The following is a 576,716-nucleotide window of genomic DNA, read 5'->3' as shown; positions in this document are numbered from 1 at the left end:
AGGAGGGGCTTAACAACTGCAGTTTTAAGGGAAAGTCCCAGAGATAAGTGCTGATTTTTCCACTTCTAGGAGATCTGCTTCTAAACAGTTAAATGGAATGGAATGGAATTGAAACAGGGACAATGCACAATTAAACATTAAACTTGTTAAAAAAACAAGAGAACATGTCTCGAGCCAGGTTGTAGCAACAGTTGCTAATTTTCACCTGTAGTCCCTGGGCAGGTATAACGGATAAACATTTTACAGAGTAATAAATAAAATAATGACAGTTGTTATTAAAACAGACAATTTTTTAATACAATAAAATACAGCAGAAATATGGAAGCCATCCACTAAAATTTTGTCTTCCTATCTCCTCCTCCAACAAAACAGTTTTAGTAACATCTGAAGCATAATGACATACAATATAACTTTAAACACTCACTTTCTTACAAACGCATACCCCCCCCTCCCACACACACACATACATACACACACTCCCACACAAATAAATCATATCATCGATGTGCACAAACTTGTTCATTTAACAGCCAACTCTATGTCATGGATGAGAAAGTGTGAGAATCTGTACATAAAATATATTCAGTGGGAAAGGTCTCGTGGCCACACATGAGAAGGAGGAACTCCCAAAGTTGGTTTTACGTTTTGGAAGGCTACACTCCCCCCTTGTTACATTTCTAGTTGTTTGCACTGAATTTTCAGATCAAAGTGTTACAAACTTTTTCAAAGGAGGAGCAGTAGCACCATGCATGATTTTATGAAGCAAGGTCACAATTGAGGGTTTTATTAAATTATTCATGCTAAGTATGTCATATTTAGCAAGTATTTGACAATGATGATAAGAACGAGTTTTCTTATCATGGACCTTGAGACAGTTTTTAAACACAGATTCTAATGGTTTTAAAACTGATTTGCATGCCTGAGACCATGATGTAATACAGTACGTAAGGTGAGGAATAATCATTGCATTTAAATAAATAAAAGATGCTAGTGGTAAGAGAGTTTCTAATGTATCTAAATTTACTAAATTAAATTTTAATTTATTACATAATTTTTTAACATGTCCTTTAAAACTAAGTGTTGGATCCAGAGTTACCCCTAAATATTTAAATCTATCTACATGTTTAATACATTGGCCATTTACTAAAACTTCTGGATAAGTCTTAAGTGTAGAACGGTTTGTAAAAAACATAGTTACAGTTTTTTCAATATTTAACGCAAGACATGAATCCTGTAACCAATTACTGACCTTGCTCATAATGTCACGGCTAGGGGCTGGCTACTAGATCTAAAGCCACGCCCCTTCTCAATTTCCACCTCGAGGAGGTCCCCAAAGCCAACCCAATGACCAAACAACACGAGAGCAGGTAAGTATTAAAACAAACTTTATTTAAATATTTAAAATAACTTGGGGAATGGGGAAGGGGCAATTAAAACTAGCTTCCTCTCTGCCTTCCAGGCAGACCACAGCACGGGAAAGTGGCAGAAAGGGGAAGAGGGCAACGGGGGTTCCAGGGGCTGGTGACCCAAATATAGGGGAGAGGGGACGGGGAACACAGGCTCCTGCCAATTCCGCTATCCGTGGTGCCCTCCTCTTCTCTCCTGGAGGCAAAGACAAAATAGTGTGAATTTGGGGTTTATCTCTCTCTCTACTGCGGTACCTGTGTCACGTTGGGCCGATACTTCACTGCTCACTCCACTTTGTGTTTCTTTCCACAGGCTTCGACTGGGACGCGAAGACTCGTTAGCCTGGACTGGGATCGTCCTCACCTGTCGGTTTGCTGATAACTCTTGGTAGGTATGGTCTTTTTCCACAGGTCACTCTCCTGACATTCACTCCCGTCTTTTCTCTCTCTCTTTGCAGGCAGCTTGGACACAACAACACCGTTAGTGCAACTTGGATACTTCTCACCTCTCTGCTGTTTACAGCTCGGGCATGTGTGACTGTCCACAGTTCGTTCTACTGACGTTCACTCTCGTTCTCTCTTCCTTTACAGGCAGCTGGACACAACAACACAGTTAGTGCAACTTGGATACTTCTCACCTCTCTGCCGTTTACAGCTCGGGCATGTGTGACTGTCCACAGTTCGTTCTACTGACGTTCACTCTCGTTCTCTCTTCCTTTACAGGCAGCTTGGACACAATACACAGTTAGTGCAACTTGGATACTTCTCACCTCTCTGCCGTTTACAGCTCGGGCATGTGTGACTGTCCACAGTTCGTTCTACTGACGTTCACTCTCGTTCTCTCTTCCTTTACAGGCAGCTCGGACACAATACACAGTTAGTGCAACTTGGATACTTCTCACCTCTCTGCTGTTTACAGCTCGGGCATGTGTGACTGTCCAGAGTTCGTTCTACTGACGTTCACTCTGGATCTCTCTTCCTTTACAGGCAGCTTGGACACAACAACACAGTTAGTGCAACTTGGATGCTTCTCACCTCTCTGCTGTTTACAGCTCGGGCATGTGTGACTGTCCACAGTTCGTTCTACTGACGTTCACTCTCGTTCTCTCTTCCTTTACAGGCAGCTCGGACACAATACACAGTTAGTGCAACTTGGATACTTCTCACCTCTCTGCTGTTTACAGCTCGGGCATGTGTGACTGTCCACAGTTCGTTCTACTGACGTTCACTCTCGTTCTCTCTTCCTTTACAGGCAGCTTGGACACAACAACACAGTTAGTGCAACTTGGATACTTCTCACCTCTCTGCTGTTTACAGCTCGGGCATGTGTGACTGTCCACAGTTCGTTCTACTGACGTTCACTCTCGTTCTCTCCTCCTGTCCCGGCAGCTTGGACACAACAACACAGTTAGTGCAACTTGGATACTTCTCACCTCTCTGCTGTTTACCGCTCGGGCATGTGTGACTGTCCACAGTTCGTTCTACTGACGTTCACTCTCATTCTCTCTTCCTTTACAGGCAGCTTGGACACAACAACACAGTTAGTGCAACTTGGATACTTCTCACCTCTCTGCTGTTTACAGCTCGGGCATGTGTGACTGTCCACAGTTCGTTCTACTGATGTTCACTCTCGTTCTCTCTTCCTTTACAGGCAGCTTGGACACAACAACACAGTTAGTGCAACTTGGATACTTCTCACCTCTCTGCTGTTTACAGCTCGGGCATGTGTGTCTGTCCACAGTTCGTTCTACTGACGTTCACTCTCGTTCTCTCTTCCTTTACAGGCAGCTTGGACACAACAACACAGTTAGTGCAACTTGGATACTTCTCACCTCTCCGCTGTTTACAGCTCGGGCATGTATAGCTCTTCCTCAGCTCGCTATACGGCGTTCTGGTCGGCAATATACGGGGGCGGGCTTACGACAGCTGGCCTGCACAGAAAGACGAACGACGATGGTTTTCCTAGGGGGGCGCCGGGGGCAAATACCCTCTCGGCGGATGCGCTGATCAGCAGGGGGGCGAACCGTCACACCGTCTCACCGGGCCGAGCGCTGCCCTATCCTCAATGCCCATAGGCCGATCGAATACCGGACAGGGGCGCCCTTTTGTAGAGACCACGGGGCGGCGGAACTCCTTCGCCTCTCACTCTGCCACAAGATAGAACACACAGGTAAGGTAGCAATATACAGGCTCGTGGTTGTACTCACACACACGCGCTGCCAGCTTCCAAGTCTTCACCGCCACACTCTGAAACTGTCGACGTACAGACGGGGCAACTTCCAAGGCCCACACCGTCACTTTTCACTTGAATCGCACACAGCGTACAATAGTTAATGTTACTCACAACCGTTAGCCTCTCCGTCTCTTCCTCAGTAGAAGGGATGATGCGGGGTACGTCTGACAAGACACACAGCACTTGCACAGCAACCCACAGCAAATACACAGCACCACTTCAACGTGAAAGGTTTTTAAATGACATGGACTCACCCACCACACTACAGGTGTACACACGGGACGCCCGGCGTCCTCCACTTCGCTAAGGTCAGATGGGGGGCGATGGCACTACGGCCGGAGCTTTTAGTTCTGCTGCTATGGCTACTGAATCCACTTACTCCTGCGGCTCACCTACCACGCTCGATCGGAGGTAGGGCCGCTTTCCTCTTCCTGGAGGCGTTCGATAATACACAGGTTAGTAGTTATGTGTCGGATTAAATCCAGAGCCAATACTCACAGCGGTCCTCTTGGTAAATAGTTTACAAACGGCTTCGTTTCCTTCCTCCTTGGTTACTCCAAGCGTGTCACAATTACCGTTGTTTTCTTCTACCCACAGGGTTTCCTCTTACGGTAGCATCCACTGAGAACTACGAGAGAGAAAGAGAGAAAGTGCAACCAACTGCCAACGTGTAACGGATGAGCACAGCTCCGTACTTCAACTCACAACTAACGCACCCAAACTGTGATTTACACTGCTCTAAAATACTCCTCTGTGTGCTGTAATCCTCCAATCAACCGGCGTTCCTCTTAAACGCCCACAGCTGCGCTCGATTTCGCTGATTACAGCCCTCGCGATGCTACCGGATGTCCGGTGTTTCCTCTTCCCGGTCTGGGCGGAAACATCCGGGCGGAACCAAAGTTTCCCGACTTTTGGTTCTGCCCAAAAGATCGACTAAACCTAAAGCCACGCCCCTTCTCAACTTCCACCTCGAGGAGGTCCCCAAAGCCAACCCAATGACCAAACAACACAAGAGCAGGTAAGTATTAAAACAAACTTTATTTAAATATTTAAAATAACTGGGGGAATGGGGAAAGGGGCAATTAAAACTAGCTTCCTCTCTGCCTTCCAGGCAGACCACAGCACGGGAAAGTGGCAGAAAGGGGAAGAGGGCAACGGTGGTTCCAGGGGCTGGTGACCCAAATATAGGGGAGAGGGGACAGGGAACACAGGCTCCTGCCAATTCCGCTATCCGTGGCGCCCTCCTCTTCTCTCCTGGAGGCAAAGACAAAATAGTGTGAATTTGGGGTTTATCTCTCTCTCTACTGCGGTACCTGTGTCACGTTGGGCCGATACTTCACTGCTCACTCCACTTTGTGTTCCTTTCCACAGGCTTCGACTGGGACGCGAAGACTCGTTAGCCTGGACTGGGATCGTCCTCACCTGTCGGTTTGCTGATAACTCTTGGTAGGTATGGTCTTTTTCCACAGGTCACTCTCCTGACATTCACTCCCGTCTTTTCTCTCTCTTTGCAGGCAGCTTGGACACAACAACACAGTTAGTGCGACCTGGATACTTCTCACCTCCCTGCTGTTTACAGCTCGGGCATGTGTGACTGTCCACAGTTCGTTCTACTGACGTTCACTCTCGTTCTCTCTTCCTTTACAGGCAGCTTGGACACAATACACAGTTAGTGCAACTTGGATACTTCTCACCTCTCTGCTGTTTACAGCTCGGGCATGTGTGACTGTCCACAGTTCGTTCTACTAACGTTCACTCTCGTTCTCTCTTCCTTTACAGGCAGCTTGGACACAACAACACAGTTAGTGCAACTTGGATACTTCTCACCTCTCTGCTGTTTACAGCTCGGGCACGTGTGTCTGTCCACAGTTCGTTCTACTGACGTTCACTCTCGTTCTCTCTTCCTTTACAGGCAGCTTGGACACAACAACACAGTTAGTGCAACTTGGATACTTCTCACCTCTCCGCTGTTTACAGCTCGGGCATGTGTGTCTGTCCACAGTTCGTTCTACTGACGTTCACTCTCGTTCTCTCTCCCTTTACAGGCAGCTTGGACACAACAACACAGTTAGTGCAACTTGGATACTTCTCACCTCTCTGCTGTTTACAGCTCGGGCACGTGTGTCTGTCCACAGTTCGTTCTACTGACGTTCACTCTCGTTCTCTCTTCCTTTACAGGCAGCTTGGACACAACAACACAGTTAGTGCAACTTGGATACTTCTCACCTCTCCGCTGTTTACAGCTCGGGCATGTGTGTCTGTCCACAGTTCGTTCTACTGACGTTCACTCTCGTTCTCTCTTCCTTTACAGGCAGCTTGGACACAACAACACAGTTAGTGCAACTTGGATACTTCTCACCTCTCTGCTGTTTACAGCTCGGGCATGTGTGTCTGTCCACAGTTCGTTCTACTGACGTTCACTCTCGTTCTCTCTTCCTTTACAGGCAGCTTGGACACAACAACACAGTTAGTGCAACTTGGATACTTCTCACCTCTCTGCTGTTTACAGCTCGGACATGTATAGCTCTTCCTCAGCTCGCTATACGGCGTTCTGGTCGACAATATACGGGGGCGGGCTTACGACAGCTGGCCTGCACAGAAAGACAAACGACGATGGTTTTCCTAGGGGGGCGCCGGGGGCAAAAACCCTCTTGGCGGATGCGCTGATCAGCAGGGGGCGAACCGTCACACCGTCTCACCGGGCCGAGCGCTGCCCTATCCTCAATGCCCGTAGGCCGATCGAATACCGGACAGGGGCGCCCCTTTGTAGAGACCACGGGGCGGCGGAACTCCTTCGCCTCTCACTCTGCCACAAGATAGAACACACAGGTAAGGTAGCAATATGCAGGCTCGTGGTTGTACTCACACACACGCGCTGCCAGCTTCCAAGTCTTCACCGCCACACTCTGAAACTGTCGACACACAGATGGGGCAACTTCCAAGGCCCACACCGTCACTTTTCACTTGAATCGCACACAGCGTACAATAGTTAATGTTACTCACAACCATCAGCCTCTCCGTCTCTTCCTCAGTAGAAGGGATGATGCGGGGTACGTCTGACAAGACACACAGCACTTGCACAGCAACCCACAGCAAATACACAGCACCACTTCAACGTGAAAAGGTTTTCAAATTACATGGACTCACCCACCACACTACAGGTGCACACACGAGACGCGCAGCGTCCTCCACTTCGCTAAGGTCAGATGGGGGCGATGACACTACGGCCGGAGCTTTTAGTTCTGCTGCTATGGCTATTGAATCCACTTACTCCTGCGGCTCACCTACCACGCTCGATCGGAGGTAGGGCCGCTTTCCTCTTCCTGGAGGCGTTCGATAATACACAGGTTAGTAGTTATGTTTCGGATTAAATCCAGAGCCAATACTCACAGCGGTCCTCTTGGTAAATAGCTTACAAACGGCTTCGTTTCCTTCCTCCTTGGTTACTCCAAGCGTGTCACAATTACCGTTGTTTTCTTCTACCCACAGGGTTTTCTCTTACGGTAGCATCCACTGAGAACTACGAGAGAGAAAGAGAGAAAGTGCAACCAACTGCCAACGTGTAACGGATGAGCACAGCTCCGTACTTCAACTCACAACTAACGCGCCCAAACTGTGATTTACACTGCTCTAAAATACTCCTCTGTGTGCTGTCATCCTCCAATCAACCGGCGTTCCTCTTAAACGGCCACAGCTGCGCTCGATTTCGCTGATTTCAGCCCTCGCGATGCTACCGGATGTCCGGTGTTTCCTCTTCCCGGTCTGGGCGGAAACATCCGGGCGGAACCAAAGTTTCCCGACTTTTGGTTCCGCCCAAAAGATCGTCACCTTGTGACAATAACGCTTGATAGCTTTTTCGCTACATCTGTTGCATTTCTACCATGGGTATATAATACCGTGTCATCAGCTGCGCTCGATTTCGCTGATTACAGCCCTCGCGATGCTACCGGATGTCCGGTGTTTCCTCTTCCCGGTCTGGGCGGAAACATCCGGGCGGAACCAAAGTTTCCCGACTTTTGGTTCCGCCCAAAAGATCGTCACCTTGTGACAATAACGCTTGATAGCTTTTTCGCTACATCTGTTGCATTTCTACCATGGGTATATAATACCGTGTCATCAGCATACATAACAATATTTACACCCTTGCAAACCAAAGGCAGGTCATTGATATATAAGCAAAACAACAATGGCCCCAGAATTGACCCCTGTGGAACGCCAACAGTAGAAACAAGAGACGCAGACAATTTGCTTTTTATTTGAACACTTTGTTCTCGATCTAACAAATAAGATTTTATCCATTTTTGAACATTAAAAGAGATATCATATTTGGCCAATTAATGTATTAGTACATCGTGATTAACCGTATCAAAGGCCTTGCGTAAATCTAAGAAGACTGCTCCCACCACTCCTCCTTGATCTAGGCTAGATTTAATCTCCTCGATGAAATAACAGCATGCAGTTTCAGTAGAATGTTTTTTTTTCTGAAGCCAAATTGCATCGGATGGAGAATGGACTTAGAGTCCAAATATGCTGTTGTTAATTGTTCTACAACAACTTTTTCAATAACCTTTGATACAGCTGGGAGAATACTAATGGGTCGGTAATTAGAAACTACTTGAGTATCCCCAGATTTATGCACTGGGGTGACTATGGCCGGCTTAAGAACACTAAGAAAAACATTTTCATTAAAAGACTTGTTAATTATCATCGTTAAAGGCATCATAATAGATGTCTTGTATTGTTTTAAAAAAAACTGTATCACAACCATATATATCTTTAGCTTAACCATTTGATAGTGATAAAATTGCATGTTCAACTTTTTAACTAAGAAAAACGTAAAAAAAAGAAGAATCATTACAGGTTAAGGGTTGTGTACATCGAGTAATTGGTTTACTTAAACTCAGTTCTCACACCGAATTTATAAAATAATCGTTAAAACATTCCCCAATAATCTGACCATTTTTCTGGATACAACCATCCATCTTGAGTTTTAAATGTTTATTTGCTGATTTTTCCCTCCCCAATAATTTATCAATGCTCTTCCATAAATTTCTTGAATTTCCTTTTGCCTCACTAATAACATTAAGAAAAAATTTTGCCCTAGCCTTTCTAAGTTGTTGTGTAACTTTATTTCTTAAGCTTTTAAAAATCAGATGATCAGTATTTAATTTTGATTTAAAAAAAAACTTTTTCAGAGAAGCATCCCTTTTTTTCATTAATTGCCAAAGATTTGTATTTAACCAGGGTAAGTTATATTTTTTATTTGTTTTCTTGCCCCTTTCCCTGATATACTTTAATATAATGCCTTTAATGGTTGATATTAATTCAGCGCAAGCTGGCTCACAAGGCAAACTGCCAATGGTGTCATGCCAGTTTATTTGCTTTATATCGTTTTCAATAAAGACCATATCCTTTGGAGCAATAAATGGCATTGATTTTCCCTTTACAGAATTCAGATTTTTAAAACGTGTTTTTGATAATTTTCTAGAGACCAACGTGAGATTACTTTTGAATAAAGACACTTTTGAAAAAAGATGTTGAGAGTGTGTCAAGGGCGCAGGTTGATGTTTTAAGATGCTGTACTGTTTCTTCCAAAATTTTACAATCAACTGCTTCGAAATCAGACATCGTAACTACTTTCTGATGTTGTGGTCTGACTTGTCTGACGCCGGTGCAGCTCAAGGATGTGCTGATCACCTTTCTGATATTATTGATTTTCTCAGAGAAGAAGTAAGCAAACTCACTGCATTTGCTGTCTGAGAACATTTCACTTGGAATGTGACTGGGTGGGGGGTTGTTAGTCTCTTTATAGTAGCAAAAAGAGTGCGTGTGTTGTTTATGTTGCTGTTTATAATATCTGAAAAGAAAGTCTGTCTAGCTTTGCCTAGTTCCACACTGAAAGCACGAAGGCTGTCTTTATAGATATTATAAAGGACTACAAGTTTTGTCTTCCGCCACATGCGTTCATTTTTTCTGCATTGTCTCTTCATATTCTGCACTGCTGTTGAGATTCTCCAAGGTGATTTTTGCCTGCCATTCTTCTTCCTGACTTTCACAGGAGCAATATCGTCGATTGCACTCTTAACTTTCAAAAAAAGGAATCAAGGAGAAAATCAACAGAGTCTGCAGATATGCTTGGTGTTAAAGATATAGGGCCCTATTTTAACGATCTAAGCACATTGTCTAAAGCGCACAGTGCAACGTCTAAATGGGCGTGTCCGAATCTACTTTTGCTAATTTAACAACGGGAAAAATGGTTCGTGCGCCGATCGCATGGTTGAAAAGGGTTGGTCCTATTGTACTGAGAGTATTTTGGGCGTAACGTGCAATAAACCAATGAGAGTCTCAGCTCTCATCCCTTTTAAAAGCAAGTTGCGCTGGCGCTATGTCTAATCCCTATTTAGATGACGGACTTTGTAAACTGAAAAACTAAGTGGAGGAAGGAGATCTCCAGTTTAAGATTAATGTTAAATAATTGTGTTGTTTTTCACTTGTATTGAAATTGTTATTTTTTTATTAAAACCTTTAAAACCCATTTTCTTTTAGGCTATGTCCACACGAAGCCGGTGCATTCCCTATCCGATCATTTTTTTTCCTTGCTCTAAAAAAAATAATCCGTAAACACGAAACCACTGAAACCGACTGAAAGCGGTGTAGTATATATGCCGGACCAGTATGGGGCGCTGTAATTCTGCCACAGATATACACTATACACGGAGAAGAAGACTTTGAGCATGCACATAACCAACGTATGGTGTTGTCCATTATCGCTTGTTGGTCACCACAATTGAATAGGAGCAGTAGATTTTGCTGTAATAAAGCTAGTAGGCTTTAGTAGCTTCTGTAGCACGAACACAATCACGTAGTCCGCCGTTATTGTTGTTGCTGTTACGTGTGATGCTTCTGACATGTGATGTGATGACGTTTTCGCTTCACAAAATATACGGATTGGCTGTACAGATGAAACCGCAAGGGTGTCGGTTTCAGATTTATCCACTTTAGGACCCGGTTTCAAAAAATAGCGGATTCAGTCTCCCAAAACGCCGGATCCGTGTGGATGAAACGCCAATACGATAACAAATTTATGCGTATACAGTGATCCGCGTCTCCGTGTGGACAGCCCCTTAGTCATGGAAGTAAAAATGCAGGCTTGTAATTGCTTTAAATGTATGGCTATCCAAATCATCAAAAATAATTTTCAAGTATGTAAGATAAGGTTTGTACTCTAAAAATACTTTATTAGTAACAAACAGGAGATAAAGAATTTACAAACGGCTCTCTGCACGTTTCAGCACGTTGGACAGCGTTTTTTTAGCAAAGAGTTTTTTTAAGCATTAAAAACAGATGCATTTGTTTAAAGCAAAGCATTTATTTACTTACCAGGTTACAGGTGAAGCAGCTCTTTGCGCCTTCTAACGTCTCATAATTAGTCCTCATTTATGTCCAAGAGACTCAATAATAATCTTTTACATTCAATCCTTTAATCTTCCATATTTAAAAGCATGTTTGTGCTGCTGCGCATTCATGTACTTTGTGATAAGCAAACCCGCGTTGTCCTCCCGTTTAGCGCATATTACTAATGCGCTCTTTAAATAACATAAAACACATTGCGCCATTGACTTTTGAGTTAAAGCTGTGACATCTTTTGCCATAATGCTTTCTGGCTTATCTATGTGAATGTTAAAATCTCCAGCAATAGCAAAACAGTCAAACTCTGTGGAAATTGTTGATAACAGTTCTGTAAAGTCCTCAACAAATGCTAGATAATATTTTGGGGTCCTGTAAATAATGATAAGTAGAATGCGTGGAGTACCTAGTTTCAACACAATACCTAGATATTCAAAAGACAGGTAATTCCCTAATGACACTTGCTTACATTGATAGACATCTTTAAAAAGAGCAGCTATACCTCTCCTAGCAGTTCTGCAGACACTCATAAAAGTAAAGTTAGGAGGGGCTGTTTCATTAAGGACTGTTACACTGTAGCTTTCTTCTAGCCATGTTTCATTTAGAAACATAAAATCCAGGTTGTTTGTGGTTATTAAGTCGCTGACTAGGGGCCCTATCTTGCACCCAGCGCAATTGACTTTGTCAGTGACGCATGTATCATTCGTATTTTGAGATAATCATCATGAGATAAGGGAAATCATTGTGGTGAGCATTGTGGTGATAGTTTTTATTTATTGTGTGGCTGCGTTAAAAAATTCTCATGCAAATAACGATTAAAATATTTTCATAAGTTTGTTGTGTGGCTGTATTACGTTTATTTTATGTAAATAATAATTAAAATGTTTTCATAAGAAACCTTAATGTATGTGAACTTGATTTGTAAGTGTACTTTGTTGTTGGACCTTGCTTGCGTTTCTTGGGTCCGATTTCAAAGCCCCCAAACCCTTTCAGCGGTGAGGGTGGACGCAGCGATGTCCTCTGCTGGCGTCAGGTCATGAGGCAGATCCACCTCCCGCTACACGGCGTGCCCGATTTATGCTGGCAAGCTTGGGATTCCCCCGTCTCCTGACATCATTGTAGCCCTTGGCGCAACGATAGGGATGCCAGCTGATGAGACAATTGTGGCTATATTTTCTCTCACGCCTATTTAACCGACGCTGATTTGGGCAGGTTTCTTCTATCCCCATACAAATCAACTTCTCTGTCTTTGACTGCTCTTACAAGAACGTCAGTCTTCTCGGCTGTGAACCGCTCCTGGCGTGCGCCTGGTAAATCCGTCATTATAATAGCAGCCCGCCATGGAACTTGCGCCCTTGCATTTAAAGGGAATGTTGGAAAACGTTCTGATTGGCCTATTTGATATTACGCCCAAACCACACCTATGAATAATGAACCTACTTCAGACCAACCCCTTATTGATTTGCGCCTCGCGCAAGAGTCATTTCTCCCGCCAGGAAAATAGCAACAGTGCCCAAGATCCGCCCACAAAGTTACTTGTGCTTTGCGCTTCGCACATGCGTTTCAGATCGTTAAAATAGGGCCCTAGATGTGATTTATTTTTAAGTGAACAGATGTTTAAAAGTGCTAACTTAACAGTACTAATTTTTCCCTAACAGAAATCTTAGTTTGACATGTCACAGGCAGCAGATTAGATTGATTTGCCACATGTTTTGATAAAGCCTTGAACTTTCTGTCATGTACTAAAACAGAAATAGAGAAAGATATAGGCACACTGGGTTCCTGCTTTTTTGTATACAATTAAAATTATTAGTATTATCATAGCAGGCACCCGACACATATCACTGAGAGCCGTTATCTGTTGTTTTTGGTTCACCTACAGCAGATTGAGGAGGGTGTGTGCCTTGCCGTTGTGTCAGAGACCGAAGAGCTCTCACAGGACGAGGAGAGGGAGCTGGGCCCACTGGCTTTGGTGGTTGTGGGGCTTGCCGTTTTCTGGTTGAAAGCTGGGGGCTCGCAGCAATAGAGTGGGATAGTTTAGTTCCAGCATAAACCAGTTCCTCCATTTTTCCTGAGATGGTCAAAAGCGGGGATGTTGGAGAGAGGAATGACATATCTAGTGAGCAGTCCTGTTGCTCTGATATGACCGAAGGCTGTGATATGTTTTCCTGGTATCCTTGGATGTTTTCCAGAAAGTCGTCCTTGGGTGCTGAATCTTGGAGCAGTTCTAATCTGACACAGTCTGACTGTGGTGAGCTCTGTGGGCAGGACTCAGCTGGGATTGTTTCCATGAGCAGTGGTTGTTGTGGCTGCATGGTGTTATCTCTGTCCTTGTGGGATATGTCAACGGCCTGTCCATTCAGGTGCTGAAGAGAAGTCCTGTGGTCATTCATACTCTGTCCAGGTGTGTGTGTGCCATTCAGGTTGAGTGGATTGGCACACACTGCTGAAGGATGATGAAGGGAGAAGTAGATATTGTCCTTTAGCACTCTTGCACCCAGTCTGTTTGGTTGGATGCCATCCTGTTTAAATAGTTGTCTCTGACTCCAGAAAAGATTGAAGTTGTTGATAAAGTTCAGTCCCTTTATGTTGCAGGTTTTTTGCAGCCATGTATTAAGTCCAAGCAACCGTGAAAACCTATTTGTTCCTCTTGCTGGAAGTGGTCCACTGATGAACGGCTGAACTCTTCTGAGCATTTCAAAAAGTTTGATGAAATCCCTCTTAAGGAGTTCAGATTGCTCTTTGTGAATATCATTCTTCCCACATGAATGACAACTCGATTTACAGTCTTATGTTTCATCAGAATGTTCTGAAGTTCCCTGTTTACATCAGAAACAGTTGCTTGTGGCAGGCAGCAGGTAGTTGAGTCCCTGTTGCTAATGTTTCTGATAATTGAGTCACCCAATATCAGAGTTCTGGGCTCAGATGCCCTCTGCGCTGGGTGCCGCTGTCTGCTCGATCTTGAGCGGCAGTTAACATCGTGTTAGCTGCTGGCTGATTTGATCGGTGTTCAATCACATTTATCACATTTGGGGTTTCCTCACTCATATTCATTAATACTTCAAATCTGTTCTTAAGATGTATAGGTGGTGGTAGAAAGTCAGTGTTTGCAATCCTTGTCATAGCTGTATCTGGGGTAGAGGAAGCTACTGCGGCAAAATGTGATGTTTGTAGTCTGATTTCTCGAGTGATTTTGGGTCTTGCTCCCTGTTTGTACCATTGATTAGTATGTTGATTATTAGATTCATGGGACTCACCGGCTGTATGCTGAGGCAGCCATGATGACGAAGCTCTGTTGTGTGTTCCGTCTGGATTGGTAGTCCTGTAAGTAACTTTGTTTCAAGAACAGCAATCCTTTGTAAAAGTCTGTGGCAGTTTGTGCAGCAAGTAGATTTTTGATGAGGCATTTCTTTTTCTTATCCTTTTGAATGAAGGCAGCTGTGTTTTCCTTCTGGAATGTAAGCTGATGGCGGTGGGAGGCTAGTCGGATGAAAAATTAAACTTTTTTGTAATCTTCCAGTCCCGAAAGTTTGCAATTTAACGTTGATGCCAAGCTTTGTTGTTTGAGCACTTTTTGAGCAAAATTATAAGATAAAATATAAAAGCAATAGAGCAAGGCGCGGAGCAGTAAGCAAGAGCGTCCGAACAGTAGCAAAGCAGGTAAGTACAATGTACATACAGTAAGTAACATTGTACTGTAGTTAATGATGATGACTTTATTAGTTTGTGATTATTACATGCCTTAACTCATCATTCGTTCATAAAAGTAAGAATAAATAGAGGGGTTGTGCAGGTGTCGGTTCTTGCCTTTCTGGATAGGAGACCCAGTAACAGCTTGTGACCATTTTTTGTCATATTTTTCTGACAGTTCAGAGCGGATGCTTTTTGCCTTTATTTTCAAAGGGGATGCGATCCCCTTAGATCGCCCCTCAAATCGATCCCAGAGCTAACTTGCAAATAACATCATTTAATAGTATTATGTGCTCTGTTTTTCAAACACACAGTGCATAATGCTTCAGAGATTGTGATCTGTACTCTGTACTAGGGGAGTATTCTCTCTCCTAAGAGCATTATCATGATTTATCATCATTATTTGTTGTTACATACTGTACCATATCCCCTGCCAATAGTTTTGGCTTTATCTTAGACATGAAATAATGTTGCTGTCTGGCTGCATAGATAGAGAAACAAAGTGTGTTCACCACATCTATTAAACCACTGTAATGGTTTGCCTTTATATAGCTTTTTTTTAATCAGGTCCGGTAGAACCTCTGTAGCTTCTTAAAGTAACAACTGAACCTTTGCAGATGGATAAATTATAGCTTTAAAATGATTTCACCTTTAAAACACTGAGGTGAAAGCACTACGGTTAATCTATTTTAATCAGAGAAACAGCCAGATCCACTCATCTGGAAACGATATCTTTAAAATCATTCAACTGCTATCATGTTCATCTGTAATGGTCTCGTGCATAAGTACATGTTACAAAAAATAAGAAAAATTTTGAAACCACTCATTTTTGAATTAAGAAACAACCCTGCTCTTTGTGTTGTTACTGGCAGTAAGTTTTACATGCTTATAAAACAAGTTTTTCGACTTCCAACTGTTATACACATGCTCATGAAACGCCTGAAGAAACACATAGCCATTTAAAATCATGTGAACTCTCTCAAAAGGGGATCCTGCTATCACAGTCATGTTCTTGAGCAAGAAAGACTGAGTTTATGATAGAGGTTATGAAACAAGGAAGAAGGGAGGTAACAAATACTAGTCGTGTTTGATTTGTCAGATATAAATGAACTCTAGGATGGTTGCGATGAGAAGCAAATGTTGGTCAGTGAGAAACTAGATGACAGATGAATATTTACCAGAGGCAAGGTGAGACCGCCAATGAATTGATTTTGTATATTAATTGTGCTGTAAAGTAGAAGTACAGAATTGTACTTTAAACTCGGTTGGATGTGCATACTGTTAATTCTTTGGCCAAAATTATGACACTTTGTTTGGTAATGTTTGCTGTAAAACATGCATTTGCATTTTAGTTTATATACTGTACATGACCACTTCTTTACAAAAAAACTTTACTTTGATAATAAATACAGCTTTATTATGCACGACTGTGTTTATTATTGACATAAAAAACAACATAGACGCATATTTGGTCCCTTTGCTGTAATTATAACTGTAAATAGCTTCTTATTACTGTATATTAGGGTCATGCTGTTTATGCCTATTTATTGTATATTTCACGAAAAAGCTATTTTATTTTCGTTTAGAATTAATGTGAGATTTTTCCTATTTACAGATACAGTGAATACGGATACATATATAGAAATATACTCAAGGAATCCTGTCTCCACACTTTAACAGAAAAACATGGCCGGTGGAGGTACAATATTTCTATATTGCATGTGCCTGTATGTTTAAATTTGTATGAAGTCTTTGGTCAGTTTAATGACAATTTACTATATGATTTCTGGTATTATCCAGTGATACAGTAGGAAACGTCCTTGTCCACTTGATCTGAAAAATTGGCTCAGAATCATTTTTGTCACTCTTTGACCTAGATTAATCCCACATGTAGAGAGAAATAAGTTTTTCAGTAGCCTTAATATAGGAATTGCCTTTTTACATGTGACTCATGTTTGTAGACAGCTACATATTTTTTATCAGGGCAAATATATTCTTTGTCTAAAATGATTTGATTGTAACAATGTCTTGTTTCTTCATTTCTCAGGAACGCGCATAATATTAGGTTTACTGGGATTCTCCGTAATCCTGCTTGTCTATGTAAGATTGATTTACAATGTTTTATCATTTATAACACACATAAACATAGAGTACAGTAGTCTGTAACCATAACCAAATAGCATTATCAGTTAACATGCTAAATTGTTATATAATAATCATAATAATTATAATAGTGTGTTTGTGATTAATAAATACCGTCTATGTTAGTTTATTGAAATAATAAACTTTTTTATTTTATTCCAGTTAAACACCAGAAGTGAACCACTGACGCATAACAAACGTGCAGGTCTGTTTTGATCTTTACTTTTACAAACTGTCTTGAATAATATTTAGAGATTATTTACTTTATGAAAACACAACAGGTGCACAATATTTTTTTATATAATTTTCAGAAACCAAACAAAACTCATGCGCTACATCACTCCACTCTGAATGAACTTACAGTATATTTGCATTGTATTTTTTTTTTAGTTTAATGACCGCAGTGATCTTTCATTTATTTTATTCTATTAAGTATCCTTTAAATTCAGAGAAACTAACAATGTAAAAAATATCAGAGGCGGACACTACTTAAGTATTTCTACATAAAAGTAAATTTTTAAGTTTTTGTATTTTATCAGTGTTTTTCTTTGGAAAACATACATTCCAAAGCATATTTTTACTCCACTACATTTCATAATTTCAAGTTTTTGGTTTATATTTAATATTAAAGTACATAAAACACCTAGTATTGTTTTTACTTTTACTTAAGTGAAAAGTACTTTTCATCTGTGTTTTCCATTATATTGCATATCAAAACGGATTCAACACCCAACTACATAAAAATGGTGTACTTTTACTTTACTTTTCTTTTCACAATTTTTATGTAATTAGGTATTAAATTAATTTTAATATGCAATATAATAGAGAGCACAGTATGATTCTATGCTTTGGAATGTAGTGAACATTTTTTAGTAAAGTATTTTTTTCCCAAGACAAACACTCTGATAAAGCACAGATGCCTGGAAACTTTACCTAAAATACTCAAGTAGTGTCCACCTCCGAAAAATATTAAACACAATGTTGCACAGGCAGACATTTTTTAAGTAGGTCACAGAGAAAAAGTCAACATCAGGGGAAAATCTTATGTAAAATCTTAAAAATGTAAAGATCCTTAACATATTTATGACCAACAAGTGTGTACTATTTAGCAAAATCAGATGTGTCCTCACACTGTAAAAAGTGAAACCTGTTCTATACTATAACTTACTTTAACTGGTAACACCTAAACAATGTTTTATAAACTTACAATTTCTCACTTAAGTGAAAAACTGAAGGTAAAAAATTATATATATTTAAACATTTTCAACTTAAATTGCTTACTGAAGCATTAACTATTAAAGTTTTTTTAGTTGATCCAGCTTTTACTAATTACAGTGTACAAAAACAAACACAAATAGTCAGTTATGTTTCATTATAAATCAGTTTTAGTAACCCAAATAAAAAGATTTAAGCCAAATCTTTGGGTTGGCTGAACAAAAATGAAGTGAAATGCTTGTGTCCTGCACAAGAAAATTTATAGTGCAAAAACACATTTAAACTCTTTAGTTGTATTGATCGTGAAGTTTCTTTTAATTGCTTTCAGTTAGCATTGGATGTCTCAACTCGTCTTTGGTTTGTGGGCCAAATGCATATTGTTACAAAAACAGTGGAAAGTACTCCTGCTCTTGTTGGAGTGGATATAATGTTACAAAGATGAATGAATCCGTCAACAACAATAACCCATGCACTGGTACGTGTTTAAATCATTTATCAATGTTCGCTGGTAATTTATTGAATATTTGATTAAAGGTGTCAGAGGTGTTGGGTTTCTGTTAGGAAATGCTCGAATGTTTGTTTTTTAATTTTATTTGTCATTCCTGTTACAGATGTGGATGAATGTCAGCTGTATCCACCTGTTTGTGGTCCAGACTTCATCTGCACAAATGTAAATGGAGGTTACGATTGCTCATGGGAATGTGAGTTCGAAAAAGATGAGTATATTTACTCATATAGCAACTAGCCGTGAAATTAGCGGGATTGTTACAGCCAGCCAAGTTGTTGTCGCAAATAAATCCCTCACTATAGTAAAACCATAACTTATAATGACGTTAAAGTGCAAGACTGGATAACTCACGCAAATCATAAAGACCAGTACATAACCAAATAACAGCAAAAGAAAACAATGTTACTGTCATATCTAACACCAGAATGAACTATGCATTTTACCTTCAGAAGAGCTGCAGGCGACGAGAGGACTTTTTAAAACTTTTTAAGAAGGTCCTTTTATTTGTCGCGAAATTTCTTCGTCTTGCTCAAATGCCAAGACTTACAAGTGTACATTATTTAGACAGAGAATGAGTTCTCACGCATGGCGATTGAGCCCCCGAACGTGACAGTAACTTTCAGTGCAGAGAAAAACTGGGAATAGCTTTAAGAATTTGTGTTGTTCAAATGTAGTGGCTGCGTGTATGTAACTGGCTGACTATGTTAGCATTGCATTGTGGGTTAGTATTTTAATTATTATGTTTTTATTAATTATACTCCGAATTTTAATTAGTATTCATTGTATAGCCAAATGTATTTTCAGCAAATTTTTTTAATTATTAAGTTAATTATTATTTTGAGAAGTAAGGGGGCACAGTGCCTCAAGTGGCCGGGCCATGCCCCCTAGGGCCCGCTCGTGGCGCCGACACTGAGTGTGTACGAGACCACAATGTGTGGAACTCCAGCTAAACAGTCACGTCTTGACACTTACTTTGCATCGCCTGCCCCAAGCTCTTTGTCTGCAACATGACAAGAGGTCATAACGGAGAAATTAATTTCGTTCATTTGTAAGGACATGAGACCGATACCATATCCCTTTGATGTCTCTTGATTTACTTGTTTTTGTGTATGTAATATGTGACCCGTCACAGAAACAGTGACACAAGTCGGCAGCACAAGTTTCGAGAAACTGAGAAACAAAGTTTTTTTTTTCAAAAATTGGGATTTTCATTTTATTGCAGAATCTATTAGTTGAGATCACAAAGAAGCCTCTCCATGTTTGAGATAGCAGTTTTTGTATATTTAAAAGCGTACATTTTGCGGTTAAAATAGGCTTGTTTTTCCGGAGATTCTAGCGTGCAGCAGGTGGCGTCATTGTCTGTGTGTATATTTACATACTGTATAAGCTTGTGTTTTCACCTCCGCCCCCAAAGGAAACAGCGTGACTACTAAATAAGGATAGTTCACCCCAAAATGAAAATAATGTCAGTGTTTCCCATACATTGATTTATTTGTGGTGGCCCACCACAGAATCAACACTGGCCCCCACAAATAGAATTTTCATGATTCCCATTTACATTTTTATTTCACTATTTAAAACAGCTTAATTCGGCTTAAAATATAATTTGATATATAATACAGATCAAATACAGATACAGATCAAAGAGTAGAAGTGAAACATATTTCAGGTGCCAACACTAGATCAAACGCAAACACAAAATAATTCCATGATATAGCTGAAGTGCTGTTCCTTTTCACCACAAGGTCTTCGTCTGACATAACATTTTCCTCACTCTTCTCTCCTTCCTCGCCATCGTTTTTGCTAACAGGCACAGTGCTGCAACTGACACCTTACAAATCAATCTGAGCGTAGCTGACTTTGGGGTTCCCCTGATTGGCCTAATAGCATGAACGCGCAAACCATGTCTTCAGGACTAAACGTGATAGGTCAAACATTTATTACATGCGCTTACCGTTTTCCCTTCATTCATCACGTCAAGGCTGTCTGTTGCGATGTGTTCATCACGTGAGTTCATATTGCGATGACGATGAAAATTCGATGTATCGTTCAGCTCTAGAGTGGATATAATGTAACAGACCCGAACCTCCCTATAAACATCAGTAACCCATGCACAGGTATGATTGACAGCTGAACAGTGGCGGCTGGTGACTTCTCTTCCCAGGGGGTGCAAATTCAGAATATGTGTTTGGAGTGTCATGTGTGTTGCTCTTCATTTCAAAAATGTGTTTTGTTGTGTCATGTGAACCATGTGCATCATGCGCCGCACACACATAGAAAGGGTTTATGATAAAAGAGACGCTCACGTTCACACAAGACAAGTACTTAACACCAGACGTCTCGGTTACGTATGTAACCCTCGTTTCCTGAATGAAGGGAATGGAGACGTCACGTTGTGACCGACAAATTGGGAACGCGCCTCGCAGGACCACCATCTACTTGGAGAAACTACTAACACGCCAATGAACTTGGCATGCAGATATTTGCATCCGACGGCGCCACCCCGCCGCTCGGGTATTTAAAAGAGGATCAGGTGCAATATCATTAGCTTGATTTTTCGCTGAGAAAGCTGGCAACAGTGCACAGCCAAAGTCAGCAATGGAACAGAGACTGTGGGGACGGGACGTGATGTGTCCCTTCCCTTCCTTCAGGGAACAACGGCTACATACGTAACCGAGACGTTCCCTTTCAGTCGGTCACTACGATGTCACGTCGTGACCGACGAATTGGGAAACCCTACCAAAGCGCCACAGAAGCTGAACCCTTCCAGTGCCTGCAAAAGCCCTCCGCCCTCCACATAGGGGGCGGATGCTAAGGCTTACTGCAGAAGGCCAGTCACTACCTGTTCTTTAACTCACGACAGTGACTAGCAAACTAGGAAGCGAACTCATCAGGCGGGACTAGAACGCTGCGGAACTACCCCCTAGGGGGTCTACCACATGGGTGACATAGTGAGAGCTTAAAGCATAATGTGAAAACCCTTTTAGTAGTATTTCATACTAGGGGAATGCAGAGCATGCTCTGCTAAGGGAATATGGTAAGAATTTTCACGGAAATACACGCATAGAGACCCACAAGGGGTGCAATGCGGGTTCCTAATAGAGGATGGATACCCGAACCGAGCCCAATAAGGCATGAAACATTTGAAATTTAAACCAGCTGATTATAATATGTAGGTAGCCAATGAGCCTGTTCAAAGCGATAGTTCATATTAAATGGAAACACACGCGTTCACATCACCTTCTTATTCATCTAATGTTTAATAGCAGGTTGCGAAACAACTTCATAGGTCCATACTGCCAACTACTGTATCGGGTGCACAGCATGAGAGTGTATATACACTATACGGGGCTCCCGTTTCTCTGTGGATAGTGTTGTATTAGAGGTACAAAATGATATAAATAATGTTCTGTTTCTCGCACAAACTGATCCTTTCTTGTCTTAGAACATCGATGTGTCATCAAGAGCCGCAGGGTTTAATTTGGATTTGTTTGTGCATGATTTTATCACTATCGGATTTTTTATTACATCCACTTCCATTATACACCGGCAGTGGCTCAGTGGGTCATGTAGGTTGTCTACAAATCGGAAGGTTGGTGGTTCAATCCCCGGCTCCACCTGACCAAGTGTCGAGGTGTCCTTGAGCAAGACACCTAATCCCAGCTGCTCCCGACGAGCTGGATGGCGCCTTGCATGGCTGACACCGCCGTCGGTGTATGAATGTGTGTGTGTATGTGTGAATGTGAGGCAAATTGTAAAGCGCTTTGGATGGCCATGGGTCTATGAAAGCGCTATATAAATGTAGTCCATTTACCTAAAAGACTGAAACGGATGGAGTTAAAAATCTACATTTGAGTTCTACTGAACAAACAAAGTCACTTACCTCTTGGATGGCCTGGGGGTAAGCTGATAAACATAAAAGTTTCATTTTAAGATGAACTATCGCCATCCATCTTCATGTGTGCGGAAATGTGTTTATGTTTCTGTGACAATGCGATTTTTAACTGTTTCGGGCTCGGGTCGGGCTCGGACATAAATATCTTAATGCCTGTCGGGTTATGGTCGGGTTCGGTTACTGCCCTTTCGGACGCGGGGCCGGGCTCGGACAGAAAAATGCAGCCCAATCCGCACTCTAGTTCCTAACCTATCCCAGGTTCACATGGAAACATCTAGTGAGAGGCTGACAGCAGAAGCTCTGCAACATCAGCTGTCAAGGCAGTGGAGGAGTGAAAAAATGCTATTTTTGCTATACTGGCCTTCCATAATGGTGCGGTTGTGCAGCACCGAAATAGAGGCTGCAAGCCGTCATGAGCCGGTATCTAGTTGTCTTTACTGATTGGAATAAAGAACCCGAGAGGATACCGGCTCGACACGAACACTGTAAACCCTAGTGCCCAGCCAGCAGCTTTGGAGATGTCTGTTAGCAAGGAACCACGAGCCAATGCCCAAGATGATGCCACACTTCTCGTAGAATATGCACACAGATTAAACGGGCAAGGAATACCCTGCTTTTCATACGCAAGGGTAATTGTGTCCACAATCCAATGGGACATCCTCTGCTTGGTGACAGCATTCCCCTTCTGCTGTCCACCGTAACAGACAAAGAGCTGTTTTGAGGTTCTAAGCTTTGAGTCCGAATTACATACATACATAGCGCACGCACAGGACATAATAAAGCCATGGCTGGGTCTGCCTCCTCTGGGGGCAGCGCTTGCAAGTTCACCACTTGGTATCTGAAAGGAGTAGTGGGAACTTTGGGCATGTAGCCGAGCCGGGCACGAATTGTTGACCGAAAATGCATGAAGATCTCCTAAGCCAAAGCAAGGAGTGTTTGCAGAGCTAATAAGTTGCTGGTGATCTACTAATGCATGACGTGCTTGAGTTTAGCACCAAGGACATCCCAGCTAACGAAACCATAGTACACTAAAAACAACTAAAGAAAACAAATTAAGGTATACAAAAAGTTTTGAAACACCTGGTATTGTGTGACGACTTCTATGACTTACTTTCTTCCAGCAAATAAAAAATAACATGGCTTGGCAAACCATGTTTTTGAATAATATGTTCCATTTAAAATAAACTGCTACGTGTGGAAAAAACCCTCTACCTTGTATCATGCGCTTTCTGATGCCTGCCAAGCCTTCTCCTATCAGTTACAATTTCAGCCATTTCAGGCGCAAATAATTTAAGATATTAAATTCAAACATTTTCATAACGAGACTTGCAAACATTAGTAAAAAGTGTTTTGCGTGAATCATTTAAATATTCTCCTCCCATAAATTTTGCATCTGAAAGTGAAACTCATATAAAGGCATATGCAATAAGGTCAGTCGCAAAAATAACTAGACCACACCATTTCAGCACTAATTATCCACTGCGCGTCTTTAGTAAAACCCGACAGTCGGTATTTAAAACCAAAATGATGGTTTGCACTGGTGCAGGCTATAAGTAAATCTGGCCCTTAAAGTGTCTACTTGGTATAGATTTGGTAAAATTATTTTATGCATACAGGAAATTGTTTGTGAATAAAGTTAGAGCGCTGTATATTCTGTAGGCACCAAGAAAAAAAAAACATTTATCTAATATTTTTTCATGTGTATTTGTGTGATTTATGTGATGTGTGATTGACAGTTAAAGCTCTGGGCCCGGTTCCCCAAAACGTTCTTATCGCTAAGTAGTTCTTAACCTATTCCTTAACCTCTCTCTTAACTCTATGGCACGGTTCCCAAAACGTGCGTACGCTAAGTATATCTTCTGTAAGTCACACTTTCGTAAGGTTGGTCTGGACCATTCGTAAGCTCTCTCTTAGCGTTGTTTGAGCGCAAAACGCTATCGCCGCAGTCTTTAGAAATCAGTGCAGCGCAGTACAAGTCAAACTATGGTATGCTGACAATGATTTTATGTTATGGACATTTTTAAGACTTATAATAAAATATGTTTGCAATGGATAGAGGACTATTTATGCAGTTGACTTTATTTGGTATCAGAACTAATGAATCAAAGATGGCGCCAGTGTTTGTTCCTCATTGAAGTCTGTTCCCTACAGGGCCGGAGTGGGACTCATTTTCAGCCCTGGAGTTTCATGCCTTAGACCGGCCCACTTTAGTTCACGACTATTAAAATAATATCTTTAAACCCTCAGTAAGTCTGCAGTAGTGCACTGTTCTCTGCAGCCTTGCAATTCACTGTATTTTTCAAATATATAATTTCATATTCCGTGCAAATGCAGTAAACAATTATAATTTTTGCCATAATTATGCAGCCCTGCCATTGGACCATAATATTACTAAAGTAAACTTATTCAAAAACTAAAGGAAACAAATGTGTTTGTATTTTCCTCTATATTTCTATTTCTAAAAAATGGTGAGTCTTGAGATTAACTGTTGGGTTGATAACGTTTGGAAACCCCTGATATACAATACACAAGCAAGATTTATCAAGTATGCATTGGAAACAAATGGAAATAATCTGTATTTTTTTTTTAGTACTTAGATCATGTCTATTGCTAAATAACGTAGGCCTACATTGTGTTAAAAAAAAGAAAACATCATGGATATACTTTTGAAACTAATGAGTTTTGCATCAAATAGATTTTTGTTCCTCTTGCAATAAACGATGAATAATGACTATTCATAGAGAATTCATCTATGACTTGGATAAAAAAAATACGTTTAGAGGCCAGCCCGTTTGTATTAAGACTCGCTCAAGTTTATTTAAAATATAATAGACGCGCGGCCGGCAAGGGCACTCAAAAGACGCGCTCAAGTTTATTTAAAATATAGACGCGCGGCCGGCAAGCGCACTCAAAAGACGCGCCCAAGTTTATTTAAAATATAATAGACGCGCGGCCGGCAAGGGCACTCAAAAGACGCGCTCAAGTTTATTTAAAATATAATAGACGCGCGGCCGGCAAGCGCACTCAAAAGACGCGCTCAAGTTTATTTAAAATATAATAGACGCGCGGCCGGCAAGGACACTCAAAAGACGCGCTCAAGTTTATTTAAAATATAGACGCGCGGCCGGCAAGCGCACTCAAAAGACGCGCTCAAGTTTATTTAAAATATAATAGACGCGCGGCCGGCAAGCGCACTCAAAAGACGCGCTCAAGTTTATTTAAAATATAATAGATGCGCGGCCGGCAAGGGCACTCAAAAGACGCGCTCAAGTTTATTTAAAATATAATAGACGCGCGGCCGGCAAGGGCACTCAAAAGACGCGCTCAAGTTTATTTAAAATATAATAGACGCGCGGCCGGCAAGGGCACTCAAAAGACGCGCTCAAGTTTATTTAAAATATAATAGACGCGCGGCCGGCAAGCGCACTCAAAAGACGCGCTCAAGTTTATTTAAAATATAGACGCGCGGCCGGCAAGCGCACTCAAAAGACGCGCCCAAGTTTATTTAAAATATAGATGCGCGGCCGGCAAGCGCACTCAAAAGACGCGCTCAAGTTTATTTTAAATATAGACGCGCGGCCGGCAAGCGCACTCAATATAGACGCGTCTGAAACAAAACTCGTGTTCAAGTAAGCGCTTTGAAAACCAGAAGACAGCGGCACGTCCTGCGTTTCCCATGCGTTTTAGATGTCAAAGCGGCGGGGACATCTCTCACCTGCAAATACGCGTCATCCCGGTGGCATGACAACACCGGCCCTCGTGGCCAAAAAAAACAGACCGGCCCACCAGGAATCCTCCCGGTTCTCCCTATGGCCAATCCGGGCCTGGTTCCCTATATGTTTATAACGTTTTCATCACGTTATATTTATAATTTATTTAGAAAGATCAAAGATTTCAATTGGTTATACTAAAAAGCAATAATATCATGTATTCTATTACACAATTTATTAAATATTTTATATTTGACAGTTTTATTTCTTTTAACATATAGCCTGTCATTTTCTTTTCTTTTTTCTCTACTGTTTGTTTTAAAACTGTTATGTTTCCAAACATAATATATATTATACATATAATATGATTCATACTGTAAAAATAATTGACTTACAATCAAGAAGAGTCAAGATACATTACATAAATGCACACATATACATCTCAGTAGCCATTAAAACTTTCAATGTATATAAAGAATAAACATATAATGTGATAAAAACGCGATAAAAAGACTAAACTAAAGGGAAACACAGGGGGAACAGACTTTCACACAACACCGGTAACCCCGTAACCGTTTAGTCCATGCCAATTTTTTTTATTCGGCACACTTAAAACCTTTTGACAATTTGCCTGACGTGGCTAAATAAAAAAACTGCCTCCCAAGACAACCCATTATGGAGCTGCTGGATCTTCTCAGACCATAATTCTGTATCTAATTCTCTCTCTCTCTCTCTCTCTCTCTCTCTCTCTCTCTCTCTCTCTCTCTCTCTCTCTCTCTCTCTCTCTCTCTCTCTCTCTCTCTCTCTCTCTCTCTCTCTCTCTCTCTGGGAGTGAGTGGTCGGAGTCGGTTGTCGTGAGCGAGAGTTCCTCTCTGTTCGTTTTTTTCACTTTCTTTTTTTTCTACTTTATTTTTTTTTTTTCTGTTAGGTTATAGTTTATAGGCTTAGTGTGGAGACTAGTACTGACTTCGGTCAGCGGGTGGAATAATGGGGACGGAGGCGAGAGATTTCTCGCGTCTAACACCTAGGCATGGTTGTAAATGTATGCCTGATGCCGCGGTGTCGGTGGAAGATTGTTTGTTAGCTGTGAGTGCGGTGGTCGGTGGCGCCAATATCAGATCTGCCTCACGAATGAATAAGGCCATTGTTTTCTTTCTAAATGAGAGTGGAATGGTGGATGACCTGATTGAAAATGGATTAATAATTAAAGATCAGTTTGTGCCCGTATTGCCTTTGTCAAGCCCATCTAAGAAAGTTGTTCTTTCAAACGTACCTCCGTTTTTTTCAAATGATAAACTAGAACAATTACTCCAGAGGTATGGCAAATTAGTAAGTCCAATCAAAATGATCCCGCTTGGATGTAAAAACCCAGAAATCAAGCATGTAATGTCTTTTCGGTGTCAGGTTTTTATGATCTTGAATTCTCAAAGAGATCCCTTAGACCTGTCAGTAAAATTAAGTATTGATGCCAAGGATTACACAATATTTATTAGCTCCGAATCCATGAGATGTTTTGTTTGTGGTGATTATGGACACGTTAGGCAAACTTGCCCGAATCGGGACAGGCCGGCGGGCCCTGAGGCGGCTCCAGCTGTAGATGCGGGGAGCAGCGAGGGGGCGAGAGGCGCGGATGTCGCTTCGGCTGCTGTGGAGTTACAACCCCAGCCGACTGGAGTGATTTCTGCGCCGGTTGACTCGCCCGAGGTGAGACCGGTGCTGGCTACCTCCAATGATGGCCCGATGGAGCCTGATGAGGAGGCGGCCGGGCCGAGTCATTTGCCCGTTGTCCCGCAGGCAGATACGGGGCCGGGACAGGTGCACTTGCAGGCTGTGTCTGAAACTGATTCCCTCTGTGGTGAAAAGCTATCGCAGCTTGATAAATCTGCCGATGACTAGTTTTTTCAGAGTCAGGATGATTTGTCATCTCAAGAACCTGTACTGGATTTGAAGGTGCAGGCGGAAGATTCCGAAAATGAGTATTATGAGGATATTGACGTTCCCGAAAATGACGCGATGGACTCTGAGCCTACCTCTGGCGGTAAGACGAAACTCTATTCTGTTCAAGAAATTAATAACTTTCTTGATATTACAAAGGGAGTTCGCAAACCCAAAATTGAAACATACTTTCCAGATTTAAAATTGTTTTTGCTGTCTTGCACTTTGGCTATGAGAAAAGCTACCTTTGATGAGCTTGACAAACCCAAACGTTACCGTCTTAAGAAGCTTCTTAGTAATGTTAGAAGTATTTTGAGTGTACATGGTAAAAAATGAATATGGCTTGCAAGTGCACTTTTAAGGTGTTATTTTTGAGTGTTTTTTCTTTAACTTTTTTTATGGCACCTTTGAGATTGAGTTCTTTGAACATTAATGGGTGTCGTGATGCAGTGAAAAGGACTAGTCTTTTTGATTATATCACTTTAAAAAATGCAAGTGTGGTTTTTTTGCAAGAAACACACACAGATATTAACAATCAGACGCAGTGGCTGAGTGAATGGAAGGGTCAGGCTGTTTTGAGTCATGGCACCAGTCTGAGTGCAGGGGTCGCTGTTCTGCTGGCACCCGAATATAAAGAGCAACCTGTTACTATTTTTGAAGAAATTCCAGGTCGATTATTAAGAGTGGATGTTTCTGTCCAGAGCATTATGTTTTCCTTTTGTAATGTTTAGGCTCCCAATGTTGGGTCAGAACGTGTTTCTTTTTTTGAAAAGCTAAAGGCAGCTTTAAGTGATGTTGCTAATGATAGAACGGTTGTTCTGGCCGGTGATTTTAACTGTACTTTAGAGCACACACTAGACAGAAATCATGGAGAACCTCATAGCCAATCAGCTGATGTCCTTCGATCTCTAATTATTTATCATGACATGGTTGATGTCTGGAGAGAGGCTTTTCCTCAGGTCAGACAATACACCTGGTTAAAGATAAACTCAAATATGGTGTCTGGAGCTAGGCTGGACAGGATTTATGTACAGAGAAGCACAAGGGGAAAATTGTATAATAGTTGTATTTTTCCTACCGCTTTATCAGATCACCATTTAATTTATATTGATATCACCACTACAGAGAGCATTTCTAAGTATTCCTATTGGAAATTTAACAGCAGATTATTACAAGATCTTAACTTTGTGCACTCTTTTACTCACTTCTGGGAGATCTGGAGAGAGAGAAAACCACAGTATAAGTCCCTGAGCCAATGTTGGGACATTGGCAAAGTCCAAATAGAGCTGTTTTGTCAGAACTATTCTGCTTACAACAAACATATTTTGGAATATAAAATGGCATAACTTGAACAGGAGATTCTACATCTTGACATTGAGGCAGACACTGTGGATACTGCTGAGACTCTTGAACGAAATAAGCTCCTTTTGCAGACTCTGCTGGAGGAAAGGGCGCAAGGAATACTTATTTGTGCAAGATTTTTAACTTTCAATAATATGGATGCTCCAACATCCTTTTTCTTCAACCTGGAAAGGAAAACTGTGGATAAGAAATTTTTAAGCTGTTTGAAACTCCCGGAGGGAGGGAGAGTCACTGAGGCTCATGACATTATCTCGCATGCGCTGTCTTTTTATGAGGATCTTTACAAAGCTGAACCTTGTGATGGGGAAATGGCTGACCTCCTTTTGCAGGACTTACCCCAGCTTTCAAAGGAAGAGAAGTCAAAGCTCGATAGACCGCTGGTTTTAGATGAGCTGTCTTTGGCTGTTCAAGAATTGTCTGCCGGTAAAGCTCCAGGTTTGGATGGGCTAAATGCTGAATTTTATAAACAATTTTGGCCAGTTATTGGGAAAGACTTGTTTTTGGTTTTTAAGGAGAGCATTGAGAGAGGTACCTTACCAGTGAGTCTACGGAGGGCTGTGATTACCCTACTACCTAAAAAGGGTGATCTTGAAGACATCAGATGCTGGCGCCCAGTTTCGTTACTGGGCGTGGACTACAAAATACTGTCTAAGGCTCTAACCAATAGGATGAAACTTTACATTTCCTCAGTGATCCATATGGATCAGTCATACTGTATTCCAGAAAGGACTATTTTTGATCATCTTTTTCTTATACGGGACTTAATTTCCTTTGCAAGGGTGCATAACCTTGACACTGGGTTTGTCTCCTTGGACCAGGAAAAAGCCTTTGATCGTGTTGATCATGATTTTCTTTTTAAATGTCTAGAGGCTTTTGGTTTTGGCTCTTCTTGTATATCGTATGTCAAACTGCTGTATACGGATATATTTAGTATGTTGAAAATTAATGGCTCCCTGACAAGACCTTTTAAAATAGGCAGAGGTATACATCAAGACTGTAGTCTGTCAGGAATTTTGTATGCTGTGGCAATCGAACCATTATTGGTATCGCTGAGGAAAAAGCTTTGCGGTATATCAACAGTGTGTCCATTCACTACAGACTTGGTAACGGTTAGACTTACTGCTTATGCTGATGATGTCACTGTTATTATTAGATCTGCTGAGGATGTCAAAAATCTAAACAAATCCCTTGAGGTCTATCAGAAAGCCTCATGTTCGCGAATTAACTGGCAAAAAAGCTCATCTTTTTTGCTTGGTGAATGGGAAGACGGAGGTCCTCCAGAACTTCCCCAGCACTGCTCCTGGAGTTTGGAGGGGTTTAAAGTGCTGGGAGTTTTTCTTGGGACACATGAATACATGCAGAGGAACTGGGATGGCTTTTTCGAGAAAGTTTCTGGACGATTACAGAGGTGGAAGTGGATTTTGACCCAGTTGTCATACAGGGGAAGAGTTCTTATTGTTAACAATTTAGCAGCTTCCATGATGTGGCATCGTCTAAATGTACTGGACCCACCCAAAGAGCTCTTACAGCGTTTGCAGAAGGTTTTTGTGAATTTTTTTTGGGATGGCTATCACTGGCTTCCCCCAGCGGTTCTTTATTTGCCAGTTAATGAAGGGGGCCAAGGTTTAATTGACTTAGCAGCAAAGGTAAAAGCAATGAGGCTAAGGACTGCCCAAAACCTACTCTATCCTGTGGGGTTTAAACCTGGGGTGTCATTTGGTCTGGCACTCCTTAGAACTGTTGGTGGTTTCAGTTTGGATAGGCAACTGTTTCTAATGTCGTGTCACGGTGGAAATTTTTCATCTGATGTAAATTTCTATGTTTCTGTTTTGAAATCTTGGAATGTTTTTAAATTGCTGAGACAAGAAAATCATCACTATGGCCTTGATGAACCTTTGTTTTACAACCCCTTTATAGGTGACATTACTTCTATATCTAATACCATTGTTAAAACTTTTATGGCTAAAGGATTGACCAAAGTATTTCACTTGATTGACATTTCCTCCAGAACATGGAGGTCAACACTGGACATTTGTAATCAGGCAGGATTCAGATCTTTGAGGACGACAGAGAGGTTATTGGGGGTGGTGAAAACAGCGCTCCCTAACGCTGTCCTCCAGTTTGTAAACTCTTTTTTGTCTGGAGGCCCTTCCATATGCTCTTTCCCTAAGTTAATTGTGTCTCCCAAGGTTCTTTCAGGGGATGACTGTGATGGAAAGCTGCTTACTTTTAAGCAGCTTCAAGAACTTGATTTTGAGCTGGTTGGGAAAAAAAGACCTTTATTAGATTTGTATTAAAACTGATTATTTTGAGGCGATAAAAGATAAATGTGATACGAAATGGAGAGAGCTTTCAAGGGTTTCGGCTGATGTTTCCTCTTCTTGGAGGCTTTTTCATAAGGGTCCCATACCCAAACGATCCGGTGATCTGCAGTGGAGGATACTGTATTGTGTCTTACCCACCAACACACGTTTCAAAGTTTAATATGAATGTTTTACCAGTTTGCATCTTCTGTTCTGCACCAGAATCTGTTTATCATGTTTTCACAGAGTGTTCCAGATTGTTTCCATTGTTTACACTTTTAATGAAAATACTTGGGGAGTTGGGTTTTGGTTTTGACATGAAACTTTTTCTTTTTGGATGCAAGTATTCAATGGCACGCAGGCAGCAGTGCACTGTGGCTAACTTCATTTTAGGACAAGCGAAGTCTCGCAGTTTGGCTGCTGAAGGACAACATTGTTCTAAAAGCTGTTCACTGGGTTGATTGAATCTAGAGTAAGGGTGGAATACAGATTCTATCAAATGACTGAAAACCTATTTGAGTTTGATTTGAAGTGGTGTGTAAATGGAGCTTTACTGATGCTTGGTGATGATGGTGAGATTATTTTTAACTGGTGATGTCTTGGTTTTATCCCAAATAATTGAGTTAATTTATTATTCTTATTTTTTTTTTTTTCTTTTTGTTTATATTTCACATTTATACATAATTTTATACGCCCTATGGCAATGTGTTTGTTCTAAGGTGTAATATGGTGGTTTTCAGATGGTTTAATAAAGTGGGTTAAAAGTCAAAAAGTCTCTCTCTCTCTCTCTCTCTCTCTCTCTCTCTCTCTCTCTCTTTCTCTCTCTCTCTCTCTCTCTCTCTCTCTCTGTTCATTGTAGATATTGCTTTTATTGAAAACATTAAACAATGGCCAGCAATACCGCATTAAACAGAAGTAACTGCAGCTGCTTGCCAATCAATTCTGATCGTAGTACATTACCATTAGTATAAAAGGGTATTAAATATTTTTTTAAAGTCGTTAAACCCATGTTTAACGTGGATGATTAGCGAGGAATACCCGGTTCGTCTACATGTATTACTGACAATTTTATAATTTAACTAATAGTCTATATTTGACGGATAACTTAACTATGTTAAAATAAATGTTACTGGAATAATTTGAGTAATGTTCCATTTGTATAGAGCGTGTTGTCTTTCTTAATGCCGTAATGCACCTTCGCGTGAAGTGGAGAATCGATCCCTGAGCGATCGATCGCAAATAATTCAGCACCTTCACTTGGGACAGCGACATTGTTACGTCGTTCTTAGAGGCATCGTGTTAAGAAGCTTCCTAAGAGACACTTCGGGGAACACACTTAGGAACATAAACAACTTTGCTAAGATATATCTTTTTGAGCCTTCTTAGCGTGCTAAGAGTGAGCGTTATCGGGGAACCGGGCCCAGACTTTTTGCTACTGTCACTCCAAGGTTTTGCTAAATTAAACATTTTAAGTTTTTATAGTTTTTTTCTTTCAGATTTTTTTTCTCATTTAAAGTGTCTTCTTGAAAAAGTTTTTGATCTTATTTAAAATCATTTTGAGCATACATAAAAGTCTTTGTGAGTTGTGCAAACTATTTATCTAATATTTTTATTTTTCTGTAATATAGATATGGATGAATGTGTTGAGATTCCTGAGATCTGTGGTCCAAACTCAATCTGCTTCAACACTGCTGGGAGTTACGATTGCTCGTGTATGAGTGGATATAAAGTAACAGATCCAAACTTCCCTATAGACATCAGTAACCCATGCAGAGGTATGATTGACACCTGACATGCTGAACAGGTTATCTTTTATAGATGGTTTAATTGGATGCAAGCACTTTGTTGCGGTTACGTGCCTGAATCAAAGTGAACTTCTGGTCTTGTATTTATTTGAAACAACGATTTCTGAAACAAATACCTTGGCGAAAATAAAATGTTTTGGTTTGCTAAAGATGAGGGGAGACGATGAGCATGAATTACACCTAAGCGGAGAAGCCTGGCAGCTAGGCAAGAATTCAAGGATCAGCTAACAATGTATACTTTTATTTTTCCCAGTAACATTAGCTTAGTGTAGTAGTTTATACATTTAGATATGATATATGAACAAAGGTAATTTACTTGTCATTTATTTCCCTTATAAGAAAAAAACTACTGTTAAAGGACTCTGTTATCATTGATTCTCCGTGGAAGTACCGGAAGTTGCATTTAGTCCACAAAAGCAGTTTGTTTGTTTGTTTGTTTGTTGTTGCTGCTAAAATCGTCGATACTGCCTGAAAATGTAGTGCTCTGTGCTTTGCGATTTTGCTTTTTCGCTTTTATCTTTTGATTCAACTACCAGCAGTTCAGCACAGTGCTCAAATTAAACAATTGGGCACTCACACTAAAACCACAAATTCCTACTAAAACTATATTGATATTTTGGAATGTTCAAAAACTTGGGGAATCTGTGATAGTGGTCTACTAGTCTGCTATTGCCGGCAATTGACAATCCTAAAACAGGACAACACAGCTGCCCACAATCAATCAGAAGAAAAAATGCCGTCTTTTGGATCTCAATCCACCTGTTGCTCAAACTGCCACAGACTTTTACAAAAAATTGCAGTTCTCGAAAAAAAGTTACTTGTGGTGCTGCTGACCCTGCCAGAACATACAGCAGAGCATCATCGTGGTTCCTCTCAACATAATGCTGGTGAGTCCTGTGAACCTAATGCTTTTAAACAGGTCATAGTGAGCTCAGAGAAACCTAAAGTAATTGAGGACACAAATCAATGGCATAAACAGGGTGCGAGACCCAAAAGTGCTCAAGACATTAGACTGTCACGAGTGTCACAAATTGCTGCATTCAGTGTTGTGCCTGAACGAGTTCATTGAACGAAAGTTCATGAACTCGTTCATATTTTGGGCGAACGTGAACTGAACGTACTGTATTACTGCCTGATGAACATTACCTCGAACTCGTTCATTCTGGTGCTTGTGAACGGCATGCTCTTTCAGTTTAACGTCGTTCAATAGGGTGCCAGATTTCTATAGATTCTTCCAGGCGAAAACCCGGCTGAAACACACTGTAAACAGGCCTTAATGTGTAGCGGAAAAAAACACCCAATCTGGCAACACCGGCACACGTCAGCGTTTCACGGCTGCATGCGTCATCAAAACAACACTGACTGGACGCTGGTGAAATCCAAATCCCTGCCGCGCCACTCACATAGTTTAATATTAAATAACGTCATATTTGTCCTAAATCGTTAACGATTAACATAGGCTGCTAACGCATATTCTGGATCTTGAAATAGACTCTGACTAAGCTCACGCTATTTAACGTGCACGTGCGGCGTGCAATACCTGCGAGTTGTACTACGCGCGACGCCTCGCAGCGTTTCTCGCCCGATGTGTGACCCCCTTGAAGCACCAGGCTAGCCTTCAAGGTATGTGCAAGCAAATACAAAAATTTAAAAGACAGTCAATGCTAATGTAAACCCTGGTTGGATAAGGACTTAAAGTTGGATATGAAGATGAAATCTGACGCATTTAGCTTCAGTGTTAAAACTAATAAAATAATTGCTGTCTGTGGTTCTATATGAGCTATAATGGCAATAATTTTTAAAAAATAATATGGGAAAAAAGAACTTTAAATTAGTTCATTTTTGGAACTGTGAACTAGTTCAAAATTTTGAAATATGAACTATGAACTAAACTAGTTAATTTTAAAATTTGTGAACTGTGAACTGAACTAGTTCATGTAGAAAGTGAACTTTCCCAACACTGGCTGCATTAGCATCATCTACCCCAGATATGGGTACAACTCGAGTAGCCAATATTGGTATTCTACCACCCCCTGTACAGCTTGAAAATAGATTTGAAGAACTAATGAGTTTGGGTGAAGAATCCCCAAATGTTAATGGACACAGATCACATCAGCCAGTAGCTTACAGAGCTAACAGACCCTCAAAATCATCAGTGTTGGGTAAGTTACTCAAAAAAAGTAATCCACTACAAATTACTAATTACTACTTTAAAATTGTAATTTGATTACATTACTGATTACTACATGCAAAAAGTAATCTAATTACTAATTACTTTACTTTTAAGTTACTTTGACAACATCAAATGTAAAATATAGCTGCAAGCAGCAACTCGGGGCCAAGCACCTTCAGCGCAATAATGAGCACCCAAAGCAAGCACTGCAAGCTCACAAAACACAGCAAGCTCACAAATCACAGCAAGCTCACAAAGCACAGCAAGCACACAAAGCACAGCAAGTTCACCAAAGCACACAAAGCACAGCCAGCACACAAAGCACAGCAGGCACACAAAGCACAGCAAGCTCACAAAGCACAGCAAGCTCACAAGGCACAGCAAGCATACAAAGCACAGCAAGCTCACAGAGCACAGCAAGCTCACATAGCACATCAAGCTCACAAAGCACAGCAAGCTCACAAAGCATAGCAAGCACACAAAGCACAGTAAGCTCACAAAACACAGCAAGCACACAAAGCACATCAAACACACAAAGCACAGCAAGCTCAAAAAGCACACCAAGCACAGCAAGCTGACAAAGCACAGCAAGCTCAAAATGCACAGCAAGCTCACCAAGCTCAGAAAGCACAGCAAGCTCATAAAGCCAGCAAGCACACAAAGCACATTAAGCTCACAAAGCACAGCAAGCACACAAAGCACAGCAAGCTCACAAAGCACAGCAAGTTCACAAAGCACAGCAAGCTCACAAAGCACAGCACGCATACAAAGCACACCAAGCATAGCGAGCACACCAAGCACAGCAAGCACATAAAGCACAGTAAGATAACAAAGCACAGCAAGCACACAAAGCAGAGCAAGCACACAAAGCACAGCGAGCACCATACAGCGCATTGAACATGCAAGGCGCAGTAATCACAGAGCAGAACCACCACAATGCAGAGCAACAACAGCAAACATGGCAAAAATAGAGCATGTGTAAACTACAGACAGGTTGAGAAGAATTGATGAGGAAGAACAAAACTTTAATAGAAACACCTAATACATGCCTCAGGCGGGGTTCAAACCCAAGAACTCAGAATCTCAAAGAATCTGATTTCCTAGATGCGCCACTCGGTTGACACAGGTCATGGGGCAGCAGAAAAGAGATTAGAGAGCTGCAAGGATTGACATGTCAATCACCAAAGGTGCAGAAATGACACAGCAGAAGCACAAATAACAGAAATACAATGTACATGAGCTCAAGTGAGATTGAAGACAAGCAGATCATTCTGCAAGCACACAAAGCACAGCAAGCACACAAAGCACTCAAGCTCACAAAGCACAGTAAGCACACAAAGCACAGCAAGCACACAAAACACAGCAAGCTCACAAAGCACAGCCAGCACACAAAGCACAGCCAGCTCACAAAACACATCAAGCTCACAAAGCACAGCAAGCACACAAAGCACACAAAGCAAAGCAAGCTCACAAAGCACACAAAGCACTCAAGCTCACAAAGCACAGTAAGCACACAAAGCACAGCAAGCACACCAAAGACAGCAAGCTCACAAAGCACAGCAAGCACACAAAGCACAGCAAACACCCAAAGCACAGCAAGCTCACAAAGCACAGCCAGCACACCAAACACAGCAAGCACACAAAGCACAGCAAGCACACAAGCACAGAAAGCACAGCAAGCACACAAAGCACAGCAAGCTCACAAACCACAACAAGACCACAAAGCACGGCAAGCACACAAAGCAGAGCAAGCTCACAAAGCACAGCCAGCACACAAAGCACAGCAAACTCCCAAAGCACAGCAAGCACACAAAGCACAGCAAGCTCACAAAGTACAGCAAGTACTCAAAGCACAGCAAGCACACAAAGAACATCAAGCACCCAAAGCACAGCAAGAAACATACAACGTATCAATCACCCAGGGCGCATTGAGCACCCAAGGTGCATCAAGAATACAAGGCGCTGCAAAGAACCCAAAGCGTAGCAATCACAGAGCAGAACCACTGCAGTGCCGAGAAGCAACCGAAACTATATCAAAAACAGAACATTTGTGAACTACAGACAGGTCGAGAAGAATAGGTGAGAAAGAACAAAATGTAATAGAAGAGATAAACAATTGCCTCAGGCAGGATTCGAACCCAAGAACTCAGAATCTCTTTGCGGTTGCCTTACTCGCCACACCACTCAGTTGACACAGTTTAAGGGACAGCAGAAAAGAGATTACAGAGATGCAGGATTGATATATGCCAATTACCAAAGATGTAGAAATGACACCGCAGAGCAGAAATAACAGAAATACAATGTATATGAGAATCAAAAAGCTCAAGTGAGATTGAAGACAAGAAAACATTCTGTAGAGCAACGCTATGAAATGTAATATACAGTAATTAACTATGACAAATAGACAACATCACAGGCATGATCAACTTTACAGAGGTATTGCTCAAAAAACTGCCTAGGTGCCAGAAAAATCTGTTCAGTCATTCCTGTGCGGATTGCTCCAAACATTATACGAGCAGAACCTGGCATAAAATAAACAAAATTTGTAAAAGGAGTAGCGAAAAGATCATTTACCATATGCCTTACAATAACACATGAATAGAATGTTGGAAAATGACAAATGAGGTATCGTTGCAATCGGCATAAACCAGTGAATACAATTTCACAAAGAAAATTAATATCAGACAAAGTATTCAGAACTTCTGACTTCCCAGGTACCTTCAGGGCATCATGCTGAAGCTCCCTACCTATTTTTTGGCGATATAGCCAATACTTCAAAAGTTATAGCAATTTATGACTAATTTCAAAATGGCAGAAAAGCGGTCCGGTAAATCCCGGCATAATACACACCCACAGATGCGGCATGAGCCAAGGAATCCAAAGACAACACAATCATTATTTTCTGTAGTTATGGGCAAAAATAGCCTTTTTTCATATCTCATGACCCATAGGTGGCGCTGTCACCCGATTTGGCATGGTCCCCCAGTTTATGGTTGACATGAAGTGTACCAAATTTCATTTCGATTGATCAAATAATGATCGAGATACAGTTTCAAAACCATTTTTGCGTCAACCTCGTTAAGTTTGTGCATTTATTACTTTTAAACAAAGATAAATATCAAAATTCTGTTCAGTCATTTCTATGCGGCTCACTCCAAAGATCACCTGTGCCAAATTTCATAACAATTGCACCAAATTTGAAGGAGGAGTAGCGAAAAAACGAAATACTGTACATTTCAAAATGGCTGCTACTGTAATGGGTGGAGTCTTACTGTAAGGTATTAAAAACAATAAGCATGAGGAGAGCAATCACGTGTACTAAGTAGAATTTTCATAGATCAAACGGATCTGCAGTTATTACCATTTGAACATTGAATTTTTGTACTGCTGGTGGCGCTATAGAGTTAATGCTAGAGACCCCATTTTTGGCCACCTGACTATTTATGACCACCACTACAACTGTGCCAAATTTCATCATTTTCCTACGTACGGTTCATAGGGCTGCCATAGACACCAATGGCTAAGAAGAAGAAAAAAGTACAATTACAATAGGTGTCTCAGCACCTTCGGTGCTTGACCCCTAAAAACTACAAAGTGAAACTGTCAGAAACAAGGACGGATAAACTCAAACGCAGTGTTAATGTGAAAATGTTTCTTGTAACATTTCAAAACAGTAATGATTACAGTGCATATTTGAATGCTTAAAGCTATTTTTGGTTTGATTTTGCCCCCTCCTAAAATTACTGGTCATATAGTGATCCAGAAATATTTGTAGCTTTTATAATAAGTTACAGATGTTTAACATTTCTCATTAAACATTCTACATTCATTAACATCTATCTATCTATCTATCTATCTATCTATCTATCTATCTATCTATCTATCTATCTATCTATCTATCTATCTATCTATCTATCTATCTATCTATCCATTTTACATTCATTCGCGGTCGCGGAGATAGATCTATCTATCTATCTATCTATCTATATATCTATCTATCTATCTATCTATCTATCTATCTATCTATCTATCTATCTATCTATCTATCTATCTATCTATCTATCTATCTATCTATCTATCTACCTATCTATCTCTTACATTTATTCGCGGTCGCGGAGACAGATCTATCTATCTATCTTACATTCATTCGCGGTCGTGGAGACAGAAACTAGTTTTAACACGTCGTAACAAGGCTACCCGTACATACTGTTTTCCTCAGGCAACGGTTTCTGATGTTAACAAGGAACTTTGCAACATTTTGATGAAACATAAGTCTGTCAGTCTGTCTGTCGGATTGTCATACATGTGGGAAAGAATGACATTCGGAAAGAGCAGTCTGAGCTCCTTAAGGGGGATTTCAATGAACTTTATGAAACAATTGCAAGACTGAAAGTTCAATCATTCATCAGTGGACCTCTCCCAGCCCGAGGAACAAATATGTTTTCTCGGCTACTAAGCTTAAATTCATCATATTTGTGTATTACTCTAAAAGGTACACCACGCATTCTGTTTACAATTATTTATAGGCCTCCCAAATACAACTCAGCAATTGTTGATGAATTCACATAACTTTTATCAACAATTTCCTCTGAATTTGATTATTTTATTATTGCTGGAGTTTCCAAATTCATATAGACAATGCAGAAAACAATACTGCGATTGAACTGTTTAACTGTTTTAAATGTTTTAAACACATTTGATGTGACCCAGCATGTGCAAGGTCCTACACACAAAAGGGGACAAACTCTTGTTCTGCTCATTAGCAAGGGTCTAAACATTTCATCCACTGTAATCAAGGATGAAGCGCTATCTGACCATTTCTGTGTTTACTTTGATTTATTGATCTGTCCTGCCACTGATGCTAGATCTGTCTATGTCAAAAAAAGGTTCATAAATGAGAACACCACTGAGGTATTTATGAATGCTATATCAATGTTGCCAAACATATCGGCAGACTCTGTTGATGTTCTCCTTGAAAAATTTAACACAAAAGTTAAAGATGCCATTGATGTTATAGCTCCAGTAAAGTTCAGGATGATCACTGGCAGACGTAAAGCACCCTGGAGAAACACAACAGCAGTACAGCGCATGAAAAGAACATGCAGAAAAGCTGAACGTATGTGGCGGGAAACAAAACTTGATGTACATTATAGCATCTATAAGGACAGTCTTTGTGCTTTCAATGTAGAACTAGGCACAGCTAGACAGACCTTCTTCTTCAACATTATAAACAACAACATAAACAACACTCGCACTCTTTTTGCTACTGTAGAGAGACTAACAAACCCCCCCAGATCAAGTTCCTAGTGAAATGCTCTCTCACAACAAATGCAATGAGCAGGCCCGGAGTGGGTAATCGGGAGAACCGGGAGGATTCCCGGTGGGCCGCTTCACTTTTGGGCCGGTCAAGTTTTTTTTTTTTTTTTACATTTGTCACGTTAGTGAGTCTGTCTTCTCTTAAATGACACTTCACACGTTTCGCATTGACACTGCAGCGCGCAGCCTCTGCATGGGTTGTACCATGTGAAGGAGTTTTCCCCTCCCCTCCCATAGAGTTGGTTCGGTCCATAGCACGTCTTTTCCAAAACTTTTCTCCGGTAGGCTGGGCCGGCGCTACCGTAACAAAACGCGTCTGAGAGGAGGAGGGCGTAAAAAAACAGGTTGAAGAAAAAAGCCATTGTAGGAGGATGCTGCCAAATGTGCCAAACTTTACAGATTTATTTTCAAGAGGACAAACAAAAGTGACAACAGGTAACTTAAAGAGAAATAAGCCTAGTAATGGTTAGCATTAGCAACTTAATTATTCGGCTAATACCGTTTTCAAACTATTTACAAGCCAACATTTTTTTTTGTTAAAATATTAGCCTTTTGTGTATATATGCGATTCATAGACTTTGCAAATATTATGCAAGCAGTTTCTGAGCAGCAGATAAGCCAGTTCCCCGCTAAAAACGAGGAGGCAATGAGTAAACAATATGAATTAAAGTTATTTAACCCTCAGGTTGTGTTCAGAACCATATAACACCTTTTGTGTTCCTAGTCAAAAATGAGCAGCCTAAAAAAAGCTTATAAATCACTTTTTATGCTATATATTTACCCAATATTGGATTTAATATTTTTTCGTCAAACTGTTTTCTTTTTTAATTAGGACTGGGTTTTATATTTCTATTTGCATCTGATTAATCATAGGCCTCATAGCATTAGCAATGCTAATAATTTATCAACCTTTCCTTGTGGAATAGACTCTAAACAGGGCTGGGTTGTTTTTGACCCATGGTGGGTGGGTGTTGGACGGAACACGCTGCTGGGTTGGAATTGACCCAATGCTGGGTTGTTTTAACCCAACTGTTGGGTTATTATAATCCATGGTTGCATAACAGCGGCCCAGCATTGGGATATTTTTGACCCAGCGTGTGTTCTGTCCGGTGTTTGCCCATTGTGGGTCAAAAATAACCCAGAGTGTAGAGGAATATTTTTGTTAACTTCTCATCTCAAGTGAAATATTATGTAACTTTTACCTTATTTGTTGAACCATGATATTAATAAAAACTATAGTAAGAGCTGAACTGTTGCTTTATTTATCCAATTTGAAAAAAGTGCTAATTTGGAATAACACTATAGAAAAAGTGGGCCGTCTTGGGCCTGTAACTCCCGGGCTGAAAAGTGGCCCCACTCCGGCCCTGGCAATGAGTTTGCAACCTTTTAACGGAACAGCAGCACCACCACCAACAACAACACAATCAGGTAAACCATACAGTTAGTAAATCGTGTAAGGGTAATGTTTACCTTTTTAAATCCAGTCAAAAATATGTTTGACATTTGGTTTTAATAAGTGCAAACTTACAGTATACTATGAATGTCTTACTGTTTAGTAAAACAAAGTACAGACCCACACATAAACAACAGATCAGTCTGGCAATATGGACACCAGGATTTTGAAAATAACAACTACACAACAAAGCATAGATCATACTTAATAACTTTATTTCTTGCAGCATTTAAAAGGCCAATGTCAATGTCAATGACAATAGCTCAAGTTTTTGATACCAGTCTTGCCGCTGATACTGAAGAGAGGAGAACTCTTTTAAATAAAATTCAACCAATGGTAAGTATGCATGGAAAACCTTTATAACAGTGTACACATAAATATAAGCTTATGTTTTTTTTTTAACTATGGGGTACTTATTATTAATATTCCATTCACTTCAACAAATGAAATTCAAATATTACATGATATAACATTCACTAAGTTTTTAGGTAAAATCTAATTTTGCTTTAACTTATAAAAATAAGTTACATTTGATAAGTGCTTAATTTGATAAGTGGAAGTACAATCATTTGAAAGAAAAATATATAATAAAATAAATATTGATATTTAAGTTGAAATTACTTGTAAACCCAGTTTGATTGTACTTTTTGGGGTGGTTTCCTGGACAAGTATTATTTTAAACCAGGGCTAGGCCTTAGTTTAATTAGGAAATATAACTAGTTTTAGGTCAATTTAATTTTATTTATATAGCACTTTTCACAAATGTTAATTATTTCATAGCAGCTTAACAGATGCAGGAAAAAACACAGAAAAATCGATGGACAACATAAGCAGCAGAATAAATTGGCTAAGATTTGACCGTAGGGAGGGTGGTAATAAGAGGGTGCTAAGCTAATGTCAGCTGACTCCCAAGGGGTTGAAAAAACACCCTATATATATGAAGAGTTTGGTTCCAAAACGCGATAAATGCCATTTTTGAAAAAAATGAGTTACTGTCAAAATCAGTATTATATCAGGTCAGTAGTTAAAAGTAAATTCTTAATTTTACGCAAAATCCAATATCCGCCGTTTTATTCTGTCATCTTTTCTCCCTTTTTTCCCAAAATGCGATAAACGCCACTGCTCCTTTTTAACAGAACGCAATAAATCCATTTCTGATATTACAGCCCACCAGTCACGTAATGTAAACAAACAATGGCGGACGCGCTGAGTCCACGGAGTCCTAGTTTTCCTCATCTACTTTGTACTTCGTGATCAACAAACAAAACAAAATAATACTTTAATTGCATTGATAAACCTGTGATGGTTTTCTGTGATGGGAAAGAAACGTAAGCCATCAGCATCTAATATTTTCCCTGAGAGGCACTCGGGAGACGGGTGCTTCTCCCGACAGCATCAAGCTTATCATGCTAACACATTGACCCCAGAGGATGAAAAACTTTCCATAATTTTACTCAAAGTCAACTAAAATCGAGCAGGACCAAAAACATTTTACAGCTGATCTCTGTGAAAGACGTTAAGCGAGGACGTCAAGTAACCGCAATGACAGTGATCTTAATATGACAAAGTAAGTGTTTTGATTAATGACATTAATGTTTATATTTTTAATTAGTGTGTACAACTAGTCAACTAAATGAATATAACATGGCAAAGATGAATGCACATTTATATAGGCTATTGATTCAATAGATTTATAGCATTTTGAATAAAAACTTGTCATGGATTTATTGCATTTTGTGGAAAAAATTATCCGTTTTTATAATAAATCTTTGAAAATCAACTTATGGATTTGAATTTTTTATGTTTTTATAACCTAAAGATGCTATGTGAAAGTTTGTAACAGAAAATAGTTGTTTTCATCTTGTCACTTTCTTGGTATAGAAAACACGTTTTTACCAAAATTTGTCAAAATGGATTTATTGCGTTTTGGAACCAAACTCTTCATATATATAAATAAACGGGGTAGCCGGTGGTCGTAGGTCAGACATCAGCTGGGCATCATGTTGAAGGAAAGCCAGTAGATCAGTGGTGTGATGACCTTCATGGCACCAGGAACTGGGTCTGTTTGTCTCATTGTCTTTGGGATCGAGGACAAGACGGGGAAAGAGAAACAAAATCCATAGGAGCCGTTCTCATGTAATGCAAGTATTACAGTCATTTCCGCTCGGTTCCAGACAGGCTAACTATTGCGACATAAGTATATTACCCAGACGAATTATGTGAATGCTTTTTTAAAGAAAAATGTCTTTAGTTTAGACTTAAATTGATCGACTGTGTCTGATTCTCGAACATTCTTCGGTAAATCATTCCAGAGCTTAACCAACGTGCCTTACTAAAATCATTACTTTTTGTTTTGCATTTTGAGGCAAAAAAGGGCACTTGTGTATTTTAAGATATGTCAGTGCAAGTTGTTTTCAGTTTGGACAGCTCCCCTGTCCGGGAAACCGCCCGTCAAAGTTTAAGGCATCACATTTCTTACAATGCAAGGTTCTTAATTCCCCAAAGTTCTTCCATTATACCTATGAGTACTGTAGTGCATTTCCTTAAGTATATACTTTTGGTTACAGATTGACCAATGTTACAAAACTGTACCTGACTACATTCCTGGGTCTGCAAAAGTCAATAATTTCAGGTGAGGTCTACAATATGTGATGCAGTACGTAAAAACCCAGCTAAGTCAGTTTTTGTGATTTACTGATTAAATGAAATCTTCATGCATAAAAAACATTCTGTGAAAATATAACATTAGAAGACTTTAGCTTGAAAGCGTGACATATGTTTTTTTTTATGTGCAATTTTTTTGTAAAACTTGTTGACATAGTGATTTCTAATGAATATGTGTTTTCCCTAGGTCTGGTAGCATTATAGTAGACTACACAATTAATGCAACATCTAGCAGCCCCGATTTTACATCTGCAAACATACAGCTTGCCAACAGTCTAAAGCAGGCAGGACTCCCTGTGGATCCCACTTTATTCGCTGAAAGTGGTAAGGGTGTAACGGGGTGCTTTAAAGAAAGCAAGTGAGATGAGAATCCATGTGCAAAAGGTGTTTTATTGTAAAATCCCATAAAGGGCCAGCAAACAAATCCAAAGGGTTAATCCAAAATCAGAATCCAAATACAGGCAATGTGTCAGGGCAGGCGGCAGTACAGGCAAAATCCAAATAACAGGCACAGGTCAAAACAGGAACAGATACAGATACCAAAACAGATTAACAGTTACAGATAACAGATTCAGATAACAGACAGGATGTGGCGATGTAATAATCAGCCAGGAACTGGTGAACAGGATGTGACTTGTATACAAGAACAAACAGGAAGTGTGAAGTGAAACATGGCAGGATGTATATCAAAATAAAAGCCAGAACAGAACAGGATGTCAAAATAAAAGTCCAAAATACAAAAATACACAGAATACAAGAAAAACACAGAACAAAACCATTACAGAACCCCCCCTCTAAAGGGCGACTCCCGGAGCCCAACAAACAAATAATAAAGTCCAAAAGAGGGTGGGCCAGGACCTCTTGGCAAAGGCAGGGCAGTTCAGGAGAGGTCCTGGGTCATGAGGCCAGGATGGGCCTGGGTCATGGGGCAGGCTTGGACCTGGGTCATGGGGCAGGCTTGGACCTGGGTCATGGGGCAGGCTTGGACCTGGGTCATGGGGCAGGCTTGGACCTGGGTCATGGGGCAGGCTTGGACCTTGAACACAAGGAAAGGAAGGGTCCGAGCACACTTCGGCCTCCGCCTTGGTGTCCTCTGCCTCCTTCCTGTGTCCGGGTACTACCCCTCCCCCCAAAAAAACTTGGAAAAGCTTCCACAGTCCAAGGTGGTGATGTCCCAGATGGTGAATCAGATGAGTTCTTAGAGCCAGGTGAATCAGATGAGTCCTTTGAGCCAGGTGAATCAGATGAATTAGACGGGACCGGTGAATCAGGCCGATGAGTCGGGCGGATCCGATGAGTCGGGCGGATCCGATGAGTCGGGCGGATCCGATGAGTCGGGCGGATCCGATGAGTCGGGCGGATCCGATGAGTCGGGCGGATCCGATGAGTCGGGCGGATCCGATGAGTCGGGCGGATCCGATGAGACGGGCGGATCCGATGAGACGGGCGGATCCGATGAGACGGGCGGATCCGATGAGACGGGCGGATCCGATGAGACGGGCGGATCCGATGAGACGGGCCGATCCGATGAGACGGGCCGATCCGATGAGACGGGCCGATGAGACGGGCGGATCCGATGAGACGGGCGGATCCGATGAGTCGGGCGGATCCGATGAGTCGGGCGGATCCGATGAGTCGGGCGCATCCGATGAGTCGGGCGGATCCGATGAGTCGGGCGGGACGGGTGAATCGGACGGGACGGGTGAATCGGACGGGACGGGTGAATCGGACGGGACGGGTGAATCGGACGGGACGGGTGAATCGGACGGGACGGGTGAATCGGACGGGACGGGTGAATCGGACGGGACGGGTGAATCAGAAGGGTCAGATGAGGCCGAGGATTCCGGTGGTTCAGATTCAGAGCCTGGAGGAACACAGGGGACAAACGAGCAGAATGCAGACCAAACGCACCACAGGGCCATGGCAAATTCAGGAATAAACGAGTCAATAAGACATACCTCTGTGGTCGTTGGTTCGGGCATGGTGGCCATCTTGATGTCAGGTGAAGGGTGAATGATAGCCCTCATAAGTGCAGGTGTGGTGGTGACAACGGCCCTCTGAAGCTCAGGTGCAGGAATGGTTGTTGCTCGCACATAAACAGGTGCAGGTGCAAAGACAGGCAGGATGGCAGCCATTTTAGGGACAGGCAGGATGGCGGCCATTTTATGATCAGTCATGGTGGCGGCCATTTTAGGAACAGGCATGGTGGCGGCCATTTTAGGAACAGACACAGATTTATTAGAATCAGACAGAACAGGCATGATATGGGTTGGCGTGTTGTGAATAGCCTCTGGTTTGTTATCCACAACACCCACAGTGAAGGGAGAGCCACACAAACACAGAGCATGGTCAATGTACTGTTCTAAAGTCCAGTGTGGTGTATGGAGTGGCATAGTACGGGCAATGTCTCGATCTAATCCACAATAAAATATGTCCTTTAGAAATGAATCCTGGAAGTTTACCTGACATGATAGTTCACAGAAATCCTCAACAAATTCCTCAATGGAGCGGTGGTTCTCGCGGAGACAAACCAGTTGATCTGCTGGAGTCATGGTGCTGGTGGGAAGTTACAAACCTTTGCTGGATTCCGGGTTAGGCTGATTATTCTGTAACGGGGTGCTTTAAAGAAAGCAAGTGAGATGAGAATCCATGTGCAAAAGGTGTTTTATTGTAAAATCCCATAAAGGGCCAGCAAACAAATCCAAATGGTTAATCCAAAATCAGAATCCAAATACAGGCAATGTGTCAGGGCAGGCGGCAGTACAGGCAAAATCCAAATAACAGGCACAGGTCAAAACAGGAACAGATACAGATACCAAAACAGATTAACAGATACAGATACAGATAACAGATAACAGATAACAGATAACAGATAACAGATAACAGATACAGATACAGATAACAGATTCAGATAACAGACAGGATGTGGCGATGTAATAATCAGCCAGGAACTGGTGAACAGGATGTGACTTATATACAAGAACAAACAGGAAGTGTGAAGTGAAACATGGCAGGATGTATAGCAAAATAAAAGCCAGAACAGAACAGGATGTCAAAATAAAAGTCCAAAATACAAAAATACACAGAATACAAGAAAAACACAGAACAAAACCATTACAAAGGGTAGTGATTTTTTAATTTAGCTATTATGCTACTACTGTATGATCTAGTTTATTCATTTATAGTTTTTTTGTGCTGTTATGTATCAAAGATTGCTTTTTATTTTATTACTTTCTTTCTTAGTATTTTTTTCTTGATTTCAGTAGAAATATTTAAAAAATCTTAAATTAAGACGCTTTTTCTTGATGAGCAAAACGACCCAAGAAAATAAGTCTAGTATTTAGAACAAAAATATCAAATTTAAGTGATTTTGTGCATAAAACAAGCAAAAAAATCTGCAAATTGAATTTTTCTTGTGATTAAGAAACATTTTCAAGACTTTATATTTACCCCATTGGCAGAATTTTTAGCTTGTTTTATGCACAAAATCACTTAAATTTGATATTTTTGGTCTAAAAACTAGACTTATTTTCTTGGATCACTTTGCTCATCAAGAAAAAGCATCTTAATTTAAGAATTTTTAGATATTTTTACTGAAAACAAGACAAAAATACTAAGATTTTTTTCCCTTGAAAATCTTTTTTCTTTGCAGTGTAAAAATACGTTAATGTACTTAAATATTGAATGTAAAACAAAAACTTGTATTTATGAAATGTAATAGAGTAAAAATTATGATAATATGCTTTGGAATGTATGTTTTCCAAAGGAAAAAACACTCATAAAATACAAATAGTTGAAAAAATAATTTTAAGTAGAAAGTAAAACCTCTGCTTGATAGCAACTTGTCAGCCAACCTGTGGTCTGTTGACGTTGGCATGAACGATTAATTTACTTCTCCTTTTGATGTTTTTTGTAAAACAATAGCTCTGAATTCTTGTTAATCTGTTAGGACAGTCTATCGCACAATAGCTTTTTCCCATTTAGACGCGTTTTCTTCGTGTTTTCGCTGATTTCACACTGTACACACTCTTTTGCCACTCAGTGGGCGTAACCACAGTCTCTTTCACCGAAGGTGACGTCACGTGTGTTCATTTTTCTTTTAGTGCCAGCACTCCTCTTCAACACCACAAATAAAATATATCCAATGCAAAGGCTGGATCTGAGATGTATACACCCAGCATCTGTTGCGGGAGCAATAACATGGACCGTGAATAAGATTGATCCTACACTAGATCCTATGAGATATTCAATTATTGAAAGTAACACAAGTAGCACTCTCACTGTGAAGAATGCAAGTGAATTTGACAGTGGTGAGTCATGTCTATGATATCTTTTATGACAAAATAACAGATATGGCTGATTTTAGCACAGCAAAATAACAGATATGGCTGATTTTAGCACAGCAGTTTTATATTTATGTTTATTGGTATAAAAATCAGTTATGCAGTTTCTTTTGTTTCAGGTTTAAAAAACTTTAAAGGCAAATAAACTGATAGAAAATTTATAGATAGATAGATAGATAGATAGATAGATAGATAGATAGATAGATAGATAGATAGATGGAGAAACATAATATTAACATAACATTTATCCACTAATAGGTAGATACTCATGTGTCATAAAAAGGAACAATATATCTTATATTCAATGGCAAGACATTGTTATTGAACAACGTCCAAAGATTGAAGTTGACGCTGATCGAGTATTTGAGTGCAAGGATCAGACTGTCCAAATTAAATGTTGTGCTGCGCTCTACAGTATTGAGTGGGACCGGATTCCTGATGGTGATAAACTGGAAAATTCAGGTTGTACATGCAAACAGTCAATATAAATATTTCTACTTATTCATCAAAACATTATAAAAACACTTATCAATCATTGTATTCTCTGTTTACCCAACCAGAAACTAACTGCATCATATTACAACATAAACTTCTGAAAATAAATTGTGGGAGTGTGGAAACCTTTACATGTCAACTCAAAGACCTGAAAGAGCTACAAGGTTACAGTTACAGCAGGAAAAGCGTCACCATTAAAACAAGTGACAAAAGTAAGCTTTTAGTTTCTTAGTCTTCAGATCATTTCTTGTGTTATTGTTGCTTCGGATGATGTTTACTAAATAAATTTTTTGAGTCCAGAATTTGACTGTACAAGTGAAACACTTGGAATTGGACAAATAGGTGATAAAGTAAATGGACCGTGTGAAAATGGCAGGATAGGCTTCATAACTTATCAATGTCAGTTAGATGGCTGGAGGAAGATACAGATCGAATGTGTACTTCCTATTCTTGCATCCCTTCAAAGTGAAGTTCAGGTACTCGATTAATTATGTATTTGTTAAAAGAACACTTTTCATTTTACAATGTATAATATATGCACATTTTTATATGGTAATGTAGGTCTTGACTGAGGAAAAAATTCCAGGGTTTCTGAAAAGCCTCAGTGATGCCACTGTGAAGAACAGCATCGAGATATCACAGTCTGCCTCGGATGTCAAAGCAATTGTTGATATGCTCCATCAATTAACAATCATCTCAACAAACATGACCATTGATAAGACTGTGATGAATGTAATTGATTTTTCTTCTGCAATTTACACATACCTGTATATTTTATTCATTTATGGGGTTTTACTGACAGGATTTTGATTATTTCAGGACTTAATTATAATCTGTTTTTACTAATGCTATCTCATGCCAATTCCTATGTATTTTACGAGGTGGCTAATTTGTACGACCATATTCATACATTTGTACGATTTCCTTGGACCCCTGGGAATTGGGGTTAGGGGCGGGGTTTCGTTATTGTTTTTATGATAATCATATGTTTTGCACAATTAACATCGAACTCATTCGTACAAATTAACCAACTCATAAAATATGTATAAATTCTTGTGAAATCAGGCTGTTTTTAACAAACAAAAAAAACAACAATACTGGTGTGCATCTTGAGACAAAACAATGGCACTGATACAGTGGGGAGGATACGTGTTTGACACATCAGCGTTTTCGTCGGTGAGGGGATTTCTGAGTGGGCTATTGACACAAAATTTCCGCCAGATGTAGCCATTAGGCAGAATGTTGAATTCATGCAGGGAGATCAGAACATTTAAGTATACAAGTTGAATAATAATAAATAAGGTGAAATGACACAGGGAATAAGTATTGAACACATGAAGAGAACAAGGTGCAAAATGGCACAGAAAGCCAGGAGATCAGCTGAAATCTGAGAGAAACCCTGCCCACTATCAGCACTAATTGATATTCGCTGCTTTAGCCTAATTAATGGCCTATAAAGGCTTCTCATTACCCAGGAGGCACCCAGGAAAGACTTCATGATGGGTAAAAGCAAAGAACTCTCTCAAGATCTTCGTAATCTTATCGTTTAAAAGCATTTTGATGGGAATGGTTCTAGGCACATTTCCAGAATGCTGAATGTTCCTGTGAGCACTGTGGGGGCCATTATCCGGAAATGGAATTAGCATCACTTCACCATAAACCGGCCAACGATCAGATGCTCCATGTAAGATCCCTGTCCGAGGAGTCCAAGAATAATCAGGAGAGTTCTCCAAGAGCCAAGAACCACTCGGGCAGAACTTCAGGAAGACCTTGCATCAGCAGGTGCTGTTATTCAAAGATAACTATAAGCAATGCACTGAACTGCCATGGTATCCATGCACGCTCACCGCGCAAGACTCCATTGCTGAACAAAAAGCATGTTGAGGCTCGGTTAAACTTTGCAAAAGAGCATTTGGAAAAGCCTGTGGATTATTGGGAGACTATAGTATGGTTAGAGGAAATCAAAATTGAACGTTTTGGCAGTCATTCTACACACAATGTTTGGAGAAGAAATAGCACTGCCCACCACCCCAAGAACACCAAACCAACAGTTAAGTTTGGGGGTGGAAGCATCATGGTTTGGGGCTACTTTTCAGCAAGGGTTACTGGCAGACTTCATATTATTGAATGGAGAAATGTACCGGGACATTCTGGATAAAAATCTGCTGCCATCTACCAGAAAGCTAAAAATGAAAAGAGGGTGGACATTTCAGCAAGACAATGATCCCAAACACAAGCCCAAGGAAACAATGAAGTGGTTTCAAAGAAAGAAAATCAGTTGCTTGAATGGCCCAGTGAGAGAACTGAAGATCAAAATTCATAAAAGAGGCCCAAGGAACCTTCAAAATTTAAAAACCATTTGTGTTGAAGAATGGGCCAGAATCATTCCTGAGCAATGCAGATGACTGTTCTCTCCATACCAGAGGTGTCTAGAAGCTGTAATCACCAACAAAGGTGTTTATTAAGTATTAAATAAAGTGTGTGCAATTCTTGTTCCCTGTTTTATTTCACTTTATGTATTGTGACTCGACTTGTGTACTTGAATGTTCTGGTTTCTTTGAATGAATTCAATGTTTGGTTTGCTGGCGGCATCTGGTGGAAATTTTGTGTCGGTTGATCACTTGGAGGTCCCCTTGCTGGTGGGGGTGCTGATGTGTCAAATACTTATTTTCCCGCTGTATATGTTAAGACATGTCAGTGCAAGATGCTTTAAAATTAAGACAGCTCAAACATGCATTTTAGTCTGGGACTAGGAAAAACTTTGTCCAGGAAACTGCCCTTTTTGTTTGCGCTATTCATTGAGTTTTATTTTCTACTGTACATGTACTGTAGAAAAACACTTTAAAGGGGACATATCATAAAAATCTGACTTTTCCATGTTTAAGTGCTATAATTGGGTCCCTATTGCTTTTATCAATCTAGAAAATGTGAAAATGTGGTCAACCCAGTAACCTAGTTTTGGTAAACCATTCTCTGCATTATCCAACCACGGCACTGATATTTAGTGCAGATATCAGCTCATTTGCATTTAACAGGGCACACCCAAAAAGGGCACATTTTAACATGCTATAATAAATTATGTATATGATATTTTGAGCTAGAACGTCTTAAGCCCGGTGCACACTGAAAGATTTCAGCCAGGATTTAGCTGTCTGAGACAAATTTTGAAATCCTAAAAGATTTCTGGAATCCTAGGCTAAAATCTGCTGTCTTTGATCGCTAGTTTGACATGTTCACAGGCAGCCGATTAATGACCGTTGCGATCAAAATTATCCTCCGACAAAATTCTGGCAGTGTCTGAAATTTTGTGAGACAATCCTGCTGTGTGACATCTACCTACGACAACCGGCAGACCAATAACCAATAGAAGCACAGAACCCGATAACGCAATTAGTGCGGCGACAACAACAAATCAACGCAGACAAATGTCAAAAGAGCCTGGTAAACTGAACAGCAGGAGGAGAAACTTGTGGAGTTATGGAAAGATAAATAGTGTTTGCACAACGTGTCATCGCCAATGTACCATGATAGGATAAAAAATGAGGCAGCCTGGAGAGAAATCGCAAATCCCAGTTACTTGTTTTTTCTTCTTTTTATGCTTGAGATAAGTCATGATTAAAATGAACGGTAGATTTGTTCCGGTTTGCTGTCCTTCGGTTTAGTGTGTGTTCGCCCAGCCGTCGTCGATCGATGACGTAAAACTGCGGACGCATCTGTTTGCGTGCGATTTTTTTAAGTCTTTAAACTCGTACAGTCTGACATTGATGGAAACTGAGATCATACAGTGTGACATGGACTTAACTACGATCTTGATCGCACAGTGTGGCAAGCAACAATCCTAAAGGACTATTTTAAATCGCACAGTGTATACCGGGCTTTATACGTACTCTGAGGACACCAAAGATTTATTTGACATCTTAAAAAAAGTCTTGTGAAATGTCCCCTTTAAATGACCAGAAGTACTGCATTGATTACTCATAAATTCAAAATCATTGTAATTGTAGACAAACATAATGTTTGCACTGTGTGTGCAATGTGATTTTTTTATTTCAGACAATGTATCAGTGCAGTATACGCAATTTACTAACTGTATTTTTTGTATTTGCAGACATATCTTAAAACAGTGGATGTTATTGTATCAGATCAAACTAATAACATATGGGGAGAATTAAACAATGGCAACACAACATCAAATACCAGCACTGTACTTTTGCTTGCCATTGAAGTAACAAGCAATCGTCTGTCAGATGTGAATTTTACTTTAAATGAATCCTCCATTCAGCTGGAAAGAACCTTAATTCGCAACTCATTCAATTTAACTTCACAACAGCCAAACTCAAATACCCAGATCATGTTTTCAGACGTTCCTGAACCGACCTTCGTAACTCTTATAATCTTCTCAAATCTTGACAATGTTCTACCAACTCGTAATACTTCTAAAAATGACACCGGTACATTCGAAAACCGGATTAATGGAGACGTGGTTGTGATAAAGGTTAACCAAACAGTTAATAATATTTCTCTTACTTTTGACATTACGAATGAGCTACTGGGAAATCCTCAGTGTGTCTTTTGGAACTTTGATCTGGACCGATGGGATTCTGATGGATGTAAAGTCAAGCACTCAGAGAATGGCAAAGTTACATGTGAATGTAACCACACAACGTCTTTTTCAATCCTCATGACAAAGAATTTTATGGATGATAAAGCATTGTCCTATATCACATACATTGGTGTAGCCATTTCAATGGCCAGCTTGGTTTTATGTCTCATTATTGAGATAATCGTATGGAAGTCAGTGACAGGAAATGACACAGCGTACATGCGTCACGTCTTTGTAGTTAACATCTCTGTGTCACTGCTGATCGCAGACATCTGCTTTATCATTGGAGCTGCAATTGCTAAACCAGGAGAGTCTACACCGGTGAATCCCTGCAGTGCAGTGGTTTTCTTCATTCACTTTTTTTACCTGGCTCTTTTCTTCTGGATGTTAACTTCAGCCCTTTTCCTCCTTTACCGCACTGCCATGGTCTTTTCTCAGATGTCAAGGGCTAAAATGATGGTCATTGCCTTCATGGTTGGTTATTGTGCACCTTTGCTCATAGCAGTTATTACTGTCGCATCCACAGCTGGAGCTGGTAGATATATTTGGAAGAAAGATGTTTGTTGGCTGAACTGGTCTGAATCTAAGGCCCTGCTGGCATTTGTGATTCCAGCTCTGACCATTGTTGCCTTTAACCTCATGGTTTCGATTGTGGTTTTATTTAAAATAGTTAGGAGAAATGTCAATTCTGCAACTCAAAAAGATGAGAAACACAACCTTGTTGTCATTTTCCGATGTCTGGCCTTTCTGACTCCTATTTTTGGCCTAACATGGGGATTTGGAGTGGGAACCATGGTGTCAGATGGGTATGGCCTTCATGTGGTGTTTGCCATCCTCAATTCATTTCAGGTAACATTTATTGTTTCAGCTTATGTTCTATTATAAAGTTACATTATGTGTCCTTTATAAGGAAAGTGTATAAGGTTTTAAGTATAATCCATTATACAGTCTTTCCAGAAAAACTCAGTTTTTTGGATTGTTTCGGGCAAAAATCCTTAATCTTGCAACATGTTTTCTTAAAAAATGCGATGGAATATAAGGGATATTTATGCAATTTTATGCTATGAAATTGCGGGAACTTGCAAAAATTGCAGGAACTTGCAAAAACAGTTTTTAGCTTTTGCAGCTTTTCAATGATGTTCACGTCACATAATCACATTACTTCATAACGTTCCCATGGCAAAAGGGGACATGGCTGTGCTTGTGTGAGGTAAATGCAGACTTTGGCTGATTATGCGTTAAATCATGCGATCGCATAATCACGTATTTTTGGAGGGACTGATTATAATGCATTAATGATGTTGCTTAATGCAAAACACCTTTCTTTTGCTACAGGGTTTCTTTGTTTTAGTGTTTGGAACACTTCGGGACAGCAAGGTATATTCAAAGTCTATTTTAAATGCCATGATGAAATGGCTTTAATCTAAAATATTGGCACAAATATTTATTCCAGTATTAGATTCATTAAGTACTAAATCATATTAATCACATGTACAGTTTTTCATTTGTTGTATCATCTTTTAATGAAGTTAATCCTATTCCTAAAATGAAAGGCTCGTTTTAAGAATTAAACAAATTGTCTGTGGTTGCAGGTCCAACAGTCTCTGGCAGGAAAGTTGAGGCTAAAACTTAGTTCTGACCCACCAAGGTAAAATGCAACACTTCATTCATGAGCTCAATATTAGTCCTTTCATGTTGGCTGATTATTATCTTTTATCTAATATTTCTGAATTACAGATCACTACTTCTACAGGGCCATCGTCTACAGTCAAACTAGGTTGCTTAGGAAGGATGCGGCGTATACCCAAGTAAAAAAATGTTTAAACCTGTCTCGGAATATATTTCAAAGATTATTGTAACGTGGTTGAAAGAAAGTGCAGGAGAGTAGAATCCATGTGCAAAAAGAGGTTTATTAAGTAAATCCCAAAAAGGCCCAGCAAACACATCCAAAGGGGCAATCCAAAACGTAATCCAATATCAGGCAATAGGTCAGGGCAGGCAGCAAGACAAACAATATCCAGAAAACAGGCACAGGTCAAACAGAATGGTTAAACAATAATCAGCCCCGATATGCTCAACAGGAAGTGGTTATATACAAATACACAAGAAGTGGGAAGTGAAGTGAGACATGACCAGATTAAAATATAAAAGCCAGAACAGAGCAGGATATCAAAATAAAAGTCCTAATAACAAAAACAAACAGAACACAAGACAAAACCCCTTACAATTATATAAAAAACTGCAATTTTACATATTGTAATTTTACTTACTGAGGAAAAGGAAATGTTCATGCTGCATAATTATTCACATTGTTGATAATATATTAAGGTTAGATATTCTAAGTTACAGTTTGTTTTAAAGCTCCACTGTGTAGGATCTACTCCCATCAAGCGGTGAAAGTCTATATGACAACCAACTGAATATTACTTTCTAGCCCCCCCATTCGGAACGCGTTTTAACTCGTACGGTGGCCCGGCCGTGTCATGCCAAGGTTAACATGGCTTCCAGTAGCTACAAAGCAAAAGCAATGAAAAAAATGAACAATTTGCAATGTCATTTGCGTGTGATCCGTCAAAGCACACAGATTTATGTTAAACATGTAAAAAGTCTGATTGTCATGATATGTCCGCTTAAAATCACATACAAAAAACAACCATAAACGTAGCTTAGACACTCCTTTTTTATCCACGCGAGGAAAAATATCACAGGGGCTCGTCGATCAGATCACAAGTGGACGAGAGAGACACATTACGTTTACACTTGGTGTTTAAATCCGTCTCTTTTTGTCCATTTTCGACAGCTTCTCTTCATATTACTGAGGAGATGGTCTGTGGACGAATCCCTCTGTCATTTAATCATGAGCTAGAGTAATGACGGGTTTAAATGGACGCGAACTAATATGTCAGAGTCCAATGCTTATGTTTAAGTAAACGTTACATGTCCGTGTATATGTAAGAGCTTTCTCTGATATTGGTGAAATAAGATCGCTCAACTTTCACACGCTTGTAAAATGAAACGAAAGACGCGCAGATCAGACGCTTTTATCAATGAAAGGCTAAAAATAGCGCTGTACACCGTGTGTTTGTGTTAGAGGTCAGAAAAGATGAAAAACATTTATCTCAGTAACAGTTACCTCAGATTACATAAATGGGCGGAGAGATGGCGTGTGGCTGTTCCAAGACATTAAACCACATGCATGTTTACACTAACAAGTGTTACGCATACCCATGCTATAGTTAGCCAAGGAACTATAAAACTTCAAGTTTACAACATAAACTGTATAGATGTAAACGAATATGCTGAATTACCTGTGGTGAAGATAACTTAGCAACTTCATTGTCCAATGAGACCCATCTTGGAAAACTAACTCCAATATTGACTTTGGTCTTGATGTTTTTCCTGTCGCGTTGTCGTTTAAAATCCCTGTTTCGCTTCCTTGGCGACTTGTTTTAATGTCCTCGAGAATAGTTCTTCAACAGGCTTTCAAAGCATTAGATCGCAGGTTTATCACGGCGTGCGGCCGAAGGATTCAGTCTAACGCAGGTCGCATATCCGGGCTGCATACGTCATCAAGCCTGGTTTATTTAAATTAACTGAGCATTACATTCGCAAGTCATAAGCATATTACATCAATTTACAATTAACTAAGAATAAATGTCAGCTTTATAATTGTTAATATTCTGAAATAAGACTGTCTTGATGACGTATACCGCCTACACATGCAACCTCCGTAGGCTTCAGCTCGTGGCCAGCTTGAGTGTGCTCTGAAAGTGCGAAAGGCGGAGCTTGAATTTCAGGAATGTCCCTCGTCGGCGAATGTATTTCAAAGATGGAGGCACAACATGGATTCAACCAGAGAGCGACTCGATCGTATGTATTTTAAATAGCAGATTCTACACTTACGAGAATACTTTGATTAGTGGGGTGGAAGTAATTACACATGAATGAGCACATACTTTTGGAAGAAAACATGGGTTTTTGCTAAGAATTAACTAAAAAAAGTACACACTGGAGCTTTAAGAGAGTGACAGCATTTGTCACTGCAATAGTGAAATTGTGATCCATGTATTATTTAGGTAAACGGTTCAATAGACTGTCAGTACTGCCAACAAATAATAGTAATAGAGTGAATAACATACAGTATAAATTACCATTTTCAGATGTTTACCACGTATCTGATCCCAACCATTTCTCAAGACCACCATTATACAAGACAGGAGTCTCATCAAGTTAATAAACTATATCCTACTGGATGTTCTGTTACTGAGTTTGGCTTACAAAAGTTTCAGGAATAATTGCTTTAACTCTTTCCCTGCCATTGACGAGTTAGCTCGTCAATTAAGAGAAAACATTTGCATGAAAAAGGTGTTCCTAATGAGGTTTCATGGTTGTCTGTAACACCGCGTTTATCCACTAGATTACACAATTTATAAAAAAACTGAAGCAAAAAATTATTTATTAATTTTATACTCTGTGTATGTTTTGATAATCGTTCTGAATCTGATCTCCAACAAATTCCTTCACAAAAATGCAATTACTTCAGCTTTTTGCTAAAAAATATATTTTTGAAGAAAAATATCCATATTTAAGAGTTTATAAGCAGAGAAAAAATATACATAGGATGAAACGGGTTTTCCAGTTTTTTGTTTGTTTGAAAGCAAAGGGTTTGTTCATTCATTTGAAATAGTTGTATGTCTATATATTTTTAGAAGAAAATTTTCCTGAAAGGCATTTTGTGAAACTTTTGTGAAAATTAAAAAAAAATGCTTGGTGGGCAACTTTTTAAAAAAGGCTGGTGGGGAATGAGTTTAAAATAGGGTTACAATGTAATATATTGTGTGAAAGAAAATTGAAAATTGGTGGTATGTTTTACTGCATCTGTTATACTTGAACACTGAAAAAAAGTTGTGGGTCTTTGAAATTACAAAAAATAAATATGTATATGCAACACAAAACATTTATATTCCTTGTGTGAATATGATTTATTTAATTATGGTTTAATTATAAATTTTTTTGAATGCTGAATGTAGACTTTTTTTCTCACGTTGATTTAAACTGATTGAATTACAAACTTAAATCAATGCAATTGAGTTTGCATGCACAGCAGTGCACTCCTGAGCAGAAGGTGGCAGTAAAGCATAAAAGAGAAGGACACTTATTGGGCGGGAAGCAAATTTGCGCCAAAAATACCTCAAGGTTCAGTCAGTGGCAAGTCATCTCTCAGGCGGACACCGGCTTGCTTAAACGTAAGTTTAACTTGATGTTTGTTCGTTTTTAAGTGATATATATCTTTAAAAGGTTACCTTTTCCTTACGGCACCAATTAAAATGACTTTTTAAAGTAAAAAGTAGCTTAATGTTACTGGTGAAGGAGAACAGTCAGTCAGGTTAATAAAGAAAACTGGTATTTTATAATACAAATGTATTTCCCTTAAAATATATCTTTAAACGTATTTTTCTTTACATTTTTCCTCAGGTTGCCTGTAAATTAGTACAGGTAAGTTAATCTGGTGTTTAACAAAGTGTAAAGTTATACATCAGTAAACGCATGTGTCCCTTATGTTATATGATAAAGTTATATTTATTTGCCTGTGTAAAGTTGTCGCGATGGAAATTAAACGTTTAACATGTCAGTTGACATGTCATGCACGTCTACCCACTTTTAGGCGCAAAAAGGGTGATTCACCTATCACGTCTTCTGCGTGCTAAAGTTTGTTATTTTATATGTTGGCGCGCTCATTTTTTCCAGGCCGTCTTTTGAAGCGCGCTGTTATGGTGCACACCCACAATAGGAGTTAAACTTTCTGTCCAGTACATAACTTAGTTTAAGTCTTGCATTTTGTGCAGATACTGTAGATGCATGTTGTATAATACATTTATGTTGTATATAAGGCTTAATATTATGTAGATTGCATCATAGAAAGTGCTTCAGTTTGTGTTTATTAAACCTTTAGTTTCACTTCATCACGCAGCTTTTGCTGTTAGAGGTTTCTGTTAAAAATATTGAACCCTTGATCAATATAGTACTCGTTTTTCAGACCATGGATTAATCCCAATGAAAAAATGACATACATGCACCTCCTTAATAAACATCTTAAAAACTAATCCTGTGTGACTGATGTTAACCAAGTGAATTTGGATCATGATTTTGATGCCCTTTGCCGGGTGGGCATACCAATATGTCCAGTCGAACTCCTCTAGTTTCTTCACCTCTTGTTAAGTTAAGCATCCTATGCGCAACCAAGACATTTATATAGATCAGTGGTGTGGATATGCTGTTAACTGAAAGAAAATCGATGTGAAGTGCCCAAAGCTTATGTTTTCATAAAAGCATCTAATTATTTAAACTTGTTATTTTGTCCAACATTGTGACGTATGGTAAATTACTGATGATTTCATTTTTGCTTTGTGTATGTGCGGTATTAATAATTTAAGGCTATGCGTTGAGTTCACCTGACAGAATATTTTCTTTTATAGGTGCATCAGCTTTGCATGAGATCTGTTCAAATGCATTATATTGGTAAGTAATTTCATTGAATTTTGTACTCCTTTTAGGAACATACATGCATACACAACAACAAATTATTTAAACAGTGGTTTCATCATTATGCAAAACGCATTAACCATGCTTGCATATCATGGTTAAACCAGCATTACACTGTAAAAAATAAATTGTTGGCTCAATGAATTATTTTTTAGTAACTAGTTCCACAGAAATTTTACGTTCACTCAATTTCTGACTCCAAAGTGTTTCCTGGATTGATGTTTTTTAGTTGGCCCAAACTTGACTCAAATATAAAAAAGTATGTTTGCTCAACTAGCTTTATAGTTCATTCAACTAAAATGTTTTAATCAGTTGAATCTTTAAAAACTTACAGCAAAGACTGTCAATTAAAACTTAAGTATTTACTCAATGTTGTATGTGTTATTTCAATTCATATTTATTATTTGGGAATTTTTAAGAAACTTTTTTAAATTATTTATCAAATAATTTATGCTGGTGTTGTTAACAAATAAACTAACAAATTAACTTCAGTCACATAAAAACAAAAGCTTTATTCAATTATCATACAGACTGAACATACAGAATTAAGTCTTCTCTAAATAGAGGGCATAAAACAGTCCAAAAGGCACTCCAAAGTCAGTCAGAACATCTGCAGGGCCATTTAGGAGACTTTCTTCAGCCCTCTGGTCTGCCTCTCCACATCATCACCGCTCTGGTTTGATAAACAGAGGACTATAAACACACACATACATAAATAACATGTTTAATATAATAAAGCTTGACGGTGAAAGATTTTATACCCTAAAATTGCCAAATTTCCCTCAGACATCACACGTAATTGAATTAAACACTATTGGGTGGTTTTCTCGGACAGGGCTTTTCACTGACTAAAATACTGACATCTCTTAACATATGAGTGCTATTGTTTTGTCTCAAAATGCCTGCCAGTATTGTACTTTATAAGGTTTGTTTGTAAAAATGTCCCAATTATAATTAAGACGGAGTCCTAAACCCTGTCCGGTATTATCTTAACTAAAATAGCTCCACTTTAACTCGGACACATAACATAACACACACTTTAACTCGGACACATAACATAACATACCTTTATATAACTTATATGTTTACAAAAACGTCGAGTATTTGTGTCTTTGCCAATTAATATAGTCTAAAATTAACATTTATTTACAAACACTTACCTGACGTGACCTTGAGGAAACGGCTGATGACTTGTGTCGTTGTGGGAAACAGTGAGTGATTCCGGCTGTTACATGCGGAATGATCTCAGATGAAATGACCTGTGATTCAGATCCTTCCGAGTTAAGTTAAGACATTTTGAATTAAAAACTCACGCACATACTGTACATACTCGCGCAAGCGCGCGCGCACAAGGGTACACACACGGGTATATTTAGAAGTTTTATTTAAGATTGTTATGATATTGGGACTATTTCTCCACCCGCTCCTTCAGCTCTGAAGTTCAAATTCGCATGCAGTCCGGTTATAACAAATGTAAAAGATATGAAACATCATTCAAGTGCAATCCTAAAATATGATTTAAAACATAACCCTTTCATTGTTAAGTATGAGAAAATAAAATGAATTAAATCACGATTAAACACCACAGAGATATCAGAGCCAGCAGTCGATTTCTGATGCGCTTGCCGAGGCGAGGCTGCGCTGTGCGGGGTGTGAGCGCTTAAGTGTCTGTGATTTTCTGGAGCTCATCTGGAGCTCATCTCCGTCCAAAAGTGTCCGAGCACATTTTTAAATAGACGCTATCTTTATTAACCGACCGCATATTTAAACTTAAAGCACATACATTCACGCATGAACAACTCTTACAATTACATTTTGTGACCAAATAACAGTAATATTATGAGCATTTTGTTGTCAGGAAACATAGCTGTCATAAGTCCACATATTTACCTGATTTGTCTTAATTAGTTCAGTCAACATAGCCATTCTGAATGTTGACTGGATTTGAAAATAACCATTCATTTAATATTTTAAACACATATTTATCTAGACTTAAAATAATATGTCTTCTCAACTAGCTCAAAAAAAAAATGGTTTAACTTATATATTTTTGCCGGTCCAACATTTCATTAGTTGGATTTTTTACAGTGTACTGTGTCGAGATCATGGTAAATTTGTGGTTACTATGCAGGGCTCAACACTAAGATTTTTTTTCTACAGTAATTAAGATTTTTACTGGCCTTGCCAAAATTTGTATACAAATTTTGTATAGATTTTGTTTTGTTTAAATGTTCAGTAAGTGGACTTCTACTCTCTTAAAAATATAAAAACACCTACTATACATGTAAATATTTAATAGAAATAAAGAAGGTTTCAATTAGTTTTCAAAGCAAGTGCAAAACCATCTTGCAGTATCATAGGCTGTGATGTCACAGGGTTGGTTGTCCTGAATGAGCTTGATAGGTAAAAAAACAGCCTGCGGAAGACAGATAAACAAGGATAAGCACTAAAAGCAACAAGGCATCAGAAAGGGAGGCCATTATTACACTAGAGCGGAAGAGGCGGGTTTGAAGAGAGCGCGCGGTACACTCTCAGAAATAAAGGTACAAAAGTTGTCACTGGGACAGTACCCTTTCAAAAAGGTACACCTTTGTACCCAAAGAGGGCATATTAGTACTTTGAACTGCCAAAATGTACCTTTAAAGGTATTTGTACCTAAATGGTACATATTAGGACCTTTTTTAAAGGGTACTGCCCCAGTGACAGCTTCGTACCTTTATTTTTGACAGTGTAGGTTAGATGCACTGAGTGAGTAGCAGATTCGTGTGTATGCGTGGATCACTGCGGTAAAGAAAAGACTCCTAAATAAAAACGGTGTACACCAGCAACATTAAGTTTACTCGCTCTTGATGGCACGGGACTCGACGGCCCGACTGGACTGTTTAAGTTGATTTTCAATAAAGCAGTGTTGAATTTTTTGCTTCTGGGTCCTCTCTATGTTTCAGAACCAGTGCTTAGGTAAGCCACGGGCGTTTAGCTAAATAAATGCTTAATGCTTAAATAGTTCATCGTAAATCGTTGTAATATGCTTATGACTTGCGAATGTAATGCTTATTTAACTGAAATAAACTAGGCTTAATGACGTATGCAGCCTGCATATCCGACCTCCGGAGGATGCAGCCTTCTGTTTGAGAGACGGTCAATTGTAATACAGTTAGATTGAATAACGTAATTCCATCTTAAAATGTACAAAACTGACGGAAAAACAGTAATTTATCCTCCCAATTAACGCAAATATGTGAATTTTTCTGCCCCGCAGATGTATAGATGCCCACCCATCAAAAACACTTTCTGCCTCCGCCACTGGGTAACTTATATCTGCAGCAAACTTAGATGCAAAGCTACTCATGATTTGTTTTGGTATGATTAGGTCATGACTTCACCTGAGGGGGGACATCATTACTAACTCATCGTTAACTACACACTAACATAAATTCATGATTTGTTTTGGAATGATTAGGTCATGACTTTACTTGAGGAGGCACATCATTATTAACTCATCATTAACTACTCATAATCTAACATAAATTAATGACTTGTTAATGTATTATTGTGTAGGCCTTACACAATGACTTCTCTTGGAGGGGAACACTGTTAAAAAGTTATCAATTACACATTTTATACAAATTCAGCTCATCAAAATCCTAATTTTTGGTGGTTTTAAAGGAGAGGAGGAAATGTGAAAATTGGTCAGACATTTGGAAGGGGTAATAATGGCTTAAAAGAGGAACAAGACAGATACTTTATGTGCATTTTGATAATAAGACGAGCCAGTTCACACAATAACCATCGTCTGTAGGCTAACACTGATTTAAATTTAAAAAAGTATAGCGTCTGTCACTCTTAATGGCAGCAGTGGAACTAATTTTAATTATTAATGCATAATTGTACATTTAATGATTAAGGTTAACTGTAAATGTTGCAAGAAATCCAGTGCCATTCAATGTTTTTGCTCAGCTGCAGGAGCAAATGTATAAACAGTTTTGCGTTACAAACCTAATTTTGCATAAACAAAAGTTATTTTCGTTCTTCTAGAGAGCATTTTTGATATGGGGTACGCAAAGTGTTAATTAATGCATTAACTAACAAACATGTATTAATGTGTAGTTAAGGTGGGGGTAATTCATGCAGGAATTCATATGACTCATAACATAGTTACGGTTAGTTATTGATTAGTAAATAGCTTAACTCATCATTAGTTCATATTAAACTGATTATTAATTTACGTATTAGTACATGATTATTCATGTACTGTTATTGTAAAGTGTTACCCTTTATCTGTCCTCCTTTTTTAAAGAAGTTGCCGGCCAGCACCAGCATTTTTTATGATTTTCACAAGTTAAATGCCTTCCAGAAAATTTATTTTTTAAATATATGAACATACAATATATCAAATAAAAGTACAGACCCTAAATGTGATCAAATTAAATGTAATCGGCAGTTCTTATTATTGAGCCCTGCTATGGTTTTATCACAAATAAAATCAATAACTATTGTTACTATAGTTAAGTCATGGATAATTTTCATGTTTGATTGATAATGCTAATGTTGTAGTCTTGAACCACATTCAAATAATTAAAAATTCATTCAAGGTCCCGTTCTCTCTGTGTTTTTGACGCTTTGATTGCGTTTATACAGTGTGCAATATAACGTGTTCATGTTTCACGTGTTAAAAAACAAGGTATTTTCCACACAATTTACTTTAAGGACAGGTCTGTAGTCCAAACCGGTCATTCGCTGTAGGCTTTGATAGGCGAATTCTGTTAAAGAAAAAATATCGCCTGGCAGTGAACTTTGAGCTTTATCATTTTACAGGTATTATTTATGCTAGCAACATTACACACTAACTACGTTTGAAAAAAAATGGGATCATAAAGAACGTGACCTTTTTAAAACGACTTATTGTTTAGTAATAGTCTAGATGGTAGTCCAGATTAGACTATTTTGTTTATCTGAGTTGCAGATCGAATCATTATAATGTACCTAATGACCTGTTCATATATGTTACAGGGTTAGGTTGTGGGAATGTGGAAATGTAAGGGTTGTGCAGAAACAGTCTCAAGTAGGTCAAAGCTTTTAAATCATTATAAGTTAAAGCATCCACATTTTGGACGTAGTGCTCAGTTTCCATGCACATAGACAGTCCATGCAAATTCAAGACATGGAATGCCCTCATTGTTCACCAAAATAAATTTCACTCTACACAGTTTCCCTCCAAAGAGAGTGCTGTATTCAATTGCCACGTTTGTGCTTGTAATGATTTATTGTCTGAGAGGGATTATTTTGCTCATATTAATTCGCATCTGAAAAGAAATGATGGTTACTTGTATGTTTATAGGCTGTGACTTTAAAACAAATATTTATTGTACATTTAAATCACACAAAAACCGTAAACACTGCCACCACTCTTTGAGGCTGTTTACACTTGGTATTAAGATGTGTTTTCATCGATCGGATCACAAGTGGACGAGAGAGACACATTACGTTTACACCTGGTATTTAAATCCGTCTCTTTTGTCCACTTTCGACCGCTTCTGTGCTGAATACTATGAGGGGGTGGTCTGTGAGACGGTGGGCGAGTCTCTCTGCTGTCATTCAAACCCGAGCGGGAGTAATTATGAGTTTATATGGACGCTAAACTAATATTATGTCGGAGTGCACTGCTTGTTTAGCAAGTAAACATGCTGCACAGTGTTTTGTACATGAGTATGTAAGAGCTTTCTTTGAATTTTAACCGCAATTGATGAAAAAGGATCGCGCAACTTTCACACGCTTTCAAAACGAAACTACAGAGATCAGCCGCTTAGTTTTATAAATGAAAGGCTAAAAATAGCGCTGTTCACCGAATGTTCACGCCAGAAGTCAAAAAAGACGTAAAACTTGTGTTTAATACCTCAGATTAGATAAATGGGCGGAGAGAAGGCGGTTGCGTGTGGCTGTTTGAACGCATTCAACCACATGTGCGTTCCGCAACTCCAAAGCGATCCGATCGAAAGTGGTTTCGACCACCTCTGGATGTGGTTGAAAGTGGTCGAAAGTGGACAAGCTCAAAACGTTTTGAACACCGTTTACACCTGGCATTAACGTCGTCCACTTGTGATCCGATCGACGAAAACACATGTTAATGCCAAGTGTAAACAGCATCTGAGGTTGATTTTAAACCAGGAGTTGCTAAAACTACAATAGCATCTGTGAATGAATCTGAGGAAAATAGTGAAGAGCATGTAGAAAAACCAGATACTGCCATCCCTTTAGCTAGTCACGCTGATAATGAAGACTTACAGAAACTCATTGAGCAATGATTTGCTGCTGCTTTGCTAAAGTTGGAGCATTTAGTTCATGAGCCAAGCACAGCTATTGATGTGTTCTTAGGGGGACTCCATCATTTAGTTGTTTCTGCGTCTGTTCCATTGTCTTGTGACGTTGTGTGTAAGATCTTTCATCAAAGAAACATCTCTGTTGATGAATGTGTAATTAGAGAAACTGTTGATGCAATTTGTTCTGGTAATCCTGTGCAAAGGTCCTATTAAGTACTGCATATCTGCGTAAGCAGTATTACAAGGAGAACTTTGGTGTTGTACAGCCAGTGGAGTACATTCTTGATGCTAAAAACAACCGCAGTTTCCAATATGTCCCGATTTTGAAGTCCTTACAGCAGCTGTTAAATAGAAGGGATATTCTTGACAAAGTTGTCGAGGGTCATCAAAGTCAAGTGGACACACATTCTGGAATATCATTTCAGTATAGGTCCTCAAGAGATGGTTCCCTATTCAAGGAGAACACATTTTTTGCTGGAGAAAGGCCAAGGATCATCCTAAATTTTTATGTGGATGACTTTGAAGTCTGTAACCCCCTTGGTACCTCACGAAAAAAGCATAAGCTTTGTGCTGTTTATTGGGTGTTAGCCAATTTGCCTCCAGGTTCTCATTCCTCATTGTCATCCATCTATTTGTCTATTTTGTGCAAAACAGAGGATGTTAAAACCTATGGTTTTGATAACCTCTTCTAAAGCACCTATTCTTAACCATAGGGCCGCGGCCCACACTTGGGCCGCGAGCGCCACCTGGAGGGCCGCAAAAAACTTTAAGTTTTTCACCTGTGGGCCGTGAGGGCCGCGGGACCAAATAAGTTATCAATTGAAGCCACCAGAATGACCACTGTTATAAATGAGACAGTTACAATACACCATCCCACCGCTAGTGGCAGTAATGGCTCAGTGGTTTAACAAGCACTAATAACCAGAAGAAGACAGTCAACCGTAGCATGTAGCAAAAGTTATGGAGAAGTTTTTAAAGCGGAAAAGGAGAGACCAAAGTTGCGCGAACCCGCCTCAAAAGTCAAGATTTTGCCGCAAATACAATCCTGACTTCATTAAATACGGATTTGTGAATGGAGGTGACGAGGCAGAGCCGAGAGCCCAGTGTGTGGAGTGTGGGCTAATGCTATCCAACGAAGCACTGAAGCCTTCAAAACTAAAGCGGCATCTAGAAACCAAACATCCATCGCTTGTGGGAAAGTCGGTGGAATTTTTCAAGAGAAAAGAAAATGGGCTTCAGATGCAGAAAAGGTCTGTCGTGTCACTGACTGGAAATTCTAAATGCGCTTTGAAAGCCAGCTACCTCGTAGCCAGACGAGTGGCACAGACTAAGAAAGCATTCACAATAGCGGAGGAGTTGGTTTTACCTGCCGCTGTAGATATGTGCCGTGAGATGATCGGAGAGGCTGCTGCCAAAAAACTGCTAACCATCCCACTCTCAAACGACACGGTTAGTCACCGTATCACGGACATGGCCACAGACATACAGAATCAGTTGCTAGAAAAAATAAAAAGCAGCCCATTTTTCTCTTTACAACTAGACGAGTCAACTGACGTCACAAATGCCGCACTGCTACTGGTTTTTGTTCGCTATCGCTGGAACAGTAGTTTGCACGAAGACATACTGTTTTGTGGAGAGCTACCCACACGGACTACGGCTCAGGAATGTTTCCGCTACATGGATAACTACTTCAAAGAGAACGGCCTAGACTGGCAGAACTGTGTTGGGGTGTGCAGCGATGGTGCAGCGTCAATGACAGGCAGGCATCACGGTGTCGTCAGGCAGATACTTGATCGTGCACCAGAAGCTAAATGGACACACTGTTTTCTTCACCGTGAAAGCAAAAAAAATGTCACCAGAGTTACACGAGGTGATGGATGTAAGTGTAAAAACCATAAACTTCATTAAAAATAATGCTGTGAACTCCAGATGTTTTGCCAAACTTTGTGAAGGCTTGGAAGCAGATCATGTCCAGCTGCTCTATCACAGTGAGGTGAGATGGCTCTCAAGAGGACTGGTCCTCAAACGTTTGTTTGAACTGAGGAATGAGGTCCTATCTTTTCTCACTGAGAGAAAATCTCCTTTTGCACATCATTATGCCAATGCACAGTTCACAGCTAAACTTGCCTACCTCTGTGACATTTTTTCACTGTTGAACCAGCTGAATGTCTCACTTCAAGGGAGAAATAGCAACATATTTTTTGTTGCAGATAAAGTTGAAGCTTTTAAGAGGAAACTTGCTTTGTGGATTAAGAGGACTCAGGAAAAAAGGATGGACATGTTTCCCCTTTTGTCTGACATTTTGGAAAACTCCCCCCAGGTGAATATTAGTGACTTAGTCTCACAGCACCTCTCACAACTGGCAGAAAAATTTGATGACTACTTTCCTGAGGATCCCAGAGAGGGACACATGTGGATTGCGGACCCATTTTCTGTGGATCCCACTAAAAATGATGTTGCTTTGCCCTCACATCTGGAATCCCAGCTTCTGGAAGTAGCCACTGACAGTACTTTAAAATTGCAGTGGGGCAAACAGGATCTGGGCTCCTTCTGGATTGCTGTCTCAAAAGAGTACCCATGTCTAGCACTGAGGGCTGTGAAACTACTCCTCCCATTCACAACTACATACCTGTGTGAATCAGGATTCTCCATTGGCCACAACTAAGACCAAGGCCCGAAACAGACTCAAAGCAACACTGGAGGCTACTCTGAGAGTGAGCCTTTCCCCCATTCCACCCAGGCTGGATCTGATAATGTCTGTAAAGCAGGCCCAAGTGTCTCATTAAGAGGGGGAACATAAATAGGGAGTTGTAGCTTGTTCATATTGGACTGTTGTGACTGTTATTGTTCATTTATAACCTATATGAAGAGCAACTTCAGGTTCAGTTTCAGGTTCTGCCATGCAAAAATGTAGTCTGCTGAAACAATTATTTTTTATTATTTTGCAGATTATAAAGCTATATTTTTTTAATTTGCACTTTATTTCAATTTTCATTTACAACTTATTTATTTAATTTGAAAAATATTATTTAGAATTTATTTATTTTAGCAACACATTTTATTGTTTTTATTTATTTTATTTACATTTTCTATTTTTTGTAAGTAAAATTTGTCAATTCTAACTGATTTTTGTGTTAATATGGCTGACATGAGCCTTTAAATTTGTTCTTGATACAGATTGATGTGTTCCATGAATTGTTGTGTGTTTGGCATCTTGTTGTATATGCAGGTTTGCATACACACGAATAATAAACAGCAAACTGCAAGTGGATTTCATTTATTTATTGAATAAAAATCAAACCAAGGGTGAGATCAATAAACCAATACAGTGCTAATATTTGAATGGGCCCTGGGCCACTTTGTACTGTAAAATTTCGGCCCCGACATCAAAAAGGTTAAGAACCCCTGTTCTAAAGGATCTGAAAGCTCTTGAGGAGGTGGGTGTTTTTGTACCGCTGTTAGGCGAGTCACTTAAAGGTACAATATTAAGTGTAGTGGCTGACAACCTGGGGGCGCACAGTGTTGCAGGATTTATGCAGAGTTTTTCAGTGGAATACTTTTGCAGATTTTGCACAGGAAATAGTTATGATATTCAGCTATATTCTGTTGCATCCGGTGCTTTCAGTTTAAGAACCAAGCAACTTCATCAGGCCCATGTCAGACAAGCTCAGGAGACAGGTGTAAGTTGTTGTGTAGTGAAAAGAGAATGCATCTTCACAAAGAATCTGTCTCATTTTCATGTCATCTTTGGCTATCCCCCTGATCTTGCCCATGATATTTTTGAAGGCTTAATCCCAGTAGAGCTAGCTCTTTGCTTAAAAGTGCTTATATCTAAAAAGTTTTTCACATTAGTTGACCTAAACAATGCCATTCTAAAGTTTCCCTACAAATGGGGTGATAGGACAAACAAACCACATGTAGTGTCACACAGTTTTACCAATACAAAAACTTTGGGGGGTAATGCTGATGAAAATTGGAGCTTGCTCCGGTTTCTACCTTTTTTGGATGGATCATTTGTGCCTGAAGATGAGCCTGCGTGCCATGTCGTCAATATTTGACGACACTTGACCATTCGTCAATATGTGACGCGGAGGGTATACCTTTCACGTCATTTTTTGACGAACTGGGGACTTCAATACTATTACGTCCGTTGCATTCTCTTCTCCTATTTTCTTACCATTTTCGCGTCGGTTTAGGGTTAGATTTACATAATGACATCCCTACCCAAACCTAACTCTAACCCCAACGCCAGGTGACAACTGTTTCTAACCCCAACGCCAGGTGACAACTGTTTAATTTCGCGTACACTGTTTAATTTCGCGTACACTGTTTAATTTTGCGTAATCTAACCCTAAACCGACGCGAAAATGGTAAGAAAATAGGAGAAGAGAATGCAACGGACGTAATAGTATTGAAGTCCCCAGTTCGTCAAAAATTGACGCGAAAGGTATACCCTCCGCGTCACATATTGACGAATGGTCAAGTGTCGTCAAATATTGACGACATGGGGTGAGACTGCGGTAGACAATCAAAACAACAATCTTTTAAATATGTCTTTATTAAACATTATCATTTCATTAATGTTTTTACTAAACAAGCAGTACAGACATCTTAAGGTTTGTATTTTATTCCTCATTCAGTGGTTCATTCTATACAAATATAAGCCAAACATTGTGAATCATGTAAAATAATTTGTGTTTTAAACTGCAAAGTTTCCATACTTTACTTCCAGAGTGTCAGATAAATATATACATTGTTTTGCTTGGATTGATCAAAGAGATCTCAAGTTCGGTCATTTTCGGATGCGGAGCCGCGCGGAAAGTTACAAAAAATGCCGTGCACAGCGCCACGCAAAATGGGGTTTCGCGCACCCAACGCGCGCGACCGCCCACTCCGCGTCGACGTCATTTTTGCCGCGCGCACCAACACGCTTTTGCGGACGCGGCGACCATAAACTAGGCTTTAGGCAGTTTGGTCCAGTTGTTGGTCAGTGGACGTTGCGCTTTGAGGCTAAGCACAGCTTTTTTAAGCAGGTTATGAGAAACACAAGCTGCTTTAAGAATGTTCCCCTCTCACTAGCTTCAAAGCATCAGATGATGATAGCTTACCATCTAAGTTCTCCATGTCTAAGCAACTCTGACTTGGAGGTCTCAACTGTCTGTAGTCTATCGGTAGACTTGCTGAAAGAGGAGATTGTACATGCCATCAGTCAAAAATTCCCTGACACAACTGAGGTTCACCCTGCACAGTGTGTCACCACCAAGGGCATAACCTATAGAAAGGGAATGATACTGGCTCACAGAGTAGCATGTGGATTGCCTGAATTTAGTGAAATTGACCAAATTTGCATTGTACATGAGAATGTATTCTACATTATCAAAGAGCTCTGTGGATGGTACAGAGAGCATTACAGAGCCTTTGAACTGAGCCCAGCACCCTGAAAAAAACATTCACTCTCGTGGCACCTGATGAACTTCTTGATCCTTATCCACTAGTTGCCTACAAGATTGGATCAGCTAACATGGTGACTTTGAAAAGGCATATTGAAATAAAAGGTGCAGTAGCAATATTTCACACCAGTGTTTGCTTTGTATATTTACAGTGCAATTAATTAATATGTGACCCTGCCTGTGAAATCCAGACAAAAGTCTCATAATCTAATAATGAGTTTAGTAGTGTCAAAGTTTGATTTCAGTCATTGATTTAAATCTTTGTCATGACATTACTTAGTCAATATTAAAGATATCAAGGTTATATTTTCACAATATGTAGGGGGATTTTATAAAGAAAACAGTAAATCACAAAACATCTTTTCACAGGCAAGGTCCCATATAATCTTTTAACAAACTCTCATAATTCTATTCCAGAGAATCTATAGTTTCTTAAGTATTGATGCCTGAAATGTAATTTTATAAAGATTTTAAGTAATTAAAAAAATCCTAAATTATAAATGTAATCTCATTAAAAACCGTATATTTAAAGCAACACTATGTCATTTCCATGTTGAAATGACTTACAGCTCCCCCATGTGGTTGAAAAGCGCAACAGTGCCTGGTATCAGACACTCTTTTGCAAGCAGGGGAGGGGCGGGGCTTTGTTTCCTACCCTCCACCGCCACTTTCAGAGTGTGCTTGTAGCAGCTAGGAGGTTGCTCAGGTTGCAGCAACAGTACAATTTGTCCAGTTAAAAGTTGTTCTATCACTGAAATAATTTTAGAGACATTATTTAAAGGTAAAAAAACTACATAGTGTTGCTTTAATAGACTTCTTTAAACCTTTTCTCCATTATTGTGGTAATTTTGCCTAACAACTTCTAATTTAAAGATAAGCCAGAAATGTGGTTAAAGTTAAGTATTTTTTACAGTATATACAGCACTTAAAAATAGGGGCTGCCGGGGTACTACGAGATGCCAACTTGTCACACTTTGGTGAAATTTAGCAGGGTCACAGTCGCAGTGGACAGGGTGGCATTGGACAGGGTCACAGTGAATGAAATTTCGAGAGCCATGTTCAGCTGTTATCAGTTTGGCGGGTTATGTTTTACAATTTATAGTCACTTAATCTGTCTAGATGGAGCGCACATACTCAACTCATGAATTAGTGTCAGATGTAGTCGAATTGTGCAGCACCTGCGTACCTCTGGTTACATTTACATGACCGCCACTAAGCAACAAGAAAAAGTGTGCTGGTTTGTTTGTTATTGCAAAGTAGGCTTCTACCACTGAAGTAGAAAATATATGAATGTTGAATATCTAATCCTTGTGTGTTTTTGCAGAGTAAACATCTTTGAAGATGGCGACTCCTGTAATCCTTAAGATCATCTTGACTGATGGCAGCTCTCAGAGGTTGACTCTCAGAAACAGATTCCCTGCATCTATTGATGACTTTATGGTTGAAGTAAAGAAACAGTGTGGACTTGAAGGAAATTACAGGCTTCAATTTTCAATTCCTTAACCTTACCTCAGTTTCAGAGCTGGTGGACAAAGGTACTCTTAAAGCCACTAGTGTTTGCAGTCCAATCACAGAACACCCTTAGCATGCAGTCTTTCCTCTGTAAGTGACTCAAATCAGTCAAATGGAACTGTGGATACAGATATACTGTTGCCAAGTGAGTCTACGAGCTCACGGTTGTCTTGGCCTGTTGTTTTTCATGTGCATAAATTCTCTTGCGATGCCGAATTCCAACTTCAGCAGGCAAATAGCTTACATTCAAAATGGCAATGTTCTTGTTCCAGATCCCAAGTTGAAGTCTGCCATTCTTGAAGGTTTAGTACAGGAAATTGTACAGTATAAAGTCTATGTATGTGATAAGGAGATTGAACAGGTAGCCCAGAGTCTTGTCAAGAAACATCCGTGTTTAACTGAGAAGGGATCATGCACAGGTTTTGGAGGATGGAAAGTCGATGATAGAAGTGCATTTATTTTTATTTTAACCCACACTTATGTTGCTTTTGTCTTCATTTTAACCATTTTAATATGAACTTCCCAGGGTTTCCCCTAGGTTTACAGCTTGTAATGAAATGAACATTTCTGACACAGAAAGCAGCAGGCTACTATTACTTTAAGATCCAAGACAGACTGCTTTAAGTTCAATATACTGAAAAACATCCATCGCATTAGTTCCGGGTGGAAACGGTCCCGCAGTGGTTTCTGTTACTTAAAAAAACCCTGATACTGATGACTTTTTAGTACCGAAGACCCGGTACTTTTGACAACCCTACTAACCATATTTGCATTTTCTGTATCAGACCCTACCAGATCCACTGCGGATGCCTTTTTTTTTGTGTTGGCAGCCAACCTCATCTCGCATGAGGTAAAAAGTTCAGGTGTGTTCTTGGCTATTGAATGATATTCCGGACATTATTAAAAAGGAATTGCAAATGGTATTTGCAATTGCGTTTCCTACTTGTGGGTGTAAAAACTGACTTAATTCAAACGCAAATGCAAACTATTTGCATTTCCGTTTACGCGAACATGCAATTTATGCCAAATTTCAAATGTAAAATCAAAGTCCATTTGCAATTGAATTTCCTATGTCTTTCGAGTTATGACCCTGCCATATTTCAATCTCAATTGCAATTCATCATTTGCTATTTCACTTCCTCTAGCGTGGCGTACGGATCTTTCCAAAACTCAAATGAAATCACAATCCTCTTTGCATCTGCGTTTTTAATGCCTGTACTTAAACTTGTCAATCACAGTGTTGGGGGTGGGGTTATATTATAGGGCGTGTTTGTATTTGGAAACGACGTTACTCACAGTCGACCACGCTTCACTGCTCTTAAACCATATGGCTTAAACGGCCACAAGGGGCCGGGGTGGGAGGGGCTTATAAATGCACATACAGACGTCAGCATTTTACTTTCACTTTTGAATGAGATGCAACTGTTGTTTAAATCCAGGGCTTGCGTACGCTGCGTTAAATTGCGTATGAATTTGCGTGCAAATGCGAGTGCAACAGCTGGTTTAAGTGCTTCAGTCAATTTGCGCAGGTTTTTCTGACTGAAACCCGCCAGTCCCATGCAGAGCAACCGGCTATTCCTCCATAAAGCGCTGCTTGAATGATGGGTTTATTATTATTCTTAATGAAAAACACAACAACAAAACACAATAACAAAAATTAGTAAGCCCGCGGCTTCTGCCATCGTCTGGTCGGTCAGCTCGCCTCGCACACTGACAGAAATAAATGAAATCTGACACCTGCTGCTCTGTGATGTGACGCGCGTTCAGCTCCGCTGAATTCAAGCAGTAGACACATTGGGTCTCATTCATGAAACATTCGTAAATATATGAGTAAATATGTGAGTGATTTGCACGTAAATAGACCTTCCCGAAAACTCTCCTCCTGATTAACAAAAACTTCGTAAACATCAGATTTGATAGTTAAATGTGTGTATTTGTTAATGAATTCCAATCAGTCGTACATGGGACGCGCCTGCACGCTTATTCTCAATTACCATAAATCCCGCCCATTAAATCCGACTGACAACTATATATGGGCATCATATTATGACACCAAACAAAGGATTTCAGCATGTCTTCTTAAAAGCAAATGAAAAAGAAAAATGTGTCAGATGCAGAAATTGAAGTTTTATTATCAGAAGTTAATTCAAAAAGCCACATTTTATTTTCAAGCATACATAGTGGCGTCTCGGGTCCTAAAAAAAGGAAGCTTGGCAGCACATTACAGATGCCGTTAATGAAATTTCATCTGTTAATCGAACAGTCCCACAAGTGAAAAGAAAATGGTTCGACATGAAGCTTGACTGCAAAAAACGAATTAGTTAATTTCGAAAAAATCTTATTCAAAAATAAAAAATATAATTTTAGAGGAAATACACAAGCAGTTTACATTTGAGCAGATTTAACTTTTCACAAAAGAACTGGTCTAGCCTGAAACGACTAATTAACTAGTCTTCATTCTCGGCAAGTAAGTCTGCGCGGTCTCTAAAAATACGCCTTTTGCGCAGCGCTCTGCCAAATCTAGCCATCGTAAATGTGATTTTGGCCATTTTATAGGAAACAATTTCCTTAACAATTTCGTTTGCCCAGCCATATTGAAATCAATAATTTATTTGATTAAAGTGTTCCGTTTGCAGATGCTATTACTGGAGCTTATCATAAAAGTTAAAAGAAAAAACGTATATAATTACTGTATAATATTTTTTACAAAATGCTGTGTAATATGTACATGATTACGGTGAATTGCAACAAGCCTACACTGTAAAAAAATTCAGTAGAAATTGCAGCTGGGTTGCCGGTGACTTACTGTAGATTTGGATTTGTGTTTTTTACTGGCAACATTTTGTTCAAAGTTTAATGAACATTAAACATTTACAAGTCTTTGTCTTTGCGGCGTAAGACTGAAAAAGCGGCATCAGGCGAAGCATTCTGGGAAACATAATCTGAAGCAAAAAAACAGAAAAAGGTTGATGATGATTTCTGGTTCCCAGAGTGCTTTGCATGAGGCTGTTGTTGTATGGTTTTGTTCTGTGAAGATAAAGACTTGTTAATATTTAAAATGTATTTAACTTTGAACAAACTCTTGCCAGTAGGTAACATGAATGTGGATCTGCGGTGGATTACCGGCAACCCAGCTGCAATAACATTGAAATTTTTGCGGAATTTTTTTACAGTGTAGGCACCGCACACACGTGCATGACCTTGCTTATTCGACCATCGTTAGGTTTTATTGATTTAATTATTATCGACAATTAATCGAAGATCAATAAATGGTTAACATCCCTAGTACTAAGTGAATTTTTGTTCACACCAAATAGTGTTGGGTGCTGTACCGATTCAACTTGTTTGAATTATACACACGGTAGAAATATAAATTAAATTAAAGCTGCAAGCAGCAATGAAAGGGCCGTCCCACCCGTGGCCAGTGCCAGCTGATGGCCTTAGGAAAGCAGTGAACTGTGGGCGATATGCATTTAAATGGGTAAATATAGGAGGAATATGGCAATGCTGTTGCTAAATTGATGTGCTAGACCTCCTGTTGGCTGCGCGTGGTGCAATAACTAAAACTGAATATTGCACATAAACGCCTGAAGTCCTAGAATCTTATTAAAGATTTATTAGAGCAGAGATTGAACACTATGGGGCGGTTTCCCAGACAGGGATTAGCTTAAACCAGGACTAGGCCTTAGTTAAATTAGGATATTTAAGTCACTTTAAAAGCATAATTTATGAATAAACATTGCTGGTGTGCATCTTGAGACGCAACACCCGCACTGATATATGTCATATTGTTTTTGATCAAGACAACACTAACATTTAAGTTAGTCTGGGACCAGGCTTAAGCCCTGTCTCGGAAACCACCCCTATATGCTAATGTAAGACAATTTTCTGCAGATGCAAAATTGTTGGGAGGAGATTAATTAAATGATTCACGCAATGCGATTTACCAATGTTTAGTTAGTAGGAGAAGTCACACAATACCAGGTGTTTCAAAATGTATTGTAAGCATTAATTTTTAGTGTCCTATGGCTTTGTTAGCTGTGATGTCCATGATGCTGAACTCAAGCGAACTGCATGTTAACAATAATTACTTTCTCATTGGACAAATCAGGATTTAACAATTATTTGATTTGCTTCCGTTTGTATGATTCAACAGTTAAATTATATCAACAGGCTGCTGTACATAAACAACTTGACATAGAACTGTCTTTATTTGTCTTTTTAAATTTATATTTTGTTGCATTCTACTAATTTCCAATGATACTTTCATTCTAACAATTTTAGCTTTAACATTAACCTTTTTTTTAACTATATTTGTATAGGGCATGGATGAAGTCAGCATCAATGAGGCAATTCAAGACACCACTGTTGGAGTTTATGTTCTTAAACAGCATGCTGCTTGTGATGAATCCGAGGATGTTGGCATTATACTGGAAGGCATCAAGGTGTTGCAGTACCTTGATAATGTACCATTAGCTGTTGCCATGCTGTTCGGATTGATGTACTCCCTAAACTTGAGCTATCCTGTTTATCTCCGCTATACCTTTGAAGTAATACAAAAATTTTTTATGGAACTGGATGGAGATAAACTTTAAAATAAAGTTCTTCATCTAAAGAACAGGCTCTTTCAGTAAAAGGGTCCAAAAGGCTGTGTTGCTACTGGAAAAACCAAATGACCTCAATTGTCCTCAGTCATGTTCGACAGTTTTTTGTATCTGTCAATTTTGAAAAATGTTGTTGTTGTATTTGTTGAATGTGAAGATTGTGTATGCAGGGTTTACATTAGAAGTAAACATAACAAGCTCTAGATTAAAGGGATAGTTCGGCCAAAAACGATATTAAACCCATTATTTACTCACCCCCAAGCTGTCCAAGTTGCATATGTCCATCGTTTTTCAGACAAACACATTTTCGGATATTTTAGAAAATATTTTAGATCTTTCTGTTGATTAAATGTAATGTTACGGGGTCCAGCAATAGTCCACGACCTTCAAGTCCAAAAAAAGTGCGTCCATCCTCCACAAACCAAATCCAAACGGCTCCAGGATGACAAACAAAGGTCCCCTGAGGGCAATCCATGCGGTGCCGTTGCAGAAATATCCACATTCAAAATGTTATTAACGCAATTAAATACCCTCCGGTAGCGCCGCCATCTTAGACTCAGGAGAGAGTATTAGCGTAGTGTACGCACTTTTCTTAGTGACGTATGACAAATTCGGAGGGCGGGGGACAGAGCAGCAGCAGAGAAACCGTTGTATGCTGCATAAGCTCTCATCCTGAATGCGGATGACTCTAAGATGGCGGCGCTACCGGAAGGCAGTCAATTACGTCAATAACATTCCAAACACGGATATCTCTACAACAACACCGCACGGATTACCCACAGAAGACCTTTGTTTATCATCCTGGAGCCGTTTGGATTTAATTTGTGAAGGATGGACGCACTTTTTTTGGACTTGAAGGTCGTGGACTATTGCTGGACCCCGTAACATTACATTTAATCAACAGAAAGATCTAAAATATTTTCTAAAATATCCGAAAATGTGTTTGTCTGAAAAACGATGGACATATGCACCTTGGACAGCTTGGGGGTGAGTAAATAATGGGTTTAATATCGTTTTTGGCCGAACTATCCCTTTAAATGTGACTTGGCAGGTTTGGCATGATTGGTTCAGTCTAAACTTTTAATGGTTCTTTAGAATGCAATGTTTGAGCTATTTTAACTTATGAATCTACTATGATACTGTTACTTACTATTTAAAAAAAAACCTTTGCTGATCTTTATCCATTTACTACTAGCATTATAAATGCCTGTTCTTAATCCACATTGAAGATACATTTGATGTTGAATCCTCTTTGACAACAGGTTTTATGTAGATTGAAGTTTCAAAGGATTGCTAGTTTTTGATTTGTAAATCCACTTAATATAAACCATTGGAAAATTGTGTATGCAGGGTTTACATTGGACATAAACATAAGCTCTAGATTAAATTTGACTTGGCAGTTTTGCCATGATTGGTTGAGTATAAATGTTTTAATGGCTTTTATGAATGCATTGTTTGTGCTATTTGCACTAAAATATAATGTGATACTGTTACCATTTTAAACATCTTAGCTGTCTTAATCCAATCACTACTAGTAGGTTTGTCAGTTGTTCTTAATCCACATTGAAGATACATTTGATGTACAGTAGCCTATGTACTGTATATGCTGATATTTAATGCAAAAACGAATTAATATGCTACACTTGCATGTTGTACTTCCTTTGTACAGTTTTGTTGTTTGCCTCTGGTATGTATTTGTGTATTTCTGATTAAATACACTACTGCTAATGCTGGGTTTATTGTGTTTTGTTGTGTGACAACTCGATATAAATTTAATGCAAAACGTGTTGCCTTTGTTTTAATTAATAATACATTTAGATAAAGTTTACTTTAAGCAAGGCAAATTACTTGGGTACCAAACACAAAAAAATCACTTTAGACTTACATAATCCCATAATGTTAGCATTAGGAAATAAATCAAGGTCAATTTACATATAAAAATCTGGTCCCATTGACATGATAAAATTACTTAAACTTTAACAATGACTGCCTAAGGTCATGTCAAAGATTAAAATTAATCATTGAGATCAAACTTGGATGCTCCTATATCTCATAATACGATATGAGACTTTTTATTCATTACTATTTCATAATTATTTTATAAGAATAATAATATTAATATATAATATTAATACACTCATAATAATTAATTAAATCAACATTTATTATTAAATTATTATTATTATTATTATTTAATGTTGTTAGTGCCTAGTGTTGTCTTTTGCACCATGCTATTAGACACAAAATATATTAATTCCTGAATTTGCTCACTTGCAGAGCTTTGATTTTAAGCTAAATATACAGTATGTGACTGTCACAATACATGGATAAATTAATCATATTACTCTACAATTTTTATATGTGTGATGCTGTCTATGAAATCCTGGCTAACATCTCATAAAGTTTGATTTTAATCACTGATTTCCTATTAATTTTAACCTCTAATGTTGATTTAATTAAATTTAAATGTATTTATAGCGTGTTTCACCAACAGAGTAAATCAACAACGAAAGCATTGCAATTTTACAATGTAGATTAAACTGTTAAAAGGTTTGTTGGCCCAAAGATATTGAGGTTATACTTACATAAAATCGTCAGGGATATGAAGGACAGAACCCAAGTGCAGACAGCTCTCAACCAAAAAGACTTTTATTATATAACAAAAACACCCTCAAGGGGGTAAACAAGGCAAGAATATAAATGATAACATACAACAAGACATGGCAAACCAAAACAGGACCCATGACAGTGTCAAACGTGACACACACAATGATCCGACACAGGACAATGGCTTTAAATAGGGAAGAACTAGGGAACAAGGACACACGGGTGAAGGGCGTAAACTAATAATGAATAATTAACAAGGCATGATTTTCATGTTGGATGATTTTGTGCATAAAAATAAGTCAAAAATGATTATTCACAGGCTATTTTGTTCAATTTTTTTGCAATGTCGTGATTTGGCCAGAAGAGGGCATTGTTAATCTGATATTTTAGTCTCAAGAAAAACTTTAAAGGCAAATTACTAAGAACAAAATAGCATCACACAAGTTTTGAGTGTTTTCTTTAAGACCTCTTATAGCAAGGAGAGTGTAATCTTTCATAAAAATAAAAACAAATGGAGGTCTTGTGCAGGCGTCAGTACCGGTTCTTGCCTTTCTGGATAGGATACTCAGAACATGGTTGATCTATAGAACCTTTTTAAAGGGTACTGACCCAGTAACAGCTTGTGACCATATTTTTCTGACAGTTCATAGTGGATGTTTTTTGTCTTTTTTTTTATAGGGGGGATTTAGAGATTAGGCTACAAGTACAATACTCTGTACTAGCGGAGTATACTCAACTCAGAGTATTATCATGATCTATCATCATTATTTGTTGTTACATACCATATCCCCTGCCAATAGTTTTGACTTTATCTTAGACATGAAGGAATGTTGCTTTCTGGCTGCATAGATACAGAAACAAAGTGTGTTCACCACATCTATTAAATCACTGTAATGGTTTGCCTTTATATAGCTTCTTTTTTTTAAAAGTCAGGTCCGGTAGAAGCTCTCTAGCTCTTTAAAGTAACAACTGAACATTTTTGTCAATGTGCAGATGGACAAAGTACTGTATAGCTTTAGCATTTTTTTACCTTTAAAACACTGCGGTGAAAACCAAGCACTACGGTTAATCTTATGATCAGAGAAACAACCAGATCCACTCATCTGGAAACGATATCTTTAAAATCATTCAACTGCTATCATGTTCATCTGTAATGGTCTCGTGCATAAGTACATTGTAACGAAAAATGTAAGAAAGAATGTGAAACCACTATTTTTTGAACTAAGACTCGATTTCCCATTGTTACAAACATGCTCAAAAAAATGCCATAACACATAATCATTTAAAATGACGTGAACTCTCTCAAAAGGGGATGCTGCTATCACAGTCATGTTCTCGAGCAAGAATAAACACCGGGTCACACATAGAGGTTATGAAACAAGGAAGAAGGAAGGTAATAAATACTAGTTGTGTTTGATTTGTCAGTGATAAATTAACTCTAGGATGGTTGCGATAAGAAGCAAATGTTGGTCAGTGAGAAACTAGATGACATATGAATATTTTCCAGAGGCAAGGTAAGACCGCCAATGAATTGATTTTGTCTATTAATTGTGCTGTAAAGTAGAAATCCAGAATTGTACTTTAAACTCGGTTGGATGTGCATACTGTTAATTATTTGGCCATAATTATGACACTTTGTATTGTAATCTTTATATTACAATTTGCATTTTAGTTTATATACTGTACATGACCACTGCTTTACAAAAAAACTTCCTTTTGATAAATAATACAGCTTTATGCACAACTTTGTTTATTATTGACATAAAAAGCAACATATTTGGTCCCTTTGCTGTAATGATAACTGTATATAACCTCTTATTACTGTATCAGATGCATGTTTATAATTAATGTGAGAATTTTCCTATTTACAGATACAGTGAATACGGATACATGTAGAAGTACACTCAAGGAATTTTTCTTCACACTTTAACAGCAAAACATGGCTGGTGGAGGTACAATATTTCTATGTTGCATGTTGCTGTATGTTTAATTCTGTATAAATTCTGCAGCAATTTTTAGGCACAAGTCTTTGGTCAGTTTACATTTTTCTATATGATTTCCGGTATTATCCAGTGATACAGTATAGGGAACATCCTTGTCCACTTTATCTGAAGAAAAATTGGCTCAGAATCATTTTTGTCACTCTTTGACCTAGATGTAAAGAGAAATAAGTTTTTCAGTAGCCTTAATATAGGAATTGCCTTTTCATATGTGACTCATGTTTGTAGACAGCTACATTTTTTTTATCAGAGCAAATATTTTCTTTGTCTAAAATGATTTGATTGTAACAATGTCTTCATTTCTCAGAAACGCGCATAATATTAGGTTTACTGGGGTTCTCCATAATCCTGCTGGTCTACGTAAGATTGAGTATAATGTTTTATCATTTATAACACACATAAACATAGAGTACAGTAGTCTGTAACCATAACCAAATAGCATTATCACTTTACATGCTAAATTGTTATATTCATAATTATAATCATAATAATAGCGTGTTTGTGATTAATAAATTCCGTCTATGTTATTTTTTGAAATAATGAAATCTTATAATAAAACATGTATTTTTTTTATTCCAGTTAAACACCAGAAGTGAACCACTGACACATAACAAACGTGCAGGTCTGTTTTGATCTCTACTTATACAAACTGTATCTTGAATAATACTTTGAGATTATTCACTTTATGAAATCACAACAGGTGCAGAATATTTGTTTATCATTTTAAGAAACCAAACAAAACTCATCGCTACATCACTCCACTCTGAATTAACTTATATTTGCATTGTTTCTTTTATTTTTTAATAACTGCACTGGTCTTTTATTTCTTTTATTCTATTAAAGAATGTATGCTTTAAATTCAGATAAAAACAGAATGTAAAATTAAACACAATGTTGCAAAGGCAATAAGACATTTTTAAATAGATCACGAGAACAAGTCAACATCAGGGATAAAATCTTAGATATGTAAAGATCCTTAACATATTTATGACAGCACCAACAAGTGTGTACTATTTAGCAAAATCAGATGTATCCTTACACTGTAAAAAGTGAAAGCTGCTCTATACTATAACTTACTTTAAGTGGTAACACATAAAAACGTTGTTTTATAAACTTACAATTCCCCACTTAAGTGAAAAACTAACGGCGCATTCACACGGGGCGTCAGCGTTAACGCTTCCCATTCACTTTTAATGGGTGAAGCCATGCGTTGCCGAACTGAATTGTGGATCCGTCGGCGCCGCGTCAGTGCCGTTGCTCGCGGCAGAAGTTGAAAATTTCTCAACTCTTCAAGCGGCAACGCGTGCGTCAGCCAATCAGATCGCCTTATGCAAATTACGTAGACTGAGCCAGCCAATTACGTTTATGGAAGAACGGAGCATGTGTAGCGGCCACTGTGATTGGCTTTTGGCCACGCTTCAGACAAGCCTTCCATTAAGCGTTAACGCTTACACCCCTGTGAATGCGCCGTTAAGGTAAAATATATATATATATATATATATATATATATATATATATATATATATATATATATATATATATATATATATATATATATATATTTAAACATTTCATTTAAACATAAACATTTTTTTTTTAAGTTGATCCAGCTGTTACGTTTTACAGTGTACAAAAAAAATAGTTATGTTTCATTATATATCAGTTTTAGTAACCCAATTAAAAAGATTTAAGCCAAATCTTTGGGTTGACTGAACAAAAATGAAGTGAAATGCTTGTGTCCTCAACAAGGGAATACATCTTGCAAAAACACATTTAAACTTTTTAGTTCTATTGATTGTAAAGTTTCTTTTCATTGCTTTCAGTTAGCATTGAATGCCTCAACTCGTCTTTGGTTTGTGGGCCAAATGCATATTGTTACAATAATAGTGGAAACTACTCCTGCTTTTGTTGGAGTGGATATAATTTTACAAAGATGAATGAATCTATCAACAACAATAACCCATGCACTGGTACGTGTTCAATCATTTCTTAATGTTTGCTGGTAATTTATTGAATATTTGATTAAAGGTGTCAGAGGGGTTTTCTGTTAGGAAATGTTTTCGAATGTTTGTTTTTTAATTTTATTTGTCATTCCTGTTACAGATGTGGATGAATGTCAGCTGTATCCATCTGTTTGTGGTCCAAACTCCATCTGCACAAATGTAAATGGAAGTTACAGTTGCTCATGTTCAGATGGGTTTATTGCACCATATCTCAACATCAGCATCAATAACACATGCACAGATGGGTTTTGTGTGTTATCTGATCATGAATAATAAAACAATATTCAGTTTTCAGTATGACAGTAACCGGTAAAGTTGTAAACAGTCAGTTTCTATTTGATCTAAATGATTTATTGTTGGCAGTATTCATGCTAATAGGAACAGAATATAAATATTATAAGCTATTGTTTTAATGGTACGAGGCCGCGGTTACACTACTAGACCTTGTGTGGGCTCAATTTATATGGATTCTGCAATAAGCAGAATATGTTGTGCTCTACAGTTTCTGTTTTATAGGTCTACATAATATAGCATAAATCAAATGATGAACAATGCAATTGCAATTGAATTATAAGAAAATAATGCACACCCAAGGTGGTAATGCGACACGACGCGAAGCGGATGTGCATTATTTTCAAATAATTCAAAGGACCGGAGTCCATTATTCCCCTTTTACCACGGTTACCACAAACATTGCTCCGGTGCCTATTTTTAAGACAAGTTAGGTGTGTGGTTATCAAAAAATAATGCATACCCACAGAACATTTCTCAACCAATCAGAATACAGCATTCAACAGACCCATGGTATAAATTGTTATAACAAATGCTGAGTCTGCTAAACTGCAGTAAGACTGTAATGTTAGCCCATAGATAACTAATTACAAGCATTCATCAATATCCTACCCAGTCTCCTGAGGATGCGCACAAATAGCACGAAGTGCAAAACTCGTGCAATACACACGCCAAACTCCACTTTGGCGTGCATATGATACGCAAGTCCTTCCCATTCACTTAAACGGGGCATCTTTTTTGTCGCTTTATTTATTGGCTTCTCAATTCCTTCCGTTTTTTAAACCATTCTCACTTGGGTTTAGGGTTAGATTTTAGATTTGCTTAATGAGGTTATTTAATATACAGGTTTCTCCATGTTTTTGTCCATATTTAAGCCATGGTCGCTTGGAGTTGGGGTTTGGGTTAGGATGTCATTTTTATATAACAAAAAGTTGTTCTAACCCTAAACCCAAGCGAAAATGGTAAAAAAAGCAAAACAATTGAGAAACCAATAAATAAAAATATAGCTGTAGACAGCGATACGGGGCCAAGCAACAATGGTCCTGCAACACGCAACGAAGCTGAAAGGACATGCAATTGAAGAATGCAATGTAGCAGATATGTATGGGAACTATCAGCACACAGGACTCCGATGAGAATAACCATAATGAAAAAATAAAAATTTTGAAGTATAATATTTATTTGCATGCTGAAAGAAGGACCGATTAGTCCAATGCTGACCTAGAAAACAATTGAACCACCAAAGCATCATACATGTTACACATGAGACTTAAACCAAAAGAGCACAAACGAAATAAAACCTGTAAAACTAATAAAGTAAAATACAAATCATGAATTGACGCTTTTGACTCTAAAGTAAGAGACTTCAATTGCTGCCCTAGCCAGGATTTGAACCCATGATCTCCAGGTTTCATGCCTGTCACTCATCTGGTTGAGCTACAGGGGAGACCACATACATACAGACAGCTGCTTAAGCTAGATTGCTGTAGTGACAATGTGTATGTTCAAGTTTGGAGAGATTTTTCGCAAGAACAGAATATTTCTTTAAATCCCCTGTAGGTAGTCAAACCTGTTCGAACATTTGACTCTACATGACAGAAATTTGTCAACCATTTTAATTGTTGCCCTACGCTGGATTTGAACCCGCAACTTCTGGATTTCATGCCCATCACGCATTTGGTTGAGCTACTGGGAAGGCATAGATTACCTCATCAAATATTCTCCATAGAAGTTTAGTTGATTAAATGGTTTCAAAGTTATTCCTGTTGACAAATGTATTACTTTTGAACAAAGATAAATATCAAAATTCTGTTTGGTCATTTCTATGTGGCTCGGTCCAAAGATAATCTGAGCCAAATTGTGTAACAATTAAACAAACACTGCAAAAGTAGTAGCAAAAAAACTGAATACTGTACTTTTCAAAATGGCCGCTACTGCATTTTTGAACTGGTGATGATGCTTGGCCACCAAATTGCAAGCCGTGCAGAACATGGAAAACAGACTGGTTGAGAATAATAGGTGAGAATAAACTCAAAACAAATATTAATAGAAAAACATAACACATGCATCAGACGGGATTCGAACCCTTAACCTCTGAGTTTTGATGCATGCGATTTAATAGACTGAGCTACACAGGCAATGTAGCTAGCCAAGGTTTTCAGAGCTGCAAGCATTCAAATGGAGGAAGGAAGGTGCAGACATGACATTGCAGAGCAGAAATAACAAAATTACAATTTATATGAGAATCAGATAGTTTAAGTGAGAAGAGTTAAAGTTTAATTCAAGAAAAACATGGTTGTATAGGAATGCACAACATGTTATAATACAGTCATAATAAATTAATATGACGAAGAGACAATGTCACAGGGACAGTCAACTTTGGACAGGTATTTCTCGGGAATGGCAGAGAATATCAAAAATGTGTTTGGTCATTTCTGTGCGGATTGCTCCAAAGTTTATGTGAGCAGAGCCTGGCATAAAATAGACTTAATTTGCAAAAGTAGTAGCGAAAAAACTACTGCACATATGCTATGAAATAAGATATGAACAGAATGTTGAAAACTGACAAATGAGATATCGTTGCAATCGACATAAACCAGTGAATAAAAATTCACAAAGAAAATGAATATCAGACAAAGTTTTCAGAAGTTATGGGCTGTTTTATATAGTTTATGAACCCTAGGTGGCGCTGTCTTCAGATTTCCCAGGTACCTTCAGGACATCATACCGATGCTTCCTACCGATTTTTGTGCCGATACATTATATAGAATAATAGTTATCACAATTTAAAACAAAATTCAAAATAGTGGACAGGCGGTTTGGTCATTTCCGGCATAATATATATCGACAGATTGGTCATGAGCCAAGGAATCCATAGACACCAAGATCATAATTTTCTATCAAACATTTCAAGAGTTATGGGCAAAAATAGCCATTTTTCATATCTCATGACCCATAGGTGGCGCTGTCCTCAAATTTGGCATGGTACCCCAGTTCATGGTCCTTATGAAGGGTACCAAGTTTCATTTCAATTGATCAAAGAATGACCGAGATAATGACTCAGAACGAATTTTGGGTCGACATCGATAAAAGTACGCATTTATTACTTTTGAACAAAGATAAAAATCAAAATTCTGTTCGGTCATTTCTCTGCGGCTCGGTTCAAAGATTATCTGTGCCAAATTGCGTAACAATGCAATGAACACTGCAAAAGTAGTAGCGAAAAAACAAAATACTGTACTTTTCAAAATGGCCGCTACTGTAATGGGTGGAGTCTTAATGTAAGGTGGTCATTGTAATGAGCGTGAGGAGAGGAATCAGATGTACTAGGTAGAGTTTTTGTTGATCAAATGATTCTACAGTTATAACCATTTGAATATTGAATTTTTGAAGTGTTGGTGGCGCTATAGAGTTAATGCTAGAGACCCCATAGTTGGTCACATGACTATTTAGGACCACCACTACAAGTGTGCCAAATTTGTTTCATTTTCCTATGTACGGTTCATAGGGCTGCCATAGACTCCCATTGGGGAAGAAGAAATATAATAATAAATATAGCTGCAAGCAGCAATTGCGGGGTCAAGCACCTTCAGCGCAATGAGCACCCAAAGCACAGCAAAAACCACACGACGCAGCAAATGCGCAAAGCGCAGAAAGTGCGCAATACAGAGCCCGAACCCGAAGCAAAGCAAATGCTGAGCAGAACCACTGCAGTGCGGAGCAACAACAGAAAAGATTTCAAAAATATAACACGTGTGGAAAACCAGACAGGTCAAGAAGAACGTGTTAAAGGGAACACAAAAGGAAATCTCAATAAGTGAAAGTAAGAGCTGGGATTCGAGCCCATGACCTCATTTTCCCAAAGCACAGCACTAACCGCATGCGCCACTGAGTAAACGATTAAGCCACTGAGTTGGTGTGTCCAAGCTATAGAATACAGCTTTACAGCTATAAACATTGATATCCAGCAATTACCAAAAGTGTAGAAATGACAACAGAGAGCACAAATAACTGAAATACAATGTATAGTATGAAAATCACATACTAAGTGAGTATAAAAAGTTAAGACAAAAAACCACTGCACATGGGATTGAACCCATGAACTCAGGTTCTCAAAGCACAGCACTAACCGCACGCGCCACTGAGGAATCATGGGTTGAAAGGCTGTGGAAAAGAGGCTTCAAAACTGCAAACATTGACATGCCAATCACTGAAAGGGCAAAAATAACACAACAAAGCAAAAATAAACAGAAATACAAAGTGTAGGGCAATCAGATAACTTAAATGGCACTGAATTTGTGAAGAACATTTTGTACAATAATGAACAACATGGGCAAATTTTGTCAGATTATTTTTAATATGACAAAGGGACAGCATGACAGGCACGGTCCGCTTTACAGAGGTATTTCTCAAAAATTTGACACTCAGCAGAAAAATCTGTTCAGTCACGTCTGTGCGGATTGCTCCAAACATTATACAAGCAGAACCTGGCATAAAATAAACAAAATTTGTAAAAAGAGTAGCGAAAAAATCATTTACCATATGCCTTACAATAACACATGAACAGAATGATGGAAAATGACAAACAAGGTATTGTTGCGATCGGCAAAAACCAGTAAATAAAATGTCACAAAGAAAATGTATATCAGACAAAGTATTCTAAAGATATAAGCAGTTCTATAAGAACTGTTATAGTTTATAACCCCTAGGTGGCGCTGTACTCTGACTTCCCAGGTACCTTTAGGACATCATGGCGAAGCTCCCTGACTATTTTTGCACGAATATGTCCAATAGTTCAAAAGATATAACAATTTATGATCAATTTCAAAATGGCAGACAGGTGGTGTGGTCAAACCCGACATGAGGCAAGGAATCCGTAAACACCAACATCATAATTTTCAGACAAACAATTCAGTAGTTATGGGCAAAAAAATACAATTTTTCATATCTCATGACCCATAGGTGGCGCCGTCACCAAATTTTGCATGAACCCCAAGTTCATGGTCCACATGAAGTGTACCAAATTTCATTTCAATTGATCAAAGAATGACCGAGATACAGCTTCAGAACCATTTTTGCGTCAACCTCGTTAAGTTTGCGCATTTATTACTTTTGAACAAAGATAAATATCAAAATTCTGTTCGGTCATTTCTGTGCGGCTCACTCCAAAGTTCACCTGTGCCAAATTTCATAACAATTTAACCAAATTTGAAGGAGGAGTAGCGAATAAACGGAATACTGTACATTAAAAAATGGCCGCTACTGTAATGGGTGGAGTTTTCATGTAAGGTATTAAAAACAATAAGCATGAGGAGAGCAATCACGTGTACTAAGTAGAATTTTCATGGATCAAGCGGATCAGCAGTTATAACCATTTGAACATTGAATTTTTGCACTGCTGGTGGCGCTATAGAGTTAGTACTAGAGACCCCATTTTTGGACACTTGACTGTTTAAGACCACCACTACAACTGTGCCAAATTTCATCATTTTCCTATGTACGGTTCATAGGGCTGCCATAGACGCCTATGGCTAAGAAGAAGAAGAAACAGCAGAATAATAATAATACTGACAATTCCAATAGGTGTCTCAGCACCTTCGGTGCTTGACCCCTAAATATAGCTGCAAGCAGCAATTGCGGGGCCAAGCACCTTCAGCTCAATGAGCACCCAAAGCACAGCAAACACCAGACGACGCAGCAAATGCGCAAAGCGCAGAAAGCGCGCAATACAGAGCCCGAACCCAAAGCAAAGCAAACGCAAAGCAGAACCACTGCAGTGCGGAGCGACAACAGCAAAGATGGCAAAAATATAACACGTGTGGAAAACCAGACAGGTCGAGAAGAACGTGTTAAAGTGAACACAAAAGGAAATCTCAATAAGTGAAAGTAAGAGCTGGGATTCGAACCCATGACCTCAGGTTACCAAAGCACAGCAGTTACCGCATGCGCCACTGAGTAAACGATTAAACCATTGAGTTGGTGTGTCCAAGCTATAGAATAGAGATTTAGAGCTGTAAACATTGATATCCAGCAATTACCAAAAGTGTAGAAATGACAACAGAGAGCACAAATAACCGAAATGCAATGTATAGTATGAGATTCACAAAACTTAAGTCAGAAAAAAGTTAAGACAAAATATCACTGCACATGGGATTCGAACCCATGACCTCAGAATCTCATGGCATGTGGTTAACCAGATGCACAACTCAGCTAACACAGCTCAAAGGGCAGCAAAAAAACAGCTTAGGTGCTGCAAGGATTGACATGTGCCAATCAACACAGATGCAGAACTGACAGTGCAGAGCAGAACTAACAGAAATACAATGTATATGAGAATCAAAAAGCTCAAGTGAGATTGAAGACAAGAAGATAATTCTGTATAGTAATGCTATACAATGTAATATACAGTCACATTAATTTACTATGACAAATAGACAATGTCACAGGCACGGTCAACTTTGGAGTGGTATTTCTAAGAAAGAGAACAGAATATCAAAAATCTGTTCGGTCATTTCTGTGCGGATTGCTCCAAACATTATACGAGCAGTACCTGGCATAAAATAAACAAAATTTGTAAAAGGGGTAGCGAAAAAATCATCTACCATATGCTTTACAATAACACATGAACAGAATGTTGGAAAATGACAAACGAGGTATCGTTGCAATCGGCATAAACCAGTGAAAACAATTTCACAAAGAAGTTAATATCAGACAAAGTATTCAGAAGTTATAAGCAGTTCCATAAGAACTGTTATAGTTTATAACCCCTAGGTGGCGCTGTACTCTGACTTCCCATGTACCTTCAGGACATTATGTCGAAGCTCCTTACTAATTTTTGCGCAGATATGTCCAATAGTTCAAAAAATATAACAAATTATGTGAAATTTCAAAATGGCGGACAGGCGGTTCGGTCAAACCCGGCATAATACACACCGACAGATGCGGCATGATGTAAGCAATCCATAGACATCAAGATCATAATTTTCTGACAAACAGTTCAGAAGTTATGGGCAAAAATAGCCTATTTTCATATCTCATGACCCATAGGTGGCGCTGTCACCAAATTTGGCATGAACCCCAAGTTCATGGTCCACATGAAGTGTACCAAATTTCATTTCAATTGATCAAAGAATGACCGAGCTACAGCTTCAGAACCATTTTTGCGTCATCCTTGTTAAGTTTGCGCATTTATTACTTTTGAACAAAGATAAATATCAAAATTCTGTTCGGTCATTTCTGTGCGGCTCACTCCAAAGATCACCTGTGCCAAATCTCATAAGAATTGAACCACATTTGAAGGAGGAGTAGCGAATAAACGGAATACTGTACATTTCAAAATGGCCGCTACTGTAATGGGTGGAGTCTTACTGTAAGGTATTAAAAACAACAAGCATGAGGAGAGCAATCACGTGTACTAAGTAGAATTTTCATAGATCAAGCGGATCAGCAGTTATAACCATTTGAACATTGAATTTTTGCACTGCTGGTGGCGCTATAGAGTTAGGACTAGAGACCCCATTTTTGGTCACATGACTTTTTAAGACCACCACTACAACTGTGCCAAATTTCATCATTTTCCTACGTACGGTTCATAGGGCTGCCATAGACTCCCATTGGGGAAGAAGATGAAGAATAATAATACTGACAGTTCCAATAGGTGCCTAAGCACCTTCGGTGCTTGGCCCCTAAATATAGCTGCAAGCAGCAATTGCGGGGTCAAGCACCTTCAGCGCAATGAGCACCCAAAGCACAGCAAAAACCACACGACGCAGCAAATGTGCAAAGCGCAGAAAGCGCGCAATACAGAGCCCGAACCCGAAGCAAAGCAAATGCAGAGCAGGATCACTGCAGTGCGGAGCAACAACAGTAAAGATGGCAAAAATATAACACGTGTGGGAAACCAGACAGGTCGAGAAGAACGTGTTAAAGGAAACGCAAAAGGAAATCTCAATAAGTGAAAGTGAGAGCTGGGCTTCAAACCCATGACCTCAGGTTCCCAAAGCATAGCAGTTAACGCATGCGCCACTGAGTAAACGGTTAGACCACTGAGTTGGTGTGTCCAAGCTATAGAATAGAGATATAGAGCTGTAAACATTGATATCCAGCAATTACCAAAAGGGCAGAAATGACAACAAAGAGCACAAATAACTAAAATACAATGTATTGTATGGAAATCACAAAACTTAAGTGAGAAAAAAAAGTTAAGAGATAAACCACCGCACATGGGTTTGAACCCATGAACTCAGGTTCCCAAGGCACAGCAGTTACCGCATATGCCACTGAGTAAACGATTAAACCACTGACTAGGTGTGTCCAAGCTATAGAATAGAGATATAGAGCTGTAAACATTGATATCCAGCAATTACCAAAAGTGCAGAAATGACAACAGAGAGCACAAATAACTGAAATACAATGTATTGTATGAAAATCACAAAACTTAAGTGAGAAAAAAAAGTTAAGACAAAAACCACTGCACATGGGTTTCGAACCCATGAACTCAGGTTCCCAAGGCACAGCAGTTACCGCATACGCCACTGAGTAAACGATTAAACCACTGACTTGGTGTGTCCAAGCTATAGAATAGAGATATAGAGCTGTAAACATTGATATCCAGCAATTACCAAAAGTGCAGAAATGACAACAGAGAGCACAAATAACTGAAATACAATGTATTGTATGAAAAAGTTAAGACAAAATATCACTGTACATGGGATTCGAACCCATGACCTCAGGATCTCATGGCATCTGGTTAACCAGATGCGCAACTCAGTTAACACAGCCCAAAGGGCAGCAAAAAACAGCTTAGGTGCTGCAAGGATTGACATATGCCAATCAACACAGATGCAGAACTGACAGTGCAGAGCAGAACTAACAGAAATACAATGTATATGAGAATCAAAAAGATCAAGTGAGATTGAAGACAAGAAGATCATTCTGTATAGTAATGCTATACAATGTAACATACAGTCACATTAATTTACTATGACAAATAGACAACGGCACAGGCACGGTCAACTTTGGAGTGGTATTTCTAAGAAAGAGAACAGAATATCAAAAATCTGTTCTGTCATTTCTGTGCGGATTGCTCCAAACATTATACGAGCAGCACCTGGCATAAAATAAACAAAGTTTGTCAAAGGAGTAGCGAAAAAATCATGTTCCAAATGCTTTACAATAACACATGAACAGAATGTTGGAAAATGACAAACGAGGTATCGTTGCAATCGGCATAAACAAGTGAATACAATTTCACAAAGAAATTAATATCAGACAAAGTATTCAGAAGTTATAAGCAGTTCCATAAGAACTGTTATAGTTTATAACCCCTAGGTGGCGCTGTACTCTGACTTCCCAGGTACCTTCAGGACATCATGTCGAAGCTCCTTACTAATTTTTGCGCGGATATGTCCAATAGTTCAAAAAATATAACAAATTATGTGAAATTTCAAAATGGCGGACAGGCGGTTCGGTCAAACCCGGCATAATACACATCGACAGATGCGGCATGAGGTAAGCAATCCATAGACATCAAGATCATAATTTTCTGACAAACAGTTCAGAAGTTATGGGCAAAAATAGCCTATTTTATTATCTCATGACCCATAGGTGGCGCTGTCACCAAATTTGGCATGGACCCCAAGTTCATGGTCCACATGAAGTGTACCAAATTTCATTTGAATTGATCAAAGAATGACTGAGCTACAGCTTCAGAACCATTTTTGCGTCAACCTCGTTAACTTTGCGCATTTACTACTTTTGAACAAAGATAAATATCAAAATTCTGTTCAATCATTTCTGTGCGGCTCACTCCAAAGATCATCTGTGCCAAATCTCATAAGAATTGAACCACATTTGAAGGAGGAGTAGCGAAAAAACGAAATACTGTACATTTCAAAATGGCCGCTACTGTAATGGGTGGAGTTTTACTGTAAAGTATCAAATTCAAAAAGCATGAGGAGAGCAATCACGTGTACTAAGTAGAATTTTCATAGATCAAGCGGATCACCAGTTATAACCATTTGAACATTGAATTTTTGCACTGCTGGTGGCGCTATAGAGTTAGTGCTAGAGACCCCATTTTTGGTCACTTGACTTTTCAGTACCACCTCTACAACTGTGCCAAATTTCATCATTTTCCTATGTACGGTTCATAGGGCTGCCATAGACTCCCATTGCGGAAAAATAATAATAAATATAGCTGCAAGCAGCAATTGCGGGGCCAAGCACCTTCAGCGCAATGAGCACCCAAAGCACAGCAAAAGTCACACGACGCAGCAAATGTGCAAAGCGCAGAAAGCGCGCAATACAGAGGCCGAACCCAAAGCAAAGCAAATGCAGAGCAGAACCACTGCAGTGCGGAGCAACAACAGTAAAGATGGCAAAAATATTACACGTGTGGAAAACCAGACAGGTCGAGAAGAACGTGTTAAAGTGAACACAAAAGGAAATCTCAGTAAGTGAAAGTAAGAGCTGGAATTCGAACCCATGACCTCAGGTTCCCAAAGCACAGCAGTTACCACATGCGCCACTGAGTAAATGATTAAACCACTGAGTTGGTGTGTCCAAGCTATAGAATAGAGATTTAGAGCTGTAAACATTGATATCCAGCAATTACCAAAAGTGCAGAAATGACAACAGAGAGCACAAATAACTGAAATACAATGTATAGTATGAGATTCACAAAACTTAAGTGGGAAAAAAGTTAAGACAAAATTTCACTGCACATGGGATTCGAATCCATGACCTCAGAATCTCATGGCATGTGGTTAACCAGATGCACAACTCAGTTAACACAGCTCAAAGGGCAGCAAAAAAACAGCTTAGGTGCTGCAAGGATTGACACGTGCCAATCAACACAGATGCAGAACTGACAGTGCAGAGCAGAACTATCAGAAATACAATGTATATGAGAATCAAAAAGCCCAAATGAGATTGAAGACAAGAACATCATTCTGTAAAGTAATGCTATACAATGTAATATACAGTCACATTAATTTACTATGACAAATAGACAACGTCACAGGCACTGTCAACTTTGGAGTGGTATTTCTAAGAAAGAGAACAGAATATCAAAAATCTGTTCGGTCATTTCTGTGTGGATTGCTCCAAACATTATACGAGCAGTACCTGGCATAAAATAAACAAAATTTGTAAAAGGAGTAGCGAAAAAATCATCTACCATATGCTTTACAATAACACATGAACAGAATGTTGGAAAATGACAAACGAGGCATCGTTGCAATCGGCATAAACCAGTGAATACAATTTCACAAAGAAATTAATATCAGACAAAGTATTCAGAAGTTATAAGCAGTTCCATAAGAACTGTTATAGTTTATAACCCCTAGGTGGCGCTGTACTCTGACTTCCCAGGTACCTTCAGGACATCATGTCGAAGCTCCTTACTAATTTTTGCGCGGATATGTCCAATAGTTCAAAAAATATAACAAATTATGTGAAATTTCAAAATGGCGGACAGGCAGTTCGGTCAAACCCGGCATAATACACATCGGCAGATGCGGCATGAGGTAAGCAATCCATAGACATCAAGATCATAATTTTCTGACAAACAGTTCAGAAGTTATGGGCAAAAATAGCCTATAGTCATATCTCATGACCCATAGGTGGCGCTGTCACCAAATTTGGCATGAACCCCAAGTTCATGGTCCACATGAAGTGTACCAAATTTCATTGCAATTGATCAAAGAATGACCGAGCTACAGCTTTAGAACCATTTTTGCATCAACCTCGTTAAGTTTGCGCATTTATTACTTTTGAACAAAGACAAATATCAAAATTCTGTTCGGTCATTTCTGTGCGGCTCACTCCAAAGTTCACCTGTGCCAAATTTCATAACAATTGAACCAAATTTGAAGGAGGAGTAGCGAATAAACGGAATACTGTACATTTCAAAATGGCCGCTACTGTAATGGATGGAGTTTTACTGTAAGGTATTAAAAACAACAAGCATGAGGAGAGCAATCACGTGTACTAAGTAGAATTTTCATAGATCAAGCGGATCAGCAGTTATAACCATTTGAACATTGAATTTTTGCACTGCTGGTGGCGCTATAGAGTTAGGACTAGAGACCCCATTTTTGGTCACATGAGTTTTTAAGACCACCACTACAACTGTGCCAAATTTCATCATTTTCCTACGTACGGTTCATAGGGCTGCCATAGACTCCCATTGGGGAAGAAGATGAAGAATAATAATACTGACAGTTCCAATAGGTGCCTCAGCACCTTCGGTGCTTGGCCCCTAATAATACTGACAATTCCAATAGGTGTCTCAGCACCTTCGGTGCTTGACCCCTAATAATAATAATAATAATAAATATAGCTGCAAGCAGCAACTCGGGGCCAAGCACCTTCAGCGCAATAATGAGCACCCAAAGCAAGCACAGCAAGCACACAAAACACAGCAAGCTCACAAATCACAGCAAGCTCACAAAGCACAGCAAGCACACAAAGCACAGCAAGCACACAAATCACAGCAGGCACACAAAGCACAGCAAGCTCACAAAGCACAGCAAGCTCACAAAGCACAACCAGCACACAAAGCAGAGCAAGCACACAAATCACAGCAAGCTCACAAAGCACAGCAAGCACACAAAGCACAGCAAGCACACAAAGCACAGCAAGCACACAAAGCACAGCAAGAACACAAAGCACAGCAATTACACAAATCACAGCAGGCACACAAAGCACAGCAAGCACACAAATCACAGCAGGCACACAAAGCACAGCAAGCTCACAATGCACAGCAAGCACACAAAGCACAGCAAGCACACAAAGCACAGCAAGCACACAAAGCACAGCAAGAACCACCACAATGCAGAGCAACAACAGCAAACATGGAAAAATAGAACACATGTGAACTACAGACAGGTTGAGAAGAATTGATGAGGAAAAACAAAACGTCATGACTCAGGTGGGATTCGAACCCAGGAACTCACAATCTCAATGCATGTGGTTTAACTAGATGCACCACTCAGTTGACACAGTTCATGAGGCAGCAGACAAGAGATTAGAGAGCTGAAAGGATTAACATATGTCAATCACCAAAGATGCAGGAAAGACACAGCAGAAGCACCACAATGCAGAGCAACAACAGCAAACATGGAAAAATAGAACACATGTGAACTACAGACAGGTTGAGAAGAATTGATGAGGAAGAACAAAATGTCATGACTCAGGTGGGATTCAAACCCAGGAACTCAGAATCTCAATGCATGTGGTTTAACTAGATGCGCCACTCAGTTGACACAGTTCATGAGGCAGCAGAAAAAGATTAGATATCTGCAAGGATTGACATATGTCAATCACCAAAGATGCAGAATTGACACAGCAGAAGTAGAAATAACATAAATACAATGTACATGAGTTCAAGTGAAATTGAAGACAAGCAGATCATTATGTATAGTAATGCTATACAATGTAATATACAGTCATATTAATTTACTATGGCAAATAGACAACATCACAGGCACGGTCAACTTTGGAGTGGTATTTCTAAGAAAGAGAACAGAATATCAAAAATCTGTTCAGTCATTTCTGTGCGGATTGCTCCAAACATTATACGAGCAGAACCTGGCAAAAAATAAACAAAATTTCTAAAAGGAGTAGCGGAAAAATCATCTACCAAATGCTTTACAATAATACATGAACAGAATGTTGGAAAATGACAAATGAGGTATCGTTGCAACCGGCATAAACCAGTGAATACAATTTCAGAAAGAAATTGATATCAGACAAAGTATTCCAAAGTTATAAAGGGTTCCATAAGAACTGTTATAGCTTATTACCCCTAGGTGGCGCTGTACTCTGACTTCCCAGGTACCTTCAGGACATCATGTCAAAGCTCCTTACCACTTTTTGCGCGGATATGTCCAATAGTTCAAAAAATATAACCATTTATCTGAAATTTCAAAATGGCGGACAGGCGGTTTGATCAAACCCGGCATAATACACATCGACAGATGCGGCATGATGTAAGCAATCCATAGACATCAAGATCATAATTTTCTGACAAACAGTTCAGAAGTTATGTGCAAAAATAGCCTATTTTCATATCTCATGACCCATAGGTGGCGCTGTCACCAAATTTGATATGGACCCCCAGTTCATGGTCAACATGAAGTGTACCAAATTTCATTTCAATTGATCAAAGAATGACCGAGGTACAGCTTCAGAACCATTATTGCATCAACCTCGTTAAGTTCACACATTTATTGCTTTTGTATAAAGATAAATATCAAAATTCTGTTCGGTCATTTCTATGCAGCTCACTAGAAAGATCATCTGTGACAAACTTCATAACAATTGAACCAAATTTGAATGAGGAGTAGCAAAAAAACAAACAACTGTACATTTCAAAATGGCCGCTACTGTAATGGGAGGAGTCTTACTGTAAGGTATTAAAATCAATTAATGTGAGAAGGGCAATCACGTGTACTAAGTAGAATTTTCATAGTTCAAATGTATCACCAGTTATAACAGTTCGAACTTTGAATTTTTGATCTGCTGGTGGCGCTATAGAGTTACTGCTAGAGACCCCATTATTGGTCACATGACTATTTAGGACCACCACTACAATTGTGCCAAATTTCATCATTCTACTACTTATGGTTCATAGGGCTGCCATAGACTCCCATTGGACAAGAGTAAGAATAATAATAATAATAAATATAGCTGCAAGCAGCAACTCGGGGCCAAGCACCTTCAGCGCAATAATAAGCACCCAAAGCAAGCACACAAATCACAGCAAGCTCACAAATCACAGCAAGCTCACAAAGCACAGCAAGCACGCAAAGCACAGCAAGCTCACCAAGCACACAAAGCACAGCCAGCACACAAAGCACAGCAGGCACACAAAGCACAGCAAGCTCACAAAGCACAGCAAGCTCACAAAGCACAGCAAGCACACAAAGCACAGCAAGCTCACAGAGCACAGCAAGCTCACAAAGCACAGCAAGCTCACAAAGCATAGCAAGCACACAAAGCACAGTAAGCTCACAAAACACAGCAAGCACACAAAGCACATCAAACACACAAAGCACAGCAAGCTCAAAAAGCACAACAAGCTCACAAACCACAGCAGGCTTACCAAGCACAGCAAGCACACCAAGCATTGCAAGCACACCAAGCACAGCAAGCTGACAAAGCACAGCAAGCTCAAAATGCACAGCAAGCTCACCAAGCACACAAAGCACAGCAAGCTCAGAAAGCACAGCAAGCTCACAAAGCACAGCAAGCTCACAAAGGACAGCAAGTACACAAAGCACAGCAAGCACATTAAGCTCACAAAGCACAGCATGCTCACAAAGCACAGCAAGCTCACAAAGCACAGCAAGCACACAAAGACAGCAAACTCACAAAGCACAGCAAGCACACAAAGACAGCAAACTCAAAAAGCACAGCAAGCACACAAAGCACAGCAAGCTCACAAAGCACAGCAAGCACCATAAAGCGCATCAAACACGCAAGGCTCAGGAATCATAGAGCAGAACCACCACAATGCAGAGCAACAACAGCAAACATGGAAAAATATAACATATGTGAACTACAGACAGGTTGAGAAGAAATGATGAGAAAGAACAAAACATTAATAGAAAAACCTAATATACGTCTCAGGTGGGATTCGAACCCAAGAACTCAGAATCTCAATGCATGTGCTTTCCTGGATGCGCCACTCAGTTGACACAGTTCATGGGGCAGCAGAAAAAGATTAGATATCTGCAAGGATTGACATATGTCAATCACCAAAGATGCAGAATTGACACAGCAGAAGTAGAAATAACATAAATACAATGTACATGAGTTCAAATGAAATTGAAGACAAGAACATCATTCTGTATAGTAATGCTATACAATGTAATATACAGTCACATTCATTTACTATGACAAATAGACAACGTCACAGGCACGGTCAACTTTGGAGTGGTATTTCTAAGAAATAGAACAGAATATCAAAAATCTGTTCAGTCATTTCTGTGCGGATTGCTCCAAACATTATACGAGCAGAACCTGGCAAAAAATAAACAAAATTTGTAAAAGGAGTAGCGGAAAAATTATCTACCAAATGCTTTACAATAATACATGAACAGAATGTTGGAAAATGACAAATGAGGTATCGTTGCAACCGGCATAAACCAGTGAATACAATTTCAGAAAGAAATTGATATCAGACAAAGTATTCCAAAGTTATAAAGGGTTCCATAAGAACTGTTATAGTTTATTACCCCTAGGTGGCGCTGTACTCTGACTTCCCAGGTACCTTCAGGACATCATGTCAAAGCTCCTTACCACTTTTTTCGCGGATATGTCCAATAGTTCAAAAAATATAACAATTTATCTGAAATTTCAAAATGGCGGACAGGCGGTTTGGTCAAACCCGCCATAATACACATCGACAGATGCGGCATGATGTCAGCAATCCATAGACATCAAGATCATAATTTTCTGACAAACAGTTCAGAAGTTATGGGCAAAAATAGCCTATTTTCATATCTCATGACCCATAGGTGGCGCTGTCACCAAAATTGATATGGACCCCCAATTTATGGTCAACATGAAGTGTACCAAATTTAATTTCAATTGATCAAAGAATGACTGAGCTACAGCTTCAGAACCATTTTTGCGTCAACCTCGTTAAGTTCACGCATTTATTACTTTTGCATAAAGATAAATATCAAAATTCTGTTCGGTCATTTCTATGCGGCTCACTCCAAAGATCATCTGTGCCAAATCTCATAAGAATTGAACCGCATTTGAAGGAGGAGTAGCGAAAAAACAAACAACTGTACATTTCAAAATGTCCGTTACTGTAATGGGTGGAGTCTTACTGTAAAGTATCAAATTCAATAAGCGGGATGAGAGCAATCACGTGTACTAATTAGAATTTTCATAGATCAAATGGTTCACTATTTATAACAGTTTGAACATTGATATTTTGCACTGCTGGTGGCGCTATAGAGTTACTGCTAGACACCCCATTTTTGGTCACATGACTATTTATGATCACCACTACTGTGCCAAATTTCATCATTTTCCTATGTACGGTTCATAGGGCTGCCATAGACGCCTATGGCTAAGAAACGGCAGAATAATAATAATAATAAATATAGCTGCAAGCAGCAATTGCGGGGTCAAGCACCTTCGGCGCAATGCACACAAAGCAGAGCAAGCACACAAAGCACAACAAGCTTACAAAGCACAGCAAGCACACAAAGCACAGAAAGCTCACAAAGCACAGCAAGCACACAAAGCACAGCAAGCTCACAAAGCACAGCAAGCACACAAAGCACAGCAAGCTCACAAAGCACAGCAAGCTCACAAAGCACAGCAAGCTCACAAAGCACAGCAAGCACATAAAGCACAGCAAGATTACAAAGCACAGCAAGCACACAAAGCAGAGCAAGCTCACAAAGCACAGCAAGCACCATACAGCGCATTGAACATGCAAGGCGCAGTAATCAGAGCAGAACCACCACAATGCAGAGCAACAACAGCAAACATGGCAAAAATAGAACATGTGTAAACTACAGACAGGTCGAGAAGAATAGGTGAGAAAGAACAAAATGTAATAGAAGAGATAAACAATTGCCTCAGGCGGGATTCGAACCCAAGAACTCAGAATCTCTTTGCGGTTGCCTTACTCGCCACGCCACTCAGTTGACACAGTTCAAGGGACAGCGGAAAAGAGATTACAGAGATGCAGGATTGATATATGCCAATTACCAAAGATGTAGAAATGACACCACAGAGCAGAAATAACAGAAATACAATGTATATGAGAATCAAAAAGCTCAAGTGAGATTGAAGACAAGAAAAACATTCTGTAGAGCAACGCTATAAAATGTAATATACAGTAATTAACTATGACAAATAGACACCATCACATGCACGATCAACTTTACAGAGGTATTTCTCAAAAAACTGCCTAGGTGCCAGAAAAATCTGTTCAGTCATTCCTGTGCGGATTGCTCCAAACATTATATGAGCAGTACCTGGCATAAAATAAACAAAATTTGTAAAAGGAGTAGCGAAAAAATCATCTACCATATGCTTTACAATAACACATGAACAGAATGTTGGAAAATGACAAACGAGGTATCGTTGCAATCGGCATAAACCAGTGAATACAATTTCACAAAGAAATTAATATCAGACAAAGTATTCAGAAGTTATAAGCAGTTCCATAAGAACTGTTATAGTTTATAACCCCTAGGTGGCGCTGTACTCTGACTTCCCAGGTACCTTCAGGACATCATGTCGAAGCTCCTTACTAATTTTTGCGCGGATATGTCCAATAGTTCAAAAAATATAACAAATTATGTGAAATTTCAAAATGGCGGACAGGCGGTTCGGTCAAACCCGGCATAATACACATCAGCAGATGTGGCATGAGGTAAGCAATCCATAGACATCAAGATCATAATTTTCTGACAAACAGTTCAGAAGTTATGGGCAAAAATAGCCTATTTTCATATCTCATGACCCATAGGTGGCGCTGTCACCAAATTTGGCATGAACCCCAAGTTCATGGTCCACATGAAGTGTACCAAATTTCATTTCAATTGATCAAAGAATGACCGAGCTACAGCTTCAGAACCATTTTTGCGTCAACCTCGTTAAGTTTCCGCATTTATTACTTTTGAACAAAGATAAATATCAAAATTCTGTTCGGTCATTTCTGTGCGGCTCACTCCAAAGTTCACCTGTGCCAAATTTCATAACAATTGAACCAAATTTGAAGGAGGAGTAGCGAATAAACGGAATACTGTACATTTAAAAATGGCCGCTACTGTAATGGGTGGAGTTTTACTGTAAAGTATCAAATTCAATAAGCATGAGGAGAGCAATCACGTGTACTAAGTAGAATTTTCATAGATCAAGCGGATCAGCAGTTATAACCATTTGAACATTGAATTTTTGCACTGCTGGTGGCGCTATAGAATTAGGACTAGAGACCCCATTTTTGGTCACATGACTTTTTAAGACCACCACTACAACTGTGCCAAATTTCATCATTTTCCTACGTACGGTTCATAGGGCTGCCATAGACTCCCATTGGGGAAGATGAAGAATAATAATACTGACAGTTCCAATAGGTGCCTCAGCACCTTCGGTGCTTGGCCCCTAATAATACTAACAATTGCAATAGGTGTCTCAGCACCTTCGGTGCTTGACCCCTAATAAGAAAACCATCAAACGCAATAGTGGCCTGCCGCCCTGCGGGCTTGGCCCCTAATGACAAAAAAAGATGCACCATTTAAGTGAATGGGAAGGACTTGCGTATCATATGCACGCCAAAGTGGAATTTAGCGTATGTATTACATGAGTTTTACACTTCGTGCTATTTATACGCATCTTCAGGAGACTGGGCTACAATATCTGCTTTAAATCATCTAATTTTTTGTCTTTGGGTTTTTAAATAATTTACTTACATTGTTCAGATGTAACAAGATGTGTATATAGGCTACATATTTCAATAAAAAATACAGTATACAGTAATAAAATATTAATACAGTAATAATGGAGTATTTTACAGAAAAATAATAATACATATTAATTTTATCATCTGTGTGAGAGACAATGTGATTTTTTAATTAGATTAAATTTGATAAACTATGTTCATAATGTGCCAGTTTACTGAACGTTGCTGAACGTTCGAACAGAGTTCAATGTAAAGGCGCCACAATGAATTTATGAGAATCACGAAGTGACGTTGCTGAAACATTTTTTTCATACTGTTCAGATGTTTTGAATAGATTTTTTTAATGTTTCATTCCCTTTCCAGATGTGGATGAATGTCAGCTGAATCCATCTATTTGTGGGCCAAATTCCAACTGCATAAATGTAGATGGTAGTTATAATTGCTCATGTTTGAAAGGATTTAATGCAACATTCCCAAATCTCAAAATCAGCATCAATAACACATGCACAGGTGAGATCTGGCTTCACATCTGTTTGCTTGTTCTCTAATCACAAATAATAAAACTACATTTAAATACATCTAGGCATTTAGCAGACGCCTTGCTTTATACTGTACATGGTTTAATTTCCCGTTTTATGTGTAATTAAATGCAAATGTAAACAGAATATGACAATTCTTTGCTATTGTTTTGATAATTTCTATAAATTTATAAAACCTATATTTATATCTCCTTTCCAGATGTGGATGAATGTCAGCTGTATCCATCTGTTTGTGGGTCAAATTCCAACTGCACAAATGTAAATGGAAGTTACAGTTGCTCATGTTTAGATGGGTTTAATGCACCATATCTCAACATCAGCATCAATAACACATGCACAGGTGGGTCTTGTCTGTAAGGGGCTGGACACACCAAAACTTTTAGGGGGCGTGCACACCAACGCTTTTACGCCCGCGGCCGGCGCATGTTTTCAATTGTTTTCAATGGAAGCTCAGCGTTTTTCAAATAAGCCAGCAGCTAGCGTTTTTTTTTCCGCACTGAAAACCGGCGCAGAGAGTTGAGAAATGTTCAACTTTGGAAGAAAAGCTCCGCTCGTCAATGTCAGTTCTCACGCGGCCGTCCAATCACAGTGTAGGTGGGGCGGGACAAGTATCACAGCAACCAACCATCTCACAGCTGACGTATCAGAGCTACCAAAGCGCTCAGCTGAAGAAAGCTGGCACTCAGCTGAAAAACAGCTGGCATTCGGCGTCCCCAAGGCGTTTTCAGCCGCGTTTAAAAGTTTTGGTGTGTCCAGCCCCTTAAACGCGGCTGAAAACGCCTTGAGGACGCCGATTGCCAGCTGTTTTTCAGCTGAGTTCCAGCTTTCTTCAGCTGAGCGCTTTGGTAGCTGTGATACTTCAGCTGCGAGCCGGTTAGTTGCTGTGGTAATGTCCCGCCCCTCCTCCACTGTGATTGGGCGGCCGTGTGAGAACTGATATTGACGAGCGGAGCTTTTCTCCCAAAGTTGAATCTCTTTCAACTCTTGACGCTCAGCGCAGAGCGCGGAAAAACAGCCGAGCGCCGGTTTTCAGCGCGGAAAAAACCCGCTAGCTTCCATTGGAAACAATTGAAAACATGCGCCGGCCGCGGGCGTAAAAGCGTTGGTGTGCACGCCCCCTTACAGTATCTGATCATGAATAATACAATTAGATTAAGTTTTTAATGCACAGTAACCAGTAAATTTGTAAACAGTTAGTTATTGTTCTATAGGGGTGGAACGGTACACAGAAGTCCCGGTTCGGTTCGTACCTCGGTTCAGGGGCCACGGTTCGATTCACTTTCGGTACAATGGAGGGAAAAGCAAAACAAAAATGAAGAAGGCATTTTTTTAGTACTTAAGATAATCTTAAAAACATAGGTGTCCTTATCAGTGTTATTTTGAGATGTCATGAATATGAACTGAAATGCATTTAACATACTATCTCGTATTTCAAAAATGTATACCACTTTAAGTAATCTTGTACTCATCTTTCATACAAATATGGGTTAAATGTATTACAAGTGTTACCTAAATACATTTTAAAATTACATTTTGGCCTTATTTCATATTAATGTACTAAAGAACAAAAAAATAGGCTTGTAGGATGAATTAATAGGTGTGTACGACTTCACGAGGCGCTGCAAGAAACGACAAGTGGATGACGTCAGAGTAACGCGAGAACGATTTGAAATCAGCCTCCTCCGCAAGATTTCTCGCGGTACTCTGACGCTGATGGCGCTGCGTAAAGTTGAGCACTTTAAAAAAGCAGCTGAACTCGACAGAACTGCGGCTCGTCCATTAATTGTATATTAGCAGGACAATTTATCTCCTACTTCTCAGCGTGAGAAATACAAAGTGTGGCATGTGAGCGTGTGAACTGACTGAAATGCGTGGCAAGGTGAATGCGTGAGACTTGAGAGCCCCGATTAGATGTATTTCCACTCACATACCTAACAACTGCTGAACAACGCCGATGCACAGTCCTCGTCTTTTCCACCACTCTCTCGCCTGTACTTTTGTAACTGACTGGAAAACTGGAGTTTTGCCAAACTTGCGATCTTAAAGAGGCTGGCGGACCGTCTAACTCTTGTGGAACACCACTTGCCATCCTCGCTATCGCTGCTCACTAACTGACTGGACCGGCGTCGACCTGACAAAAAACTGCAGAGTGCCAGAATGTAGACGGGCTCTGATAGAGCACATACATAGGCGGAGCTCGGCTGCATCGGCGCCAATCAGAGCTTCAGAGCTAAAGCGGGGCAACAGATTAGCTGTCCATAAAGAACCCGCGGATTTAACAGTAGTTCCGCATTACATTCATTATTTTGCACAAGTTTTTTTTATTTTCATACCGTGTGTATTCTCCGTTTAAATTCATGCACCGAACCGTGACCCCCGTACCGATTCGGTTCGAAATGAATACATGTACCGTTCCACCCCTATTGTTCTAATGGTATGAGGCCACGGCTACACTACTAGACCTTGTGTGGGCTAAAGTTCTTTGGATTTTGCAATAAGCAGAATATGTTGTGCTCTACAGTTTCTGTTTTTATAGGCCTTTTTTTGTATGTCGCTGAAAGAAAATGGTACTGCTCAAATATATTGTCTCAACGTAACTGTGTTACTACGTATTTGGTAATGTTCCAAAAGCCTTGTTTTTCTCTTTTGGAAATGTTTTACATTTTTTCAAAGTGACATTCTCTTTGCAGATGTGGATGAATGTCAGCTGAATCCATCTGTTTGTGGGCCAAATTCCACCTGCACAAATGTAAATGGACATTATAATTGCTCATGTTTGGATGGATTTAATGCAACATTACTGTATCTCCCCATCAGCATCAATAACACATGCACAGGTGAGATCTGGTTTCACATCTGTTTGCTTGTTCTCTAATCATGATTAATAAATGTACATTTAATTACATTTACATTAAGGCTTTCAGCAGACTCAATTACAAAAAAAAATTTATTTAGGCCATTTGTGTGATTTTCACATCTCCATATACTTTATATTCAAAATTTCACAAACTATACTTTTGTGTTGTTGAATCATTGTGTTCTTAGTAATGCCAGAAATGCATTTAATGTTTTTTCAATGTGACATTCTCTTTCCAGATGTGGATGAATGTCAGCTGAATCCATCTGTATGTGGTCCAAACTCCAACTGCACAAATGTAAATGGAAGTTACAGTTGCTCATGTTTGAATGGATTTAATGCAACATTACCGTATCTCCCTGTCAGCATCAATAACACATGCACAGGTAAAGTCTGCATTAGATATCTGTGTTCTCTGTTGAAAGTACACAAGACACAACTTTTTTATTGTTGTAGATAATTTGGCTCACGTAAACTTAAAAAGTGCTGGGGTTTTTTAACAATAGGTTGTAATTTAACTAGGGCTGTCAAATTAACCCGTTAATAATGCATTACTGCAAATTCATTTTGACACCACTAATTTAATTAGCGTGTGATTAACGCAACATGCTATTTCTGTTTGAACCTTGCTCATAGTTGGATAAATTGAGACGCAGCCTTAGACAGTAAATGTGACCCAGTAAATGAGTCGGAGGATTTCATAAAAATAAGAGCATTAAGCTCTCGTCTAGCAATCTCAATGCCCAATGCTTTTGTACGGTTGTTGAACAACTAAGATGATCTTTTTTGTACGATTTCTAAGAGGTGTACCGTCCTAAATGCTTAACTAATACACAAAGGATGGTTGTCCATCCCAGGGGCGGAGCCAGACATTGTAGACATTGGGGGCTTAGCCCAAATCTAGGGGTTCCAAAGCATGATGTCCCCTGCTGATATATTTTCTCCATTAACGGCAACTTTATAAACTATTTTTTAATCGAAGTGTTCTCATTATTATTATTGTGAAACTGTAGGCTAATCCAGTAACTGAAGCTGCAAAAGAAAAAATAACAATTTTGATTTCACTAGCAGAACAATTTCTCACCTGCTTATGGAAGTGATCCCTCTCTCTATCTGTCATCTCTCTCCACCCTCCTCTCTCCCTATTTGCACTGACAATTATCACACATAAGCATATTTTTTTATGTAAGGGATTAAGCATTCACATTTAATAACTGTCTATCAATGTATTTCTGAGGTGAAATTAATTTTAGTGAAATGCATATGGACAAAACATAAGCTGCCTAAGTAAAGTATAGTTTCTCACCTTCTTACTTCTGATGACTTAAAAAAAAATCGTATATCCATCTATAAAAAATGGATACGTGCAATGAGCAATTTTTTTTAAAAGTTTAACTTCGCTGTGATTAAATGTACTTTAAATATAACGTTACCAAGAACAGTGTGCAGCAAAGCAGGCAGACTAGATCAGAGCACTAACAGTAGATGTTAGCCATGCAGATAATATATCAGTTGATGCTATTTAACAGTATTTACATCACATAACTGTTAATATATATACACTTTTATAGTAAAAACGAAGGCACTGTAATAATAAAGAGACTTTGAAAATGCGTTTACTGTCGGGAGATTCAGTATATGAATTCGCCTGCAACTTTAATCTCTCATTCACTTTCACTGGAGTGTGGGACCGGAGAGTTACAGCTCAGGGCCGGCGTCAAGGTGGGCATTCGCGGGCAGTGCCCCCCCGAACAGGTTGTTGTGCCCCCCCCTACAAAGTTTTTTATTACTTTAATATATATCAAGAATAATTAAAATAAATTAAACATTGAATGGTTCATGACTTGTAATGTAATCAAATCAGGAAAATATAGTTGATATATGTTTTCTTTAATTAAAATAGACCAGTTTCTCTTATTGGATGTATTGCCGCGTCTCACCCGTCTTACGTCTTTAGCATATTTGTGACTTGATACTAGCAACGTGTTTTTTCGCGACATTTTATGGATCGTGTAAAATATGGATATTAGAACATTTAGAACGAACCAGCACCGCCTGCTTCATCTTCATGCAAACACAGACTGGCTCAAACTCAGAGATTAGAGGTCGAGGTGGAATTTACAAATCTACAGGACACTGTTTTAAGGAAGTTTAATGTTCTTACATGCCGTCTTCATCTATTTTAAAGGTAAGTTAGCGTTGTTTTAAATTACGTAAGCTTAAATGTGAAGTGTGGCTATAGACCTTTAACAGCATTACGACGTGATTATGGTAAAGCGGCTTTTTCAAAGCTAGGATGCGGTGTGCGCTGCGCTATGAAACCCATTCATTTCAATGGCTTGCGCCGCGCGAGGGCGGTTTGTTGTTGCGTCGAGCCAAGTGCGAGCGCAGCGGAGCTCAGCTTGCGCTCACGCCGCAGTCGAAGTTCAATAGTTTTGCGCATAGTTTGTGGTATTTTGCACTTTATACGGGAAATGAGCTGACAGTCTGTACTAGTTGTATGAGTGTGTGCTTTCTGTATTTGTTGTTTTAATGTCTTGTTTTTGCAAGTTATTGTTGCTATTGCGTGCCCCCCGTTGGAAGCCGAGTGCCGCCCTTTTAGTTATGGTCTGGCACCGGCTCTGTTACAGCTGAATGCCGCCACCTAGCGTACTGGATGAATTAATTTTCCAGATCTGAAAAGATTCTGGGCTTTTGACAAAACATTCGGAGCTTGAGCCCCAGAAGCCACCCTGGTCCATCCACTTGCACATCTGAGATTTTGTTTTCACTTTTAAAACATGCAGGAATAAGAAAATAAAGTGCAGGACTTGCTTGATGGTAAAATAATTATGAAGGGAGATAAAGTTTTCCACCTGACTGATGGTAAAAGAGTTACTAAGAGTGCCGACTCAAAAACTATCTTCCTTGCGTGCGCTGACTGACACACCTGAAGCGAGTGCACACAGACATGCGAGTGCCCGACCTCGAAATATACACACATACACACAATTACTGTTTAAAAAATAGTTTTAAGTGTTCGAGTCATACATTGTTTTTTACATTCTCTTTGCAGATGTGGATGAATGTCAGCTGAATCCATCTGTTTGTGGGCCAAATTCCAAATGCACAAATGTAAATGGAGGTTATAATTGCTTGTGTTTGAAAGGATTTAATGCAACATTCCCACATCTCAAAATTAGCATCAATAACACATGCACAGGTGAGATCTGGCTTCACATCTGTTTGTTTGTTGTCTAATCACGAATAATACATTTACATTTAATTACATTTACATTAAGGCTTTCAGCAGACTCGTTGTTTAATACAAAGCAACTTACAAAATATGTTATATTTAGGCCTTTAGACATTTGTGATTGTGATTTTCACATCTCCATATACGTCGTCTTCAAAATATGACAAACTACGTTTGTGTTGATGAAGCAAATCGTGTTCACTAGTAAACTTAGTTTTTTTTATGTGACATTCTCTTTCCAGATGTGGATGAATGTAAGCTGTATCCACCTGTTTGTGGGCCAAACTCCAACTGCACAAATGTAAATGGAAGTTATAATTGCTCATGTTTGGATGGATTTACTGCAACATTACCATATCTCCCCATCAGCATCAATAACACATGCACAGGTAAGATCTGCATTTGTGTTCTCTGTTGAAAGTATAGAAGAACACTTTTTCTATTGTTGTAGCTAATTTGGATCACGTACACACAAATAAATGCTGGGTTATTTTTATGTTGGGTTGTAATTTAATTAGGGCTGTCAAAATTAACATGTTAATAACACATTAACGCAAAACTCGGGCAGTTTCCCGGTGGGCCGACTTACTTTTTGGGCCGCTACATCTCATACTATCTTTGTCTGCTGAGCAGCCCAGTTAGCGTCTTTTTTTCTAGACAGACCGGCCCACTGACATTTAAGCAGCAGTCATCGTCTTTTTTTCCCTATATAGACCGGCCCACTCAGCAGCAGCCCATTGGTTATTTTTGATTGACATTAAGCTGGCCCAATCACCGCTTTGGTCTCTGTGCAAGCGAGCATGCGTCGTCGGTCAGTTCACGTGTCAAAATAGAGAGAGAGAGATGGAGATAACATGCAAGGGAGGCGCAGATAAACTGCGCGACAAAAGAAACAGGCTCTTCAGCAGACGCTGCAAAATGTGTTAAAATAACCCCTCGTTCAGACAGCCAGCGACGTTATCGCTGTGTGTCGCTTGTCTCTTTCAATGAGGCGTTTAGACAGCCAACGACAAGCAGTAGCAGAGCGACGCGATCTCATTCATTTCAATGGAAACCTGGCGACTTCCGGCGACACGAGCGACAGTGACCGTTGGCGACCGTATGGGCGTGTCCAGCGACGCGAGAAAGTTAAGAAAAGTTTAACTTTATGCAAATGTCGAGCGACTTTCGGGAGCGACTACCAATGAAAACAAAGCAGTGGAGTTCACGTCATCCTTCTCTCGTCAGTTACTGGCGTAGATGGTACTCATTTGTTTATGACAAGCAGATTTAGAAACGCCTCATTGAAAGAGACAAGCGACACACAGCGATAATGTCGTTGGCTGTCTGAACGAGGGGTAAATCTGCTTGTCATAAACAAATGAGTACCATCCACGCCAGTTACTGACGAGAGAAGGATGACGTGAACTCCACTGCTTTGTTCTCATTGGTAGTCGCTCCCGAAAGTCGCTCGACATTTGCATAAAGTTAAACTTTTCTTAACTTTCTCGCGTCGCTGGACACGCCCATACGCTCGCCAACGGTCACTTTCGCTCGTGTCGCCAGAAGTCACCAGGTTTCCATTGAAATGAATGAGATTGCGTCGCTCTGCTACTGCTTGTCGCTGGCTGTCTGAACGAGGGATATAACACAGCAGGACCGTATTTTCTTGGGTAATTTTCATCAAGAAAAAGCATTTTAATTTAAGAATTTTTAGATATTTTTACTGAAAACAAGACAAAAGATCTTTTTTTTTCTTGAAAATCATTTTTTGCAGTGTAGTGTGGGCCATGTTGATTAGAGTATTAAAAACTTGAAAAGTGTTACATTTAAGTAACATATGTAAATGTTTCAACTAATCATCAGTTTGTGGCCCAAATGCAGATACTTTGCTGAATAGCACTAAATACTCGTAAACAAAAAAAGCAAAAAAATCTTGAAGATTTTTATTAAACACTAAATTCAACAAAAATTCTAAAAAAAAATTGCTTACCCCATTGGCAGATTTTTTTTTTTTTTTTTGCTTGTTTTATGCACAAAATTACTTACATTTGATATTTTTGGTCTAAAAACTAGACTTATTTTCTTGGGTCGTTTTGCTCATCAAGAAAAAGCATCTTAATTTAAGAACTTTTAGATATTTTTACTGAAAACAAGACAAAAATACTAAGAATTTTTTTCGTGCAGGGGAAGCATTTTTAGTGCTATATAGCACCTATGAAGCACCTATGAAACTACTTATGCTCATTTTGAAGAGTATAAAATGTAACAAATAAGAATGCATCTGTTAATGAACCAGTTAAGTTGTAAGTGTTTGAGTCATTTTTTTACATTCTCTTTGCAGATGTGAATGAATGTCAGCTGATTCCATCTGTTTGTGGGCCAAATTCCACCTGCACAAATGTAAATGGAAGTTACAGTTGCTCATGTTTGGATGGATTTAATGCAACATTACCATATCTCCCCATCGGCATCAATAACACATGCACAAGTGGGTTCTGGCTTTAGATCTTTGAGTTCTCTGATCATGAATAATAAACCTAAATTTATTTTACAACCTAAAGTTGTAAACAGGCAGACCTTCATAATTTGTTCTTTTAATTTCATATAATTTGTTTTAAAATGATAAAGGACACTAATTTTTTACTGTTGTAGTTAATTTGGGTTATGTAGTATTGTCATCTTTTAATAACCGAGTTGGTGCATGAGGTCTGTTGAGAATTGTCCCAACTGTCCTCAGTATGTGATGTTTTTTATTATTGATTTATTTCAGATATCAGTAAATGTCTCAACTCGTCTTTGGTTTGTGGGCCAAATGCTTATTGTTACAACAATGATAGAAACTACTCATGCTCTTGTTGGAGTGGATATAATGTTACAAGGAAAAATGAACTTGTTAGTAGCAGTAACCCATGTACTGGTAAGTGTTTGAATCATTTAAATGTTCTCTGTTTGGAAATGTATTTCATATATTTTCAATGTGACATTCGCTTTGCAGATGTGAATGAATGTCAGGTGAATCCATCTGTTTGTGGACCAAATTCCAACTGCACAAATGTGAATGGAGGTTACAATTGCTCATGTTTGGATGGATTTAATGTAACATTACCGTATCTCCCCATCGGCATCAATAATACATGCACAAGTGAGTTCTGGCTTTAGATCTTTGTGTTCTCTGATCATGAATAATAAACCTAGATTTTGTTTTTAGTGTAGTTAACATGTAAGTTGTAAACAATCAGACCTTCATGATTTGTACTTTTTTTTACATTTTTCATATAATTTATTTTACAAGGATAAAGGTCATTACTTTTTGTGTTGCTGTAGTTAATTTGGTTTATGTAGTAGTATCATCTCTTGAGGTGCAGTGAGAATTGTCTTGACTATCCTCAGTATGTGATGTTTTTCATAATTAATTTTATTTCAGATATCAGTAAATGTCTCAACTCGTCTTTGGTTTGTGGGCCAAATGCATATTGTCACAATAACTACTTGTGCTCTTGTTTGAGTGGATATAATGTTGTAAGGAAGAATGAACTTGTTAGTAGCAGTAACCCGTGTACCGGTAAGTGTCATAAATGTTCTCTGTTTGGAAATGTATTTAATATTTTTTTTCAAAGTGTTATTCTTTTTGCAAATGTGAATGAATGTCAGCTGAATCCATCTGTTTGTGGACCAAATTCAAACTGCATAAATGTAAATGGAAGTTATAATTGCTCATGTTTGGATGGATTTAATGCAACATTCCCACATCTCACCATTGGCATCAATAACACATGCACAGGTAAGATCTGGCTTTAGATCTTTGTGTTGTTTGATCATAAATAATAAACATATATTTCTTTTTGTGTGTGTGTTTAACATGTACAGTTGTAAACAGTCAACAATAATTCAATTTCAGATACTGTATCAGTAAATTTCAATTGTTTATTTATTGTTTTCTCTCGAATATGCTACATCGGCACCTGCTGGTATGTACACTATACAGCAATCTATGAAATATTTTGCACATATTTGATGTGTTGTATGTATTTACAAAGATGAAGTACAGATACAAAGATTAAAAAAAAAAAAGATTTACATGTGGCTGGATAAAGTGTTGCCCAAAACATGGACCAAGCATTCATATGAACTGTAAGGCCTTCATTTTTTTCAGGATTAAACGGAACAGCAGCACCTCCACCAACAACACAATCAGGTACAAACCATACAGTTAGTAAATCATGTAAGGGTAATGTATACCTTTTTAAATCCAGTCAAAAATATGTTTGACATTTAGTTTTAATAAGTGCAATACTATGAATGTCTTACTGTTTAGTAAAACAAAGTACAGACCCACACATAAACAACAGTTCAGTCTTGCTACATGGACACCAGGATTTGGAAAATAAAGTATAAAACTACACAACAAAGATCATACTTAATAACTTTTTTCTTGCAGTAATTAAAATGTCAATGTCAATGACAATAGCTCAAGCTTTTGATACCAGTCTTGCCGCTGATACTGAAGAGAAGAGAATTCTTTTAAATAAACTTCAACCAATGGTAAGTATGCATGGAAAACATTTATAACAGTGTACACATAAATATAAGCTTCTGTGGGATTTTTTTAACTATGGGGTACTTATTATTAATTTTCCATTCACTTGAACAAACTAAGTTTTTAGGTAAAATCTAATTTTGCTTTAACTTATAAAAATAAGTTACATTTGATAAGTGCTTAATTTGATAAGTGGAAGTACAATCATTTGAAAGAAAAATATATAATAAAAGAAATATTGAAATTTAAGTTAAAATGACTTACTTTTTGGGGTGGTTTCTTTGGGGTGATTATCTTAAACTAGGACTACACTGCAAAAAAAAAAAAGATTTTCAAGAAATTTTTTTTTTGTCTTGTATTCAGTAGAAATATCTAAAAATTTAATTAAATTAAATTAAGATGTTTTTTCTTGATAAGCAAAACAACTTAAGAAAATAAGTCTAGTTTTTAGACAAAAAATATCAAATTGAAGTGATTTTGTGCATAAAAAAGCAAATAAGCAAATAAAGCCAATTTTTCTTAAACACTAAATTCAAGAAAAATTCAAATAAAATTTGCTAAACCCATTGGCTGATTTTTTGCTTGTTTTATCCACAAAATCACTAAAATTTGATATTTTGGGTCTAAAAATTAGACTTGTTTTCTTGGGTCGTTTTCTTCATCAAGAAAAAGCATCTTAATTTAAGAATTTTTAGATATTTTTACTGAAAACAAGACAAAAATACTAAGAACATTTTTTCTTGAAAATCATTTTTTGCAGTGGTAGAGCTGTTATCATGTAATGCAAGCGTCATACAGTATTGTGGTTTAATTTCCACTCGGTTCCAGACAGGCTATCTATTGCGACATAAGTATATTACCCAGATGAATTATGTGAAAGCTTTGTTCCGGACAAGCTAACAATTGTGGGATAAGTACATTTACTAATTTATGTGAATGCTTTTTTTAAAAAAATGTCTTTAGTTTAGACTTAAAATTATCGACTGTGTTTGATTCTTGAACATTCTTCAGTAAATCATTTCAGAGCTTAACCAACGTGCCTTACTAAATTCATTACTTGTGTGCATTTTGAGGCATAACAAAGGGCACTGATGTATTTTAAGATATGTCAGTGCAAGTTGTTTTCAGTTTGGACAGCTCTTATATTTATAGGGCTAGTCTAATACCTGTCTGGGAAACTGCCATCATATTTCTTACAATGCAAGGTTCTTTATCCCCCAAAGTTCTTCCATTATACCTATGAGTACTGTAGTGCATTTCCTTAAGTATATACTTTTGGTTACAGATTGACCAAAGTTACAAAACTGTACCTGACTACATTCGTGGTTCTGCAAAAGTCAATAATTTCAGGTGAGGTCTACAATATGTGATGCAGTCTGTAAAAACCCAGCTAAAGTCGGTTTTTGTGGTTTACTGTTTTTACATGAGATCTTCATGCATAAATAACATTCTGTGAAAATATAACATAATTAGAGTAGAAAACAGAGAAGATTCTTGGCAGAGTCGCATATGTTTTTTTATGTGTTTTCCATAGGTCTGGTAGCATTATAGTAGACTACACAATTGCTGCAACATCTAGCAGCCCTGATTTTACATCTGCAAACACACAGCTTGCCAACAGTCTAAAGCTGGCAGGACTCCCTGTGGATCCCAATTCTTTCGCTGAAAGTGGTAAGGGTAGTGATTTTTTAATTTAGCTATTATGCTACTACTGTATGATCTAGTTTATTCATTTATAGTTTTTTGGTGCTGTTATGTATCAAAGATTGCTTTTTATTTTTGACGTTCTACAGATGGCACCAGTGGCCGTCGGTGACTTCTTTTTCGAGTGGCAATGCCAAGCTTGTCACAACATGTATTTAGCTCGTCGTGTGCAGTTTGTCATTTTATGTGTCCGCCGTGTTATTTGGACCATGTGCATCAAAAAAGTGCCTGCTTCAGACGCGTCTAAAGGGTTTATGATAAAAAAAGACGCTCACTTAATCTCATGTGTAATCAGAGTTTAGTGTTAAGTGAGTGTCTTGCGAGTGTTTTGTGAACGTGAGCATCTTTTTTTATCATAAACCCTTTCGAAATGTGTGCAGTAGGCACATATTTTGACAAGATGCATGATGCACAGGATTTACACTGCAAAAAGTGACTTTCTTAGTATTTTTGTTTTGTTTTCGGTGGAAATATCTGGGGATTCTTGGATCAGGATGCTTTTTCTTGATTAGCAAAATGACCTAAGAAATAAGTCTAGTTTTACAGTTTAAGTAAATTTGTGCTTAAAACTTTACCTAACTGTATATTTTTTGTCTATAAACTAGACTTATTTTCTTAGGTCATTTTGCTCATCAAGGAAAAGCATCTTAATTTAAGAATTTTTGGATGTTTCTGCTGAAAACAAGACAAAAATATTAAACAAGAAAGTCATTTCTTTCATTGTACATGACACTCCGAACACATATTTTGAAATTGAGCCCCTCAGAAGAGAAGTCACCAGCCGCCACTGAACATGAGCATAATGATTGAAGATGGGTGACATGTTTTGGACATATTTCAAATAGAGGGTATGCATTGACGTCACTTTTCCAGGTGACCAAGCCAGAGCACAGCCTTTTGAGTGGCAAACGTTGCTGCGAAAATGCCATTTATCAGCTGACTATTATCAGCTTGAATTTAGTTGGACTTGATAGCAGAGTTGGACAATACTTAGTTACATAAGTTACATTTTCCAAGCATCTGTGCTTTATTAGGGTGTTTGTCTTGGGAAAAATTTTACTTCACTACATTCTAAAGCATACAATCATATTGTGCATTCTTCAATATTGCATATTCAAATTTATTTAATACCTAATTACATTTAAATTGTGTACTTTTACTTGAGTAAAACTACGTTAATGTACTTAAATATTAAATGTAAAACAAAAACGTAATTATTTATGAAATTTAATAGAGTAAAAATTATGACTGTATTTTCCAAAGAAAACACGGATAAAATACAAATACTTGAAAAATACTTTTAAGTAGAAAGTAAAACCTCTGCTTGATAGCAACTTATCAACCCACCTGTGGTCTGTGGACGTTAGCATGAACGATCTATGTACTTCTCCTTTCGGTGTTTTTTGGCAGTCTGTAAAACAATAGCTCCGAATTCTTATTAATCTGTTTGTAAAGTCTATCACACAACAGCTTTTTCCCATTTAGACGTGTTTTCTCTGTGTTATCGCTGATTTCACACTGTACACAAATGCTGCCGCTCTGTCTTTTGCCACTCAGTGGGCATAACCGCAGTCACTTTCATCCGAAGGTGACGTCAAATGCTACCTTCTATAGCTGTGTTCATTTTTCTTTTAGTGCCAGCACTCCTATTCAACACCACAAATAAAATATATCCAATGCAAATGCTGGAACTGAGATGTACACGCCCAGCGTCTGTTGCGGGAGCAATAACATGGACCGTGAATAAGATTAATCCTGCACTAGATCCTATGAGATATTCAATTCATAACAGTACCACAGGTAGCACTCTCACTGTGAAGAACGCAAGTGAAATTGACAGTGGTGAGTCCTGTCTATAATATATTTCATGACAAGATGTGTTGTTTTAATAATAACACAGAGATGGGTGGATTCTGGGACAACGCATTTAGTGTGCTGTCCCAGAATGATCAATAATTTGTTGTTTTAACACATTCGTTCTAAGACAGATGGAGGAACAGACATAATATTAATATAACATTTATCCACTAATAGGTAGATATTCATGTATCATAAAAAGGAACCCTATGCCTTATATTCAGTGGCAAGATGTTGTTATTGAACAACGTCCCAAAATTGAAGTTGACGCTGATCGAGTATTTGAGTGCAAGGATCAGACTGTCCCAATTAAATGTTGTGCTGCGCTCTACAGTATTGAGTGGGACCGGATTCCTGATGGTGATCAACTGGAAAATTTAGGTTGTACATGCAAACAGTCAATATAAATATTTCTACTTATTCATCAAAACATTATAAAAACACTTATCAATCATTGTATTCTCTGTTTACACAACCAGAAACTAACTGCATCATATTACATCATAAACTCCTGAAAATAAATTGTGGGAGTGTGGAAACCTTTACATGTCAACTCAAAGACCTGAAAGAGCTACAAGGTTACAGTTACAGCAGGAAAAGCGTCACCATTAAAACAAGTGACAAAAGTAAGCTTTTAGTTTCTCAGTCTTCAGATCATTTCTTGTGTTATTGTTGCTTCGGATGATGTTTACTGAATTAACAAGAAACATTATATTTTTAACTCCAGGAATTGACTGTACAAGTGAAACACTTGGAATTGGACAAATAGGTGATAAAGTAAATGGACCGTGTGAAAAAGGCAGGATAGGCTTCATAACTTATCAATGTCAATTAGGTGGCTGGAGGGAGATACAGATCGAATGTGTACTTCTTATTCTTGACACCCTTCAAAGTGAAGTTCAGGTAATTGATTAATTATGTATTTGTTAAAAGAAGACTTTTCATTTTAAAATGTATAATATATGTTTTTTATATCGTAATGTAGGTCTTGACTGAGGAAAAAATTCCAGGGTTTATGGCAAACCTCAGTAACGCTGCTGTGCAGAACAGGATCGAGATATCACAGTCTGCCTCGGATGTCAAAGCAATTGTTGATATGCTCCTTCAAATAACTTACATCTCACCAAACATGACCATTGATAAGACTGTGATGAATGTAATTCATTTTTCTTCTGCCATTTACACCTGTATATTGTATTTATTTATGGGTGGTTTTCCTGACAGGATTTCGATTATTTCAGGACTTAATTATAAATAGTTTTTACCAACGCTATATCAAGCCAATTCATGTATTTTATGAGGTAGCTAATTTGTATGACCATATTCATACATTTTTGTACGATTTTCCTGGATCCCTGTAACATTGGGTTAATTTTTGGACAATTAACATCAAACTCATTCATACAAATTAGCCAACTCATAAAATATGTATAAATTCTTGTGAAATCAAAAAAACAATACTGGTGTGCTTCTTGAGACAAAACAATGGCACTGATATATGTAAAGACATGCATTTTAGTCTGGGACTAAGATAAGCTTTGTCCAGGAAACTGCCCCTTTATGTTTGCTGTATTCATTGAGTTTTATCTTCTAGATGTAGAAAAACATTTTAAAGGTGACATATCATGAAAAGGGGTTTTCTATGTTTTAGTGCTATAATTGGGTCCCCAGTGCTTCTATCAACCTAGAAAATGTGAAAAAGATCAACCCAGTATCTTAGTTTTGGTAAACCATTTTCACCAAGCATGTGAAAAAATAGGTCATTGAAATTGGCCTCCCCTTGTGATGTCATAAGGGGATTATACTGCCCCTTAATCTGCACTGTCCAACCACAGCACTGCATTTAGTGCAGAGATCAGCTCATTTGCATTTAAAAGGACACACCCAAAAAGGCACATTTGTGACCCCTCACGGAAACCAGTGACACAAGTCGGCAGCACAACTTTCAAGATAATGAGAAAGTTTTTTTTTTCAAAATTCGTGATTTTAGTTTTTTTGCAGAATCTGTTAGATGAGATCACAAAGAAGCCCCTCTATGTTTGAGATAGCAGTTTTTGTATATTTAAAAGTGTACATTTTGCGGTTGAAATCTCGCAGTACTTTGACGTCATCTGTCTGTCAGTTCTTGCAGCGCAGCATGAAGTCAAACACACACAAAAAAAGTCACACAGAGATCGTTGAATTCTTTATATAATTGGCTACATGTTTTGTCTATGTATATTTTCCATTAAGTCATTGGCTGATGGAGGAACGAGCTAGCGATTGGTTACATCCCTAAAGGACGTCACGTTTTCGACGGCGCTGTTTGGATTATCTATTATACTACCTCCCTATTTTAAATACAAACTTTGAAGGCGGGTTCATGTGTTTACCGGAACCTAAAGTGTAATCGCATATACAGTGTTAAGATGTAAATAGTCCTCAGATTGTATATTATATTCTATTAACAGACGTTCATGCGAAATCTGATGTAAACAATAGACTATATATCTATATTTCACGGAATATATGCATTTTTTTGACAAAAATGGTTGTTGGATGATTCACACATCTGAAACAGACTGGATTCGACTTGTGATCAATACAAAGGTAAAAAGTCCTGTTTATTTTTGCATGTTGTCATCCGGACATCTGTCACAAAATACTACATATGATGCTAGAACATCTGTATCTCAAAACGGCTTTACAGGGGGTTTGGCTTAGCTAAATGAGATGTAAATGAGCCTTATTGCCTCTCCCAGCAGGAGGTCTAACTTTCCTTTTCTATTTTCTCGGCTTTCTGTTTCTTGAATGTGTTACATTCAAATGGCAACAACGTCTCCAAATCTTATCAGATTTCCATGTGTTACACATCGTTGGAAAGCTTAGAAACTGCAATTTCAGAATCTGTGATTAACTCAAAATGCCCCAGATCCGACTTGTGTCCCTACTTTCCGTGACTGGTTACATTTTTGTTCACACCTACAAAGTGTCAATTTTAACATGCAATAATCTATATGGTATTTTGAGCTAGAATTTCACACACGTACTCTGGGGACACCAAAGATTTATTTGACATCTTAAAAAAGTCTTGTGAAATGTCCCCTTTAAATGAGCAGAAGTACTGTATTGATTACTCATAAATTCAAAGTCATTGTAATTGTAGACAAACATAATGTGATTTTTTTTATTTCAGACAGTGTATTAGTGCAGTAAATGTAATCAGATTTACTAATTGAATTTTTTTTTGTATTTGCAGACATATCTTAAAACAGTGGATGTTATTGTATCAGATCAAACTAATAACACATGGGCAGAATTAAACAATGGCAACACAACGTCAAATACCAGCACTGCCCTTTTGTTTGCCATTGAGGTAACAAGCAATCGTCTGTCAGATGTGAATTTCGCTTTAAATGAATCCTCTATTCAGCTGGAAAGAACCTTAATTCGCAACTCATTCAATTTAACTTCACAACAACCAAACTCAACTACCCAGATCATGTTTTCATACGTTCCTGAACCGACCTTCGTAACTCTTATTGTCTTCTCAAATCTTGACAATGTTCTACCAACTCGTAATGACACCGGTACATTCGAAAACCGGATCAATGGAGACGTGGTTGTGATAAAGGTTAACCAAACAGTTAATAATATTTCTCTTACTTTTGACATTACAAATGAGCTACTGGGAAATCCTCAGTGTGTCTTTTGGAACTTCAATCTGGACCGATGGGATTCCAATGGGTGTAAAGTCAAGCACTCAGAGAATGGCAAAGTTACATGTGAATGCAACCACACAACCTCTTTTTCAATCCTCATGTCACCGTTTTTTATGGATGATAAAGCATTGTCCTATATCACATACATTGGTGTAGCTATTTCAATGGCCAGCTTGGTTTTATGTCTCATTATTGAGATAATCGTATGGAAGTCAGTGACAGGAAATGACACAGCGTACATGCGTCATGTCTCAGTAGTTAACATCTCTGTGTCATTGCTGATTGCAGACATCTGCTTTATCATTGGAGCTGCAATTGCTAAACCAGGAGAGTCTACACCGGTGAATCCCTGCAGTGCAGCGGTTTTCTTCATTCACTTTTTTTACCTGGCTCTTTTCTTCTGGATGTTAACTTCAGCCCTCTTGCTCCTTTACCGCACTGCCATGGTCTTTTCTCAGATGTCAAGGCCTAAAATGATGGTCATTGCCTTCATGGTTGGTTATTGTGCACCTTTGCTCATAGCGGTTATTACTGTCGCATCCACAGCTGGAGCTGGTAGATATATTTGGACGAGAGATGTATGTTGGCTGAACTGGTCTGAATCTAAGGCCCTGCTGGCATTTGTGATTCCAGCTCTGACCATTGTTGCCTTTAACCTGCTGGTTTTGATTGTGGTTTTATTTAAAATAGTTAGGAGAAATGTCAATGCTGCAACTCAAACAGATGAGAAACACAACCTTGTTGTCATTTTCCGATGTCTGGCCTTTCTAACTCCTATTTTTGGCCTAACATGGGGATTTGGAGTGGGAACCATGGTGTCAAATGTGTATGGCCTTCATGTGGTGTTTGCCATCCTCAATTCATTTCAGGTACCACTTATTTTTTCAGCTTATGTTTTATTATAAAGTTACATTATGTGTCCTTTATAAGGAAAGTTTATACAGTTTTAAGTATTATTCATTATAATGCATTAATGATGTTTCATAATGCAAAACAATTTTCTTTTGCTACAGGGTTTCTTTGTTTTAGTGTTTGGAACACTTTTGGACAGCAAGGTATGTCCAATATTAATGACATGTACAGTTTTTCATTTGTTGTATCATCTTTTAATGGAGTTAATCCTATTCCTACAAAGAAAGGCTCTTGAAGGACAGGTTCGGTGTTTTGCACTTGGGGCTCTGTTTTCGGATTGTTTGTGGTGAGGTGGAGCGGTTTTGACTGAAGTTTGGACATATTATGGTGCTGGCCCGAGAATTTTTGGGTGATTGTTGTATGGCTGTATAGGTGCATAGGAGCAGTCCTTTCTGGAATGCATTGAACTTTCGTTTGCGGGGACGTGGGGCTCGCCGAGTGGTCGGGGGTGTTCACTGATGTGCTCGCACGGGGGTCGCTGCAAAAGATGCTTTCCAACAGGTTTTATCGTAGTTTTTGCCAACTCCATTGACTTGTATTAGATGTGCTGTGAGGTACGTTATTACTCCGCGCCGGGAACTTTGTTTGTATTCTTGCAATTGGCAAAGGCGGATTATCGCCACCAACTGGGTCTATTATTCAAGCTCTTATCGGAAGAATATACGGGTGTGAGGCGTTTGGAAAAATAGGTCCACAAGTTTACAACGAATGCTAAAACACCTGTTGGAGGGCATCTTTTGCAGCGGTTTTTGTGCGAGCACACCAGTGAACGCCCCTGACCACTCGGTGGGTTTCACGTCTTTGTGGGCGAGGGTTTGATGCATTTTGGGAAGGATTGTTCCAGTGCACCTATCAACCCATTGTAGAGGCGGGAGGTGAAACACAAGCGCCCGAAAATTCTCGGGACAGCTTCATATGTCCGGGTTTCGGTCGGAATCGTTCTGTTTCATCGTAAACAGTCTGAAAACAGGGCTTTAAGTGTAAACAAATTGTCTGTGGTTGCAGGTCCGACAGTCACTGGCAGGAAAGTTGAAGTTAAACCTTAGTTCTGACCGTACCAGGGTAAAATGCAACACTTCACTCATGAGCTCAATATTAGTCCTTTAATGTTGGCTGATTATTATCTTATATACATTTCTGAATTACAGAGCACTACTTCTACAGGACCATCATCTTCAGTCAAACTGGGTTTCTTTGGAAGGATGCGGCGTAAACTTAAGTAAAAAAAAATTAAACCTAGGAATATACAACAAAGATTATACTGCAATTATAATTAATATATATATATTATTTTTATAAAAGTAAAAATAAAATGTTTTTGTTATAAAATAGTTTGTAAAACATGATGAAAGTTTATTGTTAACCCCTCAAATACAAATAAATTTTAACACACCCTCTGTTAACACAAACTCTTTATTTTAAAATAGTATGCTATAATAATTCACATGGTCATTGTAGTTTTTCATATTTTTTTAAATAAAAAATTTACTGAGGAAAAGGAAATGTTCATGCTGCATAATCTTAATTATTCACATTGTTGATAATATATTAAGGTTAGATATTCTAATTCTAATAATAGAGTGAATAACATACAGTATAAATTACCATTTTCAGATGTTTATCACGTATCTGATCCCAACCATTTCTCAAGACCATCATCAAACAAGACAGGAGTCTCATCAAGTTAATAAAAAATAAAAATACCCATATTTAAGAGTTTATAAGCTGAGAAAAAATATAGATAGGATGAAACTTTTTTCCTGGTTTGTTTGTTTTTTGTTTGTTTGAAAGTAAATGGTCTGTTTTTTCATTTGATATATTTGTATGTTTATATATTTTAGAAAAAAATCCTGGAAGGCATTTTGTGAAACTTTTGTGAAAATCACAAAACACAACTTTTTATTAAAAGGCTGGTGGGGAATGAGTTCAAATAGGGTTACAGTGTAATATTATATTGTGTGAAAGAAAATTGAAAATTGATGTACTGCATCTATGATACTTGTGTAAACTATATCAATATTATTTTGTTAAAATCATTACCCATTTTGTTGTCCATCTTCATTTTTTCTTTTGTTCTAAAAAGTTCAAATATAGTTTAATATATAATAAAATATAAAGTTTTGCATGTTAATGTTATCTCTTTACTAATAGTGTCATGTCTCTTCATATTAACCTAATTGTTTAACAACAGTTTAAAACAGCCATTTAAAACTATAGATCTGTATACTGTAGAAGACCTGTCAGTGTGCTTGAGGAAATATTGACATACATAAGTACCGAACGTTAATGTGATCCAGTCTGTGAAACCCAGCTAAATCTTCCTACATAATGTAAAAAAAAATGTGTGAAATATAACCTTAATATCTTTGCTTCATGTCAAAGATTAAAATTAAAGTAAAATTAATCATTGGGATCAAACTTTGATGCTGCTCATCTCATAATAAGATTATGAGACTTTTTATTCTCTACTATTTCATTATAATTTTGTAATACAGTATGTGACTGTCACAATACATGGACAAATTAATCATATTACTCTACAGTTTTTATATGTGTGATGCTGTCTGTGAAATCCAGGCTAACGTCTCATAAAGTTTTATTTTAATCACTGATTTCCTATTGATTTTAACTTCTGACATGGCCTTACTCAATGTTAATTTAATTAAATTTAAATGTATTTATATAGCGCTTCCCAAACATTAATACAGAAAAATCAACAACGAAAGCATTGCAATTTTACAATATAGATAAAACTGTAAAAAGATTTGTTGGCCCAACCAACCCCAAAGGTATTGAGGTTATACTTACACAAAATGTTCTTCGTGTTGGATGAATTCAGAAAAGTAAATCAAAAATGATTATTCACAGGCTAAGCAGGCCCGGTACTAGGCTTGCTGGACTGGGGGGGCAGTCAGGATTTTTGGATGGGCAGCCTTTTTTCGACTAAAATGATTAATGCAATAAAATTATGGATGTTTCAATCCAATATTATTTTCCATATGTCTTAAAATAAAGGGCATTTATATGTCCTTTTACACATTTAAATTTTAAAAGTAGATGTGATTTAGATTTATAATGATTTATAATGTTTTAGTGATTACACTTAATGTAGTTTTACACATTAAGTCACAATTAATTAAATCAGGCAAGCAGGTGATATGAATGCAAAGCTGTACATATAGCTATATTTTAATAATGTGTACACTGCATTTAATCTATTATTTCACTTATAGATACATTAAAGCCATTCTTATACCTACCCTACCCAACATATACCTTTATTCTAAATAAACACTTGTTAGGAACTTTATTTCCACTTCTCAAACATTTTCTTCATTTAAAATAATGCATTTTCAATAGTGATGCACCGATGTATCGGCCGCCGATATTTATCGGCCAATTTTTGATGAATTTGAAACCATCGGCAATATCACGAGAAAGGCAGATACCGATTGTTTATTAATTAACTGCATAAAGAAATCCATTATATGTAAAAATTGAGTTAATGTTGTTAATAAAATTAATGCTGAATAGCAAAAACCACCTTTGAAGGTTGTCATGCTGTCTTATTATATTTATTTTAATTTGTGCCTCTCTTATTATGTTGGTCAGTTGAATGTTAATTAGATCCAATCCATGTTCAGTAAAAATAATTTGATGCAGAAATAAACCAGCTAATAGACCATCTGTATAGTATTGTATACAAGTGTTTAATATCGGTATCGGCCGGAAGTTGTTTGTTTAAATCGGTATTGGTTTCGACCCAAAAAAATCCTATCGGTGCATTCCTAATTTTCAATGTGATACTGATATGTGATATATTTTCATTAATTCCTGACCCTATCATGCTGCTGCAGCAACCTCAAATATCACAACAAAGAACAATCTATTTTGAAACATAATGAAAGCAATTTGACATACATGACAAATTCGTCAAAGGTTATCCTGTAACAGCACCAGACAAAAGCACAAGCCCTAAAATAAGTGTGATTTGCGAAGAGACCAAAGATAAATCACACTGGTTTGTTCATAACACAGCAAATTAGATATTATAATACAACGCAACATTTCGATGACCTTGCGGACTGTGGAGTGAAGGTTCCATTTGAACTTAAAAGTCTGTAGATTTTTGTGTGTGAAGTTTTTCTCAAACGCGAGCTGAATGAGCTGACAAATGACGATGACAAAACCGCTAAAATTTGATTTGATTTGATTTACAATGCTGTATATTTACTGTATAACCATCTTATATAATTTATATCTAATATATAGTATGCCACAACCAAACTGCATATTCTTTAATAAACAGAACTCGTCTGAAACAAACACATAAATGCTGCTGGAGACTTGCCATTGGCTGTTGTATTTGAATGAATAAATAATGAGGTGAGTCTAAGGGCGCAGTCACACCAAAAGCGCTTTAAACGCTTGCAAACGCAAGGGGCGACGCACTGCCTTTTTTAAAAAAAGAGCAGTGCGGCGCGGCTTTTCATATTGCTAAGAAACCACCGAGTCAGCTGTCTTGTCAATCAAATATTGAAGCGTGAGCGCTCTTTTGCTGTTAACTGTCATATTAGCAGAAACTTTAAAAAGAGGACGCTTGCTCTGACCTTGTTTGAGGGTGAGAGATGCATAAACACGCAGGAGAGAGTGAGCGAGTGGAGTCCGGTTCTTCAAAGCAACTGTAAACTTCACTGACCACAACGTAAGGCCCGCCTCTCCCCTCATTCGATTGGACAATGGAAGACGCGAATGACGTCAGGCGCTTTTTCCGCTCTCAGTGCTCCTTCAAAAACGCGTGCGCGACAGGCGGCAGAAAACCGCAAGGCGCTCGGCGCGCATAAACAGCGCGCAAACGCGCCCTGCCCATAGAATATCATTCAAAAAAGGCGCCTGCAACTGCCATAAACGCTTTTGGTGTGACTGAGCCCAAAGAAAGGATAAAGGGCTATTTTGGGCATGTTTTACTATAAAAAAGTTTCATTTTAATATGTGTTGTGTTATTACGTTTATGTAATACTAAATTGCATCGTTTCTGAAATATATTTTAAAGATGCATTTTTTTCATAGAGAACAGTAGTACTTTTCCTGTGAGTTAAATACTGCTGAAGAGACCTCCAATGCTTGAATAAGCTAATCAGACAATAGTGGGCAGGAGCTGTAAATGTACAGATAACAAAAATGACAAATTATAACATAACAAAAATGACAAATTATAACCCGTTATTTTATGGTTAGCTGGATATTTTTGAGGGGGCAGAAGGAAAATCTTAGACCCGGCCCTGGGGCTAGTCACTATTTTGTTCTCTTTTTTTGCAATGTCGTGATTTGGCCAGAAGAGGGCATTGTTAATCTGATTTTTTTAGTGTCAGGAAAAACTTTAAAGGCAACGTTTTTTCTTTAAGACCTCTTATAGCAAGGAGAGTATCCTAAAATCTGAAAATGTTACTGTCTGCAAGTGAAAGATACTGCTGATTTGTCCCCACAATGGGCAAAACATCCTGTGATTTTTACCTTGCTGTGCCTACATTTGTCCATCATAGCTGAGGTAACACATCCTCTGTTAATGTGTGTTTCCTCTTTTGTTTAGCAGTCATAAATCTGTCAAACTTAAACTGCTGACTTTAGTCCCAGTGACAGACACCTCCTTTGGCAACATTTCATTCCTTTAGTGCCCTCTAGTGATGTGATGCTAACAGATTCAGATACCACATTGTGTCTAATATCAAGATTTGCATTCATTTTACACCATATTATTGTTTCAAGATGACCTTCTATTTAAAGTAATCAATTACGCTTGATTTGTAACAGAACAGCACACAAGGGCAGGGAAATATAAAAATTATCTTAGCACACTTGTAATGTTAAAAGGTCAAAAACCTTTATGTGTAAATTAGAATAGAAAGTAGTTAGATGAAATGCACACACACACACACGCACGCACGCACGCACGCACACACACACACACACACACACACACTCACATACCCACACACTTGCTGCTGTTGTGTCAAAGGGCACTGAGTTTTGAAAGCTGATGTGGCATTACTTGTAAGCATGGGAAAGTGCCAAACAACTGTTTTGATGAATGCAATTGTGCAGATTATTAAGATCATGAGAAGCTATTATACTGATTACAATAGATTATAGCTGTTTTTAGACTAAGAAACCCCCTAAGCCAACAATAATAACCCAGCCAGTTTATTAGAGACCGGAGCCTTTTCTCCGTCAATGCAAAATAATGCAAATGTTACGTGAGGATCTCATAGTCTAAAACCCCAAGTGGTCAGATTGTAATCTTAAATGCAATCAAATCTTATGAATACAATATTAAATATATTAAATACTTGAAATTATTGTTTTTCAAAAAATTTATTTTGCAACTGCAAATAAATAAAAATAATAAATGTGTTTAGGATTTAACTTACTGTTTTTTGATTAACTTAATTCAAAATAATGTTGTACAGATATTTTGTACTTGTTGTTTTATTTAATTTGAATATGACTACACTGTGTGAATTTTGCATATGTCTCTTACATGAGTCACATGTGTCCTCCTCATGTAGGTGAGTATGCCTCTTCAGACATTTTTAAATAAAGGTGGCCAGGGGGTGGCCAAGGCTAATTTAGGGGGTCCATAGTCCATGAAAGGAAACAATGTGTAACCATGTATCAAAAAAGCATGAATGAATCTCATGATCCCTGATTAGGGCTACTTGATCTCCCTATAGATAAATAAACTGCATGCATTACTAGATGTTAACATAATGTAATGGTGAATTTAAAACCTTACTATTTCTCACATCTGATTTACTGTCTGTTAATGAATAAAAAGTTAAAAGTTAATAAAAAGTTATGAATCGGATGCTGTTTTGGACTTGGAGTTATCTGCTGATCATGTCTGGTGGTTACATTGTTGACGGACTTAGCATATCCGGTCATGGGGTTCCCTGCACCCTGAGACGGACACCCTGGAGCTACCTAGAGACCGTACCCAGCTCTCCATTTGGGCCCGGGCATCCCACTCTTAAGCACCCCCTGCGCACAAAGTCCCTTTCTCCCGGCCCTTTTGAAAATTCGAACCGTTGGTCAACCCGAAATGATCTCTGATTGTTTGTCAACCCCCCGACGGTTTTGGGGGTTGGTCAATCCCAGTATCAGCTTATTTTGACCATGTAAAAAGTTTTGAACAGGATACTGTTTTGGACTGTGTTTTCACACCTGCCTTAGTTCGATTGAATCGTACCAGAATTTGATTGCTTAATTGGTGCGGTTCGTTTGGGCAGGTGAGAATGCAGCAATCGAATTCTGGTGCGCACCAAAAGTGGACTGAGACCACGTGGTCTTGGTACGCTTTCAAACGAACTCTAGAGCGGTTTCTTTGTGGTGAGAACACGATCCGAGATCTAACCGACCTAACTGCAAAAGTACTGCGCATTTTGGACTAAACCAGCTGCCGTAGTCAGCTGCGCAGTGCATTATCAGATAAGGAAGTGTTTGTTGACAGGTTCTATTAGCAATATTAGCACAATGACAGATCAAGGACATACCTGAAGTTGCAAGGAGGTGCGGGCAGAGCCTCAGAAATTTGGTGTCTTTGCCGTTTGTAGTGCATTAAAGCGTTGTTTTCAAGCCGCATCCGCGATTCATTCTGAAAATGAACGGTTTGTCTAGAGTGCTGTATACAAACTATGTATAACAACCACGGAGACATAATTACAGCGCGCAGCTGTCTCTCCATGGTGTCTGCTGTATTATCCTTCTTTTTGTTTACTTCCGGGGGTTCAGTTGGAATTTCGTGCACGTTGATTTTGACCAAATAAGAAGCAGTTTAGGAAATACGTTCAAATACATAATGGCAAATGAGTGATGTTGATCTTATCACATGACAGAATTTTGGTTCGTTTCAACTGGTGCAGATCAGAACAATCAGTGTGGTGTGAAATGGAACCAAAACTGCTAAAAAAGTTACAATGTATCATTTTTGGCTTTTGGTCTGGACCAAATGAACCGAACTACAGATGTGAAAACACCCTTCAGTTTTGGGGCGTTCGTCTGTCCCAGTGACAGCTTATTTTGACCATGTGAAAAAAGTTATGAATGGGATGCTGTTTTGGACGGATATTTCTGCAGATCTTATCCAGTTGTAACTTATTTGAGTGAGTCCGCATAAGATGTTCTTGGACACAATTGTATCCGGCAATGGGGCTCTTTGGTCGGAAGGCTGAAGAGCACCTTGGATCATGGAGGTGGATCTCCTGCCCATGTCCAACTTCAACTTATTTGACGCAAACAAATTGGTTGTTAGTGTACATCCCGATGGTAACTTATTCGAAAGGCCCTGAATAGGCTGTTGCTGGACACTGTGTTAAAATGTGTTAATTCGTCATAATTCATAATTCCAATTGTATTTTTTTAGTTGTACACGTACAGGAAGCCATGCCTGATGTCATTAGGTAATTTGCATATGTAAATTATGAATAATTGGGCTAAAAATGATTTTTCCAGCAACAGCCTAGATACGTTGCTTCATATAAGCTATATTTGGGATGTACAACAACAGCCTACTTTGGTTTCATCAAATAAATGGGTGAGTCTTCCTGCTGCACAGGAAACACCTTTCTGCGACTTGTTTGACGCCAAACGGAACCGGCTCCCGTACGGCCCCCGAGAGCCCAAAGGCCCCAAACTTTACAGAAAGTTGCGTAGTTCCGGGGCCCCTTGCCGTAACATCGTGCCGAATCTCAAGGCCCAGCGACCTTTGACCCCTATGATACAGGCCTTTCCGTCTGCCGCAAAAAAAGTTATAGGTGGACGTTCCTGCGACAAAGGACGTTCCCCCGGCTGATGCGCCGTGTTGAAGTTCGGAGCCCAAGCAAGTTCATACAAACAATATCTTATGTGGGGTTGCTCACTAATGCCACTAGAACCTTTTGAATAGCAAATTTTCTAAAATTTCATTTCATGCCCAAGAGGCCAAGGAACAACCTTCCCGCGACCTTCAACCTCCGAGTAATGGAGTGTCCGAGAATAAAATATGCTGTCTGCGGGAGCGAGGAAGAATACGGTGAAGCTAGGGGGTCAGGGGGAGGATGCGAGGCTCCCTGGACGAGATGAAGAAAACTAAACGGTCAGGGGGACGAATAGGCTTTCCGCAGGATGAGGAAGACTACGGTGAGGCTAGGGGGTCAGGGCGAGGATGCAACGCTCCCTGGACGAGATGAAGAAAACTAAGCAGTCAGGGGGACAAATAGGCTTCCCGCCGGTGCAAGATAGGAACAAAATATTTTCCCTGATAATTAGTTTCTTTTATAATGATGTGACTTTGGACATTGTATACCTAAGTTAGAACAACTTCCTGTTTCATGGCAAAAACGCCTAAATTTGTCAGGCCGCCAGGGACCCAGCCTCCAACAACACCTTTCATACCTGTACGTTTAAGGGAGAGGGGGGGCTGTTCTCTTGAATATCTTGAGCCATTTCTACACGCCCATTTGTGCAATCTATACCACATGTAAATTTTCACCACTTCTGACGCGTGTAAAAATTTTCATGAGTTTACAAGCATGTTTAGGCCCATTCTGGCCTGCTCCTCTGTGCTCAGGTCCTAATTAAATTACTCTTGTTCAGATATTTTATCAAACACGTATTAACTAGGCTACTAAAAGATGCTGGGTTATTTTCAACTCCTCATTAGGTCAAAAGGGATGAGCCCAGCCCTGCTGGGTTGTAATTTAACCCATGCTGAGTTGTTTAACCCATTGTTGGGTCAAATATAGATCCTTGAATTTTGCCTGGCTGCCAAACCTTTCCACACAACAGTGATCCATGTTTGCTGTCTTCACCTGCCTTTAGGAAACTGAAACATTTTATTTTCAACAAGGTAACAGCGGTCAGCTTAGCCAATAGCCAGACTGATAAATAAACAGACAGGAAGTTAACTTCGGACCAGCTGTATAACCGCAGCAACATGTGTGCTTCCGATGAAATGGCCTATAGTATGTTTTTGGGAGACCCATTACTTAATTAAATTGAGGGAATGAGTTTCCTCAATCAAATTAGTTCAGTCAACTTATTAGAGCTTTCGGTGTTAATATTTGTTTTTAATATGTGCTCCGCTGCCGCAAGTGGAAATATACACAGGGATTAATGGGAAGTGCTTACTGAGGGAGTGAAAGTAGTGCATTAAATTTGGGGTGGCACCCAGGGTGGCCAGTCTCTGGCTCCGCCACTGTTCAGAAAGTGAACATAACCAGTCACAAAAGTTCACTCACAAGTCTGAATAAATTGATTTTTATTTTGTGTCTTTTTGTTGATCGCTCCATTATCCTTTTTCCTTAATATACCAGAAAAGATGTTGCTATGGAAAACATTTTATATAAATGTTTTAATTCAGATAAATATATATATATATATTTTGATAACATATACCACTGTTAAATATATTGTTTGATACAACACACATTCTTTTTTATAGATATTTCATTGTGTTGCATCCTTGATGTAAAATAAAATAATTTAATATGACGTAATGACAATTAAAATGTTCTAGTACTAAACATTTTAAACAAATATAAAGACTTCACTCTGTGTCTCCTCTATGGAACTGAACTTCAACATTTTCTCCTCAAGAACATCATCTCATTTTGAATGGCCATGCAAAACAGATAAATTTCCATGGATGCTTATTTAACAAACAAATGCATTTGGAGAAAACAAGTGACTACATTTGCAAGCACGTTTCCTTTCAAATAAATCTTTAAATCTTTAAAACCTTTAACTTTTCGATAAAATAAAGAAAATCCACATAGTTTCACTTACATGCACACACATTGGATTTGATTGAATTTATTGCATTTGTGAAACCATACTAACTTAACAGTGATTTACTAAAGTGTTTTTATTACACCTTTTCTGAAGATTTGATTTTTTATGAATATTTTTAGAAATATCCAAAAATGCAATCTTTCCATCTGCCCTTTCCTAACATTGCATTGCTTTTAAGGTGAACTACAGTTTATATAACAACAGAAACCACAGCCAAATGATGAGGTTGAGTTTAACCTCAAGTTAAATAAACAGTCAGTGTAGATTTCACAGTGTGTTACCACATATTACCATACTCATAGGTGGGTTATAGGAGCTGTCTGCAGCAGTGGCCAGTGTAGCGGGAAACATGACCACATCTATGCCAATAAATAAGAAGAAACCCGTTTTGAATTATTTTTTTAATTACACAATGTTTATAACTCCATGACATCAGACTGACCTAAAACCTGAGGGAATTACATTTCAATTTAGATTTTTGTTATAATTATTTATTTATTTATTGAAATGCAGTAGATTATACTAGAATGATTCTCCTGTTGGCATCTGGGGTTAAAAGGCAACAGCATTAACTGGAATTTGTTGCATAAGCACAGAGATAATAACCAAAAAAGTTTAATAAATGCAATTTACTGTAACTCGGCTCATATGGTATTATATATCATTCCAAAACAGCACATCATTTCAGATTATTTAAAATTCATAAATTACTATATATATTTTATCTGGAATGTTCTTAATCGGCAACAAATGACAAACTAGCCAATCATGGTCAGACAAGGCATTCTGAGTCGAGCTATATTTGTTAGACAAATTTCAATGGAAAGTCTGAAGGTATAACTCTGTGTGCTAACTTCCAGGTGGCCTGTGGAACCAAGGGAACGTAAAATGCAAATGGGAGAGAAAGCTTTGTAAATTTGCTTTTGCCACCCCTACTGAATTCATCACCTTTCTCTAATTCTCATTCAGCTGCCAATTTCACTTTGGAAACGGGTTCTTCACAGGCAACATTTGTTATGACATAGGATTGCTTTTCAAACTTGTTGATCCTCTCTCTTCAAAATGAACATTAAAAGGTCGGTATTTTTTACTTTTATATCTTCTGGTTTATTATTAAAGTTAAACAGCTCAACGTGATTATTTAGATTAAAAAAAATCAGTCTGTACGTTGAATACAATGCACAAGCTTATAACATTAAAATAGGGCTGGAAAGTATCCCAACACTTATTTGTACTTACACTTTCCTCATGGTTTTTAAGATATAAGTTGTTTATAATATTATTTCAACTATAAGAATTATAAATTCAAAGTTGTTTATAATGTTTGTAGTTGTTTATAATGTTGTTTGAAGGGGTTTTGTTTGTTTATTTTTATTAATAAACATTACAAAACACTTCAGTAACATTACAATAATTAAAAAAACATCCTGTCATCCCAGGTGAAAATAAAATAAAATTTATTTAAGTACACTTAGTAAATGCATTACATTGTAAAAAGTTGGATTAACTTTAAAAAAATCCAATTACATTTTCTTACTTTAATTGGAACAATTAAGTTGAAAATGTTTACATTTTTTTGGTGTTACCAACTGAAGTAATTGTTTTCAAAAATTTTCACCTTTCAATTTTCACTTAATAGGAGAAGATTAAAGTTAACAAAAACATTTTTGTTACCAATTGAAGTCATTTGTTTAAGTAGATCCAACTTTCATTTTTACAGTGCAATTTTGTACATAATATAAAATGAGTCTTAAGTACTCCTTAAAATGAACTTAAGGACATCTAAGTGTACTCAACTGTGCTCGTTTGAGATGCCATTTATTTCAATACACTAAAAATCAAAAGTTTTACTGATATTTAATAACCTATATTTTTTTCAAGTACACTAAGGTACAACTGAAGCAGATCTATACTTTTAATAACCAGAGCTGGGTAGATTACTTATGAATTGTAATCCGTTACTGATTACGAATTACATGACAAAATTTCTAGTCAGTAATATAATCTCTTAGATTACACATCGTTGGTAACGTAATCTGACTACTTTTGGATTACATTTAGATTACTTTTGACATTTTATTTGATTTCAAATAAATAAAGAGGGGGAAAATATTCAATTTTATTTCACCAACAAGAGCCTTTAATACTCACTTTTAAAGTGCAATGTATGGACAGTTAATACTTCACAATACTGACACTGATTTACTTTTATCATAATCTTATTTTTTAAGGTCACAGGGCCAAAAACAACAAATATACAATTATTCTATTTTATTTATTATTTTGGTTAATTTTAACTTTTTTGTGATGCCATTTAAAAACTGAACCAAAATATTTCCTCCAGATCTGCTTTATTTTAAATAAAAAAGTAATACATAAAAAACAAACTCACATCAGTGGTTATATGTACATACAGATTCATTGTTTGTCGAAATTATTGCTAGGGACAATTCAGTGATCCCTCGATATTGGTAGGGACATGTCCCTAGCGTCCCTACCCAAATCAATGCCTTTGCATCTTGTCTTACGTAAGCGGTAGGCAAGTTTATTATGAAAAATGTAAAAAAAAAAAGAGATTTACAAAATTGTGAACATCACACTGCCATAGTGTGAATAATATGTAATCATGTAATCCATAAAAAAGTAACAGTAGTCTGATTACGAGTATTTTAAAATGTAGTTTAATCCAATTACAAGTACTTGATTTTTGAAATCTGATTACATAATCCAGATTACATGTAATGCGTTACTACCCAGCTCTGTGTATAACTTTTACACTTTTATTTAGAATAATAATGGCCATGTACAAACATTTACTTGCTAGTAAATTTTTCCCAGCAATTTTTTTCATATTTTTGTACATTTATGTATTCTTTATTACTTGTGTCGATTTGGCAAACTGTTGAAGACTGAAGGTCTGATCCTGGATTTGTATATTATACGAATTCTGCTTCATAATTAAGTATTTAGAATATACATACAGTATCCATGTTGATAAACAGTATTTAAAATAAGTGAAGCAGTGTTTTAAAGCAATAAACCCCAAGAAGCAGTGGGTTACCAGTGCATTTTATAACAGCTAAGGGGCGTTGTTAGGCACGACGCGAAGCGGAGTGCCTAAACCCCCTTAGCTGTTATAAAATGCACTGGTAACCCAACGCTTCGAGGGGTTTATTGCGTTTATAAAACGGTTACTTCATATTCATAACGTTAGCGGGATTTTATAAAATAAAACACAAATAAGTTGTAATTATATTAGTATAAATATTACTCTTCCGCCAAACAAAGTAGTTCCTCAGAATCAAGTGTGACTGAAACAGAGCGCAGTTCACAAACAACACAGATGCAGCAAAGACACAATGAAAATATGATTAAAGACTGTGGTGTTTATTTTATAAATCAACATTCATCTAATTTATACATTAACATTTATATCGTGCAACTGTTGAAGTGATGTTGATCAAATATTTTTGGAAGCATGCTTAACTTTTTCCCCGTTTTTTTTTTACGTTGCCACCCAGTTTTAGTTGAATGCCTTACAGAAAAATTATCTTCTTTAAATAAACATAAGATATCAAATGAAAGAACAGTCCATCCGCTTTCCAACAACATCAAAAAACTTTCATCCTACCTTCATTTGTTGTCTTATCAGTTATCACCTCTCAAATTTTCAGCTAAATACAGAGATAATTCCATTTTTGTGAAGAACTTTGTAAGAGATCAGATTCAGAGCCTGATCAAAACACACGTCACGCTAAATCCACCACAACGCTGTTGTGTCGAGTGAATGCCTCAGTGTTTAAGTTGGATAAGATTGCCATCTTGTGGATAATAGCGGAAATATCAATAAGACAAAAAAACTTCAGAGAACGTTTGCTTTTTATTGACGAAATGTTTTATTTATTGACATTTATCTGGATATCGCCATAATTGTGCAAAGGTAGAAAAATAAAAAAATGATTAAAGACTGGTGTTTATTTTCATAAATCAGTATGAAGCAACAGTGGCGCAGTGATACTTGTGATGCGGTCTGAACCGTGGGTTTACCGGGGTATTTTATCACGGCTTAGAACGCGTTTCAACCAATCAGAATGAAGAACCAGAACGAGCCGTTTTATAATATGTGTTTTTATGTGTTAAGACTTAATGTCATTAGCTCAGTAGCTGATTAAAGCTAAATGTAATGTGTCTGCGGGATCAGGGATTTTCTTTCTGTTACAAAGATAAAAAGTATTTTTGTGTATTTTAAATATTAAATATATTACACAATGGGGTGGTTCCCTGGACAGGGATTATCTTAAAGGTATTGCAGAGGATTTTCTTTTTCCGGGTGGATCATCAAGACTATTGGTCCTCCTAGTAGTCAATCAGGAGTGTTGCGCAATTGCATTTTTTAAAAAAGTGAAGGCGGCGGTTCTTTTCTAAAATTTGAGAAAATCATTCGCTACACCTTTAAGCCAGGACTAGGCCTTAGATTAATTTGGAAATATAACTAGTTTTAACAAACATCCCATACTTAAAACATTACTGGTGTGCATATTGAGGTAAAACAAAGGGCACTGATGTATTTAAAGATATGTCAGTGCCAGTTGTTTTCAGTTTGGACTGCTCTTCCATTTATTTTAGTCTAGGACTAGTCTAATCCCTGTCTGGGAAACCGCCCCTTTATGTTTATTGGCTGCTGCATAGCATTATAATTCATTTAGACTTAGAGAAATGTTACATTGCCAACAATATCAATGATGTATCTTACGTTTAGGGTCAAGAAGCTGTCTCAGGCAGGCATGCTGTTTTTTGCTGCACTTTTCATTTTTAGCCAGGTAAGATTATAAAGTTAATAAAAGCAGATTTAAACACAGTTTTTATCTTATTAAAAGTATTAGTATACATTTTTCTGCTATTTTCTTGTCATAATACAATACAATAATCCATCCAGCTCTCTATATAATAACACATTTATGACAGACAACTGAATTATGACTACAATAAGCAATCTGATAACATACTTTTGTTTTCTTTATCTGTCCTCTACAGGTTTCACGTGTGGGTAAGTTTGATTTCACCAGACCTTTGCAGAATAAATCTGTCCAGTTATTGGAAAACAATTTTTTCACGATTCACGTTGGGATAAATCTCACGAAACAATGAGTAACAACAAATTCTGTAAATGAAGAGTTTCTTTGCAAAACGAGATAAATCCATTTTTTTACATTTTTGTCAAAACATGTTTATTATTATGTTATCATGTTATTGTTTTGTTTTATTGTGCTACTTAGCTGTATTTTTTAAGTTATAAAGGTTTAAATCAAAACAAACCAACTGCAGTTGCATTGAAATGAATTGGATTGCAGAACCAAAAAACGGGATTTCTGAACAATTAACAAATTGGTGGTTATCTCGTTTTGCTACGAAACTCTTCAAATCTATTGTTTCCCATCCATACAGACACTGAGAAACAATGTATAAAAACAGAATAAAACATGCAGCAAGTGTACAGTTATACAGTGGGCTTTGTGTTCAGCTGCACTGCTTCCTGGGCTTCGGCCAGCTCCTTGTTTCCTGTCTGCCATTGTTGGACAAGCTGATTGATCCAGGTGTGCCTGACCTCAGTAGTCACAACAACAGTATTTGGTCACACCTGGAGCGGTCAGTTTGTCCGAGGATGGCGGGCAGGAGGCGGGGAGCTGGCTGAAGTTCAGGAAGTGGTGCAGCTGGGCATAAAGCCTATTGCGCATTTAAAGTAAAACAAACTCCTTACATTATATTTATGCTATATAAAAAGAGAATGTTCTGATCCATTTTTTTACAGAGTCTGCAGATGTCACCTACTGGGCAGAGGTCATGATTGAGGGAAACAAAACCTTAAATGTTGCAAGTCTTCTGCCAGATTTAATAGGAGTTCTTGACACAACAACAGGTGTGACTATCACAGATGCAGAAATAGCAGCAGGTAAGTCAAATTTTTTTAAGCTCGCATGTAGAAAATGCGCCCTAAAGCTTTAATTGAAATTTTTAGAGCTGCTTATAATAATATTTGTTGTTGCAGAGTGTGAAATAATTGGCCGAAATACAACATGCTGGTGTGGAACGGGCTACGTTTGGAGCAACAATGTTTGTGACAACGTAAACGCATGCTGCAATGCAGCCGTTTGTGTGGCAAATATATCAGACTTCACTCCTCTGTGCCTTCCCAAAGTAAATGGTGAGCATTTGTACAGTAAACACCAACAATAGATCGAATTTTAATGCAAGTCAGTGTACTGGATGACAAAACGCTGCTAATTGTTTAAATGCCATTTCTTTATAGTTTCTCTCATTGGCACAATGACCGGTAGTGCTTCCATTTTGCCTCTTAACGTAAGTATGGATCTCCTTCTGATTGATTATTACTGTATTCTTTAATAAAAAATAGTTCATTAAGTAGCCTAATGACTCATAAAGTTCAAATGTCAGACCACATACATGTATCATACAGAAACAATCATCAGACGCATTTGCTTTTCAGATTGAGCCTGCTTTCCGTGTGCTAAACGCCTTCAATACGTTTAACGGAACTGGCAGCGTGTGAGATTTATTTCCTTATCATTGTTTTATTAACGTTTGCCATTTTTATGAAATTGTATGGTCATTTATTTTGAATAAGAGTGTTTGAATGATTTAACCGAAACCTTTTCTGTCTTCTTTCAAACAGTCTCACAGGGTTAAATACGTACCAGCACAATTTCACAGTGAATCTGTTTTCTGTGTTTTCCACTGCCAAAGTGCAAAGCATAGTCACTACACTGCTAAATAATGCAACATTTTATTCTCTCAACCTTAAGACACTAGGTAAACGCCGCATCCATTGGTTCACCAATCAGTTGGTTCATTTGTCACTTCACTGTCACAGTACTACATTTTATCATTAACAGGAATGGTTTACATCGAAGCACCCGAAGAAAAGTTGTGCTATAACGCGAGACAGCAACTGAACTGTACCTGTATAGAACAGATGGACTCGTGTATGTGGCAAATGACCAGGGATAGTGAAAGTCCAATGACCCTGGGACCAGGAAGTCAAGTCATGCTATCAGATGTATGTACCACAACTTCAACAGTCACACTTCTATCGACAAATGGATTTTGGTCAGGTAAGTCACAACAATCATCAAAGTGCTACAGGACGGCATGTGTTTTATTGTTTCAGTACCGTAATCTTAAATCACTCCTTTGATATTTCAGGAACGTACAGTTGCCTGTTTACCACTAAAAACATAGCTCACATGGCCATGGCACCCATTGCGATCGCACTGTTGCCAGAGGTTATTAATGTGACGGCTACCCCACCAACAGCAGACTGCACTTCGACCCCAACCGCCACTGTTGTCCTTAACTGTACGATTGAGACAAGCATAGAAACATATACAGCTAAACTAAAAATTGGAGCTGATGAACAAGTACCAACTACACAAGTGAGCACCTTATCTGTGAAATTCAGGCTAAAGTTTTATAATCTAGCGATGAGATTAGGAGCACCAAAGTTTGATTTAACTGTTTTAACATGGCTGACACTTTATGTAGGCCTAAACAACTTATGGTGCATTTTTTCATTACTGTATGTGTGCTCATTGGGAATCACAAATCTAGCATCATCTACTGTTTTAATTCGGCTAAAGGAAGTACTCATGTTGTTACTCTGCCAATGATACTGGATCCAGTCAAAGAAAATGGCTTAACAACATGCCTGGGAAAACCCAAAACATTTGGTGAAAATGCATCTTGTGTATAAGGTCCTGTGTAAGGTGTCATGTCAATTTAAATTAAAGTAAAATTTAATGCTTAAAAACAAACATATTAAATAATTAGATTATGAGACTTTATCCTGGATTTCACAGACATGATCCCATATTAATAAGCCTACTTCTTAATTTTTTACTTAAAATATTTTGTTATGAAACAGTGGCGAAGCTACGAGTGGGCCTGCGCAGGCCTGGGCCCACCCACTTTGAGTTGTGGCACACCCAATCAGAAGGCCATTTTCCAGACAAATGTGTAAATAATTTAACAAAAATAACTAAATGAGCTGTGAGACGGTTGGTTGTTGTGATATTTGTCCGCCCTTTCTCCACTGTGATTGGACGCCGTGTGAGAACTTACATTGACAGCTGAGCTTTTCACCCAAAGTTGAATATTTTTCAACTCTCGTCTTGGTGCTCAACCACCAACCTGGCTTTCACAGCACGGAAAAAACTGACAGCTGCTGGCTGTTTTGAAAAACGCTGCGCTTCCATTGGAAAAAAAACATACGCCGGCACGAGTGTAAAAGCTTTGTTGTGCATGCCCCCAGTTTATGTACATTCTATGCTTTGCCCACCCTGTTTTATAAAGGCCCATCCACTTGAAGATTTCTGGCTTCGCCACTGTTATGAAATGAATTGGCATATTTACCTTTAAGTTCCTTTTGGGACCACTGTGCATTTTATATACGTATGCTGCACCTACCCAAAACCCACATCCCTAGCCATGAAGTGCAAATAAATGAAGTTTTTTCAAGCAAACATTGCCAACAGTGCTTTTCTTGTTTTGCAGTGAGCAATGGCATCATCATGTATACCGCATCATTCAGTATCGATTGCGCAGCGGCTACTAAACCACGTTCATACGATGCTTCCTGTACATTAGAGAACACACGGTATCAGCTACGCAATCGCACAATAAAATTACCAGTAATATACCGTAAGTATTACAAAACCAAGAAGGATATGTGATTGCATGTTTGCAGATCCTACAAATTCTCCCTTTGATGCTACAACATTTGTAAAATTGACATTTTACTTTATTTTCAGCTGGCGACGGGTTTTGTGCACAGGAAGTGATTGCAGACAGAACGTGGCCGAAAACGAAGGATAATGAAACGGCAACTCTTTATTGTACTGAAGTTGGAAAACAGGGCGTATATACACGCAAGTGCAATGGAAATACGTGGGCGGATGAAATCTGCTTGTGTGTCAAAGCAGTCTTGAACACAATCACCTCGCAAGCATCGGTATGTATATCTTGATCAAATCTAATGACTCTAATGATGTGGAAACAATCAGTCTAACAGGCTCAATTATGTCTCTCCAGGATTTCGAAAAAGGACTTGGGGCGACACAAGAAATCGCCGCCTATATCTTTGAGAGTTTGAGAAACAACACAGCTGAAGAAGGCGGAAATGGTATCGGTGACGTCCGAGCTGCTGTTTCTGTTTTCGAAACTATGAAGAGTGCGTCAGCAAACATGCCACTGGGCGAGAACCTTCTGGAAGTGAGCATCTTCCTTTCACTGCCATTATATAAAAGCAAGCATTTCTCGTTTTTAAAGTAATCATTTCTTCTCTTCTTCTCAAGAATTTCCTCGAGTCAGCCAGCAGTATGTTGAATATAAGCTGGGATGTAGGAGACAAAACGGTGACCAACAACCTGGCCACTCAATATCTGGCATCCGTGGAAAATCTCATGTACAGCATCCGGATCAATAACAGCAATGGTTACAATTCTTCCAACATTCAGCTAGGGATTTGCCGAGCTGGCTCGTCTTGCAACCAAAGCGTTTTCAACGTGGATGTCGGCCTGAACGCCACTGCAGATTTGGTAAAAACCATGGGAATACAGAACTTGGCGGACCGCATGCCAAAATTGGGCTACGAACATGCGTTGTTTCCTAGCATAGTCGTGTCCACCACCGCTGAGAACAGGAGTTCATCGACAGTCAACATCAAAATGGCTTTCCAAACCGAAGAGTCTGGTGATATGCAATGCGTGTTCTGGAACGTCACAGAGGAAAGATGGTCGACCGACGGCTGCGAGTACGTGAAAAATCCAGGAGGAACCGCTTACTGCGAATGCAACCATCTCACCTCATTCTCCATGCTCATGTCCAAGTTTGCCGTCAGCTTGCCTTTTCTAGATCAGCTCACTTATGTCGGGCTGGGCATTTCAATCTGCTCTCTGATCGTCTACATCATTATCGAGGGTTTGGTCTGGAAGACCGTGGTCAAGTCCAGCTTGTCCTATTTCAGGCACACGGCCCTCATCAACATCTCTCTGTGTCTGCTCTTGGCCGACATCAGCTTCCTGGCTTCCGCTTTCCCATCGATTTTGAGTGAAACCGCATGTCTTATTTTGGTGGTGGCGAAGCATTACTTCTTCCTGGCCATGTTCTTCTGGATGCTTTCCCTCAGCATCATGTTGGCCTACCAGCTCATTTTTGTTTTCAGCCACATTTCGAAAAAGGTGTACATGATCATAGGATACACGCTCGGCTACGTCTGTCCGACATTGACTGTGGCGGCTACGTACGTGTACTACGATCAGACCAAACAAGTTGAATACTTCAGCGTGAAGACCTGCTGGCTTACCTATCAGTCAGCAATGGTTGGATCCATCTACGCGTTCCTCTTTCCAGTTGGGTTCATTGTGTTCGCAAACATATGTTCCATGGTGGTGGTCATCGCGACGGTCTTAAAGCCGTCTGGAGCGGAAGCCGACAAAAAGGCGGACAAAGAGTCAGCGAAAGCCGTAATCAAAGTCATTCTCTTCCTCACACCCGTTTTTGGAGGAACTTGGGTTCTGGGATTCCTGGTTTTCATAATGGACGACTTCACACAGTTTACTACCATCCTCGTTCAGTATGCCTTCACTATAGTCAACTCCCTTCAGGTATTCATTCGCACCAACGATAACACTTTCAATGAAACGTAACTGTGAAAATGGTGTGTTTAATAACTTGTACAATTTCTTTCAGGGTTTCTTCATCTTGTTGACGGGATGTTTTGCAGAGAAGAGGGTACGTTCCTGTTGGTACTGATATTGCATCTGTTCAGTATGGTTACAACCACAGACCACTAATGTTTGTTTGTTTTTTCATTCCAGGTCCGAGATGAAATATTGAGAATAGTTATGGGGGTAAGGAAACGGCGAGTTCAGTCCCACACAGCAAGAGACTCCGGGGCGGAAACGAATCCGCCCTGTAGTCTACTGCCAGTTGGGGTGTTTTGAAGCATGTAAAACAGCAGTGTTACCAAACAATTTTATTTAAATTGATACATTTTCGTTGTATGTTTTCATTCAGAAACCAGCCAAAGATGGAAAATAAATGATCTGTACAAGGAAAACACAGACACAAGGTATACATTTGCATTTTACCTAATTCCCTTGTTATGTTTACAACCAGTTGAAGGTTAACTTAAATCAAACATTGTTTAATTCCTCTTATTTTAATTGTGTATTACAGTACGAGCATGTAAAACAATGAAGGACATGGATAGACCTCAAGAGCTACAGCGGCAGCAGAGGCAACAAAAATAGGGGAGGGGAGAGTTTGATGAAGATCCAAAAGGACTTTTGTACTTTCAAAGACCCAAAATCTGTGGTCGTCCCTTTAACATACTTAAATTTTAGGAACAAAGAGTGAGAAACAGAGACAAATATATATATTTATGCAAGTGCACTAATTTATGATAGTTGTTTGTATATTTTAAAGGAACAATGAAAGAGCTATTGTACATATCTGCAATTTATCTGTAGTGTTTCTACACTTATTTATTTAAAATAACATCTCATGACTATTGTTTTATGCTCTTAAATGCAATGTAAAAATTGTGTTGTTCTAATCTCATATCAATGTGATCTGCCTCAGTTGTAATAACAATGACCACTATACCACTATATTTTACAATTTTAGCTCTGCTTCAATTTCTATGTGCTGTTTTACCATTTTAATAATAGTTTTGTCACTTTGGGCAAAATATATTGTACATTTAAAACCATTTCATTTAACATGTCTAAGCGCTCATAAATATGGATATATTTTTCAAATGACTGATAGGTAGATATAGAAATATGTATTGTATACATTCCATATAGAAAGCTAGGGTGAATTAGCAGTCAGACATTCAAAACCATACAGTACAAAGAGCAAACCACATATAATACAATAAATACAGAAAAATACTTCTTTAACACTGTAAACTAAACACTGTTTATATAAAAAATAACTGATAGTTGTGACTGATAGTTAGGATTTGCAAAAATGTCAAGGGAGCTTAATAAATTTTGTTAAATAATTTTGCTCATAAGTTCTGCTTCTTCATTTTGTAAAGTTGTATGAAAAAGATGATAAAGTACACACATTTGAGTATAAATTGAAAATAAACTGTAAGATGATTCATCAATAAAATACTTGATATAAAATACTTAGTGATTTTATTTAGATAAGTCAAATTTGATCAAATTAAGACTAATGTTGTAACTTGAATGTTAATACTAACTACATTAAGTAGGAAATTATAACTGTCCCATTCATAGCATTATAAAGTTTTCTACTGTTTGTAGATAACAGCAATAATACCAACAGTAAGTGTTAGCGTGCCTGCAACACCGCCTATCAAAACACCCAGAATTCCTCCATCAATCTGCTGTTTCTCACAGTTATCGCCCATGTATACAATGGCTTGTCCAGAGATACACCTGCAGAAGAGATACAGTGTATTTTTCATCATACAAGTGTTATATAACCATCATAATGCTCCTTTTCATGAATATCAGTCATGTGACCTTTTAGATCATTCCAGTTGCCTGCCGCCATCTTGAGTACCTACCGAGTAACAGTAGGCTACTGACAGTGACATGCATTGGCTAGCTTGCTACGATTTACGAATTTCTTATCTTTTACTGTTTATGATTCTTACGGATACGGGAAATGGCTATGAAAGACAACATTTCGCACCTCGACTGTCATGAAAAGAAACACTACTTTAAAAAATATATATCTTGGTGAGGCTGTGACGCCTACACGATCCCTGATGCGTTCTTCCAGACGCTGTCCACTGCTACCGAACTACCACTATTTTTACAACACTAAGAAGCACGACACAACATGAAACTTTTCTCGAAGCATCACCGGGATCTCCACACATGAACGTGAGCACCGAGAACATTGTTTGTGTACACAGAGTTTACCAAAAAGAAAGGTTTTGAACACCTGACCCTGGCTGCTATGGCGTCCGCTCACCATCTTTGCCAGACATAAAGAATCGATCTCCAAATGTGAATGAATAAATCTCATATGAGGCTCTTTTTTCAACCACAAGGTCAATATTGTTTTTCACTTGCAACAAAACAACAAATTATCTGTGCATTTATATGGAAATATGCTTTAGGAGCTATCCATCTTTACTCTCCTCCCTCCTTACGTCGCATTCGGAGATTAATACATCTTGACTGGCAAGATGGTGGCGAGCAGCGGACACCAAAACAACCAAAGTCAGTTGTCCAAAACCTTCTTTTTGTAAACTCTGTACACAAACAATGGTCTCAATGTTCGAGTTCACGTTCACTTCGTGGTAAAAATAGCGATTTTGATGCTCACAACATATTGAAGGCATAGCTTCTAGTTCTTTTGCAACCACAAGTTTGAGATGTGAGTGATGTCAGCTGATATTCATGAATAGCTTAACTGATAGCTGAGCATACCACCAATACAAAGATCCCATGGAACACACATAGTATGTATAGATTAAATGCATAAATATAATTAATAATAATTTAAGTCACTGTTAGAAATCAAACACATCCAGTGTCTTTTTAATGCAGTTCCTAAATAAGCTGTAATAATTTTCAGGTTTAGATGAGCTAACCTGCATGTTGCTTTCCCTTGAATATTGACACATGCACCTCCATTATAGCAAGGATTGGGTTGACATGGGTCGACGAGTGCACGTGCCCTCCGAACTTTTGGGTTCCCAATGCTTTCTTCTACAGTTTGGCTGACAATTGAAAGTTTGGGCTTGACTGGTACTTCTGATTGTATGAGATGCGTCAAATCTGATGGGGGAAAGACCATTTAAAATCATATTGACGGGCAACACAACTGTCTTAAATGAATTATCATGTATTTTTTACAATGTCACTGGGACAGTACCCTTAAGAAAGGTCCTAATACTCTCTAAAAAATAAAGGTGTTTCATTATGCCATTGAAGAACCTTCTCTTTCTAAATGGTTCTTTAAAGAACCTTTATCATCTGAAAAGATTTTGTTTCACAAAAGGTTATAAAATGTCAGATTATAAAAATGTACAGTATGGAAGAAATGTTTCTTTAAAAAAATCGTTGATTAAATGGTTCTTTGTTAAAGATATATAAATGTATATGTGCAAAGGTATACGTTTTCAAAGGGTACCACCCCAATGACAGCTAGGGACTATTTTTTGATTATTTTTTTACCATCAAAATTAGCAGTAATAATTAGGTCATCATTCTTGATGAAGTCTTTTCTGTGAAGCTGATCATGTGAGATGAAAGTACTCCATCCAAACTCTGGTCCTCTGTAACAATTGCAGTCCTCGTCCCATTCTTCACCAGTAGATGGTTTCCTCCACAACGTGCCATTATCTGAGTTAGTGATCCGTTATTTGTATGGAGAGAATATGTCAACTTTAAATCTATGCCTTGTAAACTGTTTATTATAATTGTAAACACAAAGGAAAGAAAGAACAAAAGAACAAATGAAAGAACAAACTAAACAAAGAATAAAAGAAAGAAAGAACAAATGAAAGAAAGAACGGACAGAAAAAAGAAAGAACAAACAAAAGAACGAACGAAAGAGTGAGAAAACAAAAGAAAGAAATAACGAACGAAATAAATAACGAACGAACAAAAGAAAAAACAAATGAAAGAAAGAAAGAAAGAAAGCAAGAAAGAAAGAACCAACCAAAAAAATTTGCAAACGAAATAAAGAATGAAAGAAAGAAAAAATGAAAGAAAGAACGAAAGAAAAAATGAACAGACAAAAGAAAGAAAGAAAGGACAAACCAAAGAAAAACAAAAGAATGAACGAAAGAGCGAGCAAACAAAAGAAAGAACAAACAAATGAAATAATGAATGAAAGAACAAACGAACAAAAGAAAGAACAAATGAAAGAAAGAACGAACCAACCAAAAAAACGAGCAAAAGAAGAACGAACGAAATAAAGAACGAAAGAAAGAACAAAAGAAAGAAAGAACAAATGAAAGAACAAACAAAAGAAAGAATGAAAGAGCGAGCAAATGAAAGAAAGAACGAACTAACGAAATAAAGAACGAATGAAAGAACAAACAAACAAAAGAAAGAACAAATAAAAGAAAGAATGAAAGAACCAACCAACCAAAAAAATTAGCAAACGAAATAAAGAACGAACGAAATAAAGAATGAAAGAAAGGAAAAATAAAAGAAAGAACGAACAAACAAAAGAACAAACAAAAGAACAGACAAAAGAACGAACGAAAGAGCAAGCAAACGAAAGAAAGAACCAACAAACAAAATAAAGAATGAAAGAACAAACGAGCAAAAGAAAGAACAAACGAAAGAAAGAACGAACGAACCAAAAAAACAAGCAAACGAAAGAAAGAACAAAGAACCAACAAACGAAATAAAGAATGAAAGAACAAACAAGCAAAAGAAAGAACAAACGAAAGAAAGAACGAACGAACCAAAAAACCAACCAAACGAAAGAAAGAACAAACGAAATAAAGAATGAAAGAAAAAATGAAAGAAAGAACAAAAGATAGAAAGAACAAACATAAGAACAAACAAAAGAGCAAGCAAACGAAAGATTGAAAGAACAATGAACTAAATAAAGAATGAAAGAACGAATGAACAAAAGAAAGAACAAATGAAAGAAAGAACGAATGAACCAAAAATAATAAGTAATAACACGCACCAGTGGTGAAACTTCTGCTGTTAGACATTCGAAGCAATGCATCTGGATTCTGATCCACAGTCGTGATTGTGACCTGTCGATTCATTGCTGGCCACTCTAAGACTGCATCATTCTCACCACTGAAGAGGTGAAAGGTGATCCCGACAAACTCCTCAGATGAGTTTCGCTTGCCATTCGGATAGACAGTAATTCCATACGAATAACCCTCAGAGTTATAAAACGGTTTGCTCTGAATTTTGTCACCATGTGAAGTCGTTTTGAGCAGGTTGGTAAAGTTCTGGATCCTCCAGACAGCAGTTGGGCAAGATGTCTCAGTCAGAGTAATGTCATCTATAAAGATTCCTCCCCCAGGTTCGGAGGAGTTTGCAATACCCTGGAAGAAGTATCTGAACTTTTCCTCAACGTTTAGATTGACGTGTGCAATCTTCCATGAGTCATCATTATCCCCTTAAAAAACAAAGTTCATTTAGTTGAATATACTGTACGCACACAGTTTCAGATGTAACAGATAATGTAATATGACCCCTTTTGTGAAATCCAATAGGAGCATCAAAGTTTGTATTATTATTTATTGACATTACTTTTGGTTTGATATTACATTTACGTGGTCAATATTAAAGGTATCATTGTAACATTTCCACAATGTTTTTTACATTATGAGGATGAAATTACTTTACATACATACATACTGGTACCTTAAAGTTTAATATCTATTTCTTAATGTACATATTAGGACATTTTTAAAAGGTACCATCCCAATGACAAAAAGGTACAACTTTTGTTCCTTTTTTCAACATCGAGACAAAACTGACCTCTGATAGTGTAAACTTTCCTGACTTTCTGAACAGATCCGGTTCCATCATCTATTCTAACCCAAATGGCGAGTTGGTCCCTGGGGCCTCCACTCATCCTGTAGAAGAACTCAAGGCATTGTCGGTTCCTCTTGGGATACAGAATCCGTGATTCCAACACTGCACTGTGGCCTTCAGCTTTGTTAGCGGTGTCAAATTTCATGTAATATCCAGCATCTATCAACAAATATTAAAGGGGACATATCATTAAATTCTGACTTTTCCATGTTTAAGTGCTATAATTGGGTTTCCAGTGCTTCTATCAACCTAAAAAAAGTGAAAAAGATCAACCCAGTAACTTAGTTTTGGTAAACCATTCTCTGCAAGCATGTGAAAAAGAAATTTGGCTCCCCTTGTGATGTCATAAGGGGTTATACTGCCCCTTAATCTGCACTATCCAACAACAGCACTGACATTTAGTGCAGAGATCAGCTCATTTTTGCATTTTAAAGGAAACACCCAAAAACGGCACATTTTGCTCACACCTACAAAGTGGCAATTTTAACTTATATTAAGTTATAATAAATTATCTATATGATACTTTGAGCTAAAACTTCACATACGTACTCTGGGGACTCCAAAGATGTATTTGACATCTCAAAAAAGTCTTTTGAAATGACGCCTTTAAATAACATTTGTGGGAAAATGCACTCTTAAAAATAAAGGTGCTTAAAAGGTTCTTTCACAGTGATGCCAAACAAAACAGGTATTTTTTTACCTCTGCATTGTCCTAAAAGAGTGTGGTCCTTCATTTCTGTTGAACCTAAAGTGTGGACCCAGTCTGCATCGTCGTCTTCATACTGAATCATTCCACAAATGTTGATCTGTTCAAAGGCACACTGGTCCAGAAGAGTGTGTGTTGCAGCTAAAAACAAAGCAAATTTGACAAGACTGCAAATCCAGATGGTTTGTTAACTGTCTTTATTATTCAAAGCAAAATCCACACATGAGAGAAGCATGAATCATTGATTTGTCAATGCTATCAGACTTACTGCATTCATACATGCGGTTGAGTCTTTCCAGATCAAGAGCGCTGAAGTCTAAGCGTTGTCCGATCACATTATTGAAAGCAGGGATGCTGGTGGTTATGGTGGGAATATCGGGCTCCTTATTGAAAGATAAAGGTCTGTAGTGCATGATGGACTCATAGTCATAGGCTGTGTTCAAATCTGTTATAAAATCGTCCTCATACTTATTGAAATTGTGCTCCTTTCCTGCAAGAGTCATGTGGAAAACAGTAACAATTTTTATGCTAATGTTGTGATTTTACAATGCATTATTTCTCATTTAAATGATGTCAATAACCTGGAAGTATTTGGTCCCACCAGATTTTAACATAGTCATCCCTGTCTGAACGGGACTGCTCGTGGTAGAAACCCAACGCGTGGAGAAGTTCATGTTCTACAATGGCCTTGGTGTCACATCTATCTCCTATGGAGACATTCTGACCCGTCTTTAAATCTCCCACAAATGACCAACACCTGTACCCAGAACACATTTCACATTTTAACTCTATACCTGAGAATACCTGATATTACACAAAATAAAAAACATTTACTTACCCGTCCAGCTTGGTGAAAGAAATATAGGAACTTTCTCCTTCGTAGGGCTTAAAGTCCACACAAGACTTAAGACGATACATTTCAAATGCTTGAAGGATCACTCCTTTTGCATTAAGATCTAAAGAGGTAAAACTCAATACAGTATTCTCATTCTCGAAGTGAGTTTGTTGATTCGCAGTTAAGAAAGGAAAAATTTATGACGGGCCATTTAATTATTCAAAAATAATGCACACCCAAGATGGTAATGCAGCATGACTCAAAGCGGATTATTTATCAAACAATTCAAAAGACCGGGGTCAATTATTCTACTTATACCACGATTACTAAAGAAATTGCTCTGGGGGTTATTTTTAAGACATTTGACAAGTTGGATGTGCGGTTATTGGAAAATAATGCATACCCGTGGAACATTTCTCAACTAATCAGAATAAAGCATTCAACAGCCCCATGGTATAAAATAAGATAATCGCACCCAAACTATCAGTGAGGATGTATGGAATGGGAAATATCCATCTTTTTGTTTCATCCAGTATGGCATTTCTTCTTGGCTGGAAGATAAATGTTTATGTTAAGAGTATTTAAGATCTTGAAGACTAAACAATTAATATGTAAACAATGGCAATGCGTTACAATAAAATTGTATTTATTAATATAAGTAAACATTAACTAACAATGAGCAATATAGTTTTAATCAGTCTTTGTGTAAGTTAATGCCCATACAATGTTTGTCCATTGCGCATTAGCTAATGTTAACAAATACAGCCTTGTAGTAAAGTGTTAGCAAAACAACAATAAAAAAATCAAATATTACATATTGAGAGAGTATAAGATATCTTTTTTAAGAAAGATGGTGTTCACTTACATTCCCAGCGATATCTCCCTCAAACAAATCTCTTTGGGATTCTGAAATAACAAATTTAAACAAACTCTTTGAACATTTTTATTATCTTACTAAATTGGCAAAGCAATGTATGTGTTACCTTTCCTAATTCAAATGAGTTTACACTGACCCAAATTAATTTCAAGAATGTCCTCCCGTAATTCACCTGCATCTGCATCTTTACCTAACATTTACAAAAAATATGAGTATTTAAAAGAATTTTGAAAATTTAATACAAAATTGAACATGATTATTTCTAATGTTCAAAGCAGTATACCATATTCCGCTGGAAGCGTGTGTGCCTGCAATGTTAGAGTTAGATTTGACAGGTTTATACATCGAAAGGGTGTGTTTGCTGTGACCACAAATGTCAAAAACGTTTACGTTTTAAAACTATTAAAATTAATAATGAATATAGTTTAAAATACCTTTGGTGTGAGGAGCACTGTGAAGAGGATAATTTGCCATATGGAGTCCATGTTAACTATACTTAGTAGAGTTGAACAGGCTCAGTAAAGCCAGTGTTTGTTTGGTACTTTGATCTGATAATCAGAGACACTTGGATGGTGTAGTTTGTGGCCTTCAAGTCATGTGTATTCTGAAGTTCAACACTCTTTTATCTTTTTACACAGAGATTTATGACAGCCATATCAGGGGTAAAATCTTGTTACACTGTGACTAAAGTGAAGAGTGGCTTATGATCAGCAAAGCAATAGTCACTCAAATCTAGTAGGGATGGGACGGTATGAAAATTTCATATCATGATTATAGTGACCAAAGTTATCACGGTTATCAATATTATCATGGTTTTGTTAAAATGTGATGGAAATGTTAAAAGAACTGCTACACACATTGAAAACATTTGAACAAGTTTTATTTTTGAAAAATTAATATTTCATGTCCCTGAAATTATTTAAATAAAAAAAATAAAAAAATCTGTGTAATAAGTTTACCGTGAATGAACACAAAACATTATCCCTTAAATGCCTTCTTGTGCAAAAAAAACTATGTTGCATGTGCGTGCCTGCGTCAAATTGATTCTGGCTGGACAGGATTTACCGTGAGTATTCAAAATCACGGTAATCAAACACGGTTGTAATGATAATTAATTTTAAACGATAATACTAACCGTCAGGATATTTTGTGTTGGTAAATCATGAAACCGGTAATCGTCCCATCCCTAAAATCTAGGGCTTCATTTATATAATGCTACATAGAAACAGTTCTAGATTTGATCTTGTATGAAAAGTGCGTATATGTGATTCATATAATAAAAGTGTTCACAAAAGTGCATGTACGCTACACTTTCAGATGTGAAATCTGTAAATCTATCTTAAAATTGTGTGCAGCTGGTTTCAGATTTTCACTTTTAAACTTTGCCTATAATAATATCATTGACATACAGTATAAAACAGCATCTGTCATGTTTATGTCAATGTTTAAATCTTTTTCAGCAAGAATGTCTTTTCATTAACCTGCATCAATCGTACAAGCAAAAATGTTTGCTCAAATGATGATGTGCTGCCAAACACTTTCCAACATCAAAGACCGTTTTTTTAATATTCAATTCAATTTTATTTATATAGCGCTTTTCACAATTGTGTTAATTGTTTCAAAGCAGATTTACATTAATTAAAGCAGGAGAAAACACAGAAAAATCAGGGGACAACAAAAGTAGTACAGTGGCTAAGAACGCACTAGCGAGCGTAGTAATAATGTAATATATAGAAGAGAGTTCAAAGTCAAGCCAATGTCAGCTGACTCCCTAGGGGTTGAAAAAACTTTTTTTAGGAAAAAGTCATTTTTTAGCGGAAAAAAAAAACCTTGAGAGAGAGACGATTCTTATAGCTGATTCTATATAGAGGAAAGAGGATACTTTTATTATGTTGCCATTGATTTTTGCGTATCCATACTCTACAATCAATCAGATTAAGTTTGAAGCACTCGCTGGGAATAAACAAATCACGAGAACTCAGCTGCATTAATCTGTAGTTCTTTGTTGACCATGGGATTGGGTATGTACAGATTTTATCACCACCATGAATCTTTAACCATGTGGGAATAAACTATGTTAAGTTTGCCAACTCTCCCAAAGATATCAGATCTTCTGGGACTTTGAACCAAAGTTTTTAGAGCATATAAAGCTTAAGTGTCAATGAGCTTGTATTTGTTTCACTCATATTATATCACAGATTACAGATAAGATTACAGTGTATTATGTTTTCAAACGTAAAGTGTACTTTTAATCAGGCAGGTGTAATATTATAAACACAAGTATGTGTAACATACTTAAATTTCTTTGCATTTTATTATTTAGTATTTAGTCAGTAATTGTATTATAAATGACAATAAGGCAAAGGTTTAATAAGAGACTTTATTAGAAATGTTAAAAATGATATGTAATATAAAAAGAGAGAAGTTATATCAAAGAGGGACAGCGGTATCATATTACTTAATTTTTTACAGGAAACAAATGTTTTTGATGACATTCTCCACAATAAACACTCTCTGTATTCTTCTTTCTTCTTCTTTCTTGAGGCTTTAAAAACTTATACCTGTTAAAAAAAGTTACAGTTCTCTCATGAGGTGCACCCAAATGTTGCATGTGTCATTTATCAAGAGACTGATCATCAATTACCAATTTATAATCAGTATCTTAAAGAGAAAAACGATTGTATTTAAATAAAATGAAGAAGCTTTCTTACATCATCAAACCTTTGGTGCAACCGGGACTTCGCTGTTTATCAAGCTTGTCAAGTCTTTAAAAAACAGACAACACACAAACAATTCAGCCTATGGACATTGACTTCAAGAAAGCATCACTGAATGTGTACACACCTTCAAAGTCTATGAAGATGATTAGGTCATCATTTTTCAGGTAATTTCGTCTGTGCAGGTCATAGTGTTTGATGAAAGTATTCCATCCCTTTGACTCCCCTCGAAAACATGCGCAGTGTTTATCGAAAGTCCCAACTTTCCTTGGATTGTCCCATAGTAATTTGCCTTCAGACACTAGAGAACAGAAAGAAACAGAAACATAAAAATAAAGATGCTACAAAAGGTTCTTCACACCGATATGATAAAAGAACCAATTTTGGTTCCCCAAAGAACCATTCGTTCAAAGAACCATTTCTTTCTTAAAGGAGCATTTCACCCGTGGAAACATTAATCTTTATTAGAAGTGGATCATATTTGTAGTCGAAATGTAACATAAATTTTGAATTTGGTGCCTATTTGACTGAGAAAATGAGTGTTTGTAGTCTCACCCCCTCTACAAAGATATAGAACTTCCTTCTTTCAATGATGCAAAATGATGATTTTTACATCATTGAAAGAAGGAAGTGCAACATTGAAATCCATATTTCTCTGTCTCAGGGGAAACAAAGGGAATGATGCACGACTATTCAAAAACATGACTGGGTTTCTAACTATACAAAGCTTAATGCAAATGGGTGAAGTGTCCCTTTAACTTTCTATAATCTAAAAAACAACCTTTTGTAAAACAGAAAGATTCTTAAGATATTAAAGGTTGCTGTCAAAAATTTTTCATCTCTGGCATCATTTATCACCTTTATTTTTAAGTAATATGTCTTTTTTATTCATGTTTTAAACGTTCATATAAGTCCCAGAACATACTGGCCATGTCAGTGGTGAGGCTACGGGCAGAAGACATCCTCAGTTTAATATCTGGATCCTGGTCCATCACCACCATTGTGGCCTGGCGGTTAACAGCAGGCCACTGCATTACAATGTCATTTTCACCACTGGCCAGATGGAAATATAGGCCGGTGTAGTTGCCTGTGTAGTCAGAGTAGCCGGAGAACGGACGAACTTGAATGCCATAACTGTAACCCTCGGGACTGTAGAAAAGAGGACTGTTCAGTACTGTGTCATAATCGGCTGTCTGCAGGATGTGAGAGAAATTCTGGATGCGCCAGACGGAGGCTGGACAGCGTGTCTCTGTCAGGCTGATGTCATCGATGAATATGCCTCCTGTAGACTTGCTGGGTTCTCCCTTCACCGCCTGAAATGCATAGCGAAATTTGACCCCGATTTCCATAGAAACGTGAGCAATCTTCCATGTCTTGTCCTCATCGGCTGGGGAAAAAAGTTCTTTAGTTATTATAACTTTCACTGTTTGATAAATGATAAATTGTTTAGTGTACATTTAAAAAAAATCTACCTTTAGACAAAATGTATTTTCCGGACTATAAGTCGCACTTTTTTTTATAGTTTGGCTGGTCCTGCGACTTCTAGTCAGGTGCGAATTATGTCAAAATTAATTTATATGAACCAACAGAAACCATTACCGTCTACCCGCGATAGTCCGCTATATGCTGCTCCTGTATTTATGTAATTTAATGAATTCAGTGATGTGGAATGACTTCGGGACCTTTTTGAACTTGATTTGGCATGTCATGTTAATTTAGCCTATACAGCCTCTCAGGTATGTTCTGTATGCTATTGTGTTCGGTGAATAAATGGCAATGTTACGTTAACATGCACCTATTCAGCCTGCTGTTCTGTGTGCTATTGTTTAGTTAAATAACTTGCCTTTCCAGATTAAATGTCTGTTCTTCGGCTTGGATTTTGTGAAACCATTTTCTAAAAAAATGTGACGTATAGTCCAGTGCAACTTATATATTTTTTCCTCTCCAAAATGCATTTTTGACTGATCTGACTTATACTCCGGAGCAAGTTATAGTTCAGAAAATACGGTAAGCGTACAAATACATGTAAATGTAAGCTTAAACGTTTTGTGTCCCAGCCACCATTTCAACGTTGATTCAAGGTTGAATCAAGGTTGAATTACACTGTAAAAAAATTCCGTAGAAATTTCAATGTTATTGCAGCTGGGTTGCCGGTAATTTACCGTAGATTTACATTTATGTTATTTACTGGAAAGAGTTTGTTCAAAGTTAAATAAATTTTAAATATTAACAAGTCTTTATCTTTACAGAATAAAACTATACAATAACAGCCTCATGCAAAGCATTCTGGGAACCAGAAATCATCATCAACCTTTTTCTGTTTTTTGCTTCAGATTTTGTTTCCCAGAATGTTTTGCTTGATGCTGTTTTTTTAGTTTTACTCTGTAAAGACAAAGACTTGTAAATGTTTAATGTTCATTTAACTTTGAACAAACTCTTGCCAGTAAATAACATAAATGTAAATTTACGGTAAATTACCGGCAACCCAGCTGCAATTTCTACGAAATTTTTTTACAGTGTACATATTGTTTTGCAAATTGAATCAACGTTGATATTGCGATGTTGTTTCAACATCTCACTTTCAACATGGGTGAATAAAGGTCTTACTGTCAATGGCAAATTAACGTTGAAATATGCATTGATTAATTAAATCAATATTGATATCACGTTTGTTTTATTGTTATATCAACATTATTTTAACCAAATTTCAACATTGATTTTTAAGCATTTTATTAACCTTTTGCAACCGTTTAGCATGAACTGTTTCAAAGTTGTATCAATATGAAACATTGGCTGTTTCTCAATTCCAAGAACGCAAAGAACGGACTTGCGTCCTCGTGGAGATCGGTCTTGCCAGGCGACCTGGGAAGAACGAACTCGGAAGTTTTGCCGCAATGACTTCTGGGGCGTAAAGCGATTTCAGCAAGGCTGCATTCGATGCATCCTCGATATCAAGAACACATCCGGGTATTTTCATGCGTCCTCTGTCCTTGCGTTCTTTTGAATTGGAATGAACTTCGACCGTTAATGATGACGTAGAGCGAGGACACGAGGACGCAAGATCGCTGAAGAACGCATATTGAGAAACAGCCATTATTTCAACCATATTTCAACGTTGAAGGTCAGTTATGTGCCAGCTAGGGTCTTTTTAGTTGAATTTATTTTGTAAGAATAAATAAGATTACATAACATCACAGTCAATGAACAGTTTCCTGTTACAATGCACAATGAGGACTTATCTACTGTAGTATAACAGTAGCTTAAAAAGAAAAAAAAAAAACAATTACCCCAGATTGTCTTTACTTTCTTTAGTTTACGCACTGTTCCTGTTCCATCATCCATCCTGGCCCATATTACCAGCTTGTCATTTGTACTTCCGGTCATTTTGTAGAAAAACTGGAGGCATTGCATCTTCCTCTTTGGATAAAGGATGCGAGACTCAAGAAGAGCAGATTGGTTTGCCATTACAGTGGCAGTGTTAAAGTGCATGGTGTAACCTAAATCTCTGCTTTTTTCACTGATGGTATGATCCTCAAAGCCTGGAGAACTCTTAAGATGCACCCAGTCGGCATCATCAGTCGAACTCTGTACCATCCCACAAATATTCATGTTTTCAAAAGTGCACTGGTCCAGCAGGGTAAGACTAGATGCTGAAAAGACACCACAAAACTGTATGCATATCTTTTAACAATTTAAAAAAATACAATAAATGTTTCTGATAATTAATGCAAAAAATAACTGTGGGCACCTACAGCAGTTGTACATTCGATTCAGTCGAACGATATCCATCTCACTAAAGTCCAGGTATTGCCCTATGATCTTAAAGAACTCCGGGATGTTCGTTGTGATGGTGGGAAAAATGGGGTCTTTGTTAAAAGCGAATGGACGATAATGCATTATAGACTCGTAATCATAGGGCGTATTTAAATCTGTGACAAAACTATCATCATATTTGTTAAAGTTATGCTCCAGGCCTTCAAAAAGAGAACATTGTTTTATTTACAAATGGCACATTCATACACAGTGCTGTTTAGAAATGTGGCATCAATCAATGTGTAGACCTTCAATACAACTAACCTTCAATGACCTGATCAAGCCAGATCTTCACATAGTCATCTCGGTCCTGGCGAGACTGCATGTGATAAAAGCCCAAGGCATGCAGTAGTTCATGCTCAATCACAGCCTTATGGTCACAGCCTGGTCCCAGAGAAAGCACCTGACCATTCTGAAGATCTCCAACATAAGACCAGCACCTTCCAGCAAGTGTCATATGAATTTTGATTTGAAAATGTTTTTATTACTCAACATGGTAATAATAATTTGAGATATTTGGCTTTAAACGTACCCATCTCCTTTCTCAAATTTTATGTATGTTTTCTCTCCCTCATAGGGTTTAAAATCAACACATGACTTCAGACGGTACATTTCAAATGCTTGATGGACCGCACCTTTTGCATTAAGGTCTGTGTAAAAGAGGGGTTAATGTAAATTATTCCATAGAAAAAAACATCATTTATTTTTTATGCATTTGTTGGTTTTGTATTTGATTTTGTAGGAAAATGTAAATTTTTACTTCGTACAACCAGGTTATGTGTTTACGAATGCATCATCACGTACCCAGGCTGTCAGAGAGAATGTATGGGATAGGGAACTTCCATCTGTATGTTGTGTTAATAAGACCGACTCGACCATACTGTAAGAGAAACCGGTTTTGAAAGTCTCAAAAACTGTTTCATTAAGAAGATTATATACATATATACAATAGTACATGCTATATACAGTACGTACAGGTATGGCAATGTCTCCCTCGATCAGCTTGGTTTTGGCACCTGAGGAACAAGTTTTCCAAAATGATATGGTAATGTGTTAGTGGATTTGCCACAATATTTTAAACATTATTCCAAAATCAACAGTATTACTTTAATAACAAATTAAAGAAATGTTCAGACACAATTCTTTGTCTTAAAATTTTGTAATTTTATTAAAAAAAAGTTGTTACCAAGGTTGATGAATGGGTTAAAACCGGGCTCATCCTCAACCTCTGTATAATAGAAAGTGTTTTATACATACATTTAGATAAATATAAATCATTTACAGTCCTCATAATAATTTAAATCAATAGTGACTTACCATGAATACGAGTTGAAACTGGAATCTGAAAGTCATGGAAGAAACAGAGTTAATCCCAGTGCATTTATAATAGCCCATCACTATAGAATCTATGATGTAAACTGAACACTTAGATCATAAACATTCAATTCTGATCTTTATTACTCACAGCATGAAGTGCTACTGCCAGCACAGTACAGATGAAAAGCCTCAGTAAAAGCATACTGATAATATGTGAGGTTACAGAAGTTACAGTCTTTTAAAGTGGCATAAAGCGAACTTTAGCCTTTGCTTTGACCATGATTATAGGCGGAGCGGTCCTTCAAATCAGAAGACTCAAGGGACACGTGTCTCCCATAATGCAGTGTTTGTAAATACACCTTATGATATGCTGGATTTACTCTATACAACCCAATATGCTGAATATTAATAATAGTTCAATCCCACCAGTTTTTATCTGAGATGTAGAGAACAGGGCACAACCTAACGCTTTTCGACTCTGGCTCTATCATTCAAAAAATATTTAAGTTAGATTAATAATTTTTTTACACAATCAACACACGCATCTCTGCTACATTTAAAGTTTGTTTGTGGGACCTACCGTTATCGTACAATTACACCAAAAGTGACAGGAGTGCAATTGTTACAACTTATGGGGTAAGTCACTTTTGGTGTAATTGTGGTGGTTAATTGTAACAAACAGAGGGTTTGTTGTAACACCTGCTAAAAATTTTGTTTAAACACAAATAATTCAATAAAATCCTGTCTATATACTAAAGGTGGATATTGTTTATATATCTGTCTATAGACGGTTTCATCGGACGCACGTGCGCTGAGGCGATACACGTCTGGATCCGAACTTGACTTCCAGTTTCGTTTTTTTTAATGGTCTGACTAGTTGCTAACATAACTCTTGAACAAATGCCTCGTCGAAAATAACAAATGTTTTAGTTTCCTAGGTAATCTATGTATTTGTTTTTTTGCTTGTTATATAAATAAACTACGTTTAAAGAATTTTGTTGTTATTTATTCTTAGCGAAGTTTACCGGAAGTTACGTGCGGACCAAGACAGCCGCTTGTTTATGTTTTTACTGCTGAAACCATCTATAATAGATAGATATCCACACATTCATCCAGCCATGATCCTTCATCTAACCATTCTTGTATTAAGCATCAATGCATATAAATAGATTTTTTTAAAGGGCTTCACAATTAAGACAAAAAAAAATCATAATTGTGAGTTATTTCCCCTGATATTGAATTAACAGTTATCATCAAAAAGCACATATTGCTCGGCCCTTCAAAAATATGTAAGCGTTACAATTAACCCCACGTTAGTTTGTGCCCCGCTCACCCCTACTCAATTTTTCATGTACAAAAAGCTGTTTATGTAAGAAACAGACATATGTGGTTGCTGTGTGGTTCTGGTTACTTACAATTTACAAGATGTGAAAACATCTAGTTCAGTGGTCTCCAACATGGTGCACCAGGTTGCCCACATCTGTGAGTTGCCTGCCAAAGCACATTCTATTAATAGCTTTAATTTTAATATTTACTTATTACATATTTTTATATTAGCGTGGCTACTTTTTAAACAATGATAAAACATATCAACAATTTAAATAAAATCAAAAAGTAAGAAAAACGTTTTGAGCATGATATGTTATGTTAGGACAACGTTATTCTGAGAATTATGTAGTTTAGTCCACGTTTTACATTCAGCTGAACATTCACATATAATACTGCTCTGCAGGCCCCACAACGATATACAAATATTATACTTTTTTCTTTCATTCAGATATTTTAAATAAATATTAAAATACAACAATAAAGCTTTTTGTAAATTGTTGTATGTAGAGCCTGCATAACAATATTATATGTGAATGTTCAGTTATCTGATGCAAAACGTAGACTAAGCACCAGCCCTATTTGGTTGCCAGGTTGCAACAATACCCGCCCAATAGAAACTCAAACTAGACAGATTACCATTACCCCAAAGACCGAAACGTACACTGTAAATTTTACAGTCACTGTAATGCATTACACAGCTTCTTATTGGACAAATCACTGTAAGAAATTATAAACACAGTCTGTTCAAAATTAAAAATATCATCATGACGGACAGTTGAACAAAATCCTTCCACCTTCAACCAGCGGGAAAAAGACAACCAAAAGTGTTTCAAACTTGGCAGTTGGCAACCGTAGTGAATCGGCGAAACCCGGAAGCAGCTTTTACGCTGATCTGCCATCAGCTGGATCTGTACATGGGCGAATTCCAATCGGAAGTTTTTATCCCTGTGCCCTATTCCCTTCGAAGATGAAAAATCTTGGTGTACAAACTATATAGAATAAGTTCCGATTAAAATAAACTTGGCAAACAGAGTAATGAAAGTCAACGTTATTTAACAGTTATATCCGGAGCGATTGTTTATGTGGCGTCCTATTCTTGAAGTGCACTTCGGAGGAGGAATATTCCGTTTTGAACGCACCCCATGACAGCGAAGGTGTAGTCCGGATGAAGCTCCGCCTGTTAGACTTTTAACTTTCATGTTTAGGCTCGGCAGACTGGGTCCTCTGGTTAAGGCAAATGAACACTTAATATCATCGTCGGGTAAGGGGTTTCAACACTTTACTATGCTAGCCGGTTAGTGTGCTAACAGTAAACAACTAGATTATGACACTAGTTTAGATGTTTTGACAGACCCATCGGTGTAAAATATATTTTTTACTCGTCAAACTATTATAATGAGTCATTTGAACCTTTATCATATAAGCAAAACATGTCACAGTAATCGCAGTGACATCAGCTAATGTCAACTGATCTCTTATCTGACAGACATGACACTGCTGCTAAAACAAACAAAAGGAACCATCACAGACACTCTTAATACACGTAATGGTTAAAATGGTAATTGTATTGGTTTAAACTAACTTGTATAGCTATAATGGTCTCTGTTGGTCTATAACTTACCATTAAAAGGTTGTTGTTTTATTCAGTATAATGTGTGAAAACACAGCATACAGAAACACTTACTTTATTGGGAAGTTCTTATTGAGTTAAAAGTTGACAGGCGCCAGAATCAAGGTTAACAGAAAGCCAAACTTAGTTAAAAATCGTGTGTGTGATGATGGGTCACAAGAACAACTTGTGACAATGACTTGTATGTGGTTTTTTAGATTTAAAATATAAGCTTAAGTGGAACTGGCTGGGTGTTTTCGCAATGGGTAATTCAAATTGCCACAACCATTTGGGTATCCCACGGGGAAAAGGACCCCATCTGGTTGGATGCACAGACGTGATGGTTGGCCACACAGTTCAGGTAAGTGCGATGGAATTCAGGTTATTATAATGTTTTTATATCATAAGCAAACTTTTTAAAAGATGTCATTTAAAATTTCCTAAGGGATCATTCTTCCGACTGTATTATCCGTGCCAACCATCAGAAAATCCTCAGTTGCCAGACTGGGTCCCGTGCAGAGAGTATTTTAACGGCCTGGCAGACTTCATGAAAATGAATAGAGCACTAAGTGAAAGAATCTTCAACTACTTCTTTGGTAATCATGACTAGTACAGACATATGATTGGATAGGCTACGAATTGTCTTTAATGATCTGTTATGTTTGTTATGGCACTAATATGGGCCGCTCATCATTACCATTTCTGACAAAATAATGTTATTCAGCACTTAAAGGGACACTCCACTTTTTTTGAAAATATGCAAATTTTCCAGCTCCTCTGGAGTTGAACGTTTGATTTTTGCCGTTTTGGAGTCCATTCAGCTGGTCTCCGTGTCTGGCTGTGCCGCTTTTGGCGTGGCTTGGCATAATCCACTGAATCTGATTAGACCATTAGCATCGCGCTGGGAAATGACCAAAGAGTTTCGATATTTTACTTGGCTCCTCTGTAGTTGCATCGTGTGCTGGGACAGGCCGAGAGTTAAAAGTTGCGATTTTCTAAGCCAGAGGTTCCCAAACTTTTATTCCTGCGCACCCCCTTCTATGTCCCAACTGGGTTTGCGCACCCCCAATCCCCACTTCAAAAAAAAAAAAACACGCTAAAAAGATTTGTTTTTAAAGACTCATGTTTAATCATGCACAAATAACCAGGGGCCGGTTGCAACAGCTGGACGTTAAGAAGTTGGGTGTAAGTCCTACGTCGAGCTAAGCTACGTCTGACATTGTGAAAAATATTTACGCGTGTTGCACCATCTGAAACTATTACCAGATGCAGCTACGCTCAGCGTACATGATGCGCGCCCCCGTGTATGCGTTTAACCACTGTGATATTTAGATGCCATTCGAGTTTACTATGGTAAAAAACTTACAATTACTGCCGTCAGCTAATAGATGATATATGAGAGTTTCCTCATGTTTACCAGTGCGCTCTAGATGCGTGCGGTCTCTCTACCATGCATGAAAACACATTGCTCGCGTATCCTGTGCATTAGACATGCCCATGTCTCGTCACATTTCATTATTTCTATTTTTGCCATAAAAAGTCTCTTTCTCTTGGTCCCTCTCCTCCTTCGTGACTAACAACTTTATCATAAGACGTCCCACACTTGACAGTTTCCCTGATTTCAGCCAGTTAAGCATATTTATAATATATATGGAATGAATGAAACGAATTGGCACGCATATAACTTAGCGGCTGCAGTGCATAACAGAAGAGCAGTGCGTAGAAAAAGACAGCAGCTGTCTTCTACATTTCTATCAAAAACTAATTAATTGTAGTTTTTTTATTTAAAATAAAAGCATTACAAAGGAAATGTTTACTGTTAATTTTTTTTATTTATTGTATGGAAAAATCCCACTTAAAGAAACAGACCGCCATTACATTTTTCCTCTCGCGCACCCCCTAGTGGCAGATCGCGTACCCCTGGGGGTGCGCGCACCACACTTTGGGAATCCCTGTTCTAGGCAGATATGGCTAGGACCTATACTCTCATTCTGGCTATTGAAAGTTACCAATGGGGGACTATTTTCAGGCACTGTTTAATAGGGCTGCACAATTCATGCTAAAATGTGAATCACGATTTTTCTCCATGGGAATTGAGATCCCGATTCTCTCAGCCAATTATCTTTTTTATTTACAAAAACATTTATTATGCACTTAACTTAAAAAAATTTGCTACATGACTTTAGTTATAATAACATGTCTTAAAAGTCTCTTTTCCTTATTTTAGACCCCTTTAAATTTAGATTAATTTAAAATTTGTTGGCTGTTAAATAGCACCTGTGTTTTGGTAAATTACATGTTATAATGTTCCTCTCGTGCTAAAAACTCTTTCCAATGGAAAACTTGTGGCGGTAACACAGAGTCCGTTTCTCATCTGACGGCTGCAGCCTCTGGAGGTCGCATTTCTAAGATGCGCATCATAAAGACATATATTTCAGAATATTAACAATTAACATTATAAAGTTGACTACTATTTTAGTTCATCGTATTTTTTTGTATTTTGATTTGCGAATGCAATGCTCCGTTAACTCAAATGAACCAGGCTTGATGACGTATGCAGCCTGCATATGCGACCTTCGGAGGCTGCAGCCTTCCGATTTAGAAACGTCCGGAGGTAAGAAATTTCCTTGCCTTCTGTCGAAACCAAGGGTGTTGCATTGTCACCTTCTCCGTCGCCACCAGGATTTTCCACAATGACGCTCGTTTATCCTCTCTTTTTTGTTTAAATTGCCGCTCCAAATCCACCAAGTAAACGACTGTGTTTAGGTCTGCCACCTTGTTATACGTCACTCGAGTGACAGCGGAATGCTGCAAATAAGATGAGAGACGAGAGAAACAATTGGGTCTGATTGGTGAATGAATAGGGTTTGGTTTTACCCTGTATTAGTGTGTTAGCAAGTTTGACTGATATTATAGCATATTGGATTGTAATGTAAAAACGTGAACACGTGAATGCAGCATCTCAATACAGGGAAATACTGTATATGCACGTGAATCGGCGTCATTTAAAATGAAGATTGCATTTATGTATGAATCGAGATCGTGATTCTTTTAGGATTAATCGTGCAGCCCTACCGCGTAATATCATTGCGCCCGCTGCAGCCATGTTACAGTAGCAAAGTCCTCGATTATTACGCCAGAATGAGAGTATAGTTCCTAGCTATATCTGCCTAGAAAATCACAACTTTTAATTTTCTGTCATTCTTAGTACACGATGTAACTACAGAAGAGTCAAGATTGAAAAAGTGTCGAAACTCTTTGGTTACTTTATTGGCGCGATCAGATTCAGTGGATTGTGCTAAGCTATGCTAAAAGTGGTACCGCCAGACCCGGAGATAAGCTGAATGAATTCCAAAACAGTAAAAATCAGATGTTTAACCTTAGGGGAGCTGAAAAATGAGCATATTTTAAAAAAAATGGAGTGTACCTTTTTTAAATATGGCTTGCCACTGTATTTTTTTAACTTTTCACTTACCTACCACTTACCTTACTGCTTGTTCACATTAGGCTCTTATAAAGTCCCAGCAGCTTGGAATGCATCTTTTAAACCAGATGGGAAATATCCTGTTATTATATTTTCGCATGGATTAGGAGCTTTCAGGTATAGTTGATTTGAAGGCATAGATCTTAACATTAGAATATTTTATAATGCCTTATAATTTAGTGTTTTTGTTTGTTTTCAGGACATTATATTCGGCCATATGTGTTGAAATGGCCTCGCAGGGCTTTATTGTTTCTGCTGTGGAACACAGGTACATTCTTTCAGTAGTTTATACCTATTTATGAGCTGTCAAATAGCTTTTTAACTTACTAGCCAAGTACTGTATGTTGTTTCTCTAACCAGCCGGCAGCCAACTGACATGGTCACAGTTATGGTTCAGCAATTTTCCTGGCCGTGTATTATGAATGCTTTTGTATGTTATAATAGCCAACGTGTGTGAGAAGTATGTAAACAATAGTATAAACTAGTCATCACATTTTTACCCATGACTCATACATGACATACAAAGAACCACAATGCCAATGACACATAGACTTTCAGGTTGTAGGGTGTGAATTCAAACTAGTTTAGGGTAGTTTAAAGGGCTAGGTAGATAGAAACCTGTATGTTCTGTGGAACACAAGAATGAATATTACGTACAGTTTAGTAAAAGCGAGTGGGCTCTCAAGTCGATTGAACATTTATATTTTAAATTTTCTGAAGCTATACAACAATGTCAAAATGTTGTTATGATTCTCACAGAAAGCTATTGTATAATCTGATACAGTACTTGCCAGAAATTAAAGTTTAATTCGTTGGTGAAGCTTAATGGCTAAATCATCTGTATACCTTTTTAACTAAATTGTTTCTTATTGCAGAGACGAATCTGCTTCTGCAACATTTTCCTTCAGAGAACATACTGAACCAGGGACAAAAAAGCATGCGTCATGTGACATATCCAAGCCTGTATCCGAAAACCTGGAGGAGGACTGGATGTACTACAGGGCACTTAAACTAGGCGAGGAAGAGATTCCTCTAAGAAACAAGCAAGTGAGTTCTCTTGCTTTACTCGGTTTACTATTATACAATGAAACTCTGAATAAAAATGTTCATTTGATATTTTATTCTAAGCATGGAAATTTGTTTTTGTTGACATAAGGAAAGCAAGTAAAAGGCTATTGTTTTTCCTTATTTGTTTAATCTCCAAAGATGGACTGTCTACATGGGTGCACTGAGCTTTAGGCAAATAAGGGTTTCTGTTTATGTTGCAAGTTAAGCAAAGAGCTGATGAATGCATCCGAGCTTTAAATATCCTCTTCGATATTAATTCAGGAACGACTGTGAAAAACGTCTTACAGAGCACGTTTGACTTATCAACAATGAGGGTGAATATTACAATAAGTTTACTAAGTATCATTTGAAAATGTAATACTTTTATGAATACAGAAATAAACTGCTTTTATAGTTGTTTAGTATAATACTGTAAAAAAACTAATGGAAGTGGACCATTGGTGATGATGAAACTTTTTGTATTCAGAATTCCATGGATTTGTGCAGGATAGCAGTTATGGGACATTCCTTTGGAGGTGCAACGGTGATCGAATGTTTGTGCAAGGAGGTCAAATTCAAGTATGTGATGAGAAATAATAGAAGCAATATTAAAAAAGCTAACAATGTCAAGTCTAACTAGCATGTTATTTTCTTAACATGGTTATGAGTAAATTGTTTTTCGAAAGAGCACAGTATGTTGAGGCTAGAACTTATCACGAAAACTAAACTGTTTTGAGTCACTGTGGTTAGCACTTGTTTCTATCTTGCTGATGTCTGTCTGTGTAAACTTTAAGCAAATTTCCTGTTTTAAGAATTTTTTACTTGCAACCGTAATGCTGGTAGATCTAAATTCTTTATATATGCCTCATAGCATGAACTAATCATAATTCAAATGACTTATTTTAGCAAGATTCCCTACTGTTGAGGGAAAGTTTTTACATGGTTGTCATTCATTTACAAGTTATACAGGGAGTGCAGAATTATTAGGCAAGTTGTATTTTTGAGGATTACTTTTGTTATTGTACAACTACAGTGCTCTTGGTCAATTCAAAATGTTTACAAACCCTCAAAGCTGAACATTTAAGTAGTAAAAGTGAAATTTTGGCTTTATTAAGAGAATATTTCTATGTACATCATTATTAGGCAACTATTAGTGTGCAGAATTATAAGGCAACTAAATGTTTTTTTTTTCAACTGTTAAAGTGAGAATAATAAACAAACTCTACATTTACAAAAAAATTAATAAAAAAACAAAAAATATATAGACTCAGTGACCAATATAGCCACCCTTCTTTTCGATAACAGTCACAAGCCTTCCATTCACGGATTCAGTCAGTTTCTTGATCTGGTCTGAACCAACATTTTGTGCAGACGCAACCACAGCCTCCCAGACACTGTTCAGAGAGGTGTACAGTTTACCTTCACTGTAAATGTCCTGCTTAAGAAGGGATCAAAAGGTCTCAATAGGGTTTAAGTCAGGTGAAGAAGGGGGCCGTGTCATTGGTTTTTCATCTCTAAGGCCTTTACTGGCCAGCCATGCAGTGGAGCACTTGTGATGTATGTGATGGAGCGTTGTCTTGTAAAATAATCAGTCTTCTTGAAAGATGCAAACCCCCTCCCACCACTGCTTGAAGAAAGTGTCTTCTACACTATACAGGCAGGCAGGCACAGACAGGTATTATTAAACATGAGCTTGTTGGACCTTTTTGGGTTTAAAATGGAAATAAAAAACAACTCTCAGACCTACTGCCAATTTTTAGAAGACACTTTCTTCAAGCAGTGGTACAGGAAAAATCCGCATCCCTCAATAAGACTTTTTTATGCAAGACAACGCTTCAGCACATGCATCAAAGTACTCAACTGAGTGGCTGGCCAGTAAAGGGCTTAAAGGTGAAAAACTAATGCCATGGCCCCTTCTTCACCTGACTTAAACCCTATTAAGACCTTTTGAGCCCTTCTTAAAGGAGTGGTCCACTTTATAGATGGGGCCCATTGACTTACCATAGTATTTTTTTTCCTACTGTGGGAAGTCAATGGACCCCATCTCTAAAGTGGACTACTCCTTTAAGCAGGACATTTACAGTGAAGGTAAACCGTACACCTCTCTGAACAGTGTCTGGGAGGCTGTGGTTGTGGCTGCACAAAATGTTGGTTCAGACCAGATCAAGAAACTGACTGAATCCGTGAATGGAAGTCTATATATTTTTTAATTTTTTATTGTTTTATTTTTTTGTAAATGTAGAGTTTGTTTATTATTCTCACTTTAACAGGTGAAAAAAAACAAGTGAGATGGTAAAATCTTTGTTTTTCATTTAGTTGCCTAATAATTCTGCACGCTAATAGTTGCCTAATAATGATGTACATAGAAATATTCTCTTAATAAAGCCAAAATTTCACTTTTACTACTTAAATGTTCAGGTTTGAGGGTTTGTTAACATTTTGAATTGACCAAGAGCACTGTAGTTGTACAATAACAAAAGTAATCCTCAAAAATACAACTTGCCTAATAATTCTGCACTCCCTGTTTGTTCAGGAACAGATTACATTTTAATAAGAACAAAAAACAAATCTCTTAAATGTTTGTTCTTAGGTGCGGTGTTGCATTGGACACTTGGATGCTTCCTCTGAATGATGAGATCTTCCCAAGTGTAAAGCAGCCCATCTTTTTTATCAACTCCGAAAAATTCCAGTGGATTGGGAATATCATCCGTATGAAGAAACTGGACTCTTCTGTCATACCCAGAAAGATGATAACCATCAAGTGAGTAATCAACCTGATATCAAAGGAATTTGTTTGTATTTTACAAGGTGGGTTACTTATATGAATTAGAAGTGAATGGAAAGCATTTATAAAACCAGGGGCGGACTCGCCATCTGGCGCACCGGGACATTTCCCGGTGGCCTGCCGGTTGTTCTGGCCTGCCTGCTGTACAGTAAGGTCAGGTTGACATGTGATAGGCTGATGAATGACGGACTTCTCAAAATCTACGAATCAGGCAAGAATGCCCGCACATGACCTAACGCCAGCAATACACTGCCTCTTTCGCACTATCTGGCAAATACGCAGTGCAAACGCAAAGGAAAAGCAGAGAGGATAAACGAACGAATAGAAAGAAAAGCCCTGGTCACTGATGCAGCAGAAATATATTTACCAAGGACAGAGCAGGTTACTAGTAAAAGCACGCATCTATATATTGCTGATTGCATGTTTTAAAGTCAGGTGTTGGGGAAAACCCCTACACTGCAGCTCTGAAGGCATCAGGCAAATGAATTAATTTGCATGAATTTTCAATAAGTCCTGCTATTTTATACCACGCCGAAACACCAAGGCTGATATGTAAAGTGGATCATTTGATAAAACTTAGTTTTTTGTGAAAAACCATGCTTTTTTGCATTTCACATTTTAATTTGCAGCTCTTAAAATGGTCTTTTAAAAAATAATGATATAAGTATAGGTTATTAAATATGTTTATTTCATTTTTAACTGTGTCTCGTCCCTTTTAAGTAGTGTAAGCAAACTGTGTATTTGTTAGGGATGACCCTTGCTCTTCTTCTCAATGAATTACGGCTAAATGCCGCAACATCCAAAAGCCAGAGGGCGCTCTTGTGCAGAAACTCAATATGCGCTACAGACAAAGAACCATTACACACGCAGCTATGACCATAGATATGTATAATAAAGGCTAGATGTCTTACTGTGAAGTCTCTAACGTCATCACTTGGCGGCCATCTTACCACAGGGAGCTCGCTCACTCGTAGCATTGTGTTTTAATGATGCATGTACTTTTAAATGACCATAACTTGCTCAATTTCCTACCGTTTTTCAAATGGTTTGGTTTCTTACAAACGTTATTAAAGGCGGAGTGCACAATGTTTGAAAGCCAATGTTGACATTTGAAATCTCCTAAACAAAGACGCCCCTACCACAATAGAATCTGGACCTTCTTTTGACAGACACGCCCCACGCCCCTTACTGCTGATTGGCTACAAGTGTGTTTTGGTAGTCGGCCCGACTCCCTTTTCCAAAGCGTTTTTCAAACATCGTGCACTCGGCCTTTAACATGCCTATAATTCTGGATGTTTTAACATGTGTCATGAAAATGTTAGATTTTTTTGTATGTCATAGGTACATCTTTGACGTTTATAACAAACCAAACCGTTTAAATATCGGTAGAAAATTAAGCAAGTTATGGTCATTTAAAATTACAGGCATCCTTAAAACACAATGCTACGATTGAGCGAGTGCCCTGTGGTAAGATGGCCGCCAAATGTGGATGTTTATTATACATATCTATGGCTATGACACGCAGCTCCATGAAATGTCTTAAGGATATATTTATATTGCTGTTCTTCAAACCTTTTCTGGTATTTTCATGATAATTAAGAATATTTATAATGATTATGTTTGACGAGCGTTGCTTTTTCAAATGCATGTTATAAACAACTCAAACTAACAGTGATTTCAGATCGATAAAGACTTACTGATCAAAAGCCATAGTACATGAAATAGCTGTGTATGTCATCGGCTGTGCGATTCAGAATAGTTATCAGCCACATATTTATTAGTGTATATCGGCATTTATCGGAGCACCCTATATGGTAGTATACAGTGTGTATTTCTAGTTAGTTTTTATTAGGGGTGCTCCGATAAATGCCAATATACACCAATAATACGTGGCCGCAAACTATTCTGAATTGCACAGCCAATATTTTAAGTACTGTGGCTTTTGATCAGTAAGTCCTTATCGATCTGAAATCACAGTTAGTTTGAGTCGTTAATATGCTTTGGAATGTATGTTTTCCAAAGAAAAACACTGATAAAATACAAATACTTGAAAAAATACTTTTAAGTAGAAAGTAAAACCTCTGCTTGATCGTGACCCTAGCAACTTTTCAACCCACATGTGGTCTGTGGACGTTGGCATGAACAATCTATTTACTTCTCCTTTTGGTGGCAAGTCGTACAAAGATGTATGAAAGAGATCGTACAAGTTCGTACACCATATAAGATACAAACAAATTGCCATTAGGTCATGTTGGAGTAATTTATTTCTGTTTTTCATGTCTGTTATTCTATCTGAAGAATGGATTTAATGTAATTGTGTCCTTCTTTGCTGTGTCTTGGCAGAGGGACAGTGCATCAGAGCTTTCCTGATTTCACATTTCTTACTGGTAACTGGATTGGAAAGCTTATGAATCTGAAAGGCGAGATCGATCCATATATTGCAATGGATCTTTCCAACAAAGCAACCTTGGCTTTTCTTCAACAGCATTTAGGTAAGCTATTTAATTTTTTTTTAGTATGAATGGTTCGATGTATTTCAGCCCTCTGTAGTGCTAGAAAACAGAGTGCCGCAAGGATGACGTATTTTTGTAGGCCAACCTGGGAGTTACCAGGTTACTGGTTTCCTTGAAAAAAAGCCCTTAATTTTTCCCATCAGACTTTTGAATCATCGCAAAAAAGTAAGATCTGTGTTTAACAAAAGTTTGGCATTTACACCTTTTGTAAGTCTTCATAGATAAACACAACTTTTGGAATTTTGGAGTCAACTTTTTTTTATTTCTTTGAAATCAAAATCTTTTTATATATATAATTAGAAAAACGTGCACACCAAAGCTTTGAAACGGGGCTGAAAATGCCAGGCGGCGTCCGCCAACTTTTTACTCGCAAAAGTTCATGGCAAAGTCTATATTTATAAAAACTGTTTTTGACGTGGAAAAGTGCTTAGCGCCATGTCAGGTTCTGAGCAGACGTACACACTTTTGCTTGTCCGAATGCTGCAGGTTTTTGGCAATATAAGCCATTTTTGCTTCTCGCAATTGGGTTTAAACATTGAAAAGCGCTCTTTTATATTTCTATGACATTAATTAGGCAAAGTTTAAAGACTGAGGTCTGAAACTGCTCAGCTGCGCACAAGTTCAAAATCATTTGCAATTTATACATTTCACATCTTAATGAAAGGGGTACGCACATTTTCTATGCGCAAGTTCGGTTTAGGAATCACACGTACGCATTTTTGATAAATGATCGTAAGATCAAATGTAGGATGGTTTCTACGCAGCATTTTATTAATGAGTCCCTTTGTGTGCACACCCCCTTATTCTCTCTCGCGCACACATGAAAGGTGTTACGTTGTATGGTATAATCCAGCTCCTCATGCATTCAAGCATTTTTTTGTATATCATCATTGTAGAGCATGCAAATCTTGTGTTCTGTACTTTGACAGTGTCTCATTTGTTTTACTGTATGCATGTCATTTACTATGCATTTAAAGATTGTCTTTGTGATGTTCACATATCATAGACTAATTTTATTTCTCTTTATTTCCAGCTCTGGACAGAAACTTTAATCAGTGGGATCCATTAATCGATGGAAAAGATGATAACTTGATTCAAGGAACCAATATTGTTATACCACAGTCATCTATTTAATCAAGCAATAGGAAATGTTTATCAGTACAACTATTTTTTGATGTTACATTGCAACAAATAGGTTTATAAAGCTACAAGTTTGAAAAGCACAATCTACATGTATTATATAGTAGAAAATCAGTTTGTAAAAACGCAAGAAATATTTTGGGGTGTATTTTGAATTTGCACTTCGAAGTGCGAAGTGATCAGATGTAAATTCTATTTAGTAATTGAATCAAGGCTAAACTACAAACTTTACATTTATAAAGGGTACCACTCCTCACATACTTGCAAAGCAGACAGTGCAATATACAGCATCTTTTTTAAACCTGTGCCTTAATGGTTTTGTAAATATATTTTTTAATTTTGATATTAGGATTTTAAAAAATGAACTGCCATGAAACTTTATGAACTGTTCATCAAAGCCTGCTTGTGCTGCCCTATCAAGAGAACAATTCAGATATCCTCATTCCTGAAAACATTATAAGTGATTTTCTAATTTTCATTTAAATCAGTTTTCAATTTTATACACTAATGTACAGAAATGTTTAGGACTATCTCCTAAAAATTAGCAGTATTGTGTAGAAATGTACAAGATGTGTTTGTATGTCTTCTGAACTTTATTAAACAAAATTTTTCCTTAGATTTCAATTTATTAAACATACAAAACACTTAAATAACAGCATACCATAACCGTACATTCATGTACAGTAAGTGCTGCATACATATTTATTAAACAAAATTTTAACCCATTTCCACCAATGTAAACATGTTAGAGCAACTTCCAGAAAATCAAAGATAATTTGGATATTATAAATTTTTTACAACTGCATCAAATAATCAAAAAAGGCTGTGTAATGAAAGGAACAAACAAAACAGCCTTTAAACCTGAGAATGAGAAATAATGCATTGTATTTGTGTGAAAAAGTAGAAGTGCTCATTGCTATCAAACTGGATTATGGTAGTAATCCACATAGACCTTAAGTTTAGTAGAGTATGTGAACATAATAACACCCTTGCAAAATGCACCAAACTGCTGGCAATTAAAGGAAAAACACATTAGCAAAGTAAATTGTACCTCACCAGAATTCGATTTGAATTAGTCACATTTCTGTTCTGGCTCACATACTTCTGCCTGAGGGTCTCGCAAAACACCAACAAAAATAACAGATTCATCAGGTTCGTCCTCAACCTTCAATGTCAGATGAGTGACTCTTGAAGCTTGCTCCTCTGAGCTGCCAAAATCAGATCTTTCTTGTAAGCCTGTAAAATAAATTTGTATTAAAGGATTAGTCAATTTTCTTTAAAAAAATACAGAAAATTTACTCACCAGTCACCACCATGTCATCCAAAATGTTGATGTCATTCTTTGTTCAGTCGACAAGAAATTATGATTCTTGAGGAAAACATTCCAGGATTTTTCTCATTTTAATGGACCCCAACACCCAACAATTTTAATGCAGTTTAAAATTGCAGTTTCAAAACGACTCTAAACAATCCCAAACGAGGCATAAGGGTCTTATCTATCGTAACGATTGTCATTTTTGGCAAGAAAAATTTTAAATATGCACTTTTGCCCTTATGCCTCGTTTGGGATCGTTTGAAAAGGCAATTTTAAACTGCAATTTTAAACTGCATTTAAACTGTTAAGTGTTGGGGTCCATTAAAATGAGAAAAATCCTGGAATGTTTTCCTCAAAAAACTGAATTTCTTCTCGACTGAACAAAGAAAGACAAACATTTTGGATGACATGGTGGCGAGTAAATTATCTGGATTTTTTTTTTTTTAAGAAAATGGACTAATCCTTTTAAGGGACAGTTCATCCAAAAAGTATGTCATTTACTCACTCTCATGTTGTTACAAACTTGTATATATTTCTTTGTTTTGTTAAAAACAAAGAAGATATTTTGAGGAATATTTGTAACCAAACCGTTTGTGAGCCCCATTCACTTCCATAGTAGGAAAAATAATACTATGGAAGTGAATATTTTCCTTCGTCTTTAACAAAACAAAGAAAATATATACAAGATTTGTAACAACATGAGAGTGAGTAAATAATGACAGAATTTTCATTTTTGGGTGTACTATCCCTTTAACTCACCATTTAACCACAAAATAAGACTAAAATAAGAATAAAACTGCCTTACGTGACGGTTCTTCAGCATCAGCGCAGACCTCCATCACTTCTCCCTGAAGCTTAAATACAAAGTTAAACATGAAAGAAATTGCATACATTTTTTGGGTTTTAACAGAGTTAATTAACACTACAGTTATAATACCGTGCTATCGGATGCATCGTCTGACTCTGCCCCATCATCACTGGTCAGAACAATAAGATCTTCAGTAACATCTACAAAAAAAACCAAACAGATATCGTTAGAACTAAAAGCCCAAGCAGTAATTTCAAATGACTTTCAATTGCACAACTAATTAAATTCCCATACTGTTAAACTCCTTAAGCAAGGCATCTATTTCAGGTGTGGTCCTGCTTGCATCATCCATTACCTGCTGAAACATGACAAGAAACAATATATTCCACAGCCACTGGGTGGTGTGAACATTTAAAAGGTAAGTACAAGTCAAAACACCTTATCCTGAAGATGAGAATCAAGGAAATCCATCAGTAAATCCATTGTATTCTTTGCAGCCCCTAAACAGCCACATTTTACAAAGAATAAAAATTTGAGTCGATTCAAAGTACACAAAATGTGCCAGCAATGCATTAAGTGTGAATGTACGTTACCTTCTTGCTCTCCAGCTGAAGTATTTCTGTCCTCCTGAGGCTCCCTTTGTGGGTGCTCGGACTTCAGTACAAATTTTAGATTTTACACAATGTTTACTTTTAAAGTCTATTTTTAGAAAGTGTGATGCTTCAGTATACTTACACACATGGCAGTAGTTGGTATTTCAACTAGTTGTGCACATGCTGCCCCTGATGCATCTGCAAGCACAAAAACAAAATGAGGTGATGAAGCCAAAAGCATATAGGTACTGGACAGATAACAAAAATGCTTTTTCGTGATATCAAGGTGTCACAGTTGTTTTTCCATTGTTAGCAAGGTAAACACATAGGTCCTATAGGCAGAAACCTTGTTATAAAAGCAGTCCATGGCTGAACTAACTTTTAAATAGAAGCAGTAGTTGTGGGTAAAAAAGCTCAAGATGTGTTTCGTGCCAAGGGGGGGGGGGTCACACTAAATACTGACTGATGCCTGAAGACTAGGGCTGGGACGGTTGTAATTACCATAGCACCACCTCGGTGGTGGAGTCAACCAGCGGTCGGGAAGTGCGCCCCACGGTGGTGTGCACCTCACAAATGATGAAAAATATAAAGTACAATCTCGCCCAGTGAGATGTCTTCAGGTTTGTGTTAATTCAAACAGCCAGCAGACGCGGAGTTAATGCGCTAATTTGCAAGGGAAGGCAACTGTTATCAGTGATGACCCGCTTGCTTGGGGGCCGAACAATGAGGAAAGATATTGGCCGTTTCTCAATCCGAAGACTGTAGCCACCAGAAGTCGAATATGCAAGCTGCATACGTCATCAAGACTTATAACATTAACAATTATAAAGTTGACTATTATTCTTTGTTAATCCTACATTGTTGTAATATGCTTACGACTTGAAAATGTCTGAAAATAATAAACCAGGCTTGATGACATATACAGCAGCGACCTCCGGAGGCTGCAGCCTTCGGATTGAGAAACGTCTGTTCTCTCTTGGTCACGAAAAAGTATCAATCTGCGCTACCAGTACACCATCAGAACGAGTTTTCAGCGCAGCTAGAAACATTATAAACCCAAAAAAGTTTCTCACATGTTTCATTAGTGGAAGTGCTACAATAAACACGCAGAAATACGCCGATCTCTTGTGTGCTCCGGGGCTCAGCACGAGCAAACACCGAAATTGCCAAGCACATACGCACAGTTGCTTCACGTGACCGCGCCGCTTCCCTCCCCTCCCCTTCATAGCATTTTTCGTTGCCGAGTAACCCAAGCATTGTTTGTCGCTGTCACGAGCACCCACCGCCGGAGAAAGAATTTGGTGCCTATAAAGACGCACGTTTGTTAAGAACTGTATATCTGATCATCATTTAGATTTTTATATTTCAAAATATATGTATGCATTATGTATAAGACCTATAGACGGTTTCATCGGACGCACGTGATACACGTCTGGATCGAACCTTACTTCCGGTTTTGTTTTTTTAATGGTCTAACTAGTTGCTAAACTGATCTCTTGAACAAATGCCTCGTCAAAAATAACTAATGTTTTGGTTTCCTAGGTAATCTATGTGTTGTTTTTTTGCTTGTTATATAAATAAACTACGTTTAAAGTACTTTGTTGTTATTTATTATTAGCAAAGTTTACCAGAAGTTACTGCGGACCGCGACAGGCACTTGTTTATGTCGTTACTGCTGAAACCGTCTATATGCATCAATGTGCACGTGCGCATACGCTCATGCTCATAGTTGTGGGTACTCCACTCATGGACATGATTTTAATGACTTATGGTTAATACAGTGGGACAGGCCGTATAATAGAAACACTAACAGACTGATGATTTTACACTTGCCTTTAAAAATTAGTAGTAGGTAAGAAAAAGGTCACTTACCCTCAAAATCTTCAACCAAAGCATCAGAACAGGACACAGATCCCTTTGCTTGAAGCTAAATTAATGAATACGAATTCATGTTGAGACACTGGGTGACAACATTTGGGTAGGTAAAAACCATGTACTGACTGCAAGAACAGTACACTACCTGTACTCCAGGTTCAGCACCTGGATCCTTCTCAATGAGATATTTGCTACTCTTGCCGCCTTAATGTAATAAAAAACAAACTCATAAGCAAAACAGAAAATCTATTTAGAAAATATTATAATATCGAAAATTCACTAGTCATTTTGCCGTTGTACATACACTGAAACTTACCATCTGGTTCCTCAGAGGATGCAATGGGAGTCGTTTCATTTTCCTCATCTTCAGCCTATTGTAAATAAATGTAAAATGTGTTGCTAAATGCTACTGCTGTTAACATTAAATGAAACAATTTTGTGACATTAAAAGTCCATTTACCTGGTATACATCCTTCACTGGCGCAGCAAGTACTCTTTCGGTCAACTCATCTATACAACATTTAAAAAGTATGTAAGTCTTTGTAGTTAACCTCTCCCTTTCAGAATGTGACATAACAAACCTGTACATTACATGTGATAATGTATACCTTCAACTTAGCAGCTAGGGATGGGCACAAGTACTCGATTGCTCGAGTACTCGGACGTAGCATCGATGATCGATCACGAAAACGATGATCATGTGGGTTTATTTATTAATTTATTTTGGTTATGGCGGCATATGGATGTCTGGTTAGTGTTACAAGCGCCTGTGGAAGTAAAGACTGGGTCTGAAGATGTGTGTTTGACGTCGTGCTGAGCTATGCAGACCTAACATTACCATGCATGATTTAAAAACAAACAGATATTTCCGCGATCCTATGAAGCCGGCCACACCTCACATCACATCACGGAGGCATATGGTTTAAAAGGATGCCGTGATTTTCGGAAACACAGTCAGTCAGTTGCAAAATGTACAGTGCCGTCAAAAGTTCAATGGGTTATCATCTCATATTTAAACATCAAACGTCAAGAGATGCCATAAGAGCATTACATCTTGACTGACAACAGGTGAGAGGACAACACGTCACAGCTAATCGCTAAAATGATAGCAAAAGACTTAAAGCTGCTTAATGTTATGAAGCTTGTGCTTTGACTGAACGTGTTTAAAAGCACGCTGTAAATGGTGCAAATCCACAACAGGAGTTAAACTTTCTGTACATAACTTAGTTGAAAACTTAGTTGAAGTCTTGCATTTTATGCAGATAGATGCATGATCTATAATACATTTATGTTGAATCAAAGCTTAATATTATGTAGAGTCCGTCATATAGAAAGCGCTTCGGTTTGTGCTTATTAACCCTTTAGTTTCACTTCATCACACAGCTATTACTGTAAGAGGTTTTTGTTAACACTCTGGGGTCGGCTGCGGCGCGGGCGCCGCCAACTCTTTATTTTTCAATCACTCCGTAAAGAGACTTAGATAACTCTGCTGATTTTGGACATACAGATATGATTTATACATCATTTGAAACGTTAAAGTGTCTAGTTTTTTTTCTGTCCACTCCCAATAAAAACAGAATGTTGTGCTTTTCGCAAAATTAAGAAAATAAACATGATGCGCGTTTTGTTCTCTCTCCCTCAGTGAAGCCATTTCAGAAACGCGTCAGAAAATTAACTGTAACTTCACGAATACATGTCTTATAAACAAAAGATAAATGTCTACATAATGCTTGGAATGTCAGCTTTTAAATGATGTAAGTGAGATCGAAAACATATATTGTCATTCGGTGTAAACTGTATGAGAAGCAGGAGAGGGACCGTCTTTCTAATGTTACCTGATTATCTGTAATGAGAAGAGATCGCCACGCCCCCGCGCCATTGAAGTGAATGAGCAGAGACATCCATATGCATAACTTGTGCCTCCTGCAGTCAATGGATACGCAATCCAGTCCACCACAACCCAGTCTCTCCATTCCTTGTTGTTTCATCCGATTGCACCAAAACATGACATCTAAATCCTTATTTACTTGCGTATGTGTGTCAGTATCTCCAGACGCGAGTGTTTTCATTGTTCTTCCGTCAAACATTTCACGCGAGGGGAACACACATAAACAAACACACGAGTCAGGAAACTCGACGCGGTTTTTGGTATTCTTATAAAATACGCGATTGAAAACAGTACAATCCTTATTTACTTGCGTATGTGTGTCACTATCTCCAGACGCGAGTGTTTTCTTTGTCTTCCGTCAAACAGTTCACGCGATGGGAAACGCATGCACAAACACGCGAGTCAGGAAATCGACGCGGTTTTTGGTATTCTTATAAAATACGCGACTGCAAACAGTACAATCCTTATTTAGTTGCGTCTAAGCATATATCTCCGCACAGCACGTTTATTAAACACAGGAGCCCTCGCATGTGCACACATAAGTTAAGAGGCTTGTTCGACTTAATGCGGCGCCACAAGAACGGGCACCCAAATGACGTCAGAGTTTCGCGAGAGCGATTTAAAAGCAAACTCTTCGATATGATTTCGCGGATCACTCTCGCGGTAGTTTGACGTCACCCGGCTGTCGATCTTTGCAGCGCCGCATGAAGTCGAACAAGTCGGCTGCTTTCATGAGCAACACGTGAGGTAATGGCGGCGGCTGTAAACAAACATTGAGCAAGTTTATCGTGCAAGTTTATCATGCTTGTCTCTTGTTGTGTTTCTACTATAATGATATAATGATTACAAAAACACAACTAAGAGTCCAAACAACGATAGGCAGTTGTTCTTTTGAGCTTTTTGCTGCACACAAACCCTGTGTTCACTTTGATTAGGCTACTATGGTTTTTTAAAAGGTAACTTATAGCCTACATGTGAAATTAATGTTATATATATATATATATATATATATATATATATATATATATATATATATATATATATATATATATATATATATATATATATATATATATATATATATATATATATATATATATATATATATAGTGTGTATTTACATTTAAATTGAAAAGTAAACCATCATGGTTTTACTACAGAGAAAGTTACATTCCTGTTAAACATCCCCACAAGGCTCATGTGGCTCATTATGCAACCCTTTGGTCTCTCAGCTGTCAATCACTGATTATTCAGGAGCATTCCCGCCTCCACGCATACAGCCTTTCCCAAGCAAAAGTGTCTTAGAAATTGTAACTCAATATCTTGCTTTATGTGAACGAGTAGGCCGAATGATTTTCACATCATTTTGAAGAAAAAACTCTAGACTACTAGATCCTGTTTTGAAAAGTCTTGGGAAAACATGTTTAGAATTAGTTTTGTGGACTTATATCAGTGACTTAAAATTTTTGCTTTTTCAAAAACCACGCATAAACATTTTTCTCTCAAAAATACAAACATGTACATACATGTTGATTATATGATATTGTAGCCCAGTTTGTGCTGAACGCAGTGTTATGAGACTTTTGCCATTAATATGTTTTTAAGCAACTGAAAAAAGCACAAATGTCAGTGCATGTCAAAACTTCCCCAGGGCCCTAAAAACCCCTTAGACCCCAGAGGGTTAAAAAACATTTAATTCATTAATAATCTAAGTATGTGTTTATTGTTCTGTTATAGTTTCTTCAAATATTTGAGTGTTTTTAATAAAAATATTTTTATTTTCACCATGACGCATATGCCCCGCCCCTTTGATTGCCCCACCCCCAGTTAATCGAGTACTCGTTCTTCAGACCTATGGACTAATCGAAATGAAAAAATTTGATAAATGCCCATCCCTATTAGCAGCATAATCTAGTGCTTTAAAATCAGTTCGTAAATCATGGACAGACAAAGAAGGTTTTGAGGCTGTACTATTAAAACGTGTTGTTTCATTCAAATTAAAATATAACAAAACAGAAACATACCACTTGGAACTGCAGCTCCAATGCCTGAAGGCTGTAAATATAATAGTGAAAAAATGAATAAACTACATTTTAGAATTATTTATATACAAATAAATGGTTTCACTATTTCACACCTGTATTGGCTGTTCTGGCACTCTCTCAAAGATGTTGAATGGATCTACCACCACCTCAGAATCATGCTCCACAAGCAAAACCTGTAAAAATAAACATATAAATATGAAATGAACAAAACAAAGGTGCAACAACCAGTGTGAATGAGTGAAGTGATATTTACCAATGTAGCATCTTCAGAAACCTTTAAAATTTGTGCCTTGCACCAGTGTCGTCTTACGTGTGACCAAATAACACACTCTGATCCAACAGGTTTCTTCTCCGCAGCTCGCCTGATAAAGCCCAAGTCTTAAAAAATAATCAAGATATATTGAGACCACTCGTATGAATAATGGTGTAATGCATTCTGTAACTCTAACAGTGGTATATAACTGTGTTGAAAATCTTACCTGTCTGAATGATCGCATATAGTGGAGACTCTGGTTCCTCAACAACGCACAATTCAGAATCAGCCTCTGGTGGAATAATTTCTGAGGGACTATCAGATGCCAAAATTGGATGAGAGGGCACTGGATCCATAGGTGTCTCTTTGGCACCATCATTCTGGTTTGTCAGGTCTAATAAACTTGCTGTGACATCAGAAATTGGTTCATGATCTGGATCCCTTGTGGATTCCAGGGGTCTTGAGGACACCATACTCGTACTCAAATCAGCTAAGGGAAGATTTTCATCATTCACCACAAGTGGCTCGCCCTGTGCTTCATCGACCTCTGTATAATTTGGTTCATTAGGTTGCTCTTGGTTAGCATGTTGAATATTGAGGCCTGAGGTGCATATTTTACTTGCAACAAGATCAGTGTCCTCGTCAGAGCCAACTTTAATTTCAGATGCCACAGAATCTTCAAAGGAAACCAGTTCTGCTCCACTCAACTCTTCAACTGATGGGCATGTAAGGCTTCTCCAATACCGTTGCATGACATTGTTGATGAGAACACCATCGCACTCCACCTTGACAAAGTATGGCATTTCAGAGTTTCCCATTCTCTCAATGGTGATTTCTAAAAGCTTTTCATTAATGAGCTCAAAAAACTCATCATCTGCCTTTTCATCCCAGACACCATTGGAAAGATCAAAACCTTCAAGTTGGCAGTCAAATGCTTGAGGGGGAACATCAGATAATTCAGGTGGAAGTGCTCTCACTTCGCTTATATTCACTTTGGATTCATTTCCATAGTCTATAAAAGTAACTGACAGTGTGTCTTGGTCCCTAGATGTTACTTTAGCACGATACCACAGATTGTCTTCAGCGAAAAGGGCGATGCAAGCACTTCCCAAAGGTACAGAGTCCTCCTTCAATGTATTCCCCAACACATCACTGATATTCAGTAACGCATCCGAAATCTCTTGGAGCTTGTCTGCTATTGCATTCTGGCACCAGAAGAGCTGAGGACCTCTGATGAATGAGGCGTAACCGCTGAGCATTTCTCCAAATGATACATCAGGGTTTTTGTAATAGGTGCATTCCTTGACATCAGATGTTTGCTTGACACTTGGGGTCTTAAGCTCAACCACTGGTGGACTTTCATCCTCACGTGTGGATCCCAGCACAACACCATTAATATCAAGTTTCACTTCCCATACAGTCCCTGACTGCTTCACAAACGTGCACATGACCTTATCGACGTTTTGTTCAACTACCTGTTTGAAGTTGGGTACAGTGCTTTGGTCTGTGCCGTCAACATTCTGATTGCTTAGCGAGCAGTGGATGCTGTACCTTGGAAATGAAGCAAAAGATTGATCAAGACGACATATTTTTGACGGAGAAACCACAGCAGAGTTTCCAAAGTCAATAAACTCAACATTAACTGTGTCACCAGTGTTTTTTCTTACTGCTGCACGATACCATGAGTTATCATCAGGAAACACTGCACAAACCAAATCTCCCTCATGAATATCACTGGGATTAACATTAACATGCTTCAATTGGTCATCGTTTAACTTCTCCACAAGTGAATAAATGTCATCCTCCTCTGTTGCCAGTTGAACAAAGAACTCAAGAGGACTGTTGCAATGTGAGATAAAGATGCTGGCTTCCTGGCCTGGTTTTATTAATTTCACTGGGAGGTCAGACTCTTTGAGAGAAGTCTGGGGCTTGGTTATAACATTATCATTTTTCAGAGGTTGACAAGGGCGCGTCAACTCATATCCACTATCTGGCTTTCTTTGTGAACTGGGTTGCTTTTGGTCATTATGGTACATCGGAAGATCCTTGGTTGGTTCTGGTTCGGCATCTTTTTGGAGTCCCCACTTGCTCCGCTTCGATTCAAAACCATTAACTTTCTGTGCTGCATGACTTTCACCGGATCGCTGAACCTTATCCATGGGATATTTCTTTACTTCCATGGAACGCTCTCTCACATGGTCTCCCATGCTTTGTGCATTTTTGCTCCTGGAGCTGAAGTCTTTGAATGTGCTTGGTTCATTTCTAGGAATTTCATGGCGAAACTTCTGTTTGATCAATGCATTTACTTGAGTTTTTCCATCATAAAGCTCCACCATTAGTTTCCCTCCAGGATCTTTTGCCACAATCAAAGCTTTGAGAGAAAAGCCCTCTGCAAATTTCTGAAACCATTTTACCACTTCACATGGCACGTCGTCTGGTATGTCTGAGAGTCCGCATTCTACTGCCTGCACTGGGACTGTCATTATCTCTCCAGCTTCAATTGGCACCGGCAGCAAGGCTGATTTATCAACTTCAAGTGTGTCCCCATAATCCACAAAATGAACCACAACTGATGGTTTTGTAGACTTTATTTGACCTCTGTACCAAAGTCCATCTGTGTACTTTACGAAGCAAACCGTTCCAAATGTCTGAGGACACTTGGTAACCTCTAGTTGACGGCACAGGGAGTTGACTTTGTCGGCAAGTTCATCCACCTGGTCTGAATTCCTTGCCAGATGGCAAAAGAACTGCGTGGGACTTTTCACACAGGTGATGCTCACTTTCTCCTCACAACCAGTCTTGATACCGTGTGTGGAGTAGTAGTAGGTGTCCAGGCGAAAGGGCGGGACAGGAGTTCTTTTAGAAGGTGCGCGATCAGCAAGATGTCTTTGGACAAGTAGATTGCAAATGCTTTGGAACGGCGTCTCCAAGTCCACCACATTGAACACCACTTTCTGGGAATCATACATCACGGCAAAAATGGTGCATTTCAAAGGCACATTTGTGGAAGCTGCGGTGTCAACAAATTCTTGAAACTGCATTGTGGCTTCAGGACTCCAATCCATAGCTGAATGAGAGACTGGGTGGATCAGATTATATAAACTGCAACGAAATGCTTGTCCTTTCATCTTCAAAAACATTGGATTTATTTTCCTAAGATCCTCAATGGCAACCTTCTTTGTCTGTCCATAGTCAATGAACAACACATCAACATGTGGAGTTTGGTGCTTGTGAATGACCAAGGCTCTGTACCATATGCCAGTATCAGGATGACGGGCAACACAAGCTGCTTCGAAAGGATGCTGAATTTCACTATGAGCATAGAAGCGCTGAATATCTTGCATCAACACTTCTAAACATGCTGCATTTTTGGCTTTTTGACACCAGAAGTCATTCGGACTCTGGATGTAGGACACGGTTACCTCCAGTGAACTTCCGATTGGAAATAAATACTCCTTGAAAGCAGAAGCACTTTCTGGCAGAACAGAAGAACTGGATGGTGTTTGAGGTCGAGTACTTGTCTTGAACAGACCAGTGGTGTGTGCCGTTTTTAAACTGCAAGATCGTATGGCAGGATTCTCCACCAAGCTCTTTTCGCTGTCTGCCACGTCTGCTTTGCACAACAACTTGCTTATATCATTTTCACCCTCTAAACTGGGGTCCACCAGCTGAACAAAATGGGTGTCTTGAAACTTGTTAACTACAAGCAGATCAAGTACTTTCTCTTCAACAATTTGTAAAAAGTACATCGTGGCCTTCTCATCCCAGTGTTTCAGTTTGGATTTAACGCCATGGAGTGAGCACTTTACTGCCACAGCTGGTAGCTGCTGGAATCTCATGGGCAACTGTCGAAGATTGCAACAATCAACAAGTTCTGTGTTCCCATAGTCAAGGAAGTAAACGTCTGCTTTCTTGTCGATCACCTTGTAGATAGCTGCTCTATAGAACACACCATCTTGTGCTTTAGCAGCACAGAGGAGACCAGCAACAGGCTTCTTTATCAAATTTTCTGTACTGGTTGGATCATCGTACAAACGTCCAAGGCTGTTCATTAGCTGATCGAATTCATCGCCGTAACGCTGAGTGTGAACCCAAAACTTTCCAGGGCTGTCAACATGTTGCACAACAGCTACATGTGAAGTGTTAGGTGGGAGGCTTTCTGTAAAAAACACAGGTTTGTTCTCTTTAGGGTCAGAGTAAGTTTCATCTGGAAGTCTGCTCTCACTTCTTTCTGAAATTTTGCTCTGAGACGATGGGCTCTTTTGAACAGCAAAATCAATACTGGTCAAATCAGAGTCCAGCACGCATTTCTGTTTCAACTCAAAGAGCTTATTGATGTTTGTGTTCTCCTCTCCATAAATCGTGACATAGTGGACACCTTCTGAAAGGCTCTGATACTGAAATTTGGCAATCACTGTTCTGTTGAGCAGAAGAGATTTCAGGAAATCAATCTGTGAAGATGTCCAACCAACACCTCTGTCAGCTATTCCATGAAGAGAGCACACGTACGTTACAACAGGCATTCTGAAGAATTCGGAGGCAAGAGGTCTGACGTTCTCAACCTGTACGAATTGTTTCTTCCCATAATCCACGTGCAAAACCTCAACCACACTGGTGGCAGACATGACCTGCTGCAGCACAGAACGATACCACTTTCCATCATTTCCTCTTGATGCACATGGGCTGCCCAAATTCTCAGGTCTGGCAAAATGTGTTCCAATTCTTCCTTCGTAATGCAGAGTTATCTGTTCTGTTAACTTCCTTAGCTCCTGAGAAAACACCTTAAGTTGACAGAATATTCTAAATGGGCTTGACACCTCTGTGACAACCACAGTCTCAACAGTATCGGTCTGCAACTCTGGATACATGTAGGACTGCGGCTTCTCCATTGGCTCAATGGGTTCCAAGGGCTTGCTCACAATGGATGAAATTCTCTGAAGATCTGCAGGTCCACTGTTAGCCTGAATAGACTTTGTAACAAACTCTTTGAACCTTTCACTGGACAGTTTTTTTGCAAACCCCATTTCATACATCTGTTTGGACAGACAAGGAATGTCAAGTAGGAATGTTCGATGAGGCACGAGAACATCTTGAACGGAGGCGCTAACTCTTTTACCGCAGAAGGTCTTCATGAACTCCAAGGCCATTGTTGACCATTTGTTCGCAGGAGACAGTGGTAAGACATTAGCGAGGACACAGAATTCAACCTCAGGAGGCAGATAGAAAAATTCACTTTTGCCCCATGCTAACGTGTTAACTGTGGCACGTAGGGTTTTTCCTTCATCAATTAAAAACACACTGTACTCCTCAGTATCTTTTGATACGACACGTGCCCTGTACCATGTTTCATACACACGTACAAGGCACAAGTCCCCAGGATTTCCATCAGATTCACAAAACACCTCTCTAGGGTACTGAATCTCCTTTTTCAGTTGCTGATATGCAAACTTCCGGTCTTGGTCAAAATTACCCCAAAACTCTACCAGAACACATGAGGGGTTTACATTTACTCGGGAAATAAGTACAGGTACATTTGAACCTGTTGATGGGAGTCCCGGTATAGAACACATTGTGTTTTTCTCCACAACTCGCTCTTCGATGACCCGGTGTTGGGTGTATCTAGAAAGAGAAAATGGAAAAACTATTAATATGGGTACTTAAATACATTTTATTTGCATGGAGACTAGAGCATCTCAAAACACCATCATAGGACATCATATAGGGTGAATTCACGTAGACTGTAAAACTTTTTGACATTGAGATGGCAAAACCTGTCCCAACTGACCCAAATTCACCCTACATTGTAAGTCATGATGTTTTGCAGATGGATGGTTGACAAACTTTTGTTTAGCAACAGCAAAAATTTAGGGTAAAACTAATTAACTTATCAATTAGATTAACTTTATAACCTTAGTCTAAATTAGGGCATTTCATAATTTTTCAATAAGATCTATAAATTGCAGTTTAACAGCCTCCACTTCAGCAAATACATTTTTGTAAGTATAAATACTCTACATTACAATACATATAAGTTAAAATACAAACTGCATACCTACAGAAACCAAAAGTACACGTGTTAAACAAGAACTATAAAAGTAGTGCAACTACAACACGTGACTAGCAACTACCGACATATGCACCAAATTAAAACCATATTAAATAAGTAACACATTTATCTAGGTTTAATAAGAGAGACTGATTCTTTAACTTAGTGTTGAGCAAAGAATCAAGTTAAATAATGCGATCAACACACACACCAGTGTCTGGACACAATTGTTACGTTTAATTTGAGGATGGATCAATCAGGATTCTGTAGTTTGTAATTTTTTTAATTAACGCTTAATACACAACTTTAAAAGTTCTGCAAATGAGGCAATGCAATAACTTCAGTTAACATTCAACATGAAATGCAGCAGATGCAACAGCCAGGACAAGTGTGCGCCACCAAACACTCGATTAGTGTAACTTATAACGTTAGCCTTAAACTCTCATCGACGACAAATCAAACTTACATTACACAATTTCAAGTTAAAAAAGGATTTACCTCACACAATTTCACGTTAAAAAGTATTTAATAAAATAAAACTGATGTCACGGCAGACTCTTCACCCATATTGTCAAATTAACGAACTAAAAAACGCGCAACTTCAACGTTATAGAGTTTGAGATTTAACGTTAAACTCGAAAAACGGGATGACATCTACACGCTAATTAGAAAATATCGGCAAATGTCAAACATTTTCAAGTAGTACACATTTAATCGACATATATTTATTACAAACACTCACCACTTCACGTGTCCGTCTTAATTGTACCGTTTGCCAACGACATCTGTGCTTCTTGTCCACGTTCGAGGCTCAGTAAAGCAACCCGAACCAAAAACAATACAGATCGCCACCTCGTGACACCATACAACACGATGGAAAGAAAAGTACGGGGTTCAGCACAAAAACTCCTTAAACTGTACAAGTTACCAAGTAAAGATGAAAATAAGTGAAGTAATTTGATATGAGGTTAGCAGCTTTCGCGCCTTGGTCTCGTGCTCTTAAGTGATTGGCCCATTTAAGGTCAGACGGAAGTTCAACAAAATGGACGTAACGTAAACGCAAAATACAAATCTTGATGCATAGTAAACACCAATTGGTTCAGATACCACAGATATATTACAATATTCACAATTATAATTATATTTTGGTCAAATTAATGTGGGGATATTTTAACTGCACTTAATCCCAATATAAATAAACACGTTTTAAGACCATATTCATTTATTAAAACGAAATAATTTTATCTACTTACGTGTATATGAATAAGATGGCACAATATCAAATTGTTTACGTTACAATACACAATATTTGATAGCTGATAACTTGTTACAGGTCCAGAGTAAAGTGTTAACCAGGAAAGTCGCTGTTTATTTTAAAGGTGTAGCGGAGGATTTTCTCAAATTTTAGAAAGAACCGCCTTCTCCATTTTAAAAAAAAAATGCAATTGCACAACACTCCTAATTGACAACTAGGAGGACCAATAGTCTTGATGATCCACCCGGAAAAAGAAAATCCTCCGCAATACCTTTAACACATAAAACTTGTGGACTATGGGGCGGTTTCCAGGACAGGGTTTAGATTAATCCAGGACTAGGCGTTAGTTATTTTAGGACATTTAAGTAGTTTTTACAAACAAACCTTACAAAAAACAATACTGGTGTGCATCTTGAGACAAAACAATGGCATTGATATATGTTAAGATATGTCAATGTAAGGTTTTTTGAAATTAAAGCAGCTCAAACATGCATTTTAGTCTGAGACGAGGGTAAACCCTGTCCGGGAAACTGTCCCTACATTTTTAACTCTGTAAGTGTTGCTCTACACAAAAAAACCCAACAAAGACAACACAAAACAGTTTTAAAAAAAGAAAATTGCAGATTTAATACAACAAATTGCGCATTTAAACATATTCAATATCAACAAAAAACTCACTGAGAAAAAAACAGGTCAATATATAACAAAACTTCAGGATAACGAATGAAAAGGTATTCAACAGTTATTTTTAATAAAACAATAATTACTTTGATGGGTTCGAATAAAAAGGAAATGGGTGGAGGAAAGAAAACAAAGCAATAAGATGCATATATGTTGACTATTTTGGTGGGTCTGTGTTTATGCCATATTTCTCCTTGAGAATTTTCAGCTGCTCCTCCTTTTTCTTTGTGTCCATTTTTTGGAAAGCCTTGAAAAAGAGAGAGGAAAATTGTCATATACTTTTTCAAACTTGAATCACAAGTGAATATAAGCCACAAAGGCAATGATAAACCAACTCACCCTGTTTGCATTATAGTACAATACAACCAAGTATCTGTTGCAGACGTTGAACCCGGAAAGATGGTCACAGGCATTTTTGGCATCAAAGATGTCCTCATAAACAACATATGCAGTTCCTCTGGTTTCTGGTGTATTCCCGACTCTGATAGAAACAGAATAAACGTATTAAATTCATCCACCTTTAATCATGAAGTGTGTGTTAGTAATATATAATATTTAAAGACAAACTAAAAAAATAAGAGAGCAAACGGCATTAACTTAAACAGTGACCAACTAGGAACATTACTAGTATAATGTGAGAAATACAATTATACTCACACTCTGATTTGACGAATTGGCCCATACTTCCCAAATATGTCATACATTTCTTCTGCAGTGATCTTGTAAGGAAGATTACGTATGTACAATATCCTGTTTACCTCTGGAGGTAAACGAATCTAAAAAAAAAAAAAAAAAAAAAGAGTAACCAAAAATTACGATAGACATACGTGAAATGTTACAGATGAAGACTACAAAAATACACAGCCAATATCCACTCTATAAACTTTCGCTTGAATCAAGTAATGGTCAAAAAGGTATTAATAAATATGTAATTCACATATTGTGACGGTAACTTTTAATGTTTAATCACATTAATACGATAAGAGATTTAAAAAAAGGAAAGTCTAACATTGAAGGATTATTTTGAACACACTGCTAGCAGAAAGGTTTTCCTTTTATGTCTTAGAACAAAATCGATTGCATTTATACAAAACCCATAAACATCTATCGTCCATACGAGTCTTTTGAGACCGCTGCTAATTGCTAACAAGTAACTTAACTCGGTTTAAACTTTTGAACCAATTCTTTACTTACATTCGCTCTTTTCGCTGCTTGCATTGCCATGATTGGTTCTTTCTAAGTAAAACAAATAAAACAAAAATCAAACTTTAAGAAACGTTGATGGTCCACACAGTAGTGTATAGCAGCTAACAAATAGTAGCTACACACTTGCGTAATGTTTTACGGCGCAGTGTGATGACGTATATCCAAACAAGGTTGCGTCAGTTCCGGTAAGGTCAACACACGGAACAAGCAACCATCGTAATCACGTTTTATTATTAATAAATCACCAACACTTAGTTTTTTTTAAACACACTGGATAAATATAGCTGTATATGCGGCATTCATTAATAAACTAAGTAATAATTTGTCAAATTTCGCAGATAGTATATAAAGCTTCACTGCCATCTAAGGGTCATATCATGTTATGACATTCATAAAGGCATGTGGAATTCATGGGAGTTTCCCGGACAGGGCTTATTTTATCTTATCAGACTAAAATGCAAGTTGGAGCTACCTTAATTTAAAAACACCTTGCACTGACAAATCTTAACATATATCAGTGCCGTTGTTTTCTGTTTTCTCCAGAAGTATACCAATATTTTTTTTTTTTTTTTTTTTGCATGGTTTGTTTGTAAAAACTTCTTAAATGTTCTAATATAAGCAAGGCCTAGTCTTGGATAAATCTAAACCCTGTCCGGGAAACCACCCCATCTGTTTTTTCTAATCTAGAATATAATTAATTTAGTGCGGTGCATTTTCATGTCTATCAAGTATGATTAAAAGATAAAAATATTTTTATTGGTTTTCTTTTATCTATTACTTACCTAATATTAAAAGTATTAGGATTATTTATAATTTTCTTTCTTGACTTGTTTCACTCTAAAAACATTGAATCCCAAATTTAATCCAAACAGACATTGGTACTGTATGATAACATTAATATTTAAAAATTTACAAAACTAACCACAAATTAAGATATACATAAACTATATTTGAAGTATAAGAAGTTACCAATCATATTAAAGAGAAGTTTTCAAATAATTTTCAAATCAAACTCTGAGAAAAACATCCCATTTAGTCTTTTATTAGTTTAAACCACAACACAAGGAGTAGTGCAGCCATGGCATCAGGGGCACAATACATGCTACATGTACAAAATAACTTTTGAATTGGAAAAGGTTGCCATTGCATGAATTTGGTGTGGTGCTTACGTAGGTAAACTTTACAATATATTGTAATACTTCAACACAGGCAAAATTTAATATCAAATAGAGCACAGAAGTGCTTTTTTAGAAACAAATTCAGTGCTCAAAATGTGCAGTTGGTGCAAATGTCCAGATTCAAAGTTTAAACCCCTAGCAGCACGTAAATGTATGAATAAATACAATTTTGGAAGTTTCAGCTATCTTGAAAGAGTCAGGAGTTTAGATAGATAAACCTTGAGGCAGGATTCATTGCTTTTCTTTAAACTTAATGAAACACCACTGAAAAAATACATTTGTAAATTCATTTTCTTGCTTTGGCCCCTCATAAATATGTAAATTGATATGCAACTTGTTTAATGTTTAAGGACATTCATAAACGCCTTAAAAATGAACTGCACAGCTTGTTGGTTTAATGGGAATGGGAATATTTTTGGACTGACATATATAGCCTATATATGTCCTGTTTCAAAACAAACAGTGTTTTAGTCACAATAAGGATCTCACAGATTTGAGGCCATATTTAGTCCTCCTCAGGTGAAGTACATGCTGACATTGAAGAGAGAATATACCACCCACAGCCTTTCCCATCAATGCATCACAATTAGATGTACAGTGTAACATCTAAACATTTGAAGATCTTTCCAAACCAATGATTCATTCGATAATTATTTTACATCAAAATTGAAGTAAGGCTTACGATCATTGTTTAAGCAGGATGGAAATGAGGGAAGTACTCTTAAGGCAAACCTAATGGCATGCAAATAAACTACATTTATATTCACATACAGTACAAGCACATCTGAAGGGAAAATTTGATGGATGCAAGCTTATCTTTTTGTCCCATCCAGATGAGTGGGTAAATCTGGACCAGTTACAATAAGAATCGATTTGGCTGACATTAAGTAGTATATGGTACACATAGCTAGCATCAGTAAACTTGAACAATAAATAGTATAGCTTAATTTAATACAGCACATCAATGATGCGCAAGCTCCAGTGAATTCAGAAGGTACTTCGCAGACTCTTCACATTTTGGCAGTATATTCTGACAACTCATATACATATATATATTTATTTATGTATATATATTTATTTAATTCTATTTGTGCATGGCATGATCTGTATTTGTGTACAGTATATTTTTACAATGTATGCATGAAGTGTATGTACGCGTGTCTGTGAAGGTGTCTGTTTCATATGTGAAATTTGTTAGTAAAGAACATTCTCATGCACACAAGTGTTGAAAACACAGGAAGCGGATTCATTGAAAGGTAGTCCAAGCAAATTTTTTCGGTGGAAATAGCTGCAAACTGAATGGAACATTAATTTGTGCAGTCCCTGGCTCTTTATTCCAAGAAGCTCATTTTTGCAGGTCACACTGGAGCAGTAATACGATGGACGGGTCGCTCTTTGCTGCTTCTTTGAACTCTTCCAACGAGATCTGGTCGTCGTTGTTCCTATCCATCTTACTGAAGATTTTGTCGACTCGCTGCTGAGGCGTCAGGCCATCCTCGTTCATCTTCATCATTATAACGGTACCCACCATCTTGTAAATTGCCTCAAGAAAGAAGCAAAAAGAACATTTTGGATTAAAATTATTTTGTGTGACGTGGCCTAGCGATAAGGCACTAAAGTGGACAATATGGGGCGGTTTCCCGGACAGGGACTTTTAAGAGCTCTCCAAACTGAAAACAACTTACACTTACATATCTTAAAATACTTCAGTGCCCTTTGTTTTACCTCAAAATGCACACAGTCAATGTTTTTAGTAAGGCATGTTTGTTAAAACTAGTTATATTTCCTAATTAAACTAAGGCCTAGTCCTGGATTAAGCTAATCCTGGTCCGGGAAACCGCCCCTATAAGTTTAGGCCCATCCCCATTCTTCTATCATTTCCTGTCCTTTTTCTATCATATCAATAGAATTCTTACTTAAATGAACTGAACAACTAAAAATGTTCAGTTTCATCATGAAATAAAGCTTGTTTTTTTAAAGTGTTTCCATTGGCCGTATTTTTAATTCGCAATGTCAAATAGTTCAATTTAAAGGGTAATGAAAACCAGTGTTGGGGAAAGTTATTTTTAAAAGTAATGCTTTACAATATTAAGTTATTCTCCAAAAAAGTAACTAATTGCGTCACTTTGTTAATTTTCATAGAAAGTATGAAAATGACTGAAACTCCGCATAGAGTGTGTAAATCTACATTAATACGTTCAGTTTAATGCAGTACATCGTTTTTTTTACATCGAATTAATTAAACTAAAAAGTAACTTGCATTACTTTTTTAAAAAAGTAACTCAAATATTAAAGGAATAGTCCACTCATTTTCAATATTAAAATATGTTATTACCTTAACTAAGAACTGTTGATACATCCCTCTATCAGCTGTGTGCGTGCACGTAAGCGCTGGAGCGCGCTGCGACACTTCGATAGCGTTTGGCTTGGCCCCATTCGTTCGGTGGTGCCGTTTAGAGATGGAGTTGGAGGTGACCGGACACATCAACGTTTTTCCTGTTTGGGACGGGTGGTTATACGAGCAAGTTTGGTGGTACGGGATAGAGCGTGGCGCTTTTCTAAGCGGATTTAGAAGAGGAACTATGTTGTATGGCGTAATGGCACTTTTGGGAGTACTTCGACTCGGCGCAGTAACACCCTCCCTCTCCCATTATGAGAAGGGGAGCGGACTTTTCAGGCGAATCGAAGTACTCCCAAAAGTGCTATTACGCCATAAAATATAGTTCCTCTTTTAAATCCGCTTAGAAAAGCGCTACGTTTTATTTTGTACCACCAAACTTGCTCGTAAAACTACTCGTCTTAAATAGGAAAAACGTTGATGTGTTTGGTCACTTCTAACTTTATCTCTAAATGGTACCATTGAATGAATGGGTCTAAGCTAAATGCTATCGAAAGCGTCGCAGCGCGCTCCAGCGCTTACGTGCACGCACACAGATGATAGAGGGATGTATCAACAGTTCTTAGTTAAGGTAATAACATATTTTAATATTGAAAATGAGTAGACTATTCCTTTAATATATACATTTATGAAGTAATGCGTGACTCGTTACTTCATAAAAGTAATATTATTACGTAATGCACGTTCCTTGCGTTACCCCAACACTGATGGAAACGCAGCTACTGTTTGAGACCATGTAGTGACAAAATGCTAATGTAGAAACATGACGGCGACTTACATGTTTGGTGACCTGCATTGTATGTAGATAAAAACGGCTCATAAGGTAATAAAAACAATACAGTTTATTATCTAAGGTCTTTATGCACCACTGATAATATAGTTATGTATATTGTATTTCTGTCAAGAGAACCTTCCTAAAAGTTACACAATGCACCTGTCCACAATCACTATAATCCTCCCCAAATTTGTCCACATGCATTAGATCTTTTGGGTTGCCTACTGTGCAACATTCATGTTAATAAAAGCTGTTGGTTTACACAGGGACCCAGGTTAAACATGACCGAGTTAAACCCCAAACCTGTCTTTCCTTCTGACCAACTGTCCGTATCTCCTGCACCCCTGAGCAGTCGCTTGTAGTCAATAATTTTGTCATTTAAAATTCATCTTTGATCATTAAAATGACATTTAAATGTTATTTCCTGAGAAAATAAATTATTTTCGCCTTAAAACCGTTTGAATGTTACTCACCACCCTTGCCTGATTTAGTGTATGTGGATTAATGTATATGCAAATTAGTCCCGCCTCCGCTCAATCACACCAGCTGATTCACTTTATCCCTTTTCACACAAAGATTACTAAAAATACATAGAAAATGTGACTAGGATTTGTCTGGGGATCGTTTGATTTTGCATTATTTACACTGCCAATAATTTTTTCGTTCACACACATCCCGTAAAGACACAGGACCAATATGATGAAGCCAATACAGATGTGATTTAAACTGCAATTCATCGACTGGCCACTAGAGGCTGGCTCCAAAAGGGAGTCAATTCCCATAGACCCCCATGTTAAAATGCCCAACTCTGCATAATTAAGGGCGTGGCCACTTGAGTGAGGGGCGAACACCCACTGCTGTCAATAGAATCGAGCTAGGTGGGCGTGGTTTCTGCAACCTCAGCTTCACCCACGTCCCGCCTCTAACCATTTTCGGTTATTCGCGAGTGATGTGTGATGACGCACGGCCAAGATGCCGACGGAAGCCTACTTTAAGCTTCAAAACGATCTTCATAAACCAATGGGTGACGTCACGGACACTACGTCCATCTTTTTTACAGTCTATGGTTCACACACATCCTGTAAAGTGATTTAAACTAAATTTATTGATTTAAACTGAATTTAAAGCAGAAAATATGTTTACAGCCTGGTACAAAAAGTGTTTTTGGTGAGAGGGTGAATTTTTTGTAACTCATCCGTTTTAATTATATTAAGCCTTAAAGGAACAGTATGTAAGAAATTTACATCAGTTAATCATAAAATGGCCCTGATATGTCACTAGACATTAAGAAATCATTTTCATTTCACATACTTATATCACTGACAACAGGGGTTTGGCCAGGATATTGTCATTTAAAAAGTGGAGTTGCAGCCCTCAACTGATGTTTATGTTGTCATTTTGTGTATTGGCCACCAGCTGTGTGATTGCAGTACCAGTTTTAGCCACAAGTTTTGTGATTGCAATACCAGTTTTGGCCACAATCCTGCATACTGTTCCTTTAAAGTTCTGCATAATTAAGGGCGTGGCAACTTAAGTGACGGGTGAACTGACACTGCTGTCACTAGAATTAAGATGGCGTGCAACCAGCCACCTCAGCTTCACCCACGTCCCGCCTTTTTACCCATTTTCGGTTGTCTGCGAGTAATGAGAAGTGACACTCGACCAAGAGGTCGACGGCAGGCACCGCCCATTGGCTTCAAAAAAGCTCTTCACAAACCTATGGATGACGTCACATAAAATGGGTTTTATTGTTTCATGTAAGTACAGACTGAATCAAGTACCTCAATGATCTCAAGCATTTCAACTCGTGTGATTTTTCCATCTCCATCCAGGTCATACATGTTAAAGGCCCAGTTGAGTTTCTGTTCAAAGCTGCCCCGTGATGTGATGGACAGAGCGCAGATAAACTCTCTAAAGTCGATGGTGCCGTCTCCGTTCTTGTCGAAGGTTCTGAAAGCGTGCTGAGCAAACTTTGAGGCATCACCATAGGGGAAAAACTGCAAAAAGAGGTAAAACGATACAATTAATAACTTATATGCTAGTGTTCACATTCCCTTATTAAAAACGTGCATCATTTTAGTGCTGCAGGCTTTTTTACCAACATTATGTTGCATGAGGGTCATTGTATAAATTGCATTTTAATACCATGTGTTGGATAATAATATTAAACTTACAAATCAAATTACTGCTGGTTTTGAACACATACTATACTGTAATATAGTGCCATAAAAACATCTGAAATAGTAATTTATTAAAGGAATAGTCTACTCATTTTCAATATTAAACTATGTTATTACCTTAACTAAGAAGAGTTGATACATCCCTCTATCATCTGTGTGCGTGCACGTAAGCGCTGGAGCGCGCTGCGACACTTCGATAGCATTTAGCTTAGCCCCATTCACTCAATGGTACCAATCAGAGATAAAGTTAGAAGTGACCAAACACATCAACGTTTTTCCTATTTAAGACGAGTAGTTATACGAGCAAGTTTGGTGGTACAAAATAAAATGTAGCGCTTTTCTAAGCGGATTTAAAAGAGGAACTATATTTTATGGCGTAATAGCACTTTTGGGAGTACTTCGACTCGGCGCAGTAACAGCCTCCCTCTCCCATCATGAGAGGGAGAAGGGGAGCGAACTTTTCAGGCGAGTTGAAGTACTCCTAAAAGTGCTATTACGCCATAAAATATAGTTCCTTTTTTTAAATCCGCTTAGAAAAGCGATACGTTTTATTTTGTACCACCAAACTTGCTTGTATAACTACTTGTCTTAAATAGGAAAAACGTTGATGTGTTTGGTCACTTCCAACTTCATCTCCGCTTGACACCATTGAATGAATGGGGCCAAGCCAAATGCTATCGAAGTGTCGCAGGGCGCCCCAGCGCTTACGTGCACGCACACAGATGATAAAGGGATGTATCAACTCTTCTTAGTTAAGGTAATAACATAGTTTAATATTGAAAATGAGTAGACTATTCCTTTAAGAAATGCTACATGTGTTTCTCCAAGTTTGAATTTCTACACTGTCAGATAAATGGTCAAAAAATGGTCCCTAGCCTTCACTGGGGCAGTACCCTTTACAAAGGTCCTAATATATACAATTTATGTACATATATGTATAAATTTTGCACCATATGTCCTTTTGGGATACTAATATGCACTCTTTAGGTTATTAAAAAAAAAATAATACATGTAAGCTACCTCACAATCTTCATTATCATCCTGTTCATTTTCCCAAATATGTCAATAACTTAAAAAGTATAGGGTTCTGTTATTGACAGAAGCATTCATTTATGAACATCTGGTGTATCCTTTAACCCTTATAAGTCCCTTGGGGTCAATCTTACCCCCAAGCCACTTTTCTTTAGTTAAAAAACATGGTTCCCTTCATCTCAGTAGAATAAGATTTTGTGACTTTTAGACTATCTGTCAATATTCATACAAAAAACTGGGCTTTATTTGGTCATTCTAAAGATGTTTAAAAAATTACCAAAAGAGACCCTTTGGGGGTAAAAATGACCAACTGAAAATGAATGGAAAATGGAAAAAAAATTGTTTTTATTTGTCAAAATAAAATCAATGCATCTAGAATAAATTTGAAAATTTCAACACAGAAAAGTAGGCCTGGTATTAGAGCACAATGCAATATACAACCTGATTTCCGGAAAAGTTGGGACGTTTTTTAAATTTGAATAAAATGAAAACTAAAGGAATTTCAAATCACATGATCCAATATTTTATTTACAATAGAACATAGATAACATAGCAAATGTTTAAATTAAGAAATTTTACACTTTTATCCACTTAATTAGCTCATTTAAAATGTAATGCCTGCTACAGGTCTCAAAAAAGTTGGCACGGGGGCAACAAATGGCTAAAAAGCAAGCAGTTTTGAAAAGATTCAGCTGGGAGAACATCAAGTTAACTGATATTAAGTCTGTAACATGATTAGCTATAAAAGCTATGTCTTAAAGAATCAGAGTCTCTCAGAAGTAAAGATGGGCAGAGGCTCTCCAATCTGTGAAAGACTGTGAAAAAGATTGTCGAATACTTTAAAAACAATGTTCCTCAACATCAAATTGCAAAGGCTTTGCAAATCTCATCATCTACAGTGCATAACATCATCAAAAGATTCAGAGAAACTGGAGAAATCTCTGTGCGTAAGGGACAAGGCCGGAGACCTTTATTGGATGCCCGTGGTTTTCGGGCCCTCAGATGACACTGCATCAATCATCGGCATGATTGTAACAATCACATTACTAAATGGGCCCAGGAATACTTCCAGGAACCACTGTCGATAAATCAGCAGATGCCAACTAAAGCTCTATCATGCAAAAAGGAAGCCATATGAGAACATGGCCCAGAAGCGCCGTCGTGTCCTGTGGGCCAAGGCTCATTTAAAATTGACTATTTTAAAGTGGAATAGTGTTCTATGGTCAGCGAGTCCAAATTTGACATTCTTGTTGGAAATCACGGACGCCGTGTCCTCCGGGCTAAAGAGGAGGGAGACCTTCCAGCATGTTATCAGCGTTCAGTTCAAAAGCCAACATCTCTGATGATATGGGGGTGCATAAGTGCATACAGTATGGGCAGCTTGCATGTTTTGGAAGGCTGTGTGAATGCTGAAAGGTATATAAAGGTTTTAGAGCAACATATGATGCCCTCCAAACAATGTCTATTTCAGGGAAGGCCTTGTATATTTCAGCAGGACAATGCAAAACCACATACTGCAGCTATTACAACAGCATGGCTTCGTCGGAGAAGAGTCCGGGTGCTGAACTGGCCTGCCTGCTTTCACCTATAGAGAACATTTGGCGCATCATTAAACGAAAAATACGTCAAAGACGACCACAAACTCTTCAGCAGCTGGAAATCTATATAAGGCAAGAATGGGACCAAATTCCAACACCAAAACTCCAGTAACTCATAGCCTCAATGCCCAGACGTATTCAAACTGTTTTGAAAAGAAAAGGAGATACACCATGTTAAACATGCCCCGTCCCAACTATTTTGAGACCTGTAGCAGAAATCAAATTTGAAGATTAGCTCATTTTGTGCATACAATTGTAAAATTTCTCAGTTTAAACAGTTTAAAGTCCTTTCTAATGTTTATATATACATCAATTCACAAAATGTATCACTAAATTAGTGATGTAAGCAGTTGGCCACATCCAGTAAAATGAATCAGTATGGGCCTTTGCTGGTCGAAATAATTTATTTCCTAAACTGTAATTCTTGTATGTTTTTTTCTAAACACCTGATGGCTGAATTCAACACATAACATCTAGATCAGTAATTCCTAAAGTGTGGTCCGCCAAACCCCCCTAGTGGTCCGCCAAACCCCCCTAGTGGTCCGCCAAAAGATGACCTAAACTAGGCAAGTGTTAATATAGATTTTTGCACTTGCGAAACTGTGATATCAGATCTTGCCATTCTGTTCTAATAACGAAAAAATGGATCTGTGGCTAAACCAAAGAGGAGTCAAAAGAAAAGATCAAACGTCAACTGAAAGCAGCTAAAATCCACAGATCTATTAGTTTTGTAATGTACTAGTTTTTGTTTCATGTGTGAAGTCCCTGTAATTTCAATGATTTTGGACATTAAGGGGAACGTTTATTTTTTTAGCATTTTATTGTTACCATAGTTACAACCATAGACTTCATTTACCCACCACCTCAGTTTTAAACTAAAGGCTCTTTGGAATGACATTAAGTGGGACCTAGGCTGTTATAGTATGTTTAATTGCAGTTTTTTTCACATGTGCAGTTTGTTGTTCATATTAAGCTGCAACTCATTTCACATTTACTTTTTCAAATGAAATAAATTCATATAATAATTTCTGAACATAGCATTGCATTTGTGTTTAAAAAAATTGTTTTTTAATTACAACAGTTGCATATTAAACTTAAATTTAGCTTATCCTTCCTATTTTGTTGTTTTTTGGGGGCGTGTTAGAGTGGGATTCTGTTAGGTGGTCCTCAGAAAAAAATCGGAAGATAAAGTGGTCCTTGGGCTGAAAAAGTTTGAGAAACACTGATCTAGATCAATATCTAAAAACAATTTCAATAAAATTTAGATCATAACTTATGTGAATTTTTCACAAAATTTGATATTTTACGGGCAAGCTAATGGTGTAGTTGAGGAATTTAGTGGTAAACAGGTACAAAAATACTTCATATCTCCCAAAACACAGCATTAATGTATAGATGAGAAGTAAACAAAAATCATATATTATTTGTATCATTAAAAATGTATATATTTTTGTAATCACTCTTTTAATTTCTGGGGTCATTTTTACCCCCACGGAACTTTAACATAATAAAAATAGGGGCTTATGAGGGTCAATAGAAATATTATAATTATAAAATAAACATTTATATTTAAAGTCACATATTCAAGGGACTGCATAATAGAAAAGACAAAAAAACTGTAAAGTTATTTTTCCCAGGGATTCTTTTACACTTTGTGTTTAATATTAAAGTTTCAGAGCATTATAAGTAACAATTTTTTTCATCATACAATAAAACTACAGGCACATTACAGATGTGAAGCAGAAGACATTAATAGTGGGTGAACGTTACGTGAGTGTGTGTTAACTAAGACCATCAACGGCTAGTGCAGTGCCTCCCTCGTTGCAGAAGGCTGCAATGCGGACGTGAGTTTCATAGTCAGTCTGTGCGCATCGGCCACTACAGCAGTGACACAGAGCTCCTCTTTGAAGTGAAGCATCATTTCTCTTCTAATACCATCACCCTCACACTGACTAAGGGCAAAATCTCTTTCACTCGTTCCCATTGCAGCACCAGCCAAAGCACTATTTGTCTTCTATTGCACCCAAAACACCACTAAATTCCAATCTAATGAGCGACAGGAGGAGATAAAGCGTTTTCATATTGGCGTCAAGCTGCAGAGATATGAGGACTTATAGCACCAATATATCATGAATCCTATTGTCTAGCCAGTAGAGGAAATAGTTTGTATGGTATAGAGTCTATACTATCCTATACACTATATACACTACACTATAGACATTCTTCATACATTAACTCACATTTATGAGGATAGAGTTATTTGGCTGCTAAACTATAAAATTCACAAAGGTCTAATGTTAGAACGAAACAAAGATCATTATAATTTCAAAGCACTTACAAACAGATGCCATGCACAATGACTGAGAAATTAGATTCGCATATTTTGTGTGTGTGTGTGTCAGGAGGGTTACAAATGGATGCACTGGAGTTCATGACTTTTATGACATATAACAGTTGTCGCTCATGGACACCTCAGCACTTGGTCAGGTGGAGCTGGGGTTTAAACCACCAACCTTCCGATTTGTAGACAACCTACACTAACCACTGAACCACTGGCATTACGCACATTAATGTGCAAAACTTTTGCAAAGATATAGCCTCAAATCCATATTTTTAAAATCAAGTTAGCATTAGATATAAGCAAAAATAGCCATTTTTCAAATCTCGTGAACTCTAGGTGGCGCTGTGACGAAACTGTGCACGCACCCTCAGGGCATAACTGCCATCAAAACTACATTGACGAAGATACAACCTCAAATCCGTTTGTTCGCGCTCTACGTAAAATGTTATGACGCAGTATATGGAACTTTTTGCCGTGAGTGTCTCTAGATGCTACACACCCATTCTTTGCGCAAATTGTTTAATAAACAATTCAAAATATCGAAATAATTAGCATAACGGAAATTACGTCATATGATGCAATCGAATCGGCATGAGCCAAGGAATCAGAAGAAACAATGCGTTTCTATGACGTACGGGTCAGCAATTATAACCAAAAATGTAAGTGAAAATTTGGACGGTTGGTGGCGCTATCGGGTTTGACATAGACACTCCAAATTTGGTGTGGGGACTATTTGGAATGTCATCTTTGAATGTGCCGAATTTCATAACTTTCCTACAAAAAAAGTTAAAATTCAAAATGGCCGACCCCCAAAATGGCCGACCGAAAACCTTTTGGTATCGTTTGACTCGGCATGCCTCAAGGAATCTAACAATCATGCATAAATTTATCTAAGTTCATGTACTGTCAAACTCCAAAAACTCTCTGGAAAAACACTGGCACCATCGTAAGCCCTTCCAGACTGGCACAAAAGGAAGAAGGAGCTGAGATAGGAAGTAATGCACACTGTGATGTACCCTGCACACATGCAAAATGATTCTCTCATGGGGCTGGGCCTTCTGCTCCATATGGCCTTGCCCTTCACAAAAGTAGAGGAGAGAAAGAAAAACAAACAAAGTGCAAGGCATGAAGATCTGGGTACTGCTGTGCCCCATTTCTGTGCGAAAATGCACTTATTTTGTTATGTAAAACCAGAGTGATTTTAAAAATAACCACGTAGGGGATATCAATCAGATGCAATCTGTGATTCTTTCTTTATATTAATATTTTTCACTTTTGTTTGGATAGATCCAAGCACATCTGAAGATAGAAGATAGAAACAGATCTTGGCATACTGTGAGATCTGTCAGGGGACATGCTAACACATGCAAATGCTGCCTGATTAAGATTTCAGTTTCGGTTGTTTTATGATGAGCAATGAGCATCTAACGGAGACAAACAGACAAACAATCTGCTATATTCAAGAAAATATGAAACAGTACAATATCAGCTTATTTGCTCTTTTCGCCTCTACTCATGGGCACTGGAATAATTATATGTGGGTGGGACAAAGCCCACTCACTTTTAAGACCAATGATATTGGACACACTGTCTGTTCACTTGTCAGAGTGCCGTCAGGGATATCCATAAATAAATTAAATTAAACTCCACTCCGCATTTTAGCTCCAGCCCTGACTTCCACGCTGCTGCTTCCTCAAATCCATTCCACTTGGCTCATTTAGAGTCCTTATAAATTCAACTCAATTTCGTGTGTTTTCACTACTTTCGCCAACTGGCCTCCCGCAACACAACAAGATAAGCAAAGCTTTTAGGCTATAAAAGCAATGGCAATGGCATCTACTCCAGTAAATGTTTGCTTTCGATGCCCATGCCTCTACTGACAATAAACTGACTGTGTTAATAAAAAAGTTGACTACTTCCGTTTCATGGCGACTATAACAGAAGCTTTCATCCAAACCATCTACCACCCGCGAGGAAAATATAACAGTCAATAGGCTTGAATGAAGAAAAGGCTGTAGTGTTTTGGATAAAGGAGTAGGCTGGTAAAAGGGGATTACAGGTTTGCATCTCATAGGAGGCTATTCATAAGATAACACCATTGTATCACTGAGCAAGGCAATTGTACTCCAAAATGCTTCAGGATCCCCCTACGGTGCAGGAATGTACTATAAGTCACTTCAGATAAAGTATATTATAAACGAATAAATGTAAATGAGTGAGAAATAGAAGGTGAGGGAGACAGCTGGTAAATGACAAATATACAGAGAGGGTAAGAGGCAAACTGTAGGATCAGCCAAAAGCCCTGCAGAGAAAATCCAGCTGCAAAGTGAGTCTTTAAAAAGCCTGTGCAATCTAAACACAAGCTGATGCCACTCCCTGTGCCAAATCTCTGAACCTCCACACTGCTCTTAATGCATGCTATTCGACAATGCCAGAGTCAAGCCAGAAGGTATGCCAGAATACCTGGACCTTTTAAAGGAAAACACCACCGTTGTACAATATTTTACTATGTTCTTATCTCAATTTAGATGAATTAATACATACCTATATTTATTCAATGCGTGCACTTAATCTTTGTACAGCGCGTCATGAATGTGTTAGCATTTAGCCTAGCCCCATTCTTTCCTATGGCTCCAAACAGGGATGAATTTAGAAGCCACCAAACAAAACAGGGTTAAGGGGCTGTTTACATTTCACATCTTTTGCGCATTTTTTCAATGTAGACACACGGCAAGCACGCTAAAATCGAGTGTGATGCGGTCGCAATACTTTTTTTGAAAATATGCTCATTTTCCAGCTCCCCTAGAGTTTAACATTTGATTCTTACCGTTTTGAAATCCATTTAGCTAATCTCTGTCTCTGGTGCTAGCACTTTTAGCATAGCTTAGCATAATCCATTGAATCTGATTAGACCATTAGCATTGTGCTAAAAAATAACCAAAGAGTTTCAATATTTTTCCTATTTAAAACTTGAATCTTCTGTAGTTACATCGTACACAGACAGAAAATTAAAAGCTGTTATTTTCTAGGCAGATATGGCTAGGTACTATACTCTCAAACTGGCGTTATAATCAGTGACTTTGCTGTTGTAACACGGCTGCAGTAGGTGTAGTGATATTACGCACTGCCCAAAAATAGTCCCCTTAGTAACTTTCAATGGCACAGTACTTTTTTCGGGCAGTGCGTAATATCACTACGCCTGCTGCAGCCATGTTAGAGCAGCAAAGTCCTTCATTATTACGTCAGAATGAGAGTGTAGTTACTAGCCATATCTCCCTAGAAAATCACAACTTTTAATTTTCCGTCGGTCTTAGTACACGATGTAACTACAGAGAAGTCAAGTTTTAAATAGGAAAAATATTGAAACTCTTTCGTTATTGTTTAGAGCAATGCTAATGGTCTAATCAGATTCAATGGATTGTGCTAAGTTATGTTAAAAGTGCTAGCGCCAGACCTGGAGATCAGCTGAATGGATTCCAAAACGGTAAGAATCAAATGTTCAACTCTAGGGGAGCTGGAAAATGAGCATATTTTCAAAAAAGTGGAATGTCCCTTTAAACTATTCAGAATGCCGTGTTGAAAGCGCGTTGGAAAGAAGGAGGAAAGTGGCACACGGTTTTTAGTTCTTGTCCAAAATGACTCCTTACTTTGGAAGACAATTACTTTATTTATCGTGCACTTTCAGATAAAACACTTTGCAGACCATTAACATTGATGGACAGCTACATTACAACCTGCAATAAAGGTAATTTTACAAAATCCATCTAAGGGGCACTTTAAAATTCCAATAGAGAACTTAAGAGTCGATAAAATGGATGTAGCTAACATCACCAATTGAGCTGTCATTACACATACTGTACAATCTGATTAGTAAAGATGCTACATGATGCCATAGAAGAATTATTTTTGGCTGTAAGGTTCCGTCATGAATCTTTAACATCCGAAGAAGCTTTCTACTGCATGAAAGTTTCCTTGTAGTGGAAAAAAAGGTTATAAAGCAATGTTTATTTTAAGAAAATTTGAATGAATTGTTCTTTGGAAAACCAAAAATGGTTCACATCACATCGAGGAACCCTTTATAGCCCCTTTTAAGACTGTATACAGTACACCTCCAATGTGAGGAGAGACAGCTGTTATAGATTCAATGTGCTGCCTTCTACAGCACTATTGACTTGAACACTGATAATAGATGGATAGTAATGACTGTTTTGGAGGACTGCCACATAACTCACAAACACATAGTGGTCAACACTGTCAGACATCTATACTGTCTCGTTTTCAGGATGCTGGCAAAGGTGTTATGATCGATACATTGTGTCTAATATATCAAATTCAGCTGATGGTTCATCTTTTATAGTACCCTGTATGGTTGCTTAAAGGTGTGTCATGTACTTTCTGTGCAATTTAAAACGGAAGAGCAAAACAATGATCGATCTAAAAAGGAAATGTTTACAAGTTTGGCACAGTCTGCCTATACATCTAGCTTATTTTAGCAATATATAGTTATACACTGTGTCACATAATAATATAATGCCATACCTCACAAACCAACATGACTTTCACGTCACTGATTCTCTTCGACATAAGAACATTTCAAAAAGCTTTCTTCTTCCTTTCGAAGCAAAGTGCTTCTCTGCAAGCAGCTGAATCATGAATAAACAATGTGCTATAATTTATACAACCTCTCCACAACAGACACAAGTTACTTACTTGGATAGGCCAAGGCAAGCATTTAAAAGGTGAATGTCACATTGACTTGATGTCATCTTCCTGCAGTGAAAATGACAAAAGCTAATGAAGAAGTTTTCTGCATATTCAGCAATAACAGAGCACCATCTGTACTACTGTACCTTTTACATTAGGATGATGTCCGTCATCACTATGACTGTAATATGGATTATGTAAACCAATGTTAGCATTATAGCATCCTTGGTTTGAGTTGTTTTATTGTTACTTAATTACTGCTTTCAATGAACTGTTTGCCACTTTTTTGCCATTTTTGTTTAGTACTTATTCTGACCTGCAGGTCAAGCTTTTGCTTTGTTAACCAGGAAACCTTAAATTTCAGTAATGCAAAACTTTGTAGTAAATCACGACTGCTGTTCAAACATGCAACAGCGTCTCAATTTGTATTTGTATCACTACCATTCACACATCATAACTAAAACACCATTTAGACACTGTTATGTAATTTGCCAGAAATTACCTTTACTCCCCTTTTTCAATCTCCATTAAACGAAAGCAGTTTCATTAGATATGTAGTTTTGACAGTGGCGGCTTGTGACTACTCTTCTGAGGGGCGCAAATTCAAAACTAGTATCGTGTGTTGCTCGTGTTTTCAAAATATGTTTGTTGCGTCATGTGAACCATGCGCATCACGTGTTTTGTCAAAACAAGTGCCTGCTGCACACGCGTAAAAACTGTTTATGATAAAAGAGACGCTCACATTCACAAAATACATGCAAGACACTCCCTTAACAGTAAACTGTGATTACGCATGAGATTATGTGAGTACCTGGCAAACGCGAACGTCCCTTTTATCATAAACCCTTTAGACGCGTCTGCAGCAGGCACTTATTTTGACAAGACACGTGATGCACATAGGTTCACGCGACGCACAGAACACATATTTTGAAATTACATACATGTTGTGACGAACTTCGAAAAAAAAGAAATCACCGGTCGCCACTGACTTTTGATTTCTTGTTAATGTGACATCACACTGATAAAGCCCCGCCCATGCCCACTGACTGACAGTCCTGAATTATCATAGTTTCAGCCCTCAGCGAATTGTACGCTGTCCACCATATCTCAGTAGTGAGATACTATTGTCTCAGACTGTATTCACAGGAATCAGATCTATTTTAAATGAAAGCTAACTAGTCCCTTTCACACATACAGTCTTTACTAGTAAATTGCAGTTAACAGGTCATGTGTGAACAGAACCTTTCCGGTAAATCAGTGCTGCCAATTTACCAGTAAGAGATGTTGTAAGATTACCAGTAATTTACTGGTAAACGCTATGTGGACAAAAAATAAAGATTACCGGCATTTCGAATGGACAACGTCATACCGTGCTGACAGCTTTGAGCCAATCATAACGTCTTTTCTTTGACTACAACAAACACACAGATTGTAGGCAACAGTTTACTTCCTGGATTTTGGTAAATTCATGGTAATTTATTGAAATTACTGTGTGAAAGAGTAGCTCATTTGCATTTAAAGTTACACACACACACACAAAATCAGCGCTTTTTTTGCTCCCACCCAAATTGGGACAATTTGGACATGCTATAATAAATGATCTGTGAGGTATTTTGAGCGGAAACTTCACAGACACATTCTGGGCACACATGAGACTTATATTACATCTTTTAACACTTTCACCGCCATTGACGAGATCAAGAGAAAACGCTTCCCTGCCAATGATGAGTATTTCCGTCTTTCCGCAATACCGCTATTATCCACCAGGTGGCCTGTTATCCACTCTTCCGCAACTTTTTAAACCCAGAAGTATTGCCCTATGGCAAGCGGCTGCATGTCCGTGTTTGTTTTAAAGATCGCTCTGAATGGGATCTCTATGAAAAGTCACAAAAAAGGAATTATCTCTGCTTTTTGCTCAAAATGTGGTGTTTTTGCAGAAACCTACCCATATTCAAAAGCTGATTACAAAAGAATCACTGAAGGTAGGATGAAACAGTTTTTTTTTTGTTTGAAAGCAGAGGGTCTGTTCTTTCATTTGGTATATTGTATGTTTATATATTTAAAGAAGAAAATTTTCTGGAAGGCATTAAACTTTGGTGAAAATCATGAAAAACGCTGGCGCTGGCTGGCAATTTTTTTTAAAAACGCTGGCGGTGAAAGAGTTAAAGAAGAACATTTTCTGGAAGGCATTAAACTTTTGTGATAATCATGAAAAACGCTGGCGCTGGCTGGCAACTTTTTTTAAAAAAATGCTGGCGGTGAAAGAGTTAACAATGGGCATAATAGGTGCACTTTGAACAGCTGTGCTGGAAATACATCAGACTTTAAAAGTTTGAAAAAAAAATCTTCATTATCAGAAATGTAGTGATTTTTTTGTGATTATATAATTGACAATAACTTACATTTTGAAATGAATACAGACTCTAAGACATGTCAGCAAAGACTCTTGCTGTCACTGACAACATCAATAAAAGCACTTCTTCAACTTAACCTTTCTGTGAGTAATAGCACAGCTGCAGATCAAATTCAAGCTCTTTGAAATGAACTGTATACCTATTGAATTGCAAATCACTGTCTAATTAGCCTTGGAATGATTGAGTATCAATGACATGTTATGGCAATAAATGTCTAATTAGCAATTTCTGAGACATAATGCACATCCCTACATATCTGTCTGGGGACAACTTATGAAATGATCTGATGTTCCAAGTAGACATTTCAAAGACACAGCATTTTTCTTTCTCTTATCAGTCAATAAAGTTGTCAGCTTGGTTCACAAAGCCACATTTAAGGGTCTCTGGGGTAGTTTAGTATCGGCATGGCACTTGCAGTGCTATGTGGGGTCATAATACAGATTAGCCCGGCAGTTCGGTCTAGATTTTTCTGTGGCTGGACTGTAATGCTCGATGTAGTAATTTGCTTGATGTGTGCCACTATTAGTTATTTTAAAAAACATATTTTAGTGGACAACCGTTGACTGCTCTGAGACAACAGATTTAGACAGCAAAAAACATTTTAACCCTTTAGTTAACCAATTTATCAGTGATCTAATCACATTTAAACTTAAAATATATTTCATTACAATCAGTATAAATGCAGTCTATAACATCTCTACTATATCAGTATGCAGGTATACAACATGCCTATCAGCCTAATACATTCTTCTCATTTGTATGATACTGTATATTAAATAGCCATTAGGTCTGTGAAGCTCAATGCATTTTAATGGGCAGATAATAAGGTCTCAAAAGGAAAATGACTAAGTTAAAGTAATGTCCTGAGAAGGTGGGTCAACACCGCAAATATAACTGACATCCCTTTCCTCTCTGAAACACATGGGTCATATATAATCAACCTCCCACTGCACACTCATTGAATTAGATGGGCAATGTGCCCATGAAATAATTGAGCCTGGCTAACTTTACCCCTCCATTACTACAACAGCCCGATGCCATTATGTAAACACGTTTTATTTCTATGCGTTTAATTCTTAGTCACTCCTATAGAAATAACATAATGCTCATTTTTGTACATGGACAATGAAGGTTGATTTGAAACTCCAATACTGTAATAAATACAGTAAAAAATAATAAAGTCTCATAGTCGATTATGAGATTAGGAGCTTCAAAGTTTGATTTCACATTTATTTCATTCTTTGACATGGACTTACTAAGTCAATATTGAAGATACCAAAGCTGCATTTTCACATAATGCTTTTTACATGGTGTTTTATGTAGTAAATCACAAAAAGTGACTTAAGCTGGGTTTTCACAGGCAATGTCAACTAATATCCTTAATTCTTGCAAAAATGACAAATTTAACTGAATTTCATATATACTCGCTGGTGTTTCTAAGAACTAGAAACTTTTTAAGGCGATTAAAACAATCTCAAATTTCAAATCTCAAAGTTTTTAAGCTCAGATTTGTAATTAAGTCAACTGTGAGTTTACTGAAAAAAAAAGATTCATTTAATTTACTCAATTTTTTAAGGTAAGTGGTTGCAATCAATCATTTAAGCTACATTACAAGTTTTTTATTTTATTTATTTTTACTATTTTTTGTTAAAATGTAGCTTAAATAAATTGATTGCAACCACTTACCTTAAAAATTGAGTAAATTGAATGAATCATTTAAAGAGATTAATGTGAATGAAAAATAAAATTCTGTCATCATTTACTCACCCTCATGTTGTTACAAACCTCTTGTGTTCTGATCAGTGTTGGGTGTAACTAGTTACAAAGTAACTAGTTACTGTAATAATATTACTTTTTTCAGTAACTAGTAGTGTAAGGCATTACCCGTCTGAAAATGGTAATATTATTACAGTTTTCCTGAGCTAGTTACTTGAGTTACAGTCGCCAGTAGCACCTTCATCACACAAGGCACAAAACACAGAGAACAAAAGGGAAGGGGAGGAGGGCGTGAATGGAACAGTGATTGGTCTAAGTTTGGCACAAGGTATCATTTAACATCACTGATTGGTCGACGCCCGGCACCCAGCAGCACAGAGCGGCAGCGGCACACTCAAAGACAGATCGGGAAAATGGAAGCGTCAACAACGGCAAGCTCTTTTTCAGAGGAAGGTTCCCAGCAACAGAAAGCTAGTTTCGACGGGTGGAGATTCAGTCATTATTTTGTATATGTTCAACGGAAGGAAAATAACTTGACGGTGAAGGGCACACTCTTTAATGTTTTTCCGAACACTGTGCCCCACGTCCGGTAGCGGGTAAGGAAGCCAGCATTTTCTTGGCCGTGGCTTGCCCAAATAAACATTCTTGTCCAGAAAAAAAAATGTAACTAGTAATATAACTAGTAATATAACTAGTTACTTTCTCCAGAGAGTAATAAAGTACAGTAAGGCATTACTATTTTTGAGAGTAATATGTAATACGTAATATATTACTTTTTTGAGTAACTAGCCCCAACACTGGTTCTGATGAACATGAAGGAAGATATTTTGTGAAATGTTTGTAACCAAACAGATCAGAAGCCCCATTGACATCCATAGTAGGAAAAAAGAGTACTATGGAAGTCAAGGAGGCTTCTGATCTTTCTTTGTGTTCATCAGAACAAACAAGTTTATACAGGCTGTAACAACATAGTAAATGATGACATAATTTAAAATTTTTGGTTAACTATTCCTTAAAGGGGACATATCATGAAAATCTGACTTTTTTCATGTTTAAGTGCTATAATTGGGTCCCCAGTGCTTCTATCAACCTAGAAAATGTGTAAAAGATCAACCCAGTAACTTAGTTTTGGTAAACCATTCTCTGCAAGCAAATAGGTAATTGAAGTTTGGCTCCCCCCGTGACATCATAAGGGGATAATTCTGCCCCTTAATCTGCACTATCCAACCACGGCACTGCCATTTAGTACAGAGGTCAACTAATTTGCAATTAAAAGGACACTAAATTTTTTCTCACACCTACAAAGTGGCAATTTTAGATTAGATTTAGATTAGATTTTTTTATTCCAGGCAGTAGACAATATGGTAAATCATATAGTGCAAAAAAACGACGAGAGAAAAAAAAAATAACAATCAAACAAATATACAATATTCAAATATACAGATATAATAATCATATTCTGCCTGAAAGGGAGTGGGAAGAAGACAACTTATTTAATCCCACCCCTACGTCACCATTTGTAATTAATATTTAGGCTTCATATTTACTGTGCTCTCAGATTGAAAAAAATAACTAAAAAAATATATATCACGGTGGCGTTACCACAATAACAAATTAGTTTATATAACAGCAATTGTTTCCAACAAAATAATAAACATACAATCCAAACCATGATTAACGGATAATATCCAACGATAATAATAGACAATATACCAACAATGATAAAAGACAATATACTAATGATGGTAAATGGTACTGAGCACATGTTAACACTATAAGACACATGACACAATATAATAGAAGTAAACAATGCCAACAATGTAATGGACCATATAGCAACGATGGTAAGGAAACACTGAGCACATGTTCACACTATGAGACAGAGTACAACAACAATCTAAGTTAAAGACCCTCATCTCTATATTTTGACCAGATCCAGTGTTTATATAAGAATTTGAATTGATGAATAGTTTTGCATTGCTTTAATAGCAAGTCCAGTCTGTTCCAAAGTTTCACTCCACATACAGACACACAGTGACATTTACGTGTGGTTTGGGCTCTCGGTATGGAAACATGTCCAAAACCTCTCAAATTATGAGTTCGCACTGGAGTTTTAAAAAAACGTTGTAAGTTAGGGGGTAATAATTTATTAAATGCTTTGTATAAGACCATTGCTGTATTATATTGTACAAGATCATCAAATTTTAACAACTTTGACTGCGTAAACAGATTGTGAGTATGTTCTATAAAACCAACCTTATGAATGATCCTCACAGCTCTTTTCTGCAATATAATCAAAGGGTTTATTGTGTTCTGATAAGTATTTCCCCACACTTCAACACAATAAGTAAAATACGGTAATACCAAGGTACAATATAAAATACGGAGTGCATTTTTATCAAGATAGAGTTTTGCTTTATTTATAATTGATAAGCTTTTAGAGATTTTTGTTTTTATATATCTTACATGGGGTTTCCATGACAATTTACTATCAATTATTACTCCTAAAAATTTATTCTCATTCACTAGATCAATTTGGGTACCATCAATACTTATTTTCTGTTCATACATTTTTCTGCAACTCCCAAACATCATTACCTTAGTTTTATTTATGTTCAGGGATAATTTATTTGCGTCCATCCACTTTTTTATTATCTTTAGTTCCCTGTTTACCGTATTTACGAGCTCATTATAATCATCATTACTATAAAATATATTTGTGTCGTCTGCAAATAAAATTAATTTAAGTACCTTTGATACGTCAAACATATCATTTATGTACACATTGAACAGTTTTGGCCCCAATACTGACCCCTGGGGTACACCACAAGAAATGCCAAGAGTATCTGATAAATACTGACCCATTTTAACAAACTGTGACCTTCCAGTTAAATAACTTTTTAACCAATTTCCAGCCAGCCCCCTAATTCCATATCTTTCCATCTTTGTTAATAGAATTGAATGATCAATAGTATCAAAGGCTTTTTTTAGGTCAATAAAAATACCAACTGCATACTTCTTTTGCTCCAATGCATTAGTGACTTCTTCAATAGCTTCAATTATTGCCATAGAGGTAGTTCTCTTTGTCCTAAAGCCATACTGACCATCATTAATTACATGATGTTTCTCGAGAAACTCTTCAATTCTAGAATTGAAGAGTTTCTCTAAAATTTTTGAGAATTGGGGCAAGAGAGAGATTGGTCTATAATTAGTAAAAGCATGTGTATTATCATTTTTAAAAAGTGGAATTACTTTAGCAATTTTCATTTTGCGTGGGAAACAGCCAGTCTGGAATGACAAATTACAAATATAGGTTAATGGTTTTACAATATTCAATATAACTTTTTTAATCAATGTCATGCTGATATCATGACAGTCAGTGGAGGACTTACTTTTACATTTCCACACAATATTTGTCACTTCCTGCTCATTTGTAGCTGAGAGGAAAAATGACAAGGGATTCCGTTCAATAGTTGATTTTTCGACCCCGCTTCCTGAAATATCAGCAGCCAACTTAGGGCCAACATTTACAAAAAAATTGTTGAACTTATTTACTACATTCCTCATATTGTAATCTTCACCATTTTCATCAATAAAATGATCAGGATATGTCAGCTTTGAGGATCCTTGTTTAATTAAGCTATTTAACACATCCCAAGTTCCTTTTATATTGTTTTTATGTTCACATAGTTTTTTTTGATAATATAACTGCTTACTTGTTCTTATAATGTCAGTTAATTTATTTTTGTACTTCTTATATCTTTGTTCTGCTTCTTTGGTTTTTACTTTAATAAACAATTTATAGAGGTTATTTTTCTTTTTACAGGCATTAATTATTCCTTTCGTAATCCAGAGGCTTTTCTTATGTTTTTCCTTTATAAAATGTTCTTTCACAGGGCAGTGTTTATTATACAAGGAAATAAAGATATCTAAAAAATAACAATAAGCATTGTCCACATTAAGTTCTCTGTAAACTGTAGTCCAATCCTGGAGCTCTAAACTATTGTTTAGGGCACGAATCGTGTCCTCTGTAATTTTTCGCTTAGAGATTTTTGTCATAGTGTCATTTGTTTTCTTAAAATTACAGTCATACAAGGTAAAAACAGGTAAGTGATCAGTGATATCACATATGAATAGGCCACTGCTGATTTGATTTCCCATAATGTTTGTAAAAATGTTGTCAATAATTGTGGCACTATGTGACGTTATTCTGCTCGGTTTTGTTATAGTTGGATACAAAGACAAGCTATACATTGTGTCAGTGAAGTCATCAACATTTTTTTGTTTGGTTGGATTCAATAAATCAATGTTAAAGTCACCACAGATAAATATATTCTTTTGGGTCACAGTAGAAAACAGTTTACCCATCCACTCATTAAAGTTATCTATACTTGAACTAGGTGCCCGGTATACACAGCTTACAAGTATATTTGTCTTTTTATCATTTTGAATTTCCACTGTTATACATTCAAATAAACCATCCACAACTATGGTCATTTCAGGTAAAACATTAAATTTAACAGATGTATGTAGGTACAAAGCAACCCCACCTCCTATTTTGTTTGTTCTATTTGTATATCTTAAATCATAGCCATCAAGACAAAAATCAATACCTTTATCCTCATTAAGCCAGGTTTCAGAAATTGCAATAATGCTAAATGAATGAGAAAAATGTCCCAAGTAGTCTTTGATAGCCTCAAAATTAGTATACATACTCCGACTATTAAAATGTATTATTGACAAGTAATCTTTTGATTTTACACTGTTTTCATATTGTTCTTGGGTAAAGTAATTGCAGTTTTTGATAATCGAAGAGAAAAAATTATTGTCAGGATCAATCTCAGTACCTGTCTCTGTTCTGGTGTGCTCTTTGTACTCACATATTCCCAGATCCATTTTTTGCTGATGTTGTAGGATGTTCTGTAACATGTTTAAATCAATACTTGGCGTAGTCTGTGTTCTTGGTGTGTTTAGCATTTTGATAATGTGAGTCACAAGCTATTTGATACCAAATGCTGCATCAATGTCAATACTTGTCAAGATCTTCTATCCTCTTCACCACTAAAACTTTTGCTTCCTCCGGTGTCCCATTTAGTTTGATGAAGATCTTACAATTTGCTACCCAGGTTTGTTGAATCTTGCCTTGTTTTCTAAGTTGTCGTGCAATCCTCGCAATGTCAGCATTTTTCTTTATCAGGTGTTCATTTATAAAAACATTTGTGCCTTTCAGTTTGCGTCCTTGTTTCAGAAGTGCTATTTTCTTTTTTCGGTTTGTGAACCTCATAATGATCGCTGGTGGTCTCCCGTTCTTCGTGGGCAGTGGGTGACACGCCTCGATGTATTCCAGGTCCGTCTCTATCCCCTTGCTCTGGAGGTAGGACACAACTTGTTGCTCCATCGACTGTGTGTCCTGGTCGCTAAGCTCCCCGCCGGCCGCGGCCACCGCACTCGCATAAGAGCGCGGCCTGATCTTAATGCCGGTGATGACCACATCATTTACGCGGGAGTATTGCTCCAGTTCATCCACTCGCCGCTCGAGAACCTCAATGCGCTGGTCTTTTTCCGCGTTCAGGAGGCGTAGTTGTTTCATCTCCTCCAGTATCCCCAAGAGCTGCTCCTGCTGCGCTCTCACCGCAGTCACATCGCTGCACAGGGAATAGAGAGAGAGCTTTATCTCCTCGAACTCCTCCAGTGTCGGGCCTTTCCTTAACGGGGGCATTTTGGTAGTTTATACGAGTAACCAAAGTTAAAGTATCCAAAGATAATACATAACGTTACTCTGAATCTTGTCTGTAGCATGTGGCCGCCATCTTTTCGAGTTTAATATAGTTTTAACATGCTATATTAAATTATCTATATGGTATTTTGAGCTAGAACTTCACATATGTACCCTTGGGACACCAAAATGTATTATACATCTTTAACAAGTGTCTTTTAACACATATTTACATACATACAAACAAACAGACAGACACAAATGCACACAAAGGTCCTATACATTAACAAGTCAATTAAGTCTTCTGTGCACCTGCATGCGGTTTGAGTAACAAAATCTAATGTTTTTGTTTAAGTGAGACGTACTACAGAGCATTGTTGCATAAATGTATAATCCACACAAAATGGCGCACCTAATAATTAAACAATGGCATGTTATTTATATCATTGGCCTATTAACTGACTAAGTATAATTTAATATTTTAATCAATAACGGGAACTAAATGACTGCTCCCGACTGACCATAAATCACAGGACTCTGCTGGTGGGAGACCTTGAGGTGACATTGGGAAGAGAAGCACCAGGCTGCTCTAGCGAATGAACGTCAGCTAATCAAGAGAAACATCAGAGCTTTTTCCACCCAACCGTCCATGCGTCACAGGACATCACACGAGGCACAAAGGGAGGTTGGGGTCATCCCTCCAACACATATGTTAAGACTAATGGAGAGGACACAAAATGTCCCTTAAAGGGTAGCTGTGTGTGAGAATCACTTGCTTGATATTATCGTTCATTCAGCTGAGGTACCTATTGACTTCCATATTTGTTTTTTTCTACTGGGAAATGGGAAAATCTAATTCATTTTCTTTCAAAGAGTAAAATATGTAACATGTGTTGATTTTGAGCAATAGTGGAGGTAAAAGTGACATATAGTCACAGTGCTTCTCCAGACATACAGTATGATGTGCCCTTTCCCTACACCCCCCTTCCTACAGCCATAATCTTTCTGTCTTGTTATTAAACTGCACTGCAATAACAATGATGCTAAACAGATTAGAAAATGAAACAATTATAAGATGACTAATTATCCCTGATAGGTCGTCTTACAAGAATTGTGTATGAGGAATAAGATGGCATCTTATTGATCGCAGGAAGGCAATTTATCTCTTTCACAAAGACAACCTTGTGTGACACAGAGGTCCTCCATCTTCTCCACAAAGCTATCATTAAACAAAATGGATACTTCAATAAATCTACCCACATCATTTATTGCAGCATCCAGGGACGCCTTCTCTGGTCTCAGACTGTACTTACACGACCTGTCGTACAGATGGATTCTTATGGATGGATTACTCTGTTATGTAATCTGATGTCTATTAGAGCAAAAACTTAAATCAGTCGGTCAGTTAGTATTTCAAACATCACCACAAAATGTGTGACAGAGGAGCAATAGTGTTTGCATGGATTAGTGAATGTGCACTGATACCACGATATGAACCAAAGGATAAAAACCTCATATTTTGCATGTAGCCTTGACTGCATAAATTATTGTTCTATTTTAGTATTTCAGTCTACACATGATGGCAATTTAAGTACAAGCAGAGAGGAAAATTATCATGATTTATTTAAAGGGGCCATATGATGGGATTTCGTGTTTTCCTTTATCTTTGGAGTGTTAAAAGCTATAGAAAATTCAGAAAGTCAACAAGATTAAAGTCTCAAACCCAAAGAGATGAAGTGAAGGCTCATCCACGCCTTTCTAAAACGCCTCATTAAAACACGGCCTCACATATCTACGTCACTGTGTGGGAAGATTTGCATATCAACGTCCATATGTATACGCAAAGACTGAAGGCGTAACTTTGATATTCGCTGCCACTCCTCAGTGGCGGAACTAGAATTTTTTTTATGGGGTGGCCAGGGGGTGGCCAAAGGTACTTTAGGGGGTCCATAGTCCATAAAAGAAAATGACGTGTAATCATGTATCAAGAAAGCATAAATGAATCTTTTGATTGCATTATGTAAACATAATAAGGGTGAATTTGAAATCTTTCTACTGTATTTCTTCCATCTGATTTACTGTCTGTTAAAGGGATTCACCCAAAAATTAAAATTCTGTAATCATTCACCCACCCTCATGCTGTTCCAAACCTGTATTTTATTTTAATTAACACAAAAGAAGATATTTTGACAAATGATGGTAAGCACACAATCCATTGAATTCCATCATGTTGTTTTTATTATTACTATGGAAGTCAATGGTTAACAGCTGTGTGCATACCATCAAAATATCTTCTTTTGTGTTCATCAGAAAAAAGAAATTCGTACAGGTTTAGAACAACATAAGGATGTAAAAATGACAGTGGGGAACCTTCAGGGCCTTCTACGCCTTCAGAGAAGGCCTAAAAAAATTATTAAAAATATTTTTTATAATAATACTAATAAATAATAAAGTATTCAATAAAAATATGTTTTTACATGTTTAAATTTATATTTATATTTAATTTAATTTAATACATGTAATATATTTTCTCTCATCTATGTTCTAACGTTAAGCTTAGAGGTCGACCGATATGCTTTTTCTCTGGCCGATGCCGATGCCGATTTTTTTGAAATCGGGGCAGCCGATGGCCGATATGTTTGGCCGATTTTCTATATGTTAGGGGTGTAACGGTACGTGTATTCGAACCGGACCGTTTCGGTTCAGGGCTTTCGGCACGGTGCACATGTGCACCGAAAGGCCGAATGCATTTTGTGTGCGCCTGTGCGGAACATAATACGTGCGTTTCCGCACGAACATATTAAGTGGCGGAAGTCTCCGCGTTCAGCGCAAGTCTTCTGTCAAACATATAACATAATTCGGCCCGCAGAAAGATTTTTATTTACTTAGTTGTATATGCGTTTGATTATTGATGTAAACGTTTACGTGTCGTGTCTAAAAGCGCATGTTAAACGCGTGTCAACGCGCTGCTTTGTTCTTTCAAAAGTGCGTGAGAGGATGCGCGTCTTTCGTTGCTACGCATTCATGAGACGCGCTTTCTGTGACAGCGAGAATAAGGAATGCATGATCAGATTTTTCATCTGCACATCACGTCAATCATATCATTGTGCCAATGCGATCAGCTGGTCGGGACAGAGAAGAGCTGTAACTCGGGGTTACTCAGCTGTCACTCAGCTGCGGAGGGGTTCGTTACAGCTTACATTGACGACACAAGCAAAGATTAGGAGAAACATGCAAAAGATCAAAGATGGCTAGGTATGCAACTCACTAATCTCAAAATGAGTGTATAATAAGTATATCATCATGTTGCTTGCTATGCAGTTACACATAGAGCAGTAATAATATTTTTATACAGAGATGGTACATAGCCAATTCAATACTGTGAGTTAAACAATCCAAAATAAATCAAAACAGAAAATTTTTGGTGGCAAAAATGTAGGCTAATAGTTCATAAATGTAATCAGGAATTGAATTTGTTAGTTCAAGGTTTTAGTAGAAAAAGTTTAAGAGAAGGTTAAGAAAAGAGTTACCTTCTGTTATAAAATAATGTAAAAAAAGAACTTTGCAGTAGTATTTTATTTATTATTTTTTCATTTTATATATATTCTGTATGTTATATTTTAATAAAAAGTGTTTAAAAAAGTGTAAACAAATTGTAAAAAAAAGTTTATAGTAATAAACAACCTGCAGTTTAATGTTTGCATTTCTCCCTTACTGTACCGAAAATGAACCGAACCGTGGCTTCAAAACCGGGGTTCGCACCGAACCGTAATTTTTGCGTACCGTTACACCCCTAGTACATAATAATCAAAATGTTCTCATCATTATTAGCAGATATTTTAAATGCAAAAATGTCACTATTTAAGTCAAAGTATATATGTACATAATAATAAAAAGGTTCTCATCATTATTAGCAGATATTTTAAATGCAAAAATGTCACTATTTAAGTCAAAGTATTTAAAAATATATTACTGGTCTTTCTGAAGAGTTTTACAACCTCCTCTGCACCATGCATTTATCAGACAGAGATATTACCTGACACTCTGCTGTCATCATCTTTGATCAGTTTTTTACCATGGCTTGTATTGCTTTGTAGGATAAAATCCTTATTTGGTAGACCTGATAAAATATTTATTCATCATAAAGTTAACATAGTAAATGGTTTTTAGTTGAGACTGTTATTTAGGGCAAATCTTTCTAAACACATTTACATTCTCATTTCTGAGACGCTATAAGTGACTGATTGTGCTGACAGTGACGTCTTGTGAGTTTAGTGTTGGGACAGATCTGTTGTTTCAACCGTTCATTCAAACGAATCCGTTCAAAGGAGTCAGTTCGCGAATCGGACGCGCTGTGTTCTAATCCAGGCTGAGCAGCGCAAAACTGTAAACAAAGTCTTACTGTAACAACACGAAAAACATTTCCTTTGTGGATATGATTTGGTCTTCCGACCTTTCGCCATCGAGTCAGTTTTGTTTTGAGTAATAAAAGCAGGGAGACAGAAAGCGTGCACGCGCGGCTCTTCTCTCTCTGTCACGCAAACAAAACTCATCATCACTCATTAATCACATGAAATGAGCCTAATCTTTGCACGGACTATGCACCGCGAGACATAAGCCTGCACGCGCGGCTCTTCTCTCTCTGTCACGCAAACAAAACTCATCATCACTCATTAATCACATGAAATGAGCCTAATCTTTGCACGGACTATGCACCGCGAGACATAAGCCTGTCGCGCTGTTGTACTGGCTGCTTAATTCGCGCGATCCGCCATCATTTAGTAAAGCTGTTTGTGAACAAGGCATGGCTGCACACACACGAGACGGGAGCGAGCTGCCTGCAGCAAGAGGCAGCGTCACGAGTTCTACAACAGCGCTTAGGTGCCCGCAGATGCGCCTGCCTATTAATCGGCCTAGTTTTGCAGCAAAATCGGCCAAAGCCGATTTTTTAAAATATGCCAAAAATCGGCCAATTAATCGGCCGGCCGATAAATCGGTCGACCTCTAGTTAAGCTTACTGTCAGGTTCATATCCAATCAGAATCGTCTGTCTCTATTAAGGCCCGGTAAACTGGCTCATTCATTGGTTAGGACTTCAAGAATCCCAAGGAAGGCCAAGCTATGTGTTTTGGTGCGGAGAGTGACGGGCAAATCGACCAATCACGCTTTGATTTCAAGTGGGCGGGTAAAAAACAAAGCATTGTAAGCCTTCATGAAGTCCTAATCATGCAACAAGCTGGATGCGAGCTGCCGTAAAACACCAAAGAAGAAGAAGTCCTAATCATAGACCGTCTAATGGCCCGAATCTCTGCGGTGAGAGTGGTTGAGGTAAATGGCAGAAAACGTGATTGACGTTGTGGCTAGTTTGATAGGGCTGAGGTAAAAGGCTCGGGCTAGGGATTTTGCGAGCCCGCAAAATATAACAGTTATAAGCCACAAGGAGGTGCACTGAGAACGCAGGGTGCTATATTTCCCCTTATGAAAAAAGACTAACAAGCTATCCTACAGCTAAATATATATTTACAAAAAACAAAAATGAAATGCAAATTTACAGAGCAGCAGAGTCTGTATTTGTGTTTATCAGTTAGATTAAAGTAATTTTAAACTTTAAAACTGCATTTAAAGGCAAACGATGCCTATTCTGTAATTTAACTTTGCGTGCTCAGAATTTTTACACGTTCACTGTATGATTTAACGAAATACGAATCGCCTAGTATTATATTCTGAATTTTAAAATTTATGAAAAACAAACTACTCTCAATTTATTTTGGTGTTTTTTCCCCCATGCTCACTTGTCTCCATTTTCCTGTTTTTAAGAATTAAGGCGGTGTAGTAAGTAGAACCTATCCATTAAATTTGTGACTTTCATTTATTGCGCCATGCGTAATTGCGCATGGAGAGGCATTTGCACTTCATTGCATATTTTGAAGGCCCAGCTGAAGTACTCACGGTTCGCCACTGAAAAATGATGACAGAATTTTCATTTTGTGAACTATCCCTTTAATGAAGCAAAAGATCAGGAAATCTAAACTCCATGATAAACCTTAAACTTACTTCAAATAGCAGAGCTCAACAAAAAGGATGCAAAAGTTTTCTTTTTTCTTTTTATATTTAATTAACTTTAATGACAGACTTCAACATGTTAGGCTAAGACCGAATGCAATAAAATGTTTATTCGTTTAAGACGTACAGTAACCAAATGTTTATGAAAATCACCAAAACAGCTATTTTGACATATGAGCATTTGTCCGTTTAAGCAAAAAAGACGCGAACATGAAGTTGTTTAAGCTCTGGCTGTGCACGCGCACTATCGGATATGGGCGTCGCGCTTTCAAGTTCAATGTGGCAATCCAGTCGAATTAACAATCATACAGTAGCCTATAAAGATCACGTCAAGAATGAAAACATGGTGCTGGGTTTTGTTGTGAAAGGACCGACAATCTTAGACTTTATTCAGTCCACAAGAAAATTACCACACTTCCATATATGGTGAAATCATGTAGGCTCTAGTATTAGCAATGTACGACTTCACTTACATAATTTTAAAGAGATTCCAAGCATTATGTAGACAGGACATTTGTCTTCTGATGATATGAAAAGTATTCGTTACAGTAATTTTTCTGACGCGTTTTTGAAAAGACGTCACTGATGGAGAGATAACAGAACGCGCATTATGTATATTTTCTTAATTTTGTGAAAAGCACAACATTCAGTTTTTATAGACACACAAAAAATGACACTTTAACTTTAAATGATTAAACTTTAAATGATGTATAAATCATATCTGCATGTCCAAAATCAGCAGAGTAATCCAAGTCTCTTTGCTCAGTGATTGAAAAATAAAGAGTTTGCGCCGCGACCGCAGGGAGGGTTCGTATTCATAATGTTTGTTTTTAACAATGTGCTGCGCTGCTGCAGGTCGAAAATAAACATAGCGATTAAGTGAAAGTAGCGCATTAAATTTAGGGTGGCACACGGGGTGGCCAGTGACAGTGCCACCCTGGGCACCCCTCTGGCTCCGCCACTGCCACCCCTGCCATGTCATGAAGACGCTCTGCTTTAGGATGCTGATATTATAAATATGCGGAACATAACATTTTCGCACCGGATAGCTAGTCAGAGCCGGGTGTGCCTCATAAGTCTAGAAAAGTGAAGCTGCTGGCTCTTTGATCGCCCCCTGGTGGCTGGCTTCAGTACAAGTCACAAACCCCGCACTATCCATTTAAACAAATGGGACTCTGCTCTACATAAAATAATATTTACACTTCCCATAAAAGTTTCCGAAAGATGGTTTTGGTCCTTTCAAGTAGTTGTTATCACGCTGATATATGTTGAAGTGTTCATTTTTGTGATAAGTTTCATTTTAGCTAGTAATTTCATGCTATAGAAACGGGGCTGTCGTTATGATTGGCGTGGTTAAATTGGTCACGCGAGCGGAAGTTTGATACCGCGGCTCCGCCTCTGGCTCCACGGACGATTCCTTCTGTGCATGCCTTGGCTCCAAACTGACGTTTTTACGTAACATGGCGGCGACCAACCTGATCTCACGGATCTCCGCATTTTTCCGTGGCATTCTCACGGATTGGTTACTAAACTGTATTGTCCTATTTTCTTACCATTGTCGCTTCGGTTTAGGGTTAGATTTACATTAAATCACATCCTTACCCAAACCCAACTCTAACCCCAAAGCCAGGTGACAATTGTTTAAAGTTTAGAAAATATAGAAGAATAAAGCAGAAAAAATAGTATAAACCAATACTTAAAGTGACATACTAACGCAAACCCCAGATCTAACCCTAAACCGAAGCGACAATGGTTTGAAAATAGGAAAAAGCAGTTGAGTAACCAATCCGTGAGAATGCCATGGAAAAAGATAGTCCGTGGCAGGGCCATGGAAAAATGCAGAGATCCGTGAGAATGGCATGGAAAAATTAGCAAAAAATTCCGTGACTATCCCACGGAAGTTTGTGAGATCATGTGGTGGAGACCATGGTCGGACATTTTTGGCTTCAATTCATTACAATGGAGGGAGGTGACGACGCTTAGTCCATCTTTTTTTACAGTCTATGGTCAGAGCACACAGCACTTTTCAAAACGATGAGCTTTATAAAATGTGTTGCGTTACAGAAAGGCAGGGCATAGAGTAGTAACAAAAATGTATAGTTTGTGGATAATAATGTGTTTGAACCACATAAACACATAGCATTACACAAAATACACAAAATAATGTTCTTTTAGCAACATCATATATCCCCTTTAAAGTAGACATAAGTCAGAAATGTGCAATAAACAAAAAAATAAATTCCAGATGCCTGCCTTGATTTTTCTGTCTCTTTAGACGGAGTAACTGAAGTGAATGATGTCCTGGAGGAAACAGACAGATCCAGACAGACTGAACATGTTTTTGTGCTCAGCATGGGAAAATAAAAGTGCATGAGATCATTTACTAAATTTGGAAAACTTTGGCTGTGATGGTGAAAGTGCATTGATAAAGGGTCTCCAACCTTTTTGTGAACAAGGGCTACCACAATGGATAAAACAATCTGGAGGGCTACTTTTTGATATAGTCTAGTATTAGTTTAGTATGGTTTAAAATGTTAACATACATAAATCAAACTAATATAAAAAAAAATGTAATAAATAAATATTACAATTTAGACTATTAATAGAATGTGCTTTGGCGGACACCTCACAGACTCTGTGCGGGCACCACGTTGGAGACACCTTGTGTAGACTATATATTTTTTATTTATGTGTGCATAATATATCACCGTGTGTGTGTGTACCTGGTAATTATTATGTTATCACCAAATGTCCCCACAAAGATAGAAAAACCAGTAAAAGTTTGACCTAGTGGGGACATTTTGAGGTTGAAGGAAAAAAGCTTATAAATCAGAATTATGTTTATTGAAAATTTGAAGTGGGAGAAAGTTTCTGTGATATTTGAGGTTAAGGTTTGGGGAAGGGAATAGAATAAAATTTACAGTTTGTACAGTATAAAAACCATTACGTCTACGAAATGTCCTCATGTGTGTGCATGTGTGTAATATACTTTCTGACTGCATGTGTGTGTGTATAATGTATGACTGCCCGTGTATTTGTGCACGCGCGCGCGTGCGTGCGTGCGTTCGTGTTTGTGTGTAACATACTTTCTAAGTGCATGTGTGTGTGTGTGTGTGTGTGTGTGTGTTTTAATGTATAACTGCTCGTGTGTGTGTATAATGTATGACTGCCGTGTGTTGGTATAATATATAACTGTGTGTGCAGATGTGTGATGTATTACATATTATTTGTGACCCTGTCTGTGAAAACCCAGCTAAAGTCATTTTATTGAGATTTACTGTTTCTACATACCATCATCCTACATAAAGAACGTTCTGTGTAAATATAACCTTGATATCTTTAATACTGACTGAGTAAAGCCATGTCAAAGATTGAAATGAATGTGAAATCAATGACTGGAATCAGACTTTAATGACCTGGATTTTACAGACAGGGTCATACATGACAATGTGTGTGTGTATGATGTATGACTGTGTGTGTGCGGTTGACCCGAAAAGGGCATTTAAAGGCAAAAAAAGACAAGAAGACTTAATGAAATAGCTTTAAGAGCAGTTTTCTCTCATGTGGAGCGTAAGAAAGAATTCATGAACTCAATTTCATATGCAATTACTGATGAATTCGTTCATGTGATAAAAACCTTCACACTTTTAATCCATTAAATCTTAAATAAAGCTTCAGTGAGCTTGTATTGCACCTAGGTTTTGACTAGAAGATGTCTATCCACATCATCGTCTATGCCACGCCAAATCCCCGAACCACAGTCTGTCCTGTCATTCCTCATTCATGTGCCGTAAGATCAGATATAGGGCGATGTTCGATCTAAACAGAGGTCTTGAGTTGTCAGGTGAGATGATGTAACATACTGGTGTCGAACTGGTAAAGCTAACAAGCCTCCCCATTACCCAAAGCTGTAGCTCCCCCCACCCCTTTTCAGGAGCCACACAAGTGATTGATTTAGCACAAACCGAAAGTCCATTACACAAACCTCATCACCGCTGTGACGGTAATAACATCTGAAACCACAGTAAACCATTCAACATCAACAGACAAAAGGATTTTACTAACACTATTTACCAACATCTACTCTAGAGACTTTTGGCAGGTTAATCACAGAGATGTTGCACAGCGCTGAGCCGCAAGGTTAATAATTTACCATGCTGTTAGTACGACAGTGTTATAGTTAGAAAAAGGTATCTGAGGTATTTTGTAGTATACAAATACCTACAAAATGGTACAATGATGGTTTTAATCAGTAAATCTCCACTTATTTTTCCCAGGGAACACTTTAAATGTTTTTACCTTGAAGGCAATATCATGACAATTCGTATGTATTTTACGAGGTGACTAATTTGTATGAATTTTGTATGATATATTCATACGTTTTTGCTTTCACCCCTGTGACGTTGGGGTTTGGGGTGGGGTTTTAATATAGTTTTTTCTAATATTCGTACGTTTTTGTACAATTCACTTCGTATAAATTCATATGAATTAGTAAACTCTTACATTACATACAAAGTCGATTTGGAGAAAAGAGTCTGTCAAATGCATCAATGAAAATACACATATTGGATTGTTCTCATATAAGAGTTAGCATGTTTGCTTTACCATCAGCTGTCAGTCATTTTATTGACATATATTCACTTGTCGGACAATTTTAGCCAGAGCACCTTAAAGTGAATTTAAGCTGTACGCTAAAGCAGCAATCCATAACTTTTGCCTGTATATCATCATCATTAGTTCATCACTGTTTAAAACATAAAATTGCAGGTTGCTTTATGTACTTAAGTATATACAATACATGAAAACAATGTATATCTCATTCTTTTTCCTGTTTCTATAATTGTTATTTTTTTATTTCTCTAATGTTTGTTATTAAATGTATTTTTGTAAAGCTCCTCTGCAACCAGGGCTGGACTGGTAATCTGGCATACCGGGCAAATGCCCGGTGGGCCGACGCACTTGGGGGCTGGTGGATAGCCTATATGATTTTTTTAATTGGCCAACGACCGTCACAGAAAGCAGGGACAGCGGCCCATTGGTTAATTTTCCATACTGACACTGGGCTGGCCCAATCATCTCTTAACAGGCTCCACCCCTCCCTCTCTGTTTCTTGTGTCAGATGCAGTCAGTGTGGACTGCATCTGACACGAGAAACAGAGGAGGAGCATCATACACACGACGCATCAAACATCTCACACTATTTCTGTCTGACCAGCCCATAACACTCGTGCATCGCGCAACGCGGCCCGTTGCTTTCTTTCTTTGTTTCTGTTTTCACGTAATTCATTAATGGCACTAAAAGGCGCGGTGGCAATGTACTGCATTTTACCAAAAAGTTCACGTAAGATTTTTTTTCTGACAGACCGCCCCAGGAGACACCTAATCAGCAGCCCATTGGTTCTTTTATATTTGACATTTGGCTAACCCAATCACAACTTTTCGGGCTGTTTTATGAAGCATGCAGCGTCATTGTGCCTGAGAAGCGAATTGACGTTCGGTCAGCAGAACTGCTTTCGTTAGATATCCTCTTGATAAAAACGCAGTCAAAAACACAAGTGATAGACCAATGGCTAGCTGTTTTTAAAATGACAGTGATAACACTGCAATAAAAGACAGTGTGGGCAGAATTATTAGGTAGCTACATCAAACTTTTGATCACAGTTTTTATCAAACATAGTTACTAATTCCAAAACAAATTAATCTTAATAACTAGCATTAATGATGTAAATAAAGCATTTATAAGTATTACATTATTGTTAATGATGGCTGGCTTGAGAAAAAGGCACCTTATATTCAGGTGGGCAGAATTATTAGGCACATTTTCTTTTACATTTAAAATGGACAAAAAATTTTTAACACACACACTGGAAAATCATTATTTGATGTCCATAAGAAAGATGTCATTCATGGAAATTGCAAAATTGAGATTTGACCATTAGACAAAAAATCCTGATTCGGGCAGCAAGGTCATAAAATAGGATGAAAAGAAAAATATACACAAAAACCAAAAATTACTGTGGTTTGGAATTGGTAAAAGGTGTTCAGAAAAAAAGTGATCAAATATTCTGCAAACACTGTAATGGGACTTGTGGCTCTGCCGTGAGACTGCGACTTCATACACAGTTATCAGGTCTCAGTGTTATCATAAGGTGGTCAGAATGGTTAGTTTAAACATTGCACCCTCACTGGCTAAGATTTTTTAAACTTGCAAAGTCTTTTACAGCGCTTACATTTTTGTAATGTCACATGTCAGCTCTTATAATTTTCTACTTAAGCATTATATGGAGTTAGTAGTCAAGATTGCACAAAGATTTGTGATCCTAGTGGGCCGGTGTGGGCCAAAATGCCAGGGCCAATTTTTTGTCCCAGTCCAGCCCTGTCTGCAACAATCCAAAATAGTAAAAGGAGCTGAACCCAAGTATTACAAGCTGTATCAGATATCTTCAGATAAAACAGAGCGAGTTCAAAGACAGGTTAGTATTTCCATAGGTCTGATTTCTTCCCCTGTCTGGCAACCTATTATTGAAAATGCATGAATCATTTAAAAGATGCTAAATTTAGCAACCAACACGGCTTCCACAAAAACAAAGAGAAAGACGATGCCAGAAGCCTCCCAAGCTTTGCCCACACAAATCTTGCTTATTTCTGGGCCCAGATTACTGCCTCAGAAAAATGTAAATATAAAGGGTAAGGCAATAAGCTTAAGTCATAATTTAAAGCCACATTATAGTATTTTATTAGGCAAAAAAATAAATTTATTTGGCCAAAAATATGTTATTATGCTAAATACACAGAAAGTAAAGCTTAATAAAATATATATATATATTTTGAAAATATATTTCATTTTAACCTTTATATATATTTCAAAATGTATTTAAGACTGAAAAATTTTTAATTTTTTAAGGTAAGTTGACGCAATCAATTTATTTAAGCTACATTTAAACAAAGTTTTTTGTTTTGTTTTGTATTTCTAATTTTTTTTTAAATGTAGCTTAAATAAATTGATTGCGACCACTTACCTTAAAAAAAATGAATAAATTAAATGAATTTTTTTTTCAGGGGCAACAAATACATTTCTAATTTTGCAATCCATATGTCCAAAAATATATTTTATTCTTGCCAAAATATAAAAAGTTTGTATAAAATGTACCAGAATGTATAAAACATAAAATGAAAAGTAGCCTATATTTTTGCAGTTGAAAATATATTTTATCGAAATATTTTCAAATCTATGTTTTGTTTATAGCATACAAAGTTTTTCTTCCAATGCGACGTGAATTTAAATGCTTTTTTATATATTTATTTTAGTGCTGGGCAAACATTAATCGCGATTAATCGCATACAAAATATAGCATAGTTATCAGCAAATAACAGCTAATAATTAGCTATTCCAACACTATCATTAATGATAAAAATTGCACATGCAAGTAAGGTACAAAAAACACACATGCTTTATACTAAAAGAAAAGTATTAAACCTACAAATACATTTTCCTCATGGCATGGTAAATGAAAAAGTACCTAAGAGACAAAACACCTGGCGTCATCACTATAAGCACAATGTTCCTGTCAGCCTCCAGGAACAACTAATGCAAGGTCTCCCATTTCCTGCACTATATCTCCTTTGGATTTTAATAAAAGTATTTTATTCATATCTCTCTGCTGAAAACCACTACCCCTCATTGTGGTTTCGAAGAAGAGGTGCGAGGCCTGTGGTTATTGTGTTAGCAGAAATCATCTGGCATAATGGCATGATTTGTTTTCTCAGACTGTCTCTCTCTCATCTGTATAACAGCACTGATGTATATTTCATAAATTATGTCATACATTTACACATTTGCCAGGTGGTTTTATCAAAAGAAACTTACTGTACAAAATCTTTTGTAGTACTGCATGTGTGTGTTTCCTATATCGAACACACAACATCTTAACTCTTAATGCATTGCTCTACCATTTAGGCTTTTACGTTCATTTACTGTTCACATACACAAAGATAGCTGCTATACTTGAGTGACTGGAAACAGGTGCCCGGGGATGTTACCAATATGGCCGTTAAGTAAACTCAACTGCCTTAAAGGTAGTTTTATAGTACTTTGAACATATGAAATATCTGTTTTCCTTTGCCTAATAGACAAGATTGCAAACCCGAAGCAAGTCATGTCAACACCTTTTGCCTTTATGGTGCCTGATGTGGCATAAAGTATTCAGCTATATGAATATCCAGCCCCTGAGATCACAACCAAGTTTGGTGCCAGACTATGAATGACTCACAGGGCCTTTCCACAGTCGCTTATAAATCACATGGTGCATCTTATGCAATCCTCAATGACCTCGCCAGTCTGGAACAAGACCAACAAAAAGTCGGTGCAAGTAGAAAAATGTATCATAAAGTAACAAGGGACCCTACCTTGACATAAAGCTGCTGGAACTCATCCAGGTTAAGTCGGCCACTGGGGCAATCTTTCAGGAAGCCTTTGTACCATTGTTTAAGTTCATGTTCATTAAACTCTGTGTTCTTCACCAGGTCCTCCATTACCTCAGGGGTCAGCTTGCTGTTCTGTTTCCCCATGGTGTCTGCAAGGCATAGAAATCAGATTTGCAATGATCTCACATTGTCTTAGAAAGGAACATTTTTGACAAGTACGTACATTACATTTCCACATTCAAGGGATACACTGTAACACTTGTAACCTACCAGAGTATTGAATGACCATGACCATGGCGTCACTAGCAGTGTGCTCTACTAGCTGAGCTACAGAACTTCATGGTTAATCATATTGTATAAAGGCCAATTCACACTGATCCAAGAAACACCTGTTGGGATCAAAGTAAATAAGACTTTAGAATGTTGGGGTTTGTTGGTGTTTATTGGAGTTGGTTGTTGTTGGACCAGTGTGAATTGGTTTTAAAATTATACCCTACAAAAAATACTGTATGTTCATTTTGAATTATCATGAAATGTTATGTATGCAAGCTTGCACTAAACACTGGTGGCATGACATCTCAAAGCTTAACCAACTAAACTCCATTATAATCAATAAAATGTCTAGCAGAGCCCATCTGTAACAGGTAAAAAAGATTAAAACTGGTGTCAAATACTGATATATAGGGTTATAGGATTGGAAACCACTGATATATAAAGATAGGATTGGAAACCACTGATATATAGGACTGAAAACCACTGATATATACAAGCGGGACTGTAAAGCACTGATATATAGGGACAGGATTGGGAAACACTGATATATAGGGATAGGGTGGGAACCACTGATATATAGATATAGGACTTAAAACCACTGATATATAGAGATAGGATTGGGAACCACTGATATATAGAGATAGGATTGGGAACCACTGATATATGGGGATAGGATTGGGAACCACTGATATATAGATATACAGTACTGTGCAAAAGTCTTAGGCCACCATGCCAGTATTAGATTTGTTGTTTTTGCAATGTTATAGTGATATAATTCTTGTCTCTTTAATAGAATAGATCCAGAAAATACAGGAAATGTGGCTATAGTATTAAAAACTGTATAAAAATGTAAACTGATGTGTCAAGTTTTTATTGTAAACTCCCTTTCCACTTCAATAGCAGGATACTTCAGGATCTCTTAAATAAAATTAAATCCTAATTTTTAATTTTAAAGTCTTTTTACTTAATTCGGCTCAAAAACGCTCAAGATGTGTTTAGTGCCAAGAGAGGTCACACTAAACACAGACGATGCCTAAAAATGTAGCTCTATATATATATATATATATATATATATTAGGGGTGTAACGGTACGCAAAAATCACGGTTCGGTGCGAACCCCGGTTTTGAAGCCACGGTTCGGTTCATTTTCGGTACAGTAAGGGAGAAATGCAAACATTAAACTGCAGGTTGTTTATTACTATAAACTTTTTTTTACAATTTGTTTACACTTTTTTAAACACTTTTTATTAAAATATAACATACAGAATATATATAAAATGAAAAAATAATAAATAAAATACTACTGCAAAGTTCTTTTTTTACATTATTTTATAACAGAAGGTAACTCTTTTCTTAACCTTCTCTTAAACTTTTTCTACTAAAACCTTGAACTAACAAATTCAATTCCTGATTACATTTATGAACTATTAGCCTACATTTTTGCCACCAAAAATTTTCTGTTTTGATTTATTTTGGATTGTTTAACTCACAGTATTGAATTGGCTATGTACCATCTCTGTATAAAAATATTATTACTGCTCTATGTGTAACTGCATAGCAAGCAACATGATGATATACTTATTATACACTCATTTTGAGATTAGTGAGTTGCATACCTAGCCATCTTTGATCTTTTGCATGTTTCTCCTAATCTTTGCTTGTGTCGTCAATGTAAGCTGTAACGAACCCCTCCGCAGCTGAGTGACAGCTGAGTAACCCCGAGTTACAGCTCTTCTCTGTCCCGACCAGCTGATCGCATTGGCACAATGATATGATTGACGTGATGTGCAGATGAAAAATCTGATCACGCATTCCTTATTCTCGCTGTCACAGAAAGCGCGTCTCATGAATGCGTAGCAACGAAAGACGCGCATCCTCTCACGCACTTTTGAAAGAACAAAGCAGCGCGTTGACACGCGTTTAACATGCGCTTTTAGACACGACACGTAAACGTTTACATCAATAATCAAACGCATATACAACTAAGTAAATAAAAATCTTTCTGCGGGCCGAATTATGTTATATGTTTGACAGAAGACTTGCGCTGAACGCGGAGACTTCCGCCACTTAATATGTTCGTGCGGAAACGCACGTATTATGTTCCGCACAGGCGCACACAAAATGCATTCGGCCTTTCGGTGCACATGTGCACCGTGCCGAAAGCCCTGAACCGAAACGGTCCGGTTCGAATACACGTACCGTTACACCCCTAATATATATATATATATATATATATATATATATATATATATATTTTTTTTTTTTGTACACATTTCCTGTATTTTCTGTTAATATCTTAATAAAATAGATTATAATAAATAATCTATTAATAAATATGGATGGACATTAAAACTTCTAAAACAACAAGTCTGGTGGTGGTGGCCTAATGCTACGTACACACCAAACGTGGGGCATCGCGGTACTCGCTCTAGATTACTCGCGGGATTTAACTTCGTGCCATGCGAATATTTCGCTCGAGTTGAATATTTGAGACGCATTGAGACGAATAGCATGTGTTTTCGCGGCAAACGCGCCGCCCATATCGCATCGCCCCACATGAGGACGCATCTAATCGCGTCTTTGCATTGACTTTGTATGTAATCTACTCGCGCAAATGTTGAACTCGCATCTGGTGTGAAACCACAGTAAGACTTTTGCACATTACCACTAACATTATAGGAACAGTATACTGTAGACAACTAGTCTCGCATAGCTGAAGGTCTGGAAACCATGGCAGGAAACAATGGCCAAGGACTGCCCAAGAGGCCACATGACTGACACATTAGGCAACCAATCATGTTTGCTTTGTGCCGCTTCATGTTTAGGAGCGATGAAATGTCTCCACAATAACACACTGGTGTGCAACAACATGTAAAAATAGATTTTTTAGATTCCACTAATTCTGTCAAGCTAAACTCTTATGACATCTTTTAAAGACTTTATGCCGTGAACCTCACATGCTTTTCGGCTTTGTGTTGTATCCAGGCGGACCTTTAAAGAACGCGACACACATGTCCCCTGGAAATCCTGTATAATTCGGCCAATCAGAGGACGGCTTCGAAGCTGCTGAAGCATTTCCAAATAGGTATGCTCAGAGTTCCCACACCTTAGTTCACTTCAAATTCAAGGACCTTTCAAGGACTTTCCAGAGCCAATATCCTCAAAATCAAGGACGAAATGTGGGGACACATTTCAAGTGAGAGCAAGGTTACATTGTGTTACCTTTTAAGATACATTGTTACAGTTTACTTTCAAGGGAACTTGCGCTGCGTCACTGCGGTGACACTTTGGGGACACCTCCAGAGGTAAGTGCATCTGAATGTGTATATCAAATTCAACCAATGGTGAGGCTTAACGATAAAAACAGGGTGAGGCGGGAGTCAGGAAGTATATTGCTATCTAAAATATTGCCAAAGACAGCTTTACAGGGACTCAGGAAGTATGGCAAGGGAGACGCAGCGTCTCGTTCTCTTCTCAGGGATCAACAGTTACATACGTAACCCGAGACGTTTTCATTTGTCAAACACAACTATGCAAAAAAGCATTTTGGTATGAATCAACATTCGCATACAGAAGATATAAGCATTTAAAGCAAACAGTTTAGCACGTGTGCTTAAAAAGTCTAAAATTTTTATGATATTATCCTAAACTACACAGGAAATAATATGGATTCTCCAGAAAATTTCTTGCATAAAATAGATTCAAACACTTTCAATGACCTGTATCTATGTATGTATATTTTCAACAACTTCCCAGGGCCTTAAATTATTTCCCCCAGATACACAAACTTTCAAGGACCCGTGGGAACCCTATATGCAGCCTATGGTTGTGGGTGTGACATCTGAGGCTGAGACTAGTAGCCACTGATATATAGGGATAGGAGTGGAAACCACTGATATACAGGAATAAAACTGGGAACCACTGGTACCTATTACACAGCCTGACTGTAATGTTTTACTGCAGGTTAAAATAATATTAATAATATTATTTAATATCACAGCTAAACTAAGTAATTTGTGTAGTTTAATAAATATAATTGAGTCTTTGAGGATTACACTGTTCCATGCTGTCTTATTACATCAATAGTAAAAGGTTTGGTGTATTTAATGTGATAAACACAGGGGGCTCCAAAAATCGGAGACCACCGGTGAAAATGCTTCTACTGTATTTAGTATTCCTCATCTGTAATACAAAGCTATGAGCCCAGAATAAATAATGTCCTGCAGTAGTAATTTCAAGTCATTCCTAGTCTCAACACTGAGCAAATAAGACACCCCCTCAAGCTTGTTCTGTGAAACACTATGTCAATAAAAATACGTCACAGTGCCCAAGAAAGGACCCCTACTTGAAATCCCCTATTTCAGCTTATCATCATTATTTTAACGTTTGTGTGCCTTTGTGTATAAGCAGCGATTGTGCCCACATCTGCCTAAAAGAACAGCGTACAGCTCTACATGGGCGTCTTCCACAAACTGTGCGTAACTGTCAGGACAATTAGTTAATTAAACCAAACACAATTAGCATAATCACTAAAAGGTCTTTAGCGTGACATTTACATTTTTTGACACAGAAAAAACCCAATCCTTCTGTTACATCTTTGCTAAATTAATGAACACAATGGAAAAAAACTGACTGCAGTCACGCAGATGAATTATTGCTTTTTAATTTTTTTTACAGCTGTTAATTCATTGTGGTGAGCGCTCATAAGATTCATAAAGCCTTCGTGCACAAAAACGCAAGAACATTGTGTTTCATAGTCCATTACAATTCATTCTCTGTCTGTGACTGACAGATGAGCAGGAATCTGATGATATAATGACTGCTAATGTAGTTTCTCACACAAAAGTGTCTTGTTTAAAAAAAATACATTAAAATAGAGATTTGTACTTGCAACCCACACGACAATCGTGAGGTCATGGATGCAGAAAAAAAACACAAAACATGCAGTGAAAAAGAGGTCACTATTCAGCAAGGTAACACTACAACATAAACAACGCTCAGATCATGGATCCTTCGATGGAGAAAATATAACCCCTCCCTGATCTGCAGACTGCACTGCATTGTGTGTTTGGGGAATACCTTTCTTTATGAGTGATCCACCCATGAAAACCAAAGCAAAGAAAATTCAGAATGCCAAAAATAATTGTAACAATAAGAGCACCAAAACTGACTATGAATGTGTGATAACACAAAGCTGACTCGCTCTTTGCCAATGTGATTTACGATAGCAAACTAATTAAATGATCGTCATCATCCGTAATTGAATTCCTATCCAGCTGAGCCCCCCAGTTTCACAGATTTACATGATTTCCGTCAAGCCACAAAAGCAGAAGGATTGGGCAAAACTTCACATGTCTCCAAGATTTCCGTCAGGGGAACCCAGATTTACTGATTTGCTTATTGGTCCAATTCAGAGCAACGCTTATTCGAAACCCTGCAGTGATGCCATAAATCAGCTGCTTTGGCAGTCGCTAAGGAGTAACTTGTTTAAGTCTACATGACCACCGGTTAGGGCTTTTTATGTTTCCACACAACAGCACAGCGCTCGGAAATACCTACGGAAATCACGAATGTAGAAAAATACAGTTTCGAGAGCAATGTAGACAACGGTTTTGTATATATATAAAATGAAGCATTTGTCTCATGGGTTGTAGACACTTCTTTGCCAAAACTAAGATTGTTTTTATACATTTATCTTTTCAATTTGCCTAGCTTTAATGTAAAACTAATGAAAAAGCACTATTGCATAGGTTTAAAATATATATATTGTATTGTTTAATTCTGAACAATAAGATCCACCAATACATGAAATAGTGCTATACATTCTGCTTAAAAGATTTGGTCACTGCAGGCTATAAAAGGAACCTGTCCAAATAAAAAGCAACCGTCCACTCCATTTTCCTTTTAGCCTCCATCAGTGCTATTTCGGTTGCAACAAGAGACCAGAGAGAAAGCTCGGTCCCTTGTGACTACACAGTGCAGGTTAAATCGATCTCTTAAAATGATTTTGCTTTTTTTTTCGCGGCACTGCTGTAATGCAGATAGATTGTACTGATGTACACGTTATATAGCAGTGTGTTTAAATTGTATTTTATATGTATTGGGCTCTTGTACCACAAAAACATGCTTACGCTTGCACAAGCGTTCTTGTCATGTAAGGGCTGACTAACATGTGTTATGATGACTATGCAAACTGAGCTTGGGATCAAGAGCCGTTTTAAACCCTGACTCGACTCATCACAACAGTGTTCATGTACACACGAGCACACAGATTATGTCACATGTGAATTTATCCAAGCAAATGATTTAGCACATGCAGCTTACTCAGACAGGCACGTTATATAACAAAACATTTATTTTACTTTGTTAACTTATAAGATGACCTTGAGAGTGTAAGATGTGTGGGTTGCATGAAACAGGCATGTGACAAAAATTTCACAATACACTTTTACATTACAAGTACCTAAGTTGGTCTGCATCCATGATCTATCCAGAGATTAAAAATCTTTTGTATGAACTGTCCAAGCAACAAACTCACAATGCAATAGCATGGTAGTATACCTATAGCTCTAATGTACATTGAAGGTGCAAGCATGTGAACGAGCACATACATTTTTTACGGTGTGCGCATCCCGCCACGCAGCTGTGTGAGAGATGTCGACCTGGTGCCATTGTCAAATAATGTACATTAATTTCACATAGAGACATCACAGTTTATTACTGTGTCTTAAGGATGTCATCTTGGTCACCAATTTTTTTATAATCAATAAACAAGATAATAATCACTTACATATTAAATATGCTATAACAATTTGTTGAAGAAATATGTAATAAACAGGACAAAAATAAATGAATTTTTATCATCCCATGATGGCATTTGAAAATTATTGCATGCAGATACAACATGAAGCTTATTATATTATTATTATTATTATTATTATTATTATATACAAATATTTTGATTAATTCTACATAAAGCATGCAAAAAAGTGATTTCCCAATGTACAGGTGTTTGTTTAGCTTTTACTAAATCCATGCATTCTCAGAAATCACAATGCACATCACATCTCAAATGTCATAATGAATGCATTGCAATGCTGCAGGTATGAATCATTTAAATCACTTTCTAAGGCTTGTACGCATATTTAACGTAAGCATAGGGCTGCTTACCGATTAAAGGCGGTCTGACGGATCCTGCTCCGGGCGTCTGTGAAAGGTAAACGCGACGCGAGCTGCTGACAGCTGCGGTGAGCTTTCTCTGGAGTGAAAGGAGAGACGCGCAGGGAAAACGCAGCGATTACCGCAGCGAACAAGGTCCACGCGCAGCCCTCGAGGTGACGCGACGCTGTAGAGATACAATAGAGTTGAGCGTCACTTTGTGTTCTCGCGCTCCGCTGCCTGTGGCGCGTGCCGTGAGCTCCTCGGTGTGTGTGCGTAAATTGCGCGTTCACGTTCTGACCGAGCACTATCCCAGCAGCTATGATAGACAATGACATCAACGAGTCTGTGCGACGCGTTTTTGTCTTTTTAATCCGATGTTTATTTTATTGTTTTATATTTTCTATGCTTAAACATCTAACTTTTCTTCATTATTTATAGTTTCCCTACATTATTTATTCTGATATGAAAAACGAAGTACCTGTACTGCCTGAAAACATTTTAATGTGGCCTTGTTATATTCATGGTGGGTTGCATTAACATGTTAATTAGGTATGCTAGTGCAAACGCATGCCCAGATTACCTCAGGGTGCACACAAACATTATTTGGTCAACAATAATGCAGGGATGTTGGACTGATTAGACATCTTGTTTGTAATGGGATGCTGTCATAAGAATGTAACATCCAAATGTTTGCCTCTCCTGATCCACACATTAATATTAATCACATCAAACATTAAAGCCAAGTTGAGGACAACTTTCTAAATAAAGAGTGTGATTAAACTCTACACACATATTCAATGAGACATATAGGATGTTTTGTTTACTGAGGTCAACACAAAGGTTAAAGGTTTTCTCCTGAGGGGGATAGCTAGAATTCAAGGTGTATGCATAAGTCAGAAATAAATGTATAAGAAATTACAAAAGCTGTTACTGGGCATTATATATCCAAAAGCAGGCTTTGGTATTTGAAAGGTGTATATTGGTACCTCAAAGTAGGCTTTTTTAAAAGCAACTTTTGTACCTTTTTTCTGAGAGTGCATTAAAAAAGACAAGGCATTTAGACATTGCTAAAAATGCCCTAGTGACTTAATATTTAACATACAATTGTAAAATCTCGATGTTTCACAATTAAAGGGACATTTCACTTCTTTGAAAATATGCTAATTTTCCAGCTCCCCTAGAGTTAAATATTGGAATCTTACCGTTTTGGAATCTATTCGGCTGATCTCTGGGTCTGGCGCTGGCACTTTTGGCATGGCTTGGCATGATACATTGAATTTGATTAGACTATTGGCATCGCGCTTAAAATTAACCAAAGGTTTTCTGTATTTTTCCTATATTTAAAACTTGACCCTTCTGTAGTTACATCGTGTACTAAGACTGACAGAAAATTAAAAGCGATTTTTTTTAGGCAGATATGCTAGAAACTATACTCGCCAACTGGCGTAATAATCAAGGACTTTGCTGCTGTATGGCTGCAGCAGGCGTAGTGATATTACGCACTGCCCGAAAATAGTCCCCTGCCTTTGAAAGTAACCTTGGGGACTATTTTCAGGCAGTGCGTAATATCACTACCTGCTGCAGCCATGTTAGAGCAACAAAGTCCTTGATTATTACACCAGAATGAGAGTAGTTCCTAGCATATCTGCCTAGAAAATCGCAACTTTTACTTTTCTGTCTGTCTGAGTACACAATGTATCTTCAGAAGGGTCCAGTTTAGTATAGGAAACATATCAAAACTCTTTGATTATTTTTGAGCGTGATGCTAATGGTCAAATCAGATTCAATGGATTGTGCTAAGCTGTGCTAGAAGTGCTGGCGCCAGACCCGGGGATCGGCTGAATGGATTCCAAAACAGTAAGATTCAAATGTTTACTGGGAGCTGGAAAATGAACATATTTCCAAAAAAATTTAATGTTCCTTTAAATTCATGAATTTAATTTATTGCTTCTACTTTCATGCAAATGTCTTTATTACCTTGTTACAATGTGCTCTTTTGTATTCCCAAACCCACTTGTCTCTTAAAATGTATAAAATATAAGTATATAAAATATAAGTGAATGTAATAGGGTGTTTAAGCAGAATGACAGCCTTTGTACTAACACCCGCTAATAAATTCAGTTTCTATTGGCAGAAAACGAAGCACAGCTCCTGATTATTAAAGAATCATGCCACAAATCGCAGCTATTGTGCCAGTAGCTAGACAAATAGACTTCGTACATTATCTGAACATCAGTACATGAAGACGGCCAAAGACTTCTCATTCAATCACATCAAACACCAGTGGCTCAGTAAATCACGAAGCTTTAAAACTGATTGCTGTTGAATGCGTACAGTAAAAGTAAAGAACTGGTGTGCGGGTTTGTTTGGCAGGAGTAACGAATTATAATCAGAATCCTCACTGAGGATGAATCAAAGGCTTATCAGGACCTCACCCATCACCCCACCACAAATCACATGCTGTTTATGGCATGAAGATCCTTCAACAGAAATCTGATGCAGACAGGACAATAACGACAAATTTGTTTTGAAGGCCTCGGTCTGAGAAACAGTGACCAGCTAGTGAAGATAATATACTAATACACTCCTAGAAATCTGTGGCGGTATCCTTTTAAAAAGTTTACTTTTGTACATGAGGGTTGCATGTTGCCTTAAAGCTACATATTGGCACTTCAAAGGTACATATTTGTACCTAAATGGTCCATATTATATGTTTAAAAGGAACCATCCCAGTGACAGCTTTTGTACACTGTAAAAAAATGCATGAAATTAAAACAACTGCACAAATAAGGAAGGGTCAAATTACTTGTGATAAGGAAAATGAATGCGGTAGCAGAATTAAAAAACAATATGTTGGGCTAAACATTATGCTTTGGTAATTTAAAGTTGAATATTTCATAATAGATAACATAAATGCTTATATCACACAAACATAATGGTTTGCATATATAGTAACAGCAGCCAAACGCTATTGTACAAAAAATAGACAGACCTCAGAGGAGTTTCTTGACATGCCACTGAGGGAATTATAGACAAATCAGATCAAGATAACAATATGTCAGCTTCGATCAAATCTGACGACTGCTTTGCAACCATAATAGCGTGTAGCTTGTCCGCAGTCTCCAAAGACAGCTGTAACAAGATAAATAAATGAGTCAAAGAGGGAATACTGATACAACAAAAGCTCAAAGGAACAGAAAGGGCAGAGGAAAATAGATAGCGTGACCTCTGTGGTTCAGATTTGACATTAAATTTTTCGTTCCAAAAAGGGTGCTGAAAACCTGTAGGATTTATGACTCCCTCAAAATGTAAATTGTTGTGAGGACATGGTGACACAAATGTGAAGGAGACCTATCATGTGACCTGTGGAGAGGTTTGACATCAGTAAAGGAGCAGAGATTAATCCAAACCCAGCTGGTGTGGAGGAGGAGGACGTCGAACCTGCAGGTCAGGTCTGCAGAAATATAGACAGTACTATGTTGGTATACTGATATACTGAGAAAATAAGCAATATCTATGACAGTTTTATTGCTTTGTATCGCTTAACATTGACAATGGACAATGCCTGGAGGAGAGCCATTGTGCAAGGAGGAGTCATTGTGTGTCTTATTATTCTTAGGTTAAAGGTTACAGTGTTGGCCAAAAGAAGAGGGCGACCATAGGTTATTGTGAAGCAATTTTAACTATCACCATTGTGCTTTTTAAGTCAGGCACTTAACCTATAGGGGAATTCCTAAGGGACTATCGTTTCAATTATAGTATTGTTTGGTTAAAGTCACACTGGCTATGTTTACATGCACCAAATTTTGTCAATCCGACTGAATTAAATCTGATTGCAGTTTTCGACAATACAGTTTGCATGCACTCTAAACATTGTAATCTGATTAAAATTTTTGTTTACATGTACATAATCCAAACCAAACATCTGCACAAATGCACAGACAGGGTTGCCAGATTTGTGTATCAAAATCATTCAAAACTAGCCCAAAAGCATCCCAAAGAATATTCAGAGCCCAAATACCAATAATCAATAAACAAATCCTTTGATCTTTAACCTGCAGAAAAAATCAACTCGCCAAAACAGTTTAAATGACTTGGCAAAGTTGCACACAGCATTTCTTGACGAGTTCACACGTCACCTCTGGATAAAAAGTCAAAGCTGAGTTGAAAAAAACATGTTCTTAAGAAGTTTTCAAATGTAGGCAAAGAAAACAAAATTTTCGAAAGGCACAATGCTTTTTATTGCTTTATGCATGAATGTACACAAGAACCCTGCAGAATGTACAGAATGACCCCATTACCTTAATAATGCGTGTTGCCATTGCCTTGCTATTTCATGTTTCTGTGATGAAAAAATGCGATACATAAATAAGAGATGAATATAAAACGTGAACTAAGCACAATCGTGCACAAGATATTTTTGCATTTGATTTAGAAAATACTACGATGCATGCGTTTACATGCGTACTTTTCTCCAGATGATCGGATCACAGATCGGACTACACTACCCCTTTCAATATGATCAAAATTTGCATTCGATCGACCTTAATCATATTCATTATGGTGTTTACATAAAGGCTTTTCAATAGGATAATAAACAGATTATTTGGTTGCATGTAAACTTACCCAATGAAATATAAGTGAAATACTTTTATTTCTTTTGGAATATTGTGGTATTTGTTACAAATTACTTATCTGTGAGCTTTATAAATTAATGTACCCTCATCATCTTTAATCAAAAAAGCTAATCTCCTCCCCTCCTCAAAATGAATGACAAGAGGGCGTGGCCTGGGAAAGCATGGCAGAAATTAGCAACATGACCCAACTTCTAAAGATCCAATCAGTTCTCGATTGACAAATACAAGTCCTGACCTACCTTTTTACATTTCAGAAACTGTTACACTCTGATATACATCACGACAGAAATAATCGCTACTTCCATTTCATTGTCACTTTAAAAAGGAAAATCTATTGCTATATGTTATATGACACATGTAACAAAGATGAGATGATGAGACCAATAGTAAAACATAAATTAAAATTTCTTAGTATTTGGAACAGGGAATGTCCCAATTTTGTAGAAATATGAATGTTAGTAAGTATGTTTCAAGCCTCCATGGATTCCAAATTAAAGCTTTTTGGCTTTTATTAATATTATAGTCTTAATGCCATCCTATATATATATATATATATTCACTCACCTAAAGGATTATTAAGAACATCTGTTCAATTTCTCATTAATGCAATTATCTACTCAACCAATTATGTGGCAGTTGCTTCAATGCATTTAGGGGTGTGGTCCTGGTCAAGACAATCTCTTGAACACCAAATTGAATGGCAGAAGGGCAAATAAAGATGATTTAAGCCGGTCTGAGTGTTTCACAATCTGCTCAGTTACTGGGATTTTCACACACAACCATTTCTAGGGCTTACAAAGAAAGGTGTGAAAAGGGAAAAACATCCAGTATGCGGCAGTCCTGTGGGCGAAAAAAGTAGAATGGGCCGACTGATTTAAGCTGATAGAAGAGCAACTTTGACTGAAATAACCACTTGTTACAACCGAGGTATGCAGCAAAGCATTTGTGAAGCCACAACACGCACAACCTTGAGGCGGATGGGCTACAACAGCAGAAGACCCGACCAGGGACCACTCATTTCCACTACAAATAGGAAAATGAGGCTACAATTTGCACAAGCTCACCAAAATTTGACAGTTGAAGACTGGAAAAATGTTGCCTGGTCTGATGATTCTCGATTTCTTTTGAGACATTCAGATGGTAGAGTCAGAATTTGGCATAAACAGAATGAGAACATGGATCAAGAATGCCTTGTTATCACAGTGCAGGCTGGTAGTGTGATAGTGTGGGTGAAGTTTTCTTGCCACACTTTAGGCCCCTTAGTGCCAATTGGATATGGGAAATCAGAGATATTGAAAAAAATTGAACAGGAACAGGAGCTTCGTGCCCTGAAGTTGGCAAGTTGGCAAGTTGCTATCCTATCAAAATATGGGCCAACATTTCTAAAGAATGCTTTCAGCACCTTGTTGAATCAATGCCACATAGAGTTAAGGCAGTTCTAAAGGTGAAAGGGGGTTAAACACAGTATTACTATGGTGTTCCTAATAATCCTTTAGGTGAGTGTAGTAGTGTGCTTCAAAATTTTAATTTAGAAGATACCAAGCATTCAGAACATATAGTCTGTCACTTCCGCCAATAAGGATCAATGATTTTTATGACATCATTCTGCCTTTTGACTTCTCATCTGAGTCGAGGTAAACACTATTGACTATTTTAAAAGGGGCAGGGGCCACTCAATATGCCCCACACTAACTTAAAATAAATCAACAAATAAATCAATCAAAAGGTCATATTCATTCAGGACATGTTTTAATACTAAAATATTAAAGATGAGAAAAGTTTTCATTAGGTAGCCTATTTATAGTTCTGTATCCACAGTGAGAATAATGCAGGGCCACCGCAACAATCAACACCACAACATGCACAACACAGCTCGGAGACCACAAGGGACCATTTCAACACAATGTTATGATTCAGAGGGGAATATTGGTAAAATGACTCCACTTTGGCAATCAATGGAGCTAAACCATGAAACAATATCCACATGCAGCCTCTTCCCCGGTGCACAATAACATCATTATTGTGTTAAATACGCTATATCTGCCCTGCAAATGTTTCAAGGACTATAAGGTTCCTCAAAGCTGCTCCATTTAGACTTTCTTTAGCTTACTAGATTCTTTGTAGTGCATCATCCTAATGTTGTGTATCATTAAAAAGCGGCCACTAAGAAATTCAATTGGCAAAACACTCATTAGATGGAAGCAGCAACATGAAACTTGCTATTTATGTAAAGGCATTTAGGGTCAACATGCGAGACAGTGTTTTAGCATCATTGCAAGTTTGTCTCGTAATTGCTTCACATTTACTGAAATGCACAGCATGTCATTTCCATTTTTGTTAGAGCGCACCATTGCCTTTTCTGACCAGATGTATTCTGGAAATTCAATTCACACCATCTCATTAATACCAACAGCAGCCTTACATTCAAATAAATAGGACCATTGCAAAAGACACGTATCTCTGTGTGCGTCATCATTTGCCATCAAGGTTTTATGCATTGCATAATATAAAAAAATGTACTTTCTATTATTTGCTGAGTGTCCACATGCTATTATTACAGTAATGCTGTGCCAGGGTGTTGGTGATATTCAGTGATTCAACCCCTGCTAATTCTCAGGGAGCATGCAGTCCTGATTCTATTAATGGTCTCATTTAGTTCATCTAAAATCAATAAACCGCCTCTGTAACATGAAAGGGACACATCGCTGATGGGACGTGGAGACATCAAAGTTCCCCGGTGAGCCAGAAGGTATCTATATCCTTTTGAAGTTTTCAAAACCTTATGAGCCGTTCTGCACGCAGATGGGTCTTCGTATGATTCATTTGTCGATATAATGAGACAGAGTTATTATTTAATGTGGGTTAGAAATATTACAAAGGATATCAATAATAAACCAACATTATGAAAGAAGCACAACAATTCATAATGCGATAATAATGCCTTTTTTTGTTGGCTGGGGTCTGCTGGATCACTGCTTGTTGCGGCTGTTAGATGATCTGCTATATGGAGGCAAACATAACCTAAACCTCTCTTTCAACTTAATATGAATTGCACATGATTAATCAAATCAGAGATATTGAAAAAAATTGAGTTTTGTGCAGGTAACTCAACAACTCAACAAAAGATCATGTAACACAACATAATTTGTAATAATGAATCAAGCCGTAACAGCAACCTACGATCACAGCTAATGCATACTATGTGGGAGTCAGATAATTGTACGTTTGCAACTTTAGACCTCTGCAATTACCATGAAGGCAAAATGTTCCATTTCAGTCGAGTCTTTCAAATACTAAATTAAAGGGATGGTTCGCCAAAAAATGATAATTCTCAACATAATGATGCTCCAAAAATGTAAAATGCTTTTTCTGAAGAGCACAAAAGAAAAAAGCATTAAAGACTATTCTGGACACTCTGTTCCAAAAGATGATAAAAATGAAGCCATGAAATAGATTTATGATGGTAATAAAGAAATTTTCCTGAAACCAAAATTTACTCATAAATTTCTTACTTTCGTGCTATCCCAGTTACATTCACCTAAAGGATTATTAGGAACACATGTTCAATTTCTCATTAATGCAATATCTAATCAACCAATCACATGGCAGTTGCTTCAATGCATTTAGGGGTGTGGTCCTGGTCAAGACGATCTTCTGAACTCCACACTCAATGTCAGAATGGGAAAAAAAGGTGATTTATGCAATTTTGACATGGCATGGTTGTTGGTGCCAGATGGGCCAGTCTGAGTATTTCACAATCTGCTCACTTAATGGGATTTTCACGCACAACCATTTCTAGGGTTTACAAAGAATGGTGTTAAAAGAAAAAAAAAACATCCTGTATGCGGGAGTCCTGTAGGTCAAAAAGGCTTGTTGATGCTAGAGGTCAGAGTAGAATGGGCCGACTGATTCAAGCTGATAGAAGAGCAACTTTGACCGAAATAACCACTCGTTACAACCGAGGTATGCAGCAAAGCATTTGTGAAGCCACAACACGCACAACCTTGAGGCGGATGGGCTACAACAGCAGAAGACCCCACCGGGTACCACTCATCTCCACTACAAATAGGAAAAAGACAAAATTGGACAGTTGAAGACTGGAAAAATGTTACCTGGTCTGATGAGTCTTCATTTCTGTTGAGACATTCAGATGGAAGAGTCAGAATTTGACATAAACAGAATGAGAGCATTGAACCATTATGCCTTGTTACCACTCTGTAGGCTGGTGGTGGTGGTGGTGTAATGGTGTGGGGGATGTTTTCTTGGCACACTTTAGTGCCAATTGGGTATCGTTTAAATGCCACAGCCTACCTGAGCATTGTTTCTGACCATGTACATCCCTTTATTACCACCATGCACTCATCCTCTGATGGCTACTTCCAGCAGGATAATGCACCATGTCACAAAGCTCAAATCATTTCAAATTGGTTTCTCGAACATGACAATGAGTTCACTGTACTAAAATGGCCCCACAGTCACCAGATCTCAACCCAATAGAGCATCTTTGGGATATGGTGGAATGGGAGCTTCGTGCCCTGGATGTGCATCCCACAAATCTTCATCAACTGCAAGATGCTATCCTATCAATATTGGCCAACATTTCTAAGAATGCTTTCAGCACCTTGTTGAATCAATGCCACTTAGAATTAAGGCAGTTCTGAAGGTGAAAGGTGGTCAAACACAGTATTAGTATGGTGTTCCTAATAATCCTTTAGGTGAGTGTATGTCATGTTACAGTAAGTGTATTGTGATGAAACACATATTGTACAGTATGAGTAACAAGACGGAAGAACCAGACTAGTGAGATGTGAAGTTATGAATGTGCCGCCATTTGAATTTACAGCACGGATCTGTTTGTTATCAACTGCATAAATTATCCACTGGAGTCATTTGGGTTACTTTTACTTTAGCTCTCTTATAAGATGATGACATGAGGGTAAATAAATACTGAGAGAAAATTTTCATTTTGTGGTGAACTATTAATTTCTCTTTCTAAGATAAACAATCAAGCACACTTAATGAATGCATCAGCATAATTATACTTTTTAATAGATACTATAATTTATTTGTGTTCTTGTTTATGATGTTTGGTAGAAAACGAAATGGTCTAAGAGTAATGAATGCCTTCACTGAGCAGCCAAGCCTTACTGTTGTAAATGTGCTCAGGCTTTTATCGTAAACACAAAATGGATAGGTAATGTGAGTGTCTATAAGCCAGATGTGTCCGTGTCGTTTCTCGTAAAAGGCTGTTGATTTTGGCCCCACGCAGGGCCCAGAGCCAGGCCGTACCTTCAATGAATAGGAACTAAACCTGGCATACAGTGTAACATATACATCATACACAAGATACACATATTAAAAAATATATGTGCGGTTTTATATGACATTTGAAAGCTTTACCTGAACTCTGATTGGTTGGCAGTGTGTAAGACTTGTAATGATATCAGATCGCCACATAAATCACCTGTAGGCTATCATGTGACATTATCAGATGAAGTTTATCTCAGGGGAAACGTCTCTCAATCACATCATTCATTTAATCAAAAATGGATGCGGTAATGATTTTAAAACAATTCTAAGCTGTGACCTGAAGAGATTCACTGAAAACAATCCAACAATGTAATACATCATTTTAATACATGTGAAGGCTCTGTTGCTCTTTTACCTGAATCTAATATATTTAAACAAATAAAGACACATTAATGAAATGATCTCTTGTTTTCAGGATGAGATTACATCAGAGGGGTCAGATGCGAATCGGTGATGCTGTTTGCTTTAGAGAAAGTATACAGCTCTTATACAGTATTGTTCAAAATAATAGCAGTACAATGTGACTAACCAGAATAATCAAGGTTTTTAGTATATTTTTTATTGCTACGTGGCAAACAAGTTACCAGTAGGTTCAGTAGATTCTCAGAAAACAAACAAGACCCAGCATTCATGATATGCACGCTCTTAAGGCTGTGCAATTGGGCAATTAGTTGAAAGGGGTGTGTTCAAAAAAATAGCAGTGTCTACCTTTGACTGTACAAACTCAGAACTATTTTGTACAAACATGTTTTTTTTTTCTGGGATTTAGCAATCCTGTGAATCACTAAACTAATATTTGGTTGTATGACCACAGTTTTTTAAAACTGCTTGACATCTGTGTGGCATGGAGTCAACCAACTTGTGGCACCTCTCAGCTGTTATTCCACTCCATGATTCTTTAACAACATTCCACAATTCATTCACACTTCTTGGTTTTACAGCATTTTTGATATCACCCCACAAGTTCTCAATTGGATTAAGGTCTGGAGATTGGGCTGGGCACTCCATAACATTAATTTTGTTGGTTTGGAACCAAGACTTTGCCCGTTTACTAGTGTGTTTTGGGTCATTGTCTTGTTGAAACAACCATTTCAAGGGCATGTCCTCTTCAGCATAGGGCAACATGACCTCTTCAAGTATTTTAACATATGCAAACTGATCCATGATCCCTGGTATGCGATAAATAGGCCCAACACCAGTAGGAGAAACATGCCCATATCATGATGCTTGCACCTCCATGCTTCACTGTCTTCACTGTGTACTGTGGCTTGAATTCAGAGTTTGGGGGCGTCTCACAAACTGCCTGTGGCCCTTGGACCTAAAAAGAACAATTTTACTCTCATCAGTCCACAAAATGTTCCTCCATTTCTCTTTAGGCCAGTTGATGTGTTCTTTAGCAAATTGTAACCTCTTCTGCACATGCCTTTTTTTAACAGAGGGACTTTGCGGGGGATTCTTGAAAATAGATTAGCTTCACACAGACGTCTTCTAACTGTCACAGTACTTCCAGGTAACTCCAGACTGTCTTTGATCATCCTGGAGGTGATCATTGGCTGAGCCTTTGCCATTCTGGTTATTCTTCTATCCATTTTGATGGTTGTCTTCCATTTTCTTCCACGTCTCTCTGGTTTTGCTCTCCATTTTAAAGCATAGGAGATCATTTTAGCTGAACAGCCTATCATTTTTGGCACCTCTTTATAGGTTTTCCCCTCTCCAATCAACTTTTTAATCAAAGTACGCTGTTCTTCTGAACAATGTCTTGAACGACCCATTTTCCTCAGCTTTCAAATGCATGTTCAACAAGTGTTGGCTTCATCCTTAAATAGGGGGCCACCTGATTCACACCTGTTTCTTCACAAAATTTATGACCTCAGTGATTGAATGCCACACTGCTATTTTTTTGAACACACCCCTTTCAACTAATTCAACTAATTGCCCAATTGCACAGCCTTAAGAGCGTGCATATCATGAATGCTGGGTCTCATTTGTTTTCTGAGAATCTACTGAACCTACTGGTAACTTGTTTGCCACGTAGCAATAAAAAAATATACTAAAAACCTTGATTATTCTGGTTAGTCACATTGTACTGCTATTATTTTGAACAATACTGTATTTATATGATATGCTATACTACACGGGGTAAACAAAATATTAAAGGGCACATGTTATGCCCATTTTTACAAGATGTAAGTCTCAGAATGTGGGTGTGAAGTTTCAGCTTAAAATACCCTACAGATCATTTGTTATAGCATGTCCAAAATGCCCCTATTTGGGTGGGAGGAGCAAAAACGCTGTTTTTATGTGTGTAACTTTAAATGCAAATGAGTTACTACCCTTACTCTCTTCGGTTACAAATATATCTGATGTGAATACAGTCTAAAACAATAATATCTTTAGCCACATTAACGCTAAAACGTGCCAACGAACACATTTAGTAAAGCTTTTGGGTAAAATTAACCAGTCAGTCAGTGGCAGTGGGCTGGGCTTAATCAGTGTGATGTCACATTAACAAGAAAATCAAAACAGCATGTCTAATGAGACTGCTTTGCTTGAATGGTAATTAACACATTGGGGTCCAAAAACGCGACGCCACTTTTTGACGTGTTTTCTCCTCATCAAAGCAGAATCAACTTAAAAAAAGACTGTAAAAAAAGATGGACGTAGTGTTTGTGACGTCACCCATAGTTTTCTGAAGATCGTTTTTGAAGCTTAAAGAAGGCGGTGCCTGCAGTCACCATCTTAGCCGCGCATCACTCACGGATATCCGAAAATGGGTGAGGAGGCGGGACGTGGGTGAAGCTAAGGTGACTGGTTGCTGAAACGATGTAACGATTTAACAATCGTTAACGATGAGTTACAAAAAAAACACCCTGTAAAGTTGGACATTTTAACATGGAGGTCTACAGGAATTGACTCTCTTTTGGAGCCTGCCTCTAGCGGCCAGTCGATGAATTGCAGTTTAAGTCACTTCCATATTGTCTTCATCAGAGAGATCGGAAGGTTGCCCCTCTATTATACATCATTTGAAACTGTAAAGGGTCTTCTTTAATGTGTGTACATTCACAATAACAACAAATTTTTGTGTTTTTGTCAAATAAAGAAAATAAACAGAGTGCGCATTCGGACATCTCTGTCTCGCCAGCTGTCTCTCTAAACACGTTACAAAAATCCATTGAAACTCCGCGAATACTCGTCACACAAACATGATACACATATCCAAAGAAAGCCTGAAATGTCTACTAATTATAATTGTAAACAAATATTGCTGGTTTATATGTATTGAAGGTAAAAGAGTACAGTTTTTCCTGTCTGAGCTCATGCGTTGTGTTCAGACACGGCCAACATACATTTATTTCCAAACACCTTGTAAAAGTGGATTATATGTATAATATGTGCTTTTTAATAGCTATAATCATATACGCAATATAATATCAAAGAAATGTTTCACATATTAGATTGCTAAAACACAATTTTTTAATTTATGTAACGTGTTTACTGTAAAACTAAGAAAAATCCCCAAGTCTCTCTTATTCTTAAATCTATAAATGCTTATCTGCAGTTGGCACCGGTGCTTATTCACTTGCAATACATGTGAGTTATAAATGGATCTCAGAAGGCGTGATGTACTGTGTGTATTTATTTGTACGGCAGGTGAGATTGCTGTGAATGTATATTGATTTGTAAGTAATTCAAATTCTCTACAAATCCTGTTTCACTGTGTAGTGCTGACTTCAGTATTTACTCCTGTGACGACAGCACATGATGGATCTGGAGTGAAGTGGCCTGGGGAAATATACAGTACTGTAATTTGTTCCTTTATTAAAGCAGCTGGTCTTAACTTAGTAACACCTTGTCACAGATAATATAAAAATAATGCATAAAAATTATATTTCATGTAAATATACATGTGTGCATATGCCTGTTTGATATATTTGACAAATGCAACCCACTGTTTTTTTGTTTTTTTACAATAAAAAGTGTCTGCTGGAAAGAGGAAAAAAACTACCAAAACTAAGAACAGTTGAAAGGCAAATCAAGTCAGTGCATGAGTGGGTGAGAAAGTGAGAGATTTATATAAACTTGACATCACAGACAATAGATATGCATAAAGTTTTATGCATAAAGCTTGTTATCACAGAAGACGGAGAGAGTTACAGCAAGAAGTTCAGCTCTGGAGGGCTGCGTGTGTTTCCTGATCTGAAAGAAAGTCGTGAGAGATTATTTCCCCTCCCTTCTACAGTATGTCACCGGCATGAAGGCGAACAGCACTGCAATGCAGCAAAACACATTTAAAAGAGCCAGTTAAGCATGATGGCATGACTAAGCACAAAAATAAGATTGTAATTTGTATTGGAAAAGTACAAAAAAGTAAAGAAAAATGTAACTGATGCTTGCTGGGGCAAAACTCACCACTAAGAGATATGAAGAAGATTGCAAACATGGCTTTACTTACATAGAGCACTATTTGAGGGAACATACATTTTTAGTGGTGACCGAAATCATAGTGGACATTATTGTTTGCACTAATTCAACCCCACAATGCACTGCAATAATGAGTGCAGTGTACAACTGATGCACATTTACAACTAACCGCTATATCCACCGTAGCTTGCGTTGAATTAATTTGCGCCTCGGTGGAAGATGGCGTCCACACTGCAACGTTTCCAGCGAGCTCAAGTTTCTGAATTTACTCATTTGTTTTCATTCACTCAATCGAGTGAAGTATATTAGTGGGGTAATGTAGGGTGAATAAAGAAATATGGGGCTATTTAGGAGGACACAGATACAAGATATAGCTTGGTGTCCCACACAGGACTTCAATACACAGACCCAAATAAAACAAGCCACCCTATGTCTTTATGGGGATGCAGCAGAGGTGTAAAGAGTAGCTGAAAGCCATACTTGAGTAAAAGTACAAATTCCTTACAGTAAAAATTACTCCACTACAAGTTACAAGTTACCAATTTCAATACGACTTGAGTAAAAGTATTAAAGTAACCCAATTTAAAAGTACTCAAGTATGTTTACTCGTACTGAATGTTGGCTCAAAGATGCACTAGTCCTCAACACAAAGAGACATTGTAGATCTGGGCAGTGAAAACTAAGAAAGTTTATTTATGAGGTTTTATCTCCTAAGATACAAAAGAAATCACACTCCTCAAAATTTTGACCTGGCAGAACATACACAGATTAAACATAGTCATAGTCTTTTGACAAAAATTGAATTAAGTTTTAGTCATATTTTTGTCATCTGAATTGATTTAGTTTAAGTCTAATTTTATTCAACTAAATGCCATGAGATTTTAGTCTAGAAATCTACATTCAATTTAATTTAAACCCATTTAATTTTAGTCTAGTGTCATTGTGTACTTGAATGTGCCATGCTGAAAAATATATAGCCTAACTTTGTGATATAAATATATGGTAACACTTTACAATAAGGTTCATTAGTTAACATTAGTTAGCTACATTACTCAACATGAACTAATAATGAACTGCACTTATACAGCATTTATTCATCTTTGTTAATGTTAATTTCAACAATTACTAATACTTTATTAAAATCTTGTTAACACTACCAAATATTCTTATATAGGCCTATCCTAAAAAAGATATAATTTTAATATTTAAAAAATTCCTGTAAAATAAAATTACACTAACAGAAATATGATAATGCATATTAAAAACGTGAAGTTGTTCATTTGAAAGATTAATTGTAAACACATGTAGTACGTAACACCACTATCTCACATTAAGTGCACTACATTTCTTCCGTCATGCATCCCTCTTTACAGTAAATACATTACAGCATACTTGATTAAATGTGAGGACAGTGAAATTGTACACTTATTATCAATCTTATAATGTACTTAAGTTACTCGGGCAATCAGTACAGGACCTCGCTGGTTTATTTGGGCTTATATAGTAAGTTATATCAAGTTATGTAACCAGCTCAGGTTAGCTGATACAGTAGCGTCAGAGTATATAAACATTTGTGCTTGCATTTGAGTTGCGGGATGACCCTCCTGCAATCGCGCATCACTTTTGTTTTGATTGTAGCATCACATGTTTAACAAAGGGTCCCTTGACAGAAGCAAATGTGATATGCATCCATATGTTTGCTCTTTATCTCTTCTCTCAGACCAGACGCGAACTTTTCTCTACAGTTTATGACATACGCAGCACGCAGATGTCCCGCTACGGTGGCTCAACGCAAGCCATTCAGCGTTTGACATCAAAGTACCGCGAGACCAGACTTCTCCATATGCATTTGATTCGCTCTCTCAGTACTTTGATTTCATACGTTTGCTCTGCGCAGCGCCAAATGAAGTCCCTCAGTTGTGTGTGTGCGTGTAACCTCGCGACCACAGATTCTATCCATCATCACCCTCTGACACTTTCGTCTCGTTTTTATTTGACGAATAAACAATGTAGCGAGTAACGTTAAGTGTCATTTCAAATGTAGTGGAGTAAAGAGTACAAATACCCAATCAAAAATGTAATTGAGTAGAGAGTAAAAGTTGCCTATATTTTTGATACTCAGTACAAGTACAAAGTAGCCCCAAAAAATACTTAAGTACAGTAACGAAGTACATTTACTCGAGTACTTTACACCTCTGGGATGCAGGGGTGATGGTGATACAAGGGCATTGGTGAGGTTTTAATAGGCAGTTGCTAGGGCATTACTAAATGTTTTAATTGGCCAAAAACAAAAAAAAACGTATTTTGCCTAAACAAGGGTCTATTTATTTTAGGGTGGCCATTCGTGCCAGTTCTGCCGGACACGTCCCGAACATGTTTTCGTGTTCATTCTCCAGAAGTCGCATTGGTCGACCGCATACATCATCGAGGTTCTCACATTTTAGTTAAAATACATTAATTAAGATTTATTTCTTTTAAGACATACAAGCATTGTAGTTTCATTCTTACCTTGAAATGTAACGGTTCCTTTTCTGAAATTAAACCCGAAATATTAAACCTTGATGACGTATGCGGTCGACCAACGCGAGAGAACGAACCCAAAAACATGTTCGGGACGTGTCCGGCGGAACTGGCACGAATGGCCACCCTAATTCATTTGCAGTCTTTGGATTTTAATTATCATCCCTAATACAAAAAACGTAGCCATGGACCTCTTCGAAAAGTCTTGTGTATGCTACAAGGGAATCATGTTCACTGTGCAAATGATGGTGGGCACCAAAAGGATGTCTAGCAGTAGCAACATAAACTGAGAACATATATAAAGAGATTTATGTATAAGCATCAGAAGTAAGGGTCGATAGATCTTATGTGACCCTTAAAATTTAGAAAAATGAAGTAAAATCCAGGTTAATGTAATACTTAGATTATCTTCAGATTAAGTTTGATTCCAATCATTGATTTCACATTAATTTTAATCTTTGATATAATCTTACTCATTCAATATTAAAGGTGCAGTGTGTACATTTTAGCGGCATCTAGTGGTGAGGTTGCGAATTGCAACCAACGGCTCAGTCCATTGTTCACCCCTCGCTTTTGAAACACATAGAGAAGCTATGATAGCCACCCCTGACAAACATATCATCGTCGGAGACAACTTAGTAAAAGAGTTTGTCCGTTAAGGACTTCTGTAGAAATATGGCGGCCCAAAATGGCGACTTCCATGTAAGGGGACCCTCGGTGTATGTAGATAAAAACGTCTCATTCTAAGGTAATAAAAACATAACGGTTCATTACGAAAGGTCTTTATACACTCCTGATCATATTCTGTCAAGAGATCCTTCTAAAAATTACACACTGCACCTTTAAAGGGGATATATCATATAAATTAGACTTTTTCCATGTTTAAGTGCTATACACTGTCAGAAATAAAGGTACAAAAGCAGATTTAAAAGAGGAACTATATTTTATGGCGTAATAGCACTTTTGGGAGTACTTCGACTCGCCTGAAAAGTCTGCTCCCCTTCTCACTCTCATAATGGGAGAGGGAGGGTGTTACTGCGCCGAGTCAAAGTACTCCCAAAAGTGCTATTACGCCATAAAATATAGTTCCTCTTTTAAATCCGCTTAGAAAAGCGCTACGTTTTATTTTGTACCACCAAACTTGCTCGTATAACTACTCGTCTTAAATAGGAAAAACGTTGATGTGTTTGGTCACTTCTAACTTTATCTCTAAATGGTACCATTGAATGAATGGGGCTAAGCTAAATGCTATCGAAGCGTCGCAGCGCGCTCCAGCGCTTACGTGCACGCACACAGATGATAGAGGGATGTATCAACAGTTCTTAGTTAAGGTAATAACATATTTTAATATTGAAAATGAGTAGACTATTCCTTTAAGATGCATAAGATTTTACATTTTAAAAAGTCTTGTGAAATACCACTTTAAAGATATCAAGGTTATATTTTCACAGAATGTTATTGATTTTATGCAGAAAACATTTGGCCTATGTCACAATAAATTACATTAGCTGGGTTTTGACAGGCTGTCACATTTATGAACTGCGCTGTTAACTAGTGTATGTCAAACCCAGATTTCTTTAATATTTTCTCTTTACAGCAGTTGATGCAAAGTAAACATTTCTGGCACCTGGAAACATTGGCTGGCATCAGAGCATGAAACATGTTTTCGCTTGTTTAGTGACCTCAGTGGGTGTGGGTCAAATTGTTGATGTGCGCTGTCTATACTCAATGCGTACCACACTTTTTTGCATCCTTCTGGAGATAAACACCATTATATTCATCATGTTGGGTTACTCACCAACCTTAAAAATCTTTTTTTTCTTTATATACATCATAGGCTGGACAAATTATTGTCTTTTCTCCCTAAATACATAATCTTGGGTTCTAACAGAAAAAGTGAAATTCAGAGGTATAGTAGGTAACTGTAAGCTCTTGAACAAGATAGTAAAGGATTACTGAGTTAGACAAAATATCACATGCAGACATACATAAAAATGTGTATTAAATTATCCATTGCTATGGTAACAGACCATGCATCACATTCTCCAAAAGCATTTGCTTACTTTCCTGTGGTGTCACACCGGTGCTGTCAGGGAATGAAGGCTGACCAATGAATATTCATGAGATGCCACCTGTCCACACTGCCAGCTAAGTGCCATGGCAGCAATATCCTGTGAATGCATCATATTCATAATTAGCATTATCACTCCCCTCACAAATAACATGAGTGACAGAGACCAAGACTCTGTCACAGCGAGGATAGACCACAGGTTCATTTACTTATTACAGTAAATGAAAATAAAGGGTCTTTAAAGGTCACATTGTTCATGATCCCATTTTTTAAACCCTAGTTAGTGTGTAATGTTGCTATAATAGCATAAATAATACCTGTAAAATGATAATGATTTGTTGTCACTTTTAGTTGCTTGTTTTATAATAGTCAGAGTTAGCTATATGCAAAACCACACACTCAAGGCAAAACTCCTTTAGTCTTCATCTCAAGCTTGAAGCATTACGCACGCACAGCACGCCTTCATTAAAATTTTAGCTCATTCCCATCCCAGAGGTCTGTTGGAAGAGGTTGGGTGAGATAAGTGTCCAGTAGGAGCTGTTTCTCCTGGCCACTCTTAGTCTGCAGTCCAACAGCAATGTATAATATATTGGATTCAGAGAGGGCTTTGGGCTTAAAGCCGATCAATTACAGTATATAGAAAATGAAGCAGAAGTCAAGCTTGGGTTGTGCTGTCATTACATTACTTTGGCTTGGTTACACGAGAAGGAGCAAATAAACTGGTTTAAAAGTAGTTTGAGGCTATTTTCGGCTCACTGCGCTTTTTTATGGACCTTTAAATCGAAGTTAGGGCTTTTAAACTTTATGTCTGCGGGAAAACAAAAGCAGATTAATCATTTGTGAATTCATAGGGGCAGTTTCCCGGACAGAGTTTATATTAATCCAGAACTAGGAACGTTTAAGTAGTTTTTACAAGCAAACCTTACAAAAAACAATACTGATGTGCATCTTGAGACAAAACAACAGCACTGATATATGTTAGGATATGTCTGTGGTGTTTTTTAAATGAAGGCACCTCAAACATGCATTTTAGTCTAGGACTAGTATGAGCCCCGTCTGGGAAATCGCCCCATATAAATGAAACAAATAGTGCATATAAGTACCTCAAATATACTATATATAACAACGAAATGAATACAAATCTATACCTTAATGTACATATTAGGACTGTTTAAAAGGGTACCATCACGTGACAGCCTTTGTACTTTATTTTCTGAGAATGTGCATTGCAGAAAATGTATTAACTCGTTGATATTTCACTTTTTTCTTTAAAGGAATAGTCTACTCATTTTCAATAATAAAATATGTTATGACCTTAACTAAGAATTGTTGATACATCCCTCTGTCATCTGTGTGCGTCCACGTAAGCGCTGGAGCGCGCTGCGACGCTTCGATAGCATTTAGCTTAGCCCCATTCATTCAATGGTACCATTTAGAGACAAAGTTAGAAGCGACCAAACACATCAACGTTTTTCCTATTTAAGACGAGTAGTTATACGAGCAAGTTTGGTGGTACAAAATAAAACATAGCGCTTTTCTAAGCGGATTTAAAAGAGGAACTATATTTTATGGCGTAATAGCACTTTTGGGAGTACTTCGACTCGGCGCAGTAACACCCTCCCTCTCCCATTATGAGAGTGAGAAGGGGAGCGGACTTTTCATGCGAGTTAAGGTAATAACATATTTTAATATTGAAAATGAGTAGACTATTCCTTTAATAAATGCATCTCAGTGAGTAACTCTGTTTTAATAATGCATGAATGGCGTTCAAAATGCCATATACTGATTTCTTGTACAGCGACATTTATCAAGTGATTGCAGTGAGCCCACATTCGTGTGCTAAACATGACGTATTTGGAGTTTTCCACAAGGACAAACCTGAGGCAATCCCTTTTATCATCCTGTGTAGCCATGGCAACGAAACACTTGTAGTTATGTATGGTAATTTAAAAAAAATGCCAGGAGAGGCTGTTAAATAACATTCACACCGGTGACTAAACTGAATGCTGAGAAATAACTTCCACTGGCTCACGACTACTTTAATGTTGGATTGTCTTTACAGCCCAACTTTACAGTAGAAAATAATATGTTTACAGCCTGGTACAAAAAGTGTTTTTGGTCTGTATTGCTAATTTTGCCCTTCATGACAACTGTGAGGGGGGTTAACTCTTTTTTGGAACTCATCCGTTTAAATTATATTAAGGCTTAAAGTTCTGCATAATTAAGGGCGTGGCCACTGGAGTGAGGGGTGAACTGCCACGGCTGTCACTAGAGTCAAGCTAGGTGGGCGTGGTTTCAGCAACCAGCCACCTCAGTTTCACCCAAGTCCCGCCTCTTTACCCATTTTCGGTTATGAGCAAGTGATTCGCGGTTACGCGCGGCCAAGGTGGCGACGACAGGCAACGCTTACTTTAAGCTTCAAAAACAATCTTTACAAACCAATGGGTGACGTCACGGACACTATGTCCATATTTTTTACAGTTCATGCAAGCAACATACCCAAAACATTATCCCACTATCTCTTGATAACTTATGATTCACTACATGCTCATATCACAATGATTAAATAATCGTCTCATCATGATTGTTTGACCTCATCACGATGATTTCAAATCACCACAATGATTGCACATTTCTTTAAAAAACACAAGGGGAGCTGCAGTGCCTGTATGAACGAGACTGTATCAGGTGGCGCTTCTCAACTGACAGTGTAACGCAATGCATTGCAAAGCCATTTAATACAGTGGAAAAAACAGCATTCATAGAAATGCTGCAAAACTTTAATAAGAAGAATGAACTGCCAGGTAAAACATACATTTCCAAAACAGCAATTCCAAATTTAGGAAAGTGAAGGATGCTATTAGTGGAGGATCTGTAAGAAATTGATTTTTTGCAGCCCGTACAGACTTGCGGTCCAGTACTAATATGACCTTAGTAGGACTATTTAAGGCCTGTTCTGGTATAGTCATTTTATTTTGATTGCATTTTTATTTTCGGTTATTTTTCAGAAACTTTATTGTGTTAATTTCTTATAAGGAATTTTCAGTTTTTGAGAGACATATTTATTAGATGATTATTGTTAAATACGTGTTATGTGTATTAATATTAAACCTTGCAAAAGATTTAATTTATATAATCACAACAATGTGTATGAGAATTAAATGTCAAAGCAATAAAACAGGCAATTAATAGTCATAATCCTCACAATTTATTAGGCAATTAACCCTCAGCCAAAGTTTATAATCTATGGGTTCGTTGAAATTGGGCGGCCCCAACAAGGGCTGTCACGATTGTAAACTTTGGCTTACGGTTAAAGGCAGGATAGGTAGGAATTATCTAAAAAAAACTTTTTTCCAAATTTGTCTTTATATACTAATACATAATTAAAATGTAAGTACTCTGAAAAAGAGAGTATAAAACTCGAGTGTCTGTAGACATTTTACAAAATATTTCCATTCGGGAAGAAACAAACGATTGGCTTGCGCGACTGTCACTCTCTCTCGCGCCCATGGCACCACCCCTGTTGCTAGGAGATCTGCCCACACATGCGCACACCCGATTGATTTGAACGTGCACGAGGCACTCTAGGAAGAGCAAAAGTACGGCAGAGAAAGAGCATTCAGAACTCACTGTACCTGCAGTCAGCGAAGGCAAAACAAGGAAAAAACAAAGAAATCAAAATAAAAATTTTCCTTGAGTCGACGATGCGGTAGCGGTATTGTCTCCGGAGTGTAGTCCTCATCAGAGTCAACAATGCTTTCATCACGGAAACTCTTACATGCAAGACACCGTATATGTTATGAATCTTCCACGAAATTCACCTTCATCACAGTGTAACGGATGGTAATAAAAAAACTTGTATCAATGCAACCTGTTTTTAGCTTTGTCTTATAAATATAACTAGCTCGTTTGTTACAGAATCAAACAAAATATATATTAAACTTTACCAGTATCGATATGCGAGCTTAATAGTCACTACTATTACTCATATTCATAGTGATAAAGTTAGGTGTATTATGACATGATGTTACTACATGCACCGCGCTCCTTCCTCTCCACTAGACTTAAACCTGCCTACTCTGCCTATTGTCAAAAATTTAAAGGAATATTCCATTTTCTTAAAAGAAAAATCCAGATAATTTACTCACCACCATGTCATCCAAAATGTTGATGTCTTTGTTCAGTCGAGAAGAAATTATGTTTTTTGAGGAAAACATTGCAGGATTTTTCTCATTTTAATGGACATTAATAGAGCCCAACATTTAATACTTAACTCAACACTTAACAGTTTTTTTCAACGGAGTTTCAAAGGACTATAAACGATCCCAAACGAGGCATAAGGGTCTTATCTAGCGAAACGATTGTCATTTTCCACAAAAAAAAAATAAAAAATATGCTCTCCCAAACCACAACTTTTCGCCTAGGTCCGGTCAAGCGCGACCTAACGCAAATGCGCAGGGACATAGGGAGGTTACGTGTTACATATATAAAACGCACATTTGCGGACAATTGTAAACAATAAACTGACACAAAGACATTAATTAGTATCAGTTGACATACAACAACGAAGGAACGGTCCTCTTTCAAGACGCTTGTAAACACTGGGGCGGAGTTTTGCGTTCGTCCTCTGTGACCTCTTGACATCATGGCGTATTGCGTGGGGTCGCGCTGACGCATCACGACCGGATCTGGACGAAGAGTTGTGGTTTGGAGGAGCATATTTTTTTATTTTTTTGTCAAAAATGACATTCGTTTCGCTAGATAAGACCCTTATGCCTCGTTTGGGATTGTTTATAGTCCTTTGAAACTCCATTAAAAAAAATTGTTAAGTGTTGAGTTAAGTATTAAATGTTGGGCTCTATTAATGTCCATCAAAACGAGAAAAATCCTGCAATGTCCTCCCCAAAAAACACAATTTCTTCCCGACCGAACAAAGAAAGTCATCAACACCTCGGATGACATGGTGGCGAGCAAATTATCTGGACTTTTCTTTTAAGAAAATGGAATATTCCTTTAACAAACTTAAATTTCCCCAACAAACAAAAACACAGTTCTCTGGTGACTTTGATTTCATGTCAGCTCTTGGTTGGTTTTTGTGTGCGCTGTTCCGGTTAAAGTGCCCATATAGATGATTACCAGTCATGTGACCTTTTAAGTCATCCGCCCTTTTTTCTTTAGCCTGGGGCACGTTCAAGCTCACACCGGTGCGCAACGTTTTGCTACAGTTTCCAGGTTGAACGACATCTTCGCTGGAAACTGTGTGCAACGATGTGCAACAGGTTTTAGATGCGTTTTCTCTTGTTTGGTGGGTGTGTCAGAAATGTCGGCCCAATCAGCGGCAAGATGTATATAAACCACGCGGTACTAAAGAGACAGCTCGCTCAATGGGTTCAAGTTGGAATGTTGTCTTTCATTTTGGACGGCAAGGTCAGTGACTGTAACATCGAGGGTATTTTACAGTATTAAACACACATTTATAACGATTTCATCAGGCTTCAGAAACATTTAAAAAAGAATGGCCTCTCAGCTACCATAGTTGCAACTCTTGCATCATCACAACAGGGTGTTCAACACATCATCGTTGTTCTTTAATAAACGTTGTGCAACGTTTTGTTGAGGCTGAACGCAGCCCTGGATTTCACAGATAGGATCTGGAAAAAAATGTGAAAAAAGTACTGTTTGCACCTTTAAAGCTAAAATTCTTATATAAAAAAGCCATAAAAATTTGACTTATTCAAAGTGCTGCAGCATGATTTACACTTAAATGAGTAACAATGACGCCATCAAATTGCAACATTTCTTAGAAATAAATCTTCCAATTTGATAACAGTTTTGATCATTTTTACAGAAAATAGAAATTCGAAACGTTTTAATAGCACAGCTATTGTGTGAAAAGCAATGGGGGCAATATCTGGCACATCCTGTATCAGAGTAAGCCAAATGGTATTGGGAAAGAGCTCTTTTAATATCTATGCAAAGCACATTCTATTCAATTCCACAGCTGGCCGATAGCGGTCCTGGTCATTATTATGGGTTGACAATACCCTCTGAGAGCCATCGCTTACAGGTCTTACAATAATCTTCATTTTACATTTGTCAAGCTATGATTTGTCTCTCTCTCACACACACACAGTTTTCATTGCCAAGCATATGCAAATGAAAGTGAAAGTATTCATCCCTTTGAATGCTGTCTGTTTACAGTAAAGCCTTCATGCAGAGGTAAAATCTTCACGCAGAATATTGCCCTTCAATTCGCTTGACTGAAGATGTTTCAATCTGTTTCATTTTGTGAATATGTTTAGTATCTACTGTTGGCCATACAGTAGCTTGACAAAGTAAACATTTTTTCAAATGTTTTTTTGCTCTGGTTCATTTTGAAAGCCGCTATAAAAATACGCTCAGCTGCACGTCAAACACTTTAGGGCAGAGGAGGTGTACGTGAGACACTGTAATATTTCTCCTCATTCGAACTCGCACGTTGAAGAGATAAAGTAGCGGTGTTGTGACAGGGCCGGCATGGTGTGAAAAAAAAAGATTTTTATTGGCAAGCATGTCATCTTCATCTCACAGTAATTGCCTGCCAGGGTCATGAGGACCCAAATGAACCAGGATTTTATTTAAACTTTAGATTTACAAGTTGATTTTCTAGAGAAAAGTGTTTTAGTTGCATGTTGAAATTTCCCACAGGAAATGTTATTGTTCAGACGTTGCTCTTTCATAGCTCACGAGATTTGATGGAGGTCTCAGCTGGGTTTTATTTAGTTGGGTTTATAACATGTTAAAATAAGCTCAGTTTGTGACATTGACATTATACTGTATAACAAGATCATGTACAAATATTTTATTTCAACTCATGCACATACAGCAAAAAGTATGTCATGTCTGTACACATGTGATCATACCTGTAAAGAGTATTTTTTTACTGTTTTCAAAAAAATCATCCATAAAGAACATTATGTGAAAATATGACCTTAAAGGTGCAGTGTGTAATTTTTAAAAGGATCTCTTGACAGAAATGCAAAATCATATTCAAAACACTGTTATCAGGGGTTTATAATGATCTTTCATAATGAACCGTTATGTGTTTATTACCTTAGAATAAGACGCTTTTATCTACATACACGAAGGGTCCCCTTACATTTTGGGCCGCCATGTTTCTACAGAACATTTTTTACTAAGTTGTCTCCGACGATGACATGTTTGTCTGGTGGCGGCTATCATAGCTTCTCTATGTGTTTCAAAAGCGAGGGGTGAGCAGTGGTATGAGCCGTTGTTTGCAATTCCTCACCACTAGATGCTGCTAAAATGTACACACTGCACCTTTAATATCTTTATTAACAGAGGTGGAAAAAGTACTAAAATATTGTACTCAAGTAAAAGTAAAGTTACTTTAATAATATTTTACTTAAGTAAAAGTAAAGTTACTTGTCTAAAAATCTACTCAAGTAAAAGTAAAAAGTAAGTCATTTTAACTTTACTCAGAGTAAAAGTTACTTTTTTTTACAGCGGGAAGAGGTGGAGGATTCTAGTATAGTTCAAAAACGACAAGGGAATATACATCTCAAACTAGTTGTTTTTAATTGTAGGAACATCTTTACAATTAAAGTGCAATAACAAAAAGTTAATAAAATAAAAAGCTTTTTTAAAGTAAGAAACATTTATGGAATTGTTTAATGATTTTTATGCACTTTTGAAGGTGGTCAGCAGCTATCACTATCACTATAGTAAGGTTGTAATTGATGTATTGCTGGTAACATACATTATTTTATGAAACTATATATATAGTTTAAATGAGCATATAATGAGATGAGTGCCATGTCTATATACATTTGACACGTTTATTATCTTCTTACTTCCCTGACCTGGGTACCTGATGACCTTTATTCTTCTCTCTCTCTCTCTCTCTCTCTCGCTCTCTCTCTCTCTGCAATGTCTAATGACCTGTACATTCGAGGACGTTTTGAAGTTGTGTTTGACTTGACGCGAAGCTGCTAGACCTCGGAAGATAATGTGCATGGTATTAAAAACGCGTCGTGCAATTTCGTACTTAAGAGCATGAATCCTACCTTTCATAGAAATGAAACACCCGCTTCGCGTCAGTGAAAAAGTGGTCGCTTAAATGTGACCAGCGGTTTCTTTCATAAGATTTGAACTGAGGCGGGTCTGCATTAGCGCGCGCCTGTCTCGTCCGTCTCCATGGTTCTTTTTGCACGTTCCCCCGGGCCCCGCCCATTTACATCCGTTGCGCGTCTTGATCACCTTGCTTTTTAAAATATTTTTTTACTCAGTAACGGATATGATTTAAAATGTAGCGAAGTACAATACTTTAAATAAAACATACTTAAGTAAAAGTAAAAGTACAGATTTTAAAAACGACTCAAAAAAGTAAAAATACACAAAAAAACTACTCAATTACAGTAACGTGAGTAAATGTAATTCGTTACTTTCCACCTCTGTTTATTAATGACTGAGTAAGGCCATGTCAAAGATTAAAATTATACTGAAACTAATGGTTAAAGGGAACATTTCAAAAGACTTTTTTAAGATTTGGTGTCCCCAGAGTACATATGTGAAGTTCTAACTCAAAATATCATATAGATAATTTATTATAACATGTTAAAATTGCCACTTTGTAGGTGTGAGCAAAAATAAAAATTTTAAATTATTTAAATATGCAAATTAGCTGATCTGTCCACTAAATGGCAGCACCCTGGTTGTATAGTGCAGATTAAGGGGCGGTATTATCCCCTTCTGACATCACAGGGGGAGCCAAATTTTAATGACCTGTTTTTTCACATGTTTGCGGAGAATGGTTTACCAAAACTAAGTTACTGGGTTGATCTTTTACACATTTTCTAGGTTGATAGAAGCTCCGGGACCCAATTATAGCACTTAAACATGGAAAAAGTTAGATTGTGAGACTTTACCATGGGTTTCACAGGCAGGGTCTAATATCTACATATGGGGGTTCATTGGTGATTAAGACAGTTTCTCTCTCTCTCTCTCTCCATCTCTTTCTCTCTCTCTCCATGTCTTTCTCTCTCTCTCTCTTGGATTGTAGCATCAATGATAACTGTATCTGCAAGTTTGCACATGTATCTCATCATACTGAAGTACTTCTACTCTTCAGATTTTTATTATTTGCCTGCAGTGAATTTTGATAAGGCCCCTGGATATTAGTAGGAGTGTTACTGAAATTAAAAACACTTGGATGCAGAAGATTGTCTGTGTATTCAGATGGAGGGGAAACATCCAAGCGGAAGCATCAGATTATGTCTGCAGCTTTGGCAGCATGTCTGCATCCCTCCAGTGACCCTTTGGGATGGAGAGTGAAGAGTAAAAATAAAACACTGGAAAAGAATCAAGTGAATAAATTCAAGGTAAGCTTTCATTCTTTTGTCTGAATGAGAAAAATTCAGTATGATTTTCTCATTTACATAAGGCTTGCAAACAGCCCACACACTGTTAGAGAAAAATATCAGCTACGCATCCATATCAATCAACACAGGAGTGCAATGAGGACAGAGGACATCAATTTTCCAGTGGCCAGACACTTTACTGACACCACACATAATCTATTGGACCTAAATGCTGTGAAATACAAACGCTTACATTGGTGTAAAGGGTTGAGAACATAGATAAAATGCTTTTACGGTGTGGGGGTAGCAGGATTTATTCTATGGACTAAATACAATTTTATAACTAGGGCCTTGAATAAGAACCTTGAGTAAGATCAAAGATCATTTAATTTACATTTTTCGTGAGAGAGCATAGTTCTGTGCATCTTTGAATTACACAAGCAAAAAGTCAATATGCGACTGATGCATTGAACAAGACATCTCTGCAATAAGACAAAACCAGCCTTTAGTTTGATATTAATTTTTATATACTTTATGCAATGAGCATGAAATCCCCAGCAGCTGTATTATTTCTCAGGTGGTTCACTGGAAACCACTACAGAGCATTAACTATAATATTAACTGTGAAGTCCATTCCAGCCCAGAATAACTGAAACAGACATGGCCGCAATGGCAGGGAGTTTTTCCAGTTCCTGCACTTGGAGATATTTTGGGACCATGATGAGATATTGATTTCTGGCAGGGTGAAAGCTGATTGGTCGACGGGCTGGGCACTCATTGATCTATGGGTCTTGTTTGGGTGCTTGAGTTATGGGCTTTGGAAGGTCCTGAGGCTTTGGGTTTTCGCTGTCTTTCTGTGGATGATGCACACCACATCACATACAGTATATAGCTCTTGACAGCGGGAGTCTTCACACAGATGGAGAACCAGATGTTGCCCCGTCAAATTAAGTACACGCTTCATAAAATTCAAAATCACTCTTCTTTATTGAAGAGTAATGGAATACAAAATAATGGAAATGGGTTTTCATTTGAAGTGTGAAAGAAAGCTGGGGGAGTTGAAATTTACTGTGAAATTTAGAATAGAAAAAGTGTCTCTGTATAAGAAAATTCATGAAAAACACTTTTGTGATATAACATATTTGATAAGTAAATGATGTTGTTTTTGCTGTCTGCTATCGACTGCCTTTTCATTTCTGGTTAAAACTGAATATTAAAAATAACTGCTGTCATAGGCGCTGATCTCATGGGTGCTCAGAGTCTCAAACACCCACTAAAATAAACCAGATATGCTCAGTTAATTTTAATCAAGATAGCCTCTCTGATTGGTGGATCTCACAAGTTGAAATATCTACAAAGCTTTGATGAATAAGCTGAATGGGCCGCTTCACATTTTGCATTTTACGTCCTAGTACACACCAAACGCGGGGCATCGGGTTACCGCTCTAGATTACTCACGAGATTTAAAGGATTAGTCCATTTTCTTAAAAAAATCCAGATAATTTACTCACCACCATGTCATCCAAAATGTTGATGTCTTTCTTTGTTCAGAAAGAAAATGATGTTTTTTGAGAAAAACATTCCAGGATTTTTCTAATTTTAATGGACACCAACAATTAACAGTTTTAATGCAGTTTAAAATTGCAGTTTCAAAGGACTCTAAATGATCCCAAACTAGGCATAAGGGTCTTATCTAGAGAAACGATTGTCACCAGCGCGACCTCACGTAATACGTCATCACGTCAAGAGGTTACGGATGACGTATGCGAAACTACACCTCAGTGTTTACAAGTGTGGAGAAAGAGGACCGTTCCAACGTTTTTTTGTATGTTGAATGATACTAATTAATGTCTTTGTGTCAGTTTATGGTTTAAAATGGTCTGCAAATGTGCATTTCATATATGTAACATGTGAATTGTGGTTTAAAAGTGCATATTTTTTATTTTTCTTGCAAAAATGACAATGGTTTGGCTAGATAAGACCCTTATGCCTCGGTTTGAATCTTTTAGAGCTGCATTAAAACTGTTAAGTGTTGGGGTCCATTAAAGTCCATTAAAATGAGAAAAATTAACAAAGAAAGACATCAACATTTTGGATGATATGGTGGTGAATAAATTATCTGGATTTTTTTTAAGAAAATGGACTAATCCTTTAACTTCATGTCATGCAAATTTTTCAATCAAGTTTAATATTTTCAACTTGGGCGAAGACGTGTTTGATGCGAATTGCACATGTTTTCGCAGCAAATGCGTCGCCCAAATCACGTCATTCACATCGCTCCATGTGAGGACGCGTCTGATCTTTGTATGTAATCTGCTCGCGCAAATCGTTAAACTCTCGTTTGGTGGGAACCACAGCAATACCTTCTTTACCAAGCACTTGGGCACACCGTAGCGTCTGCTGTTGCTAAGCAACCTAAGCGTTGTGTGGCGTTGGCTGAGGACCCTCTGGCGGAAAAAGAAATCAGTGCGTATGGCTGCTGTTATTGCCAGAGGCAATTGTCATAATAGTCCTAAAAAATTTGAAGTAAAGGAAAAATGTTTAAAGGTTCTTTTCTACTTCAAGTGAGGTCAAATAGCCTATATGGATCTAATTCGAAAGAATTATAAAGGTTGTGCTTCAAATCTATGCAAAGTCTCTCCAACTTGAACTCAAGCAAAAACATTCATCAAACGAGCAAAAAAATCTATTAGACTTTAGCAGTACTGTACTGTCTCCCACCAAACCATTACAGTATGTAGTGTAAATGTTAAATAATAAAAGTCCAAACAGTGAAGTCATCATTCTGTGGAGACGGCCAGGGGCCAATCATCCAGCGTTTGTCAGGGTCAAAGAAACAGACTGTGCCCATGACAGCAGACAGGGTCACCATCAACACCCACCGCCCCCTTCTGACATAAAACAAATTACTGTATATGGGCGTTTGGAACAATTTTTAGTCTACACTGACATTTCTGCACTGTTGGATTTTTAGATAAACAATAATTGTAACAAATACATACACTCACCTAAAGGATTATTAGGAACACCATACTAATACTGTGTTTCGCCTTCAGAACTGCCTTAATTCTACAAGGCATTGATTCAACAAGGTGCTGAAAGCATTCTTTAGAAATGTTGGCCCATATTGATAGGATAGCATCTTGGAGTTGATGGAGATTTGTGGGATGCACATCCAGGGCAAGAAGCTACCGTTCCACAACATCCCAAAGATGCTCTATTGGGTTGAGATCTGGTGACTGTGGGGGCCATTTTAGTACAGTGAACTCATTGTCATGTTCAAGAAACCAATTTGAAATGATTCGAGCTTTGTGACATGGTGCATTATGCTGCTGGAAGTAGCCATCAGAGGATGAGTACATGGTGGTCATAAAAGGATGGAAATGGTCAGAAACAATGCTCAGGTAGGCCATGGCATTTAAATGATGCCCAATTGGCACTAAGGGGCCTAAAGTGTGCCAAGAAAACATCCCCCACACCATTACACCACCACAACCAATCTGCACAATGATAACAATGCATGATGGATCCATGTTCTCATTCTGTTTACGCCAAATTCTGACTCTACCATCTGAATGTCTCAACAGAAATCAAGACACATCAGATCAGGCAACATTTTTCCAGTCTTCAACTGTCCAATATTTGTGAGCTCATGCAAATTGTAGCCTTCTTCCTATTTGTAGTAGAGATAAGTGGTACCCGGTGGGGTCCTCTGCTGTTGTAACCTATGCACCTCAAGATTGTGCGTGTTGTGGCTTCACAAATGCTTTGCTGCATACCTCGGCTGTAACGAGTGGTTATTTCAGTCAAAGTTGCTCTTCTATCAGCTTGAATCAGTCGGCCCATTCTCCTCTGACCTCCAGCATCAACAAGGCATTTTCGCCCACAGGACTGCCGCATACTGGATGTTTTTCCCTTTTCACACCATTCTTTGTAAACCCTAGAAATGGTTGTGTGTGAAAATCCCAGTAACTGAACAGATTGTGAAATACTCAGACGGGCCCGTCTGGCACCAACAACCCTGCCACGCTCAAAATTGCTTAAATCACCTTTCTTTTCCATTCTGACATTCAGTTTGGAATTCAGGAGATTGTATTGACCAGGACCACACCCCTAAATGCATTGAAGCAACTGCTATGTGATATGTTGATTAGATGGTGCATTAATGAGAAATTGAACAGGTGTTCCTAATAATCCTTTAGGTGAGTGTATTCCTTATTAATTTAAAAAATGTATTTATTGTATGAATTTAAAGGGATAGTTCACCTCAAAATAAAAAGTTATTTGAATGTCATCTGAAGCCACTCGGTGGTTTTTGTAACGTTGGGTGTGAAGTCAGTCTGACCTCAACTCTCTGGTGAACGCGCATACGGCTATAAAGTTTGAAATCCAAATGTTTCCTTACGAAAACCTATTGCTTCGCCTCTAAAGACAATTATTAACTGTATGGATTTGTTTTGTGTGCACATTTTTAAGAGCTTTAAAAGTGAGGCACTATTCAAAGCCATTATGAAGCATTTTCATTTTGGTGTGAACTATGCCATTAGCTAAATTCAATGAAAATTTTACCATGAATACTCAATTTTTCCTAGTAAGAGCTGATTCTGCAAACATGATATTCTTGACAGGAAACGTCTTGCTTACTTTGCAAAATAGCTGATTGTACATTAATTGACTTTGTAGTGCAGCAAAAACACATCTATAATGCAACAAAGGGCAGTTTTGTCAGATCAGCCTTTTTGTTTCTAATGTGTCCACGAATGTCTTTCAAAAATAGCATTATATGTACATACCACAGCATTGTTAGTTCCTTAATAAGCTATGTGGGAGGAATACATTACATTAAAAGGTTTCACTTTACATCTTACTTCTCAAAAAAAGTTGCACTACATTGTAGAAGGCTGTATAATGGAACCAATAGTTTTATTATGATCAATACTTGTTGAATTATCGCTACTGTATGTTCTCTAAAATAATCATTTATTAAAAAAATAAAAGATTGCTCCTACTTCATCTATAAACAATGCAAAACATAATTATCACATCCAAGGTTTTTTTTACTTAAAGGTCAATTTTCAATTTCCTTTCTGCTCTGCAGTATGTGTGTGTGTGTCATGGTGGCCATTGACTGCCATAACACCTTTTCAAATACAATGTGCACGTGATTTGAAAGCTCAAGTGTCAGACTTCACACAGATGTGGATAAACTCAGTGGCGGCCGGTGACTGCTTTTTTTGAGGGCGCTCGATGTGAAGTTCGTCACAACATGTATGTAGCCCGTCATGCGTGTGGTTCCTTATTTCAAAATATCTGTCATCATAAGTGCCTGCTGCAGAGTCGCATTTAAAGGGTTTATGATAAAAGAGACATTCACGTTTGCCAGATACTCACATAATCTCATGCGTAATCAGAGTTTACTGTTAAGGGAGTGTCTTGCGTGTATTTTGTGAACGTGAGCGTCTCTTTTATTATAAACGTATGCTTTGACGCGTGTGCAGCAGGCACTTATTTTGACAAAACACATGATACACATGGTTTACATGACGCAACAAACACATATTTTAAAAACACAAGCAACACACGACACTCCGAACACTTATTTTGAATTTGCGCCCCTCGGAGTAGTCACGAGCCACCAATGCATAAACTGCAAAAGAAGAAAAACTACATGTCTGACCGTGGCCTTGTTCAATAATGCACAGAAACACAGCATCAGTTCAACAGTAATCCGTTTACTGAGACCTCAAGGTCTTGCTCCTGTCTGAAAGCATTTGTAAGTCGGATCCCCCACACTGCTAAAGAATTGCTCAAGGAGACAATTAAAATCTTGAATAGAAAAATCACAGCAGGGTGAAGGGAATTGCACATGAACACACATAAAATATCGACCATGATCACTTCCATCTATTCTGTATTCACAGAGCAAATGGCTTTTAACTTCACTGTAAAAAATTGTCAGGATTAGATTAGATTAACAAATGTAACTACAGCATGCATTGTATTACTCCGTGCAGTCTACAATATGATATTTTTAGCCAATACAAAACACATTGAGCTGCAGTGTGCTAACAGCTGTAGTTGTCCATTATGGTGATTCGTTTTCCCTGTAAAACTTGGACTTTATTCACTTTGAATTCATTTTCTTCCTGCTGGTTGTATAACACTTTATGCCTGTGAGCCTGACATCTCAAAATCTACACCATATGTGACAGTATTCTGCATAATGTAATAAAGATCTTCCATAAACAATTAAGAGGGATTCAATACCATTGTGGTGAGCTTTTAGTATAAGATGCCAAACAGGACCACATAGCAGCACTCAACATGTAAACTCAAACATGCCGACAAGCGCAAGTTTAGATTATGAAACCACAAAGTACTCATGCTGGTATAAAACCTTTTTAGGAGTCAATTTAACATGACGCCTGTTATTTATCATATTAATTGACTAAATGATAGTCTGATAGTCATAGAAGAAGTATACTGTATGCCGTTTATTAGATTATAATTGATTTAGGAGGACAATAAGATTTGCAATAACACTGCACTGCAAAAAATGATTTTCAAGAACAAAAAGTTCTTAGTATTTTTGTCTGGTTTTCAGTAAAAAATATCTAACTTCTTAAATTAAGATGCTTTTTCTTGATGAGCAAAAGGACCCAAGAAAATAAGTCTAATTTTTAGCCCAAAAATATCAAATTTAAGTGATTTTGTTCAAAAATCTGCCAATGGGGTAAGCAAAGTGTTTCTTAAACTCTAAATAAAAAAAAATTCATGCTTACCCCATTAGCAGATTTTTTTGCTTGTTTTATGCACAATATCACTTACATTTGATATTTTTGGTCTAAAAATTTGACTTATTTTCTTAAGTCGTTTTGCTCATCAAGAAAAAGCATCTTAATTTAAGAATTTTTTGATATTTTTACTGAAAACAAGACAAAAATACATATTTTTTTTCTTGAACATCATTTTTGCAGTGTACCCTTTTTCAAAGTTCATTTTTATCTGCACTTGTGTTCCCTGGGAATCAAACACATCAGCTTTGCCATGATAACGCAGATCCACTAGTTGATCTAAAGCAGTGTTTCTCAAACTTTTGTAGCCCAAGGACCACTTTATCTTCCAATTTTTTTTCTGAGGACCACCTAACAGAATCCCACTCTAACACGCCCCCAAAAAACAACAAAAAAGGAAGGATAAGCTAAATTTAAGTTTAATATGCAACTGTTTCAAGTCAAAAGTAATTTTTTAAACACAAAATGCAATGCCATGTTCAGAAATTATTATATGAATTTTATTTCATTTGAAAAAGTAAATGTGAAATGAGTTGCAGCTTAATATGAACAACAAACTGCACATGTGGAAAAAAAAACTGCAATTAAACATACTATAACAGCCTAGGTCCCCCTTAATGTCATTCCAAAGAGCCATTAGTTTAAAACTGAGGTGGTGGGTATATAAAGTCTATGGCAACAGTAAAATGCTGAAAAATGTTTTTCCCCTTAATGTCCAAAATCACTGATATCACAGTTTTGCAAGTGCATTAAAAATCTACTTAAATAAGTGATGATTTGAAACACTTGCCTAGTTTAGGTTATCTTTTGGCGGACCACACTTTAAGAATTACTGATCTAAAGGAACCTGTAGAATCATGCATGTCTTGTTGATGAATTGTTTTTGTCATATTATATTACTAAAACAAAAAAACTTCTTATCCGTCCACATTTCCTGGACAACTTTAGCCCAGTTTAAATGAATGAGCTGGCAAAACTATCAGAAGAAATATGACCACGGCCGGCTCGAGAATTGAGCAGCGGAATTGATGCTTGTCCGTGACTATGATACATTAGCCATAATTAAGCTCTTTCAAATACTCTGTGGGCAAGCTCAGCTGGGCCTGGTTCATGGTTGTCCATTAATGAGATGGTCTAATACTTCAAACAGAATTAATGCGGGATTGCGTGCCAAGGGAGAGTGTGCACAGATAAAATTTATGTGAAGGTCTTAATGCAAGCTCTCTTTCGCACCAGACCAAAACCAAAATGAGCAGCCAAGGTCTGTGCACTCCACCTTATATTCAGAAAATGCAAAGAATCTGAGGATCGTTATGTGGTCATCAAAGACTCGTCCAACTGGCCACATATTGACGTTTGGTCAGCATCCCACGACGTCACACTTTAACGCACAGGGTACCTCTCTGGAGTCTTTTTTTTTTGACGTGCAGGGTACATCATTAAATTCATTTGTTTATGTTATGTGTCAGATCAACAAGTTCAACAGACTATAAAAGGAGAACCAAAAACGTGTTTCCTTTATGGCGTCGCTGCGAAGAACCCTTTCAGAACTTTTATTTTTAAGAATGTAGTTACTTGTCATGTGGTGCTGTCTGATATCCTGTTTAAATCTGGAACTTACAGCACGGTTGTAAAGTGGGACACACAAGCCAAACTGTACTGTAAATGTTTAAAGTACAGGTTAGACATTGCACACATTCAGAGGAAAGGTTAAACCATGAAAATAAAACAATCAACCTTATAAGGATTGTTTGTAGGAGTCAGCCTTTGTTTTACAAGCTGTGGTAAACAGCTCTATTTACAGTGACTAGAACATTTACTAAAGATTGATTTGGTATCTTTAACATTCATATACAATAACATCTGTTTACTGCTCTAGAACAAGAGTGTATATTAGGTTTAATAAATTTATCCCTAAAGTCTAGAAGTTATGTGACCAAACATAATAGCTGTCCCAATTCAAATCCTTTTCTTTTACATTTATTCCTTTGTCACCTCTGAGTAGCCTTAAAGGAAAACACCACCGTTTTCAATATTTTACTATGTTCTTACCACAACTTAGATAAACCAATACATACCTGGGTGATTCTCACGAAAACTTGGTTTTAAAAATGTCAAGCATGAAAATGTAAAAATTGCTTAAATTTACTTTGTTTTTCAATGTCTGGTGGGGAAAAAAGTCTGGAGTAAATGGGAACATTAATTTAAAAACTTTTACTTATCATTAACACTTTTTTTAACATAATTTAAAAAATTTGTCCTAAAGAATCTCATTACCGCAACAGTCAGAAAACATCAACACTGACATATTTTCAAAATGACATGACAAACCTGAAGGAACATAATTTGGAGATTCTGCACATGCATTTAAAATCAAAGTATTATGCTTCTATTAATTAAATTAACATTTAAGAAGCATCCGTTGCGGTAATGATAATCAAAATGTCATGTAAGCATTCTGACAAGACAATATTTCAAATTAACTGTAAAAAAAAAATTATCTTACCTGGTAGCCATCTTGAAGTAACTGGTCCATGTGCTTGGTCACTCAAAATCAAACTTTATTAAAATTCTGTATGTGTGCTTAAACTGTTCTCAAAAAGTGTTGCGGAGGATGAGAACATCAGGCATGGACACATCATTTTCCTAATTTTTCTTCATTATTATTATACATGAATATTCAGTAAATATTTTTTCTGTCATCTAAAGTAGTCTAGCGAAACATCCATTTATTTTTTTTTCTTAATATTTTTGTGTTAATTTGATAAAATTACAACATAACGCATGTTCAAACACAGCCGGACACATTGGGGTAATGAGAATTTCAGCAGAAAATGAGATAAAATTTACAATTATAAATTCTTATGTTGAAATCACACATTGTGCAAGGTAGAACACAGTATTGTGTTAATTCTGATGCTTTTTAATGTTACTATATTACACATTTTAAAGCTAAAATCATTAGTGCCGTGGTGTTTCAATGGTTTCGTGAGAATCACCCACCTATCTTTTTTCAACGTGTGCACTTTTAAACTTTGTACAACGCTTCGTGAATGTGTTAGCATTTAGCCTAGCCCCATTCATTCCTATGGCTCCAAACAAAAGTTTTATTTTGTGCCACCATAATTACTCGTGTAACTACTCATGTAACAGTCTTTAAATAGGGAAAACATAGAAGTGTTTGGTGGCTTCAAAATTTATCCCTGTTTGGAGCCATAGGAATGAATGGGGCCAGGCCAAATGCCAACACACTCACGAAGCGCCGCACAAAGACCAAAAGTGCACGCATTGAAAAAAGATAAGTATGTTTTAATTTGTCTAAGTTGAGGTAAGAACTTAGCAAAACATTGAAAAACTGTGGTGTTTTCCTTTAAACATATACCTAAATGGCACTTCTAACAAGGCGCTAAGCCACCTTTGTCTTTCTAATCACAGGGTTCCCGTGAACAACATGTTGTTGAGATCTAACATTTAACACTTAGCATGTTTTCCAACCTATGTATGAGACTACATGATAGCAGCTATTATCAGTGTTACTGAGAAAGCTGCCCAAATGCTTTGGGTTGGACTCGCCCTTGTCCGTTCTAAAACCCTAACAACCTGGCAGTTGCCGCTCTCCCATCAGGTATCAGTGAACCATGCCAGGGCCACACTGGGTACAACAAAACACAACACAAGAGGTTGGATACTCGCACACAAACATACACAGACTGTGTCCCGTGCCATCTGTTTACAGAATAGACTCTGGGTAACTCAAACCTAAACATAGCACTTGCATTAGACTCTCAGAAATAAAGTACAAAAGATGTGACTGGGACGTGACACTTTTAAAGGTCATTATATCAGTTAGGAACAGACATGTATACATTTGGTACCAATATGTATACCAATAGTGTGCTTTTTGAAAAGGTACCATCACATGACCTGCATGTTGCTAACACAATGCTCTGTAAGTGCACAAGAACCAAAGCAATGCTAAAATATTGATTATTCGGTGTAACTTTTGCATCAGTTGTAGTGAATGTATGCAAAGGCCTTAACCTAAATCGTCAAATGAATCACACTGCCCCTGCATACAGTACACTATAGCCAATTTAAAGAAAATGTCTCCATTCACAGTAGAGTGGATTGTGTAAACACTCAGAAAGCAGCGGCCGCTATTCCAGCATTATTGTCAACAATATAAAGAGACTTCAGGCATAAAACTCAACTTTGTATTGCCAAGTGCTTATGGGAGGCCGAATTCCCACTGCTGCACAATTCATCTCACAGCTAGCTCGCTGTGTCGTGCCCACAGGTTTGAAATTAATGTTGAATTTGTAAGCAGACACCAAAAAAAACATGTAGCATTTATAGAGGGTTATATAAGGTAAAGCAATTCATTAATCAGAGGTCAAAATTATGAAGGCATAGCATGGCCATCACAAGAATGGATGTAATTCATTTGGTAGTAATGATTACTCAATGCTATCTCAAACTATATCAATTATCAAGTGGGTATGTGCGCATTGCGGGGAATCATATAATACTATTGTTAGTATTTTTGGTTTGCTTGTATAAATACTGAAATGTAAACAATTACAAGTTTTCAGCATTACTGTGTACAACTCTGTTATGCGTGGTGTAAACAATTGACTTTTTATGTGGTGGTGAACTACTTAACACATAAACTTTGAAAATGATTCATTACACCCTAAAAAAGCTTGGTTATTTGTAACCTATTGCTGCATCAAAAAGGAATGAACCCAAACCATTCATTTGTAATTTAACTATATTGGGTTGTTTCAACCCAAAATGCTGGGTTGATTTAGTCCATTGTTGGGACAAATACTGTATAAACATTTTTCGGGTTGATTTAACAACTGCTGGATTCATCCCATTTATTGAGTTGAAAATAACCTTTTTGATAAATGATGGTAAGCACACAGTTGATAGTACCTATTTATTTTCATAGTATCTGTTTTTCCTACTATGGAGTTACCATTATTTATCAAAATATCTTTAATATTGTACATTTAAGATATTGTATATATAACACCTATTTTCATTAATAAAAAAAAAACACATTAAATACATACAGCTTGCCACTTTCCCAGTACATCTTGAAAGTTGATGCATTATTGTTAAAGGAAAACATCACAGTTTTTCAATATTTTACTATGTTCTTACCTCAACTTAGATGAATTAATACATACCTATTTTTTTTTCAATGCATGCACTTTAAATCTTTGTACAGCGCTTCTTGAATGTTTTAGCATTTAGCCTAGCCCCATTCATTCCTATGGCTCCAAACAAAAGTTTTATTTTGTGCCACCATACTTACTCGTGTAACTATTCATGTAACAGTCTTTAAATAATGAAAACATGGTCGTGTTTGGTGGCTTTAAAAATGTATCCCTGTTTGGATCCTAAGGAATGAATGGGGCTAGGCTAAATGCTAACACATTCAAGAAGCGCTGAACAAAGATTAAAAGTGCACGCATTGAAAAAAGATAAGTATGTATTAATATGTCTAAGTTGGGGGAAGAACATAGTAAGATATTGAAAAACAGTGGTGTTTTCCTTTAATAACTACTTTCTCATAGAGAACACACATTTATGATTTGAAAAATTATCTGAAAAGCAACTTTTATCTTAAAAGCTTTTATATAAAGTATGGCCATGAAATAGCATATCATAATACATTAACTAAGAAGACGAAGAGAGTAATATCAAGATGGTTGTGCTGGGTCTCTGTTGAGTTTATAGTCTTGCTGAGGTTGATCTGGCTATAAGATCATACTTAATCCTCCTTGATGTTCAAGGGTTTCTTATGCCCACAGGTGCAAGAATTACACGGGCAAACCAAATGAGATGAGACGGGACGGAAGAAGAGAGAAAGCTAGTGTTGGGAGACTAGGCTAAAGATAGTCAGGGGGGATGGGAGTGCAACTGGAGAAAAGATAGCAGGAGGCTGGAAGTGAACATGGGAAGATATGAAAGGATGGAGAGCAATCTATCAACAGAAGGGAGTAAATGGGCACTGCGAAAACAGAAAGGGAACAAAATGCATAACAGGAATGAATAGACGCAACAAAAATGCATGAGAGAGGGGAAGCCCGGCAGGTTTGCTGGGGAAATTGCAGCGGTGAGAATTTATTGCCTCGGGATTAATTGGGTTCAACTCGCGCTCTGAGAAAATCCATTGAAATCAGTGATGCGATTCTGGAGCCTGAACGCTTATCGTGCATGCAGGAGACTTCATTCACTGCGTGTTGTGTGAAGACGTGAGGGAATATATTTAGACTAATGATAGCGCTCCCAAAATAACATTGCTAATTAGTGCTAATTTGTTAAAAAGCTGAGACAATGGGTTCTTTGTAACACGGTTTATATTGCTTTCAATAATAATTAAGCAAAATCATTTGATGAAGAGTGCCATTGTGGTGAATATTAACATGGCGGTTCATGGTTTACACAGCAGTTCTATAACTTACTTTTCAGACTTTTCTTTATGAAAATAGTTGCAAAATAATGTAAAAAAAATTAATGTTTCTGTATTGCCAAGCAATGCAGAATGTAAAATAAATGTGGGATTGTTCAAACCCACGGTTGGGTAAAATACAGTGGCGGCTTGTGACTGCTCATCCGACGGGGGCAAATTCAAAATAAGTGTTCGGAGTTGCTCGTGTTTTCAAAATGTGTGTTTGTTGCGTCATGTAAATCATGTGCATCACGTGTTTTGTCAAAATAAGTGCTGCACAAATGATAAAACAAAACAAAAAATAAGACACGCAAAACACATATTTTGAAATTACGAACCACACACATGACGTTCTACATACATGCTGTGACGAACTTCGCATCGAGAGCCCTCGAATAAAGAAGTCCCTGGCCGCCACTGGTAAAATATGGAGAAATGAACCAACACTGATTGGCCAGCCTGATCTCATTTTATGAGTTGGTTAATTCGTATGAATTCGTGCAAAAACCTACAATTATTATTAAAAAAAAAAAATAACGAAACCCTGCCCCTATCCCCAACATCAAATGGGTCAAAGCAAATGATAAGAAAATGTATGAATGTAGTCGTACCAATTAATACAATTTAGCAGCCACCTCGTAAAATACGTACAAATTGCCATGAGATAGCGTTGGGTTGGTAGGTTATGGTTGAGTTAAATATGGAAAGGCTACCCAGTCTCATGTAGAGGCGCACACCCCAAATAGCACAAAGTGTGAAAACTCCTGCAACACACACGGCAAGTTCCAATTTTGCGTGCATACGATAAGCCAGGCCTTCCCATTCACTTAAAACGACAAAAAAGATGCAGCGTATTATGTATTGGTTTCTCAAATTTTTCTGTTTTTCAAACCATTTTCACTTGGGTTTGGGGTTATATTTGGGATTTGCTTAATGTATTAGATATTAAATAAACAGCGACACAAGGTTCTGTATGTTTGTGTGATTACTTTGACATCTGTAACAGACCTAAATCATCTTTGCTTACTGTCATGCATTGTGTGCAACATTTTTTGTCCCCCTCTTGGTGTTTTGTCCACTTTCCCGGTTGCTAAAAAAAGTCTTAAGCCTCTTAAAAGTCCTCGTCCGTGCTCCTAACAATTTTGACCTTAAGACCTCTTTTAAGGGTTAAGATGCTTTCTGAATTACTTTTTTTAAATAGGATTTTTTTCTTTAATTTTAAGAGTAAACGCCCACATTTCTAAGAATTTTCTTAGAATTGCGTCACTAGCTACTTTTTGCATTAAGATTCTTTATGAATACGGGCCCTGACTGTTATGCAAATACAGATTAATAAGAATATATGGTAAAAATATATATAATTTTTGTATAATTAATGGCGCAGCAGTTGCATGGTTTTTATATTGTGGGAGACACCACCATCTTCCAAATATCCATTTTTCTTTCTGAGCAAAATTGTATTTCCCCGTAACAGGTGACTTTGATCATTCCAGACAGGAATTCCTAGCACGAAGCTGCGAGTGTGTGTGTGCATTTCATGGTATTCCCCTTACCCTCCACAAACACAGACTATCTCACCCTCCGCCCTTTTGCAATAAATCTCCCTGACACCAGCATTCAGAAAGCCAAACTGCAGAACAAGAACATCTGGTGCTGCATACTAATCAAGGAGAACTCTGGGATAGGACTGGGAGGACCAGCCCTTCCCATTGCAGTCAGCTGCAGGCCATGACCAGAGCTGCACTGCGGGGACTTGCATGCCCAGCAGAGACCGTAGTTTAGAGATAAACTATTCGGCCTGATCGTACGGCTTTAATGTGGATAACAGCTAATGCCCTGTTATGCTATAATAGGCATAATAGAGCTATTGTGCTCGCAAGGAATCAAATTCCCATGCATTTGAAAAATTGTGTGTCATTCCCCTCAGGACAGAGACCTCGGGAATTTGGTTTGTCTCTGTGAGGTTACTGACAATTGCATATGATAACTGACCTTGAATCAAATGGCTGGTTGGTTTGCAAATGACTGACTGTATGTAATAAAATGCTCTTACATGTTTTTGCAGATGTCTACATAATCTGTGTCTTTAATTCACAGGAACTAAATGTAAATAGCTTGATTACTCATTAATGATTAATATGCATATGCATGTCCAATATCTCTGCAAAGGAGCACTGCTGGTCTTAAATGTTTTCCCTGCCTGCATGGCCAAGCTGATCTTAAAGGAACCGATTACAGGCATTTTCCCATCTCCAAATGTTAAAGGTTTGATTAAATGTCACTCTGCCTGTGAAAAGTCGTTTATTTATTTAAGTCGTTTTATGTTTTCTACATAAAATCATTATACAATGTAAAGATCATTCTGTAAAAATTTAACCTTGATATTTTTAATATTGACTGAGTAAGACCATGTCAAAGTTGATGTGAAATCAATTGAAATCAAATTTTAATGCTCCTTGGATTACACAGACAGGGTCACATGTTAGATTAAATAGATTGAAGCTCACATAACACACACTGCTTCTGCTTATCTCATGTTGAAGGTATAGTTCGGCCAAAAATGATAGTAAACCCATGATTTACTCACCTGAAGCCGTCCGAGATGCATATGTCCATAATTTTTCAGACGTGCAAGTCCCCGAAGGGTTTGGCTATAAAGTGATTCAGGTAATTTCGCATCGGGTACATTTCTTTGGACATGAGAAGACCTCTAGAGGGGGCACAGAGCAGCAGCAGAGACCACCGTAAACTGCGTACGCTCTCATCTTGAATGCGGACGCCACTGAGATGGCCACATTATCGAAAGCTAGTTATTTTCGTTTATAAAGTTTTTAATATGGATATTTCTACAACATCACCGCAAGGATTACCCTCAAAAGGCCTATTTGTTTATCATCCTGGAGCTGTTTTGATTTATTTTGTGAAATGCGCTATATCCGGTTAAAATGCCCATATAAGGACTTCCACTGTACATCCTGCACTGAAATTGCTCATAAAATATAAAGCAAGATTGTTACATATTAATATTTTATGTTCGAAAAAAAACTTGTACGAACCCTGGCCAAGTGCATTCAGCACAGAAATACTAGCCGTTTCTCAATGTCAAGGAAGGATCCGCGGAAGCCAGAATTTCGAGGATGCTACGTCATCAACGTCCGTGGAAGGACTGTTCCAATGTCCTTCGTTCGAGAAATATCCCATATACAGGAAAGGATGCGTATGTGTATCTTTCGCGCTCTTCAGGCGCTGAAATCACCCACAATCCTATGCGCGCAGCACCGAAAGCACACCTTTCAATCACGCAATGACGTGCACTTGCTAGCCTGTTCCATTTAACGTGTTCTCCGAATGCTTAAGAGGACTCGCCTAGCATCTGAAGGAAGTGACTTGTAAGGACTAGTCCTGCCAAGGAAGTATCCTTGACATTGAGAAACAGCTTCTGTTACACGTTCAACTGCTTTTTTGACACTTGTTTAGCAGGAGTCGTCAAACTCTTAAACAATGTTAATAAGTCAGAATGCATGAAATAGCTTAGACCTTCTGCTCCGTATAATACAGACAGATGCACGGTGGTTCTTTCCACCGTGTAGTATTTTCACACAAACACCATCCACCATCTAATTGAGTGATTACATAGCTGTTACTTCTTGAGACAACAAAGACAAATCAGCTATAGGTCTTAGTTTGCCAACCACGCGGGGAGCAAGAACAGCAATTATCCGGCATTATGTGACGGTTGGCAGCTGCGCTACGAAAAGCACAGGAATGTGGCAGCAAGGAGAAAGCTGTTTGTTATCAAAAGCAAAGAAGGCCCCAAGGTCTCCGTACGCACGCATCTCGGCAGTTATGCAACATAATTCAAGACGGAATTGGGTATGTATCATTCATCAAGCGGCGGCTTGCGTAATACGCCACACTTCAGATAGAGCACACAATCAACGCTTTCATGTATATTTCAGAAAATGCGATCTATTATTCAGGACGAGGAGAGTTTGCGAGCGAGTTTTCCGAAGTTAGAGTGAACCTGTGAACTGAACTATGCCAAGGTCTTTGAGATGAGAGCACGCACAGCACAAAGAGCTTTACCTTTTGCTTTAAGCCTTTCTACAAACACGTCAAAAATACACAAACCGCTGCCGGAGGAATAAAAGAGAACAAGCCCATGAATAGCAGGATACATTCAATTGCATTAAATTCAGCAAGGATTGCATTCAGTTCTCATCTTGCCATCAATGCGGCACTGTATGCTTTAAAAAAAAATTTACACATTACAAATTTAACTCCAGTCATTTTAGCTTTAACTTCCTACTGTAAATGTAACAGGGGGTGGGGTAAATTGGACTCCTCATGCTAAACACAGGCAATGTGTCAAAAAGGGTTCGTACAAGTTTCTGAAAGTTTTTTTTTTGAACATGAAAGATTCATACATAACAAACTTGCGTTAGTTCTTTTATGAGTAATTTCAGTGCAGAAAGTACAGTGGAAGTCCTTATATGGGCACCCATGCACGCACACACCAACTAAGAGCTGACACAAAATCAACATCACCAGAGAAGTGTGTTGATGTTTGAAAGGGAAATTTAAGCTTGTGCAGCTCCCCAAATAACTCCGTTTTATGGATAAAATGGATATAGTTTGTTTACCCAGGGTAGCAGCGGAGTTTTGCGTGTGTTTGTCTGTTGCGTGCTCTTCTGAGGGGCGAAAATTCAATATGTGTTTGTTGCATCATGTGAACCATGTGCATCACGTATTTTGTCAAAATAAGTGCCTGCTGTACTTGCATCAAAACCGTTTATGATAAAAGAGACACTCACGTTCATAAAATACCCGCAAGATTATGTGAGTATCTGGGAAACGCAAGTGTCTCTTTCATCATAAACCCTTTAAACGCATCTGCAGAAGAGACTTAATTTGACAAGACACGTGATGCACATAGGATCTCTCAACGCACCGAGCACATATTTTGAAATTACAAACCACACACATGATGGGCTACATACATGTTGTGACGAACTTCACATCATGCGCCCTCGAAAAAGAAGTCACCGGCCGCCACCGTTGTTTGTTTAACATTGGATTTCGTTGAAATGTGGTCCTAACCATGTCTTGAGTTGCAGGTGGTAAGTAATACTGCATCAAATGTCTGTGCTTTGTTGGCATATAATGTAAACGACACAAACACGTAGTGGATCATAAGTTATTCTAAGCTTCCAGGAGCTCAGGCTTATTCGAAAAGAATCTATAGGCCGTATAAGGATGTAACACTACTCTATAGGTACTCAAGATCAGTGTTGGGGAAAGTAATCATTACAGTATTAACAGGGTTCCCACACCTTAGTTAACGTCAAATTCAAGGACCATTCAAGGACTTTCCAGGTCCAATACCCTCCTCCAATTCAAGGACTAGATGTGCGGACACATTTCAAGTGAGAGCAAGGTTACATCGTGTTACCTTTTAAGATACATTTTTGAGGGAACTCGCGCTGCGTCGCTGCGTTGACACTTTGGGGACGCCTCCGGGGGTAAGTGCGTCTGAATGTGTATATCAAATTCAACCAATGGTGAGACTTAACGACAAAGACAGGGTGATGCGAGAGTCAGGAATTATATCGCTATCTAAAATATTGCCAAAGATGGCGTTACATGGACGCAGGAAGTATGGCAAGGGAGACACTGCGTCTCGTTCCCTTCTCAGGAAACAACAGTTACATACGTAACCCTATACATTTCAAAACGTGTCAAACACAACTATGCAAAAAAAGCATTTGGGTATGAATCAACATTCGCATACAGAAGATATAAGCATTTATGCGAACATTTTAGCACGTGTGCTTAAAAAGTCTAGAATTTTTATGATATTATCCTACACTACAGAGAAAATAATATGGATTGTTTTCCAGAAAACTTTTTGCATAAAATAGATGCAAGCACTTTCAATGACCTGTATCTATTTATGTATGTTTTCCAAAACTTCCCAGGGCCTTACCCCCCCCAGATTCACAAACTTTCAAGGATTTCAAGGACCCGTGGGAACCCTGTATTAAGTCACTCCCAAAAAAAGTAACTAATTGCGTTACTTAGTTACTTTTCATGAAAAGTAATGCTTACGTTACCTTTTTAGTTATTTTTGCGCTAATTTTTTTGTCTGAGGCTTGATCTCTTTCAGGCCTTGCAGGTTTTATGACTGAAAAGTTCTGCATTCAGAAATTGCATATTTCATCACAAAAATGTCGAGCTTGCCATCTCAGTTTCTGACCTAAACTGTTCCCACACAGGCGTGAACGCATAGAGTGCATAATGTAACTACGTTCAGTTTAATTCAGTACATCATTTTTTTAAATCAAATTAATTAAACTAAAAAAGTAACTTGCATTACTTTTTTAAAAAAGTAACTAAAATATTAACGTGTACATTTAAAAAGTAATGAGTTACTTTACTTGTTACTTCAGAAAAGTAATATTATTACGTTATACACATTACTTGTAATGTGTTATCCCCAACACTGGTCAAGATTAACATTAGATAAGCAGAAACCGTGTGTTACTGTATATGAGCTTTAAAGACAAAATAGCAAAACAACAAAAGTTACTTTGCATTGACTGGATTATAAGAGTATATTTTGCAATAGTAGCCATAACAAATGGATTAAAATTGTTTGCAGGATTATGCCCGAAGACCCAAAGCTCTCATCAATGCGCTTTCCCAACCATGGAGAAAACATTTGATCAGCTATTCAAGTTGTTCACATAATCCATATTCCCAGTCGTATGTGCTCTGAATTTTCAAGCATTGTATTCAAAACACTGAAATATCCTTTCTTTTTCGATTTTTGCAGCGTCACGCCCAGCTGCTTTCGGATCAGTTAACTCCCTGCAGGCTAAAGACTGCATTCGATTTTCCTTGAAATGCACACAGGGAGAAGCGCTAAAGTGAATAGCCGGTTTCTACTGTTTTTAAGGCATGACAGCATGAATATAACACTAAAAGAATGAGGAGTTATTTGCATGTGTAATAAGAAACGAATGAGTACAAGAAAGACATGAAATACTTGCATATGTGTGCATCTAAACACTAAATAAGACATTGCAATAATTATGAAGAAAGTATAAGCTTCAAATTAATATTCATCATAACAAGCAAACCAGTATGAATTAGACAGCATGTCCTAATCGCTCAATTGGACAGCATTCAAAAACAGCCAAGAGGGACTAGGAATATTTGAATACGTAATGTTTTTAATGTCTTGACATTAAGAATTTGACATTTAATGTTCTTTTGCTTAGGAATTATTCACATCAAGTGCATTAAAAACATGCTGGTGAATGTAGGACACGTGCCAAGATTGGAATATGCTGAGCTTCCGTAATACCATGAAGAATAAACATAATAGACTTTTAGAGTGGTGAAATGTTACCTGCACGCTAAGCGTCATGGGTTTATACCGATGGCCAGGTTTCTGTTCGTAGGCTGTGCAGCGACGCCATCAGTATTTGGCACCTTACTGGATTTTCCTCCTCCATACTGAGACACTTCTGATTGCATAACAATATGAAGTCAGCGGCCACTCCATCAAGAGTGCTGGGAAATAAACAATAACTGCACGTTGCATGAATGCCTGCCAATCTAAGATAAAACCGCTCTGCTGGTTTTCCTTCAACACTGAAATACTTCATTTGATAAAGCATAAAAAAACAACATCAGAGCAATATATAGCACAAAAAGGAAAGGGAATCGTTCATGTTAATCACATATTTAAAATAACCTAAATGTAAATGTTCAGAAAAAAGGTACTAAAGCTGTCACTGGGGCGGCACCTTTTACCCACGGAGTGCATGTTAGTACCCCAAAGGTACATATTTGTATCAAATGTATACATATCTGTAACAAAGTGGTACATATTAGCACTGAGAGTGTAGGATTAAAAGTCTGCATATATAAGAGGAAACCATGTGCAAGTTAACCATAGGGCAATTTCAAAGAGACAATGCAGTCACCAGGCCTGTGCTATACTACACAATGCCAATAATTACATTCTGCCCTGCTGATTGATCGGGACACAATAGGAGATTGTATTGCCATCAATAACCCTGTAATGCTTTAAGCCTGTGGCATGCATGGGTAATATATAAGGTTGCTTGTCTTTATTTAGAGGTTTGCCATTTGTCAAGGCTCATTTCCCGATAATGATACGCCCATCTTGGGGTTTATAAATGGAGGAAAGATTTTACATGCGAGGGTTTGATGCAGTAATTACTCCTTAAACACACATTACACAGAGCTCGCATAAAACTGGATTGTTAACGCCCCTCCACCAGCCTGCACAACGTCTGAGAGACTAACAAAACGAATTACTTCAAATGTCCCTGAAGATCGAAGCAGGTTTCAGACCAGATCGAAAGACTCGAATAGGCTTGCAGACCATTTTTCCTAATCCTATTACTAGAGATGGGTGTCTTTTCATCCCTTTCAGTTCACCCCCCTGTAGTGGCTCGGAGCTGTTTAAAAAACACAAGTGACTGCTTATCCCATAGATAAACCAGCATTAAGAGCAATAGGTCCATTCATAAATACAACTATGACAAACAGTGTTTGAGTTGGGATTATACAACACTGGCAGAGGACGGTTTCTACTTGACTTTACCGTAGTAAAATACTGCCATCAGGTGTTGGAAAATATAATCAGAATGATTTGCATGCTTATTTAAAACTGACTACATAACCTAAATGACCTTAATGATGGCAGCGTGCACGTTACCATATGACAAGTTACCCTAAAGGGTTTTTGGAAAGCCCACGCTTGAAATAATAGAGCAGAATTTTAAATCACAGATCTACCTGTAAGTACTTCATCAATCATTTTTTATCCTTTCTTTTAAACTTGTAAAGTTTCAGACTTTATTTTGCATGAAGCTGCTTGAAGATGATTTGTAAATTGATTTGCATTGTAAGGTACATTAATTAAAGCATTGAAATGCGCAGTCGGCAGTGAATTTTCGGTGAGTCAGGTTCACATAAAATTAATCAAAATGTCACTTTTATTTCAAATTTAAAGCTGTATTGTTAAGTAACGAACGTGTTAGAAACAAAGAAGCGCAGACACACAGAGAGCACGCGTCACATGATAACAAAAATAAAAGCTAATGTCTCACCACAGATTTTGAAGGAACAAAAACAGAAAATAAAAAAACGATTACATCACATTATGGTGTTTAACTAAACTGTCTCTCAACATTACCTCATTACAAAATACAAAAAGACACAACCATCCAAACAAACACATTGGCTGTTGACTACACTATAGATATAAGCACATCACTGTAAAAAAATAAAAAGTTGGTTTAACTTAAAAAAAAAGTAAGTTATCTGATTGCCTTAAAATTTTTAAAAAATTAGTTGACAACTTTTAAATAATATTTTAAATACTTTTAAAAGTTAAATAATATTTTTAAGTTGAATTAACTCCAAATTTTAAGGCAACCATGTTAGATACTTTTTTTTAAAGTTGAACCAACTTTGTATTTGTACAGTGTGTGTCTCCCGATTAATGCATTAGGCCCTTTGGATAACACAACTTCTGTGATGAAAGTGGCAAATTATAATATTTCTGATTTTTTTATAAGGCTGCTTGGTTTTATTAATCTGTGCTTTTGTCAACGGTATAGGCAATTTGTTTAGAATAAAGGTCTGCTTTCTTTACATTGCAGTAACTTGGAGGGAATGATTAAGTAAATACACCCAAGTATTAACATCGAATACTTAAATAAATGTAAACATATACATCTTTTGAGGTCTGAGTATTGACCCGCTTCAATTAAAAAACCATTACTGGAGCATCGTTCTGATATTTTTTGGAGTGGATTCGTCATTCAGGTGTTTTGTGGTGAACCTGGGGAAAATGGATAATAATGAAATTATAATTTTTAAACTAATCTTAGTATTCTTCTTTCAATACAGGTTTGGATACTTACTTGAGGGCATTGAGAAGCCCTTCGACATTATCCGCCGGCTGATCTTTTAAGACTTTAATGCACCCCTTCATCTAGAGAACAGGCGTACATCACATATTATAGAAAAGTCATTTTAAATCAAAGGAAAAGGAAAGTCATTTCCTTGAGGAAAGATGTAGCCTTACATCAATTTTCGAAGATTTGTTGAAGGCACCATTTGGATGCACATGGTCGTAAAGGATAATAACCCCCACCATCACCCTCATACAAAAGAGGAGCGTGTCTTCACTGTTGAACCGGCTTGTGTATTCTCTGTTAGCATAAAAAAAAATACTAAGATTACTGGCACAATTTTATGTTAAACATATATATACGTCTCCAATAAGACAAGAGCTTCTAAAAAAAAGCTGGCTCTCTGAACTCATTTGTATATTATGCAACAGTCCGCTGTAATCCCTATAACTACAATACTGATTTGACTGGCTAATGCCATTACATGGGTGTTGATATTTAGTTTAACAGCTCTGGGATATTTCATTTTTTGGTGGCAATAGATTGGGCACTCACGGAGTCTCCAGCATGACTTTGCACACACTTGCCATGGTACTCAGACAATCTGTGGTGTTCTCAAGAGGTAACGTCTTATTCTTTAGAGAAAGAGATTCACTTTAGCACCAATGAATAAATATCAGTCTTTTCAACAGTATATGGCTAAAAGAAAGAAAAAAAGAGCAATACCTCGGTCACAAAGTTTGTAGTTGCTGTGCTCAAGGTCTTCAACATGGGTGTGGCCTCAGCATAAAACAGAGACATTCTGTTGGCCATTTCATTATTTACTTCATTTTCAATATCAAGCTGGTTGGGGAAAAATACAATGTATGAATAATGAAACAACACTATATTCAGGTGTCAGGTGCCTACACTTACATTCATGTTGTTTAATCGGTTTCGACTGATTGTTCTTCTGTAGTAGCTGAAGTCATTCTGGATGGCTGGAATTCTCATCTAAACAAACATAACTATTTAACAATCATGAGCAATGCATTTCGTTTTTTAAAAGTGACAAAATGTATTTAAATAATAACACTGATTCAGCTGGCACCTTAAGCTCATCAAAGCGGAGGGTGAAATGTAAGATTTCGGCAAACTGTTTAGCAAGGGCCTGTTCCCTCTCCAGATGCTGAGTGGGAGTGAACGGTGGACACGTTAGAGACTCCAACAGGCTCTGCAGCGCCTCCTCTGCATAAAGACAGGAGAAATCAGATCAGATACATGGAACATCATCCATTTTATTTTAAGGAGAGAATATATGTGGACGTGCTTATATATGTTGAAACATGAAATGGAGGCAAAAGTCTCAATCTAATTATGAGATTGGAAGCATTCCAAGTTTGATATCAATCATTGATTTCAATCTTTGATATGGCCTTAATCAATATTAAAGGAAAACACCACAGTTTTTCAATATTTTAGTATGTTCTTACCTCAACTTAGACCAATTGATCCATACCTATCTTTTTTCAATGCGTGCACTTAATCTTTGTACAGTGCGTTGTGGATATGTTAGCACTTAGCCTAGCCCCATTCATTCCTATGGCTCCAAACAGGGATGAATTTATAAGCCACCAAACACTTCCATGTTTCCCCTATTTAAAGACTGTTACATGAGTAGTAACACGAATAAGTATACAAAATAAAACTTTTGTTTGGAGCCATAGGAATGAATGGGGCTAGGCTAAATGCTAACACATTCAAGAAACGCTGTACAAAAAGTGATTAAAAGTGCATGCATTGAAAAAAGATACTAATTCATCTAAGTTGAGGTAAAAACATAGTAAAACAGTGGTGTTTTCCTTTAAAGATATTATATTTTCTTTACATTACATAGGATGGTAATTGTAAACCAAATCACACAAAAAATGATCTCAGATGATAAACAAGTACCTAGTTTTAATGAAAAGGCATAAAATTTCTTTAGGCGAATGACAAGGGGACACACAGAGTTCCAGGCCCTCTCCTGAAGGAGCATGTCATTAGGATTTTGTATTGCCTAAAACAACAAGAAAACCACATGAAATATAAATGGCAAGAAAAATAAAACCAACAAACTGTTTTTTAAATACACCTAACACACTCAAAGCAAAAGGCATACTATTTCTTTTAACATTTGTGGGCATGTCAGACCTACATCTCGTATTTCCTGGCCCGCCCCCTTATAGGCCTGCAAGCCGGTTAGGATGCTCTCCGACTCCTGAAGGACAGCGTTCACCTGGTTCCACACGTCTCTCTCAGAGTCTGTCGGCTGTGCGTCTAATAAAAATACACTTGATTAGCACAAAGCAATCACAAACACACGCCAATTCAACAAATTTGTTACATTAGATGATAACATTATCAAACCAAATGGCTTTTGTGAACAACTGATGCTAGACTTTTGTCAGCAAAAAATTTTCTTAATTTTTTCCCATTTATTTTAAATACTTTAATTGTATTGTTAGATGTACATTCTACTAAAAGTGTGCCTTTATTATCAGCCTTTGAAGTAAATGCTATATGGAATGATAAGTTGTTATCTAATGTAATGCCATTCATACATTAGGTACACCTTAAGTGTTCAAATAATTTTGGAGCACTACACACACACACAATGTACATGACACATTCAGCAAATATAAAAAAAATATCACTTTCTTTAAAGCTTTCCCAATTTTTAAAATCTGTAAAGATTCTTATATGTATTTAAAGTGATTTGAAGAGTATCAATATCTGATGGCTTGTAAATGTATTCAAACAAAAAAGCATCACAAGCCCAATTAGGGCTCTTAAGAAAATTAAGTACTTAGAAAATGTTGTTCATTTTGAGTAAACTCCCATTAAAACCTATGGAGTGTAACATAATTGGACTTCAGTTAAGGATTACTCAAGGTTATATAGAGGTAAAGGTTTAACAGGTAGAAGACTTCAGAATGAGACGGGGAGATAGCACAGAAACCAATGTCAGACCAATTATAAGAAAAATAAATCACAGAGCAAGCAAAAGCACAGCTGTGAAGAGTACAAAGATCATTTCACTAAAATCAAGCTTTTTAAATGCAATACAGACTGTCACACTATCATTTGGGTTAGTGAAATACAGATTGTTAACTCATTCACATATAAGTCTGCAAACAACAAATCAGAGTATTTTGGTGAATTTCAAAAAAGGGAATGTTTCTTTACATTTACAAGATTGCACGTACAAATAAAAAGAGAGGATATCCGAACTACTTTCGCTCGCACTCAATCAAACTCATTTGCACAACCAATTTGCACATGCAAAAGCATTACCCAGCTCTGATTTGCTGTTGCGGGACAGGTAGATTTGCAAGGACAATTCTGTCAATGGTACTTGCAAAATGTTAGTAGCTGGAAAAAGTGACAAGACACCAGCCCAGGCAAAAGCTCTGCTCACTTTCAAAGTCAAGGAAAAAGTTTGGCCCCTGATCAAGCTCTGTGCAAGTGAGCACTTTTAACAGATTCCCCATTTGGTTTCTGAAACAGAAAAGCGAGAAAAGGAGTGGAAAAAAGAGAGAGAAAAAGGTTGAATGTCAAAGACAATAATTTAGAATCTCATGCCCATAAACACAGCATTCCCTTATCAGCTTCACATGGTGAAAATATGAAATATAATATGGAATTAAATCATTGAAAATGAATTTGATTCCCATTTTGAAAAATTTGTCACCACGTACTGTAGCATTGATTTTATAGACAACTTTTGAAATGTGAAAGAATTTATGTGATGTGAACCAATCATTTATTATCATTTCATACCATTCAGTCACCAAGGAAATCAAAAGGAAAAACTGTCATATAGGAGGATTTACATGGTCAGTTCACCTCCTCCTGGCACTGCTGGGAAAAAAACATTTAGTTACAGAGTCTCGCCAAACCCAGACTCCACCTCCAAAACTTACTTTCAAAGTCCAGGAAAAAATGTGGATAGTTCTCTATTTCCCTTGTAAGGACTTTTAGAAGATTACCCATTCCAGCGAAACCTAATCAAGATATAATGATAAAAAGAACATGTTTACGTGAAATATTTAGCTTACACCATTTTAAGGTAGTATGCTAGACGTATGACCAAGAAGCCCTAATCTCTCAACACTGCGTGGCTTCAGTACAGTAAGTTGACAGAAGATGCTCTCTGCTGTCTATTTAGAGTAAACACAGCCTGGCTTTTACTACATGTGACATCAAGGCTCCTTTGTATACAAAAGAGCTTATTCACAGATAGATAGCTGCCATCTTATTGTTGATAATGTCAGTAAATTTTGTAAAAGAGTTGGTAAAATTTTAAAGTTTTCATGCCATAGAAACTTATATAGGTAAAATTTTAGTATTTACTGAAAAACATCCCCTCTGAATAATATCATCATACTGGAATGCCTTGTAAAACAGCTGCTATGGTGTCATTTGCAATGACAGCATGCATTACGTGTTTTAGGAACTATTTTGTCCTCTGGCTGTGGGTGGTAACTCCAAATTTACAATGACCTCTTAATTATATGAGGAGAAGTAAGCTAAATTACTAGATAGGCTTTACATCTGCTTATCATTATAGATAAAGGGTGAAAAACTAGCTCCAGATCTAAATTATAACTCATTTTTTATTGTTTATACCAAAAATCCTTTATTGTGCAAATTTGCATATTATCCTTATATAAGTAAGATAACTACATCCACATTTAGAGTGATCTCCTGGGTAAGAAAACAGTGGCATTGTTTCAAACATGGCCATTGATGTACTACATTATTTCTTCAGCAGGGGGTGCAAGTGCACACTACATTATAAGACACAAGGAGCAGTCGATCTCAGTTCTTAAAGGGATAGTTCACCCAAAAATGGGAAAAAAATGGTCATCATTTACTCACTTTCATGTTGTTACAAACATGTATAAATTATTTCTTTGTTCTGATGAACACAAAGGAAGATATTTTGAGGAATGCCTGCAACCAAACCAATCAAAGGCCCCATTGACTTCCATAATATAATTTTTGGGGTTTCCGATCAAATTGGCTACAAACATTCCTCAAAATATCTTCCTTCATGTTCATCAGAACAAAGAAATAATTTATACAGGTTTGTAACAACATGAAAGCGAGTATTTTTTATTTTTGGCTAAACAATCCCTTTAACAGCTCTATAACAGGTCATCTCAGCCAAAATACTTGATAAGAATTTGGCTTTTACATTTGTCTAGTGCAGTGTTGTTTTCGTCAACGATGACGATAACGAAATGATTTCGTTGACGCACATATTTTTTATGACGATGACTAGCTAAAAATATCTCTAATGTGACGAAAACATGACGAGACGCTTTCGAGTTTTCGTTGACGAGATGAGACGGACCAAAAATTATTATAAGTCTGGCGTTCATAATGCATGTAATTTCTGCATATTTTGCGTGAAATCTGTCTGTTTTTAGCTAAAAAGAATCAGCAATGCTGCCGCTTCCTATCCTTGTTTTGGGTCAACACAGTCTCACTCACGCCCACCACCCGGCTGCCGCAATGCCGCTATTTTTTGAAACCGGGTCCTAAAGTGGATAAATCTGAAACCGACACCCTTGCGGTTTCGTCTGTACAGCCAATCCGTATATTTTGAGAAGCAAAAACGTCATCACATCACGTGTTGGAAGCGTCACACGTAACAGCAACAACAATAACAGCGGACTACGTGATTGTGTTCGTGCTACAGAAGCTACTAAAGCCTACTAGCTTTATTACAGCAAAATCTATTGCTTCTATGCAATTGTGGTGAGCAACAAGCCATAATGGACAACACCATACGTTGGTTATGCACATGCTCAAAGTCTTCTTCTCTGTGTATAGTGTATATCTGTGGCAGAATTACAGCGCCCCATACTGGTCCGGCATATATACTACACCACTTTCAGTCGGTTTCAGTGGTTTCGTGTTTACGGATTATTTTTTTAGAGCAAGGAAAAAAATGATCGGATAGGGAATGCACCGGCTTCGTGTGGACATAGCCTAAAACTAACAATTTTATAAATGACTAAAATGTGACTAAAACTAAAAGCATGTTCTTCCAAAAGACTAAGACTAAAACTAAAAGGGCTGCCAAAAACAACACTGGTCTAGTGTGCATACACGTACATCAATTCATCTAGAAATGCATTAAAATGGAATCCATGTTCAATTTTTTTTTAAATCCAAGTCAGTTTGATTCTCCAGATGCGCTTCTACGCAAGAGGATGTGTAGACAATACAGTTTCTTCAGTATGTGGTTAACCGCCACACAAGAGTGCAGCAGATTCAAACAGGCTTCCTGTCAAACCATCGGAAAAAAAGCTCATGCAAAAGCATGAGAAAATTGTCACTTGGTGGATGTGAAACAAAGCGGGCACAGAGCATTTGGCCCATTTCTAAGCTCCGTCTGTGCGAGTGTGTACATCTCTATGAACTTTATTCATTATACAAAGTGAATCATCACAGTATAACGTGTTTAACTGGCACGCCTGCGCTCAGACAGCACTGTGTGCCCACATACTGCCTATAATATAAGCCATTACATATGCATCTGAAAATCCACGTGCACACAGGCCTTGACCTGCATTAGTAATGAAGTGACCTTATGGTGTAATGCTGGGAGGGATCTTAACATGTGCAGTGCAATGAACCTTCAACATCGTGCTTGTCAAATTAATAGACCTTTCACGAGTTCTCTAGTGCCCTGCACGTGCTTTTGGGAGCTAGTATGGAAAAAATGTCAAGTATGAGGATGAGTTTTAAACTGGAGTAACCAGGAAAGTTTGTGAGGGAGTTTCATACAAAGCAACTTACTATTTAAAATAGAAACTACAGTCCGAACAAACAAACAAACAAATTTTAATAAAGGGAAACTGATGAAGGGTGATCGGTTCTCGTGCCGGCAGCCGTAACATGGGCATTGCGGTCACTTTTATGTAACTATTTCTGGGCAATATATGGAGATAATTGGGCCGAAGATGTAAAATTACAAAATGTCACAAATATATAACAGATATGCTTGTGTACATTTAATAAAAAGTATTAAGTGGTCAACAAGGTCTAAACTTTTCTAAACGTGTTTTTTATTTATATTTATATATATATATATATATATATATATATATATATATATATATATATATATATATATATATATATATATATATATATATATATATATATATATATATATATATATATATATATATATATATATATATATATATATATATATATATATATATATAGATTACTATAAATTTAAAAACGTGCAAAGATGTCGAGCCCTAGTTAATATTGAAACTATACTTTCATGAATCTTAGGGAAACATAACCTGACTTTTTATCAAAACAAACGTATTGTAATAAAAAAAATATATATATATATTTGATATAATAAGATATTTAGGAACATACTAAGTTAATGTATCTGTTTATTCTCTTTGTGAATAGCTGAATAATGTGGGGGAATGTTTGTTTTGGATTGTGTGTTCCTGCCCACTGCCAATGTACTCAATAGTTTATATCGACAGCTTAGTTGTCAGTTATCACGGTTGCAAAAATAAGACCGCACTAGCCCATAAATGCGACCTCCGGTAGACGCAACCTCTGAAATGAGCCGCAGATTTTTTTTAAAAATCCACACGCGTGGGTGTATAATTTGAAGACAACAAAAAACATTGCAAACGTAAGAATGAGCAGATGAACTAATGCTTTTTTTTTCAGTTGCTCAGCTCAACCCAAGAGGGTTAGGTAACAAGTTCAACCGCTAGAAGTCAATGTTACACACAGCTCCTTCAATACTGTAATCCTTAAAGGAAAACACCACAGCTTTTCGATATTTTATTAAGACTGTTACATGAGTAAGTATGGTGGCACATAAAAAAACATGAGCATTTTTTAAGCGGAAAAAACTATATTGTAGGGCAGAAGAGCACTTAGTTAACTTCGACCTCCGTGCGCAGTAACATCGTCACTCCTAACAACTCCCACCCTCGCTCAAACTTTCGTCAGTATTACTGCACCCGATGTCGAAGTGCTGCAAACTAAGTGCTCTTCCGCCATATAATATAGTTCTAATTTATTTATTTTGTGCCACCATACTTACTTGTGTAACTACTCATGTAACAGTCTTTAAATTGGGAAAACATGAAAGTGTTTGGTGGCTAAATTCATCCTTGTTTGGATCCTAAGGAATAAAAATCGACAAAAATCAATGATATTACGCAGTGGCCAAAAATAGTCCCCTGCTATTGAAAGATACTAAGGGGACTATTTTCGGCTGCTGCATAATATCATTGTGCCTCCTGCAGCAAAGTCCTTGATTATTACGCCAGAATGAGAGTAAAGCTCCTAGCCATATCGGCCTAAAAAAATCGCAAATTTTAATTTTCCGTCGGTCTAAGTACACAATGTAACTAAAGAAGAGTCAAGTTTTAAATAGGAAAAATATAGAAACTCTTTGGTTATTTTTGAGCACAATGCTAATGGTCTAATAAGATTCAATGGATTATGCTAAGCTATGCTAAAAGTGGTACTGCCAGACACGGAGATCAGCTGAATGGATTCCAAAACGGTAAAAATCAAATGTTTACCTCTAGGAAAATGTGCAATTTTTTTTAAAAAGTGAAGTGTCTCTAAGTTCAGCCCATCTGCGAGTAAGAGGCAATATATGTACATTAACGCCGAGAGCCCCGCTGCTTTAGGATTTCGATAAAACCAAAAGCTTCTGTGCTTTGCAATTAAACCATGTATGCTGCAATTAAAGGCCATGCGAGCAGAACAATAAGCCACTTTATCCATGTCTGAAAAGACCTCTGTTAGCCTCTGCCTGCTGAGCAGCTCATAAAGAGAGCAGTAAATGAACTTATGCATCACAGTTAGTTTGAAACAGAGCTCACACCCGCACAGGTCTTAGATATTTACAGCCTCACAAATTAATGGTTTATTCACTTCCTAATGAGGTTCCTACAGTGACAGTGTGTGTGTTTATCAAATCCTCATATGTTATGATAGACATCGGGTCTACACTTCAACGCTTCCTGCTCTGTGGGGACCGAACGCCACGGCACTCAATCAGAGTTTACAACAGTTGTGTTTATTGTCTGTCTGTGATTCTTTGCTCATTTGTTTACACCAAAAGGAAATGAGAAGCACACTTTTATGAAACTTGCAAGCGTGATACAGCTGTACAACTGATATTGCAGTGATCAACAGGATGCCAGACAGTGCTGGTTTATGATTGTTACCTTTTCTGGATGAGAACGTTTGTTTTCTTTTAGATCATCCACTTGTTCTTGATTCTGAAATAAAAGGAAAGTGAAACAAATAAGTCACGCATGTTACACATTAACTTATTTGTTGCTGAAAAAACTAATTAAGTTTACAGTATGACATACATACATAAATACATACATATAGAAAATTACATTATAATATTATATAGGAATAATAATTACATTTATTTATTCTTAATGCCATCAAAGTGTCTATAGCTATATTCATGGCAAGAAAAGGTTACACACAAATTAATCATAATAGTTACTTATACTATTAAGTAATCAAATGTAAAGCATATGTGGTGTCATAATTTGATTAATTTAGAAACAGGAAAAGGAAATTAAACCATCAGGCATTCATGCAATGATCATGATGAAAGCAAAAAAACTTGTCACACGAGTTGTGAAACACCATTAGGACGCCAAATGAACACATCGATTTGTCAATGAAAAGGAAGCTGTCATAATGATTAAGTAATTTAGGTCCCTACAGAGCTGCCTTTACAAAGATAGGCCGATACAAACACATGTTGACCTTTTTGTCCCTGAGAGGCTTGTTCCTTTTGTCATCACACAGTGGTACTCACGGTTTCCATCTCACCAGACAGGGTTCCAGTTTTACACTTCTTAATTTCCGTCCTTAGATGAAGATCACTGATCCCAATTAATATATACTGGCTTTTTCTGCCCTGACACATCGATACGGACCAACAGTACTAATAAACCCAGGCTGTCTAATAAAGAGACAGAGATAAAGAACTCCCACCCTCCGGCTTGCCTTCCATCTGTCAATGTACGTACGGCTCACGCTCCCCTTCCCCCTTTAAAACCTGGAGACAGGGCATGAAGGGACCCTATGGGGGCTCTGTGATAGAGTCATATGCCCTTATATGGGCGTACAGCTTCCAGACAGATGAGCCGGATGAGTGATCTTTCCTTCTCCATCACTACACCTTTCTCTCACTAAAGAAGCCATCAAGCACCCTACTCCCCCAGCCTGCATGCTCTGAAAAACCAGAGGTATTTTGAGATAAGCAAACAAAATGATACAAAATAAATGCTGCACATGGCATTGTCGACAGTCGGGCACCTTCAAAAACAAACCGAGTAAATAAAAATGAAATTTCTTTTATAATGTACTTCAGAATATTATTTTGAAGAATGTTGGTACCACACTGGCCCTGACTGATTTTCACTGTATATTTCCATTATAGGCATTTCTCAAAATATCCTATTTATAGTATTGTATTTCTTATACTTATTGTACTTATGTGTTCCAGAGAAAAGGAGTCATATAACTTACAGATTTGAAATGGCATGACAGTGAATAAATGTAGAGATGCACAATCTTGATTTTTTATTCTGAATGATATCCGATTTTTTATTTTTTATTAAACAACAAACAAGAAAGAATATGAAATATATTTCGTATTTAACAGATTAAACTGGGTTTTGGCTTATGAAAACAATAACTTGTCTTTAACTATCTGAAAACATTCAAGTTTTTGCTAGCAGTTAAATTTTACCTATTGTTCATAACTGACCAGCACAAATATAAATTTGTAAGTCTGATAATAGACAGACACATTTATCCCTGCGCACAGATTTCGAAATACTTCCACAAAAAGACACGTTCACGAATGATTAAAAATGTATTGTGTATAGGGATGCACCGATATGGAAATTTTGGCCGATACCGATAACTCTTATATTTGGGGGTCGATAAATATTCATATTAATTTCACAATGAAAAACTCCCAGACCGCGGACATCTTGTCTTTGCGCTAGACTAGCATACTCTTCTTAAGCCCGCAACATGTTTCATCTTCGTGCTATGTCACAGAAAGCACCAATCAAAACTCCACATGGCCAGCAATGAGCAAGTGAAGTGGTTCAACAAATCAAAATAATCCATAATTTATCGGCTTTCATTTATCGGCCTAATTTTGGTGAAATTGTGGTGAAATTGTATTTTGCATTCAAACGAATAATGCTCTCTAGTGCCGCGCTTTTCCAAATGCGTGTTGCAACTACGGTAGCCGTTACGTTCTCACTGATCTTCTTGTCCGTTTCAGCTGGTACGCGTGTTCTGAATGAAAACGCGTTGTGGAAACGCGTTGGTAGTAGGGCTGTAACAATAAATTGTGTGTCCCATTAAAAAGACCTGTCTGAAATTGATTCTGAATCGCAAGGCTGCGATTCTGTGTTTTTATGCACAGATTGTGTGTGTACTACGGCGTTTTGGTCAGTAAGAAGTCTTTATCAATCTAAAATAATTATGAGTAGGAGTCGTTTATTACGTGCATTTAAAAAAGCAACACTTGTTTAACAAAATCATTCAAAATATTCTTTATTATCATAAAAATAACTGAAACAATCGATATAAATTTTCTTTTAGACATTTCCTGAAATAGTGTTTGTAATGCTACTTCTTCTGAGGTACAACTGGAGATTTTTCATGAGAGCGCCCTCTGGCTTTTGGATGTGGCGGCATTTCACCGTAATTCATTTAAATTCATTCATTGAGAAAACGCGCATTTGCACGATTAATCGTTACAGCCCTAGTTGGTAGGCTAGTGCTTTTTGTCCCCTTCTGCTATTATAGTTAATCAGTATGGCGGAACGACATGGAAGCCTCCTGGGACTTGTAAGTTCAATGTAAGTAAAGAGAAGAAATATTAAGCTTACAAAGAAAAGTCAGATCATTGGCAGAGGTCATTTGACACCAATGAGTACATATTTATGAATAAAGACATTGATTTTGATTAATAAAACACTTAAAATCCTACTTATTGTCCTTAATGTGATTAAGATATAATTTTTGGTATTTCTCTCTCACCTAATCCAGGTAATAAAATCAGGAAAAACTGAATTTCCAGAGAATAAACATGTTTTTCAGAACTCACAGTGGAATTTTCCATCGACCCCAATAAAACAAGCTGCACCATGGTGAATAGCATCATTAAAGATTAAACAGAAAATACAAAGCAATCCTGGCTTTGAATCACATCACAAATGGAATATTTCTGCTCGGTTACTGAAGTATGCAAGAGGCCTGAAAATATAGGACAACTAATAGCCCCAAATAATATATTCACACAGGGCTGTTCACAGGGTATTAACTGACATTCTTGGCTCACCTGTAAATTGAGTGGATTTACTTTTACATTTATTCATTTGGTAGACGCTTTAATCCAAAGTGACACACTGCATGATTACATTATCATATATGTGTGCCTGGGATTCGAAGTTGGAACCGATGACCTTTTGGGCTACTAATTTAATGCTCCATTTGAGCAACAGGAACACTGAACCACATAAATATTTCTTACCAAGCAGAATTATGTTGTTTTTGTTTATCTTGATTGTACAGCACTTTGTCTGTTGGTGCAGTTGTAAAGTGCTCTATAAATAAAGGTGACGTGAAATGAAGTGAAGAAAATTTGAAAAATTGTGTCTCTGTACAAAAGGGAATATGTGGCTCTTTTTCGGTGCATATTTATGACAAACAATGCAGGTCATTGTGTTACTTGCCACATCACTGATGCGAGAAGCCAATCTGTGTCCGTTCGCATGTGTTATAAAAAAAAAGCTTAGACTATTGTTCTAACATTTTATTTTAAACCATGCAATATGTCAAAGTTTCCAGACAACTGACGAGTAACATTTATTAACTTGCCAAGGCCAATTTGTACTTGCATTTGATGCTTGCTGAGTGTTCAATGGACCCTGGCTGTCTCAAGAGCTCTTCTTTCCAAAAGGCCTGATAGCCACACATGTATAAAAATCTCCCTAGCAACTAGCAAGGCTTTTTGCACGGCAAAGCAAATTTGAACAGCTTTCCTCTGAGGCAACAGAACCATAGTAGTATGGATGATGAGCACTGCTGACCTAGAAACAAGAGGCAGGAGCAGTCAAGTCATCTTTAGCTGAATGTAAAATGAACAGGTCCTACAAACTTATATTATTTTGATAAGTGCATCTTACTACATCCAATGCTTTTGCTTTTGTTGCTTTGATCTTTAGACAAAAAAGCTAAATTGTTTAACTGTATCTAGACTGTATCTAGTTTATCTGTATCTATTTAAAAGGCATTAACATGATTAGCAGAACAGGGCTCAAAATTAACTTTTTTATTTGGTAGCACTGGTGCTCCCAACTTTAAAGAGTTAGGAGCACCAGCAAAAATTTAGGCGCATCCATCCAAAAAATTAAAAAGCACCACAACTACAATGTAAATGTTAATAGATTTATTTTATTAAAAATAAAACACCACCACCGGGCTTTACACGTCCTATGGCCAGCATTTAAAAGTTGGTCTTCTATTTTATTTTATTTTTTGCTGCATAAATTCCTAAATTAATACCCAAATGCTGTTGAAATAGTATAGCAGCAATAATAATTTAACAATTACAGGTAACATGATTAAGATTACAATAGAAAACCAAGCAAACACGTAAAACACTGATTAATTGTGACATTACAAAAGTGACCCTAATATAGAAGGCTAATATATATTGGTATTGATAACTGCATTACCAGGATACTTTTACTAAAATAGGCAATGTTTTAAAAAATACAACAAAAACATACCATCAGCATTGTCGTATTCCACTGCAACATGGACCACAAGGATGTTTGTCGAATGTCCATTTACCAGCGCATGCGCACATACACCATCAAACACACTGACAGACAGGTCAGTGTCTCCATCAATAATAAACACATTTGTCATGAGACGTCTTGTGTTTTTGGCACTTTCGCCATGTTTAAGCAAGGTACGTCTGGCGCTTAAAATGTTTTGATTCCGCCATTAACGCCGTTTTACAGGATTTACAGAGTAAGTTACATTTTCATAGCGGAGACACTCGAAATCTTTAAGCCACTCTCTCTGAAAGGTTTAACGTCAGCTCGTATTTTCCGGTGGTGGAGTTGCATTTGAATCCGGATCGTCGTCAAAAAATACAGTAATAACCTTGGCTGTAATCGGCTCGCTCTGCTCGCGACGCGTTCGTCTTTTCACATTTCCGCGCTTCACAGCAACAAGGAATGACTGACGCTCATATTAGCCAATCTGCGGTCTTCATTAAACGCAAGAACTTAATGGTGAAATGTGATTGGTTATGTATCGTTGGAGAGAACACTGAACCTGGGACAGCGCCAGCACGCAGGATCACAATCAACTCGCGTCACAACAAAATGGGCAGTCGCACAAATGCTCCCAAATATATTTTAAGGTCGCACCGATTAAATTTCGGTCGCATATGCGACCAAAATGGTCGCAATTTCGAGCCCTGCAGAAAATAACTACTATTTATAAAAATCAGATACAAACATTTAGCTTACAGCAAAATAACTCATATATACTGTCTGTAATCTAATCAATATTAAGTAGTCTGGGGCGAGGCTGTGCTCATATTTTAAACAGAAGACTCTGACCAGCTGTTGACCTCCAGGACAACACTGTGTGATATCCAAGGGGCAGATGGGACATTCAAATGACCCAAGCTTAGCCAAATGATTTTTAGCATGAAATATTCAAACTTCCAGGTCTCACTCATCTGGCACACATAGCACCCTTATCAAGTCTATAACTACACGCATACAAGTGTGAGTTTAATCGCATCACAGCAATACGGACTACCGGCACATCCGGGAACTTAACTGTAAATTTCGTCATCGCCCCTTTTGGGGGGAAACAAACTAGATTTCTCATAGACTTTCATACAAAATAGCGGAACAAAGCAACATTCGTACACGGACGCCAATAGGGCTGGGTATTGGCAAGGGCCTCACGATAATACATATCACGATACATGCCCCATGATACAATGTATCACAATGCGATACGATGCATGTTGCGATACTTTATAATATTTTTTCTTTTTTATAAAAATGTAAAAAATAGAGGTGATTTTTTTTAAACCTTTTATTAAGCCAAAGTGCTTCCACACGGCGGCTTTGAAAGCTGAAGGCGCTTTTACATTTTCTGCCATTTTCTCACTCCCGCTAACTTCCGGGACATTGGCCGAATTGCCGTATATGACAGACAACTGGACAACGACAACTAGAGCAGCGGCTAGTTGTATGGCTGGACGGAAAAGTGCACTCAGTACTCTAAATATAAAGACATAATATATAAATACGAAGTAACTTTCAAATACGAAGTAAAATAATTCACAGGCTTCCCTGTTGACTCGATGAGGTACGAGTAAATGTCCGGGTAAGACATTTCTGGCCAATGGGGAGCGTTGTTACACAAATTTGATGCTGTGAGAATGAAAGGGACATGTTTTTATATTGACCAAATTAAATGTGTTAATGTATCTTTCGCGCTCTATGGCAGGCAGGGTGGACAGATAATTACATGTTTAATCTGAGTGATTTCTTAAGTTATTTACGCCTGCCGGGTGTGTACGAACATTGCTATTTTGTATGGAAGTCAATGTAAAGTCTAGTTTGTTTTCCCCCAAAAGTTGGCGTGAACCTGCTCAGAGACATTTTATGACGTTGCGCCAGTTGTGCGAATCATGTCAATGCATGAACATGATGTCATCTGCTGAGAAACTGTTGCAACTGACTAAAAGAAAACTTAGCTTAATCATTTTACTATGTTAGCAGTATGGTCAGGCACTAAGAAACCACACTGTGGTTGATAGGTGATATGTCCTGAATGACACTACATTTTCATGATGTGGTCAATGGACTGTCTTGATGACATCATGGCTTTGAAAAACCTGCCTGTCACTATTCATTTCAATGCAAATTTTCATATTCTCAAATATCACTTTATGTAATCCACTGCTGTAAATATGGTTGACCTCATCAGGATAATTGTAAAATGACAAATGTTGTGCATGTTGCATTGTAATCAAGAAGTTAAGATGCACGAAGAGTCGATGATGTGCAAAACTGAACGTGTCACCTTAGAAAACAAGTGGATGAACAAAGTTGTATGACAAACTGGCAATAGTGGTGTCAGGGCTGCACAATTCATTGATAAACGAATCGGACAATTACGGGTGAAACAATTATATAATCGGCAAAAGCCTTAATTACAGTGGTCCATTTGTACTAATTTCTGTACGTTTCAGCAGTATGTTTGGGCACCAAATACAGTAGTGAATCAGAGATTTTAAATTAATCCGTTGACGGCGTGTCCTTTAGCCATTCATTTGGAGTTTTTACTAAAAATATAACTCCCTTAATTGTTTGTGATTTAAATTATATTATTTAGTTTTGGATGTTTAGAATTTACCATGCAGCTACTTGTTCAAAGAAAGTTATCAAAGTTTTAAATATTCAAATGTAAGATCTATTAATTGTCTATAATCGCAAGTACAATATCAATGTGAATAATCAACAATTATGAATTTTTAGTGTCAGCAGAGCAATACAACAAGCTATGCATTTACATTTCAAAGCACACTGAATTAATTAAATGTCATTTCTATTATTCATGAACATATCAGTAAGGTAACATGCCAATAAAAACATTCTGAAATGAGCAGTCAGCTCTACACATACACACACATACACACACACACACACTTAATGTTACATGATAACAGGTGAGAATGAGAACTTCCTGTGTGATGACAGCCACAGTGGAAAGTAACAAAGTGATATAAATATAGAATGATTTGGAGGTCATGAGCTTGTCATGCTCAGATATTTGCAGTCTCCCAATAGTTCAGAGAAGCTGAATAAAAGACTTTGCAAAAAGTACAGTAACAGTACACAATACGCACAAAAGCCTAACCAATAACAGTGTAGTAAAACAACCATTTCCTGTCTTCACAACAAGCTAATTTGCTTCAAGCGGGCATATCTCTTGGGGTTTCTCTCCGATTGATTGTTGCTAAAATGGTATGACCAGCATCGACATTGGAAAATGTACTCATAGCTGTAGAAAAAGAGATACTGGGTGAATCAGCAAAAGACTCACTGATTGAAATGATCCATTCAACAACTTGCTTGCATGACAAAGGATATATGCAAATTCAACACAAAATGTAAATGTACTTTGAAGCACATGTAGACTCTTATATTGAATTGAATCACAGACTTAATTCAGTTTAATAAATACATATGGCCATAGGGTGTAACTATATTTTCAGTAGTGTAAGACCTTATAAACTGTTATGTTTTTATTACCTTAGAATGAGTCGTTTTATCTACATACACTGCATGTCCCCTCCCTTACATGGAAGTGGTCATTTTGCACCGCTATGTTTCTCCAGTAGCCCTAAATGGACAAACTGGTCTACAGAGCGTGTTTCTTCACTATGTTGTCTGACTGAGACGACGACTTGTTTGTCTGTGGCGGCTACCGTAGCTTCCTTATGCGTTTCTCAAAGGTGCAGTGTGTTGATTTTAGCGGCATCTAGTGGTGAGGTTACAAATTGCACCCATCTCTTTTGAAGCATATCGAAAAGCTACGATAGCCGTCACAGGACAGACATGTCATCATCTGAGACAACGTAGTGACAAACGCGTTCTGTAGAGCAGTTTGTCCATTTAGGGCTATTGTAGAAACATGGTGGCACAAAATGGCCGCTTACATGTGGGGGGCCCGCAGTCTATGTAGATAAAACCGCTCATTCTCAGGTAATAAAAACAATCCAGTTCATTATATAAGGTCTTTATACACAACTGATAATATAGTTATCTATATTATATTGCATTGCTGTCAAAAGATCCTTCTAAAAGTTACACACTTCACCTTTAAGGAAGGGGTGAGCTGTGGACTGAGTCGTTGATTGCAATTTACAATCTCACCACTAGGCACCTACACAATTTACACACAGCGCCTTTAATTTCTGCAGAACTAAAACTTTTTTGTATTATTTATTTATACTAAAACACAAGACCAAAACAGAGGATTAAACAACATTGATAGTTCATTGGTGGAACAATTGGCAGATAGTCCATTATCATTATGAAGTAATACATTTGCCAAAGAGATGCTGCATTACCAAAGACAAAACAGCAGGAACCCAAGTTTGTCGTTTGACAGAACGCTAATATTAGTAGTACCTCAAACAGTTACACAAAAATACATGTTTAATGTTATGATTACTACCATCGATTTGCATTAGTTTATATCCAGCTGGTTGCTTTTATCCATTATTTATCTATATTTTAAATTAATAACAAAAGAAAGCAAACTATAGACCGTTTCAGCAGTAACAACATAAACAAGCGGCTGTTGCGGTCCGCACGTAACTTCCGGTAAACTCCGCTAAGAATAAATCACAACAAAGTTCTTTAAAGGTAGTTTATTTATATAACAAGCACAAAAACAACACATAGCTTACCTAGGAAAACAAAACATTTGTTATTTTCGACGAGGCATTTGTTCAAGAGATCAGTTTAGCAAAGTCAGACCATTAAAAAAACAAAACCGGAAGTAAGGTTCGGATCCAGACGTGTATCACGTGCGTCCTATATGCAGGTGTCGGCTACATGAATATATCCAACTAATCAAAATCTGATTTCAGTTCTTTTTTCACTTCAAATGCATCTTTTGTTACTTTGATTAGATAATCATTATGGGGTGGTTTCCCGGATAGAGATTAGACTAGTCCTAGACTAAAATAAACGCAAGAGGTCAGGGCTCCACGCAAATAATTTTTTTATACTGGCCCAGTCGGGCCAGAGGTTCAGGTTTTCACATGCCCTGCCAAAATTTTCACTGGCCCCAATAAAAAAAATGTCAGTGTCACATATTTAAAAATAATAATTCAAAAGTCAAATATAATTGTATACATATAAAACAGACATGTTCCAACGAAAAAAGGCTCCCAACTTTTCTGCTTTACCTGTAAACTGACAGCAAACTCTGCAAAATATTGCATTGTTTCTTTCGTCGTGTTTTACCCAAGTAAATGTCTGCTTCCAAGATGTTAAATAATACACATTCATGAAAATATTTTTTAGTGACTGAGGGTGAAGCACTGGCCCGATCGGGCAAGTGACAATACTTTTTACTGGCCTGAACATCTCTCACGCTTGCCCCGGGCCACCGGGCAGTCCTTTATGTTGAGCCCTGGAGGTGTCCAAACTGAAAACAACTTGCACTTACTTAATACATCAGTGCCCTTTGTTTTGCCTCAAAATGCACACAAGTAATGTTTTTAGTAAGGCATGTTTGTTAAAAACAAGTTATATTTCCTAATTAAACTATGCCCTATTCCTGGCTTAAGCTATTTGTTGTCCGTGAAACCACCCCTAAATGTTTAAACAGAAGCAAACACAGTACAAGACTACACATATATTATACAATTTGAATTTTACCAGTGGGAGTATTTTCACAAAAGTATTTACTTCCATACATTAATATAGTTGATATATTTTTATTTATACATTTATTTTATTTAGCACATTTTTATGGTTCAGTACTTTTGTTTATTACTTTTGTAATACATTTCAGCACTGTTTCACTTTGAGTGTTATGTTTATTTTTTACCCAGTATCCATTTTGAAAACTATCGGTCGATTAATCGGTTATCGGCAAGCAGGGACCAACTTGGTTATCGGCATTGGTAAAATCCAATATCGGTCGACCTCTAGACCAGAGACGAAGATTTGAAAACAAAAGAAGATTATACAATGTATTAAAAAAACATCAGCTTGGCACCATAATTGTTGTAAAGTACTGCAGCTGTACAGTTTGCCAAGCACACAAGGTGGCCTAAACCCAATAAAAAATTTAGTGCCACTTCAATTCAGAAAGGTCAGAAACCCATGCAGAAGTCAATTTGTTTGCTTTAAAAATCCCACAGCATACAACACATAGATTAAACTTACCCCTTAAACAAACAGATACCATATCTGGCGTGACGATTTGCATCAATAGTCAACAAGGTCTGTCATAAAAAAGGCTTTGATTCTTACAACTAAAAGACTTGCAAAGATCACAAAACACTAAAAGACACATAAGCAGCTCCACCCTACATAACATAACAGAGACACCACAGGGCGAGACCTCACGGTTTCATCCATTTTAAAGACCTCTGTTTTGACTGTGTAGGATAGCAAACCTAAAATTGGGTGAAAGAAACTGTGCCTCCCTCAGGCTGAAGTAAATGTGACTGAGCTCAGGGCAGGCTGGTTATTTTTGCCCCTATATGGGCACCGGTGGGGTGGGGGCAAGCTGGCAGAAGGCGGGGTGACAAAAACACTGCCACAATGGTTGCCTTGCTTCCTCTGCATGTGTCCTTTGCATACTCTGCACTAAAGGGTCATGATCTGTAATAAACGGGTGGAGCAACACTTCCAAAACAACGAATCCCATTCAAAGATCACATATCAACATCTGGTCCTAACAATATGAAACTAAAAAAATTACATCATTCTGTTTCACAGATTTTTTCTTAGAAGGCATGGTTTTATCTAGACAATTTATTTCAAATTGTGGATATCACGCAGAGGGAGGGGTGGGAAAAACACAAAACATTCTCAGTGCGTAAACCGATGGGGGTTTTGGTATTCAGAGACGGCCTTTGCAGTCCGTCATAAAGCGTGTAGGACTCTGAGGCCTACAATTCTTCTTACAGCCTGACTTTTGGTATGAATAGCACTTCTGTTTTGTGATCTCTGCATCTCAAACACACTGGGATACAAAGAGCCATGTTTCATAGCATAGGACACATTAAAACCAATCCAAGCCTGTAATGTTTAGCATACCGTAATACCTACAATCTATGTAACACAAACACATGAACCCTTTGTATATGGGTGATTCTCACGAAAACTTGGTTTTAAAAATGTCAAGCATGAAAATGTAAAAATTGCTTAAATTTACTTTTTTCCCACCAGACATTGAAAAACAAAGTCTGGAGTAAATGGGAACATTAATTTAAAAACTTTTACTTATCATATAACACTTTTTGTAACATAATTAAAAAAATTAGTCCTAAAAAATCTCATTACCGCAACAGTCAGAAAACATCAACACTGACATATTTTCAAAATTACATGACAAACCTGAAAGAACATAATTTGGAGATTCTGCACATGCATTTAAAATCAAAGTATTATGCTTCTATTAATTAAATTAACATTTAATAAGCATCTGTTGCGGTAATGATAATCAAAATGTCGTGTAAGCATTCTGACAAGACAATATTTCAAATTAACTGTAAAAAATGATCTTACCTGGTAGCCATCTTGAAGTAACTGGTCCATATGCTTGGTCACTCAAAATCAAACTTTATTAAAATTCTGTATGTGTGCTTAAACTGTTCTCAAAAAGTGTTGCGGAGGATGAGAACATCAGTCATGGACACATAATTTTCCTAATTTTTCTTCATTATTATTATACATGAATATTCAATAAATATTTTTTCTGTCATCTAAAGTAGTCTAGCTAAACATCCATTTATTTTTTTTCTTAATATTTTTGTGTTAATTTGATTAAATTACAACATAACGCATGTTCAAACACAGCCGGACACATTGCGGTAATGAGAATTTCAGCAGAAAATGAGATAAAATTTACAATTACAAATTCTTATGTTGAAATCAAACATTGTGGAAGGTAGAACACAGTATTGTGTTAATTCTGATGCTTTTTAATGTTACTATATTACACATTTTAAAGCTAAAATCATTAGTGCCGTGGTGTTTCAATGGTTTCGTGAGAATCACCCATATAATTAGCATGTATCTCTGCTATGTTAAAATTTTAAAGAAACTACCGTCTTAAAAAAACTATAATATGCAACCGATACACCCAACACAATCATTATTCAGTCGTGTGCACTGGCTTTTGTTACAAAAAGGGGTTAAACCAGTTACTAGCTTTGCATCGAATTTGAATTCCTGACTGACTCCATCAAAAAAATCTGGGTCATGCAGGCTTTATAAACCAGTTCATTGTTGCTTGATGTCACAAAAAGGAGCGCATGGTATTTAGCTACCCTTGCATTCCAAATAAACTGATATAAATAAATAAATAAACACAATGTCACACACACTTAAACAAGTGAGTCTGAATTAAAGAGAGAGAGAATATCTGAGCTATGATGCATTTTGTTCACAGAGATTTTACAGACTGTTACCATGGATGAAAACATCATAAATCTTCAAATTCCAGCAGCTGCTTAAATCAATGAAAAAGCAGCATCACTGAGAAAAGCCAGACAGAGGGCCAAGGTTACAGTCAAGTTTAAATGCCAGCTGGGAAATCAGGTCTGGGAACACTCCAGTGTGCCGCCTGAAACAGAGTTATCACCTTCAACATGGCCCGCAGCTAGCAAAAATGGGCTTATGTTCTCCTAGCAGACACGCCAGTATGGCCTACAATACTTCAAAAAACACCCTACTAAAAATATTACTGGCGATTCTCGCAATCATTGCACTTCACATAAGCTACTTCCCCTGTGATTTAACCACCAGCATAGTGTCCCCTTCAGTAACAAACTGAGAGGAAACAAGAAAGTAAAAAACAAGAAGGAAGTTTTCTTAAAGTGAACAAAAGAAAACACATGCTGGTGTTTCCCAGTATATTGCAACAAATGTATTGTCAACTACCTTTAATGTGTCTGGTGGTTAAGTGGAAATCACCCATGTTGCCAAATCTCCTAACCAACATTGAACCTGCCGGTTGAATAAAAATTGTAGACAGTGTTCAAGCATAAAGGCTTGGTGTCCACTAGGCATGACTCGTATTTATCTACTCCATTGTTGTAATAAACAACAATCAAACAAATATACAACACAGCCACACAAAAAATAAACAAAAACAGCCTGTTGCATTGCTGTGTGTTAGTTAATTTGCATACCTGCTATTTGCTGACAAACACACAAATATTTGAGTCTTGACTCTTTACTAAGCATATTAAGATAAAGTCTAAGCACCCATCTGCTTCTATCCAACAAAAGCAGTATGAAGTGCAGAACTTTTTGTACAGAGCCAGGTGATGCCAAACTTAGCCAGGTGGACTTTATTATATGATCCAGGGTCAACTGAGAAACCCTACCGCCTTAACTAGGTTGTCCAAAAAAATATAAAAATTCACTGCACAAAAGGCCGTCAAGTGCATCTCGGAGAGTAGCGCCGATGCGCTTAGCACAGCGAGCGGGCACGCGCCACACGGCCGAAATGAAAAAAAGACGTGGTCTGTCACTGTCTGTAGGATAACTAGTCAGTTGATAAAACATCTCAGAGAATAGCGCGGATGCGCTTCACACCGCGAGCGGCCGAAATGGTCCGTCACGTGTCCGTGAGAACTGTAATTGGACTTATGTTTTATGTTTATTTAAGCCTGCTATTGTATTAGCCTATAGTTCTTGCAAATTTAAAGTAAGTTAGCTGGTGGTTTTGGGGTTTGAGCAACCTGCTAGCTAGGATGCACGTGCCTGTTGATTCAATATAATTGCTCACGTTATTTATGTGCATTATTTACATGCTACAGTAGTTACATTCCTTTAAGATAATGTAATTAATAGTGGGAAATCATCCGTTTTTACAATCTTCTCGCTATCTATCATCGTTCACCAGATGTTCTACAACATACGATTCAGTTTGTGTTTATTAACCCTTTAGGGTAACTTCATCACACAGCTATTCCCATTAGAGAAAATCTGTTGAAAACATTGAATTCATTAATAATCTAGTAGAGATGCTCCGATCGATCGCCCGATAATGCTTGCTATGCTTCTCAATGAATTACGCCGAAATGCCGCTACATCCAACAGCCAGGGGGCGCTCTCGTGCAGACTCAAAATGCGCAATAACCATTGCAGCTATGATGACACGCAGCTCCAGGAAATGTCTTAAGGATATATTTATATTGCTGTTCTTCAAACCTTTTCAAGTATTTTCACGATAATAAAGAATATGTTTAATAATTATGTTTGACGGGTGTTGCTTTTTCAAAAGCATGTTATAATAAACGACTCAAAATAACAGTGCTTTTCGATCGCTAAGAACTAACTGATCAAAACCCGTAGTACATGAAATAGCTGTGAATAAGATCGGCTGTCCGATTCAGAATAGTGATCGGCCACGTATTTTTAGTGGAGATCGCCATTGATCGGAGCATCCGTATAATCTAGTATGTGTTCATTTTCGGTCATAGTTTCTTCAAAATTAAGTTATATTTGAGCGTTTTCTTTTTAACAAAAATATTTTCATTTTCATCATGCCTCGCGTACGCCCCACCCCCCGGCCACAAATACCCGACCAACCCTACCACCTTAACTAACAAATTTTCTGCAGGAAACCCTATGATCATACTTATGTGAACAATCATTCAAAGTAACATATAAAAACAAAGCAGATTAAAAAGAAGGATAAACTACATTAAATATGTACAAATATATATTTTTATTATACTTTTGTAATCAAAGAGATCTAACTGACAAATCAGGAAAAGACCAATCCAAACCAATTGAGAAAACCATGAACAGCTAAAACAACTGAGGGTGCATCCTGTTTTCCCGCTACACTTGCACTACATTGAACAGACAAACGACCTCTGTGGATTAACAAGTGATTTTACACATGCCTTGTTGCCAGCTGGACGAGGCAGCAGAGGCCTTTTGGACAACATACAATGTATTTACACCCTGCCAAAATGCTGCACGTTCACTACAACCTCTTGCTCTCCCTTTCATGATCTTTCACATGCACAGGCACAGCACGACATAAAACGCCCATTAAAGCCTGATTAAGGAAAAGCATATCAGACTAATCAATTTGAATTGAACATGAATGCAGCATGTGATTTAACAATCCCACTGTTTAGGTGTAGGCCGATCTATCCGAGGACAAACAAGCAAATCCAAAAAGCCTATAATCAGAAAACAGAATGGTACAGAGTGACATTTAGTTTTTTAGGTTTGAATCAGTACTATCAAGTGCTTAGAGGAAGTACTCCACAATCATTTGACTATTATCAACGTTCAGGTGCTTCTCTGCTTGTTTAACAACAATGAAAACGTTGTCAGAATGGAAGACTTGTCAAACCACCCTAAAATAAGATCCTTGACATTTCAAAAGACATCGTGCAAAGCCAAACCCAGAGGCTCAACCACCATGCAGGGGGCTGCAGCTGTTGCCATCCGTCTGGCAACAGGGAGAATTTTACTATCGATCTGGGAAAAAGACAATAAATGTAGTAACCCTCTGGGCTGGCCAGAAAGACACAGGAGACATTGGAAAAGACGTTCGAAAAAATGAATGGGAAATATGGGAATGGTTTTCCAGCCACTTTATTATATTAATCAGTTCCTGTACATGATCCAATGGGTGGATATTTTATTTCTCAGCACTCCATTAGTAAGTGTCAGTAAAATAACAGCTGTTGTGGCCTGGTGTTTAAAAGAGAAATCAGGAGCTTATCTTTGCCATTGTGATACATTTAAACAAGCTTTATCCAAAGCAGTTCAATGAGGATTTAGGTCAAAATCTTATTTATATAAAGTCCATGAATGAAGCACGACTGGAATGTCAGTATTGTCAGGGCAGATCAGAGATGAAGTGATCACAATGTTCCACAACAGCAGAAAGTCCAGGAGCGAAACTTTTTTGGGCTTAAACTTGAAACTATATGGTTCACCACACTCACAATATGATCTCAAACACAGTTCACCTAAATGAGTCGTTAATTGTATATGTAATCCATTTAAAAGCTCAAATATTATTCACTTCAAATCAGATATGAGTTACTGTGTGAACACTCAGCACGAGCCCAACCCGCACGAGACAGCCAACTGACAACTCAATTTACCCGCCAGAGGGTGGCTTTACTGTAAAACAACATTAGGGTCGTAAATTAAGAAAAGTAAATGAAATATAAACATTTGCTATCAATAAATACCATTTACTATGAATATATAACGCTATCTTAAAATATTTTAACGATTTAAACTTCCTCGTAACGTCCACTGAATAAATCACTGAAGTGCTAACGCACGCCATGAATAAAATCCTGTGTTGATTTATGGAAATATAATTTTTGTTAACGTAAAACTAAACCGTAACAATGAAACAAACCACCGGTCAAAACATAGCAAGTACATAAATACTCACTTTATCCAAGAGTGAAAATCACACTTCCTGCGGCTATGGGAATTTTATGTTTGACAGAGAGCTAACTTAACCAACTCATTTAGCTCGCGCGTCATGAACGCAAACGCTGGAAATGACTTCTCCAATTATTAAAATATGTAGACACGTCTACATAGTTATTTTGCACTTACCAGCAAATTCCGTGAATATAGTTTTTCCAAAGCTTTTGATTTTGTCAAGTCTACGAGCACAGCCGTAAAACAGCTCCACCTCTACTTTTCTACTTGAGTTGCAGAACAGCCACTGTGAATGTACTGAATACTTCAACAGCTGAGACCGACCGTGAACTGAGCCACAGTGACGCAAAAGCAAAATGGTCGCCGGAATGTTAACGTTTCATAATAAAAGTCCTGTTTCAATAAAATGGCAGCACAGCTTATTCACTGACCGCATTTTTATTTTACTTGTTTCTTTAGGGTAATGTTAAAAAAAATATATATATATATTAAAATATATTAAAATGATATTTTTTGTTTTCTTAATAAACGATTTAACAAACCTTTTAAAAGACTAATGCAGAAAATATAATTTATGTCTGTAATTGAAGTTGCGCACATAAATTACATTTTTCACCGAGACCAGAACATGAGTAAAGCAATCAGATTTATTCGTTTTCTGATTATGTTTTTTATAAATAATTTTTTTTAAATCTACGATAAACAGCTACAACATATACATATCGAGAAATCAGTCTAATAATTTGTCAACAATACACAAAAGAACAATCTTTCGCTTCAAATTAAAGTGAATACAATTGTAGATTGTAGCTAATATATGCACTGTAAAAATGCAGCATTTTTGTCAAATCAACATATATTTATATGCTACTTTAATTTAAAAATTAAGTTAAACAACTAGTTTTTATTTATAAGTTATGTCAACTATTCACATGTCAAAACTTAAAATAGTACGTTGAATTGACTTGCAAAACCAAGTTGTTTTAACTTCATGCTGCATTTTTTCTTCGTGCCAAAGGAATCTAAGGCAAATGGGGACCTCTAGTGGTGATTAAACATTTAAGGGATTAACGAGAAAAAAAAAACAAATAAATATGTAAAAATATTTAAATTATATTGTGCTGTATTTTTCAACATAAACAAATATGACATTATTACAATTTAAAGACATGATAATAAATGCACATCATTTAAGTTGCCTGCTCCCCATATAGAGCGTAATCCTATTTTGCTATTACAACATCATCCAGTAGATGGCCTTGTTTCTCAAGCTTCATTGGATTCTTCATGGCTGTCCTTCAAAAAGTGGCACAGCTGAAAGGAAACAATGTGCATTAGATCAGATAACATAGATCATTGCAGTTTCACACAACATAACTTTACACCATTGGTCAAACTAGCCCAAAGGCACAATTTCCAACTTACGATTAGAATAATGACTTACTTGGTGTGCTTCTGTTAGATCTCTGTGATGCACGGATCCCATCCTTACTTAGTCTGGGCACCGGAGGCCTCACAGGGCCTGGACGTATCCCAGCATTCCATTGGGAGGTCTTCATGGAGTCCTTGTGTTCTGGAAAAGCTTCTAAACTCTGTGCTGCCCATTGTGGCCTATTATTTCTTTGCTTTCTTGCTGCACTGAGATCGAAAGACAAAAACATCTGGGACAAAACAAAAATAAAGTTTTAGCATTTTTACTTGTATTTCAAATAACAAAACCAAATTATTTTAAGTATTAAGTTAAAGTCTATTTTCTTCCCAAACAATACAGTGCATCTATTTTCTTTTGTTTGGCACATTTTCATAATAATCCATGTATGGTCTGTTTGATAGGTATGATGCCACTTGATCACAATGTCCTGGAAACTTTTATTTTTGCTTACCAAAGATTTGGCCTTGCGCAGTTTGTATGTTGAATGGGATGGTGTCTTTATTGCATTTTCCTGTTTAGCTACATTGGAATTAATGCATCTGCCCTGTCTGAGTCTGGAGACATAAAGATAAATTGGCATTTTGCGCTGCACTTGACCTGAACACTCACACAGACACATTAATACATGTGCAAAAACACAGGAAAAGTGCAATTTACTTACGCTTCTCTTGCATGCTCCACCGGGTCAAGGTTATCTAAGTAGTTAAAGCGTACTGTATCAGTGGGATGCCTGTCCGAGTCTCTCCACGGTGGAAGACCTTTGACTGATTTCAACAAGGCATTCCCATCTTTACTCTTTCCACGCAGACTCGAGTAGACAAACTCTGACTCCTTGTGACCAGTCAGAGAAAATGACCTCTCCATCTCACTACCAATTACTTTCACCTCTGGGACAATGAACTCCTCTTTCATAGGCACCTGGTCAGATATATTGAAATGTGATAGAAGATAAGAATAGATATTTATTACATTCTCCACATACTGTATTGTGTTACCTTTGGTCGACTAACGTGAAGCTCCTGCACTGTTTCTATATAATGTCTCTTCCATACACCTTGCTCAAATGGGGTTGGGGTAAAGGTTATGTACCAGCCTAGTTTCAGACATTTAGGCATCCACAACTGGTCAAGCTCCACAAGGCTTTTCCAGTGCCAGCTCACCTGCCAATGACAATATTACAGTGATTACATGATATAGATAAATAGATGATAACAAAAAAAATGTTGGGGGGGGTCAGTAAAAATATCTAAACTTATTTTTAAAACAAAATAGTTATTTAAAAAGCAAACTTAACTTAAAAGCAATATTAAAGGTGCCAAAGAATGCACTGAAATAATATGTTAAATTGTTCTCTGAGAACTGATATGCTTTATTAAGTGCAAAAATTTTCCAGAGACGGTTTTACATGTCCATTTACAACCCTAGGATTTGCCATTAGAATAAAATGGTCTGTTATTACCTCATTTGAAAGGGTCATGAATAATAATGTTGAGCTCTGCTCTGATTGGCTGTTTCACAGAGCAGCTCCTTCAGTAGTTCTCTGTGTGTGTAAACAGACCTTATGTTTGACCCTGAATCAGACGAAGATATGTAATTTGATGAATAATCAATTGTTTGGAGATTGTTAATGGACTTTTTCTGAGTTTTATTTCTGAGTGGTAAGTTTGTGTTTTTTCAGCTGTAGCGTCAAGAGTAGAACTTCAGCCTAAACGCTAGCATATAGCATTAATGAGCATATAGCGCTAATTCAGCAGTCACAACTTTGTTTTTAGCATTGTAACAGCATTGTAATTAATTTAATGCGTAATTTAATGTTGGGGGCATACATGACGACTGTAAAAAATATTTCAATGGTATTTGATGCTCACATTATGTCATAAGCATGCAACCCTGTATCATGAAATTATGTTCCTATAGTCACGTAAATTTATGATTCTTTTCTGACGTTTGTGACATTTTTCCCTGTTTTTCCGTGACAGTATCACGTATTTCTGTTTATGTGTCATTGTCACGTATTGGTTACTCAACTGTTTTGTCCTATTTTCAAACCATTGTCGCTTTAGTTTAGGGTTAGATTTGGTGTTTGCGTTAGGATGTCACTTTAAGTATTGGTTTCTAATTTATTTTTTATATTTTCTAATTTTTAAACCATTGTTGCCTGGCGTTAGGGTTAGAGTTGGGTTTGGGTACGGATGTCATTTTATGTAAATCTAACTGAAGCGACAATGGTAAGAAAATAGGACAAAACAGTTGACAATGACACGTAAACAGAAATACATGATACGGGTACGTAAAATCTTGGAAAAACATGACAGTGTCACGGAAAATAATCACAAATTTACGTGATTATAGGTACGTAATTTTGTGATACTGGGTTGAACCATGTACATAACTCTTATTATTCATCTATGCCTAGGTAAATAATGTTTTACATTCTATGGCACCTTTAAGAATATTTTGAATAAATAGTTTTTCTTGTTTCACTGGCGTAGTCACAATAAAAAAACTGTGAAACTTATGCATTAAACAACAAAAATGTTTTGCAATTGTACAAATACATACAGAATATTTTTAAGTGTGCACATTGGATAAAAACATTCCAGCAACGGCAATAAGCCAATAATTTATTATGCATTATTGCCATGTTTACATGTGAAACATATACCTGCGCACACCTACAGAGGCTTCGGGGGTCTAGGAAGGAAAATATATACAAGGATATGACCCGGGGAAGAACCCTGGTGAAGTCAACGGCTTCCTCTGGTACGCAGCTGTTCAAAGTCTGTCTGAGATACTTCAGCTGGCTGACAGAGCACCTGGAGAAAAAATCTTGCAGCACCTGTTTGCGTTGGCTGTCTGTCCACTTGTCAAACTGCGACAAACAGTAACAGGCACTGAGCAAATGTCAACTACAAGACATTGCAAAAGCAAATGAAAGAGGATAGATTTAAAAAAAAATCGTATTTAAACATTGCATTTTTATGCCTTACCCATTTTCCAAGCAAATTTCTTCTTTCTTCAAAAACCTGCAAGAGTTTACACAAATGTATGCTATGTATTCTGAACACTACATATTCCCATAGAAACCATTTCTGAAATTATAGGATGGCTGTGACACATACATGAGCATTGGAGAGCGGATGATTTAGAGGTGTCCAGGTACTTAGTTTGGTCTGCATTTTGGTGCTGGGTGCTTGAGGCATTTTTCAATGAGGTTTAGACGTTTACACGCAGCTCCATCTAAACATATCTGTTTATCAACCATACATAGACCCTTAAGAGTGTACCAACATTAAGGTGTGACAAACAAGTGGGCAGTGATTTCAACATACAGTAGGAAACAATATCAGGAAACACCTAGTAAAACATTAGTAGGCTGTATATACTGTAAAACGAAACACCAGACCTACCTTATGCATCTGGGTCACACCAACATAATCATCACAAGACCAGGAAATATCTCTTGTTTCTTGGTTTATCGATGCGTTATTGATGGCTTTGGTCTTCCTGCACAACACAGTTTACCAGTCGCCATAGCAATCACGTTTCTTTTCCTCTGTCCCGCCCCTTTCCAAACACACCCGCCCTTTGATCCGAGCAACCACCAATCAGCTTTCAGCACCTCCAGCTTCATCTCATGATTGTGCGCGAAGACGCTCCTTGATCCAAACGGCCCCGAGCCATTGGAATGATGATATCAGAGGATAAATCTAAGCTATTTCCATACACACGACGCTTGCATCCGATGTGTTTATTTCACGCTCGTGACCTTTAGTTTTTCTAATGTGCTTTTGTATACAATGGTTAGAAAACAATAATCGTTTGCGCGTCATCGTCAAATGCGCGCCCCCAGTAGAAACCTGCACAAGGATCACACAGGGATCTTATTGTTAAATGAGAAGAGTGAGGGAGGTCCCACATGTGAGTTATCTCTACTAGAGAGGTAAGAATGATTCTTTGACTTTTACAAATTTGTATTTTTTTATGTTTGCATAGGGTTATGTTTAGAGACAGAATGGTAAAATTGTAGTTCACCTATGAGTACGTCAAACACCTATTTTGAAGGTAGCTAACGTAGTTTCATTGAAACGCAGCGCCGACGCGGTTTCGACGATGGAGATCCCATCTGTTACTTACTTAGGCGTTACATTTTTTGCTGTATTTTGATGAACGCGCGTAGTAAAAAATGATTTTAAAATCATATTTTTTTAGCACAAACCATTTAAAGTTGCAAAAATACTTGTTATACATGTAACACCAAAATCTGTGACTATCGAATGCAAAACGGTAACAAAGTCGCCGTTTTATCTGACTTTATCTGACTGAGAGATAGACTCTTTTAAAAGATATGGTTTGTTTGTGGAAAATCAATATATATTTTTCTAATATTGGAAGTGAAATGTATTTCGCACGTAAGGTTTGCATGGAAAAAATTATATAATTATTTTTGATACGTTTATGTGGCTATTTGGAAGACGCCTATAGACTTTTAGTGCATTCACATGTAGTTGTCATCGGTATTTGTGTTCTCTAGGAGTCGAACCCCCAATTATATTTGAATAATTTTTTATTCAAATAAAAATTTAAGTTTATGGTTTAATCTCATGTCCTGTATGTCATGTTATTGTTTCCAAGGTGACAGTTTTTCCACCAAATGTGATTTTGGTCTTTAAGATAATACACTTAAAGCATCTTTATTTGCTGCCACAGTAATGTGACAGGGCCTTTGATCACGTATTGTTCAATATTTACCATGCCTTGGAAAACCTGAAAATGTTTCATGTTTGTAAACGCTGTCACAACATTCATGAATAAGTAATGCTAGTCTGTTAATTTGACATCTGATATTTTACACTTTTCATCCACAGATTAAAACGTTGATATTTCCGGCACAGCAAAACCAAATTGAAAGCCTGTACATACAGGACAACCAAAGCAGAAAACAGAAAATGGCTTGAAACACATCGACAAGACCAGGATTCAGCAAGGCACGGCAAAATGGAAAAACACATCCTATCCGTCCAATTTCTGTCTTATGTCAAGCAGCAGATAATTTGTGGGGAAATGAAGGAGCTCAGATTTTCCTGATAAACACTCACTCTCTTGGAAGCTTCGGAGTGAAATCCCAACCATGGCTGTCATTTGGGTCCTGTTCTCCATGCTGACTGTATGCATGGCAATCAATATGGAAGCTACTGGGAGCCATAGCATGTTTACCTGTGAACCGATCACATTACGGATGTGCCAGGGCCTCACCTACAATACCACATTTATGCCCAACCTTTTAAATCACTATGACCAACAAACTGCTGCTCTCGCAATGGAGGTAAAGTGTCTAGCATCATACATCGACTGATTGTTTTAATGGCATGATCAGATTACATTACATTACTCTAAGGTTATAACCATTATGCTGTGGTATGACCTCAACACAGTCATACATCAGTGTGTGGATGTTTTGTATACACAAATTATATACAAATTCTTTTTATATAAAATTCTGAATTCTTTCATAAATGGTCTGGAGTGAAATGTAAATAATAGCTGTTAAAATACATTCAAAACAAACTTAAAGTATAGACCAACACCATTATTTTAGATCTGACCCAGATTTTTTGTGCCTGGTGGGAAAGGCAATTCAGATCACTTTACAGAAACGTTTAAAGGGAAATTAATCTCTAGCCTGATCTGCGGGACTCTTTGCCAAATCTTTATTCTAAAACAGCTTGCTTTTTCAAACATTGTTTTGTTGCCTTTTGTGATGTGGCATGATGAAATAAGTATCAGATAACAATGTTGAAATACACTAGCATGCTAGAGTAAACATCACAGTGCTTGCTGTTAAGAGCAGTTAAGGAGGCCTGGGTGCGTTGTTTATTTTGATGGCTCTATAATCTTCGTATCTGCATCCGTAACGCCTGAATTGAATCTAACCGATGTTTAATCCTCTTTACTGGGATGCAGTATTCCACTGAGAGCTGCTGCATTAGCTTGTTACAGTGGCAGTGTATATCTGAACACACACAGCACTGTAAACGTAAATCTAAATCCTACTGTCTTTAATCACAAGCTTTCGACTTATTCACTCAAGTCCATTCCGAATATAACCGAGAACAAGAAAGGAAATTAAAGAGATAAAAAAATAAAGGTAAAAACAATCTCCTCTTACATATTTGTGCAGAAATGTCATGTTAACTTTTCCACTGTAACACACTCTAAGTAATGACACTTTTACACCCATGTTTGCACAAAATATTATTAAATCTTTGCGCATGTATATTTAAATATATTTCTTACATTATACCTTTAAAGTTGCAATGAAATTGAAATAAAAAACTGTATTATTCATTATTTTAAAAAATAAATAATTTTTAATCAAAAACCCAAATCAAATCCCCTCCTCGAATTGATCTCTCTTTAGGGCTGTCACAATGATTAAATAATCGTCTCATCGCGATTGTTTGACCTAATCGTGATGATTTCAGGTCACCGCAATGATTGCACATCTCTCTAAAAAACATAAGGGGGAGCTGCAGTGCCTGTATAAACGAGACCTATCAGATGGCACTCCTTAACTGACAGTGTAACGAGATACATTGCAAAGCCAATCAATTTTTTCAATACAGTGAAAAAAACGGCATTTAAAGAAATGCTGCAAAACTTTGATAATCAGTATGAACTCAAACATACATTTCCAAAACAGCAATTCCAAATTTAGGGAAGTGAAGGATGCTATTCTTAAGGATCTGTAGGATTTCTTTTTTTGCAGCCAGTACAGACATGTTTGGCTACTATTTAAGGCCTGTTCTGGTATAGTCAGTTTATTTTGATTGCATTTTTATTTTTAGTTATTTTTCACGCACTTTATTGTGTTTATTTCTTATGAAGAATTTTCAGTTTTTGAAAGATATATTCATTAAATATTTACTTTTAAATATGTGTTATGTGTATTAATATTTACTCAACAATATGTGAAAATATTTCATGAACAAGACAATTAGACAATTAACCGTCAGCCAAATTTCATAACCGTGACAGCCCTATCTCTCTTTACCTCTGGTCATAAGCACCACACGTGATACACGACAGGCGGGGTATAGGAAAAGATCACAGCTATTAGCAATTAGTAACATGACCCAACTTCAAACGATCTAATGAGTTTTCGATGGACAAATTCAAGTCCCACCCTACCTTTTTTTTCATTTTAGAAGCACTTTCACTCGAAAAAATAAGACAATCGCTACTTCTGTTTCATGGCAACTTTTACATTATTTTATCCAAAGTGGTCACAATTCACATGCAGATTTGTACAGATAAAGCTATATGTAAAATAAAAACAAGTTTTAAACTCCTAAATCCCGGTGTGTCCACATAAATGGACATCACATTTTTTGTTGTTTGCACCATAATACTTAGTTCTGTGTAACTGGAACCTGTTGTACACAAACGTGGACAATTACACAACTTCATGTTCAAAGAAAAATATTTGGTTATTTTATTTATTGGTTCTTCCTAACCCCATAATAGCTGGAAGAAATCTGGAAAAAAAGACGAACCAAAGCTTGGGTCTTAGGAGGTTAAATGCCATCAAATCTCCTTTAAATTAATGCCCAAACTGGAGGATGCACGACTAACACAAAAAAAAATAAAAAAATAAAGATAGACATAAAATTTCAATAAATATCCATGAGCTTTTGCAGCTTTACTAAGCACACAGCTGACATCAGTGGTTAGTAGAGGAGTCAAGGATCTTTTACCTTACAATTATCTCTTCTATAAAACCTTTGAGTAACTCAAAAAAACAGTATTTACTTAATTGTTACAACTGCCCCCTATGTATTGTCTGGCTTCAAAGGGGGCAGATAAAACAATCAGTTTTTAAAATACTGCAGGACAGTGGCATCATCTTTCTCTGAACTCTGGTTAACCTCATTTGTGAAGTGGGGCAGTTGCCTAAAGGGATGATATTCTGGGTTTTGTGGATACAGTAATAGGAAGATAGACAAGCATAGATTTTCTGCATTCCCGGTGCACTGATTGATGTAGTTTGACATTTGGTTAACAAACTTCCTCTCCCATCTGTCAAACATTAGAAGATGCATAACCTTGTCCTCTTGTTATTTTAACCATGGCATAGTCATCAAGGGCGTCCAGCTGCGGTGATGCAATCGAGCAACTCAAATCAAACTAAGATGCTATGATTTCAGGTTTAAGCACAGGACTAGATTTATTAGACTGTACATTTTTGCATTACACAACAATAATTGTAAGTATCTTAATCTGACCCTAATACGGAATTGATGAAATATGCACTTAATACCTACAATTAATTACATAATGTGTGTGTTAAATGGCCTTGTTTATAGTACAAATTGGGAATATTGATGTTAACAAATAGCTCTTTAATCATGTTTACTATCACATTACATGACAGCACACATGACAGGGTATAAATGTGTATTGCTTTACAATTTTGAAAGGTAATGAATAAATATATTAAACTATTTTAACTAAAAAAGCTTATAAATATGGCTTATTTAACATCTTTAGATATGCAATAGAATGTAGTAAGACTAAGTAACACTTAAAGAGTTATCATTGAAATTTGGCTGATTTGACCACTATTTTCCATCCATATCTGCTTCTTTGTCCTTTTTCACTGCCTCCTCTTTCCTCCATTCCTCCCCCACGCAAGGTACTGCGGTTGCCGGGGAAACTGATCCCAATTGTATTGCAACAAAAGAGCAGGGTTTCTCTCTCAGGAGGTGGTCGTCACTCGCACTCTGACCTCTCTCCATTAGACCCCTCCCCTTAGGCCAGGCCAGTTATGCATCATTGGTTGTCATGGTACTGTAGTTGAATGAACTTTGCCTTAAGATTGCTGGTAAAGAGAACTTGGAAGGAAGATCAAAAATTGTAAATGATTAAAAAACACTCTTGTTGTGGTTTTAGGTATGTGTTTGAGAATCTTGACAGTCTTGGAGCTAAACTAGAGTTTGTGTGAATGAGCAGTGGGGGTGCACACACAGGCATATGTACACTTGATTTATGGGTTAAGGGAGGGAGAAAGCGTATTTACTTGTGAATGGATGCATTGAAAAGGTCAGTTTAGGTGACTGAGAATTTCTTCTTGTGTGCCTCCTTGTTTTTCCATTATCTTTATGCAGTTTAAGCAATTAGATGGAATCAATAGGTCGTCAGTGCACTGACAAAGATGTAACCCAAAAATTGGCCCTTTTGGCATTTCTGAGTTAGTTACACAATGTCATAACTTCAGACACAAAAAATGCCATTTCCACAAAAATCACCTTTTCTTTTTTTATGGTGCATTAAATTCACCAGGATAAATGGTACAAATAAAATGTGACGCACATGTAACTTGTCATACATATAAAGATCTTATTCATTCTATTAAAGGGACACTCAATTTTTTTGTAAATATGCTAATTTTCTAGCTCCCCTAGAGTTAAACATTTGATTTTTACCGTTTTGGAATCCATTCAGCTGATCTCGTGGTCTGGTGGTACCACTTTTAGCATAGCTTAGCATAATCCATTGAATCCGATTAGACCATTAGCATCGCGCTAAAAAATAACCAAAGTGTTTCGATATTGTTCCTATTTAAATCTTGACTTTTCTGTAGTTACATCGTGTACTAAGACGGACGGAAAATTAAAAGTTGTGATTTTCTAGGCTGATCTAGAACTACAGAAGAGCCAAGTTTTAAATAGGAAAATATTGAAACTCTTTGGTTATTTTTAGCGCAATGCTAATGGTCTAATCAGATTCAATGGATTATGCTAAGCTATGCTAAAAGTGCTAACGCCAGACACGAAGATCAGCTAAATGTTTAAATCTAGGGGAGCTGGAAAAGAAGCATATTTTCAAAAAAAAAAAAAAGTGGAGTGTCCCTTTAATTATTTTAGAAATATTTAAAATTCAACTTAAAAAAATATTAGTTAACTAAACATTTTTGTAAAAATTGTGGTGTCAACTAATATTTTTGAGTTGAATTAACGCAAAACCAACTTTTATTTTTTTACAGTACCATATACAGTCTTCGTATGGCATACAAATACTTTAAATGTTCTATGCCCAAACAGGAAGTAACAATCATTGTCTTTTCTGCATGCGTTCACATATCTGCCATCTCTGCAAATTTTATGTGTCCCGAAATAACATTCAGTAAAGCCCTTGAGAAACACAAAGACACTGGTATGGACATTAAGAGGGAAGTGTATGTTTTCCCTTAAGGCACCAATGGGTGGGATGCACACATTTTTCATGTTTATCTGATTATTCCATTGCACGTAATGCACCCTGACAGCCATGATGAGATCATATTGGCAGTATGGGCTTTATTTTCATGTTGTGTAATAGCCAGTGTATGTCCACTCAATTGAGCTCAGTGGTTTCCTAAGACCTTTTGTATCAAATACGGTCATAGTAATAATAACCATAGATTGTCAATAAGCGTGTAGATCCAATTTCTCCATGCGCATGTAATTTGACAATACAAGTCACGTGTATTTGACATATCAAGCTAGACACCATTGTCATTTTATGTAGCTGCACTTATTGTCTGTTAAAAGGATTAAAAGGTCATTTGATCATTGTATATTTAGTTATGATTTATGGAATTTACATTATTAGTATTTTAGTGGTCTGATCGGTGAAGCCTGTGCTCTTTCTGTGTGTCATGTTGGCAGTTGTATGGATTATGTGTGAGAAAATGATGCTGGATTTAAATGCTTTGTGCCAGAATGGACAGGCGTAATATCCATCCTAATCCTTTTTAGACATTTTGGGTGGTATCAACGGTGCTGGCTGTGATCTAATAACTTTGTAATCTGTATACATTTTTCATCCAGCATATAAAAAATATGATTTCTGCAATAACTCTAGGGCTGGGTAGATTGATTGATTGATTGAGTTTATTTGACCACTAAAATATAAAAAATATGAAACAGTACTCTGAGTCATACATTAAAATACATAAATAGTCAGGGATAACACAATAAAACTCAAAGACTTATTTCCATTGTGGTCCCTAAAGATACAGTGATGTTAGTGCATTAGATCCCCTGATTGTATCCAGTATGAACTCAAATAATTTCCATTAAATTAAGTAAACAATTGGTGTAGCCAGACACTATATATATTCTGCTATGAATTCAAGTAATGGTACTTTTTTGATTCAAAAGAATTACAGTAATGCATGCAAGAAGTAGGAGTTTATATGGGCTGTGTACGACAGTCAGTTTAGTCCTTTTAAAATTTGATACAAGTGGTGTCTCAGAACCCCCACCCCACCACCACAAAAGCCTTTACTCCGCAGGGGTGATAGCATTATTGTCTATCTGTCTGGTCCTGGGTGGAGCCTTTCTCCATCTCCCCCCAGGGATTTGCATATTTGTGTCCGGCCCCAAAGCTGGTGCTGCTTCCAGAATACCACATGGTGTAAGGAGACCTCACTAATAAACAGCATGTCTCCACACCCCAAACAAAAACCTCCTCAGAGAGATGCATTACTGTGATGTCAAATGTACATTATATGATTTTGATAATGAAATGCAAAGACCAGTTTTTAATAATGCAGAGATGTTTTTAAGATGACTGGCAAATAAAATAGTTAAAATGTCAAATGATTAATTGTTTTCTCTAAGCTATTAGATTTAATACTATGTCAGCTGGTGGCCAATTATATGCCAGCATGCTTTTCTAAAAAAATTGCACAATTATGCAAATATACATTACATACAATATTTTTAAATGTATTTCAGGGTGAAGATGGGAAATTTTCCAAATCCAAGTCATCAGGAATGCAGCATTTTTGTGCTAAACCAATTTCTTAATAATAATAAAATAAATATAATAAATTCATTAAGACTAATAGAATAACTTAAATATAATATATCTTTTGTTGACCAAATCAAATTAATTTTTTAGATTTTATTAATAATAAACAAGTAATTTAGTAGTACACCTGCATAATCATCACTTGGTGCTTAGGAAAACGGCAATGCCCAATATTAATAAAAATAGAAAAAACCCTGTGCACTATTTAAAAGTATTTTTTTAATAGGTCTCATGACCTACTTCAGGTATTTCTAATGTTGTTAATTAAATCTTTTACTTGAAAATTAAATTAATATTAATTTAATACCTCACACTTTACAAATTGCCTCAAAATAAACCATAGCAATAGCATCTATGCATATAGCCATACAACCAAATAGTTTTGATCAAACGCATCCACAATATTTTTAATATGTTTTTCTCTGTACCCCTCCTTTTCCAGCCCTTTCATCCTATGGTGAATTTGGAGTGCTCTACGGAAATCCGCCCCTTCCTGTGCGCCCTTTATGCACCTGTGTGCACCGAATATGGCCGTGTGACCTTGCCATGTCGACGCCTTTGCCAACTTGCCAAGAGCGATTGCTACAAACTCATGGACATGTTTGGAGTCACCTGGCCAGATGAGATGGAGTGTAGCAGGTGCAGTTCCACATTTCAGTCATCTTGGTTATAAAAAGACTCTTATATAACGCTATAATAATCTGTCTAACCTTTCTTCAAGGTTTCCAGAATGTGATGATTCTTATCCACGAGCTATAGATCTTCTTCCCAGCAGTGATGGTACAGAAGAATCTCCTTCATCTGTTCAACGGGACTACGGTTTCTGGTGCCCACGAGAGCTAAAGATTGACCCCGAGCTGGGATACTCATTCATGGGTGTGCGCGACTGCTCGCCTCCTTGCCCAAACATGTACTTCCGGAAGGATGAGCTCATCTTCGCACGCTATTTCATTGGGGTCGTCTCCATCGTCTGCCTGTCAGCCACGCTCTTCACCTTCCTGACCTTCCTCATCGACGTCGGCCGATTTCGCTACCCGGAGCGGCCCATCATCTTCTATGCCGTCTGCTACATGATGGTGTCCCTGGTCTTCTTCCTGGGTTTCCTATTGGAGGATCGCGTGTCGTGTAATGCCTCAAGCACCGGTCGATTCCGCGCCTCCACCATCACCCAGGGCTCCCATAACAAAGCCTGCACACTGCTCTTCATGACCCTTTATTTCTTCACCATGGCAGGTAGCGTGTGGTGGGTCATCCTTACCATCACCTGGTTCCTGGCTGCCGTTCCCAAATGGGGAAGCGAAGCTATTGAGAAGAAGGCTTTGCTTTTCCATGCCGTGGCCTGGGGGGTACCGGGAGCCCTTACCATCACCCTCATGGCCATGAACAAAATCGAGGGTGACAGCATGAGTGGCGTTTGTTTTGTTGGGCTTTACGATCTTATGGCCCTGCGATGGTTCCTCTTGGTTCCTCTCGCATTGGATGTGGTCGTAGGCGTGGTGCTGCTGTTAGCCGGCATCGCTGCACTTAATAGGGTCCGAATGGAGATCCCTTTAGAGAAGGAGAACCAGGACAAGCTGGTGAAGTTCATGATTCGGATTGGCGTGTTTTCAGTGCTGTATCTGGTGCCTCTACTGACAGTGATTGGATGCTATTTATATGAGCAGAGCTACAGATCAGTCTGGGAGAGCACCTGGGTACAGGAGCGGTGTAGAGAGTACCACATTCCCTGCCCAATGAAGGTAAGACAATAAATTAAAGGAGGTATATACATACTGTGGTTTCAAAGTTTTAAAGGATTACTCCACTTTCAAAAAAACAAAAATCCTGATAATTTGTCATCCAAGATGTTTTGTCTTTCTTTCTTCAGTCGAAAAGAAATTCCTTTTTTTTGAGGAAAACATTCCAGAATTTTTCTCCATATAGTTGACTTTAGTGGACCTCAATGGTTTTCAGTTTAAAATTGCAACTTCATTTTACAACATAATTGTTTTAATGCAACTTCAAAGGGCTCTAAATGATCCCAACCAAGGCATAAGGGTCTTATTTAGCGAAGCGATCATCATTTATGCCAAGAAAAGAAATATGTACCTTTGCCGTCCCTTACAAAATTAACCATGTTTTTTTTGTGTGGTAAAAGTGTAGTAAACATGTTTTTTTGTGTATTGATTACTATTAGCAAAACCATGGTTTTACTACAATAACCATGTTTTTTTTTAACTGTAGTAAAGCCATGGTTAATTTTTATAAGGGGTGTGACGTGCCAGCGCGAACTTACATACTACGTAATCACGTCGAAAGGTCACGCGTTACATATGTGAAATGCACAACTGCAGACCATTTTAAACAATCAACTTACACAAAGACATTAAATAATATCATTCTATATACAACAGCTTCGGAGTGGTTTTTCTACACTTGTAAAAACTGGAGCGGTAGTTTCGCATACGTCATGCTTGACCTTTTGACGTAATTACGTAATACGTAAGGTCACACTGGTGCATCACAAGGCTAGTGCAAGATGAGAAGTTGGGCAAAAACGATGCTCGATTTACTAGATGGGTCATTCTTCAATTGGGGTGGCAAATGAGAGGCAGAAATTATAAAAATGCTTGTTTTTTTTGTTATGCATTTAAAATTAGTTTAATATGCTTTATAACATTTTTAATTTAATAAAATTTTAAAATAAAAAACATGTGAAACATCCTCCACATATCTGTGGAGTTACCAATATTTGAAGTAAAAAGACAGTAACACCACATATTAGCCTAAATCCAGTCTTTTCTAAAATTGAAGCTGCAATCATGATGATTTCAAGATCAGGGGGCATTAAGGAAATATTAATAAGTATGTATTTATTAAAATTTTGATTAAAATATTTTAAATCCACAAGTTATAAACATAACACCACAGACACTAATAAAGTGCGACAAATAAAATTTAGCTATTCACTTGAATGAATAAGAAAGAATGCACTCACTGTGGACCCCTCAAGATCAACCAGCACCTGCAATGACCTTTACACAAAGGAAGTAGTCCAAATAGATGTCCCCCTTTTTTTAAAGGGGTGACATCCATTGTTGCAGCACCACAGACATTAATGTGGGGGACACTCATTTTTTATTTTAAATAAACAATTTAATAAATAAAAGTAAAAAAAAAGTAAAAATAAAATAAAATTGTACATGTTAAATAAAATCTATATTCACAATACAACCATTTAAATTTTATTTTTAAAAATGTTATACTGTTGCAGTTACAATCCATGATACCTCTCTAAGGCAGTGGTTCTCAAACTTTTTCAGCTTGTGGCCCCCCTTGTGTACGGTGCATTCCTTCGCAGCCCCCACAAAGAAAATGTATGACAAATTTGTTTTAAAACGTAACATTTTAATTAGACAAAACATATTAAAGTAGTGCTGTTGGTTAGAATTAGATAGAATTCATGATAAATTAATGTATTTTTATAAAATGTCATAAAGCTGGGGCACCATCTCGCAGCCCGCCTGGGGGCCCTAGCCCCCAGTTTGAGAACCACTGCTCAGGTATGGTGGGAACATGGATATTTTGTTTACAAATGCAATCTCTCAAACTCAATTAAATATGTATTTTAAAACAAAAAATGAAATTGTTAACAGTGCACGAATTGTGTTTATCCAACAGAATACAAACATGGAAATATTTGATCATTTATTGGTTTTTAAAGTTTATTTCAACTGTTGTAAAGTAGAGTGACACCACTTGCCACCACAAATAAAGAATGACCCAGATAAGACCCTTATGCATCGGTTGGGATCGTTTAGAGCCCTTTGGAGCTGCATTGAAACTGCAATTTTAAACTGCATTGAAACTGTAAATTGTCGAGGTCCACTAAAGAAGTCCACTATATGTAAAAATCCTGGAATGTTACCCCCCAACCAAAAAAAGAATTTCTTCTTGGCTGAACAAAGGAAGACATAAACTTGGATGACACGGTTGTGAGCAAATTATCAAAAAAAAAATTATAAAGATGTAATATTCCTTTAAGGGCTGATCTGTTTATAAAGAATGCATAAAATACCACTGTTTTAAAAATATAACTGTTTTAAGTTTTACAGACTGCAAACATCACTTACTATGATATTTCTGCTGTTAATAATTGAGAACCTCCGCAGTCTCTGTCCTTACTGTTAGTGCACTATATTAGGAAATGTTTTAGTAAAAAACATTTATTGTTAAACATTAAAAAATGTATGACTTGTTTTAACCCTTATAATTTGGTATTTTGGTATATTCCCTTTTATTTATTAAACAATAGGTACAAATGGAAACTCTCTAGTTGTAGGTGCTCCCCAAAGAAATAGGGTTGTTTTGATGAAATTGAATGAAACATGAATTAAATATGTGACAGTAATGTATCTGAAAGTAAAGGCAGACTGAACGTATTCAGAGCAGAAGTAATTCTCCATTTAAAGTATAAAAAGTGTGTGTGTGTGGAGAGAAAGACATGACAGGCATGTGTATGGACAGCAGCTTGTTTATCCCTACGGCAGTTGTGCAGTGAGCCGAAATAAAAGCACTTTCCATTCACACAATACACATGCACAACCCAGAAATAAACATAAAGAAAACTACTCATGCACGACATTATGCACAAATACTGTACATCAGGAATCATAAGGGAGAATTTTTTGTTCTAAATAATAAATATTGATACAGGTTTCTTAGGTTGTTTATTACTTTTATCTACATTCTGCCTGTATAAGAATGTAAAAATCTTTTGCCATTATCTTCACAGGTGGAACAGACAAGCAGGCCAGATATCGCCTTGTTTCTCATTAAGTACCTGATGATGCTGGTGGTAGGCATCCCATCAGTGTTTTGGGTTGGAAGTAAAAAGACCTGCTTTGAGTGGGCCGGTTTCTTCAACGGACAACGCAGAAAAGAGTAAGTTTACTATCATGTTAAAATCATGAAGCATAAAGCACCAATGTCACATGTTCGAATTGTAGCAAACACAATCATAAATGTAGGTTTAAATCAATAAAAATAAAATAGCCACAGGAATGAGTTTATTAGTTGTAAATGTCTCTAAAGACTTAATTTCTGACTCACACCCCTGCCCCTTATATCAGGACATTAACCACTTCTCCGTCCCTTTGTTCCAACATCTCCTCCCTTCTCCCTGACTCCTCTATGCCCTCCACTTTCCCGCTCTCTCTTCCTCCTCTCCTTCTCCACTCTCTCCCCTCCTCACCACCCTCAGCAGCGCGGTGCACGAGAGCAGGCAGGTGCTCCAGGAGCCTGACTTCACCCAACTTCTCCTCAGGGACCCCAACATCCCAGTGGTGAGAAAGTCCAGAGGCACCTCAACTCAGGGCACCTCCACCCACGCTTCCTCCACGCACCTCGCCATGTTGGACGAACCCCCCAGTGCCAGCACCAGCCGTGCGAGCAGCAAGGCCAGCAGCTTCCATGGCAGTCTGCACCGCTCACGAGATGGGAGGTGAGAAAATAAAATGTATTATACGTTCTCAATTACTTTCGCGTCAAATCCGCTTAATCCCAGGGATCAGGTCAATTAGAAATACCTGTTTGTTGGCAGAATCAATTAAGAGTCTGATAAACATGATCATTTACAATAACTATTACTTAAATTCTTTGTCCAATCAGGTACACAGCCAGTAGTTTCCGTGGTGCCGAGGACCGTCTTCCTCACGGGAGCACCCTACGGCTCAACGATCCCCTACAGCACTGCAGCGTCAACCGCCTTGACAACCATTCGCGACATGGCAGTCTGCAGCGTCTAGAGAGCCAATCACGGCACAGCAGCGTACGGGACCTCAGCAACACTGCACAGACCATCCAAAGCGTTCCTGGCAACGGGATTCACCGTGTCATAGAGGAGGATGGAACCAAGGCATGAACCTTAATATTGCAGCAGATGAGAGCAAATGAGTGAAGAGGACATTGAGATGAAGAATTCACATTGACTCCTAATTTACATTAAAAGAATTCTCGCCGGCTTTGATTTCACAGTGACTGAATTTACATTGACATTGAATTCACATTTACACTGAACTCATATTGGCTCCGAATTCACATAGACTGAATACACACTGACAAATTCACATTGGTTCCGATTTCACACTGACAAATTCACATTGGTTCTGAATTCGGACTGACTATGAATTCCTAGACTGAATTCACATTGACACTATATTCATATTGGCTCTGAATTCACAGTGACAAATTCACATTGGCTACGAATTCACATATACTGAATTCAGACTGACTCTGAATTCCCATAGACTGAATTCAAATTGACTCTGAATTCCCATAGACTGAATTAATATTGACTTTGAATTCACATTGACACTGAATTCACATAAACTGAATTCACATTGACTCTGAATTCCCATAGACTGAATTAACATTGACTTTGAATTCACATTGACACTGAACTCATATTGGCTCTGAGTTCACATAGACTGAATTCAAATTGACTCTGAATCCCCAAAGACTGAATTAACATTGACTTTGAATTCACATTGACACTGAACTCAAATTGGCTCTGAATTCACATAGGCTGAATTCGAATTGACTCTGAATTCCCATAGACTGAATTCAAATTGACTTTGAATTCATATAAACTGAATTCACATTGACTCTGAATTCCCATAGACTGAATTAACATTGACTTTGAATTCACATTGACACTGAACTCATATCGGCCCTGAGTTCACATCGACTGAATTTAAATTGACTCTGAATTCCCATAGACTGAATTAATATTGACTTTGAATTCACATTGACACCGAATTCATATAAACTAAATTCACATTGACTCTGAATTCCCATAGACTGAATTAACATTGACTTTGAATTCACATTGACACTGAACTCATATTGGCTCTGAATTCACATAGACTGAATTCAAATTGACTCTGAATTGCCATAGACTGAATTAATATTGACTTTGAATTCACAATGACACTGAATTCATATAAACTGAATTCACATTGACTCTGAATTCCCATAGACTGAATTAACCATGACTTTGAATTCACATTGACACTGAACTCATATTGGCTCTGAGTTCACATAGACTGAATTCAAATTGACTCTGAATTCACATAGACTGAATTCAAATTGACTTTGAATTCACATTGACACTGAATTCACATAAACTGAATTCACATTGACACTGAATTCCCATAGACTGAATTAACATCAACTTTGAATTCACATTGACCCTGAACTCACATTGGCTCTGAATTCACATTGAATGACTCTGAAAAAGAAAAATAATACATCTTTGAGATCCCTAGGCATGAATCTGGGACCTTGGGATTACATTCACCAATGCTTTACCAATGTAAAATAATGAGAAACAACTCAGCCGAATGGACTTTATGAATTCTGCTGTTGAAGACTTGTAATGTTTTCAGGTTAAATGCTGTACTGTACTGTTAAGATTTTCTCAGAGATATAAAATAATGAGATTGTGAAAGCTGTGTGGAATCAGTGTGTTTCTACAAAAACAGGGTTTAAGGTAAGAGCTTCTTAAGCATCATTCTGTGATGTGTTGAGGTTCTTACTGTTTAATGTTTCAATGCTTTAATGTTCTGGTTTGAAACTGCTTTTTATTGTTTGTTGCACTTTTGACCGTTTTGTAGGACACAACTTGTATCTTAATACTGTAAGCCTCGCACATTGGGGTTGGACTATGAATTTGATTAAAAACATGTAAAACACAAAAAGTTAGAATAGATATATTTTAGACTTATTTCTTAAATTGGCATTTCAACTGAGCTCTTCTCTGTTGAGTTTTAGCACTAATTAGTTGTCATTTTCGTATCAACATAATTTACCGAAAACTGTGAAAATACTTTTGTAATAACATGTCCATAAAAAATAAGCATCCCAGGTAATTTATGTACAAAATAAAGTATCACCACTACACATTAAGACTCATGTGTGTCATTTCTCTTTATTGAAATACATCAGCGTCAGGTAATATGGTAAAGTCTCCGTATATGCATAGTGGCCAGTTTGTCCATTCTTTGACCTTCCGCTTTAAGTAGCTCTGTGCAAAAATTGTCTTTGTAGTGAAATCCACATAAGTAGACAGTAAGTGAGAAACATAAAACCAATGTGAAACATACAGAATGAGCATTCATGGCATGCAAAACTACAAATTATTACAAAGCATATAAAAAAAAAACGAGATGAAAATGATTTCATATAAATGTAATGTGTGAGAGATGTCTTCAGTGGGAGTCCCTATCCAAAATGGTTGTTATTTATATATGTATGTATGCTTTGCTTAGTGCAGGTGGAATTAAACGGCAAATTCAACTTTCACAAATGATGAAAATAAAAGTGGAAAGAACAAACACAGTGTATTGGGTGACTTTAGTGCAGAAATCAAGATGTGTGGAAGAACTGCTAGATTTTTCCAATGGAATGCAAAAGCATGAAGACTTTTCTGTGCAATTCAAAATGACATGAAATATACAGAATGTGGGGGAAATGTCTGTGCTGGTTATTAGACTTCTCTCATTTCTAAAATGTCTTTTCAATAGACCACTGGCCACAAAAACAGAATAATACAACTCAAATTTCAACTTTATAATTTTGGGCTTATTTGGATTGGATATAAGAGGTTTTGGTCCAATTATTTTTGAAAAGTATACATCAGGAATTGACAGAGACCATTTTTTCAAACTGTTATTATAATCTGGGGTAACTTTTGTAATATAGTTTAATGGTTGAGTTTAATCTTACATTTAATAGCAGCCGTGATGTTTCAGTGCTTTACATGGTAAATGTGTTGTTATCCAACAATTTTTAAACATTTCTCAAAAGTAGTAAGAGCCAAAATGTGTGGGTGAAACAAAGAGTGGTTTTTCCAGAAGCGAACAGTAGTGAAGTATTTTTACTTTCTACTTAAGTACATGTTTCAAGTTTCCTTTCTTCATCATTGTTTTTCTTTGGAAAACTTTTCCTCACTACATTCTAAAACATAGTATCATATTTTTTAAAATTCACTATATTTTATTTAATACCCAATTGCATAAATAACTTCCTTTACTGTACTTTCTTTATTTGAGAAAAGCATTTAATGTACTTAAGTAAATGTAAAACAACAACTTGTATTTATGAAAGGTAGTGTAAAAAGTATGATACTATGCATTGGAACGTAATAAAGAGCTTCTTAAGAAAATCACTGATAAAGTTCGGATACTTGAAAAATTTACTTGAGTAGGAAAAAAGAATACTGTGAAGGTGAATGGGGCTCATGAACGATTTGGTTACAAACTTTCCTCAAAATATCTTCCTTAAATTATGAGAGAAACCATGAATTCAGAAAGAAAATGAAAAGTCTGTTTGTCTGCAAATTCTCAAATTACATGTTGGAATGAGTTCCACCATTTGGACTTCCATGGCAGAAATACGATATTTGTGTGCATTCTTATACAACATTGCTGACATTTGGACAGTTTCGGTCAATGAATATATATATATATTATATCTTAAAAAATAAAAATGAAATTAAGCAAAGCTGAGGCCAGAGAGATGATGCAGCTTTTATGGTTAAAGCACATTTGCAGTAAAACAGCTTGGCCTGTTTCTCACAAAAATTGTAAAGTTGCTGTTATTAAGAGGAAAAGAAAAATAGACAGTATCGTCCCGTAAACCAAAATAACTGTCTAAAAGAACTGACACAACTGAAGTTTTTTTTTAATGGTCTTGGCGCGAGTATATTAAAATAATTTTTAAAAAATTAAAGCAATGAGTTTCTTTTCACATAGTTTATCTCTACAATATTTCCTCATTATATATTATACTATACTTTTAGCCTATATACATTACTGTGATGCGTTTCGACAGGTCATGTTGGTTTTCAGAAGGTTTAGATTATATGAAGACTGGCAATAATGAAAAGATCACTGAAAGCTCCTACAAATCTAGAAGTGGAAGCAACAGATGAGATTGCATGTTAGCACCTCACACACAATTCGGCCGTCTCTCATCTATTTAGCTGATTAACAAACGATTCACGGCACACATCACTTTTTAAAAGCAAATAAAAAATATACATCATTGCATTATTTTCCAAGTAAATTATTCCAGGACATTGATAAACGAAACAATGTCTATGTGGTCCATAGCTGAAGAGCGAATCAAAGAATTTGATAGTATTTTCACCTTGAAATTGCTGAATGATAAATAAATAAACGTTCACCCCTAACCCAGTCTATGTACAAACACCTGTCACAGTAAAATCCATCATTTCCATTAGCAGTAGAGTCTTCCAATGAGACGCCTGGAGACAATTGCATCCAGTTTTTCTCATCCGGTCAGCACTGCGGGGTCGTGTCAATTTCTGTATCCTGGATGTTCAATCATACACATATTCACACACACGACAAAGACTCCATCATGCTTCCCGTGTTCATGGTGGTGTGGTTTCTCCATGTATATACTGTATGTTCATCAGTGGTGATCCATTATGCAAATTAATAAATGGGAGGGGCCTGTTGTGCAATAGTATGGAAGGGAAGGAGCACTGTGACAGGCCGTGACCCGGAGAGCATGTTCGTGATTGGTTCATCGGCGAGTCCATCATGTGTCCCACCCTGTGCGATCTGTGCTCTCCAGCGAAAGGGACTTGGTCTTGTGCGGAGAGGAGGGGCTTGGTGGGCTGCTGAAGGTGGAGCTGTTGGATGCGGTGGAGTGTCTTGGCGAATCGGAGTCCTGAAAAATAAATATGAAAGTACTGTTATAGTAGAAAATTTAAATAGTTTGACAACAGAGACTACAAAACTCTCAATTAACACTTTACAGTAAGGTTCAATTTGTTCACTTGTTCATTTTAATATTTACTAAAGCATATTTAAAATCAAACAGATCTGCATATGAATTAACTCACATCAACCAAAACGAACTAAATGCTTTTAAAATATGTTGCTCATTGTTAGTTAAAGTCCGTGTAAAGTTTGATATTAAACGTGAAACTTTTAAATACTGTTACAACCCGAATGGATGCTCGCGATTGTGTTAGGGGTGGGGCAATGCTCAATGGCTCCGGTGCATCATCAAGCCACCATTTTAGCCCCGCCCAAATAAAAAAACTAAAAAACTGTTTAACGGTGTAACTTCAAAATTAAGTACTACACAGTTCACAGTCTTTAAAAAGGGTTTCAGCAACGCATTTTTAACATTAAGAATGCGTTTAGATACAATTCTCTGAAATGACTTTACACAGACTTTAATGTTAGCAAATGTATTCTTTAATGAGACCTTACTGTAAAGTGTTACCACTGTAAGAGTACTATGACTATCCCTGTAGGTTTGAAAAAACACGACAGACAAAGAAGATGGACATTTAACTACACATGCAACGTAGGGGTGTCACAATATACTGCTTTTGACAATAACAATAGTATTTAAAACTACGATTACTGAAACGTGGTAATACAACACATGCTGATATCGTAAATAATTCAACAGCTATTTAAAATTTCACCAACAATGGTTACAAACTCTATTTCTATCTCCAAATTCTTGTCTAAATATAACTCATTGGCCAAAGAGCAAATAAAACTTAATAAACAACACTAAAGATGAATTTGTGCTGCGCAAAGGTCTTCGTTCACACCACGGTAGAGGCGTCAATCGTGAGTGATTTCAATGTTAAGTCAATGTAAAGACGGGTTTACGCGCATCTGGAGGTCTTGCGGCCCGAATAAGGCATTTAGCACGGCACGGTAGATACCAATCCGCCTCATTCACACGTCTAGTTCACGCGAATGATCGAATTGAACGTTGCTGCGGGAAACACGGCGAGTTGAAAAATCTGAACTCTGATGGAAATTCGCGCCGCGTTAACCAATCAGGAGCTTGCTCTAGTAGTGACGTTTTGACAGGAAGTGAGCGGAGTCGCAGAAGCCCCTCCCATGACGCAAATTTCCACGTGAATGTCTCAAATGACTACAAATTTAAGCGCGAATGAAGCATGAAATGTTCAAGCATCCAACTACGTACGAATAGCGGATTTTTGCCACATCTACCGCATTTGGTGTGAATCCAGCATTAGGCCACCACCACCAGCTTTGTTGTTTTAGCTAAGTTTTAATGTCCATCCATTTTTTTATTAAACGAATACATCACCGTTTTTCAATATTTTCCTATGTTCTTACCTCAACTTAGACCAACCAATACATACCTATCTGTCTTCAGTGCATGCATTCAGTCCCTGCACAGCGCGTCGTGAATGTGTCAGCATCTAGCCTAGCCCCATTCATTTCCCAGGATCCAAACAGGGATAAATCCAGAAGCCACCAAACACTTCCATGTTTTCTCTATTTAAAGACTGTTACATGAGTTACACGAGTATGTATGGTGGAACAAAACGTGGCGTTTTTTAAGCGGATAAAAACTGAGAACTATATTGGATGGTGGAAGAGCACTTGGTTTGCAGCACTTCCACCTCGGCGTGCAGTAACATCATCACTCCTGACTACTCCCCCTCTCGCTAAAACTTTCGTCAGTATTACTGCGCCTGGGAATTAGGGAAAACATGGAAGTCTTTGGTGGCTTCTAAATTCATCCCTGTTTGGATCCTAAGGAATGAATGGGGCTAGGCTAAATGCTAACACATTCACGACGCGCCGTACAAAGATTAACTGCACGCACTGAAAAATTACAGGCATGTATCAATCCGTCCAAGTTGAGGCAAGAGCATAGTAAAACATTGAAAAACGGTGGTGTTTTCGCTTAAGATTAAAAATTAAAAACAAAACAATTTTCAAAACTACATGTCTTCTTCAGGCATCAGTTAGTATTTAGTGTGACCTCTCTTGGCACGAAACACATCTTGAGCTTTTTTAAGGAGACTGAAGTCCTGAAGTCATTCGATTAGAATTAGAAATTAGGATTTAATTTTACTGTTTTTTTTACTGTTTTTAATACTACATAGAAATTTCCTGTATTATCTGGTTGTATTCTAATAAAGAGACTGAGAAATAATTATATATGATCACTATAACATTGCAAAAACAACAAATCTAATGGTGGCATGGTGGCCAAAGACTTTTGCACAGTACTGTGTATCACAATAATAGTATTATGGCAAGTTCTTTTGGCCACAATAACGACATAGTAGAAGGCTGATATTGCGACATCCCTAATTGCAAAAAGTCAAAATATTGCGGGGCTCAAATAAAATGCAATTAAATGGAATCTGACATTTAGCAAATTTGTGACCGAGAATAACTTTGTATACATGGCACATCGTACATTTCAGACCTGTGTAAGGTTTAGAATTTACAACAAAGCAGTTCAGTACCTTGATGTAGCCTACTCTTTATTTTGGTTATAGTTGGTTTTATAATCTTATAGCTCAAGGGTTTACATTATATACCCCTCTTCCTAACTGGTCTTTGCCATGTGTACAAAGCATAAAAAGTGAATGAAGTGCTTCCTTAAACCAGCAATGTTTTTGAGGAAATGTTTTAATAAAGGAACAAATACTCATCCTCAAAAACATACCCATGGCCATTGGTTCAAAGCTTGCAAAATCAATGAACTTCAACTTTACACATTAAATCCAACCCTAAGGCCTGAAACATACTCTACTTAACAATGTGAGCTCGATTTCAATGTGTCATTCATAAGCATGGCTCCACCTGCTCTTGGTAAATGTTGGTTTGGCAACCACTGACTGCAGAATTTGCGCAAATATGTTTGGAGTTCATGGTGGTAGAGACGGCACCCAAATGCATTTGTACGAAGTTATGCACGGGACCGTATACACTGCAAAAAATGATTTTCAAGAAAAAATTGCTTAGTATTTTTGTCTTGTTTTCAGTAAAAATATCTGAAAATTCTTAAATTAAGATGCTTTTTCTTAATGAGCAAAACGACCAGAGAAAATAAGTGTATTTTTAGACCAAAAATATCAAACTTAAGTGACTTTGTGCATAAAACAAGCTAAAAAATTTGCCAATGGGGTAAGCTAATTTTTCTTGAATTTAGTGTTTAAGAAAAAATGTTTTGCTTGTTTTATGCACAAAATCACTTAAATTTGATATTTTTGGTCTAAAAACTAGACGTATTTTCTTGGGTCGTTTTGCTCATCAAGAAAAAGCATCCCAATCCAAGAATCCCTAGATATCTTTTACTGAAAACAAGACAAAAATACCAAGATTTTTTTTCTTGAAAATAATTTTTTGCAGTGTAGAATGCATTTAAAGAATACAATTTATCATTTGTGTGTTCCCAGGGTATCAAACCCATCACAATGGTGTTCTCTGAGCTGAGCTACAGTAACTCACAATTAAAAAAACCAAATTCATGCATTCATTCGGCAGCTCTAATAATAATAATAATAATAATAATAATAATAACACACTGCAAAAAATGATTTTCAAGAAAAATTTATTAGTTTTTTTATCTTGTTAAAAATTCTTAAATTAAAATGTATTTTCTTGATGACCAAAACGACCCAAGAAAATAAGTCTAAAAACTAGACTAAAAATATCAAATTTAAGTGATTTTGTGCATAAAACAAGCAAAAAAATCTGCCAATGGGGTAAGCTAATTTTTCTTGATTTTTTTCTTGAATTTGGTGTTTAAGAAAAATGTTCAAGATTTTTTTCTTACCCAATTGGCAGATTTTTTGCTTGTTTTATGCACAAAATCACTTAAATTTGATATTTTTGGTCTAAAAACTAGACTTATTTTCTTGACTCGTTTTGCTAATCAAGAAAGAACATCTTAATTTAAGACTTTTTAGATATATTTACTGAAAACAAGACAAAAATACTAAGAATTTTTTTTCTTGAAAATCATTTTTTTGCAGTGTAATAATAATAATAATAATAATAATAATAATAATAATAATAATAATAATAATAATAATAACACAGCACCTGCCATAATAATTTTATGAATAATATCTAGTTTTAGCAGCATGAAGCTATATACCACTAAAATACCACAGTAATGCAAAAATGTATGCATCATTTGTTGTAACTGCTACACTACGTATGTTCCCAGTCTAACTCTCCCTCCCTCCCATAAAGACCCTGATTTTCAGCAATGGACAAAAGGGAGCAGGAGCAATATGGAGGCGCAACATGCGGATGAAAGCTTGATTCACATTCGAAGCTCTCCGCTTCACTAGAATCACCATTAGGCAAAGGTCTATAAGGCTGTGCGCTTTATGATGGGCATAAAATGGCAGTGGATATTTAAGGAGCTTTCCGCAGGGGTGCGGTTGACAGCAGCCGTGTGTTGTGTGTGTGTTTCACTGCAAACGTGTGAATTTTACCTTCATCTTACTAAGCAGTGTCCTTAAAGCCCTTTTCAGATCGGGGGTCTTCTCCGAGGGCGATACGGCCTGCCACTGAGAAGGAAAGGGCAGACTCAGTGCCAAAATGGCTTCCACACTTGCTGAAGGAGAATGGGGCGAGCAGAGGTCGGCCGGGGGTGCAAAGCACAGCGATATGGGGGATGACAGGTGATATAAGGGCACGGTGGATTGCAATGGGACCCAGCTTGAGGGTAAACCAGTACTTTATGTTGTGGAATGGGGTGGCAGGCATAGAGTGGGGTAGGGATTGACAAAGCAAGGTGGGGGCGAAGCACTAAAGCGCATTTTTGGGGCTGATGGCATTATAAGTGGTCCACCTTTATGCCCGTTGCAGGCCTGATGGGAATGGGGTGGGATAGGGCAGGTTGTAGTATTTTTAAATAAGGTATTATTAATGGCAAGACATTTTTTTAATTATAGAAAGGCTCAAAATTAAGATATGAGTACATCTAACCAGAGGCAATCACCATGGAAACTGAATACTGTCCTGAATACTGCTAATCCGGCACTGATGTCGACAGCCGCAGGAATGGATGAGGTGATGAAGATACCACCGATCTGATTCCTCCTACTGTATATCATGCATGACTCACCTCTCTGTCAAACTGAGAGAGTGGCGCTTCACAGACATCCATGCCACCGCCTGATGACAGCGAGCTCTCAGATGGTGATGTCATGGTCTGTCGCTTCGAGCTGTAGCTGCTGCCCGACACATCCCTCCGTAGAGCGCTGCCATTCTGAGAGGAAGATCCTGAAGAGTAGGAAAGATGTTTGTGGCATATATGCATTCTGTAGCTACTGTATGTCTTCGGCTAGCAACACCAAGGTCATGGGTTTGAATTTCATGAAGTGCATGTACTGGCATTCTTGCAGAATAATGACATCAGCTTATTTTACAATAAGTAGCACTTACTCATTCCTAGGCCACTGCTTGCACTCATAGATCTCCCAGGCTCGGCTCGGTTCTTTGTGATGGAGGGAATGCTGACGGAACCGCTGAACCCGGCCCGGTTGTCCTGGGCACGTACATTCTAAACGTCACGTGTTATAATAGCACCATACACACACAAACACACAGAGGAGGGACACACAAACATGCAATGAGTGGCATGGTTGATGAAAACAGATAAGAGATGAAATACTGCTGCTACACATACAGTATGTGGACATTTATGACACAATTTATACAAGTAATTGCATATTATGTGTTTTTCGGGACACCTACTGGCAAACAAGGGTACTGCAATATTTTGAGATTAGTGAGAGTGCGGCTATATGATTTTTAAATATGGTTTCACGAGTTTGCATTAACATGTAATCCATAGGGAATAAGATAAAGCATATTTGGCGTGCTGTCCGAGAGGCGGGAAATTTTAACCCGAACCCAGAGTATCCCCCACTTTAACTAGGATAGATGTACTAGCTGAGAGTGAGGTGATGTGGAGAAGGGATGTTGCAAAAACTGTCATGTGACAGAGGTGAGAGATGGCTATATAGAGACTCCTCCTGAACTTGTTAAATAAACTTCATTTAAATAAGTAACTTAAGGCTAAAATAGTTTTAATTCAATCTACACTGCAAAAAATGATTTTCAAGAAAAGGATGTCTTGGTGTTTTTGTCTTGTTTTCAGTAAAAATATCTAAACATTCTTAAATTAAGATGCTTTTTCTTGATGAGCGAAACGACCCAAGAAAATAAGTCTGGTTTTTGGACCAAAAATATCAAATTTAAGTGACTTTGTGCATAAAACAAGCAAAAAATCTGCCAATGGGGTAAGCAAATTCTTAAACCTTAAACAAATCTTGAACATTTTTCTTAAACACTAAATTCAAGAAAATTTTGCTTACCCCATTGGCAGATTTTTTAGTTTGTTTTTTAGACTTATTTTCTTGGGTCGTTTTGCTCTTCAAGAAAAAGCATCTTAATTTAACAATTTTTAAATATTTTTACTGAAAACAAGACAAAAATACTAACATTTTTTTCTTGAAAATCATTTTTTTGTAGTGTACCCATTAAGATATTATGATTAGACAAATAAAACATGAATTCACATATTTCTATTTCATTAATATCCCAGACAAATTCATAATTGGCTTTCGTCTGGGGGGGCAGTGCACCCCCTTGTCCCCCCAACTTCGCCTATGATTGCATCAGAGGATATAATTTACTTAATTAAAGCCATTTATACATAAAATATACATAACCATTGACAAAATCTTAGTCACAGGCTATTCTATTATTTCTTAAGTGGATTTTGAACCAAAAGTTTGCTGTAAAGTGACTCAATTAAACAGAAAAGCACACACAGCAAGATGGGTTTGTACGAGCGTGATGTACAGATGACTGATCAGCAGATTTTATTCATCAGACTGTGAGGTGCAGGCTGTCTCACCATAGGAAGATCTCTAAGGATTTGCATCCCATCTCCTGGACCCATATGAGCCACGTGGTTAAAATTCGTAGGGTTTGAGATCAGCTTGTTTCTCTTCTCTGGATCTCTCAACATCTCCCTGTAAGCACAACATTTTTTATATTAAATTCTCTTTGGGACAGATTCCTGGATTAATCCATGACTAGTCTTAGGACATTTAAGTAATTTTTACAAACAAACCTTACAAAAAACAGGTGTGCATCTTGAGACAAAACAACAGTACCGATACATGTTAAGATATGTCAATGCAAAGTGTTTTTAAAATAAGCCAGCTCAAATATACATTTTAGTCTGGAATTACGAAAAGCCCTGTCTGGGAATTTCCAATCATTCCCATTGTACTTTGATGTCATATGCTGATCGCCCTGCGTAGCAGGCACACATATAGAAGACACCTATTGCTGAACGCACCTATAGACTTAATCTTGTTCACCCAATCCCTCAAACCTTATCAGTTGTGAAATGAAATAACAGACAGTGTTTATCTTGCTGCATCTGTGTACGTCAGTCACCTTCTCTGCTGCAGTCTCTCCTCCTCAGGAATACGAAATGAGAAGCGTCTCTTGCTGCTCATGCTGCGAACCATCTGCTTCTTACTGTTGTCACAGACCTCAGGCACCACCAGCTCATCCCCCTCTATACACACACAAAAAGATGGACATACACACCTCAGATTTATTCGCAATTATACAAGCCCTCATTACTGACAATTCATTGTAAAGTTTCCGCTGTTACCTGCAGTTTTGTTTCTAAAGTAGATGAGTCTGACCGTCTCTAATCCCAACAGATTCAAAGAGCCATCCATATTCAGCGGCCGCACCTGCGTAAAGACAGCAGAGGTTTTGAATCTGTTTATTAATTCATTATGCTTGTGTTTTCACAGTTTATAGCATACAAAATCAAATATGTATATGTATTGAGATCCCTCCTGAAATAGCAGTTGAAAAACAAACCTTTTTGAGAGGAATGGTCTGAATCCACTCCATACTGTTCACGTCAAACACATCTACAGCATACTCGCTGTAAACCGACAGGTAGGGGGCGTTGTAGCCTGTTAGATTTAAAACAGGCACAAGGTCATTTAAACTAAATAATTTCAGTGCCAGATCCTGAACTTTACACTGCAAAAAAAAGGACTTTCTTACTTAAGATTTTTGTCTGGTTTTCAGTATAAATTTCTAAAAATTCTTAAATCAAGATGTATTTTCTTGATGAGCAAAATATCCTAAGAAAATTTGTGTTTTAAACAAACAAAAATATCTGCCAATGGGGTGGGGAATTTTTTCTTGAATTAAGCATTTAAGAAAAACATGATCTTATTTTTAGATTTTTTTTTCTTAGCCCATTGGCAGATATTTTTACTTGTTCTAAGCATAAATTCACTTAAATTTGATACTTTTTGTCTAAAAACTAGACTTATTTTCTTAGGTCATTTGTTCATTAAGAAAATATATCTTGATTTAAGAATGTTTAGATATATCTACTGAAAACAAAACAAAAATACTAAGAAAGTCATTTTTTGCAGGGTAGTGTGTGCACTAAAAGCAGCTGTTCCCTTAAATAATGCACTATTAAGGGTATCGGGGCTACTGTGGACACAGCCTTTATCAATCTTGTAAGCACCGATTTGATGTTATCTATAAACTGCTTCTTCATATAAACAATCTCATTGGACGCACGTGTAGTGACGCGATGCGCGTCTCGTCCAAACTTAACATCCGGTTTAATTTTTTTTAATGGTCTTAACTAGTTGCTAAACTGAACTCTTGAACAAATACCTCGTCGAAAATAACAAATGTTTTGGTTTCCGAGGTAATTTACGTGTTTTTTATTTTAGTATTTTTGTCTTGTTTCAGTACAAATATCTAAAAATTCTTAAAATTAAGATCCTTTTTATTGATGAGCAAAACAACCCAAGGAATTAAGTCTAGTTTTTAGACCAAAGACATAAAATGTAAGTGATTTTGTGCATAAAACAAGCAAAGAATCTGCCAATGGGGTAAGGGAAATTATTCTTGAATTTTTCTTGAATTGTTTAAGAAAAAAGTTCAAGGTTTTTAATTACCCCATCCTTGTCGTGAATGTTGTAAATCCCTCATTTTTAAAGAGTTGAACCAACTTCATGTTGCCATGACACGCGCCGACGCGCGTCCTCACTACGGCAAGTGTGTCATTGTTTATGCATCTCATTTATCCTTAAGTGATAACTGCTTCAATCTAGTTTGCAACATTTCTCGTGGTGAATGTTTATATGCATGTTATCTCTCATTTTAAGGATCTGAACCATAACTTTTGTTACGACGCGCCCACTACGACATTGTTTCGGCTTCTTGTTCACACAGAGGGTTTTCCGTGTATCTGACTAGGTCCTCTTTCCGGCAACGATCCCAGAAGATATATGGGATGTGTTTGTGTTCACAAAGATGCTTGTCTGGCAATTTTATGGGTATTTTCTGGGACCAAAGGTCTGTGTGAATGGGGTTAATGTAAGAAAGTAATTTTTGCAGTGAGGGCGGGACGTATTTGGATGTATTTGGACGGGCACAATAAAAGGTGTTAATGGCACGGTATTCTTCACAACACTGTCAAATAAGTCAAGACTGTAAATACAGTACATTACAAAACCAACTTATTAAGAAAAAAGTTTAAGATTTTTTTCTTACCCCATTGGAAGATTTTTTTGCTTGTTTTAAGCACAAATTCACTTAAAATGTATGGGTTTTATGTCTAAAACTAGACTTATTTTCGTGGGTCATTTTGCTCATCAAGAAAATGCATCTTTATTTAAGAATTTTTAGATATTTGTACTGAAAACATTTTTGTCAGTATTTTGTCTTGTTTTCGGTACAAATATCTAAAAATTCTTAAATCAAGATGCGTTTTCTTGATAAGCAAAATGACCCAAGAAATAATTCTAGTTGAAATTAATTAATTAATAATAATCCCTGAAAATATACAATTTAAGTGAATTGTGCTTTAAACAAGCAAACATGTAATTGTGTTTAAGAAAAAAGTAAACAAGATTTTTCTTCTTACCCACTTAAATGTTGTTATTGTTTTTTTTGTCTAAAAACTAGACTTATTTTCTTAGGTCATTTTGCTTTTCAAATAAATGCATCTTAATTAAAAAAAAAAGATATTTGTACTGAAAACCAGACAAAAATACCATTTTTAAAATACCATACAAAAAGTCATTTTTGCAGTATCAATCAAAAACCCACAGCTTGTTTTGATCCACTAAAGAGCGTGACGTTCAGATTTATTTGGAAGGGCACAAAAAAAGGTGTTAATTGCACAGTATACTTCACAACAGTGTCAAATAAGTCAAGTCTGTAAATAAAATACATTACAAAACCAAATAAGTGTTTAAGAAAAAAAAATCTTAGCCCATTCAGATTTTTAAAGCATAAATTTACTTAAATGTAATGTTTTTTTTGTCTAAAACTAGACCTATTTTCTAAGGTCATTTTGCTTATCAAAAAAAATGGATCTTAATTTAAGAATTTTGTATATTTGTACTGAAAAAAAGACAAAAATACAAATTTAGAAAGTCATTTTTGCAGTATAAAGCAAAAAAAAAAAAAAACAGGTTTTGATCCACTAAGGGGGGAGGGAGAGGGGGCGTTCACATTTATTTAACCCTAACCCTAAGGTGTCAATGGCACAGAATCTTCACAACAGTGTCAAATAAGTTAAGACTGTAAACACAATGCATTACAAAACCTGTGTGTTCTTACATGAAGAAGTGGTTTATAGTTAGCATCAAATCTGTGCTTACCAGATTGATAAAGGCTGTGTCAGTAGCCCCAATACCCTTATTAGAGTATTATTTGAGGAAACAACTGTTTTTAGTGGTGTCTTAAATCATACTGAGTGCACTCATATAATACCATAATGCACTGCAATAATAAGGGCACAACCAATGTACACTCAATGGCTAGCTGCTACTCATCTACTGTGAAGGTCGAACCTAATTAATTCCCATGTCTTGGCAGCACCCGCATCCCTTCTTGCACACTAAGTGTTTAGATTTGTTCACTTGTTTGCATTCAAGATGACTATATTAGTAAATTAATGTAATGAAAGGCGAACGATGATTTTGGATATGGACAGCTTTTCTAGCTTTTGTCCAATATGGAACAGACTGTGGCAGGATTCTAGGCTTGACATTTAAGACTATGACTTTGTGTAAAGTGAAGTAAGAAACCATCTCAACTCACAGCAGGCGGTGGGTATCGCGGGCCACATCAGCTCTTGCTGCCGGGAGCGTCTGCCGTGTGTGTCCACATAAACTGCGATTTTACTGAAGCAGAGCAGCATTTCTTTTCCAGAGATTTCTACCGCACAAAGAGCATCCAGGTTGTCTGCCCTTATAAAGGCCAGTGTGGGGTCATCTGGGTGGAGTAAACTGATCGGAGGAGATTCTCCATACAAGCTATAACGCATGAAGCCTGCTTGATAGCCAACACACAAGTACTGGTTAAACAGCGCCATCCACTGGACAAGACCTGGAGCCTGAAATAAAGAAAATGATAAGTATGAAACTACTAACTGATGTATATACAAACATACGTGGTGTTATTGGTGACTGAGGAGGTCTTGCTAAATGTTAATAGCTGTAAATGATAAAATAATAAAGTCAAGAAGTGCTGTACTTGTATGTCCACCAGATGGCAGTGGCGAGACTTGCTCTTGTTTATCTCAAAGCAGGAGATCTGACGTTTAATGGCAAGGCAGAAGCAGGTCATGTTGCGAACCACACCGGACACCAGCGCCTGGCAGTTTTTCGTGTCCGCCACCTTGTTCTTGTCTACTTCCCGCCCATCGAGACCCGCCATGGGCACCAGACACACTTGCCGGTTCCTACCGGAGATCACGGCCAGCACCTGCTCTGTAGGCATCAGTTCTATATGCTGAACTTTCTTAACATCCCCTACACGGAGGATTTCTGTCAGAAGTAGATGCAGAGTCTCATATTAATTAATTTATGCATTTGGCATTTAAAGTATACATTTTATCAGTACATGCTTTCCTTTAGAATCAAACCCATGACTTTGGTGTTGGTAGTGCCATGCTCTACTGAAATTCGACAACCTTTAATAACCAGTAATGATTCCTAACTACATCACACAACATAGCATGTTGGGCAATAAAGACAGATTTATTTATAAAGAAAGATTTACCATCTTTGGTGACATGGATGACAAAAAGGCCCTCCTCGTTGCCCAAAGCAACCCTCTCATGATCTGAAGACAGAAAAAAATTGGTAAATCACTCAGCAACACTGCAAAAAATTGCTCTCTTACTTGGTATTTTGTCTTATTTTCAGTAGAAATATCTAAAAATTCTTAAATTAAGATGTATTTTCTTGATGAGCAATTACCTAAGAAAATAAGTCTAGTTTTTAAACAAAAATATACAATTTAAGTGAATTTGTGCTTAGAACAAGCAAAAATATCTGCAAATGGGGTGAGAAAAAAATCTTGATATAAGTTTTATTTTTTTATTAAACACTAAATTCAAGAAAAAAAGCAATATTTTTTGCTTACCCTATAGCCAGATTTTTTTTGCTTGTTTTATGCACAAAATCACTTAAATTTGATATTTTTGGCCTAAAAACTAGACTTATTTTCTTGGGTCGTTTTGCTCATAAAGAAAAGGCATCTTAAAGAATTTTTTAATATTTTTACTGAAAACAAGACAAAAATACTAAGAATTTTTTTTCTTGAAAATAATTTTTTGCAGTGTTAAACACTAAATTTTCTCACCCCATTGGCAGATAATTTTGCTTATTTTAAGCACAAATTCACTTAAATTGTATAGTTTTGGTCTAAAAACTAGACTTATTTTCTTAGGTCATATTGCTAATCAAGAAAATACATTATTATTTAAGAATTTTAAGATAATTCTACTGAAAACAAGACCAAAATACTAAGTAAGAAAGTCATTTTTTTTGCAGTGAAAGGCGTTTTGCTTGTTCAAACACTGCAAAAAATGATTTCAAGTAAAAAAAATTGTATTTTTGTCTTGTTTCAAGTTAAGATGATGAGCAAAACGACCCAAGAAAATAAGTCTAGTTTTAGACCAAAAAATATCAAATTTAAGTGATTTTGTGTATAAAACAAGCAAAACAATCTGCCAAGCACATTTTTTCTTAAATATTTCTTGAATTTAGTGTTTAAGAAAAATTTTCACATTTTTTTGCTTAGCCCATTGGCAGATTTTTTTTGCTTGTTTTATGCACAAACTTACTTTAAATTGATATTGTTGGTCTAAAAACTAGACTTATTTTCTTGGGTCATTTTGCTCATCAAGAAAAAGCACCTTAATTTAAGAATTTTTATATATTTTTACTGAAAATATATATATATATATATATATATAAAAAATTAAGTTTACTTAAATTGTATATTTTTTGTCTGAAAACTAGTCTTATGTTTTAGAGAGTGTCATTTTGCTCATCAAAAAAATACATCTTGATTTTAAATTTTTTTATATTTGTTTCCTATAAACAAGACAAAAATACTAAGTAAGAAAGTCATTTTTTGCAACGCATACAGAGCACATGTCAATGGCATGAGTTTTGGGTGTATCTGTACCTATAATAGCAGCAGTTTGAGTGGTTTTGATGAGAGGCAGCGTGCTGTCGTAGGCTTCTTTAGGCACGTAGACGAAACGTTCCTTCAGCTTGTTTTTCCTCAAGATGCGGTGGAGTTCGTTCAGAGCGCACACCCATTTCGTCCTCTCCTGTTCGTTGTCGGCCAGCATCAGGATGCACATCTTTCGACCAGAGGTGGCGGACATCTGAGAGGCCGTTACCTGGGAAACAAAGTGTGAAAATTAAATGACCTTTCCTAAGGAAAGGAAACAATGTGCTTGTATGGTCCTACCCTTAAGATGCAGGGAATGTCTTTCTTGTTAGCGTGGATGACATCAGACTCCAAAACAGAGCTCGCTGAAAACTCCTCATCTCTGTATAGGATACAAAAGAGTTAATAACTATAAAATGGACTGAAATATTGATCAAATCATACAGTGGTTTCCAAACATAAAAGTCTAGAATTAGAATCAAAATCTGGCAACAAAGAGGGCATTTTAGGACTATAATAAAGAGAAATATTTAAGATTCTGCACTATTTTTGCCACTGATAAAAATAAATAAGTTTTTTTATTTCTATGTACAAAAGGTAAATTTCCTTGATTTCAAGTAGATAAAAGGGTAAGATTTTCAAACTATGCTTGGATAACACAGAGTATCAGGTTTTGCACCTGGATGTGTTGTGGAGTTATTATTCAAGCAAAATGCGGTAACATCAAATCCACTATTTTTCGACTAAAATTGTGCAGATAAAATGACACTTTATTAATATTAAATGAAAAATGTGTTTTGTTTTTGCATGAACACCTCCCTTACCTCATGTCGATGACCTGGTTAACTGTAACACCAGGCTGGGCACCTTTGCCTTCTCCAAGCTCATACAGGAAGAGTTTAAAGTCACACACCACTGCCCACACTCTCTGCCAACCCTTCTTCACCCCTGTGGGCTTTGGCACCTGGTAAAGACAGTCAAATCTTCATTACCAAATGTAACACTTTTTCCAGTAAACGCTGTTAGTGCCTTTGTAAAAAATTAGGGTCATTGATCCAGACAAACACACAACAACAAAAATGTTTCAGGGGTCTGTGCATAGTAACAAAATGAGAACAAATATGACATATTTAGTAAATGAAGAGTTTCGTTGCAAAACGAGATAAATCCATTTTTTAACATTTTTGTCAAAACATGTTTATTATTATGTTATCATGTTATTATTTTGTTTTATGGTGCTACTTAGCTGTAATTTTTAAGTTATGAAGGTTTAAATCAAAACAAGCCAACTGCAGTTGAATTGAAATTAATTGGAATGCACAACCAAAAAACGAGATTTCTGAACAATTAAAAAAACGGTGGTTATCTCGTTTTGCAACGAAACTCTTCAAATCTTACCCTGAGATGCCCCTCATAAGCAGTGCCAATGCCCCTCTGCGTGTCGATGCCCAGTTTGCCCCTGGTTTGGTCTGGTGGGACGGGGCATACGGAGGGGGCTTTATCAGCACACGTGACGTGACAGGAGAAGTTGCAGACTAAAGAGAAATTGGCAGTGAGTATTGTGTCAGTAAGGAATGCTGGGATAGGGGCACATTCAATAAATCAATATGCTTCAATTCATTAAGTTTGAGCACGAAACAAAGACATACCATTGTTAGCCACACTCTCAGAAATAAAGGTACAAAAGTTGTCACTGGGACAGTACCCTTTCAAAAAGGTACACCTTTGTACCCAAAGAGTGCATATCAGTACAAAGATACATACTTATGGTACATATTAAGACCTTTTTTAAAGGGTACTGCCCCAGTGACAGCTTTGTACCTTTATTTTTGACAGTGTAGGTAAAGAAATTAATGTTTTATTTTATAGTATAGCATGTATATTAAGCTATTATCATACATGACAATATAAAGAAATTTGATGCATTCTGATGTGTGGGCGGTCCTCTAACAGTGAAGGACCGCCCACCTGCTTGTCAATCAACCACTGCACTAAAAGAATGGTTTTTAACTGGGCTTTCCCGACATGCAATCATGACACACTAACATGGTGAGTAATGTATACAGTCATGATATCAGAGACCCTCCCATCAAAACCACATCTGAGGCGCAGGTACAGTAACTACTAGGTAACCTGGTATCCAGTTATAAACAGGGTATTTCCCCTCACCTTCACAGGTGCAACCCTGTCGGATAAGCCCCACCATCAGAGATGTGCACTGGTTACATTTAGTGGGAACAGTGAAGGACTTCACAATGAACTGATGCGCCTTGGGCTGTGAAGCAAACGTTATAATTAAAATTCATTTTTTTTAAAAAACTTGTAGATGTCGTTATGGTAACAGTATACTAGTATGGGGTATAGGGACAGATGCTGGACAATACAGGTGTGTGGTATGACCGTAATCTTATATTCACAATATAAGTATTTTTTATATCGATAGTATTTCATGCTTTTTTGTTTTGTCCTGCAAACTAACAAATAATAGGGTTAATTAAATAAACATAATTATAGAAAATTATATAATCCAATTATATCCAGTAAATTGAGTGACTTTTTATTAGTAATTAAACAAATAACAGAAAACAAATAAACACCATTACTCATAAAAATATTTTTAGCACTGATATCAGTGCATTAAAGCCACTGTGGACATGCAATATACATGCATGTGTGAACACACTTAAATGTAAAATTCATAATCAGTAATTCAGTACTGTGCAAAGTCTTAGCCCACCATCACCAGCTTTGTTGTTTTAGCAAAGTTTAATGTCCATGTTTATTTTTCACTCTTAAGATACAAACAGAAAATACAGGAAATATGTACACAAAATTAAAAACAAATAAATTTTCTAAACAATGTCTTCTTCAGGAATCAGTCAGTATTTAGTGTGACCTCTCTTGGCACGAAACACATCTTGAGTTTTTTTTAGGAGAATGAAGTTCTGAAGTCATTCTATTACAATTAGAAATTAGGATTTAAATTCATTAAAGGAATATTCCATTTTCTTAAAAGAAAAATCCAGATAATTTACTCACCACCATGTCATCCAAAATGTTAATGTCTTTCTTTGTTCAGTCGAGAAGAAATTATGTTTTTGAGGAAAACATTGCAGGATTTTTCTCATTTTAATGGACTTTAATAGAACCCAACATTTAATACTTAACTCAACACTTAACAGTTTTTTTCAACGGAGTTTCAAAGGTCTATAAATGATCCCAAACGAGGCATTAGGGTCTTTTTTGACAAGAAAAATAAAAAATATGCTCTTTTAAACCACAACTTTTCGTCTAGGTCCGGTCCAGCGCGACCTAACGTAAATGCGTAGTGACGTAGGGAGGTCACGTGTTATATATATAAAACACACATTTGTGGACCATTGTAAACAATAAACTGCCACAAATACATTAATTAATATCATTCTACAACAAACAACGTAGGAACGCTCCTCTTTCTCCACACTTGTAAACACTGGGGCGAAGTTTCGCGTTCGTCCTCTGTGACCTCTTGACGTATTGTGTGGGGTCACGCTATCGCATCACGACCGGATTTAGACGAGAAGTTGTGGTTTAAAAGTGGATATTTTTTATTTTTCTTGTCAAAAATGACAATCGTTTCGCTATACAAGACCCTTACGCCTCGTTTGGGATTGTTTATAGTCCTTTGAAACTCCGTTGAAAAAAACTGCCAAGTGTTGATTCAAGCATCAAATGCCGGGCTCCATTAAAGTCCACCAAAATGAGAAAAATCCTGCAATGCTTTCCCCAAAAAAACATAATTTCTTCTCGACTAAACAAAGAAAGACATCAACATCCCGGATGACATGGTGGCGAGCAAACCATCTGGATTTTTCCCCCAAGAAAATGGAATATTCCTTTAAGGTTCAAGAGATCCTGCAGTTATCTGCTATTGCTCAAGTGAAAGGGGAGTTTACCCTAAACACTTGACACTTTAGCTTACACTTTTATACTGTTTTTAATACTACATACACATTGCCTGTATTTTCTGGTTGTATTCTAATAAAGAATTAAAAAACAACAAATCTAATGGTAGCATGGTGGCCTAAGACTTTTGCACAGTACTGTACATACAAATACACATATAGTCACACAGCTCAGCCCTATCAGGCTATAACTAAGATTTTTGATGTGTGACCCAAATCGTTTACCTTAGATGACGAATGTCCCAGGCTTCCATATCCAGATCTGCTTGTTGGAGTGTGAAGTCCACGTGATGTGTGGTCGGTCAGCTAGAATGAGAACAAACCAACATATCAGTGCTATTCTGTGATGGACACAACTTACTATTAGCTGTGTGAATGCAACTATTGAATTCAATAGACACCCAACTGACTGTAGTTTGTAATATGCAAAATAATAAATGTACTATAATAAAGCTGCTTTGAAACAATGTTTTCCACACTGGAAAAAGCCTGATCATAATAAAACAGAATTGAATTCAAATCGAGTCATGTAGTCATTGTAAGAGTTGAGGTCACATGATACCTCAATAGGCTCCATGTCGCTGGCGGTGGACGGGGAGCGAGAGCGTGATATGCGACGAGATCGTGAATCTTCATCTCGTGATGGAGTGTTGGACGGAGTGAAATCTGCAGAATCAAGCTAAGAAAAAACAAGAATTCACTTAAACAATAGCGTCAACATGACATAAATTGTAATGGCACGACAACATGCAGAGCAAAACACGTACATAACACTTAGCAAGACCATAATGCTTATCAAGACAATTATCTTTATTTTACTGGAATTACATCCCAAGCAGAACAAAGGCGATGGTAAAGCACTCGGGCTCCAAGCCAAGACACTGGAAAAGGAATGGCACACCCACTACAAAGAGACCACCCATTCACTACACATGCAAGAAGCACATAAAGATCCCACAAACGCATGGAGCTACATGGAAAACAATAAGAGGAACCAGAACCACAATATACTGTATGAAAGTCTTTCTTTCAAGTGATCTGTAATTTAAAGGGTTAGTTTAACTGCAAACCTTAAACCTCATGTCGTTCCAACGACTTCTTTTTGACCTCAGCTGTCTTACATATACAGTATCATGCACACTTTTGCATAAGCAAATGTGCCAAGCGATTGGTTACGACACAATATCAGTGATGTCAAAACCGGCACACCGCATCACGCACTGTATTTGAATAAACTACAACAAATTTTGAAATGTATAGTGGTGGAGAGGATTTTCAGTAAATAAAGACTGAACTTTTCATTTTATGCACAAATACTTAGTCGCCATGAGGACAACAAGATTTACTTTTTTTTACATGAACTAACCCTTAATGTTTGTATGTACCTATAAATGCAAATGGTTAAATAATACCCAAATAGGTGACCCGGTCTGTAAAGACCAAGCTTTTTTGTGATTTGCAGTTTTCTAGATAAAATCATTCTTCGTAATGTAAAGAACATTTTGTGAAAATACAACCTTGATATCTTTAATATCGACTGAGTAAAGTCATGTTAAAGGGGCACTCAACTTTTTTTGAAAATATGCTCATTTTTCAGCTCCCCTAGAGTTAAAAATTAGATTTCCACCGTTTTGGAATCCACCCAGCCGATCTCCGGGTCCGGCGCTAGCACTTTTAGCATAGCTTAGCATAATCCATTGAATCTGATTAGACCATTAGCATCGCGCTAAAAAATAACCAAAGAGTTTCAATATTTTACCTATTTAAAACTTGACTCTGCTGTATTTACATTGTGTACACAGACAGACGGAAAATTAAAAGTTGTGATTTTCTAGGCCGATATGACTAAAAACTATACTCTCATTCTGGCGTAATAATCAAGGACTTTGTTGCTGTAACATGGCTGCAGGAGGCGCAATGATATTACCCAGCGCCTGAAAATAGTCCCCTGCTATTGAAAGTAACCAAGGGGATTATTTTCAGGTGCTGCGTAATATCAATACGCCTCCTGCAGCCATGTTACAGCAACAAAGTCCTTGATTATTACGCCAGAATGAGAGTATAGTTTTTAGCCATATCGGCCTAGAAAATCACAACTTTTAATTTTCTGTCAGTCTTAGTACACGATGTAACCACAGAAGAGTCAAGTTTTAAACAGGAAAAATATAAAAAAGTCTTTGGTTACGTTTTAGCGCGATGCTAATGGTCTAATCAGATTCAATAGAGTATGCTAAGCTGTGCTACAAGTGGTACCGCCAGACCCGGAGATCAACTGAATGGATTCCAAAACGGTAAAAATAACATTTTTAACTCTAGCGGAGCTTGAAAATGAGCATATTTTCAAAAAAAAGTGGATTGTCTCTTTAAAGATTAAAATGAATGTGAAACCAATGATTGAAATCCAACTTTGATGCTCCAAATCTCATCATTACATTGAGATTTTAGCCTGGATTTCACAGACAGGGTCACATATAGAGACAAGTAATAATTCCCATTTAAAGAGCAAATATGAAGGCTAATGGTATATAAAAAGCACCAAATTTAATGTTACCACAGCTTTATTAATAGACATTTCACCACACAACAGAAAGGTTTACCTTTAGAGTTCAAATGCAAATCACATTTTAAAGGTTTCATGCAATGCACACATAACCACAATAAAAACTGACACCCATGCATGGTGCAAAACAGGCTGTCACCCACAGGACACAACATGACAGGAGGATTTTACTGTAGCACAGGACAAGTCTTACACGTCTGGTTTTGTGTCCTGGACCAAAAGAAGGTGACCGCTTCAATTGGAAAGAAAAAGAAGATGACATTCAAATTTCATGTATATTGGCAGGAAAAAAACTCTAGGATGTGCACTCTTAAAAAATAAAAGTGCTACACGATGCCACAGAAGAAACCATTTTTGGCTGCAAGGTTAAATAAAGAACATTAAACATAATTTCTGTTCCCAAAAAGTTTCTTTGTAGTGAAAAAAAAAGTTTTTAGACTATATATAGTTTTATCGCAGTTACTCACCTGAACCGAAGTGAACTTCCGGTCTTTATTTATTTATTTATCCATCTGACTAGTGGCTAAACTAATCTCTCTGAAACAAATACCTTCGAAAATAAAATGTTTTGGTTTGTTAAGACAAGGAGAGATGAGGAGCATGGATTACAACTATGCAGAGAGGATTGGCAGCCAGGCAAGAATTCAAGGACCTGTAGCTAAAACATTAATTTTACACAGTAATGTTAGCATTAACGCTTCTCATTTACTTTGAATTGGTGACGTCATGCGTTGCCAAACTGAATTGTGGATACGTCTGCTTCGTGTCACTGCCATTGCTCGCGGCAGAAGTTGAACATTTCTCAACTTTTGAAGTGGCAACGCGTGCATCAGCCAATCAGATCGCCTTATGCAAATAACCTAGGAAGAGCATGTGTAGGGGCCACTGTGATTGGCTGTTGGCCACCTTTCAGACAAGCCTTCCATCAAGCGTTAACGCTTACAACCCGTGTGAATCAGTGTTCAAGGCAGCAGGCACCCACCTTGGCACGACACGCGATGCACACACGATCCCCCAAAGCGCAGAACACACATTTTGAAATGACGACCACACACATGAGAAGCTACATACATGTTGTGACGAACTTCACATCGTGCGCTTCAAAAAAAGAAGTCACCAGCCTCCACTGGTGTGAATGTACCGTAGTAGTTGATATCCGTTAGATATGATATTTAAAAGAAGGCAATTTATGGCATAAATTTGCTTTTATGGCATATCTATGAAGAACCTTTTATAACACTTTTATTTTAAAGAGTGTAGGGAATATGAAGGCTTGTAGGAACGTGTCTAATCTGTGGTTGGATCTCTACGTCTATGTGCACAAAGGGTTCGCTTCATATCAAAGAATTCTCGAAAATAATCGCTAGATCAGGGTGTATCAGAAGGATAAAATATTTAAGATATAAAGTATATTTATAATGTGGTCCTTTAAGTACGGTCTGAAAGGCAAGTACAAAAATGCTAACAAGTAGCATACATATATATGCTATCGTCTAGTGAGCTGCCTACAGTACAAAGGCATCATACTGTAGACATGACTGTTCAAATAGGAGTAATTTTGCTGCCTCCTAACCTAAGATACCTCTTTTGTGTCTGTCACACAGAAAGCATTACCAGAATGCATTGTGAAGAGCCTATGTAGAGTATTTTGATTGAGCTATTTTTGCAAGTTTTTCCAGTTGAAAAACATTTTTTTCGAAACCACACACCCTGTTCGACCTTTCCTGGAGGGATGAAAACAGCTCACTCTGCCTTTAGCACAATTTACTGTTCCCAATCCAAACCAACTGGGCCAAATCAGGAATAAGCGAGTGGCTTACTTTGGATGTTAGTGGTTGGTCTTACTGTACATGTGTGACGTCCATAAACAGCCATGGTAATTTCGTAACTAAAGCAGAATTGTTTTTTTCTGAATTATACACACACATATTCCACGACAACATGAAGGTAACTTACATCTTCCCAAAATTCAACTAAAGAAGATGAAGAGGATGAAAATGAGTCCTGATGGACATCCAAACGAAAGAAAGGAAGAAAACAATAACTACACATTATGTCAAGAAATGAAGCATAAAACAACAGAGATTAGAAAGTATTAGGATAGAAGAAAATTTAAAAGTTAAAAAAATTAATAGAATGATCATGAAAACAGAGATGAGGAAGCCTTGGGATATCAAACTTACATCAAACTGATCCAAAACAGAGGTGGGTGCATTGAGGAATGCCAAGAAGGAATTCTGGGAATCTTGATGCTTTACACCTACACAACGAATTAATTAACTTATTAAATAGTACATATTAAATAACGTCTATTTAGATCTAAACAGAACCCATTTTCTAATAAAATTGTTTATAACAGACAGCTCAAGCTTGGTAAGCTGGTCTTCTGCTGGTTTTTCAGGGTTTTGGGATTAGTCAGGCTAAGAGAGAAGTTGTTTGATCAGATAAATCAGCTTGGCTAATACTCTGTGAGCATCTAAACCAGCTTAAAGGGACACTCCACTTTCCCGGGAAAAATATGCTCATTTTCCAACTCCCCCAGAGTAAAACATCTGATTTTTACCGTTTTGGAATCCATTCAGTTGATCTCCGGGTCTGGCACTAACACTTTTAGCATAGCTTAGCATAATCCACTGAATCTGATTAGACCATTAGCATAGAGCTAAAAAAGAACCAAAGAGCTTCAACACTTTTCTCATTCAAAACTTGACTCCTCCGCAGTTAAATCGTGCACCAAGACCGACGAAAAACCAAAAGTTGCGATCTTCTAGGCCGATATGGCCAGGAACTACCCTCCCACTATCGGCGCTACAATCAAGGACCTTGGTGCCGTAACATGCAGGCTGCAGGAGGCACAACGATATAACGTTTTGCCTGAAAATAGTCCCCTGCTATTGAAAGATACTAAGGGGACTATTTTCGGCTGTGTGTGTAATATCACTGCGCCTCCTGCAGCCATGTTACAAAGTCCTTGATTATTACGCCAGAATGAGAGCACAGCTCATAGCCACATCTGCCCAGAAAATCGCAATTTTTAATTTTTCTGTCGGTCTTAGTACACGGTGTTACTACAGAAGAGTCAACTTTTAAATAGGAAAAATATCAAAACTCTTTGGTTACTTTCTAGCGCGATGCCAATTGTCCAATCAGATTCAATGGATTATGCCAAGCCATGCCAAAAGTGGTAGCGCCAGACCCGGAGATCAGCCGAATGGACTCCAAATTGGTAAAAATGGTAAAAAAATTAACTCTATGGGAGCTGAATAATTAGCGTATTTTCAAAAAAGTGGAGTGTCCCTTTAAACCAGCAAACCCGTTTAGGCTGGACTAAAGTAGATTTTTTATTCAGAAGTGTTGATGCTGAGCAGATTTATGTGGACATTTAATATCACCTCTCCTCATCCTCAACTCCTCAGTCTCCTTTCTCAACCTTTCAATTTCTGACAGCAGCTCCTGGTTCCTACTTTCAGATTCTTGCAATTTGCTGTAAAACAGAAATGGCAGATATGAAAAGTTGTGTCACTTTAATAACCCCAACCAAGAAAAAAAGAAAACACCCAACAAACAAACAACTGAAGGACTAATAATTCAAAAAGAAATAACAATGAGTGAAAGAAATATTCGCTAGACCTTTTTGAAATTTGAAAAAAATGAAATAACCAAACAATAACTTTGTAGTATCAGTAAACTCGGCTAGTTGTGTGTGTGTGGTCTCACCATTCGGTTGCCATGTTGGACGCTTTGACTTTGTTAAGCTCATCCTGGATGGTCTGTTTGGCTCTGATCTCGGCATCCAGCGCAGACTGAAGCTCCAGACGGGCAGACATGTCCAGCTTAGCGAAACGTCTCATCTTCCACGGCATGTCCTGACAAAACCAGCGAGACCCACCACATCAAAAGAGCAGGTAATGCATGTTTCATCCTTATCTAGTTGTTATGCAGTCATATAAATATGTGTGTGTGTGTGTGTCTCACCGTTCCTCTGGCTCCCAGGCTGGTGTTCCTCAGTCCTTCAAGTTCCTCTGTCATTTTAGTGGCCAGAGCCTGAAGGTACCCACGAGCATCTTTCTCATCACTCACCCTGCACAGAAGTCAAAATTAGACAACGGCCAAGTGCACTCAATAAACTGTAAAATCTGACTTATAGATGAAGTTATAAAGTAGTTTGTGATATCAACAATACTAAGTCAATATGCTAACTATTGCTTCACTGAGATTGTGGTTGTAAGATATGTTATCAAATATAGCTCAATGCTCCAACACAAAATCTAATGACCTACAAATACATCTTTGTTTTTAAACAGTTTACAGCTTTAAACAGTTCAATGTGCTCCTGTAGCTTTTTGTGGCACCACAAAATCTGTGGGTTTGCTTCCCAGAGAGCACTGTTGCTTAGGAAAAAAGCATCTGCCAAATGCATAAATGTACATTTGAGTGACATGCAGCCACTAGAGGGCTCTACATTAAAGCCAGTGAATGCACATCATGACACACATTTGAAGACATGTGAAGGTTATCCTTAGGTGTCTGTGATTCCTCAGGTCTCCGGACAGGGGGATCCACTCACCCACTGGATGATCTCTGTGATCTGTGCTTCCCAATGGGCGACGCTCTCCTGTTTATCAGTCATTTCTTTCATCTCCTCCTCCAGCTGCTTGTGACGGCTGCTTACCTCCTCAAATGCAGAGCTCAGCTGAAGAAAGACAAAAATATTTACATAAAAAAGTACTGCCATGATGCTCAGTTGGCTGCGAAATAGTCGCTGATGTATAGAGTGCAGCAGAGATGACATATTTTTTAACACATTTCTTAGATAATCTTCACAGATGAACACAACTTTTATAAATTTTGAAGTCTAAATTTGTTTTTGTTTTGTTTAGATTTCAAAAATCACAAAAGTTTCATATTTGAAGAACCTAAAGATGGGAGGACACTGGTTCTCTCGCAAAAAGGCCCATTCAAATTTTTGGATTATCCCAAAAATATAAGCTCTGTATTTAAGAAGTTTATGAGACTTGCAAGTTTTGTCCAACAATGTATTCTTCAAATATGAAACTTTTTTTATCATTAACCTCACATCAACTCCACTTACATTTAGCTATCCTGCAGGAAAGCGAGCAAACGCTATACGAAAGACAGGAAGCAAGAGTAATATGGCAGGTCTATACAAACCTCTGTGGTCCACTTTTATAGAAATGTGAATATATTCATGCGCTTCACATCCTGGTTTAATTCTTCCAAATGCTATCATTCTTGCTTAGGTTCCTAAACTTCATCCAATCTGGCATTTGACATGACAGTCCTGGCCTACTGTGCTATTTATTTTAATTGGCCTTTGTGTTTTGAGCTTCCAGGTATTTTCAAGAAATGAGTAAAGTCCATGCCACAAAAAATAAGAAGCCCTTTACTATCCGATAGGTCCGAACTTGCAGAATTATTTGACTGGCTGATTCCGGTTTCTCTTCGGTCCAAAATAAACACTGGCTGTGCCAAGCAGCAATTTTGTGTGTAAGTGTGAGTGCTAGTGGTTAGGATCCTTTTTTAGGAATGTTGGAAAATTGAGGGAGAGTGCCAAACGGGAAAGGAGAACCTCAAGACAGGGTTTTGATGTAGATGAAAGAGACGTACAATATAGAGTTGATGAATATCGTGAATATTGTGTTATGGAGTTATGGAGATCTCAGCTTCTCTATTTCACTGGTGAGCTTCTTGTTCTCCTCCGTCAAATGAGCTCTCTCCCTCTCGATCTCCGTCTCAAACTCCACTCGTTCTGTTTGACTGTATAAACACATCAATGAAGTTTACAGCAAAGCTATATTCTGCTACAAAGAAACCATAAAGACCTTTAACCCAACGGATTAAGAGCAGAGTTTTGTGGTTTTAGTCCAACTTTGAAGCTTACTTTATATGCCCTATAATATGCCCTGCCCAAGCTTGCTTTTATAGATTTAATAGTTTTTAAAGAAAATATACAGGGTCTTTAAATGCAAAGGAAAACATGTATTGGTTTACATTATTGGCACCAGTAGCTGGTGGTCTCAACTTCAGATCTTTGCTTTTTGGCTGTTCACTGACCATCTGATATTGCACATTACACATAGCAGACAAACACGTTTCCAAGTTCTCAGGCTGCTGTCTGTTAGTTTGTAAGGTAATCTGTATATTCTGTTTTGTTTTCAGAAACCAATTTATTATACCAATAGGTATTAGGTTGTCATTCACAGAACCAGCCAAGAAAACAATATATATATAAAAATAATGGAAATAATGCTTGCGTATGTTCATTGACGAACCTTTCTCTGCGAGTTTTCTCCAGTTTATCTTTAAGCATGAGAATCTCTTTCTGGAGCGCGAGGTGTTGGCTCTCAGCGTCGTGTAGCTCCTTCTTCATAGTCTTTATCTCAGCGCTGTGAAGCGTCTCCCGACGACACATCTCTTCCTCGTACTGAACGTTCTTCTTCTCCAGGTCTGCCCGGACCCGAGTCAGTTCCTGCTGCTGGTCCGAGCTCACAGCTGTGCTGGAGGGTCCGGACTGTTTTAACTCCTAAAGGATAATCGAGACATATAGCGTAATGAGCTCATACCTCAGTGGTAGAAAGTTTAAAAAGTTACACATATATTTTATAAAATGACTGTACACAGACTTAATTAATTGAAAACACTACATCTTAATCATGTTCTCTGGGATGCTTGATTGTGATTGGTCGATTGTTGTATTCTGTGGTCAAGTTTTTTTTTAAAACAATGGATGCACCGAATGTTCGGCAACCAAAAAATTTTAAAGCATGCATGCCTCTCACTCCAACTTTGTTGCCATTTGATTGTGTCATCAAAAAAGTTGTTGGCCGGTAAAATGTATTCAATTTAATCTTTTTACTTATTTGGCTATTTCAGCCGAATTGTTTTGGTTGCTGAACATTTGGTGTAGGGCTGCAAGATAAATTGCATGTGATTGTCATGCGCATCTCATCAGTAAAGCTGGCTCCTTGATTTGTAGTAATTCGCCATCACCTACTTTAAGATGGAGCGACATTTACTACACAGAGCCGTATTTCACTGAAAAGCTAGGCAATATCCCGTTCATTTTCGCAGGAGATTCGTCCGCGATTATGAATGCGATATTGTCTAACTTGCCCTAATTTGGTGAATCCTTAACAATGACCACTTAACTATATTGACTGCAATTGAAACTGAAATGTAAACAGATTCGAGCGATTCCGAATACCTAATTTTATTATAGTAAATGTATAGTGACCATTATTTAAAAAGCACGTAATTCATAGCTAAAAAACGTTATTTTGTATATTTGGTATAATACAATATGTTCACGTGGTTTATGGTTCAAAAAACACATTATTTTTACACGTACATTTTTGAAGCTCCAGATTTCACTCTCTTCCTGAAACGCACGGATTTGAAAAGCTCTGTGTCTCTGATTGGCCAGCTAATCTGTACGTTGTAATTGGCTTGAATACCTCTGGCGTCAGCTGGAAATGTGACGCTCCTTACCATGTTTGAAAGATTTGCTCACAATGCAATGCTAACAGGAGTTAACTTACAGGCTGGGAGTCAAAGCGTGAGGAGTTATGATAATGTAGGTCTTTACTACTACATCACCAATCTCAGGAAGTAAACTGTTGCCTACAATCCGTGTTTGTTGTAGTCCAAGAAAAGAGATTTACTTCGGAGACGATAACCCACATCATCGTTTACTTTGGGGTTTGTACCTTTTCATATCGTTAACATGTACTAATACACACTTACACACCAAAGGAAATGTAAAAATGTGAATCGGAAATAGGTGCTCTTTAACTATAGTATAGTTGTCATACGAGATACAAAAGTACAACAATTTGACGAGATTTAAAGTTGTTGACGTGTCACGATGTTTAAATGCATCACTTGGATCTTTCTGTTTACATTTCAATTAAATAATATATTAAAAATATTCATAGTTTTCTCTTGTTTTTAAAAAGAAATTAGACAAATTATGAGAATTTCATGTTTATGTGAACTATTCCTTTACGTGGAACAATAGACCTGAACACCATGTCAAGGTTTACTCTGTGATAACCAACTGACTATTTGTGACCCTGTGTGTGAAACGAAGGCTAAAATCGTATAATCTAATTATGAGATTAGAAACATCAAAGTTTGATTTCATCCATTGAAATCCCATACATGTATGAACTGTGAGTTACCTTCATGCCATCCAGCTCTTCTTCTAGCTGTCTGCTGTATTGTTCGGATCTCTCTCGTAGCTTTTTCTCCTTTTGAGCTTCAGCCGCATGTTCCTCAACCTGAGCCTCCAACTAAGACATCATCACACATTTAGCCAACAAATACGACACCAGCATCTAGCTAAGGCTTATTTATTTCATTTATTTAGGCAGAAAAACATACAAAACTGACATTAAAGGGCTGTAGGAATATTTATCATATCCTATTTTCTTACATTTCAACACATGCAAACATCCAATCCTTAATTAATTAATTCAAAGCAGAATTCAAAGTTTTTCCAAAGGCTGTTATGGTGCACGCTTACCTCTTTACGTGTTCTCTCAGCCTTGCGGATATCCAGCCGCAGGGCCTCCAGCTTCTGCGAGATGCCCTCCATCTCCTCCTCTTTGTCTCGGAGCTGTCGGCTCAGTCGTTGTTTTTGCGAGCGATGGTCGCTTAGTCTTTCGTTCAGCTCCGAGAATTCCTCCATGGCCATCTTCTTCTGACTGTGAGCCTCCTTTAGCTCTTTCATCTGAGTCTTCAGCTTCTCACTCAACTCCAGCAGCTCCTGAACAGACGTAACCATACAGATACATTACAGAGACTAATGTAACACGTTAGAGACTAATGTAACACGGTGCTCCGACACATGGTGCATACACACTTCTGGCATCCCGAGTTCGAATCCCGGCTTGAGGTCCTTTGCCAATCCCATACCCCTCTCTTCACCCTATACTTTTCTGTCATCTCTGAAATTACTTTCTATGAAATAAAGGCAAAAGTGGCCCAAAAAATAACAAAAAAAAAAGATATGTTAGCAGTCCACACAACCAATCCAAAAAGTTGGAAAATGTAGATAAAACCAGGTTTTCATGACTAGTTGTCATATGCATGTTTCATCACGAGACACACAAGAACCAATAAGATTCTTTTATGCCATCATATTTAAATTCATTGCAATGATTTGTATGTTACCATGGATGTACAACATATTGATCGCTAAATAAGCTCAAACTATGAATTGTTGTGTCTTATTGTTTCTTTTTAGAAGACATTTAAAAACTTACTGGAGTCATTTGAATTGCTATAATGATGGATGGATGGATGTGTTATTTGGAGCTTTGCCATGTTTAGCCCGAGCATTTTAACATTAAATTATTTGTTTGAGTTCAACTGTCCCACACCTTCAAATTTAAGGACCTTTCAAGGACTTTCCAGGTCCAATACCCTCAAATTCAAGTACTAAATGTTGTGACACATTTCAAGTGAGAGCAAGGTTACATCTTGTTACCTTTTAAGATACCCTTTTGAGGGAACTCGCGCTGCATCACTGCGGTGACACTTTGGGGACGCCACCAGGGGTAAGTGCGTCTGAATGTGTATATCAAATTCAACCAATGGTGAGGCTTAACGACAAAGACAGAGTGACGCGGGAGCCAGGAAGTATATCACTATCTAAAATATTGCCAAAGACAGCGTTACAGGAACACAGGAAGTATGGCAAGGGGGACGCAGCGTCTCGTTCCCTTCTCAGGGAACAACAGTTACATACGTAACCCGAGACGTTTTCATTTGTCAAACACAACTATGCAAAAAAGCATTTAGGTATGAATCAACATTCGCATACAGAAGATATAAGCATTTAAAGTGAACAGGTTAGCACGTGTGCTCAAAAAGTCTAGAATTTTTATGATATTATCCTACACTACACAGGGAATAAGGATTTTTTTTCCTAGAAAACTTCTTGCAAAAATAGCACTTTCAATGACCTGTATCTATGTATATACATTTTCAAAAACTTCCCAGGGCCTTGAATTTTTTTTCAAGGATTTCAAGGACCCATGGGAATCCTGAACTTAAAAATGGTGTCATATACATTTGGGATGGCATGAGGGTAAATGAGCAAATTTTTATAATTAGGGGAACGAAATATGAAACAAAACAGAAGTATCATTGCATCCACAGTCGGCATGCGCTTGCAGTTTCAGTCGCTTTTAAACGCTTTGGTGGACACGGGGCTTTATGGTTGTCTGCCTCTTTCACAAAATACAACAGAATCAAAGTACCTTGTGCAGATCATCCTTCTCTTGTGTGATACTCTTGAGTTGTTTCTCTAAACTCTTGATGATTTTAGACGAGTCTTTGAGATCTTTACGGGCTGTGGTGACCTCCTCCAACTGCTGCTCCAGCTGACCAGAGTCTGCTAATAAAACATTACAGAGTAAATCAGATATTGTAAACTCAGTGGATAATCAATACAGTACAGTAAAAAACACAAGACCGGGATTCGGCCCTGAATAAGTGATATTGAGCTGTCACCTGCTAATTGTTTTTTTAGTATGTCGATCTCACTCTTTAAACTCCGGATCTCGACTTCTTTATTAGCATTCAGCGGGGCGTCTGAATCTGGATACTGCAGTGCCTGCACTGTTTGAGTGGCCTCTATGGGACACAAGGTGATAAAAGATCATGAAGTGTGTACACTGTAAGAAATTACATTGACAAGAAAACAAATTATTGTTACTTCGCCCGAGGTCGAAGTGCTGCAAACTAATTGCTCTTCTGCTATATAATATAGTTCTCATTTTTATCCACTTAATTGCCACGTTTTATTTTGTGCCACCATACTTGTGTAACTACTCATGTAGCAGTCTTTAAATAGGGAAAACATGGAAGTGTTTGGTGGCTTATAAATTCATCCCCGTTTGGATCCTAAGGAATGAATGGGGCTAGGCTAAATGCTAACACATTCACAGCACGCTGTACAAATATTAAGTGCACGCATTGATAAAAGATAGGTATGTATTAATTCATCTAAGTTGAGGTAATAACATAGTAAAAATTTGAAAACTGTGGTGTTCTCCTTTAAAAAGTTTTTTACAGTGTATGTGTCAAGTCTTGATAACATTGATAGTGACTTGAATGTTCACTATAGGATGTATTATGTTGCTGTTTATATACAAAACCTTCCCTTACAGAATGACCTCACCTTGTAGTTTACGGGAAAGTTCAATCTTTTCCTGTTCCAGGCGTCTGATTCTCCTTTCATAAGCTTCGGAGGCCAGGCTCTCCTCCAGACTTCTCTGAAGATCAGCATCTACCTGTGCAGGTCCTACAGACTCCCGCAGACAACCTCGGTCTGACAGTGTGCTACACAAAAAAGACTGCAGTTAAGACTTGAATAGAAATATAACATCACAATCTAAATCTTTACATACTGTATACCCCAGGGGTCTACCACAGCGGATAAATCTGGAGGGCTACTTTTTGATATAGTCTCCTCAAAACTTTTTTATTTTACTTGTTGATATGTTTTAGTATTGTTTAAAATGTTACATAAACCAAGCCAAGCTAATATAAAAAAAATTTAATAAATAAATATTACAATTGAGACTATTAATAGAATGTGCTTTGGCGGGCACCTCACAAACTCTGCGGGCACCACGGTGGTATACCCAAAGATGGAAATTTATGAATCTGATTAATCCTGCATCTTGAACCGTTTAAAGCCAGTTTATTGGTTTAAGCTAGTCTTCCAGCCTGGTCTGTTAAGTGGCTTTGAGAATTTCTCAGCTAGTCAGACTGAGAGAATAGCTTCCTGACCAATCAAATCAAAACCAGAACAGCTGGGAGACCAACTAAAACCAGAAAAGGCCTGCAAAACAGCTTATGGTGGTTTAAATTTGTTATTTTTTTAGAAGGAAGCATGACAAACACGATATTCTGACTCACCATTTGCTTGTGTAAGTAAAGCCTACAAATGGAAGGTGGTGTCCAGAAAACGCTGTGTGAGAAGGTGGAGGCAACGTCTCCTAAAATATTTCAGAAAATCAATACAAGACTCAAATATCCATTAAACTCATTTAAGTTTCTAAATGCATCTCTACCTAACCCATCGACTAAGCAGATGACTAAGGCATTTGGGTGAGGAGTTCAAAGGCAAAACCCTCTGAGATGTTTTCTTGTAAATAAGCAATTTTAATCAGGCTTAAATTTAGGTTCAGTTATTTCACTTTAATGGCAATGAAAATGTTATTAGTTAGTAACTAAAATGCCTTATTTTCACAAATGTCACTTAAGGCATTTTATTGGTATTTAACACCAATAAACACAACCCTCTTACAAGAGCGTCAAGTGGCCCAAAGTCATTCACTTTTAATGAGAGCCGCCACCGAGCTTCGGTGCGTCATGTACGGTGTGAGCATTGAGGAGAGTTGAAATCAGCTCAACTTTATGGTAATGAGCTATGACGCGGTTCGGCGGCAACCAATCAGAAGGCGGAAACGGTCAACGGCAACCAATTGGAAGGCGGAAACCTCAGCTTGAGAGGATTCTAGAGCAGTGGTTCCCAAACTTTTTCAGCATGCGGCCCCCCTTGTGTACTGTGCATTCCTTCGCGGCCCCCCAAAGAAAATTTGTGACAAAAAACTGTTCTAAAACTCAACATTTTAATAAAAAAAAACATTAAATTATACAAAAAAGTTGTGCTTTTTAGCCTTATTTTTTTAGGTTTAATTACACAGAATTCATGATAAATTAATGTATTTCATAAAATGTCATAAAACTGGGGCCCCCTGGCACCCAAATAACACCTTCCACCTAAAGATGATGTCTGATTGGCCCAAAGAGAATAAAATGAGACACATACGCAGTTTTTGAGGCAATCATCGTCCACGTCAAAGTTAGAGGTGTCAGTGGGGCTGCTGACTTCAGGGATGTAAGGGGCTTCACACGTGCGGATGTTGTCCCAGTCGATACCCACAAAAAATGGGTGCTGTTTAAAGTCATCGATGCCGTTCTGGCCCAGCCGGTGCGTTCTACTGCAGATGAGCCGTCGAATCAGATCTTTAGCTTCTTCCGAAACATCCGTCATTTGAAGTGGGAACTGGAAGCGCTCCTGGGAATAGAAAAGGGATATACATGAGGGGTTGCTTACTTAATAACCTAACTACACTAGTATACTAGTGACCCAGTCTGTGAAAACCCAGCAAATCATTTTTTTTGTGATTTACTGTTTTCTACATAAAATACAACTCTTGATGTGTTTAATATTGAATGAGAAAGGTATAATCTCAGCATAATCTGAGAAAAGTATGATCTCATAATCAGACTTTAGCCTAGATTTCACAGACAGAGTCACATAAACTAAAAGTAAGAGGATATTGGGATATTGGTTTGGAACAATGAGGATGAGTAAATGACAACATTTTAATTTTAAGTTTGCAATTCCTTCAAGCTGCCACTAAATAAGTCCCCTTGTTTTGCTATGCACAAAACTAAATAGACCTTGATGAAAAGGTGAATTTTTACCTCATTGTTAGGTTGAGATGACTAATCCAGAATAAAATAGTAAAGGAAAGACAGAAAAAATGTTTTAATTCACTCACAATTCACTGGCTAATTCGACTCTTCTTTAAACTTATTTTAAGCAAAAGAAATAGAAAGATTTTGCTCTTGGGTAATGTGAACAATCGAGTCCCCTAAAAATGAAGTTACTCCACCGCAAACATATTTCAGGACACACCCACAATTAACATCATGCTTACAGTACATGCACAACAGGAATGTCAAGCGCTTGGCACAACATCCACCACAAGTCATCATGCATATGATGCAAATGACTCACCTTGTGGTTCATGATCTTGCCGTAGGTCTCCACCAGAGACTCGGCGTAAAAGGGCGTCTCTCCATACAGCATCTCATACATGCAAACACCCAGAGACCACCAGTCACACTCCGGTCCATACTTTCCCTTCCCATCTTCCATAGCTTGTAGGATCTCTGGAGAGATGTAGTCTGGAGTCCCCACTGCCACGGACGACTGGACCTGAAGGAAAACAGGCAACAGGAAGTAAATAAAAAACCTTACTAGGAGACGGAAATCGTGAGTTTGAGGATTTCACATTGAACTCACCGTTCCATCTTCCATGAGTTTAAGACAGGAGCCAAAGTCAGCCAATCGAATGTGACCATTCATGTCCATCAGAATATTGTCCGGCTTAATATCCCTGATTATACATAAAACAAATGCAAAACAAAGCAAACACTCATTTAAGATGTAAGACAAATCTAGAACTGATATGTATACTACTGTATAGTATAACCATGCACATTGATATGTACCATGGCAATGTCTTATATCTGGACTGTGGTAAAATGTCAATAAATTAAAATGAGCTGCTTATCAAGACGACATTGCTTTTATTTATTGACTCGAAGCAAAAAATTATCATCTAAACCTTCCAAGCAACCTCACAGCAATGCAATAATCAAAGGGACTATAAAGGGACTTCAAGCGAACCCAAAGTAATGAACTTGAACAATTAAAAAGCACATAGCTAATGCACTAAAATCTATCAACACACACAGCAGCACACTTGCAACCACCATAAGCATCTTAGCATCATGGCAGCAAGTACTGTGCATAAAGACTTTTTTCGGAAAATGTATAAATCTAGTTCATTTGATATATAACCTTTGCATTAGTAGAGCACAGCTATGTAACGGGTTCAATCTAAGGGAAGACAAACCCAAAAAAATGCATACCTTCTAGTGCTGCCTCACGATTAGTCGTGACTAATCGTTTGCAGAATAAAAGTTTTTGTTTACATAATATATGTGTGTGTACTGTGTATAATAATTATGTTTATATAAATACACACACATACATGTATAATTTTAAGAAAAAATAATATTTATATAATAAATATTTATATTTATATGTAATACAGATTATATATAAATATAAACATGTATATACACATGCAATATTATATTCATGCATGTGTGTGTGTGTGTGTGTGTGTGTGTGTGTGTGTGTGTGTGTGTGTGTATTTATACATAATTATTATATAAGGTACACCCCCATATTTTGTGTAAACAAAAACTTTTATTCTGCAAACGTAGCACTAATACCTTGTAATGCACTTTAGACCACTTTGGATAAAATTATCTGCCAAATGTGTAAATGTAACGGTGAGCAGGTGGACAGAGCAAAAACCTTTGGTGCCCTAATGAGGGTCAAAGGTGACATACAGGGGTCATCGGCTTGAGCCAAACAGCTAGAAGTTCAGTTGCCACTGTGCATCATTCAAATAAAGGCCATGACACTTCTGGACACTGTACAAGATGTTATACACACGTATGTTCATCCACATCAATAAATCATGCAACCGTCCCACCGTTGGCATAAGTACAAAGATAACTGTGTAAAAAGGCATAAAAAAAACTTAGAAACACATGTACATACACAATCTCACTTAAACAGTGTCAGCACATCATTAATCATAACAGCTCATAAACTATAAAACTCTAAACTATTGGCATGTTCTTTCCTGTATTTAAGAGCCAACGTCTTATGTATGTGTGCGAGTTGCGATCTTTCTGGCAAAATGCTTCATTGACTGAGGGCAGAAGTGGAAGGCAGAGATTTTTTCAAAGTGTTGAATTTGAATGTCAGCAATGTGCAAGATAAAGCACGTGTGAGGTGAAAGACAGATGACCAATGCATACACACTGCCGCCAAGCATTCAATTGGTAACACTTTACAATAAGGGTGTATTTGTTAACATTAGTAAATGAATTAGCTAATATGAACCAATAATGAGCAATAGTTTCTTAGCATTTATTCATCTTTGTTAATGTTAGTAAATGCCAATGCACTTGTTCATGTTATATTGGGCATTACCTAATGTTGACATGATGTATTAGTAAAACTCTATTAATAATTGCTGAACTTAACATGAACTAAGATTAATAAATGCTGTATTGTTCAGTGTTAGTTCATGCAAGCTAATGCAGTAACTACTGTTAACAAATGCAACCCTATTGTAAAATAACCATTCAATTCAATTGGTCAAAGTTTATTCTACAGCGCAGTGCAATTTTGCATTGTTGTAAAGCTGCTTTGCAGAAAATACATATTAGTAAATACAGTAAGTAAAGAGACAAAAGAAAAATAAATGGAACAAATATAAAAAATATATAAAAAATACAAACAATGCTGATTTTTGGACATGTAAACATGGAAAAAAAGTCGTTTTTTCTGAAATGATTTCATGCTGCCAAAAGATGGCATGAATCTCCTGCAAATTATTGGAAATATATCATGTTTTTCCAGGGAGTTATTGATGAACGAGTGTTTTGGTGGCATGCAAGTAAATTTTTTCATCATATGTTTTTTTCGGTTTCTAAGTTGGGTGTATAAGATACCAAAACCAATGCAATTTCATATTAATCAGTGTCTTGTTGACTAAAGCATAGCATTGTTTTGCCTGCAGCTCTAAGCAACTTTAATTGGTGGGCTTGAAAATATTTTGACCCAACAGGGTTAATTGTAACGCTGTGTTACAACTAACCCCTTAACACTTACGATATGAAAACCGCTAACGTTTGCCTAATTCGCGCCGTTGTTTTAAATAGGCTACACACGAATGATTGCTGGCTGCCAACAAAATAAATGTGCCTGTCTTATCAAAAATCGTGTGTAAAATTTATTTTTGTTCATATCTTTAATATTGATTGACTAAGGTCGTGTCAAAGATTGAAATCATAATGAAATGAATGGCTAAAATCAGACTTTGATGCTCATTATCCCAGAATTTGATTTTGAAACTGTAGTATGGTTATTACAGACTGGGTCACATATAAAAAAAATGTTTTGTCATAACTCTGCTGCTTTTTCTTACATATTTAGACATTTGTATCCATTTATAATTGAACTATTGTTAGAAAAGGGCTGGATGAATGAATACAGTGTGGATACCGGTCTATTATAGACAGATATATAAACAATATCCACTTCAAGTATATAGACAAAATAGTATTAAAATATTTGCCTGCAAACTTAATTTTTAGCAAGTGTTACAACTAACCCCCTGCCTGTTACAATTAACCCCAACTATGGGGTAAGTTTTGCACTTCTCATTTGCACTTCTGTCACGTTTGGTGTAATTTGGTGTAAGTACAAGAAACAAATTTCAAATGTTCATTTGTAGCAGAGATGTGTGTGTTGCTAGTGTAAAAATATAATTAATCAAACTCAAATATTTTTTGAATGATTGAGGAAAAAACAAAAAACGTTAGGTTGTGCCCCGCTCTCCCCTACATTACCAATACTAATTGTGAAATAATTTTCTGTTCGTTTTTGTTATTCAGACCTATGAATGTAAATCAATGTATTAAACAAATATCTGGATCAAATTGTTTACATGATGCATATTAGCGATATCCACTGTACAAATTGTCTGTAGGATTGCAATCGGACAGTTATATTCATTGTGCTATTAAGCATATCACACTTTTCAAAAGATGTATATTAGTGCTACTAGCAATACAAAAACATCTAAATAGAGAATGAAACAGCATCATGTATCAGAGCTTTCACATAGAGAGAAGTCTGTCTGGGATTGTGGTAGGAACTCAGTGGGTGGTGGAACTCAGGCCATAATGGCTTGACCTCAATCCACACTCCACAATAATGAAGCTGTACTGTCAAAATGTTTATAATACACAGCACACCTAAATTAGAAATCATATCTAATAAGCAATTTAATATAAATATTAGCAAATATCGAATAAGTGACCTTACACATTTGAACGATATTGTATGAGATTTAAATTAACCTGCATGCTGTTAATTTATTCAAACTACTTTTTTATTGTAATCCTAAGGCAAGTATAAAAACATTTTATAAACTTTATTTTACTAATTAACCATTTCAACACAGCTGACCTCTAAATACACAAATCTATCACCAAAACAAGACCATACTGCCCATCACACTCTTGATTTTGAATTTGTCACATTAGTCTTTAACAGCCTTGTCTTGATTGGCTCATTCTCACTGTCATGCTCTTGTGCCACAGAGCAAACAGCCTAAAGCAAAGCAGCACCTGTTAAACCAATTAGAAGGGAAACACTGAGCCGCTAACAGACACAGAACAAACAAACGTGTCCTAAGGAGACTAAACATTAGCATCGGTATAGCACTTTATTTACAGCAGTTATTCAGATAAGCTACTCGGGTTCAATTATTTAAACCAAACATAACTTTTCTTTTGTGTAGTATTCCAGTTTTTCTTGATCACTGGTATTTTAAAGTCAAAATAAATTGCAATACACGATAGGTTGACTTGCGCTGCATCTGAAACGGCCTTCCATACTACATACTTCCATAATATATTACTGGCGAAAATCGGTATGTGAGCCAGGTAGTATGTACGGATTCATACTATTCGAAAAACAGTAGGGGAAAAGTACCCGGATGACCTCTGCAAGATTTTTAAGTGTGTATTTGATGGACACTTTACCATCACATGAGTCCAAGCAAGCTGTAACAAAAAAAACAATAATCTATGCACCAGGCGTCTCTAAGTAATTTAGGTACCAAAAAAATGTATTCCTTGTGATTTAACTGTACTTAATAAACAACACAAGTAATTTATGGTTGCGGTTGTTCTGACTATGTCATAGGTCAAAAGACATATGGGTCACATGACAACAAAAACATTGCGGATGCAGTACGTTGAAATGCGTTCTTACTGCACCCACATTATATCAAACATCATGTTTTACCAAAAAAGCAGTGGGTACTTCATCTAATTCAGTACATACTGTCACAGTACACAATTTCAGACTTAGCGATAGTTTGAAACTGGATTTTGACTACTAAACAGATGCACAATGGGATTAATTATTTATTTATAATTCATTTAATGTATCAGGAATTAATATTAGGACTTGACATATTAAAATATGCATTAGGATTTGTGCCGAAATTAAAACATTCCTATGAGATGCTCCTTAGTGACATCAGATTAAAAAAAATCTATAATATAGTTGGGTTATATATGAAGAGTTTGGTTCCAAAACACAATAAACGTCATTTATAATAAAAAAATTAATAATAATAAGTTACCACCAAAACCAGTATTGTATCTGGTCAGTATGAAAACGTAGATTCTTAATTTTATCTAAACCGCGACAAACGCCAGTCCTCCTTTTCTGCAAAATGCAATAAATCCACTTAACCAATCACAGCACACCATTCCATGCATTGTAAACAATAATGACGGCGCTTTGAATACACATTGAATCCTAGTTTTCCTCATCTACTTTGTACTTCGTGATCAACAAACAAACAAAAACAAAATAATACTTTTAATGGCATTAATAAACTGTGGTGGTTTTCTGTGGCGGGGAAGAAACGTAAGCCATCAAAATCGAATAATTTATGTGAGAGGCACTTGGGTGAAGGAAAAATGCCGGCTGTTGCTTGTTCTCACACGACAGGATCAAGCTTTTTTCATGCCAACACATTGACCCCAGGGGATCTTATGAAAAACTTTACATTATTTTACTCGAAGTCAACAAAAATCGAGCAGGACCAAAACATTTTACAGCTGATCGCTGTCAAAAAAGTTCAGCGACGACATCTTAAGGATGACAGCAGCAATGACAGTGTTCTTAATAGGACAAAGTAAGTGTTTTGATTAATGCCATTTATGTTTATTTTTTAATCACTGTATACCACTAGTCAACTAAAAGAATATAACATGGCAAAGATGCACATTTATATATTGATTCAATAGCTTTAAATCACTTTGAACAACAAAAAAAACTTGTCATGGATTTATTGCATTTTGCTGAAAAAATAATCAGTTTTTATAATAAATCTTTGAAAATCAAATTATGGATTTGAATTTTTTATGTTATTATAACCTAAAGATGCTATGTGAAAGTTTGTAACAGAAAATAGTGGTTTTCATCTTGTCACTTTCTTGGTATAGAAAACACATTTTTACCCAAATTAGTCCTTCTTCATATACATATATTTGATAATGAATGAATAGTTAACAAATAACACATTTTATTGAATGCCATATTCAAAAATCGAATCGCAACCCAGCTCTCTTTTCAACTACGCTAAACCTAAATCTGTGTTAAACTTAGTTAACCTGACCGCATGCCTCCTGCTAGGCTAAAGGCTATTCACTTCATAACAGTCCATTATAAGGCCCGGCATGGTCAGCAGGGGTTGTAGTATAGGTGATAATTGGGTGCCTCTGTCCCCGGCTGATGTCTTAAGGAGCAGCGGACTATGAGCAGAGGGAGGTAATCTTACTTTAAGACCACAATAACCATCTGTGAGCACCATCTGGCACTGCCTCATGCCTACCAGAGGGATGGCTGGTCAACTAGAGACAGGAAGGGAGAGGGGTGGGTGACTTATTGTATGGAGACGCTGGATACATTTCAACCTTTCTGATTGACCTCAATCACAAGGAACTAGTGTTTGGCCAATATTGTTTTAGGACAATGGCAAAAAATGCCGTAATGTCATAAAAAAATATTTACTGCTTTATTTTGTGTAACAAAACATCACGTCACACCGTAAAGTCAATAAAGATTTTCATTTGTTTGGTAGACGTGCCTTTACATCGGACAATGGCAATATTAAAAAAAATCCAAATCCGGCCGATACATCCGGCTATCACAATTAAGGACCTCTAAAAAAAGGTATGTGCACATTTCAGCTTTATAGGTCAAGCCTCTCGAGTTAAAAAATAGCTGCGCTACAAGCACTAGGGTCGCAGCTGGTGCCGCCAAACAAAGCCCTCCATGAGGTCATCTATTCACCTGTCCCATTTCAAATGAATGTGACTTCAGTGCCTCAGGCAACTGTGTTTCACTCTTTGATAGGGGATCTTTACAGGTAACGGGATATTCCCTCTTGACTTTTGAAGTACGGTGTGCCATGTCTTTGGTTCCGAACAAAATTCCAACTTCTTTGGGATCAGCTGTGAAGAAACCTCCCATCACACGGATGGCATTGATCAATAGCAGAAGTCACATATGGCCCTGATCAATAATCCAGTTCACACTTACACAATGCAGCGGTCACCCGCATCAAAAGCACACAGGACAGATGCGTGTGCGTCCAGCAGACCCTTCAGCTGTGACATGGGACGGCCCTCTTCAGGAAAGGATTGACGAAGACAGAGGGCACCGTATGCAAATATCTGGCAGACACTTAACACCACTTACAAGCACAAGCTCTAAAAATCCTTCACTTAAACAGAGCAGCTTGGCCACTTAGTCTAATAAGTGTGGGTAAAAGCAAGTGCTTCAAGATTTTCCTGGAAGAAGCTTTTAGGAAAGAAGACGGCTAACGTTTTCTGAATGGTAACGACACACAATACATGAAGACTGTATTAAAAATGTAAGTGAAGTCCAAGATGGCATCGATACCGGAAGCTAGTTATTACAGTTTAAATATGGATATTTATCTTACAATATTGCTTTGACCTGGAAAATACCTTTATTAACTATTTACCTGGCACAGCCCTTAAATTAAATAAGAAAAACTGTTATAGCAGTTTAAATTTAGTGTAATAAATAAGAATAATGCAATATAGTATTATTTTATACATAAATTTAAAAAATAGGTTTGTGTTGGTTTGCTGTGAGGTTTGCTGCATACTCTTGTCACAAATTAATAAATTACAGTCACTGCTTTATTATTATTGCTAAAAGGTTTCGAAACATAAAAACTACATTCTTAGACCTTTCCAACAATATATAGTTTGTCGTGATAGATTAACATTTACACTCACCTAAAGGATTATTAGGAACACCATACTAATACTGTGTTTGACCCCCTTTTGCCTTCAGAACTGCCTTAATTCTATGTGGCATTGATTCAACAAGGTACTGAAAGCATTCTTTAGTAATGTTGGCCCATATTGATAGGATAGCATCTTGCAGTTGATGGAGATTTGTGGGATGCACATCCAGGGCGCAAAGCTCCCGTTCCACCACATCCCAAAGATGCTCTATTGGGTTGAGATCTGGTGACGGTGGGGGCCATTTTAGTACAGTGAACTTATTGTCATGTTCAAGAAACCAATTTGAAATGATTCGAGCTTTGTGACATGGTGCATTATCCTGCTGGAAGTAGTCATCAAAGGATGGGTACATGGTGGTCATAAAGGGATGGACGTGGTCAGAAACAATGCTCAGGTAGGCTGTGGCATTTAAACGATGCCCAATTGGCACAAAGGGGCCTCACGTGTGCCAAGAAAACATCCCCACACCATTACACCACCACCACCAGCCTGCACAGTGGTAACAAGGCATGATGGATCCATGTTCTCATTCTGTTTACGCCAAATTCTGACTCTACCATCAGTTTTAGAAAATAACAAACTAAACATGTACTCACAATGCAAGTCTTTGTTAATACAAGAGAGCTACATTACATCTGTGTGTAACGTGCAACTGGTACGGTCATTGCTCCTGTTTAGATGCTCAGGTCATCAGCTAGCTATAGAAACGGGCAGATGGAGTAATACACCAGTTGCAGAACGAATCTGTCATTATTGTAATTTAACAAAAATTTCTGTGATAGAAGATGAGAAGCACTTTTTGTATGTTTGTCCTTTGTACATAGATTTACGTGAGAAATATTTAAGTGAATTTACTCTTGTAGGTAATGTCCACAAAGATGTCTCAAATATGTGTGATTCTGTGTATGCATGGCGATTGGCACTGTATATATATCAAGGAATGAAAAAGAGATTGTCCGCCATGGTATGATATTTGTGGAATTTTGGGCCGAGAGGCCATATATTCCTGAAAATAAACCGAACTTGAACGAACTTGACTCTACCATTTGAATGTCTCAACAGAAATCGAGGCTTATCAGAACCGGGAACATTTTTCCAGTCTTCAACTACAAAATATGGGTGAGCTTGTGCAAATTGTAGTCTCTTTTTCCTATTTGTAGTGGAGATGAGTGGTACCCGGTGGGTTCTTCTGCTGTTGTAGCCCAGCCGCCTCAAGGTTGTGCAGGTTGTGGCTTCACAAATGCTTTGCTGCATACCTCGGTTCTAACGAGTCAAAGTTGCTCTTCTATCAGCTTGAATCAGTCGGCCCATTTTCCACTGACCTCTGGCATCAACAAGGCATTTTCGCTCACAGGACTACCGCATACTACTTTGTAAACCCTAGAATGGTTGTGCGTGAAAATCCCAGTAACTGAGCAGATTGTAAAATACTCAGACCGGCCAGTTAACGGGTTAACCCTTTGGTGCCATGTGAATTATTTCTTACATTTTTGAAATATGGATTTTCTTCTTACACAAATTGCAACGATTATCTGCAGAACACATTGAGTCTTGCGGATTACTTCTGTGAAGGATTAATGCACTTTTGGTGTTTTAAGTCAAAAGTTGTTTCCAGATCCCTGTTTTCTACCATTATAAAGCTTGGAAGAGCAAGGACATTTACCAAAATAACTCCATATGTCCATCATCTTTCAGACAAGCACATTTGAATCCCGCATTGCATGAGTAAATCATGGGGTAATTTTGATATTTGTCTGGAGCATTGCTTTAACTAGTTTCACACAACACACCTACCCTCCAGCACGCACATGCACTTACTCCCATATGCACACCCTACGACATGACTTTCTCATACAAAACACACCCACACCAACCCCATCTCTAGAGACCAACGCTGTCCCCACCCTCCACAAACCGAATGTGCCAACTCCCACGAGAGGAGAGCTGACCACACCTCCAACCCCAAGATTACTGCTAAAAACTTCCCCCTGCCTGTTCCTCCAAGTGCCCCAAAAACAGCCTGCAATTGTCAGACCAAGAATAAAATGACTGCATGTCTGTTTGTAAAGAGGAGAAACAGGACATTGGAGAAAGTGCATGTGTAGGCCAATGTTGTGTTAGGTGGGAATAATGTCAGCTGGTGCAAACCCAAAGTTTCAGTATAAACACATACATCAAAGAAAGGACTCTATACAAGTGGTGACTCCCATTATGCAAATAAGTAGAGAACCCGCCTTGTCCGACAGATTAAAGCCCACTGGCTATTAACAAAATCAGGATCTGTCAAACATTTGCTCGGGCCCAAGTTAGATGCAAATTATGTCCTGAGAGAGATTGCAGCTCACCTGTGAACATAATGTAGCTGATGCACAGAGTCAATAGCCAGGACCATCTCAGCCAGATAAAACTTGGCCATGTCCTCAGGCAAACGATCTTCGAACTTACTGAGCAGAGTCAACAGATCTCCCCCTACATAGTAGTCCATCACCAAGTACTATAGGAAGAAAGAAACAAGGACTAAATAAGTCAGAAATTGGAGTGGAGAAGAACATTTTTGGGGAACTGGAAAAAAAATGGATATCAATCTTTGAGTAATCACATCTACAAAATTCCCTTTCTTGGATTTATAGATGAAAAATGATTTATAAATCTCTTTACCCATTCTTTTACTCTGGTCTTTTTCTGTCACACTTTATACAAAATAACAAACTAAAGATATACTCCGCTATAAAGCCGTAACCAGTGATTGATGACCATCACATTATCTCCCCCTCTACAACTTATCAATGACAAATGATAACAAAACCCAAAGCTTTAGGCGCTGCATTACTCATTGTGCCTTGTCTGCCGCATGCAATTACACAATCTACCCCCAAAACCAGGAAAGATGACATAATTCAAATTTTACACAAGCTTGACAGTTTTCACACACCAAGTTGTTCTCATCCTGAAAAGCATAATGTAATGTTGTGATCCACTGGCTGTCCCCATTTACCAGCACGTCCCGTTCCTCCCGAAAACACGCCGTCTGAGGAAAAAAAAGGGGTCGAATGTGAAAAATAAAACACATTTCAACCAAAAAGTAACCAAATGATGACAACAGCTACTGAGTTGCAGGTGTTTTTACATTATGAGAAATGCTTTTGAATTACAAATCAAGGAATATGTGTTTTAAATGCTTTCCCATCATGACACATGGGAAGCTATAAATGGCATTAAAAGCAAACAGCAGAAATGGCTGCATCAGCAAAGATAAAAAGTCTGATTTTAAAGCTCACTGCTGACAGGGCAAAATGTTATACATTGTAATGAGAAAACCAAAATTTAATTTACAGCTAAACGCATTCAGATATTTTTGTGATATTTAGCTCTACCGAGAGATGTTAGGAAAAATGTCAGCCTACCTCAGCCCTCTTGAGCATCTCCCATTTGTTGAGGATCTTCATGGCAAATACTTTGTCTGTATTTTTTACCTTTACTACTGCAACCTGTGAGGAAGACAAACATGTCAGTTAAACATGATGGAAGCCTCAAAACACTCATCTTTATTGCTTACAATCTTTATAATGCCAAAGACCCAAGGCCCACCCACCTGTCAGCTAGGCCCACCCACCTGCCTATCCAGTAAAGCCTATTAGTTGCAATTATCACTATACTTGACCTATAAAATACATATATTTTTTTAAACTCTTGTTTGCTATTATAATAAGGAATAAGTTAATTTTGTAAATAGTAGTGCAATAAATGGCGCATTTTGAACAGCCTCCTCGCCCCTCCTACACCCCACATCATAGAAATGAACACCCGGTTTAAAGGCTGCCACGTAAGAAATAATGAGAGCTGCGCTGCTTCGTTGTCTTAGAATGAAGGTCACAAAGACCTTCAGTGAGAAGACTTTACAGCTTGATGGTGCACCCTTTAACATCACTGTTGAAAATTCTGAACATGAGGTGTTGGTTCAGCAGCTAAAAAAGAAAAGTCTTTGCAGATAACATTTGCGCCCACTTTTGCGCCCATGAGCCTTCTGGTCTAAAAACGAGGTGTGTTCAGGCGCAATGTTCAAATCAGCTAAATGGTCAAATCAGATTTAATGAATTATGCTAAGCTATGCTAAAAGGTGCCACCAGACCCAGAGATCAGCTGAATGGATTTCAAAATGGTAAAAAAAATGTTTAAAGGATAATTCCGGTATTTAACACTTTGAGTCTCATTTCTGGTTTGTTTTGGATGAACTACAGTGATGGACACTGAAATATTGACAATGGGTTGTGTCTTGACTTTTTGACTCGTTTAGAAGCGTCTCTTGACTGCTTCAGAATGGAAGTCAATGACCATGCACAAACATGTCCTTAAAACAACACTTAACGTTCATTTTCAAAACTGCACTACTCACCGAGTGGCAAGGTTATTATAGTTTTGCTTTTTTAAATTAGTTTTTATTTTAGTATCGTTTTCAATTTTGCTTTAAATTTAAGTTTAGTTTTAGTTAGTTTCATGAATGGTTTTGTTAGTTTTAGTTTAGTTTTTATTTTGCAAACACATTTCTATTTAGTTTTTATTTTATTTAGTTTCAGTTATAGTTTTAGTAATTATAGTTTAGCAGCTAACAGCAGCTAGACTGTCTGACATATTTATTAGTTAACTGAGGTTGCTTTCAGCCTCAGCTAACCTCACATGCATAAAGCACCATCTAAAGAGTCCTTAAAAGTTTGTAAACATTGCAACGTCTCCGGGTGGGCGAGGACTAGTTGGAGGCAAAAAGAGCTGCGGACGCAATGCTGACAAGCGTAAGCTAGGACGTTTTAGGAGGGATTTATTAAACATAGATGCAGAAGAAGGTTCGGAACTTTCCGAATATGTAAAGTTACTCACTCTGCGTGACAGCTATTTTTGTAAATTAACTCTGTAACAGCTAGTTCTTGTATCTTGTTCTCATTGGAAACATTTTAACCAGGTTTTGGATATTTCCTACATATGAAGTATATTTGGCTGGTTTGGGGAATTTTGTCAAGGCTTATTGTCTAATGTAACCCATCGCTGGGCTAAACATGATTAGCAATGGGGATTATTTTAAGAGATCATTCAAAGGATGGCACACACATCTATTGCTGTATGTTTGTTTAACATTTAAGCTAGCTAGTGCACTGACGGTTGATTTATCATCACCTATAAAACAGAAACTTTCTAATTTGTACTAGATAAGACCAACACACCAATACATATGCATAGATTATTTTACCTGAAAAGAAGTGTGCACTGCAAACACGAGCATTATTTGCGATCGTCTCCGTCCATTCAACCACAATTGTCTTCTTTATTTCCGTGAAGGAATGTCTGCCGGGATCCGGTAAAACTTTAGTTTTGAACCAAAAGTGCTGTTACTTATATTTTGGCAGCCAAAAACACAAGAAGACGACATTTTAAAGTCAAAACCTCGAACTTTTAGTGCGCCTGCTATGATTTCTCATGTTTTGCCTCCAGCTAGAGCGGTGACGTCACAGTGACGTAGGCGATGCCTGTTCAGATTTTCCGCCACGGGATGAGAGCTTATTAATAACGAAAACGAATACTTATTTTTGATAATTATTATTTTATTTCAGTTAGTTTTACAATAACTGTTGCTCGTTTCGTTTAGTTTTAGTTTTTCATTTATTATGAATTTTTAATTTTATTTCATTTAACGAAAATGTTTTTTAGCTGATAGTTTTAGTCTTAGTTTCAGTTTTCGTTTAAGAAAATAACCTTGCCAAGTGGTTCGTGGTGTTCGTTGATGATTAAAAACAAATATATTGGCGCAATGTATGATCTCAATCAGTGTTATTTGCTATAGTGGAACTATTTTTTCTGATACCTCACAACCGTGTTTATACTTCCGCTCTATATTTGAGTCTGAAGCGTTAGCACACTCCCGACCACTTGATGGCGACAACCACTTTGCCGTACAAGTACGCTCGGTGTCTAGCGTATAGACAGTCACAATCAAGCCCAACTTCAAACCTAAGGCTGATCACTGAGCCATCAAATATGGGAAAAATTTCTTCTGAGAGAAACCGAGCGAAAAAACTACAACCACATGTAAACAGACCTTTTTCCGTTTCCCGGTGGCGGAGTTATATATTAGCGAGCAATGAGTCTTTCAAGAGATGTCAAAGGAATTTTACAAAATGCAAAATAAAACACAATAGAAACTGTATTTCGCTACACAACTTTTTTTGAATCATCAACGAACACCACAAACCACTCTGTAAGTAGCACAGTTTTGAAAATGAACGTTAAGTGTTGTTTTAATGACATGTTTGTGCATGGTTATTGACTTCCATTCTGAAGCAGTCAAGAGACGCTTCTAAACGAGTCAAAAACTCAAGACACGAACCATTGTCAAAATTTCTGTGTCCATCACTGTAGTTCATCCAAAACAAACCAGAAATGAGACTCAAAGTGTTAAATACCGGAATTATCCTTTAACTCTAAGGGAGCTGGAAAATGAGCATATTTTCAAAAAGGTGGAGTGTCCCTTTAACATTTATATTTACGCATTTGGCAAATGCTTTTATCCAAAGCGACTTACAGTGCATTACAAGTGACATTTTTATAAGTATGTGTGTTCCCTGGATTCGAACTCGTGACCATTGGCACTGCTATGACCTTTTCGCAATGTTCAATCACTGAGCTATACAGGAACACATTTTATTACATCTACAAAGCATAATATTTATTGCACAAACTAGAGAGATCATTTATAAACTTGACTCATCCTGACATTTTCTGAATCTGATATTGATAAAAAAATGCTTTATTAAAAAGGCCCAAATTACAAAAACATTTCATTTAATAAAAATATCTAAATTATTTAAAAACATCTGTGAAATTGGCCTTGGTGGTATCAGATAAAAAGGAAGCGTTATCGCCTGGCCCTAATACAAAGAACACAAGGTTCAATTAGGTGTGTAAAATTTATTAAATGATGACCCGACAATGCAACGATGTCCTGGCAATGTTCTCCACAGTGATATAATCAGGAAGGCGCACCGTGTTCTTGGCCCAGGCTTCCCCCCTTCAAAGTTCACTGCTCTTTTTTGGTCATCAAGTACGTAAAGACATCTTCACACATTACGCATCAATTCATTCATTCAACAAACTGCTGAGACAAACAGTAATCCATGCCGATATTAATTAATTTTATTTATTTTGTTTTGATATAAAACATTTTGTTTATCAGTTAAATATAAACCAAATATTTTACTAAACTTATTAAAGGTCTTCTGCTTCTAATCCATGAGGAGATGAAAGCATGTCAGCGATCCTCAGTGTGCTTAGTAGTAGCGTTCCTCTGCACGTTTTCTTACAGCCACAGTTTCCTTTCTAGTGCTATTTTGGAAATCGCCTCGCACTATGCAAAACAGACTTTTTCACAGCTGGATTGAAGTGAGGGGACGGTAGGGCGGAAACCCTGTCGAGTGGTCTGTCAGGCGAGAATGCTCCCGACGGGGGTGTGTGTTGAAATCATAGCTCACCATACATTGACAAGTAGAGAAAAATTGAGTGACTGACACTAGTCTTTTAATATCTATTTTAATTATGTTCAAATTTTTTACAGATTTCAACTTTTGGGGGAACTGAGCCTTTAACATACTTCACTATATGTTAAAGCCCAGAGTTAAGTCTGTTTTTATGTGTACACGAACATATGCGCACGGTCAAACGCATGCGAATTGTGACAATATGCAATGCATCTCCTGGGCTACATACTACATTTTCGGCCTTAAAGGAAAACACTACCGTTTTAAATATTTTACTATGTTCTTACCTCAACTTAGATGAATTAATACATATCTATCTTTTTTCAATGTGTGCACTTTTTATCTTTGTACAGCGCTTCTTGAATGTGTTAGCATTTAGGCTAGCCCTTTCATTCCTATGGCTCCAAACAAAAGTTTTAAGTTTATGCCACCATACTACTCATGTAACAGTCTTTAAATAGGGAAAACATGAAAGTGTTTGGTGGCTTCTAAATTCATCCCTGTTTGGAGCCATAGGAATGAATGGGGATATGCTAAATGCTGACACATTCACGAGCCGCTGTACAAAGATTAAAAGTGCACGCATTGAAAAAAGATAGGTATGTATTCATTCGTATAAGTTGAGGTAAGAACATAGTAAAATATTGAAAAACTGTGGTGTTTTCCTTTAACACACCTTGAGTAAACCTGGAACCATGCATGTGCCACAGAGCTGCTTTCTCATTCAATGTGAAAAAAATCTTGGTTCATAAAAATACTTTTTGCTGGAGTGCGTGGCTCATGTCCAATGATCCCGCTTCACGGACGGCCAGACCTCACTAAGTAACCTAATATTGCCAGTTTTCCTGGCCTGCCCGTCCACCACGCATTCCACAAAGACATCATCACATCTGTATGAAAGGACATTAACAGGCTCTCAAAACTACTGAATAAAGAATAACATACATCATGCCTGTGCTTATGGAAAAATGGAGTGCACTAGTTGAATAATGCTGATTTTATAAGATGCAAATTGGATGTAGATGGTACATACCTCTCCGAAAGCTCCCCGTCCAATCACCTTCAAGATCTCAAAGTCTTCTTTTCGCAAGCGCATCTGTTTCACCGTGGATGTGAAAGGTTTGGCTGTAAAAATGAAAGAGAAGACTAAATTAATTTAAAAACTTGATAAGAATATACAAACGAGCGTGCTATAAGGAACAGATCTCCTCAAAATTAATTAATTTAAAGGGAAGCCTGGTCGCACAACCCCCCCCCCCCCCCCCAAAAAAAAGCTGGGGCGCACCAGATAACACGTCAGCCACGTCATACGTCAGCCGCGTCACTGCAGTCACATGACTTTAGTCTCGCGCATGCGCTTCACAACAGACGTGGAAGAGAAGACAATGCTGAATTAAGTCGTAATTTTTTTTATTTTTGGACCAAAATGTATTTTCGATGCTTCAACACATTCTAACTGACCCAGTGATGTCACATGGACTACTTTGATGATGTTTTTATTACCTTTCTGGACATGGACAGTATACCGTACATAGATTTTTAATGAAGGGTCAACAAGCTCTCGGAGACTCGGACTAAATATGAAGAGTTTCGTTGCAAAACGAGATTTTTTTAATTGTTCAGAAATCTCGTTTTTCGGTTGTGCATTCCAATTAATTTCAATTCAACTACAGTTGGTTTGTTTTGATTTAAACCTTCATAACTTAAAAAATACAGCTAAGTAGCACCATAAAACAAAATAATAACATGATAACATAATAATAAACATGTTTTGACAAAAATGTTAAAAAACGGATTTATCTCGTTTTGCAACGAAACTGTTCATATAAAACATCTTAAACTGTGTTCCGAAGGTGAACGAAGGTCTTACGAGTTTGGAACGACATGAGGTTGAGTCTTTAATGACATTATTTTCATTTGTGGGTGAACTATCCCTTTAATTTCATCATATTGAAATTCATATTTAAGTGCATAAAGGCGCTTTTTCCTTTTTTTAACGCAGACCTGGCACAGAATAACTTTGGGTAAAATATGTGACCCTGTCTGTGAAATCCAGGCTAAAGTCTCAATGTAATTATGAGATAAGGAGCATCAAAGTTTTGATCATTGATTGACATAACCTGTCAATATTAAAGATACCAAATATTTTCAAAGAAAGGTCTTTACGCTATATACGATGATTTTGTGAAGAAAATGAAGTTTTTGTGTCACATATCTTTCACAGAAAAGTCTTACTGGTTGTGTGAGCAAATGATGACAAAATTCATTTTTGGGTGAACTATTCCTTAAATTGAAGGGTACATGGTGTTAGGAGAGTAACATACTATATTTTACAAAACCACAGTTGTCAACATTTGAATGAATAACTTGTCCAAATGGCCGTCTAGACACAAATAATCTGCAGAATACGTTTGCGCACTGCTATTTCTCTCTGTCTGTGGTTATGACATACATCCAGGTCAGATCTTGGCTGTAACCATCCTAGAGGAAGGACTGCAGTCCCCAGCTCAAATATGCGAAAAAGCAGGGAATGATCTCAACCGTTGTTTGAAAAAGGTAAAAGTTTGCCATTCTTATCCTAAACAGGAGCAATCTCTAAACCTACAGTCGTGTGCCAGAATGATGTAACAGTGACCTTGCTTGCTTTGTTTAAATAATTTTGCGCTAACTCATGTTTTTGTGAACTGTGATGCTGCAAAACTGTTCCCCGAGAGCACACACGGTGAAAACTGCCACTGCAGCAAGCTCGTAGTTATGACCCCGAAAAATCTCATCCAATCAGCATCAAGCACACAGGGTGGGGCATCTCTGCTGCCATAGCAACATGGGAGTTTTGCAGAGGAGAGAAGTGTAAAGAAGTCTGGCCCTCAGAGAGAAAAGGAAATGCCTGTCAGACTAAAATAAACAGGTCAAAGTGAAATTTGTTTAGTTTCAGCTTATTAAGTGCATTCGGGGTGAAGAAAATCTCCCAGAGCACACAGTGGCCCCAAGAAGCATTTGGATACTGGAAGTACACTTATATGCATGAATTCCTGGCATTAGATATAGAAAGAAATTTAAACAGTGGCATGTGCAAAAAGTCTGATACCTATGCAGATTTCTTTGCTAGTAGTGCAACCAACCATGTACAAGTACCACAGGTGCAGTTTGTGACATTAACATCAGAACAACCAAATAATTTTAAAATTCGTCCAAAGGAGGTCATTAGCAACTGTATCCCCTCATAAAAATAAAGTTTTGATACATTTACGGTAGGAAATGTATAAAATATCTTCATCAAGCATGATCTTAACATAATATCCTGTTGATTTTTGATAAAAGATAAATGTATCATTTCGACCCGTACAATGTATTTTTGGGCTTTTGCTACAAATATACCTGTGCTACTTAAAGGAATAGTCTACTCATTTTCAATATTGAAATATGTTATTACTTTAACTAAGAATTGTTGATACATCCCTCTATCATCTGTGTGCGTGCATGTAAGCGCTGGAGCGTGCTCCGACGCTTCGATAGCATTTAGCTTAGCCCCATTCATTCAATGGTACCATTTAGAGATAAAGTTAGAAGTGACCAAACACATCAACGTTTTTCCTATTTAAGACGAGTAGTTATACGAGCAAGTTTGGTGGTACAAAATAAAACGTAGCGCTTTTCTAAGCGGATTTAAAAGAGGAACTATATTTTATGGCGTAATAGCACTTTTGGGAGTACTTTGACTCGGCGCAGTAACACCCTCCCTCTCCCATTATGAGAGGGAGAAGGGAAGCGGACTTTTCAGGCAAGTCGAAGTACTCCCAAAAGTGCTATTACGCCATAAAATATAGTTCCTCTTTTAAATCCGCTTAGAAAAGCGCTACGTTTTATTTTGTACCATCAAACTTGCTCATATAACTACTCGTCTTAAATAGGAAAAACGTTGATGTGTTTGGTCGCTTCTGACTTTGTCTCTAAATGGTACCATTGAATGAATGGGGCTAAGCTAAATGCTATCGAAGCGTCGCAGCGCGCTCCAGCGCTTACGTGCACGCACACAGATGATAGAGGGATGTATCAACAATTCTTAGTTAAGGTAATAACATATTTTAATATTGAAAATGAGTAGACTATTCCTTTAAGACTACTTGGTCCAGGATAACATTAATATCTAACAATTGTACGGTGTCTAATGCAATGATATGCATACATTTGTCCCAGGAGTGTCCCAAGTGTCCAAACACTAATTTGAGAAAGAGCTGAAGGAGAGACTGGAACTCATTTTGTAAAGCATTGCATTAGCAATGCAAAGGTCATGGGTTCCATAACACAAAATGCATTCAAGAGTACATTTATTCATCAGAATAAGTCGCTTTGGATAAAAGATGTAAATGTAGAACCTCTCACAATATACAGCAAAAATGCCCAAGCAACCAGAGAGCAGTAATCTTGCAAACCCAAAACATCACAGCACCAAGTTTAGAAAATGTTAGAATCAAGATAAAAATGTTTGACACACAACATTCTATATAGTTTACATATGAGGTCATGATCTCAAGCAGTGTTATAAGTAACATCTGTCTCTCAGAAAAAATAAGTGGGTAGATCTCCAAGGTATAATTGGTGGCTTCCAGGCATTTTGGTCCCAGCAGGGCATTCATTACACAGCCAGGTCATTATATCAGCACTGTTTCACATTGCTACTGTAATTACACTGAGTCACTGACCAACAGTTAATCTAGCAGTCAAAACAGTAAGATACTGCAGGTCAGGTACTCTATCACACCCTCCTGTCAGCTAACAACATGTTAACCACACAAAAATACGGCTGGAGAGAGGGAAAAATATTCTCCAACATCCCTGGACAAAATCAGCCATGCTTGACCTCGGTAAAACTTTCAACAGTTGTGCCATGGGTTAACAGCAGCCACATGTTAAAATACGTGCGCTGGTGCAGTGGGAGTCCTGTGCTACATCAGGTGGACCCCTTGACTACATAAAATCAGACATAATGCTCACAACTAGCAACCACTGATGTACTAAAAGGCTCCTCTGTTTCAAAGACAGACGAATAAAATTGTCCAGAAGTGCTCAAGTAAGTACTTTATAGTAGGGGTACATAAGGATCCGCAAACAGGGTCCTGCAATTGCTACAAAATCAATTTAGTTAATTACTTCCTTTGGCTTTATAATTTTTAAATTTTGATTTATAGACTTTACATTAAAGCACTTATTTTGTATGTAAGTATTTTGTCAGTTACATATTCAAAACAACCAAATCTCATGAAAACGTACCTATTTTACGCAGTAGTAATTTCATAAAAATTCATACAACATAAATCGTATAAAACATACAATTTCCGAAAAAGCACAAATAAAACCCCACCGCTAATCCCAGCATCACCCGAGGCGAAAGCAGATCGTACTTCAAAAACATACCTGCTTTACGCAACAGTAATTTTGTACAAATTCGTACAAACTCGTACAACGTGAATCTTACATAACATACAATTTCTGAAAAAACACGAATTACACCCCGCCCCTAATCCCAGCCACAGTGCGAAAGTAGATCGTACTAAAACGTACAAATGAGATTGTAAGAATTCATATGAATTAGCCACCTTGTAGAATAGTTATGTAGCCATGAGACTGTGTTGATGTTGATCCAAACACATGGGAACAGCATTTATCCACATGGCAGATTGTTTGTGATTGTTCACAATACTCAATTTCATGGTAATGTAATTATGGCAAAAAAGAAAAGTTTGTATGCCACATCTCCAAATAAAGTAGAAAAATTATTTATTATGCTACTTGAACAATGACGAATAAAAACCTGTCCCTAATCCCAGCGTCATAGGGTGAAAGCAGATCATACTATAAAACTTACGGATTTTACGCAGTAGTAATTTTGTACAAATTTGTACAACGTGAATCGTACAAAACATACAATTTCTGAAAGAGCACAAATGAAACCCTGTCCCTAATCCCAGTGTCACCGGGGCAAAGTAGATCGTACCTCAAAACATACCTAATTTTACGCAGCAGTAATTTCGTACAAATTCATACAACGTGAATCATACAAAACATACAATTTTTAAAAAAGCACCAATGAAAACCTTGCCCCTAATCCCAGTGCCACCGGGAGAAAGCAGATTTTACTACAAAACGTACCTATTTTACGCAGCAGTAATTTTGTACAAATTTGTACAACGTAGATCATACAAAACATACAATTTCTGAAAGAGCACAAATGAAACCCTGTCCCTAATCCCAGTGTCACCGGGGCAAAGTAGATCGTACCTCAAAACATACCTAATTTTACGCAGCAGTAATTTCGTACAAATTCATACAACGTGAATCATACAATACATACAATTTATAAAAAAAGCACCAATGACAACCTTGCCCCTAATCCCAGTGCCACCGGGAGAAAGCAGATTTTACTACAAAACGTACCTATTTTACGCAGCAGTAATTTTGTACAAATTTGTACAACGTAGATCATACAAAACATACAATTTCTGAAAGAGCACAAATGAAACCCTGTCCCTAATCCCAGTGTCACCGGGGCAAAGTAGATCGTACCTCAAAACATACCTAATTTTACGCAGCAGTAATTTCGTACAAATTCATACAATGTGAATCATACAAAACATACAATTTATAAAAAAGCACCAATGACAACCATGCCCCTAATCCCAGTGCCACCGGGAGAAAACAGATTTTACTACAAAACTTACCTATTTTACGCAGCAGTAATTTTGTACAAATTTGTACAACGTAGATCATACAAAACATACAATTTATAAAAAAACACAAATGAAAACCCGCCCCTAATCCTAGCGTCACCGGGTGAAAGCAGAGCGAATTATAAAATATATGTATTTTACGCACCAGTAATTTCATACGAATTCGTACTACGTGAATTGTACAAAACATACAATTTATGAAAAAGCATGAATGCAAACCTCGCTCCTAATCCTATTGTCACAGAGAGAATGCAGACTGTACTACAAAACGTACCTTTTTTGCGCAGTAGTAATTTCGTACAAATTCGCACAACATGAATCATACAAAACATACAATTTATGAAAAAGCACGAATGAAAACCCGCCCCTAATCCCAGTGTCACCGGGTGAAAGCAGATCGTACTATAAAACGTACGTATTTTGCACAGCAGTAACTTCATACGAATTCCTACAACGTGAATTGTACAAAACATACAATTTATGAAAAAGCACGAATGAAACCCCGCCCCTAATCCCAGCGTCAACGTGCGAAAGTAAATTGTACTAAAACATACGAATGAGATTGTACGAATTCATATGAATTAGCCGCCTTGTAGAATAGTTATGTAGCCATGAGACTGTGTTGGTGTGTTGATTGAAACACATGGGAACAGCGTTTATCCAAACGGTACATTGTTTACTCAATTGCTGAGATAAGTCGAGTCATTTTCATGATAATGTAATTATGGCAAAAAAAGAAAAGTTGGTACGCCACATCTCCAAAAAAAAAAAGAGAAAAATGATTTATTATGCTACTTGAACATGTGTTTATTAATAGAAGATGAACACCCACATGGCTCAAAATGTTACTTGTGGTGAAAAGTTGAGAAACTTCTGGAGCTGTGCTGCCAACTTTTCCTTTTTGTGATTGATTTGATTTGTGATGCAGCACCTTCATTGAGCTTTTTGCCTGCTAGTTGTGCGCACTTCTTGAATGTTTTTTACGAGCAAGTGAGCAACCATAATTATAATCCTGCTGATTTCTTTTCGATTAACTACGCAGCCCTACGATCACGGCTCTTCACGGAGTTAACCAAATAAACACAGACCACATCGGGGACCATGAATGGAGAAACCCGAGAACACATGCAATATCATGAATCAAGCTCCTCCCAATGTATCTAAGGATAAGTGAATGAACAATATTAGCTTTAGCGGTTCTGGCAGGTGAACAATGGCCATACAGTATCATTCACCTGAAAACCCAATAAAAACAACACGGGCATGCACAACATAGCAACAGTTGCCATGACAAACGAGAGGGAGGTAATGCGGTATGCTGTAAATGTAAACTTCACCACATTACTGACTATTATAGCCATTTATGAGCCTGTCAAACAATAGTTGACATGAAATAGTCAACTATTCACAAAAAACACATTTATGTATAAGTTTACTGTAAATGACAGGCTGAACTCCCTGGCATTGTGAGACTTGAAAAACACGTCCCGTTTTTTTGCGTCTCCTACCAGACTGGTTAAGGGTGTGCGTGACGCTCTGCTCATGAGAATCGGCGTGTGCTTGTGTAAATTTGCCCTCCTCGCTGTATTTGGGGACAGGGGTGTGTACAGACAGATGTAAAGGAAAATAGTAAATGTGCGCTCCCACATCCACTCTTCTGGCAAGGGGACATCTGGAAGCCATAAGAGGGATTATTTACGGCCACGGTGAGGTAACAACGCAAAAATGCAGCTTCCAGAAAAACACGTCCTGGCTTCTGGAGCTAAAAGACCTGAGGATGGCCTTCCTCTGCCATTACAAAAGAGACCAATAAGATATTAAAGTGCTGTTAAGACAAGCAGTGATGTGCTTTTAAAAAATGAGGCCATGCTTATTCTAAGAGAGACAAGCATTGTGAAACTTCTATGAATCATATCAGATTTACATTTATTATAGAGCGCTGGAACAAAGTCAAAACTTTATTGCTATTTTTTAAAGTACAATACGCTTAAGGTTTGGTCTCCATAAAGGGTTATAAGAAACCCTGGTTTGGTTATATTAGTGCATAAAACATACAATGTTGGTTCAAAAAAAATAATTTTGATACATACATAATAATAAACCATTAAAAAGTCTGGATGCTATCATTCCCACAATGCATTGCTGCAGACTACATATTCAACAAACAGGAAGATATTTCTATTACTAATACTAATTAAGGCCATTAGTAAGATGAGCTAAGAAAGTCCAGACAGACTAAATAAATTACATTAACAGAACACACGGGTAATGGGCGGAGCTTTCCTTTGTATACAAATGGCATTCCCTGTTATTAAACAAGCTGCATGGCGGCGGGATATCAAATGAATAAAAAACCTCATAATGAATCCAATCCCTAAGGCAAAGTCATGGCTCATAGTACCGCAGTTCCTGTGGGGTGATATATGAAACCTTCAGTGAGGGGCATTAAATCATTAATAAGTACCAAATGTACATAAACATGTCTGAGAATCACTTTCATACTGCATAAACATGCAATGGGGCGATAAATTGTGTTTAACGCTACAGCGAGCATCCATAACGCTCAAAATCCCAAATTCATATACACCCCCTAAAGCATCCCCCCGACGGCATGGCCGGACAGGAATTACAGTTGTCTGCCATGCACAAACAGGATATTCCCAAACACAATAAAGCCATAGGAAAACACTGAGAACAAACAGGGCAAGGAGGCCTTGCATGTTTCAGGAGCCCTGTGCTAACGTTCCTCGAGGAAAAATGTAAACAAGTAAGGCAGGCGAAGAATCCACAAAGCCCCATTAGACGTGTCTGAAACCGAAGCTTAGTGCTGCAAGCGCATTACAGGTAGCATAAAGTAAAATGCATAGGCAGCTATGATAAACATGCACTGAATGCAGGAAGGTTATGCGACCAAATAACATAAACAGAAACTCTCCACAAAAGACAAAGACTAAACGCAATGTTAAAAATGCGTTTAAAAGGTCTTGGCATGACATTTTCCTAAGCTGGAATTGCAATGTCTAATTTGCTATGTTCCAGGTTCATGCACTTGCTTTGTGCCTGCAGTCTTATCACCCATTTTGTAAGGTAAATCAAATACCTCATCTTTAAAAAAAAATTCCTATCACTTTATGCATCTGAATAAGAAAATAAAGTCTGAGTCATGCCACTGCATCAAAGTTAGATGGGATTTGGAGTGGCACAATGGCTCTGTGGGTAGTACTGTTGTCTCAGAGCAAGAAGGACTGTGTCCTGTGTCAGCATGGGTTTACTACAGGTACTCTGGTTTTCTACTATAGGCCAAAGACATGCAGGTTAGGTGAATTGAAGATGACAATTTGCTCTTCCCCAACTTGTATACAGATTAAGTTGTATAGACCGTGTATATATGAAGAGTTTGGTTCCAAAACGCAATCAATCTATTTTGACTAATTTCTGTAAAAATGTGTTTTCTATACCAAGAAAGTGACAAGATGAAAACCACTATTTTCTGTTACAAACTTTCACATAGCATCGTTAGGTTATAAAAACATAAAAAATTCAAATCCATAATTTAATTTTCAAAGATTTATTATATACAAATGTATTTTTTTCACAAAATGCAATTAATCCATAACATGTTTTTTCCCCAAAATGCTATAAATCTATTGAATCAATGTATAAATGTGCATTCATCTTTGCCATGTTATATTCATTTAGTTGACTAGTGGTATACATTGATTAAAAAAAATAAACATAATGACATTAATTCAAACACTTACTTTGTCATATTAAGAACACTGTCATTGCTGCTGCGTCTTGGAACTAGAGCCCGACCGATATATTGGCATGCCGATATTATCGGCAGGCCAATATTAGGCATTTTCCAAACTATCGGCATTCATAATGGCCGATAAATGAATTTAAAAAACGGACGAAACAGCCTTCAACCATGTCATTAGTGTTGCCGTTGTATAGTTTGTCCACCAGAGGGCACTCTACAACCTCCGTGTTGGCAACACTTGTGTATAACGCGTCACACATCCTGCAACCTGCTGATCCAGTCAAAGTCAGGCAGAGAGAACAACGGTTAAGTGAGTTCATGGTGAGATGGTCACGAGACAATAAAAGAAACAAGTTTCTTTTTAAAATTATCATATTATTTTAGTTAAAACTCATAAATAACTACAAATAACTAATGTTAGGGAAATCTGTTAAAGTTTTGTTGCGCGTTTCTGAAATAAAATAATAATAGAAAAAATATCGGCCGATATATTGGAATATCGGATTTAAATGCCATCAAACATTTGTATCGGCCTTCAACATCCTTTATCGGTCGGGCTCTACTTGAAACGTCGTTGCTAAACTTTTTTGAAAGTGATCAGCTGTAAAATGTTTTGGTCCTGCTTGATTTTCGTTGACTTCGCGTAAATAATGAAAGGTTTTTCATAAGATCCCCTGGGGTCAATGTGTAAGCATGACAGAAGCTTGATGCTGTCGTGAGAACAAGCAACAGCCGGCATTTTTCCTTCTCCAGAGTGCCTCTCACATAAATTATTAGATTTTGATGGCTTACATTTCTTTCCCGTCACAGAAAACCACCACAAGTTGATCAAGGCCATCAAAGTATTATTTTGTTTTTATTTGTTTGTTGATCACAAAGTACAAAGTAGATAAGGAAAACTAGGATTCTGTATGTATTACAATGCATGAAATTGTGCGACGTGATTGGTTAAGCGGATTTATTGCATTCTGCAAAAAAGGAGGAGTGGCTTTTATTGCGTTTTGGGAAAAAAGGGAAAAAAGATGACAGAATAACAACGGCGGATATTGGATTTTTGCATAAAATTAAGAATTTACTTTTAAATACTGACCTGATATAATACTGATTTTGGCAGTAACTCATTTTTTTTTAAATGGCGTTTATCACATTTTGGAACCAAACTCTTCATATATTAATTGGTTCTATTAAGTATAGCCATTGATGCTGGAATGGCATTAAGAAACAATAAATAAGTAAATAAATTTAGGAACCCACCAAGGTTATAATTGTCTAAAGCTTAATTTATAGTTCCGCGTAGGTTCTACGCCGTAGGCCATTTGCGTGAGCTGTGCGTAGCTCTGTGTAGCCTGACGCGCACCTAAGCAAAAATGTAAAAATGCATACATTCTACGCAGACCGCAAGCACTGTGATTGGTCCGCTAGTACCCCTCCCGTCAGGTAAAAAAACATGTGTGTCGCATTTCTTCATAGGCATTTCCGCTTGCAACGGTAAGAAAAAAGATGGGTCAAGCTGAGGAGATTTAACTCAGACTGCAACAAAAGTAACTGCTGGTCTTTTCAAATCATATGCAACAAGCATCTTCTTCTTCTTCTTCTTTTGTGGGTTTACTGGCCGAACTGCTTTTTATTTGGTTCCTGCACTGCTAATGTGGGTTACACACGTGGATATGTCTACCAGCAGCCTGCATGCGTAATTGCATGTTGAAACAGAAGTATGAATGAAAACCGACCAGTCAGTGACAGGTTTTGGGAAACGCTATTTGCACTTATTTATTTACAAGTCAGATGCGGTACGGTGAATTAAACAACAACAACAGAAGGTCAATAGTGCATAAAAAGCCGCACTGTCTGTCTTAAGCAAATGAGGTTAGGGTATGATATTGGCCCATATGACACTCAAGGTATAAATAAAATGTGCATCACCACTTCTCAGAACCTAATACACTTAGAAGAGAAGCAGAAAGGTCATATATCCCAGAGAAGGTTACGTAGTCATCCAACAAGATGACACTGACACAGGAGCAGTGAAAGGCTTTAACGCACATCTGTGCTCTTATGTTTAACTTGCAGGGAGGTAAAATACCAGCATTAGTTTTGCAGGAATTTTTCAGCCAACATAATGCCATCGACTCACCTCCCCGTGGCAAAATATGTCATGGTTGCTGTAACCCTACCCTACTGAATTCTGTGAGAATCCGGCTCTGAATTAACTCTCGCTGGACGTTTCCTACCTCAACTAAATGACCCGAAGGCAGACGTAGCTTCACCTCCCAAGTAATATGTTCAAATTATCACTGTCATCACAATCATCATTATCGTTAATCAACTTTGCTGGAACATGCCAATGTGACAATTTCATTATGGCTAGACAGTGTGTGTTAACTGTACTTTCTCTATTCTAAACAAGCATCAATCCCTATTAGTAACCTGCAATTTGTAACGTGATCCATGCACGCAAACCGCTCACAATGTCGTTCACGCAAGGTTAAGAAAATTGGTACAATGGATGGAAAATCTGTTAACCAAAGCGCAAAATGTTTTATGACAATGATTTACAAGCACAATGTGAGAAAATGAAACAGCTATAAAAGTAAAGCGTGAAATGATGTGTTGAACAATCAGTTTTTCCAAATCAAGGAATGAAAGCAATAGAAAAATCGCAACGTTTTATTTTGTGCCACCATACTTACTTGTGTAACTACTGATGTAACTTTTACATCTTTAAATAGGGAAAACATGGAAGTGTTGGTGGCTAACTTCATCACTGTTTGGATCCCAAGGAATGAATGAGGCTAGGCTAAATGGTAACACCGCGCCATGCAAAGATGAAGTGCACATATAAAAAAAGGTATGTATGTATTAATTCGCCTAAGTTGAGGTAAGAACATAGTAAAATATTGAAAAATGGTGGCGTTTTTTCTTTAAATAATTGCCTCCAGTTCAAAAGTGAAAGTAAAATGCACACGGCTCCATGCGCATTTATAAGCCACTCCCACCCGGTGATAAAGGTATCACACGGTTTTTCACACTCTGATTAACTGGTGGGAAAATTCCGCCTCCACAACATCCCTAATATATAATTTTTATCTCCATAACAAAATCCAAGATGACCAGACATGGACTCATGGACATGTTTTTTTTTTCGAAATATTAAAGAGCTCCTATAGTCCGATTCACAATTTTAAATTTCCTTTGGTGTGTAAGCGTGTATTAGTACATGTTAGTGATATTTGCAAAAGGTACATACCCCAAAGTAAACGATGAGCGAGTTATCGCCTCCAACATAAATCTCTTTTCTTGGACTACAACAAACACACGGATTGTAGGCAACAGTTTACTTCCTGGGTTTGGTGATGTAGACAAGACCGACATTATCATAATTCCCTTACGCTTTGAACTCAGCCTGTAAGTTAACTCCTGTTAGCATTGCATTGTGAGCGAATCTTTCAAACATGGTAAGGAGCGTCACATTTCCGGCTGACGTCAGAGGTTTTCAGGCCAATCACAACGTACAGCTGGCCAATCAGAGACACAGCACTTTGCAAATTGATGAGTTTTGTACAAAATGAGTTTAAGCTTAAATCTATCTGGAGCTCTATCTGAAGCTTAAAAATGCACTATATGTGGAAAATAATGTGTTTTTTGAACTATAAACCACGCAAACACATTGTATAATACCAAATAGACAAAATAACGTTGTTTTTTATCATTGAAATAGGTGCACTTCAAAATATTGTTGTCAGTTATTCTGTATTCTGAGCCTGGAGATTGCTATGAACAGTGTGAGTTTATTACATTTTCACTTAAATGTGTAATATGAATAAATATTGCTCATAAACGGCTGTAAAAAATAATATCCTCTATTGAAATGAGCTAGGCCTCAGTCTGCTAAGGCATAACAGTCACAAAGGCAAAAAAAACCCAGTCACTATTTAAATCTGCCTCCATCGAACCTCCATTTCCAGCACCAAGAATAAATGAAAAAGACAAAAAGTCTATATATACAGATCCTAGCAGTCCTCCAGTGAAAACACTTTCTGGGCCACAATCCCTTAGGCTGGGAAACAACTACTAATTATAACAAAGTAAAGGTGTCTGTGTTGGGACTTGAAACCGTAAGTATCCCGAAAATATGCATTATGGCGAAACGTGTTCTGACAACTGTTTGAACAAATGCGCACGGGAGTTCAAAAAAAGCAGATTGGCTTTCAAAGAAAGATGTTGCAAAACACATCGACTGATGACAGACACGTTTGGGGGGGGGCATGTTCTTTCAGCTCGACTGAAGAGCAGACATGCGAATGCCATATCAACCACAAAGCCATCAGAGATGTTATTTGGATTCTTCTTGTGTTACGGAACAGAATTATAAAAAAACCAAACCAAAAGCATTTCCGAAAATGAGTTTAAAGGTGCCTCCTACCGAAAACACAATGAATTATATGTATGAGAAAACCCCCGCACCCCCAACCTTAAAGCATCTCCTTGCACCCTTGCCCTTCCTTCTCACCCCCGCCATAAACATGCTGACAGCATTCATAATGAGAGATCTCATCTTTAACCTTGATATTTTTGACATGTGACAGCCATCAACAGTGCCTTTAATCTAGCCGAACACACCCACAATAGACCGTGTGGAAGTTGAAAGGAAAAGCACAGCACTATAAAAACATTATTAGATTATTTTGCTATATTGAAACTATTTTACTCGCTTTGCAATGACCTTGCGATAAACACGGAATGAAAATCATTAACCTTGTCCCAATGTTAAGCGTGCCGTCTTGCTTGCTAATGCACAAACAAAAAGCATCCTAACTACTTATAAGTGACTACCCTAGCATAATCTACATACTTTAGCTAGCGTCATGCTGTCTAGGTAGGGAGCTACAGCCTTAAAGGTCTACTTGCAGCCAAGGCTAGATCATGTTGCCGGTAAAGTCCGAAATCTTAATTGGTCACTTTAGTGAAAGCAGTAATTTGGCTCAAAGCATGCATGATGCTTATCAACCGCCCGAAGCTGATTTCAATCTATTTAAACATCCTTATTTTGCAAATTACACAAATTGCGAAGCGTAAACAATTTTTACAGCTATGCCGCTATTACGACAATTCAGCTAAACGTTTTTAACCTGCAGGAGTAATTATGTTAAAAGTACTACAATTCGGAAAGCTCATAAAAAAGTGTGGGTCATGCATTATAGTTTCTGATGTGTGAGGGTCATTTTGTCGTTCGCAGATCTCATGAGATTCATATGACTGCAAAAACAAAACCTAATGTAGATGTGATTTCGATCAGGGTCTGACAAGGTAACCAACAGACCAAAATCACTCCAACCACAGGATTTCCTAACTGTGTGGTACTTGGGGTTACCTCATCATGCCACATGGCCAGTAAGAGCTTCCTGTGACCCTTGAGGACTGGAAACTATGATGTGAAATAGAAATGCACGCCAACCGAGAATAGAAATGCAAGCCAAAACCAATGAACCATCAAATTGCTTTTCTGTCCAATAGCAATAAAAAAGACGAAAAATACCTGTGCCACTGGTGCCCTCGTAAAGGGGGCATGAGGGGCACACTTGTCATTTTTTTCATACGAAGTATTTTCCTGTTATATTTTTAGCCTATTGAATGTCAGGGTCAGTTCTGTGGATCATGTTGACCATTACAGCTTAGCAATGCTAACATCAGGATCTGTTGCTCCAATGCATCAAAGCTCAAGGGCATGACAAAAATACACTAGTATTCAACAACATAAATCAAGAGACAGCACCAGGTAAAGCCAGCACCCATTGTGTGCATGCATGCCGCATTACATCCAGTCAGCAGCAGTGTGCAATGGGACAGAACCCTCCGGACTGATTTGATCTGTCTGACTCAGACCCTCAATAATAAAGACCTAAGATGCACCGAGGATGCAGAAAGAGATAGAGAAGAGAGCGTGGGCATCAAACAGCTGCTGTGCGAACCCGTTAACATTGCACACCAGACCAGCAAAGAACCAGAGGTCTGAGTCAGCACTTCCATACAGTTAATCTCCATTGCACAAGGAGCATCTCTGAACACAAATGCAGTCTCGATTGTTTGGCTATCTCACATAACAGATCTCTATTAGTGAAACACACCCTAAGCATCTGTCTAGAATGAATTACAAGAAATATACAAATACTTAAACAAGTCTCTCTCTCTCCCAGATCGGTGGATACCACCGCTTCAGGCATGGGCGGGTGTCTTACGGTGTGTATAATGTTAGCACTAAATAAGATGTTCCTGTCTAAGAGCGAGTGCGCTGGAGGGTGTGGTGATTGAAGAAAAGCGCTGAGGAATGGGAAAGGGATGGAAATCAACCAATGAGGGAGAAGAGGGGAATTCTTTGGCTTTAAACCATACTATTACAGCTGAGTGATGTGATCTGCGCCAAGTCCTCTGGAAGAGAAACAGCATGTGACAGGGAGAGGCAATACTTACAAAGCTGTACGACTGATAGACACACAGATAGACAGATAGACATGGTAGACAGATAGATAGAGTAGAGAGGTAGGGTACATAGACATAATCATCTTAGATAAAAAGATATCGATATAGATATAGGGTAGGTAGGTAGATGGGTAGGTAGATGAGTAGGTAGATAGATGGATAGGTGGATAGATGGGTGGGTGGATGGATAGGTGGATAGATAGGTAGACAGACAGATAGATAGATAGGGTAGAGAGGTAGGGTACATAGATATCAATATAGAGTAGGTAGATGGATAGATGGATAGGTAGACGGACGGATGGACAGATAGATATGCAGATTGGATGGATGGATGGAAAAATAGTTGGATAGATAGACAGACAGATAGACAGACAGACAAATAGATATACGGTTGATTGGGTAGATAGATATAATCATCCTAGATAGATAGACAGACAGACAGAAAGATAGGGTCAAGAGGTAGGGTAGATAGATATAATCATCTTAGATAAATAGATATAGGGTAGGTAGATGATAGGTGGATAAATAGACAGACAGACAGACAGGGTAGACAGATAGATAGGGTAGATGGATAGGTAGACGGACGGACGGACGGATAGATATGCAGATTGGACGGATGGAAAAATAGTTGGATAGATAGACAGACAGATAGACAGACAGACAAATAGATATACTGTTGATTTGGTAGATAGATAAGGTAGATAGATATAATCATCCTAGATAGACAGACAGACAGAAAGATAGGGTCGAGAGGTAGGGTAGATAGATATAATCATCTTATATAAATAGATATAGGGTAGGTAGATGGATAGGTGGATAGATAGACAGACAGACAGGGTAGACAGATAGATAGGGTAGATAGACATAATCATCTTAGATAAATAGATATAGATATAGGGTAGGTAGATGGGTAGGAGGATAGATAGACAGACAGACAGACAAACAGACAGGGTAGACAGATAGATAGGGTAGAGAGGTAGGGTAGATACAGTTGTGTTCAAAATTATTCAACCCCCCAAAGGGTTTTAGGGAATTTAGTGTACATTTGTAATTGTATTCAGAATGAAATCTTACAATGACTTCTTAAAGAACCATATGCAACTAAAATGACATCAATTGGTTTTGTAATATAGTAGTAAATGTTTCTTTTGTGAATTCTTCATTGACACAATTATTCAACCCCTTAAAGAACTACCACTCTGAAGAACAGAGGTTCATTGAAGTGTTTTCAATCAGGTTTTGAAAACACCTGTGGATGTCAGGGAACAGCAATAAAGCCTAATAAGCACCAATTAGGCAGCTTTAAAATGACTGTGATACTCAACTCCTTCTAAACATTTACTGGTGTGGTTACAAACATGGTGAAGTCAAAAGAATGGTCCAGGAAGACAAGAGAAGAGGTGATTAATCTTCACAGGAAGGGCAATGGCTATAAGAAGATTGCAAAGATGTTAAACATACCAAGAGACACCATAGGAAGCATCATTCGCAAACTCAAGGCAAAGGGCACTGTTGAAACGCTTCCTGGTCGTGGCAGAAAAAAAGATGCTAACTGCAACTGCTGTGCGCTATCTGAAGCGTAGAGTGGAAAAAAGTCCCTGTGTGACTGCTGAGGAACTGAGAAAAGATTTGTCAGATGTGGGTACTGAAGTTTCTGCTCAGACAATACGGCGCACTCTGCGTACTGAAGGCCTCCATGCCAGAACTCCCAGGCGCACCCCCTTGCTGTCTCCAAAGAATAAGAAGAGTCGACTGCAGTATGCCAAAAGTCATGTGGACAAACCACAGGAGTTTTGGGATAGTGTTCTGTGGACTGATGAAACAAAATTAGAACTGTTTGGGCCCATGGATCAACGCTATGTTTGGAGGAGGAAAAACAAGGCCTATGAAGAAAAGAACACCTTGCCTACTGTGAAACATGGTGGGGGGTCAATCATGCTTTGGGGCTGTTTTGCTTCTGCAGGTACAGGGAAACTTCAGCGTGTGCAAGGTACCATGAATTCTCTTCAGTACCAGGAGATATTGGATGACAATGTGTTGCTGTCCGTCACAAACCTGAGGCTTGGGAGACGTTGGACCTTTCAACAGGACAATGATCCCAAGCATACCTCCAAATCCACTAGAGCATGGTTGCAGAAAAAAGGCTGGAACATTTTGAAGTGGCCATCGCAGTCACCAGACTTAAATCCGATTGAGAACCTCTGGTGGGACTTAAAGAAAGCAGTTGCAGTGCGCAAGCCTAAGAATGTGACTGAACTGGAGGCTTTTGCCCATGATGAATGGGCAAAGATACCCGTAGATCGCTGCAAGACACTTGTCTCAAGCTATGCTTCACGGTTAAAAGCTGTTTTAACTGTAAAAGGATGTTGTACTAAGTACTAAGATTGAATGTCACTTGGGGGTTGAATAAAACTGATAATGATGTGAGCACAGAAAAGACATTTGTGGTTATTTCATTATTAATGTTATGTTATATTTGTCTGACCTACACATGCCTCTTTGATGTAATTGTAAGCAGGATGACTGAATGATCAAAATCAATGTCAAACCGGCCAAAACAATCAATTTCAGTTGGGGTTGAATAATTTTGAACACAACTGTAGATATAATCATCTTAGAAAAATAGATATAGATATAGGATGGATGGATGGACGGATATAGCCATCCTAGATAGACATACAACAGACAGGGTAGACAGATAGATAGGGTAGAGAGGTAGGGTAGATAGATAACATCATCTTAGACAGATATAGATATAGGGTAGGTAGATGGGTGGGTGATTCTCACGAAACCATTGAAACACCACGGCACTAATGATTTTAGCTTTAAAATGTGTAATATAGTAACATTAAAAAGCATCAGAATTAACACAATACTGTGTTCTACCTTCCACAATGTGTGATTTCAACATAAGAATTTATAATTGTAAATTTTATCTCATTTTCTGCTGAAATTCTCATTACCGCAATGTGTCCGGCTGTGTTTGAACATGCGTTATGTTGTAATTTAATCAAATTAACACAAAAATATTTAGAAAAAATAAATAAATGGATGTTTTCCTAAACTACTTTAGATGACAGAAAAAATATTTACTGAATATTCATGTACAATAAATTAGGAAAATGATGTGTCGATGCCTGATGTTCTCATCCTCCGCAACACTTTTTGAGAACAGTTTAAGCACACATACAGAATTTTAATAAAGTTTGATTTTGAGTGACCAAGCACATGGACCAGTTACTTCAAGATGGCTACCAGGTAAGATCATTTTTTTTACAGTTAATTTGAAATATTGTCTTGTTGGACATTTTGATTATCATTACCGCAACAGATGCTTATTAAATGTTAATTTAATTAATAGAAGCATAATACTTTGATTTTAAATGCATGTGCAGAATTATGTTTCTTTCAGGTTTGTCATGTCATTTTGAAAATATGTCAGTGTTGATGTTTTCTGACTGTTGCGGTAATGAGATTTTTTAGGACAAAATTTTTAAATTATGTTACAAAAAGTGTTAAATGATAGGTAAAAGTTTTTAAATTAATGTTCCCATTTACTCCAGACTTTGTTTTTCAATGTCTGGTGGGAAAAAAGTAAAAAAGTAAAAGTAAATTTAAGCAATTTTTACATTTTCATGCTTGACATTTTTAAAACCAAGTTTACGTGAGAATCACCCGGGTAGGTGGATAGACAGACAGACAGACAGATAGATATAATCATCCTAGATAAACAGATATATAGATAGGGTAGGTAGATGGAAAGATTTAATAATCATGCTAGATAGACAGACAAACAGGGTAGACAGATAGAGAGGGTAGAGTAGAGAGGTAGGGTAGATAGATCAAATAATCTAAGAAAGATATAGATATAGGGTAGATGGGTGGGTGGATAGAAAGACAGACAGATAGATTGGGTAGGTAGATGGATAGATAGGGTAGATAGATATAATCATCCTAGATAGACAGACAGACAAACAAACAAACAAACAAACAGGGTAAACAGATAGACATACAAACATACAGACAGACAGACAGACAGACAGACAGATAGACGGACAGATAGACGGACAGATAGATGGACAGATAGATAGGGTAGAGAGGTAGAGTAGATAGATTTATAATCATCTTAAATAAATAGATATAAATATACACAGATAGACAGAATCATCATATAGATAGACAGACAGACAGACAGACAGACAGACAGACAGACAGACAGACAGGGTAGATAGATATAATCATCCTAGATAAATAGATATAGATACACAGATAGATAGACAGACAGACAGAAAGAATCATCATAGACAGACAGACAGACAGACAGACAGATAGAACTATTTGATTGACAAAAATATAGAATATTCAATGGCGTATTTTGTAAGTAGGGAGTCAACATTCTTTTTAATCTTATTTCCATTAACACACATGTTAGCAATAGACAGCATTACAAATTTTTATAGGTTTTGGATCGTGGTGAATCTGAGGGATTACCTGTGTAAAACACTGCACTGTTTAATAAATGTATCATGTGGGAAACCCTGTCAAATCATTCCCCAAGCTGCCTCCAATCTTCGGGTCAGTCAAAGGAAAAAGAATGAAAAGCAGGCCGCCAGCTGGCCGTAGATCAATTTCAGTAAACAGTTCAGGAAGCCTGCATGAATTCATGCTTTCACAATGAAAAAAATATTTAGAACAATACAATATGGCTCTGGGTTAGCAGTCTAGACTTCATTGGCGAAGCAAAAAACAAAATGTGAATGTATAACCACTCATGGATTTCTCTGGAGGACTGTCACGTTCCGAAGGGTTTCTTGTATAATTGTAGCTTAGCGTTTTTGTCTGAAAATACATGTGATTCTCATTACGTTATGGTGCATTGTGATGGCCTCAAGGCTCCAGTTACAATCCATCAGTACTCAAATGTGGTCAGCGTTCAACTTCTTACTTAAACTATCAGCAATTGCTCCTTAAAAGTTGTGTTTTTTTAACTTTCCTTTAAAGGGGAAACCAGAGCAACAAGGCAAATGCCCTTCAGTCAGTTTTTGCTAAAAACTCAGTCCAGACTTTCAACCCATACCAGCTGTGAAATGTGTTAGTGTGTCATAAAGTAGTGAGACATGGAGGCAAAATTTGACCTTGGTGACAATAAACTCCTCTGTGACTTTGGTCTCCATGCCAAAGAGCGTCACAGCGGCTTACGTTGAAATGTGAGTGAATGAGTGAGCGTGTGCTAATGAGCTCACGAGTGAATAACCCATCCAATGGGTCTTTAAATAGTCAAGCCCCCACAAAAGGGACAAACACAATGCGCAGCCGTTTCCCTGTATGACATCACGTGTCCAGTGGCGTTTCCTGGCGTTGCCCTACTGAGACTCCCCACAGGAAAAGGGTACTCCGTCACACAAACAGTACACACATATAATGACGCACAATAGGTCCATCTAAAACCCACTGCCTGTTGCACCTGCTTGTAACTAGGCCTATTACTATATTTGGCATTGACTACCTGTACGCAGGCCTACCTACGTTGAATGATGGCACGTTAGATTTGCATTCCAATTTAAATGGGAGCACCAAGCAAGTTGAAACGATTGTAAACACTCCCTGACACCCAACCCAACTTTTCAGGAGATGTGCTGCGACCCAGAACCTGATTCTAGGAATTTCTCAGAAAGTTACACATGATGGCAAGTTTTCTAAGAGATACAAAGCTCAATTTCAAACATTTTAGCCGAGCTGGTCGTGAATTGAATTCATGTGTCTATGAAAGGTCACATGAGATGTGAAGAAAGCTATGGGTTGAAATGTTTGCTCAGTGGTTTTATAAGAAAATAAGAATATGTATTTTTGATAGAATTTAGATTTAGATCTTACCATTTAATTTAATGTGCACACAGAGCTTGCCGGGAATTTTGATCATTTACAGATAAACCATGAACTCTGCCCCCATAAAACTTTGCCTATTTGCCTTGACTGCAGGCTGTCTTTACTAATGAGATGCATGCAATTCCCCTGCTAAACCAAATGCAAAGTTTTAATGCACTGCTCCATTATGGCCCATTTGAAAGCATACTGTGCATGTTACACAGTATCCACCTTGTTTCAGAAGTAAGATACATTAAGGTGAGACTCGCATTCCACATTCATGCACAAACCAGTCCAGCAATGATGTCATCTACACTCCTGTTCCCCCCTCGTGAACATCACAGTGAGTTTAACCCTACAGGAACTTTGTCTTTTAAACAGCTGTCCAATGTCAGACAATAAAAACAATAGTTTACTCTCCTCTCAGCTGTTTAAGAGTGACACCTGGTCTCAAAACATACTGATATTGACATGACGAACAAGGCGTGCAAAACATGAACTTAACCTTACCCCAGTCTAGGAACTCCAAAATATTTTTCTCCCTTCTCAGGGGAGAGTTGTTGCACTCGTCATAAAGACAAACGAGAACATCCAACAAGGTCTCCACGCTGAAGCATTGGCCGCTGGACTGAGATGGGCCATCTAAAATCAGCTTTTCCAGTTTCTTCAAACGCACTTCTCCAGACATGGTTTCAAACGGTGCTGATCTCTCAGAGTTTGCTCACTATTGGCTCCCACTGTATGGGCAACTGGATCCAGCCAGTGGAGTGATATCTCCTTTAAAAGGTCAGAACTTAACAGCTCAAGGTAGACAAAAATGATGGTCGATCAATCATGGTTCTTCTCGCACCAATGCGTCTCCACACCATCATGCATTCGCAGTCCTCAGATGCATTAAAGACAACTTGCAGCCATCGACCCTGCCCTGGCCGGTGGATTTGGCATATGTGTAGATATATAGACGTGTCCCTTTTTCTTCCAGATATCGGAATCTCCCCTAAAGGTTGCGTGTTTAAACAAAAGAAGTCACCAAAGAACTTTAAAGCAATCCCCTGAGATATGATGATCCTTGGTTATCCATTATGCAGTAACAAAAGCGCATCAGCAGCACGGGATCTGCATTGCTACAAAGCCCTATATGCCCCTCCTCTGCCAGGACTGCGAAACCCTTAGCAAGCTGTTTTTTCCTGAAATTCCTCTCTTCGTATATGAGCCGTGCCGTCGTCTGCTTTAATTTCAGAAACGGTGTCGGGATAAGCACTTGTCGAGGGATGATTTGAGGAAATGAGGTTGAAATATGCGTCCTCGTTCATGTCGGCGAAGGACTCTGCTCCCGGTCGCCGTGTTTCCGTCTCACGGCTCGCTGCTGCTGCTGCAGGCGAAACCCGTCATCATCATGGCGACCGTCACTGGAATGGAGGAATATAGCTGCAAAATATATATTTTGCGTACTTTGTTTTTTTGTCTTGTTTTTTAATACAATTTCCTAAAAGTTATTGAAACAAGATATAACCACATGAAAAATACTGTGATTGGATATATTTTACCATAGATATTGGTGTTTTTGAAGCTTAGCATAGTGAATAAAATAGTTTATCAATTTTCTATAGCTAATACTACAGAATACTGTAATAGGCTACACATTACTACAAGTGTAGTAAAAGTCTACTACTACAGTTAAAGTAAACACTAAAGTATACTTTACTCAAGCAAAGTTATAATATTTTATGTTTTGCTTTCAAATCTAACAGATTTCTTTAAAGTGTATGCATATGCACAGTTTGCCAATAAGGTAAATAAAAATAATAATTTTTTTCTTACCCAATTCTTGTTTGAAGCATAACCTTATTTTTTTTTCCAAAATCAAGACTTGTATGAAATAATAATTTCCCGCTAAGTTAATGGATCTTGTTGTAAGGATGTTTAGATAATTGTGTTGAAAACTATAAAAATTGAGTTTTGTTGTGTACTTTATTCAAATACACTTTCAATATGTCATTTCAACTACCTTGACAAGTGATGAGTTGCTACTTATTAAGTAATTAAATCAAGTTGGATTTGCTTTAGTCAATGGGTCATTCTATGTCAAGATGTCTGGAAATTGATTTCTTTTTCTATCATTTAAAATTAGACCACATTATTAGATTACTCTTTGACTATATGAGTACACATAAATGGCAGCTTAATGATTTTTTTTGTCTGCATGTACTTAAAGACTGCATACACAATTTTTTGTCACTGGTGTTACCTTACTTCTTTAGCAATATTAAAGGTTTATGAAATATAATTTTTACATTTTTTTAGCTTTAAAGCTTAACTCTTAAGTGTAGCAGAATTCGATGCATTTCAAATTATCATCATGTCACATGTGAAAGATTTTATTTAATGTGAAAAAACATAGTAACACCAGTGACATCATAAATCACCAGTTTATACCCATAAGAAGGTAACACCAGTGACAGTAACACCAGTGACAATTTTCATGAAAACTGCATTTTACAAAATTGCTGCTGCGAAGTATCAAACCACATGTTGTCAATCATTGTATACTCACTAAATTAAGTAGTTTAATCCATTTGTATTCTAGTTTTTTTTTGCAATTCCCAAACAATAACGGAGGTCGTACCAGTGACTTTAACTAAAAGCTTCCTATGAAATCATGAGATAAATGAAAAGATTTCTGATAACTGAAAAGAGCCAGTGGGCTTACCATGGGCTTCTCTTCATAGATCTCCAGGAAAGTGAAAGAAGGAAGTCAAGGGATGGCATCAGTGTGATTTTTATTTAAAAATAAGAGCTTTATGTTAAACGGTAACACCAGTGACACAACTCCAGGGGACCACTACTTTCATTATATATTTTATAATATTTATTTAGAATTTTGTTTTTTAATGTAATTTACATAATATATTTAATAGTTATGGACACATTATTGTATTTTAAATGGAAGAAAACACTGTTTTTGATCTTAAAATAAAGCATTTTCCCTCTGTACATGACTGTGGGGAAGAGCACTTCTGTGGCACTTGGAATTCTAATTAATTAATAAAAATCCAATTTTGCTACATTGATGGCTCAAGAAGGTGTAATTGTTCAAATAACATATTATTTCATTTTAAAATATATAAAAAAAATTGTAACCCTAAAGTGTTTTTCAATTGTAATATTTCTGTAAAGACTAGGGACAGAAAAATTGACATTGACATAGAATGACCCTAATACAGTTAAAATTACTTGTAAATCCAAACTGATTAAACTTAAACATTTAAATGCAATTTTTTTAACAGTAAAAGGCCTACAACTGAGAGCATATTTATATATAACTCTGGTCAAAGGTTAACACATCTATCTTTAGACTTTACACAATGAAACAGCAACAATAAAACAATGTTTCCTCTTACAGAAGGGCCGAACTTTTCAATAAGGCCGAATGGTTTATAATTTTATTTCGAAAAGGATTGGATAAGCTACTGTATGTGTGCATTCAAAAAAAAGATAGGGTAAGATTACACGACCTACTTTGTTAGTTATGGCAACACATCAAACAACTTTTCGTTCTTGAAAACAGAGCACGTTCCCCCTCTTGTGTTCAAAGGTCTACATTGCAAATGCAATTTGTTTTAAATATTAATTTCCCTTATGCTGAGAATCTTTACAAAATGCAACATTTTAGTTAAAATTAATTTAAAGCACTAGCTGTATATATCACAGAGTAAGAGTGTATATCTAACCTGTCCAGTGTTAAAAAAATATTAACTTGCAAGCTATTCAATAGGTGATTAATTTTTCAAATTGTTTAGTTAAAAAAACAATTGCTACATCAAACAACAATGTCAATGCGCTTTGCCACAGCACAGCTGTTCACGTAAAAGAGTTTGACATTTGAAAGCATGGCCTTTTCTTTTGTCAGTGTTACTTATTTCATAAACACACTCATATGACTTTGAATCTGACAACTGCCACACCAAGCCTAATAAGGTGCTAATCACGTCTTTCATGTCCAAACATTTGATGTTGTAGGACCAAACTTCGGCAGGATGTTGGCATGTTGAGCAGGAAGTTAACATTTAATTATTAATTTCTGTACTGAATTTGGTTATATACAATAAACATCCACGTATAATTTAGCTGTCCTTATTTAAGCTAACATAGGAAACATTCTGTTAGCAACGCAAAGGTCCAAGAGAAGTTTACTGATACAAATAAAAAATGCATAATGAGTAAATGCAACAGGTTTTCAGCAAATATTTGCATGCATTTTCCCTTAATGACATTTCACTGACAGAAAGAGCACGGGAATATTTACTGTCGTTACGTTTATAAGATTGTTTGTTGTTTTATCAAACCGAGGCGGGATCGTTTGAATAGGAGCGTCTTTCGTATGTAGTAGAGAGGTGTTAATGAGCGCGTGTTTTGTTGATTGGGTTTTACCTCCATCCTTTGATAAGGGATATACAACCTGTGAGAATTAGATGGTACTTATATTGACCAAAGGGTCTCAAAATAATCGACAAGGGAAGGACAGAAGACTGACAGAAATCACACAAGAATTCAGGACTTTAATTTACTGATGTACGAATCATGTGTATTGTACAAAACAAGACGTTTACGTAACCTACATTACATCAGAAATGAAAAAGAAATAAATAATAATAAAAAATAATTAAAATTGTACATTTGGAACACACCATAAATGTATATTATTATTTTTATTTTACGTTATTATTTATATTAAGTTATTATATGTAGTCCCTAAATTGATTTACTTACTTTCACTTTTCACAGTGCAGACTAATTACTATAATCAAGCAAACTATATTAAAAAACAAAATTCAGATGAACATTTTAGACATACATCTAAATATATCTTTAAATGAGCTAAATATAAACATATAACTAATCATCTCTTACAGCAGATATGGTAATAACCCTCTGGGCTCAAACAGTGAGCTCTTTTGTCTGCTTCTGCATTTGTATTGCATTAATTTGCCTCCATCTCCAGCCAGTCATTTGTCATCTGTTCTTCCTGTGAGCTTCTTTAGTCTGTCTGACATCTTAGAGCAAATAGAGGGGCCAATACACAAACTAAGACACTGGGCCTTCAGTGCCACTGGCTCCTCTTCTAATGTTAGTGTGACCAAACAAGGCCCTGCAAATCTGGCAATGGAATCAGATAATCACCAACCTGTGAAGAGCCTCCCAATCCACATCCATACTGCAACCCTGGATTAAACAGTCTGTTTGCCTAATAATTTTAATCTGTGTATCAAGTAGAAGGATGGTGGTCTCCGAATAAACATCTAATCCTTCGGGCCACCCAATGATGATGATGGGCCCGCAGCAAGGATGATCAATGGAAAGGCTGTTAGACACATAGACTGAAACGTTCATGCTGACAGACTCTTGCCAGACTGGGAATGTTTTACAATGTCCAGGGGAATGTACACACGAGGAACAACGGGGCTACATCAACATGCATATGCAAGATGAACAGAAGAGTGCGTTTGTGGTTCACGGTGTCTGGTGGGTCATCTGTAGGTCCAGACAACAGGAACACCATGTGACCATGTGGCAATACACTGAACTTTAAATGCAAAAATGTATACATTGATAATATTGCCCATATTGAAAAGCAGTCTTGTGTAACATTGTCAGATTATGTTATGTTAAAGGGTTTTACAAATACCTTAAAATAAATAATTGTCAAATTTGTGAAATGTAATGTACTGTAGTAATCTATCTATCTATCTATCTATCTATCTATCTATCTATCTATCTATCTATCTATCTATCTATCTATCTATCTATCTATCTATCTATCTATCTATCTATCTATCTATCTATCTGCATGCATAACTGATAATTTATTATATAAATTGCTATTGCTTTAATGCTTATTTATAATTCATAACTTGCCCAAACTTTCAGTTTAGTTTGAAGTACACCGTTCATTTCTCCGATGAAACGTATCTTTCATGTATCACCTTCTGTCTGATGTCAGTCACCACCCCTTCGTCAAAGTGTGAACGACTGGGGGTCTTGTGGGTGCATATAAGGATGGGCCGCTGTCATAGCAGTCATCTCAGCCAGAGAACCGGACAGCTTCACAGCCTCTCTCTACAGCACCTTCATCTGGAAGATGTCCATCATGCGCGCCTTTTGCCTTTTTTACGCAGCACTTTTCGCCATTGCGAGCGGTTTCAGCCATGAAGATATGAAAGACGCAATGCTGAAGAAACTCGGACTTAGTGAGGTTCCGAAAATTCACAAGAGGGATTTGGAGAACCTCGTGATACCAACGCACATTAAGAACAAGTATACTTCCATGCTTAAACTGCACCACGCAAGGAAACGCCGCTCTCTTCCGAGTCTAGCAGGCATCCTGAGGGGAATCCCTGGTAATGCAGGTAAGAGAATATTGCAAAAATGAAATAACACAATTAATTAAAAATAATTAGAATAATTATAGAATAATTTGAAATGCTATGATTCAATTCATGTTTATTTTTATTGCGCTAGTAGCCTAATTTATTTGCTATTTTTCTTTATATAATGTATCTTACAAACAAAATGTAATTGCTTATTTATTTATTCATTTATTAAGTCCTTAAATATTTTTCCAGATATCTCTGGTGAGTTTGTATACTCTGACACGACCCGTCAACGTGTGGTCTTCGAGATGAAATCCAGGATTCCTGAGAACAGCGAAGTGACCATGGCAGAGCTGAAACTTTTTAAGAAAGCCCCACATAAACGCTCCATGCCAGAAAGAAAGGGCCACAGACCCGTCAACAACGCCCGTGTGAGCATCTACTGGGTTGAACTCATGGAAGACGGGTCGAACCGAACTTCACTAGTTGACTCCAGGTACGCAGAGACGGCCACAGACAGTCATTACTCTTTCCTCATTATGGTAATTCCACTAGTGATTGGCGTTAAGGAGCATGCATACTAATTGTCTCACCCTTCACCTACTTAGGTTGATTCCTATTCACGAAACGGGTTGGAAGAGCTTTGATGTCACCCAGGCGGTGCAATATTGGTCAAAGAGTAGAATGGAGATGCCCATGCACCTTGAGGTGTGGATCGAGGGCGAGAGACCCGGCAGTTACGCGGCAGAGATGGCTAAGCGCGTTCACTTCACAACTCAAGATCCAAATGACAACACTTTGGGAAATCCTGAGCTTGTTCTTTACACCCTCAATCTTGAAGAGTTTGGGTAAGCGTGACTTTTTTATTAAAATGACATTTTGGTCACACACCTCACAATGTTTAATGTTAAAAAAATTTAATATTCCTAAAATGTTGCATAGATATTTAAGATATTTGCGTCTAAATAAGTTAAATAGCATTTAAAAAACAATGTGTTAATTTTCAAGGTTAAAATTCGTATATTTTTACATGACATTATTTCTAAGCGCAAAGCGTGTTTAACAAAGACAATATGTTAACAATTATTATTATTTGCATTGCAGGTCTAGTGGAGACTGTGAAAACAACAAAGACAGCGAAATGTGTTGCAGGGAAAAATACTTCATCAATTTCCGAGCCCTCACTTGGACCCAGTACTGGATCATTGAACCATCCGGGTATCAGGCGTTCAGGTGCATGGGCGGCTGTCGGCAGCCCAGGCGTAACTATGGTTACGGAGAACGGAAATGCGCGGTTGTGGAGAGCGCGCCGCTACCGATGATGTATTTAGTGAAAAAGGGGGACTATACTGAGATCGAGGTTGCCGAATTCCCAAATATGATTGTTGAAAAATGTGGATGCGCAATGGATAATATTTCAGTTGTATGAATGTGCCATTTTGTCATCGCTTTCTTGACACGCACTACCTTAAGTTAAAAGTGATCGAGGGTGCTGGCAACTTAACCCTTATACACCTTAAGCACTTTGTATAAATTTGTAAATATTGTTTAGCTGATATGCATTTATTTTTGCATTTGTATATGACGACACACACAGTGTTCAGATTAATCTTTAGATGTTATATTTTGTTCAGTAAATAGAATGGCTTGTATATTTCACTATGTGACTGAATATAAATTAAACTATTTTTCATTGACGACTGACTTTTCTCTTGGTCAACCGTGAACGTTTGCATATTCCAGTGTTTGCAGATGGCAACATGGAGAGCAAATACAGACGTAAATACAGTTATGTTTATAAAAGAGCTTAATTTCAAATTGCTTGAAAATGAATTAACACATAAATGGAGGTGTAAATGGTTCAAATTCAAATATATAACAAGCTTTAATCCTGCAAATAATTATAATGGTAACCATACATAGTTTTCCACAATGCATTTATATATATATATTATCTCCAAATTAGCAGTTTCAAAGTAAATTATGGAAAATGGAAAAAAAGAAATCAGTAGAAACTATGGTTACCATTACATAATTAAAGAAAAATTATGCAGAAAATGAGAAGCAAGCATGATTCATAGCGTGTCATCCATCAGGTTTATTACACAATTAAATGCCACATTTCCTTACATTATAAAATAATGTAACATTCATCTTTATAGGAAAAAAAACAATGTCAAAATACAAATATCATAAACTGGACCGTCATCTCAATGCTACAACTCTTTAAAATAACAAAGGAACTTCTCTTCCGTAAAATTGTGTCATTTGCAAGCAAGGTCTATGTACATTGTACAGTAAAACAGCATCACCATGCCTTTCATGCCATGCTATGTCATTAACTATTTCTATAAATGGACAAGGACTCTCAACACAAAAACACATCCTAAAATGAGTCAATTTAAACAGTCTGCAATTCAACAAAATATTTATATTATATCAAGAGGGAAAAAAAGTTATTTTAAGTAAAAAATAGCTGCCCTTCTTTGGCCATTTGCCACTTATTTTTAAAAACCTACTCATTAAAAAGAGTCAAGGGCCTGTCCTAATGTAAATTTACAGTATGTCATGTATTTGTGGTGGATGATATAGAGGGGGTTGTCATATTTGAGACAGGATAGATTACAAACAACATAACTAAGAGTACTGAAAGAAGTAACTGGAGTGTTTCTAAATTCAAAATGAAATCTTGATGCAGGTTTAAAAAAAATCAGCTGTATTTTACAGTTTAACACTGATAATGCTTCTCAATATACTTATGTGCTGCATGTTTGAAGTAAAATGAATGTCAAGGCCACTGTTAGCAGAATCTAGTAAGCAAAAGTTGTCTTTGAGAAAACATCTTAAAGATAGTTGTATTGTGCCAAATATTTCTATTATTATGCAATTTCATGTAAAGCAAAATTGGATATGTGCGGTTATAGACTAACAATATAGCGGTTATTCAGCTGAATCACTGCAGTTTGCATTATGATTTAGCAGAGATTCAACCTCAACGAAAAACAACATATTGGTTGAATACCATTGACACCCATTTCCTAAAATTTTAGTCATTTAAGACTTTCAATTAGTAAATCTTTCAATCAGTTATGCAATCTCGAAGTTAAACATTTACAAAAGAAATGTCCATAGGTGTCTTGCAGTTGAGTTAGCTGTTAGGTTAGTAAAGAGTTTGTTAGGCCTAGGCAGTATTTACAAAACTAATACCTATATTAAAGCAGAAGTCAAAGTTTTAGTTAAGTAATATGAAGTATTAATACGTAGAGGTTTTACAGATAATAGAAAGAGAATGACTTTTAACTATGCAATGCATTTAATTTCTTCTTTTATATCTACAGTTTAATGCTGAAAAATATTTTTTGCTATTTTTTAAACCATTATAAACTTTGACTGAAAAACACTTTAAAAAAAAGTTTCCTCTGTATGCCCTTGCAAGACAGGAAGACAATTAAAAGAGCTGAATTAAGAGCCATATCTGACTGATTTTCAAAAGGCGCTTTAATGCCTTTGATATAGCTTGTTAAAAGATATCAGTCAAAGCCATAAAAGTCATAGGAAAGCAAGCACAGCATTTATTGCAAACCTGTGAAGTTTACTAATACAATTTGGGCTAACACAAACTTGGATTTGCGAAAAGTAAAGATAGAACAACAATATATCACATCACCGATAGAGCTGGAGTTACTGTGCATTTATGAATATGATAATTGCCAAAAGCTTCTAAAATTATTACGGTACTGTGGGATTCTTACACAACAATTTTTTACAAATAAAAAAATTGAAAAATAATAATTTACATTTAGTAAAAATGACATTTTACAGAATAAAATGCACAACCCTGAAATTCAAAGCATTCCACTAACAAGACAAGTTAATTCCTGATATGACAATTTCAAAGCTGGGATATAAAACAAAAGGAGAGGAAAAATACATTTTACAAAAATCTGAGCGAGTCAAGTTACTACACAACTATAGAGAACATAAAATGTTCGCTTTAGAGGTGGATTGTTTGTTTATCACTTGCTTCTCCAATAAAAAAAACGGACTTAGTTTTAAAAAAAAAATCTAAAATAAAATAAAAGAAACAGTAAAAGTGGATGGTTATTCTGTGGCTGTGTATCTCACCACACCAAAGGCCGCCAGTCTTTTATACAAATGCCCATTCAGTAATATCCTGGATGATACTGTTGATTCCATGGCTTCTGGTTCCAAAACTAAAGGGTGAAAGAGTTAAATCAGTCAAATCTTAATATAATCATTTTTCTTTTTATAAGTATAACATTTTAACCTTACAAGGCTTCAAAATTAAATCTACTCAAGCTTACGATTTGACTATTGTAGGGTGAATTGCCCAGATATTTTATTTTTGTTATATCATAGTTTCATTAACATGTATGTATTTTTGGAAGTTAAGGGGTCCCACTTTATAGCAATTCACCATACATAACATTTGCATTCAACCAATACAGGAAATACTTTAAAAATCAACTCACCCCTTGATGCCAACTCTGGTTAAAAGACTGTGCATAAGATCCATTTTTGTTGCCATAACTACCACGATTCTGCTGGTTGCCTCCTCTGCCACGGTGCTTCTGAAAAGATAAATACAATAAATTTCCCAATGTTCACGTCAGATCAAACTGTGTGTTCTAAGCTCTGCTAAGTTAAGACAGCTTTAAATAAATAAATAAAAAAACGAACCTGTTGGAAGTTTCCTCTTTGGTTGGATCCACCACCACGATTCATGTTGCCTCTGTTCGATGGCCCTCCACGGTGCATTCCTTGACCCCTGTTGTTCATGTTCCCTCGATATCCACCCCTATGAGGCGTTCCACGGTGAGGAGCCATTCCTCCACCTCTGCTATAGTTGCCTCGGGCAGGATATCCTCCTCGGTACGCAGGAGGTGGTGGCAAGAAGCCATGTGGAGGGCGGTTATAACCACCACCACGATGTGCAGGCACTGACGGGAGATATTTGCATGATTTTGTGTACTATTTAATATTATTGTGTCATAAAGAGCAAAACAGCTTGATTATTCATCCAAAATTGACTCTTACTTCCTCTGTAGTTTCCACGGTTCTGGAATCCACCCCTACTCCGAGGGCTTGGACCGCCACCCCGACTGAACTGGTTCTTTGGCCCCCTGCCTCGTCCCATTGGCTTTTTAGGAGTCACGGCTCCCTGGTTGGGTTTCTTCTCAGGTGGCAGAGCACTCTTACTTTCTTCTTTGTACTGCTCTAAAACTTTGGCGGCCTCTTCCTTTTGCAACTCCACATAGGTGACCTCCGAAAAGTAGTCCCCTACTTCTGGTAGTGTGTAGATACCTGTAAAAAAAGATAAAGGCAACAATTCGTCTCCCTGATAAATGAACTACATTGTAGTTTGAGACCACAATGATACAATCTGACATCATGCGTTACCTTTCATTTTCATAACAGCATGCTCGGGTACATCTTTGCCATCCGTTTCTGCTTTCTTCTGTGTCCTCTCCTTGAAGGTCTCATCTGTGGGGAAGACCACTACAGCTTTGCGCTGAAAGCCAGCAAAAAGGCACATCTTCCGTCTCTGGGCCGGTGAGGAGACATTCGTCTGATCCAAGATGTAGTTTCTCTTTTTACGGGCGGCAATTTCAATGAACTTGCCCAGGAACAGAGGAGCTCGCTGAGAGATGGCAGATAGCTTGGTTGTGTCTTTGTTTTGCCGCTTCATGCTGCCAATCTAAAAGCGGAAAATTTAATTAGATGCATAAATATATAAATACAATAAAAATGGTGACATGATGAAAGAATGATTCTCACCATCATCTTCTCCAGAATGGTGCTGGTACCAAGGATGTTGTACTTCCCAGGATTTTCCTCAATGTGTTTCTTCACCCATACAGTTTTTCCAGATCCAGGCAGGCCGACCATGACAATCACCTAGAACCAAGAGCGAATTCAACATTTAATTGTTAATTTGCACATTTCACAATGCACGGTTTTAAATCTGCTTTACAGAAAAATGTATGTTTATGTCAGAAAATAAAGAGTTTAAATTATAGGTGAACAGAAAGGGTATTATATGTAATATTTGACCATTTTCTATAATGACCCAGAACTGATGGAACCATGACAATTCTGATGTTTCATACGTTTCACTGGAAATTAAGGATTACCTCGCAATCTTTCTTGGTCTCGGGTCCTTTAGGTCCTCTGACCCGAACATCCACCGGAATTTGCTGCAGGAAGGTAAAGCCTTCAACCAGAGGGAAAAACGGGGTCTCCATCTGACCAAAATTAAACTCAACGGCACAGTTGTGGCAAAGAACGTGGGGGAACAGAGCTTTTCCACCCAAGGACTCCTTATCGACCTTAAAAGCCACACCAAGGTCCTTGCCATTTTTGGAAAACGAAATCTCTACTTCAGCTGCTTCGAAATTCTAGGAGAAATTAAAAAGTCAAACACAATATACAAAAAAACATGCTTGAACATAATGAGAAACATTAAGTAATGCATCATGATCTTACAATGAAGCAGCCAACGACATCATTTTCTTCTAAATTTTCCCCGTAGTCTTCGGTGACGCAGTTTGTGGTCTTCTTTCCTTTGCTAGAGTAAGAGTAGGAATGTTCCTCCTCACCCAGTAAAGTAACAATCACACGTGTTCAATGAACAGGGGTATAAATATAGCTGTGCAACCATTCATTTTGGCAAAACATGCATCATGCAGTAATTCAAATGGTTATTGAAAATATAATATAAACACTGTGCTTACCCAGTAAAAGTGTTCCATTAGCTAAAGACCAGCCAATATGGACGTCATGGACATCCATACTTTTGCTGTTTACATGCTTGACTGGAATTTTCTCTGTTATCTTCAAGCACAGTTGGCATATAAATTAGTTCCCAAAATCACTTGCTCTTAACTTACTGATGTATATAAAGTGGTCGATGTGTTTATTACCTTCATTTCAAAGCAGGCTTTGCCACTGTTCACACCATAGGAGGCACGGCCACCTGCCCAAAGGTAAGCAAAACTCTCCATGGTAAGAGAGGAGGCACTGTAGCGGTCCCGGGAGACTTTGAAATGAAGGTCACAGTTGTCTAAAGAGACAGCAAAATAAGCATTAGTACAAAACCACACAAATCTCTCTTATACTTAGTCATAACATTTGAAGAGTTTGGCTCCAAAACATGATAAACGCCATTAAATCGCCACCAAAATCATTATTGTATCAGGTCAGTATTAAAAAAGTAAATTCTTAACTTTACGCAAAATACAATATCTGCCGTGTTATTCTGTCATATTTTCTCCCTTTCCCCCAAAAAAATGCAATAAACGCCAGTACTCCTTCTCTGCAGAATGCAATAAATCCACTCAACAAATCACAGCGCACCATTCTACGCATTGTAAACAATAATGGCGGCGCGTTGAATACACATAATCCTAGTTTTCATCATCTACTTTGTACTTCGTGATCAACCTACGAACAAAAACAAAATAATATTTTTGATGGCATTGATAAACCTGTGGTGGTTTTCTGGGGCGGGAAGAAACGTAAGCCAGTCGAGCGATGGAAAAATTACGGCTTTTGTTTGCTCTCACGCTACAGCATCAAGCTTGTCATGCTAACGCATTAAACCCCGGGGGATCTTATGAAAAACTTTCCATTATTTTATGCGAAGTCTAACGAAAATCGAGCAGGACCAAAACATTTTACAGCTGATCGCTGTTAAAAAAGTTCAGCCACGACGTCCAAATAATGACAGCAGCAATGACAGTGTTCTTAATATGACAAAGTAAGTGTTTTGATTAATGCCATTAATGTTTAATTTTTTATCAGTGTATACCACTAGTCAACTAAATGAATATAACATGGCAAAGATGAATGCACATTTATATATTGATTCAATAGATTTATAGCATTTTGAAAAGAAAAAAACTGGTAATGGATTTATTGCATTTTGCAGAAAAATAATCAGTTTTTTATAATAAATCTTTGAAAATCAAATTATGAATTTGATTTTTTTTTTACGTTATTATAACCTAAATATGCTATGTGAAAGTTTGTAACAGAAAATATTGGTTTTTATCTTGTCACTGTCTTGGTATAGAAAACACATTTTTACCGAAATTATCAAAATGGATTTATTGCGTTTTGGAACCAAACTCTTCATTTATACTTCTTTTCTCATTTAAGTAAGGTAAAATGACTTTGCCCCTAAAATAAGTAGAACTTACAAGGATCCAGGCAGACCAAGGTGTCATCAAACTCCTCATCTTCTTCCTCCAAAGGTGGAAGAGGAGACTTGGACCTGAAATACAGGCAATAGCCCATCAATATACAGAGATTATGAAAAATGACCACGATGGCTGTCATGCTTTTCATGTCCAGGTGAGGTCCTTTCTCAAAGCTATGTCAACAGTGCAGTACATTGGCTGCCCAATTCTTGCATTCCTTATGAATTCACATTTGTGAATGCAAAAAAAATTATCATCACTGCTTACCGGTTCTGCTTATGTGAAACCTGGAAAAAATCTGGAAATGAAAAGCTGATATATTTTAAGGCCTTATTATAGTTCTGTGTAGGACCACGGGCATATTACTGGTGTGTAACCCCCAGTATCAAGGCAAAAGCTCAAGAAGCAGGTTGTTGTGTACGTTGCTGAAGATGCATCAGGAGCAATGGAGGTAAATAGAGAGCGAGTTGTGTTACAGCTTAAGTTAAATACCACTTCTCGACTTAGTAGTTCATCTTTGCGTTCACATTGCACATCCAAGGGCATAGCTATGGTGTAGGTCCTAAGCAGAACTATAAATCACACTTTACTCAGTGGAAAGGGTATTATACTTTTTCCTGGTGTTAAGTCATGATCTGCAAAAGGGCTAAAATGACTTAAATCAGCATGCAGATCTTTTTGGTAATAAAAGTTTAAAAACTCACAAGTGAAAAAACACAAATCTAGGTTTTCCCTGTCTTTGCCTAGAATAGTACAGACAATTGGTAATGTTTTATTAAAACGCTAACAATACAATCAGGCACTACATTCCTTGTATTGCCTTTGTAAGAAAGACAAGTAATGGGACAACTCATTTTTTGATTGAAATAAACAACTTGCTATAGATGCCAAATAGACTTTAAGCTGCGTTTACACAAAAACATTAATTTAGGAAATTAATGGGTGTCTGTTGCTACTAAGTCCAACATTGCTAGCATTTTTGTTCTTTGTTGGATCCAAATAAAATTACTATTGTGCTCAAAAAAATAAATATTACATTTAATATGCATTAAATATTATTACTAAATAGCACTTTGAAAATTATTTCTTTACAGGAATTTGGTGACTGTAGTGCGGTACACAAACCGAAATCTAAAACTAGGCAGAAGATTCTCAATGTATGCAGTCGGCAACTGCTTGTAAGGTACCACACAAGTACAACACAAATTAATAATACCACAAATTGTACTTACCCATTGACCAGAAACAGAAAAACTTCAAAATGAAAAGTTATTACAGTTTTAAACACTTATTCCAAATACAATGAAAAAAAAAACAGAAAAACAAAAAGCCAGTAACATTATCGAAGAAGAAAAAAAATACAATAAACGACACAGTAAAAACAACCTAAAATACACACGACGAAGGCATGTCTGAAACTGTAAAACAAACCCGACCACCCCTCCCATTCATCCTCGCAACATTACCATAGTCCATCACATAACTGTCCCAAGTCGTGACGTCATTGTAAGTGTACGTCGCTGCCCCTCCCCCCGGCGTCATGACAGAAGCCGCATCTCCCGTTATCCCATTGTTTGCTGTCGGAATCGCCACACGCGCAAGTGTGTGTTCAACAATATAAATATATATTTTTTAATCTGAGCACTTTTGTTGCATTTATGTCTTAAATTAAGGTAAGGTGTTTTTATTATAACCCTCAACAAATCTTTCACTTTACTTAAGAGGTAGATGAGGGTTGTAGTTGTATGGGTAAGGTATTGGCGCTTAAAGCCAATATATATTAAAAGTGGCACTTCGGGGATAATGAAGGCCATTATTCCCATCCTTACCGGCTGTATTTGCTTTCTTCAATAAATTCAAAGTAGCCCCTTCCATGTTCCTCTCGGCGTCTCTTAACACCCTTCTTATTCTTCTGATCAGCACTGTTGTCTTTGTCCGCATCCCCTTTGAAAATAAAACAAACAGTAATGAAATGCCCGGACGTGTTGGACCCTGGGTTTAAGGGTGGCCCACACGACTAGGTGTGCTCGGAGACTTACAAAATAAACCGACCACCTCTGATCAGACAGAATAGTTTGTTTGGTTATTGCATTATAACATTCATAGTCCAACTTGTGGAATGACTACGATCTCTGGTTCAGTTGCATAAACCAGATAAGACAAACACATGTCATGTTGTTTAAAAATAAAAGAATTGTTGTGGGTGGGACATTGTGTGTCTAAATATTTTATGCACTCACAAATATAACGTTACATGAAGGGTTTGTAAATGTAACCAGCCAACATTTACACCTAAAATCACTGGCAACAAAAAACGGAGAACAGCAACAACGTGGAGTCTTGAACGGAAGCCAATGGCGATATAGTAGCCGAAACGAAACAAAGCCCCTATAGGTTTTATAAAGAATGCACATATTATCCCACAATCTAGATAGTAACTGTATCACTCGCCGATCGTACGTTCATTCATTTATAATTCCTGCAAGCATATACTGCCTCTATATCCTTTAAATTTCTGCAGCTATTTCTGAGTCAGCGTAAGCGCGGCCCGCCTCAAGCATGCAACGAGGACATTTTCTCGCGAGACAATGAACTTGGTAAACCAAATTATACACTCGCCAAAACACTAGAATAAAATCCCAAGTCGCTATGTTTTCAGTTACAGAGATTTATAAAGCGTTGAATAAACACAAACTAGCACGTTAACTGAAACAAACAGGAGTTAGCACGCTAGCTATCTCGGCTCTTTCACACAATAGCCACCGGCTAACGGCTAGCCGCCTATGCTAACGTTAAGTAATGATCTCACCGGCTTCAAAGCGCACGTGAACATACAACGCTGCCGGCGTAAAAAAAATAAAAATCCCCAACGAAAAACTCACCCTCTACTGTCTGGGATTCTGGCTCACCGTCTTCATCGTCGATTTTATCTATGATTTCGTCATCTTCATCAAATTCTTTGTCCATTTCCACCCCGGCATCCCCATCCTCCTCTTCACCCATTTCATCGTCTTGCTTGAGGTCCTCGCCATCGCCCACAGCAGCTGCTGCATCATCACCCCCGTCTTCATTTTGTTCTTCGGCCTCCATGCTTTCCCCCTCCGCATCTGGCGCTTCTTCTCCCATCTCTTCTTGTCCGAGGTCAACACCGTTTCCATCAGCCTCGTTCTCTTCTGCAGCTTCAGCTGCAGCTTCTTCTTCCTCCGCTCCGGCCAGGGCCTCGGCGTCGAGCGCGGCCTGCAGCCGCTCCATTAGCTCGGCCTTCAATCCCTTGTCGGAGAGCTGACGCTTCTTGAGCTCGTCCTTCAACTCGTTTACCTTGAGCTTTTTTACGTTGATTTCGCTCATGTTGACGTTTTAGTGCAGATGATCAAGCAATTTATAAAAACAAAGACTTAATGGTAAAATATTGCTCTTTAAACCGCGCTTTTCTTCGTCTGACCTGCGCACGGCCGCGGTGATTCTGCGTCTATCTACCGGCAAAACAGTCTCTATAGCGCCCTCAGTGCTAGGCCCCTCCCGAGTGTAACTGAACTGAAAGAACATGGGCGTGATCTACCGTAATAATCGCTGTAGCTGACCCGGTTTGTGTATGTCAACCAACAAAGCTGCAATGAACAGATTTTTTTGGCCCTGGGTTTCTAAACATATAACGTCACCAGAGATTTACATATTATTTTACATACCCTTCTGAAAATAAAACAATAGAAACCATCACAGAATGGATTTGATGGTTATAATGACAATTGCACTGGCTTTAAAGAAAACTGCAGTATGGTTTCTGCTATGTATGAATTTCTGATGAACATATTTTGATAAATGATTGTAAGCAAGCACAAAGCTGATTGTAACCATTGACTTCCATAGTAGGAAAAGTAATTCATAGGTACCGTCAACTGTGCTTACCATCATTTATAAAAAAATATCTTCTTCAACATTTATCACTGCCATAATATTTGTTTATTTTTGCGTAAACTATCCCTTTAAATCCTACTAGAATAAGGCCCAAAGTACATTAATAATGATAAACAACTAATAGTAATAAAGGTATTTGTGAATAAATGACTTTTATTGTTTTTTCAGCAGCATAATATTCTTTTTTAAATGTTTTATTTCATATTGGTATATTGTTCATTTTGTGGTTATTATGACCCTTAGTCAATGGTAACGGCAGCTGTGTGCTAACATCATTATTCAAAATATCTTTTTTTGTGTTCATCAAATAAAAAATTCAGGTTTAGAACAACATGAGGATGAGAAGATTATGACATAATTTTTTATTTGTGCGTAAACTATCCCTTTAAATCCTACTAGAATAAGGCCCAAAGTACATTAATAATGATAAACAACTAATAATAAAGGTATTTGTGAATAAAGGACTTTTATTGTTTTTTCAGCAGCATATTCTTTTTTAAATGCTTTATTTCATATTGTTATATTGTTCGTTTTGTGGTTATTATGAGCCTTTAAGAGTTTACTTCATCTGTATAAGATGTCTTTGAAAAGAATGATTTCCAAGAAGTGGTATAGTTACAGCAAAGTTATAAAACAGGTGAATGTTTCTATTAGTTGTGGTTTAAACTGACTTATATTAATGTTTATATAGGCCATGCATTTCCTGATTTCTAACTTACTTGTTTATTTCATATTGTTATATTGTTCGTTTTGTGGTTATTATGAGCCTTTAAGAGTTTACTTCATCTGTATACGATGTCTTTGAAAAGAATGATTTCCAAGAAGTGGTATAGTTACAGCAAAGTTATAAAATAGGTGAATGTTTCGATTAGTTGTGGTTTAAACTGACTTATATTAATGTTTATATAGGCCATGCATTTCCTGATTTCTAACTTACCAATTAGTCTACATTAATATTAACATTTTGTTTAAAACATTTTTAACAGTACCTGGTACAGCTGGCACAGACTTCTACTGGAGTAAGCAAATTTGACTTTTGGTTGAAATTAGTTAACATGGTCAACGTCCAAAATTTATCAGATTGGTGACACTAATAGCCCAGAATCCTAATTTTTAGTAATTATGTATTTTACTGGACATTTAACGTAGATTTGCGGTTTGTGGTCGTTAATATTTATTCACAAATGTTTTCTCCAGGCTAATCAAATTAGCAAAAAAAAAAAAAACCCATTTACAAAATGTTAGAGTGTCTTTACAAGGTTATCCACATCATTTGGTCAGCACACTTTTGCGGTTTTAAATGATAGTCGATAGGTGGCGCTATCTCATGGTCAATCTCGCATTATGGTAACCACAACAGTGTTTGTGATCTCTATTCCTTAGAGCAATGACAAGTGGGTGGTACTGTAACAGAGAACAAAAAAGATGAAGACATAATACAACAACAACCCAAGGATACGTCAAAGAGCTTTTTTCTCCATCATACCATGCACTTTTTTCTAAGGAATATCCTAAAGTTAATAATGGACATCAAAACATCGTAACTTAAGGAAAATATCGCATGGAGTGATTTCATTCAAATACTTTTTCATTTGATTGAACAGAGATTCAAGATTCACTTCTAATCGTTGGATTTCTCGAAGAACACAAAAAAATCAATGCGAGCCGCATGAAGTCAGTGCGTGTGAGGTGCATGAAATCACTGCACGTGAGAGGAGAAGGTTGAGGGTTTTTACACGAAATAAAGTTTCGTTACATTTTCCGGAAGTATTTTTCTATGGATCGGATGAAAAGCAGGACACTGAGATTGCTTTGCGCTTCTATATAAAGAATCATAGCTACTCTGAAACAACAGACAGTTAACGGTGTATGGTAAGTAGGCTATATGTATCTCGTGGTTTAAGATAAACTCATTCATATTTTGCTTAATAAGTTATTTTCCATCATAATAAAATAATAACATGTATCATTAATGCAGCATTGTTAAAAAATATATAAACTAAATTTGCACCGTTTAAATGTGCTTATATATAATTCTATTTCTATTAAATGTTAAATTCATTTTTTTTCTGTCTTATTACAGATGACCAACGTTCATATAAGTCCTCGATTTAAGGGTCATTCGGTGCATAAGGAGTTTTTAAGCGTCGAGCGTCCTTCGCCCGAAGGCGCTGGCTCTTCATCATGCGATTCCCATACAGCACCATGGACAGGGTTCACTCCTTCACATCCTACACCCTTCACTCACTCTCTCCTCCGGTCAAAATTGACCAAGGAATCGTTAAATGGATGCGGAGAATACAACTCCATCAGATCCATTGGGACGCAAAGACACACGGGACATTTATGCAAAAAGTGCGTCTCTTATTTCAACATCTTCAGAGGGGAAGCGTTCAAGCAAATAATTGACGGAAACCTTTCTACCAAAGTAAGATACTTGTTTTTAAACCTTAAACGATATAAAGAAACATCTCTTACTAGACCTAAATAGAGAAATTGACGTGTCGTGGGTATTTAGGACGCACATTTGCGCCCACCCTATCTGCCGTCTCATATTTCAATTACATATGAGTCACATGTTTTTTTTTCTCTTCCCTTGAAACGAATTTAAATCGATTAGCTTTTGCAATTGGTCTGTGATTCATTTCTCATTAGTCTAGCCTTATTACACGGGCATGTAATGGGTGAAATATGAAAAGTCAGTTTCTGCTAAAAAGAACATTAATGTAAAAACTAATGTAATCATTTGAGACAGAGATGCATTTGTGGGTGTCTCAGTATTTGGTTGTACAGAGAAATGGGTTAGTGGACCAGTTTTTTTCCAGTAAACTCAATATACGGATACTGTATGATTTTTGGCCTCTTTTTTTTCCAAATTTTAAATTGGTTTTGGCAATTTAGACAAGAATACACACTTAAAAATAAAAGTGGTACACAATGTAATAGAAAACATTTTTGGGCTGTATTTTTACTTTCTGTTTCACAAAAGGTTCTTTGTAGTGGATAAAGGTTATTTAAGCTGAAAGAAATGGGTTTTTAAAGAATCGTTGACTAAATGGTTCCTTGAGGAACCAAAATGGTTCTTTTATAGCCTAGGAGTGAAGCAGATTACCAGCAGAACTACACTCTAAAAACAAACGGTGCTAAATAGTTAAAGAGGTTCACTGGCTTGTAATCATAGGGGAACCATTTTAAAGGAATATTCCATTTTCTTAAAAGAAAAATCCAGATAATTTACTCACCACCATGTCATCCAAAATGTTGATGTCTTTCTTTGTTCAGTCGAGAAGAAATTATGTTTTTTGAGGAAAACGTTGCAGGATTTTTCTCATTTTAATGGACTTTAATAGACACCAACAATTAATACTTAACTCAACATGTAACCGTTTTTTTCAACGGAGTTTCAAAGGACTATAAACAATCCCAAACGAGGCATAAGGGTCTTATCTAGCAAAACGATTGTCATTTTTGACAAGAAAAATAACAAATATACACTTTTACAGCACAACTTCTCGTCTAGATCCGGTCGTGATGCGTCAGCGTGACCCCACGCAATACGTCATGAAGTCAAGAGGTCACAGAAGACGAACGCGAAACTCTGCCCCAGTGTTTTCAAGTGTGTTGAAAAAGGACCGTTCCGAGGTAGTTGTATGTCAACTGATACTAACTAATGTCTTTGTGTCAGTTTATTGTTTACAATGGTCCGCAAATGTGCGTTTTATATATGTACCTCCCTACGTCACTACGCATTTACGTTAGGTCGCGCTGGACCGGATCTAGCAAGAAGTTGTGCTTTAAAAGTGTATATTTGTTATTTTTCTTGTAAAAAATGACAATCGTTTTGCTAGATAAGACCCTTATGCCTCGTTTGGGATTGTTAATAGTCCTTTGAAACTCCGCTGAAAAAAACTGTTACGTGTTGAATTAAGTGTTAATTGTTGGTGTCTATTAAAGTCCATTATAATGAGAAAAATCCTCGACTTTCTTCTCGACTGAACAAAGAAAGACATCAACATTTTGGATGACATGGTGGTGAGTAAATTATCTGGATTTTTCTTTTAAGAAAATGGAATATTCCTTTAAATGCCGTGTAGTACATGTGTAGCAACTGCGTAGAACCATATTGTGCTATATAGAACCATATCTGGTGCTATAGTGGTGCTATATCACCCTTGGATGGTTCTTCATAGGTGCTCTATAGATGCTAAATAGCACTAAAAATGGTTCCCCTACAAGCATTTAGTGCTATTTAGCACTAATTTTTTTTAGTGTAAGTTTTAAAAAGCATGTAAATTTGTAAGACTGACTAACACAATGTGCATGCTATAATTGTCTTTATGCAGTATGCAATTATTCTTACACTTAAGTTAATCTTTCAGTTATGAAAGAGTTAACAGCCAGCAACAACATTCTTCTCTCTGTGCTTCAGGATCCCAGTCTCCCCATTCATCTTTATGAGAGCATGAAAGCACCTGCTGGTGCTTTAGAAGCCTGGAGCAACGTGGATGGACGCTGTAGCGTCTGCTCCACTCACTTTAGCCAGCTGAAGCAGGAGGCCATCCGCACGATCCTCACCCAAGACCGGGCCATATGGAGCACTTCTTCTACTGCCAACATCTCATCCACAGGCTTAAGCTCACAAACTCTCCCCAGAACCTCAAGCCACCGACCCGCTGCGTCAAAACCCCATCAGAGGTCCTGCAATGAAGCACCGGATTTCTGGATTAGAGACCGTCAACATTTGGAGGCCATGTTGCAAATGTCCTCATGCAATGCAATTAATTCAGCTTCTCAAAAGGTAAACTTTCCAAGAAGAAATGGAGAGCTCAGATGCAAAAGCCTCTAAGTGCGCCTGACATGTTTTTTTTTGTTTTTAATCAGACTCTTAATTGATTCTGTCAACAAACTGGTCATTTCTGAAAAGTATTTGATGGATGTATATATGTGCAGAGAGCAATTGGATAATATCATTATTACATTTTTGACGGAGGTGGTGTTAAGAGGCTTTTGCATCTGAGCTCCTCACATTAATCCTATTCTTTTTCGAAATTATTATAACTAAATGAATGTGTTTATGTTTACACTGTATGTCGATTATATCATCCATGTGCATAATTTAAGGGGATATCAAACTATTTATGACTATGTCTGCTCTAAACAAACTCTACAACATCATTATGATTCCCTCTAGTCAGCCTCAATTAGAACCAACAGGCACTGAATACAAGACTTGGTTAATGGCAAAGCCCGCAGTATCCGTATACTGTAGCTATCTGTCAACAACAAAAATCACGATCAATACTGCTGTAATATTTAATGACCATTAAAATATTCATACACTGTCACGGCTAGTCCGTGTCATGTTTTGTGTATTGCACTGATCCGTCTCACCTGGACTCTCATTGACTCATTAAGCCAATACACCACACCTGTCTTATGTTTAATTGTCTTTGTATTTATATGCCTTGTTTCTGTCACACCGGTTGCCGGTAGATTGTCATTGTCATTGATACCCTGTCTGTTCCTGTGTTAATGTTCCTGTGTTCCTGCCTTCACCATGTCTGCCCTCGTGTTTTTATTATGAAATGTTATATATTTTGAACTCTGCGTTTGCGTCCTGTCTCTCCAACCCTGTCGTGACAGAATCTACCGGCCAGCACTGGACGCAGCGGGTTCACGGAGGGCGGCTCCCCCAGGAGTTTCGTCGAGGGGGAGTAGTGACATCGGGGTGTATTCCCCATCAGCCCCGATGTCTCTTGGGGACCACCGTGAGCGATCGCTCGCTCCCGCGAGCATGCGGGAGGAGGATCGGCCCAGGCGGTCCCCCAACGGTTGAGTCGTCGTCGACGGTCCCTCGGAGGACCACCATCCTGCTCGCAGGGGGATCCGGAACGGACCACGCCCGATCATTTCCCCGGGGTGGCTACCGAGAGAGGCCTCCGTTTCCGCGAGGGGATGGGAGATGACTTCCGGGGGCAGCTGATCGTCGACGATTCCCAGGAGGGGGGTAATTCGTCTGCCTCGGTTCTCGGAGCGATCGCTCCGGTTCTCCTGGCGCAGTCCGGCCAACCGTTCCTGTTGGTCTCGTCCCGGCGGCTGCCGGCTTCGCCAGGGTCCCCAAGCCCTCCACCCCTCCCTTGGACTCTTGCTACCAGACTTTGTTTTTGTTTTGTGTTTATTTGAGTGTCTGGTAGCCACTCGTAGAGGGAGGGGTTATGTCACGGCTAGTCCGTGTCATGTTTTGTGTATTGCACTGATCCGTCTCACCTGGACTCTCATTGACTCATTAAGCCAATACACCACACCTGTCTTATGTTTAATTGTCTTTGTATTTATATGCCTTGTTTCTGTCACACCGGTTGCCGGTAGATTGTCATTGTCATTGATACCCTGTCTGTTCCTGTGTTAATGTTCCTGTGTTCCTGCCTTCACCATGTCTGCCCTCGTGTTTTTATTATGAAATGTTATTTATTTTGAACCTTGCGTTTGCGTCCTGTCCTTACAACCCTTCCGTGTCGTGACATACACGGCTTGATCGTAAATACAGTTGAAATGAGAATGCATTATGAGATTGGGCATGGAGTGGAAATCTTAGACAGGTCCATCAGCACAAGATCTTTATGCATCACTGGCCAAGTCTATGGCAAACCAGTCCATTAGTCCAGCTTCATTTCATTACACCGACATCCAAGGTGGATTCACTCAGGTCTTGTGCACTTGGAGTTTAAAAGATAGATTTATTGCGTGGAGTAAAAGCAAAAGAGAGGCTTTTTTATGATAATCATGCAGCACTGACGGCACTGGGCAGCATGCTTTTAGGAAACGTGAAACTGCGGAAATAATACATGCATGTAATTAAATCCAAGATTCTCTCTGGAGAAAAGTGAAGTGAGAGAAGGAAGAGGTAGAGAAGAGAGTAAAAGTAGACTTCCAGTACTAATTGGCATTATATTCTTGCAAGAGATACTTAATGGAAAGGAGCAGTGAGGGCACTCCCATTTCGCATGGTTGGATTAAAACATCAATGAGACAGATAAAGGCAGATAGTGCTTAGCTATCATGACTCTGGAAATGTGGATGACTGCAGGGAAGCTAAGCGTTTACTTAAGCAGAAGCAAAGGAACACAGCCTGATACTTATTTGGCTGCTAGGATCAGTTAGATGCTAAACTGAAGACCTTTCCAGCAGTGCCTGAAGGGCAGACATTTTTTGCTTGTATGTTAAGACACATGTAAGAAAGTTCATGACTTCATCTGCATGTGAGTCAGCTTGTACATCCACTAATAATAGCATCTGACTGCAGTGCATTACACAACCACTGTATCATAGAGTTTTTGCATTATACAGTATTGCATTCATGGTGTAGCGTTAACACATCCATACTGTTCAAAAGTGTTCAAATGTTAAAAAACCTAACAAAGGTGATTTTCTGAACTGGTGGTGGCGTTGAGTTGATACTAGACATCACAAAGTTGGCCAGATTGCTATTCAGGACCGCTCATTGGTGTCCCAAATTAAATTTTTGTACTTATGGTTCATATAATTGACAGTGACAGTGTAGACACCCTTAAGGAAGAAGAATAGTTATTAAGAAAACCAAACGTATACTATAGTGCAGTGGTCTCCAACATGGTGCCCGCGGGCACTAGGTTGCCTGCATGGAGTCTGTGAGTTGCCCGCCAAAGCACATCTTATTAAAAGCCTCAATTTTAATATTTATTTATATTACATTTTGATGTCCCCATGAGGAAACAAGCTTATAAATCAAACAAGATGATGTTTATTGAAAATCTAAGGTACAAGAAAGGTTTTTGTGATGGTTGGGGTTAGGGAATGGGGTAGGTAAGGGGAATAGAATATACAGTTTGTATGGTATAAAATGCATTACGTCTATGGAATGTCCCCACAAAACATGGAAACTAGAATGTGTGTGTGTGTGTGTGTGTGTATAATATAACCTCATTAGAACATATAATATGACCAAGGTTCATGTTTTTCAGACTTCCCAGAGTCCTTTGCATGCACAAATGGAGCCTGAGAAGGAGAGCATGACTTCGTCGACCCTTTGCAACTACAATTCTTCACAGCCATCCAGAGCTTCCAGCATGTCTTCCCTTCTCCCGGCAGGAACCTCAGCTGCCGTCTCTTTCTTTGTCAAGTAATAAGATGATTTTTTATTTCATGTTCATCTAGCTGTTCCTTAGGATTTCAGCATTTCTTAACCTCATATGTCCTTTCAAGTATATTGAATTATTAAACATTCACAGGGCAGTACAAAAGCTGAATGTGATGGTTAGGAGAGGGAGGCAGTATTCAGAGAGTGGTGCCTTCCAAAACACAACAAACTTCAGTAGTCTACTGCAGAAGTCCTCTCCTCCCACTCCAGCCAATCTTTTCCTATCTGCGAGTAAGAGCAAGGAACCACCTGTGATGGGGAAGGTACGGCTACTCAGTAATAAATGACAGTAACCAAAATGAAAACGTGACCCAGCATTTCAAAAGTCGTACAGTATATTGTGCTTATATTTAAAGTTAGATGAAGAATTTGTGACCCTGCATGTGAAAACCCTGCTAAAGTATTTTTTTGTGATAATGTAAATAATGTAATAGATAACGTAAAGAACATTCTGTCAAAATATAACCTTGATATCTTTAATACGGTCATGTCAAAGATTGAAGTCAATGTGAAAGCAGTGACTGAAATCAAACCTACTTAATTTCATTATGAGGGTCATGGTTGCAATTTATAATTAAATAAAGTTTCATTTAAACAAACATATAGGGGTGGTTTTGTGGACAGGGATTAGCTTAAGCCAGGCCTAGGCCTTAGTTTAATTAGGAAATATAACTAGCTTAAACAAACATGCCTTACTAAAAACATTACTGGCGTGCGTTTTGAGGCAAAACAAAGGGCACTGATGTATTTTAAGATATGTCATTGCAAGTTGTTTTTAGTTTGGACAGCTCTTACATTTATTGTTTTCTCATTTCTATGTAAAGCACTTGTATGAAATGTGCTATACAAATGGATTCCTAAATAATTCATCTCTCGTTAATATGAAATATGACAGACTGATATCACTGGACAGATGCATTAGATATCAGACCAAGCATTAACCTTAACCTAGTCTCAGCCTCAGACGTCACGCCCACAAAATGTTGGCTGAACGTCTGATGTTTTCGTACACTTTTCTGTAAACCCTGTGAGAATGTCAAAGTCGTTTTGATTGGTTGAAATAAACCGGATTTCCACAAGACGCGAGTGTCGCGATTAGTTTCGGTCCCTGGAAAACAAAGCTCTGACGTTCCATTGAGAAAGAGAATCAGTCGTGTTCACGTGGATAATAATGACCAGTTATCATGATCAGCTAAACACTCATTGGTGTGGCTGTTGATGAAGTGCACAACGTTGTTCTATGGTGATTAATATTGTTTATTTAGATGCTATTCGGTTGCGGCTGGTTATTTCAATAACTGACTTGTTGCAAGCCGGCTCGTTATTGTGGGGAGTCCAAAACGTGACGCTAGGCGAAACAAACTGTGATTGGTTGTTTGACATGTCGCTCAAACAGCTCGTGGGCGGGCTTTGTCCAGAAAAAGCAGCGAACGCGAGACTAACCTTAACCTGGTTATATATATATATCTTAAAGGACAAGTTCAGTATTTTACACTTAAAGCCCTGTTTTCAGATTGTTTATGATGAAATAGAACGGTTTTGACTGAAATTTGGATATATGATGCTGGCCCAAGAATTTTCGGGTGTTTCTTGTATCACCTCCCACCTCTACAATGGGTCTACAGGTGCACCGGAACAATCCCTCCCAAAATGCACCAAACCCTCGTTTACAAAGACGCGAAACTCAGCGAGTGGTCAGGGGTGTTCACTGATATGCTCACACAAAAATCACTGCAAAAGATGCTTTCCAACAGGTTTTATCGTAGTTTTTGTCCAACTCCATTGACTTGTATTAGATGTGCTGTGAGGTACGGTATTACTCCGCGCCGGGAACTTTGTTTGTATTCTTGCAATTGGCAAAGGCAGATTATCGCCACCAACTGGGCTATTATTCAAGCTCTCAACGGAAGAATTGGTATGAGGCGTTTGGTTTACAATGAATGCTAAAAAACCTGTTGGAAAGCATCTTTTGCAGCGATTTTTGTGTGAGCATATCAGTGACCACTTGGTGAGTTTCACGTCTTTGTAAATGAAAGTTTAATGCATTTTAGGAAGGATTGTTTCAGTGCACCTATGCAGCCATTGTAGAGGTAGTGCGTGATACAACAGAAACCGAAAATTTTTCTGTCAAAAATTTCAGTCAAACCCGTTCTATTTCATCATAAACAATCTGAAAACAGGGCTATAAGTGAAAAAGACCGAACTTGTCCTTTAATATAAGAATCTTTAGATATTTTTACTGAAAACAAGACAAAAATACTAAGAATTTTTTTCTGAAAAATCATATTTTGCAGTGTATAATAATATATCTCTGCTAAAAGTATGTTAACAGACTAAACCATTCAGAGGTGCCAAGCTGGTTAGTTTGGTCTGCTTTAATGGTTTCAAAATGGTTTGTGGACATACAGCTAAACCATCTTCAACTTATACCAGCCAGCCGCTTGTTTAACCTGTGTTTAAAATGTCATTTAGTCTGTCCTTGAGACACGTCTAATCTCTACCTGTCTGTATTTTTAGAGATGCTTCTCGCTCTTACATAACCTTTAAATGCTATGTTAATGGCTTTCCCATTCCATCGCACCACCTCCTTGTGGAAGGGAAATCAATTTAGTTTACCCTGACTTCACTCGCTGCAGTTCATACTGATGGGACTCAGCTTGAGTTTCAAATTATATCGCTCTCAGGGTGGCACCTTGCAGTTCGGATCGCACTCAGCCTCGCACGTCCAGCAAGTGTTGCAGAGATAATGGATTCCTAAATAATTCATCTCTCCTAAATATGATTTGACAGACTGATATCACAGATGCATTAGATATCAGACAAAGCATTAACCTTAACCTGGTTATACACATTATATATATATATATATATATATATATATATATATATATATATATATATATATATATATATATATATATATATATATATATATATATATATATATATATATATATATATATATATATATATATATATAGTGAGATACTTCAAGTCAAGAATTCTCAAGGTTAGGAATATTTTATGTGACCCTGTCTAGAAAATCCAGGCTGAAGTGAGTATCAGGCTAATAATGAGATTAAGAGTATCAAAGTTTGAGTCCATTCATTCATTTCATATTGATTTCAATCTTTGACATGACCTTACTCAGTTAATATTAAAGATATCAAGGTTACTTTTTCAAAGAATGTTCTTTACATAATGTTGGATAATTTTAGGTAGAAAACAGTAAAGGATCACAGGCAGGATCACATAACTTGTATCTACTGGAACAGGGATATTCTGTCATCTATAAGAGTCAAACTGTCCTTCATTTCTGCAATTGTAGGTCAAAGTGATGCTGCGAGTCTGTCCGGTTTCCGCCTCAGACGCTTCACAGCCCCACTGTGTCAAACTGGACCAGCGAAAGAAACAGATCACAGTGTTGAATGTAGCCACACACAACACAACCTATACACAATCCACTGGCACTGCTTTCTCACCAAAGACCTTCGCCTTCGATGCCGCATTTGGCCATGATTCAACCCAGGTCAGGGCCACTGCCTTCTTTCCATCTTATGTCCTGAAAACCGATATGTCTTCGGTCTGGTGCCCATCGGAGTCGTAATATCCAAACATGCAACATTTTTAGATTTGGTTACTTGAGTGCAGATATTCAATATCTGGACAGACTCATCTGGTACAATCAATTGACCTGAATTCACTCAGCAGTAGATGTGTTTTTGGCTTGATGCCAAACCATTTTGGGATCGTCTCCCAGTAATAATGCTACAGGAGACACATTACCGGCAGGTCCTTAAAATCCGGACTGTAGGAGAAATCTGAAAAGGGGGGCGTTATGAACCACATAAGTGTATGGTGACATGCAGTAATATTTGGTTAACCTACATGCTGAAAGTGAGGTAAATGGGTCTGGCCAATTTAGGATTACAGACTTCACATTTGTTCTGTATGTTGTTAAGTCTTGTTGGCTTCTGTTTTGTCTTAATTGGCCAGCTATATTTTTTCATAACCCATATAATATAATATAATATAATATAATATAATATAATATAATATAATATAATATAATATAATATAATATAATATAATATAATATAATATAATATAATATAATATAATATAATATAATTATTTTTCAGGCTGAAATTTGTGAAAGCAGCTTGTGTGACCTGCTACATTGTGTGCTTGCTGGGGCTGATGGCTGCATTTTAAGCTTTGGACAAACCAATGCGGGTAAGTGAGTGATATTAAAACCTTTTACTGAAAGCTGCCATAAAGTCTTCCTTTAATACAACCAGAAATGGTCAATCTGTCTACGATCAATATTTTACACCACAAGTGTGTAAAAGGCACTCTATCTATCACTTACATCTGAAGTAAGTAAAAAAGCAAATCAATCAAGTATATTTTCCCAAGATTTTTTTAAAGGACCATGCCCCGTGGTGTCGACACAAAAGGTTTATATTCAGACTTGTGAAGCCTCTTAATAGATGCATATCCATTACTTAAAAAGACGACACTGGGCCTACATTGCGGGTCGTTGCGGGTCATCCATTTTTAAGGTTATTAATACTCATCCGCCCAAAATCGGGACAACAGTCTCTACGTGGAACGTGCAGTATGACATCATTGACTTTTAGCGAGATTGAATTACCCGGCTTTCATGTTGGCCCTTGGCTTTCAGCCAAAAGTCATAAATCTTTTATACCGGCCCATGCTTGACTGGAAGTAAAGTGCTTCGCTTTTAATTGGTGATGACATTGCCATAACGCATTTTACACCCCAGTTCATAAAGGCATTGGGTGTGGCCATTCACTTAAGCATATTTTAAGCATTGGGTTTTTGGGATTCCAAAAGGGAAAATGTATTGTGTTATTTTGTTATTCTCATTTTAATGTTTGCTAGCTTTACTGTTTGATAATCTGTGAACAAACTCTCACTTGCCTAATTTTGCTTTACAGGAATGACTTACACGATGTTTGGCCATGATGGTTGCGTTCAAACCCTTGGAGTCATTCCTTGTGCTATCTCTTGGCTTTTCAAGCTCATTAACAGGAAGAAAGACAAGACATGGGCTAACATCTCGGTTTCAGTCACAGCTGTAGAGGTCTGTGGAGAAAACAACGCCATTAGGGATTTACTCTCTGATGTTGACGCAGGCAAAGAGACTTATAAGCAAGATGCTTACCTTATGGAGGACCCTATCTACGGCATACAGGCAAGTGTTGAATGCTATGTGATTAGTTTATATGCAGTCTACACAATACATATTGTTCTAAAGTGGCTTTACCACTAAGCTTTAATGCAATTTAACACAAAGGTTTGGAAAATACAAAAAAATGCAGGGTTGTTTAAGTACACCGAACTGGTGGGGGTAAAGGCGGGGCGCATGATCTCTGAAAGCCAATGTTGATATTTGAAATAGGGATGCACCGAATCCAGATTTTTTGGGTTCGGCCGAATACCGAATCCAGTGTTTAAGATTCGTCCGAATCCGAAACCGAATACCGAATCTTCTCGCATCCTTATTCCATTAACACAGTAAAACACATTAATGAAGTAAACATTTTCATATTATTTAAAAAAAAAAAAAGGATAGGCAACATTATGCCAGGATGACAAGTGGGAAAAACTATTTTGACAATTACCATAAGCCTATGCATAATGAAAGCGATGCGATGTGATGCGCTAATTTTTTTCAGGTGCGTCCACGAAATGTGAACCACCCCTAAGGCTCACCGAATTTTTTTTTTTATCTCCGTCAGCACCCGATGTGTGTAATCAAGGCCGCGTGACGTCGACCAGCGTAGCGCAACTCTAGGATTCGGTTCGGTGGAAAAAAAATCTAAGATTCGGCCAAACCCGAACCCCGTCAAAAAGCCCAGTATTCGGCAGAATCCGAATCCTGGATTCGGTGCATCCCTAATTTGAAATCACCTAAACAAACACGCCCCTACCTCAATAAAATCTGGACTAGGGTTGTCACGATTATGAAATTTGGCTGGCGGTTAATTGTCTAATAAATTGTGACGTTGTGACGATTAATTGGCTGTTTTATTGCTTTGACAATTAATTCTCATACATTTTTTGTTCATGAAAAATTCTTCACACATTGTTGTGATTATTTAAATGAAATCTTTTGCAAGGTTTACCTGGCAGTAAAGATTAATACACATAACACATATTTAAATAAGTAATTATTTAATGAATATTTCTTTCAAAAACTGAAAATTCCTGATAAGAAATAAAGTGGCTGCATAAAAATCTATTCCTGAAGCTCCCCCTTGTGTTTTAAGACAGATGTGCAATCATTGCGGTGATCTGAAAACATCGCGATGAGGTCAAACAATTGCGATGAGACGATTATTAAATCATTGTGACAGTCCTAATCTGGACCTTCTTTTGATAGACCCGCCCCACACATAGGCAACCCAGGCAATGATGTCAGTTAGTAGACACGCCCCTTACTGCTGATTGGCTACAAGTGTGTATTGGTACTCGGCAAAAAGTGTTTTTCAGAAATAATGCACCCTGCCTTTAAATTAACTAGATAATCTCAATATTTTGAACAACCCAGCATATTGTCCATATTTTACCTGAACATGGGTTGGAACAACCCAGCATTTTTTTGAGCACATGAATATTTTTATATAGAAAACAATAAACACAAAAATTAATTTGGGTGTTTTTTTTACAAGCAGGGTCCCAATATAAGCTTATGCTCTTGAAGCAAGAAATAACTGTAATCTCTTGCACGGCATACTACCGTAGGCTATACGTATTCACAGGAAATCAATCAGAATTAAATAGAGCCTCATTGGTATGTTAATTGAAACATTCCCATTTACTTAAGAGTCTCATAATTAGATTGTGTTGTCGAACCTTTATTCCAGCTTTGCAACCACAGCGTGTTAAACGCTCCGACTCCAGAAATAGCTGCTTCCCTATTAGATGCAGCTATTGCGTCTCGCAACAGTGGGACGGTGAACAGTGGAGGGACACCGGGGCACCGCTGTCACATGTTTTTCACCCTTCATGTCCGCCAGCAGCACATCGGGGGTAGCACCAAATCTGGGAGTGAGTTCAACTGCTTTTTCGTGGCTACAGAAACTGTAACTGTATGTATCTTGATCCACACAAAGGCCTATTGGATAACATTACCCGCTTAAGCGACACTAACCCACAGAGTGAAATATCATACATTTGTCTATTTTCAGCATTTTGTAATCGATGTTGTTGCATTTGTGATTCGTAACATTCTGATCATGTTTTTATTTGTAACAATTGTGCTTTTTTGTTTAACACAATTGTTTTCCCTTAGTGAATGTGGATCAGAGCAAGTTGAGCCTGGTCGCTTTAGGAAGCTGTGTGGGGGAAAAGGATTCTGGGGTCTGTCTTGCCGATCTCGGAAACATAATCATCGCTAAGCTTACAAGACATAAACATGTCCCAAATAAGTATGTCTACATATATGATATTAGCAATTTTGCTAATAGTAGTCTATGTAAACATAAAGAACATTATCAGTGGTTGTTTGTTCACTACAGGGGAAATAAATTGGCAATGCTACTGCAAGACTGTCTGAGCAACATCAACTGCACCACCACAATTATTGCCCATATATCCACCTCATCTGAAGACCTCACAGAGACCCTCTGTACAATGCAAACTGCGTCTCGCATCCGAAGGCTACAAAAGAGGACCAGGGTATTTTTTCAAAGTCATTAAGGAATAATTTAACTAAATATAAAAATTCCCTATTAATTTACTCACCCTCATGCCATCTAAGATGTATATGACTTTCTTCAGTTGAATATAATTATACATTGTTTCTTTTATCGTCTGTTAAGGAGCACATAGATCTATCATTAAAGTCCCCATGAAATTAAAACTGACAATTTTTTTTGATGAACTGTTCACGGCAACAAATTACTTTCTTACTTAGTATTCCCGTCCTGTCTCCAGTACAAATATCCAAAAATTCTTAAATCAAGATGAATTTTGTCGATGAGCAAAACTACCCAAGAAAAAAGTCTAGTTTTAGACAAAAAATAAAAAAATGTAAGTGAATTTGTGCTTAAAATAAGCAAAAATATCTGCCAATGGGGTGAGATATTTTTTCTTGAATTAAGCTTTTAAGAAAAATTTTAACTTATTTTTAGATTTTTTTTCTCATCCCATTGGCAGATATTTTTGCTTGTTTTAAGCACAAATTCACTTAAATTTGATATATTTTGTCTAAAAACTAGACTTATTTTCTTAGGTTATTTTGCTGATCAAGAAAATGCATCTAAATTTAAGAATTTTTAGATATTTGTACTGAAAACAAGATAAAAATGCTAAGTAAGAAAATAATTTTTTGCAGTGTTGCACTGCAAAAAATGATTTTCAAGAAAACAATTCTTAATATTTTTGTCTTGTTTTCAGTAAAAATATCTAAAAATTCTTAAATTAAGATGAATTTTCTTGATGAGCAAAATGACCTAAGAAAATAAGTCTAGTTTTAAGACAAAAAATAAAAAAATGTAAGTGAATTTGTGCTTAAAATAAGCAAAAATATCTGCCAATGGGGTGAGATATTTTTTCTTGAATTAAGCTTTTAAGAAAAATTTTAACTTATTTTTAGATTTTTTTCTCATCCCATTGGCAGATATTTTTGCTTGTTTTAAGCACAAATTCACTTAAATTTGATATATTTTGTCTAAAAACTAGACTTATTTTCTTAGGTTATTTTGCTGATCAAGAAAATGCATCTAAATTTAAGAATTTTTAGATATTTGTACTGAAAACAAGATAAAAATGCAAAGTAAGAAAATAATTTTTTGCAGTGTTGCACTGCAAAAAATGATTTTCAAGAAAACAATTCTTAATATTTTTGTCTTGTTTTCAGTAAAAATATCTAAAAATTCTTAAATTAAGATGCTTTTTCTTGATGAGCAAAACGACCAAAATATAGACCAAAAATATCAAATTTAAGTAATTTTGTGCATAAAACAAGCCAAAAAAATCTGCCAATGGGGTAAGCAAAAAAATCTTGAACATTTTTCTTGAATTTAGTGTTTAAGAAAAATGTTCAAGATTTGTTTGCTTAACCCATTGGCAGATTTTTTTCCTTGTTTTATGTACAAAATCACTAAAATTTGATATTTTTGGTCTAAAAACTAGACTTATTTTCTTGGGTCGTTTTGCTCATCAAAAAAAAAAGGATCTTAATTTAAGAATCTTTAGATATTTTTACTGAAAACAAGATAAAAATATATTTTTTAAAATTCTTGAAAATCATTTACTTTTAGAAGCTTCATCATGTGGGCTCCCATATAAGATAACATAAGGCCATTTCAAAATAAATTATTCATTTAAGTTCAAGTCATATACATCTGGGATGGCATAAGGGTGAGTAAATTAGGTGAGAAATTTGAATTATTCTATGAATTATTAATTATGAATATGTTTTAGTGCTTTGAATTTAGGCTCTGCTTTACATCTTGACAATTCTTTAATCATCATTAGAAATCTTCTTCAAGCTCCCCTGGAGGAGGAAGTTCAGGAAATGAGAGAAAAACTTATAATGCCACCAGACTAAGAACATTTCAATCCACTGGAACACTGGATCAGGATCTGTCCTCTCCCGGTTTCTTTGGTGAGCCTGGAGTTCGTCCTGGGAGTGCTAAGTCATTTGAATCAGTCATAGATCATCCAGGCCTCCTGAATAAAGAGGTGTCAGACAGAAGTGGGGAGGTTTGGCCTATTATTCCATCTTCACTCAAGAGCAAGTTAGAGTCAAAAAAGCGTTCTCTGATGAAGCTTTGTGATATATCCCCACCACTCGCCTATCGCATGAAACAGCTATCAATAGAAAAGGATAAGGAAGAGTCAGAACCAACATTATTGCAAGACAGATCCGAGTTTGAGTGTCTGAAGTGCAACACGTTTGCGGAACTCCAGAATCGACTGGGAAATATAGACATAGATAAAGAAAGAAGAGGATTGGTTGGAATGGATCTGTGCACAGATCAAGAAGCGAACACTGTGAGCAAAGCACCTCATTTAAGCCAAGCAGAGAAGTCTAAATCTATTTCAATAGATGTTCAAGCATCTAATAAACAAAAAGAATCGGATAATACAAGACATGGAAGCTCTCCAAAGAGATTTCCTGTCATTCAAAACAGTGAGGAAATAAAAAGTGCAGTCAATTCTCTGATTGCTCAGACATGTTCGCCGCAGTTAGATGCTGTCAAGCAGTGTGACCACATGATCCATGACCTGTCCTCCAGTAGATCTAAGCTTAATATTGAAAAAACTGAAATTTCACTGCCTCTGAGATTAGAAGACCAAAGTATGCAATCGCACGATTCCACGATTCAACCTGGGACACGAATTTCTCCTGCTGGCAAGAGTGCACCAAGATCTGGATCCTCCTCTTCATCCTCTTCATCCCTGTCTAACGGTTCAGGATCTCCACCTACTGTTGCTTCTGTGAATGAAAACATTCCACACTGTATGTTAAAACATCAACGAGAGATGAAGGCCACCATTACTGTTACAGTTCAGCAGCCACTGGATCTCAACGGACAGGATGAGCTTGTGTATAGCGTGGTTGAAGAAGTAACAATAAATGGGACCAACGAGAACGGAAAGGCAAAAATATTAAGCGTTCGTGATTCACCCTCACTCCAATCTTTGACATCAGGAAGTCGGCCTGTAAGGATTATCGGCAGTGTGGGTCAGGAACATACAACGAGTTTTCTTAATTCAGGCACTAAAGAGCAAACTTCAGAGATTGAATTTGCTTTGGAGGCATCTGATGTAACTTTTCAGAAGAAAGCATCCGTGCAACCCACAGCAGTCAGTACTAATGTTGACAATGTGAGGGTTGATTCAAAAGAATGTGATGCTTGGTCAGATGTTCCTCTCACTGAAGACGTAAGGGATATGGCTAAGGTTGGCCCTAGCTGTAACCATATGAAGCACTATGAGATCTCAAAATCCAGAGAGTATGATTGTGACATTATAACAGAGCAGAGCTCTGTGATGTCCAACTTTAAGGATGCCCCACATCTACACATGTACACAGAACACAAAAATCCACCTAGTCCAAGAGAAACACTTGAGAGGACGCAATATATAATGGTCAAACAAAGGAGTAAAGATAACGTACCCCTCCCATCTACATATAAGAATAGTCCCAATGCAAAACAGAATAAAGAAGAATACAGAATGTCCAGAAGTGCAATGCTTAACCAAAAGCAGTCTCTGGATGCTGAGAATGAGACCATAAAAGCTCCACGTGAGGACAGCAGCAAGTTATTTAATGCAAGATTGAAAGCATTATCCAGCAGGAGCCATACTTTGGATCTGAGCACAAGTGGGACTCCTTTGAGTTTACCGGGAAGCTTAGAGGGTATTTGTACCTCACCAAGATTCAAGAACAAGCGAGAGACTGGTCGAATCAATATCCCAACTCATTCATGCAGTATGGATGACGCAGCAAATTTCAAAGAAGAGTTTGAGAACTTTGTAATAGGTCGAGCCAGTCAAAGTTTCGGGAGGGTTCCAACATTCTTCCCTATGCATGATGTTGATGCAAATGACACGACTCAATGCAAAATCGTTAGGTCCAAGGCATCATCTGGTAATAAATCAATATCAAGTTCAAAGATCCAAAGGATGTCAGACAGCAGTCCTAAGAATTCAACCCAAAATCTATCCTCCAAATCGAACGGTTATTCAATGAACAGAACAACAAGCCTTTCTTGTAATGGTTTATCTACCAATCAAAGCCTCTGGTCAACGCAATCCTTATCCACCAAGTCCTCTGCTTTACCTCTGAAAGGAAGAATTGAACTTTTAAAAAGTAGCAGAGACTCTCTTTGCAACTCAAGCCAAGGTGGGTCTGATTTAGACGAAACTGAGGAACACCTGAGTACAAAGCCTTTGGCTACCACATTGCCATCTCCATACAGCTGGATCACAGCTCCACGAAAACCCAGTGGCCACGCCAGCGATACCACCAGTGTTCTTAGTGGGGAGTTGCCTCCGGCCATGTGTAAAACAGCTTTACTTTATAACAGGAGCAGTATGGTCAGTAGTGGCTATGATAGCATGCGTAGAGAGAGTGAAGCTACGATCAGCAGCAGTTCAACACACAACTCCTTCAGTGATCAGAGCTGCTCACCAGGTGCTGCTAAAGGAGCGAGAAGTACAAAGAAAAAAGCCAACTTAGGTGAGGAACAAGCTAAATAATATTCTTTAAGGGGTTGTGCACACCAAAGCTTTTAAACGTGGCTGAAAACGCCCAGCAGACACCGACTGTCAGATTTTTTTCTGTTGAAAAGATATGCTGGCCGCTGGCATAAAAGCTTTGGTGTGCACGCCAACTAATGCTGCGTTCACACCAGCCAAGGTAAAGGCATCAAGTGTGAGTAATTTCAATGTAAAGTCAATGTAAAGACTCGTTTACGCGCGTCTGGAGGTCTCGTGACGCGGCGCGGTCGACGAGAATCCGCCTCATTCGCGTGTCTAGTTCGCGTGAATGACGCAAATTGAGCCTTGCTGCGGGAAATGTGAGAGTTAAAAAAATCTGAACTTTAGCAGAAAATCGCGCCAATCAGGAGCTTGCTCTAGTAGTTCCGTGATTAAAGGAAGCGAGCAAAGTCGCAGAAGCCCCTCCCATGATGCAAATTTCCGCGTGAATATCTCGAATGACTAGAATTTCACGCGCGAATGAAGCAAGTAAACTCAAAATGTTCAAGCGTCCAACTATGTGCGAATAGTGTGTTTTGCCGCCTCTACCGCGTTTGGTGTGAATCCAGCATAAGAAAAATGATAATAATTAGGGATGCACCGATATAACAGCCTGTAATCGGTATTGCCAGATAAAAGCTATTTATTCCTATCGGACATCGACCATTTGTTTATAAACAGCTGATGATTAGAACCGATTATATCTTGGCAATCAATTTGTGTTAGTTGCAGTTTGTACGCTCTGCACTTCTAGGATTTCATAACATAATAATTTGAAATATCTGTATCTGTATTTTTCGGTATCGGTAGATGGCACCGATAGAGATGGTGCATCTGTAATTATAATAATCCAATAATCAAGCTGGGTTTCCATTTTGTGCGCATTTTGAAGTATCGCATAAGCAACAAGTGATGAAAACCGCAAATTTTGAATACAAATTATTTATTTCGCAAAAAGTTTTTACACTCACTTAAAGGGATACTTCACCGATTTAGCATTCAGCTTTGTATCTGTAGAAACCCGGCAGTATTACTGAATGACCATGTTTCCCTCCCTCATTTCCCCCTGAGAGGAGAGATATCTGCATTTTGGTTCTGCAAAAAAGTCCTCCGATGATGTAATATGACGATTTTTGCATCATCGGAGGACTTTTTTGCAGAACCAAAATGCAGATATCTCTCCTCTCAGGGGGAAATGATGGAGGGAAACATGGTCATTCAGTAATACTGCCGGGTTTCTACAGATACAAAGCTGAATGCTAAATCGGTGAAGTATCCCTTTAAGGTGGTTTTTGACTTATGCAAAAAAAGAGTGAATGGAAATAATGGGAGATGAAAGCGTATTTGCCAAATAAATTCTGATGTAGCAAACATTAAACCCGTAAGACCCGTAAGACCCGTAGCTGTTTCCGCTATCATTGTCTTTACCATTTAGACGGTTTCATCAGACGCATGTGCGGTGACGCGATACGCGCCTGGTCCGAACTTTACCTCTGGTTTCAGTTTGTTAAATGGTCTGACTATTTGCTAAACTGAACACTTGAACAAATACCTTGTCAAAAAGAACAAATGTTTTGGTTTCCTAGGTAATTGTGTTGTTTATTTTGCTTGTTATATTAAAGTACTTTGTTGTTATTTATTCTTAGCGGAGTTTACCGAAAGTTACGTGTTGACCACGAAAGTCGCTTGTTTTACTGCTGAAACAATTTATATGGTGCTTGACATCGTCGCAACAAAAATTCTGCTTTTTTTCTTCTGTGCACAACATTTAGTTTGGCAATTACAAGCTGCACTGCTAGAAAATTGATAACTGCAATCAAAACTAAATGCATTTCTGTCTCCAATTTCTAAGCGTGCCTTGTTTTATTTAATGTTGGAAACGCACCTAATTCGCATTTATTTGTTTTTCTTTTTTTTTGCGAATTTTGCAAGGATTCACTTTACATTTGAAAACCAAACCCCAAATGATTTAAAGCCCCATCTTCATATTTACTGTTTTTGTGTACAGGATCCAGTCCAAGAGCCCTATCCCAAGACAGCCTGCTGACACTAAAAAGGTCCGTCAGTGGACCCAAAATGCAGTGGGCGGATCGGGGACGTTCTGACTCTTATGAAATTAAGGTCTATGAAATAGATCATGTGGATTCCTTACAAAAGAGAGCTGGGACAGGGAACAAGGTGAGAGTTAAAATAATAAGTATGGGATAACGTACAGCCAGCCGAATATTAATGCAGAATAAATCAAGACAGGGTGATCAGGTCTTGTAACCAAAAAATCTAACAAACATGCATTTGGTTTAATCATTTTGAAATAAAATATCATATTATGCCATTTATTATGCATACTTATATTGAATTTATTTTTAAGTATTAAACTACACCTCTAAAGGTGACTCCGGTACTTGGATGAGGCTGTGTTATCTAGGAATAACAAACTTCCGAATGTCGCCACTGGCCTATCAGAATCAAGAATTTAATTTGCCATCTTTGTACATTAATAAATTAGTGCACTCAACTCTTACTCAACTGTAGTGTTATGGATGCGCAGAAAGCAAATCTCCAGTCACACATCATGTTTAATAGCATCTTATGTGATGCTTTGTGCTTATGCGTCTTAAAATGAAAGTGACATTTTGACAACCACATTTTCAGCGTATGGTTCGCTTTAGCGCACAGCTAAAATTCCTGGAGCATCGACAACAGAGGATTGCAGAGGTGAGACTAAAGTATAATCTTCTCAAGCGGGAGCTGGACCATGCCAAGCAGCATCTGATGATAGATCCTGGAAAATGGAGCCGTGAATGTGAGTATTAAAACCATGTTAAAAAGACAAGTGTTTTGATTCATAAATATTTACTTTAGCAATGTGAATAGAAAACTGTATGTTTGTCTATGGCTGTGCTTATACTATTTAGTTTTATCAATATTATGCTTTTTATGTATTTTGCAGTTGACTTGTGGCAGACATTCGAAGTAGACTCCCTGGAGCACTTAGAGGCTTTGGAGCAGGTTACCGAACGACTAGAGCGACATGTTAACCTCTGTAAAGCGCATGTATTGATGGTCACTTGCTTTGATGAAAAACCTAAGCGCAAACAAAAGTCCCGGCATCGACCACCTGTAGATCATAAAGGGTTTGTAGCAATATAGCATGCCAAGATTTAAAATGATCACTTTTGCCTGTTATGCAATACCGGTATGTGTATAAAACCATGCAGAAATCAGTACCTTATATGCAAGCTTCCAATGGTGCTAATCAGGTCAATCCAGTTTGCTGTATAACAGATACTTGATACATTGAGAGAGCTCGGCACATTGGTTTGCAGGTTCACACCCGACGACGAAATGGACGAAAGCACCGATTTGCGCATTTCAAAATAGATTCAGACTGTTAACCCAAGTTTTGTAGTTAATCTTGTGAAGTAAGGTTTCAATATTTTGCACTGTATTTCAAAAACCCTGCCTTAAAGGAATAGTTCACCCCCAAAAATGAAAATTCTGTCATCATTTACCAGTGGCGGCTCGTGACTGCTCATCCAAGGGGCACAAATTCAAAATATGTGTTCGGAGTGTCATGGGTGTTGCTTGTGTTTTCAAAATATGTGTTTGTACTGTCATGTGAACCATGTGCATCACGTGTTTTGTCAAGGTGGGTGCCTGCTGCACACGCGTCAAAACCGTTTATGATAAAAGAGACGCTCACGTTCACAAAATACACGCAAGACACTCACTTAATAGTAAACTCTGATTACGCATCAGATTATGCGAGTAACTGGCAAACGCGAGCGTCTCTTTCATCATAAACCCTTTGGACGCGTCTGCAGCGGGCACTTGTTTTGACAACACACGTGATGCACACAGGATCGCTCAACGCGTAGAACACATATTTTGAAATTCAAACCACACACATGACGGGCTACATACATGTTGTGACGAACTTCAAAAAAAGAAGTCACCGGCCGCCACTGTCATTTACCCATCCTCATGTTGTAACAAACCTGTATTAATTTCTTTGTTCTGCTAAAAACAATAGAAGTTATTTAGAGCAATCTTTGTAACCTGTAACGGGGTTGCTTTAAAGAAAGCGATGAAGATGAGAATCCATGTGCAAAAGGTGTTTTATTGTAAAATCCCAAAAAGGGCCAGCAAACAAATCCAGTAGGGCAAATCCAAAGCATAAATCCAAATACAGGCTAGGGTTCAGGGCAGGCAGAATAACAATCAAAATCCAAGTACAGGCACAGGTCAAAACAGGAACAGATAACAGATCAAACAGGATAAACAGAATACAGGCGGATAAACAGAATACAGGCGGATAAACAGAATACAGGCGGATAAACAGAATACAGGCAGATAAACAGACTAGGTATTGGCGATGTATTAATCAGCCCTGAACTGAATTACAGGAAGTGGCTTTATACAAACAGACAGGAAGTGTGAAGTGAAACAAGGCAGGATGTAATTCAAAATAAAAGTCCAAAATACAAAAATACACAGAATTCAAGAAAACACAGAACAAAACCATTACATAACCAGACCATTTTAGAGCACCAATGACTTCCATAGGAGTATTTTTTCCTACTATGGAAGTCAATGGTGCTTCATTACTAATACCTTTCTTTGTGTGCAGCAGAATAGAGATGAGTAAATGATGACAGATTTTTTCATTTTTGGGTAAACTATCTCTTAACATTCTTAACATGCATTAACATTAAGATTAATAACATCGATTGTACATCACGCAATGAGCATGCAACCTGTTTTTATAACTGCTTGTCCATCTGTGTAAATGTCACCATGATTGATGAATGAATTCAATTCCTGATCACTGCAGTTAACCATTACTCTCGGACGCTGAAGCGCATGGACATTTCGGTGACTACAATGTGCATGAATATTTAATAAGGCAAGCACTTATAATTTATGATTAGGTGTCTGTTGTTAAACAACACGCTGTAATATTCTGGCATGCATTGTTTCACAATGTATAATTTTAAGCATCATAACAAAAGTTATGGTGACAATACCTATACTACCTTTCAAATTTACAACTGTGAAACATTGCTTTATCATGTGATTATGCATAATGTGAAAAACCTTAAAAAGTCCTCAGGCCTCGCCTCACTTCAACACAAGTAACATTCATTCTGTTCATATATAATGGTCACCTGCAAGGTTGTAAAAAAACACTGTAAAAAGTCACTTTCAACACTCACTCAGTGTGTATTAAGTTGCACTTGCTGATGCTCTAAGAGCGAATAATTTCAAAGGCATTTAAGTTTATCTTTTAATGATCCTCATTGTGAATTAAAAAAAACATGTTGTTTACTTTACTGTGCTTTTTATTATATGTTTAAGTGATGTTTAATACCCATTGTACTTAATAGCTGAGAAACATGTTTTTTAGAAAAACAATATGGAATGATAATAAACAATGTAAAATATTTTTTGTGTGATTATTTTGAGTATTACTAACACATTCATACATATTACATTGAACCCATCATGTTGTCAAATATATATTATCAGCTTTGTTGAAATGTAGACTCTTTAGTAGTACAGCAAAACAACCTTATTATGAAGTCATGGCCATTACAGACTGCAGCCAATCACAACAGTGATACCTTTTTCCGGACTCATATTTAATTCCTTCTGCTCCAGTTCCTAAATATCCATGGACATGTTTCCCTTCACAGCTATAATGTTAGCACACAGTTTAGTTTATGTAAAAATATAAACCATTTGTCTTCTATGTTTCCACTGTAAACAGATTCGTAAGCTTTGTAAAGTACTCTTATTTTTGGCTTTTTAGACAACATGCTGATTAGACCTTATAATAAGGGTCCATGAATCATAATGAACTAAGACATAAATGTATTTTTACTTAAACATAAACTAATGCTGAGTTAAAGGGGACATATCATGAAAATCTAACTTTTCCGTGTTTAAGTGCTATAAATGGGTCTCCAGTGCTTCCACCAACTTAGAAAATGTGAAAAAGAACAACCCAGTAACTTAGTTCTGATAAACTATTCTCTGCAAGCATATGAAAAACTAGGTCACATTTGGCTCCCCTTGTGATGTCAGAAGGGGAAAATGCTGCACCTTAATCTGCACTATCCAACCACACCACTGCCATTTAGTGCAGAAATCAACTCAGTTGCATTTTACAGGACACACCCAAAAATTGCACATTTTTGCTCACACCTACAAAGTGTCGATTTTGACAGGCTATAATAGATTATCTGTATGATATTTTGAGCTAAAACGTCACGCACGCAGTCTTAGGACACCAAAGATTTATTTAACATTTTAAAAAGGTTATGTGAAACGTCTCCTTTAAGGCATTACTAACCTCCTTAAAGTCGGAGTCCACGATGTTTTAAAAACGCGTTGTAAAAGGAGACGGGCCGACTACCAAAACACACTTATAGCCAATCAAATCAAATCAAATGCCGGGTTGCGTATGTGTGGGTGGGTATATCAACAGAAGGTCCAGATTCTATTGGGGTAGGGGTGTGTTTGTTTAGGTGATTTCAAATATCAACATTGGCTTTCAAACATCATGGACTCTGCCTTTAAGTTAGTTAATGTATTAATTAACAATGAATTCATATGTTGAGTCTTGAGTCATGTTGTAGTTAATGATGATGACGAATCTTTAATCATTTATGTTTAGTACATGCCTTAACTCATCATTAGTTCATATTTATGTAAAAATGTATTTAGGTATTAGTTCATCATGATTCATGGACCCTTATTATAAAATGATAAATGACCTTTAAATGTCGCTTTGGATAAAAGCATCTGGTAAATACATTAATATAAATAAAAAAATATTTTGAAGAAAGAGTTCAGAAAAAATGTAGATTTTTGTTTATGAAGTAGGCTGTAAGTGTTATCTTATTGTACTTTAGTATTCTTAAAATATTTATGAACAATTCATGAGCCAAGCAGTGGGCCCACAAAATCAAACGGAAAACTAACAACATTTATCATAAATATAGTTAAAGTGAATGCTTGTTCGACTTTTATATGAACGCTAAAGAAATAAAAAATAATCTTTCTTTATTTAGCACAATGGCAGGACAGTCAATATTTAAGCTATTTATAGACTAATTTATAATATCTGCAGCTAAAATCCTCACAGCTCTTACAATACTATTCACGGTCTTACAAAAGTAATCATAGTTTAACCATGGTATTAGTAGTTAAACCTTAGTAACCACATAATTAGCGGTGTCTCACTTCAGGCATCAGTTTAACCGTGATATTTGTAATAAAATGGTTATGCTTATGCGTGGATGTTTCTGTAACTGGTCAATCATTGAATGCACTGTACAGTAAGTCAGTTGGGATAAGTGTTTGCCAAATGAATAAATGCATTATACTTTTACTATAATAAAACCATGGTTTATTTTCATAAAATATATTCCATGGATGCTTGCACCCAGGCACACAGAAATGGTCAATTACAGGCACTTGAATGCAGAAATAAACAGATTGTCAATGTTCCACATTAGCCGATGGGTGGCACCAAACACCCACCCAGACCCGTGGGCCGAAACCTTTGTAAGAAACGCCCCGGTTGTAATCGTAAACAACCGCATAGATGCAATGGCTGCCTATCGAAACTGACTTCAGATCAGTCTCCATTTCACACATGAGGGAACGGGGGTCGCTGCTGGTTTAGCAGCTCCGAGAACAGATGTGGATGTAAAGACGCAACTGTAACATTATCGTAGAAACCTAAAGTAAGTATGAAAGCGTTTCATTGTGGCTCGTGACTGTGTGTTGGTTTGAATGAAAACAAAATGGGCAAATGGTTATTGAAGATTACTTGACAGATTACCTTAAGGTTAGATCATATTGTGATGCTGTGTATTTGTACATAACGACGCAAACATAAATCATGTAAAAGTTTTGTGTCTCTACCTGGCTATTATTTACATCTGTTTGACAGACGCTTTGTTATAAATGGCGTGAAAGTTTTGCAATGCAAGTTTTAAAGTTAGCCAACAGGGAACAGAATGGTGATTTCCCTCTTTATATTCGCGTTTAGTTAAAAAATAATTGTAAAATTGTCATAAGATAGGCTTAGTTATTGTCATAATGTTACGACTTATTTTACCGACATGCGAACACCTGACTGACTGCTGTTGATATAAACGTGTTGTAACGTTTCTCAGACTAGCATTGCACGCAGTCATCTCTTTGCCTGTCATATTGATTTCAAATTCACAATATTCATATTCAACTTTAAAGTTTTGTAAAACATGCATTATTGCTTATATTGTACGCTGTATGTAATCGGCTGACTTAATGTTATAAAAAACAATGAAAACCATCATAGAAATTCAAATGGATTTGTTATATACAATGGGAATTGTATTGGTTTTAATAGAAGCTATAATAGTTTCTATGTCATTCTCTACTGGTAATGTGTTGGGTGGGATGTTTTATCGAGGATAAAAAACCAGAACACTATTAAACAGCACATATTTAATTGCTAAAAACAATGCTATTTTGTGTATTTGGTATAATACAATGTGTTTGCATGGTTTATGGTTAAAAAACACATTATTTTCCACATGCTGTACATTTTTGTAGCTACAGATTTCACTCTCTTCCTGAAAAGAACAGATTTGAAAAGCGCTGTATCCCTGATTGGCCAGCTAATCTGTACGTTGTGATTGGCCTGAATACCTCTGACGTTGCCGGAAATGTGAAGCTCCTTACCATGTTTGAAAGATTTGCGCGCAATGCTAACAGGAGTTAACTTACAGGCTGCGAGTCTGAAGCGGGAGGAATTATGATAATGTCGGTCTTGTCCACTTCACCATTCCCAGGAAGTAAACGGTTGCCTACAATCCGTGTGTTTGTTGTAGTCCAAAAAACGTTTACTTTGGGGATGTACCTTTTGCATATTGTTAACGTGTACTAATACAGACTTACTAGGGATGCACGATATATCGGCCGACATATCATTATCGGCCGATAACTGCTTATTTTTAATATTATCGGTTATCGATCTGATAGCAAAATTAGGCCGATAAATGAAAGCCGATAAATGATGGATTATTTTGGTTTGTTGAACCACTTCACTTGCTCATTGCTGGCCATGTGGAGTATTGATTAGTGCTTTCTGTGACATAGCACGGAGATGACACATGCTGCGGGCTTAAGAAGAGTATGCTAGTCTAGCGCAAAGACAAGATGTCCGCGGCCTGGGAGTTTTTCATTGTGAAAATAATATGAATATTTATCTGCCTATATATATATATATATATATATATATATATATATATATATATATATATATATATATATATATATATATATATATATATATATATATATATATATATATATATATATATATATCGGTTATCGGCCCCCAAATATAAAGAGTTATCGGTTATAAATAAAAAGAGTTATCGGTTATCGATATAGGACAAAATTTCCATATCGGTGCATCCCTAACACTTACGCCGGTTTCACACCGCAAGCGTGAGCAGCACGTTAACAGTGCATGTTTTTTTCGGCGCCCATCATGTTAAGTAGTTAAAGCATGCACAGCATGTGCTCGCGTGACAGGAGCGTCGCTGAAGCAGCAGTGCTGCGATCATATCGGCATCGGCTCTATTTTGCTGCGCTGCTCACGCTCAATTAAAGCGACAGTGCATTGTTTATGGTTTAAATAGTCGTGGATTGACGTGAAAAAGAGTAATTTTACCATAAAATCATGAATGTGACCCCAAGTGTGTTTCAAACAGTCATGACTTTAAGCAATTTTAAAGAAAGCAATTAAATATTTAAAAAAACACTGTAGCCAGAAGACTGCGCTGTCATTCACTCTCTGCCCAGCACTAAATTAATCCTCATCTATCTTAATAATTTTCAGAGAAATAGATACTAGAGATGCGCGGATGGGCTTTTATTTCATCCGCAACCGCATCACAAAACTCATCATCCGTCCGCCATCCATCCGCACCAACGTTTCTGACCAGTTTTCAAAACCGCACCCGCCCGCCATCCGCTGACTGGGCAATGCAAGGCGCTGCTGATGACAGCCGCTGCTGATGACAGCCGCGAGACTAGAAAGCCCTAGAATATAAGCAGTGAACTCAGGCTATGTTTACATTAATGCGTTTATCCTTTAAAATGCGTTACTTTTGCTACGTTTACGCCTTTCATCTACATCACCGTTTTCGACCCTCATAAACGGATTCGTTCGTCAACGCTGCAGAGCAGACCCTGTTTTAGTTTAAGAAATCAGACGTTGCGCTGAGTGTAAATGTAGATGGAGTCTTATGTAAACAAACAGCTGGTGTTAACGTGACAGCGCATCATTTTCAAAGTAAAAATTATTTTATTCAGGTAAATGGAGGTTTGCAACGGAGGTTTTGACAAAAATAGTAAACATCTACCAACCAGCTTATAAATGCTATATCGGATTGTTTTAACATGTATCATAATGTCTATTTTATATTTATGTTTGAGTATTGTTGGGTTTGAATATTGTTGTAATGTGTTTATGTTTTGTTTAATTTTAGTTAGCTTATTACGAAAGATAGACTGTAATTTTAAACGCCATATAGGGCGTTGTAAAGGCCCATATGAAGGGAGAATTGTAATGGGTCAGACATTATTTTCGAGTTTAATTTAAGTTTTGTTTTCTACTTTAAAATGAATTTCGTTTCAGATAATTTGTCTCTTAATTTTAATCGATGTTTTGTTGATAAGTTTTGTGAATATAAATTAAAAAAAACAATAAACTCAACGTCATTAATATTTAATGCTCGTTTAGCTAGCGAAGGACGTGCACGGACCTCGCACATTTAAAAATTAATGCAATAAGCATTTCTGTAGGCTAAAGCTATACTTCACCTCTTACTATGTTTGATTGAAGTTTGCATTTGCTGAATTTATTTTTGCTTCAAGTTCGTTTAGTACTTTCACTTGAATGCTTTCTTTTTAAATCATAAAGACCAGTCTCCGATCGGCGCACATGACATGGGACAAAAATAAATAAATAGCCTAAATTAAAGAACAAATTACATAGTCTTCACTAGTGTCATCCTCCTGATTTACCATTTTGTAAAACTTATTCCAGGCAACCCTTTTCTGACCTTTTATTTCCTTTGTTTTTAATTCTCTCTTTTTTTTTTAGTTTGCCACGTACCTCCTTCGCCGTCGTTGATAAGAGCTGTGTCAAAATGCGTCCTCATTTCTCTGCGCTGTTAATGATAGAACGAATGGATCCTTAATATGCCGAGGCTTTCCCAAACAATTAAAACCTTTATTAAATAAAAGTGTATTTAGAAAACTTTTTCTTGTCACTGTTTTAGTATTATAAGTTATGTTTTGTGTTAATATTATTCGGTTTATGTTGCGTATATTTCTAAGGTTGATTATTTGATATACTGTTGTTGAATAGTTTAATCTACATCAATGTGTCATATTTTCTAAAATAAATTCATATTTTTCTGATTACATATTTATTTTAATAAGTCAGAAATGTCTCCGCTGTTTTTTGCTGACAGGCGCGGTGGGCGCTACTGGGGGCGCGTGCAACAGGTGACCCAAATTATGGGTCCTCTGAAGGCTAGACCGTCTCATTTCAGTTCTCTTTGCGAACTTCTGAGCCTGCCACCTTAATAGACATAATGCTCACCTTTAAGGTCGTATGCTTTGAAGAACAAAGCTAATAACAAGCAGTCGATCCGCCACCCGCCCGAATTTAATTAAAATATTATTTTTCGTCACGTCATCCGCCCGATCCGCGGTTTATCCGCGGAGTCCGCGGCTGTAACCGCCAACCGCGCATCTCTAATAGATACATCTATAAATCTTATGTTTAAACTGTTGAAGAGAAACACGATCGACTGCAGTATGCTGTCAATCACTGAGTGATTTTTTTATTTTATCATAAAACTTCAGAGAAACAGATTTAATAATAATATTTATGTCTATAATTGTGTATTGTGTCTATATCTGTCATTACACGGACCAGGGGTGCGTTTCCCAAAAGCATAGTTAGCCAACAAACATCGTAAGTTCCATCGTTACTAACATCGTTCAACGATTTGGTGTTTCCCGAAACCATCGTTCAAACGAACATTCGCAAACTGCATCGCTAACTTGTATCGTTGGAACGACAGCTCTTCACCTGTCGTTAGAAGCAGCGTTCCTTGTTATTATCATATGTAGACTTACGTTGATCATGCTTTTGAACAAAATAAGCAAAAAAATGTGGTACAGTCTATATCCATCATTCTAAATATATTACAATTTTATTTTATGTCATTACATTTGTAAACAGAATGAAAGCGCTGCATTTGAAAACTGTGCATGTGCCCAGCCCAACGAGCTTTAAGACCCTGGGGAATCCCTTGGAGGAGTGACATAAGAGGGACCTTGCGCGTGAATTAAATATCTTGAAAATAAACAACAGATAACTAAATCACGTTAACAAAATCAGTCTTCCGATGCAATATATGTTATTTACAGCAATAATCTGACATTAAATCGATTTGCACAGATTAATTAGTACTTCACCTCCCACGTGACATCATCAACTATATAATCACAGTTATATAAATTACACTGACCGTCAAAAAGCGTCTTGAAGAGGTTTTGCTCATAAATGCATGTAAAATAATGTAAATTTAAGATTTTTATACTATTATTAAACTGCACAGTATGCACTGCAAATGCAGCCGGTGTGAAAGCACAATTGCCACGCGCGGCAAACGCTCTCCTTACGCGCTGCTTACGCTTGCGGTGTGAAACCGGCGTTACACACCAAAGGAAATGTAAAATCGTGAATCGGACCATTGGTGCTCTTTAAATGCTATTGGAATAAGGCCCAAAACCTCACTAAACAAAGCAACTTTTGTAATGCAATTAACAATTTTCAATTAATTTTGTTGTAATAACTTATAGAAAAATGTAAATGGTTATCTTACTGTCTATAGTACTTGAATGCCAGTCTCTCTATATGTTTTTCTCAGCCCATCTGATAAATGATGTTATACCATCATCACCCTGTTGTTGTATGTTTAACCTGTTCTGCTTTCATACGGGTCTATGTTGACACTGATCGGGCCATCTGTGGTCATGTCATGTCAACAAGTATTTCTGTTTTTCTTTAAGCATTTTCCACCTCATAATTCTGTTACCACACTAACAGTGACACACACTATTTACAATGTGGACACTCGTCTCCACTTACCCCTTTTTCCATCTATCTATTTGTCTCTAGTTTTAATGCTCATTTACTCTGAGTGCCTGGACAAAGTAAAAGATAAGCATGCATCCCGTGAATAATTCATCACCGCTTTTGCTGGCTATGTTGTATGTTTGAAGACTCCTGAGGTTTGCACTTGCCACTGAGTTTAAGAAAATCTGGAGTGGAACCAACAGTTTTTTCTATGACATAATTTGCCCTGTTGTGTTTTTACAATTGAATGAAAAGATATGATTCTTAATGGAAAGCATAGGATTATGAACAGTGTGAAGACATATCAGTAGCATAACAAAGTATTTTAAATAGATCGGGTCACATTTTGAAATCACATGACAAACTGAATACTTGCTGAATACTATTTGTTGTATGTTAGTATCCTCCCTGTTACCAGGTAGTGTCATTTGTGGTGCAAATTAATCATGAATTGAAAGCACGTCTACAATGCCATTGTTAACCGCACACTGTTGCTTTTTGCATGCCATGTCTGCATTGTGTCCAAGATGGACGCCTTATTGGCCAACATGACATAAACAAAATGACTGAGTGCACTTTAATCTTTGTGATCACCTTAAAGGTATGGAGAAGCCTGAAACGAAGGAGACGAGGAACAGATGGAAGAGATGAGTGAACTTACTCAACCTGAGACTTCAGATGAGATCTCTGATGAGAATCAGAACAAGCTGAAAGAGACAAAGGCTATGGACGTAGACACTGATAAACACGACTCGAAGAACAGGAACACACAAGAAAATACCTCGGAGAGCCAAAGCTGCTCTTTAGATCGTGGTAAGCAGTCTATATTGCTGTATTACTGCATATATCAACATGCATACACACGTTTTTCTTGGCTTCTCATTGCTAACAAGTATAGCAACCTTTGAAATGTTTAATGGATGCAGCAATGTGTGAAGCGCAGCAATACATCGTTTCAAGAAACTTCAAAACAGACAGAAGATGAATGTGAAGAATAATGAAAGATGAGATCTTAAGAGTGAATTAACAAATTTAGTCCAGGGCCCTCGGATGACACGCGTCTTTAGATATACTGTAATGATATCATCTCTTTTTACAGATAATCTCTCTGAAATTGTGCCGCCTGGGCCGAGTCCTTTTCTTTTGGCTTCCCTGCAGTCTCTTGTTGAAGAAAATGATCACATGCTCCTCCCTCATTCCTTACACCAGGTGCGTGCACTATAAAGAAAAGGTTACGCTTATATAAAGGCCATAGCCAAAATAACTCCAACAAAGGCTTCACCAACACGATTGTTCATGCTGTGTAGTTTGGACCTCCTGACTGAAGCAAAGACGTTTTTGCATTTGGAAGTCTTAAATGGTGAAATTGCATTTTCTTAAAATGCAAAAGGAATAATGTTATCCTTCAAAGTGCTTTGAAGTAATAGCTACTAAAAAACTGGCTTTGTGACTTAAGAAAGTACTGTGAAAGGAATGTAGTTCATTGTGTTTATATTTGGCTACTGTATGTTCAGTCTTAAAACTAAGCCGCGTGCAAATTAGATGTTTAAATCTGGTTATAAAACAACTAACCAAAAAGTCCTCATGAGAACGTTTTCACTGTAGAATGACTGGGGTTGTTATACACCAGTGGCGGTCGGTGACTTATTTTTTCAAGGGCGCTCGATGCGATGTTCATCACAACATGTATGTAGCCCGTCATGTGTGTGGATCCTTTTTCGGGGTGTGTGTTCTGCGCGTCGAGAGATTCTGTGCATCACGTGTTTTGTCAAAATAAGTGCCTGGTTTAGATGCGTCTAAAGGGTTTATGATAAAAGAGACGTTCGCTTTTGCCAGATACTCACATAATCTTATGTGTAATCAGAGTTTACTGTTAAGGGAGTTTCTTGCGTGTATTTTGTGAACGTAAGCGTCACTTTTATCATAAACTGTTTTGACGCATATGCAGCAGGCACTTATTTTGACAAAACACATGATGCACACAGGACCTCTCGACGCGCAGAACATATATTTTGAAAAAAGGAACCACACATGACACTCCAAACACTTATTTTGAATTAGCGCCCCTCGGATGAGCAGTCACAGGCTGCCACTGTTATACACTGTAACAAGTAAAAGTTGGATTGACTTAAAAAAATTACTTCAACTTGTAACGCCTAAAAATGTGAAGTTTTTTTAACCTAAAGTGATTGTTTACCCAAAATGAAAATTCTGTCATAATTTATAGGGGTGTCACGATTCTCCAAATCCTTGATTTGATTACATTTTTGATTCTAAGATCACGATTCGATTCTAAATTTTTACTTTTTTTTTTTGAAAGCACAAAAATGCTATGCCATTTATAGACTAGACTTTTATGAAATATAATATCTGACCTTGAACCCAGAGATGCCCTGCCAGTGGAAACATATGGTACACGCACATACCTGATAAAATGAAACTTCCTGTCAGATGAACATTCCTGTCAAGACTTTGCACCTTAAAATCACGCTTTTAGTACCGCCAGACGAGATTGTGAGACTATAATAAGTCATGTTTAAATGCTGTTTTCATAACTCTTAAGCAACTGAAATAAGTTTTTGTGAAACTTGAACAGATATCAGTTAAGAGAAACGACCGGTCATGGCATATACTTCGTTCTGATGTGCACTCGTGAGTGCTCTGTTCTGAGTTCAGCTGAAGGCGGGAGGCGCGTGCTGTTTTTTGTTTCCCATGTAAAGAGCAGCTCACGTGGTGTCTCCTGCATCTGCCATGCTATCTTTTGACTGGTTGTAGCTAGCTATCTTGGAGGAGGTTGACTCGCAGCACTCAACATGTGTTTTTTTTTCCGCTTGGCAAGCCGACCAGACGTGACATGCGGGCGTGGCAGCATCAAAGATTCCATTTTTTAATTCGAAGTTCGACTTAATTTCGATCGATTTTGATTTAAAATCGAAATCGTGATCCTTAATAATTTACTCACTCTCATGTTGTTACAAATTTGTATAAACTTCATTGTTCTGATGAGCACATAGATATTTTTAGGAATGTTCGTGGCCGATCATGAGCCCCATTCACGTCCATAGTATTATTTTTTCCTACTATGAAAATGAATGGGACTCACAAACGGTTTGGTTACAAACATTCCTCAAAATATCTTCCTTCCTGTTTATCAGAACAGAGAAATACAGGTTTGTAACAACACAAGTAAAAGGCTACACGAGTAAATTATGACAGATTTTTTATTTTTGGGTGAACTATACCTTTATTTTTCCTCAATTTAAGTTGAAAATATATTTTACATGTTACCAATTAAAGTTTTTTTTTCAAAGTTTTTTCACCTTCAATTTTTCACCCAAAGTGAAAGTTTATAAAACTTAATTTTATAAGTTTATAAAACTTAATTACGGTAGTTTAGGTGTTACCAATGGAATAAGATTTTTAAGTAGAGAAGCCTTCACTTTTTACAGTGTGTGACTAATCTATTTTAGTTTGCTTTTGCAGGAGAACAATGCCTTTACATTAAGGTTGTAATTAGATAAACTTGAAAGCACACAAGAAGACCTTTGCTTTTCTTTAGCTCCGTTGAATGTCTTTCAACATAACACTGAAAATAGACAACGTATTTAAGCAATAATTACAAATGTAAGAAACACACAGTATGGCAATTATTTAATAATGCATGTGAATTATTTAATGCCCACACATACTATCAGAATCATGCAGTTTTGCTATCTTGCACCTGCACTTGTTTTCTATTAGCATTCTGTTAACTAAAATATTAGTCTTAATAAAAGCTTTTTTTGTTTTGCGATTGAAAATTAATGTTCAGGTCTTACATTATGCAACTTTGGTTAACACTTTACTTACAAAATGCTTAATGAAAACTGTTTGAGAGAAATGGATTGATAGAATCTAAAAATAAAAGATTTACTTTCTATGTATTTTGTTCTTCTTAAACAGATAGCAGAGGCCTATTTCCTTGAAGAAGATTGTATCCTTTGACATTAAATCTGACACTAATTTGTCAGTAATTTCAGTCTGTTTCTTCTTTGCCTTTCCTTTTGTTTGCCTAACGGTCCCTGTTGATGCTGTTGTCATAGTGACCAGGGTGAGTGTTATCATCAGAGGACTAGGGTGTGTCTGACCATGTTGACTTTTAGGGTGTTGTACAAAAGGAGGGGTGTTGATGGATAATTTAAAACAATGAAAAGATTTATTTTGTTAGTACACTCTAAAAAAGGTTGGGGTATTTTCAGTCTGGCGTTGGGTCAAAAAGGAACAAGCCCAACATGTTGGATCAATGCTGGATCGTTTCAACCCAAAATGCTGGGTGTTTTCACCCATTGTTAAGTCAAATAGAAACATTTTCTGGGTTAATTTAACCTAAAGGGTGGGTTCGTCAGTTTTTTGACCCAATGCTGGTTACCGTATGGGCATCATATTAGCTTATATAATGGACTTAATGATATAATGTATTACGTAGTTATTATTGTAATGTGTTTAGTTGTATCTTCAAGTATATTGTATTAAATCAGTCCCTTTCTAAGTGTTATTTTTATTAAGTTAGTGACTGTCTCAGATCCATGGGCAGTGGAGTTTCTCACTCTGGAGAAGCTGTACCATGAGAGACTTCTGTCTAATCTGGCCTCCATACAGGAGCAATGGGGTAAGCATGCCAGATTATTTTTGACGATCCTATTTGTTAAAAATAGTTTTAACTTGGAAAGATCACATTGTTTGCATGTAACAGGATTTCCTGAAGTATCCTTTAATCTTATAACGATGAGACTTCTTTAATGAAATCTGTTGTAGGTGTAATAGGTGCATCATTAAAAAAGTAAACTGTAATGTTATGGTAAAAGGTCAGGAAATTACTCATTTCCTAAATATGTTCGTCTGCGCATGTGACTCTGTTACTTCACTGGTATCTTTAAGGCACAGAGGTCAGACTGTCTGATTAACTGTCAACACAAGCTAATTGTGTAAAAGCCAAAGATGAAGAATATCACGTATCTGTTGGGAATCAGTGTTTTAGTACAAAGGAATATTTAAAGTAAAAAAATAAGCATAGGATAAACGAAGGGCTCAGATGCAAAACATGTTTCCTTGTAAATAAGCATTTTTTATTTTTTGACTCTTAATGGATTCTGCCAACAAAGTGTTATTTCTGAATGGTCTAAGGGCGGGATTAAGCGCATTTGAAGTGAATGTATTTGGTCATGAACGTATTATACGTGACGAGAGCATTCGGCTAATATCATTCATATAATATCAATATCATATCTCATTTTTGAAGGAGGTGACGCTTAGTGGCTTTTGCATCTGAGCTCCTCATATGTTCTATACTGCTTTTTTAATTACTGCGTATTATTATTATTATTATTATTATTATTATACATATGCTGCGTTCAAGGGGTCCAGGACCAAGTTTTAAGGTTGAGCCTTATTCTCCAAACCCTCAGCACTATTTAAAGACATGTTTAATGGGCCTCCTTCAACACAGGGATCTGGATAACATTTCCAGATGTCCACTCCTGATGACGCCCTGTGTGTGTATTAGTGAGAAACAGATATATAAAGCTGAAACATTTCAAGTCCCACTGTGAAAAAAATCAGGTTTTATTGTTGTTAAGACCGGACTAGGCCTTAGTTTAATTAGAAAATATTACTAGTTTTAAAAAACGTGCCTCACTAAAAACATCACTTGTGTGCTTTTTAAAGCAAAACAAAGGGCACTGATGTATTTTAAGATATGTCAGTGCAAGTTGTTTTCAGTTTGGACAGCTCTTTTATTTATTTTAGTCTAGGACTAATCTAATCCCTGTCCGAGATATATGTCTATGGTGCGGTTTCCCAGACCAGGATTAGCTTAATCCAGGACTAGGCCTTAGTTTAATTAGGAAATATAACTAGTTTTAAACAACATGCCTTACTAAAAACATTACCTGTGTGCATCTTGAAGTAAAACAAAGGGCCCTGATGTATTTTAAGATCTGTAAGTGAAAGTTGTTTTCAGTTTGGAGAGCTCTTAAAAGTGTTTAAGTCTAGGACTAGTCTAATCCCTGTCCGGGAAACCGCCCCACAGTGTTTTTTTTTTATGTTTTATGACAAGCCATTTGTAAATGTATCATTTAACACAATTGCTGATAGGGGTGTGACTGATCACAAAACTCATGGTTCGGATCACATGACGGTTTGTGAGGCACGGATAATTTTTCGGATCAGCAGTAAAGGGGTGTAAAAAAACTAATAACAAATAAAGAAATACAAACATTTATAAAAAAAGAACAAAGTTGCACATTAATTAAGGTCTAAAATTAGCATTAGGTACAGAAATCGAATTAAATGAATAATAACACTGTCTTTATTGTATAAATTAAATATAATTAGTATTTTTAGAGCTACAGAAGTGATTTTCTCTTTGTCTTGGGTTTTTAATTAACATTGATGACACAGAATTAAGTAGGTTAATTGAGGTTACTGTCTCTTTAAGACCAAATAAGCACAGACTGGTTTCTGACTCTAATATAAACATACACTTAAGACATAAACAAATGTTTTCATTAGAAAAAAATGATACGGTAGAGAATTATTTGTTTATATGTGCCCTGTAAAGAACAGGAAGATTTTATGTTCACTAGCTTTTTGAAACGCGTCTCTACATGTGTGCACTTTTGAGTGCTATGATCACAGGATGAAATAGGGATGATCACGTCTTACTGGAGCTGGACAGGACACATTCAACCGCATGTGCATCTGTGCATACAGAAAACTGCTCACTTTAGCGCCTTTTTGTGGTTAAACTGTTTAAAATAAACTTTCCCTATTTAAATTTGCATATTAATCCGCGAATCGCAGGCGAGCTGAACCGTGGTTTATGATCCGTATCAACTGCGATCCGTCACAGCACTAATTGCTGTGTAATTTTCTCCATAAAATTGCAGACTCATTCCTGCGGTTAAAAGGGATAGTTCACTTTGGAATGAAAATCCTGTCATCATTTTCTCGTCCTCATGTTGTTCTGGACCTGTATGGATTTCTTTTTTCTGATGAACACAAAACAAGACACCCTGAGAAATAATGGCAAACACACAGCAGCAAGCGACCACAGACCTCCACAGTAGGAATAAAAAAAAAAAGATGGAATTTAATGGATACCGTCAACTGTGTGGTTACCATCATTTATCAAAATATTTTTTTAGTCATTTTCACAATACTTCCAAAATATTTTTTCCCACTATGGAAGTCTATGGTCACTTACTGCTGTGTGTTTATCATCATTTCTCAAAATATTTTCTTTTGTGTTCATCAGAAAAAAGAAATTCATACAGGTTTAGAACAACATGAGGATGAATAAATGATGACAGATTTTCATTTTAAGGTGAACTATCCCTTTAAAATCGCCCTGGTTTCCATTGTCACCATTGCAGCACTGCTGCTTCAGCTATGCTTCTGTGCTGCTCACACACGAAGGGTGACTGTTATAACCTGTTAACATCAGCGCTTCATGATTAAATTGTGTAAAACCGTACTTCGCGGTTATGTAGTATCTATTCCTTTAACTTATATATCTATGGTCCGAGGAGGTGCGAAAGAGTGGAGGCCAGGACCAATTTGCATATTCATATCTGTGCAACTGTGCAATTGAGTAGAGGCAGGGACGAATTTGCATATGATCCGTGTATACTAAATTAGGCAAGGGTGTAGAGTTACATTCAAGCTGTTTAAAAGCATGAAGAAATTACTGTTACAGGTAAAACTTTTATGCTATTATGATGCTCAAATATACATTTAAAATGATACAATTCTTGACTACAGGGAGACTTTAAAGGCCTAACATCTACTGCATATGCTTGGTTCCAGAGTCCCAGTGGAAAACCAGCATCCAAACTCGAAGTAACTCTTCTGTAAGTGAGATAGAGAGAGCACACATAGAGTCATTGAGTCACATCTGCAGGACACACCAGAGGTAAGACCGTATGTAAAGCTCTGAGTCATATGCTGAAATAGGCTGTGAGTTTGGTGCTTAAAGGCATAGTTCACCCAAAAATGAAAATTCTGGCATCATTTACTCACCCTTATGTTGTTTTAAAGCTGCTTTTTTATTTTTATTCTGCTGAGACTTAAAAAAATATTTTGACAAATGATGGTAAACACACATTTGTTGGCATAGATATGTATAAAGGCTAGATGTCTCGTCCGCGATGCTGGCCAATTGAGTGGAACGTCCGCATTTGGCGGCCATCTTGCCGCGGGGCGCTCGCTCGCTCGTGGCGTTGAGTTTTAATGGTGCAGGTACTTTTATGTGACCATGACTTGCTTAATTTTCTACCGATTTTCAAACGGTTTGGTTTGTTATAAACGTCAAAGATGTACCTATGACACTGCATACTTACACTAAAAAAATCATGAAACATGTTAAAGCATCCAGAATTATATCCACGTTAATAACATTTGTAAGAAATCAAACCCTTTTAAAAAAAATGGTAGAAAATTTAAAAGTACCTGCACCATTAAAACTCAATGCTACGAGTGAGCGGGCTGCCTGTCGTAAGATGGCCGCCAGGTGATGACGTTAGAGACTCCACCATAAGACATTTATCTTTTATACATATCTATGGTTGATGGTACTAACTTTTTTATTTGATGTTTATATATTTGTAAATAGATTTTATTCTGTAAGTTAATTGAGAAGTTTTATACTCGAAGCTGCTGGAGCAATATAAAAGTAAAGTTTCTTTGTTATTTTACAACCTCATTAAAATTGAAACTAAAACTAAAATGACTGTTTAGTGTTTGCTATAATAACTAGAAATATTTTGCAAAAACACAGATAAAGTTAATACTGTAAACCGTAACAGTAAATGTGCAAACACTCCTTTTTCTCTTTCAGACCGAAGCTGCATGCAGAAAAGGTAAAACTTTTGTTTTCTATCCACCAAAAACATTGTCTGAAGCCAGTGGGCCTGTTTTAAAACGCGCTGTGGTTACAGAGCACGAGTGACACAAAGCCACGAAACAGCCCAACCCATGTAACAGAACACGGAGAACAAGAAAAAACTTTAGTGAACTCGGCTGTGAGGGAAAACCGGGCGGGTGACTGCTCAAGGCTAGAAGCTGAACACGAGCCAGATGAAGATCGTGATCTGAACGAGGAGGGGGAAGGGCAGGAGGAAAACCTCGAAGAAGATGAGTACTGGTATGAGGAACTTCAGGAAGAGCAGGAAGACACAGACATCGATGGCCAGGTTCCAGCGGATGAGCTGGCCAAACTCATTCAGATAGAGGAGGTAACTATAGGAGTGATGTTAATCCCTCACATACTGACCCACCATCTGCCCTTAGAATACAACAGCATGCTGGGACACCAGCCATCTAGTGCAGTCTTTGCAAGTTTCTCCTTAAGGAGCTAAATATGCAAAGGTGTATCTATATTTGCCTTCAGATGAAGAGTATATTTTAGTTTAGTTTAGTTTCTTTATTTGTCTCCCTTGGGAGAAATTTTTCTTGGACAGAGAGTCTACCGCACAAGACGTACTAAAAAGACATTTACATATGTGTAGAGCAATACTTTAAGGTGCAATACAATTTATACAGATAAACCTATACAAACACAAATCCCCCCCCTCGATCCACCCACCACCCACACACACACATTCATTTTGTACTGTTTAAATGTTTAACTGACAATGGGATAAAGGAAAATTTGTACCTGTTGTACCTACACAACGGTACCCTAAATCTCCTTCCTGAGTTCATCAAACTATATTCAGAGTAAAGCACATGTGTGGTGTCCGATATAATACATTTCGCTTGTCTCTTTATGGCTTGGTCAAACAGCTCCTGTGGAGTAAGGGGATGGGTACCCATAATTTTTCCCGCCGTTTTAACCAAGCTCGAAATCTGTGCTTTAGATTTGACTGTAACATTTGCAAACCAACTACATATACCATACCTCAGGATTGATTCAATCATTGCTCTGTAAAAAATCACCATAATACTTTTACACACACCAAAAAGTCTTAGTCTCCGCAAAAAATGAAGACGCTGGTGAATTCTGGTGCAGACAGTTGTCACCTGTGTATGCCAACTCAAATCTCTATCAATGTGAACCCCAAGATATTTAAAGGAGCTCACCTGCTTGATCTCATGGGCATGAATGGCCACAGGTTCATAATTACCCACTGAACCAGGATCCACCAGCATCTCCACAGTCTTATTTGTATTAATCTGCAGTTTATTTGCATCACACCAAGCCATCAGACTTTCCACCGCTGCACAGTAGGTGTTCAGATTGGATCCTTTTGTTTGCAGACTAAGTAGGATGGTATCATCAGAAAATTTCACAATATATTGATTTGGCTCAGTACTAACACAGTCATTTGTATAGAATGTAAACAAGAAAGGTGAAGATACACATCCCTGAGGGGCACCAGTACTACATACTGCCATTTCAGATAAAGCAGAGTTAAATCTTACCTGCTGTTGCCTTTTTAGCAGAAAAGAGCAATACCATTTTACTAAAAAAGGATTTACCCCTGCTATGCTCAGTTTACGTAAGAGAATGTGTGGCTGTATTAAGTTAAAAGCCGAGCTGAAATCCATAAAGAGTAATCTAGCATATGCAGTTGGACATTCAAGATGCTTCAACATAAGATGTGTTATTGTTACAATAGCATCACTTGTGCTGCGATTTTTTGTATAAGCAAACTGATATCTGTCCAACATTGGCTCTACCTCTGTACGTAGCTTTTCCAACATAATCCTCTCGAACGCTTTAAATACATTTGAGGTAAGTGTCACCGGCCTGTAGTCATTATCCTCGACAGGGCACCCTTTTTTGGGTACAGGGATGATGACAGATTTCCGCCACAGTATCGGCACAGTATGCGTATCAATAGATAACTGAAATAGTTTATACCAGGCAAAAGACAGCTCTTCAGCGAAAGTCTTTAACACAAAAGCGGACATATTATCCGGTCCTGTGGCTTTGTTTGTTTGTATGCATTGCTTTAAAAACCTTAGTAACAGCTTGTGGTTCAATTAAGATTCTGTCTAAGTTCAAATCACAGTTAACATTTTCCAGAACTTCCATACATTTCTTAACATTATCATTTTCCTTATCAAAACGCAAATAAAAGTTGTTCAGCTCATTTGCCCTACTAGTGTCATTTAAGGCAAATAGCGGCTTCCTTTTTCTGTCCATATTTGTCATCTGCCTCATTGAATTCCACAGTCTCCTCGTATTAGATGTGGACAATTCCAGTTCAGCCTTCTCCCTAAAACGACTTCTCGCCTCTCTCATTTGTAAGTTAAGATCCTTTTGGGCATTTCGAACACCTGCCCGATCACCAGATGTGAATGCAGCCCTCTTTCTCCTAATAGATTCCCGGATACCTTCCGTTATATACGGTTTATTATTTGGGTATCGCTTAACAGTTTTCTGGGGAATAATAGAGTCAACACAGAACGAGATGTAATCTGTAATTAATTCCGCTGCCCTGTCAATGCTGGCATCCTCAAAGAAGATATCCCAGTCCGTACAGAGGAAACAGCCCTTTAAAGAAACGCAGGTCAATGTTTCTAATATTCAAGGCACATGGCTTAGCTACAGTTTTTTTATGTTTTTTAAAGGGACATTCCACTTTTTTTTGAAAATTGCTCATTTTCCAGCTCCCTTATGCTGCGTTTACACCAGCCGTGCTAGAGGCGGCAAGCGCGGGTGATTTAATTCAATTAATTCAATTAAATTTTATTTATATAGCGCTTTTCAGAATTGTTAATTGTTTCAAAGCAGCTTTACACAGAAAAATCGATAGATAATATAAGAAGCAGAATACAGCGGCTAATAATAACCGTACAAGCGAGCGTAGTAATAATGTAACGTATACAGGAAAGTGCTAAGTTAAGCCAATGTTGGCTGACTCTCCATGGGATGAAAATATGCTCCTTCACAGCATCAGGAACTGGGTCTGTTTGTCTCATTGTCCTCGGGGTCGAGACCGGGAGAGAAAAGCAGAATCCTATTAGCGCAGGGGCCGTTTGCATGTAATGCAAGTGTCATACAGTATTTTGGTTTAAAATCCGCTCGATTACAGACAGGCTAACTATTGCGACATAAGTATATTACCCAGATGAGTTATGTGAATGCTTTGTTCTGGACAAACTAACTATTGCGGGATAGGTACATTTACTTGACATTTTATGTGAATGCTTTATTAAAGAAGAATGTCTTAAGTTTAGACTTAAAGTGATTTACATGTTAAGTCAATGCAAAGATGCGATTAGGCATCCTGCGGCGCAGTATGTGCGGTAGGTGAGGCTCGGAAGGCGCGGCGCGTTCCGCGCGAAGAGCGTTGCCGCGGGAAACGCGCAAGTTGAAAAATCTGAACTTCGGCAGGAGCTTGCTGTAGTAGTGATGTTGATTACAGGAAGCGAGCAGAGTCCCATGACGTGGAGTTCCACAACTCTTAATTTTCTGTCGGTCAAGTTTTAAATAGGAAAAATATTAAAACTCTTTGGTTATTTTTTAGCGCAATGCTAATGGTCTAATCAGATTCAATGGATTGTGCTAAGCTATGCTAAAAGTGTAAGCGCCAGACCCGGAGATCAGCTGAATGGATTCAAAAAAGGTAAAATTCAAATGTTTAACTCTAGGGGAGCTGAAAAATGAGCATATTTTTAAAAAAGTGAAATGTCCCTTTAAAGCAAAATAGTGTGATGTCACCCACGGATTTTTAAGGGAGGTAATGGTTTCCCAAGCTCTTAGGTGTGGTTGTATTATAAAACAGTATAAACTGTTGTCAGAACAGTGTTATGCATATACATTTGTAAGAGTTTAATGACTTTTTAGATGCAAACACTACAACTGATTTATCATTACATACCTGTATGCTTGTTTTTTACCAAATGAAAAAATATTGTAATATACTCTAGTATGTACTATAGTAAAATTCCTGGATAGTATAGCGCTTTGGAACCTTGTTGTAAATATTAACATATAGTACAGTATTTACTACAGTATACTTTAGTGTACTACAATCATACGATACTGTAGCATAATTACTATTATGTGCTAGAGTTTACTACAATTTACTATAGTAAATACTACAGTACTCTTTTTCAAAAGTAATTCCAATGATTTGACAATTACACAAAATAATTTATAACATCATGGTGGCCCCCAAGCTTTATTAAGCAGTGTATTAAAATGTAAGTACAATTTAATGAATGATGCTGTTGTGCATACTGACCCCTTGTGGCCATAGTATCTATTACATGACTGATCAATTGCAGCTTACACATTTTTTAAAAAACAAATCTAATTTACATTAAGGTGGTTCTGGTTTTTTACTTATTTATTTTTATTTTATGGAACCTTTATAATACCGTAAAGGTAGATGATGTTGATTTGCATGCATTAGACTGTGTACAAAGAACTGATTTTTATTTCCTTTATCTCTTTAGATGATTCCTTCAGATGGCTTAGTTTCTATTTTAAAGAAAAGAGTTTGTGTCAAGGGAACTGACGCTCCTAATCCGCCGAAATACTCAAGCAAACGCAAAGTCCGCTTCAGAGAACCAGACGACCCTTTCGATCAAGGTACGATTTTTTTTATGAACAACTTGTCACACAAGTAAACTTTATATTCAGATTTGCAGTAATGAGAATGTTTACACCTACTTTTCTTATGCATACAGATGAGTCCACTAAAAAGTCCTGCCTCATTCTTCTCCTCTTGTGTGTGGTTACTGTGGCAATAAGCATGGGCTGGACTGCACTCTCTTGCCTTGTTGGAGAGGGGAACTCTAATGCGTGCGTTGACTTCTCTCATAACATTGACTTTTATTTTGGACCTGTACGACAAGGAGTGGACATTTTTACACATTGGCTCTCTTCTTCTTCTTCTGCATCATAGTACTCATTTAAATGCCACTTTAAGGGCAACTCTTATTTCTTGGACAGACAACAGTATTCCTCCTGACACTAATGATATGCACTAATGCACATTACCCGACTGGCCTTAATATTTCTCATACAGTGCTTCCTAATGCACAGGTTTGAGTGCTTGGTGTTGGTACTGAAACAGGTTTAGGAGAGATGATATTAATACTGTATATCACTGCCATTATTTATATTATTTATCTATCCATACAAATGTACAACTTTGACCTTTGCGGTAGACAGTTTTTTTAAGCATTCCATACTTTAAATACATGCCTTTTGTGTATTTATATTTTTTCGTGACTTGGCAGTTTTTATTAGTGCTATAACCATTAAAACTTAAATATAAGGAGACAAGATAATACATTATTAATCCACAGCCGGAGAAGTTTGAGTGTCACAGCAGCAACAAGACAAGTGAAGAAAAATAGAGATTGTATAAGGAAAAAACAAAAGGACATATATGAAATCATATATCACCATAAATAAGGCAATTTATAGAAGGTTAAGTTATTATTAAAAAGATTGTACAGCAATATTGACAAACAGTTTAAATATATATCAGTATAATCTTTATGACCGACAGCACAATCTGGTTACAAGCATGTGTTACATTCAACAATTATGAGTGTGAGTATTTGTGCGCTGTATAAAAATGCAAATGATTTTTTTGTCAAATCAACATATTTTTTATGTTACTTTAACTTAAAAAATTAAGATAAACAAGTTCAACTTGATTTTATAAGTTATGTCAACTTTTCACAAGCCCAAACTTTGAATTATCTTGAAAAACCAAGTTGTTTTAACTTCATGCTGCAATTTTTTACAGTGTAAATGTTACCGATTTGTTTTAATGTTATACAGAAAATTAAAGTCTTGTTTTATGTTTATTTTAATTTTCCTTGTTTGCCTTCCAAAACAGTACAAATCCTGTTTCTGAAATATGACTGGAAATATTTTATTTTTTAAATGATGAAATTGACTTTGAAAACGCATGTCAGAGCCTTTCTTTTTGAAAAATGTGTCACCCTCAAACTGATTTAAAGCGTACATAACTTAAGAATCCAATAAACATTTCTCTCTGAGCAATAAAACGCTCCAAAATTTTATCTGACAAACTCTGAGGTAGCTCACATGAAAAAAAACCCGCTTTAGTATTTTTAGTAGTTACTTGTTAATGTTTACGCTTCTCTCTCTCTCTCTCTCTCTCTCTCTCTCTCTCTCTCTCTTTCTCTCTCCCTCTCCCTCATTAATACGTAATATCGCCTTTTTACCACAAGATGTCGCTCTGTTTCTTTTTTAATGTATGACAGTACCTCAAATTTTCACTCACATAGTCCTTAATAGGAAAATATTAAGTCTCACCACTTTTCCTTTATAAAATATCTGAAGAACAGTTTGACTTATTAAACGTGGTGCATCGTGGTTTTCGTTCAAACTAAACTTCATACCGAGCACAGCAGAGGTGGCTGCTCTCTCTGACCTCAACTGCCACTTCACAGACTTCCTGTGACGTTGTGCAGACCGATCGATTTATGAGCTGTAATCGATCTCGCGGTAATTAGGTGTCATACGCCGATCGGTCTGCGCAGCGCGTAAAGTCGAAAAAACATAATGTCGACGCTTATTATGTCCAGCAGAAGACCGCATCATATAACGTTAATAGTGTTCGGAGCGACCGGATTTACCGGTCAGTTTGTAGTGGATGAGCTTGCGCGGACGTGTACCGAAGGTCCAGAAGGTCGTAGCAGCTGATTTTGTTCCCCCCTGCAGTCGATAAAGCGTTTCTGCCGACTGCGCATGCGCAAGCACCTAATAGCTGGGTGTTTTTTTATTTATTTTAATTTTTAGTATGGTATAGCATATGTAGAGAGTTTGCAAAAACTAATACAGCTCACAACATTTAAAACAATTATAAAATAAATACTAAGAAAAAACAGCTGGGTGCACACAACGCGAGAAGGGGAACAGACACATTCCGAGGGGAACAGGATCGGCTGCTACACCGGGTTGTTGCACTGGGCTGTAGCTGGACGGAACCACGAATTCTGGAGAAATTACTTATTTAAGTTGCCGATACTCTGTCTATGTGATAAACGTGAACAGGTTCAATGTTACATTACAATGGATGTAACAATGAGCGTGTTTTTTTCAAGAAGTTTCATTAAAATACACAATATGTGTTATTTACATTATTTTAACATGATCTTTGAGTTTTACAATGTTTTGGACATAATATCATCCTGAAAATACTGTAGCATGCATTTGTATTTACTACAGAACTGTAGTATATTGTAGAATAATGTAGCAATAATATAGATTGTGTATTACATTATTTTTAAATAGTCATTAACCTACACTTAGGTTCTGTAATATTAGTGGTAAGGTTAAAAACAGTATATGAATTTTAATTCCTATGTTACTATAGTAAATACTACAGTAGAGTATACTACAATTTTTTTCATTAGGGATAGTATGTTTTTCTTTTAAGCACTTATATAATTACGATATTATTACAACAAATTCTAATGTACAATGGTACTAACATCTGATACCTATGTGCTGTACCAATGTACCATCAACTTTTTGTATAAAATTGCAAAGAAAAACAATGCAGATATGTTTTCTTAACAGATCGTTTGTATTTGCCTAGCCATGACAGCACAAGCAATTACATGGTCAGTCAGAACATGATGAGTTTAGAGATTATCTAATGGGATTATATGGTTTGTGAATATTGTTGATTAAAGGGCATAATGTTTGGGAAATCCTATCACAATCTGGAATTTCCTGTATGGATAACCAAGGATTTTGAAAGACTGCAAAATATTGTAGATTAAAGGATTATTGACGCATTTATCCAAAGCGACATATGATACATTGGTAAACATTTAGTTTAGACCCTATGCTACATAAATAATCCATATGTATGCAAATATTGTGATTAATAACAAAAATCAGTTTGACATTTTAATTTTATCCACGAGAAGTGCATATTGAATGTCTACGTCAATGTATGGATGAATAATCAGTACTGATTAAACAATAGACTGATGTCATGTTTGTGTAATTTAGCAAAGAAATAGCTGTTAACTTTAACGTGTATTGTTTTATGCATCTGTCTTTTATTACTATTACAGTTGATTGTTTATACAATTCTGGTGATTTCCAAATTGTAAATCTAACAAAATGCTGTTTGCAAAGATCCTTGATCATCTATCATGTATGTATATGTCTGCAGGTAAACCAGAGCTGAAATGTGTGGAGGTTATTGTAGCAGATGCAGCCAAGCCAGAGTCATTTGCCATCGTGTGCAAACAAGGTTTTATTGTGCTCAACTGCGTGGGACCCGTAAGTCCACAAAGACTATTGTTGAAAAGCACAGGAAGAGGGCCATTTACACACCTGTCCTGCACCACATAGATCCCCATGATAGCTCAAGAAGAACAATAACCATGTTAAATGGAGTTGTGTTATTGCGAGTGCACCTTTGACTATCAAGTGTTATACACTGCAAAAAATGATTTTCAAGAAAAAAAATTCTTAATTTTTTTTGTCTTATTTTCAGTAAAGATATCTAAAAATTCTTAAATTGAGATGCTTTTTCTTGATGAGCAAAATGACCCAAGAAAATAAGTCTAGTTTTTAGACCAAAAATATCAAATTAAGGTGGTTTTGTGCATAAAAGCAAAAAATCTGCCAATGGGGTAAGCAAATTTTTCTTGAATTTAGTGTTTAAGAAAAATGTTCAAGATTTTTTTGCTTACCCCATTGGCAGATTTTTCTGCTTGTTTTATGCACAAAATCACTTGCATTTGATTTTTGGGTCTAGGGGCTAGACTTGTTTTCTTGGGTCGTTTTGCTCGTCGAGAAAAAGCATCTTAATTTAATTTCTTTTTAGATATTTTACTGAAAACAAGACAAAAAACCTAAGAATTTTTTTCTTGAAAAACATTTTTTGCAGTTTAGTTAAGATAGTTGTCACATTTTCTCTTAACAGTATAGATTCTATGGGGAACCTGTGGTGAAGGCCTGCATAGAAAATGGCGCCCATTGCATTGACATATGTGGAGAGCCACAGGTAGTTATGTAAGTTTTTTATCACCACGTTTTGTTTCACACACCCCACACAATCTGTGTAGAGCTATCACTCTAAAGCGCAGGAGAATGGTGTGTATATCAATACCAGCAGATTTGGGCATTCTCTATACACAGGGTCAGTTCAAAGGTGGGTCACTTTTTGAAAGCATGTTTCATGTTGATATTCTGAGACCGTTTTTACTGCCACAACTTTTAATGGTTTCATTGTATACATTTCATACAATTATGTGTGTTTCCTGGGAATCGAACCCACAATCTTAGCACTGGTAACGCACTGCTCTACCGACTGAGCTTATTGATAAAGCATACATTAGTATGATATATGCACTGTGCATACCCTTTGACCTTTGCTTCACATGGCCCTTGTTGTAGGCAGGTTTTTTATCTCATCCCAATTAGCGGGAGTGAAATAAGCAAAGACTTGTTGTATTGTGTGTGTGGTTTGCCTTTGAAGTGCCGCTGCGGTTAAATCTCGCCTGCCGAGCAGCAGATGCCTGACAGCTTCTTTGTCTTGCTTTTACAGGAACGTTCACCATTCTGAAGAGCTTTTTAACTGTAAGCACAGGACCTTAAGTGAGTGCTGCTTTGAACTCCTTGTCAAACTTGGAGATCCATACTTTATACTTTGTAGGATTTTTGATTGACTTTGGTTGAAAAGTGAGTTTTGAGCGTTCACCTTGGAGAGTTCGGCAGAGATAAAGAAATGCTTATGTTATTTTTTGGAGAAATCAACATTGCAGCTACTCATGAATAATGTTAAAGGGGACATTTCACTTTTTTAAGATGTGAAATAAATCTTTGATGTCCCCAGATTATATATGTGAGGTTTTAGCTCAAAATACCATATAGTTCATTTATTATAGCATGTTCAAATTGCCACTTTGTTGGTGTGGGCAAAAATGTGCCGTTTTGGGTGTGTCCTTTTAAATGCAAAGAGCTGATAAAATTCAATTCAATTTTATTTATATAGCGCTTTTCACAATTTGGTACTTGTATCAAAGCAGCTTTACATTAATAGAAGCAGTGAAAAGCACAGAAAATCGACAGATAGCACAACATAATACATGATAGCACAAGCAGCTAAATTGGCTGCGGCTATAAATCAACATTAAAGCGAATGTATTACTAATGTAACGTATAGAAGTTAAGCCTAAGAAGGCTGCCTCCCCAGGTTGAAAAACCCCCTAGGAGAAAAACCCCCCGAACTTTTTAGCCGGGGAAGTAAAAAAAGTCCTAGGAGGGAAAAACCCTTGGGATATATATGCCGGTGGTCGTTGGTCAGGCATCAGCTGGGCATCACGTTGAAGAACACGTAAAATGCAAACATCGAAGGTGGTTTGTTGAAATTGAAACTCAATTGTGCTGTCAATAATTTCTCTCTTTCTCTCTGCACTAAATGGGAGTGCCAAAGTTGGATAGCTGCAGATTAATGTGGTGTTATTATAATAAGATTCCTTTGTGACATCAAAGGGAAGCCAAATTCCAATTTCCTGTTTTTTCACATGCTTGCAGAGAGATGGTTTACCAAAACTAAGTTACTTGGTTTCTTCTTTTTCACATTTTCTAGGTTGATAGAAGCACTGGGGAGCAAATTATAGCACTTAAAGGAAAAAGTCAAATTTTCATGATATGTCCCCTTTAACAGTGTCATCATATCCCAATAGAACAAACTGAATTGTAGGATTTCATGTTAATGAGAAACTTGATTGTGCAATAGAATAGCTTGTAGTTTGGGATGTCTTTACTTTCACTTTGAATTTTAAGCTATTAATATTAATAGTTATTTTACAGGGAGTTCAGGATTATCATCAGGGAGATCCACACTCTATTATTAAATTTAGATACGAGCAGACAGCTATTATGGAAAGAGAATGATGGCTGATATTAGGTAGTATTTAATAAGCACTTTATCAAATCTTATCATATTTCCTGCTGCTTATACCAGTTATGAAGAGTTATAGCAGGTGGTTTGCCACAGTCCCATCACACGTACTCAGATAAAAAGTGATGTCTTGTCTTCTTAACCAGGGCGGATGTGGCCATGATGCAATGTGGAGGTCGGCCATCTTTGGCTTTGCCAATCTCAAAAGAATGAAGAAGAAGTTTGGGCATAAACTCTTATGAGTTAAAAAGAGGTATTTATCTATCTAGTATTTTATTCTATTAATACTGTTTATCCATTCATAGTGATGGAAGATCTTTATATAGCTGTAGACTCTCAAAGGAAAGATGCAGAATGGTTCACAGGATGGTAATTTTTATGAATGTTAATTTGTCTGCTATTCTGGTGTCCCTCAGAGGAGCACTTTTCTTCAGTAAGGAGATGGAGCAGTATGCCATTCCCTTTATGGGCTCTGATCCCTCTGTGGTGCGGAGGACTCAGCGTTACCTTCATGAGCAACATAAACACTATCCTGTGAGTTCTCTGTCAGAATGTCATCTTATTTCCGCCTGCTGTGATTGAGTATAAAGAGACAAAGCGTATTATTTGCAGCAGCTCATGAATGATTCATAAAGACTATAAAATATGAACTTGGCTCATGAATATTAATTAGATTACATACCATTCGACCAGCAATTTTCTGTGGACTTAAAATCCACATTAGTCATTCAGCATTTAGAAATGTGTGTAATTCAATGTCTTAAAAACATGTATAGTATTCCAGTGGCAAGATTGAATATAGTCTATAATTGTTTTTCCTTATGGTCTTGTTCTCAAGGTATTGGTGGTATCTTCTCCGTAGTGAAGACCCTCTTTGCGGGTGTGGTTTTCTGGTTCATGGTCAGGGTTCCCACGGGTCCTTGAAATCCTTGAAAGTTTGTGAATCATTGGGGAATTCAAGGCCCTGGAAAGTTTTTGCAAATATACATGCATAGGTACAGGTCAATGAAGGTGCTTGAATCTATTTTATGCAAGAAGTTTTCTGGGAAAAAAATAATATTATTCCCTGTGTAGTGTAGGATAATATAATAAAAATTCTAGACTTTTTAAGCACACATGCTAAACTGTTCGCTTTAAATGCTTTAATCATCTGTATGCAAATGTTGATTCATACCAAAATGCTTTTTGCTTAGTTGTGTTTGACACATGAAAACATCTCGGTTTACGTATGTGTTGTTCCCTGTGAAGGGAACGAGACGCTGCGTCTCCCTTGCCATACTTCCTGCGTCCCTGTAACGCCGTCTTTTGCAATATTTCAGATAGCGATATACTTCCTGGCTCCCGCGTCACCCTGTCTTTTGTCGTTAAGCCTCATTATTGGTTGAATTTGATATACATATTCAGACGCACTTACCCCTGGAGGCGTCCCCAAAGTGTCACAGCAGTGATGCAGCGCGAGTTCCCTCGAAAGGCAGCTGTAACAATGTATCTTAAAAGGTAACACGATGTAACCTTGCTCTCACCAGAAATGTGTCCCCACATTTAGTCCTTGAATTTGAGGGTATTGGACCTGGAAAGTCCTTAAAAGGTCCTTGAATTTGAAGTTAACTAAGGTGTGGGAACCCTGATGGTCAAATTAAGCCTTGGCAGAGGATTGCTTACTCGGGTATACACTACCGTTCATAAGGTTTCCTGTAAAAGATTTGTTACATTGTCTAAGAATTTTTTACCAAGACTGGACCATCAAAGGCACAGGCATGAAAACAACTACTTTGTAATTTATAAAACTAGGTGCTGACACCTACCGTATACATTTTGTAGAAGTGACTTTTTGTCTTTCTGTCATATATGAGATGAATGAAACGTCTTTCTGCCTGAGGTTCATTGGCGAAGGACCCCTCTCAGGGCAAACCAAATGCTACGATCAGCACAACAGGTCCAGGTAATGTCCTGCTCTCCAGTGGTTTTGGCTCTGTTGTACTATAGCATCAGCCAACTCGTATGTTCAATCACTTTTGGCTTTTTTGCAGAACCTGGATATAACGGCACACCAATAACCATGGTGGAGGCAGCTATTACACTCCTGAATGAGCCAAACCATCTCCCTAAAAAGTGAGTCTAGGTTATATACAGAATATACTTTATATTTAATGGTATAGAATGCCTTTATGTAGTAGGTAACATTGAATACTGATCTCAGGTTTATGCAGCAAAATACCAAATGAATCAGAGTTAGATTTAAATGTGTTAAATGGAGCGTTAAATATACAAGTGGAGGGGCAGAATACTAAATTTAGTTTGTCCTGATTAAAGAAGTCCAGTCTCACTTTTTATTCTGCGGTTGGTATTCACACGGGTGGTGTGTACACTCCAGGATAGGCATTCGCAAGAACCACCTTAATTGACTGTCTGAATAAACATGGAATAAAGTTCACAGTGTAGACAACTGCATTTTATAAATTTATAAAGAGTTTATCTAGTAGTTCCCATATTAAAAAAATATTTTCTAATAATTGTAAATATTTTTCAGAATATACAAAAAAATGGCCAAAATATATTTTGAAACATTTTTTGTAAAAATGTATTTTTACCACTATATTTTGTTTATTATTTTTTATAATTTTTCACTATATTTGTTTTATATTTTAAAAATAAATATATTTTAAAGCATTTATATTCCTGTCGCATTGGAAAAAACTTGTTTATAACAGGTTTGAAAAGGTTACAATTAAATATTTTCTATGCAAAAATATACTTTATAAAATTGTTTATTTTATACAGACTTTTAGATTTTGGCCAGGTAAAATAGGTTTTTATTGCCGTATGGGTTGTAAAATTAGAAATGTATTTGCCCCTGAAACACATTTTGAAATACAGTATATGTTGATATATGAAGGTTCAAATGAAATATATTTTAAAATTCAATAATATGTTTAATTAAGCTTTTAAGCATATATTAAAAGCATATTTTTGGCCAGATAAATTATTTTTTCTTTGTCTGTATGGGTTTTGCTGATCTCAAATTAAGCAGAAGTGTGTTGATTTGAGCATTATTTGTTGTTGTGTATCATAGGCCTATTTATAGTTTGTGATCCACTGAACCCCATTAGTTGAAGTATTTATAAATCTTTTGTGAAATTAGACCACCTGGGTTCTTTCATAGCTATTATTACTTGTAATTGCAATCTATTTTATCTATAAGCAAAATTTAAATAGATCCAGATGGTTTTCATTTATCAATTCATAAAACATTATACTGAATAAATGCACTGTAACCTTGAATGCACTGTAAAGATTCCAAACAGTGCTGCACATCTGCCACTAGGGGTCGCAGTTTCCTCTTATAGTCCAATTCTAAATCTGCCAAATATTTATGTAAGCAGACATGACAGGAAAGGTCATTCAGTGTGAGAGGGGTAGACATTGTTTGGGGTGATTAGAAAAGACATTTCCTTTAAAGGAAAGGAAGAGAGGTGGCCGGAGGTCACGATGGATGAGAAAAGATGGTGGAGGGGTGGACATGGCAGGCCAAGGTTGAAGCAGCCTGGCAGCCGTGAGATAGTATGACTCAGCCTGGCTTCATCGCAACACGCCCTGCTTTCACACGGTCTCAAAGGACACAAAGCGATGCTTGGACAGAGATTGTTTTAATTTAAGTAAAGAGCGAAAACACAGACCTTGCAGCACTACAAGCTACTCATACTTTAAATTTGTTCAGCTACATTAAACCTATTAGGGCCAATGTATTTATAGATATACAGCTATCTAGCATTATAAGATAACAGTTAAATTTGTACTATGAAAAATAATTCTTACTGTACCATGCAGGACAGTCTTTCTTATTTTGATTCTTTTGCATGAACTGTTAAATAAAAAACCTAAAGCATCAATGCTTTTACTTAGTAAGTCTCAAACAGTGACATAGAGATGCATGCTGTGAACAAAAGCGAGAGAGAACCCAGTGGCATCTGTAGATCTGAACCCCACCCTTCCTGTACCTCCTCCCTTCTCTCTCTCTCTCATATTTACATTCTCATTCTCATCCACAGTGCATTTTTCAGTCATCTTTTTATCCCTCTATCCTCACTGGTACTGGTTTCCAGTCTCTTGGTCCACCGAGGCTGTAGTCCAGTACACCTCACTTTCCCAAAACCTGCAGTCTCTTCCTCCTCTCGAGTCCTCTTGAGAAACATTACATCTCTTGCCATGTTTCAGAACGCCTGTGAGTACTGCAAAGCCTTACATAAGACACCATCTCAGTCCAGGCTTCTCCGCCCCTCCCGAATCAAAAACTGTAGTCTGACGAATTCCATTAAACGCCCGTGTATAATCTCGAAGAGCCAGGACTGTTTCTGTCTTTTCGGCTTGCCTAGGTACGCATCACAGATGTTGACACAGTCACACATAAAAGCCTTGTTAAGGTGTAAACGCCAGGCATAGTGCTTTGGCTTTTGCTGACTCTGTGATAGCGGGCTAGGGCGGGGGGAAGAGCGCTGGATCTCTGCAGCATCGACTGAAGGAGGGGGAGGAAAGTAGAAATGAAATTGAGACTGTGAATGAGAGGCCAGGGGGCTGAAGTGTCTTATGAATGTGGAATTGAGTGAGAATGAATCATAGATGGACCAAAAGCATATTTAGGTTTGCAGAGAGCATCCCAGTGTGGTGCATGTTTGTCGTAAATCTCCAGCGTCTTTAATTACCTCAGGGTCAGCAGAAAGCACACGACAACACCTCATTCATCGGCCGACCTCTTCACACAAATTGCTTTTGTTCTTCCTTAGGAGAGCTCAAAGCGCTTCTCCATGTTAATAGCTCGAAGGGCTGATTTTCAAAGAAAGCTGCTGTTCTCTGTCTGACTTGTTTGTCTGCACCTATCTCTGCCAACATAACCAGCATGCATTATCACCTATAGGGCGATAACAGACGCTGATCTGTTTACATACACACAGGCAAACGCAGCAGCTGTCCAGAGTTTTGTATGAATACATTATTTAGATGGATCGCGCATGAAACATTAAACTCTTGTTCATAATCCACTAGTCCCAACTTGGGGGAAAGTTAGGTTTTATCTTGTGAGATGGGTACACCTTAAAAATGATGTGTAAACATCAGGTTGTCCAGATATTTGCCTGCAGTGTGGATAGTTTTATGGTAATGAATTTTTAATGTGATTCAATGTTGCCTGATATTGCAACACCTTTTTTAGATGTCTCACTTACCGCAATATGCACGATCCGAGAGACATTAGCTTGCTTCCTGTTTTCCACTTGTTTATTACACTTTGTATAATAATGACTGTTTGATAAAACATTAATTGAAAACATTACCTTGGATCCGGCTATTTTATATGGATGCTTATATTGTCTAATGTTCGACATATTTTGGTATTCTCTCTTGCGTAAAATGAATCTTGATGAACTGTAATTCAGCATATTTTAGCCTTGCTTCTAATACACATCTTAGCAAATAGATCAAAAAATAAATTTTTTAGTTGCTATAAATTATAAAAATAAAGTTTAATAACTTAAGCCCATTCAGCTTATTTTTTTATTCATGGGTCAATGACATGACATTAATTATTTTGTGTCCGCATGGTTCAATTAAACGTAAAAGGGTTAAAAATTCATTTACATTCTTTTTTTGAGGGCCAAGTCAAAAATTTCTGGTTTTATTTCATTTTGACAGTATATTTGGGGGATAATTGCAAAAATGTCAATGTGGTGTAACCGGTCTGTGTCAATTGGTGCAATTAGTATTTTTGAATAGTAATATATTCATAAAAAATGTGGAATAAAATATAATCATCGAGTTTAGTGTAATATGATTTTTAAACATACATTTTTCCATATCATTTGTCAAAGATTAAAAATTATTTAGAAAACAGAGCTGTTTTCAGCATATATCAGGACAAATATTACAAAAATGCATCAAAATTTACATTTAGAAATAACTAATAAAACAATATTTTAAAATGTTTTTATTTTTATTTTTGATGATTACGCTTACATGCCATCAAGGTGGATAAAAGATTTAATATTTCGTATTCTTTGGCGCAATTGGTGGTTACACCATTTGACATTTTCAGGTCCATTCAGTCTTAACTGTCATAAAAAAGGTGCAAATGTAATTTTTTATTGCATAAAATTAACATAAATACACTATAAACCAATTTTTAAAAAAGATTTTTGAATTTCTCATCTTGCCAAACCGTTTTTGTCAGTGACCCTTATACCGACTCCTCATTAGTCGAGAAAGTTAAAATGACTTGTTTAAGTAAAGTTGTTTAAACTTAAACATTTAAGTGCAACAAGGAATTTTTTTTAGGGGAGAGCAGGGCACAGCCTAACGCTTTTTGGCGTTGGCTTTATCATTACAAAAAAATGTATGTTTGATTAATAATAAAAAAAATTACACAATCAACACACACATCTCATTAACACTTAAGAGTTTGTTTTTGGGACCTACAGTTATTGTACAGTTACATCGAAAGTGACAGGAGTGCAACGTTACAACTTAGATGGGGTTAATTATAACAAACAGAGGGTTTGCTGTAACACCTGCTAGAAAATTGTGTTTAAACACAAATAGTTTAATAAAATTCTGTCTATAAAGGTGAATATTGTTTATATATCTGCCTATAGATATATATCCACACATTCATTCATTTATTCATCCATCCATCCATGGTCCTTCATCTAACCATGTATTATGCATTGATGCATATGAATAGATTTTTTTTGACAGGGCTGCACAATTAAGAAAAAATAATAATTGTCAGTTATGTATGTCCCCTGATATAAACAGTTATCATTTTGATTCATAGTATTTACATTGTTCTTTTCATTATCATTGTATACTGGAAGCTTAGTTGTAAAGCTGTGTGACAACTAACCCCACTGTGTAAAAATGTTTTCACTCCCAGCTATCAGTTACTAGGAGTTGCTGACATGTTTCAAAATGGTGTTATGTTTAAGACAACGATTAAAATAATATAAGGCTGGATTTGGTGACTTACAGACCCAACTCAGAAATCGAAAAAAACATAAGATAAAGAAATTTACTTTCATGCCTCCAAAACTCTTTGTTCAATATCTTAACCAAAACTTTTCACAAATTCACAGGAGCACCGATTGCTCGGCCTATGAATCATCTATAAACAGAAGTCTTTGCTGGTTGGGTTATATATCAGCAGTATCAGCGTGTTGTTGGTCGTGCCTAATGGAAGTAAATTAGGATGATGCTTCTTGATTATTTTATTGCAGCAGCAAATTCATTATCCTCATTAAATAACAGTTCATGGGCATTACCAGAGAGCTGTGTGTACACATGCTAATCTAAAAGCAATTTCCTCTAAACCGAGAATATACCGTCTTTGTTCATTCTTATATTAGATTATATTATTATATTATATTAGACCAACATAGAATCTGCCTATTGTTTTTTTATCTCAACTTTGCAAAAAATCAAATGTGATTGTGAAATTTTATTCAACCATAACAAGATTTATATGACTGATTACTGTAAAAAAAATGGCCCTCTTAAAACGTGCTCATATTAGGATCTCAGAGGTACATACCAATACCAAAGAGTGCATATTAGTACCTCAAAAGTATATATTGCAGGGTTCCCACACCTTAGTTAACTTCAAATTCAAGGACCTTTCAAGAACTTTCCAGGTCCAATACCCTCAAATTTAAGGACTAAATGTGGGGACACATTTCAAGTGAGAGCAAGGTTACATCGAGTTGCCTTTTAAGATACATTGTTACAGTTCACTTTCGAGGGAACTCGCGCTGCATCACTGCAGTGACACTTTGGGGACGCCTCCAGGGGTAAGTGCGTCTGAATGTGTATATCAAATTCAACCAATGGTGAAGCGACAAAGACAGGGTGACTCGGGAGCCAGGAAGTATATCGCTCTATGAAATATTGACAAAGACGGCGTTACAGGGACACAGGAAGTATGGCAAGGGAGACGCAGCGTCTCGTTCCCTTCTCAGGGAACAACAGTTACATACGTAACCCGAGACGTTTTCATGTGTCAAACACAATTATGTAAAAAAGCATTTTGGTATGAATCAACATTCGCATACAGAAGATATAACCATTTAAAGCAAACAGTTTAGCTAGAATTTAAAAAAAGTCTAGAATTGTTATGATATTATCCTACATTACACAGGGAATAATATGGATTTTTTTCCATGAAACGTCTTGCATAAAATAGATTCAAGCACTTTCAATGACCTGTATCTATACGTTTATATTTTCAAAAACTTTCCAGGGCCTTGTTATTTTCTCTCCCAGATTCACAAACTTTGGGCAAAACTGCTGGGCAAAGATTAATCGCGATTAATCGCATACAAAATAAAAGTGATCTTTTGCATAATATATGAGTGTGTGCTGTGTGTAATTATTATGTATATATAAATACACACACATTCATGTATGTATTTAAGAAACATTTACATGTGTATATTTATTTATTTATATTTTTATATATTCTATATGATACATAAATACATAAAAATTATATATAAATTAAACATTTCTGAAATGAATGTATGTATGTGTGTGTTTAAATATACATAATAATTACACACATGTATATTATGCAAAAAAATCACTTTTTTGTATGCGATTAATCACGATTAATCTTTGCCCAGCACAAAAAAGTTACCTAGTTGTCTTAAAATTTTGAGTTAATTCAAATTAAATATTAAAACTTTTTTGAGTCTACTATTATTTACTATTATAAGTTGAATGAAATCAAAATTTTAAGGCAACCAGTTAACTTACTTTAAGTTTAACCAACTATTCTTTTTAAAGAGTACTGCCCAAATGACAGCTTGGGCTAATTTTTTTCTGACAGTGTGCAATACAACACAACTGTAAGCATTAAGCAGTATATAACATATTTTCAATCACCAAGGGGTCTTTGGCCAAAAATGTATATGATGAATAACATCTTAATATATTTACATGTTAGTCAGTATGTGTGGAAAAATACTGTAAGTTGCTTTTGTAAAAAAATATCTGTCAGTTAAACTACAATGTGCTGGATTAATAATGAAAGAGTTTTTGTTCGAGACAATAATGAAACCCACAGCCAATAGGGGTTTATAACTTTTAATCAATTCAGCTAGCTACAAAATGTCAACCACTTCACAGACTGACAGGATACAGAGGGAGTTTTAATATTACATGCGTTGGGGACATCGATTTCACAGTTTAACCTATGTGTCATTCAGGTAAGGTATTTATTTGACTTCTTATAATAACTATTCAACATCTTAGCGATTTGGTGTGCATAGCTCTAGGTACAGAAGCAACAAAAAAAACTTTTGAAATTATTATTTTTTTGTTATGGATTATTATCATTTTTTACCAATAACAAACCACACGGGGAAAGTAAACTAACAGGATACAGTCTTCTTATAAAAGTAAGGTCTCTCAGAAATATGCGCCTTTGCTTTACATTGCAAATGATTATTTATTTTTTCAGAGCAATCAAAACCTATGATACAGTAAACAACCAATCCCCACCCTTCAGGACATTTCTACACCCGACTGCATATTCGTTTTAGAAAACAAGTCATTTTTGCAGAACCGCCACACCGCCGTGTTTCGTTCTCGTTGCGTTACCTCTTTAAGTCACTGCGTTGTTTTACAACAAAAGGTCACAGTCCGTGAATATATATGTTTATATATATATATCTATATATATGTATTGACTGTAATAGTGGTGGCACTATTGCAAACTTGCAGTAATATGGAACGTTCCACTGTGTCCTAATACTGAGAGCATGCTTTTGTCAATTTTGCTACTGCCATGATTTTTATTTTTTTGTATTCTTTTTAAAACAGGTTTTATTTATAAGACGCTAAGATCTACCATTTGTCATGCATAACGCACAATTCACAACACTTGGAATGCAATGTTACTACAGCTACAGAATCTAGTTGCACATAGTCTAAACAGTAACTGATAATGGTCGTGATGAGGGATATGAACCAAAGACGTTGATTGTAAGTGCTTGCTGCATTACTTGTAATCTTTTATCCCATTCTTCATTTGTCATGACAACATCAAAATAAGGAGCATGACAGTAGCAGAGTGGTTTGACACAGTTTTACAAAGACGATACTGAGATACTGAAAAAGAAAGACAGCATTGTAGAGCATTCCTAGTATATATTTCCTTCCAGCAAAAAAAAAATCGATATATCCACATATATGTATACGTATACAGGCAGATATATGTATACATACATACATACATGTATATAGGTCATAAACAGAATAAAAACTTCACAAGTGAGCGGAAGCCATCGAGTCAGCACTATATACAACCTTTGGAAAGAATGTAACAGAGTTTAAGAAATCATTTACGAGGACAATCATTGAAAAAGCTGACGGACGACACATAGAACGACATTTACAATGAGGGCCGGGTGATATGTGCATGTGTGCAAACCTAGAAGGTAAATACCATTATAAGCGCATTGCCTTTTTTACAAACTGCACGGTTGGTAAAAGCAGGCAGATCAGAGGCTTAGCCACTGCCGAGCATCTTTGTGGCCCTCTGGTTAGCTTCATCAATCCTGGTCTTGTTGGAATCAGCCTGGTGGGATGAAATGAGGTTTGTTAATAACTTCATTGGCATAGATTTGTTTAAACGGATAGTCCATTTTCTTAAAAAAAAAATCCAGATAATTTACTTACCACCATGTCATCCAAAATGTTTATGTCTTTCTTTGTTCACTCAAGAAGAAATAATGTTTTTTGAGGAAAAACTTTCAAAATTTTTCTAATTTTTAATCACGCCGAAAGGTCACGGATGGCGTATGCGAAACTACGCCCCAGTGTTTACAAGTGTGGAGAAAAAGGGCCATTCTGGCGTTGTTGTATGTGGAATGATACTAACTAATGTCTTTGTGTGAGTTTATTGTTTAAAGTGGTCCGCAAATGTGCGTTTCATATATGTAACATGTGACCTTTCCACGGCATTATGCAATTACGTAAGGTCGCACTGGCGTGTCACAGGACCGGAGATAGACGAGAAGTTGTAGTTTAAAAGTGCATATTTTTTATTTTTCTGGTCAAAAATTGCAATCGTTTTGCTAGATAAAACCCTTATGCCTCGTTTGGGATCGTTTAGAGTCCTTTGAAACTCTGTTGAAACTGCAATTTTAAACTGTTACATGTTGAGTTAAGTGTTACGTGTTAAAGTCCATTAAAATTAGAAAAATCCTGGAATGTTTTCCACAAAAAACACAATTTCTTCTCGACTGAACAAAGAAAGACATCAACATTTTGGATGACATGGTGGTGAGTAAATTATCTGGATTTTTTTTAAAGAAAATGGACTAATCCTTTAATATTCCAGTTTTATTCTGACTTTCAATTGGTTAAAATGATTTTGAAAACTGCACTAATTCTTTCCAGGATTCAGGATTGTAGATTCCAGTTCATACCTTCTCCATGATCCTGTCGATCTGGCGGTTCTGGGTGTCAATCTCATTGCCCATATCCAGGGCCATGTGGCGCAGGTTACCGATGATCCCTCCCACCTGCTCTAAGTTCTCGTCCATCTCATTTTCCCGGGCGTCATCCGTTACCCTGCACCCAAAAACACAATGAATTGTAGTCATCCGATTGAGATCCACGTTAAGCGTAGTGTCTTGTTTGCCTGCTTGCAAATTTTGGTTGTATGTGTTTAATTCATGGCTCACTGGAATTTTATTTAGCATTTTTTCCAATTCACAGTGTTTCTAGCAGCCTTAAAAAACATACTGGAAGATACTGTTAAAACTTTTCATGTCTATACACTGTAAAAAAATAATTTTCAAGAGTATTCTTGGTATTTTTGTCTGGTTTTCAGTAAAAATATCTTAAAATTCTTAAATTAAGATTATTTTCTTGATGAGCAAAACGACCCAAGAAAATAAGTCTAGTTTTTAGACCAAAAATATCAAATTTAAGTGATTTTGTGCATAAAACAAGCAAAAAAATCTGCCAATAGGGTAAGCAAAAAAAATCTTGAACATTTTTGGCAGATTTTTTTGCTTGTTTTATGCACAAAATCACTTAAATTAGATATTTTTGGTCTAAAACTAGACTTATTTTCTTGGGACGTTTTGCTCATTAAGAAAAAGCATCTTAATTTAAGAATTTATTTTATATTTTTACTGAAAACAAGACAAAAATACTAAGAAAATTTTTTCTTGAAAATTTAGTAATTTATTATTTGTTAAATAGCCACACTGCAAAAAAGTATTTTTGTCTTGTTTTCAGTGAAAGTGTCTAGGGGTTCTTGAATTAAGATGCTTTTTCTTGATGAGCAAAGCGACCCAAGAAAATTAGTCTAGTTTTTAAACCAAAAATATCACATTTAAGAGATTTTGTGCATAAAACAAGCAAAAAAATCTTCAAATGGGGTAAGCAAAAAAATCTTGAACATTTTTCTTAAACACTAAATTCAAGAAAAATTCGAAAAATTATTTTCAAAAAAAAGATTCTTAGTATTTTTGTCTTGTTTTCTGTAAAAATATCTAAATTAAGATGCTTTTTCTTGATGAGCAAAACAACCCAAGAAAATAAGTCTAGTTTTTAGACCAAAGATGTTAAATTTGAGTGATTTTGTGCATAAAACAAGCAAAAAAATCTGCCAATGGGGTAAACAAAAAATCTTAAACATTTTTCTTGAACACTAAATTCAAGAAAAATTCAAAAAATGATTTTCAAAAAACAAATCATAGTATTTTTGTATTGTTTTCAGTAAAAATGTCAAAAAAAATTATTTAATTTAGTGTTTAAGAAAAATGTTCAAGATTTATTTTGCTTACCCCATTGGCAGATTTTTTGCTTGTTTTATGCACAAAATCACTTAAATTTGATATTTTTGGTATAAAAACTAGACTTATTTTCTTGGGTCATTTTGCTCATCAAGAAAAAGCATCTTAATTTGGGAAGTTTTAGATGTTTTTGCTGAAAACAAGACAAAAATACTAAAAAAAAATTTTTTTAAATAATTTTTTGCAGTGCATAATTCGATTTTGCGACTCTAGCCTGGATTTCATAGACACGGTCACAAACCTTTTTTTTCCCACAGCTGTCCCAACCAGAGTTACATAAACTTTTGGCTACGAAACAAGACCTATCTTTGCTGGTCCAGCTCAACCGCGGTGTCCAGGCCTCTTACCTGCGGATGAAACCTCCACTGATGGCCATCTGTTCGCGCTCATCCACCACACGGGCCGGCTGGCTCGCCACCACTCCATCCTGGTTGTTTCCCCAGGCCTTGCTGGCTCCGCTCTTCATTCTGCACAGAATCACGGGAAGTGTGAGCACTCGGGTAACCGGACGTGTCCGTAACAGAAGGAGTGTGATTAACATCAAAACAGAAAATGGATAACCAGGCAAGCATAACAGGGATGGGCTCATTCTTATATCTTGTGGACACATAACATATGCACTTTATGCTGAGACACATAGCTGTCATGTACAGTAAACAGAGGTCCAAACAGAGATAAACAATCTCTGCCTCCCCTTCTTCCCCATGGCTCATAAACCGCCCCCAAAACCGTTCCCCCCTCCCCAATGACAGATAACAAAGAGCACAAGCCTTGGCGACAGACAACACAGAATAACAGGACTGCCACATCAGTCAGACAGGTGTAAATAAGTTCAAAAGAAAAGACACTGGAGGGAAGATAACCATATTTCACACTCTTTCATTAAACCCATTATAACATATTGTGTTGCTATTAATCTATTACATCTTTGGTCTTTTTAGGGTAATCTCCATTTTTTTCCTGTGTAACCCTTATGAGAATGAAATTTCTCTTTCTCTTATATTACAGTACCTATCACATTTATTTTTCTTTAACATTTAGATTTTTATTCTTTGAATAATAGATAGGTTACATTGTTGTTTACAGATCAACTTTAACAGTTTTCCATTGAATCAAACAAATAATGATGTTGTCATATGGCAACTCTGTAATCACAATGAAAAATAAAGCAGTCTCATCAATTATTACTGCATCTATTTTTATTTGGAAATGTTTTAGATATATACTCTAAAAAAATATTGGGTTATTTTCAACCCTGCATTGGGTCAAAAATGGACAAACTCAGCATAGGTTAAATTACAACTCAACAGGTTGGGTTTGTCCCTTTTTGACCCAAGACTGGGCTAAAATTGCCCAGCACCTTTTTAGAGCGTTTAATTGTGTTTGTGTATAAAATCTCTTTTAAAGGGATACAACACATTTTTTGAAAATATGTCTGCCTAGAAAATCACAACTTATAATTTTCAGTCGGTCTTAGTACACAATGTTATTACAGAAGAGTCAAGTTTTAAATAGGAAAAATATCGAAACTCTTGCAAATGCTAATGGTCTAATCAGATTCAATGGATTGTGCTAAGCTATGCTAAAAGTGGTAGCGCCAGACCCGGAGATCAGCTGAATGGATTTCAAAACGGTAAAATCAAATGTTTATCTCTAGGGGAGCTGGAAAATTAGCATATTTTCAAAAAAAGTGGAGTGTCCCTTTAAGAGTTGTTTACAGTTAGACAATAAAGTGTACCACGAAGGGTTAAGATTATTATTGGAAAAGATAATGGTAAATCAAATTACTTTTTGAAACGAATGAAATTACCAATTATTGTTAATTATAGCTTCACTTACATGGAAATTATCTAAAACATGCAATCTTGTCAAATACGACAACAACCTATTATTATTTATTACTGTTTATTGTTGTAGACATGGCAGTAGGCTTGTCTGTTCATCAAGGCCAGATATAAAACAACAATAATCAAAGCCAAAGATTGAATATAATAATCATTATAATCATAATTGCCACTGCAGGCAATTCTAACTTTTAATATGAAAGCATAATATTCATTTCAGAGAGCAGCAAGAATATAACATTTTTCATATATTCTTGTTTTGCATAGTTGAGTTGTGTTTTTCTCTGTGGGTTGCTGATATGGATTTTGGTTTTAATATTTCTTGGCTTGTCTATGCAGAGATGGCCAAGCCTCCCACTGCAGTATTATTTATAGAGACGGACTAAGGCTTCGATTCCCCTCGGCTGTCTCCCCTCCTTTCTCTCTCTGAACAGCATGTTGAGCTTTATCTAATATGAAAGAACGGTTAATACTCAAACTAGCAAACACTGCCTAAAATACTGATAGTATTATCATTATTTTTCCTCTTTATTCTAAAGTACTGTACACACAACCCAATCTCATGGCAAGTCGTGTTATAGCCACAAAACACTTGATTAATCCATTCGCGTTCATGGACACGACCCTCCGCCCTCTTCGTGCCACTGAGCACGGATGTATTTCCGTCTCAGTCAACACAAATTTCCACAAATAGCTCTCGTGTTCGTGGCACGACTTTCTTTTTCGTGTCATTTTACGCACTGTTCTCTCATTGCTTTTTTCTACCTTTTTACTGTTGTCGCTTGGGGTTGGGGTTAGAATTACTTTTTGTTACATTTCAGACATCCTAACCCAAACCCCAACTCCAACCCCCACCCCAAGCGAAAATAGAAACCAAAACATAAAATCCCAAACCCCAAATCTAACCCCAACCCCAAGCGACAATGCTTTAAAAATAGGAAAAACAATGAGGAAAACAACACGTAAAATGACACGAAAAAGAAAGTTACGGAGCCCCCAAGGGGACATGGAGCAAAAATTTAATAAAGTTTACTATCGCGTTTAGTTTCACGTGCAAACACGAAAGTTCCACATGCGCATGCGATAGTTTTCAACTAAACTTGAAAAAAAATCTGCACATGAAGGTTTTGCGTGAGTACATGAAAGTTTCACATGAGCACATGAAACTAAACTTTAAGATTTTTTTACTCCAATGTCACCCTAGGAGCTCGGTAGAAAGTCGTGCCACGAACACGAAAAACCACTTACAGAAATCTGTGTTGACCGAGACGAAAAAGACATCCGTGCTCACTGGCACGAAAAAGCAGAAAATCGTGTCCATGAACACAAACAAATCAATCAAACATTTCTTGACTATAACACGACTTCCTGTGAGATTGCTGTGGGTTGGTACACAAGAGCAAATATATCTGTGTGTGCTTTTAAACTGCAACCTTTATAAAAACCTCAAAAAATCAAGATTAAAATTGTATGGCTTGTGGTGCATGTCTTTTCGTGTTAAATTCATCTATATGCTTGTATACTCCTAAAAGTTTTATAAAAAGATACATTTACATTTAAAAATAATAGTTGTCCTCTTCCAGAAAAGCAGACAAAAATATTATTTTTATCCAATCAAATGATTTCTTGATTAATGATGCTTTCTGTCTAACACCTGCAACCAACTAACAAGTTAAATAATATTTAAAATAGTTAGAAATGGTTAAATAATACTAAATAATCTAATCCAAAATCCCAGGACTTCATGATAGGCGTTGCAAAAAAGAACTCTAAATATCTCCACTGTTTCTTTATTTTTTTGACCCAGATCCCATCTGCTACCCTTAGGTAACCAGCAAAAGCACTCTTCCCTGAACTGCAACTATACAAAGAATTCTGTGTACTCCTTTTGGCCAAACTATCTCTGCTAACATCATACGACAGATTTGAGACCGTTAATTCATCAGCATTGTTACTCTGCATTATTGTTTGACATGTCAATATCATTAGCATAATATGCTTAAGCATGCATTTTGCATTCAGGGACATGCTGTTGCAGTCATACAGTGGCATTGATGGATGTGCTTTCAAAGTTGCAAAAAAGTTTATTTAATATCCATAACTTATTTTAATAGTCTTAAAAGAAATAGAAACTTTATTAAAAAAAGACTTTACTTTTAGTGTTTCTCTTATAATAAATATTTTACTCAACTTTGGCACATCCATGCAGTTTTTAGTGGGTTGATTCTTGTTTATTAGGACGTTGAGCCTTAAAATAAGCCTAATATTAGCATGCGGTTTTGAGAAAGGATGTTATGGAAAGGCTGAAGGCCAGACCTGGGGTTGTGCAGCATGCCTTCATACATTTTCATAGATAAACTGTCTATCACAAAGGACCCAGAGCAAAGGCAAATGGGCTGCTGTACTTCTGTGAGCATGTGTGGCCATGCCTGACAGGGAAGCAAGCTGTGCTGAGGACCATGGGTATTGGAGAGCCACCTATGGATGCAAGCCAAGACCAAATGTATTTTGAAATTGAACGTTATTTCAATCTAAAAAATAGATACAAATTAAACAAAACGTTCCAAAAGGTTTCTTTCTGTAAACAAACTATTGTGATCCAGTCTGTGAAAAAGTCATTTTTTATGATTTATTGTTTTCTACATCTTACATAATGTAAAAAAAAACATTTGGTAAAAATATAACTTTGATATTAATGTGAAATCAATGATTGAAATGAAACTTAATGCTCATAATCTTTAATCTGGATTTACCAGACAGAGTCACAATTTTCCATGTTACAATTATTATTCAAATCGCTTTGATCTTTTTTTGACATGGTGGTTCGGATATGTCAACCGGGTGTTGCAACTGCAAAAGTATTACTTTTATAGTTTGACTAATGTTACAACTGAGCAACTTAATAAATGTTTCTGTTTTTCAGATTCAATATTACCGTTCACATTCAAAACGCATTAGGCCCTGAATTGCCTCCAGTAGCAACTCCGGGACGCTTCTGACCGGGGCTTCAGGCTGCTATAGGGCCTCTCTATATGTGATTAATTTTTAGGCAGGCAGGCAGGCAGCACCTACTTGTTACATGGACAGGAACAAAGACCACAGAATTTTCCTAGATCGTTCAAATTCTTTTCTGCATCCTTCATGTCCTTATTGATTTGGTCCATTCCCTCCTCGATGCGCTCCAGTTGCTCTGATTAAACAACAAGTTATTTATCCCCCACAGAACGAAAGCAGGAAAACAAAGGAAAGAGGACAAAGAAGAAGAGACAAAAACTTCAGACAGTCACTGCGACAAAAGGAAACCAAAAAAATAAGGGGAAAAAAAACGGACGCCACCACATACGAACGGCCTCTCTGCCACATGGTCAGTACCTACTTGTTACATGGACATATGAAAAGGCCACAGCATTTCCCTAAATCTTTTAAATTTTTCTCAGCCTCCTTCATGTCTTGGTTGATATGGTTCATGCCATCTTCAACACGATCGAGTTGTTCTGGTCAGGACAAAGGGATGACAGTAGTGGAATGAATTTATTGGCCCTTTTTCAACAATATATGAGAAATGAGCTGGATGTGATATATTTATATGCACTCTGAGGACGCATGCAGTAGAATGGACCTACAGATGCAAAAAATGATGATGTCAAAAGATTCATATTTTAGTATTTAAAGAGGTATTAAAGTAATAGTTCACTCAAAAACAAAAGTTATGCAATTCTGTACTTGTACAGTAATGCAAAAGTGATGTCCACCTCTGAACAATTGACATCTTTATTGATGATAGCCCACATTAAATTTTGTATGCATGTTGCATGAGTTTAGAGTATAAACTTTAATCCTAATAAGCTTAACTTTGAGAAGAATTTAAGGAGGCTTGGGAAAATTTACATATATAACATGTGCAATGTTTATAGAGTTTATAAAAACTTAGCTCAGGACTATGAGTCCAAATAAAGAGTTTGATTCCAAAACGCAATAAATCCATTTTGACTAATTTCAGTTAAAACAAGCTTTCAATACCAAGAAAGTGACAAGATGAAAACCACTATTTTCTGTTACAAACTTTCACATAGCATCTTTAGGTTATAAAAACATAAAAAATTCAAATCCATAATTTGATTTTCAAAGATTTATTATAAAAACTGATAATTTTTTCCACAAAATGCAATAAATCCATGACAAGTTTTTTTTTCAAAATGCAATAAATCTATTGAATCAATATATAAATGTGCATTCATCTTTGCCATGTTATATTCATTTAGTTGACTAGTGGTATACACTGATAAAAAAAAACATTAACCAAAACACTTGACATATTAAGAACGCTGTCATTGCTGCGATTATACGTGGGACGTCGTCGCTGAATGTTTTTCACAGCGATTAGCTGTAAAATGTTTTGGTCCTGCTCGATTTTTGTCGGCTTTGAGTAAAATAATGGAAAGTTTTTCGTAAGATCCCCTGGGGTCAATGTGTTAGCATGGCAGAAGCTTGATGCTGTCGGGAGAACAATCACCCGTCTCCCGAATGCCTCTCGCCTAAATTATTAGATGTTGATGGCTTACGTTTCTTTCCCGTCACAGAAAACCACCACAGGTTTATCAATGCCATCAAAGTATTATTTGTTTTTGTTTGTTTGTTGATCACAAATTCCAAGATGAGGAAAACTAAGATTCCGTGTATTCAACGCGCCACCATTGTTTGTTTACAATGCGTGGAATGGCGCTCTATGATTTGTTGAGCGGATTTATTGCATTCTGCAGAAAAGAAGGAGTGGCGTTTATTGCGTTTTGGGAAATAAGGAGAAAAGATGACAGAATAACACGGCGGATATTGTATTTTGTGTAAAATTAAGAATTTACTTTTAAATACTGAACCTGATACAATGCTGATTTTGGCAGTAACTCATTTTTTTTTAAATGGCGTTTATCGCGTTTTGGAACCAAACTCTTCAAATATTACCACACAAAAGGATCAAATATATTAATAATGTATACTTTATAACCTGTTAGTTATGTTTTCTATCCATTTTTATATATTCTATATGCTGTGGTTTGCCCTTTGTGTCCAGTAAATATCCTAAAAGTTTAGTGTTTTGTATATTTTCTACCATTAATCTTATATTTTGATGGATTAATCTAACATGAGGGGGCATTAAAATCAAATATTGTACAAATATCCCTGGACATCACTCTTGGACATCTACTGTATGTGTGACTTTTTATGTTTTTGAGTGAACTGTCTCTTTAACATTTAACACTTCATCAGATGGATGAATTCACAGCGGACGCTAAGCAGTTTTTGCTTGCTCTGAATTGAATCCCAATGGCAAAAAGCAGACAGACACAGGGTCTCCCGCAAGGGTGGCCTCAGTTTATAGTCCTGTCTCTTTAATTAGACCTTAGAGCTGAACAAAAGGCTGCCCTGATCTCTCTCAAGGCTTTGGGGCTGCTGAGTCATTTGTTTGGAGCAGACAGGCTCCTTTTCTCCTCTGTACGGTGGAAGAGGTTGTATCTTATGCTTTGTTTGTCTTCGTGTGGTTAGGGGATGATATGAGCTGGGTGACCTGTGCAGATGCGGCGTTTGTCGTGCAGACAGGGCGTGTTTGATATTGTTAAGAGGTTTAGTGAAGGTATCAGTCACAGGCAAACTGGGAATGGTTCAAGAGGGAAGAACATTTCAAACGTTTGTGTTTGTTTAATCCCTGGCATTCAAAGATGCTTCCGCTTTTTACATCAGGGCAAAAACAAATTACCGGAAGGATTTTTTTTTAATATTATAGTTTCTCACAAAGAGCAAGGACTTAATTCTTGACTCTAGATCAAGCCCAGCTTAGTGTGAGGGTTTTGTTTAAATAGGCTTTCGGCAGCAATATGAGAGGATGGAAGAGAGATCGCATCCCCTTTAGGATAAGACTAATTACAAGCTGCAAGGAGGCGGGGTCTCATACACATTAGCCAATCAGAGAGCCTCTGAGAGGCTCATGCTTATAAGAAGGTCAGTAGTGTAGCTTTCTTAACCACACTAAGCTAAACAAGCTAATGTGTGATTTTAATGCGAGAACATGAGGCTCACTTTAACTTTTCTTACATTTTAAAGGAATAGTTCACCCAACAATGAAAATTCTCTGATAATTCACTAATGGCGCTTTTCCATTGCATAGTACCCCACGGTTCACCTCACTTTGGCACTTCGTAGTGGGAGGGATTATAGGCGTGTCGTTATATTTGCGCTACCTATTGCTGTGACTTCATACAAGTGAGAGCGTTGTTGGAATGCTATACATCCCCATACATTCAATTATTTCTCAGTCCACCACAAAATGAAAATTGACCACAAATAGATGCTTGCACATCGCGTTTATCACTACCTCTGTATCACATAACAGTTTCTGTACAAACACCCGTGGCGTCAGTCAACGCGTATGTAGCGTATGTGCAGATGTGCGTGTCGCGAATGTGCCGCCACAAACTGCAAGTCTGGAAAAAAACTGGTATGGTGTTCCTGATTTTCAACCTGTGGATGTTTTTCATCGCTGAAAGGGAGTTTGGGAACTTAAAGCAGAGCACAGATGAAAACAGGTTTATTCAAGACAGCACAAGCTAGCATGAAGGTAAAGCTAATCTTTTACATTATAGCCATGACGCTGGTAGTGACGATTCTCTCAATCAGTGATCTACAGTGTTTTCGCATCACGTTTTGGTATCAGCTCAGGTCACTCGGAACCCCAATCGAGGTGGTACTAAAAAAAGTATCAGGTACTACGTACTGCACCCAGTGGAAAAGCCCCCAAAAGTAAGCTGAGCTGACCCAAACCGTGGGGTACTATGCAAAGGAAAAGCGCCATAAATTATATGTTTGTGAAAATCATTGAGAAAATGATTCATATTTTGAAAGGGGGGGGGGGGTCGTCAAAGTGTAAACAAGCACCAAGCATTTGTAAGAAAGAATATTTTAATAAAAATGTTTAATAAACAAGCTGATATGAGCAATACATTCGGCAGCACATCAGTAACGTCAAATCTCAATTGTTCTCGTACACTGAAAAAATGATTCATTCAATTTACTCAATTTTTTAAGGTAAGTGGTTGCAATCAACCCATTTAAGCTACATTTAAACAAAAAAATTAGAAAAACAAAACAAAAAACTTTTGTTTAAATGTAGCTTAAATAAACCGATTGCAACCACTCACCTTAAAATTAATTGAATTATTAAATGTCTTGTGACCATAGGCAGAGTTTCGCACCTACCGGCACTGCAATACATTGAGATTAGCAAGAGAGTGCGGCTTCATGGTTTTTAAATAAAGTTTATATGAATTAACTATTTAAGCCTTACTTTATTCAGTTTACTCATTAAACTATTAAGATTAGACAAATAAAATATTAATTCTCATATTTCTATTTCATTATTAGCTCAGACAAAAACATAATTGTCTCTGGTCTGGGGGGAAATGCCCCCTCTGCCCCCCCCCAAACTCTGCCTACTGTATGCTTGTGACACAACATGCATATGACAACTAGTCACTAGACATGTGAGAACAATTGAGATTTGACGTTACTGATGTGCTGCCGAATGTATTGCTCATATCAGCTTGTTTATTAAACATTTTTATTAAAATATTCTTTCTTACACTTAAATTTAGCTAAATATTCGCTCACAAATATTTTGACATTTTTAACCCACTGGAGTAATTTGGATTACTTTAATGATGGATGTCCAGCATGCGCTTTTTGGTGCTTCGCTATTCTGATCAACATGATGGCATTTTAATATAAAATTGTTTGTGTTCAGCCTTAGAAAGGAAGTCAAACACATCTGGGATGGCATGAGAATGAGTAAATTATGAGAGAACTTTCATATTTGGATGAACTATTCCTTTAAAATAACATTGTTGGGTGATATCTGGTTTCTATAATATTTGAATTCAGCCAGGGATTATACAAAGGAGTATTAGTGCAGTTTATGGAAAAGAGTGACATTTGTCATTACCAGCTAAATCGATCGTTGCTTTATTTGATTTCTCAAACTACTTTAGGTTTTTAGTGAAGGTGATGGCAACTAGACTGACAGTAATAAGATTTTAAATGCAGATATTAAATGAAGAGTTGTAGTGGCTGGTCCTGTGTCTTTGGTAAACGTATGATTGAAAGCATATGAAATTAAAGAAGAAAAAGTGTTAGAAAATATTTTCTTCAGAGAAAGCAGTTGAAATCAAAACTTAATTGCATTTCACAGAAATGATTGTCATTGTTTGTATGCACTGAAAAAATGATTAATTCAATTTACTACTTTTAAGTGGTTGCAATCAATTTATTTAAGCTACATTTAAATAATAGTTTTTGGTTTTGTTTTTCTAATTTTTTTTGTTTAAATGTAGCTTAAATAAATTGATTGAGACCACAAACCTTAATGATTTGACTAAAAGATCCATTTGTGATACGTTAAGTCTGAAAAATCAATTTTAAACACTTTTTATTTTAATATCTACAATATTGCACTGTAGAAATCTAAAATATTTATTATGAGTTCATGTGTTTGTCATCTAAAATACATCCACACTTACCTCCCTGCTCATCCAGCATAACCAGAGTCCTGATACCGGCATCTTTACTCTACGCATCATGAACCACGATGAGGAAGGGATTGACCAGAAGGTGAAATGCATGAAAAAAGAAGTGGAAAATACATAAGAACAAAGACAATGAGGTAAGATTAACATGATACTAATCTACATTAAAAAGAAGAGTCACAGCTGTCATAAAATGTGTTGTGTCTTGTGAGTCTGTGTTTTTTAACTGTGGTGCCATGCAGAGCATCGACACAGCTTAATGTTCTTCTATCTTTCCTTCGACCAAATAAGGAGATGCTAATTACGTTGGAGCATACAGTCCGGATCAATACGCACTCTCTGTGCTAATGTGAGAGAATCCGATTCGAGTCTTTTCCAAGCTCTGAATACATTAGATCCTTCTAACTATAGCTTAAGATTTAAGTCAAAGATAGTGTTCGATTGGTATAAAAAAGCCATCAATGAAGTACACCATATTCTGCAAAGAATTTGTAAAATTGGATGTGAAACCCAATTATACGTAATAATTTAAAATAACAAAATGTTAGAGGGTTGGACTATTTAGGCATTACAACAAATATGATCTCATTGATGGTATTAAAGGTGCAGTGTGTAATTTTTAGAAGGATCTCTTGACAGAAATGCAAAATAATATACAAAGCTATATTATCAGTGGTGTATAAAGACCTTTCATAATGAACCGCTATGTATGAGACGTTTTTATTTACATATACAGAGGGTCCCCTTACACGGAAGTCGCCATTTTGTGACTCCATGTTTCTACAGAAGCCCTTAATGGACAAACTTTTTTTACTAAGTTGTCTCTGATGACATGTTTGTCCAATGGTGGCTACCGTAGCTTCTCTATGTGATTAAAAAAATGAAGGGTAAGCAGTGGACTGAACCGTTTGCAATTCACCAGCACCACTAGAAGCAGCTAAAATTTACACACTGCACCTTTAAAGGGATAGTTCATGCAAAAATGATAATTCTGTCATCATTTACTCACCCTTCATGTTTGTTTCTTTATTCTGTTGAACATAAGAGAAGATATTTTGATAAATGATACTAAGCACACTGTTGATGGCACCCATTGACTTCCATAGTATTTCTTTATCGGACTTTGTAAGTCAATGTGTACCGCCAAATGTGCGCTTGCCATCATTTATCAAAATATCTGTTGTGTTCAAAAGTAATACAGGTTTAAAACAACATGAGGGTGAGTAAATGATGAACTATCCCTTTAAGCATTAACCTATATGGACAATTTCCCTTCATTCTTCTTATAGACGATTGGGCTCAGATTAATTAAAAAGTCTATATATTATTTGGCTTGTTTAAAGGTTATTAAATAAATGACATTAATGTAACACTTCTTCTGCTCCCTGACCTCCCTGAGCAAAAGCCAATAGAGATGTGGTATTTTTTCCATTCATGTGCTTCATAATGGTTTTACTGTACATTTCCCTGGGGTGGTGTGTATTACTCATTGACTCGTTTGCCTTTAATACGTAAATTTGCTTTGGGACCATCACCGTTTGGTCACTCGCGTCCCAGGTTTTTCTCTGTGTGACTTACAAAAATACGCTTCCGTGAATCAGTCTGGGAAATTTATAGCGCTGTTTTCTGGAAATAACAGGCTGCTGTGACATTTCTAAAGAAGTGCAGCTTCAGCACTTGGAGGGAAAACAGAATATCGATACTCGGGATTATCTGGAGGCTCGGTGGTGCATAAATCAGCAGGATATGAAGCAACAGCCCCCTCCTTCCGGATGGGATCACAAAGTGAACTAAATGGATCCTTGGGGATTAATTTGTTTGTGCCATAAACCACGGAATTTCCACACAGCAGTAAAAGCTTGGAACGGACTGGATGGTTCTGCTGGTATAAATAATGAATGCGATTTACCTGCTATTTGACCTAACACAAGAATACTGCTGATCACCGATATTTGCAAAAATGTCTGCAACCTTTGGCTGTAACTAAAACATAAAAAGGGATCCTGGCATCTATGTGCTGTAGCTAAACTGGTAGAGCTGTGCATTAGCAGTGCAAAGGTTGTGAGTTTGATTCCTATGGGACACATATGCTAATAAAAAATGTCTACCTTAAATGCACTTTTATGGTGTCTACCAATATAGCTACAGTAAATATGATACAGTAAAGATTATAGCACAACTGAATACGATCTTATTTATTCTGGACTTATCACATCTGCCAGATGTGGCCTAATCATCTCATTATTAGTGCATAATATACTGTGAAAACTTGAGATGCTGCATACATATACAGTACTGTGCAAAAGTCTTAAGCCACCACCACCAGACTTGTTGTTTTAGAAGTTTTAATGTCCATCCATATTTATTTTTTAATCTATTTTATTAAGATACAAACAGAAAATACAGGAAAGATGTACAAAAAAAAATAATAGTTTTATTTTTCAGGACTAAATGTCTTCTTTAGGCATCGTCTGTGTTAAGTGTGACCTCTCTTGGCACTAAACATATCTTGAGCGTTTTTGAGCAGGAAAAACACTAATTTCTTTCAAATGAATTAGGATTTAATTTTATTTAGGTTTAAGAGATCCTGCAGTTTCCTGTTATTCCTCAAGTGGAAGGGGGTTTACCCTAAAAACCTGACACATCAGTTTACATTTTTATACAGTTTTAATACAACATACACATTTCCTGTACTTTCTAGATTTATTCTTTTTAAAGAGACTGAGAAACAATTATATATGATCACTATAACATTGCAAAAACAACAAATCTAATTGTGGCAAGGTGGCCTAAGACTTTTGCACAGTACTTTATGTTTTCTTAATCTCTTTTACTATCCAAAACCCTAAACATAGTTTAGATTACTAAAATAATCTAAACTAGCTAAAGCACAGTTCTGCAGACTAAAGCGCTCATGATAAAACAACACACTCAGCAAGATATTTATAAAATTGGATTACGGCACATGAATTCTTGTCACCATCTGTTTTTCTCTGTTTATTAAACCTTTTTTTTTTTTTGAGTCTTTACTTAGGGAAACTTTTCTGTCCCAAGGATGAGTTTTTAATACAAACATACAATTTAATTTTAAAAGATAATAACTTTAAACTTTTCATTGCATACCTTTAATTGCTTTTTAATCATTATTTTAATGTTTTAAAATGATACATGTCATTTATTTTGGGCTTCACGACTCACATCTTTATTCCATGATGGTATTTTAAAATTAAGGACCATTCAAAATGATCATTAAATATTGATTAGCCATTTTTTATATTCAAAATATTTTTTAGTTTATTTCAAGTGGTCAAAAGTGCCCCAATTGATTATATACTGATTTATTTACCCCGATAGTATATCTCTTGCAAAACGAGATAAATCCATTTTTTTACATTTTTGTCAAAACATGTTTATTATTATGTTATCATGTTATTATTTTGTTTTATGGTGCTACTTAGCTGTATTTTTTAAGTTATGAAGGTTTAAATCAAAACAAACCAACTGAAGTTGAATTGAAATTAATTGGAATGCACAACCAAAAAACGAGATTTTTGAACAATTAAAAAAACGGTGGTTATCTTGTTTTGCAACGAAACTCTTCAAATATATATGTATCTTGTTTTGCAACGAAACTCTTCAAATATATATGTATCTCTCTCAAGGGTTTTTTCCCTCCTAGGAGTTTTCCCCCTGGACTAGCCAGGAGGGTTTTTCTCCTAGGGGGTTTTTCATCCCCTGGAGAGTCGGCCACCTTTGGCTTAACTTACTACTTTACTGTATACGTTACATTATTACTATGCTCGTTTTTCTATGCTTTTCATACATCTATTAATTTAAAGCTGCTTTAAAACAATATTGTGAAAAGCGCTATATAAATAAAAATTAATTGAATTTATAATTATAATGGATTTTACAAAGTCTTATTATAAAACACATATAGGGTCAGTTTTCCAGACAGGGTTTAGATTAATCCAGGGCTAGCCCTTTGTTATATCAGGACATTTAAGTCGTTTGTAAAAATAATCCTTGCAACAATGGTGTGCATCTTGAGACACTGATGTATGTTAAGATATGTGTTTTTAAATTAAGGCAGCTCAAACATGCATTTTAGTTTGGGACTAGGATAAACCCTGTCCGGGAAATAATGCCATAATATTTGGTTATCTTTCTCTTACCTCTTCCACAAGCTGAAGCATACGGCGGGTGCTCTCCAGTGACTGTAGGTGAGAAGAGACGTGTTAAAAACAGATTACATAACAAACAAAAAAGATTAAGCTTCCTGCTTCTGAAAAGGTTTTTAATACATATTATTATCACAAGTGGTTTAGAGTAATCTGGTTACCAAAACTCAAAATATACAAAATATTTACTAAAAAATGAAATTTGTCCTCTGTGTGCACCAATGCTTTCTATTCATTTAAGTATATTTTTTACTGAATTTTTGCAGTGATGACTAAACAAAAAAAAACCATGATGCAACCATCAGCATTTATCAAATAATTAAAGAAGACTCGATTGCATTTTTTAAATGGATGAACAGTCTATCTCTCTGTTCACTGGTCAGTGATCTGGTATAAATGGATAATTCTGCACCCACATCAGTCCAGTCATAAACATCAGTCTTCTCTCTCCATTCAATCTCTTTTAGCACCTCCACGCTGACGTATCCCCCCGTCTCCCACTGAGCTAAAGAGCCAAAATCAATGGCCTTCACAAACACCTCAGTTAAGCCCCTTTTCTTTTTCTAACTATACTTTACAAACACTGTGCACATCTCATTGTGCACTTTCTAAATGAATCTACAGGCATTTTCACACAAATGTCATGGACTGAGTGTCTGAATTATTATTATGAATTCAGACCTTGGTGAATCACACGCCGGGGGGTATTTTTTTAAGCGAGAAACGCTGTTTTTGTATTCTGCTCGGCTGTGAGAGTTATAACATGGGGCGGCAGTGAGAAGCTCCATCAGGCTGCAAACACGCACAGATGCCACCCCCCACACAGCAAATGCTGCAGAGTTATATAACACTAAGTGCAGGTGAAACCACCCAGCATATAACCAACACACCCGGACCTCTCATAGTCCCAGCTCACTTGTGGTCTACATTAAACTCTGTATACTCTAGTTATATATATAACACTATTTAAAATAAATGTGCTATAAAAGGATTCTTCACTTGGATGTTACAATGAAAGTTTCATGAACCTTTATTTTTTAAAATGTAGCTTGTTTTGGATGCTGGTGCTTGTTAAAGGGATAGTTCACCCAAAAATGAAAATAATGTTATTAATGACTCACCCTCATGTCGTTTCAACTCGTAAGACCTCCGTTCATCTTCGGAACACAGTTTGAGATGTTTTTTTATTTGGTCCGAGGGCTTGTTGGCCCTTCATTGTGAATCTACGTACGGTATACTGTCCATGTCCAGAGGGGTAATAGAGACATCATCATCAAAGTAGTCCATGTGACATCGGTGGGTCGGTTGGAATGTGTTGAAGCATCGAAAATACACCCGGGTCCAAAAATAACAAAAATTACGACTTTATTCAGCACTGTCCTCCCCTTCGCGTCTGCCGTGAAGCGCATGCGCGAGACCAAAGCCACGTGACTGCAGTGACGCGGCTGACGTGTTATCTGGTGCGCCTCAGCTGTTTTTTTCTTTTTTTTCTTCGGGCTTTGTTTACAGCCTGAGGGAGACGCACGCTGTAAGTTTGAAAAAAACCCTTCACAAACATGTCTGAGGATAACACGTTATTCACGTCACTGCAGTCACGTGACTTTAGTCTTGTGCATGCGCTTCACAACAGACGCGGAAGAGAAGACAATGCTGAATAAAGTCATAATTTTGTTATTTTTGGACAAAATTGTTTTTTCGATGATTCGGCACATTCTCGCTGGCCCACTGATGTCATATGGACTGCTTTGATGATGTTTTTGTTGCCTTTCTGGACATGGACAGTGTACCGTGCGTAGATTTTCAATGAAGGGTCAACAAGCTCTTGGACTAAATATAAAAAATCTTAAACTGTGTTCCGAAGATGAATGAAGGTCTTACGAGTTTGGAACGACATGAGGGTGAGTCATCAATGACATCATTTTCATTTTTGGGTGAACTATCCCTTAAACTAGCCCGACCAGCAAGACTTACTAGAAAGACTTGTCCTGCATCTGAAGTACATGCTTATGGACAGTTAAAACAGTACGTTCTATATGCTGTAGTATGAATGAAATTCGGATGTACTACATCTGCTATGTTGATACATCACGTGACATATGTCATCATAGCAAAAAGTGAGCCATTAATAACTCGCCTTTATGTAAAACAAGCAGAATTTAACCACAAGGAACTGTTTTCTGAATGTATTTAAATTTGAATTGAGCCGCGTTAACGCCTCTCTTGTTCTGCTTAATTTGGTGACACCTCTCGCGGGGACTAAAGTGTCCATCAAATGCACACTTGAAAATCTTGCCGGAAGCAGTAGGTCATCCATGTACTTACAAATTCGACTTGTTTTTCGAATACTATGAATTTGGACATACCACTCGCCTCTCCAACTGCTTTTGCGTACTGTATACTATGGAAGTAGGCGATTTCGGATGCAGTGATTCTCATTGGCCAGCTTCATCATCAAAATGGGGTTGGTCTAAGGTGGTTTTTTTAGCAGGGTTATCAATTCAATTAATACCAAATTAAACATAACACAAAGTTGAGATTCATAATGCTTCTTGATGCATCATCACTTGGTTATGATGGTCAAAAAATGCATCAATACTGCACAAAGCTGCATTGTGCTTCTTTGCCACCACTGCAAATTGATTTGAAACCATTGTCAGTTGATTGATGATGGAGGAAGGCTGGCGTTTACGTCAATTCAATGTAAAGAGAAGTACATGTCCTCACCTCATCGGCCAGCTGGTCTGCACGTTGCTGCATGTCCGACAGCTCATTGCGCATATCCGAGTCATCTGCCATGGCTACTGGGTGTGTTGGGTGGAGCTGGTCTCCAACTGGGAAGAAAGGGTCTTACTGGAAGTTTGGGGAAAGCTGAAAAATACATAAGGGAAGAAGAAATGTTAAATGTAACAATGAAACACAGTCTCACGGTAATTCGTAACTATTTCACCGGGTGGCTAAAAGAAGGCAGAAAGAAGAAATTCACTCAGGATGGCTTGAGTAAAACATGTGCTAATTTTCAGTCTGGGGTGAATTAATACTTTAAATCGGAATCAAAGTAAGTGCGTTTTAACAAAAATTACCCGATGTGCCAGATATCCCAACTACAGGAATGATAATATACCTATCCCTATACCTAATATGTTCTCCTATGATCCATAAACTCCAGAGCACCAGGCACAGAAATGTATTCACTTTAGACACCAGATAGAATTATACAGCTAATAAAGCCATTTCATTTACACGGGATAATTAAATGTCTTGAAAAGGACAGTAAACCATTCCCTGTTCTCAAGGAACCCATTGTCTCCTCACACACACACACGTATTGTAATAGTGGTGAGTTGGTGGCTGCTGTGTTTTGCTGATTAAATTCTTCCCTGAGGTTCTGGGTGTACCAGGAGAAATGATTCCCTCTTCTGTCATGGAAACTGTGAGGTTGACAGATATATTCCTGAAAGGGTCGGTTTGACAGCCAGCAAGATATCCACGGGGGACTGAAGGGGTGCTTAGGGTATAATTGCGAGTGCGTGCTGAACTGCAAAGTATCTCCTTGCACTGTGTCCTTACCAGGCACGATGTGACAACTGTCTAGAGATAAGCAAATCGTCTGTCCACAATGGAAGTGAACTACAGTGAAATGTGACACAGTCAGGACATATTTTAGTTTTAATGTACTGTTATGAGTAAGCAGAATTTTCGAACTGTGTGATTTAATGAGCGAAAACAAATGACTAGAACAAACCTTCTGTCGCTTGTTGCAGTCACTATTAGTTGGGCCACAAATATACGATAAAGATATATTATTGCTTGGTGTACAGTGTGAATGCTCTAAACTGTTAACATCAACGTTAAAACATTAGTGCTGCAAACACCCAGTTCACGTATGCATTATGTGAAACTGGACTTAGCAGTTATGTGTCTAAAACCGCTAAATGTAGCATCTTTTTACATTTATGTCTATGGTCCAAGGTGGCGCAAAAGAGTGGAGGTGGGGACGACAGGTAACTGGCATATTCAAATCTATGGTCCGAGGTGTGTAATTGAGTAGAGGCAGGAACTAATTTGCATATTCATAGATCTGCATACACTAAATGAGGCAAGGGTGTAGAGTTACATACAAGCTGCTTTAAAGCACAAAGAAATTACTGCCACAGGTAAAACATATACAGTGAGGAAAATAAGTATTTGAACACCCTGCTATTTTGCAAGTTCTCCCACTTAGAAATCATAAAGGGGTCTGACAATAGTCCCTTTCACACATACAGTCTTTACAGGTAATTTACTGGTAAATTGCAGTTAACATGTCATGTGTGAACAGAACCTTTCCGGTAAATCAGTGCTCCCAATTTACCAGTAAGACAGGTTGTAAGATTAACAGTAATTTACCGGTAAGCGCTGTGTGTGAACGAAAAATATAGCATTACCGGCATTTAGAACGGATGACGTCAGACCGCGCTGACAGATCGGGCCAATCAGAAAGTTTTTTGTACAGGTGACGCGGTTTCCCCCAGACTGTTTACGGACGTTTCCACACACATGTTGCTTAAAAGTCGAGCACACCTGAAGTTAACATCCACATTTCTTCACCAAAGTTGTTTAAAACAGCTTACCATCTAATTGCCAAATTGCCAACGTCCTTAGCACACCATCTGTGAAGCCTAATGTGCAAACGCGCAGGTTCCGTTTGACGCCGCCTAACGCAATGTTGTTTGGTCACGAGCAACTTCGCGACCGTTTGCCACAGATGTGAAAACAACAAAATACGGACCGTGGATATTAAGTCATAACCCGCCGTTTACAAATACGACACGGACGGAGCTCGCCAGCCGCGCGCCACAGGTAACTTCTGCTTTCTCTCCGAGTTTACCGGTATTTTGATACTGATGTATGAATGATGTCTTACTGGTAAAAAGACGGAACGTCACTGCATGTGTGAACAGCACATTTTTGTATTTACTGGTAAATTCATTCTGGTAAATTCATGGTAATTTACCAGAATTACTGTGTGAAAGAGGCTATTGTCAGCGTAGGTGCATGTACACTGCATAATCTAAAAAAAATCCAGAAATCACAATATATAATTTTTTAGCTATTTATTTGTATGATACAGCTGCAAATAAGTATTTGAACACCTGTCTATAAGCTAGAATTCTGACCCTCAAAGACCTGTTAGTCTGCCTTTAAAATTTCCACCTCCACTCCATTTATTATCCTAAATTAGATGCACCTATTTGAGGTTGTTAGCTGCATAAAGACACCTGTCCACCCCATACAAAGAATCCAACTACAAACATGGCCAAGACCAAAGGGCTGTCCAAAGACACTAGAGACAAAATTGTACACCTCCACAAGGCTGGAAAGGGCTACGGGGAAATCGCTAAGCAGCTTGGTGAAAAAAGGTCCACTGTTGGAGCAATCATTAAAAAATAGAAGCTAAACATGACTGTCAATCTCCCTCGGACTGGGGCTCCATGCAAGACCTTTTTAAATGACACATTTTTGCTCACACCTACAAAGTGGCAATTTAAACATGCTATAATAAATTATCTATATGATATTTTGAGCTAGAACCTCACATGCGTACTCTGGGGACACCAAAGATTGATTTGACATCTTAAAAAAGTATTGTAAAATGTCCTTATTCAGGGACAAAAAGTATGCTTTCGCAAAACTAGACAATTTCTTATATAAATGCCTCCAACTCTACCACTGGCAAACATCCCATGAATTCCATGCAGTTATAAGAGATGGTATCCAATAGCTATACTGCCTCCATTAATTGCATAATTGTACTCAAGCAATTAAATTTAACATGCCTGCCTGACCTTTTACACTACAATGCTTCAGAGACTTTAAAGTCTGCAGCATAACCCCTCCATCTTCACCACTGAGATGAATGTCAACTGCTGCCTTGGTTAAAGATCAGGAAGCAAAGATCTTGAATTGATAGACCCATCACCCGGTCAGTGTACTGATGCAAGCTATCTTTGGGTAATAGAGGACGGTTTGTTTTTGGATGAACTTGCAGCATGGTGCCATATGCCACTTTGCCCTGGCTGGTGCCAATGAATCACACAAATATAAAAAGCTCTCACGTGTCCTGACTCAACCTTTGATGAATGAGCTCATTCTGATGCGTACAAAAAATGTCAGGTTGATAAATGTTAGATGATTTTTGGAAGTATTCTTAAAGAACGTTAAGGCTGAAGTCATATTTGATTGTGGACAATCTGAGAAAAAAATAATGGACCAAACTATAAACAAAGATATTGGATATTACAAGACTGAGCACTTCTATTCAAGGCTTGAACCAGTTTACAGAACGAAAATGAAAACCAGAAACTTTTGATGTTTTGCAAGGAACAGAAAGGAAACCAGAAACTTTCAAAAAATATGTGTTCCGGAACAGAATCGTTTATTTAAAAAAATGGTAACCGGTTAAAACCGTTATTTTTTTGTTTTTTGACAAGTTTTCTGTGCAATATAACTTGGTGAAGTTAACTTCAGGTCGTCGTTGACTCATCTGAGAAATGAGAAGCTTGCCACCAGCAAGTAGCCTACTCAAGCCCAAGTCTCTAATGCTCAATCATAAGAGGTAAATATTGTAGGCTACCAAATATCTCTAGATGTTTTTTGTTAATACTAATTAGTGGTGTAACGGATCGCAGTTTTCCCCCCAGTGCGATTTGCGGATTAATACGCAGTTTAAATGGGGTGAAAGTTTATCATTTGCATGTTTTTAAAAGCTTGCAAATGTTAACACTTAAAAGGAAACCAGGCAAGTCTGCGTAATATTTCTCTACGAGCTCCCCCTAGTGTCTGAAAGTAAATGCTTTAAAACACACTGTCGTAAAAACTAACTGTTGTCCCTCCCCCCTCGGAACCAAGTTTATCAGCTTATTTCCAATCCAGTTAGGCTTCCCTTCCGTCAAGGGTTTTCGATGCTTCGTCCCCGGCTCTGCCATTTGCAACAATCGCTAGCCGTGTTTAGCTCGCCTGCCTCTGTGTTGTTTGCTGTAAAGTGATACTGCTTCTCGCGATATCTGAGACTTTGCGAGACTGAAGGACACCGGGTCAGATACAGCGAAGTTGCAAGTGGGGTATTCTTCCTACAGACGGTAGGGGCGGTATATTTGGCGAATAAAGCACTGAAAAACGTCATTTTCACTTTATGTGGAGCGACTGATTATGCTGCATCTTCTTCAGGAAGTGCCGTTTGGAATTCGTCCTCCGTCTGTGTGTGTGCGTGTGTTTAAGTGCACTCAAAAGGGCATACACGGAGAGACACGTTTCAAAAAGCAAGCCAATAATTTTTCTGTTTTGATAGGACACATACAAACAAAATGATCTTGAAATACCACAGTATTCTTTTTCTAATAAAAACATTTGTTTAGGTTGTTTCCCAATAAACGACATGGGAGAAATTGTCCTTGTCCTTAATTCAGGTATAATGCTGAAACAAATGTAGGCATGTCAGAATTACAGTTATGCCACTTACATAATGTAGCTTTTTTAATGTTTGATGACAAGATAGAGAAAATTATGTAGACTAATAATTTAAGTTTAATGTCCTAATGATCAAACTACTTATTTGTATGTCCCAAAGCTGACATGGAACGTTATTAACCGGTTCAGGAACTTAATTATTTTTGTTCTAACCGGTTCAGCAACGTCAACTTTAGGGTTGAACCGAAAACCGAAACTTTAAAATACTGTTTTTGTTCGGAACAAACCAAATCGGAAAAAAATCTGGTTCAATGCCCTGCTTCTATTACTATCAATTGAGAACAATGCAATCCTCACTATGGCTTCCCTGTGACAGAAGTCCCACCTTCCGGTTAAAAGAACCAATCATCAATCGATAAAGGGGAGGGGTCTCTAGGGAAGGTGTTTTGTGCAGATTCCTTTGATAAATGTTTTTTTTTTCAAATGCGATTTTAGAAATATCTGTCTTTCCCATTCAAGTAAATAGGACTTTAGTCTTGTATGACTGAAATAACTGCAAACATGATCACCTAGTGGCACGACTCCCCTAAAGGGGCTTTGCTATAATCTAGTTTTTGTTCAGATTGAAAGCAAAACAATATTGGACAGTAGTCTTACACAGTCAGTGAAACCTCTGGACTGTTTGTTAATTGACATTTGTTACTGACTGATGAAATAAAAACCTTTCATTTGCTTCATCATTCATCTTCTCGTATTATAACTGAGCAAACATAATCCTATTTGATGTGCTGTGTATGAATGGCACCATTGGCAGCCATTGCATTGTAGGCTTGCATTCGATCTGAATGATCTGAAGAGCTGCAGAACCATCTCAATACATGACTGCTTGGTTTATAGGAGCTCTTTGGAGAAACCAAGCCAAATAAATGTTGTTTATCTTTATAAAGCATCAGTACCAGATAGACATACTGTATAATAATGACAAATATGGAAATACTCCCTTTCCCACTCAACTGATGGTTGTCATTATTTCCTTCCTATATATGCTAATCATTAGACACTCACATCTATCAAAACACATGATGAGATCTAGGCATCGCTTAGAAACTTATTCAAACTGGAAGGCTACAAAAACACTGAAAAAGTTTAACAGCGATGCCTTTCAAAGTATAGTAGCAGACTAAAGAGATGTTGCTTATTGAATTACATTTATATTCTCCATCTAGCAGATGCTTTTATCCAGAGTGACTTACAAATGAGGCAGCATTTAACATACTAACACCTAGTAGTCGACTGCTATACACAGTAAGTCTGTGTGATATTAGCCTATAGAGTGGAAACTGTACGAAGATTTGATTATAAAAGAATAAGTAGCTTTAAAGCTGAAACTTCTTTGTGTATGTGTGTGTGCTCGTCTTCTGTCTCTCTGCTGGCTGCCATTTTGTTTTCTCTCCTCAAATACGCAGTCTGTACTGCAGCACTGCACAATTACCACATAAAACTCTTCGTCTTCAAAACTTCAATAAAAGCCCAAACAGTACATTAATAGCCGCTGGTCGTACTCTATTTCTCTCTCTCTCATGCTTCGCTGGGCACTAACTTCACCTTATCCTCTGAAATTGAAATGAACTTATCATGCCTGACCCCTAAATCTCAGAGTCAGGGGCAACAGACGTGTTTTACGAGATTACCTTTGAAATCGGGTTATGGTATTTCCTTGTGTTGCGACAGATTGACTCTCGTAGAGCGAGTTATTGAGCTTGGCATCTTTTATAATCAGAGCCGCTAGGAGAACCATTTATCGGAAAATGGAGAAAAAGACAATTGCTCAAACTCTGGGATTTCTGCCCATATGTCATTTATTTTGCGTCCCATATGTTTGTTGTTTGATGGACAGCTGTCAAACCATTTCCCAAAGTCAAATCCACACAAACATACTGTATGTACCACAATGACCATGAAAGGCTTAAAGGGGCTTTAAAAAAATCCTAGCTTAGTCAGGGTGTTGAGGAGTAATTTGGGGAGAAAATATTTGTATTGTAAACATTTGCATGCCAGAATTAAAAATAGAAAAAAACGCATTTATTAAGCCAGATGCTTGACTGTCACTACTTTGGTGAACTACTGTTTTTTAAATGGCTTACACAATTTTGGTCATGCCCTTCCTAACTGTTGTTAATCTCGATCTAGTTAATTACTAAGCTCACGCAGAGTTATCAGCAAAAAATTTGACTAAAATAACGTAGCAGCAAGTTACACAACAAGACAACAGGATAATAGTTACATGTCAACAACTTTCAGTTTAGTTGAGCTGAACAAATATATTTTAAAGAAGGTATCTGAGATCATTGGTACTTCCATTTGTCTCCATCCATTCCTTGCCTGTAAACTACGACAATGGCTTATTATTCAAGAGGACACAATACAGCTAAGGACAGGTTTGGGAACACCACCACTCTTCTCATGAGCCATGATAAATAACATCAGCTCTCTTTATAGTGAGTGGAGGATTTCATGGAGAGTTCTTTAACATCCACACTCTTTATACAAATCATGTAATTGAGATAAATATACATTTTTGTTTGATAAAAATGCACTGCATTACAATCTGGATCAAATTTCATTAAACTGGATTATAAATTTGGCACCACCAGCCTGAGTATAGGTGGGTTTCCCCAGTGGGGGCTTAAGGTGTCTTTTTCATCTAAAACATTTTGTTTTTTTAATCTTTGTTTTTTTATTGCCACTGTTTCCTTTGGCTTTCTTAGTATTGCCTATTTGTACTGACTTTATCGTGTATGGGTGCTACAAAAAATGTAATCAGTTATGAATTACACTGCACTAAAGGGGCCTCATTTTTAGATTGATTGTAAAGTGAGCGTACGCAAAAATCCATGGCAAAGTCCATATTAATAAAAACGGTCTAAGCAGACGTACGTACTTTGCTTGTCTGATTGCTGCAGGTTTTTGGAAATATAAGTCTTTCTTACTGCTCGTAAAGGATTTAAACATTGGCAGGTGCTTTTTTAAATGCCGTGTCATTAAAGGAGGGAGCACGAACTCTGAAAGCCAATGTTGACATTTGAAATCACTTAAACAAACATGCCCCTACCCCAATAGAATCTGGACCTTTTTTTGATAGACCCGCCCCACACTGCAAAAAAATTCTGTAGAAATTACAGTGTTATTGCAGCTGGGTTGCCGGTAACTTTCCGTAGATTTAAATGTATGTTATTTACTGGCAACATTTTGTTCAAACTTAAATCATGGCCGTTTCTCAATATGTGTTCTTGTCTGTACTTGTGTTCTTGTGGACTTGTGAAACGTCATCAGTCGCGGACCAAGTACTGTTCCAAATCAAAGTTCGCATAAATGAAGCCCCATGTCCATCTTTTGGAATGTTGGGGCAAATAATTTTACATTATAATACATTCTAATCAATAAAGTGAATGCTACAAAAGGTGTAAATTTCCGAAACCATAAAAGCAGACAAGAAGATCTTTATGACATCTATATCTCAAGAAACGTTCACAGCAAGGACAATGAGTAAAAGCTAAAATTTTAAAATCTTTCTAAATTGAAGTTTACACGACAACAACAGTATAATGATACAGAGGAATGAGTGATTTTTTTAATGATAAACTAGTGACAGCCAATCAGAATTAAAGTAGTTTTTGGGTAGGGTTAGGGGTTGGTGTAAAGGAGGGCTTTACCAATAATGCAGCATCCATTTCATAATTGTAATAAATATAATAATTTACACTCTATGTTATCATTACATCCTATGTACAAAAATACTGAGGTACAAATAGTATCAGCCAATATAAATCCTCTAATAAACATTAACTGCTACATTTACATGGTGTAAATACAATATGTCTCTATTTTCACCCGCTAAGAAGATGCTGTAGCATCAATTGCTTCTTGGTTCATTTCCTTGGTTCATTGGACATTTTCCAGGTTCATTCAAACCAACTCATGGGTTCGTCCATATATCACCCAACCACGGGTTGAAAACAACGCAGCATTATTCATCGTGAAGGAAATAATTTCCCTTATGTTCTGTAATGATCATTACTCCCAAACCAATCTGAATTCTACATTACAGTATGCATGCGACTGCATACTTAGTATTCCTCCTAGCACACTCCACACAAATTTTCATTCCTGTGTGCACAAAAGCACTATGCGTTCGTGTTGCAGCGCCATAAACTACTGTTGAACAAATGCAGCAGTCCTAGAACCTCACCTATATCCTTCTTTACATTGGACTGTAAGGTCGTAAGATTTAGTGGGGATCCAACAGTCAATGCAATTGATCTTAAAGAGCCTATTTGTGTTCAGCTCTGCTGGTAACAGCAGCAGGTTCTACTGCAGAGAGCCCTTCCTCCTCGATGCCCGTAAACCTCTTTCTCATGGGGAAGCCCTGGGATAGATTTATTAGGAACAGGCCATTAAAAGACAAGCTTTGTTTCCGACACCCCATTCCACTTGCCTGCACATCTGGATCCAAGGATAATGGAGATATGGCAGGTGAGGAGCCTGCCATGATCAGCCTCAGTATGTGGGACACACAGGGTTAATGGGAAGTATTTGGAGGGGTCGGTTACAGTGTCTGATTGAAATATAAAATGTGACCTTGCACCTTCATACGGTTGGGATGACAACAAAAATAGCAGAGAAATTTTTATTGTCATCAAGGTATCCTTACACCCTACAATGACAGCACATTAAACATCCATTACATTACTATAATATTATTTGTTTTTGGTACGCTTTTGATTGGCATCGTAGCATTCTGTCATTGCATTTACATAATAGCAACAGACTGCAGAAGTCAAATTGCATCGCATGTGAATTGGGTGCCATCAAAGTTAATACAGTATATGACAATCGCATAAACTGCACTGTAGTCTCATTTGGTTGTATAAGATGACATTTGTTTCGCTGATCAGACAGGGGGAAGATGTCAAAAAGAAATTAATGAAAAAAATTATATTATAAATAATTATAATATTATCAGCATATTATGTAAAAGGTTCGAGTTGTCATAAACAACAGACATTAAAAAGCAATTAAGAAGTTCAGAATCTGGAAAACAGCCAAAAGCTTTGAAGAAATATGATTAATATTTATTATTTCTCAGAAGTAGATTTTGTTTACGGAAGTAAAACACTCAGCGTTGTTAAATGGTGGATAACTACTTAATCCATATAGAGGAGGTTTTACCATTATTCAGCTAAAATACATTAAAAATTGATCATGAATAAAACATCTGCATGTAGAGAATTTTCAATAATTGACATGCAAAGGGAGAAAAAAGTGAGCTCTAATACTTCCACTATAGTTCAAATATCTTTCATCATCCTATTGATGTAGTTGAATGAGGCAACGTGTGCATTGTTATCAAATCATTATCAATCTCAAACATGGGTCAGCAGTCAAATAATACTCTGAAAGAAATATGCAAACGTGTTGCAAGGGCTATTGTTGAACCGGAGCGACTGAGTAGCATTTGCTATAGCAAACTACTTAATACTGAAATATGAGTCCACTTTAATGGAATCCAACTGCCTAATCTTTACATAAACTGTAATATGAGTAAGGATGAATCATCTATGATGATCTCATCTATTCATGCCACAGATCTTATGTGCACCACACTTTAATAACTTTAATAAGAAAACTGTATTGTGAGTCTCAATTCGAAAATGGTTTCAGACTGCAGCAATGAGCAGATGCCATAACGTTTGTCCGAACCGCTCACAATAACGGCGTGCAAAAGTAGGCAAGTCCATTGATTAAATTCCCCAAGTTTATTTGATAGGGTACAGACTATAAGATTTATTAGGGTGGTCATTTTGATGGTGCAGATTAGCTAGCTAACTCACCCATTGAGGACACAACTCATGACAGTAGACTGGATTGGTATTCTCATGCATATCTCCACATTGTAACAAACCACACATTTCTGGTTAAAGTTAGCTAACCTTTATGCATACTGTATGAGTCAAAAATGGTTATACCAAATAGCTCTTATTTCTTCTGTTTTATTTAATGCATTTAAGAAATATGTGTTGATATATGCAATGCACAACTCAGATTTGCAGATGGCGGAGGGGAAATCCAAATGTCTGGGCAGACCTTACGTGCCGAGACGTTTGGCATGAGGGGGTTTCTTCCTGCAGTCATTATGCATCATTCTTCATGCGACTTCTTTGGGGTATCTTTTCTATTCTCGTCTTATCTGCCCTCATCTGATGTTTCTTAATACTCTTCCGACATTATTCTCTTGCCCCTCTTGCTATACGTTTATGCTTTTCATCCATAGCTGTCTTAAGATCTCATGACGCATGTATCTATATATTCGTTTAACCAAGAACTTTCAAAGAGTTATCCAGAAGCCGTTTTGGACACGGGCTGATGTTATTGTTTGCACATTACAGTTTTACATCTTGACTTAGTGGTCCATGTGAGACTATCTGCTCTTTTTCATCTGGGCAATTGCTAATCAATTCTCATTTTTAACAATGCTTGTGTCTTTTTTTCCCCAGTGATGCTTTACAGCACTTTTGAGTTAAATTGTAAAACGTAATTAAATACATGAAGTAAATAAGTTTATGTTGATACAGTAGGCCTACCTCATCTGTATAACAAGCAGTACGCTGCCTGTGAATCTTCTCTAAGCTTTTTTATTTTTTATTAAGTTCTTGCATCATAATATTTCATTTAAATGCCAATCATAATGTAGATGATCTGTCAAATTTTTGAGAAAATTGTATAATAAAGCACGGTCTCAGTGTTAAATGTGAGAAAACTATTTCTTAAAGAAATAACAAGTTTATTCCTGACTGAATTTTTTTTTTTATTAATTGAAGGTCTTTTGCTAGTCATCAAAGGCAAATCTAATATTTTCTTATTATTTACTGAACAAATCGAAACAATAATTGGTTCGTTGTGAATTAGCCTGCTGTGTTTTACAGCAAGCCATTAATCATTCTCCTAAGCTATTGACATAAACCGTCATAGCAAACATGTCATATAAAGAGAAATCTCTAGATCTTGAATATGTTTACTATAACTACAAAACATTGTAATAATATTACATGTAAATTATTCAGCTCTGGTCGTCGATAAATCAAGATGAATGGACGTTTGAGATGATATCGTGAGTCACCACTTATTCTGGGAACATCCCAGCCGCCCTGTGCTCTGCAGTCAAGCCACAATAAGCCGCATTAAACCATCAGACTCAACAGTCGGGCCAAAAGCGTGCCAATCCGTCTCTTACAACCGCCGCAAGACACATACAGACGAAACAGCGTTAAATTGAAGCGAGCCGCATGCATTGATTAAGCCATCGTTGCGGCTGTGCGTCAATAACTAATGCGTATTTGCTATAGCCTACCTACATATAGATCTCCAAAACAGTCAGCGCGCATCATGCAACCCACTTTCACTTCGTGACACGACACAAATAACGTGTCTTACAATATACAACATACGCAGATGCACGAAAAAAGCTATTCTGCGCTATCCTGATATGCCCAAGTCACCTGCGCTATTGCCTATTTGGAAAGGGTGATTAGATAAAATTACGGAAATCAAGTTAATAATGGATTTTATCGCATTGTGTAATCGTAAATGTGATTGACACGTGAAGATATGGTCAAGGTGGAGATGCAGACTTGTTTTTTTTTGGGGGGGGGGGGGGGATTGTTGGAGCCGCATCATATGCGAGGGTATCTCCAGCATCCACCCCCGCTCATCTGAGCCCGAGCCCCCGCCCATCGTCTGCCAACAGGAAGACACGAACCGACCATTACAGCTGCCTCATCACATACACACGACACGTTTGGAAATATTTGGTAAAAAAAAATAAACGTCCAAATGAATACGTTCGATTACATTCAATCAGTTTGATAAACGCTTCTCACACCCCGTTGTTTTCTCTACAACACATTTTCATTCTCAACAACTCTGTCGCAGTTTTCCTGATCGACCTCCCCCACAATCAATCCCTTCAGTTTTACTTTCGATCAATCAAAACCCGAAATGCAATCTAAACACATAAATGTAAAGAATCGGGTATGTAGAAGAGAAGCGTAAAGTGATGTTATCATGGCAGCAAAATGAAACAACCGAGTGTTCGTTTTCACTGTCATTTTAGTGATTAATGACCTGATGCTGTATCAGCGGCAGAGCCTCTTAAAATCTCGAGCATCTGGTAATATAATTTAAAAGAATGTAAATTAAAACTTTTCCAGACGTATAATGGTTAAGGTGTTGGGACTGAATGTCAATTTAGGAGAGAAAACGCAATGGAGCAGATACAGCCGCTGTCCAGGGTGCTGAAACCGCCCACATCGTGCCGCATCCAACACATGATTCAAATGCGTATTAACGTTACACGATTGTCTCTAATCGTCTAAATATTGAATCAAACTTTAATTCAATCACTTAAACGGTCAAATGTGACACATTTCTGTTAAAAAGCTGGTTTTACAATACATTTATAAAAACATTCACTGTTGCTCTTGGTCTTTCCCTGCGCTGAGACTTAAAAGTGAAACCAGTTTTTAGTCAAAACGAATACAGTTCATCTGTTTTATAATCATTGTGTTTAAATAAAACCTACCTGATCCCGCAGTCCGTGGACCGTCAGTAGGAAGCGATGCCTGTGATTTTCAACAGTGAAGTACCATCAACCGCCTTCTGTAGGGAATGAGCTGCGGCAAAGGCAATGCGCGTGTCTCACTGCTTCTTCGTCAATGGCCAGCAGCTCTGCCCTCCACAAACATGGCGTCCGCTCTGACGTCAATGACGTTTAATGGATTTCTGTCGAGGAGGAGCGGCCCAAATAAAATTTAGCACATGCCGTGAAACATTGTTTGGAAACAGCATGTTAGCGCTGTGTCAAAATAAATGGACTTGGACAAATCTAATTTGGTCTCAGTGTGCTTAATTTATGAAGATGTTGTACCTGAGTGGAAAAATAACCACATAAAAATCGTGGGAATGCTATAGTTAGCATGAACTAGTAAACTGTAGTAAAAGTTTGTATACTGTAGTAGCCTATATTATAGTAACTATGTAGCATAATAAGTATACGGTGTTATTAAACGGTAGTAAATTAATTACTTCCTAGTTTAATATTTACTAGCAGGGTTAAAAACACTAGTAGCCTAGGAATTTTTCTACAGTCTACTAAATAGGTAAATACTTTAGTACAGTATAGCTTAGGTACTTTAAGTAGGAGGAAAACATTTGCTTTCAATTAGCTTTGAGATCACAGCAGTAGGAATGAAAAGAGAATTAGCGATTCTTCTCAGTTTTTTCACACTTATCACATCTGAATTGAGCAATATAAGGATGTAATTCATGTAACAAGACAAAACAGTACTGACTCCTTTTCTTAAACAATCTTAAAATGAGGTTAAACTGACTTATGTCATGGAGTCATGTGACATAAGCTCAACATGCTCATTAAGGAAACCCCTCTGGAGAATACCGCAAAACCATTTGAACACTGCTTAGAACATGACATCCAAAAATGGAAGTATGACTTGCAAAATCATGCAAAAAGGTATAAAATGTGCACATTTTTTGTATACAACCATGCATTTGACTGCTAATATAACGACATCAAGAATAAAGAGATTTGCAGTTTAACCACATTTTATTATACATATTTTGCTTAATCAAATAACGGTCAACTATAGATCTTAAATACCCATAATTTTCCTATATCGGTTTTTGTGGTCATTTTTTTATAAACTATACAATCAAATCTGTACTTGTTAACCAAAGGAATGTATACATTCTTCATTCATATGCCCTGTGTGTATGCCTACACTGTAAAAATAAGTCTGTAAAAATTACAGTATTATTGGGTATTACTGGAAACTAGCTGCCAGTAACTTACTGTAGATTTTACATTTATGTTATTTACTGGCGACAGTTTGTTCAAAGTTAAATGAACATTTACCTTGAACATTTACCATGAACAACTTTTTTAGTCTTTATCTTCTACAGTAAGTTACTGGCAACCAGCTATAAATTACAGCTAATTTTTTTACAGTATGTAAACACCCTCAAAAATAAAGGTACAAAAGTTGTCACTGGGACGGTAACCTTTCAAAAAGCACCTTTGTACCCAAAAAGTTCATATTAGTACTTCAAATTTGTACCTAAATACATAGTAGGACCTTTTTTAAAGGGCACTGCCCCAATGACAGCTTTGTACCTTTATTTTTGACAGTATGCATAAATAAACTAAACATGCAAGTTCTAAACCAATAGTTAGAGTTAACATTTAAATACACACGTCAGAAAAATGTTCAAAATATGTACCCCAGCTGAGCTGTCACTTGGGTTGTACCCTTTTAAAAAGTACAGTTTTGCACATAAAGAGTACCTCAAAGGTAGTGTCGTTCTCGAGACCGGTCTGATGGCACATCACAAATTAATTTTTTATCATTAATTTTATGCAGTTTATTCAGGTTTGGCATATGATGTTGGCATTGTTTAAGCATTGTTTAAGTTTCTTCCAATGACAATTTTTCAAATTTTATTACTAAAAACACCTGCATTGTGTTAAGTGGATGGCAAGCCATGGAAAGACAGTTCAGATTAAATGGTTAAGTTGATTTCAGCTCTTTAGTGTTTGTTCACTTTTGTTTGCTTATAGACAAAGGTCTTGGTCTTGTCTTGGTCTCGGCCTGTCTTGGTCATGACTTGGTCTCAGTTTAGGTGGTCTTAACTACAACACTACTCAAAGGTACCAAAAGTATACATATCTGTACCTAATTGTACACATAGGACGTTTTTAAAGTGACAGTACATGGGTACATCTTCGACAATTTTCTAGTAAACAGTACAAAACAGTTAAATGTAACCTAACCTGACCTATCCTACGTTGATGGTGCTATGAATTTTCTTTTTTCATCCCTCCTAAATTGGCTCTCTTTTTATATAACAGTGAGATTAAAGAGAATCTTTAAAACGTTCTTTTCTTTTATCTTGGACCGTTTCACACTTCTACAACGGAGGAAGTGGGTTTAGAGAGAATTAGCAGCTGCATCAACTCTCTTTGTGACTAGACCTTGCTCTCTGACACGTCACTCACAGACTAATTTCCCCCTTAATTAAACCAGAGAGAGAAGAGACAGAGAAAGAGAAGAGGAAACTGGGCAGGGAGGTGCTGACAGAGATAAAGAGACAGAAGTAGTTTGGGCGAACAAGGTGGGTGTAGATCAGAATGAGAGAGGGAGATCGAGGGAGAACAAGGCAGAGAGAGGAAGAAAGAAAGGGGGAGAGGAATGGATATGTTGTTGCGAGGGGGGAGACGGGAGAGTACGATTCTGCAATTGATTCAACCAGTGACTCAGCAGTCTCCCAAAAAACATTTTTATGCTTTCGGGCTAGAAAGGAATGCTTATAGTGACTCAAAAATGACTCAGCGGAAAATTAGGATCTCTGAATCAATCCAAACAACTGCTGTTACTTAATTTTAAGATGCTTTAAAGCTTTTGTTTTTAGAAAATCAGATTCAGTCAGCTTTAAAACACAAAATGGTAAAAAAATGCTGTCACTTTACCCTTTAAAAGGTCCTAATATGTACCATTTAGGTACAAAAATGTATACATTTTGGAGAAATATGTACATTTTAGGTACTAATATGCACTCTTTGGTACCAAAAGCAAGGTACTTAAAGGAGTAGTCCACTTTAAAGATGGGGTACATTGACTTTTCATAGTAGGAAAAAATACTATGGTAAGTCAATGGGCCCCATCTTTAAAGTGGAATACTCCTTTAACTAAACTCTTTAGGGGCAAGGATTTACTTTTTAAAAGGGTACTGTCTCAGTGACAGCTATAACACAATATCGTGCACTGGCCCTATTTAGTCTTCTTTTTTCGAGGGCGCTCGATGCGAAGTTCGTCACAACATGTATGTAGCCCGTCATGTGTGTGGTTCCTTTTTTCAAATATTTGTTCTACACATCAAGTTATCCGCATCACGTGTCTTGTCAAAATAAGTGCCTGCTGCAGATGCGTCTAAAGGGTTTATGATAAAAGAGGCGCTCGCGTTTGCCAGATACTCGCATAATCTCATGCGTATTCAGAGTTTACTGTTAAGGGAGTGTTTTGCATGCATTTTGTGAACGTGAGCGTCTCTTTGATCATAAACGGTTTTGATGCGTGTGCGCAGGCACTTATTTTGACAAAACATGTGATGCACATGATTTACATGATGCAACAAACACATATTTTGAAAACGCAAACAACACACATGACATTTATTTTGAATTAGCACCCCTCGGAAGATGAGTCACGAGCCGCCACTGCATTGTATGTGTTATAATTAGGGGATTATATATTAGCCGCCTTGCATTGGGTCACATTTTTTCATAATAACTCCCTGTGCATTATGCCATTTATTATATAACTGCTTACTAAAATAATAAATGCATATTAAATACTGTTTCAAATTATGAGATTTATGTTAATGCACAACAAAGACTCCACTAAGTAGGACATTGATTGTATGCAACAATGGTCAATTACTGTATATAGTGATCATCATACCAAATTCTTATTTGGCTGCAGAATGGCGTTAAGCTGTAAGGTTTTCCTACGATTTCACAAATCTCCTTTCTCTTTGTTCATTCAGAAAAAGGCATCAATTTACACGGTACTGCCCACAATCTTGATAATACGGGAAAGTGATATTCAATCTGATTGGGTGGCAACACTGATAAGTGTGTCAGTGAGGTTTTGAACGCCTTGGTGGAGATATATGTCAGAGGAAAATTTGACCTGTATTGATCTGAGCTTCAGCAGGGCCTCTTTATACCATATATTCCTCTAATTCAATGCAAACAAAAACATATTATGTTACAAACAGCAATGCATTTAAAAATAGATTCACAGAGAGACTATCAAAGTGTATGTGTGCAAAAAAAATGAAATGCTTTTACTGTAATCTTGTTTTATGAGGGCAGGAGAGGGTGAGATGCATCCCTAGGGCATAGAGGTCAAAGGTTAACTTCTACCTAAATTGATTTGATCCGCAGTCATACAGCATCAATGTGCATTTATGCAAAAAAATTTTAATTAAACCAGTAGAGTCTTATGCAGAATGCACAAATGTTTAATTCTCACTTGGGTGGTAGTCTTAAGAATTGCGTTTTGAGAGCATGCCTCTCTCTCTTTGTGTGTTTGTATGACTGAATGCCATCGTGCATTAGGCTGGAATGTGATATCCCTTCTGGCCAACTAATAGGAAGTGTCATGTTTAAGCCAATTGAACACAGAACATATAAACGCCTGCTTCCTTTAACCACACACGTGTGCATGTACCGTGTATACTGTCAATAGGAAAATGTATAGTGTGTGCGTATGTGTCCACTTGCTAAATTGCATCATGGGAAGAAAATTGAAATAGCTCGGACAGTATGCGTACATCTGCTGTATCCACTAATGACCATGCTTTCGAAATAAGGACAGTCACAGAAACAGCGTCACACGACTTAGACTGCATTTTTTCTGTTATGTGTGTGTGTTGTTTGGCAGATTGATAGAATTGGAGAAGAGTGCAGCGTGTTGCTAAATCTATCAGTATTCTAGTGGCTCCTACACATGGTGCAATAACACCCCTCTCTCTCTCTCATACTCATTTTCTTTCTCCTCCTCCGCTGCGAGTACAGCAGCATTCTGGTCGGTGAGTCAAACTCGCCCGCATCCGATTATTATTATTGTGGTGGGCTTAGTTGTCGACATCGGCGCTAAGGTAACGGTGAACCAGTGTTTGACGGATTTGAGTGAAGCATAGTGTAACATAGCTTTACAGATGGAACACCAGATAACCCCTCCATTCCTTTACCTGCCCGTTGCCATGGCAACATGGGGTTCTTCCCCTGCGTCACCTGCATACACCACTGATTTTTTGCTGAGACGCTCACATTTGTGTGAAAACACGTTAAGGCCCTGAAGCATGCGTCCCTGGGGCAGTTGTAGCGTAGTGGTTAGAGCGTAGGGCTTGTTACCCAAGAGTTGATGGTTCGAAGCTCACAGGTGGCGGGTAGGGTGCTGCCCACTGCTCCGGGTGCAGTGCGTGTGTTCATGGGTTAAATGCAGAGGTCACATTTCGATTAGGTCGCAGATCTGATGCAACACTTTGTGCTGGTGGTGTTCTGGCAGACCTTTCTGCCTCTTAATGAAGCATAGCTTTCAAACCACGCACATTCACGTGTATATATTTGCGCCCAGAGGTGTAACGGCAGACTTCACTGCAGTGAAAATAAAGCTCCCTGGTGCTGAGAGTGACCCACTCCAGCTCGGCTGGATCGATGGAGTGCAGAGCAGATCCCTGGCAGTTTTACCCTGCTGGCTCCGCAGTGCTCAGCCTCCAAAACTGTCACTGGGCACTTATATCAACACCGCATGCGGCCTGACACCAACACTTATACCACTTGTACCCACAACACAATCATACATTAGTGATATTATCCTTGGAAGGTAGCTTTTTCTCTGACTGCAAGATAGACAACAAAACAATTTCATTCTCAGCATCCGATTGTGAGATTAAAGAATAATGCACTGTCGCATATACATGCAACGTGTAACTGCTGTGGTAATCACTTTCTTCATTGTATTAGCAGGCCTTGGATTCAAGGTTTTCTGATGCATTTTTATTTAATTTCTCTCTGAAGGCAAACTTTATTACAATGACATTTTTGACTGTCTGTTCTGTTTTTTCCATGAGTGGATAAAGTGAATGAAGGACTCGCGAGGTAAAAAGTGACGCAGCAAAGAATCAGATGCCAGATGCAAACTGTAATTGACTCAAAGGCATGGCACTTGAACTTCTGCCATCCACCTCTATTGACTGAAATTGTACACCAAGTACCAGGGAGCAAAACTTGAGATTGTTTTGGTCGTTTGTCCATTCCCACAACAAAAACAACCAACAGATGCGTTTGCTAAATTAGCGTCTCTACCAGCAGCAGGTGAATTGTAATATTTTAGGGTATGAAATTATATATTGGGATATACTTTTGCTATGACATTCATTGGGATATGATTTTGTAATTTAAACCGCCAGGATTAATTTTATTTATATTACACATTACACTATGGCATTTAGGGCAAATAACCTACACATTTATTTATTATATGATATAAAACACAGCATACAAAACAGTCACAACTTTTTTTCAAAAAGTTTACAATGCGAATTGCTTGTAATATGTTTATATAAATATATATAAATATATATATTATTTGTGTGTGTGTGAATTTATGCAATAAATACCCGTGACTGTACTTTTACTTGCGTTTTGTGTTTTATATGGTTGAGAACTGGGCCGGGTTTCCCGATAACGATTGAACTTAGCACTTAGGAACGCTTTCTACGAGCTACTTAACGAACATTCGTTGTTCATTTACGTGCGTTTCCCAAAGATGCACGTGAAACGATCGCTCGCAGCTGGGTTTTAAGTGCTACTTACGAGTCGCTATCCGTTTGTCAAGTGCTGAAATGTTGCCTATGGAATGACTCGAATTTGTAGCAGAAGCTTGTTTAGGCTAATGATCTTTAGCCGATGTGCACTAATATTTTTTATAATATTTTTTATTATTGTTCAATGACTTTTTAAATGTTTTAAAATTGTTCATAATGAAATATTCTTTTACGTATTTAGTCAGGACTTGTCCCACTGCAAAATGCTTTCTGCATTTTATATTATAGTTTAGATTAATATTATTATTTGTTGGTTATTATCTATGTTTATTTATTATTATGGAGTATTGCATTGTACCGTAAATATTTATTTGGTTTCTTTAATCAGATGCCAACCCTTCAAAAAAATGTTTTTTTACTGTAGCCAGATTAATTACAGCAGAAATTGATAGGAACAATTATCAATTTGCTAGTACCAACTTTTACCAAAATTGTACCAAATATGTTTTCCTTCTTTATTAATTTATGTTTAGTAATTTAAATTTCTCATTTTAATTTTAAATATATTATATTAAAGTAATTTAAACAAATAAACAACGAAGAACCCAATAAATAAATATACATTAAAAACATTACATTATCGTCATTGCAGGAGTGCAATTTGCTGGTTGTCTGCAGGTGACCTTGTAACTCTGTTGTCTTACGATGCACTTATGAATGAACGATTACTCCAGACCACCCGTAGATCTACGATGATTTTCAAGTGCTACTTAAGTAACGAAGCTTTTGGGAAACGGGCCGTAATTTTAAGATGATTCATACGATCGTTTTTACGATCTACTTAGCCTTACGATGCTTTTGGGAAACCCGGCCCTGGTTAGGTTTAGGGTAAGGTTGGGGTTCGATGCTCCAAAATATCTTTAAAACCATAAATGTTTATGAAAATATTTCTACATTTACAAATGCAGAAAATAAAATGCGTCTAATCTGACATATAAGGCAAAAAAATGAAAAATTAAAATGTAACCATAGGTTTTATAAACTGTTGGTCCTAATAGGGCACTATTCGCATATACCTTGTTGTCATAATATGGTGGTTGCACAAACAAACTATTAGGTCGTTTTGGGTTTTACTTGGAAGTAAACATTGCTTGTATAGACTGTGTAGACTTAAGTATATTGTACATGTACATATGAAGAGTTTGGGCGCAGTAACACCCTCCCTCTCCCATTATGAGAGTGAGAAGGGGAGCGGACTTTTCAGGCGAGTCGAAGTACTCCCAAAAGTGCTATTACGCCATAAAATATAGTTCCTCTTTTAAATCCGCTTAGAAAAGCGCTACGTTTTATTTTGTACCACCAAACTTCCTCGTATAACTACTCGTCTTAAATAGGAAAAACGTTGATGTGTTTGGTCACTTCTAACTTTATCTCTAAATGGTACCATTGAATGAATGGGGCTAAGCTAAATGCTATCGAAGCGTCACAGCGCGCTCCAGCGCTTACGTGCACGCACACAGATGATAGAGGGATGTATCAACAATTCTTAGTTAAGGTAATAACATATTTTAATATTGAAAATGAGTAGACTATTCCTTTAATATGACAAAGTAATTGCCTTTGTGTTTATGCAGAAGCCCAGTCTTGAGATTGAGAAAGGGGGTCAAATCCAGCTGGCTGAGATCAGATCCGAGGTCTAGGCAGTGGGGACGAAATAAACAGAAACACAATTCAATCTAAGCTGCCTGTGCTTGGCCAGAGTTCTGTCTCCTCTTGGTCCCGTGAGAAATGAGAATGCTGAGTATGCTCTGTGTGGGGGTGTATATAAACTGAAGCAATGCAGTACTGCAAGGAAAGATCTCGGCTTGACTGGGCAGGCATATCATTTCAACGAAGTGTAAACACTATAATAAGAGTAAAACTCAAACCTTAGCTAAATCAGGACCACTTTCGTCAATTGTATATTTATTATAATAATATGCATACAGTTAGTGTTGGCGATATGGTTCTGTTCTAGGCAAAACTCCATGGGAGTTAAGATTAGCAAGTAGCAATGCAATAGAAAAGAAATTTAAGTGAACTGTTGTGATGGGTATCGTAACTGGACTGGTGCAATTAGATTTGATCTGCTGATGCCTGCCTAAACTAATATGATGCTTGATTGTTAAGATGGAAAAACAACAATGGTAATTTTATACACTTGGGTCTAAGAGCCAGACATCATTTGTTAAATAGCTTTTTTAATTTTCATTCTGCAAAAAAAGGGCCGTCCAATGAGGTTTAAAAGAACAGTATGTAGGATTGTGGCCAAAACTGGTAATGCAATCACACAACTTGTGGCTAAAACTGGTACTGCAATCACACAACTGGTGGCCAATACACAACATGACAACATAAACATCAGTTGAGGGCTGCAACTCCACTTTTTAAATTATAATATCCTGGCCAGACCACTTTTGTCAGTGATATAAGTATTTTAAATTCAAATTATTTCTTAATGTCTAGTGACATATGAGGGCCATTTTATGATTAATTGGTATACATTTCTTACATACTGTTCCTTTAAGCATTCGATCACATGCTTGCCATTGTAAATCAGGGTAAATTATGTATTTGCCTAATAACTGATTTTTGTTTGTTTTAAACCAAAATTAAAAAATTACGGATTGCAGCTGTAAAAAACAAAACCATTCCCACAACCATTAAAAATGGGAATGTAAAGTCCAGGAAAACAGGTTTTGTCTGATTTATTCAAAATCTGGTTATCATCCATTTCAATAGCTTCCCTTAACTGTACAAATGATACAAAACTCTGGGCTATGATTACCCAGACACACATTGGGAAGGTTTTCCAGACAGGGATTATCCAGTCCCAGACTACAATGCCTGTTTGAGCTGCCTTTATTTCAAAACACCTGATATAACAAATATCAGTGCCATTGTTTTGTCTCAAGATGCACACCAGTATTTTTTTGTGCAAGGTTTGTTTATAAAAACAAAAATCTAAATATCCAAATATAACTAATAGAATAAAACCCTCTTCAGGAAACTGCCCCTAAACTTCTCTTTCAAATAAACACTAGAGAAATGTTGACAAAGCACCTAAACATCATTGATAGCATTGACTAAATTACAGACACTTGATTGACAATGTTTGGCAGAAAGTTGAAAATAAGGTTAACAGATTACTACACTTAATAGCTCAGCTTATCATAATTGATTAAATGTTGATAATATTGATCATCTGAACATCAATCAAATTATTACAGTTTACAATAAAATCACTTCTTTATGTAAAATGCTATATGTAAAAACAAACTGGTATTGATGAATTTGTTTGAATCTGGATGATAACATTCATTTCGAAAATTATTTACATTGTTACTTTAACTCTGTGCATTAGCAAATGGTGTGGTTATAACCATATTCTCTTGGCATGCCTTAACTGCTTTCTTTATTGCCCCAAAATGTTTTTTCTCCCTCTATACAGCTTCATACCCTAATCGAACTTCTGTAACTACAGCTGCAACACCTGTCAACACCGGGCACTGGTAAGTTGGATCATATTACTCTGGTGTTAAAATCATTGCACTGGTTGCCTGTTTCTTTTAGGTTTAATTTTAAGTTTTTATTATTTGTATTTAAATCTTTAAATGCAGTAGCTCCATCTGAAGGGCATCGCACACCGACCGCGCAGCTCAGCGTCGCGCTGAGTCGCGTCTAGGACAACTCGGAGGTATTGTAAACTGGAAGTGCACATTAAATAGCGCAAGCTTTGTCAGATAGTGTCTACTTCAAAATGCAAAATATAAGTTAGCAGCCAATGTTAATCCTTAATGATTTTGGACAAATATAATGTTATTTAATGTTAAACTATGTGAGTGGCGCTGTGTGGCGTGACAAGGGGGTCGCACACTGGCCGCGCAGCTCAGCGTCGCGCCGAGTCGCGTCTAGGACAACTCGGAGGTATTGTAAACTGGAAGTGCACATTAAATAGCGCAAGCTTTGTCAGATACCGTCTACTTCAAAATGCAAAATATACGTTAGCAGCCAATGTTAATCGTTAATGATTTGGGACAAATATGATGTTATTTAATGTTAAACTATGTGAGTGGCGCTGTGTGGCGTGACAAGGGGGTCGCACACTGGCCGCGCAGCTCAGCGTCGCGCCGAGTCGCGTCTAGGACAACTCAGAGGTATCGTAAACCGGAAGTGCACATTAAATATCCAGCTTTCAGAGGTCACAGACCATGTCTTTAATTTTTTATTATTGTTCTATTACTTTATTTGTGCTTTTATTTTTATAACTACTTAAATGTGACTATTTCTTGATATTTGTTTTTATTGTGCTATTGTCTGTACAGAAACCGCTTCGGTTTAGGGTTAGATTTGGTGTTTGCCTTAGTATGTCACTTTAACTATTGGTTTATAAAAAAAAATCTGCTTTATTCTTTTATATTTTCTAAACTTTAAACAATTGTCGCCTGGCGTTGGGGTTATAGTTGGGTTTGGGTAAGGATGTCATTTCATGTAAATCTAACCCTAAACCGAAGCGAAAATGTTAAGAAAAAAGGACAAAACAGTTGAGTAACCAAATCCGTGAGAATGCCACGAAAAAAGACAGTCTGTAGCAGGGCCACGGAAAAATGCGGAGATCCGTAAGAATGCTGAGATGGAAAAATTAGCAAAAAAATTCTGTGACTATGCCATGGAAATTCGTGAGATCAGGTTGACTATGGTCAACGTTGTTGTTTTATTCAGTGCTCTATAAATAAATTTGAAAACACCAGCAGCAGCAGCATGAGTTCTGAAAACAGGTGAATCAGTGCTGGTAGAAGTTAGAAGAGCTGGTAAAGCTACTGCTGTACTGAGTGCTTCTGTATTTGTTTAATAAAAAAATGTTTTTTTTTTAACAAAATACACAAGCTCCTAGCAGAGCACCCAACAAAACTCCTGTGGTCACTCCTGCAAGTCTCATTCTGAGTTTAGTGTGCACTCTGTTCATCGTTTCTTGTCTGATCTGCTCTTCTGAAAATCTGCCATTTGATTCTGCTATAACCACGTGTGTTTGCTTCTGTACATATCTCTGCACTTCCTTCAGCAGTTCATTGGGGTAGCATCCTCCTTCTCTCATTCTTACCATCTCATCTATAGTGTTCAATAGTCTGTCTATCTGAACTCTGTTGTTTCTGTATTCATCGTTCTGCTGATTCCAGTGTTTATTATCAATAACATGACAGCGACCTCCACATTTGTCTACCAGGTCCTTTAACTGTGAATTTTGTCTGACAAACGCTTCAATGGTCTGACCATCATCAAGATTATCACCATAAGTAAACAAAACAACGGCATAATTCAGGACTTCGTCCCCAAATGTTTTAACTTTCAGTATAATTAAGAAGGAGTGGGGTCCTTGAGCACATTCAATCATACATCTCAGCTGATCATCACTGCATGAAGTATCAAAAAATCCAGGTGTATCAACAAAACTGATGACTCTCCTATTGACTCTAGCAGTTTCAGATCTGCATACTTCAGTCACAGAAACTGGTGAGCGTTTTGTTTCAAACAAATTTGAAACTTGTAATATAGTGTTTCCTGTATGGCTTTTTCCAGCTCCTGTTTTTGGAAGATCAACAATATGCAGTTCCTCCCCAGATCCTGTCAAACAATGAATTGCAATGATATTATTGTAGCTGTTGCATTAAAGATTGGTTCAGGTACTCAATGGTGACACTTTACAATAAGGTTATATATATATATATATATATATATATATATATATATATATATATATATATATATATATTAGAGCATTTGCTAACATTAAACATGCATTTTAGGTAAATTGGACATTTTTATCGGCACAGCCCTTATGCAACAAAAATATACTGCAGTATATTGGAAAATATCATGTAATATATTAGGCAATATATTCCCATATATCGGATTTAATATTTATATTTCCCAATATATTGTAATATATGCATAGAAAATATCATGTAATATATTAGGCAGTATATTCCCATATATAGGATTTAATGTGTATATTTTCCATTATATTGCAGTATATGAATAGACCATACATGTATATATTGATACAAAATATATTGTAACCAAGACCAAAAAGGGCACTATGTTTTTCCATGTAATAGTTTGTCTTTATATGATTTAATGTACTGCAATATATGCAGGGGCGTCGCTAGATCCCTTTTACTGGGGCACATGCCCCAGTGTAAATCTTTTGTGTCCCGGTGTAAATCTCAAGTTTAAATTTTAGCAGTTAACTAGTGTATTCCTATACAAAGATAATCGCGGCAAAAACGGATCTATATGCAATTGTAGTTACCCAATTTACGCTTCTAACAGCGACGAAGCAGTCGCATTGACTCGTGCACACACGTATCCATGTCCATGCACGTCTTTGCATTCATCTGCACACAACCACATTCAAAAGGTGACGCCAAGCGAGTTCGCTTATGAAAACATGACTAGACCAAAGTAAGTTTCTAAATAATAATAATAATAATAATAATAATAATCTTATTTTGACTCGATCATTATTGGCTTCTTTAGATGAACATGTTTTGTGCAAAGCAGGGAAAGTGAAGCAGACAAGAGAGATGAGGCCCGCCCAGATTGACAGCTGGCCCGCCCAATCAGAAATGTAAAAAATACTACTCTGTATAGTTAGACATGTATACTACTTTATGTGGTGTAATTTATCTATTGCATGTTATGTTAAAAACAGTAAAATTATAAGTAAGCCTGATAACTATTTAAAAACTATTAAAGCAGTTGAATGTTGCGTTATAATGAAATATTCCCGAGCAGCTTTCAGCCATGATCACTTTGAGAACTTTTTTTGCAAGCAAGTAGAAAACGTATTTTGAATAACAACACGTTATAAATATGTGCTGCGCGCTTTCCTCTCAATAACATAAACACACAACAAATATGACAGCGGGGGAAAAAATAGAAAGAAAACATCTGATCACAGTGATGTTGTTTGATATAGCGATATAGCAGCACTATAAGTCACGCCATGTTTATTGCTACACTTTATACAATATAGCCTATTGCTTTTAAGCAACAAATAGCCTATCATAACAACCTATAAGCCTACTGTGTAATTGAGACATTAATTTAAGAAATGCATTAAAGCAGAAAGACGTGTAGGCTGCGGAATTATAGTGGGTTCACTTCAATCCACACCACAGACGTTCTTGGTTTGCTTCTTATTTATTAAATCGAGGCAATTGTTTGATCAAACATTGATTAATATTAAGATACAATTTATACAAAACGAAATTCACTTTAAAGAAAGTCTTTCTACAAAACAAACCTCGCAAAATCGCTTGCCCGACGTCCATTGCGGGCTATGGCGAATTCCTGTTGGGCTAAAAAAAAATTATGCGCCTTGGCCGTCGGGCGGAGGAAAAAATATTGTAATGTGTTTGCATTCTCTCAGATTTAGTTAGGTAATTATGTTGTATGTAATTCGGCGTATCTTGTTAGCCATTACTATCCTCACTAACAAGTGAAACTGTCAGGAAATGAAGTGAAAGCATTAAATCCATTATTCCTTTCGTTCACGTCTGATATGCGCGCTCCTCGGCTCCGCTCTTCACGAGTAGGCTTGCTCTTGTGCTCATCAAAAAGTATATTAAATGTTTATTTATTTGTCATTTCGTTTAACCCCAGAGTCTAACATTATTCTAGCAATTCCCTTTTTCTTTCTTTATTTAGTAAGTTAACTTAAATCTGTGAGAACGAAAATATATTTTTAGTGATTTGCATGAAGAGAATATGATGTTAGAAGCTTCATTTTAAGCATTTAGTAGCCGTATTTATTTAAACACTTTAATAGGTTATTTAAAAAAGTATAAGGTTTTTTTGGGTTCATTTATATTTCATGTCACTGTGTGCAGGTTCTTTTTTGTAGGCTATGAGAGCCCAATATTTTTTTTACCAAAAAGGCTTAATAAATGTCACGTTGCATTACAATTTAAAGTATCAATAATGTCAAAAATGTGACGTGCAGTTCGGGTGTGTGTGTATGCTGTTTAAATTAGTGTTCTGAAGTTTTGACGAATTTTATAGACTTGTTATAGTTTCTTATTCAAAAGTGACACCCATAGATTCAGGCCCACCCAGACTTAATCCATGCCCACCCATATGTCACGTTCTGCATCCGCCACTGCCTCACCCGATCAGGTCTGAAACATTAGAGGAAAAATCTCAGGAAAACCTCGTCAAGTCTGTAGAATTGAATTGTTGCTGAGACAGATGTAAGATGTTCTTAAGATTATCTAAGTGTACTTCACTGTGCTATTTTGAGGCACCATGAATATGAACTAACATGCACTTTTAACATACTATCTCTGTATAAAAAAACGTATTTAGTTAACACTTGTATTAAACTTGAACACAACTTTTATACAAAGATGGGTTCAAGTTTACTACAAGTGGTACATAAATACATTTTTTAAATACATTTTTAGCACATTTTAGTTCATATTTATGGTGTCTCAAAACAGCACAGTGAAGCACACCAAGACGATCCCAAGAACATCTTAAGAAGTACTAAAGATTAATTTTTAGTATATTAAGTACAAAATTAGTGTGCGAAAATAAAGCACTTTAAATACAATATGGAAGTGTACTACTTTTTCACCTGGGTTAACACATGAGTCAGTTTTGGTGAACTGTTACTTCAAAACTCTACACACAAATCCTTACATTTCTCAGTGCTTACACCATCTGGTCATATGGAAAGCACTAGCATTCAATACTGTTCACTCAAGTCAGCACAGCTTAGCAAACAATTACCAAGCTGGAAACACTAAAAGTCAAAATTGAACACACAGCAATCAGATCCTTCAATAGATACATAAAAGGGCCTGAATCTGTTCACTGAGCTTTGGAACAATAGATCCACAGAGAAATGAAGGAATAGGTCGAGGAGAAGGAGGAGGAAGAGTAGGAGGGAAAGGAAGAGGAGGAGGAAGAGGGAAAGAAGGAGGATGTGGTGAAGGAGGAGGGAGAGGACATGATGAAGAAATAGGTCGAGGAGGAGGAGTAGGAAGAGGAGGGAGAGGAGGGGGCAGAAGAGAAGGGAAAGAAGGAGGACGTGGTGAAGGAGGAGGGAGTGGACACGATGAAGAAATAGGTCGAGGAGGAGGAGTAGGAAGAGGAGGAGGGAGAGGAAGAGGCAGAAGAGTAGGGAAAGAAGACTTACTTAGAGTAAGACTGCTCTATACAGTAACTTTAGTGTGCATACACTGTTGGACTATGCTACTGGAATAAAGAAATGCATCAAATTGCCTTCCATACAGATAGACATATCAGCAGATGAATGCAAAGGGGTGGATCAGGCAAGAGGATTTTACCCTCGCTGTTTGGCTAGGACCAATATAGCCTGTGATGTGGATGAGATTCTCTGGCCTGACCCAGAACTAAGACGGGATGTTGAGGCGAAATAATAAAAAACATTACAGTTGTGCTGTGTATAGCACATGAATGAATAAAAATGTGCTAATGCATACATTGATTGTGTCTTTTTGGTCATGTGAAAAGGTTTTTGAGGGGGAGAACCACAAGCAACTTACCAGTTTTGGAGATATTGTTTTGAATTGATTGCACCAGTGTGTAATACTATGTTGTAGTGTGTGTGTTTTTGAAAGCTTGTGTGTGTTGTCTGAGGGAAAAGTTTGGTATTTCAGTAAGAGTGAATGGTTTTGAGTGTAGAGCTTCATTTTGACCTGAAAATATGATGTTTGGAGTATTGTGTGAGACTTTATGGAATTGTCTTTACTGTTTTGAGAATATGAGGCATAGTTTCAAGAAATGTGTAATAATGTTAGGTATAATGAAGATTATACTTGTATATATATGTATCTTTTGCAGTAACTGTTGAACTGTAGAATAGTGGGTTAAGCAAAGGACATTGTATAGAAGTGTTGCACACTTCTTGCACACAGCAGGCTTTCAAAAAAGTCAGCAAATAATGGGGGGCGTCTGCCCCAGTAGAGCTTTATATCTAGCAATGCCCATGAATATATGCATGTGCTATGTATGTATGTATGTATGTATATATGATTTAACAATTTTTACTTTCCAAATAAACAACTACAGCATATTCATGAATATGCATGGCATATAGCCTAAAGAAAATATTGAAGACAAAAATCTGCATTACACAAATAACAGTTTTATTGAAACAGCAGAGACCTTCCTTTCATTTTCTACGTTTGTCAGTACTCTACTCAGCACTGACTGCTTCAACCAGAATGCGTGCCAAAGGCGATGGAGCATAATGCTTGAGTAGGAAGCTGAGATTCAGGCGCGAGGAGAGGACAGGACAGGACACATAAGAGAGACTAGCAACAAGGAGGCTGATAGGTCCTGACCTATAGTCCTAACTCATACTCCTAATCAGTAGGTGGCGGTAATGCCCCTAAAAGTTGTTTGCTAACCACCAGTAAAACTCGAGAAGGAGACTGATCGTTGGCATGCTCTCAACCCAGGGAAACTTCAAGCTTTACAAGGTACATCGTTTTCAGAGGTGGTGCTTTCCAGTTTTGATTGCATCTCTTCCAGGAGAGATTTTTGTGAACCAGAGGGAAAGGAGTGAGAAGGGAGAGAGTAATCGTTGTTGTTTTGTTCCACAGATGATGTTTTAAACCAGTTTCCACGGCAGAATCTGATGTTAGAAAATCAATCAACAGTAGAATATGCGAGCTAAGACACCAGGTGAAGTGCAAAAGCATGGGTATATAAGTCATTTAAATCAGTGAAGAGCCAAGATGGACTCCTAGCCAGGATAAAGGCCTGTTCTTTTGGCAATTTATTTCTTTGCTTTTCCACATTGCCAAAGCTCCTTGAAAGTTTGTTTATTATTTATTTATCTATTATTGTATGTGCATTTTGTTTATATTGTATTTTTAACTGTATAACGGCACTGCTGAAAGTTCGAAATAAATAGACCTTGGTAATTTAAATTGCTTTAATTTATATTTTGTATATTTTCTGTTTTATGTCACTCTTTTAAAATGTAATTTATGCTAATGTAATGCAAGACATTTATGTAATGTAAAGCAAACCACATTGTCTGACCATGTGCAAAACCTCTTGTGGTTGTAATAGGTCTGTTTAGCTCTCTACCTCAAATTAGTTTTAGTATGTGTGCCTGATTAAAAGAAAATAAAGGTGGATTTTGATAGATTATCCATTAGTCTGTGTTAATATGTGGTATAAATGTGTGTACATATTTTTATGTATATATTTCTATATAATTTTACATATTATTTAAAATATATTCTACCATATAGTAAACATACATGTGACACTATATCTGTACATATATTGTTAATACATTTTTGCATATCAATCGGAACACAATATGGTGGATATTTATAAATATAATATTGCATATATTTTGAGATATATAAACACATATATATTCACGTGCAATATATTAAAAGCGGCAATTATTTATATTTATCAATATACTGCAATAAATTACATATATATATAATATATGTATCAACATATTACTCATGTATTTTACAATATACTGCAATATATTGCATACATAAAGAATATATGCATCAACATATTACTCCATATATTGCCAATATATACTGCAATATATTACATACATAAAGAATATATGTATCAACATATTACTCCATATATTGCCAATATATACTGCAATATATTACATACATTAAGATTATATTTATCAACATATTACTCCATATATTGCCAATATATACTGCAATATATTACATACAAAAAATATATGTATCAACCTATTACTCCATATATTGCCAATATATACTGCAATATATTACATACATAAAGAATATATGTATCAACATATTACTCCATATATTGCCAATATATACTGCAATATATTACATACATAATGTATCAACATATTACTCCATATATTGCCAATATATACTGCAATATATTACATACATTAAGAGTATATTTATCAACATATTACTCCATATATTGCCAATATATACTGCAATATATTACATACATTAAGAGTATATTTATCAACATATTACTCCATATATTGCCAATATATACTGCAATATATTACATACATATAGAATATATTTATCAACATATTACTACATATATTGCCAATATATACTGCAATATATTACATACATTTAGAATATATTTATCAACATATTACTCCATATATTGCCAATATATACTGCAATATATCACATACATATAGAATATATGTATCAACATATTACTCCATATATTGCCAATATATACTGCAATCTATTACATACATTTAGAATATATGTATCAATATATTACATACATTTAAAATATATGTATCAACATATTACTATATTGCCAATATATACTTCAATATATTACATACATTTAGAATATATGCATCAATATATTACTTCATATATTTCCAATATATTATGGGATATATTAAATAGTATAATGAAATGTATTTAATCAATATATGAAAACGGCAATAATTGCAGTATTGTATAATATATTGCAATATATCACTTACATATATATAATATATTTTTATATAATATATCATGATATATATTACTATGTAAATTTCACAATATATGGAGACACATTAAATATATTGTCATGTAATATATTGAGAAATATATTTTTGTTGCATAAGGGAGGCGCATTGTTGCGGTTACGTATCTGGATGGAACTTAAAGGATTAGTCAATTTTCTTAAAAAAAAAATCCAGATAATTTACTCACCACCATGTCATCCAAAGTGTTGATGTCTTTCTTTGTTCAGTCGCGAAGAAATTATGTTTTTTGAGGAAAACATTCCCGGATTTTTCTCATTTTAATGGACTTTAATGAACCCCAACACGTAACAGTTTTAATACAGTTTAAAATTGCAGTTTCAAAGGACTCTAAACGATCCCAAATGAGCCATAAGGGTCTTATCTAGCGAAACGATTGTCATTTTTGACAAGAAAAATAAAAAATATGCACTTTTAAGCCCCAACTTCTCATCCCCCTCCGGTCCCGCGACGCGCCAGCGCGATCCCACGCAATACGTTATCACGTCAAGAGGTCACGGATGACAAGGGTTTCAAGTGTGGAGAAAGAGGACCGTTTCGACGTTGTTGTATGTCAAATGATACTAATTAATGTCTTTGTGTCAGTTTATTGTTTAAAATGGTCCGCAAATGTGCGTTTCATATATGTAACACGTGACCTTTCCACGGCATTACGCAATTACGTGAGGTTGCGCTGGCGCATCACAGAACCAGAGATAGACAACAAGTTGTGGTTTAAAAGTGCTTTTTTTTCTTGTCAAAAATGACAACTATCTCGCTAGACAAGACCCCCATGCCTCGCCTGGGATCGCCCAGAGTCCCCCGAAACTGCAATTCCAAACTGCATTAAAACTGTCACGTGTCTATTAAAGTCCATTAAAACGAGAAAAATCCTGGAATGTTTTCCTCAAAAAAACATAATTTCTTATCGACTGAACAAAGAAAGACATCAACATTTTGGATGACATGGTGGTGAGTAAATTATCTGGATTTTTTAAGAAAATTGACTAATCCTTTAACTTCCGGTCTCTGTTTGTTTAAAGGTCTGGCTAGTGGCTAAACTGAATTCTGCTGCAAATACCTCGACGAAAATAACTAATGTTTTTTTTAAGACGAAGGGAGACTGCGATCATGGATCACCGATATGTAAAGGGAGATTTGGCAGCCAATCTGCAATTAACATTATATAGTAATGTTACACATTTTACACAATAATGTTAGCTCAGTGTATTTTTTGATACGCTTTAGCTATGATTTGACCTAAGGTCATCTACTTGTTGTTTATTTTGCTTGAAATAAACTACTAAAAGTACTGTTGTTGTTGATTTTGTGCAGAGTTTACCAGAAGTTATGTTTGTCCACGAAAGCCGTATGTTTACGTTGTAACTGCTGAAACCATCTATTGATTAAAGGGCACTTATTGTCCGATTCACAATTTTACATTTCCTTTGGTATGTAGGTGTGTATTAGTACATTTAACGATATCCAAAATGTAGATACCCCAAAGTAAACGATGACGCAAGTTATCGTCTCCAATGTAAATCTCTTTTCTACAAAAAACACACAGATTGTAAGAAACAGTTTACATCCTGGGATTGGTCATAGTAAAAACCGACATTATCATAATTCCTCCCGCTTTGACTCACAGCCTGTAAGTTAACTCCTGTTAGCATTGCATTGTGAGCGAATCTTGGTAAACATGGTAAGGAGCGTCACATTTCCGTCTGACTCTGTGGTATTCAGGCCAATCACAATATACAGATTAGCTGGCCAATCAGGTACACAGAACTTTTCAAATCTGTGCTTTTCAGGAAGAGAATGAAATCTGGAGCTACAAAAACGTACAGTATGTGGGAAATAATGTGTTTTTAATCATAAACCATGCAAACACGTTGTATTATACCAAATACAAAAAAAAGTTTTTTAGCAATGAAATAGGTGCCTTTTAACCAGTTCTCACCATGAATATAGCCCTATATGCTGGAATGGTATAAAGAAAAGAAAAAAAAAAAAATATATATATATATATATATATATATATATATATATATATATATATATATATATATATATATATATATATATATATATATATACATACACACATTTTCTGTTATATTTAAAGATTTCATTTTCTGGCAACCACAGCTGCCTGTTTTTTACTTAAAAATTACTCTTATAGTCTAAAACCTATTTTTTAAATCTTATATAATGTTAAAATCCTAGTAATCCTAAAACGTCATGATAATTTTAAACTGCGCTTTGAACATAAATCAAGGCATAATGCACTCATGTGCACAAAAACACATTTGCATGTACGTGCTCATCATTCTTTAAAGATCTCGATAACGCTGAAGCCGAGGGCATTGATTTTATTAAAAATTCACTCCTCCTCCTAGTTCTGCTCTCTCTCCATCTCTGAATCTCCCCACACTCGGTACACACATTTACAGGGTGAATGTCACTGATGGCTTCATACTCACACTATCACTTTCATTTGCTATGTCCTTCCCTCTCTCAGTCTGTCTGACGCATTATTTGCTCTTGAGTTCCCAACTCTCTCTCTCTCTCTCTCTCTCTCTCTCTCTGTGTGTGTTTACTCTCTATTGTTGTCTATCATCTCTTTCTCAGCATCCATAACAAGCATCTATAATAAACACATTGAACATATTCATTTAGACACACACAAAATCTCAAACATAGTATATTTACTCTCTCTTTGTGCTGGTACAGTATCTGATCATTCTCATAAATGCTCCGTGATCTTATTGGATATCAGAGAAATTCAGCAGTAAATACTGGTAACAGCAGACACAGACGCATTTAATCAATTTCCTGCCGTACAAATAAAAAACACCTTATCGCTGTTTCTCAGACGCCACTGTTGACATTTTAAACAGAGCTTACTGACTCTGTGGTTACAGTAAAACGTGTCAGTGCATTGATTTGGCATGGTTATTTATGTCTTTAACACTGTGAGATTTCTGCTCAGTCATTACTGGAACATTTCTATTGATTTTTAAAGCAATTAAAAATATCCTTACTTTTCTACATTAGAGAAGTTAAATAAACAGACATTATATATGCATCTGCATAAAATATACAAATCAGATCTGCGTATGTGCAATGGTCTCTTAAATCTCAACAATCACAATTGTTTTGTCATTTTGCAGAACTCTGTGCTAAGCTGTGCTAACTCCCTCAGGATTTTAGTACAGACACTACTGATATTTAAACACAGATGCGCCACCTGTTGGCCAATCAGATGAACTGCATGCTTAAACAAAACAATGGGATGCTGTAAGACAGTAGAAATAAAAGATCAACAAATATTTCAAGGCCACTGATGTGTCAAAAACTGTCAGACATCACTTTAATCTGTAACTTTTTTGCATTGGTAGTATAGTCACAGACAGTTTCAATCAACAATCACACTTCTGCTACAGTATGACTATATTAGCAACGGTTAATCTGCAGTTAATGTATCAAGATTCCTGCATGCGGATCAAAGCGATCGGTTTTCAGAGATAAACAACATGAGGGGTTTTGCGCGCCGTTGCCTGTGGTGAAAGGCCTGTACTCAGCATGGCTGACAGACGCTGAGACAAGGAGGAGACAAACTGCATGCCAGCACGCAGGCAGCAGCTCTCATCTCCAGCCTCTCATAAACGCATAATCAATCTTCCTTAATGCACTTTCCTCTATGAGACGACAGAGAAACAGCAGTAAGACACGCCGCTGAATCTCTGAGTAACCATCGTATGAACACTATACTGTATAGTGTTATTAAAACAGGATTCTTACATTTTGAAAAGATGGCATCACTTTAATGCTAGTATAATGTACTTACAAAGTTGTTAGCATGATTTTATGTGGTTGCTAGGGTGTTCTGAGTGGTTGCTAGGAAGCTGACTACTGGTTAAATGCAAAATAACCCAACCCTATCTATAAATTTTGGTCTCAAGATATGGCTCACTTCAATGTGAAGTGGCATTTCTTAGGGTCTTTATTCCCATTTTATCATCCGCCAGATGACTATTGTTTGTTGATTACTTTGAACAGCTCTGCAAGTCCCAGTAAACAATAAGTTGTAGACTTTAGAGAAACGGAATATCACACAAGGAAAACAGCGGGACATGGATCGTGTTTTCCATTGTGAATTGATTGGGTATAGAAGAGTACGCGTTTCATTTCGAAATGGAACTCGCAGTTGACTGACAGTTGGACGGGGTGGGGTTAACGGCTGCTCCGCGTCAAGCTGATGTCATCAGAGAAGGATCACCTACAAGCAGGTAGAAGTACATTTTCGGATTTAGAGTAAAGTTTTTGAAGGCACATGAGTTAAAAAAAACCCCACATGGATAAATAGTTTCTAATGCAAAATTCTATTAATAAAAATAAAAATAGTTAGTTTTGATTTCAGGGGCACTTTAACAGCGTTCATGTAGCTCATTTGGTAGAGCATTGCGTTAGAACCACAAAGGTCATGGATTCGATGCCCAGAGACCACACCAATTGTATAAACTCTAAATTTGCTTAAATTTAAAGGGCTCATATGATGGGATTTCATATTTTTCATTTTCTTTGAAATGTTAAAAGCTGTCTGTGCATGTAGAATATCCGTAAAAGTACGATTTGCAACGCTTAAAGGAATACTCTACTCATTTTCAACATTAAAATATGTTATTACCTTAACTAAAGCCGTTTCTCAATACCAAGACTTGTGTCCTTTGAACTTCCAAAGTTCAGACTCGGAAGAACGAACTCCTGACGCGAAATGCATTCTGGGAAACTTCGCTGTCATAAATCCACACAAGTCTCCTCTAAAGCATCCTCGATAAAATGGGCGGATCAAGAACACATCCAGGGATTTTTTGTGAACTTGGGCTTGATGCGAACTTTTAATTGGAACAGTACTTGGGCCGCGACTGATGACGTTTCACAAGTCCACAAGAAGAACGCATATTGAGAAACGGCATAAGAATTGTTGATACATCCCTCTATCATCTGTGTGCGTGCACGTAAGTGCTGGAGCGCGCTGCGACGCTTCGATAGCATTTAGCTTAGCCCCATTCATTCAATTGTACCATTTAGAGATAAAGTTAGAAGTGACCAAACACATCAACGTTTGTCCTATTTAAGACGAGTAGTTATACGAGCAAGTTTGGTGGTACAAAATAAAACGTAGCGCTTTTCTAAGCGGATTTAAAAGAGGAACTATATTTTATGGCGTAATAGCACTTTTGGGAGTACTTCGACTCGCCTGAAAAGTCCGCTCCCCTTCTCACTCTCATAATGGGAGAGGGAGGGTGTTACTGCACGGGGTCGAAGTACTCCCAAAAGTGCTATTACGCCATAAAATATAGTTCCTCTTTTAAATCCGCTTAGAAAAGCGCTACGTTTTATTGGGTACCACCAAACTTGCTCGTATAACTACTCGTCTTAAATAGGAAAAACGTTGATGTGTTTGGTCACTTCTAACTTTATCTCTAAATGGTACAATTGAATGAATGGGGCTAAGCTAAATGCTATCGAAGCGTCGCAGCGCGTTCCAGCGCTTACGTGCACGCACACAAATGATAGAGGGATGTATCAACAATTCTTAGTTAAGGTAATAACATATTTTAATATTGAAAATGAGTAGACTATTCCTTTAAGTATCAAACCCAAAGAGATATTCTTTGTAAAAGTAAAGGCTCATCCACGCCTTCTTAAAACAGCACATATTTACATCGCTGTGTGGGAATATTTGCATAACACCGCCCAAAAGTATACGTAAAGAAAAAAGGCGTAACTTGTCATGTCACCATGCCGAGAGACGATGTGTTTTGGAAAGCGGTGTAACATTTACATGCTTGAGATTTTCATCCAATCACAATTCACTGAATAACTGGCCAATCAGAACACACCGCGCTTTTCAGAACGTTCAGAAGTGTGTTTCAGAAAGCAGGGCATAGAGGAGCAATAATAATGTATTGCAGTGTTTCCCATACATTGATTTATTTGTGGTGGCCCACCACAGAATCAACACTGGCCCCCCACAAATAGAATTTTCATGATTCCCATTTACATTTTTATTTCACTTTTTAAAACAGCTTAATTCGGCTTAAAATATAATTTGATATATAATACAGATCAAATACAGATACAGATCAAAGAGTAGAAGTAAACATATTTCAGGTGCCAACACTAGATCAAACGCAAACACGACATGATGACATCACATATATGCTAATTAGCAGGTGATGTCATCACCACCACAGTTTCCTCAAAATCCTGTGGGAAACACTGTATTGTATGTGGAAAATGTGTTTTTTGAACCTTAAACCGCGCAAACACATTGCATCACACCAAACACACAAAATAATGTTCCTTTTAGCAACGTCATACGACCCCTTTAACAAACTGCACGGTTTTATCTATTATTCATGTACATATCACATGCCATATAGTAACATGCTTAAAGGGGACATTTCACGAGACTTTTTTAAGATGTAAAAAAATCTTTGGTGTCTCCAGAGTACATATGTGACGTTTTAGCTCAAAATACCATATAGATAATTTATTATAGCATGTTAAAATTGCCACTTTGTAGGTGTGAGCAAAAATGTGCCGTTTTGGGGTGTGTCCTGTTAAATGCAAATGAGCTGATTTCTGCACTAAATAGCAGTGCCGTGGTTGGATAGTGCAGGTTAAGGGGTGGTGTTAACCCTTTTTGACATCACAAGTGGAGCCAAATTTCAATGACCACATGATTACAGAGAATGGTTTACCAAAACTAAGTTACTGGGTTGTTCCTTTTCACATTTTATAGGTTGATAGAAGCACTGTGGACCCAATTAGAGCACTTAAACATGGAACAATCAGATTTTCCTGATATGTCCCCGTTAAATTGCACTTCAAATATGGAATTTGTTGGAAATGTTCTAACATGGTCCTTACTTTTTAATCTGTCAGCTCAAAATCCACAGACTTCTTTTGAATGTTTTTATTGAATGGCATCTTGAAGTCATCAAAGTCCACCTCATATGTGAAGCGCTTTCTCCTTGCTGCTTTTTTCTCCATCATCTCAACGGTGGTCAGCTGATTTCGCCACGTCTAGAATGTACAGATGTCCACATGAAAGAAAAAAGAACACAGATGAGCTTTTTTAAATCTCAGTCGTTTCTCCTAGACAGCAATTACAATAAATGGAGAGCAAAAGAAGAAGATTTCCATATCAAACAGATTCTCAGTCTTCATAATTTTTATATCTCTTTACTCTTTCGTTTGTGTCTATTTCTCCTATGTAATTTTAGGAGAAACATCTGTATTTTTTCGGTCTATAAGCCGCGTTTTTTTTCATAACTTGGCTGGTGCTGCGTCTTATAGTCAGGTGCGCCTTGTAAGTCAGTATGAATTAATTTTGACATTTATGAGATATCATTACCGTCTACAGCCGTGAAAGTCCTCCATATGCTGCTTCTGTATTTATGTAATTTAATGGATTCTGTAATATGGAATGGCGAGTATGCAAACTTCACGCTAGTTGGCTTGTTCGGTTAATTTAGCCTATTCAACCTTCCAGGTAAATTCTGTATGCTATGGTTTATCGTTTGAATAACTGATAATATTACTTTAACGTACAGACATCTATTCAGCCTGCTGTTCTGCCTGCTATTGTTTAGTTGAATAACTTGCCTTTCCAGATTAAATGTCTGTTCTTCGGCTTGGATTTTGTGAAATAATTTTCTAAATAAAAGCGACGTATAGTCCACCGTGACTTATATATGTTATTTCGTCTTAATGACGCATTTTTGAATGATGCAGCTTATATTCCAGCGCGGTTTATAGTCCGGAAAGTACGTTACATTAAGTTGATACTTGAATGAAACACAGCAGAGAACACCAAATCTCCTGAGCTATGAAAGAGCAACCACTGAGCAATGAAATGTTTCTGGGATAGCAAAACATCATAATCTATGACCTAGTCTGCTCTCCACGTGTCATTTTGCCCACGTATGGCTCGCATTTCTCTCAACAGAGCTTCAAGTTGTACCGGCTCACCGTTCTTGGCACAAAACTGATGTCCAATTTGTTGAGCTTGCCGCTGCTGATCTGAGTGCTGTGCACGACAACGCTGTCTTTCTTCATTGCCTTCTTGACTGCTGAGTTTGAGGAGGTTGGTAGAGTGGGAACAGAGCCCTGCTGAGAAGATAAAGCGTCAACACTGTAATCAAGACACAGTGGACATGATGACACAGAGACAAACTGCGTAACTTTAAGCCAATGTTCTGCGGGGTTCCCCTGAGAAAACTAACAGAGTCATGCAGGCATCGATCCTTCGTTGGTGGGGTAATTTGATATGGGGTTCCTTTTGTGCCAAAATTAAGTCGACATGCTATCTGTGTATGCTATGTGTCGTCTTCCATGTCTATGTGTCTGTTTACTGTCTATGTCTATGTGATTGCCCACATGACTTAACTTTTGTCTGTGTCAACTGAACTTGCTCCGGTCGTCTTTCCTTGTTGTTTGGCTGTGTCGTCTTGCTGTGTCAATGCTGCATGCGTCATGAGTGTGTGTCGTTTTCCTCTGTCGTTGCCATGTGTTGTTACTAGGGGTGGAACAATACATGTATTCGTTTCGAACCGAATCGGTACGGGGGTCACGGTTCGGTGCATGAATTTAAACGGAGAATACACGGTATGAAAATAAAAAAACTTGCGTGCAAAATAATTAATGTAATGCGGAACTACTGGTAGATACGCGGGTTCTTTATGGACAGCTAATCTGTTGCCCCGCTTTAGCTCTGAAGCTCTGATTGGCGCCAATGCAGCCGAGCTCCGCCTATGTATGCGCTCTATCAGAGACCGTCTACATTCTGGCACTCTGCATTGTTTTGTCACATCGACGCCGGTCCAGTCAGTGAATGAGCAGCCGACAGCGAGTATGGCAAGTGGTGGTGTTCCGCCAGCCTCTTTAAGATCGCAAGTTTGGCAAAACTTCAGTTTTCCAGTCAGTTACAATAGTACAGGCGAGAGAGTGGTGGAAAAGATGAGGACTGTGCGTCGGCGTTGTTCAGCAGTTGTTAGGTATGTGAGTGGAAATACATCTAATCAGGGCTCTCAAGTCTCACGCATTCACCTTGACAAACACGCATTTCAGTCAGTTCAAATGCCACACTTTGTATTTCTCACGCTGAGAAGTAGGAGATAAATTGTCCTGCTATATACAACAGGCATACGCAGGGCAGTTCTGTCGAGTTCAGCTGCTTTCAGTTTTTTAAGCGTGCTCAACTTTACTCAGCGCCATCAGCGTCAGAGTACCGCGAGAAATCTTGCGGAGGAGGCTGATTTCAAGTCGCTCTCGCGTTACTCTGACGTCATCCACTTGTCGTTTCTTGCAGCGCCTCGTGAAGTCGTACACACCTATTAATTCATCCTACAAGCCTATTTTTTTGTTCTTTAGTACATTAATATGAAATAAGGCCAAAATGTAATTTTAAAATGTATTTAGGTAACACTTGTAATACATTTGAACCCATATTTGTATGAAAGATGAGTACAAGATTACTTAAAGTGGTATACATTTTTGAAATACGAGATAGTATGTTAAATGCATTTCAGTTCATATTCATGACATCTCAAAATAACACTGATAAGGACACCTATGTTTTTAAGATTATCTTAAGTACTAAAAAAAAATGCCTTCTTCATTTTTGTTTTGCTTTTCCCTCCATTGTACCGAAAGTGAATCGAACCGTGGCCCCTGAACCGAGGTACGAACCGAACCGGGACTTCTGTGTACCGTTCCACCCCTAGTTGTTACCATGCGTCGTTACCATGCGTCGTTTCCCTCTGTCGTTACCATGTGTTGCTACCATGCGTTGTTTCCCTCTGTCGTTACCATGTGTTGTTTCCCTCTGTCGTTACCATGCGTTGTTTCCCTCTGTCGTTACCATGCGTTGTTTCCCTCTGTCGTTACCATGCGTTGTTTCCCTCTGTCGTTACCATGCATTGTTTCCATCTGTCGTTAGCATGTGTTGTTTCCCTCTGTCATTACCATGTGTTGTTACTATGCGTTTTTTCCCTCTGTCGTTACCATGCGTTGTTTCCCTCTGTCGTTACCATGCGTTGTTTCCCTCTGTCGTTACCATGCGATGTTTCCCTCTGTCGTTACCATGCGTTGTTTCCCTCTGTCGTTACCATGCGTTGTTTCCCTCTGTCATTACCATGTGTTGTTACTATGCGTCGTTTCCCTCTTTGGTTGCCATGTGTCATTACTATGCGTCGCTTTTTAACGAGATTTTGCTGGGTGGGTATGACAAAGTGAAACGACGCATAGTAAAGACAGAGGGCAACGACACATGGTAACGACAGAGGGAAACAATGCATAGTAACAACACATGGTAACGACAGAGGGAAACGACGCATAGTAACGTCACATGGTAACAATAGAGGGAAACGACGCATAGTAACAACACATGGTAACGACAGAGGTAACGACAGAGGGAAACGACACATAGTCATGACGCATGCAGTTTGACACAGCAAGACAACACAGTCAAACAACAAGGAAAGATGACAGGAGTAAGTTGAGTTGACACAGACAAAAGTTGAGTCATGTTGGGTCATAGACATAGACAGTAAACAGACACATAGACATGGAAGACGACACATAGCATAGACCAGTAATTCTTAAAGTGTGGTCCGCCAAATCCCCCAAGTGGTCCGCCGAAAGATGACCTAAACTAGGCAAGTGTTTATACAAAATATACAAGATTTTTAATGCACTTGTGAAACTGTGATATCAGTTCTTGCCATTCTGTTTTAATAACGTAAAAATGTATCGGTGGCTAAACCAAAGAGGAGTCAAAATAAAAGATCAAGCGTCAACTGAAAGCAGCTAAAATACACAGATCTATTAGTTGTGTAATGTACTAGTTTTTGTTTCATGTGTAAAATCCCTGTAATTTCAGTGATTTTGGACATTAAGGGGAACATTTTTTCCCAGTATTTTATTGTTACCATAGTTACAACCATAGACTTCATATACCCACCACCTCAGTTTTAAATAAATGGCTCTTTGGAATGACATTAAGTAGGACCTAGGCTGTTATAGTATGTTTAATTGCATTTTTTTTCCACATGTGCAGTTTGTTGTTCATATTAAGCTGCAACTCATTTCACATTTACTTTTTCAAATGAAATAAAATTCATATAATAATTTCTGAACATCACATTGCATTTGTTTTAAAAAAAAATAGTTTTTGACTTGAAACATTTGCATATTAAACTTAAATTTAGCTTATCCTTCCTATTTTGTTGTTTTTTGGGGGAGTGTTAGAGTGGGATTCTGTTAGGTGGTCCTCAGAAAAAAATTGGAAGATAAAGTGGTCCTTGGGCTGAAAAAGTTTGAGAAACACTGGCATAGACAGACAGACATGGACACAGACACATAGACATGGAAGACAACACATAGCATAGACAGATAGACATGGACATAGACATGGAAGACGACACATAGCATAGACAGACAGACATGGACACAGACACATAGACATGGAAGACGACACATAGCATACACAGATAGCATGGCGACCTAATTTTGGCACAAAAGGAACCCCATAATTGACACGTCTGTGCTCATTTGTTTCCTCTTTGGTTGGGTTGTCTCTGTAACACTGTCATCATTGACTGTGTCATATGTAATTGCGGTGAATCACATGCATGTTATTCTACCTTTTCTTTCGTAGAGCCAGAGGCGGAGGCCGGGGTTGGTTTGCGTTTGACTTTGGCATGTTGTGCCTTTCTGTCCCTATGTCTGGGTAGGGCATGAATCTTAGCCTGGATCAAATCCACCACCCTGAAGTCTGCATAGGCATCGGCAACATCCAAGCAGTTTTGCTCTGCAATTATAAGATGGAAAGTTCCTGACTCATATGACAACAGAGCCAATGTTGATCAATCTCAAAGATTTAATGGACAGTAAACCAGCCAGCTTTTCAAAAAGATGCAGTGGCAATGTAAAAAAAACAGGCTCAACTGAGATGATTCAGAATTTGTTGACATTTTTATTTATGCTTGCATACCTTATATGTTTTGCCTGATCATCTTTCCTGTACCTGTTTTATTTACTGCATTGATCTTTGCCCCAGCTTTGATGAGGTAGTCCACACAGGATGGCCTACAGCTCTCAATGGCTCTCATTAGGGGAGTGGCCCCATTTAGGGTGGGCGGGTCCACAGCAGCTCCCGCCTCCAACAGCAGCTGTATGATGTCAAGCTGCCCTGCATGGCTGGCATGATGCAGAGGTGTCCAGCTAAACTGGTCACACGCATTCACGTCAGCCCTGTGATGATACATTGTATATCATTTTTTATGATGCATAACAATTTTTGTAAATTTCAAATGTGACATGACACACAATGAATCGTAAAGCCCAAAACAGATTTCAATGAAATGTTAGTTTAAGACGTTAATAAATCTTACCCGTTATCGACCAGGAACTTTGCCATTTCGTAGTTCCCACTTGCACACGCCGCCATGAGTGGGGTTTTGTAAAATCTATCTTTTATGTCAACAGGAACCTTTTGACTGACTGCCAGCTTCAGAGACTCAATATCTCCCATTTTAACACAGTAGTTCATATTTATGTATATCTTTTCAGGCTCATCGATGTACCACGCCGTGTCATCTTCAATAGGATGTTCTGGTCTATGATCCCGGTCATACCGGTGTATGTCTGTAGCATGCTGGAAGCTTTCGATCATAAAATGTGGCGGTCCGCCATCATCCCGGCGCTGGATGAGGTCTGGAGGAACAGTGCAGATAGGCACAGGTAGATTAAACTTACTTTTCTTGGTTCTCCCTGCCTTGCTTACTTTCTTCTTTTTAGACCCATAAGAAGCCATAATGTAAGTCTTGGGAAGGAACTTGAGGCCTCTCAAGAAGTCATTAACATCTACGAACCCCTCTTTTCTCCTGTCAAGAGCATACAGAAGATCTCGTATTTGGTCATCATCTACAGGAGCATGAAGATCACGAAGAACAGACACAAACGTTTCCCTGGACACTGCTTCTATTCCTGCGTAGTTGTCTGATGCCGTCTCGAAAGCATTTCTCAGTGCAATCTCGTACTCGTGAGACCAGTCGTGGAGCGTCAGAGCCCATGGCTCATTTGTGCCGCCCATTCCTTTCGAGAACTTTCCGTGTAGTCGTTCGACTTTTTTAAGCTCTTTCACAGTGGCCTTGTGGCCGTAATCCTTCGCAATCTGACGAGGAAGAAGACCTTCTTGATTTTTCAGTTTGGGGTTGCATCCTAAATTAGGAATCACAAAATAAGTCTAAAACGTCAAATATGAATATTTAGAGATAGTTTGATCCTACATGTCTACCATTAGGGAGCTTATTGTTATGGTTATAAAAAATAATAATATATAATGTAATAATAATGTTAGTCATAAATTTAGCTTTACTATGCGAGTATATGTTTTTAGAGCAATACTTTAATAGCATTAACTTTAAAGACAATTGAAATAGGTTAAGATATTTTTCTTATTTAAAACTTGACCCTTCTGTAGTTACATTGTGTACTAAGTTGTGATTTTCTAGGCCGATATGGCTAGGAACTACTCTCATTCTGGCATAATAATCAAGAACTTTGCTGCTGTAACATGGCTGCAGCAGGCGTAGTGATATTACGCACTGCCCGAAAATAGTCCCCTTAGTAACTTTCAATAGCAGAGGACTATTTTCAGGTGCTGCGTAATATCACTACGCCTGCTGCAGCCATGTTACAGCAGCAAAGTCCTTGATTATTACCCCAGAATGAGAGTATAGTTCCTAGCCATATCTGCCAAGAAAATCGCAACTTTTAATTTCCCGCCGGTCTTAGTACACAATGTAACAAGAGTCAAGTTTTAAAGGATTAGTCCATTTTCTATCCAGATAATCTACTCACCACCATGTCATCCAAAATGTTGTATGTATGTCTTTGTTCAGTTGAGAAGAAATTATTTTTTTTGAGGAAAACATTCCAGGATTTTTCTAATTTTAATAGACTTTAATGGACCCCAACACGTAACAGTTTAAAATTGCAGTTTCAAAGGAATCTAAATGATCCCAAACAAGGCATAAGGGACTTTTTAACCACAACTTCTTGTCTATCTCCGGTCCTGTGACGAGCCAGCGCAACCTCACGTAATTGTGTAATGCTGTGGAAAGGTCACGTGTTACATATATGAAATGCACATTTGCGGACCATTTAAAACAATAAACTGACACAAAGACATTTATTAGTATCATTCGACATACAACCACGTTGGAACGGTCCTCTTTCTCCACACTTGTAAAACTGGGGCCTAGTTTCGCATACTTCATCCGTGACCTTTCGGCGTGATGACGTATTACGTGAGGTCGAGCTGGCGAGCACAGGACCGGAGATAGACAAGAAGTTGTAGTTTAAAAGTGCATATTTTTTATTTTTCTTTATTTTTTTACGTTTCGCTAGATAAGACCCTTATGCCTCGTTTGGGATCATTTTCAATTCTTTGAAACTGCATTAAAACTGTTACGTGTTGGGGTTCATTAAATTCCATTGAAATGGGAAAAATCCTGGAATGTTTTCCTCAAAAAACATAATTTCTTCTTGACTGAACAAAGAAAGACATCAACATTTTGGATGACATGGTGGTGAGTAAATTATCTGGATTTTTCTTTTAAGAAAATGTAATATTCTTTTAAGTTAGTTTAGTTCTAGATAGATACTATAGTTCACGATCTTTCTACTTGTAAATTTATTTTTTTTATTTTTTTTAAGAAAATTGACAAATCCTTTAAATAGGAAAAATATGGAAACTCTTTGATTATTTTTTAGCGCAATGCTAATGGTCTAATCAGATTCAATGAGTTATGCTAAGCTATGCTAAAAATGGTAGCGCCAGACCCGGAGATCAGCTGAATGGATTCCAAAACTGTAAAAATCAAATGTTTAACTCTAGGGGAGCTGGAAATAAGCATTTTTTTTAAGTGGAGTGTCCCTTTAACCGAACAAAAGAGAAAGAAACTTTTCTTATAATAAAAGAAAAAAGTAATTTAAATAAGTAAAATAATCATAATTATTAACCGTTTTGTTTTTTCAGTGATTTTTAATAAATTCTTTTATCAAGAAGTAACAAGAAGGTTGTTTCCTTTGTTCAATGAGGCTTTACCCATACAAAGTTAATGTACAGAATGTACGATTCAAAGAAAATAAGCATTAGTGAATTCCCAACCCTGACTCCGCCCATCAACCCAACGTCACTGGGTCAATCTTATTAATTAATTAACAAGTGTGAATTAATTGAATTTGTATGTTTTACCTTTCAAAATAGCTATGAATTGCCATGAGATTGAGTTGATTTACCTCTTTGAACTAAAAACTTGCAACAATCTGTGTAGCCACCAGCGGCAGCAAAGTGCAGAGGTGTATCTCCTTCAGATGTCATCATTCCAAAATCAGCTGCATATGCAGATAATACCTTAATGATCTGATGTAGAGCGGGATTAGAGTTAACAGCAACGATAATCTTTGATGCTAATCCCTAATGCTTAAAAAATCATTCATCACTGATTATTGTTCAGATAAATGTTATACAGTATATTCACCTCAAATAAGCCTCGTTCAGCTGCAAAATGAGCTGCGTGGAATTGCTTCTTATCCACAGCATTGACATTACCTCCTTTTCTTAGAATGGCTCTTACCAGCTCTACCGCTCCTCCTCTGGTCGCCTCCATCAGTGCAGTCCGACCAGTCACCTGGGGTAACACATGATCATTTAAATGTATGCATTAACATTTATATTTGTCAGATGCTTTTATCCAAAGTGACTTGCAATTAATTATCATTTTACATTTTATTACTGGGTGTGCTGCTCTCTGCAAAAGCTAATTCAATAATACAGCACTGCATACCTGATTTGATGCATTGGGATCAGCTCCACTCTCTAGGATGCTGAGACACATTTCCTCACAGTCCTGAGCTTGCTCACAGGCGAGAAGGAACACTGGCATCCCAGTTTCTGAAACATTGTTCGCATCTGCATTGCCCATAAGGGCCACCTGGAGGCAACGCATGTGTCTTTTGGTAGGGTGGATGCAGTAGAAAAGCAAGCCTGGGAGAGAAGCCAGAATACAGATTACTTAGATCGGTTTACATGGTATTTTACTGGTCGTGCCATGATCTGTAATTAGATAGAAGGGAGAATTAAATATGAAGAATGCAGCCAGCTATTGGTCAACTCATAAATTGCTCTTTGAATGATAACTGCTTGAAAGAGAGAGATTTTGTTTATATTTCTCTGCATTTTATTCACAATAATTACTACACCAGACACAACTTATACATCATAGCTATAAGATCAACATCAATGTTGAACATCTTTAATTATTTTATTTTCTTAAAAAATATGCCAGTTTGCCAAATACAGTCAGCTGCCCACCAGAGGGCGCCCTTATCCAGACTTATAAACTGATTTTTAGGGGCGGTTTTCTGGACAGGGTTTGTTAAAATGCATGTTTGAGCTGCCTTCATTTAAAAACAACTTGCACTGACATGTCTTAACATATATAAGTGCCATTGTTGTGTCTGAAGATGCACACTAGTATGTTTTTTAAGGTATGTTTGAAAAACGACTTAAATGTCCTTATATAACTAAGGCCTAGTCCTGGACTACTCTAAACCCTGTCTGGGAAACCCCATAAGCTCGATAAGGTCTTAACCCTTTTTCAGAACAAATATCCTGAAAAATAGAGAAAAGATAGAGAAAAAAAATACTACATGGATGTATCATACATCAAAAAAATGAACATTTCAAGCATGGCATACTTTAATGTGCATAAAGACGGTTTCATCGGACACACACGTGTTGTAGCGTCTGGACAGACTTTAACTTCCGGTCTCTGTTTGTTTAATGGTCTGGTTAGTGGCTAAACTGAACTCTGGAACCAGTACCTCATTGAAAATAAAAATAAAATTGTTTCCCAAAGACGAGGGGAGATGGCGATCATGGATCACCACAATGTGAAGGGAGGTTTGGCAGCCGATCTGTAGTTAACAGTATATACCATATACATTATAGTACACATTTTACATAGTAACGTTACTTAGCTCAGTGTAGTTTTAAGATAATCTACTAGTTGTTTATTTTGCTTGTTTTCAGAAATAAACTACTCTAAAAGGACTATGTTGTTATTGATTCTTTGCAGAAGTTTACAGGAAGTTACGCTTGTTCCATGAAAGCCGTTTGTTTATGATGTTACTGCTGAAACCATCTATAGTACCAAAACTACAGAGTTAAAAATATTTTAATAGCACTATTATATATGGGTGATTCTCGCAAAATTAGACTTATGAAGTGTCATGAAACATTTTGATAAAAAGTAAATGCTATCAAAATAAGAAGCATACAGTTAAAAACATCTCTTCATGTACTATTTTGCACATGATTTCAAATGACATCATAAAAATCAATTTTGTTGTTTTTTCCACATTTAAGGGGGAAATTTTCATTACCGCAACGTGTCCATGACTGGATTTGGGTTCTTTGACATGGAAATATTTATAATTCAAAAATCTAAAAAATAAAAAGCTTCAGTGCCTGTTATACTATAAACATTTACAGTAAAGAATCATTTGATATTTGGTGATCATTGGTAAACGTAGAGACAATAATAAAGAATATAAATGTGCCCAAGACCAATTTTCTCATCCTCCACAACATTTTTCAATCATTGTTTAAGCCCTCAATGAACTAACATTTAAAAAAAAATTGTTGCAAGGGACATAATTGACTGTGACACTCAAGATGGCTACCAGGTAAGCAGTTCTTATTTTTTCCTCTCCAGATAAAAGTTGAAATTTTGTTTGTCATAGTACCTAGACAACTTTTTAGTTCTCATTACCGAAACATGAGTTTGTTAATGCATATATTTAATGTAATATGTTGTGGTAATGATAATTTTTGATAATGATAATCTAAAAAATGTAAATAATTTTATAGGAAATATTTTTATCCTCTAAAAATAATGATTATAGTAAATTCAGACCTTAATTTTATATGTGCAAAAACCAAATTGGCTTCAAAGGCTTTTAAAAATTCTGATGCTGGACACCTAAATCTGGATTTCGTGAGAATCACCCAAATATGAATGTGAACTGTATGATTTTCATTTTAAATACATTTTAATGTTTATTGTTAACTTTTTGTTAAGCATTTTTGCTTGATAGTCATCCTGCAGAGCCCTCGGGGGTCATGGACCTCCTGTTATCTTGTCACTGATTTACATAAAAATTTACTGTACATCAATTTCGAAATCTCTTACATAACAATATTTAAATATTCACCAAGTACTTTTTCATGTTTAGGCAATTCTATAATGAACTTGGACTTAGTGAAACTTTTTGGTATGTATGAAACATTAAAGTTTTAGTTCAGGATGGATTCAACCGACCTACAGGAACACAAGCCATGGTAAATAAGAAAGATAAAATTACCTTTTCCTTCGTTGTCCACAAGTGTCATGTTTGCGTTTTTCTTCGCCAACAGAGACACAATGCCGTCGTACCCCAGCTCAGCAGCCAGCATCAGCGGCGTCCGGCCTCTCCTGTCCTGCACGTTTGGACTGGCACCATGCGCCATGAGGAACTCCAGCAGGTCTTGGTTGTTGGCCACCGATGCCAGGTGCAGGACGCCGTTACCCTCGCGTGGTTCTGTCAGATTAATGAGGCCATCGACACCCATAGAGATTAATTTCTCTATGTACGGTTTATCAGCCTCTCGGACGGACTGAAGGAGTCTGTAGATCTGCAGGATTTCAAGCCTGCTTTTTGCTACGGATTCGGAGAGTGACATCGTGCACCTGAAAATGTAATAAGGATATGGCTTTTATACCTCTCTGGTAAATTAATCTTATCTGGAGGCACTTTATTGATTTTCAGAAGTAACTACAGTTTAAAAGTTTTTTTCAGGATGGATATCTGATCCACAAGTTTAAAAGACTACATGACAAAGTCAGAAAACAATAACATTTCCAGTAAGACTCACCTTTTGTCGATAATGCCTCAAAAGTAAGTAAACGTTACGTGCAACATTGCTTCCTAGATCCGCGTTTCTCTCTGCCGCGCGTCTCTATGGCAACTGAACGCCGTGACCTATTCAAAGCTTCTTTAAGAAGTAAACTCCCGCCTCTTTTTATTTAGTTGCGGCCTCAGGTTGAATTACCGTACTTTTAAGAAATCACTTGACCGGGGTTGAGTAGCTTGACTTGAACCGACGTATCCAAGTATCGGCTTTCACGGAGACGTCTTCAAGCATGTGAGCAAGTTTTTGTGTAGCGGCATCTATCACGCCCTACTGATAACGGTAGTGGTTGTTTTACAATGAAGTATGCATAATTTAACCGTAACGTTAGCCTTAATTCCACTGCACGCAATTGGGTAAAGGATGTAACCTCAAGAAATCGTGGGGAATATTTGGGATTGTTCAAAAGAGGGCGCTAACTTTACATGAATGTGTGTTTTCTAGGTACAATAAAACCACTGACTGAAACAGTTGTCGTAAAAATCCCAACTGTAGTCCTTTAATAAGAATTATGTGTATGTATAAAATACCCTGCTAGTTTATGGGTGACGTAATATGTGGGCGGAGTTATGGACCTGCCCAGACAAGTTCGGACATGTTCTGAATAGTTCGGTCGCTATGGACGAGACAGTATATTGTTTGTTCTGATGTGTGCGTCCTTGATACTGTAAGTTATATTTCTTTATGTTGGAGATGCACTATATTATTGTTTACGTGCATTAAGAATTGTGCATCAAGTTTATATGTGTACTAAACTACGGTCATGTGTAATGACAAGCATAACTGTTTCAAGTTAGCTTATTGTTGCAATCGCCCATATGAATAGCAAAATATTCAATCCTTTGTATATGTTGTTGCTAAATTAGTATGTTAGCTTTTAAGCATATATATACGTTATTCACTTATACCGTTTAATTGGATGTATCGCAATAATCTGTGTTAGATGGTATTTGGGTTATTGCTGAGGTAATAGCGCCGTCTAGCGGCCATCTGTGAATATTTCACCCAGTTCTACATATGTTTCATTTGATGGTTTGTTTCATTATATGTATGCAATGTCTAAATGTATACTTTAGTGTATTCATTGTAAATTTATGTTAAATGCATCTATTATTTGTTGTATTTCAGAAACCACACAGAAAGAATGTAAATGACTGAACATGATTCAAGTGGATTTTGCTAGAATAAATAAGGCAGTTTGAGCTATAGATGTCGTGGACAATTTATTATTGCATCATACAATAACCTTCTGATCGAGGTTGAGGACAAGTGTTGACACATCAGCATCTTACACACATACATCTAGAACAAAGTGGTCCTTCGAGCCGGATGTTGATATCTTGTCCTCATGGCAACATCTCAAGATTACGTGGAAGAACAGAGTCACCGTCCTAGCAGGATCCGACGGATTCCTGGACATCTGGAGGACTTTATACTTACTTCCCAGCCACGGCAGCATATAGTGTCAAACCCCTTTCATGATGATGTGAAGTATATGCATACTGATGAAACTGTCCCTGCATTAAATGTGGCATATCACTCGGCAACACCTGAGAGGCTTCAGACAAGATTAACTGAAACGGAAAGGCTGTGTAGAGTGGAGGAGAGTGTATGGAATGTACAGGGGCAAATTAGGGAATTGCAAAGCACATTGGAAATGTCTCTTGAGCAGCGCAAAGGTACACCACTTATGCATCAGGGTTTATTTCATCCCCATGCCACAGGTGTTGGACATCCACAAGCCGTCCCTCACTCAGGCATCCAGAAGCAGCCCATACTGCAACGTAGTGTTAGCTTGCCTCTTATTGGTGCAGACATTGAACATAGTTCACCAACCCCTGTTGAAATAACAAAGTACTCCACACCATTAATTCCTGCACGCTCATCAATCCCTGTCGTTTACCCGCAGCTACCTAGTCAACATTCAGGTCAGTTCTCACAGTTAATACCTCAGGTGCAACAGTCAACGTCTCGTCCAGCATCTGTCCCAGCCCATAGGCATCATGTAGTGGAATATGAGCCACGACCAGAGTCTGCACCGGCATATCTGCCGAACCAGCAACATGTTCCCTTACAGCCTAATGGTAGTCAGCAGACAACATCTCAGCCACAAATGCTGTCTGCAAGACAACAATTTGCATCACCAATTGTATCGTCTACCTCTACAGTGTACCAACCGATTGTAGGTCAGCAGCCAATTTATGCACCCACTGTAAACCCTGTGCAGTATCATACTGCACATCCTAATTTCTCACTAGCTGGGTTAACTTATTCATTGCCAGCATATGCTGTAGCACAACCTCATGTACCCCAGTTCTCAGATCCTCCTCCTCCTCGACAGTCTGTACGGATTTCAGACACATATTCACAGAGCTATCAGCCTGTCAGACCACCAGATGCAGTATCTCAGCCCCAGTTGTATTCTACACCATACTCATATACTGCACTGCCAACAGCTCAAGTTCCTAACATGGTGGAGATGGCTATTGCTTCCTCATATGGAATACCTAAACCCAAGCTGATCAACTTCACATCTGGCAGAGAGAGTGATTTTGCTTTGCTAAAAAAGGGACTTGATAGCGTATTAGGTCCTCATACGCATCTGACAGAAGACTACAAATACCAGGTGTTACTTGATCATCTAAAACTGCCCGCTGCCTTTCAAATAGCAAAGAGGTACATTTATGATCCCATGCCATATACACGAGCCATGCAAGCACTGCAACAGCGATATGGACAGCCTCGGCAATTAGTACAGGGAGAAATTGGCAGTATTTTGCGCACTCCTGCAATAAAACCTGGCGATGCCCAAGCCTTTGAAGACTTTGCTTTATCAGTAAGTACTCTAGTTGGTCTTCTTAATACATTAGAGGGGTCTTCCAAGACTGAACTTATGTGTGGATCTCATGTTGACAGATTACTCACCAAGCTCCCATCATCATACAGAGATAGTTTCATTGAACATTGTCTGTCAAAAGGAATTCTCCAGAATGGGACTGATAAAACATATACCCTACTTGAATTTGCAGAGTGGCTTGAGAAAAAATCACAAGCGCTTCAGATATCCAGGAAAACAGTTGAACTCTACAGCTCAGAAAGAACTCGTTATGAGAATAGAGAACAGAGAACTATAAAGCCACCAAAGTTACAATCTACAATTTACTATGGCATGGATCAGACAGCTGAACCTTCAGCTTCGGCTAATGTATCACAGCCAAAGAAGGATCTGACAAAGGTTAAGAAACGGGAAAGCTTTAAACCATACTGTCCCTTCTGTAAATGCCAAACGCATTATCTTAACTCTTGTTCTGACTTTGGGAAACTGACTACATCACAAATAACTACCTGGATAAAGGATAACAACAGATGTTGGAAGTGTGGCAGAGGACATGAGCCTTCTAACTGTACCCTGAAAAAGCCCTGTACCTTCTGTAGTGAACAACATTTAACAGTTCTTCATGAAACAGCAGTCACCATCAATAAGAGCATTCTTACCATGAATACGGTACCCAGAACAATTTACCTTGATCATGTAACTCACTCAGGCAGAGTTATGTTGAAAGTGGTTCAAGTCAGACTCCATAATAATGGACGAACGCTGGATACATATGCAATCCTAGACGATGGGTCCGAAAGGACTATAATTCTTCCTACAGCAGTAAATTACCTTGATCTGGAAACCGTGGTCGAGTCATTAGCTCTTAGGACCATCAGACAGGAAGTAGTCGAAATTCAAGGGGCATCAGTTTCATTTGAATTGTCTACATCTGTAGATCCTAACATTCGGCACAAGATACACACAGCATTTACTGCTCAGGAGCTGAACCTAGCCAAACAATCCTGCCCTGTGGATATGTTGAAAGCAAAGTTCAAACATCTCAGGGATATTCCCATTACTGCTTACAAGGATGTTCAACCCCTGCTGTTGATTGGTTCTGATTACCCTGAACTTATCACACCAATATCCCCAGTTTGTATGGGCTCATTAGGCAGTCCGGTAGCAGTTAATACAAATTTGGGTTGGGCTATTCAAGGACCAGCTACATTCTTGGATCAGCCATCTGAATTTACCTGCTTGAACACCTCCCTGCTGTGCTCTCCTACACAAGATCTATACCAACATGTGGAAAAGTTGTGGCAGGTAGACATACTTCCCTTCCAAACGTTGAAAGATAGCACACGTTCCAAGCAGGATAAAAACGCTCTTAAAGTGCTGGAAACAAAGACCAAAAGAGTGGAGGTAGATGGAGTATATCGCTATGCAACCCCTCTTCTCCGCATGAAAGAAGCAAAGGTCTTAAATACTGGCCCGGAATCAGTTATGGCCCTCCTACGAGCCACAGAGCGGCGATTGCAGCAAAATACAGAATTGGCAGAGGTGTATAATAATGAAATCCAAAAACTGGAGAATGCAGGATATGCAGTGAAACTTACTCCTGAAGAAGCTAAAGCTACCAAGGAGTCATGGTTCATTCCACACCATCTTGTACACCACAACAGTAAAGCCAGAGTTGTATTTAACTGCTCTTATCAGTATCAACAGGTTTCACTGAATGATCAGCTACTCCCAGGACCCACATTAGGTCCATCTTTGCTGGGCGTTCTCCTCCGATTCAGGCAGTACCCGGTAGCCATCAGCGGTGACATTCGTGCAATGTTCCACCAGGTTCGTCTCTTACCTGAAGATCAGCCATTGCTGCGGTTCTTGTGGAGGAATCTGGAAAGAGAGAGGAGTCCTGACATTTATGAGTGGCGCGTTCTACCGTTTGGAACTACATGTAGTCCATGTTGTGCCATATACGCTCTCCAGCATCATGTCATCAACCATCACGAAACCAATGAAGAGGTAGCGGACTCAGTACTACACTCATTTTATGTGGATAACTGCTTGCAGTCCTTTCCCACAATAGACCAAGCCAAGCAACTTGTCGACAAAATGAGACAGTTACTATCAAATGGCGGATTTGAAATCAGACAGTGGGCCAGTAACTGCCCAGAAGTGATTGAACACCTACCCACTGAGGCACGGTCTGAAAGCTGTGAACTATGGCTGAGTGCACACAAAACCGACCCTCAAGAGTCCACCCTTGGGCTCTCTTGGCATTGCACATCGGACAGTCTGAGTTACAAAAGTAAAGAATTATCACCCGAAGAGCCAACCATGCGCAATATATACAGAGTACTAGCCTCCCAATATGACCCTCTTGGTTATATTTTGCCTTATACCACCCAGGCTAAAATCTTAGTACAAGCTCTGTGGACCAAGAAAAGAGGCTGGGATGATATCATTGAGGACGAAATGCTTAAAAAATGGCAAGATTGGACAGGTGAACTACGGTTTCTGCCCAAATTAAGCATGCCAAGGTGCTACTTCCCTCTCAGTCCAAACTCAGATGGTGGCTTTGTCGAGTTGCATGTGTTCTGTGATGCATCTGAGCGTGCTTATGGTTCGGTTGCGTACCTGCGTCTGCAACATGATGAGGAAATTCAAACTTCCTTTGTAATGGCTAGGTCCCGTGTGGCCCCTAAGAGGCAGTTATCAATACCACGACTAGAACTGTGCGCTGCCCTTACTGGTGCCCAGCTCGCCAAACTCCTCCTAACTGAAATTGCCATACCCATACAAAACACTGTTCTATGGACAGATTCTACCACCGTTCTCACTTGGATTAAATCGGAATCCTGTCATTACAAAGTATTTGTTGGCACACGGATTGCCGAGATACAAGAATTGACAAGCTCAGACAGTTGGAAATATGTAGATTCAAAGCTAAACCCTGCAGATGACATTACAAGAGGCAAGTCTCTTTATGATCTCTCTCAAGCATGTCAATGGAATCAGGGCCCTCACTTTCTACAGCAATCACAAGAAAACTGGCCAATACAGCCCAACTTAGCCTCAACGGGTGAGGAGTTAAGAAAATCATTCTTCTGTGCTCATGTTGCTGCTACGTCATCATCTCTACCAGCCCCAGACCAGTTCACTACATGGGCAGATTTGGTGCAAGCTACTTATCAGTCTGTGCATGGGGCGGCCGCACCCTCAATGTCTGCCATGCAACGTATTGACACTGAAA

The 576,716-nt window shown here is 37.5% G+C and overlaps 22 protein-coding genes and 1 long non-coding RNA gene across 48 annotated transcripts; 11 read left to right on the top strand and 12 right to left on the bottom strand.

Moving 5' to 3' along the window:
* The first annotated feature begins 33,453 nt into the window (after window positions 1-33,453).
* LOC129429697 (adhesion G protein-coupled receptor F4-like) lies at window positions 33,454-57,011 on the top strand. Of its 2 annotated transcripts, XM_073856229.1 has the most exons (14): window positions 33,454-33,581; window positions 42,382-42,528; window positions 42,780-42,889; window positions 45,121-45,185; window positions 45,405-45,541; window positions 49,321-49,527; window positions 49,819-50,022; window positions 50,121-50,267; window positions 50,356-50,531; window positions 50,617-50,787; window positions 54,164-55,507; window positions 55,994-56,035; window positions 56,251-56,306; window positions 56,396-57,011. In XM_073856229.1, exons 1-14 carry the CDS (start codon window positions 33,521-33,523, stop codon window positions 56,433-56,435), a joined length of 2,907 nt encoding a protein of 968 aa, XP_073712330.1. In that variant the 5' UTR covers window positions 33,454-33,520; the 3' UTR covers window positions 56,436-57,011. The 2 variants fall into 2 exon arrangements, with proteins under 2 accessions (XP_073712330.1, XP_073712329.1); XM_073856228.1 differs by lacking the exon at window positions 33,454-33,581 and having other exon boundaries at window positions 40,000-42,528.
* An 11,467-nt stretch (window positions 57,012-68,478) lies between these two features.
* On the top strand, window positions 68,479-70,183 carry LOC141350293 (SCAN domain-containing protein 3-like). Its single transcript, XM_073855383.1, has 2 exons — window positions 68,479-69,397; window positions 69,471-70,183. Exons 1-2 carry the CDS (start codon window positions 68,479-68,481, stop codon window positions 70,181-70,183), a joined length of 1,632 nt encoding a protein of 543 aa, XP_073711484.1.
* A 12,742-nt stretch (window positions 70,184-82,925) lies between these two features.
* LOC129429185 (uncharacterized) lies at window positions 82,926-85,650 on the top strand. The gene is made up of 4 exons (XR_012358688.1): window positions 82,926-83,643; window positions 83,999-84,051; window positions 84,271-84,313; window positions 85,515-85,650. It is a non-coding gene; the product is annotated as an uncharacterized lncRNA (long non-coding RNA).
* A 20,120-nt stretch (window positions 85,651-105,770) lies between these two features.
* On the top strand, window positions 105,771-126,891 carry LOC129429698 (adhesion G protein-coupled receptor F4; the record flags this gene model as incomplete). Its single annotated transcript, XM_073855382.1, has 18 exons — window positions 105,771-105,936; window positions 106,165-106,305; window positions 108,656-108,802; window positions 109,062-109,208; window positions 111,878-112,024; window positions 112,300-112,446; window positions 114,381-114,439; window positions 117,862-117,926; window positions 118,111-118,247; window positions 120,315-120,518; window positions 120,617-120,763; window positions 120,865-121,040; window positions 121,123-121,293; window positions 123,376-124,707; window positions 124,852-124,893; window positions 125,756-125,812; window positions 125,899-125,965; window positions 126,365-126,891. Coding segments are annotated over 18 exons (3,426 nt in total), but the record flags the coding sequence as incomplete, so codon positions are not given.
* Window positions 126,892-136,434: 9,543 nt separating this feature from the next.
* On the top strand, window positions 136,435-146,966 carry adgrf3b (adhesion G protein-coupled receptor F3b). The gene is made up of 18 exons (XM_073856224.1): window positions 136,435-136,653; window positions 140,337-140,397; window positions 140,612-140,624; window positions 141,387-141,527; window positions 141,624-141,779; window positions 141,885-141,934; window positions 142,083-142,141; window positions 142,269-142,405; window positions 142,489-142,707; window positions 142,799-143,035; window positions 144,152-144,292; window positions 144,403-144,602; window positions 144,683-144,862; window positions 144,946-146,256; window positions 146,342-146,383; window positions 146,470-146,502; window positions 146,669-146,723; window positions 146,831-146,966. Exons 1-17 carry the CDS (start codon window positions 136,640-136,642, stop codon window positions 146,690-146,692), a joined length of 3,018 nt encoding a protein of 1,005 aa, XP_073712325.1. The 5' UTR covers window positions 136,435-136,639; the 3' UTR covers window positions 146,693-146,723; window positions 146,831-146,966.
* Window positions 146,967-147,725: 759 nt separating this feature from the next.
* On the bottom strand, window positions 147,726-155,184 carry mep1a.2 (meprin A, alpha (PABA peptide hydrolase), tandem duplicate 2). The gene is made up of 14 exons (XM_055186805.2): window positions 155,016-155,184; window positions 154,865-154,889; window positions 154,718-154,771; window positions 154,570-154,610; window positions 154,180-154,255; window positions 153,708-153,825; window positions 153,451-153,626; window positions 153,138-153,359; window positions 152,864-153,010; window positions 152,107-152,322; window positions 151,295-151,741; window positions 149,821-149,988; window positions 149,235-149,421; window positions 147,726-148,065 (listed from the first exon to the last, which is right to left on the bottom strand). Exons 1-14 carry the CDS (start codon window positions 155,064-155,066, stop codon window positions 147,918-147,920), a joined length of 2,076 nt encoding a protein of 691 aa, XP_055042780.2. The 5' UTR covers window positions 155,067-155,184; the 3' UTR covers window positions 147,726-147,917.
* Window positions 155,185-156,953: 1,769 nt separating this feature from the next.
* Window positions 156,954-163,959, bottom strand: mep1a.1 (meprin A, alpha (PABA peptide hydrolase), tandem duplicate 1). Of its 2 annotated transcripts, none has more exons than XM_055185843.2 (13): window positions 162,577-162,674; window positions 162,429-162,453; window positions 162,298-162,339; window positions 162,087-162,127; window positions 161,916-161,991; window positions 161,644-161,761; window positions 161,376-161,551; window positions 161,051-161,272; window positions 160,586-160,948; window positions 158,224-158,685; window positions 157,426-157,599; window positions 157,293-157,346; window positions 156,954-157,142 (listed from the first exon to the last, which is right to left on the bottom strand). In XM_055185843.2, the coding sequence occupies exons 1-12, from the start codon at window positions 162,628-162,630 to the stop codon at window positions 157,297-157,299; spliced, it is 1,803 nt and encodes a 600-aa protein (XP_055041818.2). In that variant the 5' UTR covers window positions 162,631-162,674; the 3' UTR covers window positions 156,954-157,142; window positions 157,293-157,296. The 2 variants fall into 2 exon arrangements, with proteins under 2 accessions (XP_055041818.2, XP_055041819.2); XM_055185844.2 differs by lacking the exon at window positions 162,577-162,674 and adding an exon at window positions 163,844-163,959 and having other exon boundaries at window positions 156,955-157,142.
* A 904-nt stretch (window positions 163,960-164,863) lies between these two features.
* pla2g7 (phospholipase A2, group VII (platelet-activating factor acetylhydrolase, plasma)) lies at window positions 164,864-176,951 on the top strand. Its single transcript, XM_073856222.1, has 11 exons — window positions 164,864-165,018; window positions 165,585-165,727; window positions 165,812-165,962; window positions 168,874-168,967; window positions 169,050-169,118; window positions 169,726-169,899; window positions 170,121-170,232; window positions 170,385-170,476; window positions 172,488-172,658; window positions 175,026-175,174; window positions 176,229-176,951. Exons 1-11 carry the CDS (start codon window positions 164,955-164,957, stop codon window positions 176,327-176,329), a joined length of 1,320 nt encoding a protein of 439 aa, XP_073712323.1. The 5' UTR covers window positions 164,864-164,954; the 3' UTR covers window positions 176,330-176,951.
* tdrd6a (tudor domain containing 6a) lies at window positions 176,910-192,220 on the bottom strand. 2 transcript variants are annotated; one of them, XM_055185842.2, is made up of 16 exons: window positions 191,901-192,220; window positions 185,339-190,731; window positions 185,113-185,237; window positions 184,952-185,032; window positions 184,839-184,869; window positions 181,387-181,436; window positions 181,243-181,297; window positions 181,072-181,130; window positions 180,924-180,978; window positions 179,194-179,249; window positions 179,052-179,112; window positions 178,897-178,958; window positions 178,753-178,813; window positions 178,588-178,658; window positions 178,456-178,504; window positions 176,910-177,571 (listed from the first exon to the last, which is right to left on the bottom strand). In XM_055185842.2, the coding sequence occupies exons 2-16, from the start codon at window positions 190,680-190,682 to the stop codon at window positions 177,408-177,410; spliced, it is 6,324 nt and encodes a 2,107-aa protein (XP_055041817.2). In that variant the 5' UTR covers window positions 190,683-190,731; window positions 191,901-192,220; the 3' UTR covers window positions 176,910-177,407. The 2 variants fall into 2 exon arrangements, with proteins under 2 accessions (XP_055041817.2, XP_055041816.2); XM_055185841.2 differs by having other exon boundaries at window positions 178,753-178,816; window positions 191,901-192,217.
* Window positions 192,221-193,014: 794 nt separating this feature from the next.
* On the bottom strand, window positions 193,015-194,467 carry sf3b6 (splicing factor 3b, subunit 6). Its single transcript, XM_073856223.1, has 4 exons — window positions 194,289-194,467; window positions 193,760-193,870; window positions 193,434-193,580; window positions 193,015-193,341 (listed from the first exon to the last, which is right to left on the bottom strand). Exons 1-4 carry the CDS (start codon window positions 194,316-194,318, stop codon window positions 193,252-193,254), a joined length of 378 nt encoding a protein of 125 aa, XP_073712324.1. The 5' UTR covers window positions 194,319-194,467; the 3' UTR covers window positions 193,015-193,251.
* An 859-nt stretch (window positions 194,468-195,326) lies between these two features.
* On the bottom strand, window positions 195,327-242,580 carry vsnl1a (visinin-like 1a). The gene is made up of 4 exons (XM_055186487.2): window positions 242,282-242,580; window positions 234,821-234,987; window positions 200,433-200,648; window positions 195,327-197,021 (listed from the first exon to the last, which is right to left on the bottom strand). Exons 2-4 carry the CDS (start codon window positions 234,980-234,982, stop codon window positions 196,824-196,826), a joined length of 576 nt encoding a protein of 191 aa, XP_055042462.1. The 5' UTR covers window positions 234,983-234,987; window positions 242,282-242,580; the 3' UTR covers window positions 195,327-196,823.
* A 50,274-nt stretch (window positions 242,581-292,854) lies between these two features.
* Window positions 292,855-320,487, bottom strand: fam49a (family with sequence similarity 49 member A). Of its 7 annotated transcripts, none has more exons than XM_055187252.2 (13): window positions 320,321-320,487; window positions 303,077-303,130; window positions 297,752-297,832; window positions 297,247-297,326; window positions 295,984-296,105; window positions 295,740-295,845; window positions 294,898-295,034; window positions 294,723-294,800; window positions 294,534-294,650; window positions 294,363-294,442; window positions 293,981-294,107; window positions 293,817-293,887; window positions 292,855-293,734 (listed from the first exon to the last, which is right to left on the bottom strand). In XM_055187252.2, the coding sequence occupies exons 4-13, from the start codon at window positions 297,317-297,319 to the stop codon at window positions 293,671-293,673; spliced, it is 975 nt and encodes a 324-aa protein (XP_055043227.2). In that variant the 5' UTR covers window positions 297,320-297,326; window positions 297,752-297,832; window positions 303,077-303,130; window positions 320,321-320,487; the 3' UTR covers window positions 292,855-293,670. The 7 variants fall into 7 exon arrangements, with proteins under 7 accessions (XP_055043227.2, XP_055043228.2, XP_055043226.2 ...); XM_055187253.2 differs by lacking the exon at window positions 320,321-320,487 and adding an exon at window positions 303,694-303,873; XM_055187251.2 differs by lacking the exon at window positions 297,752-297,832.
* A 338-nt stretch (window positions 320,488-320,825) lies between these two features.
* fbxo16 (F-box protein 16) lies at window positions 320,826-325,150 on the bottom strand. The gene is made up of 9 exons (XM_055187249.2): window positions 324,989-325,150; window positions 324,701-324,828; window positions 324,569-324,604; window positions 324,244-324,450; window positions 322,574-322,738; window positions 322,240-322,496; window positions 322,030-322,132; window positions 321,591-321,807; window positions 320,826-321,460 (listed from the first exon to the last, which is right to left on the bottom strand). The coding sequence occupies exons 2-9, from the start codon at window positions 324,779-324,781 to the stop codon at window positions 321,432-321,434; spliced, it is 1,095 nt and encodes a 364-aa protein (XP_055043224.2). The 5' UTR covers window positions 324,782-324,828; window positions 324,989-325,150; the 3' UTR covers window positions 320,826-321,431.
* Window positions 325,151-325,236: 86 nt separating this feature from the next.
* fzd3a (frizzled class receptor 3a) lies at window positions 325,237-341,384 on the top strand. Of its 2 annotated transcripts, none has more exons than XM_055187247.2 (7): window positions 325,237-325,521; window positions 326,447-326,904; window positions 333,880-334,076; window positions 334,159-335,176; window positions 338,212-338,360; window positions 338,683-338,919; window positions 339,087-341,384. In XM_055187247.2, the coding sequence occupies exons 2-7, from the start codon at window positions 326,710-326,712 to the stop codon at window positions 339,337-339,339; spliced, it is 2,049 nt and encodes a 682-aa protein (XP_055043222.2). In that variant the 5' UTR covers window positions 325,237-325,521; window positions 326,447-326,709; the 3' UTR covers window positions 339,340-341,384. The 2 variants fall into 2 exon arrangements, with proteins under 2 accessions (XP_055043222.2, XP_055043221.2); XM_055187246.2 differs by having other exon boundaries at window positions 325,239-325,521; window positions 338,680-338,919.
* Window positions 341,385-341,387: 3 nt separating this feature from the next.
* cdc42bpab (CDC42 binding protein kinase alpha (DMPK-like) b) lies at window positions 341,388-417,908 on the bottom strand. 9 transcript variants are annotated; one of them, XM_073856213.1, is made up of 42 exons: window positions 417,037-417,908; window positions 394,727-394,818; window positions 389,578-389,661; window positions 389,106-389,201; window positions 388,519-388,667; window positions 378,459-378,552; window positions 378,171-378,371; window positions 377,855-377,875; window positions 377,193-377,441; window positions 376,277-376,356; window positions 375,534-375,694; window positions 374,864-374,986; window positions 374,611-374,744; window positions 372,870-373,112; window positions 372,526-372,636; window positions 370,618-370,868; window positions 370,003-370,102; window positions 368,894-369,011; window positions 368,300-368,406; window positions 368,042-368,190; window positions 367,717-367,808; window positions 366,508-366,584; window positions 366,281-366,328; window positions 364,518-364,556; window positions 362,327-362,443; window positions 361,990-362,070; window positions 359,990-360,095; window positions 359,219-359,355; window positions 358,645-358,784; window positions 358,121-358,202; window positions 357,830-358,049; window positions 356,414-356,476; window positions 355,886-356,178; window positions 355,451-355,745; window positions 352,184-352,281; window positions 351,966-352,050; window positions 351,743-351,866; window positions 351,192-351,309; window positions 349,712-349,829; window positions 349,392-349,549; window positions 348,757-348,831; window positions 341,388-344,177 (listed from the first exon to the last, which is right to left on the bottom strand). In XM_073856213.1, the coding sequence occupies exons 1-42, from the start codon at window positions 417,212-417,214 to the stop codon at window positions 344,046-344,048; spliced, it is 5,439 nt and encodes a 1,812-aa protein (XP_073712314.1). In that variant the 5' UTR covers window positions 417,215-417,908; the 3' UTR covers window positions 341,388-344,045. The 9 variants fall into 9 exon arrangements, with proteins under 9 accessions (XP_073712314.1, XP_073712313.1, XP_073712315.1 ...); XM_073856212.1 differs by having other exon boundaries at window positions 368,894-369,019; window positions 370,011-370,102; XM_073856214.1 differs by having other exon boundaries at window positions 349,712-349,814; window positions 368,894-369,019; window positions 370,011-370,102.
* Window positions 417,909-422,466: 4,558 nt separating this feature from the next.
* On the top strand, window positions 422,467-424,571 carry lft1 (lefty1). The gene is made up of 4 exons (XM_055186856.2): window positions 422,467-422,933; window positions 423,150-423,393; window positions 423,506-423,745; window positions 424,002-424,571. Exons 1-4 carry the CDS (start codon window positions 422,666-422,668, stop codon window positions 424,324-424,326), a joined length of 1,077 nt encoding a protein of 358 aa, XP_055042831.1. The 5' UTR covers window positions 422,467-422,665; the 3' UTR covers window positions 424,327-424,571.
* Window positions 424,572-424,977: 406 nt separating this feature from the next.
* On the bottom strand, window positions 424,978-434,646 carry hnrnpub (heterogeneous nuclear ribonucleoprotein Ub). Of its 2 annotated transcripts, none has more exons than XM_073856210.1 (13): window positions 434,029-434,646; window positions 432,949-433,063; window positions 431,120-431,193; window positions 429,842-429,981; window positions 429,661-429,752; window positions 429,405-429,525; window positions 429,053-429,316; window positions 428,697-428,816; window positions 428,319-428,616; window positions 427,956-428,222; window positions 427,599-427,858; window positions 427,391-427,489; window positions 424,978-427,111 (listed from the first exon to the last, which is right to left on the bottom strand). In XM_073856210.1, exons 1-13 carry the CDS (start codon window positions 434,465-434,467, stop codon window positions 427,061-427,063), a joined length of 2,340 nt encoding a protein of 779 aa, XP_073712311.1. In that variant the 5' UTR covers window positions 434,468-434,646; the 3' UTR covers window positions 424,978-427,060. The 2 variants fall into 2 exon arrangements, with proteins under 2 accessions (XP_073712311.1, XP_073712310.1); XM_073856209.1 differs by having other exon boundaries at window positions 434,002-434,645.
* A 1,578-nt stretch (window positions 434,647-436,224) lies between these two features.
* Window positions 436,225-459,510, top strand: kif26bb (kinesin family member 26Bb). The gene is made up of 15 exons (XM_055186762.2): window positions 436,225-436,906; window positions 437,118-437,462; window positions 439,464-439,832; window positions 443,035-443,192; window positions 443,302-443,473; window positions 446,539-446,739; window positions 447,353-447,446; window positions 448,175-448,431; window positions 450,107-450,290; window positions 450,535-450,670; window positions 450,761-450,920; window positions 452,724-455,436; window positions 457,465-457,634; window positions 458,109-458,259; window positions 458,407-459,510. The coding sequence occupies exons 1-15, from the start codon at window positions 436,904-436,906 to the stop codon at window positions 458,604-458,606; spliced, it is 5,313 nt and encodes a 1,770-aa protein (XP_055042737.2). The 5' UTR covers window positions 436,225-436,903; the 3' UTR covers window positions 458,607-459,510.
* A 3,498-nt stretch (window positions 459,511-463,008) lies between these two features.
* Window positions 463,009-483,498, top strand: cnstb (consortin, connexin sorting protein b). The gene is made up of 10 exons (XM_055186761.2): window positions 463,009-463,210; window positions 469,283-469,494; window positions 469,781-469,890; window positions 472,624-472,654; window positions 473,243-473,329; window positions 476,527-476,632; window positions 477,557-477,578; window positions 477,657-477,953; window positions 482,131-482,266; window positions 482,365-483,498. The coding sequence occupies exons 2-10, from the start codon at window positions 469,320-469,322 to the stop codon at window positions 482,580-482,582; spliced, it is 1,182 nt and encodes a 393-aa protein (XP_055042736.2). The 5' UTR covers window positions 463,009-463,210; window positions 469,283-469,319; the 3' UTR covers window positions 482,583-483,498.
* A 576-nt stretch (window positions 483,499-484,074) lies between these two features.
* On the top strand, window positions 484,075-491,033 carry sccpdhb (saccharopine dehydrogenase b). The gene is given in 13 exon segments (XM_073855381.1): window positions 484,075-484,340; window positions 485,772-485,959; window positions 486,609-486,697; window positions 486,753-486,785; window positions 486,787-486,836; window positions 487,233-487,282; window positions 488,738-488,844; window positions 489,008-489,165; window positions 489,430-489,485; window positions 490,216-490,285; window positions 490,471-490,533; window positions 490,622-490,699; window positions 490,942-491,033. Coding segments are annotated over 13 exon segments (1,152 nt in total). The 5' UTR covers window positions 484,075-484,222.
* A 6,668-nt stretch (window positions 491,034-497,701) lies between these two features.
* snap25a (synaptosome associated protein 25a) lies at window positions 497,702-532,277 on the bottom strand. Of its 2 annotated transcripts, none has more exons than XM_055186769.2 (8): window positions 532,125-532,277; window positions 518,765-518,908; window positions 516,035-516,076; window positions 511,854-511,902; window positions 506,666-506,783; window positions 501,793-501,912; window positions 500,066-500,210; window positions 497,702-499,212 (listed from the first exon to the last, which is right to left on the bottom strand). In XM_055186769.2, exons 2-8 carry the CDS (start codon window positions 518,834-518,836, stop codon window positions 499,144-499,146), a joined length of 615 nt encoding a protein of 204 aa, XP_055042744.1. In that variant the 5' UTR covers window positions 518,837-518,908; window positions 532,125-532,277; the 3' UTR covers window positions 497,702-499,143. The 2 variants fall into 2 exon arrangements, with proteins under 2 accessions (XP_055042744.1, XP_055042743.1); XM_055186768.2 differs by lacking the exon at window positions 506,666-506,783 and adding an exon at window positions 506,362-506,479 and having other exon boundaries at window positions 532,125-532,274.
* ankef1a (ankyrin repeat and EF-hand domain containing 1a) lies at window positions 532,188-571,081 on the bottom strand. Of its 6 annotated transcripts, XR_008639307.2 has the most exons (12): window positions 570,604-571,081; window positions 570,054-570,418; window positions 567,473-567,672; window positions 567,167-567,316; window positions 566,925-567,048; window positions 564,011-564,839; window positions 563,644-563,870; window positions 563,261-563,427; window positions 559,587-559,727; window positions 558,483-558,638; window positions 554,024-554,187; window positions 544,506-544,612 (listed from the first exon to the last, which is right to left on the bottom strand). XR_008639307.2 is itself a non-coding variant. In XM_055186764.2 (11 exons), exons 2-10 carry the CDS (start codon window positions 570,409-570,411, stop codon window positions 558,486-558,488), a joined length of 2,349 nt encoding a protein of 782 aa, XP_055042739.2. In that variant the 5' UTR covers window positions 570,412-570,418; window positions 570,604-571,081; the 3' UTR covers window positions 532,188-532,324; window positions 558,483-558,485. The 6 variants fall into 6 exon arrangements, 5 of the variants coding, with proteins under 5 accessions (XP_055042739.2, XP_055042740.2, XP_055042741.2 ...); XM_055186764.2 differs by lacking the exons at window positions 544,506-544,612; window positions 554,024-554,187 and adding an exon at window positions 532,188-532,324; XM_055186765.2 differs by lacking the exon at window positions 554,024-554,187 and having other exon boundaries at window positions 544,534-544,612.
* On the bottom strand, window positions 543,861-555,166 carry LOC141350292 (GTPase IMAP family member 4-like). Its single transcript, XM_073855380.1, has 2 exons — window positions 555,121-555,166; window positions 543,861-544,612 (listed from the first exon to the last, which is right to left on the bottom strand). The coding sequence occupies exons 1-2, from the start codon at window positions 555,164-555,166 to the stop codon at window positions 543,861-543,863; spliced, it is 798 nt and encodes a 265-aa protein (XP_073711481.1).
* Window positions 571,082-576,716: the final 5,635 nt, after the last annotated feature.

The sequence above is a fragment of the Misgurnus anguillicaudatus genome, chromosome 18 (genome assembly GCF_027580225.2).
Source record: "Misgurnus anguillicaudatus chromosome 18, ASM2758022v2, whole genome shotgun sequence".
Lineage (NCBI taxonomy): Eukaryota > Metazoa > Chordata > Actinopteri > Cypriniformes > Cobitidae > Misgurnus > Misgurnus anguillicaudatus.
Note: the sequence above shows the minus strand (reverse complement) of the source record. Positions and strands in the feature narration are given on the sequence as shown.

Excerpts from the sequence above, each read along its gene's own strand:
- adgrf3b (XM_073856224.1), top strand. Across the intron at positions 141,780-141,884 it reads GTGCCTTCCCAAAGTAAATG|TTTCTCTCATTGGCACAATG; the intron begins GTGAGCATTTGT and ends ATTTCTTTATAG. Across the intron at positions 146,503-146,668 it reads TATTGAGAATAGTTATGGGG|AAACCAGCCAAAGATGGAAA; the intron begins GTAAGGAAACGG and ends GTTTTCATTCAG.
- fbxo16 (XM_055187249.2), bottom strand. The coding sequence starts at position 324,781 with ATGCCTCAAGCACCCAGCACCAAAATGCAGACCAAACTAAGTACCTGG. Across the intron at positions 324,451-324,568 it reads GAAATTTGCTTGGAAAATGG|TTTGACAAGTGGACAGACAG; the intron begins GTAAGGCATAAA and ends TGTTTGTCGCAG. Across the intron at positions 322,133-322,239 it reads GTGGAGCATGCAAGAGAAGC|ACTCAGACAGGGCAGATGCA; the intron begins GTAAGTAAATTG and ends TTATGTCTCCAG.
- fzd3a (XM_055187246.2), top strand. The coding sequence starts at position 326,710 with ATGGCTGTCATTTGGGTCCTGTTCTCCATGCTGACTGTATGCATGGCA. Across the intron at positions 335,177-338,211 it reads ACATTCCCTGCCCAATGAAG|GTGGAACAGACAAGCAGGCC; the intron begins GTAAGACAATAA and ends TTATCTTCACAG. Across the intron at positions 338,920-339,086 it reads CACCGCTCACGAGATGGGAG|GTACACAGCCAGTAGTTTCC; the intron begins GTGAGAAAATAA and ends TTGTCCAATCAG.
- kif26bb (XM_055186762.2), top strand. Across the intron at positions 437,463-439,463 it reads ACGGAAACCTTTCTACCAAA|GATCCCAGTCTCCCCATTCA; the intron begins GTAAGATACTTG and ends TCTGTGCTTCAG. Across the intron at positions 450,921-452,723 it reads GGCTACAAAAGAGGACCAGG|AAATCTTCTTCAAGCTCCCC; the intron begins GTATTTTTTCAA and ends AATCATCATTAG.
- LOC141350292 (XM_073855380.1), bottom strand. The coding sequence starts at position 555,166 with ATGCAGTTTGTCTCCTCCTTGTCTCAGCGTCTGTCAGCCATGCTGA. Across the intron at positions 544,613-555,120 it reads GCGTCTGTCAGCCATGCTGA|GATCTGGGGAGGAACTGCAT; the intron begins GTACAGGCCTTT and ends ATTGTTTGACAG.
- cnstb (XM_055186761.2), top strand. The coding sequence starts at position 469,320 with ATGGAAGAGATGAGTGAACTTACTCAACCTGAGACTTCAGATGAGATC. Across the intron at positions 469,495-469,780 it reads AAGCTGCTCTTTAGATCGTG|ATAATCTCTCTGAAATTGTG; the intron begins GTAAGCAGTCTA and ends CTCTTTTTACAG. Across the intron at positions 469,891-472,623 it reads TCCCTCATTCCTTACACCAG|ATAGCAGAGGCCTATTTCCT; the intron begins GTGCGTGCACTA and ends CTTCTTAAACAG.
- vsnl1a (XM_055186487.2), bottom strand. The coding sequence starts at position 234,982 with ATGGGGAAACAGAACAGCAAGCTGACCCCTGAGGTAATGGAGGACCTG. Across the intron at positions 200,649-234,820 it reads TCCAGCAGCTTTATGTCAAG|TTTTTCCCCTATGGTGATGC; the intron begins GTAGGGTCCCTT and ends CTCTTTTTGCAG. Across the intron at positions 197,022-200,432 it reads AAATGCTTGAGATCATTGAG|GCAATTTACAAGATGGTGGG; the intron begins GTACTTGATTCA and ends TTCTTTCTTGAG.
- hnrnpub (XM_073856209.1), bottom strand. The coding sequence starts at position 434,467 with ATGAGCGAAATCAACGTAAAAAAGCTCAAGGTAAACGAGTTGAAGGAC. Across the intron at positions 429,982-431,119 it reads CTTGGTCTGCCTGGATCCTT|ACAACTGTGACCTTCATTTC; the intron begins GTAAGTTCTACT and ends CTGTCTCTTTAG. Across the intron at positions 427,859-427,955 it reads CCGTGGAAACTACAGAGGAA|TGCCTGCACATCGTGGTGGT; the intron begins GTAAGAGTCAAT and ends ATCTCCCGTCAG.
- mep1a.2 (XM_055186805.2), bottom strand. The coding sequence starts at position 155,066 with ATGGACTCCATATGGCAAATTATCCTCTTCACAGTGCTCCTCACACCA. Across the intron at positions 153,826-154,179 it reads CATCCTCACTGATAGTTTGG|ATCTTAATGCAAAAGGAGTG; the intron begins GTGCGATTATCT and ends TTACCTCTTTAG. Across the intron at positions 151,742-152,106 it reads GAAAGTTTACACTATCAGAG|GGGATAATGATGACTCATGG; the intron begins GTCAGTTTTGTC and ends TTGTTTTTTAAG.
- lft1 (XM_055186856.2), top strand. The coding sequence starts at position 422,666 with ATGTCCATCATGCGCGCCTTTTGCCTTTTTTACGCAGCACTTTTCGCC. Across the intron at positions 422,934-423,149 it reads GGGAATCCCTGGTAATGCAG|ATATCTCTGGTGAGTTTGTA; the intron begins GTAAGAGAATAT and ends ATATTTTTCCAG. Across the intron at positions 423,394-423,505 it reads ACTTCACTAGTTGACTCCAG|GTTGATTCCTATTCACGAAA; the intron begins GTACGCAGAGAC and ends TCACCTACTTAG.
- snap25a (XM_055186769.2), bottom strand. The coding sequence starts at position 518,836 with ATGGCAGATGACTCGGATATGCGCAATGAGCTGTCGGACATGCAGCAA. Across the intron at positions 516,077-518,764 it reads CAGACCAGCTGGCCGATGAG|TCACTGGAGAGCACCCGCCG; the intron begins GTGAGGACATGT and ends TCTCACCTACAG. Across the intron at positions 511,903-516,034 it reads TGCTTCAGCTTGTGGAAGAG|AGTAAAGATGCCGGTATCAG; the intron begins GTAAGAGAAAGA and ends CATGATGCGTAG.
- cdc42bpab (XM_073856213.1), bottom strand. The coding sequence starts at position 417,214 with ATGTCTGGAGAAGTGCGTTTGAAGAAACTGGAAAAGCTGATTTTAGAT. Across the intron at positions 378,553-388,518 it reads CAGCTACATTATGTTCACAG|GGATATTAAGCCGGACAATA; the intron begins GTGAGCTGCAAT and ends ATGTATAATCAG. Across the intron at positions 351,867-351,965 it reads CTTTAGAAACAAAACTGCAG|AGGGGGATGAGCTGGTGGTG; the intron begins GTAACAGCGGAA and ends GTGTGTGTATAG.
- tdrd6a (XM_055185841.2), bottom strand. The coding sequence starts at position 190,682 with ATGTGTTCTATACCGGGACTCCCATCAACAGGTTCAAATGTACCTGTA. Across the intron at positions 184,870-184,951 it reads TGCCAGAACAGCCAATACAG|CCTTCAGGCATTGGAGCTGC; the intron begins GTGTGAAATAGT and ends TTATATTTACAG. Across the intron at positions 181,298-181,386 it reads CAGTGAAGGATGTATACCAG|GCTGAAGATGAGGAAAATGA; the intron begins GTAAATGGACTT and ends TATTTACAATAG.
- fam49a (XM_055187252.2), bottom strand. The coding sequence starts at position 297,319 with ATGGGGAATCTGTTAAAAGTGCTCACTTGCACAGAGCTTGATCAGGGG. Across the intron at positions 295,035-295,739 it reads TGCCTTTTCATTAAAACTAG|AGGAGGCGCTGCAGAGCCTG; the intron begins GTACTTGTTTAT and ends GTCTTTATGCAG. Across the intron at positions 293,888-293,980 it reads ACAAATCTTCGAAAATTGAT|ATGAAGGGGTGCATTAAAGT; the intron begins GTAAGGCTACAT and ends CCTGTTCTCTAG.
- mep1a.1 (XM_055185843.2), bottom strand. The coding sequence starts at position 162,630 with ATGCTTTTACTGAGGCTTTTCATCTGTACTGTGCTGGCAGTAGCACTT. Across the intron at positions 158,686-160,585 it reads GAAAGTAAAGACAATCTGGG|CCGATGAGGACAAGACATGG; the intron begins GTAATTGTTTTT and ends TTTTTTCCCCAG. Across the intron at positions 157,600-158,223 it reads CCTCACCACTGACATGGCCA|TGTCTGAAGGCAAATTACTA; the intron begins GTATGTTCTGGG and ends TCTGTTCTCTAG.
- pla2g7 (XM_073856222.1), top strand. The coding sequence starts at position 164,955 with ATGTTTAGGCTCGGCAGACTGGGTCCTCTGGTTAAGGCAAATGAACAC. Across the intron at positions 168,968-169,049 it reads CATGGATTAGGAGCTTTCAG|GACATTATATTCGGCCATAT; the intron begins GTATAGTTGATT and ends GTTTGTTTTCAG. Across the intron at positions 175,175-176,228 it reads TTTTCTTCAACAGCATTTAG|CTCTGGACAGAAACTTTAAT; the intron begins GTAAGCTATTTA and ends CTTTATTTCCAG.
- sf3b6 (XM_073856223.1), bottom strand. The coding sequence starts at position 194,318 with ATGGCAATGCAAGCAGCGAAAAGAGCGAAT. Across the intron at positions 193,871-194,288 it reads AAGCAGCGAAAAGAGCGAAT|ATTCGTTTACCTCCAGAGGT; the intron begins GTAAGTAAAGAA and ends TTTTTTTTTTAG. Across the intron at positions 193,342-193,433 it reads TGTACTATAATGCAAACAGG|GCTTTCCAAAAAATGGACAC; the intron begins GTGAGTTGGTTT and ends CTCTTTTTCAAG.
- LOC129429697 (XM_073856228.1), top strand. The coding sequence starts at position 42,318 with ATGATATTAATAAAAACTATAGTAAGAGCTGAACTGTTGCTTTATTTA. Across the intron at positions 45,542-49,320 it reads CACTTTATTCGCTGAAAGTG|TGCCAGCACTCCTCTTCAAC; the intron begins GTAAGGGTGTAA and ends TTTTTCTTTTAG. Across the intron at positions 50,788-54,163 it reads TTGATAAGACTGTGATGAAT|ACATATCTTAAAACAGTGGA; the intron begins GTAATTGATTTT and ends TTGTATTTGCAG.
- ankef1a (XM_055186764.2), bottom strand. The coding sequence starts at position 570,411 with ATGTCACTCTCCGAATCCGTAGCAAAAAGCAGGCTTGAAATCCTGCAG. Across the intron at positions 563,871-564,010 it reads AAGTTCCTGGTCGATAACGG|GGCTGACGTGAATGCGTGTG; the intron begins GTAAGATTTATT and ends GTATCATCACAG. Across the intron at positions 558,639-559,586 it reads TCAGTTTTGTGCCAAGAACG|ACGTGGCGAAATCAGCTGAC; the intron begins GTGAGCCGGTAC and ends TGTACATTCTAG.
- LOC141350293 (XM_073855383.1), top strand. The coding sequence starts at position 68,479 with ATGGAGAAGTTTTTAAAGCGGAAAAGGAGAGACCAAAGTTGCGCGAAC. Across the intron at positions 69,398-69,470 it reads AGTTACACGAGGTGATGGAT|GCTTGGAAGCAGATCATGTC; the intron begins GTAAGTGTAAAA and ends AACTTTGTGAAG.